At 43.6% G+C, this 528,624-nt stretch overlaps 2 protein-coding genes and 1 long non-coding RNA gene across 7 annotated transcripts; 2 read left to right on the forward strand and 1 right to left on the reverse strand.

Moving 5' to 3' along the window:
• Window positions 1–3,373: 3,373 nt before the first annotated feature.
• Window positions 3,374–38,754, forward strand: LOC109283670 (uncharacterized). The gene is made up of 4 exons (XR_002090935.2): window positions 3,374–4,999; window positions 6,366–6,600; window positions 33,196–33,390; window positions 37,371–38,754. It is a non-coding gene; the product is annotated as an uncharacterized LOC109283670 (long non-coding RNA).
• A 78,070-nt stretch (window positions 38,755–116,824) lies between these two features.
• RNF150 (ring finger protein 150) lies at window positions 116,825–424,792 on the forward strand. 5 transcript variants are annotated; one of them, XM_059722040.1, is made up of 9 exons: window positions 116,825–116,882; window positions 179,725–179,808; window positions 190,530–190,613; window positions 349,748–349,998; window positions 361,765–361,836; window positions 363,128–363,210; window positions 375,496–375,592; window positions 383,895–384,105; window positions 416,471–424,792. In XM_059722040.1, exons 1-9 carry the CDS (start codon window positions 116,846–116,848, stop codon window positions 416,587–416,589), a joined length of 1,038 nt encoding a protein of 345 aa, XP_059578023.1. In that variant the 5' UTR covers window positions 116,825–116,845; the 3' UTR covers window positions 416,590–424,792. The 5 variants fall into 5 exon arrangements, with proteins under 5 accessions (XP_059578023.1, XP_059578022.1, XP_019345305.1 ...); XM_059722039.1 differs by lacking the exons at window positions 116,825–116,882; window positions 179,725–179,808; window positions 190,530–190,613; window positions 416,471–424,792 and adding exons at window positions 226,110–226,705; window positions 387,503–387,794; XM_019489760.2 differs by lacking the exons at window positions 116,825–116,882; window positions 179,725–179,808; window positions 190,530–190,613; window positions 416,471–424,792 and adding exons at window positions 226,111–226,705; window positions 406,411–407,772.
• Window positions 127,958–150,092, reverse strand: ZNF330 (zinc finger protein 330). The gene is made up of 10 exons (XM_006264066.3): window positions 149,968–150,092; window positions 140,973–141,102; window positions 140,523–140,542; window positions 140,355–140,425; window positions 137,351–137,430; window positions 135,649–135,775; window positions 134,752–134,856; window positions 131,653–131,699; window positions 129,549–129,666; window positions 127,958–128,669 (listed from the first exon to the last, which is right to left on the reverse strand). The coding sequence occupies exons 2-10, from the start codon at window positions 141,090–141,092 to the stop codon at window positions 128,392–128,394; spliced, it is 966 nt and encodes a 321-aa protein (XP_006264128.1). The 5' UTR covers window positions 141,093–141,102; window positions 149,968–150,092; the 3' UTR covers window positions 127,958–128,391.
• Window positions 424,793–528,624: the final 103,832 nt, after the last annotated feature.

Consider the following 528,624-nt stretch of genomic DNA (forward strand, 5'->3'; position numbering starts at 1 on the left):
GGGGGGCAGCAAAGGCACCAGTCGCAGGGCTCAAGTGCCTATATACTAATGCTAGGAGCATGGGAAACAAGCAGGATGAACTAGCGCTCCTGCTTGCACTAAACACCTATGACTTAGTGGGGCTAACAGAAACCTGGTGGGATTCATCCCACGACTGGGCAGTACATATTGAGGGCTATAGATTGTACAGAAAGGACAGGTCAGGGAAGAAAGGGGGGGGGTTGCACTTTATGTCAGTAAGCAATATACATCAACCCTCATCAAGACAGAATCCGAGGTTGAGGAAGTAGAAGGATTGTGGGTAAGGCTACATGGGGGGCAAGGAGAAAGGGATTTGGTGGTAGGGGTCTGCTACAGACCCCCACACCAAGGGGAAGAAATAGATGCGGGGCTCCTGAGGCAACTCTCGGAGACCATAAAAGCTAAAGAGGCGGTAGTCATGGGGGACCTAAACTACCTGGACATCTGCTGGGAGACGCAGACAGCAAAGTCCCACCGCTCACGCAGGTTTCTAACCTGTGTACAGGACCTCCACCTGACACAGGAGGTGCATGGTCCCACTAGGGGGAATGCCATACTGGATCTAGTATTGGCAACAGGGGATGACATGGTAGGGGACCTCCAGATCGGTAGCCATTTGGGAGACAGTGATCACCTAATAATAGAATTCAACATAAGACGTCAAGTGGGTAAGGTAACTAGTAGGGTAAAAGTGCTAGACTTTAGGAAAGCTGATCTCAATGAACTCAGGCGATTAGTCAAGGACGCACTGCAGAGTAGGAGTTTTGAAGGGATGGGAGCCCAAGAAGGGTGGCTGTGCCTTAAGGAAACGATCCTTCGGGCACAAAGCAAGACGATCCCCGAGCGAGGCAAAAGAGGAAAAGGGGCCAGGAGGCTTCCATGGCTGACCAGAGAAATCCAGGGCAGCCTAAGGGCCAAAAGGGGAGCACATAAAAAGTGGAAACAAGGTGAGATCACTAAAGATGAATATACCTCCTCTGCTCGTGCTTGTAGGGAGGCAGTTAGACGGGCCAAAGCTACCATGGAGCTGAGGATGGCAAGCCAAGTAAAAGACAACAAGAAATTGTTTTTTAGATATATTGGGAGTAAAAGGAAGGCCCAGGGAGGAATAGGACCCCTGCTAAATGGGCAGAAATATTTGGTGACAGACAGGGGGGACAAGGCTGAACTCCTCAACGAGTTCTTTGCCTCAGTGTTCCTAAGTGAGGGACACAACAAGTCTCTCACTGGGGCTGTAGAGAGGCAGCAGCAAGGCGCCAGACTTCCATGCGTAGATCCTGAGATGGTGCAGAGTCACTTGGAAGAACTGGATGCCTTTAAGTCGGCAGGCCCGGATGAGCTCCATCCGAGGGTGCTGAAGGCACTGGCCGACATCATTGCAGAGCCACTGGCGGGAATATTCGAACGCTCGTGGCGCACGGGCCAAGTCCCGGAGGCCTGGAAAAGGGCTAACGTGGTCCCCATTTTCAAAAAGGGGAGGAAGGAGGACCCGGGCAACTATAGGCCAGTCAGTCTCACCTCCATCCTTGGCAAAGTCTTTGAAAAAATTATCAAGGCTCATATTTGTGAGAGCCCAGCAGGGCAAATTATGCTGAGGGGAAACCAGCACGGGTTTGTGGCAGGCAGATCGTGCCTGACCAGTATAGTCTTTTTTTATGACCAGGTTACGAAACGCCTGGACACAGGAGGAGGGGTGGATGTCGTATACTTGGACTTCAGGAAGGCCTTCGATACGGTATCCCACCCCATACTGGTGAACAAGTTAAGAGGCTGTGACGTGGATGACTACACAGTCCGGTGGGTGGCGAATTGGCTAGAGGGTCGCACCCAAAGAGTCGTGGTAGATGGGTCGGTCTCGACCTGGAAGGGTGTGGGCAGTGGGGTCCCGCAGGGTTCGGTCCTTGGACCGATACTCTTTAATGTCTTCATCAGCGACTTGGACGTGGGAGTGAAATGTACTCTGTCCAAGTTTGCAGATGACACAAAGCTATGGGGAGAAGTGGACACGCCGGAGGGCAGGGAACAGCTGCAGGCAGACCTGGATAGATTGGACAAGTGGGCAGAAAACAACAGGATGCAGTTCAACAAGGAGAAATGCAAAGTGCTGCACCTAGGGAGGAAAAATGTCCAGCACACCTACAGCCTAGGGAATGACCTGCTCGGTGGCACAGAAGTGGAAAGGGATCTTGGAGTCCTAGTGGACTCCAAAATGAACATGAGCCGGCAGTGTGACGAAGCCATCAAAAAAGCCAATGGCACTTTATCGTGCATCAGCAGATGCATGACGAATAGGTCCAAGGAGGTGATACTTCCACTCTATCGGGCACTGGTCAGACCGCAGTTGGAGTACTGCGTGCAATTCTGGGCGCCACACTTCAAGAAGGATGCGGATAACCTGGAGAGGGTCCAGAGAAGGGCAACTCGTATGGTTAAGGGCCTGCAGACCAAGCCCTACGAGGAGAGACTAGAGAAACTGGACCTTTTCAGCCTCCGCAAGAGAAGGTTGAGAGGCGACCTTGTGGCTGCCTTTAAGTTCATCACGGGGGCACAGAAGGGAATTGGTGAGTATTTATTCACCAAGGCGCCCCCGGGGGTTACAAGAAATAATGGCCACAAGCTAGCAGAGAGCAGATTTAGATTGGACATTAGGAAGAACTTCTTCACAGTTAGAGTGGCCAAGGTCTGGAACGGGCTCCCAAGGGAGGTGGTGCTCTCCCCTACCCTGGGGGTCTTCAAGAGGAGGTTAGATGAGTATCTAGCTGGGGTCATCTAGACCCAGCACTCTTTCCTGCTTATGCAGGGGGTCGGACTCGATGATCTATTGAGGTCCCTTCCGACCCTAACATCTATGAATCTATGAATCTATAGTGGGACATAAAGTTATGAATAGGAAACAAACAATGTTTACATATTTTTGTGATGTTCACATATTTTATAATGAGTGCAGTCAAAGAACCTAAGTAGAATCAATTCTCTCTTTTTAATAATATCTCCTGGAAATTTAGACTTATTTTCATCTTTTTATTCTTCCATATGCTTAGCTTTTTCTTCTACAATATTGTTTGGCTTAACAGTCATACTTAACTCATTCTCCATTGTAAAATAAAGTGCCATGGTTTGAAAAAACAGAGATCTTCAAATTATCAAAGGGCAGAAGATCATTTTAAAATTTATATTGAGATGTTCCACATTTATTCTTAATTAGTAAAGCCTTTGTAGCAAGTTTGTTCACTTTTTAAAGTTAAAACAAGATTTTGTCCATTTGCCAGCTACATAAAGCTGGCTTAGGGCTAGGTCATGAGCTAGTGTAAATTGAAGTTATATTTGAAAAATATGGTATGTCCTTTCTCCTACTATAAAGATCATCAACCACAATCACTAATAAAGACTTTGAAATTTTAGCTTGTTAGGAAATTGTGCTCATATTTGAAGAAAAAGATTACATGGTTTTCTATTCAATGACTATATTGACCTATGGTTCTATAAAATAGGCATATAAGGAGTGGATGTTTATACTGAAGTCTCAGCTTAATAAAGTGTTCTTTTTTCTGAGCACAATCTCATCTTAAAGCACTGTCATGAAGGAAGATGGAAGCACTTTTAAAACTTGAGGGTCAAAATGTAGGAAGATGACCATATGAATGAAATCATTAACCTGGTCTTCTCAAAGTAGATTTATGGAAGATCCACACATCTAGCAATTACAAGGACACCAAAAAATGCTGAATTTGAAGAGTAGACTATCCTCTGTGGTGGATTAGTAGGGTGGCTTAGCAGATATGCAGATCATATCTTCAAAGCTTTGAAAAGATACGTGTTCTGAACACCACTACTAACTTAATTAGTTTCTTTAAAACCTTTGGCCCAATTCACTATGGAACACTGAAATCATATGGCATACCAGGCAAATATATGAGTATTGTTGCACAATGGGAAAAGGGTAAAAAAGCTGTATAAAAGGAAATGGAAACAGACTTCAAGGTCAGAAAAAGGGTAAATTTTGTTGAGTGTGTTGTGATTTAATGTTTCTGAAAGTTAAGTTCAAAAGTTTAGACATGCTTCAGATACATAAAAGAATATTCAGTTTCTTGTCTTAAGACAAATTGCCTATTGAATAATGCTGGTATAGATAATGTGACTTTCCAGTTGAAATATTGACTAGGGTTCCTAAGCAGTGCAAAATCCTGTGGCATACTGCAACAGAAACCCCCTCTGTGCCTGGGAACATTTGGTACCATGGCACTCCAATCTAATGATCATGAGAGATACTGCAGTTTGAAAAAAATGATACGGGCCACAGAATTACAAGGAAGCTAGTAGAATGTAACAGTGGTAACTGGTAGCCAAGAATAGCACTTGCTAGTTTCTAGGCAGCACCGATTGTCATTATTTTTTCTAATTGATACTTCTGATTACAGATTATTAATATGATGGAAAGACTGCTTTATATTAGATTTGATCCCATTCCCATTACAATTAATATCACGCTTGAGGCCATGTTGTACTTTTCTCTGAGTTATCAATATGTTACAATATTTAACATAGCCTATTACTCATAATATTTTGTGTTAAGGTTAGGAAGACTGTATGTTACAAAAGTACACACATTGTTTTTTCAAGGAGTTGGGAGTGCAAAGAAAGGTCACATTTAAGTGCATACATATCCTTAGGTACTTAACAGGCAGATTAGGATTTGGTCCCATGTTTCAAATTTGGTTGAAGTTTTTCCTAGAAATTTACTCATTAAATCCTCTTTTATATGTTTACTCTTCTTTCTAGTCCCTATTGAAATAATGTTTGCCTGTTTCCAGTCTGTAGGAGGAAGATATTAGATTATTTGGATAGGCTAAAACCACCTGGATCTGACAGAGTTCTGCTTCATTCCATTTTTGAACAAGAATGTCTCATCACAAAGTGATCCTTTGCACAGCATAATGACGGGTTCCAGCTAGCTCTTTCTTGCAAGAACCACTTAAAGGTACTGTTTCTCACATCTTCTTTCCCCAGGCAAGCATAGTAATCTATATTAATCTAATACAGAATTTCAAGTTGAATAAACTATTAATTTAGCTATGTTCAATTAGTTTCTAAGTGCATTTTTACAAGTGCTCCCGGGGGTGATGGTTAGGCACTTTAATTAGAACGGCTCTCAGAGCCGTTCTAATTAAAGAGCCCACAGTGTCTCATGTATCAGCATCCCAGTGCTTCAAAATGGCAGCAGTGATGCTTTAACTAAAACTCGTCAAACAAGCTTTAGTTAAAGTGCCCCTGCCACCATTTTGAAGTGTAGGGATGATGATACATGAGATGCAGAGGCTACCTGGAGTGCATTAATTAGAACACTCCAGCATTCAATTAATCGAGTCTGCTCCAAAGCGCTATAATTACAGGACACCGGAGCAGCCCCCAACACACCTGCAGGCATCCTATGACACCCTGTGATACTGCATGAACTTCCCTGATATCACCAGTGATATCAGACAGCACTTTTAGATGCTTACCTCTAGTTCCAGAATGCCCTGGGGCTAAGCCATTTCAACACATTGCGATATTCCTAAGGAAGCTGACTGATTCAGTCCTTCATATCTCCCTCCCCTTGGGGATCAGAAAGCGCTGTTGCCTATTTCATTGAAGTATGTATTATGAGAGCAGTGTTATCTTTTGTGATACCACTGATATTTACAGATATTTTTTTCCCATCATAGATACATAAAGACTACAAACAGAGGTCACATTTGTCCCAGGGTACAACATGTTATTCCAGGACAAAGTGCAGTCATTCAGATGTGTATGTCTGCTGTCCCAGGATGAATCCTAGGTTCATAGGCTAAGAAGTACTATCAGTTTATCCCAGAACATTACAAAGTACTGTAAGCATTAATATATTAGCAATGATGTAATCCCAGCTGAACTGTTGTGCCAGGATTACATCACTGACTCAATGGCAGAAAAGCAGCAGTGCATTCAGTTACTTGCTATATCCTGATTAGAAGGGCAACATGTATACATGCCAATCCTGGGACATTCCTGTCTGGGGAAAAACATGCACACAATTTTGAACAAATTTGCAACAAATTTGGGACAAATAGGGACAAATGCAACATCTGTTCCTAACCAGTTATTTTCACAAAATGGTGAAAGATGCTGACACCCAAATCATACTGGTTTTATCTGTCTCTGTATATATTGTCAAGTTTTGAGAGATTCTGATGCCAGTTTCTAACAGTCAGGTGGCTATCCCTGCTTGGGATTCATCCTCTTCTGGAATTAGGTACCTTCTCTTTCCAGCAAGAAAAAGAGACTCCCTGTTCCTTACTCTATTGCTAATATCTTGATCCTTACAGCACTCACCTGTTCTCAGTTTCCCACTCTGCCTGGTTTGGAACAAAGACATAAAATTAGTAGTGTAACTTGTGGGGCAGCATGTGAGGCACCAACCATCGGCACTGATTCAGAGGGGCACCAGAATGACAACTCCCATGGAGTCTATGCCATCACTGCTGCCACTACTGCAGCAGCCTGTGTTTGGAGAGATTTTACTGAGATGTCAGCAGGCTGCACCATCCCCTGCACAGAGAGGTAAGCACTTGCTTCCCTCCTCCCCCATCCACCCCCCCCCCCCCCACCATGCCACCCAGGGCATCAAATTATGCCATAGAATGAAACTGATTGCCCTAGCGCAAAAGTGCCCTATTGACTAAACTAACATGTATCAATTAATTTATCCTGGTGAAGCTGTTCTACTGTATATAGATAATTTTTCTTTGGAGCAGAGACTGATTATTTCATGTCCCAGGTGAGAGTTTATGCATAAACTAGGGCACTGAGAAGCACTAGCATCTGAACTTACATGGTTGCATCCCTATTGGCAGAAACCTGAGTAAGTAGCAATTTGTAGGTGGCAGCCATGGGTGGATTTAAAAGTTTCAGAAGGTGTGCAGATGGTGAGGTGTATCATCATGTATAGTGCAGTACACATTTATTTCCAGTTAAAAAGAAACTAGAAGCTTTACTAATATGCTAGGGGCCTAGGGCTGTATTATTCAGTTTAAGATTGAACCAAATACAACTTCATTGGAGTGAGCTTAAAACAACCTGCAAGGCTATGAAATAGGAGCTTCATTACCAAGAAGAGCTGACAGAGAGCAGAATGGTGAAACAAAGGCTAACTTGATTGGTGGAACATCAAGACCATGAAAAAGAAGAGAGGGTCATTAACACCTGTGGAATGAAGAGTTTAGAAGGGATCCAGTAGTTTATAATGAACCATGAAGTCAATGGACTCCATCAACACCGCCTGACTAGAAATGCTGCTGCCACTGCCAAGCAGTTGGTTTTAAACTTTGGGTGGAGCCAGGAATGAAAGGGGGGTGCAAGTGCATCAGTGTACTCCGCCTGGATCTGGCCCTGGTGGCAACCGAGGCTCTCTGACAGATCTAAATATTACCCTATCTAAAAAAAAAATCCCCCTGTAGATTATTCACAGATGCTAAATCAGTTTTGAAAATTTCACTGACACTAGTTGGTCATTTTCTGAATCTTTTATCTTTAAACTGTAGTCCTGTGGCATTCCAGCCCTGCTAAGATCAGGAAATACAGGAATCTCCTACACAATTATTTTCTTACTACCTTATTTGTGTCTGATTTTCAGGCCAAAAAATCAGAACTGTGCTCCTAAGTAGCTATTTTGTTTCTTTCCTCTTCATTAACACAATCATATAACCATATCAAATATATATATATATATATATATATATATATATATATATATATATATATATGAACAATACAAACAAAACCATTTTGGGGTGCAAGCTTTGATCATCTACCTACCTGGTTCAGTGACTTCCCTCAGAGTCACAGTACATTAGGTTTTGCTCAGAAGGAGAACAGGACTATGTCTCCTGTTGTCTTTTCACATTTGAGTAGCATTAGCATAACTAAAGGCAGGGCAACCAAGGCAGCAGTGCTGAGCACTGACTTAGAGGAGAGTGGAAAAATAACAGTAGCTGCCGGCTGACCACCCTGCTGCCACCGGCAGCTGGGAGCCACTGCTACCCCAAGCACTGAACTGCCCTGTTATGTCTCTTTTGAGTAGTCTTTTATCTCCACATTGTAGTGTAACTAGTATAACTGCAGTGTTTTTCTTTCATGGTCCTCTTGTGTTAAATAGCTGTATCATGGAAACCGGGTTGCATAAAAATCCGTATATTTGCCTTTTAGTGAAGCAGATAGGTTGTCCGTGGTGAATATGTACCATACTCTCTGTAGCCATTCTCCTTTAATCTAAAAGACAAATGTATCTTTTTGTTACTTGTTTCCTGTAGGTACAATTTTCCCCCTTGTTTTTCTTCCACTCAGAACTCTTAACTTAGCATCCCCCTCCTTAAAAAGTCCTTTCCTTTTTCAAACTTCAGAACAACGGCAAGTTGCCATGCACAGGTTAATCACTAAGATCTGAGCCACAGTTCCATCTGTTACTTAGCGGGGGGTTCAGGAAAAATAGACCGCCCAAAACCTCTTATTAAAGACTGAGCATGTCACCTTTCTCTGATAAATAATTTCATTTATGCATAAAGTAGCATTAGCTTAATTTAGCAGAACCTTTCTGTTCAACTGTGCAGAATGTTTGTTTAGTGATGAATCCCAAGTGTGGCTTGTTTTTACAGAATGATTAACTTGGGTACACAGGTTGCATGCATCATGGTGACTTAATGGTGCATTCATGTGGTTTCCTTCTCATTTGATTGTTACCTTCTAAAAACATTTCCTTGGTTAAGTTTGTGCAGAAATATCAGAACGGCCAATTTACTCAAAATGCACACGTTATAGTTAATATGTAATAATTATCACTTAATTTGCTGGAAGTGAAAGGTGAGAGGGTAAAAGGTTTTATTACTGCTGTTCAGTTAGAGTGCATTACTAGCTGATAAAATTCTGTATAATTTGTTTGAAGAGGGTTGCTTTTTTTTAAATTTGTAATATCAGTAATAATATGATATCCCTAACTGGTTTTTCATGTATGTTTGCAAATTTCATTGTTAATAACAATCCTAATATGGTATTCATTAGCGTGTTAATTACATTGTCATTTAGAAACCCCTGCTTCCAATTAGCTTTAATGACAATATCAGAATCATTTTTCTGTACTGCCATTTTTGTGCAACACTTTCCCATTTAAATTGCCTGCTGTTCTATCTTAATTAAATTTAATAACAGCAGTGGTAGTTTATAGGAGGCTTTTTAACCTCATTTAATGTCAGACCATTTATACTGGCTTGAAGCAGACACTGAAAATGTTCGCATTAATCCAATTACCTTGAAAGGGAGCAGACTTCACTTAATTCACATGGTTTTAATAAAGGCCAAACCCTGTGAAAGGTCAAACTATTTTATCTGCCCAAATATGTAGAAACATATAGGGGTTGTTTTGTTTTTTTTCCCCTAGAGGTAGCACGAAGAAATCAACAATGCAGAGAAGAGTATATAACTTTTTTTAATAAGTGGCCAGAAAGATAGAAAGAAAATGAGTGAGTGTCATTAAGAGTTCAGCTCATCAGCTTAGGGAACAATGTAGGACCCTTTCCAAGGGAAACATCACAGGGTCTGATTAAAAGGTATTACAGGCCCATGCCTCAGGCCTCAGCTCTTGGAGTTACACAGTGAGACCACAATACTAGCTCTCATTAAAAGTAATCATCTCTCTAACCTACATGAGTTCTTAAAAACATGACCTAGGAATAACCAGTATGTTTGAGCCTGTACACAGCCTGAAACAATAGTGCCAGATGATAGGGGTGTACAAAATGAGCTGTATTCAATTCAGATTAAGCCCAAATCTGGGACAGTGATTGAATTCATTGATTCAGATCACGGTCCCCAATTCAATTCATCTGAATCCGAATCTGAAGATTGTATGCTGTATGCTGATTCAAACAATCAGCAATTCAGCCATAGGCAAATCTTTAAATGTTTTTTCTATATACCTTGAGGTACCAGGCGTGGCTCGTGAACAATGCAAAGGTGGGATGGATGGAATGTCCCACAGGAGTGGGGGGAGAGGGGGCCCATATGCTCGGCAGCAAACCTGGAAGTGGACCGGAAGTACTTCTGGTCCACTTCCAAGTCTGCCAGAGAGCACGCAGGCCCCCCCCCCACACACACACACACACCCTCCTGACTCAGTGATAGGCCATGGGGGGGACCCTGGGTGCCCCCCCCCCAGACCCAGGAGGCACTAGTCGCGAAGCCAGGGAGGGACAGGGGGCCTCCCAGTGCGTTCCCCAGCAGATCCAGAAGTGAACCAGAAGTGCTTCTGGTCTACTTCCAGGTCTGCTGCTGAGTGTACTGGAGAGCCCCCCACCCCCGCGCTCCTGTGGGACGCTCCATCTGCCCCACCATCACAGCATTCACAAGCCACCTGGTACCTTGAGGTCTGTAGAGAAAACATTTAAAGCTGTGTCTATGTCCAAGGATGTCTATGTAGAGGATCTAAGGCATTAAAGGCAAAATGTTTAGACTTAATATGATTAAGTTAAACACTTCGTTTCAGATCTAACTTTATGCACTAAGCTTTGAAAAAAATTCAGCCAAGTTTTGCCCAAATTAAGTAAGTCATTATTAAATCAGGGATAAAACACAAATAAAATACATGTCCTAAAGAGCATGTGTGAATTTCCCTAGACTTCAATCCAATATTTGTACACAGCAGCATAAGCAAGAGGTGTGCAACTGAGGCAACAGCAAAAATAGCTGTACCACCAGGGCATGAAGCTGCCCAGCTATGCTGTGTTTATTCAACAAAAACATGTTTCCTATAATTTTTTTACATATCCTGTAATGCAAACTGAATCACTCTGGATATTAGTAATGACTACTGCTGTAATCTAAGTGAAAATCGAAAAGTATCCGCTTCATAGCTCGCTTATATAAAGCCTAAGGAAAGTCGCCCCTGAGACGTGCATAGTGGACTTAGATTCCAATAGCCTGTTCTTCCTATGCATGCAGAATTTCAATTAATATTAGGAGGAACCTAACCAAGGTAACCATGGAGATGATTTCTAGCATAGGGAGACTTTTGCCCTAATTTCAAATATTTTATCCTTATAAATTAGTCCTATTTAATTCCTATGTAAATATGTTTAGTCCTAGAAGCTTTAAGGACTGATTCCCATTATTTTTCATTTTTTTGTTCACTCTCATTTATACCCTTTTTTGTGCTTTGTCAATGAAATATTTTGGATTGTTTTGGGCCCCAGATTGTTCCCAGCTGCCGTGCAGATGGGCATAAGGAAAGAGCATAAGAAGGCTCTGTCACCCTGGGGGCACATAGGAGTCAAAATGCAATGTCTGGAGTGTTCTCTTCAGGTGCCAGTGAAGTCACACAAAGGCTGTGGGGAAGGAGAAAAAGGAGGGACTGTGACAGTTTCCCACAACACAGCTGAGTATGCCCGGAAGAGACTTCACTAAACAGGACATTTAGACATTTAGTAGGTATGTTCCACTTGCTCATCTAGCAGTGTCACAAGATGCTGTGAGGCACCATTCTGTCTCTGAGCACCCTCTGGGAATTATACTTTACTCTTATATTAGCCCTTACATGGACTAATCCCAGAATACAGTGCCCCATCCATTTTGGCAACTAGCCATTCAGGGCTGCATCTGTTTTGATCCAGATTTCTTCTAATGGGAAATCCTTCTAAGAATTAAATTCCCTCCTTTACAATTTCCTTGACCTTATGGCTAGGTCTTTTAGGAGTTCCTCCTACTCTGAACCGTTCTACCCAGGCCAAAGCTCTACATTTAGATATGGTTACTGTAGCAGGAAACCTCTGTCCTTGTTTCGTAGTTTCATAGTTGTTAGGGGCTGGAAGGGACTGTACAGATCATCGGATGCAGCCTTCCTGCACCTGGGCAGGAAAGACTGCTGGGGTAAAATGACCCCAGCAAGATGGGCATCAAGATGCTTTTTGAAGATCGCCAGGGTGGTTACTAGGAGGATAGGAGCAGGAAGGAAACCCCAGGCTAGAAAGGGCAGCAAAGAGTAGCATTGCAGGTGGTCTGAGCCAAGGACTAAAAAGGCCAGGTGGTTAATGAGGCAATTAGCTGCCCCTAGTCCCCAGGTACAGGAGATCCAGTCACATGGGTGGAAGAAGGCTGGGTTTGGGCATATCAGTCCAGTCACTGATCAAGCAGGCAACATTAACCCTGAGTGAAAGAGACTTTTTGTTCTTGAAGTGGCTTGCTTGTGTTTATGTTCTATTTTGAACTTGAGACCAGAGGACCAAGTTGTGCCTACAAAGGAGGAGGAGGCCATAGGATGGGGTGCCTGGGTGGTACTCCCCACTATAAGCAGCAGAAGATAGCCTCAAGCTAGACAGGATGAGGCTGGAAGGGTGAAACAGGAGTCTCAGGAGGGGCTGCTGCCAAATCGGGGCTGATGCCCAGGAGCTGAGGTCTTAGGCAGTGGACCAAGGCTGAGGATGCGGCTAGATAAAAAGGGGGCAAGGCTGTGATAGCTGAAGCCCTGACACGGGCTCAGAAGCCTGAAGGAGCATACCCTTGAAGGGGAAGCACTTAAGGGGAGAACACAGGTCCTAGGTAGAGTGGACCTAGCTGGGAAAGACAGAGCTGACCAGCAAGGCTACCTCTGGCTCCAGGGACTACCTTCCCAACAAACCAAGATAACATCAAAGTCATGGCAGGAGAGAGAGTGGAGGTAAGGTGGGGGCCATGGAAAAGCTGCTGGGTGAGTCAGACTACAAAGCGGGTCACTAGGTGCCAGGATGGCAGACCTCCAAATGTGCAACAGCTACACTGGCATTACAATGTTGGTTTGTTCAGGAACCAGTATAGTAATTCCACAAACTGTTTTCTGGTATAGACTTAGTTTGTCTTCACAACAGAAAGCTTGGCATTCTTGGTCATATTTTCCTAAATGGAAAAATTTGACGTCCAATGGCATGATTTTATAAATAAAGCTAATCTTCACATCTAAAGCTCTTTGGACTCTATTCAGCAGTACTTATGAGAAGGGGTAGTCCTGACCGGGACTTTCACTACACAATGACAATAAAATTAATAGATAAATAATAAATAGCCACATAATTTACACATGCAGTCCAATGTTAGAGTTACTCAGGTACTACAAATAATTAAAATAGCATCCAATTAAAGCACAGTGGAGAGGAGAATTGGTAGGGAAATGTTTTTGCACTGTTTCTTGATAGAAGAACAGAGTCTTGATATGACCCACATCACTTTAGTAGGTCTTTTGTTTATCATAAAAGCAGAGCTATCTATTATAGTAATCTATTTAATTCTAGTATGCCTTGTTAGATTAGCCTCTGTATAAATCAATACAACATCATCCAGTACAGTGTGGAAATAACCCAAACTAAATGAGCTAATTAGAGTATAGGTATATTAGCAAGGTGATCCACCCCAGTTAACTGGCTACACTAGCTTCTGGCACCTAAATTATCTCATTCAGACTGCGGTATCTCTATGCCATGATTGTACTCCACAATGTTAATTTTCCCAAGGTGCCCACAGAAAAAGCCTACATTTAATATAGGCACTGCATGTGATAAAGACTCTCTTGTAGTATCTAAAAAGAAATCCCACCTCCAAACTTCTGATGAAGTTTCTCTGCTCTTCCCCTTTATTTTGTATTCTCTTTGTTCTACTTTAATTTCAGTTTTAATAAAGTTTATTCCCTAGTCAGTTTAGATAAAATATTTGTCTTAGTTGTGAATTGTAGTTCCTAGATTTTTCTGCGGAGATATTCTTCTTACTTCACTATCTGCTCCCATCAGAACTTTCACGTAATGTAACAGTATCTAGTTTCTTCTTGACTTTAGTAATTATAATTAATAAAATTTGTATTTAACATGATCCCAAACTGAAAAGTGAATGACAAAGCAGTAACCTCCACACTGAGCTGGATGTAAGCATGCATTAAAAAGAACCTAAACTATGGGTTGCATTCCATGGGAACACATGGAGATGTTGCTAGTGAATGTTAGTAGATATAAGTGTGAATGAACCTAGGTATACACTAAACAAAGACATGTCCACAACAGGTCCTTAGGTGAATGTTTAGGTCATCCTTCAGCAACTGGTCTCCAGAATGTATAGCTCCTTTTGAAGGCTCAATACACAGAGATAGATGAGGTCATAGAAGGTTAGTTAGAAATGAGAAAGATGGAAGTATGTCTAGACAGATGAAAAGGAAACAAAGGCAAGGAAATAGCTGAAGTTAAAACACAAAATGAACAGAGCAAGAGAGACAGAGAGATAAGTACAGGGAAAGAGTCCTCAGAGTTAGAAGTGACATGAAAAAGTAAGTATATTTGAGATTGCTGAAGAACAGGGCAGAGAAGAGAAGAAATTTCTGCCGGACCATGTCAATTTGATATATAAGTATATATTAAGTTTGTCTGAATTCAAGGGATAGAAGTAGAATGGTCTGAACCATCCTAGTTTTACAAATAAGTTTTATTGTCAGAAACTTCAAGTACAAAATGTGAAGATGGATCACTTGTATGGCTGGTGACATTAACTTTGTGCGCTGTTTATATTGTATAATAGATTTTTTTTCCAGCTCAGAACTTCTCTGTCAGATTCTGGTATTTTGTAGTCAGCTTTCAAAGTTACTCTTCAGACAGATATATTTGTTTTTAGTGCCAAATAGAAAGGAGAATGTACAAGAAACATAGTCTGACTGGGACCTGAATTAAAGTAGTTGGAAATGACACACGTAAATTCACACTGTCTCCCAGAAACAGCAATGAGAATTGCTGCAGTAAAATTGGAATATCATATAGAATGTTAGTTGTCCATACTTGGAACACAAACTTAAAGCAATGACAGCCAGACAGAGGGAGAGGGTAGATAGAGAGCATAATTTATAAATAATAACAGAACTTCCATTCCCTTTTATTACAGTGAAGCTTTATTTGTGAAATATTTTACAACCTTCATCCCATCTCTTCTTTGATATGAAACCTTAGAAAGGAATATTACTAAGAGGTAGTGTAGAGTGCAATCTGGAAATAAAACCTAATCTGTACAATCTCACATGCACTCATGAGAGAGATGTTTTGGAGATTTGGTACTTGATCCTTCAAGGTACTCAGTACTTTAAACTCCGGTTCATGTTGACAAGATATGAGGACACTTGAAGCTAGATTCATAAAGGTTGTAGATAGATACATTAAAGCCCTAGTGTATCCTGACAGACAAGGGTTGCTCCCAAGTACAATTAATTTAGTAGCTCCTACTTGAACAACATCAACAGCCATATTAAGCCCACTCGCTGGAGTGGCTCACTGACACATTTCCGGGGTGCAGTGGGAAATGCTCCAGAATATGCCTGTAAGGACACTCTGCCATGCAAATGTCCTTGAACATCACAATGCTGGGTCCCTAATGTTACAGCACCTAATGTTCAGGGTATGCCTCCATTGTAAGATGCACTGCTTTGAAAAGATAACTTATCTACCTTGGGCATCAGAAGCAGCATATGAGGGGTCAGCAATGTTTTGGGGCTGAATGCCAAAAAACCCCACAACCTTGCCTGGGAAGATGTTGGAGTGTCGGAACAGATCACGAGGAAGCCATGAGAAGCCTGATTCTTGTTATGGCAGCACAGCCCCAGCCCCTTCCCCATGGTGTTCCCCAAGGTGCGTGTGCAGCCGCCACCAGCAACAAGCCAGGCTGGGGCTCTGGGCCTCAGTGCAGCTGCCTGCATCCTCATGGTTGCCTGCGAGCAGTGTTGCGAGCAGCCCAGGCTCTGGGCAGGCTTTTGCCACCTGCTATGGAACCTGGGCTGCTCACAGCAGAGCTTGCAGCCTGCCCACCACCTGTTGCAAGCAGCCTGGGCTCTTTGGCATAAGTAGCTGCACACATGCCTTGGGGTGCATAGCAAGAAAAGGGCTTGGGTACTTGCTCTGGACCCCAGTGCATTGGCTGCAGCCTCTTGGCTGCCTGCCACAGCCAGCCTGGGCTCTGGGCAGCTGCTGCCTGCCACAGACCCCAAGCTGCTTGCAGCAGGGCTTGCAGCCTCATTGTCCTTGCTAGCTACTTTGTTACACAATCAATCATGATTCACTCAGGGACCAGCTCAATACAAAATTTGGGGTGCAGTTTCCCCCAAACCCCTGCACCTATCTCCTTGAAACTTGGCAGGCTTTGTGGCCTCAGGATGGGCTAGCATGCCTGCAGTTTTGACCCCACTGTGGCTTAACACATGCACTTGACATGAGTTTTGCTTTCATAGATTTCATAGACATTTGGGCTGGAAGGGACCCTGAAGGATCAGTGAGTCCAGCCCCCAGCCCCAGGGGCAGAAAGTCAGTAGGGATCATAGGATCCCAGCAAGATAAACATCCAAATGTGTCTTGAAGGCATTCAAAGTGAGTGTTTGAACCACCTCCAGCAGCAGTCTATTCCAAACCTTGAGGATCAGACAGTTAAGAAGCTCTTCCTTGTGTCCAGCCTGAATCAGTCATGGTGAAGTTTGTGACCATTCAATCTTGTCATCCCTTGGGGCGCCCTAGTGAACAGACGTTCCCCCAGATCCCAGTGAACACCCCTGATAAACTTATAGGTGGCCACCAGATCACCCCTGAGCCTGCACTTTTCCAGGCTGACGAGTCCCATGGCTCTCAGCCTCTCTGCGCTCTCTCAAGCTTCTCCACATCCTTTTTGAATTGTGGAGCCCAAAACTGGACTCAATACTCCAGCTGCGGCCTCACCAAGGCTGAGTACAACAGGAGAATGATGTCCCGGGATTTGCTTGAGAAGCATCTATGGATGCAAGCCAGCTTTTTGCTCACTTTACTAGCCGCAGCATCACATTGAAGGCTCATGTCCATCTTGTGGTTAATCATGACCCCCAAGTCCCTTTCATCTGTAGTGCTAACCAGCGTAGCACTGCTGACCCTATAAGGATGCTGCAGGTTTTTCCTCCTGAGGTGGAGAACCTTGCATTTTTCGGTGTTAAACACCATCAGGTTCTCATCTGCCCGTTTCATGAGCCTGTCAAGATCTACCTGGATCACCCTCCTGTCCTCAGGTGTGGATGCTTTACCCCAGAGTTTGGTGTTGTTGGCGAACTTGGCCAGCCCACTGCTGACACCAATGTCTACATCATTGATGAAAATGTTAAAAAGTATAGGCCCTAGGACAGAGCCTTGAGACCCCACTGGTCACAGGGCACCTCGATGATTGACTTCCATCAACCACCACCCTTTGGGTCCTACCGCAGAGCCGATTCCCCAGCCAGCAGATCATGGTGTGGTTGAGGCCACAGTTAGCCAGTTTCGCCAAGAGGTGATCATGGGATACCAGATCGAAGACTTTTTTAAAGTCAAGATATATGACATCAATCTCTTCCCCCTTCTCCAGGTCATAGGTCACTTGGTCATAAAAGGAGATGAGATTGGTCAAGCAAGACCCACCCACAACAAACCTATGCTAGGTATCCCTCAGGATATTGCTGTCAGCTAGTCTGTTAAGGATGGCCTCTTTGATAATTTTTTCCAAGACCTTCCCAAGGATAGAAGTCAGGCTGATGGGCCTGTAGTTTGCCGGATATACTTTCCTCCCTTTCTTGAAGAAAGGCACCACATTGGCCTTCTTCCAATCTTCAGGCATTTCACCAGAGCGCCAGGAGTTCTCAAAGATCCGTGCCAGGGGCTAAACTATGATGCTTGCCAGCTCCTTGAGTACCCTTGGGTGTAAACCATCAGGGCCAACTCATTTGAAGGTATCCAGCCTCTCAAGGTGTTCCTTCACGAGGTCAGCTTCTATGTAGGGTAAGGAATCTCCCTCACCCGGGCCTCCCTGACCCACAGTGGGCAAGGGCGTTCCATGGGACTGGTGAAATACTGACGCAAAGTACCCATTAAGCAAATTTGCTTTTTCATGGGCATCGGTTGTCAGTTGTCCCATCTGGTTTAGCAGGGTTCCAATGTTGCCCTTGCTTTTCCTCGAGCTCCCTACATATCTGAAAAAGGACTTTTTATTATCCTTGATATTTGTAGCTAGCTGGAGTTCCATCGCAGCCTTGGATTTCCTGGTTTGCTATCTGCAGGTCCAGACCAGAGCAGAGTGTTTCTCCTTGGTGGTGGTTCCAGTCCTCCATCCTTTGTAGGTCTTTCTTTTAAGATGCAGGAGGTCCGCTAGTTCCCTGAAGAGCCAAGGGGGCTGTTGTGCCCTTTTGCTGCCTTTCCTCCAAGATGGGATAGACTTTGCTTGTGCATCCAGGATTGCTCCCTTAAGGAGCAACCACTCATCCTGAACTCCCCTCCCCTTTGGGTTGTGGCCCTTTAGGGCCTCACTGACAAAACTCCTGAGCTTGTCAAAGTCAGCTTTCCTGAAGTCGAGGACTTCTGTATTACTGACTGACTTGCCAGCTTTATGGCAGATGGTGAAGGTGATCAGCTCATGGTCACTGTCACCCAGCTTCCCTTCATTTGATAGGTCACTGATTAGGTCGTCCCCAGTTGCCAGTACCAGGTCGAGCAGCGCTTTACCTCTCATCGGCCTGCAGACTTCCTGCATCAGATAGAGGTCATCCACGCGTGAGAGAAAGCTTTGCGACTGCTCGGATTTGCCTGAGCGCTCCTCCTATGAGATGTCTGGGTAGGTTAATCAATGATTTACAATGATACATATAAGCAGGCCATGCTTATATGTACATCCTTGGAGCAGAATTTGAATTTAGAAAGATGCAAATGCATATTTGTTAGCATTGGTTATGGGTTATGGGTTTTTTTGAGTGGTAACAAAATAATGAACACTGTGGCCAGTGTGCACTGCTTCACCAAGCCCTTGATGTATTCCCTTGATGTAGTGATAGGCTGCTACCAAGTCCTCTCTCAGCCTTCTCTTTGTTAGGCTGAAGAGGCCCAAGTCCCTCAGCCTTTCCTCGTATGGCTTGCCTTGCAAGTCTCTGGTCATACAGGTGGCTCTTATTGGCCCACTTAACCTTTTCAGGCAAAAAATAATTGAAGACCAAATCTGATGTTGTTGAAAACCCCTTGGGCATGTCCAGAGGAGCCTGCCCATGCCTCTTGCAGCATCTCAAACTCCTTGGAGATGCTGCAAGAAGCATGTGCAGGAATGAGAAAATGTTCCCCATGCTACAAATTTGCAGAAGCATGCTGACAGGGCAGAGCAGGTAGCATGCCAGCAGCAGGGAGCTGGACCCCAGCTCCAGTGCTGGTAAATAAGGGGTTGGCAGGGTTGGAGTAGGGGGGAGGGAACCATGGGGGGGACCACCTCTGGCCCTGCCTGCTCCCCCAGCCCCCCCCCCGATTTCTTCCCCAACTGGCTGTAGCCCCTGTTGGGGGGCTTTAACCCCTGTGGGGGGAGAGGCTGTAATCCCTGTTGGGGGTCTGTAGCCCCTGTTGGGGGGCTTTAACCCCAAGGGGGCCATAGCAGCTGTTGGTGGGCTGTAACTCCTGTTGGGGGGCTGTGGCCCCTGTGGGGATGCTGTAACCCCAAGGGGGAGCCGTAGCTCCTGTTGGGGAGGCTGTAACTCCTGTGGGGGGCAGCAAACATATATTAATAAATTCATGAAACATGTATTTAGAATTCACTTTATTATGATGATAGAGACACTGGTAGACTTCCAAATTCCTTTAACACTGTAGATATATCAATAAAACATTGCCCAGCTGATCTCTCTCTCTCTCTCTCTGTGCGCATGTGTGTAGTGGTCTTTTGTTTGAATTGTGGAGGAACATGGATTTTAGGGTATTTTACAGAGTGACTTTGGGTTTTTTATCAGGGATTTTTCAGTTTTCCAATAGGAAACACCAGAATTCCTGCTAGGGAGGCCAGTGGCAGGACCCTGCCTGCTCAGAGCTGACACCTTGGACCCAGTTGGCTGTGGCTGACCTGCTGGCCAGTTGGGGCCAGGAGGACATGCTTTGACATATCAAAGCAGGCCACCACACTGGGAACAACTTCCAGGCAATAGCTGCCCAGATGGCTGGGCAGGGGGCACACATGGCAGTAGTACCGCACAAAGGCCAACTAGGTAGCCACAGCCCTCTGAACCAGCTGCCTCTACTGGCTGTGCAGTCCCCATCCTGGTCTGGCAGGTGCGCAACAGGTCACAGCCAGGCAGCAGCCCCCACTGCTAGACTGCTGCAGTGGGTAGAGGGTGCAGGGAACTCTCTGGCTGCTTCAGCAGTCCAGCTGGCACAAGGGGTAGTGTCCCCAGGCACCAATTGGCTGGGCCCCAGAAGCTCTTGAGAGTGAGTAGCCCTGAACTACTGGACAGGGTGGCTTTATGTACTGATGAGGCCAGGGCAGGGCAGCTTTTTATACGGCCGGGGACAGCACAGGTGCTGGCCCTGGGCTCTAGCTCCCCCTGATTGCAGATCCGGGAGGAGCCAGGAAGGGTTATTTTGCCCCAAATGGCACAATCTGCCCCACACCAAAGTGCATGTCCGGGCATATGCACAGAGGCAAAAAGCCCTGGCTCAAATTTGCACTGCTTCTATTTGAGCTGCTGCAAGCGCACGTGCTTGCATGTATGGATGCACCCCTTATGGGACTATTAGTACCCTTATTTTTTTCAATCAGTAGGACTAATGGCTAATAACACTAGGCTTTGGCTATTACATTTAACTTGTTTTCCCCTAAGTTTCTGTTAAATTATGTGGTATTAGCACTCTTCTAGTAAACTTTGCTTCCAATTCTTTTATAATCTAAAGTTGTTCAGAACACCTACCTCTGGTACCCTTAAAACTGCTGAAAAGCCATTTCAGAGATTAGCAAACCATATGCTACTGTGCCAGACCAATAAGAGACACAGATGAAAAATTGGGCAATAAGCTGCCAGCTGGCTGAAAAGATTTAAGAAAATAAACACATGCATTTTTTTAAAGCATAATGGCAAATTAGTCTCAAAATAGCTGAGATTTTTATAAACATGCCAGAAAGGTTGCCTAAGTCACATGACATGTTTCAGTTCTCTTATTCAAAGATCATAGTACTTGCAATCAGGTTTCTAATACTAAATTTGACAGTCACTTTATTGTGAATGAGGGCAGTGACTGCTAAAAATCAATGCAGTCCTCCTCCTTGACTTCAGTAAGCTTTACATAATGTCCTGTTTTCCAGGTTTCTTAATATTTACAGTTCTCTAGAACTTTCATGGCAGTAATTGAGTTTATTCTGATCCACTTCCAAAGATAATGAAGAATTAGAAGAATCCTTCTCTCCAAAACTGGCTATAGTAGTCACTTTATCTCATCTGAGAACCTATATCACAGCTTCTGGCTCTGATAAATGCATCCGTGATTATTTGGTCCTCTCTGTTGGGTTTAGTGACTTAGTCCTAAATTTCAATATGACAACATTTGGATGTCAGCAGGCATAACTCCCTGATTGAGAGGTGGGTAATGCTGAGAAAACACTGCTGTAGCCTTGGCAATATCCCTTCACACCTATATCCAACTTGCTAATTGTGCTGCTTTTACAATTTATTTTTCTTCTCTAAATATCAAACCACCTTTGCCGCTTGAGCTTCTTTTGCTATTACCTCTTTTGACCCGCTTAATGTTTCTGGGAAAGGCTTTGATAGCACCATATTTTCTCACATACAGCATGCTCTAGAATAAGATATGCTCCTTATTTTAAATGACAGCATAAAGAAAAAAAGATCTTTCTTTGTAATAAGTAACAGAGTAGCAGCAACTACAGATCTGAGCCTGCTCATTAGCCTGCTGCCTATGAATCATGTGAACAGGCAGTAGGCCTTTACTTTTTTCATTTTAGCCTGGCCAAAGCAGCAGAAACTGTTGTTACCAGATTTTCATGTTTATAATGCACACTCCAATGTCCAACAGCTGGTTATTCTGTATGTGATGAAAATATGTTATTCTTCATGGTATTATCAGAACTCCAATGTATTTTTCTGGGGGTGGTATGCCTTTGCAAAATAAAGTGTAACAGGAGCGACGTCAGGGTCCCTGTGCTATCCCCTGTCGCCCCCTTTACTGTGCCAAGCTTCTGACTCGTACCCTCTTATTCTTGCCTGCCACGACTTGGATTGTATATGTGTTTTTATAGGGAGGCTACCTTTCTTCTACTTGGCCACAGTTCTCCTGCTTCGGGTGTTATGTGTATCCAAGCCTTGTGGGCTATGCGTGGCTCCTTCCACCTCAATACCATGGCCCAAGCCTCGCAGATGGAAAAGATGATGTTCTGTCTGGGTCTATACCCTGTCTGGCACTCGGGCCCTTCGTGGCCCTGTCTCTCTCTGCACCTCTCTCCAGGGCCTTCTCGGCAATGTGGCCCCCTCTTCTGGGGTTTCTCAGCCACCCCTCTCTGGAGCTGGGTTCTGTACACCCCAAACACTGTGCCCTCACTGGGGCTGGGGCCCTCACACTACCGTGAGTCCCCTATGAGGCCTCCTCCATCCCCTTATAGCCTCACCCAAACCACCAGTGTAATCAATAACAAACATAAACAGTAACATAAACACCAGCCTCTTGGCAACAATTTAAACATAAGCCACTGGCTATAACTATGCTCATGCCTACCGGGTTTTCTATCCTACCGCAGTGACCAACACTGCTCTAGCATTAAGGCTTCTCTCTTTTCTGGCAGGGAGCTCCTTCATCCTTAGCTGCTGGTAGGGAACTGCCTCTGGCCTCCTGCCTGTGCTTTATATAGGGGCCAGGCCCTGCCCCTTCCTTCAGCTGGCTAGGCAGGTGTAAGCCATTAGCTCCCTTTGGTTGCCTCAGCAACCGGCACCTGAAGGGTTATCCCAGCACTTCTAATAGCAGGCACCCTAGTGCCCTGCTACATAAAGAATAGTGACATAACCATATAAATGCGTTGTTGTATTCAGTTTCAAATACTATTACAGTCTCTGCCTCTCACACTTATAAACAAAGCACATACAAAAATAGTTCCAAAATTTTAACCTGAATTTGGAAGTTTTAGATTACAGGCAAAATATTGAAGGAAAAACATTACTTTGGAAGAAACACAGAAGACAGATGTATGATACTTGGAGGTTATGACTGTCCATTTCTCAAGGTTCCACATGGAATGCCCTCTTTATTCGTTTTAGACAGAGACAGGATAGCAAAGTTTCAATCCAGATTTGTATCTAAATGACCCTGAAGTTGGGTATGTTCAGATCCTTTATTAATTCTCTACTTACTTATCTTCACAAGAGAGGATCACAATATTCCTGTTTCGCTCAGGCAAGAGTGATACAAAAATAGTATTATTAATATTATAAACCAGTGGTTCTCAAGATTTTTAGGTCCAACACACCCCTAGTTGGACTGAAGGATCCCCTCATAAAGTTTCAGTTCTTAGCTTTCACTCAGATTTTGACTACAGAAAAATAATAAAGCGATCATTCTGTTGTAAAGAATTCAGAAAGATTCCAACAGGTCAAATGTTTTTGATACTATGGCTTCCTACTTGACATCTTTGGGTTGGTTTTGTGAACCAAGTGTATGTGTTCGCACACCTAAAAGTGCTTATATTGCACAGCACCCCACAGCATCCTTTAAAGGATCTCATGGCATCCTGGTTGAGAGTCACTTATAAACTAACCAAAATCTGGTTAATAAACTTAATAGAAATGATAAGGTCCTTACTATATTCAAAGAAATATCTTGTCCTTAACATGAACATATTGTCAAACCATGAATTATAAGAAATTAAAAGAAAGAAAAGAGTGTTTACCTGATGAAAATTATCCTACAATGGACTGGATAGAATCTAGACTGCAGAGCTTTATGATTTCTTACAAGCAATAAGAGTTACCACAGTCCCGCTTTCTTGGTACTGTTGTGAGGTACAGTCATTGCAGACGACTACTTCATCCTTAATACAGACTTTTATGACTAGATCCTTCAAAACTGCTACAATAACTCGTCATGCAGCAGTTGTGCTTGTTTTATTACATCTAGCTTTTCAGCATGTGTCCTCTAGATGGAAGGTAGATTTGAGTTTATGGCAGTATATGGATAAGGAATGCCTGGCTTCTGCTGATGCCCGGATTGATATTTTTTTTTCCACTTGGAAATCAATAAAGTTTTAGTTACATCTAGGACTGAAGTGAGAGAGATTCTGAAAGTCAATCTGTGGGGTAGACTGTTTTGATGGCTCACAAGAAAGCACAGTGGGAACAAATCAGAGAGTTAGATGCTTCAGTTAAGAGCCTGGAACTGGCACAGTGGGTACTCAGCCTTATGTTATGATTTAGGATGAGCTACAGCAAATGTGATTGAAACAGGCTGTACAGAAGAAAAAGTTAAATTTGCTGAAGCACACACTTTTTTAAGCAAGGAATTACTGGAGTCGAAACACTGTCACTTCCCTCTAGAATTGTTGAAGTCAAGTAATCACTAATACTAACATTATACTAGCCTTATTTCTTCCCTATTTCGTAGTTTCATAGTTGGTAGGGTCAGAAGGGACCTGAGCAGATCATTAAGTCTGACCCCCTGCTATGGCAGGAAAGAGCACAGGGGTCAAACAACCCTGGCAAGGTGTTCATCTAGCCTCCTCTTAAAGACCTCCAGGGTAGGAGCCAGCACCACTTCTCTTGGAAGTTGGTTCCAGATCCTAGCCACCCTGACAGTGAAGTAGCGCCTCCTAATGTCTAGCCTGAATCTACCCTCTGCTAGCTTGTGACCATTATTTCTAGTCATTCCTGGTAGTGCTCGGGGAAACAGGGACTCCCCCAATGCCTGCTGGTCCCCTCTGACTAGTTTGTAACAGGCCACTAGATCCCCTCTCAGCCTTCTCTTGTGGAGGCTGAACAAGTTCAAGTCCCTTAGCCTCTCCTCGTAGGGCCTGCCCTGCTGACCCCTGATCTTGCGGGTGGCCCTCCTCTGGACCCTCTCCATGTTGTCCACATCCCCCCTGAAGTGCGGTGCCCAGAACTGGACACAGTACTCCAACTGTGGCCTGACCAATGTTGCATAGAGGGGGAGGATCACCTCCTTGGGCCTGCTTGAGATGCATCTGTGGATGCATGACAAGATATGATTGGCCTTCCTGACCGCTTCCCCACACTGTCGGCCCATGTTCATTTTGGCATCAATAATGACTCCAAGATCCTTTTCTGCTTCTGCAATGACGAGAAGGGAGTTCCCCAGCCTGTAGATATGCTGCTGGTTCTTCCTCCCCAAGTGCAGTACCTTGCACTTGTTAGTGTTGAAACCCATCCTGTTCTCATCCGCCCACCCCTGTAACCTGTCTAGGTCTGATTGCAGCCTATTCCTCCCTTCTAGCGTGCCCACTTCCCCCCACATCTTAGTGTCGTCTGCGAATTTGAACAGGGAGCTTTTTACCCCCTCATCCAAGTCGCTGATGAAGATATTGAACAGTGCGGGCCCAAGGACCGAGCCCTGGGGGACCCCACTGCCCACATCCCTCCAGGTCGAATAATACCTGTCCACTGCTACCCTCTGGGTGCAGCCCTCCAGCCAGTTAGGGACCCATTTGACAGTGTAAGTGTCGATGCCACAGTCTCCTAGTTTTTTCTTACGTTCTTATGTACTTTCTAGGTAGTTTGCATCCTAGTTTTTCCTGTATATCATATGATTAATTTAACACAAGGTTTTCAGAAGAAATCCAATAAAAGATACAGGAAGATAGGGGAAGACCCAGATGACATGGTACCTAAAAATATATTTCTATCCTACCTAGTTCAAGTTCTTGAATATTCATTAATGTGTCTATTCTATGTAATACACTGTCATCTAATCTATCAATCTGTCACAAAAAACCAATGAGGAGAAGAAAGACTCATCAACCTTCGATATTACCACTTTTTTAAGGATTCCAACAGAGTAGAATAGGATTGCATTTAGATGCCTAAGTTTACATAGGCACCTAATGGGAGGGATGATATCTGGCCTAGGATGTCTTGATTACTTAGACCCAAATCACTTCTTTCAATGATATTCCCACACATTTTTTCCTAACATTTGCTATTTTACAGGACAGTGTCACTTGCCTGATTATAACTATCCAGTATTTCCACTTTTATTCAAAGAGATAAAATAGGCTATAGGCTGAAGATCATAATTTAACATTCTCCCCCCTGTGAACTTTTTGTTCAACTGCTCCAAAGCATCTGTGTTGGCTAACCATTCTTTTAAGAATGACTTAATTTAAAGTTATGCAGCCAGGCATCAATGCTGCTTTAATCTTACTTGGGAAGTTTTAGGTATATTTTGATTAGATCAGGATCAGAGCGCTCTGTAATTCTGTAATCACCATTCATTAGAAAAGTACATCATAAAAAATCCAAACTGTGCTTGTTTGCTTAATTGCCTAGTAGCTATTCTTGCTTATATTGTATAATTGGTGCCGAGGCATGATTAATTGTTTTTTGGAAGTGTGTTTATTATTCCATTTTGCATGCATACATTATAAAAATAACATGTTTGACTTAATTATCAAGTTAATTTGCATGATATATTATAAAACGTCTCATCTTCAGAGCATCTAATAGGGAAGGAGACTTGGGGTAATAAAAATCATTGTACTGAGCCTTGATGCAAAAGCATTACCATAACTTGATCAGAAATAGCTGAAGGAACCACCATGGTCAGGCATTTGGGAATGTAGAACTAGAACCAGCATCAATCCTGTACACTTAGCATCATTTTTTTCTTTCTAGCACCAGGAAGCTGTTTGTCCTCTGACCCTTGTTATCCATCCTCTGATCCTTGTTATCCACTGCACTGAATTTGCTTCTAGAAATCTTCTACTAGAGAGCATGAGAAGCAGTGGCAGTGCAGGGTGGTGGGTGGCAGTGGCAGCAGTCACATGTGGGCCAGAAATTCCAGTTAATAGAAATGCCAGTTAGTAAAATGCCAGGTAACAGGGCTTTACTGTATTTGTTTTTTATTTTCTTTGGCTTGATATCAACTTCTTGTGATCATGTTACTTTTAACAAAAAATAGGAAAACTAAAGAAGGTTTAGAAATCAAAATGTAATTTTTCTGGGGTGAGGCTTTATAATGACTAGAAAGCTCAGCCAATAACCTGCTTGTAGTGAGCATCAGCAAATAAACACCTTATCTCTTTTAAAAATGATTTCAGAGTTCTACAGTTTTACTGTTGGTGAGTATCTTTAGAGAGCCACAAGAGGTGGATAATCCTGAGGTGATTACCTTTCCCTTTATAAGAATTAGAAGCATGTATATTAATAGACAGCAGGCATGGAGCTGCACAGCTCCATATAGTTCTTGTGATCACTCAGTTTGTTAAGTATTCAAACTTGCAGATTTCAAACTTTACCAGCAGTCCTGGCATCAGAAAATGCTCAAGTCCTTTTTCCAGGCTTGGTAAATTGCACATGATCATAGATGGATCATAGAAGTTTCCTCAGGTATGCTTTTTCTTGGGTCTGTTGTTATGAACTATGAAATATTTTATTTTTCCAGGGAAAAAATATTTATCGGGGGAAAAATTCGTAATAGTCAGATCAATTATATTTGTGGAAGACCTCCATAAGGACACTGCAGAATCATTGTACACCAAAACATTTCAAATTGAATTTAATAAGGCAATAGAAAATGTATGGTAGGGATGTCTTGAATTGGCAAAGGAAAGACCAGGTAATGGTTTCCTGTTGCAGCTTTTTGTGATGCCAGGACTGCTGGTAAAGTTTGAATTCTGCAAGTTTGAATACTTAACATGTCTAGCATAAAACTTATTTTCCAGCATCACTTCCACCTGGTGCCACTCCATGAGCAGTAGGGAAAGGGAAGTGTTAGTGTAGCCGAAGCACTGATCTACTTCAGCACTACTAGACTTAGAACAACCATTAGATATACAATGATGATGATAATTATAAATGTTAGCAGAACCTGATGTAGACCTCTATCACCCCACATTCTAAACTTTGATGCCAGAGCAGCTATTCTCATGTCAGCGGATACAATGGGAATTTGAAAGAGGATGAAGCATGCATTTGCAAAGAAGGCCAAGCAAAGCAATAAAATTACAAAATTATAACATTCCAGTTATATTAACAGTGCAATGTTCAAACTTTTGGTGAGATTTCACAGCTGGAATCTTCTAAAGCACAGATCCAAGAGGTTAGCAGCAACCAGTTTTCATTAGGTCCCTCTGTTGTACATGGTGTTTTGGACTACACTAGCCATTGTGGCCTGCTGAAACTAAAATGACACTGTGCTGCTATCAGTTGCTGCAATTGCTGGTATAGCAGAGTTTCTTACTGTCCCAGGAATGTAGTAGCGTACATGTGGTTTCGCTTAAGTGAAGTGATTGCAGCAAGTAACTGTTTTCTTAATAGTGTGTTTCATCTACTGCATTGGCCTGTGAGAATTAAGGCAGTTTCATAATAGTAGGTAAATTAAGTTAAATGAATCTCTGATGAAACTCCACTGACTTTAATGGATTTATCTCAGTGATAAATCTGATCAAATAAATGAATAATCCTGCGCTTACACCAATCATAATTTTCTCTATATTAGTTCAATTTTCAAAAACAATAATATAACATTTAGTCCTTGTGCGAACAATCAGGGAGATATCTGATAGCAATTTCTTTTATTATTTAAGCCACTGGCAAAAGTCTTATACACACACAATCAGATCCTTAACTGGTATAAACCAACATCATTCTGTTGATTCCAGTGAAACTGCATCTGTCTGTACAGATGAGGATCTGTTTAGCTGGCAGCAGGAACAGGCCCTGTTCTCAAAATTCATCCTGGAAATTAATAGCACTAGAGGTGCTAACAGTACTAATAACCAGAAGTGTAGCAAGCAGTTTCTGTGCCCTGGCCAGCAGGAACATCTGAGACAGTGGCATTACTGCCATTTTGCATCCTTTCAAAATTGGTGGCTGGGGCTAGTACCCAGGTGCCCATCACTAGTTCTGCTGCTACTCGTAACACATAGTAACTGTATTTTTTAACTACATCATTTATCATTTTATGCTTTGTAAATCATAATCAGAGTGCCCAGGATGTCTATAAAAGGTGCAGAGATAAGAATATGAATAATTCTATGTAGTAGCCAGTGACAAAATTATCAGAGAACTGGGTACCTCTGTTAGTAATCGGATACATATAAATTCTGCATGATCAATGCTTATCTCTCTTGCGACTTGCCATTAATTTCAGTGGGTTTGGGTGCATTCCCTGTTTCATATATCTTTGGTAAAACTGCAGGTAAAACATCCATTGGAGAGAAACTTCTAATATGAATCCTCCCCACTGTTACACTACAAAAGCCTTGTTTTTTAACAACTGAATATGGCAGATGGTCTACTGCCATCAGGCTCTTAACAATCTGTAGGGTTTTTGATGGTTTAAAATAAATTGGCTTTGTCTTTCTAATATTTGATGAACTATGAGTTGTTATCTGGCAGCTATTACTACTGTACTTTTTGCCAATAAATACTGTAGGAAGACAAAATGTAAAGTGCTGCTGCCTTAACTTGTAGCAGTACTGGACTTGGACAAGACATCTTCTACTTACATCTTTTATAATATTATGGGTGGACTAATATTGTTCTAGATGAAAGTAATCTAAACTGTAAATGTAGCTTGTTTGATTCTACTATTTGAAATTAAAGGAAAGGATCTAAGGGAGAAGCCACTTGGATATTCTTACGGGGAGGAATTATTGTTCTGGTACCAGATCTATGAGTTCCTGAATCTCAGAAGAGTGCTGATTTCTTTGCTTCCATCAAGGATTTGACCTCTGCCACAAGACAGCCTGAATCTTTGATTGCCAAAAAACTGGAGGGTGCAGCCAGAGACAGCGCACATCCTGTTTCTTACACTCTTCTTCCTGAACATCTGTTTCTTAGAGACATGATACTGAGCTAAATGGATCGACTCCATCTGGCGTTTATCCAACTTCATCTGGCAGTTTTTACACAGTTTTCAGAGGCCAATAGATTAGGCTTTAATACAGTATAAAAAATAATGGAACTGTTTGAGTTATGTGACTGGATTCTTTTCTGTATTTCCTGTGACTAGCCAACCCTGCTAGCTCCATTTTCATGGTCACTGAAAGAAGATTTACTTGTACTGGCTGACATCTGAGCTCACAAACTGTTATTAACAAGGAGTTTACAAACCAAAAAAACCTTGTCAAACAAAAGGAAAAGCTAACACAATAAGCCCATGCATTTTGTTGATATGAGTCTGCACTATCTGTTAGGCCTCTTAAATCACTTTTTCACTAACTTTGGACAGCACTCAGTTAAAATGAGCAGGAATGACTTTCATACCTTGATTCAGAAAGCTGCCCTTGTTTAGCACATTATTTAAGGACATATTTCACTTCAAACATGCTCTGGGGAGAAAAAATGTAACGTGAAACACATGCTTACATGGTTTAATGGATAGGGTGCTTCTACAATACTCTAATGCCTGTTCTAAAAATGTCTTCTTTCAAACCACATGCATTCAGTTAGCGTAGCCTGTTCCAAGTAAGTTTGCATATCTAAAGCTCTTGGGCTTTTAAATACTTTTCACCTACAGACCTTACTTTCTTAGAGAACCTTGAAACCACAGTAGCCAAAAGGCATATGAGAAGGGAGTCACACTGACTTCCAATTGACTAGTTCTGATTTATGCCTTGAAAAAGTTAAGTAGTTGCTTGCCATTTGGTGCATCTGAGTATTGCTTCCCAAATACAGCTTCCTCACAGCCAAATGGTCAGAGTGCCTCAGGCATTCTGTTACAGCTGCACAGATTTCTGTCTTTATAACATAAATGTTTATGTCCAACACAATTCCTTGCAGTCCTAGAGCTGCATCTGTTATAAAATGAGTGAGAATTTCATGTACTGATTTTGCCCACTCTTGAAACACAAAACACTCCCCTTCTATCTTCCTTTAAAATAAATCATTCCTTAATATTACTGATGTTGTTTTTTAAACTATAAAGCATTAACTTGGCTCATCTGACTCACCCCTTAACCAGACAGGAAATGAGCTTTCCAAACCCACTATAACAGGTATGCATACATTCAACTTTAACTAGTTTCAGTTCAGGTGCTCAAGCTTTGGATTTCCATTAAATATTTTTAAAAGCAAAAAGAAAATAAGAAAAAATGAGAGGCAAATTCAATAAGTAGACTGATAAAGCTAACACCAAAATTCAACTATAAATGTAACAAAACATAGAATTATATACATGTAGTGCAAAACTAAAAAAGAAATGCTTCGCACTTCCATTAAGCTTTCCATTAGAGGACTTCAAAATAATTTACAAGGAAGAATGAAGGCATGTTTTTCATATATTGAATGCTGGATGATATGCAAGAGGACCTCATGCTTTTAAACATAAACTGGCTCATTCTTAAGACAACCATTTACAGATACTGCAGATGCTGCTAGCATTCAAACCATGAGCTCATACACTAGCTTTCTATTGTGACTTCTTCATATTCTTCTTTCCTGCAGCCTCCCTTCAAGTCCCAGTCAAATTACTGCATCTTTCCTTATAACAGTATCTTGTTTTTGTTGGGTCTTTTTGCTAGATTTTCCGACTTGCTAGGGCCAGAAGTAAGCAGTGATTCTTAGTCTTTTTAGATTCCTGGCACCTCTCCATATTTATTTTTTGTATTTAGTGGCACCCATTTAAAAACTAATTTATTAGACTGCATATAAAAATTATTAACTGGAAATACATCTTTAAACAGCTCAGAATGTTTTTGACACTATGAATTCCTGTCTGAAATCTCTGGGTTTACCCTGTGAATCGTATGTAGGTGTTATCATACCTAACAGCGCTAATATTGTGTGGCATCCCACAGCATCATTCAAAAGGATCTCATGGCACCCCATGGTGCCACAGCACCCTGGTTGAGAATTACTGTTTCAAAGGGATGTGGCCTTCACCATCAGCCCATTGTAGCCTACCAGGGCTTCTCTATATCTCTAAAATGGCTGGTCTCAAGGATGTTAGGGCTAAATATGCCCTGCCCACCTAAGTTAGCTGACTTGCTTCAGCCCCAACTGATGATCCTGCTGAAGCTCAAGAGAAGAGCCCAGGACAGCCTCATATACAACTGCCAGCTTTAGAGCATGTCATTTCCATTATTGGCTGGGGTGTACTCAACCCAGTCCTCCCCAGTTCTGGCCACTGCAAGTTTGTAGTCCTTCAAGTGGGTTGGACCCTTCAAACCAGTCTCCTATTAGTCTGTCTCCAACTAGCCTCACTAGCGTTATTGATCTTTATGGGGGATAAGCTTCAAACTTGAAGTTGCCTTCATTATGTTGTATGGCATCAGTATCATATGCCATAAAATTCATTTCTGTACTAGGCTAGCTGATTACTGATGCTCTATTAAGCTAAGTCTCCTTTAAATGTTGTCAGGGCCTCTGTGGGTGTCCCAGGTGTCAGTCTCTGCTCTGCAGTCATCAGTTTAGTTTCAACATCATATGATTTGTGTCCCATAGATATTACTGCTGCTTTTTGCCATTGCCTTGCACGGGTCTTTTTTGTTTACTTGTGTAATCTGGGCGGGTCACACTTGTATATAGTGGCCTCAGGTTTTTGGCTTCTTTGTTATAACAGCTTGCCTGGCTAGCTTGGCTCCCTCTTAACTACTTCTGTATAATGTCCATTGTTCTCCTCCTGGGCTTCAGACAATCCATCATGGGAAGCAATGTCTTCATTCTCTGGTCAATCAGTTCCCATGTTGGACTTCTAGATAGTTGCTGGGTGGGTGTATCACAATAGTACAACATTGACACATAGAGCTCCCTCTGTATCTGTTCTGTTCTTGCCATAAGTCTCTTGGGTATTTTTACTTCTGACTCTGCTTTAGGGGTACCTCAGGGAAAAAGTCCTGTACCCAAATTCCCATTTGGTGTGAAAATTCTCCTGACATGTACTGTAGCCCATTGTCTAAGATAGTGTTTCAGTGCACCCTACCTTGCAAAATGTGTCAATATGCCCAATTTTAGCTTCTTGATTGTCCTTGCAATGTGGCACCCATTAAACGTCCTTAAATGGGTGCAATGTCCTCCAGGTTATCCACCTCCCTGAAACTGGAGTAGTAATCTGCTATGACCATACAGTGCTTGCAATTTGAAGTGTCAACCTTTTACTCAGGGTCAGACTGGGATTTCGTTAGGCAGTAGATGTTGTTCTTTCTGTTCCTGTCTAGATCATCCTTATTGGGAAAGAGATACAAGATACCATCACAAATCATATCTAAACAGCCACAGGGAGGGAAATGAAGGCATGCTGTGAAGAAACCAGGCTAAACACCTATTCATTTTTATTTGCTTTGCTGGGATTCTGACTACTGGTGAAAAAGTGAGGAATGGAGTAATGCCTGCTGAATTATACCTTTCTACAGGTGAGTAGCAAACAACCTGGTGATGTGCAATATCTTCATAGATTCATAGATGTTAGGGTCGGAAGGGACCTCAATAGATCATCGAGTCCGACCCCCTGCATAGGCAGGAAAGAGTTCTGGGTTCAGATGACCCCAGCTAGATGCTTGAAAATATGTATATGCAAGAGCCTGGATGAAAAAAAATTAATAATGATATGTACCATAAACATGCTGTAAGACACAGACCTGATACACTCACAAATAACTTTCAGCTCACCTGAATAGAAGGTATTGGATAGAAAGAGTTGAGGCATCACAAATTCCATCCTGGCTAGACCTTCCTTTCCAGCCTCAGCCATATCATCCACTTTGGCTTTGGTTTCTTTGAGGAGTGCCCTTTCTTTAATCTCTTCCCACTGGGTTTACATAATACTGCCAACTTCTAGCAATCAAAAGTCAGAAGTCAGGCCCAAAAACCATGTGCAAGAAAGCCCTAAAGGCGGTGTTACAGGTTATCTTTAAATTACCATAAAGGTACTTAAAACGGGAGCATTATCCCATTAAGGGTGTTGACATCTTAGCTCTGTGGGAAGACTTTCAGCCCTCCTGAATCCTACTGCCCAGGAGGGTGATGCTGGCCCCAGGCTAACACCCCTTTCCTCCCCCAGGCGGCATGACCCTTTCACACACTGATCACTTTGAGCACCCAGGTGCAGCTCATCATTTTCTGCTCATTCTAGCATCCCTATGCAAACAGGAGCAGTTACCTACTACCTCCTTCTGTGAAGAGAATAAGCCAGAGGATGGAAACTATTCTTAGCTGAGTCTCAGCTGTGGCATGCAGTGAGACCACTGGGTCTCAGCTCTGCCTTGGTGTGAGTACTTACCCAATTCCACCCCCAAACCCAATCCCAGTTCAGTGAAACCCTTGCAAACTTAAACTTTTAGTCCTTTTTTTTCTTTTCTTTCCACTCTTTTCTCTTTACTTCACCCCCCTGCCCAAGTGACTTCAAACAGTTGGATTTTTTTCCCCAAGACTTTTGCCCTCCCACGGGCATCTCCATCTGGCTCCAGCTGACTGCAAAGTGAAGGAAGCCACAGTATGCCAAGCTACAGACCCCCCTCGCCCCTCTCCCACACCAGAGGAGTCCTGGCTCTTGCCTCCAGACCCTGTAGTGGCAAGTCACCGCTGTACAGTTCTGAGAGGGCATTAGTCTCTGAAACTGTTCTAATTTTGACAGCATAAAATTTCATAGATTTAAAAGGTTTTAAAAGGAACAGCAAACTAAGCACCCCAAAGTTATCTTTGGCTCTTACAGCTTTTAAAGATTCCAGTTTAGGTAAAAAATAATAGTCATGATAACATTTCACTTATAATGACCAGGGAGTGGAATGGGCTCTGGTGTCTGGGGCAGGTATATGCTGATCATTTGAAAATGGGACTACTGATTAGCAAGTCAGGCAACCTACTTCCTGGCATGTGTTCAGCTACTCAGAATTAGCTTGCATTGGTTTCTGCTGCTGAGAGATTCATGAAAGAAGTGATTTGCAGAACATGGCAAGTATTATTGATCTTATAAAACCAAGGAATTAGGCTAAATATTATTAAGTACCATCTGCTAGCACCTAGCCTATTAATTAGCTGTTTACATATGGAGAAGTGCAGAACATTCCTGTAACAGATGCCATTTCCAGAGTCCTTAGAAATCGGCAGAAATTATTACAGCCCAGTAAATTATGGTATCAGAAGCAGTCCTCAGCCTGTTTATATTGAGGTTAACCTATGCCAGAACCCAAATTACTACTCTTGGTTCTTGCTTAGCAGGTTTCCCATCTTCCTCTTTCTGAAGCTTGGGACTGCCTTTTTGTCCTTACGGGGGGCTTGTTCTACTGTACAACATTTTAGAACCATGCTGCCTGAAAAGCAGCTATGAAACTTGAGAACCTTGGTCAAGTATCTGCCAATACAAACATTAGCAAAGAGCTGGCCCTGTGCTTGAAGTGTTTTGGCTGCCAGTCAAGACTTGTATGCTGAGGAGAAAGGCGGCTTCTTAAGCAAAGTAAAATCATTCTTTCATTCTCACTTGAACTGTGTGTTGGTACTCTACCTCTACTGTCCAAATTGTATAACATGCAGACCTAAGTCAGTGTTGTGTTCACCAGAAGAACTAGAAAGGGAGGCCCTCGTGTATTGTTTGAAGTCTATTCCCCTCCACTTAGATATTGTCCCAAAAGGACACTAATCTTAAATGTTCACAACATAGGCAAATGAACAATAATAATACTAATATCAAATTCCTTTTTTAAAAAGTCCAACATCCTCTTCTAAGCCATATAGCTCCTGCACTTGTGCAGAGAGAAGACACTAAAAGTTGTTTTGAAAGACCTTGTATAACAGAGGTGGATGAATGTGAGAGAGAGGACTAGAGACAGAGAGTGATTCAGTTACTCTCTTGTTGATAATATTATTACTTGCAGGACTCAAACAGTTTTGGGGCAAATTTTGTAGAACACTTATTAAACTTATTAAAGAACATCTCCTGAGTCACTGGCAAAACCATCTGGACATTAGGGCAAGAAATTTGCTTTGGGGAGCTGTTTTAGCAATAATCTTGCTTGTGATAAGATTGGGACCATGCAACTAATTTTCTACCATAAATTGTACTGTGTTTAATGAAGCAGGGTGTTGTTTGCAAAAGCTCTTGCTTCTCTGAACCAGCTAGTCTCTAAGTTGCCACCATAAGTGGCAGGGGAGCTAATGGGGCCTAGCCCCCCAAATGCAGGGCAGCGGTAGGGCCGCAAGGCAGAGCGGCCGAGGTCTTTCAGCAGTTGTAGCAGGGGTGGGGAGGGAGTGGGGCTGGGGCTGGGGGAGGGGCAGGCACTACACAGCTGGCAGGGCATAGGACTCACCTGCGAGTGGGTCATCCAGGGGGCACGGCTCCTGCTGCTACACTCTGGGAGGCATGGTGGGTGCATGCCCCCAGATCTGTGTGAGGCAGGGCAGGGCAGGCTGCTGCTGCGGGCTGGGGCCAAGCTTGCTCCAGGCTCTTCCTGGGGATAACTTGGAGTGGGTCAGGGTGGGCATGTGGGTCCCAGGGCCTCCATCCCTCTGGCCCAGTGGCGCAGCCAAGGCTGGCCCCACTCTGGCCCCTGGCTCCAGGCAGGTGGTTCAGGGCTGGGCCCAGTGCAGAGCTGGTGGTGGTGGATCCATTGGCATGTGGGGGCACCAGCACCGGACAACAACCCCAAGTGCAGGGGAAGGGGTGGCCACATGGGCGCAGCAGGTCCTGGCCCCCTATCCCGATCCTGGGCCCAGCTCAGTTCCACTTCATCCTGATCCCTGCCCGGTCCCAGCCTCAGCCCCACTCCACCCCCCACAGCCCTTTCCTCTCCCCACACTCCTTCCCCCACAGACTTTCCCACCTGGGAATTTTTTTTTTCCCTCTGCCTATGGTTGCCACCTTGCCCTGCCTTCTGTCTGACTTTAGACTAACATGGCTAACTACCTCTGTGCCAATAAAAAACTGAGGAAATTATGTGCTAATGTAGTCCAGTTCTATATTCTCTTCCTCTGCTATATCAGGCAAGCACTGTGGGATTTCTTCTTCATCCAACCAAAATTAAAGGCAATTGTGGTCATGATCCTCAGGCTAAGACCCTGACCTAGAATAGTCTTTTATTTGCAATGTTCCAGAGGTTACGCTGCTATCAGTACCTGAGTGAGTTTAAAACTAGCACAGGTCTACATGACCTTGAGTCACACTTTGCGAAGCACTAATGGATATACACTAGTGCTGGATTCCAGCCCCTGAAAATAGACAATAACCCTAAACCCCTTTGAAAATCAGTTATATATACATAGAGTGGGCCTTGGGTTTTCAGGCCCACATATCTCTCGGATTTTGATGGAATAAAAATATGATCTCATTTTTTAAAACATTCCATGCCATACCCATTGGTACTGCCTGTTGAAAATGTGATACATGCCATTATTCCTGTAGAGAACAATACTCTGAGAGAGACAAAGAGAACTTTGTGGAAGCAAGAAGTGACTGAAAAGGGTGCTCTGAAAAAATCTATTTCTCTGGAGGCCAATTTCATGAATTTTTTGTAAGCTGACTCATGGTTTGGAACTCTGAATGGTTGGCGATCCTGGAAGGAATAACATGCTCTGGACTTGGGGACATAGTTGCTAATAAAAACAGAGCTCTTGGGGACCTGGAGAATGGGAAAAAGAGGAGTACAGTATTGAGTAACATGAGGACATTGGAAGAAAGCACTTCAGCATTGTATATGAGATCTATTTTGAATGCGTGCTTCAGCATTCATCTGAAAATGGTTACTCTTCTGAACAGTTATTTATTGCTTACTTCCTAGCTTTATAGACCCTAGAATTGCTTGGCTGATCTCCCAGTTCCCCCTGTCACACACCATTTTCTGTCAACAGTATACTTTTCACGTTTCAGGTGATTTCATTAAGAGCTCTTAGGTCTTGTTTGATATTTATGCATTACCTGGGTAAAAGTGCCTTATCTTCCCTCAGTTTTTTCTGCCAAAATGCCTACAATCATTTGGATTTATGAAAACTTTCTATAGTGACTTTCAGCGAGCCTTTGATATATAATGTGAAGGTCTCTCTGGACATACTTTCTTAGTTATATATGTGCAATTGGATGAGGCATACCTGTTTTCTATTGTAACTTTGATTTACAAATGGACTAGGTAAGTCCAAGTTGTTTTCATGTTTGATTACTTCTTTGTTTGTTTTGTTCTGTACTTTTTCAATCACAGATGGCTGTGGGATTTTTTGGATGACATTTTAATAGTGTAATATAAACGTGCTATTAATATGTCCACAAACAAAAATGTTCTTCAGTAATTTGATTTGGAAGAAATAGAGAGGAAAGCATTACAAATAGAATGCTGTTCAAACTTGCAAGCTTTTTAAGACTTGCTTCTGTTACCTTTCTACATGGTGAATGGTACCATACTCTGAGAGGTAGACCTATTGAAATCAGTAGGGATACTTAGCAGCAATGTACTTTCTATATGAGAAAGGAGGAGACAGACTATAAGAGACTACCCTCTAAGACTGGAGAGATAATTTGCACTTCAAACTAGTGTAAAAATTTATGTGTATCTCTGTGTACAGGCCTACTCATTCCTCTCCATTCTCATTCTGAAGAATTTTAAGTCTCTTCTGCTGAAGTTCGGCAGATCATCACAACTGCCCATTTAATTTATGTAAGCAAAACTTTCCTTTGTGAAAATGTAGCCCTTTTAGCCTTTATATTTTAATTCAAGTGGTCCTTGTGAAAAATTTGTCAAGTAAAATGCTGTACGCCTTACTTTCACTATTGTTAATTATAATTATTCTGCAAAGAATTTGTAGTCGGAAATGACGTTACCTTTGTTAGCATCATAATTCAGTAATGTGATCACTCTCGCTCTTGTTCTCTACCAACAGTAGGTTACATCCCAGAATCAAATGTTTAAAAATGCTTTCTATGATGGTTAATTAGTAAGTAAACAATGCAATTCTCACTCTCTCAACAAACACACATACATTCTCATTTCTCTTGTTTTAATGTCTCCCCAACACCAAAAGCAAATACTAAATCACAGATTAATTTGTGTAACTGATTTCATGATGGCTTTGGTCTTTCTTACAAATACCAATTGTTTCCTTTCCAAGCCCCACAAAAGTGCACTAGAAGAGGTCCCATTTATTACAATTGCTAATGTGAATGAATGGTGTGAATGGGTAGTGAACTGTTGGGTTGGCAGGAAAAAAGTCTTTCACAAATAAGTATCAGAGAGCATGGTTAATTTTATTAGAAGGCTTAACCAGTTAGAGCATTCACACGGTGAAGAATTTAGGTATATATTTATACTTGTAATCTGTCCTTCATATATGCTGTGGTAGATGAAATGAGGATAAGGAAAAAAATCCTTATTTAACATAAATCATACCAAGGCTGTTCCTTCAACAGCTAATCTAGGAAAGGAGGGCTGCTTCCCAGAGCAAGGTCAGTAGCCACTATTTGACTTATTCAGTTTAATAAGAAAACTAGTTTCACTGGTTCCTTCTGTTTACCTTCAGAGGTTCAGTTGCTTTCTTGTCATTCAATTTCATGAGAATTTGTTGTGAGTGTGAAGAAGCAATGGGAAAGTTTTTATTTGGATCAATCCCAAGCCTCTGATTAAGGTGGGGTTTCCTAAAAGCGGAGTGGCAGGCTTATAAACTGTCTTTGAAACCATGGGTTGTGATGTAGTGCTGATTTGTTTCTTGTTCCCAGCAAATACGGTTCTGCTTTCTTGTGACGTTATTTTTCCTCACTGTAAGGTCTCAAAAGGTAACAATGGGCAGTTGCTCAGATGTCTGCAAGGATCCTCTGTCACTTCTCTGATTCAGTTAGTAGGTAAAGTATATCCCTCTACCATAATTTTAAAAATGGAGGTCAGCTCCCGAACTACTACATCTGGCAGCACAGTTTGAGAAGGAGGTGAGCAGCCTACAGTGGTGAAAAAATGGATTGGCAACTATTTAGAAAAGCTGGACATATACAAGCCCATGGTTCCGGATGCAAAGCACCCAAGGGCTCTGAGGGAGTTGGCTGATGTGTTTGCAGAGCCCCTGGCCATTATCTCTGAAAACTCATAGCAATCAGGAGATGTTCCAGACAATTAGAAAAGGGCAAAGATAGTGACCATCTTTAAGAAAGGGAAGAATGATGATCCAGGGAACTACTGACCAGTCAGCCTCACCTCAGTCCCTGGAAAAATCATGGAGCAAGTCCTCAAGTAATTCATTTCTGAACACTTAGAGGAGAAGAAGGTGATCAGTAACAGCAAGGATTCACAAAGGGCAAGTCATGCCTGACCAACCTGATTGCCTTCTATGATGAGGATGATTTTAATAGATGTTGAAATAGCTCTGTAGATGCAAGGAGAGCGGTGGAAGTGATATACCTTGACTTTATCAAGGGTTTTGATACAGTCTCCCACAAAATTCTCACAAACAAGCTAAAGAAGTACAGGTTGGATGAATGGACTGTAAGGTGGATAGAAAACAGGTGGATCATCAGGCTCAAAGGATAGTAATCAATGGATCAATGACTAGTAGCCAGCCAGTATCAAGCAGAGTACCCAAGAGGTCAGTCCTAGGACCAGATTTGTTCAATATCTTCATCAAAGAACTGGAAAATGGGATGGAGTGCACTCTCTGCAAGTTTGTGCATGACACCAATCTGGGGAGAATAGTAGATAAACTGGAGGGTAGGTCTAGATCAGAGAGGCCTAGACAAATTGGAGGACTGCAGCAAAAAAAAGTCTCAAGAAGTTTAATAAGGACAAGTGCAAAGTCCTACACTTAGGACGGAACAATCCCATGCACTGGTACAGATGGGACTGACTGGCTAAGCAGCAACTCTGCAGAACAGGACCTGGGGGTTACGGTGGACAAGAAGCTGAATATGAGCCAACGGTGTGCCCTTGTTGCCAAGAAGGCTAACAGCATCCTGGGCTGCATTAGTAAGAGTGTTGGCAGCAGATCAAGGGAAGTGATTATTCCCCTCTATTTGACACTGGTGAGGCCACATCTGGAGTACTGTGTCCAGTGTTGGGCCCTCCACTACAGAAAAGATTTAAACAAATTGGAGAGAGTCCAGTGGAGGGGGCTGGCTGCCCCAGCCCCAAAAATGGTTAGGGGCCTGGGGCACATGACTTATGAGGACAGGTTGAGGGAACTGGGCTTATTTAGTCTGCAGGGCTAGGGACAAAAGTTACCCAAAAAATGGTTTAAGTAATCAGAAACTGGTTTAAACCTGTAACAGAACTGAAGTTCAGTACACATAAACCAGTTTTAAAATGGCTGAAACTGGTTTAAGATAAACCTGGTTAACTGTAGTATCAGGCTTAACTAATTTAAGTCAAACTGGTTTATGGAACTTCTATCCCAGGCCCTTTCTTGGTTCTATTTAAATCAGAGTCACCCAGCATCCCAGCATGTTTCCCAGCCCTGGGCTGGACTGGGCTATCTGCTCCAGCAAAGAAGGGTTAGTGGTGGGGGAGAGGCAGAGAAGCAGGGACTGCCTTCTGCAGGCACACCCTGGCTGGGATCTGGGGCCAGGGAGTGGGGTGTTATATCCCCTGTTTCCTTGGTTAATGCCCTCCCCCCCCCCCGCAGTACAGAGCTGCCCTTTCCTACTAAACTTATTGAAAGCTACTGCAAGCTACGACAAATCCCAGAGACATCTGGGAGCATAAAGAGGAAGTGGTAAGCAATCCTGCAGAGTCCTGCTTCTGTGATGCTGGACCACAAGTTCCAGAGACCTCAGGGGCCAGCAGGAGGAGGAAGTGCCAGAGAGCCAGCTGTAGCACCACCTGGCTTCTGGCCTAAGCCACTGGAGGGGTGTAGCTGCATTTCCTGAATCAGAGGTAACTGTGTGTCCAGTTGTTTCTCAGTTTAATTTTTGCAGCTTAGACTAACCTCCAAAGACTGAATCGATTCAGTCTTGGGCTTTTTGACTGTCTGTACTTGGCCCAGAAGAGGAAACTGAGAGGAAATGTAATGGCAGCCTTTAACTATCTGAAGGGTGGTTCCAAAGGATGGAGCTGGACTGTTCTCAGTGGAGGCACATGACAGAACAAGAAGCAATTGTCTCAAGTTGCAGCAAGGTAAGTTTAGGTTAGATATTAGGAAAAGCTTTCTCACTAGGAAGGTAGTAAAGCACTGGAACAGGTTAGCCCAAAAGCCTATGGAATCTCCATCCTTCAAAGTTTTTAAGACCCAGCTAGACAAATCCTTGGCTGGGATGATATATTTGGGGATGGTCCTACTTTGAGCAGGGAGTTGGACTAGATGACCTCCTGAGGTCCCTTTCAACCCTAATTTTCTATGATTCTATGATTTCCAAGCTACAGGCACAAAATGGGCACTTTTTATATGCTCCCAACTTGGATATTTACTAAAGACATCCAGGGAAGTTGACATTTACATGCACACATTGCAACTAACACAATTATGTGCACTGATGTCAGATTCACCTTCTTTCTATTCTTGTCAGCTCAGCAAAGAAAACTGGGACAAATGAAGCCTTGCCATCCATTTGCTTTTTTGGGGTCCGGTATTCACCACTTTGCTTGGTCATATCTCCATACATAAATGATAAATGATATATGTATGGCCATATCTCCATACATAAATGATAACTGGTATTCTATGATGGCTGCCCACCCAAGAACTTCTTTATAATGAAGTCCACTCCTTGCTCCGGACACATTACAGTAGAGGCCACTGATTCATAACCTTTTTAGGCTTGAGGCACTCCTCAATAGATCCAGGGCAACCCTCAGAAAATGCCAACTTCTAGTTTTCACTTGTTTTTTGACTACAGAAAAATAATGAAGTAATTCTTCTCCTGCAAAGAACTCAGAAAGACCACAAGAGGTCAAAATATTTTTAACATTAAGGATTCCTATTTGAAATCTCTGGATTTATCTTGTAAATTATGTTTGCACACCTAGCAATGATATGATTCTGTGGCACCCCATAGCAACTCTGAAAGGATCTCATGGTACCTGACTGAAAATCATTGGTCTAGGCACATGATAAGGAAATTGGTGGTCACAAAAACTAATGAATAAGCACATGATAATTATAGAACATTGGGATAATAATAATACCAGCCACCAGATGCTTGCAACAAACTACATGGCTAGACACTGTCAAGAGTTTAGGCATTAGGGGTGAGGTGAACTTTAAGAAGAGATTCAAAGGAGAATAATCTAGTGTCTTGGTAAACTTTCTCCCTACCTTGCATAACGAGCATCACAGAAGAAAGTATGTAAAGATACACTGTGGTCACGCTTTCTCATGAAATCTGGTATGATCAGTGAAGTAGAAGAGTATTGATAGCTCTCTAGCCCATAAGGAAAAGTCCAGATGAGTGCAGTCATGTGGTATGTGGTGCCACAAACACATCTGCAGTGCCACATACCACACAGTCACCTGTTCTCCGCACTGCAAGCTAAAGCCTTCATGATGGCACCAGTGCTGCAGTCTTCTGTTTGCTTCTTCAATTTGTCTCTCCTTACTCAGCCCATGACCTGTAACAGTGAGGATTGAGGAGAAAACCACCTGCACCTCCAACCCTCTGAGCCCCACTCCCAGAGCCCTGTAGTCATTCATAACCCAGCTAGGATTGCTCTGAGCCATGTCATTCATGCCCACATTGATAAGGAGCATGGGGTAGTGGTCGGAGGGCCAGATAAGCTACATCCCGGATATGGGCCCCTGGGAGGCAGCAGACCTCATGGGCTAAGGGATCAGGGTGGAAGATTGCTCCCTTTGTCCCCCTCAAGAAGGAGTCTCCCACAGCGACCACTCTGCGTTTCTTCTTAGGAATGGTTGCTGTTCACCTTTCATCCTCAGGTGCAGGAGCTGGCAGCTCTGCAGGCTCTACTGGTGCTGGGAGGGTTTCGTACCTGTTGTGAAGATCCAGTGGGGTGGTGACCCTCATGCAGCATGTCTTGGGGCTGGAGAAACCTTCATTCAAGCAACCCCTGGCTGGACGTTGTGGGAGCTCCTCTCGTCCACCCTTGTCCTGCCATCCAACCTTGCTCTACTCTCCACTTTCTTCAGGTGAAGAGCCTGACAGTAGGAATCAATCTTCTCTTTGCCATCCCTGATGGAAACACAGCCTCTGCACCACAGTCTGGAGCTCCCCTAACCAGCACTCCAGAGACTCCAATACAGAGCAAACCTCACAAAGGGAGGTGTCATTGCTCCTAATCCCATGTGCCTGCAGTTGTGCCAGGCAGTCCCCACAGCTGAGAGTCAAGAGCCCTGCCTGAGTGGAGGCTAGAGCCATGGGTTCTGTCTAGGTGGAGGCCTCAGAGGTACCAGGGGGTGGGGACCCAGTCACAGAGGGGATCTTCAGAGTTTAACACGTCCCTACCATGGTGCAGGTAGTAGTCTGGGCTACTACTGTGCCAACCCTTCTCTTCAGGCTCATTGCTTAGAGCTCCTTTCAGCTGCCTCCCACAGCTGTCTAACTCCCACCCACCACAAGCCCCACCTACCTCCTAGCTGCGCCAGGAGTCAAGGATCCTCCATATGTCTGCTGGGGGTCCTGGGTTCACAGGGGCACAATGGGCTTCCACCCATGCATCTTACATCAGAGCAGGACTCAAATCTCCAAATCAAAGTAGTATAAAGGCACACATCTTGTCAAACTTTAAGCCCCACCCCTTGAAAGGTGCCCTGCCCCCTGGCCACCATCTTGGCCTCCGTCCTGGAACCAGAAGTTCTTCCCCTAACCCTTAACGTTTGCCATTGGATGTTCTGCTCCTTGCCCAGAAACACTGCCTTTGGAAGGTAGATCACCATCCAGGGACCATGTGACAGTCTACCATGTAATCATCCAAGGCAAATCCCCTCAGTTTATTTATAAGGATGGTATGGGATACCTTGTCAAAGGCCTTCCTGAAGTCCAGAGAGATAACATCCACCTTGACTCCTGCATCTAAACAATTGGTGGCCTTGTTGTAAAAGTAAACTAGGTTAGTCAGGCAGGACCTGCCTGCTAAAAACCCATGTTGGTTACCCCTCTGCATCACATTAGCCAGGGGCCTCCCACAGATGTGCTCCTTGATAATTTTTTCTAGGATTTTCCCAGGGATAGAGGTAAGGCTGACTAGTCTGTAGTTCCCCGGGTCTTCCTTCCTGCACTTCTTAAAGATTGAGACGACATTAGCCCTCTTCCAATCCTCCGGAACCTGACCTGAGCACCATGAGCGCTCATATATCTTTGCCAGTGGATCAGCTATGGGTGGAGTCCCTCCAGTCCCAATGATTTGAATATGTCCAGTCCCTCCAAGTGTCTTTTTACTGTGTCGGCACTGACCGTTGGTCGGCTGATGTTCCCTTTGTTGGTATCCGTGACGTATGTTGAGTGTTCATCTAGATTCCCATTTAAGAAGACAGAGGCAAAAAACTCATTGAAGAGCTCTCCCTTGTCCTTGCTATCAGTCACTAAGCCCCACCCTCACCCATCCGGTATGGGTCCTATGCTACCCGGCACCCTCTTTTTGCTCCCAACATACCTAAAGAAGGACTTTTTATTTTTCTTAATCCCCGACACTAGCCTGAGTTCTAGAGTTGCCTTGGCCTTCCTGACCGACTCCCTTCAGGAGAGGCCCAAAGCAGTATACTCCTCTTTGCTAGCTACCCCCTGCTTCCACTTCCTATACATCTCTTTTTTTGCCCTTAAGGTATCTTGGATGCCCCTGGTTAGCCAAAGGGGCTTCCTGGCCCCCTTGACCCCTTTCCTCTGCAATGGGATTGACTCACTCTGAGCCCAAAGAATGGTTTCCTTGAGGAATGTCCACCCATCCTGGACCCTCAATGCATCTAAGTTCTTAGCTCCTAGCGCCCTGCTAACCAATCCCCTGAGTCTATAAAAGTCAGCATATGCTGACTATATATTTATATGTATATATATACTGACTGTATATTGCGTATACTGCAATTGTATTAACACCACATTCTTTTCATGTTCATCTTTATTTTATCTTATCTATTATAGAAGAAAGAACTTCCTGTTTCAGAAACATATGATTATGATTTGTGATAGTGCCAGCTTTTTTTTGTTCTGAGGGAAACAAATGTGACTGAATTCAGAAGTTGAGGATCTCTATACCACGATGAAATGGGATCACTAGGAAAACAGCCTAGACATAGAATCATAGAAAATTAGGGCTGGAAGGGACCTCAGGAGGTCATGTAGTCCAACCCCTTGCTCAAAGCAGGATCATCCCCAACTAGATCATTCCAGCCAGGGCTTTGGTAAGCCAGCCCTTAAAAACCTCCAAGGATGGATATTCCACCACCTGTAGGTAACCTGTTTCAGTGCTTCACCATCCTCCTAGTGAGAAAGTTTCTTCTAAAAATCAAACTTAAACCTTTCTTGCTGCAACTTGAGACCATTTCTCCTTGTTCTGTCACCTGTTACCACTGAGAACAATCTAGCTCCATCATCTCTGGAACCACCTTTCAGATAGTTAAAGGCTGCTATCAAATCCTCTCTGTTTTCCCTTCTGAAGACTAAATAAACCCATTTCCCTCAGCCTCTCCTCATAAGTCATGTGCCTGAGCCCCGAATCATTTTCATTGCTCTTCTCTGGACTCTATCCAACTTGTCCACATCTTTTCTATAGTGGGGGGCCCAAAACTGGACACCATATTCCAGATGTAGCCTCATCAGTACAGGATAGAGGGGAATAATTACTTTCCTAAAACTGCTAGCAATGGTCCTATTAATACAGCCCAGTATGCTGTTACCCTTCTTGGCAACAAGGGCGCACTACTGACAAAACCATCTTACTGTCCACTGTAACCCCCAGGTCCTTTTCTGCAGAGCTGCTGCTTAGCTAATCAGTCCCCAACCTGTAGCAGTGCATAAGATTGTTCCATTCTAAGTGCAGGACTTTGCACTTGTCCTTGTTGAACCTCACAAGATTTCTATTGGCCCAATCCTCCTATTTGTCTAGGTATCTTGAAATCCTAGCTCTGCCCTCCAGTGTATCTACTACACTCCCTCCATCTTCCTCTTCATCTTCTTTGAGAACCCCAGCTTGGTGTCATCCATGAACTTGCTGAGGATGCAATCCATCCCATCTTCCAGATCGTTAATAAAGATGTTGAACAAAACCAACACCAGGACCTGCCCCTGGGACACTCTACTTGATAATGGCTGCCAGCTAGATATTGATCCATTGATTACTACCCATTAAGCCCAACACTCCAGCCAGCTTTCTATCTACCTTACAATCCATTCATCCAACCTATACTTCCCCAGCTTTCAAGAATGCTGTAGGAGATGGTATCAAAAGCCTTGCTAAAGTCAAGGTATATTACGTCCACTGTTTTCCTCAAGGCATGTCATTTCATCATAGAAGGCAAACAAATTGGTCAGGCATGACTTGTCCTTGGTGAATCCATGCTGACTGTTCCTAATCACCTTCTTTTTCTCCAAGTGCTTGGAAAAGGATTCTTTGAGGCCCTGCTCCATGATTTTTCCATGGACTGAGGTGAGTCTGACTGGTCTGTAGTTCCCTGGATCCTCCTTCTTCCCTTTCTTAAAGATGGGCACTATATTTACCCTTTTCCAATCATCCAGGACCTCCCCCAGTTACCATGAGTTTCCAAGGATAATAGCCAGTGGCTCTGCAGTCACATCAGCCAACTCCTTCAGCACCCTGAGATGCATTACATCCAGACCCAGGGATTTGTACATGTACAGCTTTGCTAAATAGTCTCTAACCTGCTCTTTCACTAATGTGGGCTGCTCACCATCTCCCCAAACTGTTCTGCCTGGTGCAGTAGTCTGGGACCTGACCTTACCTGTGAAGATTGAGATAAAAAAGACATTGAGTACTTCAGCCTTTTCCTCATCATCTGTCATTAGGTTGCCTCCCCAGTTCAGTAAGTGACCCACACTTTCCCTGACCTTTCTCTTGTTGCTAACATGCTTGTAGAAACCTTTCTTGTTACCCTTCATGTCCTTTGCTAGCTGCAACTCCAGTTGTGCTTTGGTCTTCCTGACTTCATCCCTGCTTTCCCAAGCAATATTCTTATACATTCCCATGACCTAGGAAATCACCTCTCACTACTATATTCTTACAGAGCCCAAGATTGAAATTCCTAAATGCAGTGCCATTGCATAGAAAATAAAGTTCCTATCCTTGTTAGAGAGAAATCTTAGAAAGAAACCTGACTACCTAAGCCTTTGATTAATGCAGTAATTCAGGTTGCTGGGAGCTTTAGTCTAATGGAGCTCCAAACCTCAGACAATTGAACCTTGGTTTTTCAGAAGCAAAGGTAAAGTACAGGACTCCTCCTATACAACTTCAGAACCCTGCCCAACTAAGCAAGTTGAAGTCAGTGCAAAGCTAGTTGACTTATCCAACACACTTTTAACCTGGACTTTTGGTTTTGCAGTGGATGGAAAATTCTGGCTTTTCCAGTATTTTATGCCACAATAGACATAAATCAGTAAAAAACTTGCAAATGTAGAATTCCAAAGGTTCCTTTAACTATGTTAGACATTGCTGTTGCTGTGATTTATTCCATTCTTTTGAAAGTATTTAATTCCTATATTTCAAAGCATTCATGTGCTGAGAAAATCCGTTACTTTGTGTCAAGCTGGTATCATTGATTAATAATGTGTTATGTGCTCTTGTGCCATCAAAGAGCTCTGTAGTAGCTCTTCGCTGACTAAACAGATCTGCTAGATCTATTTTTATAGAAATTTGAGAGTGAACTGCAATGATTGCTTCAGCAGCAAAAAAGAAAAAAATAATGCTGACCATTTCTGTTATACTACGATGCCTAGAAACCCCAGAGTAATTCATATTTTATTTCTCACCCAAGTTATATCTTACTGGGTTTATCAGTGCAACCTTGTTTTTCAGGCCTAGTAAAAGTGGCTCTCTCTCCTAGGTGCATAGTTAGTTGTTCATTCAACTAGCTTAAAAGCACCCCAGCATCCATTTTTAAACCCACCAGGGCTTATACACGTGATGCTGTAGCAATACTAGAGTGTTCTAATTAGAACATGAGGTAGACTTGATTAATTGAGTTTGCTCCAATGCATTCTGATTAGAATGCATTGGAACACGTGTATAGAAATGCTAAGTCCAGGAACAACCCTACAGGGCTGTGGTGATGTGGTTGCACCCTCCCCTCCTTTCCTTGGCATGACTCAGAATGGCATGGTGCCACCAAGAGGCTGAATCCAGACCAGATTTTACTAATAGTCAACTGATCCCCTGTTGTCTCCACTTTGTGCAGAGGGCTGCTCTCTTCCCTCCATACTGCAGCCTCTGCTCACCATTGTTGCCAATATTGCCACTCTAAATTGTTGTTTGCCATGCATTTCAGTAGCAGGTTTTTCATCAGAGGCTGTATTTGAGGTGCTGAAAGATCAGAGACAGCTGCAGCGGCAGCAGCCTACAGTAATAGCTGGGTCACAAGGGTCACAATAGCTGGGTCACCATTAGTAAAAGTTTGCCAACCCCTGGTGTAGCACATGTGCAGTGAGCTTTCTACCGTCCACAGTCAGCACCCCCTTTCTGAAAATCCTAGATCTGCTACCGCCTCTGTCTCCACCTTTGTCCCTACACAGCCTGGTTCTTTCTGCTCTCTAGCCCTTCTTATCCACTCACCGTTCTCATGGCTCTTTCTTTTCTAAGCTCCTGTCCCATTTCAATTTACCCTCTAGCTGGCCTCATCAGGCAATCAGATTCCCCCAGCAGGTGGCCTGTGGCTAAAGGTGCGGACACACACATATTTGGAGCCCTTTCAAAAGGGAAACATTTCAAAAGGGCAGCAGCTGGCACATTCCAACTGTTATGAGTGCATGAGCTGGGAACGAATCAAATATATCAAAACTACTCCAACTTTAACCCTGGATGAAGTAGTGTTTTGATGCATTTGAACCGTTCTCAGCTTGTTCACACACAACAATTAGAATGTAACAGCTGCTGCCCTTTTGAAATGTTCCACTTTTGAAAGGGCTCCAAATGTATGTGTGCCCACGTATTTAGCTCTCTTCCATGATGACAAACACACCAAGTTCAAAATAAAGGACAAATTCAGAGCAAAGCACACTAGTCATCTGTTGGCATAACGTAACTAAGAAACCCCAAACAGGTACTTTATTTCCTGATTACCTGGGTTTTGGCTATCATTTCCTATTTGATGTGTTTGTTATTAGCTAGGTAATAGGGTCTAGATTAGAGGCCTTCTTTTCGTAACTATCTGTAAAGTACCTAAAACAACTGTGCAAATAAGCATAAATTTATAAGTAATACTAAATTATCTCTTTCATCTGTGCTCAACACCTCCTAGGTCTTCAGAAAGAAGTAACAATGAAACAGAATGGACTGGGGAATGTTTAATGCTGCCCTATATAAGAAACATGTTTTCCAGAAAGAGTAAGAGTTTGAAAGAACAAGGGCTTGAGAGTGACAATAACAACAGCATTATAAAAGAAGACTAAATAAGTCACCATGAAAAAGGCTGTCTGCATGTCTAAAGTCTGTAAATACAGTAACTAAGAAAACCTGGGTACATCTACACAAGATACTAAAAGCACAGTAGGCTAATGTACAATAGAATTAGTCTACCGCACTTTAGCATCACCTAAAAGACATGCGCTGGCATTATTGCAGAATAGCACCGATTACAGCACGTTAAGTTAATACCTGTTATTACAGGTTCTAAACTCAATGCACTATAATTACAGTGCATTAATGTATGTGTAGACATGCCCCTTGTGTGCAAGTTTTTATACTATTAGTTGTATTTCTCTGTGGGCCCACTGCTGCCTGGCTAAGCCCCAATGAGGTGGGGACCTGTGCTGGCTGCAGGGCCAGCTGTCTCCCCACCATATGGGCATCAGAACCCATCTCAATCCCCACATGGCTGGGAGAGTTGTGCCAGCAGCCAGGACTGCTATGTCCCAACCACATGGAGATCAGGTCCCAACCTAATCTCCATGTGGCTGGGAGAGTTGTCCTGGCAGCTGGGACTGCTGCATCCCAGCCACGCAGAGATCAGGTCAAGACCTGATCTCCAAGTGGCTGGGATGCAACAGTCCCAGCTGCTGAGGCAGCTCTTCTTCACCCCATGGAGATTAGGACCAGCCCCCATGCCCCCTGCCAGACCTCATCTGGAACTCCCCCTGGGTACTGCAGGGGGGTAGAGCAGGGCCGGAGCAGCCTTTGGGTGAACTGCTCCCATTCGGAGCAAATTTGCTCCCAACAGGTACACATTCACATGCGTGTGGGAGTGTAGTTTAATGTGCCTGAATTTTCTGTGAAGAAAATTCAAGCACATTAATTGCATATGTAGATGTCCCAGTGGGTTTCAAACATATAAGTCATATAGCATCAATTGTCTATCTCTCTGGCTGCTCTTTGCAAATTCTTTACACTGAGTAAATGATTTTACATATTAAGGGGAATAAACATATTTTCTCCCTCCTGAAATTTCTTCTTTGCCACAATGCTCTCAAAACACTTGACACCAATTGCACTGCTCATATTCTGTAAACTACTGTCTATCCTGATGACAAATAGACTCATTATCTCCATATACTCCTCCCCTCCTCTCTGATCTATCTGTAATCACTTTTTAACTCTTATTTTATACATAAATTTTAAGCTCTCAGAGCACAATGGGGTCCTGATCCATGACTGAAGTACTAAAAGTAATACAAATACTATGTGTGAACATCTGACCTCCAATAAAAGGGGAAAAAAACACAAGGAACAAAAGCTGGAATCCCCTGTGGCAGATATGCAGCAGAGATGAAGAAAAGTGGACACATAATGGGGCTTTTTTTGAAGCATCCCTGGGGCTTTTTAGATGGTACACAGGCAGCATAGCTCATATCCCTGGAGTAGTCTGTGGACATGAATACCTTGAAAAATATTCTAGTCCCAAATTCATAGACTCATTGGATCCTAGAAAACTAGGGCTGCAAGGGACCTCTGGAGTTCACCTAGCCCTGAGTATATATCTGGGAATATCTTCAGATTTATTTCTTAACATGCTTGATTACCAGCAACATATATTCCTGGGGGAAATATCAGTTAATATATGTGTATAAGCTTTGTACTTCACCAGCATGAATTAAGGAGGTCATTATTTTGGACTTGGCATTTGGCAATGTTTCTGGAGTTCTTGCAATGCTTCAAATGAAAAGTATTCAAAACACTTGGGAAAAAGAACTAAAACTACCTTATAGTTAGCTTTACTTATGCAACCAAACTGCTGGGGGTCAGGGGATTGCCAGCATTTTGTGACTGCATAGATGGCCAGCTGGTCAACTGGCAGTGGGCTAACCAATTGAGTAAAAGATAGCAATCAGTGTCCATTTGAGAGATTTCAGCTTGGTGGGTTGTAGTGGGAGCATCTAAGCATAAAGTTACATTAAGTACACACAGCACAGCAATGATTTGAAACAGTCGTTGATATTCATATTCTGTACTCTGGGAGAGAGAAAATGTGTCATTTGTCATCGTTTCCAACTTGCTGCAGTGTATCTGTCAAAATAGGAGTGTAGCATCTCCTTTTCCTATGCAGCAGCAGTTGAGGATACAGCAACAGCAGTCAACGATGCCACAACATAAATGTGTTCAAAATAATAGATGAATTTAATTAGAAGTTATCCTATAAAGGGCAATAAGGAATACACTATCACCTTCTTTAAATAGATCAACATTCAACAACAATTCTGCAAGTTCCTTTGTATTTGATTTAAAGGGTTCAGGAAAGGCCTTAAGCTGTCAACTGGTATAAAAAAAGTTGTTGCAGCCCCAAGGACTTCATTTTATAATAAAAACATCTGAAACCATTGGAATTTTCCATTCTAGAATAAGATGTCTGTTTGCCTTACAATTACCAAAGTCTCTGGATATCCTGCTTCATATGTCAGATATATATGGAATTTAATTTTCTTAAGAAATGAAGAATGCTTTATCTGATGCCCTTCTTTTTGGAGGGGGGGTGGAGAGAAGAAAAACAAGACTAGTACATTAAGTTAGTTATATTTTTACCTCCTAAGATTTTTTTGAATGCTTTGTTATTGATCTCTTTTATGTAGCTTCTCACTTGCAAGTGCAGAACAGAAAAAACATCATACTGGAGTCCTTTGTTCTTTAAGCAGACAATCATTTTTAATTTCTTTAATGATTTAGCATTTTAAAATTATAACAACATCTCCACTTATAAGTAGGATGACCCTAAGTCCCAGTTTGGCTAAGAGAGTCCCAGATTTCATAGGCTGTCCTGGCGCCCCAGGCAGTTGGTGAAAAATGAAGCAAAAGTCCCAGCTTGGTGCCACCCCATCTGCATCTGCCTGGCTTGGCTTTTCCTGGTTGGGGGCTGGTGGGGTTGAGCATCACTCTTCTTGGCTGGGATGGGGATTGGCTGGGGTATGGTGGGGAGGGGCAGGGAGGAGAGGGCCAGGGCTGGGGCTTGGGCACTTGTGCGGGGCAAATGGGGATGGCCGCCCTTTCCTGTCAACCTCATGCCTTGCTGATGCAGCTGCTACTGAGCCCTGGCCACGTGTGATAGCCCCAGGCAGTTTCCAGTGGGGGAAGGAGATTCCATGTGGCCGCGCAATGTGGGCTGGCAGACCCTAGAGGGTGCCACATGGGAGCCACTCCCAGCCAGGTCCATCCTCTGCATGTGAAGGATGGAGCCCAGCTGCAGGCCTTTGTGCTACTCCATCCCACCATGCTCTGCCATCAGGGCTCCTGGACATTGCGGAGTCAGGGCTAGGTGAGTTCAGCACCATCGTGTGCGAATGAGCTGGACCGGACCCATGCTGTCCCCCTCTGCAGGTGTGGGCATGTGTGTCTGCATGTGTGTGCATCCATGCAGGATGGGAGGGTGCAGAAGCACATTGTGTGTGTGTCCTTGCTTGCACCTCCTCATCTGGGTGCCTGCAGGGTGCCACCCCGCCCGGCCCTCCCTTGCATACTCAGGTGGGAGCTTGCAGGCAGAGAAAGCTGCTGACTGCAGGGGGCAGATGCTGCTGCAGCAGCCAGAGGTTTCCTTGCCGGGGGAAGGGGTCGGCCATGGGCAGCAGCCGCCATGGGACAAAGGAAGCGACACTGACTTTGGTGATGCTGCGCACAGGGGTCGGGTGGCAGGCCAACAGCCTGGCAGCACAACAACTTCCCCCATGCCTGTTGTGTGCTGGGCTGGAAGAGGAAACTGAGGAAACCTGTGTCTGTGTCTGTGTCTGTGTCTGTGTCTGTGTGTGTCACACGTACCCACCCATCCCCATTCCACCCCCATCCCAGGTTTCCTTTCCTTAAAAATAATATGGTCACCCTAGATATAAGCCTCTAGATAACCTGGATTTAGTCGTTTGTATCACATACCATATTTTTCCCTTGCTATGTTTCCATGAGGGTGATGAATGCTAATATTTTTTTTTCAAATTAGCTGTACTTTTGTGCATTTAAACATCACTTTCTTTTGCTCTGTTCTTACAGCATGATGGTGATTTTCTCCCCAAATCTATAAGCTTATTGCATCAGAATGTACTGATTCTCGTGTATGCACTGGCAAAACTGTAGTAATGTTACCTGCTGGTACATGAAATGCCCAGAGACTGATGAATTGTTTATCCAGCATAAAGGAAAGAAGAAAATACTGTCCCAAATACTGTACTTAGGGGAGACTTATAGAAAAATTATGGAAGAGGGGGAAGGACAGAACCCAAAAGAACAAAGAAGCTGAGCCAGAAATATATGTCAACCACACACCTCACTATAAAGGTTCCTCTAAAATTTCCTTTTTCCAATGATTATTGATGTTGTTTCTAACTTTATAAGGAATTGAATTAGGTTGTAATAGGTATACAGTGGGCACATCTACGTGTGCATTAACTAATACATTACATTAATACTAATACTAATACACTTTAGTTAATGGACATTAAATCTAATGCTTCCATTGTGAAGTACTAGGAAAATACACATTAATCTGTCTTAATGCACAAAAACTAAATACCACAGTGTTTAAGTGATGCTTAATGCGCAGTAGCCAATTTTAATGTGCATTAGCTAAATAGCATGGCTTTTAAGTGATGTTTTAATCCACATTAAAATAGGCTAATGCACATTAAAGTACATGGGGAGACATGTCATGAATTGGTGATAAAGAGAAAAGATGTGGCTTAATAAAATGATATTTTTATCTCTAGTTTACCACCTAAAATGCATCCCAAACCTACAATTACCAAAAGTCATTACCATCTGCAGATAGTTTGGCCTATATTAAATCAATGGGCAGTTTTCTTTTTTGTTCCCTCTAGATGGATATGTATATCACAAAAGTTATGCCGACAAATGGCACTCTTTTTGGAAGCATCAGTAGCAAGACTGAAATGTACACGGTCATGGAAGCTAAATTACATTCCCGTCCTTATTAGGGTTTACCCCAGTCTGATTCTTTAGTGGGATGGTACCGTGCAATGTGAGTTCTTGAATTGCCTGTAGGGTTCGGTTGGCCAGATAGTTATTTATTAAAAAATGACCAAAAATGATTTTCCTGGGATATAAGTAAGTTGGTAAAATTTGCTGAATTGATCATTAGTGATTTCAGGAATTACTGACACTTGGTTATTGTAAGTAGTCGAAGAGTGCAGGCAGGAACTACATCAATATATCCAAACAAATATTATTTTTACTTGTCAGAGGAAATGGTAATGCTTTTGTCATTAAATAGTAGACTGGCTGTTAAATTTTCCTTTTATCTCTTTCTGTTTTTTAAAAAGCCACAATCTATTTATCCTCATCCTGTATGCATTTTCTATTTTGAATAAACATCTCCATTTGCCTGAGACTGAATTGTCATGGAACTCATTACCTCAGATGAGATGAGCAGTGGCATGAAATAATTAGACTCACTTCCTGCTGGCAAGTGGGAAATCTTTTCAGCCCATTCCTTTTGATTTGACCTTTGAGTAAACACATTTCTTTGTTATATGAAGGGTGCTTCAGTTCATCTTCCAGAAAGAGGCAGCATGTTGCATCCAGAGATGAATTGGACAATATGGCTTTCAAGATCAAATGAAAAGAGAAAAATTGATCTTATAAATACTTAGTCTGTTAAGTAATGAAGATATTTTACCTGTGCAAGACCTTGTTTTTTGTTTCTTTTTAATGCCAAAAAGACTTGATTTGCCTGGCAATACCAATTAGATTTCCTTAATGCAGTTTCATTAATAACTCTCCTTAATGAAGACATTTTCATGTTGCTCGTTCATCAATTGGGTTTTTAAATCATATAAGTGACTGCTTTTCAGCTCTTTAGAGAGAAACCCACCATGAAATGAGAGCTGTTGTGAGGTTTCATGAAGATTTGGGGTTGCTTAAAGCTGAAACTGAAAGGAGCATAAGGAAATTTGCTTCTGTTGTCTGTGCCTCCTTACAGGTAGAGAAAACACACCATATGAAAAAAACAAGCTAAAAAGAAAATACTGACTCTTGAGGAGGTAAAAGTAGTTCAAAATGAAACTTTAATTCTTTACAATCCAAGGTGAGTTGCATTAATAGCACTGAATTATGAGCAATATTCCTGAAAAAGAGCGGCTGGCACTTTTCTAGAACAATTTTTCTTCTTTATTTTTAGGTTAATGTAATGCTAATGAAAGTTCCCAGCTGGAAAAACCTGCAGACCTAAATCTCCATTCATCAACAAAACATGTTTGATGAAACACAGGGGCTGGTGGTATAAATATTCCATTCCTTTGTAATAATGTACCTCACCCTTGAATCAGCTTTAAGAGTCGACCCTTTGTGTCCAATCCTCTGCTGAAATGGCTTCATTTGAGTGCTGGTAACAATAGTTTTTGAAGTTTCCAAGGAACTACGTAAATGATATCATGTATATACTTTTCAGTTAGTGTCCTAGAAATTGGCAGAAAGTAAGGTAGGCAGGAACCCTAAAAACTAAGGGCCTCTATACACATGCTCTGCGGGTGGAGGGGGGCATTTTAATTAGAGCAGCTCTTGGGAGTCACTCTAATTAAAATGCTGGCAGCATCTTGTGTATTCAGTGTCCTGCACTAAAAAATGGAGGTGGGGGCGCTTTAACTAAAACTCATTCAACATGCTTTAGTTAAAGCACCTCTGCTGCCATTTTGAAATGTGGGGCCACTGAATACACATAACAGTGAGGCTGCTGGAAAGTTCTAATTAAAGCGCTCCAGCAGACTCAATTAATCAAGTCTGCTATGACACATTCTACTTAAAATGCATCAGAGCAGGCAACCCATGTATGTACAGACACCCTAACTGGTTCAGAAATGCATGAACTTTTGTAGGCAACAAGCTACTTCTTCAGAAGCTAGGAATGGACTGGCAAAAAGAAAAGACATATAAAAGTGGAAGTAACAAAGAAAGGAGATACTGCTCAGAGATAATAAATGGATTGACTAGATCATTCAAGGTGAACAGAGCAGTTAACATCTGGAGGGACATAAACAGCTAGGCCAGATAATGGGATAGGAATCCATAGTCCCTGCTGAGACCATGGTTAATACACAGTCCAAACTGTAGATGATTTCTTGCTCTGTAATTTTGCATTCAAATGTATTTTTAAAGTTAATGTTTAGTTTCGTTTTTATATTTGAGGACAGCTACTTTAAGATCAGTGATGCAATATCCAGGGGAGTTAAAGTGTTCTGCCATAGGCTTTTGCTTGTTTCTAGAATCAATGTCAAATCAAATTATGTTCATTCTTTTACATGAGGATTACCACATCTGTAAACAGCAGAGGAACACTGTAAGCAAATGATGGTGTATCTGACATTGATGGAGGAATGAGTTAATGAACTATGAATATTATAATTTCTGTTTAGCCTATTATGTTCCTTGTGGCTAGTGAGAACTGGAATTAGGTAGTCTGTTGCTGAAGAGAGATTGTTTGATGTTGGGGAGTTGCCTGTAAATCAGGACTGGCCTGGATTAGCTTGAGTTGGTTGTTATTTTCCAGGACAGTTTGGAGGCCATTAATGATGCATCTATGGCAATGGTGCTCAATCTTTTGCCTTCACAGGCCAGATGAGTGATGTGGAATGAGTACACAGGCTAAATCTTGTGTGGGCCCAATCCATGGGCCCAGCCCCAGACATGCCAGTCGGGCAGAGTGACACCCACGCAAGCTATGCACCACCCCAATCCAGAGCCATGCCACCTAATCTAGCCATGCACCACCCCAATCTGGACTTTTTACCTGATCTGGCCATGTGCCACCCCAATCCAGACCTGTGCTGCCCAATCCAACCAATTCAGACCTGTACTGGATCCAGTTTCCCACTTCCCTATCTGGAAACACCCACCCCTAAGCCAGCCCAAACACCACCTGATCCAGTCCAACCCAGTCTGTCATGCAGGGCCATTTTATCTGCTCATGGAGCTTCCAGCAGGTCTGGAAATTTGGCAGCTGGGAAGCAGCAATTAACACTGCAACTCCTCCTCCGATACCAAATTTTCTGACCTTTGGGGGAGCCCTGTGGGCCAGATGATATCACTCTGTGGGCTGGTTCTGGCCCCCAGGCTTGATGTTGAGCACTCCTGATCTCAGGTGTTCAAGCTAGGGTCTGTAGGTGACAACCAGATAAATTCTGTTCTTTATTGTACTGTTGTTATTCTAGTAGGTAAGACTGGGATCTAAGTCTGGCTCTGTTGATTTGAGTGGCTACTATTCGGGGATTATAATGTAAGCATGGGAGACCCTGTTGTAGATCTCTGAACTTTGCATCCTGGTTAGTGGGAGCACAACATATATAATTGTAATGCAGAGCTTGGCTGTAGATGATGAATCTAGTAGTGTGCCTGCAGTTTCAGCTGGGTAGCTGCTGCCCCAGCACAAAGGGCTCCAGCTCCCAGCTGCTGAAGATGGAGTCTTGCACAATGGGTCAGGAGTCACCTGGCAGAAGCTGCATGCTGACCTGCCAGGAGCAGCATGGCGTGAAAAAGGCAGGAACAGGAGCTTCTGCTGGAGGCAAGGGAAGCAGAGAAGCAGAGGTAGCAGCGCAGCTCATGATTGCTGCTGGGATACACAGAGCATCCCACAGCAGCATGGGGGGCTCTCCAGCATGCTTGACAGCGAACCCGAAAGTGGACCAGAAGTATTTCTGGTCCACTTCCAGGTCTGCCAGGGGCACGTTGGGGGCCCCCCGTGAGCTCCCCGGCTCAGCAATCGGCTGCAGGGGGACCCCAGATGCCCCCCGCCCCAGACCCAGGAGACACCAGTCACTGAGCCAGGAGGGCACAGGGTGGCCCTCCTGTGCACTCTCCAGTGCACCAAGAAGTAGACTGGAAGTGCTTCTGGTCCACTTGCGGGTCTGCTGCTGAGTGCTGTGGGGAGCCCCCCATGCTTCTGTGGGACACTGCATCTGCCCCAGCACTGCAGTGTTCAGAGCCCCTGCTACCTAGAGGTATGTAGAAAAATCATTTATAGCTGTATGGATGTCTGAATTGCCTTATCTGTTTGAATCTCTCCAAATCAATTTGTAGAGATTAAAGGGTCCTCTGATTCAATTCAGATTCAGAGATTCGGCCACCAAATCAGGCTGAATCTCCGCTGAATTGAATTAGGGACCAGAGTTTCACATGGCCCTAATATCCATACTGGCTAATATAGTGTTTACAGAAGTTCGTCAATGAGTCTAGTTTCCTGAGGAAATGTATGCTGCCCTTCAAATAGTTGGAAGCTCTGATGGCATATAGAACTAAGAGAGTCACCATAGCCAGGCACTCCCTCATAACAGTGTCAATGCCAGAGACAATGGGGCATCCACGGTTGCTGGTTTTGTGAATCTTGGGTAATAAAAGATTCCTGACCTGGGTTCCAGGCAGGTGAAAGCATAAATTCTCTCTTACATTTCCTGGTATTGTTCCATGGGACCAAGAGTTTGATGAAACGTGATGAGACTGATGAAAACTCAGTGTAGAAAATTGTCTCAACTTTCTGCATGTATGTTTTGTCCAGCACAATAGTAATATCCCTCTTCTCAGCCTGCTGTATGATAATATCATGGTTTCTCTTAAGACTGAGTATAGCTCTCCTTCTGGCAGGACTGAGGTAATAAATATTGCTTTTTGGAAACCTCACAGTGGTCATGGAGGCAGAAACAGTTTACATAAAGGTCTAGGTTGGAGCTGTGACTCTCAGGTAGAGCCCATAGTTTCATAGTTTCATAGTTGGTAGGATCGGAAGGTCATCAAGTCCGACCCCCTGCCATGGGCAGGAAAGAATGCTGGGGTCTAACGAGCCTGGCTAGGTGATTGTCTAGCCTCCTTTTGAAGATCCCCAGGGTAGGGGTGAGCACCACTTCCCTTGGAAGTTGGTTCCAGCTCCTAGCTGCCCTGACTGTGAAGTAGCACCTCCTGATGTCTAGCCTGAACCTACTCTCAGTCAGCTTATGGCCATTATTCCTTGTAACTCCCGGTAGAGCTCAGGAGAACAGGGACTCTCCCATTGGCTGCTGGTCCCCCTTGGCAAGTTTGTAGGTAGCCACCAGATCCCCTCTCAGCCTTCTTTTGTGTAGGCTGAACAGGTTCAGGTCCCGTAGTCTCTCCTCATAGGGCCTGCCCCGCTGCCCCCGATCATGCGAGTGGCCCTCCTCGGGACCCTCTCAATGCTGTCCACATCCCTCCTGAAGTGCAGTGCCCAGAACTGGACACAGTATTCCAACTGCAGCCTGACCAATGTCACTTAGAGGGGGAGGATCACCTCCTTGGACCTGCTCATGATGCATCTGTGGATGCATGACAAGGTGCGGTTGGCCTTCCTGACTGTGTCCCCACATTGGCGGCCCATGTTCATCTTGGAATCAATAGTGACTCCAAAATCCTTTTCTGCCTCTGTGCTGACAAGTAGGGAGTTCCCCAGCCTGTAAGTATGCTGCTGGTTTTTCCTCCCCAGGTGCAGTACCTTGCACTTGTCTGTATTGAAACCCATCCTATTCTCATCTGCCCACCTCTGTAATCTGTCCAGATCTAATTGTAGCCTGTCCCTCTCTTCTAGCGTGCTCACTTCTCCCCACATCTTGGCATCATCTGTGAACTTGAATAAGGTGCTTTTCACCCCCTCATCCAAGTCGCCGATGAAGATATTGAACAGTGGGAGCCCAAGGACTGAGCCCTGGGGAACCCCACTGCCCACGTCCCTCCAGGTTGAAAATGACCCATCCACCACCAATCTCTGGGTGCAGCCCTCCAGCCAGTTAGTGACCCATCTGGCTGTGTAGGCGTTGACACTACAGTTGCCTAATTTTTTAATGAGGATGGGGTGAGAGTCAGTGTCGAAGGCCTTCCTGAAGTCCAGAAAGACTACGTCCACCACAACACCTGTGTCCAGGGCTTTTGTGACCTGGTCATAGAAGGCAACCAGATTGGTCTGAAAGGACCTGCCCCTAATGAACCCATGTTGATTGCTCTAAACATAATCTCCTCTGCTGGTCCCTTGCAGATGTGCTCCTGGATAATTTTCTAAAAGATCTTCCCCAGGACTGAGGTAAGACTAACGGGCCTATAGTTTCCTGGGTCCTCTTTCCTCCCTTTTTTGAAAATGGGGACCACATTGGCCCTCTTCTAGTCCTCTGGCACCTCACCAGAGGACCATGAGTGCTTGTAAAGCTGTGCCAGGGGTCCTGCAATGACCTCTGCCAGTTCCCTCAGCATTCTGGGGTGGAGATTGTTGGGACCTGCTGATTTGCCCATGTCTAGTCCCTCCAGAAGTTCCCCGACTAGGTCCTCACTGACCCTGGGCCTGGCTGCGCCTCCCCTGGGTCCATCCAGATTCCCAGTAGGGGGGATGCTCAAAAAGATGGAGGCAAAGAAATTGTTAAAGAAGTTAGCTTTGTCATCTGGTGTGACCACTAGATTTCCTAGCGTATCCTGCAGAGGCCTTACATTACCCGGTACCTTCTTTTTACCTGCTATGTATTTAAAAAAGGACTTCTTGTTATCCTTGATCTGGGTCGCTAGTCCCAGTTCCATCTCTGCCTTAGCCTTCCTAACAGCCCCCCTACAATCTCGAGCAATGGAGGTATACCATATTTTCGTGCATATATCCCGCAGGGTATACGCGATTTTACAAAAAAAAAAAGGATAGGTGTGGGCTATACGGGGGTGCAGGCTATCCACAAACTTTTTTCGCCCGCAGGGCCAGCGCCAGGGCCGGGGCCCGGCTGCGCTACCACTGCCACGGGGGCTGGGGCCGGGGCTGGGCTGCACCGCTGCTGCCGCTGCTGTGGGGGCCGGGGCTGGCTGCGCCGCCACAGGGGGACGGGGCCAGGGCCAGGGTGGGCTGGGCTGCACCTCGCCGCTCCCCGCTGGGCCCAGGCAGGCAAGGCTGTGCTGCTGCTGCCACAGAGGCCGGGACCAGCTGCGCCGCCTCCCCGCTGGGCCTTGGGCAGGCCAGGCTGTGCTGCTGCTGCTGCCAGGGCCAGGGCAGGCTGGGCTATGCCGCTGCTCAGGGGGCCAGGGCTGGGGCGCGCTGCGCCGCCTCCCTGCTGGGCCCCGGGCAGGCCGGGCTGTGCTGCTGCCGGGGCCGCTGAGGGGGCCGGGGCCGGGGCGGGCTGTGCTGCCTCCCCACTGGGCCCAGGCAGGCCGGGATGCACTGCCGCTGCTGCAGGGGCTGGGGCCAGGGAGAGCTGGGCTGCGTAGCCTCCCCGCTGAGCCCGGGCAGGCCGGGCTGTACCTCCGCTGCTGGGGCAGGCCGGGCTGCGCTGCCTTCCTGTGTATATGCCGCCACAGGGAATACACGGGTGCAGCGTATACATGGATTTATTTACAAAAATACAATTTCCCACGGGTTATACGTGGGTGCGGCTTATACCCGTGGGTGGGGTATATGCGCAAAAATACAGTACTCCTCTTTGTTGAGGGCCCCTCCCTTCCATTGGGTGTACAACTCCTTTTTGTCTTTGAGACATTCCTGGATACTTTTGGTGAGCCATGGGGGCTTTTGAGCGCTCTTGCCCCCTTTGATCCGCGTGAGGATCATCACCCTTTGGGTTTGGAGGATTGTCTCCTTAAGGAGGGTGCCCAGGAGGGTGTCTTTCTTTCTATTCTGTGTAGAGGTCAAGTCTCTGATGGCTTGATCATTACATGGTTCTCTATCATGGAAACATTTCCTTTTCTCTAAGCAATGGGAAAAAAAAAGACTTATGGTTTCTATATGGTTGCACTTCACGGAGTTGTGTTGTGGACAAAAGGAAAACCCTAAGATAGTATGAACACTTTAGGAGGTTGAGTGTGCGTTTGGATGGGTTGATAATATTTCTGTGGATTGTTGGTTAGTTGTCAAAGCACATAAATTATGCAAGTTATGCCTCCTTCATCTCCTTTAAGAAGTAATCTTGTTTGTAATCAGCTTTACCTGCCCTGCTCTGTTTACAGAAACTTAGAGCTAGATCCAATAACAGACTAAGAGGTCAAATCTAAATTGATCTTGTAGATTCCTAAACAAGACTTAGGTAGACTTTGTATGTCTAAGTTGACCCTGCTTAACTCCTGCAAAACTGCTTAGGTGACCCCATTTTTGTCCTGAAAAGATCCCTAAGCACCTAGACTTTGACTACTGCTCAAGATCCAGACCGGCTATTAAAGATTGTGTCCTGCCAAAATTCTGTTGCTATCCAAATTCATGCTGGGAGGTGCCTGACATCTAAGTTCCTAATTGATTTGACAGGAACAGACTGTGCCAAGTGATTTAACTGAGAGCTTGCTTGTGCAGCTCAGTATCCAGTGATGGCAGATGCTACCTTTTGTCCAAAGCCTGCCACTGTGGCAGCAGACAGAGGGCACCTCACCTTGGTGGCCATGGCAGCGCAACAGGCATGGGGCTCCCAGTGGTGGTGGCGGCAGCAGCAGCACCAAGTCTCCCTGCCCCATTCTGCCCTCCCATGCTGGGTTGCACCTGCTGAGCCATGGAAATGGCTCCTGCCCATTGCCAGTCCGGCCAGGCTGCAGGCCCCTGCTCTGTGCCCCTCTGTTGGCACAGAAATCTGAGGGCCACATATTCCCCCATGCCCCCCTGACACATCACCAATGGTGTCATCTATGCCCACACACCTCCTGTACCACACACCCACACCCTAAACCACACACACCCCCTTCCCCACATATGCATCTGGTGCAGGGGGGAGCTGTTGCCAGGAGAGAGTGAGTGAGGGGCAGGCAGGAGCTGTGGGTTGGGAGTGAGGATCAATAGCATGGGTAGGGGCAGGGCACTGGCATGTCAGGGCTGCTCAGCACCACAAAGCAGTGTGGGGTCAGGGGGTGAGAAAAGGGGGCAGGGGAGCTCAGATTTTCCACATCCTGGTGAGTGAGCCATGTCCTGGTGAGCAAAGGGGGCAGGGTAACCTCTGATTTTCCATGATAAAAAACCCAAAATATATAACTATTTAGAATGTATTTTATTATAATGCTTGAGGCACTGGTAGGCTTCCAAAGTGCTTTAAAATTGTAAATATATCAATAAAACATTGTGTTCAACTGACGTATAGTGGTGTTTCATTTTAATTGTGGAAAAATGCAGATTGGGGTGTTTTAATCAGAGAATTTTGCATTTTTTAACAGATAAAACCAGGATCTCTGAACATAAGTCAATCTGGACACAATGCTCCAACCACTAAGCTTTTGTATATGAGAAGAGCACTGTGACCTATTTCTCTGATCATGTTTGAAAACACTAAGCCCTATTCTGTTGAAAGGAAGATCATATGCTACCTTCTGGAGAAGATACAGATGCTGGAGATCCCAAAGGAGTGAGTCAAATTCCTGTAGCCCTGAGTCAGATTCCTGCAGCAATCTCAGAGCCGAGGCTGGGAGATCCTTATCTTCCAGCCCAAGCCCCACAGTCACAGGGCCTGGTCTGGGAAATAAGAATCTCCCAACCCAGGCCCCAAAATCGTGGTGTGGGGGATGGGAGCTTTCTGCTGCCAGGGCAGGGGGACATTGTCCCCACCCGAGCTCCAGTGGAGTAGCCTGTCCTGGAAGCAGGCAGCTCCTGGGGGCAGGGAGCAATGTCCCAGCCCCTGCCAAGAGAGAGCTATCTCCTGGCCCCATGCTCCCTACCAGCCCCTGAGCTAGCACCCAGAGGAACCTAGACCTCCCCCTGGCTGCTTCAGGGGCCTGATGTGGGGCCACAGTGAGCAGGAACAGTCTGATGCTAAGAGCAGCAAATCTGCTTCTGCGTCTCTGAATGTGTAGATGCACTGCAGGGAGAGTTTACTCTAGAGTACTTTATTGCTGCTGCATTATTTGCAAGTGTAGATGTGCCCAGGGAGATGCACACCTTTCCCATTTTCTGCGCGAAGCCCCAAACAAATCCAGCAGGTGCTCCAGGGTACACAGCCTGAAAACAGGCAGCATCTCCTATGACATCCTTCAGCATAGTACCTTCATGAGACACTGCCAAATGCTGAGGGATAAAGCAAATAGTCTTTCTCACAAGCAGCTCTGGGAACATGAAGGGAGCTGCCTTTTTCAGAAAGCACAAGGATATTGACTTGATACAGAATCATTTTCTTCAAGGAAACAGGGGCTCCTTCCAAACTCCAGGTAAGACGTACCCCAGCACTCTCCTCAGCATCTCTTCAGATAGGGTTTCCAAGCACAGTGGGGCACTATGCTATGGTCATTCAGTGACAGCACACTATGGATAGCAAGTTAAGTGACTCACTATGACGGTCGCTATGACATCAGGGCAAAATAGTTCCTATTTGGATGGCACAACTATAGGAGAGAGGGAGGGCTACAGTACCACCCACTGCAACCTAGCCTGCCACTCAGCATGACAGAGTACTCAAGCACATGACATTCAGTCCATCAAAGAAGTTTGATATCTTGTGACCACAATACAGGGAAATCAGGATGAGTTGGATCAGATCTAAGCATGATACGTATCTGTTAAGTACCACATGAACTGCTCAATTGGGGGAAGTGGAAGCCACACACAGAACATTTAGACAAGCTAGGTGTGATTCAAGGGAAAATGATAATTGCGGTTGCAGAGCAGTAGACAACCAACTTGGCTTAAGTGGCACTAGCACATTTAAGAATTGAAATAGGACTTCAGCTTGCTGGTCCTATTGCTCAGGATCCACAGGACCCACAGCAGTGCCTAATTCATATCAATAGCAATATTAAGTTTGTTCTTGAATGACCACGGTTGTGGTTGTTTACCTTTTGCAGAATAGTCTAGTGATTAAAGCACTTGTTCAAGAAGCAGATTCTAGGCCTTCCTCAGCCTAAGGGGACTCAAAACCCATATTCCCCAACTCACAGGAGCATGCCCTAACCACAAGGACAGACTACGTTGGATGAGAGCCACCGAAACCCTTCCTGTTAAAGAGGGGCCATGTCACAACCAAAAATTCAAGTCATGTGACCAGAGGAAAACAGTCATGTGGCACAGTGATGAAGAGGGAGAAAACTGTGATTCCTTTCCCTGCTACCAATTTTTAACCTATGACTGTCCAATGTAAAATGCATAAATAATCCTTGCAGAGGTGGGTACTATTACTACCATGGCCACCACCATTTGAAAGTGAAGTCACTTTTAACTGAACTGAATGTTATTGGTGTCTATCTAGTATTAGCATGCTCACTGGAGGCTTATGGAATAAGAAATTATGTGGATGTTATTTGGACCAAAACACAGCTAAAGCAAGTGTTTAGGTGCTTGATTTGGATTGCTTCGGGGCATGTGCACAGGTCTAAATCAAGATCTTTTCCTGATCTTTTCAAGTCCAACAGAGATGTCGATTCATTCGGAGCACCTAAGTAGCTTTGGGGCCACAGGAGCACAGTCATTTTGGAACACATGAATAAATTCCACCTAATTCTCATTTGGCCCTGAGAGAGAATGAATTAGACCTGACTTCTGTGTCTCAGGTGCCCCCTGTCCTCAGTATGTCCACTATACATTAGGTGACTCTCAAGGTCCTGACTTCTGGCAGCTCCCCATTCTGCATGCTGGCTAATTTGGGCCCCATTCCTCTTATCTAGCTCCCCTCTTGCATTGTGCAGGAAGCTGAGGGGCCTAAATAGATCTTGGATTCTATTCTGCTGAGCAGGAATCTAGAATTTAAGCATTGTAATAACAAGTGTTGTGGTGCCTATGTCCCATTTTGGATCTAGCCCACAGTGCAGCTCTGTTTTAAGCCTTTTCTCCTGCTAATACCCCTTTTTGCCACTCCTTAAATCACCCCTAAAAGGGAATAGATGATCGTCTGGTGGGGAGTACTCTACAGCTGATACAAAGTCAGCAAAGCTGAGTCTCGCTCTCTGGACTATGGGGTGTACCAAGATGGTGGGGTGAAATGAGGAAGTACCAGTGAGCAGTGTGGCCTGGAGATTCTGGACCAGCAGAAGGCTCCCTAAAGGCTCTAACAAGAGCTCAAGGCCACTACATTTCTTGGCCAGTCTATGGATTGAAAATGATTCTCAGATTTTTTTTCTCTACCCCCTAGCTTCTCTGGGTATGAGCTTGGGACACCTGAAAACTCAGCCCCATTTTTACTAGTGACTAGCACAATGAGGACCAAGTCTGATTTTTAGGAATCTGATTACTGCTGCAGTTTAAATATTAAATAGCATTGACATTTGAGCTTACTGGGAAAACTTTTTTCTGACTCTAAACTTGGCTCCTGGCTACAATCATTTAATGCTCCAAAGCAAGCTTCCCATGACTGAACTTGCTCTATCTTTGTGGTAATTCAGACTTAGATTTGAACTTAGATGCTCAGGCCCTTCTCTAGTTTCACTGAAGACATAGGAACTGGCAAGGAAACAGCTCCACGCATAATCAATGTATATGTGAATTCCTGCCGTGACATCTAATCTGATGCATTTAATTATAGACTGTTTCCTTAAGGGAGTTTTGTTTTAACAATAAACTTGTCACCAATATTTTCTTATATTGTTTCTCTTGCTGTGTTCCTCCAAAACAATTTGTACTGCTTTCAACATTTTTCTGTTTAACCAGCCAATATGTGCATTTCTTTATCGTTATCACTGACCTGTTGTTTATGGAGGCTAAAAGCCAGTTAAATAAACACAGTGGAGAAAGGAAAATCTTTCTTTGGTCATGTCCTGCAGACATTCTCTTACATTAAATGTTTTCAGCTCACATACCACTTGAATGCTGGGATTCTGCTGGCAAAATAAATGTTACAACCACCCTGGAATGTTTTTGGCTGAGGCAGTGTTTTTCCAGTGTTCCTGGTTAAAGCAGCATTGTTCTGAGGTCAGTATTTTACACACATCATATCTCAATCTGATTGTTCTTGACCTTATTCAAATGTTATGGGAAAATTTATATAAGTTGCATATCAATAGTTACAGCCTCTTCCTGGATATCAAAAATGATTCTCAACAATTTTAACAATAGTCTAAACATATTATGGTAAAAACCAGAGCAGAAATATGGGGGAAACAGAAATAAGACATTCTAACTGCAGTATATATAGGGTTATATGATCCCTGCCTAACTAGAATTTGAAAAAAAACAACTTACCATAACAGAATTAAGATGTTTGAATCTCCTTGAACAAATTCTCCAAATGAGATGAGATAAAATAGTGGCTTCCCTTTCTGCTACAGCTCATCATTATGTCCACCATTTCATTGTGTGTTCGAGGTCAGCAGTTAGCAACCTTTTGGGGCTGCAGGCTAGAGTGACCAAGTTCAGGTAAGAAAAGGATGGGTGCTAGGACCAAGCTTCCACCAGCTCTTTTCCCCATGGAGGTATGGGGAGAGCACCCTTAGCTGGCAAAGCCCCCCACCGTCAAATGTCAATGAAGTCCTATATCTGCAGGCTAGACCAAATGACTCCACAGACCAGGTCCAGCCTGCAAGCTATAAAGTTGCTGACCCTTATTCTGGGACATTATGTCTTAGTGAAACAGAAAACAAGAAGCATGGTAGATATGCCTAAATGTAGGAAAACAGGGTGCTATGAAATAATTACTGATGGTGAACCCTAAAAGGCTTGGAATATGATTTGGGATTATGTAAGCATGACAGTTTCAGAGTTTATAGTTTAAAGGGGCAAGACATAGAGGCTAGGAACAGACATTCAAAGGGTGTGTTTAGACGGTACAGGAGTTATAATATAAACCACCCGAAAATTTTAATGCGGCTTTTATTTTGGTGCGGTGCATTTTTGTTTGCACAACATGGCATTCGTGTTTTCATGAACGGCGCTTTCGAGCGAGATAAGCCCCCGTGTGTCATTCCCCACAGATGTCAGTAGGGGGAATCAAATACTAATTTACCTCCTAGAATGTCTTTCCTAATGTATTACAGCAGGAGGTGCATGTGAACCCCCACACGGGCTCCCCAGTCCCTACCCCCAGAATCTCACTGGGCAGTCCTGACTCTCACTGGTAGTCTCCCCTGGGCACAGTCATGGTCACCCCAAAATCCTTTTTGTTACTTGCACCCGCCTGTGCTCGTTCAGCTTGGTCTCTCTCCATCAGTACACAATCCCAAAGACCCTCATCCCAATCCCAAAGACAAGCCACGTGAATCCTCCCCTTCCATTCCTTTCTGTTCCCATCCCACCATGCTGCAAATATATGGGGGGGGGGGGCGGGCTTCATTGGTTCATTAACTATTATAGCTGCTTAATAACTGCTTTATCATAAGAGTAGCTGGTGGGGCTATGATATCATAAGAGTAGCAGGTGAGTGGGTGGGCGTTTGTTGCTGCCTCGTTGATTGGCGATTGCTGTCAATGTTGGTGGTGGTGGTGAGGTCTTCTGGCTTTTTGTTTGGTTGGTTTTTCTGGACTGAACTACACTTCCCAGCATGCCCAAGCTCATTGATCTTTGTCCCATTGGAACCCTCCAGTTCCCTGTCCAGGTACACTGTCAATCTGTTTGTGTAGTGCCACATGCGGCTTTTGGAGGTGTGTTGTGAATTGTTTTAGAAATGTTTTTGGAATGTTTCTCAAATGTGGCTTGCTCTTCATCTTGTTCCTCCTCTCCCTCCGCCCCCGAGGGGCTCATTCACATGTGGGTGACAGTGCGTAATGCCCCTCTCCCAAGCCACGCACAGTCTGGAAGCAGCAAACCCATAGCCCAGTCCAGATTTCCTCCCCTTTCCCCTAACTGTCCTCCCTTCTGCCCCCCATCTGCAACACCGCACACCCCTGTAGACGGACACAGATTTTTTTTTTTTAAATGAATTTATTTTTATTTTAAAACAAAGCACTCCTAGGGGTGTTGTCAGCAGTATAGCCTACCATACAATCATGCACAAGGGCCACCCAACCAGCCTCTCCTAGAGGATATCTCCTCATTCCCTGTGCTGCTGCCCCACATCTCTGTTGTCTGGCTATTGCCTGTCACATTTCTTCTTCCCATGAGCCCTTGAAAACCTCTCTGCGGCTCTCACAGATATTGTGCTGCACAGGCTGCCACAATAAAGACCATTAGATTTTCTTGATCCATCTTGAGCCAGCACATAAGCGCCCTCCATTGTCCTTTCAGTCAGTCAAACACACATTCCACGGCCGTCCTCCAACTGCTGTAGTAGTGGTTGAAAGCCAGCTTCTGCGGGTTGGTAACACTCCCTCCATAAGGCTTCATGAGCGAGGGCTTTAGGGGGTAGCCAGCATCCATGAATATAACCGGAGGAATGGTGACACCGCGGATCACTGTCTCTTCCATGCCAAATGAGCAGTGTCCTTCCTCCATGAGGGCAGTCAGAGGGGAGTTTCTGAACATACGCACATCGTGCACGCTGCCGGTCCACCTGGTATGAATGTAGGTGAACCAGCCCCGGTGGTCCACCACGGCTTGCAGGATCATGGAGGCATGCCCTTTCCTGTTTGTGTAAGTCCTCTCACTCCCTGCAGGGCACAGCAATGGGATGTGAGTGCTATCTAAAGCCCCCACGCAGTTCGGGAACCCTTTCTCATTAAAGTCATCTGTGACTTGCTGCAGATTCACCAGGTAGATAATTTTGTTTGCAGCAATGTCCTTAAGCAGCTGGCATACCTCTCCAGTTGCCTGCCTGACCGTGCAGGCAGCCATGCCAAACTGGTTAGCAATGTAGCAGAGGCTGTATGAGCTGGCCAGTTTCACAATGGCCATTGCAACCCTCTTGTCTGGTGGGATGGCCTGACCCATGTTTGTATCCTGCCTTGTGATGTGTGACCCCAGCATCGAGACAATATAATAGAACATCTCCCTTTTCATTCAGAACATCTCCAGCCACTGCTGGTCATTCCAAGCGGTCTGCACAATTCACTCCCACCAGTCCGAGCTGCTCTCACAGGCCCACACTGTGCGGACTCTGGTCCTCCTCCTCAGGTTTCTCCACAGAGCCTGGTCAAATTCCACTTGTTCACTTTGCCTTCTTTGCAAGCCCCTTGAGTTGTTTCTTCTTCTCCTCGTTGTCATTAATGCTGTTAAAACAGGACCACAACTTGTCACTGAACAGTGTAGCACACTTGCTATCCTTCTCAGGCGTTCCAGCAGTAATCCAGCAATAAACAGCATTTGCACAACCAGTACTTCCACCTCCTTCTCCTCCTCCATGTACTTCTGCTCCATGTCCTCCATCATGTTGCATACTTCATCCTCATTCTCCATATTGTCCCTCTCTGTCAGTAGTGACCTCTCACCCATCTGCACCAAGCAGGGGGCAGGGACTTTGTGGTTGGTCTGGAGCTTGATATAGCTGCTTTTTCAACACTTCACCTCAGCACCCTGGAGTATTGGGGCTTTTGCACACCCTTCCATCCTTTCATCCTGAGCTTTGCAGCTGGCATTGTGATGTAATCAAGCTTGCAAACAAAAAATGTTTTGCCTACTCCCTGGCTACTCAAAACTTTTGCCACTTAATGGAAAACAGGCTGTGACTCTGTAGTAAAATTATTTTGCACAAGCAGGTAGGTAGGTATCAATTTTTGCAACTTTCTGGGCCATTGAGCCACCATCCCAACTATAATGGCCTTATTTACCCCATCACCATCTTTTTTATTGTTAACTGGGTGCTTCATCACCTTTGGGTCTCTTGACAATTACAGGTAATGACTTCACAATTCTTAGAATTTTCCCAGACCCTCATGCAAGCACAGCTTGAGTATAAAGATCCCCCCCCCCCCCAATTTGCCAGCCCCTTTCACAAATTGCTTGTGCTGTTGACCATGATCTGCTTTGCCATGTCTCAGAACTCCAAGGCCAGCACTATGGAGCCAACAGCACAGGAGGCTGATACCTCCAATGCCCATGGACCCAACTGGAGTCGGGAAGAACTGGAAAACTTAATCGACATTTGGTCGGAGCAAAGGATCATAGAAAAGTTGGAAAGTAGGAGGAATAAGCCTATTTATGTTGAGATCACAAAAGGCATGCAGGCACGAGAGCACAATCATGACTGGACCCAGGTGTAGTGCAAGATCAAGTCCCTGAGATCAGCATTTTACAGAGCCAAAGATGCGAACTCTCATTCTGGGGCAGGTCGCACAATTGCCCCCTTCTATGACAAGCTGGCCATCATTCTCTCCAAGGATGCAGGTGACACCCCAGGTTTGGAGACTTTCAGCACCAGGGTTGGGCTGGAGGTAGAGGTGGAGGAAGAGGAAAAGGAGGCGGAGGCAGTGGCAGCAACCCCTCTTGAGGGTGAAACCTGGGGCATGTCTTAGCTGTTAGGAGTCTGCTCCCTGTTCCCTGATGAGTGACAGGAAGAACCATCGGTCACCTTACAGTTAGTGCCACTTAGCACCTCCATTCCATGGAGTAGCACAGATTATGAAGCAGAGGAGGTTAAGGGTAAGAAAAAATCCCATGCAGCCAATGCATCATCTACTGTTACCAAGACCCAAGACCATGCTGGATCTGATAAGTCTCTTCTATGTGCCTCTTGCCACTGCCAGGCAACTCCCAGGTTCCTGCTGGTTGGGTTTGGGGGGCCCCCTGGGAGAAGGCAGAGAAATTCATGTGTTGCTGTAGGTGGGTCACCAGGTTCTTTGGGCGGTGGTGCAGACCGAGTTCGAGAGCTAATGATTAGGTTTAACTAATTTTTTGCAGCTAGCGGTGGCAAACATGAACCTGTTCCCGGAGCAGCAAGTACTCATAAGTTTTGGGCAGTACGAGTGGTGTCCCAGTGTTGCAGGGTCTGTTTCCATGCCTGCCAGCAATTTGTGCACTGCATGGTTGGGGTGGGGGTGTGTACTTTCCTTCTCTTGGGGGGAAGGCAACCAATGCTTTTTTCTTGGTTTAGCAGCCACCGTGACCCATGGCCACCAGAAGCAGTGCACCACTAGCACTCCAGCAGAGCGCTGCAGAGATTTTCACAGCAAGCAAAGATGGTCCTGTGAAACCTCACTCAAGGTTTTGGCAGAGTCCTCAGTAGCCAGAGTGCAAAGTGAAGCCTGGTGGGACGAATTCCATGAGTCCCAGCATAAGGAGGATGCCATCCTCAAGGAAGTGCAAGACACCATGAGGAATTTGAGAGATGTGGTTGAGGAGTCCCGTGCTGAATTACAGAGTTCGCATGCCACGTTCAAGAATGCCTTTCAGAGTGTGCAGAGCTACTTAAATAAATGGCTATGACACCCGAAAGGGAAAAGTCAGTCCACTCATCTTGCCTCTGTGCAAGACGAGTGAGAATTACAGCCGAGCCTGTTCCCCCAACTCAGTGGGGTCACAGCAGGGCCCTGTGACTGCTAGCAGGGCCAAGAGGGTGCCACTGCATTTCAGGGAGACAGGGTCGGTTTAGGGTCATGGTGGAGTAAAAGCAAAGCTGAAGGGTCGTACTCAGAGGGTGGTGGTGGATGGGTCATATTCAATCTGGGGGGTAGTGGGCAGCGGAGTCCCCCAGGGCTCGGTCCTTGGGCCCACGCTGTTCAATTTCTTTATCAGCGATTTGGACGACGGGCTGAAAAGCAACCTGTTTAAATTTGCTGATGATACCAAAATTTGGGGTGAGGTGGGCATGCTGGTAGGGAGGGAAAGACTGCAGAAAGACCTGGATAGGTTGCAGGGGTGGGCTAACAAAAACAGGATACGTTTCAATACAGACAAGTGCAGGGTGCTGCACTTGGGCAGTAGTAACCAGCAGCACACTTATAAGATGGGAAACTCCCTTCTTGACAGCAGGGAGGCAGAAAGGGATCTTGGAGTCATCATTGACTCCAAGATGAACATGGGCCGACAATGTGAGGTCACGGTCGGCAGGGCTAACCGGACCTTATCGTGCATCCACAGGTGCATCTCAAGTAGGGCCAAGGAGGTGAACCCCCCCCCCACACAACACTGGTCAGGCCACAGCTGGAGTACTGTGTCCAGTTCTGGGCACCCCACTTCAAGAGGAATGTGGACAACATTGAGAGGGTCCAGAGGAGGGCCACCCGCATGATCCGGGGACAGCAGGGCAGACCCTACAATGAGAGGCTACGGGACCTGAACCTGTTCAGCCTTCACAAGAGAAGGCTGAGGGGGGACCTGGTGACCATCTATAAACTCACTAGGGGGGACGAGAAGGGTTTGGGGGAGACCTTGTTTCCCCTAGTGCCCCCCGGGATAACAAGGAATAATGGCCACAAGTTGTTGGAGAGTAGGTTTAGATTAGACATCTGTAGGAACTACTTCACAGTCAGGGCGACTAGGATCTGGAACCAACTTCCAAGGGAAGTGGTGCTGGCTCCTACCCTGGGGGTCTTTAAGAAGTGGCTCGATGCCTACCTGGCTGGGGTCATTTGAGCCCAGTTTCCTTCTGCCCAGGCAGGGGGTCGGACTTAAAGATCTACAAGGTCCCTTCCGACCCTACTTCTATGAGTCTATGATTCAAAGAAGACCAAGTAGCTGCTGTAATACTGTGTTGCAAACAATAAAAAAATCATGGTTTCCTGTCTTCCTGTGTCTTCCCCCATATCCACCCTTACACTGCTTGGTTGTGAAGGTGAATTTCGTTCATTCTTTGGGTTCATTTCCCTCTTTTCATTTTTCCTGCTGCTTCCTGCATGGTGCCGTTGCGGGGGGGCACCCTAAAGTTTCTACCTTTGCTTTGCTTGCCTGGAAACAAACAATCTCTCTTGCACCAGTACACAGCAGGCTCCAGAGGTAAACAGGGGGACAGGTAAACAGGGGGGGCTGCCTGGGTGTGGCACCCCCCAGCAGCCAGCCTGGCTCGCTTTTAGGAAAGCTAGCCATTCTGCAAAGTCAGGGCCTCACCATTGTGCTCTTTTTTTGATCATCCTTCACCAGCCTTCCTTGACCTGCTTTGCTTGCAAACAAACCCAGGGACTTTGCAAACTTTTCCACCTTCCTTTCACGCTCTTTTCAAGCCCAGTGCCAAACTAACTGGGTTTTTTTCCACACCAAAACAAGACTGCCAGAGGGGGGATGGCCCTACTCAAGCACTATAAATTTGGGGAACAGAAGTCAGGGTGCGCATTCACTGTATCAACAAGAGAGGTTTGAGACAGGTGAGGGACATATGACAGCACAGAGTGGGCAGAGAAGTACTTATCCCAGGAATGAGATTTGCTTCTGGGGGGGGCACAGCAATACAAATCCAGGGTTCAAGAAGACTGCAGGCTGCTATTTTGAGTGCTATTTGATGCCCGCACCTGTGCGATGTGCCACTTGAAAGTGGACATGGCGATGTGCTACGCGCCACCTTTGGTAAGTGACACCTCACTTGTCTGTGCCCTGAGGGTCATGCCTATGAAGGTGCAAATACAAGCGACTGTCCTGGGCACAGCACTTTGGGGGCCCTGCAGAGACAGGTGGAGTAGATGGGGTGACTCCTCAGCGCCACCGCCGGCGTCATCCAGATACTAACCAACTCCCCTCCCCTGCCGCCACAGCACACAGGATTGGCTCTGCACGGGGGGAGTAATTTGCCCATGGTCCTGGACCAGTGGTGTAATGTAGGTCAGCTCTGGTTGGGGGGGACATATTGTTTTATGCACTTCAAGTACCTTCCTTGCTCAAATAATCAAAACATCAGGTTTTTCCAGTCCCGGAGGACTGGAAAAGGGCCAATGTGGTCCCCATTTTCAAGAAGGGGAGGAAGGAGGACCCAGGCAACTATAGGCCGTTCAGTCTCACCTCCATCCTAGGCAAAGTCTTCGAAAAAATTATCAAGCTCACATTTGTGAGAGCCCGGCAGGACAAATTATGCTGAGGGGAAACCAGCATGGGTTCATAGCAGGTAGATCATGCCTGACTAATCTAGTCTCTTTTTATGAGCAGGTTACAAAATGCCTGGACGCAGAAGTAGGGGTTGATGTTGTATACTTAGACTTCAGGAAGGCTTCGATACGGTATCCCACACCATACTGGTAAACAAGTTAAGAGGCTGGGACTTGGATGACTACACAGTCCAGTGGGTGGCAAATTGGCTAGAGGGTCGCACCCAGAGTTGTAGTGGATGGGTCAGTATCGGCCTGGAAGAGTGTGGGCAGTGGGGTCCCGCAGGGCTCAGTCCTTGGACCGATACTCTTCAATATCTTCATCAGCAACTTGGATGAGGGAGTGAAGTGTACTCTGTCCAAGTTTGCAGATGACACAAAACTGTGGGGACAAGTGGACACGCCAGAGGGCAGGGAACAACTACAAGCAGACATGGACAGGTTGGAAATATGGGTGGAAAACAGAATGCAATTCAACAAGGAGAAATGCAAAGTGCTGCACCTAGGGAGGAAAAATGTCCAGCATACCTACTGCCTAGGGAATTACCTGCTTGGTGGCACGGAAGCGGAAAGGGATATTGGAGTCCTAGTGGACTCCAAGATGAACATGAGTCATCAGTGTGATGAAGTCATCAGAAAAGCTAATGGCACTTTATCATGCATCAGCAGATGGAACAGATCCAAGGAGGTGATACTTCCCCTCTATCGGGCACTGGTAAGACCACAGTTCGAATACTGCGTGCACTTTTGGGCACCGCACTTCAAGAGGGACATGGATAACCTGGAGAGGGTCCAGAGAAGGGCCACTCGTATGGTTAAGGGCTTGCAGGCGAAGCCCTATGAGGAGAGACTGGGGCACCTGAACCTCTTCAGCCTCCGCAAGAGAAGGCTGAGAGGCGACCTTGTGGCTGCCTATAAGTTCATCACGAGGGCACAGAAGGGAATGGGTGAGGTTTTATTCACCAAGGCGCCCCCGGGGGTTACAAGAAATAATGGCCACAAGCTAGCAGAGATCAGATTTAGACTAGACATTAGGAAGAACTTCTTCACAGTTAGTGGCCAAAGTCTGAAACGGGCTCCCAAGGGAGGTGGTGCTCTCCCTACCCTGGGGGTCTTCAAGAGGAGGTTAGATAAGCATCTAGCTGTGGTCATCTGAACCCAGCACTCTTTCCTGCTTATGCAGGGGGTTGGACTCGATGATCTATTGAGGTCCCTTCCGACCCTAGCATCTATGAATCTATGAATCAAATAATCAAATCAGCTTCACACAGAAGCTGAGGCTTCTTCATTGGCTTTGGTGCAAGCATCAGCACTTGCCATGTGCCTTACACCTCTCCAATGTACCTCTGGAGTTGGTACTGGCTACAAAGCCTTCTTCTTGGTTGTTGACCAAGACCTCTTCTCCCCACTTGCCCTGTGCCTTATGACACCTCTCCATTGCACCCTTGTATATTTGGAGTCACTACTGACCACCAAGCAAGCTGCAATCATGTGCTATCACTGCAGTGTCAGGTCTTGGGTCACAGGTGGTGCCTTCTTCCCCACAAAAAGCTTGAGTTTCTCCTCTGAATTGCAGAGGCCTACTTGGTTGCTTTGCCTGCTCTCTGCCTTAGATCTCTCACCCTCCTCCTGGTTAGCTTTGACTACTGCAGTGGCAGAAGCTGAGGTTTCTTCACTGGCTTTGGCCCAAGCATGAGCTCAATTTGCACAAGTTATGTAGTCCCACTTCATATAGCCGTCTCACCCTGCACCTGGTTACTGGCCATGTACCTACCACCAAATTCGGATTGGGGTACATACATGAGAGAACTTACACTATAGGTGGCATGGGGGTCCAAAGATTTAACAGGAGGTAGAAAATTAAGGTATTACTTTCTAAGCTTTGTGCCCAGAAAAGATTCCAAAGGTACAATGTGAGTGACATGGAGGGGGAGTAACATGGCCCAACTCAGCCAGTCAGCTGAGTCAGGCCATCCATCTGGACCTGAGGGGGCCTCAACCATGCTTCCCTCCATCCCTCCTTCTCGCCCTCTTGCCCTCCCACCATGCCCTCCATCAATCCATGTGGTATCAAAGGATTACTGAAGGGACATGGGAGCATATTGTGAATTGGTGTTTTATATTGTCTTGTGTTTGCTGGAAATGGCTGTAGTGTAAAAAAAATTAGGATACAACAGCATAGTTGAGTAAAAAAAGTCTATACTGGTTTAGCTTTATTGTGATTTCTCAATGGAATTGATTGCTAGTCCGCACCCTTAACAAGTCCACCCTGCAACTCTTTGCAACTCTTTGCCAGTCTTTCCAGTAATACCATAACTAACCCCGCCTCCCCCACCCCCCGCCAGCACAGCATCCCCACCACCGAGGTGGGTGCGGTCTCCAAAACCAAACCCAACCATCCCCAAAAAAAACATGACACGTGTAGTATATGAAGAAAAAACTTTACTAAACTAACTGAAAATGAATAACTGTATACAAAAATTGACAATTTTAAAATCAAATAAGTACAAAATGTAACAAAAACATGTTTTAAAAAATCTTCCCCTTTGCAACCATGGCTGCCTCTCCCCCCCGCCCGCCCCTGGGTGTTCCTGCTGTGCTGGACATGATCAGTAACTGGGAAGGGGGTGCAAGACACCTCCCTCCCTCCCCCCCCACTCACCCACCTGGGGGGCCCCTCCACCCCTCCCAAAGCTTTGTGTCCAGCAAAGATTCCAGAGGTCCAATGTGACTGACATGAAGAGGAAGTAGCATGGCCCAACTCAGCCAGCCAGCTGAGTTGACCCATCAATCTGGACCTGAGGGAGCCTCAACCGTGCCTCCCTCCATCCTTCCCTCTCACCCTGCCACCATGCAGCCCTCCATCAATCCATGTGATATCAAGGGATTACTGAAGGGACATGGGAGCATATTGTGAATTGGTGTTTTATAGTGTCTTGCATTTGCTGGCAATGGCTGTAGTGTAAAAAAAAAAAATCCAACTTTTGACTACCAACAGCATAATTGATTTTTAAGAAATCTAAACTTTTTTAGCTTTATTGTGATTTCTAAATGCAATTGACCGCAATTCAATTTATTGTGAAAAAAATAAAGATGAGGAAAAAAAATATGATTTGTACTTGCTCTTGCTTGATTTCATGGACCTGGGAGGTGTGGGGGAGTGGTTTGCAGCCAGCCAGGGGGGTCAGGGAGTGAGAGCAGTTGCTTCTCAGGCTGGACACAAACAGGGCCCATATTTCAGATTGGTTGGCCTCCCCTCCAGGGACCTCAATAATACATCTGAGGATAGCCATCTGATGCATACAGTTTGGATATATACATGGTCAGCCACATGTGTGTGGCTCTGTATCCAGAGACAGAGTACCTCTGGATGTGCAAATGGCCACTTCAAAAAGGCCACTTAGGTAAGCAGGAAAAAAGAGACTATGTCAAGGCCTAGGAGTAAGCAGGCCAACTATTGCAATGCTTAATCTCTGGAGCACGAGCAGTTCTAACATGGACAAAGCACCCTTCTCACATCACCCTCATGAGAAACTGTCCAGACATGACCAGATACCCACTCTCCAAACTCCAGCCTCTGCTCAGGCCCTTCTATGCAGGTGCAAACCTCTTTTCCCTTGCAAACATCTGCCTGCACACTTGAACTGACCACCCTTCCAATGCAGCAGCTGGTAGACACCTGCAAACCCCAGGACCCTTGGTGGACTGTTGTGGGCACCGGTCTAAAGGCACACAATGGTCTATATTAGTTATTTAGCATGGGATTTAGGGGGACCACAGACATCAAATGCTGGAGACTGTGAGGGGGAGAGGAACTGTGGGGAAATTAAAAAAAAAACCCTGGGCATAGTGCCTTTTGAAACCATGGCCTTGGCTAATTAGCAGCTCCCTGCTTAGCTGAGACCCATTTGATGAGGACATGCCAATACCTAGTGTAGAAGAAGGAGGTATTACAATTTTCTTGAATTTTGATGAAAAGAAGTTCTTTCTAAATACACTTTATTCTGGAGAGGGCAGATTACCCTGGGCTGCCTTGGGAGTCTTGCTCCTCGTCTCCCTCTTCTTCCTGTCCTTTGAGAAGGCTGAGAGGAATAACTTTTTTCTATAGCAATATGCTGATGTCATAAACATAGAATTATGACTTTGACTTCACTGAAAGCTGCAGCAAAAGGAAAAACAGGTTAGGAAGGGAGAACATAAGCCTCAGCACCTGTCTCACTGAGAAAGGGAATCCAGACTGAACAGTCAAGTAAGTTGCCTCTGCATAACTGCATTTCCTTCAGGTTACCTGCATGGCAAGGGAGGACAAAGCAATCCTGAACAAAGTGATGTGCTCTCTCCAGGAGGGGAGCAGGTTGAAGCATATGGGGGGGGAGGGGGCGGTCCACAAACCCCGCTCCAAAAGCTGCTGCACGCAGGATTTTGTAAAGCAAATGTTGCATTGCAAACAAAGCAAATGTTGCATTGGGGGGAAAAAAAATTGTATCAGATTTCCCATAACAGTACAAAGGAAAATAGAAGCTGTTTTCCTGCCTGCCTGCAAAGAAAAAAAAAAAGCTGTTTTCCAGGCATTAACCCCAACCCCCACCCCCGTTGGCAACCATACCATATGTATTATAATGCATTTTAAGACTTACTAAATTGTCTTTAAAGACCTGCTAAAGGCCCTGAGTTTAGTCTTTTTCCTTACAAGACATATCTCGCTGGATCCCACCCTTAACAAGTCCACCCTGCAACTCTCTGCAAGTCTTTGCAAGTCTTTCCAGTAATGCCATAACTAAACCCCCACCCTCCCCCCACAGCATTTCCACCACTGAGGTGGGTGTGGTCTCCAAAAACAAACCCCACCATCACAAAGAACACAACACATCTATTATATGAAGAAAAAACTTTACTGAACTAACGTAGAAAGAAAAACCATATGCAAAATTGACAATATTAAAATAAAATAAATACAAAATGTAACAAAATAACAAAATAAACATAAAAATGTAAAACAAACGGGGGGGGGTTCAGTTCAGTATCTACTGTTCACTGTTCACTATCCACCCTTCACTGGCCTGTGGGCTTGACCCCAGCAAGTTCCACCCACGAAAGTTTTCTGTGAGAAGGAAAAAAGAAGAGGAGAAAAAGGAGGGGGGTTTGGTGCACAGTTAAAAAAAACCAGAGTTTTGCCACCCCCTAAGACACTCTCACACATATACACACACACACATGAACATGCAAGCGCGCTTGCAAGGTCAGAGGGAAATATTGCCTAAATATCACCCGGGACGCTGCATACCCTGGGTGTCGGGTCTGGCAGGCAACATCCAGGCCAGAGGAGGACTCTGGGACCTCCTGCTGTGTCCAGCCAGGGGCATGGACCAAGGTGGTCAAGGGCCCTAAGGCCTGCCGCACCAAGGCCCCACCCCCGCCACAACTGAGCAACAGGTATGCACCTCTTGCTGCCCCAGCAGAGTCTGCTGAGTTGCCGGCCCCCACAGGCAACATGGGCCCAACTGCAACTCCCGCCCCTGCTCTCCCCAAGACAAAACGTAAGGTGTTTGTTGTGGGAGACTCCCTCCTGAGGGGGACGGAGGGGCCAATCTGCCACCCTGACCCCTTAGCCCGGCAAGTCTGCTGCTTCTCAGGGGCCCGCATCCGGGACATTGCGGAGAGGATCCCCAAGCTCCTCAAACCCACAGACCGCTATCCCATGCTCCTTATTCATGTGGGCACCAATGACACGGCTCGGAGCACTCCCAGCCAGGTCATGAGGCGCTACAGGGATTTGGGAGCGGGGCTTAAGGGTCTGGGGGCACAGGTGGTGTTCTCGTCGATCCTCCCAGTCTCAGGCTATGGGCTGAGAAGGGACAGGAGGATCTATGTGGTCAACCAAAGACTGCGGTGCTGGTGTCGTCAGGAAGGCTTTGGCTTTCATGACCACAGCCCGCTCTTTGGCGAGAGAGGCAGCGAGCTGCTGGGAAGAGATGGTCTCCACCTCTCTCCCCTAGGGAGGAGGCTCTTCTCAGCCAGACTGGCTGACCTGCTCCACCAGGCTTTAAACTAAGCCTGCTGGGGGACGGGGGGACTACCGCCACTGCTGGCCTGCTGAACAATCCTTGCAAAGCCAGCGGATCATGGCACTCAAGGGAGCCCGCCCCAGCCCCAGCCCTGGTAAAATCTGTGGGCAAGGAAGGAGCCCCCCAGGGGGCGCTTGCCTGCCTGTACACAAATGCCAGGAGCTTGGGGAATAAGCAGGAGGAGCTCATCCTCCTGCTCAGTGCAAACAATTACGATGTCATAGGGATCACGGAGACCTGGTGGGACTCCACCCATGACTGGACCACGGGGATAGATGGCTATACCCTGTACAGGAGGGATCGTGTAGAGAAAAGGGGCGGGGGTATAGCTCTCTATGTTAAGGAAAGCTACGCGTCCCTGCAAGCCGATATTGGCGACCAGGGTGGACGGCTGGACACCCTCTGGGTTAAAATCCGTGGGGAACACGGCACAGGGGACACAATGGTGGGAGTCTATTACAGACCTCCCACCCAAAGTCCTGAGCTTGACCAGGAGTTTGCCCAGGAACTGGCTGAGGCAGCTTGCTCCAGGACCATGGTTGTCATGGGTGACTTCAATTACCCAGTCATCTCGTGGGAGGATCGCTCAGCAAAATCTGAGCAGTCGCAGAGCTTCCTCTCGTGCGTGGATGACCTCTACCTGACTCAAGAAGTCTATGGGCCAATGAGAGGCAAAGCGCTGCTCGACCTGGTGCTGGCTACTGGGGAGGACCTAGTCGGCGACCTAGTGATCGATGGGAAGCTGGGTGACAGCGACCACGAGCTGATCACCTTCACCATCTGCCGAAAAGCTGGCAAGTCAGTCAGCAACACGCAAGTCCTTGACTTCAGGAAAGCCGACTTTGACAAGCTCAGGAGGCTTGTCAGTGAGGCCCTAAGGGACTGTGACCACAGGGAGAGGGGAGTTCAAGAGGAGTGGTTGCTCCTCAAAGGAGCGATCCTCAATGCACAAACTAAGTCTATTCCATCTCGGAGGAAAGGCAGCAAGAGGGCACAGCAGCCCCCCTGGCTCTCCAGGGACCTAGCAGACCTCCTGAGGCTAAAAAGAAAGGCCTACAAAGAATGGAGGATGGGAGTCACCTCCAAGGAGGATTATTCTGCACTGGTCCGGTCCTGTAGGGAGCAGACCAGGAAAGCCAAGGCTGCAACTGAACTCCAGCTAGCTTTGAGCATCAAGGACAATAAAAAGCCCTTTTTCAGATATGTGGGGAGCCGGAGGAAAAGCAGGGGCAACGTTGGACCCCTGCTGAACCAGATGGGGCAACTGACAACTGACGCCCAGGAAAAAGCCAACCTATTAAATAGGTACTTTGCGTCGGTCTTTCATCAGCCCCATGGGACGCCTGTGCCTGCTACAGGGCCGGGAAGTCTGGGTGAGGGTGATCCCCTGCCCTCCATTAATGCTGACTTTGTGAAGGAACATCTTGAGAAGCTGGATACCTTCAAGTCAGCCGGCCCTGACAATCTTCACCCCAGGGTACTCAAGGAGCTGGCGAGCATCATAGCCCAGCCTCTAGCGCGGATCTTTGAAAACTCTTGGCGCTCTGGTGTAGTGCCCAAAGACTGGAAGAAGGCCAACGTGGTGCCTATCTTCAAGAAAGGGAGGAAAGTGGATCCGGCTAACTATAGGCCCATCAGCCTGACTTCTATCCTGGGGAAGATCTTAGAAAAGTTTATTAAGGAGGCCATCCTTAATGGACTGGCCGACGCCAACATCTTAAGGGATAGCCAGCACGGGTTTGTTGTGGGTAGGTCTTGCTTGACCAATCTCATTTCCTTCTATGACCAGGTGACCTATCACCTGGACAAGGGAGATGAGATTGATGTCATATATCTTGACTTCAAAAAAGCCTTCGATCTGGTGTCCCATGATCGTCTCTTGGAGAAACTGGCCAATTGTTGCCTTGGGTCCCCCACGATCCACTGGCTGGAAAATTGGCTCCGGGGTCGGACCCAGAGGGTAGTAATTGATGGAAGTCACTCATCGTGGTGTCCTGTGACCAGTGGGGTCCCCCAGGGCTCTGTCCTTGGACCCATACTGTTCAACATCTTCATTAACGATGTGGACACTGGAGTCAGAAGCGGACTGGCCAAGTTCGCTGATGACACCAAACTTTGGGGCAAAGCATCCACGCCAGAAGACAGGCGGGTGATCCAGGCTGACCTGGACAGGCTCAGCAAGTGGGCGGATGAGAATCTGATGGTGTTCAACGCCGATAAATGCAAGGTTCTCCACCTTGGGAAAAAAAACCCGCAGCATCCTTATAGGCTCGGCAGTGCTGTGTTGGTTAGCACTATGGAAGAAAGAGACTTGGGGGTCATCATTGACCACAAGATGAACATGAGCCTGCAATGCGATGCTGCGGCTAGTAAAGCGACCAAAACGCTGGCTTGCATCCATAGATGCTTCTCAAGCAAATCCCGGGATGTCATTCTCCCCCTGTACTCGGCCTTAGTGAGGCCGCAGCTGGAGTACTGCGTCCAGTTTTGGGCTCCACAATTCAAAAAGGATGTGGAGAAGCTTGAGAGAGTCCAGAGAAGAGCCACGCGCATGATCAGGGGTCAGGGAAGCAGACCCTATGATGACAGGCTGAGAGCCCTGGGGCTCTTTAGCCTGGAAAAGCGCAGGCTCAGGGGTGATCTGATGGCCACCTACAAGTTTATCAGGGGTGATCACCAGTATCTAGGGGAACGTTTGTTCACCAGAGCGCCCCAAGGGATGACGAGGACGAATGGTCACAAACTACTACAAGATCGTTTCAGGCTGGACATAAGGAAGAATTTCTTTACTGTCCAAGCCCCCAAGGTCTGGAACAGCCTGCCGCCGGAGGTTGTTCAAGCGCCTTCATTGAACACCTTCAAGATGAAACTGGATGCTTATCTTGCTGGGATCCTATGACCCCAGCTGACGTCCTGCCCTTTGGGCGGGGGGCTGGACTCGATGACCTTCCGAGGTCCCTTCCAGCCCTAATGTCTATGAAATCTATGAAATCCTTCTGCCCTTGGACTTGTGGCTCTGGAATGGAATGTGATGATGAAGTTCAAAATTGTTCTTGGCATTAGCTTTGGTGAGTCTGGTGATGTCTATACTGTAAGGAAGGATTCCCAAAGCATTAGCTTATTTCTGACTAAAACCAAAGAGATACTGGAATTCTGTCTTTTCCCACTGTTTGAAGGATGTATGGTTTAGAAAATGTTCTGAGTGTCTAAGAGGTCAAAAGGAAACTTCAGAAAATTAGTGTGTAAAGCAAAAATAGCTAACATAAACCCTGCTATTAAATGAGTCACTGTTTCATGTTTCACTCATCTTTTCTTTTAAAAAGTAAAATGTAAAGCCAACATTTTGAGGGTGATTCAGAGTGCTATTATTTTTCTCATAACTTACAATAATAAAATTAATCAAATGTATAACAAGGAAAAAAGGTAGAAGAAGGGAGTGTTACTGACCAAAGCAAGGAAAGGAGACTTGCTTCCTCATGCAGAAATGCTCATGCAGACTAGAAGGTCGCACAAACAAGTGACAAGTTAGATACCTAATCATAGCTTTCCCTGAAATATATGCAGTGTCAGGGTAAATAGTATTATTTGTTCAGCCTTGAGGATGTGTTCAGAGCCATACAGAAGAGAGATGGATATAATTCATGCCCAGAAAATATAACTACAATGTATGCATAATGTAGCTTTCAGTTGAAAGCATGTATTTTTGCATATAAAACAATGGCTTCGATTTCTTAATATTTGTATCACAATATTTAAATGAACTCTATAAATTCTGCTCTTAGCAATAAAGCAGAGGTATGTTCAAATTGGGCTGTCAAGCGAGAAGGTACTGGAACACATGAATAAATCAGAGAACAGCAAATCATCAGAACTAGACTTCTGAAAAAAAAGTTAAAGATGCATACCTGTGTTCTGTGGTTGGGGGGTGGCATTTTCATTAGAGTGGCTCTCGGGAGCCATTCTAATTAAAGTGCTGCAGTGTCTTGTGTATTCAGTGTCCCACATTTAAAAAATGTGAGACACTGAATAATGAGACGCTGCAGCACACTGGAGAGTTCTAATTAAAACACTCCAGCAGACTCGATTAATCAAGTTTGCTCCGACACATTCTAATCAGAACATGTCGGAGCACGTGTATGGGCACCCAAAAGCAGTACACTGATAACAAACATGTTTTATTTTATTTGGAGTCTCATTAAAATCAACTATTTTTCTGGAGCATTCAAATATTGTAGCTATCTGTTTTTCAAGCCATTAGTAATGATCCTGGATATTAAAGACAAGTGAGCCTTACTTCAGTACTAAGGAAATTAGATTAAAGGATAATTAAACAGATTTATAAATATATAGGCATGCACTAGAATGCCTTTTATAATGGAAGATCAAAAAAATGAAAAGGTAAAAGATTTAAAGTATAATAGGAAATACTTTCAAAAAACACAAAACATGTTATTAAACTGCAATAAGATTTTTAAGATTCAAAAGGATTTGGACCATAAAAACAGCCATAGTTTAACCAGATACGATATTTATCAAATGCCTAGCTATGACATCTCATGCTTCAGTGTTGAAGCCAAATTATATCTGAAGAAATTCCCCCTTTGTGCAAAGTAGTCCTTAATTGTTTATCATGGGACTTCTTCATCGTCTTCCAAAGTATCTGATACTGGGCACTGTCAGAAACAGGTTACTCACTTAGAGAAATGGTCCATCTGGTGATTCCCTGTCTCCTGTTCTGCCTTTATCTCATTGACTGTACTGCTGACATAAACATGTAATCAGAGCAGAAATGAAAATACATTTAAAAAATTGAAATGTTACTCCCATTGAAGGAAGTGACTTATTACAGCATATCTGAGTAGAAACATGGTGTACTGCCGGAAGCCTCAGTCAACTGCTAGGAAAAAAGCATGTCTTACTAAGGATTTAGCTGTCTTATGCAGGAGAAACAGGATACTTCCATAGTAATCCTTTGCTAATTTCTTGGCCTTCATGCCTTGCTTAGAGATTCTGTCACATGGAGTTTTGCTGTAAAGATCTGTATTTTGTTTCCATGAAAACTTCTCTTTGGAAATGCAAGTGTTCTTCCTGTACCAAACAAAGCATTATTTTTTCATCTGCTGCCAATGATGCAATTTTTTTCCTGCTCATTTTCAATAAAGATAATTCTTCTGCAATCCCCCAAGCACTCAAGCAAGATGGATTGTTGTACAATCTCTTACAGCAGGCTTTTATTTTACTGGAGTCACAAGCAGTATGCTACTTTAGCAACACCTCCAACAGCAGAAAGCTCAGAAATAGTAATTTTAGCATCCTTTCCATTCTCTCCCTGTTCCCCATTTATCTTGCAGATTTTATAAGGTAAGAGATTCTTTAACCATGTATGCTTTCATAACAGTATTGAGAAGGATGTGTGCAACACCCTTTAAAGAAAATTGAAGGACAAGCCTAATCTTATGACTTATACGCATAGTCTGCCATATTAAGTATGGCAACTGAGAAGAATATCAGTTCTAGCATCGGTCTAACCCAGTGGTGTTCAACCTCTAGCCTAGATCTGGACTGCATAACCATGTCATCTAGCCCACAGAGCTCCCAACAGGTCTGGAGATTTAGCAGTGGGAGATTAGTAGCAATCAACACTGCCACCACTCTTCTGCTGCCAAATTTCCAAGCCCTGTGGGCCAGATAACATAGCCCTTCACACCAGCCACAGCTGTGGACATGTTCTAGCACAGGGTGCAATGTGGCATGCAGGGCTGGATCTATGGCTGCAGGCCCAATCTGGCATGCAAGGTCAGGGTTTCAGGCTCAATCCAGTATACAGGGCTGGTGCCAAATCCAGTTTATGGGTTCAAGGCACAAGGGGGGTCCAGGTCATGGATGCCATCTGGTACATGGGGCTGGGCCCAGGGTCTGTTTTAGGACCAGGCCATGGGCATGATCTGGTGTGTGGGATCAGGGCCCAATTTGGTGTGTGAGACTGGGGCTGGGGCCATTGGTGCAATATGGTACATGGGATACAGAGCTGGGACCACACTCCAGATTGGTCCCTCATGCCAAATTGGTCTCCATCCCCACACATCAAATCAACCCAATGGACCAAATACAGCCCATGGCACAACTTATCCTGCCCACAGGGCCAAAAGTTTGGGCAATACGGGTATAGATGAGATTTACCACATCACAGGTTCACTTTTGCTGTAACAGCTCCAGGCCTCTCACATTATCTTTCTCTTTATCTGCCTGGCATAAACATTAAAGCTGTGCAAAACTTCGGGTGCTGATTCTATTTGGAGGAGATTTGGCTCAATTTGGCAGCCAAATCTCCGAACCCAAATCGAATCAGACCATAAAAAGGTCCGAATTGATTCAAAGCTCTCTGAATTGATTCAGAAAAGATTCAGAGAGCTTCAGAGATTTGGGCAGTCCCTGTTCACTGCCACAGGGAGCTGGACCCAGACTCCATGCTGGTAAGTAGGGGGCAGGGGGTGGGGGGGCTGGAGGAGAGGGGAAGGGACCATGGGAGGACCCCCACCAGGCCACATCCCCTGCCTGCTCCCCCAGTCCCCCTGAGCATGGGGGGCTCAGCCATGAGCTCCCCAGCCCCCGCCAACTCTTCCCAGCCCCACCCATGGCTGGCCCACCCAGCCCCAGCTCCCAATTCTTTTAAAAAAAAAATAGCCCCCACTCACCAGCTGCTGCAGCAGCCATCAGGGCTTCTGGAGGCTTGTGGCAAAGCCCCCCCATGCAGCACAGGGCAGTGGGGGACAGTAGGGATCACCCCCCTCCCCCCACCTCCTGGCCTGGCAGGATCTAGTGAGTCTGGGGCTTTTTTTTTTTTTAAAGAGTTGGGACCTGGGGCCAGGTGCAGCAGCCATTGATGGGGCTGGGAGAGTGGGCAGGGGATGGGGTCCATCCATTTTGGAGATTCGGCCAATTCGGCAGTGGCCGAATCTCCGAATCAGATTCAGCCAAATCGATTCAGGACACCGACTTGAATCACCAGATCCAATCACTGTCCCCAGAATCAGCCGAATCGGAATCTGAAGTGAATACTAGCCACTTCGCACAAGCCTAATAAACATGAGCACAACTTACCTTGTGTTTTTATAACTTTATTTCTTCCTCAACTTCTTGATGTCAGAAGGATCTGTCAAAGCAAAATTACTCTTAGGCCAAGAAGATGTTAGATATTGGGTAAAATTTTCAAAGGCTCTTAAGTTACTGAGTTACCCAAGTCAAATGGGACTTGTACCTTAAGGAGGCAACGGTTAATTAAGCTGCTTTTGAAAATGTGAAATAGGTACGTAAGAAGTAACTGAAGAACCTTTGAAAATTTTACAAATTATATCTACTTTCTTAATTACCCAGAAACAATGACACTTCAGTCTGTATATATCCTGTTGTATATTTATCACGGAGAAATACAATGTTAAGGAGTTTTCATTCCCTTTTTAACCAGATAATTAAGTCACTCTTGTTTATTTGCCCCATTTGGAAAGAACACTTAATTGCTTCTTTCCAAGGGCAGAGATACAATTACAAGTCACTAACTTTTCAAATAAGTCTTACAACTAAAATGCTATAAGGAGTTATTGCTCTAGTGTTGCAGTTGAAAATAGAAGCAAGTTGATAACAAAAAAGTTAGCATTTTATTTTCATAGGTTATAAGACTGGATGGTGGTCTTGGCTGACCTGTTGTATACACCAAAATAACTTTACCCAGTAATCCATGCAGCCAAGTCATAAATTATTTTGAGCTGTAATTTAGCTTCTAGAGAGAGATTCACTTTTGATTTAGGGCAGCAGCCCACAAACAGGCAACTGCTACTCTAAGTGGGATTGTGAGAAATGTGGTCAAAAACCCCATGAAAATTCAGTTGAAAAAGTCAGACAAAGCAATGTTAGAGAGTGACTTTAACAGATGATTATGCATGGCCAGAAAATGTATTTTTAAAGGACACTGTAACATTGATATTAAAAGTAGAATTTAATTTCTTAAATCGTTCTGCAAAATATTCTTCTCCTGTGCCCTCAAGGTGACTGTTAAAAATGACTCCTCAGGAGGTCTTAGGGGGGTTTTTTCTCTCAATAATTGTCATATGAGATTGGTTCAGATTAAAAATCACCACAAGAATTTTTTACTCCAAGTATCGGCAGCCAGATGTGAAGCATTGTCATTCTGTATCATGCAGCGTCTGCAAGAAATGTTCTGTTTCAGTAATATCTTTACTGCATGTGTAACAGACTAAAATCCAGCCTCCTCTTCCACAGCAATTTGGTTCTTTACAGAGTTGTAGGAGATTTAGTTAGCAAGATATGTAAGATGGCTTGGGGACAAGTTGTGACTGGCTCTGAGCGCACAAACGGAGCACAAAAACATAAGGGTCGATTTCATTGTGGCAAATAAATGAGTATAGCTATAACTCTTTTCTGTTGTCAGTGGTGGTATAAGCCAATCCAAAAGAGGTGAGGTCAACCTACTGGTTCAGTACTGGCTGGCCAAGTACACAGAGATATGTCTTGGTTTCCCTTGCAGAGGTCTGTCCCAGTTGCCATTCTACTTACACTTACTTGCTTTAGCAGGATTAGAGCGCTATGATATACAGGTGTAGATATAGCCATGATGATCCAGGAAATGTACGAAAAGCAAAAGTTTTTGTGATAACTTTTCTTGGACCAACTCTATAGTTAGGAAAGATGCTAGACAAGCTTTCTGGCACAAAATATCCTTCTTCATGTTTTCAGTTAATCTAATTTTAAAAATCACAAATCACCCTCTTCTTTCAGTGCAGTCTATGGCTTTGAAGAGCTAAAGCTAAGCCAGCGGATGAGCCCTCCTGCCAACCAATACATTTTCCCTGTCTGGGGTTATCAAACAAGTCCAAAACAAAACAAATCATGTCCTTAACCAGTCCTAAACCTGTCCTAAACCAGCTTTAACCCAAGATGTAATAACTTTGTGTCCAGTTTCCTGTCTTGTTAACCTGAATGTTTAGCCAGGTTACACTTTTAGACAGAATTAACTGGTTAATCTCATTTTAAGTGTAATTACTGCCACAGGCCTTGGAAATGCAGCAACCTTTTCTGACATACAAAAAAAAATAGAATTCTTGGTTCCAAAATGATACCTTTTATTAAACCAACCAGAAAATGGCAAGAAATTGGTCCTTTTCTGCAAGCCTTTGGGATCAAAGTCCCTTCATCAGGGTCTGGAAAAAGTGTAGATGGTACAAGATGGCAAAAAGTCCCCATAGGTAGGAAATAAACTTCATTTTTGCACAGAGGGAGCTGAAGATGGAAGGCTGTCCCTCTGGGTCCATGAGAGTGTCTTTTCCAGTTGGTCTAATAAAAGGTATAATTTTGGAACCAAGAGTTCTAAGTTTTTTGTATGTCTTTTTGTCGCAGACCGACACAGCTACCAAGTACACCCCTGACAACCTTTTCTCACATTGACAGAGTTCACTAACCAGAAAACTGGAAAAAACAGCAACAAAAACAAGAGTACACTACCTGTACTATCAAGTGTTTAGGGCACTTATGGGTACTATTAAGTAATAATAACAAACTACTACCAAAAGAAGCAGTAGCAACAATAAGTGCTAGTGACTGTCAAGGATTACCAAATCTGTAGAACTGCTCAGGTGAAATTTCTCAGCCAGCTCCAAAAATCAGCATCAAAGTGCATACACTGGCCTTAGGTATACACCACCTTTGCAGCTACATTTGCATACACCTCAGTCCCAACATCAGAGCAGCAGACCTGATTTCAAGTACAGACGGAATTGGATGGCTTATCTTAATTTGCATAACACCTCACGTAACATAGGAGAAGCCCTGCCATGCACATTTAAAGCTGGACATTGTCAGAATTAGCCACAGTGACAGTGGGTTTTAAAGATATCTTAACTCAAAAAGCTGTGTGTTCAAAATTCACAAGAGCCTCTAAGAACAGGCTACATGATGATAAAGTGAACAAACTGCTAGTCATGTAATTATTTTCCCAGCAGGCTAGTCAAACAAACCCCAGCATGCACTCCTTCCTTTTTAGGAGATGTTTGGACTAAATCTAACAAAATAGCAGCTGAAATCTACAGTTTCTATAGTCAGTTGCTATACTAATCTGATAGTGTCAAGTTCTCAAAGCTATTGATGATTCTCTTCAGTGAAATTTGATTACCAGGCTGTTTGCTTCTGACTGAGAGGCAATCCCTCTAGAGAAGACTCTGGATACCGTAAAGTTTTAACAAGCTGAGAAATCTCCAGGGCAGGAGGAGTTTCTACTCTAATTTTGAAGGCAATATGCAAAGCAATTACACCCCTTCCTAAAGCAAGTGTTTTTAAGACTCAAAAGATACTGATACTTTTAGAAAACTTCCAAAAGCAAGTCACTTGTTTCACTTTACAGCCTTAGTTTAACTCTGATTAAGAACAGGCAAAATGATAAATTATAATCTGCAAAATTGTATTAAACTATTAATTAGCCTTTAGGCTAGTTCTTTTAATTCTAGTTACAATGCATTTTGTGAGAGGAAAACTGCATCAAAACTAGAAGCTTTAGTACACAGTTCAACATTTCCAGCTGAAGTTGTTATGTACAGCTTCATTTACAGTCTTTATTTAAAGGAGTGGTTTTCAATCTGTTTAGACTCAAGGCACTGCATGTGAGACTCAAGGTACACCTCAGAAAATGCCAGCTCTTAGGGGACCTATATACATGACGGACTTCAGCTCTGATGCATGCTAATTAGCATGCATTGGAGCAGACTCGACCAATCAAGTCTGCTGACAGTCTGCTTGTGCATGCTAATTAGTGCATTTCAGAAGCCTTCACATCACGTGTATCAGTGTCCCCACATTTCAAAATGGTGGTGGGGGTGCTTTAACTAAAGCTCATCGAATGACCCCCCTCTGCCATTTTGAAGCACAGGACGCTGATACATGTGACGCTGCAGGTGCTCTTAAAGCCGCTCTAATTAAAGCGCCCTCCCACTCTACCCTGGAGCACCCTGAGTGTATAAATGTCCTTAGCTTTCACTTAGTTTTTAGACTAATTGGCCTATAGTTGCCTGGGTCCTCTCTCCTCCCCTTCTTGAAGATGGGCACAACATTGGCCCTCTTCCAGGCTTCAGGGACCTCCCCTGAGAGCCACAAGTTTTGAAGAGGTTTGTCAGATGTCCATTTGCAGGGCTGTATTCAATACAAACATTGTTAGGGCAAATACCTACACATGGTTCACAGAACACACCCTGAGGGTTCAAGTCAGAATCTATAGTGTCAAAAACATTCTGACCTGTTGCCATCTTTGTGAGTTATTTGCAACAGAGTGGCCTGGTTGAGGGGCCCTGGTGAGAGGGGAGAATTACCTAATAGAGAGTGCAGAATTGCCTAAATGAGGAAACAGAATTACCAGATAAGAGAGTGCTTGATTACTGGATGTGATGAGGCAGACTTACTTAGGCATTGGTAAAGGCCCTGTGTGTGCCACCCAACTGGAGGCTGGGTGCTAGGCCAGATATGGAAGGCCCAGTGCATGCACCAGAAGGGAGGCCAGGTGCTAGGCTTAGAAATATCTGTGAGGCATGGAACACATGTAAGGGAAGGTCAGAGCGTGTACTAAGGCCCTTGGCATCAGGAGGGTGAATAATGGGCAGCCTCCCGCCTTTGTAACAGCATAACTATTGTTTATTATCAAGGTGTGGTAGGAAAGCAAGGCACAGGTTAGCCCTGAACAGGTGGCCAGCCGGCACTGAGGCCCAGCCCTGGGTAGGCAAGCCTGTTACAGGATTTTGTCATAGGCAGGTCTTGTCTTACCAATCTCATCTCCTTCTACAACCAAGTAACCCACCACCTGGATAAGAGAGATGAGGTCTACATTGTATACCTAGACTTCCAAAAGGCCTTTGATCAGGTATCCCATGATACCAGAAAATTGGAGGATTGCAGGCTTAATTGCTCGGCAGTTAGGCGAGTAGGAAGCTGGCTGCAGGGTAGGACCCAGGGAGTTCTAATGAACAGATCTGTGTCGTCCTGGCAAGAAGTGGCCAGTGGTGTCCCTCAGGGGTCTGTGCTTAGTCCAGTCCTTTTCAACATCTTTATCAATGATTTGGATGTTGGGGTGAAGAGCTCACTGGCCAAGTTCATGGACAACACCAAGTTATGGGGGAGCATGGTAACGCTTGAAAATAGGCTGCAAATACAAGCAGACTTAGACAGGCTGGCAAGCTGGGTCGATCAGAACCAGATGAAGTTCAACACTGAGAAGTGTAATGTGCTCCATCTGGGGTCAAACAATCCCCAACATACTTACAGGCTCAGGGGTGCCATACTGACTAGCACCATGACTGAAAGGGACCTAGGGGTAATAATAGACCATAGTGTGAACATGAGCCATCAGTGCAATGCTGTAGCCAGGAGGGCAAACAATACTCTGGCATGCATCAACTGATGCATCTCAAGCAAAACCAAGGAAGTGATTCTTCCACTTTGCTCAACATTGGTGAGACTGCAGCTGGAGTACTGTGTCCAGTTCTGGGCACCACACTTCAACAAGGATGTGGAAAAGCTTGAGAGAGTCCAGAAAAGAGTCACCTGTATGATCAGAGACTTACGAGGCAAGCCATACGAGGAAAGGCTGAGGGACTTGGGCCTCTTCAGCCTAACAAAGAGAAGGCTGAGAGGGGACTTGGTAGCAGTATACCACTACATCAGGGCTATACATCAAGGGCTCAGCAAACAAATGTTCACTAGGGCACCCTTGGGGAAAACCAAGAGTAATGGCCACAAACTTCTGGAAGACCATTTCAGGCTTAACACTAGGAAAAACTTCTTCATAGTTAGGGTGTCCAGACTGTGGAATAAACTCCCTCCAGAGGTGGTGCAGCCACCTACCCTGGGAATCTTCAAGAGGAGACTGGACGGTCATTTCGCTGGGGTCACCTGACCCCAGCTGTCTTTCCTGCCTAGTGCAGGGGGGCTGGACCCGATGATCTTGTGAGGTCCCTTCCAGCCCCTTACAATCTATGACACATCTCATGGCACCCCAGGGTGTTTAGGCATTCTAGTTGAGAATCAGTGATTCAAAGGTTCAGGTCTCTGTAACCCATGACCAATTTCAATATTGGTCTCTTAGGAAGAGATGCTGAGGTCAATGTTCCTGCTCATCTTTTATTGACTTCATAGAACATTTTGATTTTAAGGGAAATTAGATTCCTGAATGCCTTTGGAAATCTGGACCCCAGACCCAAGTATTTCCTAGAGAACTAGGTCAGTGTTCTTTTTACAAAATACATCAAACATAGAGCCAGGAAGGCTCTTAACAATTCATAACCCTTAATTATAGAAATAACCTTCTCGTGCATTTAAGCCTTTCCTTCTGCAGCCATGGGGCCAGATCTTCAGTTAGCATAAGTCAGTAAAGCCCCATTGAAATAAATTGTATTGAACCTAGTAACTTGCGTTTTTAATGCAGGCATATATTTCAGACAGGCAGAATAAATAAAGGAACGATGAGAGAAGTGAGTTGAGTGGTTTATGACAGGAAAATGCCAATTTGTGGAAAAAAATCTGCAAGACAGTGATAAGGCCAATGCTATGTATAGATCAGAGCACTGGTCAATAAAAAACAATAGTTTTCCATGATAAGGGTTATGGAGATCAGGATGCTGAGTTAGATGTGTGGAGTCAGCAAGAAAGATCACATAAAGAATGAAGAAATGTGGCAACAGACAAAGTTAATGTCAACAGAAGAACTTCATAGATTGCATAGATGTTAGGGCTAGAAGGGACCTTGAAGATCATCAAGTCCAGCCCCCTACCCCAGAGGCAAAAAGTCAGCTAGGGTCAAAGGATCCCAGCAAGATAAGCATCCAAACGTTTCTTGAGTGAGTCCAGAGTAGGTGCTTGCACCACCTCTGGAGAGAGTCTATTCCAGGTCTTGGAGGCTTGGACAGTAAAGAAATTTTTCCTTATGTCCAGCCTAAAACGGTCTTGGAGGAGTTTGTGACTGTTGGTCCTTGCTTTCCCTTGTGGCACTCTGGTGAACAGACGTTCCCCCACATCCTGATGCACACCCCTTATGTACTTAAAAGCAGCCACCAGGTCCCCCCCGAGCCTACGCTTCTCCAGGCTGAAGAATCCCATGGCTCTCAGCCTCTCTTCATAAGGCCTATTCTCTTGCCCTATGATCATGTGTGTGGCTCTCCTCTGGACTCTCTCAAGCTTCTTGACATCCTTCTTGAATTGACAAGCCCAGAACTGGATGCAATACTCCAGCTGCAGCCTCACCAAGGCTGAGTACAACAGCAGGATGACATCCTGAGATTTACTTCAGAAGCCCTTTGAGATACTGCAAGAGGCATGTGCGGGAATGAAAAAATGTTCCCCACGCTGCAAATTTGCAGTGCAGGGGCAAAATTAGACCCCTGAATATCCAAGGCTCAGAAAAACCCGCAGAGGAAAAAAAGCGGGCCAGGGCATGGTCCCAGACCATGCCTGGAGGAAACCAGGGGCTAGGTCCTCCACAGAGATACTCTGGCTGGCTACCAAAACATCTTTCTGGTTGGCCCTCACTCTGGTGCTGAAGCACTCTGCCTGCCCATGCGGGGCAAACAGCATGCCAGCTGGAGGGAGCTGGACCTGGGCCCTTGCTGGTAAGTAGGGCATAGAGGGGGGTTGGATGAGGGGGGAGGGGACCATGGGGGGACCCCCGGCAACCCCACCTGCTCCCCTGAGCCCCCCAATGGCTGCCCCATCCCCCACCTGCCCTCCAAGCCTCCCAATCCCTGCCTTGCCTATCCCCAGCATCCCTGCAGTTTAAAAAAATCCACACTCATCAGCAGTAGCAGCTATCATCGGGGTCACTGGGACCTGTGGCAAAGCCCACCGGGAGCACAGGGCTCGGGTGACAGCCAGAGCTGCGTGATGCCCTAACAAACAGAGCCCCCGCAGCCCTCACTACTGCCAGTGAGTACGAGGCCTTTGCCTTGCTTTGCTTTGTTTTTGTTTTTTTTTAAGTGCCAGGAGGGTGAGCTGGGTGAGGAAGCCATCAGGGGCAGGGGCTGGGGGTGCAAGCAGGGGATGGGGATGGGTAGGGCAGCCATCGGGGGGCTGCAGTAGCTGGCAGGGGATAGGGCCAGGTGGGGCAGGAATCCAAGGGGCTGGGGGAGCAAGTGGGGGTGGGGCATGTGGGCCCTTTGTGGGGCAGTCCATGAGCTGGGCACGGGACGCACGCCTGCTGAGCAGCCCCCCTGCACAGTCCCTCCACAATCCATCCCCCACCCCCCTTCCCACACCCTTCCTGCAAACCCCACATCATCCCAACACACATTCTGTGTGCCCAGCTGCCTGACAAGATGAGACCTGCTGGCAGGAGCTGTGGCTGCAAAGGCAGCTGTCCCCAAATCCTGGTTAGTGAAGGGGTCACGGGGAGCTCTAACTGCTCTACGGTAACAAAACCAAAAGAAAACAGCAAAACATATAGGTATTTAGAATTCATTTTATTATGATATTGGAGATACTGGTAGGCTTGCAAATTGCTTTAACACTATAGATGTATCAATAAAATATTGCCCAACTGATTGCTGTGTCTCACTCTCTCTGTGTCTATATATAGTGGTTTTCTGTTTTAATTGTGGAAGAACATGGATTTGGGGGTATTTTACAGAGTGGCTTGGGGATTTTTTTTATCAGGGATTTTTCAGTTTTCCAATAGGGAACACCAGAATTCCTGCTAGGGAGGCCAGTGGTAGGGCCCTGCCTGCTCAGAGCTGGCACCTTGGACCCAGCTGGAGGTGGCTGACATCCTGCCCAATTGGGGCCAGGAGGTCATGCTTTGACAGTTCAAAGCAGGCCACCATACTAGGAACATCTTCTAGGTGATAGCTGCCCAGATGGCTGGGCAGGGGGCACACATGGGAGTAGTGTTGCACAAACGCCAACTCTGCAGCCACAGCCCAAAGGGGCAGATGCCTCTACTGGCTGTGCAGCCCCCATCCAGGTCTGGCAGGTGCACAACAGGTCACAGCCAGGCAGCAGCCCCCACTGCCAGACTGCTGCAGTGGGTAAAGGGTGCAGGGAACTCTCTGGCTGCTTCAGCAGTCCAGCTGGCACAAGGGGTAGTGTCCCCAGGTACCAGTTGGCTGGGCCCCAGAAGCTCCTGAGAGTGAGTTGCCCTGAGCTACTTGACAGGGTGGCTTTTTGCACTGATCAGGACAGGGCAGCTTTTTATACGGCTGGGGACAGCACAGTGCTGGCCTCAGGCTCCAGCTCCCCCTGGCTGGAGATCCAGGAGAAGCCAGACAGGGTTATTTTGCCCCAAGTGGCACAATTTGCCCCACACCAAAATGCATGTCCTGGCATATGCGCTGAGGCAAAAAGCCCTGGCTCAAATTTGCACCAGTTCTATTTGAGCTGCTGCAAGCGCACATGCTTGCATGTGTGGACGTGCCCTGAGACATGAAGAATCTACCATTTCCTTGAAATCCTCTAAAGAACTCACATTTGAATCTAACAGACAACTGTATAGATAAACATTGTTGGAGTGGTATGCAAAATGGAAACCTGCTTTACTTTATGCAGCATCTTCCTAGGGTATTGTCTGTATTCTCCAGACTGTACAGAACACAGCATCTGGTTCAAGGCTCTACCATCCAAGGCTCCAAGGCTCTACCATCCAAAATAGACAGGTAATACAGAAACCATTTGTGGTTCCAAAGAAAACACAGCACAATGCAGCAATTTCTTGGCACCATGCTGTTTTCTGAGGCATTTTATCTCCTTTCTAATGGGAAAGTAAACAGTATAAAGAGCAATGTAAAGATATGAATGTCGTAAAAAATATTACGCAAGCAAGCATTTCCTACTGCCCTTTTCACCTGAACAGAATAAAAGGCCAATCACTATATTGGATGAAGGAGACTATGCCAAGCATAATGGCACACTTGTTTTTTGCCCAGTGTAGTCACATTCCACAGATACTTAATGCAACACCTTGAACTCGTAATTAAGAGAAATAGTTGAAGACAGGGAGCTGATATGTGGCTTGTAAAGCTGATTGATTTGATTATCTCTGTATAAGCTCCCAACTCTGAAGAGTTGTTCTGCTTTTTGAGTTTTCAATGGTGCTTCAGAATCCTATTAAGCATAAAAAGCCCACAAATATATGTGTTCATATGCCAGGGGTATTTTTTATTTCAAGAGCTCTCCAAGGGCTCCTTCTACACAAGTTGCATGGGACAAAGTTACGAAGTAAACTACATATTAACTTATTTTGCCACATCATTAAAATAACTGGAGTGTTATGGTGAATAACTAAGGTACAGAAGGTCTTGATGATTTGCCCACAGTCACATAGGGAGTGTGTGGCAGAACTGAGGGAAGAATACCCAGTGCAGTAATAACTAGACCATCCTGTATCTCTAAGATATGATATTTCTTCTTTGCTTAGTCTATACAATTTTACTACATTCTTGACAGTATATATAATTGTATCTTCCTTCTAGGACCTTAGTGAATATGGGTGTGTGGAAAAAATATGTATGATATAATACTTAAAAATCTGAGAGATTAACTCTAAAACAGGACTGGACTAACCATGTCAGACAGAGAATGTTTGAGCCATATTACACAGATGATAGCAGAAGTGTTCAGTGGCTAATTAATGATCAGTACACAGGTAGGCAAGTATATGCATGCACGGGTGACTGAACAGAAGAAAATCCCCAGCTTCTATATGAAACCAGCTAAAGGTACATCCATGTATACCTAAGTGTATGAAACGTGGGAATCCACATTCATGTATCCACCTGCGCACATGGAAAGCACCTGGCTAAAAGAATGCTAAATTACTTTTATGACTATAGTAGTGGGGGTTTTTTGTTAAATTAGCAGAGGTAATCTCAATGTTACTTTATTTATTACATCTCTCAGATCTGAGTAATGAATGAGTGAGAAAATGTTAACTCTACCACCTCATCTGAGATTAAAAACCACGTAATTTAGATAAAGTGAATGCTTCTTTGATGCTGAACCAACCTAGGAAATGTTGCTGAACAGTGGGGAGAGCTCAAACTAAGATTTCCAGGTTTTTTGTATAATGGCTGAGAGTTAAAGACATAGAAATTTAACACCTCATTTTTTGCAACCTGTGATGGGGGAAAAAAGGTCTAGAATATATTCTTTTACCTTTGATAATGAAATTAAACGAAGTAATGTAGAGTTAGATTTACAGACCTCTAATGCAGCATTTCCCAACCAGTGTGCCGTGGCACATTGGTGTGCCATCAGGCACATCCAGGTGTGCCACAGCATTTTGGGCTGGAGCCATGTCCCCCGCCTGCTGCTGCTGCTGCAGGCAGCCAGATAGGTGGGGGGGGTATGGCTCTGGCCAGTGTTTCAAACGCCATGCTACCTGCTTCCTGCCACTCTGTGGCATTCGGCCATTCACCACCCCCTCCCCTCCGCTCAGCCAGTGTGCCACAGGGTGAAAAAGGTTGGAAAACGCTGCTCTAATGGACACCCTCATGAAAAGTAGAACATTCCTAAAGTGTCCCCGTAACAGTTCCATGGAGGCTTTATATTTATGTTCATGGGTCTTTGTTCCCCTCTAGTGGCTAGACTATGAAAAGAGGTTTATAAGGCTGTCTCTACTTCTAGCCTAACAGACTAGACTTTACCTTAAGCAGAAAAGATTTAATCTTCTAGATATAAAGGGTCTGGTTTCTACCCCTGCCATGGTGTCATAACAAGTCAAGGGTCATATGGAGATTTGAATTTTTATGAAACTCTGAAGTATGAGATGAGCTTCCTCTAAAGGGGGCGAGTTATGCCCATATTAAACCAGTGTGGGTCTTTATGGGCATCTCTACACATACATTTAAGCATGACTAAATTTAATGCACGCTAAGTTAATGTACATTAAGCAATTTTGGCAGGTGTCTACACGTGCAGAGACCTGGCAATAAAGTTAGTGCCAAGTCCCTGCAGCCCTGACATGTGCCCCTAGTGGCTGGGCAGACCTGTCACTAAAGTTAGTGCTGGGTCAAGTCTACATGTGCATTAATGTACTAGTATAAATTAGCCTAATTTTGCCACTTTTAATGTGAATTAAGGATGCGCACATGTAAACATGCACTCATAATGTGCATTAAGTTAGGCTAATGTGCATTAATATGTCCTAAGTCAGCTAATAGATCAAGAGTTAAATTTTGGCCCTTTTGATCTCAGTAGAATGTTTGCCATTGACTTCCATTGGTCCAGGTTTTCACAAATTAATGCAGGAAAGACTCATGCTTCTAGAGCCAGAGGTCCCAGGCTTTATACCCTGAGATAATCCTTTCAGGGTCTTCACAAGGGTTAAATGTTACTCCATTCCTCTAGGTCACCTAAATATTGTTTAATAAAAGAACGAACTAAAATACAACAACTTAGTCAAGGGCCAAAGTTTCACAATAGAATGATAGTCCAGGAGTTTCTGGTTCCCATTTCTATACTCAAGCCAGTAAATTTGCCTGCTTGTCAGTCTAATATGTGTGGTCTTATATATTAAGCCTAATAATGCTTAACCCTGGCCAGTGTTCTAGAGCAGGGAAAAGATGAAGAGTGTTCTTTCCAACCTTCACAGGGCACCCACACAAGGGGAGAAAAGATCTGTAGAGAAAATATTTTCTCGGCATCACTGCCTGAAGATGTTTCTGAGCAAAGTACCAAGGGAGGGACTGCTACTGAGCCTTACTGCCCTACTCCAACATGTAATAAGAAGTGTTAATGAATAGCTCTTCATTCTTCCTGCCACCCATGAAGAAGCAGTATATGTCCTCCCCCTGCCTTCTATAGCTAAAGGTATAGCTGATCCTTCATGTCTCCAGCATTTCCAAGTAGATTTTCTCAATCTCCACCATTTTATCTGAAAACTTCTAATTTAAGATGTAGCTAAAATGATTTATTTTGGCTTCTATATTTCCCCTGTGCACATCTCATTACAGCCCAATGTGTTTAAACATCAAAAGTGCTTGTGTAAATATATACAATGAAGCTAAGTGATTAGAATAATCCAATGCAAATTTCAAAGACTCAATATAGATCTAAGAAATCAACTCTGCTAAGCTTTACCTCAACAACATGAGAAGAAATAATATAACTAAAATACAGGTTGTACTTCAAAGCAAAGCAGTGTTGAATTTCTAATAAGTAAGATAATTGCTTGAAGGCTGGGGGGAAAATAATCTGTCCCCAGTAGTACATGTATTTTATTTGCTCATAAACACTCTAAAGCAGTAATAATGTATCTGCAAGCAATGAGCCACACTTTTTCATTAACTTTTGTCATATACTTTTTTTAAAAGATCCTCATTTGTCCTGAGAGAGTGACTTTAACTTTACATGCAATCCTGCTTTAGGCAAACCCTCCCAACCTTTTTTCAAAACCACCTGCTGTGCTAATTGTGAACTGATAAGAAAGAGAGACATCTAAAGGCATTTCAAGGAAGTGAAACATTAATTCACACAGCGTATCTATTTCTGTTTGCAGCTATCCATTTTAGATTATAATCAAAGCAGATATCATTTTTTTCACAAAAGTAAAACTAAGACAAAAATTGCATCTTGGAAAAGCATGTGTCATGGCTTGTGACAAGAAAATGAGAGAGGTAGTAAACCATTTTAGTCTGATGTCAGGGAGAAGGCAGGGTAGATATGCACCTTACAGACTAACTAAATAAGATATATATAGAGCATAAACTTTCATGAACTCAAGTTCACTTCATCAGAGTGAGTGTAAGTTCACAAATGCTTATGCTCGCTCTCTCTCTCATATATATTTAATTAGTCTATAAATTGCATATCTACCCTGCTTTCTAAAGTCAGAAATAAATCTCTGACAACTATATGCTGCAGCAGATCTACATCCAAAATCCTAAATGTGTTAAATGACGGTAAAGTCATCTAATTCTTTTCTATACACTTTACTAGATTTGGTATCCTATGTATCATCTCTGTACAAAGTACAGAAGTGAGTTAATATGAAGATATGCTATGCTTCTCATATGATGGGAATGAGAGAAAAGTTACTGGCTTCAAAGTAAAACTTTGACAAGACTACCCAGTCTTCCATGTCAATATTTGGCAGCAATTTACAAAGGAAATTCTCTTTCCAGTTTCATGTTCTATCAGAATCCTAATGGAATCCTAGGTGTAAAGGATGCTTTCCCTGAAGTGTATGTGAGGCCTATACCCTGGACTGCTCAGTGTGTGGATTTATGGTATATCCCTCTCAATCCTTCAACATCAATGACCCTAAAGGACTTACCAGCTGTAATGATAAAACCTATACTGTTTCCATCCAAAGTGCAGTGACTTATCAAGCAGACTGTCCGAGGGAGTTGCCATTCAAGGTTAAAATCTAGCCTTTCACAGGAAAAATCACTTTTTAAGAGCAACATTTAAGTGAGGTGTTCAGATATAAGATGACATGCTTTAAAAATAACAACTCTCCTGGAAAACTCTGGCTTCTTTCAAGCAATAGCGATCTTAAATTGTTGTTTTTATACTGTCTGCAGAGTATGTACAGCTTGAATTGTAATGGGCAATTTCATTTCAAATAAACTGGAAAAAGTTTAAGGAGGTAAAATAACTCCCCAAAAAGTAATATTAAAGTTGTATTTTAATAGGCTTTTTCAAAGAATGTTGACCAAAAATACACCGTATTTTATATAGAAAGTATATTAAGTAGCAAATGCACAGAAACTCAAATAGCTATGGATGCAATTTAATGCTCTTCTACTATAAATAAAACAAAGACAGTGGTATTTTAAGCTCCAGCTGCAGTTCTACTCACTCCATAAATAATGTTAACAAACCACAAATCTATTTTAGGCTAGTAGTCTTTGAAAGTCATTAACATCAGAAAACTGTTTAGTTGCCTAAAGGAAATGTGTGTGATGATTTTAGACCAGTTCCACAGAACAGATATCTACATGGATATCACATTGGGCATCCTTACTGGCAGGAATAAAAGCCATATTAATAGGCTTTCTAACTAACTTTCCCTTTTGCAACTGGAACTGATGTCTTCCAAGATGCTACAGAGTCATTCTCTACAACATCGCTATTGCTGACATTATACCTGTTCTTTAAAAACACAAGTTTAATCACCAGGGCAGCGGACCAGCTAGTATAATGCAAAAGAGGGTAGAAAAACTAATTTTTAAAAGGAACTGGAAATTTAATTAGAAACAGCAGATAAAAAAAATTGTTACATTGCATGCTTTAAATTGGGTGATCAGTGCTTTCTTGATGAACCTCCCGAACAGTCAACTACCAAGTGCTCAATTCATTCAAAAATATCATAACTAAATAAATGCATTGGCAGGCGCCACTGAGGCATTCCAGAGACATCAGACTGTGTGATGTAGCTGAGAAGGCACTATGCTGGGAAACAGAAGACATGGGCTCTTGTCCTGCTTCTGCCACTAGCCTTCTTGATGACCTTGGATTTTGTCTGTCTTGGCTATTTTGACTGCAAGCTCCTTGAAGAAAGAGTATTATTTTATGATGTCATATGTGCAATGGAGCCCTAACTTTGGTTTGAGAATCTAGGCAGCACAATCCTCCTCAGCATCTCCATGAACTGAGTTGATCATCAGCATTTCACTACTTGGTTGAGATAGGAATTAGTGTTTGGCCACTCCAAGGGCTTTGTATGCAACATCCAGGACCAGACTATGAACAATTATAAGAATATATGTGGCTTCATTTATAAGACACATGTGGCTTCAATTATAACATGTGGCTTCATTTATAAGACACATGTGGCTAACAATTATAAGAACACATGTGGCTTCAATTATAAGACACATGTGACTTCATCAATGAAACAATCCAGCATGTCATGGATTAGTAACAGTCCTTGCTTATCTAGACTACGCCAAGGGGCACACAACCTGGTGAACAAAGTGATGCCTTAGCAATTAGCATTCATTTTTTCCAATGCTACCAATGGTTGGTACAATTATAGGCCACTACTAGAGCTGAAAGATGATGGAACCAAAAAAATATTGGGACAGAATGACTAAGTAAAAAACCATATATTACAGTTATAGGCCAGGATAGCACTTCTCATCAACATTGCCATCCCTACAGACAATAATCTGCAGTGAATCACTGGCAAGAAGCTGGGAAGGTACTATGACCTGATCAGAAAAATGCAGATGATCTGGTGCCCTAAGAAAATGAGCATAATAGTAGTAGTGTCATCTGTCAATGGAGTTATACTGAAGTCAACTGTGAAATAGTGAGAGCCATTCCAGGACACTGGAAATGGTGTGAGCCATTCCACTGAGACAAAAAATTACATCAGACAGTTCTCTCTTAGAGCTGGCATGTATGGCTTGGCCATTCACAGCCTTCCTTGTTCCATATACACACCAACACACATCATAAACCTCAGGCATCAGCAGCAGCAACAGCAGTAGCATAATATATAAGCAGGTCTTTTCCTCCTTCATGGAGCTTTCTTCTCCCTTAGCTCATCAGTGATTATTTTCCATGAGCTAAAAACAGTCTAGTCCTTAAAATTCAACCAAAAGCTCCAAAAGCTCCAATTAATACAAAATGCAATGAATAGTCTTTCCGCTGTTAAGTTTTCAAAAGAAAAATTAATTCCTACATTACAAACCTCTCATGTGTTCTATTCCTTATAAACCAAAATTACCTCGGAGCTTAGACAAATGAGGCTCCACAAACCTGTCCACATTTCCAGGATCTCTTCTTCAGTGTAACAAAAGCTTTACTGAAGTGCAGTAAGATACTCAGTGGGTGCATCTACATGAGACATTTACTGTAGAGCTGCCTAATTACCTCTGCAGTAAAGTCTTAGCATCTACACATGCGGCCCTATTAGGCCACAGTAAACTAATTAACTCCACCATAGGTTAGTACGTGTAAACACAAGTACTATCCTATGGTTGCATTCTTTAGTGTGCAGCAACACATGTAGATGCTGAATGGGCTGGCTGGAGCACAAGGGTGCCAGCTAGCCCTGCACTAGAGCACTCTCATGCCCCAGCCCCTCCACAGCATGCTAAGCCAGGTTGGAGCAGCCTCAGGGCTGGCAGGCTGACTCCCCCAAGCCTTCTGCCAGCCAAGGCTGCTCCGACCCAGCTCAACATGCTGTGGCCCCAGGCACATGTGTAAACGCGGCGCATAAGAGCAATAAACTCTGGCATACATGCGACCCAGAATACAGACCCAAAGATATTACTGAGCTTATACACTTTATCCTCACACACAACAATTTCACTTTTAATAATCAACACTTCCTCCAAATGATGGGAACAGCTATGGGCACTAAAATGGCCCCACAGTATGCCAACCTTTTTATGAGCCACCTGGAAGAAGACTTCCTTAAGAACTGCACCATCAAACCCTTGCTATACTTAAGATACATCAATGACATCTTCATCATTTGGACTGAGAACCTGCAATCTCTGATTGAGTTCCACCAGAAATTCAACAGTCACCATCCCTCCATCCAACTTTCTTTAGAATACTCCAGCACCAACATCTCCTTTTTAGACACAATGATCAGTATCCAGAAGGGTAAAATACAGACCACAGTATACAAGAAACCCACAGACCAACATACATATCTGCACAGAACCAGCAATCACCCTAACCACACCAAAAAAGCTGTGATATACAGCCAAGCCCTCAGATACCACCACATTTGTACTGAAGAGAACACCCGGGATTGCCACCTCACCAATCTTAAAAAGGCTTTCACCCAGAGAGGACACTCCTCCAGAGAAGTAGATCGCATGTTTGAAAGAGCCACCTGGATACCACGTGAAGAACTGCTGCAGTACAGAAGAAAAACCCACAAATCGCACACTGCTGGTTATGACGTATCACCCCTCCCTTGAACCTGTACAGAAAATCCTCAAAAAATTGCAACCCATATTAGAAAGAGACCCTATTCTTAAAAAGATCTTCCCAGAGCCACCCATCCTAGCCTTCAAACAAGCACCGAACCTTGCCAACCTCATCACCAGAAGCAAACTTCCTCAAGCCCAGAACACACCAAAAGGATCCAGACCGTGCCAGGACAAGAAATGAAAAACCTACCACCACCCCCACAATTACTACACCCCACAACAGAGCCATCAGCATCCCTGCATCTTACAGCTGCACCTCCAGAAATATAATATATCTCATCCAATGCACCAAATGCCCTGATGGAAGATACGTAGGAGAGACCAAACAACAACTGCGCACCAGAATGAACGCACACTGGAAATCTATCAAAGACAGAAATACCAATTACCGGTGGGGGCACATTTCTCACAGGAGGGCCACTCTCTCTCCAATCTCTCAATCCTGATCCTCAAGGGAAACTTACACAACACTTCCCAGAGACGAGCCTATGAGCTCCATTTCATCAGCCTCCTGGATACTAGAGATCATGGACTAAACACAGACATTGGATTTTTGATACATTATAATCTGCCTGGCAACTGACTCCCCAGCCCAGCCCCTGGCTTCTTTACTTGTCATTCCATCCAGGAAGAGCACACACCAACTGCTGAAACCTCCTTAGCCTGACGAAGGGTTTTTGAACCCGAAAGCTTGCTTAATAACTATTCTCCAACAATTTGGGTTGGTCTAATAACAGATATCAAATTCACCCAAGGAACCTTGTCTGCCTACGTCCTTAGACCAACACAGCAACAACCCAAACCCCAGCATACATGCTGGAATTTATTGCTCCATGCTAACAGCACCTGTAGGTACACCAAGTGTTCCCTACTCCTCAGCTGATTAGGAGGTTGAATGGTATTTGAGAAGAGGACTTCTGTCAACCCAGTCTACAGCAGAATCCTATGGGAGTAGAGAAGTAGTAGCATAATTAAGAGTGAGTGACAGGGGTATCAGCCCCTGATTTTGAGGGCAGGTGCAAGATTGGCAGCTTCAGCTGCTGCTAGCCAGCCACCACTGGCTGGCCACCCCTGCTGCCCCAACTGGCACTTTTTCCCCAGGTACAAAAGCTGTTTGTTAGACCTCTGAAGAGAAGTTTGAGCAAACAGAATGCTTTCTATGCCTGCATCCATAGGCATCTGATGTGTAGCCATCTGCATCCATGTACATGTGACATGTAGCCAGGTGCTCTGGTATAACTACAGAAGCAGCATGGAAAAACTGGTGGCCTTCAAGGAATTGTCCATTACCAGAAAGAGTAGAAGCATAACTTCAGTAGAAATGGAATAGGTCTTTAGGCAGGCAAATGTTAATGGCAATGCTAGTCTTTGGCACTCTGACTTCCTCCTCCCAGATTCATTTTCCACAAACTGGAAAAAATGGACCTGAACCATGAGATTTCCAGATGCTTTTTTTAATATACTGTATGGAAGGGGTCTTCTATGGGAATATGGAAACAAATTTATTTTTAGTAATTTATGGTTGCTATATGTCTATATATTTCTATCACTGATATGCTCTAAAAACTACAGACTTGGCAAAATGACAGAAAGTGACTTGATTTTGTTACACAGTGAAAGTATGTGTTACTGAACATGCAAATAATCATTCTCACTCTAAGTAGTTGGTTACAGATACGCTAACTTGTATTTTAAATTCTGTGTTTGCATTACATTTTATAATACGTAAAAGAAACATAAAAACAAATAGCAAAGTATATGTTTAATTTCCAATCTGTGTAGCAATCAAATATGTCTTCTCTGTCTCAGAGTCTGGTTCTCCTGTCATTTATACTGTTTTTACATTGATAAAAAGCCGTCTATCTCAATAGAGATACTCCTGGTTGAAATACAAAAATATAACAGTAGAGACAATCAGGGCCATATGAAATGAATGAACCTGAATAAGCCAATTTTTTTTTATTGGTGTTGTTCAGTGAAATGTTCTTGGTGGATATAGTCTTGACAGGTAATCACTAGGAGGCTTATATACCTTTTCCTTGTTGCACTTCAAGGAGATGTGTGTGTCTGTGCTTAGCTAAGTAAAAGTTTCTGTATTTTTGTTTCCTTTTATTGTATGCCCCTGGAAAATATGTTCTTGAAAAGGCTAAAGCCAGTGCTATTTTTATATTGTAAATCAAAGTGAGATTAATCTAAAAAGTAATGAAAATGCTCCCCTAAATGTTTATTCAATTAAGTTGTTTTATAGTGTTGAGAAATGAAGTATGGAGTATAGAGAAGTTTATTAAATCTATACACCATGGGGATCGAAATGAAATGAGAGCATTTCACCACTACAGACCATATTCTGTCCTCAGTTAAACCTGGAATAACTCCAATGATGCTAATGGAGAGAACAGAATTTGGCTTCTAGATCACAAGTTTGGATATGACCTGGATTGTTAGTGACCAACAGTTTAAATCATTTTTTGGCTGCTTGCTGGCCTATGTGAATGAGTAGAGAATTTCAGCCAAGCTACAGTAGAAAAATGGCCAGGGCTGGTGAAACTACACTGATGTATAGTAGCTGAAGTTATCGCCAAGATTTACATGTAATAATTGGTTGTCAGCTGTTCCAACAGACAGGCCATGGATGAATAGGAATGAACATCAGAATAACTTCTCAACTCGTCCAAAAGAAGTTGGGGATACATCAGTGGAGCTATATCATTGTATTTACATTATCTGGGCATGTCTACACTGGGCATGGTAACACAGTGACATGCTGCAACGTAGCAATCACATGGGTCTAAGGCGACATAGCAGCAAAATCTAAACGTGCGCTGCATGCACAGTGCAGTAACTGTCCATACTACTCCATGCTTTAGTAATTCCAAAAGAAAGTACTAAAACACAGCACCATAGCAACATCACCATACAGTGATGTGTAGATGCACCCTCTGTCTCAATAAAGATGGCCAGTTCCAGCTTCTAGCAACTAGAGCAGAGAGCAGGAGAGATCACATAGAGGAGAGGAGGAGAAAGATAGAGTGGTCCAAATATTTCCATGGTTGGACTGATAGTAACATGTTTATACAGCACTGTACTCCTTTCCATTTCCAGGAAGCAGTCTTATTTTTACTTACAAATTTCTTTTATGAGAAACTCCAGAACACTTTTCCCACCCCATCAGAGACCAAGCAGGAAGAGGTTGTGTATCCTAAACATATTTAGCTAGTACAATTCTAGCATATCATTTTTATATAAATACTGTACTTTCCCAAACATTCCAAGTGACAGTTTTAATACTTGGCATAAACAGAATCTACTGGACAACTGAAGAAACCGTTCTGACTTATGGAAAAAGTAAACTATGAACAAAGCAATTAACTGTGGTTCCAACTTTCCCCCACCACTTCTTCCAAAACTCTCATGGAGCCCACATTTAAAAAAACCCCAAATGAATGGAAAGGCAACAGGGAAAGTTTTGTTCTTATATGGTGCTTTTCACTTGTAGTTCTCAACATGCCTTACAAAGTGCCAATATCTTCATTTTGCAGAACAGAAAGCTGAGGCAAAAAATGGGAAATGAATTGTCCAATCACACACAAAGACTAGAGAGACCTCAGAATAACAATTACCGTATTTTGCTGTCTATAAGTCGATACAGTGTATAAGTCGACTCCATTTTTCTGATCCAAGAAGTTAAGAATTTGTATGAAATGTTGTTAATATATGCTCAAGAGATCCAGAAGAAAGCACCCTGCTGCAGTGATGAGCATGGATCCAGGTTTTCTCTTTCCTGAAGAAAAAGGCAGATTTTTCCCTTCAAAGGAGAAAAAAAGAGTTTTTTCCCTTTGAACTGCGAAACCACAGGTTTCCCCTCTTGCAAACAGTTCTCTGCAGGCTAGCAGAGTTCCAGCCTGCAACGAGCTGCTTGCAAAAATGGTTCAAAACCCTAAACCCTGTATGGAAGGAGATGGTGAGGGGGCGAGGCCTGAGAATCTGAGACCCAGCAGGGCTGGCTCAGACTTACAATGGGTAAGTAGCAGTAAGTACTTACTGGGGGCCTGGGATAGCGGGGCAGGGATGCAGTAAGCTAGGAACTCATGTGGTGGCACTGGGTGGGCAGCAGTGGTCCCCGCTCAGTGGGGGCTAAAAGGTGGCTCGGGCAGACCCCACCTTGCCCCACTGATGACCCCTACTGCATCCTCATCCTACTCCCGTTCCCTCTTCCCCTCCTCCTCCACATCCTCCCCTTCCCCTCTCCTCCTCACTCCTGTCTGCTTCACCTGCTACCAAGTTTCCCTGCCAGGGGACATTAAAATGCAGAACACACAAAGTCACTGGGAGGGCTGGGAGAGCCATGCCTTGGAAGTGAGGTGCAATGGCATGGACAGGAGTAGGGCACCAGCATAACAGGGCTGTTGAGCACCACAAAGCAGCAGGGAGGACAGTCACAGTTGGACCCATGACCTGGTGCAATGGGGGAGCTGCTGCCAGGAGGGAGTGAGCGGGGGGTGGCTAGGGGCTGTGGGTCAGGAATGAGGGGCACTGGTAGGGCTGGGGGGGGCCATGGCTTGGGAGTGACGGCATGGGCAGGGGCAAGGTGCTGGCATGTCAGGTCTGCTCAGCGCCACAAAGCAGGGGGTAGGGGGACAGCCACAGCTAGATCCACAACCTGGTGAATGAAGGGGGCAGGGGGAGCTCTGATTTTCTGTGATAAAAAAACAAAGTAAGATGCCAAGATATATAAGTATTTATAATTGATTTTATTATAATGATTGAGGCACTGGTAGGCTTCCAAATTTCTTTAAAATTCTCTGTATATAAAGGGCTTGGTCCATCTGTCTGTCTGTAATGCTCTTGGAGCACTCTGATTGGTTGTTTGGCAGCCAATCGCATGCTTACTGAAACAACCAATCGGAGTGCTCTGCACAGAGAGACGGCAGAGATGGAGGAGACAGAGGAGGCTGCTTCTGCTATACTTGGATCTGGAGGGAAGTTTAATATGAAGTTTTATACTACTATTTCAAGGAAGGATCCCATGATTTCAGAAGGTTTGCCTTAGCACCCCATTTGCAGCGCCAGCAAGAAATTTGTCCATCCTGCAAAACCCAAGAACAAAGTTGCAGATTTTTGCCTGCCATCTGGTGGCCTCTAACCTATTAACAAGCTAATAACTGACTTACATAGAACTAGACCTCATAGACTTCAGTGTGCCATATGCACAAAGTCAGTATCATTATCTCTATTTTTAAGACTGGGGGAACTAGGATACAGAGCAGGGATGTGATTTGCCCACAATCACCCACTGGGTAAACGGCAAGAGCAGGAATAGAAGCCTTGTTTACTCACAGTCATAATTCTATCTACTAAACTACATTCACTGTCCTTTACAGATTATGCCTCTAATAATATTAGTTTCTGTCTGTAAACCTTAAGGTTATGTTTACTTCAATCGATGCCCATGACTGCAGCTTGTATAAATGTATGTGAAGTAGCTTTAAATTAGCTCATACCATAAACTTCAACAAGCCTCATAAACCTACACAAAACCCTGCACAAATAATCTGCTATGCTAGTACCAGTGCACAAACCAGCTAGATTAATTTGGACTCAGTTTTGTCTGCACAGGCTGCAGTCTGGATTGAACTGTGGACAACCCCTTAAATGAGTAGCACTCACTCACAGTAGTAGTTATGCTGAAGTTAACAGGACTGCTGATGTAAGGCTATTCACAGGTCAATACAGCAGAATCAGACTGTGCAGTTTCACAGACCTCAAACTGAAGACAGTGCAGTCTGCACTTGAAATTACTTCACACAACTTTGGAGGGACTGAATTTTCTTTCTTGAAATTCAACATTTGTCCCAACAGCCCTTAGAGTCCTCTGTCATTTTACCAGACCATACGCTATGAACAAAAATTTGATAAAGGTAACTCTTGCCTTATCTCTAAAGTAACACTTTTGCCTTTTTCAAAACTGTTGATATTTTGGCCCCCTGAAATTCAAAGCACCTGTGGCAGTTTACCATTATCTCGCATACTACAGCTTCATTTTGCATCATTCGTTTTTCATTTATTTCATTTCATAAATTTCTCTTTCAGCTTCAACGCCATTGTCACATCAGTAAGTTAGAAAATCCTTTCCTTTATCAGTAGAGCCTTTGATTTCTGTATTTGTTTTTATTTTGTGGGGAAGAAGGGTTTGATTTTGTGTTTGGCTCTTTGTTTTGATCTGTTCTTGCTTTCTGTAACCACCAGACTCAGACAATAAGGAAACCCTTCCTACCTGGGACTGCGTTCAAAAATAGATTGTGTTGCCTAGGGCAGCTGAAAGAACTTGCTTGGCACTCCAGTGTAACTTTATGCTTTATTAGTTTTATGTTGTTCCTTTATAGTTACTTTCCAAGCATATAAAACACAGGTAATTGAAAAAGTAGCTTAATACCTAAATTACCATTTAATCATCTGACAGCCTTTGAAACTCAAATTAATACTATACTGTCTCTTTTAACTAGCCAGTGATACAGTTTACTTACCAAGTAATTGACTTTTTTCCATGTAAGTTGTACAAGCAACAGAAAAAAATAAGTATTTTTTTTCCCTGCAGACTAAGTTCTGTGGTGTCTGAAATCATTGTTCATGAACTAGAGGTCATCAGGTCACATGCTAACTTTCAACCAAGAAATATGTGGGAGTGCATGAGAATAAAACACAAGCCTGCAAGAATGAAAGCCATATGTTATCCTCAGAGGTAGGGAAGGGGAAAATTGTTGGGTTCAATGAAGCTAGTAAAAGCAATAGATCACATGGATCTTTTTGCAGAAATCTTCACACATTCTTATTACTTCAGCCGATCTCCTAGCAAGAACTATGCTCTCCATGGTTTGCAAGCACAGAGAGGAAAGACCATTCTCCACATCCTCTCCGTGCTGCAGAGTCTCATGATGCCTGGCACGGAGAACTGGATGGGAGACTGAAGGCAAAGACTGACTTTCAATGGTGAAAATGAGAACTGAGGACAGGACTCCTTATACTGCCCATCTCACTGGAGTTCTGCTACATTCAGATCTTGGGTTTACTTTCAGATCCACCGGTGAGTTCTCTTACAAGTCTAACATGAGACTGAAGAATAATACAGTATATTAAAGATTTGAAAAAACCTGCACTCAATTCACCCTGTTAATTTTCTGCATCATCAAGAGGCATTACTTTAATCAAATCTGATATAAATTTATTTTTCCCTTCCCAAGTGAACTGTTGTAACAGCACATAGTTCAATTAAGATACTATGAATTTCAAATTAAGATGATAATGTAGGCCTTTGTGTATCAAAACCGTATTTACAAAATTCATGTTAGGTGGGCTCAGAGGTTTTGTACACTGGTTCATTGTTCACATGATAATTATGAAAATTTGACAATCCCAGGTGGTTTATGCCCCTGGTCCTGAAAATTACTGCAAAAGTCCTTTTATCTGACATGGTAATGTTTAGGAGAGAAGAAAATTATAACTACTGCTTTTTTGTGCTGATTTTTCTTTTTCTTAGACTGTGAGCGAACAAAGTTTTGGAAAGAAATGCTGTGTTGCTGTTAGTGTTCAGTTATGCAAGACTCTGCAGAGGCTGTGGTCTTGGAAGGTAAATCCCTGACATGCCTGAAACAGGGATTGCCTGCTGCTATTTGAATTCTCTTCCAGGTTGGCATATACACATAAATAAAACAAATTACACTTAGAATATGCCAGACTCAGTGAGAAACCAACTTCCAGGGCCCCAGAGGTCTACTCCTCCTCAAACAGCCAGCATTATTGTCAGAATTGAATACCGTAGTCAAAAGAAAGGGTAACACAGGGATGTAAGCCAGCAAAACAAACCATATCTTTAGCTTATGAGGTTAACAGAGTAATACCAGTTTACACCAGTCAGTGACCTCACTTCTCAAATCACATAAGATTGCATCTTGAGCCAAGAAGCCAGATTCATTTTAATTAGGCCCCAAAGTTGATGTTTTGTTTGCATTTCCTGCACTGCTTACTTGGCATTTGATACAGACATGTGTAGTTCAACAAAAGCAGACATTTAACTTGTTTTGTGTTTAGCTGAGCTAGCAAGGTCCTCCACTCTCTCAGAGGCCTCTCTCTGCCTTCATTTGTATACATAATGTAGTAACTTTTGAGCACCACCTGAGCTCTTCCAAAAATGCAGGAAATGTTCTATGTATGAGCAAGTATAATCCTGTCGATTTGGGGTTATACCAGAAAACCCCAGGAGAGTGGAAAATGAGACACACATAGTAATGCTTTCTTCTGTTTAACAGAACCATAGCTTCAAGCATCTCTGTGATTTCCTACAGATCAAAGATCTGGTTAATGACAGCAATTAACTGATTCAAGCACAACAATAACCCATCTCATCTCCACCCATTTACCCAATGGTCCTGAACAGGTTGACAGCCTGAATGACTAGTCTCCCAGCAGGGAGGTGACAAATAACAAGGGTGAAGAACCAAGGGTGGTGCATTAGAGGAAAGGAGGAATGAACGCAGACAGCCCCTGACATGAGTAAAATGTGATACCAAGGAATCCTGATAGGAGGAGTGGATGGGATGAGAGATGCTCATAACTTTTGGCATGAGATGAAAAGAGTCTAGAATACGAAGGGAGAGGATGATGGGAGCAGACATAGCCCCTAGCATGGAGGAGACTAATGGGGCAGTGCTACTGGGGAAAGGGAGACATGGGGTAAAGTCAGTTCTTTGATTGGTGTAAATACCAACATATCTTTCCTTTCTGATTTGTCCTAGTTCACATGCACTGGGCTTAACTACTGTCAGATGAAGCAAAATTCAAATTTGTCTTTGACCCAAACACAAAAACAAAACATCTCAGACATGCTGAAAGGTATTTGAAATACAGTGAAATGTTGGTTTAATCTACATCAGATTCAACATTTTTAATCAAATTCTGGGTTGTTTTCTGGTCATAAAGTCATTCCCAGCAAAGATGTTTTGTCAATATTTATTACTCAGATCACCCCTTTTACTTCACATAACAGTAGCCAGGCCAGTGGGATAGACTGTAAAGTTTCTGTATTACATTTTCTTCTACCGGCAGAATCTTCATGTGGGAAAGCAAAACTAATATTTAAATTCTACTGGGTATATCGTTTTTACTAACTCAGTAGAATACAATTGCAGTAGAATTACATTTTGGCTTTCAGAAAACTAGGACAATCTCATTAATATGTAATAAAATATTGTAATATGCTAGAATTTGAATGATAAAACAGTCAGCATTTTTCTGCAAATTCATTGTAGATATCATGTAATGGCATATTACAAGTAATCCTTTATGTTTTAATAAGATAAATATTATTTGCTATATACATCAGTTTGTGTAACCCACATACATTATAACTGGCATTTTGTGGGGAGGGATTTAAAAAAAAGGAAAGGAGCATTGAAAAAGAGACATGAAATTGGTAGTTGATTACTCTGAGTCTTCACACATGTAGAAGGCAAGGTAACGCCCCTGGAAGGACCCTAAAACAGCCAGAATTAGGGTGTGGCAGTCACCAGGTCTGATCAATAATGTTTCTGAAGGCACTGTGAACAATCAGCCTTTGATTGCTAAGTCAATTAGAGTATAGGGGTGGGGCAGGGAGAAGTTTTTAAATAGATGAGGCAGGGCAACACTGATAACTCATTTGCTGATTCACCTAAAGACTGAGAGATGTTTCTGCTGGGTCCAAGTTCCTGTATCAGTTTGGGTGGGTGAGTCGTTCTAGCTTTACTTAAAAAGGGTTTGTCTGCTAGATTCTAGTTCCTGTATCAGTTTGGGCAGGTGAGATCTTCCCAGCATTACTTCTAAGGGAGGCCTTCCATATTAGGCTAGCACTTGGTCTACAGTGGTGTTTTTTTATGAAAGGTGCAAGGCAAGTGACTGTCTTCTCTGAAGACTATGCAGCTTCATGGAACTTTTAGTAAGCCACTGGTTTGAATTATGATACTGTGTCTGAAAGCAGGGGCAGAGCTGAATGAAGTCTGAGCTGGTTAAGAAAACAATACTCTATATATAGTGAGAGCCTCCTAGAGATCCAAGGAATAGATGCACTACACTGATCCCAATACCTGTAGCATTGTGGATGCAGATATCTGTTTCATCAGTGACTGCAGTCTAATGGGTTATTAACCTGAATGCTGGCATAGTGCTAGCTATGCAGACTTTGGAACTGTTTGCTGACAGAGTTCTGAATTTTTTGGAAAAGATTTGTGGTTGCCAATCTTTGAAACTCTTCGTTCCGCAAATGTTAACGACCCTGTCTTCTTCTGCAATGTTGCTGTCTGTTAGCTGCTCCTCTTAATGCAGGGGCAGGCAATTAATTCAGGTGGAGGGCCGCTTACTGGGTGTTGGCAAGCTATGGAGGGCCACATGACAGGCAGCCAGGGGCAGCTAAATATAAATTTTCCCAATTTTTTCAGGGGCCCCACGGGCCAGATAGAATGGCCTGGTGGGCTGCATCCAGGCCGTGTTTTGCCCACCCCTGTCTTAATGTATCTCCTATTTCACAGTCCTGTAGACTGTTTTTAACTCTAGCTAAAAACATTAATTCAGGTTTTGAAACATTAACTGAGGTAAACATCAATTCATATGGGGAAACAACTTTCAGTGAAGCATCTGATGCATTGTCAAGACATTCAAGACGGCTAAATTTTTTTTTTATGAATCCAAAAGAGATGTACATTTAATTCTAATAATAACAGGATTAAAGAAATGCTATCTATTGATGATTTGTGCCTAGCTTATTGGGTTCTTATACATAATATGCGATACAGCAAATTAATGAACATTCCAATAAAGGTATATTTGTTTTGGCTGCAATCTTGAACTTAATACAGCCCTCAGGCCAAAGCATATTAGTAAAGCTTTAATGTTCATTTTACCTGGAGAAAAATGTGTTATGTGTAATGAATGATACACCACATCACAAGCACCCCTTTTCCAAAATCCTAGATCCCTTATGTGTAACAGCAACAAAGAGGAGAAGTATGTAACAAACACCAGTAAGTGTACTAATGACTTGTAAATTATTCATATTTGAATTACTTTCAATATATACACTAGATATTTATTTACTAAGAAATTGTATAGTACATTCTCTGAAGCTAACTTGAAATTATTAACACTAACTTATGAGTTTTATAAGCAATAGCTCTGGGGCTAGGGACAAAAGTTATGCAGAAACTGGCTTAAGTGATCAGAAACTGGTTTAAAGCTGTAACAGAACATAAGTTCAGTGCATGTAAACCAGCTTCAAAATGACTGAAATGGGTTTAAGATAAACCTGATTGAATGTAGTATCAGACTGATCTGGGTCAAACTGGTTTATGGCACTTCTGTCTCAGAGTCCCCCAACATGCTTGTCAGCCCCCGACTGGGCTAGGCTGGCCTGGGCTAAGCCGTCTGCTCCAGAGAGCAGGGTTGGCCCTGCCCATCTCCTTCCTAGCTGGAGCACTATTACTGCTCGGGGGAGCTGAGGAGTTGAAGACTGCAGGCATAGCAGTGTCTGCCTGGTTTCCCCTGCCCCACCCACCACTCACTGCTCAAGCAGGGATCCCTCCCTGAGAGGTATCTATGTGTGTGTCTCCAATTTCACTGCTTTCTGAAAAAACAAAACTCTGGCCTAAATTGAGACACAGAAAAAAGGGAAATATGAGGATAACACAGTTGTACATGATATTGCTGCGGCACGCTCCAACTGAAATACTAAGAGTTCTGGGGAGTTTTTCCATCTATTAGTATCTGATACAGCATTATTAATTTATTCTTTTTTATTTTTTATATTTATTCTTTTCATTTTCATTCTATCATATCCTCTTTTTGTTTTATCTATTGACAGTGGGTTTAATGGGAACTAATTGGAAAATTCTCTCTCTCTGTATGAGCTTCTGAAATTCATTCGGTCATCCTCAGGGAATATAAAGCAGAATAAATGTCTCTCCATAACAGGGTTTGACTTTATGTATATTTTAAATACCAGGCTTTTGTTTGCAATGCATACCTAATATAGATATATATAGATAATGTAGATTGAAGTATTTGTGGAGACCAATGATGGGGCCAAATAATAATTTCTCATATTTCTAAAGTGTAGAGATACCACCGTCCACAGCTGCCAGTCCACATTCACGGACTCTATCCAGGGAAAAAGCTAGCTCATCCTTACCTATCCCAGGAAGAAACTGCCCTGAATTTAACATAGAATATAGGACTCACTGGTTAGTGCCTGACTCGCAACGCTTCACTTTCATTAGAATCAAGTGGTCACTCTTTCCCACACAAGTGTGAACAGCAGTTTACGGCACTGATCAGTAAAACATTCACAATGGCTGTTAACCTAAGTGTAGGCCCATTGCTGACATTTTCCCTCTCTAATAAAAAAAAAATAAAATAAAGACACAATAGGGGTAAAGACTTGCTATAATTATAGAAGGATATAATACACTTGAAAAGAGTTTAAAAAAAAAGTTCTTGACTGCAAAGAAACTTGAAATGTAAAAGCAGAGAAGAATCAAATGAATATAAATAAAGGACATTTTTACATGTGTTCCTGATGCAGTGCTGCGTGCTTTTAATCAGCGAGCCACACTAATTTAAAGCCCCTGGCGCTGCATCAGGTACATGTACATCAGTGGTGCAGCGCATGTCAGTGCTGAGAAAATGGCAACAGTGCGCGTTGAATTAAAACATGATTAGTGTGCTTTAGTTCAAAGTGCACTGCCACCATTTTCTCAGCATTGATGCACTGCACTGCACCACTAATAAACATGATGTATGAGGCCGCTAGTGTGCATCAATTTACATGCTCAAGCAGACTTGTTTAATCCTGATTCCCTGCATGTGTGCCCTATAACTCTGTAGAACATAGTATTAGGGAAAAAATAATGTTTATAGATCAAACAAAAGGTTTCCCCTTTTTCTCCTGTGTTGTGCGTTAATACATATTTATTAAAGTCCATTAAGATGCCAATGACAATGTTCTGTATATTATTAAAATATATTCTATGGATTCAGATTAATTGCTTCTCTCATGTTTGGAAATAGCTTTTATTAAAAATGCTGGATCATGAAACTAATATTATTTATACTAACAACACTAATTTTGCATCATGTTAAGCTTTGCTCCAAGTTCTTCACTTAAGCATATCTCATATGTTATTCGATATTGGCTCTTAATTTAAGATGCACAAAATTGTCTGCATCTTACATGCTATGAAGCTGCTCCTAGTGAAATACAGGGGAGTTTTGCCACCATTTCCAATGGAACTGGAACTTGGGCCTACACACATTAAGTATAATGCAGTGTAGCACACACAAACATGCCTTCTATCTGAACAAATAGGGTTTTAAGCACCTCTGAAGCTTGTCCTCTGTTACTCGCTGACACAAGTGTTACTACCTAATCAATGGCCAATTGAAATTGTTTAGTACATTAGAATGATTTTCACATTAATTTGCCTGAAGTAAAAATAGCAGCTCTGCAACAGGATTGATCAAATGGCTTTAAGAGAGCTAAACTGCATTGGAATACAAATGGAGGTACATTACATCCACATAAGCACTCAGTGTATTCATAATGAGCAGGAGCTATATCACCACAATTTATAATAGCAGAAAATAGAGTTTACAGAGGTGGCCACAGCTTCTTGAGCTTGAGGAACCACAGAATCTTTACTGTTGTTTTTTTTCTCTAAACCTCACTTAGACATAAACTAAGTGGTCATGAATGAAAAAGAGAAAAGCATTTAAAATATAAATTTTTCTTGCTTTCTGTCTGGAAACTGCAGCACCAAATAATAGAATTTTACACTTCTATATCCCTTTAAAATCCTCACTGAAAAGTCTTTACAAAAGTAAGTTAATCTAGGGAAACTGAGCAATAAGGGGAGTGAAATAAATTGTCCAAGGATACCAGGGGACAGAAATTACACACAAACTGCTTTAAATGATCAGAAACTGATTCAAACCTGTAACTGAAATTCAGTGCATATAAACCAGTTTAAAATGGCTAAAATGGGTTTAAGATGAACCTTGTTGAATGTAGTATCAGGCTTAACTGATTTAAGTCAAACTGGTTTATGGAACTTCTATCTCAGGCCCCTTCCTGGTTCAAGTTAAATCACAGTCCCCCCGCACTCCAGATTGTTTTGCAGCCTTGGGCTGCGCTGTGCTGTCTGCTCTAGCAGACAGCTACCTAGACAGTCCAAGACTTCAGGACTATCCTCTGTCCAGCTTCTCTTCTCCAGACAGCAATGGAACTTTGGCTAGAAACAGATATCATTTGTGTATTACCATGCTCCCTAGCCAGAGCAGTGAGGGCTGGCTGACAAGGGGGTGAGGGGTGGGAAACCCAGCTGGGAATGCAGCCGTCTGCCTAACAGGGGCGGAGCAGCCCCATGCGTGGAGGGAGCAGGAGCTGGTGGCAACTTCAGGCAGAGGGAGGCCCATGGGACCCCAGCACAGGTCTGGCGGGGGGCTGCAATTCTTCTGCCCACCCCCAATCCCCACTTGAGTTTGGGAGAGGGCAGCCCCTGCTAGGGTTTTTGCTCGCTCGCTCGCTCGCTCTCTCCCTGCTCAAGCGGAGAGCAGGGAGCATGGCCATATCCCTGCCCAGGCCAGCAGGGGAAGGCGGGAAAGGGGATTTAAACCTCCCCTGGTTTGCGGGGGGGTGGGCAGTCCCTTCCAGGCTTCTGCCCCCTCCCCCACCTGCTCCCCACTTGAGCAGAGAGCAGGGAGTGTGGCCACACCCCAGCAGGGCCAACAGGGTGATGGGGACAAGCGGGGTTTAATCCCTTCCCCTCTCCCACCAGCCCAGGACTCCAGGTGAGGTGTGCCTGGCAGGGGCACAGCAGCCTGTGCCACACATTCCCCTTTCCCATGCCGCTCGCTTCTCAAGTAGTGGCAGGGGGGCCGTGGCCAGACACTGACCCAGGCAGCTTCCTGAGGCGAAGAAGACCCAGCCTCCCTCCCTCCCCCCTTCGCCACAGGCAGCCAACCATCCCAGTGTCTGGATATGTACCCCACTGCTCTGGTAGCAAGCAGTGGCGGGCGGGGAGGGGGAAAAATTACTGGCAGAGACTGCTTCCCCTTCCAAGCACACCCCAACCAGGGACTGTGCAGGCCAGGATGGGAATTTAAACCACTCCCAATCATGCTCATCTACTCAGCAGCCTGCTGGGGCCTGGCCCCACATCCCTATCCTCCCAGCTCAGCTTCCTTCCAGCCACTGCTGAAGAGAAGGGAGGTTTCACTCAAGCACCCCCCAGCTTCTAGCCTGGATCACTGCTGGTATGTGGCTGCATTTCCAGAATCAAAAGTGAATATTTGTTCACTTGCTTCCCGGTTCAATCTGTGCAGGTTAGACTAACCTGCAAAGATTGTATCAATTCAGGCTCAGACTTTTTGAATGTCTGTACTTAAATTCATAGCAGGAGCAGAAATAAACTCCAGAATTCCTAGTTTCCACTCCTATGCTATAGCCATCCTTCCTATCAGTCTGGCCAGTGGGAATGTATAGGGGCTATGCTGGAAAGTCCAGTAGAAAGAAACTTTTAACTTGCCTGTTGTGGTTTTTTTTAAATGTGAAGGTTTGGGGGTGGGGAGGATTTACATAACCAGCTGCTTCAATGGAATTTCTAACCATACCCTATCTCTAACTGTCTGTGTTTTATTTGTCCTCACTTGAGAATTTGCACCTACTCTAAGCTATTGCCATAAGAAAATATAATGGAGGTGAGGGCCAGGTGGCAGCATATTCAAGCAGGTTTTATCAGTAGTCTAAAAGGCAGGAAAATGGAGTGGCACACTAATGTTGTCCCACACAGAATTATTGAACAGCTACTGCATGAGGCTTAGGCAGTTCTTTGCATTACATATTGACACCAAGTCCTTTCCTTTTTCATGTCCTTGTGACAAGGTAGTTAGTAGAATTCACAGATTTGTTGGAATCTGACAGGGCCACAGTGTGAGCATTTCTGCTATAGCCTCAACTTGGCAATCTCTGGGCTGTCAATTGTGTGCCTTAGTATCTAGCCCTTATGCCCCCCCCCCCCCCCCCCCCCCCAGCCTCTCCCAACACCAGGTAAGCTTAAGAGTAAAATGTTAGACTTGTTGTTAAAAGCAAGCTGGATCATAAGGAAAGGAATAAAAGAACACAGTAACTTCCTTCTGTACACCCAGTTAGTGCTGTTCATTCTAGAAAGCATAGGCTTTGTTTCATTCCTAGTACACTTCTGGAAACGGATTTGTCTATTTGGTAGTTAAACCAAAAAAAAAAAAAATCAACATTTATTTGACATTTCAAGTAAAGGCTATTTTGAAAAAGAGGACTAGATTTGCAAGAGGAATTATGAACCCTTTACAGAAGTGGAAAGTGGTGGTGGTGGTGGTGCTGAAGCTCCATTACCCTAAAGTCCAGTGGAAGATTTTGGTTCAAATCATTTCCTTGGTTCACAGCTGGACTTCAAGCTGGATCTCCTCCTTCGCCAGGGAGCGCTCTAACCATAGAGTTCTCAGGTATTTTAGAGTGGGGAAATCTTTCCTGCTGAGCCTATTCTACTTTAACACTTGCATCTTCACAAAGTTACAGTGTGATGAACTAATTTAATGGTTAGGTCACGCTCCACAGCCAGGGAGGTGCTGGAGTGCCTGTTCCAATGAATATTTAATTATTTATGCAAAGTAGAGCAGCTTCAAGAGGGCAGATTGAGATGTGCACTCCAAAATGTAACACAGCCCCACTGCTAGGACACAATTCTGAAAAGTGGGGAGACCTGCATTAAAAATCCCTGGTCTATATCAGACAGAGAACATGAACTGTGATCTCCTATTCCAAGATGAGTGCTCTATTATTGAGATGTTGGAAGCAAAAACGAGGCACAACCACAAGCTTCATTTTAAGAATCTGATCTGAAAAAACAAAACCTCCTGTTTCAAATCAGCCAGAGTGAATACTTTTGATATTTGCATTATATTTCTAGTCAAAACTACTTATCAAAACTTGACCCACATGTCAATGTTTCAGTTGTCCTGAACTTCCATTTGATGGTGTATAAATGATTCACTGGAAAAAAAATATCACCCAGCCATAGCTTCTACTTCCCTAGGAGCACACTGCATGCATCCCAAGGAGAAGAAAAGAAGCCATTGGTCTGATCCCCATATGGTTTGGTTACATTGGGGCAGTAAGCATCAGCAAATAAAGAGTTGTAACAGCATAAAGGCAATCTTTATGCTATTGAGAGCTCCAGGCCAGTGGAAACATATAGGAGCTAAGTTGGAAAATCCAGTAGTAAGAGCCTAAAAATAAAAAATAAATAAATTTTAAAAAAGCAATGGGATGATTTTGGGGGAGTGTGAGGATTAATACAACCAGCTGCTTCAATGGGATTTACCCTACCCTTAACTGTTCAGGAGATGATGTGAGCTCCTGAAGGCAATCTGTTCTACTGAAACAGTGTTCCCTCTGAGACCATGCAACTCTGCTCAGCCTATGCCATTAGAGTAAAGATGGGCCCTAAGAATCCCAAACTCATAGGACTTTACTTTCACCAGGACAAAATTTAAATGGCAGAAACTCCTGCTACCATATTTCCTCACATATAATACACACTCCAATTTCTAGCATCCAGTTTTTTGGGGGGGAAAAGGTACGTGTTGTATGTGGAAAAAATATGGTGTATTCACATGCTAATGACAGCCACTTTTTTCCTGGAGCTGAGACACGCATACTAATATGTTTTCTCATTTAATAGCAGTTCATCAAAAGGTACCTGAATTGATGCCCTGGGCATGATTAGGAGACTATTGGATATTTTAAATTAACAACTTCAGGCTCAGATGCTTATTTGGAGGGGATAAGGAGGCGATGACCTGTGATGGTGCTTAGCTGGCCACAAATGAAACCAAATAAGAGAACAATGGTCAGATTTCTCACTCTTCTGCTTCCACAAATATTCAAACCTACCAGAGTATTTAACCTATTTTAAATTAGGTCTTTTTGGCACTTTACTGAAGAAAAGGGCTGTCACCTGTAGGTCTAACAATGCAGCATTGTCTCCCCACAATTTCATACCATTGGCATTTCCAGCACTTCATATCCAGAAGCACAAAAAGAAAAATCAAATAGATGCTTGTTTATATTGGGTGGAAGCTCTGCTAAATTAATTTAGTTGTCATGAACAGGTACTATATGCATTACTTCCTAATGCTAAAGCATCATTCTATTATAGAATGACACAGCAAGACAGGAACAGGAATTAGCTCAAGATTTATCTTGCTACAAGATTATCAGTGCAAGGACATTTCAATGAGGAAATGAATAATTTGCTATTCTGATTATTATGATTAATTCTTTTATGTCAGCAGCTCCTGGCACAGCCATTGACAGACACAGATTTCAGGAGAGGAAAATCAGACTCCCAGAGCCAAGAACCCTAACAGGGAATGTAGTTCCACTAATAAAAAAATATGAAGTAATATTAAGAGATGAAACAAATAATTATGGCATTAAATATAATTGAAATAGCACGTGCCCTTTCTGCAATCTTTTAAGACTTTGTTCCATCACTTAATTATTTTGCCTATGAAGTATCAGTCAAGATCCACAGCTACTCATATTTCATTGGGCCAGGGTATTCACCATCAGAAGTTTCTAGGCCTCACAAAGTTAAGCCTGTATTACTAGGGTTAAATTCACAAACAACCACTATGCTACCTTGGTCAGTGTCCTTACTGCAGTGTTTGCCAAAGTCTGGACTGCACTCCAAATTACGGTCTGAAAGACAAGCCAAGGAAAACAGGAAAAGTGGAGGCTGAATGAAACCCAGAATGGTTCCATTTTTTGAAAAAGGATTCCACTTTTAAAAAGTGGCTTCCCTCATTTGCCTTCTAAGCATCTAAGCATCATATGACTGTTCCGGGTTGCAACCACCTCTAGGACATCCTAACTCAAGTCGGTCATAACCAAGGTGCTCTGGGAATTTAGCTGTTTTGACCTTAGACATATTCACATTTCCATACTTCCTACAGATTTGGGATGAGATCATTTATGAAAGCCGGTGAGTGGAACTCATTGATACTCCTGTAAATCCTCCTCCTCCTCCGCTAGAGATTTATTGTCTTCCAGCGCTTTCCAGAACCAACAAATGGAACAGCTTCTATTGAAATACATAAACCACCTTCTTGATTGACATTTCCATCCCATCTAGCTGTCAGAGATGAGCTAAAAGGTATAATTATGGCTATTTCTTGGTTCTATTTTGCCAAGAAACCCAAATTAGGCAATTCTAGTATGATTAAAGGCTGTACTTAATGGGATTTACACCATCTTTTTCTGATCTATAGTACAGTATGTATTTTCAGAACACCAGCACTACAGTATCCAGGTTGTCTGCAACAAGAAATATATATAAGGGATGCCTTCTGACAAACAGATTGTGCAGTAAATGTTATGAAGGGTTAGTCCTTAACTTCCAATTGTTATTGTATAACATCGTATTCTGCTGAGTCAACAGCTATGGTGACATCCTGGCCAAATAGCTTCTATTGCTGTAGTATCCAAGCTTCTCAGTCTTTCATATACTTACAGCACCCTTGTGAGATGCATAGATAGATATACTTACAATCCCCATCTTGTTTATGAGAAAGTAAGGGATAGAGAATCCTAAATTCCAGTCTTAGGAAGGAATCCAGTAATGATACCTTACCAGTCAACACTTTTAAAAGCGTAGGTGATAAAGTAAATACCTAATTAACTTTTGATCCCCACTTCCACCCCACAATTCCTTGATCTTTTAAGCAGGAATAATTCAACTAAACTACAAATGCATCAGATAGAAAATGGCTAATACTTCCCTTTTCAAAACTCTTAACTCTTTTTAAAAAGTGCCATGGTACAGCTGAGCAGATCAAAGCACCTGGCAATAATGCAAGGTGGAGCAAAATGGGCAACTTGAATGGGAAGGGAAGAGGGAGGGAGGACAATTTATGAAAAGCTAGGAAGAACTGAGCAGGAATACAGCAGGCAAGACAAAGTGTGTGCGCATGCCTGCGTGAAGAAGCCTGAAGGAAAAAAATACTTATTTGTAGGTACGCAATATAATTTCCAATTCTTTTATCTAAATTAAATTCTTTTAAATTTCTCTGAAACCATTTCTTGGAAGTGTGTGCGTGTACATGTGCACATGTGAAAGCAGCAAACTATTCCTAATATTTTGATTTAAAAATGACCAGTGTCCATTCCTACTGTGTGTGTCACCACTTCTTAGGTAGTTGTGACACTGTCATGTACCTAGCGCATCTGAACAGCATGATATTCCACCATGACTCATGCAACTATTTTGTCATCTTAATCACACCTAGGATGTTTGGTTCTTACTGAATCTTTACTTTTATTTTTCCTGCTACTATGTAAGGGGAAGGAATGAAAGAGATCAGTTGCTTCTTGACTCCACTGCAAATAATGACAATCTATATCAAAAGCAAGAGTGATGGATTTAATGCACAGTGGGCCCACGTTAGCATTTTTATTGTGATAACATTTTTTATTTTATCCATCTAGGTCATACCTTGGTGGTTGTGCATAACTTCTGTGCTTGATGTATAATGTTCAGAAAGGCAGGAAATGATAATGTTCAGGAAGCACATTGAGGGGAAAGATATTGATCTATCCTGCCTAAATTAAATAGTAATTATACTTGAATTTCAGTTTATATTTTGAGTGTGATGGCCTGCAGCAAGGGCTTTCCAAGTGTTCAGTATAAATCAATATTTATGAAAATCTGCTATGGAATGAAGCTGACTTTTATTATTTAGGTCAAAAAGAATACAATCACCCACTTCCACCATTACTATAAATTTATGAAACCAGATAACAGAATATAAATCAAAATTACTGAAGAAAAATAACTTAATTTCAGGAGAATAAATGGAAACAAATTTCTTTACATTCTCACAAGCCCAACTTAGCAGGAGAGAAAACATTAAGCTGTTACAGTTTGTCACATGGGATCAAAAACCACTACAGTGTTGTTCACCTGTTCTCTTCTACAAGCTGTCCCTTTATCTTGATTTCTTACAGCAATTCCATACTCTTTTGCCCTAATAAGCTTTAACACTGAAGTGCCTGGCAGAGCTATTCTAGTGTGTGTGCGCACACAATTCATAAAGCAAGCACTATATTTACTCCTTCCATGCTATGTACTTCCCAACAAGTAATCTCAGTCGTCAGGTTCCTCATAGTGGGCATAGCCACTAGCATAGGTCCTTCCTAAATTCAAGTTACTAAATAAATCTGTGGTCTCCGATTCAGAATCCTTCCCTCCATCATCATTGTCTTCCTCATCATCATCTTCTGCTTCATACTCATCATATTCATTGTCATGATCACCTGTATCCCCAGTCTTTGCAGATGAGAGGTTCTTCCAGTAGGCGTCATATCCAGAAGCTCCATCTGCCTCATCACCACCAGTCTGCCGGCCAAATTTCAGAGAGCGTGCTGCAGAGAGAAATGGTCAAATTCTTATTTCTCAGCAGTCATTAGATCCTAACTTATCAATAGTTGGAATAGTTGACATTTCTCCATCTCCTACATTTTCACCATCCCCACAGATTCAAGTTTAAACAGGAATTCCCAGGAAAATGGGTTCCTGAAAAAAAAATTATTTATTTTAAGATTTAATCCTAAAGCTCTGTCCTATGACATTACCTCTCTCCCCACTTCATCTCTCTTACTTAAGAAATGAGCCTTCACATCTACAATAATGTAACTGATTTCCCAATTAAATCATACATTTTCACCAATCCAGGACCAGGACTTTGGCTGTGGTATGGTAAATCATGACATGTACTGTATATATGCAGCACCTCGGATAATGTTTTCATGAGTAATCTATGTTGAATAAGCAGACTTCTATGAGCATCATCTAATAGACTTCCTGACTTTAGTAGCCTCCTTTTTAATGGTGAAATAAGCAGGGAGCGTTGAAATGAACAACAGTTCTTTGAAATTGTTTCTGAGGCCAAAACTTGAAAGTAATACACACAATTCTTACTGGTTTTAATATTAATGGTTTTTTAGCAGCAACTTTAACAAAAGAGATCCCATAGTTCAACCTCAGCAGCAAATAACTGAAACCAAACCCTCTCAAAAGAAATGCCCAAAGCTTCCTAACACATCTTAAAGCAATTAGTCTGAAAACCTATTCAGTATTCCCAACTATACAAACAGTCAGCCACTGACAGTAATATATGCTACCATTTTAACCAGGTGATCATTTTAAATTTCTAAGCACATAAAATAAGTCTCCTAGCAAACTGACTTGCTAAACCATAGAAATAGCATTTGTTCCATTAGCCTTTCAAGTACAGCCCTTACTTGACATGCTCAGATCCTTTGTCTGCTGAGTTTCATGTCCACATTTAGGGCAGGGAGGCTCTTTTCCCTTTTCTTGCTTAAAAACCTTGCTTCGTGTGTGATCATCACAGAAACAAGCCTGTAGGGTGAAAAATAGAATAATAAAAAGAATAAATGCTTTAATCATAACCACAGAATACTCTCTAGCAAGAAGCAGAAAAAAGAAAAGACATTAACAGAAACAGGGTAGTCTGGTTGAGACTAAAATTTCAAATAGATCTTTCTGTAGAAAGGCCAGAATTCATACACAATCCACACAGATCTGCTTCTACATTGGATTAAATCTATACATAGACACTGCCAAAAGATCAGCTGTGACAGGATGAGGCCCAGCACAGATCTACTTTGCTGGGCAAAACCCACTACACCCATTCTCCCGCATGTTTATCATGTGGGATAACGAGCAATGTTTCCTCACTTCCAGAAACATGCCCCTCTGAATCTCTAAGCATGGAAAGCTGGGGTTCTCCACTTAAAGAGATGCACCCTGGAGATCTCAGGAGTATGTCTCTGTAAGCATGGCACCTCAGATTTCCCCATTTCCAGAGACATGCCCCAGAGGCCCCATCTCCAAGTGCAGAAAGCTGGGAAGGCACTCCTGGGACCTCAGAGCATGCAGGATTGGGACCCTCAAACCATCTGCCACGATAAAGCAGCATAACATCCTACCTTTTGTCACAGCCATGAATTTGGGCATTTGTGGTATGACAACAGGTATGGATGTCTATATACTTTTGCTTTGTGCCACCTTAACATTTTTTATGGTAATACAAAAACAATATCTGTTTCTAGCCAAAGTTCCATTGCTGTCTGGAGAAAAGAAGCTGGATAGAGGATAGTCCTGAAGTCTTGGACTGTCTAGGTAGCTACCACCTAGCAAGCTGACCACAAGCAAGGGCTGGCCCCAGTCTGGGGGAGCAGTGCCCTAAGACATCCTGGATGTTGATGCAACAGTCCACGGCTTAGTTGAAAAATAAAACTAATCTGCCTGCCCTGTAGGGACGTATGCCCCTCATCCTGCTCAATGGCTACATGCCCTTCCTGCAACACACAGCCAAACTGCTGTGAATATCAATGAAAGGAAGGTACCAAAGTGAATTATTATCAATTAAACACCAATAATGTGCTCAGCATTGTCCAAGGTAGTCCCTACTCTAAAATGTGACTGTTCAGTTTGAGAGGCCCGGAGGAAGAGGTCAAATTAAAGGAGTTCACATGATGCAATGTATGGGGCTGATCTGAGAAAGTGGAAGCCAGGCACACTGGAATAGTGAGTAAAGCATGTATTCAGTACACAGCACCACTGCTAGCAAAGGTAAAAAGATGAGAAGAAATAAATGGGAGAAGAGACTGGCAAGATACACCAGACAACAGAACCTTCATTAGGGGGAGAAACAAGGTACAAAAACATGAGAGATGCCAAGTTCATTGGACAGTGCTATGAAGGAGACATTTAAAATTAACGTGCTGGCTAACGGTGTTCTAAAAGCAGTAGGAAGGGAGTGATGTGGCCTAAGGTCTGGGTGAGGAAAGACTTTTCCATAGTTGTTAGAGGCTTAGCAGATGGAATGACTGATAGGAAACTGTATGGGACCTGAGAACCTGGAGAGGTTACAGACGTCATGGTCCATGGACAAGTACTTGAGCAGCGCGCATGCACGCGGCATTTATCAGTGACATAATCAGCTACACCAGCCAAAAAAAGCCAACTGCTTTTCAATTTTCCTTTTATCGGTATGGACCAATATATCAATGCCCCTCTAATGAGCATCCTAATCACCTGTATTCTGAGTTGGCCTCTATCTCCCTCTTACCCTCCCCAAGATGAGTTTATGAACAGTTTTGAAAGGTTTTGGCTTTGTTCCACATCTAAACAAAAACAAATGCCAGAACCTTTAAATTCTTCGTGAAACTAAATTCTTGTTTTGGAGTTAGCTGCGGTAGTATGGAACTTATGAATTTTCTATATGTTGTAGAGGAAGACAAGCTAAAACTTGGCATCAGCCTGTGCATGTAGGAAGAATTAATCAAAGATATAGCTACTTTGAAGTGTCTTTGTTTTTACCTTACAACGGAGGCATGAATGCTGCCCAAGCCTGTTACAGGAAACACCTGTTGGAGAAAAGGGATGAAATCAGCATTTGAAAAATTCTCACTACAGAGCTGTTTCCCACCAGTGATGATTTCATTCCTTGTAAAAGTATAAATATACTACTGTATTTATTTTTTGAAGTCTGTAATACAAGTGTAGTATAAGGGTTGCAATAGTGCTCAGTCACCACACTATAGCAATAGATTGCATTTCACTCCATTTTATCCATTTTTTGAGAGTTTTCTACGATGAGTATAAATCTCATTTGGGCAGAGTAATTTAATACAGAAAGAATACAAACTGTACCTTCCCTCCCAAAACAGTTAACAAAAAAATCAACCACTTATTTTCCCACACTTTTACAAATAGGTTGGGGATTAAAAAAAACCTTCACAGCTTGTTCATAAAGTTATGCAATTTTTTTTCCTTGTGATCTCAAAAGCAGAAACGTCAAAGCTATGTAAACTTTCGGGTATCACAGTACCCCTCTTCAGGCCTCAAAAGCTTGCCTATATCTACCCCAACCGTGTATTTCATCCAATAAAAGGTATTACCCACAAGAATTCTTACCTCTCATATTTCATGGACCATCACAGCAACAGCATCCCTTCAAACACTACAAAAGCTATGTAATAATTTTAAACAGTAAGCCAGGGCCTAGTCCTGAATACTTTTATTTTCCTATTTGAAAGAGACTTGAGGATTTTGGCAGCTTGCAACTTCAAGCTCAAAATGGATAGTTTCATAGAGGACTCTCTGATGTCCTTATTAAAACCATACCTCATCATATACACTCACATACATAATCCAGCATAATTATGTTGGAGACAAATAGCAAATATACAAACAGCAAAGAACAAAATTGGGTTAAAAGTATCCTTTTAAAATCCAGATTGCTTAAATGTTCCACCGGAGGCAGTATTGTAAATGTCATAAAATAGGATTTTATGGATGCTGCAGTGTAGTAAAGGTACCCCTCAGGAATCACTACAAACATTTTATCATGTATATTTATGATCAAGCTATCATAGTGCCCGCCTTGGGCATGAACATGATGGCTGCTGCCTTCTCAGAAAGATAACTGGAGAGTTAGGAATATGTCATACATTTAAATAGATAACACTGTAAATGGCAGAGAGAAGTAGTTGGTTGTGTCAGTCTGCAATTATGCACTAACTTCAAACTAACAATGTAACTGATAATACCATAAATGGCAGATAGTATATACAGTGTTCCTGTGGGATAATTTATGCCTTTGAAAGTTTTATTTTACTGATATCAACTTTATGGAATACAACTTTTTCATGGCTTGAGTGGAATTTTTGCCACACTTTTGGATTACATTTAGATTTAAGATGAAAGGTAAAATTGTACCATAATTGCACTGTCATGCACAAACAGAGCCCATCTCTCTACTAGGACTCCACTTCGTTGTAGAGTGTGAAATACGGTATAAGCATTGAAAAGCAATGCCATCATATGGGGTGACATCATATCTGTAAATTTAAAAGACTAAAAGGGAAAAAAAAATGTCCCTGTTGAGCTACTCCAGTATTACTTTACAGGAAGGCATCCTGGCAGAATACATTAAGAGGAACTAATCAAGGCTTGAACAACATTTGGAAAGGTAAAAATGGGATAAGAAATTAAAAGTAAAGATTTAAAAAAATGATAAATTTAAAAAAGGGGGAATACTTTGAATCGTGATTGTGGCGGCAAAGTGCCCCCACAGGCTAGTGAGGGAGAGAAGGGAGGACCCACAAACCCCAGACCCCGAGAGCAAGCCCCCAGAGGGGCATACGTACCGGCTGAAGAGCAGCGGGAAGAGGAGCCGCATCCATGGCTGCAGCCGCACGAACCGCCATTACGCCGGTTCTGGCAACAGCTGTTCCCGGCGCGGTGAACAGCTGAGCCAATCCCCGCGGCCGTAGCGGCCGCGGCGGGAAGGTTTAAAAACACCGGCAGGACAGGGAGAGGGGGAGAGCCAGGGAGAGAGAGTACGGGCGGGCAACCCGTGCTGCGGGCTCTCACACAGAACAGAGGACCCAGCCTGCGGGTCTCAAGCAGGCAGCTTATCTAAGAGCTGTACGCCTTTCGCGAACAGCAGAGTGAAAGGCGGTCAGAGAGTGCAAGCCGAGGCACTCTCTCAGTATCCTGAAGCGGCTGACGCTCAGGAGGCAGGGGAGCGCTCTGCTGCCGGTAGGAGAGGGGAGACAGCGGAGGCTCCAGGAGGGAGCCGGAACCAGGGGGAGCACCCATCAGCTCCTCCTGATTTGGAGGAGTATTTTCTGTAAAAAGGGAGGAAGGAGGAATCACTCCCAGCAGGAGGGAGAACGACCGGGAACCGGGGACCCGGTCTGAAGCCGTCATACAGGGCCTGGAAACATCTGGAACGTATCACCCAGCGGTTGGCGTGTGGACGGGGTGTAGGGGAGGCAGAGCCCCGTGGACCACCACGTCACTCAACCGTGAGTAGCACCGTCTATCGGGAGGCCCCACCCAGGATAAAGATCTCCACTGTAGACCCCTCTAAAGGTAATTGATTACATCCAAGTCGTGACAGGTGAGTTGAGGGGAGGGGCAACACCCCGATAGGCCAGGCGGAGCTAGACACAGGCTCCACAGTGATAGACAATTAATGTAAAAAGCTAAGTAACATTCAAAACAGGACTTGATATTTAAAGGGCTAACAAAACTGTCCGAGTAATAATTGCAAGGATTAAAGAAAAAGTGAAACCAAACACACTGATGTTTTGGACTAAATATAAACACATTTAACAGCACACTTCATGTTCTAATGAAGAGGAAGTAGGAGAAAAAGGTTTCCCCAATGGACAATCTACTTGATAGATGCCTACTGGATCTTCTTCACTTTCCACTCTAAAACTGGATTCCAGTCCTGGACCGACATTGAACTATTTATACCATGAGGCTTACACTGTATGGCATATCAAAGTTCCAAAGTGGACACGTAAAATGCCACTTTTTACCATGTAACCAGGTGTTATTACACATGAGGAACAAGTGAATCTGCTTAATGTTGGTGGAAGGGGCTTTAAAAAAATAACTTACATTTAAATGTCTCTGCCTCCAAAACTTGGCAGCTGGCTTGATGCTCAAACTGATCATCTTCACAGAGGAAATTATGGCAAAAAGAACAACCAAATATTCTGCCTCCTGCAAGATTTATTCAGACAAAATAGCAACAACAATGGCATGGGTTAAAAAACTCTTACACATAAAATATAGGCAGCTTTACATAGTTTGAATAAAGATAACTTTTTCCTCCTGTCACTAAATGCTTAAGTGGAAAATCCTACATTAAACACGGTCACCTAGCTTCACACTGAAAATACTACATATCATAACATTACTGGCTGTGTTCATTGCTTCACATTTACAATGTCCTGTAATTTCATTCTTCAAGTGTTTTGGATTGATTTACAGCTGAAAAAAACATTGGATTCGGCCATTTTTGGGCAGACTCCCTCCACTTTGGGGCCCCTACTTCTCCCCCAAAATGTTTTAGGTAGGAATGGACCCTCTACAGGAACTCCACACCTGAAAGTTGCTGTGGTTTGATCAGACAGCTAGAAGCCAAGAGAAACAAAATACTTTGGAAGGAAAGAAGTGAACCACCAAGACAGCCACATTTTTGCTACTTGTTGGAGTGATGTAATTCTGGACAAGACATTCAGTGTTGAATTCAGTATAAATGTCTAAGTAGACTACATAAACTCCTCTGCTGTAATTAGACCCTCATTACCTATATGCTCTTAGGCAAGCAATTCAACTTCCCACAGTTAGCTCAGCATCCTCCCCTTTTTACAAATAAGTTGTTTCCCAGGTGTGTTGGAAAGATAAGTTTGTATTTGTGAAGTGGTTTTGAGAAAGTAAAATGCCATGTGTAATCTAAGCAACATAACCAACAAGTTATGGTTTTCTTATTTTCAGACTTAAGCAACTTACCATGATCCCAAACACCTCTTTCACATTCAATGCATTCTGCATCCGCAAGAGGGCAGATACAAGCATGTGTACTGAGACACTTCCTGCCATGGCATACCCAAGCTTCACAGAAGTCACAGATAGCACCCTGCAGTATAGAAAGACAACATCTTTGACCTTCCTTCAAAACCAAAACTAATTTTGGTTTCTGTGCCTATACACCCACTCTGAATATCAGCAGGTTCATTGCAAGGTATGGTGGGTGTAATCTGGGGGAAAGCCAAGGGGAAGGGGAGGTTATTGTGTCTTGCTTTTTCTCCCCAATAGCTAGAAAAGCATGAGTTTGCCAATTAAGTCATTTCAACGTTCAGCTATTATGTTCTTAACATTCATATCTACAAGACTTAGGTTGCTGCTGTTTTCTTTTTATATCTTGACTCATGCATGCAAACCAGTATTCTCCCAGATAACTTATGGGTGCAATTGCGTGAAGTAATGCAAAAAACAGATGCAACTTAGGAGAAAGGCCAAATTTAATTCATTTAAACTAAAATCATAGCACTACATGCAGAATAGCACACCACAGTACATTTTAATCTTAGCATTTAACAAACTAAAATGTCCCTAATTCCCATAAAAATATTCAATAAACTGTGTACATATGGCTTCCACAGAGTGACATCCATATTAAAAGAGTGTAATGCAATATACAGTAAAACTTATGGAGTTTACAGAATCAATGGAATGAACTATTGTATTTAAAGCAGAGTGGTATTATTGCAAAAAGTCCATTAAATAAGGGAGACAGCATGAAGAACACATTTAATTTAATTTTCTATAATCACAGCTTTTCCCAACTGTTTCAGCTTTTCAACTTCTCTGGCAACAGTCACATTTAAACAAATGGTTTTATTTTGAAGTGTCTGCATGCTGACGGGGGGGGGGGGAATATGCTTTACTGGATAAGGCAGGATGTTAGTTTGATCTGGCTCCACAGCATCTGTATAAATCGGGTGATTCAGCAGGGCTTTTTTGGCACTTTTATCTAATAGCTGGTTAAATCAGCTATGAGTTAAGTGTCAAAAAAGCCCCGCTGAAAGCACCAGATCTGTACAGATGTTGGGTGAGCTGGGTCCAATTAACACGATGCCTTTTCTGGGCATATGCTGGGTTTGGCACGGGGCTGCATGGAGTTTAATAAACCCCCCCCCAAAAACTGGTGCTTTACATGTCTGTAAGCAACTTTTGTATCACTGACATGTAAGGAATAGAATAAGAAAAACAAATTACTGTAGTCACTGTAAATATTAGTTAAGGTAAAAATACTGCTCTGTTATTGCACTGTAATTCTGTTGACTTCAGGGGGTTACTCTAAATTTGTACTGTTTTAATGAAGTGTGGAAGTTTGCTTTTAATCATTAAGCCCCTACCCTGGTTGACCCAAATGATAAGCTTTAGCTTTACACATGTGAATAATCCCATTGAGCTCAACAGGGATACTCATGTATGTAAAGATATTCAAGTATAACACTTTACAGGATCTGAGCCTAAAATATCATGAGTTAAGTATGCAGTCTTATGAAAAAGCGGTGTACTACTGTGAATTGAGAAGAACACCTTGTGTTGTGATCTTATATTACCCTTTAGAAAAAGTCAGATATTTTTCTGTAGCATTCTGCATATTTCTCTTATTCCAAAAGATGGAATGGCTTGGTATACATACCACCATTGCAAGGCCAGTACTATATACACCAGCATGTTTTATGACACAATCTGAAGACTTCATCATGCACTTTGTTTTGCCTATTAAAAAGACAAACAAAATAATTTAGGAAAAAAAGGAATGACAATGTAGTAACACCCAAAAAATAGGGAATGCAAGCAAACAATTTCTTAAATACACGTAGGGTAAAGAACATGCCAAAAACCTATAAACACCAAACACTACACAACACAACACATCCCTTTGCTTCTCTAGGGAAAGTGTTTTTCTTATTAAGCATTTACGACCATATATTTTTCGCCACACTCTTGAGACTAACCAAAGGCAGGGAATTTTATCTTACACCATGTTTTGTAGCAAGCTGAGCATATGGTCAACATCTCACAGCTCATAAAATGACATCCAAAAAAAAGATTTTATTCATATTTATTATCATACTTAAACAGCTAGACTGCAGAGCGTAGCAAATCAAGTGAGAAAGTGCTACATTTAGCTTTGACCATGAAACATTAATTCTGCCCCCTCATTATGTGACCATCCTGAGTAATAAATAAGATAGGGTCCTGTAGAAAAAAATAAATACATGACCATGTATGCAAGGCAGTACTATAATGCATATGTACAAGGGGGTAATTAGTGTTGCACAGACAACCAGTATTCTGGCATTTAACAACTTGATTTTGCAACCTAAATAACGCGCATGTGTTTTGGTATGTAATACCATAGTATTCCATTGAAAAAGAATAAAACTAAAGGCTTGGATCAAACTTCCAATTGCTACTAGGTCAAAGATGTGATGTTTTTCCCCTCCAGCCCAGAGGCATGTAACTATTCTGGCAGCAGACCTAGTATGTTTGCAGTTATAGTATGACAACAGACCTAGTGTATTTGCACAAATGTCCTTCTGTTAGCACAGACTTTTCTGTTAGAGAAACTGGTTTAAGCTCTGCTGCCAGGAAAATTGTACTGCTAGTGTACGCTTTGTGTCCATATAGCAAGACTGCCAGTATAGCTCTGCTTGGTCTATTGGTTAAACCCTTTAAAGTGTGTATAAGGCCAACTTCTATCATGGCCCTAACATTAGCCAAGAGCAACCTCCTCCAAGTACCATGAATGCGCCAAGTTCACTTGGCAAAACTGTGGTAGGTTATTCTCAGCAGTTGCCCCTCAGCTCTGGGAGGCCTGTCAGAACCCAAGGCTGGACATTTTCCAAAAGTGCTATAGGACCTTCCCATTTGAGCAGGCATTTAGGAGACAAGGTTAAATTGGGATTTATTTTTTTTTTAGGGACTGTTATTTTAACATTCTGTCAGCTTTTATAAGTTGTTTTGTTCTCCCCTATGAACCATCCTGAGCCCTCTTTGGTAGCATGGTGCAGAAATCAAAAATCAAATCAATCAAATTCTATCCCCATTATGTATAATCATCAGAGTCCTACAGTACTTGACTTCCAGAGATTACCTGCCAGTAGGAAATACCACTGGTTGCTAGGTGCTTGGTACAGAAAGGTGGCTGATCTCTCTCCAGCCTAGTCCTCTCTTTCCTTTTAGAAGTCCAGAGAAGTTTCTGCCCTAGGTGATGCTGCTAAGGAACTGGAGCAGTTCTCACAGGATAGACCACTTCCTCCACCAATGCTACAATTGCTGCTGTGACTGCCACCACAATTCATTGTGTTTAGGGGCCATGCAGGCACAGTCTCAGCCCAGCTTCTAGGAAAGTCTGCACTTGACTATTGTTTTGGCAGGCTACCAGCATTTCCCAGTGCAACACAAGTGATGGAGAAGTAATGGTCATTTGTAACAATTTGTACGTCAGCCAAACCTGAAAGGAATGTCATGGGACAAATGGAAGGTATGGCTTTAATCCCAGGGCTTTGGTTCTGCCAAATTTCAGAGGCCTGCTGCAAAGGAAGGAGGTGCTAATATTAAAAAAGATCCATAGACTATTTTATAAGCAACCTAATCTTAGGGGTGGCTACCTTCTCCCATGTGGTGACAGTTGAGTACCAGACCATTCTGATAAGTCTTTATGCTGGAAAATCCTGGAAACTGATGGCTTTTTGTAGACTATTATTAGAAGCACTTTTTTCTCCATAAACATTTTACAGATCAAGATAAATTCAACCAGCTGCAGTCAATTTACAACACACAATATACCACAAAAATAAAAAAAATGCATTTTCTCCGCTTTAGCGTATGACACAACGGAGGTTTGAGAATTCTGATATATGATGGAATGTCATTATGCACTAATGGCCTAATTTTCAGAAGTGTTCAGCATCTGCAGCTCTAAAGTAGTCATTGAATATCAAACCAGAAATATTCAAGCCACTTGATGACAGACAGAAAAATATGTGAAACCTTGTTAAAACAGGAAGCAACATTAATTTGCAAGTATAACCCATCAGCTCATATTTTAAGCAAGCAGCAATTTAAACAAGATTTTGTGCATGATCCAAGGCCCAATGATGGCAATGGAAGTCTTTCCAGGGACTTTGAACAACTTTGGATCAGACCTTCTGTGTACCTATATGTTGTTCACAGCAAGTTGGACAGTATCAACACACAAAGTAAATAATATACTACTGATTTAATTTATAATAAGAAATGATCAGCAACCATAAAGTTGTCATAAAAAGATGCAATTCTTCCCAATTTAAAGAGCAGCTTTTTGGCAGTTGGTTGCTTTAGTAACTTTGGGCTCGGAAACAAATCCCAGAGCCATTTATTCTGTCATAACAAACGCCAAAAAAAAGCATTTTCTATAGGGTAACTATCAAAGACAAACCAAAGATCCAATACTGAAAAACCGGCTGAGGCCAATGGGGTCAAGTGATATGCACAAAAGTTAGCAATATCAAGCCCCAAAGGGTGCATCTCAGCTAGTACAATAGATTGGCTCTTAGTAAAATTGCTTTACAAGAACCGTAGATAAAATAAAAGGGAATTAACAGCACAAAGGGGTCAGTATAAGCAATGCATTCCCTTTTGCCATTTAAACTCACCACATTGTGCACAAGTAGGCAACTTCTGGACAGAGTTACAGAAGTAGCAAAAGGCTCTGTTCTTCTGTCGTCTTGTCACATAGGAAAAAAATGAAATAGTATTACACAATCTCAAAGTGTAACTAAGGCCAAAATGCTGGTTATAAAACAAAAAGCATGTTTACTTACCTTTGACATTTATCACACTCCTGCAAAATGAAAATAATAGATTATTTTTCCCACAAACACAACATACATAATGTACAGCTTTTTTACCGAGTCTGAATTAATTGATCCTGATTTGGTAACATATTCTTAAACTGACATTCTTATTTAAATGCAATTATTAAACAAATAATAACATAAAGCAGTGGTGCCCAAACTTCTGGCCCCGTGGCTAGATGACTGGCACAGGGTCAGTCCATGGGCCAAATCCTACGCCGACCTAATCCAGCCTCATGCCATGTACCACCCCAATCCAGAAGCCCCAGGGGATGAATGATATGGTTCAAGGGGCTGGATCTAGCCCACTGGCTACAGACTGAGCATACTTTCTAATTTAATTTAGTCAACATACATTTTATCAATGGTTTACAAAAATGTAAAACTTGATATCAGAGACCATTCTAATTACTTTACCATTGAGGCATTACAAGGATGTTTAGCTAAATCGATGTTGCCTTTGGAAGCTCTTATCTGCTTTTCACGCTCTCGACGATTCTCAGCTTTCTTGCGTGCACCAGTCTTCTTTTTAGGCATTTTTCACGTTCTGTAAGAAACAAATATTTAGATAGATGGGTGGAGAGATGTACACATGCACAATATGTGCATACACATTTCATAGGATCAGAGAAAGCAGGGCTGGAAGGGACCTCATAAGGTGATCTAGTCCAGCCCCTGCTCAAGGCAGGATCATCCCTGACTAAACCATCCCAGCCAAGTGTCTGTCTAACCTGTTTTTCAAAGTTTCCAGCGATGGAAATTCCACAACTTCTCTAGGTAGCCTGTTTCAATACCTGACCAGTTATAGTCAGAAAGTTCCTCCTAATCTCAGCATTAATTCCCCTTCTGCAGCTTGAGTTTATTGTTCCTGGCCCTATCCCACAGATCCACAGAGAGAAGAGCCCATCTCCATCCTCTCTATACTCAGCCTCCAGGTATTTGAAGACTATCCCCCTCAGGCTTCTCCTCCAGGCTAATTAACTCTAGTTCTTTCAGCCTTTCCTCAAAAGTCTTGCCTTTGAGGCCCCTAATCATTTTTGTGTCAAACTCTTTCCAAACTGTCCACATCCTTCTTGAATTGTGGGGCCCAAAACTGAATCCAGTACTCCAGGTGAGGCCTCATCAGTGCGGAAGGGAGTGGAACAATCACTTCCCTTGATTTACAAATGACACTCCTGTTAATACAACCCAGAATGATGTTGACTTTTTTTTTTGCAGCACGAGCACACTTGCTTATATTCAGCTCTGGTCATCATAACCCCCAATGTCCTTCTCTGCAGTACTTCAATCTAGTCAGCCATACTCCAGTCTCTATTTGTACATGCAATCATTCTATCCCGAGTATAGGACCTTGCACTTCTTGTTGAATCTCATCTCATTGATCGTGGACCACTTCTCTAGTCTATCCAAGTCATTGTGGATCCTAGCCCTGCCCTCTGGACTGTCCACAATTCCACCCAACTCTGTCATCCGCAATCCAAGTCATTAAATGAAGATGTTGAATAATACTGGACCCAAGACAGACCCCTGGACATCTCCACTTGATACCTCCTCCCAAGTACATATTGAGCCATTGAGGACTACTTGCTGAGTACAAGGATCCAAACAGCTACCTTACAGTATTTTTATCTAATCTGTATTTCCTTAGCTTGTTAATGAGAATGTTGTAGGAGATGGTGTCAAAAGCCTTGTTAAAGTCAAGGTATATTACATCTTCTGCTCTCCCCTGATCCATAGAGCCTATAACTTTATCTTAGAATGAAATCCGATTGGTTGGGCATGATTTGCTCCTGGTGAATCCACGCTGACTGTTCCTGATCATCTTGTTCAATTCTAGGGGCTTCACAACAGATTCCTTGAAGACCTGCTTCACGATCTTTCTAGGTATACAGGTTTGGCTGACTGGTCTGTAGTTCCCAGGATCCTCTTTCTTCCAGGCCCTATAAAGGGCACAGGAGCAAGCCATCCCAGTGAGATAGAAGTATGAGAAGTGAAACACATGGCCAGCCTGGCTAGGCATCAATCTCTTAAGTGAACTGAATCTCAAAACAGGAATGCTGTAAAAAAAGTAGAAATCTGATCATAGTACTAGGGAACAGCATGCAGGATGAAAATTAGGAAAGGCAAGGTACAATCTGATAAGCAACTGGCAAGGGACAAAAAAGGCAATAACAGGGATTCTACATGTATGTTAAAAGTAAAAGGAAGACCAAAGAAACAATAGGTGCTTTACTGAATGCAGAAAGCAATCTAGTTACAGATGACACAGGGAAGGCTGAAGTAATTAATGTTTTTTTTTGTTTGGGTTTTTTTTTTTTTTTAGAATCACAGAAAATTAGGGTTGGAAAGGACTTCAGGAGGTCATCTAGTCCAACCCCCTGCTCAAAGCAGGACCATCCTCAATTAGATCATTCCAGACAGGGATTTGTCAAGCTGGGCCATAAAAGCCTCCAAGGATAGAGATTCTACCACCTCTGTGGATAATTTGTTCCAGTGCTTCGCTACCCTTCTCGTGAGATAGGGTTTTTCCTAATATCCATCCTAAACTTCCCTTGCTGCAACTTGAGACCATTGCTCCTTGTTCTGTCATCTCCCACCAGTGAGAAGTCTAGCTCCATCCTCTTTGGAACCACCCTTCAGGTAGCTAAAGGCTGCTATCAGATCCCTCCTCAGTCTTCTCTTCTGCAGTCTAAATAAACCCAGTTCCCTCAGCCTCTCCTCATAAATCATGTCCCCCAGTCCCCTCACCATTTGCACTGTCCTCTGCTGGACATCCTTTCTGTAGTGGAGGGCCCAACACTGAACGTAGTGCTCCAGATGTGGCCTCACCGGCGCTAAATAGAGGGAAATAATCACTTCCCTTGATCTGCTGGCAACGCTCGTACTAATGCAGCCCAGTATGCTTGTAGCCTTCCTGGCAACAAGGGCACACTGTTGACTCATATCCAGCTTATTGTCCACTGTAACCTCATCCTTTTCTGCTGAGCTGCTACTTAGCCATCTGATTTCAAACCTGTACTGGTGCATGGGATTCTTCCATCCTAAGTGCAGGACTTTGCATTTTTCCTTGTTGGACCTCATGAGATTTTTTTGCCCAATCTTCTAATTTGTCAAGGTCACTCTGAGTCCTGGCCCTACCATCCAACGTATCTACTACTCTCGACTCCCCTCCAGCTTGGTGTCATCTGTGAACTTCCTGAGAGTGCACCCCATACCATCTTCTAGATGGTTAACGAAGACATTGAACAATATTTTAATTTAGTCCTTACAAATAAGGGCAGCTACCAGATGTTGAGTGCAGTTTGCAGCAAAGATGGGGAAGGAGACAGTCTAAAATAGCAGAAGAACAAGTTAGAGATTACTTAAAGAAGCTAGTTGCTTTCAAGTCAGCAGGGTTGGACCCAAGGGTACTGAAGGAATTAGCTGGGGTAATTTCAGAGCCATTGTCTATCTCTTTGAGAACCCATGGCCATCTTTAAGAATGGGAAGAAGGAGGATCCAGGGAACTATAGACCAGTCAGCCTGACCTCTATACCTGGAAGATCATGGAGCAGGTTTTCAAGGAATCTGTTGTAAAGCACCTAGAGGAGAACAAGGTGATCAGGAACAGTCAGCATGGATTCACTGAGAGCAAAACATGCCTGAACAACCCAATTGCTGTCTATGATAAAATGACAGGCTCTGTGGATGGGAGAAGAGCAGTAAATGTGATATACTTTGACTTTAGCAAGGCTGTTGCCTATAACATTTTTATTAACAAGCTAAAGCAGGGGTTGGCAATCTTTTTGCAGTGTCAAAACACCCGCAACCTCAACTTGTAATGTTGGAGGTGGTCTGCAGGGGAGCCACAAGGGGCCTGATCCTTTTTGTGGCAGTGCAGCCCCAGCCCCTTGCCCGCTGACCACCCCAAGGCATGTGTGCACCTCCCTTCATCAACGAGCTGGGCCAGGGCTCTGTGGACCCCCGCACAACCACTTGCAGCCTCCTGACTACCTACCCACAGCTGGCCCAGGCTCTGGGCAGGCCCCTGCCACCCACCATGGAGCCTGGGCTGCTTGCAGCAGGGAGCCTGCAAGCAGCCATACCGGGATCTACAGAGCCCTGGCCCAGCTCATTGCTGGTGGCGGGTGTATGCACGTCTTAAGGCAGACAGCAGGGAAGGGGCTAGGGCTGCACTGCCACAACAAAGGTTGGCCCCCTTGCACTATCTGCCCCAAGGCACATGTGCCAAGCAAAATGCCTTCGTGTGCCACACCCTGACACGCATGCCGGAGGTTGCCTCCCCCTGAACTAAGGAAATACAGACTAGATTAGCACACTGCAAGGTAGATACATAACTGGTTGTACTAATCATACTCAATGAGTAGATCTCAGTGGCTCAATGTCTAGTTGGAAGGAGGTATCAAGCCAGGCTCCCCAGGGGTCTGTCCTGGGTCCAATATTATACAACGTCTTTATTCATGATTTGGATGATGGGACTGAGTGCAGTTTAGCACATTTGTGGACCACAGTAAATTGGGGGGGGAGTTGCAGAGACTTGGAGGACAGGCCTAGGATCCCAAATGACTTGGACAGAATGGAAAAATGGTCTGCAAATAATCAAATGAAATTCAACAAGGCCAAGTGCTGCACTTGGGATAGAATGACTGCATGCACACAGAGGCAACCCAAGCAAGGTACAAATCAGCCCATGTGGGCCCCCTGACCCCCATTCCGATCCTGGACCCAAAGAAGCTGCCATCACCACTGGCAGCCGTGCCAGGAGGAAGAAGAGTAGCAAGCAGCTGGACGTGGAGCCACTGCTCTGCCCGGCTCCACGCCAGCACTGCTTCACCTGGCTCCGCAAGGCCCCCCAAAGCGCGGGGCCTGAGGAGGTTGCCCCGATTCGCCCCCACCCGGGACAGCCCTACATGCACAAATAACGACTGGTTAGGTGCAGTACTGCCAAAAAAAACCCCTATGGATTACAATAGACAGTATGCTGATATGAGCCAACAGTGTGCTCTGCTCTTGTTGCTAAATAGCCTAACAGCATTCTAGCCAGTATTAACAGCAGTGTCTTTTGCAAATCAAAGGATTCTTCCGCTCTGTTCTGCACTGGTGAAGCCTCATGTTGTTTACTGTTCATTGAGTGAAGAAAGGTTTAAACATGCATGGAGATTTAACCATTGGAGTCATAGGGGACAGGCCTAGGTACATTGGATTCAAGCTGCAGTAGAGGGAATTAAGGTTGGCGATCAGGAGGAACTTTCTGATTATAAGGGTGGAACAAGCATTGGGACGGGCTCCCTTGAGAAGCTGTGGAATCTCCATTCCTGGGAATCGGCAAAAGCAGGTTGAACAGATACTTGGCTGGGATGGTTTAGGCAGGGATGATCTGGCCTTGAGCAGGGGCCTGGACTAGATGACCTCATGAGATCCCCTCTACCCCTACTTTCCTGTAACCCTCTTCTACTCCAAACAACAGTTATTAAACTGTTAGGATGTCTGGATACCTTATGTCTGTTTTCGCCTGGAAAAGTCCCAAGATAAGTAGCTAGGCTTGTCCTACTGTGAATGGTCAGGAATAACCCAGAGCAGCCATTTAGGCACCTACCTCCACCTAAACTCAGTGGGTGTATTTTCCATAACAAAATAACTCTTTTTTTGCTCCCTGCAGGTAAACAACTTTCATTATTTTTCTTCTTGTTTTTGGTCTCTTTGGAATTAATTTTGAGAAACTGATTGAAATCCTGTGACTATAAGAAGTCATTGTAGAGAGATTGTTTTTTTTCAAAACTGAGAGAGAAATTCACTATACAAGAGTGAACCAGTGTGCCTGTGCTGAGCCCCAGTAAAGTCAGTGGTGCTGCTAATATGCTTAAATTTAAGCAAATAAATAAGCAGTTGAAGATTTGGTGCCTTCAACTGCAGGAAAGAAATGTTCTGCCACACATTTCCCAGCACAGTGGGATAAAGAGTATAGTAACTTAAAAATTATCATCTGGGGTAGAAAAGTCTATCTTCCCCCAATAACAGAAGCACTACATTATCTTGAATAAATATTAAAATCTGCTTTCTGATAGCCTATATAAATCCATTTGTTCACCCGTTAGCATTTCCACCACGTTTAAATTGAATTAGAGTGTCAGATTTTGTACTCAGAACTGTACTGCTGAGCCGCCTGCTGGCAACTATCATTATTCTGCAGAATGACATTTATGATCTGCAGAGCCCAATATCAGATTGTAGACTAATTTTTTCCCCGCTTCAATGCTGATTTTAACAATAACAATGACTGTTTAGTATTTGTACATAAATTTCTCATTTTTTACTTCATATTCAGAGGCACTACAATGACACTTTTGAATGAAAAACTTTACATTTCAATAACATTTGAATATGCAGGAAGTGACAAATGCTTAAGATGGGATTTTAAAGAAAGCTGAAGTAAATGGGGAAAAAAAAAAAGATTGGGTTTAATAAATCAGACCAAATTAAACAACCCTTTCAAGCACCGTGCAACAAATAATAAACACCAACACACTGCCAATCATGCTGACCTGCTCTCTCTCACTGTGATCACTTTTCTTGTCTCTATCCATCTTATGTCTCAGCTTGTCTACTTGGGGTTGCTGTAGCCACGGCAGCAAGGTTACAGTGGCCAGGCCTCCAAATGTAGAAAGACCTCTTCTGCCACTGCTGTGATAGTAGTTCTGCTGGCAGAAGCCTCAGGGGGCAGATCAAGGCCCCCACAGTGAGGGAGGGAGAGAGGCTGGGGCAGGCACTGCTGGGGTGGGACAGGATGGAGCCGTGAGCAGTTCATGCGGAGAGTGCAGGGGGGGCGGCTCCTGTCCTACATGCACCCCAGGAAGGCATGGAGGCTGTGCACCCCCAGATCTGCACGCAGGGAAGGGTGGGCTCAGGCCAGGGGCTGCACTGGGCTCTTCCTGCGGAAGGCTGGGCCAAGCTGTGCAGCGGTGGTGCTGGAATGGGGCTACGGCAAATTTTTGGGTGGCTGCAGCCCCCCATAACCCTCTCTCAGCACCACAGCCATCCACACCAAACAGAGCCCGGCCCAGCCCCCAACCCTGGGAAGAGTCTAGTGCAGAGCCTGCCCCACCCCATGCACAGATCTGGGGGCACACACCCCCTGTGCCCTCCCAGGGTGCATGCAGGGCAGGAGCTGCTCCCCCCTACCCCGCCCCCCTCAGACTAGCCACTCATGGCTCTCTCTGGCACCCCGCCCAAGCAGTGCCTGCCCCTGCCCCACTCCCTCCCTCACCACAGGAGCCACGATCTGCCCCCCTTCCCCCCACACCAGACTTACCAGCCAGACCCTAGTCTCCAACCTGCCCAGCTGCATATCGGAGTCTAATCAGTATCAGCCAATATGGCTCCTTAAAAATCGGTCATCAGTATAGGCTCAAAAAACCTCTACTGGTGCACTCCTAACGGGGACAGTCCCCTTTCTTCCCATCGAAGCCATTCCATTGTGCAGGTGAGAATTCAGGATCCATTGGACTAGAGAGAGCAAGTCTATGTGGGCATGCCTCTGTAGCCTAGTGGCTTAGGGCCTTGGCAAAGAGGAATCCTGTCTTCCTGTTACTGCTCCAAAGACCATTCAAGCATTTTATCTAGCAACTGTTTCATGCAAAATGCATACACAGTATTTGGTGCCTAGATGCTGCCAAATCTCATCACACAGGCATAAGTTCTGTTATGTGTCTGGCTCTATCCATTTGGCCCCAAAATCCTGGGAAACCTGTGGCACATATGAAGAGGATCATAAGAGCAGAACTCCCAGTGGCCTATTTTGATCACTGCATTCCCTTCATTTTGGCTGGTAATGACAGTTGTTCTAAACCACGATATGATTTTGACTACACTGAATAGCAGTAAGAAACCATATATTTGAGATACTACAGGACTGTGCTTACACATACACAAACATAAAAAAATAAATTGTTTCCCTCCAAAGAAAGATCAAAGTTCTTGCAATTGCAAAATCCAAGTGTAAATGCCTGAAATAGATCCTCCTGATTCACATGCATGCCCCCTCTGCTCCCCTCCCAAGACTTATTAGCAATTACAACTGCACTTCAGAACTAAGCCAAAACGGAGTTGCCCAGAGAGTTCACCAGGCCCATATTTTCAGAAACATTTGATGCCAGAGAGAGTTACATGAATCCACTGAACTCGTGCAACTTGGCATTTATATTACTCAGTATAGTGATTTTGCACTTATTATTATTTATTGTACTGCACAATAGTATGTAGTGCCCCATGAGCTTCATTATCTAAATGGCTCACTCTTCATGGACTAAATCTGTTCAAGATTTCCACAGCTAAGTCTCTCAGGGGCCTGCTTCCCTTTTATTTGAGAGGTACAATGGCTATATGGTCATTAGCTGCTTGTTTCCCCACAGCACATAGAAATCCCATCTGGTGCCAATAAAGAAAACTTCCCAGCATTCCCACCCTCTCTGTTATTAGACTAACCATCAAAACTGTGTTTGAACACGCACCGTCAGCTGTGTTTAGGGCTTTATTCCACCAAGCAGTACTTCAGCATATTGTTTTCTGAAGATTTTTACCCCAGGTATTTCATCCCAGCTCAGCCAGGCCACTGACCTCTGGAAGGCAACAGCAGCAAGCCTAAATGAGCTTGCTTGTTAAATGGAACAAGCAATGGAGACTATTGGTCTGAGTTGGAAACAGTCACGATTGCTAGTAGCGTTGGAAACCTTTCCCTGCTCCTAGGTGCAGCCTCAAATGGCAGGCTGTCACACTGTCAGCTATCTGGTGTCTTTCCTAAACAGACTGAGCACAACACAGCAGGGCGGGCAAAACAAATAAAGAGCTGCCTCAGGAATGTGACACTGAGAATCAGGACAGATTTTTTTGAAAAACAGGGCAGAGGTTGATGATTTACATGGAGCTTAATAAATCACCCCCTGTTGCACTGGCTCCTTTTCCAGACTGGTGAGATCTCAAGAGGGGTTGTCTGTATAGTGGATCTGGGGCAGGCCAGAGCAAAATCCCAGAATTCTGGCTTCCCTAAGCCATGGTGCTGTTTCGGGGTAAGGCCTGAACCACTGCTTAAAGTACTGTTATTTTTTTTTAAACAAACCCACTCCTCATCTCCAGTTTCTGTGGTGGATTAAAGGGGAGAGGGATTTGGAAATTGTAAGGAGGCCCCGCTGGGAAGTTGCCAGGAACTGCAAACTGAGCATTAAAGAAGCCAGGAAAGTGAAGGTAGGTGCTGGTTACATTTGCAGACACTGCAACCCCTCGCCATGGGGCAGAGGGGGAGGTAAGAACGGCCTCCCCGTTCTCTTTCCGAACGCTGAGACACGCGCCGAACGCTGCGGAGCCCAACGTTCCATCGCCGCTGCCCTCGGCTGCTCCCAGCCCCCTGCGCTCCGCTCACCTGACTCCGCTCCTCCGGCAGCCGCCCGGCTTCCTCCCCTGTAATGCGTGTGCGGAAGCCGGAACTGGTCCCTTCTTTGCCGCTCTCGGCTTCACAAGCACCCGCTCTCCAGGCAGCCTCTGAGGTTCCGGGCGACAACCGCGGCTGGATCGCTTCTTCTATGCCTCGGCTGGCCCCTAGTGCTACCTCGAGAGTAGCAACCAGAGCTGCTGCAAAAGTCAGTGTGACACTTGATCCCCTATGCCTTGCATCCACTCAAAGCTCCCTTTAACTATCTGCAGCAGGGACCTGGTGCATCTGAGAAATATAAATATATATATATAAAAAATGAGAGACGGGAGATATTCAGTAGGAAAGTTTGTCGATTTTTATTTTTTTAAATTCCGTAATCCGTGGCCATACTATTTGTGTGGATGGCTGGAGTGAGGTGGGATGGTTTGGGAGCAACACAAAAGGCAAGGAGAAAAGTAGGCAGGAGCCCAAGAGCAAGGTTTGGAAGACACGCCCTTCAAGCTCTTAACTTGGAGGCAGAAGGTAAGAAATCAAGCAAAAGATCTGAAAGCGTAGGTAAGAAGCAGGAGGGTGGGTTTTGATACACACCTTCAAATACTAAAATGTTATAGGGCATGCAGGAACTTCCAGGAAAGGGGGGAAAAAAGAAAAAAAACCCTCTAAGTGTTGTCACACAAGGATTGGAAAGACTAGTACAAAAAGGGAAATACATGGCTACAAAAGGAAGGCTCACCCTGAGAGCAAGGGCAGTTGGCAAGTCAACAGAAGCAAAATAATATTGGCTTGTATTTGTATCTTTCCTGACAGAAGAAAAGAGCGTGCTTGCTTTCTGAGTATAGCGGCATTAACAAGTACACAGCTATTCCACTTTGTTCTCATGCTTTAGGAACGGGCTGCCCATAACTGGGTCTGTGGATTAGGTGTACCTGTGTTTAGAGAAGTCACAAATTTCCTTCATCACATTAACTACTGCTTCTAAGTAATAAATATATTTTTCTTTTGAAGTAGAATATATTTCCAATTGTACTGTGCTTGGAAACTTAGGGGAAAAGTCTCTTGTGTGTTTTTGCATGTATTTGTCATGGTTCAGGGTTAGTTGCATATTTGACCCTTCTCTGGTCTCTCAGCGCAGTCTATTACCTTCACCTCTTCTGGTCTAGATTCCCAGGATTCTCCTACTCTTAGACTAGGTCCTTAGGCAACATTACCCTGTGTATCAGCTATGATTTCTTTCTTGGCTCGGACCCTGCAAGTTTTCCTTTTGGGAGCTCTGACCAGTGGTGAATACAGTGACAGGCCCAAAAGCAGCCTTTTCAAAATAAAGTCTTGTTAAATCTTAATAGAAACACACTGAGGCATAAAAGAAAAATTACTGTAATTAGTAATTACACATCATTGTAAAAACCTATATATATACTTAATCAGACATGAAGGCTGAGGTAGCCCTATTTAATCTCACCTCCCTTGTCTCTGGGGTTCAGTCCACTCCTTAGCAGTCATCTTCTTCCCTCTCCCCACCCTTCAATGACTGTCCTTTTATCTACCCAGTGTTCTTTGATCCAGCTTTTTCAGAGTTGATCTTTCCCATGGCTAGAACCCACAGCCTGCCCCCTGTGCCAAACCAGCCTGTTCAATTCACTATTGTTGGACATAAATTACCTATGTTGAGCTATTTGAAAATACTGTCCTCTTTCTTGTGCATGTGCAAGTAATCCCTACTTGAATTAACCCCTCATAAACATATGGGGAACTATACAATAGTGAACAGAAGGAATACAGAATATTCCTAAAATACTACCGGCCTTCCCAAGCCCTTTATACATAACTGGTATTGTTCCATGTTCATGGTCACATATGTGATTTGATAGACATCCTTACATCCAAATTCATTAGAAGGTATTTAGTTATTTAGTGTAGTTACTTAGCAAACATATTCTATGAAGCCAAATGTGAATGAGCAGAGCTGTTAATATTTCCATCTCATGCCAATTTATTATAGTCTTGGCAATATGAATGTATACTTTTTCTTTGGACAAGAGTAAATTAAAGGCAATATATTAAACACAACTAACCAGAGTATCCAGTTCACAGGACCAAGTGCTGCTCAGGGACATTAATTACCATAACATTTGATGAGAGAGTAATACAGCAGCGCACAGACAGTCCAGGAACAAGGGAGGAAGCTCTTCTCAATTTGCTGCTTACAACAAGGTTGAAGTGGTTGAGAATATGAAAATGGAAGGCAACTTGGGTGCGTGATAATGAAACAATGGAGATCAAAATCCTAAGAGAAGGAAGGAGAACAACAAAAAGATGCTGGACTTTAGACAAGTAGACATTAACGAACTCAGGGAACTGGTGGATAGGATTTCATGAGAGGCAAGTGTAAAAGAAAAAGGAGTCCAGGAGAGCTAGTTGTACCTTAAGGAGGCCATATTAAGGACATAACAGACAGCTGTCCTTATGCGAAGGAAAGATAGAAAGTTTAGCAAGAGACTGGCCTGATTAAACACCAAAGTTTTCAGTGAGTTGAAAGTCAAAAAAGGAATCTTACAACAAATGAGGAGTTGGCCATGGTAGTAAAGAAGATTATAACAGTATCACAATGGCGCGGAGGGAGAAAATCAGGAAGGCCAAAAGCACAAATGGATATGCAGCTAGCAATGGACATAAGACAACAAAAAAGCATGCTACAAGTATGTTAGGAGTAAGAGGATGGTCAAGGAAAGTATAGATCCCTTAACAAATGGGGAGGACTAAGATGCCTTTTTTTGCTTTAGTCTTCACAAATAATATCTGCTCCCTCCCATGATGAGAACAGCTGGCAGCATGGATAGAGAAGATAATCAGCCTACAGTGTGGAAGAACAGGGATGAACTTTCTCAGAAAAGCTGGATGTTTTCAAGTCAGCAGAGCTAAATGATATGCACCACAGAGTAGGAACTGCCTACATTAATTGCAGAGGCACTGGGTATTCTCTTTAAGAACTCATGGAGATTAAGTGAAGTGAAATATAGTGCTCATGTTTAAGAAAGGGAAGATGGATGATCCAGAGAACTATAGGCCTGTCAGTCTGACTGATAGCTAGACAGATTTTGCAGCATGTTATCAAGGAATCTGTTTCTAAGCACCTGGAGGAGACCAGGGTGATCAGGAACAGTCAGCATAGATTCAACAAAAGCAAGCCATGCTTGATCAAGCTCATTTCTTTTTATGACAAGATGATAGGCTTTGTGCATGGGAGTAAAGCAGTGGCTGCAATGTACCTTTCACAAGGGTTTTGACATTATCTCCTATGACATTCTCATTAGTCAGCTAAAGAAATACAGTCTAGATAACAGAACAGCAAAGTGGATCCATAACTGGTTGGATCATCATGCTCAAAGAGTGGTCATCAATAACTCAATGTCTAACTTGGAGGAGGTATCAAGTGGGGTTCCTCAGGGGTCTGTCCTGAGTCTGGTAATGTTTAGTATCTCCATTAAGGATTTGGAGGATGGGATTAAGTGTACAGTTAGTAAATTTGCATATGACACCAAGCTGGGTTGAGCTGCAAACACTTTGGAGCAAAGAATTAGAATTCAGAATCACTCTAAGGAGCAGAAAAAATAGCCCACAACTAAATTAAATTCAACAAGGACAAGTTCAAAGTTCTTCACTTAGAGCAATTATATGCCCAAATACAGAATGGGAAATGATTGGCAAAGCTGCAGTATTGTAAAAAAAAAATCTTTTGTTTTGCTTTCTGGGTTTAGAGTGCACCAAAAGCTGAATGAATCAACAGTGTGGTCTTGTTGCAAAACAAGCTAATTGCATACTAGGCTGTCCAATTTTGGGCACTGTACATCAAGAAAGATATTGCCAAATTAGAAATCGTTCAGCAGAGAAGAAGAAAAATTATTAAAGATGTAGAAAACATAATTTATGAGGATAGGCTGAAAGACAAAGGCTTATTTAGTCTGAAGAAGAAAAGAGTTAGGGGAATATATGATAGCAGTCTTCAAATACCCAAAGAGCGGTTATATAGAGGATGGTGATGGATTATTCTCTTTGTCTGTCAGAGACAGGACAAGAAAGAATAATCTGAGATCGCAACAAGGGAAATTTAGGTTGGATTTTAGGAAAATCTTTCTAACTGTTAGGTGGTTATGCACTGAATTATATTATCTATAAATCTGCAGGTGACTTCAGAGGTTGTAAGTGCTAGACTTCCCTGTCCCTGGAAGTTTTTTAGTTAAGCAAATACTTGATGGGAAAGATTCTGCCTTAAACAGGAGTTTAAACTAGATGACATCCTGATTGTTCTATGATTTTTTGATTACTTCAGTATTGTTATTTCACATAAAGAGTTTTGTTTTTGGAAGTTTTTTTTTATTCCTGAGATACGTTCATCATTCTGCTACCCATATGGATAGTTATTTTGCTTAATACTGGACATGGCTGTAGGCTTCTTACTAAGACTAAATTCCCAATCAGATTTTGGGAGTTTGGTCTCAGTAGGAGTGAGTGAAGTTCTGGCTCCACTGAAGTCATGGAAAAACTCCGGTAAGGCATGGGTTTCATTCATCTGGATCCCACTCAGTAAATCAGTTGTTAGTCTTCTCCTCCAGAAAGCAACCTTGATTACATGCCAAAATGAAACATTTAAACCCCACTTCTTGTTTAAAAATCCCAGCGACCACAAAGCAAGACATTTCTGCTGCATGAGTGGTGGTGTGAAGAAACATTCCATAAGCACAATGGATAACTGGGATAATATATGATTTAGCTAGCATCCTGATCAGAAAATGTTCACCTATTGTTACCACCAAAATAAGCAGACATCATTTTGAAGTGCTTCTAGGTCTGCTCATTCATATCTGTATTTTGGTTTTGCCATGATGTTGATGTACACAATGTCCACACATGCCAGGATAGATGAGAACATTTGTGAAAAAACTCACTGGTCTTCTTTGGAGTGATGATTCTCATTCAGATAGCCCACTTTCAGGAACTGGTAGGGCAGGGGTTGTCCACCAGAGGTATGTGTACCCGTAGGGGTACTTGGACCAGTTCTAGGGGGTATGCGCAGGCGGGCATGGACGGAGCAGGGCCGGGGCGGGGCAAGGGCAGCGGCACCCCTTTGCAGGGTGAGGAAGCTCACACATGGCAGCTGCTGCAACCACACACCAGCCCGGTGAGCTTCCCAGCCTTACAGAGGGGCTCCACTGCCCTCACCCCAACCCGGTGAGCTTCCTCACCCTGCCCTGGCCCTGCTCCTGGGAGGTGGCTGTGCTCTGGCTGCCTGTGCGCTGTCCCCACCTCCCCACTCAGCGTCTGGCCATGTGGCACTTGCCCCCCCACCTTCCCATGCCGCCCCACTCCCCATGCTCAGTGCCTGGCTGCCAGGGGTACTTAGACTAAAAAAGGTTGAAAACCCCTGTAGTAGGCCTTTTAAAGCTGATATTTTCTCTCCGTAAGTGGTGTTGGTCAGTTTTCTATAAAAAATACTGGCAACCTTTAAAGGTCACAAGTTAATAGAGCAGAAAGATAAATGGACAAAATGGACCGATGAGCAACTGGCTAGATCAGGGGCTGGCAACCTGAGGCCTGTGGGCCTGCATACGTGGGGCTTCAGTGGAGGGGAAACTGGCTGCAAGAGCTCCCCTGTGCTGCCGCGGGAGCTCTGCTTGTACCACCATGTGGAGAAGAGCAGCCATAGGAGCTCTATCTAAGCTGCATGGAAGGAAGTAGCAGCAGTGGCGACTAGGTCCTAATGCCCACCTATCTCTGATGTGACCTGGGTTATTCTGGCCTGCAACCTGCAAAGATTGCCAGTTGCTGGGCTAGATTGATTTTTGAGTCTTTCTTAAGCTGATTTGAACTAAGCAGTTTTATTTTGCTCTCTTTTCCCTGAATTAACCTCTATGTGGCAGAAGTTAGTCACCAGAATCTTAAAAGAAAACAGCAAATTGTCAATTTTTCAAAAGGTATTAAATATCCTAAAGATACAACACAAGATGATACCCCACAAAATAGCGAAGGCTCAAGTAAAGACTAAACAATATTTAGCTTACAAAGTTGCCATTAGAGACGCTGTCAGAATTTTCCAGTAAGTATTCCACTGTGACACTATAACCAAGGAAACCTACTTTTTTCTCAAAGAATGTGTTAAGCTGTGTGGAAAGATAATGCTTATTGACCTATGTTGCATTTCATTTTTTACTAAGACGACCATTGGGAGTCAAGGCTCTGTCTCTCTGTCAAAACTAAATACCGTCATCCTTTCTCCCTCTTAGATGCCTTAGTAGCTTTCTAGTCTTTCCTTCTGGCTAAGAAAAAACAGACAGGGGTCTAATCAGAGTCTATCAGCCTTATGCTGTAACTTGCCAGCAGGGTTTCTGTTGAGTCATGCTTTCACTGTCACACGCGCTCTTCTCAAGCAGAGCTATGCAAGGATGGGGCCATCTTTACTGCAACCCTGAATCATTCTGCCTAGAGAGCAAGACACTAGGGGCTCCTACAGACGTGTGGGGAGCCTGCTCTACCCTGCTGGAAATCCAGCGCATCAGAGCAGACTTGATTAAGATGGAGCATGGAAATTAATGTGCTCTGGCAGCCTTCCGTCTCATGTGCATTAATGTCCCTGTGTGTCCCTGTGCTGAAAAAATGACAGCAGGGCATTGAAACAAAACAAGTTTGATGAGCTTTAGTTCAAAGTGCCCCGCCACCATTTTTCAGCTCAGGGACACTGATAGACAGGATGCACGGGTGCTTTTAATTAAAGCACCCAGCGTTGAGTCCCAAAACATATGTAAAAATAGGTTTACCATCCATCCAGGTTTTCCTAGACATGTCCTTTTTGGGTCCTCCCATCTCTATCTGGGCGCTTTTTTTAAATATCAGCAAATGTCCAGGTTTTTACTCTGCCTCTACTTTCCCGGGGCTTGCTCCAGTAGGAAGATGCTTGGGGCTGGGGGCAGCAGGGAAAGGTCATTGGAGGCCAGGGCATCGTGTGCTCTGTGTGCGGGCCCAGCAGCTGCAGGCAGGTAAGTGTGTGCAAAAGTGCGTGTGTGGGCAGGGGGCTACAGGTCAGGAGTTCAGGGCACTGGCAGGGCTGGTGGGTGCTTGGCGGTTGTGGTTCGGAAGTGAGGGGTTATCAGCAGGGACGGTGGCTGTGGGTTGGGAGTGAAAGGCACCAGCATGGTCTAGGGGGCAGGGTACTGTGGGTCAGGAGTGAAGCGTAGCAGCAAAGCTGGCAGGGGGAGTGAGGGGCAGGGCACAGGTATATCACTGCCCTCCCAGTCATAAAACCCTTCCCGCTGTCGTGGAAACACACACAGAGTACTTTTGGGTCAGGTCAGCAGAAGCTTTTATTTAAAAGAAACTATAGCTGTAGGGGGAGTTTCAAAGTGACATGGATTTCCCAAGCACTTGGAAGGGGTCCCCCCACAAGAGCAAAATCAGGAGGCTTATATATTTTTTAACAGTCACTTATAATTCACATGATCGTATAGTGAAATTAGCATGAAAAGTGGCTATAATATTATTTTATTATTTTTTTGCTGTAATCAGGATGGGAATTATGGGGGAGGAGGGGTTAGTTCACAAACCTCCTTCTTGCACCTGGAAATCTACTTTGTACATACTTTTTTTTCTACCTTCAAGGCCGCGGTGAGCGAAGCAGTTGCAGAAGAGTTACAAAGAACAAACACTTGCCCTTATCTGTTCTACTGTACAGAGCCAGCAATTCTACACAAAGCGGTTATGTCATCTTATAACTAAAATAATCAAAGTTTAAGGCATATATTTTTTCTGATTCCACAGCCCCCCCTTTGAGACTATTTAGTCTCACTTTAGCCTTAAATTTCCATTCTCATGAGCCCCTCTATTTCATCATGCAGCCTTTCATGTTTTCTTTCAATCTGCTCACACTTTTGTAACACCATTATTCTAGACTCTGCTGTGGGTTTTCTTGCCTTGCTAAAGCTTCCCCTGCTGGCTTTCACGCAGCAGAGGATCAGTTGCATTAAGACATAGAACATTATCAGAACTATCAAGACAAACAATATTCCATACAGGATTTTCTTGCCAAGGGCCCCGAAATCTGGGAGCCAGGAGGTTAGCCAAGACCACATTTTTTTTAGACCCCAGTCAGTATTTTCTGAGGCCACTTGATGTAGGACCCTTAACTGATTTCGGATTTTGCGAATGTCAGTTTCGATTCGCATGTCCTGATTGACATAGACACAACAGGTGGAGTTTACTAAGGCACATACTCCTCCCTGGGATACCAATAGGTAATCTAGGGCTATGCGGTGTTGCATAGTTACTTGTGAGATCTGGGAGATCTCTTTTTGCAGAGCCTGAATTGCATCCGCAGTGGCATTTCCCATAGCTTCCATTGTGGCTGAAATGTTAATTATGGCTAGTTCCAATTCTCTTACTCCAAGCCACGGTATGAAGGTTCTCACAAATCGATGGAACCCTGTGTGTCTGGTAGCTAAGGGGTTAACCGCCCTTTTCATGTGATGGTTGAAATTTTTAACTTGTTCCAGATATATTGCACTATGCATTTTGAAACCAGGGATAACACGTCCAAGAGTGCATGCCCCCACCCAATTCCAGGGCAAGATTTTATGAGCCCTGTTTCCGCAGAGCCAGTAAAGGCCTGGGGCAGAAAGGGTACTCAAATCTCGACAGTTGTTGTGCCCTATCCGGCACTTTTGATTGATATGCATCGTATAGGACGGTCCACGTTCAGCTGCTATCCTGCTGGACCGAGATATATTACAAGAAGTAAAATTGGAGTGAATGTAAAATTCCAATCTGTTTGCAATGAGAGCAACATGAGGTTCCTTAGAAAAGTTGTAGACCATGAATCCTGTACAATTGAGAGAGGGTACGTTACCCAACAGGATTCCACTGGTGCTACTAGGTCTATAATCTAGAATAGTTAGGCAATGAGGGTAGTGTCCTACAGGTGTGGCTTTATTATAAGCTCCGGTGTTGTTGGATCTCTAACAGAAAGACGCCTCTACTCTTGGGGAGATTATCCAGTTAGCAGGAGCGGCCCTCCATTCTTTAGGAGCGGACCGATAGGCAGCTAACGAGTAGAGTCTAACGAAGCCGCCGTTTATTGTTCCCCATTGCTGGAGGGATATTGGTACTCCAATTATTGGGATTCCTTGGTGTAGGTGTGCTGGGCTGTGAGAGCATATCCAGCAGTCACTTTTATTTCCAGCTTGAGCCACCGCATGGGAGATCTGCAAATACAAATTTTTTTTTCACCCCTCTTGGGTGATATTGAGATACCCAAGTGTGATATATAAGGATATCAGTGCCATTTTTAGATATAGGAGGGACAAAGAATCTTAACAACAAACATAACCAGCACCAGTAAGAAAAAGAACACTATCAGCCAAACCCAGGATGGCAGCCAAAGTCTTTTTTTGTCCTCTGGGCTCAAGTTATCTAAAGGACTGATAATGTCAGCTCTTGGTCTTGATTGAGGTGGTGATCTTCCGAATGGGAGCATTTATTTTCTTCGAGGCCGAAGATGATATCTTCGTTTTTTAACTGATGAATCCAGCTGGGCTGAGGTGTTGGGTGCAGGGGAGAGGTTATTAGCACTTGCACCCTGATGCTCCTCACTTGCCTGAGTGAGGTCCTGAGGGTCTTTGTCCTTGGCCTCAGGGAAAGATCCCAACCTTGGTTGGAATACAGCTGCTTCGGGGTCCAATGGAGGTGATACCTTCTTGCAGTGCGAGGCGTGAGTCCACGTTTGGTGACCTTGGCAACGAACAACAGAATTAGTGGTTAGAAGTACCTGGAAAGGTCCTTTTCATCTGGGTTGAAGTGCGTTTTTCCGTTGATAGACCTTTACGTAGATCCAATCCCCTGGTTCGAGGTTGTGACAGGGAACATCCGGTGGTTGAGGTAAGGCTTTTTGGACCTGTGAATGAACAGACCTGGCATATTTCATTAATGTCTTGCAATAATTTAGTACAGTTTTATCAGTTAATTGTAGGTCTGTTTGGTGAGGGGCAACAGGTGGTGTAGCTGGCATCCTCATGGGTCGTGCCATGAGTATTTCATAAGGGGTTAGGCCATGTTTTCTGTTAACAATGTTTTTAATGTGCATAAGAGCAATGGGCAGTGTATCAGGCCATTTGAGGCCTGTTTCAGCACAAATCTTCGAAATGCGTGTTTTTAAATCAGAGTTTTTACGTTTTACAGCACCACTTGATTGTGGATGATAACTACAGTGTAGGTGTTGCTGTATGTTGAGTGCTTGGCAGATGTTTTTTATTATCTGTCCTGTGAAATGGGTGTCACGGTCACTATCTATTGTGAGGGGCAATCCAAATCTAGGGATGAATTCTTTGAGCAATTTTTTTGCTACAGTGATGGAATCAGCATGTACGCATGGGTAGGCTTCCACCCATCCAGAGAACACATCAATAATAACAAGAATGTACTCATAAGAACAGCACTTAGGTAGCTGCACAAAATCAATTTGCAGATTTACAAATGGTCCCCATGGAGGGGGATGGGCTGCGGGTGTCGTTTTTATCCGTTGTCCAATGTTGTGAGCTAAGCAGATGGGACAGGAGCTACAGTACTGTTGTGCCATGGAAGGAAAATTTGGGGCAAACCAATTTCTTTGTACTGTAGCAATCATTCCTCCTTTGTTCGTATGGGCCACAGAGGGGGTTAAACAAGCAAGATGTGGCAAAAGCTCTCTAGGCGTCACCAAGCGGCCGTCCGGGGAGCGCCAGAGAGAGTCAGGGTGCAGTGAACATCCTGCACGCAGCCAGTCATTTATTTTCTTTTTTGGGGCCTGATTTTGAAGAAGGGCCAGACTTGAAAGGCTAGCCAAAGGAGACTGGTCTGCTGAAAAACAAACAAAAACAGAGTTAGGAGCCTGTGGGCCAGAAAGGGCCGCATTTCTGGCAGAACAGTCTGCCAGATCATTTCCTCGTGTGACATCATCAAAGGGTTTCTCATGAGCTTTATATTTAACAATAGCAATAGCAAGAGGCAATTGAACAGCTTCTAAGAGCGCTTTTATATAACAACCATGACTGATTTGGGTCTCTGATGAAGTGAGGAACCCTCTTTGTTTCCAGATTTGTCCAAAATCATGAACAACACCAAAAGCATACTTAGAGTCAGTATAAATGGTTGTGGTTTGATTTTTTGTAAGAATGCAAGCACGTGTTAAAGCAATGAGTTCAGCAACTTGAGCAGAACGAGCTTGGGGTAAAGAATAGGCTTTTAAAACAGCATACTGAGTGCATACTGCATATCCCGCAACTAATTTGCCTGCATCATTTCTAAGACAGGAACCATCAACAAACAAAACAAGGTCAGAGTTCGGGATAGGAATGTCCTTGAGGTCAGTTCGAGGGGTTAACAATTGAGTTGTGATAGACAGGCAATCATGAGGCTCACCATCAGAGGCAATAGGCAGAAGTGACGCAGGATTCAGAATTGAACAGCGATTTAAGGTTATATTTGCAGCTGACAGTAGAAGTTTCTCATATTTAGTAAGACGGGAATTGGAAATGTGCTGAGTTTTGCCCTTGAGCAGAAGGGCCATCACAGCATGTGGAACTGCAACGGTTAAAGAGTGTCCCAAAACTAGAGAATCTGCCTTTTTAACCAACAAGGCAGCAGCTGCAACTGAACGGAGGAAAGGAGGAAGTCCCGCAGCTACGGGATTAAGTGCAGAGCTGTAATATGCAATTGGGCGATGCTTTTTATCATGCAGCCGAGTGAGTACTCCTAAAGCGATTCCTTCCCGTTCATGACAAAACAAGGTAAAGGGTTTTTTATAATTAGGAAGTCCAAGAGCGGGAGCAAGAGTGAGGGCTTGCTTAAGGGCCACAAATGCTTGTTCGGCTTTAGGAGTCCAAGGGAGGGGTTCCGGGGTGGTATCATGAGTGAATGCTTGCAAGGGTTTTGCAAAAGCAGCATAACCCAGGATCCACTGTCTACAATAACCCGTTGCACCTAAGAATCCCGTCATCTGTTTTCTAGTCATAGGTTTGGGAATGTTGAGGATAGCTTCAACTCTACTAGGGGAAAGGTGTCATTCTCCTGCTGAGATATCATGCCCTAAATAATGTACCTTAGACTTGCAGAGCTGCAATTTAGATTTTGAGGCCTTGTGGCCTTTCTGAGCTAAAGCTGTGAGGAGTGTCAAAGTATCTTGCTCACAGGCCTCTAAAGTGGGTGAGGCTAACAATAGATCATCAACGTACTGAACAAGGGTGGACCCCCCTTTGAACGTGATAGGATCCAAATCTTTTTTTAGGATCTGGGAAAACAGGGTTGGGGACTCTGTATATCCCTGAGGGAGTCTTGTCCAGGTATATTAAAATCCCTGATAAGTAAATGCAAACAGATACTGGCTATCCTTATGAACGGGGATAGAGAAAAAAGCAGAACAAAGATCCAGTACTGTGAAATATGTAGCATCTGAAGGGATACAGGAAAGAATAGTGGCAGGGTTAGGGACCACGGGAAAAGCAGGTAAAACAGCGGCATTTACAGCTCGAAGATCTTGCACAAAGCGATACGTATCTTTACCAGGTTTTTTGACAGGGAGGATAGGTGTGTTGCAAGGGGAGCGTATTGGGACAATAATCCCTTGCTCAAGGAGTGAGGAAACGACAGGCTTGATCCCTTCCTCAGCTTCCTTTGAGATGGGGTACTGTGGGACACGAGGAAGTGGCTTGGCAGGGTTCAGGATGATACGCACTGGTTCAGCACTCAGCATGTGCCCCACTTCATTCGCATGGGTGGACCACAGCTGTGGAGGTACTCGTGCCAACAGTTCCTCTTGCAAGTAGGAAGTGTCAGGATCAGAGTACTCCTGGGTTAGCAAAGCCACAAGCTTGGTTTCCCTCTGTTCCGGTACCTCAAGGTAAACACCATCTGGGCTACAATAAATCAAGCATCCCAGTTTACACAGCAAATCTTTACCAAGAAGGTTGACAGGTGCACAGGGGCTAAGAAGAAAGGCATGATTTTCAGACAAAGGGCCAATAGAGATGGAGACAGGTTCAGAGACGGGATGTGGGATAGGTTGTCCGCCTATACCGACAGCATTTACAGTTTTAGGAGAATAAGGTAGAAAAGGAAACTCAGCAGCCTTTAGCGTGGAGCGGGACGCTTCGGTGTCGACAAGACAGGAGACAGGTTTATCAGTAATAAGGCATTCAACAAATGGACCAGATTGGTCAGTAGCAAGCAAAGGAGCAATGATGTCACTGTCCCTCAGGCTGTCCTATTCAACACTGGGAAGTGGAGGTGGGGGCTGGGGTCTGGGTCCTTGGCCGGGGCGGTTGGGGCATTCTGATTTCCAATGTCCTTCTTGCTTGCAATAATGACATTGGTTCCCATAGCCTGGGTTTTGTGGGCTCAAGGATTTATCTCTTCCCCTGAATCTACCCGGGCCTCCCCTTCCCCGTCCTCGTCCCCTTCCTCTACCTGGACCCTGCAACTGAGAAATCTGTAAGGCCATTAACTTAAACTCGGCACTGTCTTTAGACCATTCCAATTTGTTATGAAAACGGTTAGCCGCAGCAAGGACTTCGGTCAAATCTTTAGTTTCCCAGCCAATAATTACTGTTTGAATTTTCTCAGCAATTTTAGGGTTAAGTCCCTGGACGAATGCTGCCACTATTGCTTGTTTAGCATTTCCGACTGGGTTATCCATTCCTGAGTATCGTTCAAATGCCTGTTTGTGGCGTTCTAAATAGTCACTGGGGTGTTCATTTTTGTTTTGTTTACAGGTATTTATTTTGGTCCAGTCTGCCTTTTTTGGGCAAATTGTGAGAACTGCCTGAACCAAAGCATTTCTCTTGTCAATAAAGTCTTGGCCAATCCCTGGGTTTTGATCTGGCCAAGCATAGGCAGCGTACAGACGTAGCATAGTTTCCTTGGGCAAAATGGATCGCATGAGCTGATTAATGTCAGCCCATGTTGGATTATAACAATTTATAACAGTCTGCAGTTCTTCCTGAAATTTTTCTGGGTCTTCCCTGATTTTTGGGAACTTTTGAGTTAAATTGTAGAGATCACCTGGAGTCCAGGGTGCATGCACAGTTACTATATTTTGTCCATCGGTGCCAATGCCTGGCATTTGTCTTAGGGGGTAAACTTGTGCAGTTCGGGATCTCAGATTGATGGGAGATCTTTCCATGCCTATTCCCATTCTTCTAAATACACCTGTGGTGGGTTGTGACCCAGGAGTAAATTGCCACACTGGTGATGATTGAGTGGCAGATATGGTGGATGAGTCCGGACTATTAAGCTCCGTGGATGGATTTACTGAAGGAGCTTCAGCTAATGGGTCACTAGCCTGGGCTGCAGCCTGATGTTGAACCGGTTGTTGCTGATGTGGGAGTCCCAGGAGAGCAGGGTTCGAACAACGGTCAAGGATATCCTCTGCTGGCTCCGGTGGTGGGGGCGCCCCGGGCAATGCTGGATACATCGGAGCGGTGGCCAGCGTGTAATTTGGGGGAGCAGCCAATTTCTCCCGAACAGCTTTTAACTGCTGTTTTAATTTTTCTTGAGAGTCTTTTAGGCTCCTAGTTTGAGATTCTGTCCGACTTTTGGACATTTCATCATACCAATAAAAGAACGCGTCCCACTGGTTTTGTGGTGTTTTGGATCCACGGGACTCTAACGCCCCTCTCAAGTGCACTATTTTATCCTGATCAAATGTTCCTTCCTGTGGAAAATGTTTCACAGGATCATCCCTAGTATACCAGTTCCACTTATCCAGGTACTTGCAAGTCTCGGGAGAATAGTGTGTGTACATAAAGTACGCCGGAGTCCCCTTAGGGGGGACAGGAACCTGTTTAGACTGACTTGTTCCCATTTTCAGTCACACAGGGAGACGTAGGAGAGGCTTATTTAGGATGTCCGGGCCGCTCAGTGCCTTGCCCCGCAGTTTTTCACTGCCCAGACAAAAGGCTTCTGACCCGACACCGGCTCATAAAATGGAAATGGGGAGGGAAACACTAGAGGGATCCTTTTACTCCTGCTTTTGGCAGAAGCTACTGGGACAAGGGGTTTGGAAAAGACAAAATCACTCAGACGCCCTGTCCACTGGGTCACGAGGTTCCAGTTGGGTCCCCTTGCTTTCAAAACTGCCCTGTTAGGCAGAATTGGAGCGGCTGAACCCAACCATAGTCTCAGTCCTGGTCAGTGGCTCATATTTCTAAATACACACACACATTCATTCAATAAGCCCTGTCCACTGGGTCACGAGGTTCCAGTTGGGCCCCCTTGCTTTTAAAACTGCCCTGTTAGCCAGAATTGGGGCAGCTGAGCCCAACCGTAGTCTCAGTCCTGGTCAGTGGCTCATATTTCTAAATACACACACATGCACGTTTATTCAGTCAGCCAGACCTCTTACCCCACACCGCCTTAATTAATTAACTATAAGCCCGATGTGCTGTTGGATGAAGGTGCCTCAGACAGTTTTTTCCTAAAACGTACGTTACCAGACACAAAATGGGATCCTTTACCAGACAGAAAATTTTAGCCGGCAGTAAGGTTCAGACTGACCTGTTTTAACAAGGTTCAGATCCAGTTACCACGGCCAAGTTGGGAGCCTACAGGCAGTCCTCCTCCAAAACCCCAATAGAGATTTTGAATTAGGTCTCTTACCTCTCAAGTTTGGCGCCTCAGGGTTCGTGGGGGGGGGGGTAGCCTGCGGTCCTCCTTCCTCAGCCTGTGTTCTGGATCCGAGTCACGGCACCAGGAATTGTCGTGGAAACACACACAGAGTACTTTTGGGTCAGGTCAGCAGAAGCTTTTATTCAAAAGAAACTACAGCTGTAGGGGGAGTTCCAAAGTGACATGGATTTCCCAAGCACTTGGAAGGGGTCCCCCCCCAAGAGCAAAATCAGGAGGCTTATATACTTTTTAACAGTCGCTTACAACTCACGTGATCATATAGTGAAATTAGCATGAAAAGCGGCTATAATATTATTTAATTATTTCTTTGCTGTAATCAGGATGGGAATTATGGGGGAGGTGGGGTTAGTTCAGAAACCTCCTTCTTGCACCTGGAAATCTACTTTGTACATACTTTTTTTTTCTGCTACCTTTAAGGCCGCGGTAAGCAAAGCAGTTGCAAAAGAGTTACAAAGAACAAACACTTGTCCTTATCTGTTCTATTGTACAGAGCCAGCAATTCTACACAAAGCGATTGTCATCTTATAACTAAAATAATCAAAGTTTAAGGCATATATTTTTTCTGATTTCACACCGCCCTTCTCTTCCTCCCCTCCACAGGTGTCCTCTTCTTTGAAACTGGAAATATGGTAACCCTGGTAAAAATGCCCTAGGACAAGAACTGATTGATAGGCTATGTTACTTTTCATTAAGTTAAGGGATGCATATAGTCATGAGTCCAGAATTTTTTTTATATTTGCAGCTTAATTGTGTACCATGCAGTATACATGGTTGTTCATATCTGTTCTCCTCAAATGTTCCAGTGCCCTCCATAGTCACTAAAACTTCTATGCAGACCACATGTCTACACATGTAATTAATGCAAAGCTGTAAATTCTGGAGCAGTTTGAGCTAGAGTAAACAGGACAGCAGCAATTTGAATTGGGGCAGACAAGGCCTGGGCTGGCAGGGGGCACTGGGAGTCAGCATCTGTGTGGCAGCATCAGGCAGCAGAGGGGCTGCTGGGGCATGATGGATCTCCATGATGGCACGCTATACCGCACGGCCACGCTCGTCTGCATGCAGCCAGAGGAATTAAATTGCTACAGAGTTAGCATGTTATTATTTGACAGCCAGGAATCACTAATATAAATTAATGAGCACTGTGCAGAGCAACAGAGGTGTAGGAATTCCTTCTCATTCTTTGTAATTCAGAATTCTGGGGCTGGGTAGCTGGGCTGAACAGGAGTGCTGTGGAGTTAAAATAGGCTGGGTATGGAGTATTTCATAGACATTAGGGCTGGAAGGGACCTCGGAAGATCATCGAGTCCAGCCCCCCGCCCAAAGGACAGGAAGTCAGCTGGGGTCATAGGATAGACCCATAGAGAGTCCATGCCCATTTCCTGAACCCCGTAATTCATCTTCTTAGCTGCTCTCCACATTACCAGCTCTGAATCATTTCTTCTCTCAGCCCCTTCAACGTTAACAGCAACTCATTTGAAATTAGAGTAATTTCAGAAGCTGTCAGTCTGTTACTGCCCAAGTTCCTTGCATTCCAGAAAAAAATTATGATTCCTCACTTCTATTGTTGGAAACAATTTAGATCAGAAATGAAAGCCATAACACTCTACAGAAATATCTATTACTACCAGAAGGAGAAACTCTGCTACATTTTAAGTTTCTTGCTTAAATAATTTTTGTGTCCCTGACATCAACTTGAGCGTTAGCAAGTTGGGAGGCCTGCTTCATTGCCCTTTCCCAAGCCTTCAGCATATGAGCTGATGAAGTCCTGGCTGCCAAGATTTCCTAGCTGCCAGGAGTAATGTCTGCCAATGTGGCTTTTATTTTAAAACACGTAGAAAGTCTAGCAAACAGAGCCACCTCCATGGAGGAGCCAGATTGAAGTGAAATGTATTTGATTGTGCCATGATGGAGTGATAATGAAACATTATTTGTAAAGTTTCACAGTAAAGTTTCACAATCATTTTGAAAATATAATAAAGTTTGTTTGTAATCAGTTTCAAATAACTGCTGACCTGAATTGTTACAATTTAATTTTAATACACTACACTTCTCTCTCAAATAACATGCTTGTTCTGATCTAATTAAAACCCTGTTACCTTCCTCCCAATTTCCATAATTACTTTCATTATTACAATGCCTTCTCATAGCATTTGATATGCTTGGCTCTCAGGAGATTACATTATAAAATGGGTGCAGTCTATACCTTTCTAACTGACCTTTGGAACGGCATACATCAAACTTAATTTGCTTTTAAATCCCAGCCTTGCAGCAAGTGACCTTAAAAGCTACGTCAATATTTGTTTGATGTCAGATAATTTTGTCTGAAGACGTTTATCCCAGTTGATTTAACTATACAGAGAAAAAGGGAATAAAGAAAAGAACCTAAGGCTATCATTCACTGCTGTATAGTGAAACAGCAAGTTCCAATATCATCATATTCTAAACTATACCTTCCTACATAAAAGTTATATGAAAGATGGTATACTGTATTTTTCTGTTGTTCTACTTTTACAACAGATGCTTAGAATTACTATTTATTCATTGCCTGTAAAGCTCTCTCATTTGGATATCTCTAACTGGCTATTTTGTTTGTTTTTTCACCTGCCCGGGGGGGGGGGAGGGAGGGGGGGGGTGATTGTTAAGTAGAAGACCTGATTCAGCAAAGCACTTGAACACATACTTAGTCATCCCTTCTTGTTTTAAAATCTATTAATTTTTTTTTATGAAACTTACACAACTTCCCTTGCATTTCTTTATTTTCAGAAAGAACACTTTTTATCTTTTTTTGGTAAAATACCTTTCTGTTCCACAAAGAAAATGCAGTAGTAGATCTGATCTATCAGGATTTCAGTAAAGCACTTATTATGGTTCCACTTGGGCAATTTATAGTTAAGATGGCAGAGTATTACAAGAATTGGGTGGTGGGTGAGGAACTGGAGATTACAGTGGGTTGTTTTGAAAAGGGGTGAAGGGAGGTTATTAGTAAATAGCCCCAAAGATTACTGTTGGAACTAATCTTATTTAATATTCATGTTAATGAACTTGGCTGAAAAATACGAGATAATGAAATTTGTTGCAAATTATTATCAATACAGAGGAGAAGTAGAATATCACGAAGGAGGAATTGAATGGCATTGTGGATTTGAGTGATAGAATTAGCATGATATTAAACGGTACAAAGTACAAGACTAATTCTGAGAACTAATGACAAGAATTTTGGCTATAAAGCTGGGCCTCATCAGTTGGAAGCAGCAATGAAGGAAAAAGACCTGAATGTTTTAGTTCACCACAGAAGAAAATGAGCCACCAGTTTGATGTAGCCATTAAAAGACAAATGCGATCCTAGGAGATATTTTCCAGTGGAGACAGGGAAATATAATTACCATAGTATAAAGCCCTAGGATGAGCTCATCTTGAATCCTGAGTACAATTGCAATCACCCATGCTCAAGGAAAACTAACTGATGCTATAACAGGTGCAGAGAAGTTTTAGAAAATTAAGGAACACAAAGCCTATTTTATGAGAGATTAGAAGATTTTGGCTTATGTAACCAAGCAAAATAAATGCTGAGCAGAGATATGATTGTTCCCTAAACACACTGGGAGACACAAAGGCTATTTAAACTAAAGGACATTGTTGGCACTGGAATTAATTGGAATAAACTGGCCATGAATAAAAAATTTCCATTAAACTGGAAATCAGAAGAAAGTTCCTAACCATGGTAGGAGTGAGATGCTATAACAGTCTTCTGATGCGGAATACAAACAACCAGACTAGTTCTGTGGAGCTTGATCACTTTATGATTGAGATACTATGATGTGGTTATATGAGGTAATGGAAGAGGACTTGTCTGACTCAGAAGGTCCTTTCCTGTCCTATGTCCTAGCCACAAAACCATCTGTTTCATATACTAGACACCTGCCCTTTAGCTAACATGCATTACTGTTTCTTACATAGATTATTTAACTCAGCCAATGCTCAATATCACCGTCAGTCTTGTCTAATTTTAACTTAGATTAGATAGGAAAACTATTCAGTACATATTTGCATAAGGAGTCTAATACTGAATGCTGCAGAGCAAGGAAAAGCTATAATTAACGGAGAAAAATTACCATCTAGATAAAAAAGCAATATGAAAAGAGTAGCGTGTCATGCGGTTCACCATTGAGAAATATATGGAACAGCTGAAGTACGGAATATGTTATTGCAGCTGTTTAAGTGGGAAATATAGCAAATTAATATTCTGTGTTACCTCTTCACAGGCCTGATGTAGCTCCCACTGAAGTCAGGGAGTCTTCTCATTGACTTCAATGGACATTGGATTTATTAGGAGCCATTATCCTGGAGACTTTTCAATTGTCTTCAATTACACAGAAACTTTTCTTGATTCCTTGTCTTCCCCTATTTATCCGACTAGCAAGGAGCAATGAAACGGAGCTTTCCAGTTAAATTCTTCTATTGGCTGCAGACAGAGAGTGGAATTATGACCAGAAGTGATAATGAAACTGCTTACCAATTTATCACATAGAGAACTTTACGTTGTATCTTATATAATACCTGTATTACAAAAAGCATGTCTGAATGTGGGTAATTGAGTGTAAATGCATATGCTTATGGAACTGTGAATGACAGAGTTTAGAACCATTTTATTAGTTTTCCAGCAATTCTAGACATGGACATCAATCTCCAATATTCTAGTTCATTTATAAAATCTCTTTGGTTACATGTCACTGCTGTTTAGTTGATATTCTACCAGTAGTTCTTATCTGTTCTCGTTTATGTTTTATTTTTCAAATTTCATTTATATTGTGTGTTTATTACAACATTTCCATTGCTTTTCAATACCAGTGCACTTAATGATATTGAAATGTCACTTTAAATAGACCTGTGGGCTGACAATATTTGTTAAACTCCTTATTTATTTTTAGTGCATAGTAATGAATCTGTTTCTATTTTTCATCAGAAGTATGTGAACAAGTGATGTATTATAAAATAAATTGTGTTGTTAAAAAGGTTCCAAGTGTTATTTTAAGGCCTTATTTAAATCACAGGCTCAGCTCACTATTATCATAGCCTAATCATGGTGGGGGCTGGCATTTTCATGCCCAGATCATAGCAAACCCCCCTCCCCCCCCGCCAATTCCTTCTGTTTGCTGATGGCTGCTGTAGGCTAGGGAAAGTATTCCCCAGCCAGCAGCAAAAGCCTGGCAGCCTAGGGGAGAGAAAGGGTTGCAAAAGGGAGCGAACTTGGGGATGGATTGGGGGAGGGGGACTGTTTTCTCTGCACTTGTATTCTCTCCCTCCCCAACCCCCCCCAGCGCCCCAGATTTCCTGCCAAGAGAAACAAATAGCACACCCCACCCCCCAACCTGCTGCCAGGGCTGTCTGCCAAGGCAGTACCTAGGCACCCCCAACCTCCACACTGCACCCCAATTTTCCCGCCTGGAGGAGCAAACAGCCCCTTCCCTACTCATCCTTAAGCTCTCTCCCTTTTGCGACCTCCTTCCCCCTGCCCTGGGCTGCTAGACTTTTGCTGCTGGCTGGGGAATGCTTTCCACCAGCCTGCAACAGTCATCTTGTTGCAATGAAATGCCACAATATGGCTACTTGCTGGGGGACTACCCAATAAGCAGCCATACTGTGGCACTTCATTGCAAATCACATTTTTCATGAAAATCATTTCATTTCATGATTTTCACCAAAAAAAAAAATCATGATTTAAACCAGGCCCTATTTACTTTAAGCTAGATACAAGCTTTACTGAGACAGGATAATAATGAGCCCAAAAGTTTGCTGGATTTTTTAACATAATATTTATATAGGTTTTAAAATGATGATACAAAATTGTATATTCATATTTACAAAAAGAGGGACAGGAAATAAGTTGACACATTATAAAAACTACATCCTGGACTAGCACCCTATCTCATATAAATAATGCTTTTAACTCCCCCTGTTCCCCCAAATACACACTTTTTTTCCCCGTCTTCCTTTATCACCATGCATGTGTGTTGCGTTTAGTGCATTGCTCATGGGTTGTGTATGAGTTCTTAAAATTAATTTTGTGCTGCAGATATGTGGTGGAGCTGTAGTTTGGGAATATGAAGACAGTAGAACAGGCAGGATGTAGACAGAGTTATACCAGCTTCTATTGGTAAATGGGGATCTACTCCTACTTGGAAGAACCAGCTGTCAGAAATACAGTGTAGCTTGTTCTGCCTGTGCAGTCACAGTCAGTTTCTAGGTTTTTCAGGGAGACTAGTAGCAGGAGTGACAATAGTTTAGTTGTTTCTGGTGTACCTTGTTCTGGAGTTTGTGATGTGGGTACTGGTCTATAAGGAACTAGACTGAAACCATCGACTTATCTCTTGTCTGAGGAACAGTTAAACTGCATAGCAATTTACCATGTAGAGGGTTTAATGTAGTGTATTATGTAATGACTTTTAGTCAACACTTTCTTCCTGTGGTCTGAAATAACCTGCAATTGATGACCTTTCAGGCATACTGCAGATTTAACAACCCTGTTTAACAGGTTATGGGGAGAAAGCAGATAGTATGTTCCTGACCACGTGGTTTATTTCTGAAGCTTTTCCAATTTTCTTTTCTTTCCTTTCATGGGCCGGATACAGCCAATTTTTATTTTCTTTTCATTATTTAAAGCTGCTGGCTTGTGCAGGTAATTGATGTGCATATTAGTATTTATGTTGCTGGCCAGCTGCAGTTGTAAATCTAATTATTGTTTGAGCTTGGACCTTTTTACATGAGTGTTCTTTTTTTCAATGGTAAATCTAAATAAATAATCTTGAATGAATCTGAAGCAGTGGCCTAGAGAGGAAAGGCTTTGCAACCCATTATCAATCCTGTGAGCCTTTTACTCCCTTCAATTGTCATGTAATGTTTGTTTAACATAAAATCTCCATATAAAAAACCCAGGGCAGTAGCTATTCAGCATTATGGCATTAAAATGTGAAGGTATGAAAGGATATCTCATTTTCACTAAGTGCATTTGGGACCTCAGGGCTCCCTTAACAACTAAATGCCATCAACAGTGGTTTGTAAAGGGTCAACAAAGAAAACAAAGTGCATGAATATGTATTTCAGTATGGGCTTGATCCAGCTCTGTTTGAAGTCACTGGGGAGTTTTACCATTGCCCTCAAGGGAGATAAACCCCTTTGGGAATTGGTGAAGGTTTCTCAGGCAGGCATTGCTGAGCAGGCATGCTATTGTGTGTTTTAGGATTTCAAGGCCAGGAGTGTGTCAATGTGAGAGATTTTCTATGCATAAATGAGCACATTGTTTTATGAGATTTCTATGCATGAATGACAGTTTCTGTGCTTGAATATGAACAAACATAATCCAGAGCCTGCAGTCATTCTCCCTGCAAAAAAAAGCCTAACCAAGGTTCTCAAATAAATGGAGTGTCAAAAAGATTATATATTTAGTTTGCTAAATTTATTAATGGTGTTTCAGAGACAAAAACAAATTTGGCATTCCAAGCCCTGCTGGGTCTTTTTGAAGTTACAGGAAGAGCAAAGAAAGACCACACTTAATGTGATCATGCTGAAGTATGTAAATCAAGGGGGCAGTGGATGGTGACTCTAAATAACGAATAATGAGAGTGGTACATATAGTCATTTGTAGTAAAATGCTTCTGTCTGATACATGTGCCAGTGGGTAGACTGAGGGTTGGAAGCACTGAGAAGTCTATATGTAAGTGTGTCAGTGATGGATTTCAAATATTTTATGAGAGTAAAGTGAATATATTAGATGGAATTTGAGGGCTCCTATACATGTGCAGGGAGGCTTGTAATTACAGCCTATCGTAATTACAGTGTGTCGGAGCAGACTTGATTAATTGAGTCTGCTGGAGCATGGTAATTACCATGCTCCAGCAGACTCCAGAGTCACGTGTATAAGTGTCCCTGTGCTAAAAAATGGTGCTCAACTAGCTTTAGTTTAAAGCGCCCCACCACCATTTTTCAGTGCAGAGATGCTGATACACATGCCATGCTGGGGTGCTTTTAATTAGTGTGGCTCTCAGAGCTGTGCTAATGAAAGCACCTCTTCACCTTCCCCACCCCCCCACCCCTGCCTCCGAAAGCATGTCTATAAACATCCTAAGAAACCAGTTACTGAGCATAGCTTAACCTGTACACAATGTCAAGTTGTGTTCTTTGCGCGCATTGATATAAAGACAAGCAGCCAGTGAACTTTTGAAACAAAAGGAATGGGACATTTATAATGGCCAAGCTATGAACAAGCATGTCCTTCGAGCAGCACCCTTCCTGCCCTGATCAGTCGTCTCACAGGTTTTGTTCTTGGTGACTGTGAGAAAAGCAAATCCTTGCCTTCCCCACCAAAATGAGATGTTTAACAGGAAACCCTACTTGCTACCACTCCAGTCCTCTCCCCTCAATTTGTTGCTATTTCTGGCTTTACTGTAGACAGCCCTCATAGGGGATGTTGTATGGTACATCTGTGCCTTCCCACTAGGAAATCCACGTGACCTGTTAGCAGCTTAACTGGGTCCATGTGCAGTCATTTAATGGGGGTAGTGGATAATGGCTGTACACTCATGGCATGTGCCAGTAGAGTTTTTCTGTCAACATAGTTGTACTACTTCCATATACAACATTGCAACATTAAACCAACCATGTTTTCTTCTGTCTGCTTATCTATGGGTATACAAGAAATTTTGCCAGAATAGCTATACCAACTAGGGGTTATATTTTTCACATGCCTAGGTAACCCCACTTTGTTCATTAAACCCTGTAGTACAAAACCAACCTTTATGGCCCAAGAGGTTTCCCAGGTGATGGGAGTCACATGAGGCAGGTAATTGATTGGTGGAACCCAGGACCAGATCCATGGAGGGTGCAGCAGTGTGGTTGCATCCCCTTCCACCACAGCTGCTAATGTTCCCAGCTGATCCAGGTGGAGGGGGAACTCCAGAGCCACTCCTGCCCCAGCCATGGGCTGCCAGTATGCAGAGTGCCAGGCTTAGCAGGGGACAGCAGTAATAAGGCATAGGTTCCGCTTTCCAGTGCCTGCTCCCGGCTTGCCTCTCCCCTGCAGGTATCTCCCACTGTCTGGGAGCAAGGGCTAGAAGGAGGAACCTGTGCACTGCAGCCACTGTCCCTGGCTGACACAGGCATAGGGAGAGCCCAAGAGCTTCTTCTGACCCACTCCTGCCCTGCCCTGCAAGGAGCAGTTGTACTGGGAGCCAAGCTCAGCTGGACACAACAACAGCACCACTCAGGTTCCTCCTTTTAGTGCCTGCTCTTGGCCAGCAAGGAGCCAGAGGAGGAGGGAAGGCAGGCAGAAGGCAAGAACTGGAAGGAGGAAACTGCACCACCACCACTGTTCCTGGCTGGTCCTGGGGCCCCATGCAGCCACTCCTCGCATCTCCTGGGAGGAGTAGCTCTGTCTCCCATGTCCCCAAGTCAGCCTAGAACAGCAGAAGTGATATTGGCAGGAGGCAGGTAACCCCCTTCATGGGCCTACTCCCTGCCCAGCTCAGTGGTGTCCCCCACCAACCCAGGGGCTCCAGCCACATCTCACTCTCATCCCTCCTGGTCTGAGGAGCAGTATGCACCACCCTTTTAGTAAATCCTGGATCCATCCATGGTGGAACCATGTTTGTTTCAGTGTCTGTAAAAGCAGAAAAGCTGGGAAAGAAGCATCAACCACAGCTGGAAACACACCATAGCCCTTAGAAAGAGTTAATGAAGCTTTGTGTTAAGTACTGGCTATGAGCAAGGAAACACTCTTCCTTGATTCCCCCTCTATTAAGGACAGTAAACAACTTGGCATGTTCTTTGTAAATAAATAGGATGGCAAGAATGATACCTGAGTCCACCACCGAACCACAAGGCACCAAATTTTGGCTCACTGCACATGCCAAAAAGAGTACCACTTCACATCCTCATATTCCCCCTCTGTCTTTTGTTGCCCCCTCGGTCCATTCCCAAAACATAGCCACACTCAGGTCATCCATCTGCACCCAAAGTAACAAAGTTAACAGCATACGATGACAATAAACATGATTTCATAATAACTAATTTTAATAAACAGACATTAATAGTATTCGTATCTATTCCTCAGCTGCCATACAATTGTTGAAAGATACAAGTTGCAAAATGTTAAATTAAATGATCTTATTATAAGAACCAAAGCATCTTTGCCCTACTTAATTATTTTTTGCTTTTTGGGAGCAACATACTTGATGGATGGTACTTTCCAGAATAGAAGCCAATTTTTAAAAATTTCAAGTTACAATACAGCAACTAGACATAAGTGCAAAAATTATAGATGCTATATTGTTATTGCATTTCTCACCACGCATCATAAAAATGAATATTGTCAGTTCTGGTAATCTCATTGTAATACTCAAACGCAGAATACTAGACTGTGATTCAGGTAACAGTATAAAATACAGACTAAATATGGAGTAAACATCATCTTCTCAGTATAGCTACTCAATATATTACAATTCTCCAGCATAAACCCACAGTATTGTACTTTTTCCACATTTATCTTCATTACCATTTATAATTATTCAAAATATTTATGATACTATAAAGCGTTACTCAATGTGGTAATGCCGGAGATATACATTAACAGTAAATTTGGTTTTATACCCTAATTCTTTTTCATTTTTAAGCTAGATTTCTGTAATATTAGTTTAATTATTTGAATAGCTCAGTACCTTGAGCTCTTTCACATTCATTTACATATGAAATAAATATTAATGATGCTATTCTTATTCTTGAATTATTTCTCTTTATTAGAAGGTAGACTAACACTTCAGAAATGCCATAGACAAAAATCTAGCGCCTAATAATAAACTCACTGAATTCAATGGGTGGTTGCCAACTGACTCCATTTGGAACACATTTGGTTCATATATTACCTTTATTCCCCCCCTTTGATTATCTGTGCTGAAAGTTTATGATATTAAGTAGACTGTAGATTTCTGTGGAAGTTTCACAGATGCAAGTGGCACAAATGATATTGCTGCTCATTAAATGGTAGATAGCTCGTTACTATTAGGGCTGAATGAAGCTTCAGTCCCCAATTCAATTCGGCCTGATTCGGTGGCTGAATCTCCAAATCTGAATCAAATCAGGAGACCCTTTAATCTCTCCGAATCAAATCAGAACCCTCTGAATCAATTCAGAAAGATTTAGTAATTTGGACAAAGACACAGCTTTAAATGTTTTTTTCTACATACCTCTAGGTACCAGGTGGCTTATTAACGCCGCAGTGGTGGGGCAGATGGAGAATCCCACAGAAGCGCAGGGGACTCCCCAGCGTGCCTGGCAGTGGACCAGAAGCACTTCCAGTCCACTTCCAGGTCTGCTGGGAAGTGTGCTGAGGGCCCCCCTGTGTCCCTCTGGCTTGGTGATTGGTGCTTCCTGGATCTGGGGAGATACCCGAGGTCCCCCCATGGCTGATCACCAAGCTGGGGGAGGGGTGTGAGGTGGGGCCCCCTTCGTGCTTCCCGGCGGACCCAGAAGTGGACCAGAAGTAATTCCAGTCCACTTCAGGGTTTGCTGCCGAGCATGCGAGGGGCCCCCCAACACTCCTGTAGGACACTCCATCTGCCCCAGCTTCACAGTATTCATGAGCCGTGCCTGTTACCTCGAGGTATGTAGAAAAAAAATTCAAAGCTGTGTCTATGCCCAAATCACTGATTCTCTGAATTGGCATCGAATCTTCAGATTTGGATTCAGCTGAATCGAATCGGGGACAGTGATCCAAATCAACCAATCAATTCACTGTCCCCGATTTGGGCCGAATCCAAATCCCAGTTCAACATAGCCCATTTTGCACACACCTGTCTTCTCTCTCTGGGGTGTGTGCAGTGACTGTCACCAGATGAAAGCGGAAGCACTGCAATGATTTTTATCATGTCTATATGATTTAAACTGGCTAGATACTAGCATCAGCAACATTTTTGGAGCAGGGTAAGGGGGTGCCAGAATAACGCTACTGCCACCACTGCCTTTCCCTAGCACTCAACTGCAGTGTGGGGAAATCCCTTCTTTGCCAGAGCCCATGGCACCCAACTAAGGCACAGTGCAGATAGAGCTCCGTCTCCACCAGAGCCCCAGGTGGCTGACTGTGATGCACAGCAGGGAGAACCCACTGCTGTTGAATGCCGCCAAAGGCACAGCCCCATGGCAGGAATACAAAGGCTCCGTGGGCCAGTCCATAGGTTGCTGACACCTGGGCTAGTGCACTAGTGGTGAAATCCTGACTCCACTAACAGTTTTACCGTTAACTCCAGTGGATGCATGACTGCATTTATTGTGTCCAAAAGATGTAGCTTGGAAATCATTCTAGACACATACATGAGCCTTATTAACCTGGTTTAATGCAATTTAAAGCTGCCCCAATAGAAACAATGAGGGCTTTTCTGGCATTTCTAGCCCAGTTTCCACAGTGCTAGTGTTAATGCAGTTCTGACTTATATGGCCTTGCTAATATTATGTAATTATAATTATCTATATTATCCTAGTGCCAGGAGCTCTAGTCATGGACCATAACTCCAGTGTCACAGGCTTTGTACAGCTACAAAACAAAGAACTTATCTCTTCCCTGAAAACCTTACAATCTAAGGTAAGAGACAACTGATGGACATAGCCCAGCTAACAGGGAACTAGAAGGAAGCAAAGGCAGAATTGGTCCCTATAGCAGACTTGATTTATCAGTAGCCTCACTGTCAATGTGTTTTGTGGTCATGGTAAAGAGTTTTGAGAGAGGACAATAAGATAGCTTGCTGGTACCTACAGATTGCTAATCCTAACAATGAAGCATGCAAGAAGGCACCAATGTGCTTGTCTGAATATTTAATAGGTGAACAATGAGGCTGGGATCATGGGTGAAATGGGAGATGCTAGATAAGAAGGGGATAAGATGAGGGACTTCGAAAGTCAAGGTAAGTATTACATATGATGGAGAAGGAAAAACCAGGAGAGATACGCACAGAGATGTGATATTGTCAAAGAGACAGGCTAGGACAGTTATCTCTGTAGCAGTACTTTGGCTAGATAGGAACAAAGAAAGACTGCATTGTCAAGATCAGAGAAAAAGGATGCTGCATTTACAAGATCATGAGAACCTGGATGCCAACACTCTTAGCTGTGTAGATGTACAGGAAAGACCATATCATTCTGTTACTATTTAAGGAAAAAAGGCAAGGTTTGGAAATAAACAGGATACGAGTACATGACTTCATCAAGACACTGTTTATAAATTCACTTTACCTTTATGCAAGTACAGCAATCTTCAGTCAGATCAGTAGTAGGGGAGGGAAAGAACGCTCTATGATGCCTATGACATATTTTGTGTAAGTAGCAAAGTAGAACATGTCACAGAGAGATGTATTCAATTGTAGTAGTAGTTTATTTACAACCTTTGCCAAAATAAGACAATAAAATGAACAAAAAAATTATATGTAATAAAATTAATAAAATTTTAAAATAACATTTATATAATGTATTTTTTTTTCCTAAAAACATAATCAAACTATGCATTCTACCAATTTACACAAAATTAAAACAGAACATAATGTATGATGATTGTGGAAGATTAGCTGTGTCCTCCCAAACCAAGCTGTCGTTTCTCACATTGGACCGGATAGTCTCCTTGAACTCGCCTGCCAGGAGTTTGATGGAAAAAGGAAGGAACTAAAGATAGACACAGTCCTATCAGACAGGGCTGGTTAGCTCCATGACAGAAGGTTGGATCCTCTTCTCAGACCTCTACTATTCCTGTATCCTGCCCTCACCGCACCAGGTGTTATGAGTTTACTCGCATCAGTTCTTGTCTATGGGAACTTCAGCCCCCAGGTTTCCTTGACCAGACTCTAGGGGTCTTGTTCCTCGCTTTCGGTCACTTGCCCTGTTTTCCCCCGCACGTGTCCCAAGCCAACCGTCCCAGAGTTCACCCCAGCCTTTATTGTTCAGGGCTGGGTCATATGGGGACAACGCCCCAGATTCACTCAAACACTCGTCTCTATCTCTTTTTTCTCCCAGGTCCCTGGAACAGTTGCCCGCACCCACCGGAATTGGACTCACCTGCTGGGACACTGCAGCTGCCTCATCTCCCTGTCTCCGCAGGTTTGTAAATCTTCTGGACTCTTCCCCAAGTCACCTGGGTTGATTCCCTTATCGTTGGTTCCCCATCTCCCCGTGTTCCTTCGGGGTCCTCTCTGTACTGTCTGCTCTTCCAGATCAACACCAGCTGCTTGCTCGGTGTCTCTTTAAATGTCTGCTCCAATGAGCTGCGTTTGCTGCAGCAAAATCCCATTCGCTGCCTTCCCAGCTCTCCCAGCTGATCAAACTAATTACCATCCAGGTCCTCTGTGCATTTCCTTCCCTACCTGGGTTTGCTGTGCCTCTTCTCCCTGCCAGTAATTTGTTCTTTTTCCTTTGTTCTTTTGGGGTTTCATAGCAGGGCAGGTTTACTGCCCTGTCACACACCTCCCCACTTAGTGGAAACCCCTCCTGTGTAGTCCTTGTCACCATTTTACCATCATTTTAATTCTCTTTGTCCGTTTCCATTGCCATTGGTTGTCTGTCATCTGTCAGTTATGAAAGGAAGTCAGTTGCGATGTTTAGCCACCCTGGTTGGTGTTCTATAGCGAAACAAAAAGGTTGTAGGGCCCATCTCAGCAGCCTAGGGTTTTTGGTTTTAGACATTTACAGCCAACAGAGTGGTGCATGATTTGTAATCAAAATAAATTTCCTTCCATATAGATAACAGCAAAACAACTTGACTCCCCATTTTATCGCGAAACATTCCTGTTCTATTGTCAAATATCGGATCTTGGTCCTGGACAGTTTCCTGCTCACAAAACGCAGTTGGTCGCTCTTCCCCCTGACCTGTTGGGTCAAGACGGCCCCTAAGGTGATGGCCAATGCGTCTGTGTGTAATCAGAACATTTGTTCAAAGTCAGGCGGATACAACACTGGGTTGTGGCATAGGGTGGCCTTCACTTTTGTGAATGCTATCTGGGTTTCTGGAGTCCATTCCACCCGGACCCCTTTCTTTCCTTGCAACAAGCCTGTCAAGGGAGCTGCCAACCTTGAAAATCAGTGTATAAATCTCCGATAATTCACTGGTCCTTGGAAGGCATGTAGCTTTTTCTTGGTTTGAGGTTGCTGATGGATCACCTCCACTTTATCAGCTAGTAGGGCTATTCTCCCACACCCTACCTTAAAACCCAGATATTTTGTTTCTATCTGCCCCAGGGCACATTTTTGGGGGGATTGGCTGTTAATCCATTCCTCTTCAGTTCTTCCAGGATCAGCCTCACATGGTGTATATGTTGATCCCATGTCCCTGGAAAGATTACTATATCATCAATATATGCAGGTGCGTATTCTTAATGGGCTACCAAGATCTTGTCCATTAACATTTGAAACAAGGTGGCCGCCCCATGTAGATTGAAGGGCATGCATGTGAACTGGTGTAGGCCCCAGGGTGTTCCAAATGCTGTTTACACTTTGTCCTTGGGCACCATGGAGATCTGCTGGTAGCCTTTTGTCAAATCTAGTGTTGAAATTAACTTGGCCTGCCTACATTTCTTTGATGTTTGGCATTGGGAAGGCATCCAACGAGGAGATGGTGTTTACCTTCTTAAACCTGACACAGTGCCAGATGGTCCTGTCCAGTTTTGGTAACAACCCAAGGGGGCTTCTCCATGGTCTTTGTGATTCCTTGATGATACCCTATGCTAGCATTTGTTCTAATTCACGCTGCACTAGGACATATAGGGCCTGAAGTAGCCTCCTCCAATGTTCCCTCACCACTAGACCTGAGCTAGTTCTAATCCAGTGGTAGATCCCTTTTGCTTGACCTGGCACCTCAGTAAATACATCTTCGAATCTTCTGGCCAACTGTACTAGCTGTTCCTGCCCTCCTTGGGGTAGCTGAGTCCCAATCACGGGGACTGGGTTACCCACTTCCTGGGAATTCCTTGTCTCTGGGAACCATTCTTCCTCTACCACTCTGGTGTCCATCAGGTACTTTTCCCACTCCTCCCATTTCTTTAGCAGATTCACATGGTAAATTTGTTTGGCCCTGTGCTACCTGTCCAGTCCACTTCATAGTTCATGGGACCCACCTTTCTCCATATCCTGAAGGGGCCCTGCCACTTGGAGACTAATCTACTAGTGTGATCCAGCAGCCTGACTAGGACTAAATCACCTTCCTGCAATTCCCTCATTTGAATGCCCTGATCATACCTCTGTTTTTGACTGGTTTGACTCTTTTATAGATTATCGCGGGCAATCTGTCTTACTTTTTCCAACTGTTCTTGCAACTCTCTAACCTGATGCGAGTTCCGTTCACCCCTGAGGTCACTTTCCTTCCAACCCTCACAAACAATGTCAAGTAAGCCCTGTGGCTTATGCCCATAAATCAGTTTAAAGGGGGAACAACTCAAGGATGCTTGGGGTACCTCCTGGACTGCAAACATAAGAGGGGAAAGACATAGCTCCCACCTCTTAGTGTCTCCCTGGATATTTTTCTTGACCATAGCTTTCAATGTCCCGTTGAATCTCTCGACCAGACCATCGGTCTGTGGGTGGTATTCCAATGTTCTCAGGTGACGAATCTTAAACATCTTGCAAACACCTTTTAGTACCCTGGACATAAAAAGTTATGCCCTGGTTGGAGAGTATCTCCTGGGGAATACACGCCCATGTAATCCACCTGACCAACTCTTCAACCACTTTTGGCACAGTGACCACCTTCATGGGTACTGCATCCGGATAGCAGGTAGCATAGTCCACTAAGACAAGGACAAACTGATACCCTGTAAAGCTTTTGAGGAGAGGACTGATAATATCTAAGGTGATCTTGTTGAATGGTCGAGACACAATTTCTAAAGGCCCAATGAAGCCCGAGGAGGGAGCCAGTCAGAGTACCACTGACATTCTGGGCAGGAGTGGCAGAATTGTTCTACCTGCTTATGCAAGCCCAGCCAGTAGGCTCTTAACATAAGCCACGCAATCGTTTTGTCACAGCCCAAATGTCCCCCTAGAAGTAAAGCATGTGCTATCTGTATCAGATCTTTCTGGTATCAACAGAGCACTAAGATCTGGGAAACCTTTTCCCCAGCCACCTTCTCTCTATCAAGCCAGTAGAGAGTCCCTTACCTCAAAGTGAGGGTACCTCATCAGCAGCTCCGGTTGCTCTATCACCCCCTCTCGTTTGGCGATATTTTCCTCAAACACCTGATGGAAGGTGGGTTCCACCACTACTTCTTCTCTAAAGTTTTCCCCAATTATCTCCTTTAAGTCAATGATGGGGTAGCTGCCCTCTTGGCCTTGGGGCATGACCTTCTCTCCGTGGAAGCCATCTTCTAATTCTTTAACTTCCCTGTTCCTGGACTGCTCTCTTATCCCCTTCAGCCCCTGGCTTGGTCCAGGGCCTCAAAAGTATGGCCAATCCCGCCTTAATAGCATGGAACATAGTGTCGTGGAAACACACACAGAGTACTTTTGGGTCAGGTCAGCAGAAGCTTTTATTCAAAAGAAACTACAGCTGTAGGAGGAGTTCCAAAGTGACATGGATTTCCCAAGCACTTGGAAGGGGTCCCCCCCCAAGAGCAAAATCAGGAGGCTTATATGCTTTTTAACAGTCGCTTACAACTCACGTGATCATATAGTGAAATTAGCATGAAAAAGCGGCTATAATATTACTTCATTATTTCTTTGCTGTAATCAGGATGGGAACTTATGGGGGAGGCGAGGTTAGTTCACAAACCTCCGTCTTGCACCTGGAAATCTACTTTGTACATACTTTTTTTCTACCTTCAAGGCCGCGGTGAGCGAAGCAGTTGCAGAAGAGTTACAAAGAACAAACACTTGCCCTTATCTGTTCTACTGTACAGAGCCAGCAATTCTACACAAAGCGGTTATGTCATCTTATAACTAAAATAATCAAAGTTTAAGGCATATATTTTTTCTGATTCCACAGCGCCCCCCTTTGAGACTATTTAGTCTCACTTTAGCCTTAAATTTCCATTCTCATGAGCCCCTCTATTTCATCATGCAGCCTTTCATGTTTTCTTTCAATCTGCTCACACTTTTGTAACACCATTATTCTAGACTCTGCTGTGGGTTTCTTATAATTAGGAAGTCCAAGAGCGGGAGCAAGAGTGAGGGCTTGCTTAAGGGCCACAAATGCTTGTTCGGCTTCAGGAGTCCAAGGGAGGGGTTCCGGGGTGGTATCATGAGTGAATGCTTGCAAGGGTTTTGCAAAAGCAGCATAACCCAGGATCCACTGTCTACAATAACCCGTTGCACCTAAGAATCCCGTCATCTGTTTTCTAGTCATAGGTTTGGGAATGTTGAGGATAGCTTCAACTCTACTAGGGGAAAGGTGTCGTTCTCCTGCTGAGATATCATGCCCTAAATAATGTACCTTAGACTTGCAGAGCTGCAATTTAGATTTTGAGGCCTTGTGGCCTTTCTGAGCTAAAGCTGTGAGGAGTGTCAAAGTATCTTGCTTACAGGCCTCCAAAGTGGGTGAGGCTAACAATAGATCATCAACGTACTGAACAAGGGTGGACCCCACTTTGAACATGATAGGATCCAAATCTTTTTTTAGGATCTGGGAAAACAGGGTTGGGGACTCTGTATATCCCTGAGGGAGTCTTGTCCAGGTATTTTGAAATCCCTGATAAGTAAATGCAAACAGATACTGGCTATCCTTATGAACGGGGATAGAGAAAAAAGCAGAACAAAGATCCACTACTGTGAAATATGTAGCATCTGAAGGGATACAGGAAAGAATAGTGGCAGGGTTAGGGACCACGGGGAAAGCGGGTAAAACAGCAGCATTTACAGCTCGAAGATCTTGCACAAAGCAATACGTATCTTTACCAGGTTTTTTGACAGGGAGGATAGGTGTGTTGCAAGGGGAGCGTATTGGGACAATAATCCCTTGCTCAAGGAGTGAGGAAACGACAGGCTTGATCCCTTCCTCAGCTTCCTTTGAGATGGGGTACTGTGGGACATGAGGAAGTGGCTTGGCAGGGTTCAGGATGATACGCACTGGTTCAGCACTCAGCATGTGCCCCACTTCATTCGCATGGGTGGACCACAGCTGTGGAGGTACTTGTGCCAACAGTTCCTCTTGCAAGAAGGAAGTGTCGGAATCAGAGTACTCCTGGGTTAGCAAAGCCACAAGCTTGGTTTCCCTCTGTTCCGGTACCTCAAGGTAAACACCATCTGGGCTACAATAAATCACGCATCCCAGTTTACACAGCAAATCCTTACCAAGAAGGTTGACAGGTGCACAGGGGCTAAGAAGAAAGGCATGATTTTCAGACAAAGGGCCAATAGAGATGGAGACAGGTTCAGAGACAGGATGTGGGATAGGTTGTCCGCCTATACCGACAGCATTTACAGTTTCAGGAGAATAAGGTAGAAAAGGAAACTCAGCAGCCTTTAGTGTGGAGCGGGATGCTCTGGTGTCGACAAGACAGGAGAAAGGTTTACCAGAAATAAGGCATTCAACAAACGGACCAGATTGGTCAGTAGCAAGCAAAGGAGCAATGATGTCACTGTCCCTCAGGCTGTCCTATTCAACACTGGGAAAATTGACAGGAAGTGGAGGTGGGGGCTGGGGTCTGGGTCCTTGGCCGGGGCGGTTGGGGCATTCTGATTTCCAATGTCCTTCTTGCTTGCAATAATGACATTGGTTCCCATAGCCTGGGTTTTGTGGGCTCAAGGATCTATCTCTTCCCCTGAATCTACCCAGGCCTCCCCTTCCCTGTCCTCGTCCCCTTCCTCTACCTGGACCCTGCAACTGAGAAATCTGTAAGGCCATTAACTTAAACTCGGCATTGTCTTTAGACCGTTCCAATTCGTTATGAAAATGGTTAGCCGCAGCAAGGACTTCGGTCAAATCTTTAGTTTCCCAGCCAATAATTACTGTTTGAATTTTCTCAGCAATTTTAGGGATAAGTCCCTGGACGAATGCTGCCACTATTGCTTGTTTAGCATTTCCGACTGGGTTATCCATTCCTGAGTATCGTTCAAATGCCTGTTTGAGGCGTTCTAAATAGTCACTGGGGTGTTCATTTTTGTTTTGTTTACAGGTATTTATTTTGGTCCAGTCTGCCTTTTTTGGGCAAATTGTGAGAACTGCCTGAACCAAAGCATTTCTCTTGTCAATAAAGTCTTGGCCAATCCCTGGGTTTTGATCTGGCCAAGTACAGGCAGCGTACAGACGTAGCATAGTTTCCTTGGGCAAAATGGATCGCATGAGCTGATTAATGTCAGCCCATGTTGGATTATAACAATTTATAACAGTCTGCAGTTCTTCCTGAAATTTTTCTGGGTCTTCCCTGATTTTTGGGAACTTTTGAGTTAAATTGTAGAGATCACCTGGAGTCCAGGGTGCATGCACAGTTACTATATTTTGTCCATCGGTGCCAATGCCTGGCATTTGTCTTAGGGGGTAAACTTGTGCAGTTCGGGATCTCAGATTGATGGGAGATCTTTCCATGCCTATTCCCATTCTTCTAAATACACCTGTGGTGGGTTGTGACCCAGGAGTAAATTGCCACACTGGTGATGATTGAGTGGCAGATATGGTGGATGAGTCCGGACTATTAAGCTCCGTGGATGGATTTACTGAAGGAGCTTCAGCTAATGGGTCACTAGCCTGGGCTGCAGCCTGATGTTGAACCGGTTGTTGCTGATGTGGGAGTCCCAGGAGAGCAGGGTTCGAACAACGGTCAAGGATATCCTCTGCTGGCTCCGGTGGTGGGGGCGCCCCGGGCAATGCTGGATACATCGGAGCGGTGGCCAGCGTGTAATTTGGGGGAGCAGCCAATTTCTCCCGAACAGCTTTTAACTGCTGTTTTAATTTTTCTTGAGAGTCTTTTAGGCTCCTAGTTTGAGATTCTGTCCGCCTTTTGGACATTTCATCATACCAATAAAAGAACGCGTCCCACTGGTTTTGTGGTGTTTTGGATCCACGGTACTCTAATGCCCCTCTCAAGTGCACTATTTTATCCTGATCAAATGTTCCTTCCTGTGGAAAAAGTTTCACAGGATCATCCCTAGTATACCAATTCCACTTATCCAGGTACTTGCAAGTCTCGGGAGAATAGTGTGTGTACATAAAGTACGCCGGAGTCCCCTTAGGGGGGACAGGAACTTGTTTAGACTGACTTGTTCCCATTTTCAGTCACACAGGGAGACGTAGGAGAGGTTTATTTAGGATGTCCGGGCCGCTCAGTGCCTTGTCCCGCAGTTTTTCACTGCCCAGACAAAAGGCTTCTGACCCGACACCGGCTCATAAAATGGAAATGGGGAGGGAAACACTAGAGGAATCCTTTCACTCCTGCTTTCGGCAGAAGCTACTGGGACAAGGGGTTTGGAAAAGACAAAATCACTCAGACGCCCTGTCCACTGGGTCACGAGGTTCCAGTTGGGCCCCCTTGCTTTCAAAACTGCCCTGTCAGGCAGAATTGGGGCGGCTGAACCCAACCGTAGTCTCAGTCCTGGTCAGTGGCTCATATTTCTAAATACACACACATGCACATTTATTCAGTCAGCCAGACCTCCTACCCCACACCGCCTTAGTTAATTAACTACAAGCCCGATGTGCTGTTGGATGAAGGTGCCTCAAACAGTTTCTCCCTAAAATGTACGTTACCAGACACAAAATGGGATCCTTTACCAGACAGAAAATTTTAGCCAGCAGTAAGGTTCAGACTGACCTGTTTTAACAAGGTTCAGATCCAGTTCCCACGGCCAAGTTGGGAGCCTACAGGCAGTCCTCCTCCGAAACCCCAATAGAGATTTTGAATTAGGTCTCTTACCTCTCAAGTTTGGCGCCTCAGGGTTCGGGGGGGGGTAGCCTGCGGTCCTCCTTCCTCAGCCTGTGTTCTGGATCCAAGTCATGGCACCAGGAATTGTCGTGGAAACACACACAGAGTACTTTTGGGTCAGGTCAGCAGAAGCTTTTATTCAAAAGAAACTACAGCTGTAGGGGGAGTTCCAAAGTGACATGGATTTCCCAAGCACTTGGAAGGGGTCCCCCCCCCAAGAGCAAAATCAGGAGGCTTATATACTTTTTAACAGTCGCTTACAACTCACGTGATCATATAGTGAAATTAGCATGAAAAGCGGCTATAATATTACTTCATTATTTCTTTGCTGTAATCAGGATGGGAATTATGGGGGAGGCGAGGTTAGTTCACAAACCTCCTTCTTGCACCTGGAAATCTACTTTGTACATACTTTTTTTCTACCTTCAAGGCCGCGGTGAGCGAAGCAGTTGCAGAAGAGTTACAAAGAACAAACACTTGCCCTTATCTGTTCTACTGTACAGAGCCAGCAATTCTACACAAAGCGGTTATGTCATCTTATAACTAAAATAATCAAAGTTTAAGGCATATATTTTTTCTGATTCCACAATAGTAGGGTTCGAGCAAAACCCATTACATCTCTTTGGATCTGTTCATCATTGTCAGTATTAGCCTTTGTCTGGGGTAGGTGTAGGATTCCCCATGTGTGCATACCATGCTTATATTCATAGATTCATAGATGCTCAAGTCAGCCCATTCCAAATTCTGACCACCCTTACCATGACAAAGTTCTTCCTGATGTCCAGCCTAAATCTGCTTTCTGTCAGTTTGTAACCGTTGTTCCTTGTTACCCCAGGAGGCGCCCTGGTGAACAGAGGATCTCCAATTCCCTGCTGCTTCCCCCTAATTAATTTGTAGGTGGCCACAAAATCACCTCTCAGCCTTCTCTTTTGGAGGCTGAAGAAAACCAGGTCCCCTAGTCTCTCCTCATAGGGCTTGGCCTGCAAACCCTTAACCATATGAATGTCCCTTCTCTGGAACCTCTTTAGGTTATCCACATCCTTCTTAAAGTATGGCACCCAAAACTGGATGCAGTACTCCAACTGCAGTCTGACCAATGCCACATAGAGGGCAAGTATCACCTCTTTGGATCTATTCGTCATGCATCTGCTAATGCATGATAAAGTGCAATTAGCTTTGCTGATGATTTCGTCACGCTGATGACTCATTTCATCTTGGAGTCTGCTGTTAATCCAAGATCCCTTTCTGCTTCTGTGCTGCTGAGGGTCATTCCCCATCTGGTAGGTGTGCTGGATATTTTTGCACCCTAGGTGCAGCACTCTGCATTTGTCCTTGTCGTACTGCATCCTATTGTGTTCAGCCCACACTTCCAACCTGTCCAGGTCTGCCTGCAGTCATTCCTTACCCTCTGGTGTGTTCACTTCACCCCACAATTTAGTATCATCCACAAACTTGGACAGAGTACACCTCACTCCCACATCCAAGTCACTGATGAAGACATTGAAGAGTACACGTCTGAGAACCGAGCCCTGCGGGACCCCATTGCTCACATCCTTCCAGGTTGATACCAACCCATCCACCACCACTCTCTGGGTGCCATCCCCAAGCCAATTTGCCACCTGCCGGACTGTGTAAACATCTAAGTCACAGCCTCTTAATTTATTTATTAGAAAGGGGTGAGATACCGTATCGAAGGCCTTCCTATAATCCAAGTAAATGATATCCACTTCTACTCCTGCATCTAGGCATTTTGTGACCTGGTTATAAAAAGAAACCAGATTAGTCAGGCATGATCTACCTGCTATGAACCCATGCTGGTTGCCCTGCTGCATTATTTTTCCCATTGGGCTCTCACAAATATGATCCTTGATAATTTTTTCAATGACTTTTCCAAGATTAGAGGTGAGACCAACTGGCCTATAATTACTTGGATCCTCTTTCCTCCCTTTCTTGAAAATGGGGACCACATTGGCCCTTTTCCAGTCCTCTGGGACCTGACCTGAGCACCACGAGCACTCAGACAGCTCTGCCAGTGGTTCTGCTATGACACTGGCCAATTCCTTCAGTACTGTCAGATGCAGTTCATCTGGGCCTGCTAATTTAAACACATCCAGTCCATCCAAGTGGCTCTGCACCAAGTCAGTGTCAACAGTTGGTGGGCTGGTGTCTCTCTGATGCCCATCTAAGAACCCATTTGGAGACTTGTCTTGGTCCCTGTTCAGGAACACTGAGGCAAAAAACTCATTAAAAGCTCAGTCTTGTCCCCCCTGTCTGTCACTAGTTGCTCCTGCTTGTTCAGTAGGGGTCCTATGCTGCCCTGTGCCTTTCTTTTACTCCCTACATACCTAAAAAATGACTTTTTCATGTTCGGTTCTCCTTCCTGCGGGTCAATTACCCCCTCATGGATCATGATCTGTGCACACACTGAGTTGAGGAGGGTGGGGATGAGCACTGAACTGACTTCAACTTGCACCACTGGTTTTGGAACCCCGCTGGCTCTGTTAAGCTGTCTGAAACTACAGTCCATCTTTTCTTCATGCTCTGGTTCTGAGCTTCCCCTCTCCATCTCAGGATTTCATTCCCAGGGCCGTAGGTCCCTCAGCCGTTTAGGACACTACCGGGATATGTGGCCAGAGCCCCCGCACGTGAAACATTCACTGCGTGCTCTCCTGGTAGCTTCCTAGTCTATAGTATGCTCCTTCCATTCTCCAATTTCTTCACTGTCCCCACTAGCTTGATGTTTTCCCCTTTTGTTGGAATTTTCTCCATGGTTAAGAAGGCTTCTGTGAGTTGTAGTGCTTACTCCATGCTCTGTGGCTGGTGTTGCCTCACCTCTCGGTTGCTTGCCCCATTCTTCCCCGAGCAGGTCCCAAGCCACCCGTCCCACAGTTCATCCCAGCCCTTATGCTTCAGGGATGGGTCATATGGGGACAATGCCTCAGACTCACTCAAACACGCATCTCTAACTCTTCTTTCTCCCAGGTCCCTGGAACAGTTGCCCGCATGCACCAGAATCAGACTCACCGGCTGGGACACAGCAGCCAACTCATCTCTCTCCCTCTGCAGGTTAGTAAATCTTTGGGACTCTTTCCCAAGTCCCCTGGGTTAATCCCTCATTGTTGGAGTTTCCCCGTGTTCCTTCAGGGTCCTCTCCATACTATCTGCTCTCCCAGATTGACATCAGCTGCCTGCTCGGCATCTCTTTAAATTAAATTGTTTTTAATTGATTAGCCCAGTATTTAAATTTTTTCATTAATGGAGAGATCTATTTTCCTCTTATTTCTGCAAAAAACAAGCAAGACCACCAATAGTGATTTAGGTCAGCTATTTCATTCTTTTCACAAGAACGTATTCCGGCTGAATATGGGGTCCAACACCACCTGACTATGACAATTGCAGATCTTGTTAGAGTGAATCTCAGTCTAGTAATGGCTTCCATTTGTTTCTAGTTTCACACCACAGACAGATAGTTTTCTAGGCCAAAGGAGTGCTTTATTAACCTTAAAGAAAGGGAAAGTTCAAGATAGACCTCCTGTTAGCATATCTGCCTGCATGCAGGCATCTTTAATTCTTAAATTCAGGTCTTGTTTTAAATATAGGGGAAATACTGGGTCAATGACCCTCAGCACATTTCCCAGGCCATTTGTCTAGAGGACAATACACAGTAAAAAATGTGTTATCTGGCACTTTACCATCCAGAACGCTCTATTAAATGGCATCTGTCATAGATGGGAATACAAATCTTCCTTCATGTATTTGGAAAAATTCCAATAGCCATCTGGGATATTGCCATGTGCTTCTCATAGATCTGTTATTTACGGAAGCTTCAGGACACTGCCGAGTGGTGTTGCTAGTGGCAGTCTCAATTGTAAACATCCACTATACGCCATCCGCCATTGTGATTGCATTGTGCTTGTGCTGTATCGTGACTTTATCGCTGAATATCTCGCCCATCCTGCAACTATGGCTACCAATACTCCATCAACAAGCAGAGGACAGAAGTGAAATCATGTTATGTTGATGATAATTTGGTGAACCATGATATAAATCTCAGATAACGGGCATATTTGATTTGATTAACCAACACCCTCCATTCCCCCAGATGCCGGATTACAGAGCTTTAACTGTAGATGTTATTTAACCATGCAAACAAGAATTTATTTAGCAAAGGAGAGGCTTCTAGGATGCACTTCCTAGGGACAAGTGTCAAAGATCTCAATTTCATCCAATAGTTTAGAGCTCTTAATTGAGCTAAGGTGCTCACATTTATCAGTCCAGTTTCAGACCACATGAGCACCTCTAACCACCCCACTCCTTCCCCATTCATTGAATTAGGTAGAGACAAAATCACCCTAAAAGGTCATTTGGTTTTGGGTGGACCATTAGGTAAGTACTCCACAGTTCTCCTCCATACAGTAAAATGGGCTCTACCTTAGATCTGTAGACCTTTAGTGCCGCCAGAATTGCTTTTCTGCCCATCTTATTGTAAAGTGATAAAACTAAGGAAGGAAGCCACATATTCCCTATGCTCCTTATCCATGTGGGCACAAATGACACAGCTTGGAGCAATCGCATCCGGGTCATGAAGTGCTACAGGGATTTTGGAGTGGGGCTTAAGGGGTTGGGAGCGCAGGTGATGTTTTCCTCGATCCTCCCAGTTTCGGGCTATGAGCTGAGGAGGGAGAGGAGGATCGAGGTAGTAAACCAAAGACTGTGGCGCTGGTGTCATCGGGAAGGCTTTGGCTTCCATGACCACAGTCCACTCTTTTGTGAAAGAGGCAGTTTGCTGCTGGGAAGGGATGGTTTTCACCTCTCTGCTGGGGAGGAGGCTCTTTTCAGCAAGACTGGCTGACCTGCTACACCGGGCTTTAAACTAGGCCCGCTGGGGGATGGTGGGACTACCACCACTGCTGGCCCACTTAGCAACCCTTGCAAGGACAGCAGGCCAAGCCACTTAAGGGAGCCCACCCCTGCCCCAGCCCTGGAATGAGGCAAGGCAAGGGCCCCCAAAGGGACACTTGCGTGCCTGTACACAAATGCCAGGAGCTTGGGGAATAAACAGGAGGAACTTGTCCTCCTGCTTAACACAAATAATTATGATGTCATAGGGATAACGGAGACCTGGTGGGACTCCACCCATGACTGGGCCACAGGTATGGCTATACCCTGTATAGGAGATCAAGTGGACAAAAGAGGTGGGGGTGTAGCTCTCTGTGTCAAGGAAAGCTACGCATCCCTGCAAGCTGACATTGGCACCCAGGGTGGACAACTGGAGACCCTCTGGTTTAAAATCTGTGGGGAACATGGCAAAGAGGACACAATGGTGGGAGTCTACTACAGACCTCCTACCCAGGATCAAGAGCTTGACCAGGAGTTCACCAGGGAATTGGCTGAGGCTGCATGCTCCTGGTGCATGGTTGTCATGGGAGACTTCAACTACCCAGACATCTCGTGGGAAGGCATTAGCCAAATCCAAATGGTCGCTAAGCTTTCTCTCGTGCATGGATGAGCTCTCTCCAACTCAAGAAGTCTACGGACTGATGAGAGGTAAAGCGCTGCTTGACCTGGTACTGGCAATGGGGGCACAATCTAATCAGCGACCTAACAATCAAAGGGAAGCTGCGTGACAGTGGCCATGAGCTGATCACCTTCACCATCTACCGTAAAGCTGGCAAGTCAGTCAGCAATACAGAAGTCCTTGGCTTCAGGAAAGCTGACTTTGACAAGCTCAGAAGGCTTGTCAGTGAGGCCCTAAAGGACCACAACCCAAAGGGGAGGGGAGTTCAGGATGAGTGGTTGCTCCTCAAGGGAGTGATCCTGGATGCGCAAGCAAAGTCTATCCCATCTCGGAGGAAAGGCAGCAAAAGGGCACGGCAGCCCCTTGGCTCTGCAGAGAACTAGCGGACCTCCTGCATCTAAAAAGAAAGACCTACAAAGGATGGAGGACTGGATCTACCTCCAAGGAGGAATACTCTGCACTGGTCCGGACCTGCAGATAGCAAACCAGGAAAGCCAAGGCTGTGACGGAACTCCAACTAGCCACAAGCATCAAGGACAATAAAAAGTCCTTTTTTTAGATATGTGGGGAGCCGGAGGAAAAGCAAGGGCAACATTGGACCCCTGCTAAACCAGATGGGACAACTGACAACCGACACCCAGGAAAAAGCCAACTTGCTAAATGGGTATTTTGCGTTGATTTTTCACCAGTCCCATGGGATGCCCCTGCCCATTGCGGGCCAGGGAGGCCCAGGTGAGGGAGATTCCTTACCCTCCATCAGTGCTGACCTTGTGAAGGAACACCTCGAGAGGGTGGATACCTTCAAGTCAGCCGGCCCTGACAATCTACACCTCAGGGTACTCAAGGAGCTGGCAAGCATCATAGCTCAGCCCCTGGCACAGATCTTCGAGAACTCCTGGTGCTCTGGTGAAGTGCCTGAAGATTGGAAGAAGGCCAATGTGGTGCCTATCTTCAAGAAAGGGAGGAAAGTGGATCCAGCAAACTACAGACCCATGAGCCTGACCTCTATCCCAGGGAAGGTCTTAGAAAAGATTATCAAAGAGGCCATTCTTAACAGACTGGCCGATGGCAACATCCTGAGGGATAGCCAGCATGGGTTTGTCACAGGTAGGTCTTGCTTGACCAATCTCATTTCCTTTTACGGCCAGGTGACCTATCACCTGGACAAGGGAGAAGAGATTGATGTCATATATGTTGACTTTAAAAAAGCCTTCAACTGATATCCACTGATTACCTCTTAGCACAACTGGCTAACTGCGGCCTTGGCCTCACCACGATCCACTGGCTGGGGAACTGGCTCCGTGGTAGGACCCGGAGTGTTGTGGTTGATGGAAGTCGATTGTCGTGGTGTGCTGTGACCAGTGGGGTTCCTCAAGGCTCTGTCCTGGGGCTTATGCTATTCAGTATCTTCATTAATGATGTGGACATTGGTATCAAAAACGGACTGGCCAAATTCACCGATGACGCCAAACTTTGTGGTAAAGCGTCCACACCTGAGGACAGGAGGGTGATCCAGGCTGACCTTGACAGGCTCAGGAAATGGGCAAACGAGAACCTGATGGTGTTTAACACCAAACAATGAAAGGTTCTCCACCTTGGGAAGAAAAACCTGCAGTATGCTTATAGGCTTGGCAGTGCTACGCTGGCTAGCACTATGGATGAAAGGGACTTGGGGGTCATGATTGACCACAAGATGAACATGAGTCACCAATGCGATGTTGTAGCTAGTAAAGCAAACAAAACTCTGGCTTGCATCCATAGATGCTTCTAAAGCAGATCTCAGGATGTCATCCTCTCACTGTACTCGGCCTTGGTGAAGCCACAGCTGGAGTACTGCATCCAGATTTGGGCTCCACAATTCAAGAAGGTTGTGGAGAAGCTTGAGAGAGTCCAGAGGAGAGCCACATACTTGATCAGAGGACAAGAGAACAAGCGTTATGAAGAGAAGCTGGGAGCCATGGGACTCTTCAGCCTGGAAAAGTGCAGGCTTAGGGTTGACTTGGTGGCAGTCTATAAGTACATAAGGGGTGTGCATCAGGATCTGTGGGAACGCCCATTCACCAGAGCGCCCCAAGGGATGACAAGGTCCAACAGTCACAAAGTCCTCCAGGACTGTTTTGGCTGGACATAAGGAAAAACTTCTTTACTGTCCAAGCCCCCAAGGCCTGGAATAGACTCCCTCCAGAGGTGGTGCAAGCACCTACTCTGGACTCTTTTAAGAAATGTTTGGATGCTTATCTTGCTAGTATCCTTTGCCCCTAGCTGACTGCCTGCTGCTGGGTCAGGGGCTGGAGTTTATGATCTTCCAAGGTCCCTTCCAGCCCTAATGTCTATGAATTACCCAAGGCTTGTTTTGCTGTAGTGTTTACATTTTCTGATTTCTGCTAAAATAGATTCCAAGGTATTTAAAGAAGACGCTACTTCTAGTTTCTTTTCCTGTAAATGCCAAACTTATTTCCTCCATTTCCAAAAAAAATACCTTTGATTTAGCTGTGTTTAATGTCCAACCTGTTTGTGGTACGATACTGCTGAATAGTATCTAGTAACCTTTGGAGGCCTACTTGGGAATGTGACTTTAATATTGTGTCATCTGTATAGAGCAGTGGTTTTCATCCTATGATCCACGGACCCCTGGGAGTCCACAGGCTATGTCTAAGGAATCCACGAAAGATTACTGTGATCAGTCTAAAGAATACCCACACTTACAATTCAAAGAGGTCCGCAACTCCATTAGAAACTTCCAAAGGGGTCTGCAAATAAAAAAAAAGTTGAAAACCACTGGTATAGAGCAAGAAAGGGACTGAGTCATTCAGTATCATGGGTATGTGGAACTGATTCCCTGTTATCTCCTGGTTTAGATGATTCAAGAATAAATTACAAAGTAGCAGAGCAAGCAAATGTCCTTGTTGTACCCCTGTCTTAGTAGGGAAACTATTGGACAGGGCATCACCTATCCCATAATACATCTTAGATACTGTATTTGAATAGTAAATAACGATTAATTGTAAAAGAGCTTTATCTAATGATGTTATTGCCAGTTTCCTCCATAATTTTAATCTATGGAGTCAAAAGCTCCTCTTAGATCTATGAAGGCTACATACAAATTATTTTGTCTTTTTGCAAATTCAGATGCTAAATAGTCTAGCATGAAGCAATAGTCCATGCGAGAACAGCCTTCTCTGAAACCAGCCTTATCTTTTTCCAAAATATTATTTTTAGAAATTCATGTCTGTAGATGAAAAGTAAATATTTCCTAAGTATTTTGGCAGGAATTCATGTAAGACTACTGGGGTGATATGACACAGCATCTCTCTCTGATTACCATTTTTTAAAATTGGGACTGTTATATTTTTATTCCAGTGCTGTGGATAAATGCCTTTTGGTCAAAATTGGACACCACCAGTCAATGAATTCCTTGAAGATTTCCTAGGAAAGAAAATCAAGGGTGGGAGCCTTTCCATTTTTTAGTAAGGATATATATATATATATGATGTTACATAAGATTCAGATGTGAGATAGTGATCTGCTTGTAACTTAACATAAAATTTCCTTCAGCAAGAAGGTACCATTTCCTTTACTATATATGAGTTGTTAAACTTGTTATTTACAAAGAAGACCCACGTATTTTCAGGAATATACACATAAGGAATTAAGCTAAAAATTTGGTGTCCTTTTGGCTATCGAGGTAGTAAACCAAAGACTGTGCCAAAAAACATTGGTTATCATTCTTTTCCCCCAAGGCTACCAGTTCCCCCACAGACTCATTTGATATTGGTTCTTCTTTCTATTAAGTTTTTATAGTCTATTTTAATCTTCTTGATCATTTGGAAGCTATCACCATCATTTTTAGACTTGTATTCCTCCAAAGCACATATTAAATCCTCTTTGGCTTTAAAGCAGTCCTCATCAAACCATGGTTTGTGTCACTGTCACTGCCTATTCCCAACAACAACTGCAGACCAAAATGAACACACCCTGAAAATTTATCAAAGAAAAAATACCTTAATTACCTGTGAATACACAGTTCTCACAAGACAACCACTCTCTCTCCAATATCTCAATTCTAATCCCCAAAGAGAATTTACATAACATCTTTCGTTGACGAGCCTACGATCTTCACTTCATAAATCTACTTGATACAAAAAAACGTGAACTAAATCTACAACTTGGATTTATGGCGTATTATAACCTGCCTGCCATCCAATAATCCCAAGCAATCTCTCTACATTTTACCAGTTATATTATATCACCAGGTCAACACTCCCTGCTTCCCTTTCCCCACCTACTTGTCTCCCACCCATTAGTGACTGGTGCCTTCTGAATCTGGGGGGGCCCCTGCAGAAGCCGCCAATGGCAGCAGCCCTGTCTGGTGAATGGGGTGTGGGGCACCAGCCCTACCAACAGAATCAGTGTCGGCCGTCAGGAGGGGCACCAGCCCCATCGGGGCGGGGCATGTGCACCCCCTACCATTCACCTATGCTCATACCTATTGTCTCCCATCACCTCTGATCCTCACTGCCAGACTTCTGTATTTTCACAGACATGCATTTTGCATATTGGCTTTTATTCAATCCAGGAAAATGCAAAACAACAGCAAATTCTCTCTATGCCTGAAAAATGGTGTTTGTGCCCAAAAGCTTGAAAAGAACAATTTTTTTCAACTATTTAGTTGGCCCAATAAAAGATATCATGTTTACCCAAGGAACATTGTCTGCCTGTTCCCAGCAAAGACGCTCAGTTTTGTGACGGCATTTTTCAACAGTTAGCCAGCTACTTCATATTAAGTAATTGCTTCTTGGGGTTCCTTTACTTTGAGAATATGAAATAAGTAGCCTGAGAAAGTATCTTGGAATAGAGCGACATATTTATCTCATGTCTTATTATTACACTGAATTCTCTTTTTTTTATTGAGTACGTCTCATTTGGAGGCTAGTTATATCGTTTCTGGAGAAGGCTCCCCCTAAGATTCTAATGGAATTTTTAGCGAGGGAGGGAAATGGTCACTTTCAAAATGTGGCAAAATTTGATATATTCTGTGAGTGATGACAAGAACCATTATATTTCACTTTGAACTACAGTAAGTAGCTCATTTTCCCAGCATGAATATTACCAGCTATGTCTGGTGTTCAGCTACTCCAGATTTACATTAATGAAGCATTTTTGGCTTCAGTGGAGTTACTCAGCTTGGACATGGTGAAAATGAGAACAAATCTCAAGCCTTATTTTTCTATTAATAAATAAAAGCTACAAGAGTTCTGCTGTGGAACAATGATGACATCTTGTGGCCACAAGGCTTAACTTCTGTTAGGTTGGAAGGGTATTTTTCATATTCAAAGCAGTTCATCTGAATTTTAATTACATTCAAAACATTTTCAGTGCCGATTAGCAAGGCCTACCCTATTTTGGGGAAAAGCCATTTCATACCAGTGGGCAGTACTTTAAAAGGCTGATGGCATTTTATTTAGACAGGTCTTTGATATAACTTCATTCACATTTCATTTTTCTTGCCTAAGATCAATAGAAACATTTCCATTAAATTAAAAAATCTATTTAAATCATTTCAGGAGAATGCTCATGTTCAACGGGTGGTAACACAAGCTAGCACTATGTTAGTATATGGGAGCTGAACTAACTGTACTATATCGGGCAGTAGAGAGAGGTAGTTACCCATGTTAGTCTAAAGTTAGGCAGAAGGCAGGGGAAGGTGATACCTCATAGCCTTATTCCTTTAGAACAGTGGTCAATCAAGGTCTCCAACCTTTTTATGGTCAGGATCACTTTTTGGCACCCTAGGATCTACCGCCTCCCCCACCCCGCCTCCCAGGCAAACCACCCAGGCTCTGACCCCATTTACCCAGCCCAGCCCAGGTGGCAGGAGGTATGGCTCAGCCCAGCCATGTGTGTCCTGCTGCTTCCAATTGTGGAGCCTCTGACAAATGAGATCAACTGTCAGAGGCTCCACGATCGACCAGTCTATCGAGATCGACTAGTTTGTGAGCACTGCTTTAGAAGGTGCATGATCTCTCATGCATTACAGCCTTCTTGAAGTGAGGTGGTTTTGTAGGGTACATCCTACTTTGTCTGAGGAGGTTTCATAGGGTACAACCTGCTTCATCTGAGGAAGTAGGATATAGCCTAGGAAAGTTTATACTTCTTGATTGAGTTAGTCTATAAAAGGCCATACTACCACTCTGGCACTGTTCCTCTGCTGCCAAATGTCCAGACTTGTGGGGAGCCCTGGATTCTGCACCCCAGATCAGGCACACAGGATGGCATGCGCCCTGGTCTTGGGGCACTGGCCTGGTCAGAGGTGTCACCAGTCCCCAGGGCCTGATCCCAGGGTCCAGTGGGTCCTATGGGGCCTGATCCTGGTGTGCAAGACCAGAAGAGGACAGCACAGGACCCCTGGGCCTGATCCTAGAACACCAGACAAGCTTGGAACTCAATCCTGGTATGCAAGACTGTGCAGGGAGTGGTGTGGGGAGTCAGAGTCCAATCCTAGTGGACAGAGACGCAGGGCCTGATCCTGGCATGCAGAGCCAGTGCGGGGTACAATCCTGGTGTCGAGGGGTCAATCAAGGCCATGCAGGGCAGGGGAGAGGAAGCGCAGGGCCCAACCCTTGCATGCAGGGTTTAATCTGGCCTGCGGATGGGCCTTGTGCCACTCATTTGGCCTGCAGGGTCAAAAGCTTGAGCAGTACTGCATTAGCTGAAAGGTTAGAGTAATACTCCAAGGTCATAAGACAATTTTAATCATAAACTTCCTGACTCAGAAGCTCCTCTCCTTTTAAAATATTAATTGCTTCAGAAGAAATTTTTTATCCATGAGCATCTTCCAAAGGTGAATTAAAAACATCTTTTCCATTAATTTTGAATTTTCTGTGTGGGCTTTTGTTGGGAAGGGGAAATCTCACATATAGCAGGAAAATCATTACCACACTTTCCTTTTCCCCACTGAACAACTCAATGAAGGCAGTGCTTTGAAATTTGGGGTTACAATATCAGATTTGTTGTTCAGTGAATCTTGAGATAAGCTGGAAAAGTAAATAAGCTGAAATGGTCCTCTAAGTTCTATAGGCCTAGGTGCAGAAGAGGTGTTGGCACATCTACCCAATTGTGAGCAAGCTTGCTAAGGTATCTTAAGCAAAATAATTGCATTGTCTGTACTGATAAAAACAGTTCATTCATCTGAACCTTCAAATAAATGTGTGTGCAGGAGGGGAGAGAGGACAATCTTACCACAGTTTTGTTTCCTTTTTTCAAAGGATAAGAGAGGGCACACAAAATGGTTACCACAAAGCATCTGTGGTGTCTCCTGCTGCAATATTCTTACTTGGTAAAATTTGTTCATTGGTTCATATCCCAAGGGATCTGTTTAATGAAGTCAGCTAGACTGAAAGCTCACAGACGTGAAAGGGGTGGAGATTTAGAATTTCTTCAAGTCAGAGAGAGATAGTTAGCCATGTTAGACTGAAGTCAGGACAAACTCATTCTAAGAGGCTACAATGGCATCTGATGAAATAGGCTGGGTCTATGAAAGCTCATGCTTCTCTGAAAGAGTTAGTCTACAGGGTTCCACCCTATCCTGCCTTCATGTCAAAGGTGCAGATCCTATGAGGAATATGTATCCTATGCAAGAGGGCAAATTGTAAGAAGCAGCTCCAGACCTGATTGAATAAATATGCACTGTGGGAAAGATATTAGGAATAACCAGTCAGCCTTTCAGGAATGGGGACAAAAAGGACTGATCAGGAAAAAAAGCTATATCAGATGTCAAGAAGTGTACAAAATTAGAAGAATGCTCCTAACTGTTAGAACCATCAGAACTGGAACAGCCTTGTAATTGGAGTTGTGTGGTAAAAACACCAGTGTAAAATGGATTTTGATAAATGTGTGTAAATTATTACAGGACATGATGCCTGCAGTAGCAAGGAATTAGACTCCTGAAATGCAAAAAGATGAATTTATTATATTACTGCTGTCACCACCATTACCAGTCTGCAAATTGTAACAATAGAAAGATCTGAGCATCCCACTTTACAGTGAGATTTCCTGTCTGGTCTTCAAGGTCATCTCATGTCCAGGAAATTGCAGTAGAACAGGTTTATTTTTGGAAAGGCCATAAAAATCGAATCTACAAATGTATAACTCTCTTCAAGCCAAACTTCCCATCAATTCTTTCTAAAACTCTTTTCCTGCTTGCTACAAAAATTTTGATGATTGCACTGAATGTGCAATAATGATGAAAAATACTATTAAACTTGGGCTAGTATTTCACAGGTGTTGGAAGAATTGACATTTTAAACACCCATGAAATGATCTGAAGAAAAAAAATAAGGGGCAAGTTAAGAATTATTGACAAAAGGAAATTTTATGTAAATGCATGACATGGTGGAGTCTAAAAAATTACATTTATGTTTATAAAATATAGACCAACAAAACATGTATGGCATAGCAAACAACATCACAAGTATAAATAATTTGGTTAATGTTGTAGGAAGCCAAATGTAGGTGATCATAAAGACCTTTTAGGGGAATTATTACTGGAAGTTACAGTAATCTCTGTAACAAAAACAAAAATATATTTATTGGGGGGAAGCATTACTCAAAAATATTCTATAATGAGCCATTATGATGACTTTTATAACAAAAAACTTCAGTATCTTTACAAAAGAAGCTTTTAGTCCAGGTGTCTAGGAAGAAATATTCCAAACAAACACAATAAGGGAGATCAAAGACATTTGAGCTTAGCTCTATTGTAGACATAAAGCACTGTTGTTCTAAATAACATTTTATTCTGTTTAGGAACAAACAAACAAACACTCACACCCACATCAGGACTGAAGAACTAGAGATGATACAAATTTTTTAAATCTGTACAATGACTAACCTTCTTTGAATTATTTCTCTGATAAGGTAGGAATTCACAGGGCATTCATCAGTTTATTGCCTGTATAGACAGACACTTCCTTCACCATTCACATATCTTTTGATTACGTATTACGTAAATACATTAGATTACATAAATACTTTATGTAAAGTATTACGTATATACTTTAGATAAGATCTGATAGACCAATAACGTATATTTCAAATGCAATGTCTGAGATGCATCTGACAACTTGTCTTGCTCAAATATGGGTGACAAGAAGTGTACACAGTGTTCCATGTTAGGTTTTGTCAGGGCAGTATTGACACGTAGGGGGTGCACGGGGTGCACATGCACCTCCTGAGAGTGCCGGCGCACCCCTTGACCAGCCGCACTTGCCACTTAGGCGATGGGCAGGAGGGGTAGGCAGGAGCGTCAGTGCCCCCCCTGCAAGCACCAGGCAGAGAGTGGAGCACTGTTGCGCTCCCAGAAGCGGCTGCATTCAGTTCTGGAAGTGGCTGCAGCGATAGGTCACAGCGATCAGCCATCTCACAATCAGCTACGGGGGGACCCCACCCCAGTCAGTGGGATCGGCCATGGGGACCCCCCTGGTCAGTGAGATCAGTCACAGAGGAACCCACCCCCAGTTGCCGACTGGTCACTGGGGAGGAAGTGCCCCCCCCAACTAAGGTGGCACCAGTCGCCCATGTGTCAGGGCCTAGTACAATGGCACCAATATCTCCCTATCTCTACTGGAAATACCTCTCCTGATTCATCCTAAATTAGTCCTTTTAATGGCTCTTATCCCCTAGTACACCCAAACACTTCTCTTCTGTTGTTGCAGCTGATAAGCATCTAGTTCACAGGTCCTTGGTCTTTTGTCCCCGCAGGCCTGGTGAGTGGCATAGAACCCATTGCACACCTGATCAGGCCATCTGTGAGCCAGGTAGGACCCTGGGGTCTGGCACTGCCCCCTCCCCCCCCCCCGCCCTGCCCTGTGTGCCAGGATTGGGCCCTCAGGGTCTAGTAGCAACAACTTATGCCTCCCTGTGTGCCAGGATTAGATCCCAGGGGGCTGGTGCCACACTGTCATACCCCGCTTCCACAAGCATTGGGTTCAGGAGGTCTGGTACTACCCCTTCTCAGCCCCATTTCCCAGCTCTGGAGCCCAGCACCACTCCTGCCCGACCCTGATCCAGCACACAAGGTCCAAGGTTCCCCATGGATCCAGAGTTTTGGCAGCAGGAGAATGGTGCCACCTCTCTCACGCTGCCACACGTCCAGACTTGTGGGGAGCCCTGTGTGCCAGTTAACATGGTGCCATAGGCCGGATCTGGCCCACAGACTGGAGGTTGAATACCCCTAATCTAGTTTATAGCAAGAATTCCTATAGTCGAAGTACAGGGAAGTACTCAAAATAGTCAACTTTGCATTTATACAAATGAATTTAATTCCATTTCTATTATTTGAATTAACAAGGTTGTTCTGATATTCTGATTCCCCCTTTATTGACAATGCCACCTAATTTTGTCATTAGCCATTTCATTAGCATGATCCTACTTTTTGTGCCACTGTCAATAAGGAATATATGTTTAATCAGACTGGTTCTAACATGTGTCTGAGAGAATCCAGTCCTGATCATAGCTTTCAAAAAGAGAACTATCTCCCCTTTAAGGCCTGCTGCCTATAGGAGTTATTCCAGTAGATGGCAGCCTCCATAGGGATGCTGCCAGAACATGAGCTGCCAGAAGCTGCCTGGTGTATTCAAGTGTAGCCTCAGTACAGCAATTGTGCCTGTAGGTGCTCAGTGCATCCTAGAAGGCACCAGCTGTTAAGCAGGCTGTGGCAGACAGCAGAAAGTGTATGTATGTCTACACACAGTCTGTTAGCTGTGGGTAGAGACAGCCACCTTCTGTTGCTTTCAGAGCTGGTGTTATTCTGCTGACACAAGGGAGCTTAGTGTGCAGTTACATTCACAGTTTTGCCAGAAGCACCCACTCTAACAGGAAACCCTATCCTGTTACAGGAAAGATAGGACCAGGGAAGACAACTCAGCAAGGCCCCTTTAAAACCTGAACCTTTGTGGTCCAAGCAGGGAGGTGGTTACCTGCAAGAGAAAAAAGTCTTGGCAGAACAACCAGAGTGGTAGAGACCCAGGCTGCCAGGATGAATGCAGAGCTGAGCAGAAGGAGCAAGCTGCCTGCAGCAGGTGAGAACAGAGGCTGCCTGAAGAGGAATGATTGGCCCAAGTCTATTAATATGATCCCCCCGCCCCGCAGAGTCCAGCATACAAACAACTGGCTGCAGAACACAGCAGCAAAATGGGAGGGGGAGATTAGTAGGCCCTGGACCAGGTGAGTAGGAAGCCCAGTCAGCTGACCAATGGGGGAGGGCTGACTGGTATATAAGCTCCCCTCCAGGGCAGAGCAAGGAGCCTGGGCCTGGGAAGAAAAAAGGATGGAAATTCCCCAGGGAGATAAGGATGAATGCAGGCCCTGCAAGGGGATCTGTGGCCCAAGAGAGTGGGCCGTCACAGGGTGAGTGCATAGGAAGCACCGGAGACTTATATGTTAATCCAGGAAGGGTCTTTTGGAGTGGGTGCACACCAGGGACTGAGGACTGTTTATATTAACTGCTAGGGTCTGCTATTTTTTTAATGTGTTAGTATGAACTACAGTGGCTATGATGGGAGGCACAGAGGCTGCAGAGCAGAGTGTTCAATGCCTTGTGATTTTTTTTTCTTTTTTTTTTATCTATGTTCCTCCTGTTTACCCTTTCCTTTTATTTTTCTTATTGGTGTTTATGGGAGGTAGGTAGGTAGGATACAGGTCTCCACCAGGTTGAGGGCCAGGAAGGGGCTGAAGTCCAGATGGGCCAGGGCCCCAGAGTAAAGCAAGGTGGGCTGGGACGCAACAGGGGTTGAAGCCCCTGCAAAGACAGAGAGAGAGTGCGAAAGAAGAGAAGGGCTGATCCCTGAACAGTCTAATTGGACTAATATTGAAGGGAAGGGAAGGAGAATTAGGATACCCATGGCTGGATTCCAGTTACCCACAGGCAGCCTCCTTAGCCTCCAGCTAAGCAGAGGGGTGTGCTCTAGTACTCCTGGGCTTCTGACTTGGGCTACTGCAGGGATGTGACTGGATTTCCAGAATCAAAAGTAAATGTCTGTTCACTTGCTTATTGGTTCAGTCTGTGCAGCTTAGACTAACCTGCAAAGACTGAATTGATTCAGTTTTGGGCTTTTTGACTATCTGTACTTAGCCCTGGTGGCAGAAGGCACACCATGCTCTTGTACGAGGAGCTCTGCTGCTTCCATACACTGTATAAGGCTGTTGTCACCCCATATACATATGGCACCACTGAGAAGGATATGCAGCCACCAGAAGGAGGTCCCCAGCTGTTAGGGTAGCTTGTCACATTTTCTTTAGTTGCACCTTTTTGAGTGGTGAATTACAGTATTGTTTGAGCCTTCTCTTGTTTTTCTGTTTCTGCTTTTTGGTATTTGCATGGTCAGTATATAGCCTTGAGCTAACTTATATATTGTTTCTTTCTTTTCTTATCACTGTGAGAAGTCCTTCTAAAATAATATAACATTAGCCTTGTTACCAGTTGAAATTAACTGAACTTGGCACTAACTGAATGAATCGGAGGGATGAAACGATTGGATATGTTAATAATGAAAGGTGATAAAAGGGGACCAATGGACAATGCTCAGATTAAGACACTGGTAAAGAACTAAATTAGGAGGTGTGCATGTGATGGATCTGTTGGAAGAGGGGAATATGCTGACAGGATAAAATATGGACAGTGTGCTGCTTGCAGGGAAACCAATCAACACTACCTGGAAGCGGGGAATTATCAGAGGAGTGAAGTTAAAGGAAAACATAAAAGAGGGTAGCAAGAAAGTTAAAGTTATCTATCAGCAAACAACATCTGTCTAGACTGTGCCAGCCACAAAGATTATCCACTGATAAACACCCTCTACTTCCAGGATTGCTGACTAGCCATCAGACCCTCAGGTGGAGTAAAACATCATCTGGGATTGGGCGAGATCATTGTACTAAGCATTTTCTCTCTCTGTATATAGAAACTACTAATATAAGCTTTGTTGTATTAATAAGTTAGATTTTAGTTAAATTGAGCTGTCTGTGTATGATGTATTCCACATTCCTTCTGGGTTGATTATGCTTGAACAGTCTCTTAGCACAATCTGGTGGACTGCTGGTGTGCTAGCAAAACAGCAAGTGAGTCTTGGTGGGACAGGAGGACAAGGTGGTGCTGCTGATCCCCAAGATCAAAGAGTGCTAGTCCCTAGTGACACAGGGGAGTTAGGGGCAGAGATGCAGCTGGTGCTGGACTTCAGCTCTCTTAACCTCTTCCAGGGAGGACGTTAACCTCCCCAAGTCTATGGGCTCCACATTGGAGGACCCAAGGGACAGCTCCAACATTGAAATACAAGACATAGACACTGATGCCATGCCATCCTCCTTGCAGACCACCCTGAAATGAGCACCTGCCCCTCCCTCCCTGGTCCTCAACCCCACAGGTTATTATAGCAAAGTCAGATATAATGTTCAAGCTTGAGTCTCACTTTGAGCAGCAGCCTAGCCATGCCATCAAAGGAAGCAAACCATTTCTAGGACTCTTGGGGATTATCTCCTGCAATATGAGCAAGGTGTATGGGGGGGTCCCCCCGGCACAGTTGTAAATCTCATCCTTCCAGTGCCAACAGATATTCACCATGGAAATGTTGGAAAGAATGTGCCACTTGAGGAAGGTTGGACAGCTCCACTGGTGCGCCACAAGCAGGCAGTCCCTGCCCAGTCCTAGAAATGCCAAAATCCTGGCATGACTCCTGATGCCTAGTGTCACAGAATGAGAGGAACAGATGCCAACTCAACTTCTTCAGAGGGACCCACCCTCTCCTTGCTAGGTACCCCTCCCAAAATGGCAGCAGGGCTTGCTCTCCACTCAAAGGACAACCTGGAACCCTATTTCAGGTGTGCTGGGTGGCAGCAAGGCTTCAAGACCCAGTGGGTAGGGACCTACCAAATTTATGGTCCCCAGTTGTTGAGAAGGAAAGAGGCAGACAAGATATTCACTAGCAGTCTATGTGTCCTCTTGGGTTTTGTCATGTCACAGAAGCCATTCTTTACCATATACCGAGGACAGATATATAAATATTACCATATATGCCATGGCCTTTTGGACACCTAGGGCACCATCTTGTTAAGAACAGTTAATAAAAATCAAGCAAAGTACAGTATATTCAGCTCCTTTCATATGCTCTGTATGAAAATGTCAGTTTTCTCATAAGTTTGCACACAATTCCTATATTCCAAAAATCCTTATCTTGGCCAGGGCTGTGATTTTTTTTCTGAAACTTTACTCCAAATGAAAATCTCTTTTATAATCAGAATATTATTAAGGATATTAAATTGAACTAAGTAAATGAAATCAGAACTGCACTAGAGACAGGATTGTATAATTAAAATCAGTGAAAGGTAATAATGCTATTAATTTCTGACTACAAAAATGGCTGGAGTATAAAAAGTCACTTTGATTAGGAAAAGATTTACTGCACAACTAACTCTGTTAATGAAAAATGATTTTTAGACCCGAAAGTGGCAAAGTGGGATTGTTTTACTTTTGGTATGATTCCCAAATCTTTTATCATCTGCCTCCAGTCTTTCCCCAGTTATAAAATTATATACCATATTCCAATTGACAGAGATAAGCACTATATTGGAGATAGAAAGAGCACTCCTGAGCCTCCTGACTTGTATGGTGTGATCTCTTCTTATTTTAATCAATTCTCTACCTGCCCTTTTTGGGGACTGGGGTGCAACAATAGCCACTGCTGCAGCTGGTGACTTGCTGTGTCACTCCACCTCAGGGTGCAGAGCTGCCTTGTTATACCTCTGGACTGAGGCAGATTTTGTGGACATACAAAGCACACATGGCTATAGGATCCCATAATATGAAGGACTTGGAGAAGGAGATTGTTTGCTTTCTTTTCTATATAGAAATAAGTTTGTAGCCATTTTCCATAAGGGAGAGTTTTCAAAATGTAAACCACTACAATATAACATCATAAATCCGGATACCAAAATTCTGAAATTATCAAAAATCCGGCACTTGCCCTGCCGTTCCAGGACCAGCCGCTGCTCCCCCTTGCCCTTCCAGATGCGGAGGGAAATGTTCGCATGCAGCAGCTGCTGTTGCCATTCACCACCCTGTGCTGCCGTTCCTCATGCAGTCACTGCTCTGGGACCAGCTGCCTCTACCCTTCCCCCTACCTCTTCCCTCCCCCCACTCCTCATTCCGCAACTGGCTGCTGCACTTGTTTAAAAAATCTGGCATTTTCGAATTTCCAGCAAGTACTTGGTCCCGAGCATGCTGGATTTATGAGGTTGTACTGTATTACAATTTTCAAACCTCTGGGCTTAAATTTAGAGATCCTAAAGTCTTCTGAAATTCATTTGGAGCTGCTCATATTCAGCACTTCTCAAATTTATACCACTTTTGTTTAGTTGTCTCTAATTGCATTTAAAGGCCTTATGTCACTGTAGCCTCCTGTGCCTTTCCCCTGAACGTTGCATGTGTGGGTTCTTCTCAAACCTCGCCATGGCTCCTTGGGCAGCACGGCCTGGCTATTGGGGTGACTTCAGGTCAGTCCCCCCGGGGCCTCTCCTGCCACGTCTTTGATGATGGTGATGTTTGTATCGGGAGAATGATGTTTGGTCTTGCCTCCCCTGGTGCCTTCCCTCGGTTGTTCCTGTTGTTCCTTCTTCTTAGGGCTCTGCCTCCTCTACACCCTGCCTACTGCCAACCACGATGTTGTCACCTGTGTCGTTGAGGTTGATGATCTGAACCTTCTTGGCGCTCAGTCTCTCGGGGTCTTCAGCGGCAGCCTAATAGTGATGCTTCTTCCCCGAGCGTCTCCTACGGCTCCCCTTCTTGGTGTCTACGTGGCTTCCAGCCTTGGCAGTGTTCTATCCCCTGGCATGTCAACTCCTCCCCAGGTTTGGTACCTGCCGTCCATCTGCTGTGTCCAGCTGTACTTCAGTCATCACTGCCGCTTCCCTTGGTCCACGTTGACCCTGCAAGTAGATCCTTGGGCCCCCTCTGGCCCTGTGTCCCTGTCATAACACCTTTCCAGGGTATCCACTAGGTCTCCTCACTGGGACCACTCGAGTGCTTTGGCCCATCCAGGCCGGTTGAGGACTCTACTTCTGGTCCTCCTAGCTTCTTTTGCCCCGCGTCTTTTATCCCAGTGTTGGACGTCCACCTGACCAATCAGCCCCGGTACGCTTTTATAAAGCGTGCCCAGGTCGATGCAGGAGCCACTTCTGGCTCTTCCTGACTTCGCCACTTTTTTTCCTTTTGATCTTTTTCCGCGGCAGCTCTGGCCACCGCAGTTTCACTTTTGCCACAATAGCGCCTGGTGCGGCATTCCTCTGCCTCCCGGTCTCTTCGGGTAAGCCTTTTTCACAGTCACACACTCAAGTTTGATTATACTGCCCCTGACTTCTCTGTGAGGCCCTGTTGGTGAGTTAAAGTATTCCAATTTTATAATAGGAAATAGGTATTGGCACCAAGGATGTTCAAATAAGAGGCAAAAGCTCATATGACAAAATTTGCCGATGTCACAATTATTTAGGCTAGACCAGACCAAGCCAGAAACTACAGAAGACTGCAAAGAACAGTGAAGGACTCAAAAAAGGTATGTAGATAGCCTGTACACTGGAAGATGAAATTAATTGTTGACAAATACAAAATAATGCACATTTAATGAATAATTTGAATTAAACATACGCAGTCCAATGAAAAATTATACTGCCAGTTTCATCAGTTTAGTTAGTCAGTGACTTCTTCAAGTGCCTATAAGTCTACTGGGGCTTAAACAAGAAAAGAAACAAGTCCTGTAGAAATGACAGGCATAGACCACAAAAAAGCACATCCTTGGGTGCCTGCTGAAATGCACAAAAATGGAAACTGCTGTTAATTTGTATTGGTGCAAGGTAATATATGATCAGTCAGTTAATTATTTGAAGGAGTGGGGGAGACAGAAAGCTGGCAGCAAAACAATTTGCTGGCTGGATGAGGGAAAGGTTAAAGCTGCCTTGATGTCTATTTGAGATATTCCTATTCCATAGCCAGAACAGAATTCTAAGGAGCAAGACAGAAGGAGAAGATCAAAGCTGCTGGGAACTCAAAAAAACCCAACATTTAAAGTTGAAGTTTTATCTATTTTTGTTCCCTTATTATTTCAAAAATGAGTTGCAAAGCATAAAGTAATAGTCAAATCAGTTTGACTTTAATATATGGCTGTAGAAATAAATACTTGCTGTCTTTATTCATAGACTTTAAAGTGAGAAGGGAGCATTAGATCAGCTGGTATAAACTTCCATTTATTGTAGGTCAAAGATTTTCACCCATTTATCCTGTAACTTAGCCAAGAGGCATAACTGGACACTTGAGTGCCCTGAAGGCAGCAGCACATGCAGCAGCATCAGTGGCCAGGCCAGCAGTGCAGCTGTTGCCATTTTTGCACCCTCCCCAACCATGGTTGGTGCCTGGGGCTCGTGCCCCAGTCATGTACTTTTATCATGCTGCTGTTTGAACCCTGTACCTTATGCTTTACTAAAACATATTGTCCAACCACAAAATATTTCAATAGATAAGTGGCTTTAGCAAACTGTGGCTATACTGTAGATCTTATGCTTCCCCACTGTAGCAGGAAGTAGATTTTCTGTAGCACTGACTGGAATTTTCAGGGCAGAAATCTTGCATACACAGTCTTTGTGATAAGATTATCAGCAAAGCTAACCACCCATTATCATGCATCAGCAGATGCATGACAAATAGAACTAAGGAGGTGATACTTCCCCTCTATGCAGCATTGGCTAGACTACAGTTGGAGTACTGTGTCCAGTTTTGGGCACTGTACTTTAAGAAGGATGTGGATAGCCTTGAGAGGGTCCAGAGGATGGCCACTCATATGGTTAAGGGTTTGCAGGCCAAGCCCTATGTGAGACTAAGGGACCTGGACCTCTTCAGCCTCCGCAAGAGAAGGCTGAGAGGTGATATTGTGGCCGACTACAAATTCATTACAGGGGGCAGCAAGGAATTGGAGATGTTCTGTTCACCAGGGCGCCTTTTGGGGTAACAAGAAACAATGGTCACAAACTGACAGAGTAGATTTAGGCTAGACATCAGGGAAAACTTCTTCATGGTAAGGGTGGCCAAAATTTGGAATGGGCTTCCAAGGGAGGTGGTGCTCGCCCCTACCTTGGGGACCTTTAAGAGAAGGCTGGATAGGCATCTGGCTGGGGTCATCTGACCCCAGCACTCTTTCCTGCCTAGGCAGGGGGTCAGACTCTATCTGTTGAGGTCCCTTCTGACCCTAACATCTATGAATCTATGATAGAGAATCCACTACTACTACTCCTTTTCCAAACCATTACATAGTTTGTTCCAATGGATGATCACTAACTATCGCTATTTAAAACCCGTGCTTTATTTCCATTTTGAATTGGATGGTTTTAACAGCCATTGGTCCTTATTATACCTTTCTCCACTAAATGGAAGGTCATTTTAGTACCTGTTATTTTCTCCCTATGACTGCATTTATAGATTACAGTTGGATCGCCTCTCAGTCTTTTTCTTTATGATATACTAAAAAGATTGACCTCCTGAAGTTTCTCATTGTAAAGCATTTTCTCAAGCCCACAACTAATTTTTGTGATTTCCTTCACCCATGCCTGTTTTTCAACATTCCTTCTGAAGTGTGGACACCAGAGCTAGACACAGCATTCAAGTATCTGTCTCAACAACAAGGTAAAATCACTTGTTTTCTTTTACTCACTGCCCTTCCATTATATAAACCCAAGGGTTGCTTTTTGCTATAGCATTGTACTAAGAACTCATGCATTCATTTTACCATTACAACTCTTACATGTTTTTCAGAGCCCCACTTTGCTAAAGACATTCTTCTGTTGTAGAATGGTGTGGCAGGGGGCCATCTCAGGACCGGCAGAGTACCTTTGGTGCCTGCCACTAGTGGCCTGAATTTTTTGTACCTAGACACAATGGGTGACATGCTCCTGGGGTAGGGGGCTGCTTGAATTAGAGCAGCTTCGAGAATCACTTTAATTAAAGTGCCTACTGCATCATATGTATTCAGGGTCCTGTGCTTCAAAATGGCAGTGGGGGTGCTTGGACTAAAGCTTGTTTGCCAAGCTTTAGTTAAGGTGCCCCCATTGCTATTTTGAAGTGTGGGGACACTGAATAGATGTGACATGGAGGCTGCTGGGGCACATTAATTAATACACTGCAACAGACTCAATTAATTGAGTTTGCTTCTGGTCAGCCTAGGCAGCAGGGGGAAGGGAGCCAGGGATGGGGTGGAGGTGTGATGTCCCATGGCCAAGAGAAGGTAGCACCCTGAGGTCTTTCCTAGATTTGCCTGCTGAGGGGACAGGGGTCATGACAGGGAGGGTGACTACTAGGCCTGTGTGAATAGGGAACTATTCGATTTGAATTCGCCCAATTCAAATGCCAGAGATTTGATTCGGAGATCTGAATCGTTTTTCCAAGTCGATTCGGCCAAATCGCTTTGGAACATTTGGAGCCGATTCAGAGATTTGGCCGTGGAGTATAATGGGGAATCAATTAAATATCTATAACTTTTGTTGTCTTTTTGGCTGATTCAGATGAAACTTGCAGGGATGGTAGCCTCTGCTGAGAGCATGATACGTGCCAAGGTTCAAGGAGATAGGTGGAGGGGTTTCTGGGAAACTGCACCTCAAAGTCCTTAAAGCAAAACTCATGTCGTGTGTGTGTGTGTGTGTGTGTGTGTGTGTGTGTTAAAACACGGGGGTGAAAACTGCAGGGATGGTAGCACTTGCTAGCATTTGACAAGTTTCCTTGAAACTTGGCAGGCTTTGTAGCTTCTGCAGGGTTTACCATCCCAGAAGTTTTGACCCCACTGTGGCTTAACACATACACGTGACATGAGTTTTGCTTTCAGGACTTTGAGATGCAGTTTCCCAGAAACCCCTGCACCTATCACCTCTCAGCAGAGGCTACCACCCCTGCAAGTTTAATTTGAATCAGCCAAAAAACAAGAAAGTTATAGATATTTCATTGATTCCCCATTATTCCCTATGGACAAATTGCCGAATCTTTTCTGAATCGATTTGGAAAGCCTAAAGCTTCCAGTGATTCGATTTGGATTCGTAGATTCAGCCTCTGAATCGTCTCCGAATCCGAATTGTGATCCAAAGCTTTGCACAGCCCTAGTGACTACAAACTCCAAGCTCCGCACATCATTGGCCCACCCGCTGCCGGGGGCAGTCTGCCCTGACTTACTTGCTATGCCTTTGACATTACAATAATTGTTATTAAATAGGTGAGGCTTCCCTAACTGTGGCCCTGGAGTTCTGAGCCAAAATACACAGCTCTGAGCCATCCCTACACCATGTCCCATGCCTCACAGATTGCATCCAAATCACCCATAATTCCCCTGGTCCCTTTGCTGAACTACACTGTCTATGGCCCATATCTGGCCTCAGGCCCCACTGTGTGGGCCTTGGCCTCCTTACCTTTTCTCCAGGCCACTACTCTGCCCTCCATTGGGACCACTACTCTGCCCCTCACTCTTGCCCCCTGTCACTGTGCCTCACCCATTCCACTCTATTCCATGTAGCCCTTCAGGTCTCACTAAGGCCCTACTCAACATGGTCCTTCAGGCTTCATCGCTCATACACTCCAGCCAGCCTACGCACAGTCCTTTGTGCCACTCGCAGGCCCTACTCTATGCAGCCTCTGGCTTTCTGCTCCACACTGGGCTAAACTCAGCCTCTAGCCCCTTTTTGGGCCACTGCTCCCCCCCTCACTGGGGCCACTGGGCCTTACAGGCCTTGGGCCTTAGGCCTTACTCAGTGGGCCTTGGCCCCTGCCTCAGTCCACAGTCTCTGGACCTGGACCTTGTGCTTTTCTGTTGGGGCGTGCTCCCGTAGCTTTTCCCCTCCATGGAGTACCCACAAGGCAGCAGGGCTGAGGCTTTTCAGTGCCTCATCCTCACCTTTCACTGGGGAGGCACAAGCGTGGCATTCCTTGGAGACTGCCCTGCCACAAGCAGCTCTACTATACCATCCAACCCCAGCAGGGTGCAGTTTCAGGTCTTACCCAGGACCAGAAGGAACCTCCTCCATCCCCATAGTTCCTACCCTGATCTCCAGGTGTTCTGGGAGATGGTCTCCTCCAACTGTGCAATGTTTCTCCACTGGCTCCCTAGATGTAACTACTGGCTCTGCTCCTAGAGCATGGGCTCATACCCTGGATGCCCAGCCCTCACGCAATCAGGGGGCCAACTAACTGAGCCTAACCGCACCTGATGGCTGCTCCACAGCCTGCTTAAACCTCTTAAAGTGGCAGACACAGCTTGTGCTCTGCCACAGGGGTCCTGCTGCTGCTCAGCTTCTGGCTCCCCCCAGGACAGTTTCCTCATCCCTGCTTCTGTCCACACAGCGCATAACCCAGTCATCTCCCACTCCCAACAGGAACTGGGAGCTGAACAGCACTGGGACCAGGTAGAGACACAGGAGGATGGAGGGTAAACCAGCACTGGGACCAGGGGAAGATATGTTGCTTTCCCCACCCCTCCCCCAGACCCAGCACTGCTTACCCTCCAGTATCTCCCCCATCATATAATCATAAAGTCATAGAAAATAAGGGTTGGAAAGGGCCCCCAGAAATCATCTAGTTGAACCCCCCGCTCAAAACCATCCCCAACTATATCATCCCAGCCAGAGCTTTGCCTAGCCAGGTCTTGGAAACCTCCAAGGATGGAGATTCCACAACTTCTCTGGGTAACCTTTTCCAGTGTTTTACTACCCTTCTAGTGAGAAAATTCTTTCTAATATCTAACCTAAACTTCCCTTGCTGCAACTTGAGACCATTGCTCCTTGTTCTGTTGTCTGCCACCACTTAGAACAGTCTAGCTCCATCCTCTTTCAAACCTCCCTTCAGGTAGTTAAAGGCTGCTATTAAATCCCCTCTCAGTCCTGGCACTGCTTAGCTCCTGGCTCCCCCCCAGGCATAGCTGGGGAGTGGGAGCCAACTAGGGCATGTGCTATGTAGGCAGCAGCAGGGCTGAGGAGACAAAGAGCTCCCCCATCCCCTCAGCAAGCAAAGTGAGGGGAGAACTTACAGAGCAGCTGCTGCTCAGCCATGGGGCATTGCCCAAGACAGCACCACTGAGCTAGACTGTGATCCTAAGCTCCACACGGCTAGGAACATTTCCTCACTCTGGGACAGATCCCCCTTGCTCTCTGGAGTCCAGGCCTAACCCCTGTACCCCCTGCCAGCCCAAGACTGGCACCAGAGGAGCCTAGAGCTTCCCTTGGCTGCTGTAGGGGGGGCAGAGCAGGGCAGGATGGCACAAGCAGCCCTGGATTCAACTGCTCCCTTTGGGAGCAAATTTGCTCCCAATGCGGGCACACATGTAGACACATTCCTGGGCGCAGTTTACGGTGTCTTATTTTAATGTGCAGTAACCTTAAGGCACGTTAATTGCACATGTAGATGCACCCTGTCAATCGTAGTCTTCTATAAGCGTTATTCTTAAACAATTTATTAATGATTTTAGATGTATTTCCAGATCATTTAATGCAAATCCTTGAATATCATCAAGTCTAGAATAAATCCCTTCAAAACCCAAATGAAAGCACCCCATTTAATAATTCCCATTTGACAACTACTTGTTCTGTCAATGGTCCAGTTCCTAATCCATTCAATGTGTTTGTGATTACAGGCAACCTCCGCTTAGCACTCTTAATTTGTTCCTGAAAAACTGAGCATTAAGCAAAACGAGTGTTAAGCGAAACCGAAAGTATTTGATGACCCAAGATGACCATAAGTGGTTTTTAATGACCCAAGATGGCAACTGTGAGTGTTATAATTAAACTCGCTAAGCACTAAGTGAAATCAGGTATCAATTTAAAATTAACGTTACAGCAAAATAGTGCTAAGCGAAATAGCATTAAGTGGGGGTTGCCTGTAGTACAAAATAGTGCTAACTTCTTAATTATAGTGTCGTATGCAACTACATCACGCAGCTTATAGAAGTCTCTTGTAGGTCTAGAAAATGAATGCGGAGGGTCAGACATCCCCTCAGCTGGTTGCTTAGGTGTCTTGGGTATAAGTTATCCAGGTCTCCTGATTTTTGTACATTTATCCCTAGTAGATACTGTTGACCAACATCCTTAGTTACTGAAAAACTGAAAAATACACGTGACATATTGTCCTGTTTCTTTTTTAATGCAAAACAGAAATATTGATTTATTTATTATTTTGACACCAGAATCTTACCATTTCTATCTAATAAAGTGCCAAAACAATTAATTACCACTCTACTCAGGTTAGACATCATATAAAATATTGTAGGAGCAGTTCTGGGCTTTACAGTTTAAGAAAGATGTAGAGAAGCTGGAGAGGGTCCAAAGATGGACAGCATAAATGATAAAGGAGTTGTACAGCAACCTATATGAGAAACGGTTGAGAGTGCGTCATGTTTAGCTTTGAGAAAACAAAAGTGAGGGGGAGGACACACAATAGCAGTTTTTTAATATATAGAAGGCTGCAATAAAGAAGAGGGAGAACAGCTGTCCTCCCTTGCTGCAGAGAACAGGAAACTTATATTGAAGCAAAGGAGATTTAGATGAGCTCTCTAGATCTCAGGGGAGAAAAAAAACTTCCTTATGCTTGGAATAGTAGGGCAGTAGACTAGACTGCAAATGGAAGTTGTAGAATCTTCATCATTGGACACTTTGAAGGGAAAGTTGGATCTGTATTTGATAGGGATAGTTAAGAATAGTGTTTCTGCATTTGTGTGGGTAGCTGGACCAGGTGACCTTTGAGGTCCCTTCCAACCTTATGACTCAATGATTCTAGGTCCATCCTTTTTTGGTCCTAGCATACTTAAAACTCCATATGGTCCACAGCTCTGACAGCCACTGATTATTCTATGAATCTATTTTTCAATTATGTCATTTGCTTCCTCTGTCAATTTTTCACACATTTAAAATTACATTATGGTAATGGAGAGCCACATGCATTTTTCCCTTTCCTATACATATTTTTAAAATCCAAGTGCTGCCTTTAGTTCCCTAGAATGAGCCTTTACCCAGATCTGTTTTGTGGCTTTTTGACCATCTAATAAACTCAGTTTAGACGGCTCAAACTTTTGAATCACAATGTATTATCCTTATAAACTTACATAAGAGTCTAGTACTTAGAACACTTGCCCATAAATAAGTGACTTAGGCTCAATGCCCTCCTCTATCTGAGGTGCTTCAAACTCATACCAGTTACTTCCCAAGAGAGTTTCCTGGTCACCCAAATAGATACTAGGCTAGCATGGGGACAATCTCCCTCCCTCTGCCTAGTGATGAAGTGCCATGGTTCAGAAATAAGTTAAAAAGAGAGAGAACAAAAGGGGTCCCTGAGACAACCCCTGGGGATCTTAAACGTAAGACATTAGGTTTGGGAAATCAGCTAAACACCAGAGTACAGTCGCAAGCCTATTGGCACTCCTCATGCTCCCCCACTTGTTGGCCTAGCAGCCTTGCAGAGAAAGGCGCTGGACCTTAAGCATTCATTGGTGTCCCAGTCACATTGTGGCTAGACCCATCCTCAACAGACACTCCCACTTCATGGGCTGGAATTATAGGCTTGGCACATTATGCCAAGTCCCCATGCCCAGTATGGTGTGCTGAGCCCTGCAACTTTGCACCCCAGAGCCCTGTTACTGGTCATCTGCACTATGCTTAAATGGGGGTGGAGGGGAAGAAACTCACAGCAATCCAAGACCAGGTGTTTCTGCTCAGTCAGTGGGGGCTGCACAAAGTTCTGAAATTAGTCTTCTGCCTCCCATTCACAGTGCCCACAGTGCCTTGCAGCAGGGTAGCCTTTTCTCTCCAACTCTGAACAGAGTCAATGATGGGCTCAGCTAAAAAATTTCACTGAACCCAAGAAGAGTCTCTGACCAGCCAGAGGTAACTATAGTAAGCCCATTCTAAATTATATTTAATAGAAATCTACATACCCTTTTTCCATTTTCTATACATATTTTTATGTATAGGAAACCTGCAACTTTGCACCCCACAGCCCTGCCACTGGTCAGGTGAGCTCACAAGCCCATCTGAGCTATGCTTGAAATGGGGATGGGGGAGAAGAGTTTTCACCCACTCAAGAACAGATACTTCTGCCCAGCCAAATGTAGACACTGAGGGAGCAGGACTTAGGCAGCCTTGCCCAATGGTTACTTGCCACAGGCCTCCTGCTAGGGGTCAGGAATTGGGGACCAGAGGCAGAGTCTAAACACATACCGGGCCAGAGTTCAGGAAACTGCAACTGTGTTACCAGAACCTAGGGGGAAAAACCACAAGCCAGAGTTCAGTGACTGAGCAAGCAGGGTCCAGAAGCCAAGAAACCCAAGGGGAAATCCAAAGCCTGAAACCAGGGATAGAACCAAACTAGCGTGTCAGAACGAGAAGATGCACCAGAACAAAGTTGGATCACTACTCTTGACTAGGCTAGAAACTGCTGCCATAGGTAGCCCTAAAAGGGTAGCCAATAAGGAAGCCAGCCAGTTAATTAGCATGGGTAAAGCTATCAATCAAAACCACTGGCAGATGTGGCCACTTAGGCAATTAGCCCTGGCTAACCCACCTGATTTGGGGACCTGACAAACACAGGCAGATCAGAAATCGCATGCCTCCACCTTCCAAGCACAGTGCCTATCCCCAGAGCCAGCTTGTAGACAAGCCAAGCAGTTTTCTCTCTTCGAGTCCATAGGCAGTATGTGCTGAGGGGGTCACCGCAGCAGGAGACAAAAACAATTAAATACATGTCTTCAATGTCTTCATCAGTGACTTGGATGAGGGAGTGAAGTGTACTCTGTCCAAGTTTGCAGATGATACAAACCTGTGGGGAGAAGTGGACACACCGGAGGGCAGGGGACAACTACAGGCAGAACTGGACAGGTTGGACAAATGGGCAGAAAACAACAGAATGCGATTTAACAAGGAGAAATACAAAGTGCTGCACCTAGGGAAGAAAAATGTGCAGCACACCTACAGCCTAGGGAATGACCTGCTTGGTAGCACGGAAGCGGAAAGGGATCTTGGAGTTCTAGTGGACTCCAAGATGAATATGAGTCATCAGTGTGACGAAGCCATCAGAAAAGTTATCTGCACTTTATCATGCATCAGCAGATGCATGACAGACAGAACCAAGGAGGTGATACTTCCCCTCTGTCGGGCGCTGGTCAGACCGCAGTTGGAATACTGTGTGCAGTTTTGGGCACCGCACTTCAAGAGGGATGTGAATAACCTGGAGAGGGTCCAGAGAAGGGCCACTCGTATGGTTAAGGGCTTGCATGCCAAGCCCTACAAGGAGAGACTAGGGCACCTGGACCTCTTCAGCCTCTGCAAGAGAAGGTTGAGAAGTGACCTTGTGGCTGCCTATAAATTCATCACGGGGGCACAGAAGGGAATTGGTGAGGCTCTACTCACCAAGGCGCCCCTGGGGGTTGCAAGAAATAATGGCCATAAGCTAGCAGAGAGCAGATTTAGATTGGACATTAGGAAGAACTTCTTCACTGTTAGAGTGGCCAAAATCTGGAATGGGCTCCCAAGGGAGGTGGTGTTCTCCCCTACCCTGGGGGTCTTCAAGGGGAGGCTGGATAGGCATCTGGCTGGGGTCATCTGAACCCAGCACTCTTTCCTACCTATGCAGGGGGTTGGACTCGATGATCTATTGAGGTCCCTTCCAACCCTAACATCTATGGGTGTTAGGCAGGACCCGAGAGAGCCCTTTGCCAAGCCAGAGATGGATGCAGGCAGAGCTGAATGCACACTCTTCTATTTCCTCAGTCCTTGTGCCTAGTCCCAGAGTCACCCAGCAGGCAGGTTGGGCAGCTTTCTCTCTTACTCCTTATGTGGTGAGCCAAGGAATCTCTGTCACCACTGTATTAATAAAGAAATTGGACGCACAGCTGAGAGGGCCCCTGGGCAGTCAGAGACTTGAATCCTGCACCTTGACAAGCCCACAGGCTAACCAGCAGTCTATAACACCAGGCATACTCATGCACTCCACCTTCTTGACCTGGTAGCCTTGCAAGGAAAGGAGCCAGGCCATGGGCATTGCTCAGTGCCCCAGCTACATTTTGTCCTAAACCATCCTCATAGACAATCCCAGAGCTTGAGACAAAACATAAGCCAGGAGCACTGCTCCAGCACTTGTGGCTTCTTCTCTGGAAACTGCTGCCAACACTGCTGTCTTTCTCCTTCCTTTCCCCACCCCTTTCCTACAGTGCCCTTTGCTGTCCACACCCCAGGCTCCCCACTGCATGCTCTGCTGTGTGTGGTGAGCAGGCAGATACACAAACGGAGCCACACTTTGCAGCCTGGCTTATCTCTGTCACTGCCCATGCTCCAGACCAGGCAGGAGGGGCCATGGGAGTGGTCACCAGCTTGCGAGACCATGCAGAAGCAGCCACAGCAGTGGGGCTGCTCTTGCCCTCTGAGGTACAGACCTGGGATCTGTTTAGGGTAGAAGGAGCAGGGTAAGATCCTACCCCTGCTGCCCCTAAATGGCACCAGCTAGATCAGTGACTCTTAACTGTTTTAGCCTCAAGCCCCACCTCCATAATTTTTTAAATTTAGATCTCAGTGATTTTTTAAAAAATCTTAATGTATTTATTAAACCAATTTCTCAGATAAGATTTAATATTTAAAATATACCCAATCCCATTTAATATACATAGAGATATTTATCTACTATCAATAGTGCACCCATAACCCACATTAATGTCCACAGAAGTCTCATGTTCTGTTCTTCTCTGCCTTTCAGTCTCTGACAGTTCCTTTGTTTCCACTGATGCTAAGCTTTTGTATTTCTCCATCTCTATATAGTAATTCACCCCCTTTTCTTAGAACTCTGCATAATACAAATTTCATTATCCTCTACGCATGTTTATTTTAATTTTATTCTAAATTTATTCTTAAAAATTAGCTTATAGAACTTACATGTCAATATTAAAAAAAGTCTCTAGTTTCTGGTTTGGTGGCAGGAGAAGATACTTCCTTAGCAAATTCCAAGACTTTCCACTAGATTTTCAAGCAAGCATCTTTTTGCCTTCTATCCTCTAGAACACTAATGTGATAGGACCAACTTTACCATTACTAAGACAGACTTTCTAAACTTTTTGAAACCAGTGAGTGGTGTCACTTCTCTTCCAGGCTTTTGCAACTGTAATTCTTGCAGATACTAGAAGATGAGCGAACAATTCCCTATGGCACTTACGTTGCAGAGTTCTCAGGAAGGTTCATCAGAAATAATCTGACAGTGGGTATCCTGCTATTTCCCTCTGTATGTCTCAAAACTTCTTCCAAGAGTTTAATTCTGGGATGTGTCCACTACATGTAGTAGGATTCTCACAACTGTTCACACTTCCTTCAACATATGCCTGCTCTTGTACCATAAATGTATTTAAGTGGAGTGAGAGAAAAATCAATATAGGATTTTAAAATAATTTCCTTTTACTACTGTGCAGATGGTTGTGTGAAGACCATTGTGCCAGATGGTGTCCCATTCCTCAGAACTCATTTCTGATCCGATGTCATTAGCCTATTTTGTCACAGCCATATGGAAAAAAAACACTGTTTATTTAAAATTGCTTTATAGAATATAGAAAATAGGCCTCTGTGTTTCATAGGTGTGAAGAATATTTCCTAAAATTCTGTCAGAATTCTACCAAGGTTTACCATTTGGGGGGAGTGTGTTGTAAAGTGTCTCAATTGCAGGTATTGGAAAAATGAGATTTTAATGCCACCTGTGGTACATTATTTCATCAAAAGCAATATATATTTCAAAATCTATAATACTAACATGTTCCTATATATTAAAGCCTCCTAATAAATGATTAGGATTAAATTCAATATTATTACATATAAGTGCTAGAGGTGATGTGTGCAGTCTTAATTTCTTTTATATGTGTTATCCCAGGTTTTCATTGTTTTCACAAAGGGGTGATTATATATTGAATTTGACCTGAAAGATTACTTTAGCCATGCTAATATATTAAGTTCGACTGCTGGCCAGTGTATTTGCTGTATTTTTACTCAATGTTTACAGTGAATTGGTGTTATCCAATATACCACATTTCTAAACTGGCTAGTTTGGTAGTAATATTTCATGTTTGGAAACATTTAACATTTAATGTTTGGAAGACAACCCCTGGGGGTCTTAAATCCAAGACATTAGGTTTGGGAAATCTCAAAATTAGGTTTGGGAAATCAGATACTAGGTTTGGGAACTTTTGTGGAAACCATTGCATGATGGAATTTTGCAATTTAGGTTTATAAATTCCCCAAATAAAAGTATTTATCATAGTCTGCCATTCATCTAAGACATTTGTTGGCGCTACAATAGTAGTAACATTTGGAATAGAAAATTAGAACTACATTTCAGTGGTTTTTTACGTGGGGTGCTGTGAAATTCAGAAAAATTATGGAGCTATTTTTTTTAACACATCTCAGCACTGATATGATTTCCTCTGGCAAGGGAATGGGATATGTTATGTTTTGAACAGAAAAGTGTGTATGTGTATATGTATATACACAACTTTTTTGTCAAACATTTCTCCTGCCTGGTTTTGTTTGTTGTTTATCTGTTTATAGTTCATGGTTGTTCTGTTTTGAAATAGAAAAATGTATGCATTCCTTAATTTATAACATTTAGAAATAGGGAATTGCACATGCAGAAATGACCACACTTGCCACGTAACTCTGCAGTATTCACTTCTGTTTCTTATGTGGCCTCGTAACAATATCACAGCAGCAATTGTACAGAAATGTTGTACATCAGGACAGTGGCATAGGATTTACAGGCCAGCCTGTCCTTAGAGCAGAGGGCAGCACCAACTGCCTTCAGGCATCCTGCAGCTGACTCCTGAACAAAGGGGCTACTCCTGCTGCTGCAGAAAAAGATGGACCTTTATGAGAAACTTAATGGGTCAAAGTCAGCTGTCCATCTTATCCACCCTGCTGTCTTTGATTGGGCCCTGTAGCTCAAGGCACACAACCAAATTAAGAAACAATTTGTCAATACAAAAAATCTCTCAATAGCCATAAGCAAATAAAAGGTCAACTTGTGAAAGATCACTGAGCACAAGCAGGGATTTTTCTAGTCCTTAAAGGAGGGGTTCTTAACTGGGGCGAGATTCTTTTAAGGTGCTGATAGTCACCATAACCGCATAGTGAGGTGCTCTGAAGGACGCCTCATCATGGCAGCACAGTGCGATCCTTTGAAAGGTGCCTCATCAGATCAGCACTGTGAGATCCTCTGGAGGATGCCTGATGAAATCAGCATGGTAAGATCCTTTGAAGGCCACCTCACCATATCAGCATGGTGAGGGGCAAACACCTAATACAGGCTTCACAAGCTAAACCCGGAGGTTTCAAACAGACCTATTTAACATGCCAAAGATTATGGGATTAGGTCCACCATGAAATACTATAAGCCTCCCTTAATAAGAGAGGCCACTGGGGACAAATCAATTAATTCTGGGGGACAAATAAAGAGAAAACAGGAAGGGGAGTGAGGTCATAGGTTAATAACAAGGGATTTTGAAGGGGACACTGAGCTGAGCACACTAGCCAGCACCCGCTGCCCCCTGAATGAGTCGAGAGAGCCTGCAGATGCTGATCAATGAAACTGTGCCTGGAGATGTGAGCAGAGGAGTCACAGGAAGACAGCCTCATACTTGCTCGGGTTCCTCCCAGCTGGAGCCTCCTTCCTGGTCAGAACCAGGAGGAGGTTGACTAGAAGGCCCTGGGGCTTGGTGGGGCTATGGATAGGAAATGCATAACAGAAAAGGTGTGGGAGGAGGCAGGACAGGGGCTGCAATGTGGTGCATTTGAGGTGGACACAGAGATGTCAAACGGGGATCCCCAGGCTATGTTATTTTCCCCTGATCAAATGGGGCAAACAGGGGCAAAGGAACCACATCCAGACAAACATGTTAAGGAGAGCTGCCTGGAGCATAACAAAACCAGATGGGATTCAACATGGACAATTAGAAACTCTTGCACTTGGGACAGAATAATTGCATGTGTTTGTATTTGCTAAGTGTTCGAAGATGTGAAAGGTGATCGTTGAGAGGATGAAGATGGGCTTTTCTCAGTGGTTGTAGGGGACTGGACTAGGAGCATTGGCCTCAACATTCAGCAGGGGAAATTTAGGTTGGAAATCAGGAGAAACTTTCTATGAGGGCAATCAAGCACTGGAACGGGCTACCCAGAGATACTGTGGCTTCTTCATCCTCAGAAATTTTCAACAGCAGGTTGGAAGGAGACCTGGCTGGGATGTTTGAGTCAGGGAGGATTTTGCCTTGAGCAGGGGGCTGGACTAGATGACCTTGTGAGGTCCTTTCCAGCCCCACTACATGACCTTGACTGACCAGAGGTTGTTTCCAGCCCTAGTTTCCTATGAAAACCCCCTGGCCCTAAACTGAGAAGGGTTTTTCTTTTTCCCTTCCCTTCCTCTCAGCCTGCCACAATCCTAGAGAAGCAGGGCTAGAAGCGATCTCCAGAGGCCTCCCAGTCCAACCCCTTGCCTGAGGCAGGATCATCCCATCCAACCAACCTCTCCCCCACCCCCACCTTACACAACTCTCAGCTAAACTCTACCTAAGACTGCCTCAGCCCTGACATGGGCAAATAAGGTTATTTGGGCAGATGTGATATCTTTTATTAGGCACACTGGCCTCTGGCTTCTTTTCTGTTCTATCTAGGAAGAGCACAGACCAATTGCAGATGCTTCCTCAGCCTGATGAACGATGTTTCTACCTGACAAATTGTTGCTTGCAAGCTTTCGGGCACAAACATCCTTCTTGAGGCAGAGGGAGAGTCTGCTGGTGAACGGTGTGGTCTCATAGGTAGAATAGAAGCCAAAATGCAGGTCTGTGAAAATGCCACACTTTTGCAATGAGGATCAGTTGGTCTAATAAAAGATATCACATCTATCTAAAGAATGTTGTTTGCCCATCAGTGCTGAGGCAGTCTTAGGTAGAGTTTAGCTGCCGGTTGTGTGGGGCAAGCGGGGTGGGGTGGGATAGGGATGATCCTGCCTCAGGCAGGTGGTTGGATTGGTAGACCAACACGCCTACAACCTATACCTTTAGTATCTTTTATTAAAGCAACTAAATAGTTGGGAATATTGTTCTTTGCAAGCTTTTGGGCACAAATGCCCTTCTTTAGCCATAGGGAGAACTGTGTGCTCTCATGGGTAGAAAAGAAGCCAAAAATGCAGGGCTGAGGCAGTCTTAGGTAGAGTTTAGCTGAGGGTTGTGTGTGGTGGGGGGTTGTCAGCACCGTACCTAGATTACTGGTGGCCCCAGGCAAACTTTTAGTATTGGGGCCCCCTTTGCCAGAGATGATAATAATAATCAGACAATGGGGGAAAAAATTACCACTTTCGAGCCCCGTTTCTGCCCAGGCCCCAAGTGGCCACCTGGTTTGCCCATGCCTTTGTCCAGCCCTGGGGGTTGTATAGGGGTGACCCTGCCTCAGACCAAGGGTTGGACTGGCAGCCTGTGTCCTTAGACCAACATGGCTACAATTTATACCCTGATATCTTTTCTTAGACCGACTAAGTAGTTGGACAATTATTCTTTGCAAGCTTTGGGGCACAAAGGCAGGCACACGGAGATCCTGCTGGCGAACCCATGTGGGTAGGAAAGGCAGCAAAAGGCAGGGCTGTGAAAATGCAAATGTGTGAAGATCTAATACCGGATACCACGTCTCCCCGAAGAGCCTGCTGGGGACCTGTGGGTAGGAAAGAAGGCAAAATGCGGGGCTGAGGCCGGCTTGCGTAGAACCTAGCTGAGGGCTGTGCGGGGCGGGGGCTGGCTCGGGGTGACCCTCCTCAGGCCGGCCCTGGGACCACCACCGCCGCGAGCGCGGACACAGCCCGGGATCCCCGCCCGGCTCCCAGCAGGGGGCGCTGCTGCTCCTCGGCGCCAAGCGCAGCCGGAGCCGCCGCCGCCGGGGCGCTTGACATCACCGGGAAGCTCCTCCTGCCCGCGGCTCCCCCGGCCCGGCCGGCCCGCCTCCCCTCTCCGCACGGGCGGTGCATGTCGGCGGGCGGGCGGGCGGGCGCGGGGATGCAGTAGGCAGCCCGGCGCGGCCGCCCCGCTCCCGGCCCCGGCCCGTGCCCTTGCACCGCCCCGGCCGCGGGGGGCGATGGCCGCGTGGCTGATGCAGGCGTGCCGCAGCCTGGCGCTCTCAACATGGCTGCTGTCCTTTTGTTTCGTGCATCTGCTCTGCCTGGACTTCACGGTGGCGGAGAAGGAGGAGTGGTACACGGCCTTCGTCAACATCACGTACTCCGAGCCGGCGGCGGGGGGCGAGCCGCGCAGCGAGCGCAGCGAGTGCGGGCGCTACGGCGAGCACTCGCCCAAGCAGGACGCGCGCGGCCAGGTGGTGCTGCCCGCCGCCCACGACCGCCTGGCCTGCGACCCCGCCACGCGCTTCGCCGCGCCGCCTGCCGCCCGCGCCTGGGTGGCGCTCATCCCGCGGGGCAACTGCAGCTACCGCGACAAGATCCGCCACGCCGCCGCCCACAATGCCTCGGCCGTGGTCATCTACAACGTGGGCGCGGCCGGCGCCAACGAGACGGTCACCATGCCCCACGCCGGTGAGTGCGGGCCCGCAGCCCTCCGCCCGCCTCCCTCCTTCCCTCCCCTGCGGCCCTTCATCTTCACCCAGCCCGCCCTCTCTCGGGTCGTCTTCACCCAGCCCTCCACCCGTTTCTTCACCCATCCATCTCTCTCCATTCATCTTCACCCAGCCCTCCACCTGTCCCTCCATTCATCTTCACCCAGCCCTCCACCTGTCCCTCCATTCATCCTCACCCAGCCCTCCACCTCTCTCTTCACCCAGCCATCCCTCTCTCCATTCATTTTCACCCAGCCCTCCATCTATCCTGCCACCCATCCATTCCTCTATTCCTCCATTCATCCCCCATCCATCCTTCCATTCACCCATCCATCCCTCCATTCATTTATTCATCCTTCCATATATTCCTCCAGTTTCCCCATCTTTTCCTCCATCCATCCATCCCTCCATTTATTCCTCCTTTCCTCCATCCATTCATCACCATCCATCTCTCCATCCATTCATCCCTCCATCTTTTCCTCCATCCATTCAGCCAGCCCTCCATCTATTCCCCCATCTCTTCATTCATCCCTCTGTGTCTCCATTCATTCATCCCTCCATCCCTGTCACCTCCCCAGTGACCCTGGCTCTGTGCAAGCCTGCTGCCCGGGGTAAGGTCCCAGCAAGTTGGGATAAAGTCATGGAGTGGGAGGGTCTGGGCTGGGCCCCCTGGTCTGCCCTGCCATCCCCTCCCACAGACTGAGGTGTCCTGGGTTACTGTTGGCAGCGGCTGCTGGGCGTGCCCCTGTCACCTCCTGGTTCCCTTCCTCCTCTCCTGTCCCCTGCGGGCTTCTCGGGCTCCTGGGTGCTACATGGATGCTGCTGGACGAGATAGTGGCCAGGACTTATGCACAGTCGTGGGTGTCAGTGGCGGGTGGTGAAGTTTGGAGTGACTTGGGGAGTGTTTCTGGGCATGACCCTGCAAGGACCTTTGCTAGGTAGTCGGGGCACAGCAGACCCTGTAGGGCTGGGCTTTGTGACCAAGCTGCTCAAGGTGGGAAGCCTACATGTTGCAACCCCTACAAGGTTTGATCCAAAATAATGTTGTTTGTAGGAACAACTAATTAAATTTATTTTTAGGGACAGTTTTCTGCCAAGGGTAGTTGGTCTTGTGTGCCAAGAGTCCAATCTATGGTGACTGAAATGCCAGCTATTTGGGAAATCTGAGTCTGGGTTGCATCTAGTGGTTGTTAATTGTGCCCAGGTGTTTCATGCCTATTGAATCTGAGTGGAGTTGGGGATAAATTGTAACACACAGGATGCAAAACCTGATATTTCTAATGACATTTTTAATGCTATAAATGACCCAGAGTGGATGAGTGGAAAAGGAATTTGTTAGTAACATAGTAGTAGAGTTACTAGCAAACAGTACACCCTGAACCTCTTGCACTCTCTTTTTGAGAGCAACTGTTCACCTGAGCAAGTTCATACACCTTGGAAGTGGTAGATTGGATCAGTGGAAGGTTATTTTTAAAGATCATAATGTTCCTCAGGACTTTTCATGGCTTCTTTATAATTAGAAGTTCCTACCCTCCTAATATTTTTTTAACTGTTCTCTATAAAGTGCATATGGTTAGGTAGCTGGTCAAATTCTACCCCTTATTTTTGTAAATATTACAGGTTATTTAACAAGTGTTATTTAACGAGGGGCTTTACATCCATAGGCACTCCAAGTTCAGTCTGTTTCAACACAAAATATCATTTGCTTGTGTCTAATAAGTTTCTCTGAAACTGCCAACATGTTGGATCAATTAATGGCTTGCCTGGTTTCTAAAGAATGCACTAAGCTTGTTTCCCACACAAATGTTGTTTTATTAGGAAACAGTGGAGTAAAACAATGTAAATTCAAAGGTTCAAGTCCATAAGGGATGAAGGAAAGAGTCTTTGTTACTGGAAGTTGTCTCAGCTTTTAGGAACAGTGCAACTCCAGTAGTGATACTTGACTCCCTGTAGTCTATTCAGAAGCTCCTTTTCAAGTACTGAACTTATGTCCATTAGGACTGCTGGGCTTTTTATCAGAATACTCAACCGTGTGAGTCTAAATGCTGGAATAAAATTAAAGTATTTTTTCTGTTTTAATCTGGTGCACTATGGTCAGTCAAACTATTGTGAAATGAAGTTAATATATTGTTCAAATTAAATGCAGAATTTCTGTTTTCATTGGAAAATGTGAAGACTTTAGTTTTGTGAAGTTGGAGCAAAGTTCATGAGTTTACCTCAGTAAAACCCTACTGTTGGCACAATGAAAATGCCAGTTTATGGTTGGGTATGATAAGGGGGAAGGAAAAAATTTGCAGTGTAGAGATACTATGAACTGCCTGTTTCAGAGCTGTCCAGCTGGTGACCACAAGCCACATGCAGCCCACAAGGAATTAAGCTGCAACCCCTAGGTTCTCACTCAGCTGTAGCTCCCCTGCCCCCCCCCCCCCAAACTCTGTTGCAGCTGTTATTTCAGCTGCAACAGCAGCCAGTCTCTAGGCTTCCCCTCCCTCCTTGTGCCAGGGCTGGGGCAGTGCAGTGTAGCACAGGGAGCTGGGAATGAGTCTGGACTGTCCTGGGAGGAGGGATGTCATACCAGTGCAAGGTCTGCCTGCAAGGGTGCATGTTGCAGCAGGAGGGAGGGAATTACACCTGTGCAGTGCAGCAGTGGAGGAAGGCCCAGTGCAGTTGGGGGGGGGGGGGGGGGTCCATGAGGAGCAACCAGGGAAAGGGGAGCATCTATGCTGCCCAGCTGCCTGTAGCTCACCTGGTATGGCCCACATTGCTGTGGCCCACAACATCTTAGAAGCTGACAGCCCTAGCCTAATTGTATCTGGGTAGAGAGAGAGAATCTGGTTCATCCTTAACTGTATGTTACTATCCTGAGAGAGGGCAAAGCAAATGTAAACGTGCTTAAAATCATAACTGATAGCATTCTGAGTCGTTAGTGTTTTTACATTCATTTTACCATGGTGTAAGTGATCAGACAAGCTGGAAAGATGATTTGGGCTCCTAGTCTCTCAGATCAGCCGTGTCAGCTCTGCCAGCTGCACATACTAAATTTCCTATCTTAAAAGCCAGAGCAAATGATATCATGCTCCTTTTTCTTCCTCTTTATCCTTCCTTCTTTTCAGCCTTTATGAATTAAATCAAATGAACTCTGACTTTCCTTTATAGAGCTTAATTTTCCAGCTTCATAATGAACTAGTGGTTACTCACAAAGGAATTTACTGCTTCTTTTTGCTTTCTTTTCTCTACACTTCTCCTCTCCAATTTCTTCTGCCTCCTTTTTTTGTCATGTCAGTTTCTCTTGTTTCTCTCCTGCTTTATACCATTTCACCTCTTCTTACTTTCCCTGCAGTCTTGTTTTAGTGCCCCAGCTTCTCCTTCATCATCTTCATATTGCTTTGTCTCCCAGCCACATTAGTGTCTTGTCTTGCAGCTCTTCCCTCCCCCACCCCTGAGAAACTTTTTTTTCTCTCCTTCCAAATTGCTGACATCATGCGTGCATATTGTCTGTTATACAGTTAGGATGCCTATTGATCAGCCTTTCACTTAGTCACTTAAATTACTTTTTCTACTATGCCTGAAAATTCTGCTAGGATTCAGGGTAGTGTTTCTTTCTCACCTTAGAATCTGTTCATCAAAATCTATAGGGTATTGCAGAAAGATAGTCTATTTTCATTTGTATTAGAGGGTAGATTACCAGGTGCTTTAGAAACAAAAATAGTTATTGAATATGTAAGCCTATCATAGAGCTTTTTCACAAACCCTAAGAACTGCACTTGTCATTTTTCAGTGTCCCAGTGCCCCAAACAGAGGAGTCAGAATACTAGATTTGTACAAAACTCAAGTGTAACATGACATTAAAATCCCACTCTCCAAGGACCTGATTCAAAGCCTATCAGTAATCTTTGAATCAGGTGATAAATAAACATCACAGTGATGTCAGAGGTCTGATTTCAGATGAATGTGCAGTGAGCTCTTAAGGGAGATTTTTTTCCTGATGATAGTTAGAAGCAAGGAGGAAAAATTTAAAATGCCTTTTAGTGGAAGTCAAGTGTGCATTTTAGCAACAGGTGGTGAATTACTGCTAGTTCTTCTATTTCTCTTGTTTTTTAAATAATATTAGCTTTAGATTTAGTGGAAGATACCAGGGAGTTAATCATATGTTTGTTCACAAAACTAATGACAATCTATGTGTGTGACATGTTCCTAATTTACTCTTAGTATTTGGCATTTGTCAAAAATGGGGTGGGGCCAATCCAAAATCTGAGATGCAATTTCCATATAGCTAAAAGGGGCAGAAACAAAACCCAGAGTTCAGACCATCTTAATCTTCTGTGCTATAAATTTACATCCAAATCTGAACTTTACCAAACTTGTGTGTTTGTGTTTGGCTCTTTAGCAAATATGTTCAGTTGTAAATTCTGATAAACCTATCAGTAGTGCCTGAAAGATGGCATTATAAGATTTTTTTTTTTTAATAGTTGATACTTAAACCTGAGGATATTTTACTTGTAATTTGATCTGTGCTAAGATGATTATAAATAGGCTTGGCAGAATTCCATTTTTATTTTTTAATAACGTTGACAGCTAAAATTGTTTATGTATCAGAATTTCTTTTAATTTGTATTGATCTAAATTTTCAGAGTTGTACAAAATTAGGGGCGTGGGGGGCAATTTAGAAATGACAGTATACTGTTAAAATCTTTATAAAATCACATGTTCAAATATAAAAAGTAAATATCTATAAATCAATGAAACATGATTGCTTTAAAACGTTCTGTTCATTTGGTCATACATTCGTAAAACCATGCAAGGGCTGGGACGGGCTCACCGGGAGTTTGGTGCCCGGCTAGGACCTGGGCAGAGTGAGCAGCCACTGGGCTCCAGGCTAACAACAGCCTTGCCCATCCAACCCCCGCTCCCAGCTCAGGCCTACCCAGCACAGCTCCCAGCTCCTACAGCAGCTGTCCGAGCTTCTGCCAGAGGAGAAATGCGTGGGTGACAAAGCCAGGGAGGGTTCCCCTCACCTAGCCTGCAGCAGCCACCATAAGTTTGCATGTGTGTGCGCACACGCTGCCCCCTTCTTCCCTCCTGAATTTCTTACCCACATTGTGGATTTCTTTTTGTCTCCTTCCTGTGAATTTTGATGATTATCAATAAATATTTTTCCATCAGTCTGGAGTGTCAGGTGAAATCAGCGTTACTGATTAAAAAATCAAATCCTGCCAAGCCTAATTATGGATCACTAGTTGTACATACACAAACAAACCTCAGAAACAAGGTAGTACTGGGATCTTTATCTTCACAGAACCCAAACTTTCTTGAAGAAATGTTTATGCTGCTGCTAGAACAGAATCCCTCAGCATCTTCATTATTCATGCCGAAGATTTTTAAACAATGAGCTATTTTAACTTATAATGATCCATAGTACAATACAGGAGTTCTTGGCTGGAATGTGCTTGGTTTTCATTTAAATTTTTTTTAACTATGGAAGAATACAACTTGCAGAATTTCTGTAAGCTTCAGAAACTGTTTTGTCAAAAACAAGGAACTTTTCATAAAGTAAATCTCCCTAAGAAGAGATTTTTTTGAGGATAATATTTCATAATGTCAATTAGGTTCCTGAGTGTTCTTCCTCCTTTTCCCTTAATTTGAAATGAAGTAGCACTTATTTAGGTTTGAAGTATGCATTGGCAGCTGCTGTGCATACTTTTATTTTTAATGCCATGCAGTCTATACACCTGATTCATATTACATAACTAGTACAGATAATAAAAATGTAGTTGAAATCAATATAATTTACAATATTGAAGAAATGTCACATTGGGTCCTTGGTACTATCAGCATTGTGTTATTGGATTTGAATCATTTGCAACTAGGATACAACCACTACTTTTGTTTAGAATAATAAGTATTGTAAGTGTTCTCTAGCAGGCATGCGAGTCAGAAAATCTGAATGCCACTTTGTACTCTGCTTGTATAGTATATTATATGAATCTATATGTTATAATATATGCTTAAATATATATAATGTCCTGTTTTCAACAAGAGGAAAATAGTACATGGATCTTTTAAATGGCTGTAATGTCTAGATAGAATTTTTGCTAGTCACTGCTTCTTTCATATGACAGAAACAGTGTCCGTATCTTAATTTTGTGCACTTTAGCGTTTTTTGTCAATTTGGGAGCTCTTGGCTGTCAGCAACGTTTCCAGGGTTCACTATGTGGAAGTGGCTCTCGTCGATCCCTGCCAATTGCTGTTATAAGAGAAAAAATGTTTAGTAAAAATTCAGGTAAAATCCATTGCCTCAGTTCAATGACAAAACTCCCGGTGACATCACTGGGACCAGGATTTCATCTCTGGCTTCATAGTCCTAAGTCTCTCCTTCTAAATCACTTTTTGGAAGCAGTGACATTTCCTTGCATCTTAATGTCACTGCCCATTAATATGTCTCTGCTCATGTATTTATTTTAGCTTATTTTAAAAAAGGTGCATTGCTAGTGGTTTCCCACTTGGAGGAGCTTCCCTAGGCAACTTGTTCTATTGTCTTATTGTTCTCAAAGATAGGAAGTTGTCCCTAAGATTTGATCTAAATTCAAAATCTTCTTTGGTGCGGCTTAAACCTGCTGCCTCATGTCTTGCCCTGGCAAGGGAATATATTTTTTCAGCTTTATGGTAGTCTTTCAAAACGTATTTCCTTCCCCCTCCTTCCAAACTCTCTTCTCTAAACTAAACATGCCCAGGCCCCTCAGTGTTTCTTCATGGCCTTCATTTTAACCTCATTATCTTCATCACTCACAGTTTCATCATCTTTCTTATAATGCCGTGTTCAAAACTAGACAAGCTGAAGTGTATGTAACCAGTGCCCAGCACAGTAGTTATATCTCCTTTGGTGCATAAAGTGTTTTTGTTAATGGAATCCAAAACTATTCACTTTTTTTTTTTGTTGGTTTGCCAGGTAATCATAATGCTAACACCAGGTTATTTGTATTTATTATTTAAAAACAGAATTAAACATACTAACTACACTTAACGCCTATAAAGGTTGTGGCTTCAACCAACCAAGTAAAATCAATTCTAAGAGCTTTCATTTCAACCTCATTCTTGTAGTATTTGACTTTGACAGCCCACAAAATAACATATGGTTTATAGAACCACATTTCAGTCCGCTTCAGCCATGATATCTGGATGTATGCCTGTCTAAAAAAAGTTGTAGTGGTACAAATATCTCAGTGTGTACCCCCTAGAAAGGTGGTGTCCCAGATCCTGTCCCAGATACCCATTTAAGCATTGATTAAAATAGAATTACAGACTTTTGGGAAAGCAAATATTTATGGACCTGTTTTAGGGAACACAAACCAAGAGACTGGATTTTAATATTTATCCCTTTTGGAGTGTTTTGAGATTTAATTCAATGATATCTACTTTCATTTCACAACTGGCCTTTGCAATTACAGGAAGATAGTTAATTTTGCTTAATATAAAATTTGCTTTTGGATTTTAGAGCTTATGAAAACTCTGAAATTAGCTTACAGTTTCTTGAACTGGGACAGGAAAATGTGTGAAAATATTCACATTATATTGCTGAGTGAATTTAGGGTTATATTTTCAAAAGCATTTACATAATTAGGGGGGCAAATCCCATTGGCTTTTTTGTGCAGATGTGTTGTCCTCCCCAAACACTTGAGCCATTTTGAAAATCCCACACAGTGCTCATCAAAGTAAGGAATTTATAACACTCACTTGAAGTAATCACAGTGCAGAGAGGCACTGAATAATCTTCCCTACTCAGATGCCAGTGAACCTCACTTCAGAGCTCTAACTCTGCCAGTATTATAGTCTTGAGCTTCTCTTTAGCAGAGACTGTCAGTTATATCTGATGGTGAAGTGACTTTGTGAGAGAGACAATTGATGACAAATTCATCATTCTTGTAACTCCCTCAACCTTAATCAAGTTATAAGAGGATGGGATGAGTTTGACCCAAGTAGAACAGCAAACCAGTACCGATTCTGTGTTCTTCAAGATGAAAGAAAAAGCTACTCAGCTCATCTACTGTGCCTTTTAAATTCAGGGGTAGCTACATTGAAAGCTGGCATAAGGAGAAGTGTTCCTCTTAGTTGTCCTGGCATTAAATTTTACTCTTAGAAAATTTACTTCAGTTTGCTGAAAACTTCTTGTTTTAATCTGAATCTCTTAGCTTAAGTTAACAGCTTGATCGCTTGCTCCACGGATCATTGAATTTAAGGAGAAGACTCGCATTGAGCTCCGTGGGCTTTGGATCAGGATTTATGGTCAGCCTATTAAAGCAATAAGTATTGGTTCATCATGTCTGGTTTCTAGATTGCATTGACCCTCCAAAATTTCTAGTTTTATTGATCCTTCCAGTTTGACCTGCGAATTCCAAAAAGTGATTTTTTTTCTCCTTTCACCCACCAGTTATCTGAAGCACTACACTAGCCATTCCTCAGCATATGCAGAATTTAGCAACTGTATAAAGAATATTTCATTTATTCCATTGAGCTAGCTGCAGAAAGTGCATTTGAATCAAACAAAGGAAAGCTTCCTTTAAAATGAGACCGCAGTGGATTATTGCTTCCCACCTGTGGTGATTAATCTTGCAGGGCATTTTTGTATACTGTTTTTGAAAGAATGGCTTACAACTGCAGCAGTTGTCCCTTATTGTTTGTTTGTAGTCATTAGAAATTTGGCATTCCGATGATATTTGCTAGTAAGGTTGGTTATGATATTATAACAGTGCAGTCTGTCACTGTTATGCTAACATAGTTGCAGCTCATTAACTCACACAGATATATTTCTGCAGTGACCCCTGTTTGCAGTACAACATCATGCATTACCACTGAAATGCTTTAAACAGAAGAAATAAAAACGAGGCTGCTTAACTGTTGGCACTTTGAGAGCTTTCTTTCCTTGTAATAGAAAAGAAACACCATTTTCAAATGTAACAAAAGGACTGAAAGAGTCCATTATTTCGTCTAGTTTGTTTGGCAAATCAGGGAGCGCACTGTCATGTGAGAAGCCTGAGTTTCAAGTGACCCCTGCCTCCTGTACACCATCAGCCAGAATGATGAAGACTTTGATTATTATAGAGGTATAGTCCAAGTGCTTTACCACATTCCAATAACTTCTGCATGGCAGACCTACATAGAAACAGTATTAATTTCAGACAAGGCCCATTTCTGCTCTTTCAGCTACATTTGAGTGTTAGGTACTTGGCTGCTTGTTTGATAGAGACAGAGGGGAACAATACCATCACTGAATCATATAAATTAGATATGGAAAGGACCCACTCATTTGTGTAATCCATCACTTGGCTAATGCAGGATTGGTCTCCACAGTATATATTCTAGTGATAGCACAGTGCATTAGAGCTTATTTTTGCATACCAGCTTTCCAAGAAAATATCACAGGATTCTTTAGAGCGAGTGTGGTCTCCATATGCAGCTGAATGATAGTAAAAGTAAGGCTAGTAAAACAGAAGTGATGTATTTAGGGATAATATTTTATTCTGATAGTATCCACAGATAGGAACAGGTAGGTTAAAATGACCAGTACTTAATAACCACCATGTTCAGTAGCGTATCAATGGATGAGGGAGTAGGGCACAAGCCCTGGGCACTGCCAAGGCACTCCCCCTCCCATTGCCCCTGCACCCTGTACCTTCCTTGTAGCAGCTCCAGAGCCAGGTCCAGCAGCAGAAAAGGCAGAGAAGTGATCATGGCATGCACTGAAAAAGCAGCAGATGGAAATTCTCTGCTGCTTTGGGAGATGTAGCCTGCTTTTTGTTGCTAAAAATGTTCTTTTGGCCATTCAGCATGTGTCGGTGACAAAAATGGTGACATCTGCCCTTGCACACTGCAGTATCTCGAGCCATTCAGGAAAAGTACAAGGGTGTGGGAGGGATGCAAGTTAACAGAGTACTGCGCGGAGCATAGTGCTGACCAGTAACGACTCTGGCCATGTTGCATGATTTGAGGGAAGACAGAATGGCTTATAGATTAAATTACTTCAAGGCAAAAGTAGCAAAACGGTTGATAAATATGTGGGAAGAACTGGAATTTCTGTTTTGTGGAAAATTCCATGATTTTAAGAAGTGTTCCACTCTACAGTAGAACAAAACTAAAATTAGAAATAAAATAAAATTCTAGAAGAAACCTCATTTCACAGGTTCTGTCAATCAAAATATTTCATTTAGATAAAAATGAGTCATTTGTTCCAATTTCAACTTTTCATATGTATGCTGTCATTTTTTTGTGTGAAGTCATTTTGCAGTGAAAAATCAAACTGTTTTGACTTGATACAAAGAAAGGCCTTTTACCACGTTTTAAAAATTTCAAGATGAAATTTGTCTGTGGATCTGAGAGATCTTGCTCTTCTGACAACTCATCATTGTTCAGTGGAAAAGTAGTTGTTTTTATTTTTATTTTTTAGAAGATTGCAGCCAGTTGTTCCTGACACATTATTTAGATTTAACTATGGAGGGGGTGACCTTCAATTGAAGAATTCAATTCAAGGGATATCTCAGAGCAACACTCTTGCCCCAGGTATAATAAATATAAATGCTGATAAAAATTATGTTGTCTTTAAGGCAACTTAAACACAACTGCAATATATTTTACAAGTGCAGTATTTATATTTTGGCTTCTGTTTAACCCACCGTCACCCTTTACATCCTTTCCTCTGGCTTTCTCTGTCCTTTGTATTTAAGTGACCTTATCCTTTCTGTTTATTATCCCTACTCTCTGCAAGTCCATTCATAGTGTCTGACAAAGTTTCTTGTAGCTTACAAGTTTAAACTAGTTAGTCTATAAGCGCATCATTACACGTGCCCCAGAGGTGCACCCGGGGGGGGCACTTTAATGAGAGCCACTCTAAAGTGCCCACAGCATCTTATGTATTGAGCATCCTGTACTTCAAAATGGTGGTGGGGGCGCTTTAACTAAAGCTTATTCGACAAGCTTTAGTTAAAGTGCCCCCACTGCCATTTTGAAGTGCCAGGATGCTGAATACGTGAGATGTGAAGGCTGCTGGAGCATGGTAATTAGCACACTCGATTAATCGAGTCAGCTCTAACACGTAGTTACAGCGTGTTAGAGCGGCAACCCTGCACATCTGCACGCACCCTTGCCATGCTGCCCTGCTTTCTGCCTGGCTTCTCTTCTGTAAAGTAACTTCAGTTAGAAAGCTTTACTGGAGATAAGGTGAAAAGAATTAGACCTTTTGATATTTTATTGCCATTTTTATTTTAAAATGAAGAAAAAATGTTTTGGATTTTCTGCCTCTTAAAATACAGTAGACTTTAAAATAATAATTCATCTTTCTTTCTCCTTGAGTGATTTATGGATACTGTGTATCAAATATAATAAATATATATATTTATTTCTGCCCATGTAACTGCAGTGATTTTTAATTATACCACGAGACCCAAGGGTCTTTCATAGTTTGTCTCAGAGCTCTATTTGTAATTTTACATGTTTAACAGAATTAGGATACATTTCTTACTGTAAATTGAAAAGAAAGGCATTAGAGCTTTATATCAGCCTAAAATATAGCGTCCAAACTCTTATCCAAAGACTAATTTAAAAAATGTAATGCTTGTTTTATAGTTACAAGTAATAGATGTGTAATGGCAAGAGAGGCTAAACTGTGGCTCTCCGAGTTACCAAGTACTGGTTTGTGAGGGCATCAGTTGTGCTTCTCTGTTGCGAGTGGTGTTACATGCCTTCAGGGATACTTGAAATACAATGTATATGGTGATTCTGACCACACTTTTTTTTTTGTTATTTATTTGTATTACTATCACATATAGGATATTTGTTATAGAGCAGGACCCCTGTCATGTACTCTACAAACAAAGAACAAAAAGATGAGGTTTCCTCCAAAGAACTTGCAGCCTGGGACGAGACAACATGTGGCTACAAACAAGGGAGTTCAAGGAAACAATGAGATAATATCGATCACCGCTGTAGGCAGTGGTATCAGCATACCCATTGTTAAGTTCTTTGTAGGCATCCTAGCAAAGGACTGTTTTAAGGAGGGGTTGAAGAAGCATAATGAGGTAGCTTTATAGATACTGACTGCAAGTTTCTCTTAAGCATGAGGAACAGCAAGGGAGATAGCAGAGAGGTGCCTGTTTGAAAATTTAACAACTAGGCAGTGGTCATCGCGCAGATTAAGATTTTGTCTTAATTATTTCAGTCACTATCCAAGAAATTAAAATATTCTATGATCAATGTTCTAACTGTCTAATAAGCTCCACTAGTTAAAAACAGAACAAAACAAGATATAGCTATTATGCAGGAGGGTTATAGCAATATCCAAGGTGATCTGACTTCTTTTAGGTTTTGTCCTGGTTTTCTGCTGCATTAGTCAAAATATTTATACCTTTCTTTCTTCAGTTACATTGATGTCTATTACAGTGTATTTTTTTTCTTCTCCTTTTCTCTTTATTCCTTCAGAAATTCTTGTATCCTGTTAAATATCTGGCCATTTTTCTATTGAAAATATGTGATTTTATTCAGATAATACCTTTAAAGCAGGAACAGTTCATACTTCAGTCTGACTCTGACTACAGTTTGTATTTCTATAAAATATATGCTTCCCCTTCTCATGCCTTTTGTAAAATTTTACTTTATTCTTAATGTATTTTACAATTTTACCAAGCTATATTTTCTCTTTCCTACAAGCCCTCTTCCCCCCCCATGTGTTAGCACATCACTAACTCAAGAAGTCATCCAAACCAGGGATTGGCAACATAGAACCTGCGGTCTGGATCCGGTCTGTGGAGCCCAGGGGGGTTTTGTGGCATTCTAGTGGTGGCGGGAGGCCTTACCCGTGTCCATGCCTGTACCAGCAATCGGGCTTTAGGGAGCCTGCTCCATTGACGTGTCAGAGCTGGGTTTTTCTAGCCTAGAGGTTGGCTAGGTTGCTAGCTACTGATCTAAGTGATTCAAGAAAAGAGAAGGAGGCTAACCAGAACCTGTTTTTTAATATTATATTTACTTGCATAATAAAAACCACATACACCCTTTTCCCAAAACTCAGCCTTCAAAATAGGGGGGCATGTCTTAAGTGGGGAAGCTAATTTATTTTTTCCCTGGAATAGAAAGTGGAATGCAGACATCACTGCAAGATGGCTGCTATGCTTCACCCTCTGCCAGCCTTGGGAATAAAGGGTAGAGTTCAGCCTTCAGGATTAGAGCCACAGTACTGGTTCTGGTACAGTCACGGTTGCTGCAGTCAGGATCCCCTGCCATCAGCATTCAGCCATGCTTGGAAAAAAATCTTTTCTTCATTTTGCCTTCCCAAACAATGTGTGATATAATGAGAAAATATAGTCTTTTTTTCTCTCTCTGTCTCAAACCAGGCATGGGCAAAATACAGGCCATGGGCTAAATCTCAGCTGCCAAGTGTTTCTGTCCAGGCTGCGGTGGGTCCCTTGGTCTCGCATGGCCTAAGCGGGGGGGGGGGGGGCGGCAGCCTGGGGTGTGGTGTGTGCAGCTGGTCCTGCCACTCCTGGGTGCACAGTGGGATGGGGTGGCATGGCAGCCAGACTCGGCCTTTTGGCAGCCCCCACAGTACCAGTTCTCTCTGCCCGGCTGCTGCTGGCTGCATCTCCACTGCTGCTGTCGAACCTGACCCTGCTGCCCGAGCACCCTGGCCTGTCCACCCCACAGCCACCACTGGGGGTGCTAGACTGGGTGGGCGGGCAGGCAGTTTCTCCATGGAGACTGGGACAGGACCCCTGTAGGCAGGGCATGCTCAGTTGGGCAGATGGGATGGGGCCATGGGTGGGTGGTGACAGTGCGGTGAGCACTGGGGCCCAGGGCAGAGCCACAATCCTCTCCTTGTACATCCCTGCCTACAGAACCAGCACCCATCACAGGGATGTGTGGGGAAGCAGATGGTGGCTCTGCCTCAAACCCCAGCCCCACACCGTTACCACCCCATGATCCCAGCCAGGTTTACTGGTCCTGCTCCCAGACCCCATTCCCGATCACCGGCAGTGCCATCCCATCCATGCAACTGAGCACACCTTGATGGCAGAGGTCCTAGGCTGGTTTCCATGGAGACCCTGCCCAGTGTTCCCAGTGGTGGGTGCATGATGGATCAGCCTGGGGCCGGATTGGATCAATTCCACCCCCCGCCCCAGGCCAGGTTAACACTCCCCTGTCCTAAAGAATTGCCCACCCCTGCCTTAAGCATTTCCCCATTTATCTGTTTTTCAGATCTTGCATTCTTCTGTCCTGACTCCATTTGATTTCCTTCCATTTTCCTTTCCATTATTTGTTTTCTCCCTTTTCTGCTTCTCTAATTTCTTCATTTTTTCATCGTACACCTTTTTTGCTTCCATTACTTGTCCCTGTTTTGCCTCCTTTATTTCTCCATGTCTGCTCTGTACCTGTTTTTCATCTAGTTTGCTTTTGCATCTTGTTTCTTTCCCTTTCCCTCCCTTTCTCCCCCTTCCATCATCTCCTTGTTGCTGGGTTGACAGCAACAGCCAGGAGCTAATGCTTTACACATGGAGCGGGCTTCAAAGGGAAACTGACTAGAATTATGCAATTTTAGTTGGTTTCCCTTTGCAGCTGACTCTAAATTTAAAGAGCATCTGCTGACTGCTTCTGGTTGTCAGCTATCCAAGGTAAGTTTAGATGAGTAATTGCACAAGTAATTGGGAAGTGTATGAATGGAAGAATGCCAACAATTTGTAGCAGATCTACCATGTATAATTTAGCTTTGTGCTAATATTTATATGCCCTTTTCATTAATTTTTTAAAGAAGAGTTTGAATGTGCTCTTCATGCCTATGTGGAACCCCTCCCCACCCCTAAGATCTCATTGTTGAGTGCTGCAAAGGATGATTTAGAAAATTTCCCTTTATAACCTTTTTTTTTTTAACCCCAAACCCTGACTTTTCAACATAACTGTGCGTGTGTGTGTGTGTGTGGTTCCTCATTGCTGTTTTTTCATTCAAACTCAGACCATATGTTTTCAGTCATTTTTTTTCTGTGTTTCTTGTTTTGTTTTTGACAAGAAGTCAACAAATTCCAGAATGGAAAATAATTTCCAGTCAGTTCTAGGTAGCAGCACCACCTTGGGTTTCTAAGTGAGCATAACCTCTTTGCCCTTTTTATGATAATCAAAAGGTCTAATTTCCATTAGTTTATTTGTGTAACCATTTATCCTAGCCCCTTTATTTGTAGTAGACTCGTAATGCAGCAAGTGTCATATTTCAACATCAGGTAGACAAGATTCTTTGGGTCAATCTGATATCTTATCTAATAAAAGATATCAGATTCACCCAAAGAACCTTGTTCTGCCTATGTCCTTAGACCAACATGGCTACAACCTACACCACCATATTTCAATATCTAATGCCGTGTACTGATTCTCTTACATACATACCTTACATGACAGTTTGCAAAATTTCTCATTTAGTTCTCAGCCAGTATGTTGTTTACTCTATATAGTGATTATACTGTCAGCCTTATTCTAGTGATTACCTGGGTCATAGTGCAAGTACATTTTCTACCTATTCAAAGATGAATGAAAAATTGATTCCAAAGCCATTGTCTTTGATCCTGTAAGGTGTAACTGATTAAAGCTGTACATAGACTAGAATGTGAAAAAGAAGTTACTATGCAGGACTAAAGCAATGGTGATTATTTCTAAACACATCTCAGGTGTGCATTGAGGCAGAACATTCTCCCCGTGTATGGGGAACACTACAGTAGAAATAGTTACTTTAATTATTTTTTCAGGATTTAAAAATTGGCTTGTTTAGTGTCATACTAGGGAGTTTCTATGACGTTGTTTTACATTTTTAGCTCTCTTCAAATTTAATTTAAATGTTGTTTAATATTAGCTACCTTCAGGATTGTTCCCTGCTTACAGCCTCAGTTCAAGAAAGTTTCCTGATCAAGAGCAGCAGCTATGCCCATTCTGGAAAAATGTATTGTTGCTGTTATTTGTCCTTTGAATTTGAAGATGACCATGACATCACTGGTTGGTTTGGTTTATGGGAGGGAGCACGTAAGTGGCTGATCAGGCCAATTTGTGCTTTGAACTGTCTGTGGTACACTGAACAAGAGATGCCACTTTGGGTTGCCTGATCAACAGTGGATGTGCTGCTGTTGTGAGATTTATGCTGTTTGTGCTTCTGCATTGCCTGAGCATAGACTGTAGAACCAGTATGGATGAGGCTTTGCCAGGTGCAATGATCATGAGATCTTCTCAAGGCTTAGGGTCAGTGTTGAAACGTTTCAAGGATGACTTGAGGGAGTCCTTGAAATGTTTCTTCTGGCCTCCTTGAGAGCGCTTTGCCTCCTTCAGTTTGCAGTAGAAGATCTTGTTGTCATTTTCTCATCTGACATGTGGTAACATGGCCTGTCCATCTGATCTGTGATTTAATCAACAGAGCACGGAAGCTTGTCATTTCTGCCTGTGAGAGAACTTCAGTGTCTGGGACCTTATCTTGCCATCTTATCCTCATTAGTTTCCTCAGACCACCCATGTGAAAGTGGTTCAGCTTCATAGCATGGCATCTCTACACCGTCCAGGTTTTTTGCATGCATACGTCAAGAATAGTAACACAATGGCTTTGTTAGACCTTCAGTCTCATGGCCTTTGTCACTCTGATGTCCTGTCTGTGTCTCTTCTGCTGATGACAACATGATCAGTGAAATACCAATGCTTGGAACATAGGTGCATCCAAGACATCTTCTTGGTTAGGCAGGCAGATGACTGTGTTGGTGATGTCGTGTTTGGTGCATGTCCTCAACAAGAGGAACCCATTGCTGTTGCATTTTCCAAGGCCATTTTTTCTGATGATGCCTGGCTATGCCTGGTGATCTGTGCCAACTCTAGCATTAAAGTCACAAAGGATGATGAGCTTGTCTGCCTTCAGCACTCCTGCGATAAGAGGCTCCAGATCTTCATAAAATTTGTCCTTAATCACATCTGAGTTGGTCATAGTGGGTTCATAGGCATTGATAATAGTTGCACATCTTTGCCCAGACAGTAGGAGTGCGTGAGTTAGTCATTCATTCCCTTTGGGAGATTTGTAAGCTTACTGACCAGCTGTGTTTTGATTGCAAACCCAACACTAGCTTTGTGTCTGTCTTCTTTACTATAGCCACTGTAGAAGTAGGTGTAGCTGGCTCCTTCTTCATTGACCAATCCTTCAGCTAGGCGAGTTTCACTTAGGGTCACTGTCTGAATGTTGAACCTGGCGAGTTCTCTACCAACTAGAGCTGCTCTTCTCTCTGGACTGTCTGCAGTTGTACAGTCCATTAGCCTGCGCACATTCCAAGCACTGATAGTGAGTGGCGTTACCTTTTGTCTTTTTTGTCATCTTGTGTGATTTTTTACTGCTGTAATGGGATCCCCGTCAGCCAGTGATGACCAGGGTTAAGGTGGAGCAGACAATATTTAAGGCACCTTTTCTAGCCCCTTCTTTGTGCTATGGAGGTGAGCAGTAGGATCCTAAATGGGGCTGCTCAGTCACCCAGGGGGTTGCTGAATTCCACTGCTGCTTCAGTCCAGTGAAAAGCAACCCTATGCCCTGAACCACCTGTATGCAGGTCTGTAGCTATAGCTCCTGTCTGTGGGAGGATATAGGTGATGTCATGACTTGTGTGTGAGGTGGACTTAACACTATCCGAAGCTGTACCTGCAGTCAGGTCTCTCCCCTTTGCTTGCTCCGGGAGAGCTCCTTCCCCCTTGGCTGCTGGCAGGGAACCGCCTTCCTGGCCTCAGCCCTGGGGTTTATATATGAGCCAGGCCCTGCCCCTTCCAGTCAGCTGACCGCTGGCAGGTGTGGGCCACTAGCTTATTCTGGCTGCCCTGGTAACCAGCAGCTGGGCCTTCCAACTCACTGCTAGGGCTCTTCCCCTAGCAGTTTCAGCTCTTTAAAGGAGCAGGGCACCATAGTGCCCTGCGACACCTGGGCCTATGGCAGACTACAGGTCCCAGTGAGCAGTGGGAGGGGGAGGGATCTCCAGGGAGCAGTCAAAGGGCACTGAGCGCAGCAACAAAGGGACCATTACTGGCTTTTGCCGCTGCTGCCATGGCAGCGCCACATGTACAGCAGGGTCCTGAGCACTGGGGCTGCATGTGGGCAAAAGATTAAATATTCATTCATTGTTTAACTACCATATTTAGTTACAAATACTCATCTGGAGCTAATTTACAGGTGGCAAGCTTGTATCTAAAAATTTTTAACTTTCTAAGTTGCACTGTTTTAAGTTGTTCCAAATATCTATTTCATAATCACAGCAACACATGCCAGGACAGGCATTAGCTCTGATTAATGAACATTTTTGGTGGGCTTTGTGTTGTGCCTGGATACATGTATGTACCAGTGAGAGCCCAGTGCTAAGAGATACTAAGTATTCTGAATGTGGAATGACTTCAGTAGGAAATGAGAATGGGCAGTACTTTCCTGGAGGTCCTCTGCATATTGCAGGACTGGACCCTGTTCTGTCTCCTGTCTCTCCATGTATAATAAAACATATTTAGAGCCTTTCCTGTAGAGAATTATTAAAGTTTTAAGCTGAAAATTAACTTTGTGCTTCTACTGTTCTCTTAAAGCATTAGTCAAAACTATTGTTTTGTTGTAGTAGATTCGGCTGTTTGTTAGGGCTGCGCAAAGCTTCAGTCCTGGATTTGATTTGGTAGAGATTCTGCCCGATTCAGTGGCCGAATCTCTAAATCCAAATTGAATCAGAGGACCCTTTAATCTCTCTGAATCGATATGGAGGACCAGAAGCACTTCCAGTCCACTTCTGGGTCCTCAGGGAAGCGTGCAGGGCCCCATCCCCCACCACCCCCCATCCCCCGGCTTGGCAACTGGTGCCTCCTGGGTCGGGGGGAGCACCCAGGGTCCCCCCATGGGCGATCGCTGAGCTGGGAGGTGCGGGGGCGGGGCCCAGCACACTCCCCAGCAGGCCCAGAAGTGGAACAGAAGTACTTCCAGTCCACTTCTGGGTTTTTTGTCCAACACATGGAGGGCCCCCCCACACTCCTTTAAGATGCTCTATGCTCCCCAGTATCACAGTGATCTCAAGCTGCACTTGTACCTCGAGGTATGAAAGAACTTGTAAAGCTGTATCCGAATCACTGATTCTTCGAATCAGCATTGAATCTTCAGATTCAGCTGAATCAAATTGGAGATATTGATCCGAATCAACGAATCAAATCACTATCCTGATTTGGGCCAAATACGAATAGAATAGGGCCATTTTGCACACCCCTACTGTTTATGGTTGCATAGTAGATCTGTTTTAAGGATTCAGTATTTTGTCAACTGCAGGAAATAATTAAAGCTTCTCTTGTGTTTCTTGTTTATTAATAATTTTAGTGTCCCCATCAGAAAAAAGGATGAAATATGTAATATTTAAGCACCTTGGATGCAAGGCACCGTGGGTTTTACCTTTTATTTGTGAAAGAGTTTCATGGGACAAACTTGACTGCATGACGATACCAAAAAGACTTAGTAGGAAAGGAGATGAGATGGCTTTGGTGTCCTGTTGTAGCAGGAACTGAACTGATATAGCTAATGTTAACACAGAGTATAATAGTAGTGAAATGTAACCATGTTAGTCTTGTCCTGTAAGCAACTTGAAAACTCCATTTTGTATCCTTCTGCTTGACATAAGTGAATGAACTCTGCGTGGCTTTTATGTATGTGTGTGTGTGAAAGGGTGAATGGTGAGAGAATGGCATAGAGACAGGAAAAGAAGATTTAACTATTTATGTAAGCAACAAGGCGCCAAATGTAAGTTACCAGTCAGTAAACTAATTAATAGATGGCTGAAGAATCCCTTTGAGGCCTAGGGCACAAAGGAAATAACGAGGAGGAGAAATGTACACATCCTGCCAGACGGGCAGCAAGGACACTCCAAGGCTGAGATACCAACTTTTCGACCAAACTAACCTTGAGCTGAGATAAACAGAAGATGGATGAGAAACAGCTGCAAAACAGAAGCTGGTTATGGAAACACCCCAAAGCACTGAAACAAAGGATGCCAATCCCTATAAAAGAGGACTTTGAAAATGCCAAGTTGAGTGAGTCTCTCTCTCAACTGCTGTTTCTTCAGAGCACAGATGCATCTGTTCACCCCACTCCCAGCTGCTATCTCCAGGATCTTTCTCAATAAGGTCTGGGCCGGCCATACTGCTATTATTGAACAACTGCTGCTAGTAACTATAATGCTGAATGGAATGGGTGTTTTGTGTTTGTGTGTGCCTGTGTCTAATGATGTGCATGATGATCTGTGCGTGTCTATATGAGTGGTGTGTCCGAACCTCTATGTCTAATTCATGTAATCAATAAACATGGCATTTTGCCTTATCCCCCTTTATAAGATCTTGCTCTCGATTTGACAATTGAAATTTAAAGTAACACTATATTCAAGTCCTGTTTCCATTGTGGAGGCTGAGACAAGCAGAAAAGTTTTTTGGAAATTCATAGGAAAGAAGAAAAAGTCTAGTAACTTCCCTGATAAATAGGAAAGATAGAAAATGCTGTGAATTTTCAGCAACAGGTTATTTTCCCATTTAAAAAAAAAATCTCTCAAAACTTTTAAGCCAATGTGTATGTTTCCAGCTGTTCATGAACTTAATCAGCATCTCTTTAAATTAATAACCCAGTGTGGTTCCATCCCATTTATTTGTATTTAAATTTGTATTTGTATTATATTTAAATTTATATTTAAACTTTTTAATTCCAGAAAATAAAACAAAGATAAAACCCAAACAGCTAAAACCTGGGAAATTCTAAAACCAAAATATATATTTAAGGACACAAGCTAAGTATGCCAGTTGACAGCTGTGTGCTCATCTGTTAAATTTGTTTACAAAACCATTGGTGAAATTCTCATCTTGCTGAAATTTGATAGCAATATTTCCCAAGAATTTTATCTCAAGTACTTAAAAGCAAAGAAATAAGTAGTTAAGGACATGATAGATCTTATGCTGCCCACAGAGAAAACAGCACATTTTGATCAAATAAAAAGAAATAACCAAAATAAATAAAAGGATTTTATCAGTAATCTCAATAAACGCACATAAAGTTTACCATGTTAACCATACACACTGACCAGCCAAATCCAACACACATAATTTATTATAACCTGACAAAGCTAAAACACTTTTCCTGTTAAATGACAGGTAATTATTAGTTGAGTACAATAAGTACAATACCACATTTATTGTACTGTTGATTGAACTTTTATGGGGAAATTATTAATAATGTGTCCATAAAAAGTATTTAGCTAATACAACCAAGGTGACAAGCGTACATTAAAATAAACCAGTGTTGTTTGGCTGTACTAACATAAAAGATGTATTTCTGTGTAATTGCTAAGAAATATAGGCTATGCTGTGAATGCCTTTCAGCCATTGGTAAGCAGCAATTTGCATGAATAATCCTACAAATGCCTGGAGAGAGACTATTTGTGTAATAATTTATTAGATGGTTGGATTTATCATGTGGTCCAAAGTGATTATATTCTTTCTTGGATGGTATGAAGTTTTTGTAGCCATTGCACATTAATTGTCTTACCTGTTAAGTGCTTGGATGACCTTTGTGATATTATAAGTACATTTCTGGCACTGGATTTTGAACTAAAGTTTTCAGGAATATATAGCTCAATATCTTGTCCTTACAGGATCTATAACTGTTGCATCAAATGGAAAGAGATGAAGCTGAGTGTGTGGAGTGTTGTTATAGGAAGGAAATGAAAAAAACATGTTGAGAAAACGTTCGTGTGTGCCAGGTGACCATGATGAACTGTGAGCAAACAATCACACAACAGCTGCAAGAAATATTTCTGCCAGCCAAAAATCATAGTTCAGTAAGAACTTCCAAATCTCAAGCAGGCGTTGGCTAAATATGCTATAAAGAGGAGACGCACCATATTAGGAGAGAGATTGGAATACAGCTTTCACACCATTCTTCACTGACTGATACACTAAGAAGGATTTGCAGTGACATCTTTATCAGCAGAGAAATGGTTCTATGGTGGGTGTCTGAAGAACAGTTAAAAATTAATACATGTGTGCGTTGAAAGCTAGAAATTGGAATTATATGCCATCTAGGTTAATGTGAACAGTCCTGAAAGAAACTGTCATAGAAACAGGGGAAAAGGAAATAACCATACAAGTAAAGCAGGGATGATTGCCTACTTCCAATCAGAACAAATTTAAAACTAGATATTGCAAATAGATAGTTATAGTAAAATTTAAATCTTGAAACTTGTATAGTTGGTTTGTTTTACTTAATTGTCTGGAAAGGAGAGAAGAGAGGAAAGGAAAGGAGGAATGTAGAGCAATATAAATGACTCTGTGCTTAACTTGCATATGTTGCCTACTAAGATGGATGGTGGAAGTTGTGAATCTTTCAAAATTGCTATTCTGCTAGTCTCATTTAACTCCCTGTAACAGACTTCAAACCATTTGCTCTTTGATGTCATATGATAAACACTGAATGGTTTGGTTAATGAAAAATGAATTTTCTGCTATGGGTGGTGCTTTGGATTATTCAGTGAATTTGTTTAACTATCTATTTCATGCTCCATAAAATGGGCTGATGCCTGCCTTTGGGTTGTGTTGGACAGAACATCACCTAGCATATTCAAGAGCCAAAAGTTTACTATTACTATTAATGATGCACTGTAAATTTTGCTTATTTTCTGAGGTATAAAGTGCTGTGTTTTTTGACTGGTCTGTCAATTTTTAGGATCCAAAGTCTAGCTACCACTCATATCATTACTAGTTTATGTATTACTGGTAGAGGCAGATAGCTTAGCCAGCTGCAAAAAAGACTAGACAAATTCATGGATGCTAGATCTATTAGTAGCTGTTGAACAGAACAATTGGAGAGGTATCCTCTGGCATCTCCAAACTAATAATGGTGGATGCCAAGAAGGGTAATGAATAGGGGATAGATCACTCTAGATATATAAAGCATCACCCCCTGCCAGAAACTATATGTGGCTAGATGGACATGAACTATATGTGGATGGTCTGACCCAGTATGGCACTTCTTATGTACTTAATCTTAACCAAAATGCCAAGAACTTTAGAAACTGCAATATATGCATTTATTTTGATAAATGGTGGTCCTAATAAGCATATAATGTAAATAAATAAATTCTGTGTTAAATATAGCATTCTCTAACAAAACACTTGCAGAAGAATGGACTCAGTATCAGCTTCCAATATCTTCTGTTATTTACCTTGTCCACTACTTACTTTCTCTTGTATATGAGTCAGAGGCTAAAGACAGACATTCAAAATGCCTGAGCCTGAATTGATTCAGTCTTTGCAGGTTAGTCTAACCTGGCTAGGTTGAACCAGTTTGTAACTGAACAGACATCCTCTCTGAGCCACTGTACATGCCTGCAGTGGCTCAGGCTAGAAGCCAGGGGGTGCTAGAGCATCCCCGTCTTCCCTTCCACAGTGCTGAACTGAGGGGGGATATGGGCAGGCCTCGGCAAGGCACTCTGATTAGGGAAGGGTCCCCCCTGCCTTCTCCTGACCAGCGAGGGAGCCAGCAGGGAGTTGGTAATAGACCATTGAGTTACACAGGGAGTTGTTGCAGGGGTGTAGGTTGTAGCTGTGTTGGTCTAAGGACATAGGCAGACAAGGTTCCTTGGGTGAAATTGATATCTTTTATTAAACCAATCCAGATAGTTGGAGAATAGTTATTAAGCAAGCTTTTGAGTTCAAAAACCCTTCGTCAGGCTAAGGAAGTTTCAGCAGTTGGTGTGTGCTCTTCCTGGATGGAATGACAAATAAAGAAGCCAGGGGCTGGGCTGGGGAGTCAGTTGCCAGGCAGATTATAATGTATCAAAAATCCAATATCTGTGTTTAGTCCATGATCTCTAGTATCCAGGAGGTTGATGAAATGGAACTCATAGGCTCGTCTCTGGGAAGTGTTGTGTAAGTTTCTCTTGAGGATCAGGACTGAGAGATTGGAGAGAGAGTGGCCCTCCTGTGAGAAATGTGCCCCCACCGGTAATTGGTATTTCTGTCTTTGATAGATTTCTGGTGTGCGTTCATTCTGGTGCGCAGTTGTTGTTTGGTCTCCTACATATTTTCCATCGGGGCATTTGGTGCATTGGATGAGGTATATTACATTTCTGGAGTTGCAGCTGTAAGATGCAGGGATGCTGATGGCTCTGTTGTGGGGTGTAGTAATTGTGGGGGGTGATGGAGATGTGTTGGCAGGTTTTGCATTTCTTGTCATGGCACGGTCTGGATCCTTTTAGTGTGTTCTGGGTTTGAGAAAGTTTGCTTCTGGTGATGAGGTTGGCGAGGTTCGGTGCTTGTTTGAAGGCTAGGATGGGAGTTGTTAGCATTTATCACCCCATCAAACAAAACAAAAGCCTCCCTCATTAGTTCAAGCTCTTCTTAAACAACTTTTTCCAAGGAAGGAATGGAGGGACATTACCGGTTACCTGTTGATTAGCTCCAAAAGACCCTAAACAGATACTGTTCTGTCTGTCTTTGTCCTGTCTTCCACAGCAAGGACTGAAAGGTGTCTGTGTAAGGCAGAGGGGAGGGAGGAATCCCTGCTTGAGCAGAGAGTGAGGTGGCAGGTGGGGCAAGAGGAAGCCAGGCAGATGCCGCTGTACCATCAGTCTCTGCCAGAGCTCCAGCCAGGGAGCAGAGGGGTGGGGCCAGCCCTGCTGGGATGGAGCAGAGAGCAGAGCCCTGCCTAGGGTTGCAAAGCATCGGGGATGCTGGGGGACTCTGGTTTAACTTAAACCAGGAAGGGGTCTGGGACAGACATTGCATAAACTGGTTTGACCTATATCAGTTAAGTCTGATACTGTATTCAACCATGTTTACCTCAAACCAGTTTCAGCCATTTTCAAACTGGTTTATGTGCACTGAATGACTTCTGTTACAGGTTTAAACCAGTTTCTGATCACTTAAACTGGTTTATGTGTAATGTCTGTCCCTAGCCAGGAACAATCTCCTCCAGTACTTGCCTCCCCTTCACTCACTTCCAAGATCCCTGATGCCTACAATAACTTAAGTGTCTTTTGGAAGCAGTGTCATTTATACACGTCATAAATAGCGACTTTCGTAAATGGTAGTGTCACAACCCAAGGTTGTGATTTTTTGTTTGTGTGTGCGCTTCGGCACCGCTAAATTATTTCCCGCCATTTTTGTCGCTTTCTTTGCACGGTAGAGCTCTCTGCTGCTAGAGAGAGCGAGCTCTGGTGCAACGGGGGATTTCCCACCAAATTACAGCTTCTTTGCAGTGTGCATCTCTTTTGCATCGTAGTGATACACGCTGTAAAGAAGTTCCCGCCATTTGTATTAGGGTCCATGCCATGTTATTGGCCAACTCCTAATTTAGGCATACGTGGCGGCTAGCAATTGGCTTGCTAGCCGTACATAAGGCTTGGGTAGTTTCCGCCCAAGCTGGAGGAGGGAGGAGAGAGAGATATTCTGTGTGAAGATCTCCAAGCGTTGTGGACCCTCGCGGACCTGACGCGCCTCCCCTAAGCAGGCAGAGAGAGGCAATAGAACCAAGCCTACGGAGCTTTCGCTTCTCGCCTCTCCCCGTCGCCGAGCGCAATCCTAGACGTATCCCTTTCCTATAATTTGGGACCCCGCGGAGCCTAGCAAACTCCGGGGAAAACTTATCGGACCTGCGGAGCCTGAATAGCTCCGGGGAAACTTTTCGAATTCAACTTAACCGGACCCACGGAGCCTAGCAAACTCCGTGGGAGCAATCATTTTGTCAGAGTCCTCCAACGAGGGCTCAAGCGGGAGCTGTGCCTGGAAACCTGTCCAGCCTACACCATACTATCTTCGGTGTAAGTAAACAATCTTTTCAATCAACCGTTACGCCTCCGTGACTAATTCTAACTCGCGTGCACAAAACCATCCCGCGGTTTCTCCCACCCCGCGTGTCCAGGCTGACGGCCACAGCCTGCGTGCACCGGACACGGGTCCGGTACGACCCCAGCTCACCCCCAGCTTGCCCATGGCGGCCAGAATGGGATCGGAATCACCGCCGCGCGTGGTGACGAGGGCGGGCTCGGGGCCCGGCCCGCACAGGTAGCAGAAGTTCATGGTGCAGCTATGCCTTTAATCTCACTCTTGTCATCACGCTTCTGCCCCCCTCTGCCACCGTGTGGCCAAGAGGCAAAAACTGTAGGATTAATTGCCTCTCAATTACTCGGTGGCAGGGGAGGAGGGGAATCGCGTGGCAAAAAGAGCAAGGTGAAAGTTGCTGCTGTGCCATGAACTTCCTTCATGATTTAAGTAGGTCCCTAGTCATAATGGTCATGGGGAAATCTTCAAAAGCCCTGGTGGAGAGGGGGAATTCCCCCCTTCCACCCATCAGCATGGTTTGGTACCAGCTTAGTCCCAACCGTACAGGAACAGTCCCTCTAACTCGGGGCCAAGCTGGCCTCTTGCATCAGCCCACATGGAGGGATCCCTGTGCTTCAGTGGGGGCTTCCCCCACCCTGGACGTCTCCTGAATGATGCCAGAGGGTGAATTCCCCTTTTCCACCTCTCAGCACCGTCTGAGACCCACTTCCACAGGTGCAGTGCCTCCAGCCCAGGGCCAGCCGAGATCCCTGTGCCTTAGTGGGGGTTCCCCCATCCTGGGCAGGGTCCTCCGAGCCCTGCTGCTGGGTACAGAGGGGAATTCCCCCCTCCCACCCCTCAGCATGGTCCAGCGCCAGCTTAGCCCCGCTCCCACAGGTGCGGGAGGAACAGTCCCTCCAGCCCCGGGCCCAGCTGGCGCCCAGCATCAGCCCATATGGAGGAATCCCTGCACCTCAGTGGGCATTTCCCTGCCCCAGGCAGGGTTCTCTGAACCCTGGTGCTGGTGCAAAGGGAGAATTCCCCCCTCCCCTCTGCGTGGTCCAGATCAGGTTCAGCCCTGGGCTGGAGAGACTGCTCCTCCCCCTCCTACCTACACATCAGTGACTGGCGTGGGCCTCAGGAGGAACACATACCTGGGATTGGGGTTGGGGTGGGGGACTCGGTTCCTTCACCTCCCCCCTGCCCCTCTGGGCTGACAGGTGCAGGCAGGACCAGGACTGCAGAACAGAGGCTTTGTTCTCAGGGGGCGGAGGCAGGGACAGCTTTCTTCGGCTGGGGCAGACAGCGTGGGCCAAGCCTAGCCTGCCCTGGGATGCTGGGGACCCGTGAGTTAACTTGAGTTGGGAAGGGATCTGGGACAGAAGTCCAATAAACTGGTTTAACCTAAGTCAGTTATGTTTGATACTATGTTTACCCAGGTCTATTTTAAACCAGTTCCAGCCATTTTGAAATAAGTTTATGTGCACCTAACTTCTGTTCTGTTCCAGGTTTAAATCTGCTTCCAATCACTTAAGCCAGTTTGTGTGTAACGTCTGTCCCTAGCCATAGTGTGTTACCTACTCTGGGGCACTCGGACAGATAAACTGGCTTGTGAAGCCCTACACTGAGCGCATATACTTTGTGGCCATGTCCACATGAGCATGGACGTTTGGTTCCTTGGGGACAACGAGCAGCAGGACATCTTGTGCCACTGCTCGTTGTCCCTGTGGAATGCTTGTGTCACACACCCTCTAGTACGCAGCAGGTTACCCTGGGTGGAGTAGGGAAGGCTGTGGCCAGCACTGGGTTGGCCCCAGCAACCTGGGGATCCTGGGGCTGCAGCAGCGGTGATTCTGCTGTTTGGAGCCTGGCCAGCAGTCGGAGTGTGGCTCCAGCTGCTCAGGCTCTGGTTTTGGGCAGTGCACACTGTCCCCACGTGCACCGCTCTGCTTTTCCTTTGCAAGGGCTTTTTTGACGCCTGGGTATCCAGGAGTCAAAAAAAGCCTTGCACTGCTCCCTTGCAGCGCAGAGAACAGCTGCATTTGTGGTATGTGGCACTGCAGACTTGTCTGTGGTACCATGTGTTCCGCATGACCGTGCTCATCTGGACGCGGCCTGTCATGCAAATACAGTGTATATACTCAAGCTTAATTGTACCCTGAACCTGGTTGGGGTCCTAGCTGTTACTGGAAAACATATCATAGATAATAATAGATCTTTGCTGTCTCCACTTATTTTTGCTTCTGTGAATTGGCTACTCTTAGAGGTAGTTTGGAATATTACCAACCATGATAATGCCTCTTAAATGGGAGCAAGTAAGTTTCATAGATATTTACAGCACATCTCAGCTATGAGGGGGAAGACAACATTAGAGTGAATCCAAAGAAAATGGTTTTATTTGAATTGGAGTTGTGGTGAGCATTAAAAATACTGCTTACTGGATATAGGTTGGTACTTCAAAAATACCCTTCTTTGCAGTCTCCTACTAGACAGATTTTTAATGTATTATCATGTATTATTTTTAATGTATTATCATGGATTTTTAATGTATTATCTTGGAAAGCTTATTAAAATAGCCCTTTAGAGAAGAGCAGGTAAAGTTATTAGGAGAGCTGCAAGAATTGTCCAAATCTAGTGTGTAAGCCAGTTTTTTTAAACAGTCCTAAATGTAAGCTCCTATAATCTTACTTCAGGACATGACATAAGCTCCAGCAGTGGGAGCAACTGATGCTCAACACCTTTTGAAATTCACAGTCTATGTAGATTTACTAGTAGACTTAAGCACAATATGAGTATGGGGTCTTATTTGTTTGTTTCAAATATCCTGGTTCTAGAGTTTGTCTTAATACTGACTGGTGTGGTGGTGTGATGGCCTAAAAGGAAATATGCTGGCAGGGTTCTTTGGGTAGATGTGATATCTTTTATTAGACCAACTAAATAGTTGGAAAAAAGTTATTTGCAAGCTTTCAGGCACAAGGAGCTTTTTTCCAACTATTTAGTTGGTCTAATAAAAGGTATCACATCTACCCAAAGAACCCTGCTTTTGTATGTCCTTAGACCAACACGGCTACATCCAACAACCGTAAAAAGGAAATATGGAGGCGGGGGGGGGCAGGGAAATGTTTTGAAACTTTTTAACTAACATGGTTGACTTCTGGGAATTTGTGAAAACTTTGTGTTGCAACAAGACCCCCTGCACTGATGGAGAAAAGCATCAGATAATCAGGAGTATTAACCTTTTCCATTTCTTGCCTCTTTAATCCTCTGCCTCTTCCTCATGGCCTTGTCAAAAGTCAATGGCTGTGGAACTACCTCACTGTGGTATAACAAGACAGTTGAACTGCTAGCTCAAGCAGTGCTGGAAAAGCAACACAAACTTAAATATCATCATTAGTGCTGTGAACGATACTTTGCATAAATTAAACCTAACAAACCGCAGAAGCAACATACTGCTCAGGTTTTATAAATGCTTCACTGTAAAAGCATTTGAGCCACTGAGAATGGTCTGTTGCAGTTGAACAGTCTGGGTGAATTGTATCTTTTCTTTAAAAGGAATATTATAAAGGGAAGGATATATGTCAAAAAATCTGTGGGAGACATTTAATTATATTTAGGAACAAAATTGCTATTGAAATTGATCAACTACACAGGTCAACTCAAATAATACATTCAAAGATTTATATTTACATAAAAAATCATGAAAAGCACACTTGAAGTAATATAGCCATAAGAGAAAACCCCACTTGGTACCTAACCTTTAACTTCATACTCCACAGTTGATTCAAGGCATGTAACTGTTTATTTTTAAATATGTATATATTTTAATAATAAAAGAGTCCTTGCTGTATAATATATTTTGCAGTGTTAACTGACTCTTTATCAGAGTTGTTTGAAAATGTTCTGTCTGCCTTCTCTCACTCTCTCTCTCAAAAAGTGGCCTTTTGATAACTGTATGCTTTTGAAAGAGTTTCCATTTTGATTTCCTAATTCTTAAAGAAAAATATAATGAAAAAATGTTAATTTTTATTGAAAGCTATGTGGGGGGAAATAATTTCCCAGCCAGCTACTTCTTAACCCTGTGGACATTTAGAATTTAAATAGAACACAAATTGTACAGCTTGCTCACTCATTAGATTTTTCTGTTTTCAGCTTACATGTACACAAATGAGGTGTATTTGTAGATATAGGATATAACTTTTGCTGATACTTCTGTTTTTGATTAATTGATCAGGTTATTTTCTGTATCAGCAATTAAAGATGCTGTGTGTGTATATTGAATGCTGTGTATACATATAGGGAAGAACACTGAAGAAAAATAAACAAACTGAAAATGCTGTCAAGCAAAAACACCTTGTTATTCATCTTATATTTAGAGTAATGTGGGTAATGACTTAGGGCTGTATCCTGCTATTCTGCATAAATGCTCAGGAAAATGTCTGTAGGATTCTTCTTTACAAGCATTTTCTTTGGCATTAATTACATTTGTTTCCTGAGTAAAATCATGTCCTTCATGATCTGTTATTTAGAGCAGTGGCAGCCAACCTTTTTTTGGAAATAATGCCACAAATAATTCCCCCATACTCCTGGAGCTCCACTCTGATCCCCTTCCCATGTCCTATTTGCTATTCTGTCCTGTGCTTCCTGCCCAATCTGCTGCTGTCCTTTCTGTTCCCTGCTCTATCTGCCGCTGTGCTGCCTGTCCCCTCCCCGTCTGCTGTGTGCCACACACAGAGACTGCCTGTGCCACTTGTGGCACTCCTACTGCAGGTTAGCCACCCCTGATTTACCTAGTACCTAGTTTAAACAAACCTGTTACTCTTAATATCCTAGAATTATTAAAATTATCTTTTGATTATTTAAGAGAAATTGATAGTATTGTGTGCCACATGAAATTATCTGCTAAATGGGTTTCTTGGTATTAGGTTGAAGGCCATCACAGTTGTAGAGTTCCCTTCATTGGCTTTTAGTGTTGATTTCAGTGAGACCAGGATTTCAGGCTTTCAGAAAACTAGTGGAGACTCCATTTGGATATGAGTTTCTTTTAGATTTTGGAGGCAAAACTGTTTCTATATTATTCTGCTTAATTGAAGATAAGTCAGGAAATGGTCTGTGTTCCTTCCCATCTGTAAGTGTACATGCCATAAAGGATCAAAGTTGAAATATTAATCTTCTCTGCCAAAAAGAGAGGCTTTGTAGCCGGAAAACTGTAGCCAATAATTCTGTTATGGAAGGGACTGTTTCTGAAAATAGTTTCACAGCTTTACTCATGGGACGGTTTCTGAAAATACTTGCATAACTTTATTCATACATATACCAAACTTTCTCAGTCTACCCACATTTGTAGTTACACAGCTATGTATGTGTTCAGGCTTATACGGAGCTCCGATTTCACTGGGGTTCTTGGTGTGCATGCAGCAGTCAATCTGTGCAGATAACAGTCCATGCAGAATTGGTGCCTAAGATAACTAACTGAAATGTACAATGCATTTTTTAATTTAAATACATGGTTGCAACTCATTAATACACTGTGTGCATGTCTACGTGAGATGCTATATCACCATAGCGACGAACTACAGTGACATAGCTTGTTGCTATGGCAGTATAGCATCGACAGGTGCTAACTGTGGTGTTGCCGCTACTGTGGAGTACCAGCAAGTACTAAATGACTGTGCAGTACCAACTGCGCAGTCAGGGGCGTGTGTAGAAGTGTCCACTGTGTGAATCATAACTGATGTCTTCGTGTAAGAAGAATAGTGCAGTTTGAAGCAACTTAACATTTAGGAAGCTCTCCTTTAAAAATATTTTGCCTTCTTGGAAATTTCACTTGAGGCAGTTTGCAAAGATGAGTAATATCAAACCATTTTATGGATAGAGATACTCAATCACAGAGTGGCTAATTGACTCGTACAGATTCTTACAAGGAGCCATCAGTATTGGGAATGGCTCCCACATCTCATAATTTCCATACTTGCAGCAGTAGAAGGTCACACAAACAGACCTAACACGGATCCCTACTCTTGATCCCTACTCTTCCCGTTCAGTTTTTTCCAATTTATTATTCTTCTTTGTACTCTTTACATATGTTGGTACTTATGCCAAAATAAGTTTGGATTCAGCTTACAAGTGAGATTCCATGACACTTTCCTAAATGCTTAGCTAAAACCCATCTTTATTATAACTACTGTATTTCCTTTTACCCTGGTCTTGAAATTCTGGAAAAAAAACACTCTTACTCTTTTTATGTACTCTGTAATTTTACTAGGGACTTAAGTGAGATTTACCAAAAAGTAATTGCAGATATCATTGATTGTTTTTGTAGAAACCCATTTAAAGATCAAGACTTCTATGAGGGAGACAAGGAGGTTAGAGAAGGACTGGATTTTTAATTTGCTTTGCAAATCTCCTAACATCTTAAACTCATTGGAGAAGGGGAGAGTAGACAAATGTAGTGCCTTCTGGTAAGCTTCAAATTTAGAATCTAAGAAAAAAAATAGAATCCAGACAGCAGTGTTTGCAACAAACTTATTAAATCATCCTCCCTTCCCTTCCCTCATCCTTTTTTTTTTTTGCCTTGTAATGCATTTAGCTGCTGAAATGCACTCCACAGGTTTGCATGCTTTTCATAGGCACATACACAAGTGCATATACACACCTGCTAATTCTAACAATTATAGTATCTGCTGATACAAGTGTATGTGAAAGTGTTTTCATCTAAAAAAATGCAGGCCAGATAAAAGCTTGACTGAAAATGTCAGCCTGTGTCACCAGATGGTCAGGATATTAGCTTTCTCTTTCATAGTTTATTTTGTTTAAAACCATTTTAAAATAAATGTTTAATGATTTCCACTGTATAATTAGATGAAGTGATTAGAAATATTTTACACTGAAACTCTTTAACAGGGTAAAGATATGGATTAAGTTTATAATTAAAAGAGTTGCATTAATTATTAACAATCCAATATTTTCTGTCCAATCCTTGACAAGAGCAGGAATATCTCATGTAGAATTAAAAGGTGATGAGATGCATATATTTCTCAGGGAGCCCATTTTCAGGATTTATTGAAGGTTTTTCATATGCTGCATGTGACTTAATCTTCCAGGTACAATAAGGGGAACGAAACACCTCATAAATGAATGGTGAGTTTTGACGTTTGAGAGTTGGAAAATCACAGTTAACTGATGGAAAAAGGAATCCTGTCTCTTTAGTCACAGCACTCGCAAATGGCGTTATTTAACTTTCCTATCATTTCTATATATATGGCAATATAAAGGGGTTAGGGTAAAAGTTGGCTTATTTCTAGAAAGCAGTCATCTTTTCAGACCATTCTAAAAAGGTAAAGATTAAATGGAAAGCAGGTCTGGAAAAATTTTGAAAGGTATTTTTAATCACTTGAAAGACTTTTTTTTAACCACAGAATGTGTTAGCAGTTTTATAACTATCTGTTGAGGTTTCTTTTGCTCTGTTTTGCAAAGTTGTAATAATTTTTGGCTTTATTGATGGCATGCTACTTTTCCTCAGAGTTTATAGATTAAGTTTTGTTTATATTTTTATATCTTAATATGCTGCATATGGCACTATGATGTGGTACAAATTTTTGCCAGTGTTTATTGCTCTGATACCAAAACTCAGTATCTGTGATATCAAGCACAGCTGTTATGATACTTGGGCATCAAGGATTCCCTATGTGCCTGAATGTCTAAAAACCAGATGTGCAGCTGGGCTGCTAGTACTACTTTGAAGGATAGCATATTCAGCATGTTAAGTGGCTCCCTAATCCTGGGATCTGAGTGCCCATGGATGTTTAAAAACCATGTGTGCAGCCCAACTCGACACGCAGTTTTCACATATCCCAGAGTGCTGGGATTTTTAAAACTTGCGCATGCAGCCCAGCGGGGCTATAGGTAGGGCTTTTAAATTGCCAACAGGAGGAAGCCTATCTGGCAAGTTGACTACCTTGTCCTGCAGGTGCAGTGAGAGCTCTGGAACAAGGCACTTTAAAATACCAGACCCAAGGAGCCAGCATTTTAAAGTGCTTTGCCTTACTAACCCAGCGGTGGCTGCAGGGCAAGGCAGGAGAAGCATCTAGGGATGAGGGTGTCCAGGTTTACAGCAGGGGAAGCCACAAAGTTCAGTCTGGCTGGGATTATTGCAACCCAGGTGCCCTGTCAGCCCATTTTTGGCATCGGGCCTGGAGCTGTCACATCCTGATGCTGACCCTGTCCCAGTGCTGATGCTGACAGTCAGCTGACTGTCAGCATTGGCATGGGGGCATGCTATATGTTCAGTTTATGGTACCATACTAACCAGCTATAAAAATGTGTCACATATTTGGGGAATATCCGTGCGGCTGGTTTACTATTTTATGGTGCTGTGAATCAGCTGAACATGTTTATGGTGCTGAATCAGCTGTTTCTATTTATGGTGCGATTAACAAGTTAATCGCACCATAAAAATAACTTGTGCCAGAGGTCTATGTGAGATGTTTGTACCTTGAGAGTAGAGCAGCTAAAGTGTAGGACTAGTCCAGCATCTGACTCCTTTATGCTTTTTACACTTTTCGAGAAGCAGAGGTCTAGTGTGAATACAATCTAAAACTCTTGATTCTGCCTTTGAATCTGAGGTAATTCATGCATTGCAAGATTTTATCTTGGCTAACAAACATCTTCTGGTAAAATTATGTAAAAAGCTTGACTTAAATGTGTAAGTTCAGGGTTGAATATTTTGTTTTCTAGGGGTGCACTGATTTTCTTGGCCACTATTGATAGCTGATTGTTAACCAACCATATTGGCTGATGCCGATCCGATAACCAATATTTGCATAATTCAAGTAATAATTTAAGGCATTTAAAATTACTGACATAAATAAACCTTTGGTTTGTTTGTTTTGCATTTATAATGCACACGGCCAGGGGCACCTATACACGAGCAGCAAGGCTACTCTGACATGCTGGAATTCCAGGTGAATCAAGTCTGCTGGAGTGTGGCAGTGTTCATCAAATGAGTTTTAGTTGAAGTGTCGTCGCCGCCATTTTTAAGTGCGGGGAACCTGATACATGAGATGCAGTGGAGCTTTAATTAGAGCAGCTGTTGGAGCCACTCTAATCAGAGTGCCTTCCCCCCCCATCAGAGCACATGTAAAAGTGTCCCATGCCAGTTGCAGCAGGCAAGGCTGGCCTAGCAGTGACTGCAACTGGATATTCAGAGCCCTTCAGCCCCTGCTCTTCTGTACGATGCCCTTGATCCTCGGTCTGGGGACAGCTGCCTGAGCCTGCCCAGCAGGGCTTAAGGGGAAAGTATGAGGCTTCCTGGCTGCCCAGGGCTGGGTGGTCTCTGGGCCAGGCTGCCCACTGCCCTCCCTCTGCCCAGGGCAGGGCAACAGGACCATTCCAGGCCTGGAGAAGCCAGGCCACTCCAACCCCCCTGGTCCTCAGGTCTTGGGAGCTAGACTCTAGCAGGGGGAAGGGTCCCTTCCCCTCCTAGTGCTGCTGCTGCCAGGGTTAGGGTAAGCCCCTGTGCCCTTCAGGGGAGGCGGAATGGACCCAGCCCCAGGAAGGGCGGGACCTGGTTGGGCTGAGGGGCTGGGAGAGGACCCTGCTGCACACAGCGGGGGGCAGCAGTTGCCCTGGCCCCTGCCAGGCTATGCCCTCGGCCCCTGGGGCGCAGACCCCCAGGCACTACAGGCTGAGTCATACTGGGCTGAAGAGCTCTGCCCACCCCTCCCCATCCCAGTCATATCTCTGCAGCACTTGCCGCCTTTTATAGTGCCCACCCTGGCCCCAGCCTGCAGTCTGCACCATGCCAGCACGCAGGACACTGCGCCAGCTTCACTCCAACCCAGCCCAGTCCAGCCCAGCCTGGCCCCTGCCGGTGAGGGGATGGGAGTAGGGATGGAGAACAGTTTGGGCCTTTGCATCCAGATCCAGCCTTCTGTGCTCAAGGTCACTCTGGTTCACAGGAGGGAACCCAGGCATCCAGGGGCAGCGGCCCCACAGGTGAGAGGGAACTCAGGTGTCCAAGTCCCCAGCCAGAAGGCATAATTATCAGTAAACGTTATCCGCTACAATGGCCAAAAAAGGCTGATAATGTCATTTCCCTTTTATTGGTGCCGATCCAATAGCCAACTGATATATCAGTACACCTCTATTGTTTTCGTATATAGATCTCGACATAAAATTGTGTCTCTACGATTAGTTACTTCGAAAACCAATCTTGTTTTAAAAAATATAAATGTTAGACCTCTACGGTAGGTACAAAATAGCATAGTTTGATTTCAGTTATGTGAATGTAAAGCCACAGCGACTCAGTTTGTATAAATGAACACTATGGCATAAAGTATACGCCAAATCAAGCTATTTTAACTAGTCTGACCAAAAAAGAAATGCAGAACTAAATATTTTTATGCTGCAGACCAAGAATTGCTAAAAATTACAATAGTTTTAATATAAGGTGGTAGATTAATTTGAGAACTAGCTTGACAAGTTGTAGCCCAATGCAAATAAAAAATGTTGAGTTACAAATGTCAAACATTGAAACAACATGTGACAGAATGGCTGCTTGCAGATGTTAAAAAAGAAAAAATGGCGCTTTAAATTCTGCTCGCTCCCATGCCAAGCTCCGCTCACGCCCAGAAGAGGCAGTGCACTAGTTGGATCCAGCTCACCCAACATCTGTATAGATTGGGTGCTTTAGTGCGACTTTTGTGGCGCTTTCATCTAAGTTGATTGAATCAGCTTTAGCTAAAAGTGCCAAAAAGCCCTGCTGAAGCATGCAATCTATATAGATGCTGCGTAGCTGGGTCGAATTAATGTGCTGTTGCTTCTGGTAAAGCGTGAGAGGTTTTTGTATATTTGTTTATTTAAACATCTGCAAGCAGCCAGTGTTGCCAAGTACCATTAGCACAATTTACTTTTTTTTTTTTTTTTAAGCAACAGTGTCAGGTCACAGTTAGTCCCAAACATAAAGTTTGTAAAAACAAGCTTTTTGAAGGCTAGTAGGAACATTTTCCATGATTTTTTTTCAAAAATGCCAGGCAGTGACATTTACAAACTTTCCTCTGCAGAGTTTGTATCTGAAACACTGGAGTATATGTAGTGCTACTGCATGATAACTTAGTGGGATAGGCTTGAATTCATTATAAATAAAGGCATCGCTGATAACAGGCCCTTTTTATTGTCAAAAATAATTATGGAAAGAAACAAGCCTTACATTTCTTTAACTGTAATAAGTTGATCAGTTTGTTTATTTTATAACGTAAGTTAGAACACTTGTTCCTTTTTAATATTTTTAACCTTTTTAATACATTTTAACCTGCCCATGTCTGTTTCAACTTACAACTCTGATTTTATCTCTAGCTGGGTCCCCATAGTGCCTATGTTCATGCAGTAGGTTTGACAAGGATTTGAACTCTTGGGTCCTAAATTCAGCAGTTGGACTGTCACCTCTTTTCATCATTCAAACTAATGCCAAGTTTTTGATCCATTTTCAAAGATGCATCTCGCGTCTCAAAATGTTGAGCTAATAATGTATACTTTTGAATAAACTAAGATATGGAAGATATCTGTAATGATAATGTGGGGAATTTGTCTATGGCTGCATTCAGATGTGCAGGCACCTGCAGTTTGTGGTGCCACAAACCTCACGTGTGGAATGTTAATACATGCCTATCACTGCAAATTTGCTACCAGGATTTCCCAGTAGCAAAAAAAAGCATCAGGAAACAAGTGGCACAGAGCACGCAAAAATAGTGTGCGCCAAAATAAACTGAGGCTCTGGCTACTGGTCAAAGTATCTCTAGCGCTCCATTTCTCCCTCTCCTGCTCCAGCACTCCAGGAGCCGGGAGGAGTTGGTCAAGGGCAGTTCACCCAAAGCAGGACAGTGTCCTGCAGCAAAGCACACATACAGGGGCATGCTCTGAGGCACAAAGTAGCTGCACAGATTTGTGCCACTACTTGTTTGTGTGGTTGTAAGCACATGTTCCTGCCCATCTGGATGAGGCCTATATTAGTTCCATTTGAAATGACCGATTCTGTAGGTATCTGTACCAAACTACAAACTTCATGTTCATGATAAAACATAGGCACCAACTTGGATTTTTGCCAGAGGGGGCCTAAATGATGGACATGTGAAAAGTTTTATACATTTCAGGTGACAGCCCTCTTCCCCACATACTTAGCTCCCCTGTGGTAAAGCTCACTTGTGTCTTTACTGCAGTTGTAGAAACACATTTCAGGGAAGGGTGATGCAAGGCTAACCACGATCTTCTATTTAAAAGGATACAAATTAACTGACTTAGTCTGAAAAGTACAGCCAATTTGACTGATCATTGAACTGAGGGCAGGGGTTTTAGGTTGATGAGGGAGTTACCTGAAGTCCCTAGTCTGTAGAAGGATTACATTTACCTAGAGTAGCTCTTCCTACTGACCAAAATTGGTTATGTTATGCATGGAAGATGCAGCAGCATAGGCTTTTGCAAATATTACCAACCAGAATCCATGTCCTGCATCTCTGAAGATTTTGTTCCTTTTGTGCTGATGTCTAGCACATGCTGAAGGCTTTGATTCTCTGTCTTCACGATTACTGCTGGCTAGATAAAGATAGCACAGCATTATGCACCTTTGTTTAGCTGTCTAGACCGACCCCAGACAAACCTTAAGGCTGCTGAAGGCTACCTGATTACAGTGACTGACAAGGGCCATTTCAGCTGTCAGGGAGAGCAGGAAGGTACAGATGTTAACAGTTCCCAGCCATGATGCATTTGCTGGAGACAGTAAAGAAAAAATATTCCTTGGGTAGTCATTTAAGCCATGGAAGGGAAATGCAAAATGGAGATGAGGATCTAGTCCTTATTTTGTCACTGTGGACTAATCTAATCAATCCCAGCACCTTATGTAGTGCCTGTTGAAGGCAATGAATATTAGTTCAGGGTTACAGTTCCCCGCTTATGTGAATAATAAGCACATTGACTTTTATGCAAAAGTAAACGTTTTAAGGTTTGCAAGCTAAACGTATCAAAGGTGCACTAAAACTGTTACTTAAAAACATGAATTAGCAAAATTACTATATTTTGTAAAGAATTAGATTTTACCTTGCTGATACTTGTGTTTGAAATAGGTCAAAGCTCCTTTTGATAAGGGCACAGCTTTCTGCAATACTTTGTCTCCTTAAGAGCTGATGATTGTCTTGAAATGTGATTGCAGTTGTTGTAATGTATGATTGATTTGTTGTTTTATTTGATACTGATGGGATTTGTAACATCAGGGTTTTGTATGTATAATTGTGGCTTCACTCATGCAATATTATATTGCTTGTATTCCCCCTGGGAGATGGCTGTAAAAAGAGATGTTTCATCAAAGCACATTTTCCCTAGAGAGAGAGAATATAATATACATTTTACAAAAACACAAAAGTGGATATGTAGTGCTAGCCATCTTGGCTTCATTTCAGCTGTTACCCTATATTCATCTCAATTCCACAACATGTACTAAAGGGACACGTTGGAGTTCTTCAATTAATGCTGAAGTTCCTGTAAGAAAATGTTTTCTGTTTTCTGATCACACACAACCTGAAAATGAGACAGGCGGACTTTATTAACTCATTTTATGTTTTGTCTGTTTTCCCTAACTTTAAGGCAACATATTCACCTTTCACATTGCTTTGTTATGTCACAGTAGATTCTTGCTCTAGGGAAGAAGAATAAAATGTAACTTAAAGAATGCCTACTTGTAAATACGGTGTGCTGCACATTTGTTAATAGAAAATGAGTTTTGAATTTCACTGTGAAATATGAAAAGAAGATAACCACATAATACCTCAGTAATGGAGTGCTCTGAAGTAGTGTCTAGTGCTACAGCTGTCGGCCTCTCTGTACATGCAAATATCAATCATACTGTCAGATTTTAATAGTGTAAAATAGGTTTTCATCCTGGACACACAAGAACTCCAATTATAATCTCTTTCAATTCCAGTTACTATACTCTAGGGCTAAGTACAAATATTCAAAAAGCCTGAGCCTGAATTAATTCAATCTTTGCAGCTTCATCTAACCTGTGTAGATTGAACCTATTTGTAAGTAAATAGATATTCACTTTTGTTTCTGGAAATGCAGCCACATGCCTGCAGTGGCTCAGGCCAGAAGCTGGGGGGGTGCTAGAGCGAGCCGTGGGCTGGAGGGGAAACTGAGCTGGGGGGATGTGACCAGGCCCTGGCTGTAGTATGATTGGAAAGGGGATTAAACCCCCATTTGGCCTGCAGGGACCCCTGCCAGGCATTTCCTACACTTGCCACTTGAGCAGCAGGAGCATGGCCACCCCTGGCACCAGCCCAGCATAGCCTCCTGAGGCAAAGGAGACAGGGAGGGGGTTTATTCCTCTCCCTCTGGGGGATCACAGCTGGGGTCTGCCAGCTGCCACTTCTGCTGCTTGCTCTGAGTCAGGCAGACCCTGGCTGGCATTCCCTGGGGGGAAAGGGCAGGGAGGGGGGAATAAACCCCCTCCCTGCCCCCTTTGCCTCAGGGGGCCATGCCAGCCAGCATCTGGCCTTGTCTCCATCCTTGCCACTGGAGCAACAAGAGGGGAGGATCCTGTCATGGTGTCCTGGGGAGTACATGCACCTTCCAGGTGGGGGGGCTATGCTGCAGGTAGGAGTGGGGCATGCAGAGCTACCACAGCCTGTGCAAGTATTGCCGGTGGGGCTCGGAGGTGTGGCACTGGGGGCTAAGCCAAATTTTGGGATGGGCATAGCCCTCCAAGCTCCCCTTAGCACTGACACTTGCCCAGCACAAATTGAAGCAGCTCCGCCCATCCTGCTCCTGCTCGCAGCCCCCCACAGTGGGAGAAGGCTTGCGCTCCCCAGGTCACCATGACAGGGGCTGTTGCCCCTGTCAGGGTCATTGCCCCCTTGCTGGTCCAGCAGCAGGGATGGGGGTATAGCCAGATGCTGACCGGCATGGCTCCCTGAGGTAAAGGGGATAGGGAAGGGATTTATTCTTCCATCCCCTCTCCTTCCAGGGAATGCCAGCTGAGGTCTGCTTGGGCCAGGGGGAGTGGCAGAGTCAGTGGCTGGGGTCTGGTAAACCCCAGCTATGGTCCCTTGGTGGGAGAGGGGATGGAGGGGGGAATAAACCCCTCCCTGCTCCCTTCGCCTCAGAGGGCCATTCTGGCTGGCTTCTGGCTACGCCCCCGCCTCTGCTGCTGGAGCAGCAAGGGAAGAGCAACTCTAGTATGGGTTGCTGCACCCTGGTTAAGCAGACCCTGACACAGTGGTGGGACAGGGGAGGGAATTAAACTCCCCTCTGTCTCCCATTCTTTGAGGCTGGTGCCGGGGCTAGCCACACCCCTGCCACTCAAGTGGCAAGTGGGGCAAAATGCCTGACAGGAGCTGCTTTGCCCCTGCCTGGCAGACCCCAGCTGAGGTCTGTGTTGGTGGGACAGGGGAGGGAGGGGGGAATAAACCCCTTCCCTGCCCCCTTTGCCTTAGTGGACCATGCCTGCCAGTGTCTGGCCATGCCCCTGCTCTGGCTAGAGATCAGAAGGACGGGGCCAGCCCTGCACTCTGGAGCAGACAGCACAGCCTAGCCCAGGGCTATAGAGCATTCTGGGATGCTGGGGGACTCTGGTTTAACTTAAACCAGAAAGGGGTCTGGGACAGAAGTTCCATAAACCAGTTTGACCTCAGTCAGTTAAATTTGATACCGCATTCAACCAGGTTTATCTCAAACCAGTTCTGGACACTTTGAAATTGGTTTATGTGCACTGAACTTCTGTTGTGTTACAGGTTTATTTGTAACTTCTGTCCCTAGCCCAGGTGAATGGGTTGAATATCAATTTATCATGTAGTAGGGGGAAATATAGCCGTTTCACGTTGACTAGAATTTGCATTGCTAATTATAACTTCATGCTATTGGTGTTGATAATTAAAGTTGAGAGAACAGTCTACTAGAGCTGTTACTTGTTGAAAGAATGTACTTTTCAAGGATTTAGTTTAGCATGCTTATTCTTATTCCAGAGGTGACTGTTGTGAAAACTTGATAAAAATACAAAGCTGGCCAAAAGAAATATCTGAATATAACAAATGGAGTTTTTCATTGGGTAGAGGGAAAAGCACAGCCTCCTTTTTTTAGTGCAACAATTTTGGTTGTGTTATATTTAGGGTCATCTTATATTTGTGTAAATACTGTACTTCTGCTGATTCATTTCCACACTGAACAAAAGTGGCATCAACTATCAGGCTTAAACTGGTTTAGCTCTACAGATGTGACACTTTTCTTCCTATGGTGAGATGTCACACTGCATACATGATACAGTGTTTTTGCTCTTTCCTTTCCTTTTACTTCCACTGTAGCACAGGTTCCAGACATCTCGTATGACCTTGTCTGCTCATTTCAAGATCAGACTTAAGAGTAGATTTCTGCTTTAAATGGACTGGATGAGAAACAGCGCACACAAAACACAGAAATAGAATGTTAAGGAAAACCCACCAACATTATATTATGCAACAAAATATAACTATATGTGCAATTCCCATAACTAGAGAACTGAGCATCTATTAAAGCTTTTTTCCCTGAAGCTGCCTGCACAGATAAGTCACTGGGTTACGTGGTCTAAATTGCTAGCTTCCTCTCTCCCTATGTACTTCTTTTGGTATGTTCAATTTCATTCAGCTTTCTTTTGGTATTATTCTTATTCAACCTATCCAAATATACTCGTCTCTTAATTTAGGATTCTCTCTTGGGGAGGAGTAAATCAGTAAAATCTCTATCAGACAGACTTGCATTCCACCTGATAATTTCAGTCTGAAGGACAAAGTAGCTAAGTGAAACATACAGTTACTATAAGGACAAAGCAAGCATCCATCTAATGAAAAAACATTCTGCTTTCAAGCATATGTTTTTGTTAAAGACTGTTTTGCTGAACATTAAAAAAAAATCTCTTGCCTTGTGCATCCAATTTAATGCATTAAGTATGAATTCATTTATTATAAGGCTGTCTTCATAAAGTGTAAACTCATAATGCACTAATACGTAGCTCTTTATTTTCCCTGTTTCTATAGTAGCAAGCTTTCTTCTTTCTGGCAATCAACTAAAGTGAAGTGATAGACAGGATCTTTTTATGGCAAGCGAGTGAATGCATTTGCATTAAGATGACAATGCTTAATCTAGAATTAGAAATAAGGAGCGTGCTTTAAATGCCACTTTCCTTTCTGTTGGTTTTATTCTTTCTCATTGTTTTTCTCTGAAGGCAAGTATAAGGTGGTTTTGAACAACAAGCATCAAGAAATCTCAGTGCTTAAAAACAAAGCTGCTTTGTTTGTTGGTCAGGTATTTTGTTCTTAAGGTATTCTTTGAACATTTTGGAAACTAAGAATTAAACTATCTAAAATAGCTGCAGTAATAGCAGCACTCACTTCTAATTTAGGTGGCCAAAAGATCATCTTTGCAATAATAAGACTTTATTGAAGAGTGTTTCTGACTGAAACAGGAAATTCACTTTTTACAAATTAAGTATTTATAGATTGATTTGGAGCTACAGGTGCCCAGTATCTCTAAAATTTAGGCCATGTCTACATGTATTGCTTCCCTTCCAAGCTCAGGACCACCAAGAAAATGAGCTCCCCATTCACTCCTGCCCTGTTTGTGCCCAACCCGTCAACTGGGCAGAGTAGTAGACTCCTGCACGCCCTCTTACTATTCTCTACATCAGGATAGTAAATACATAATAAAACAGAATGTTTTGCAGTATTTGAATCATGATTAAGACCCAAAATATGCAAGGAATTTATAAACTTAGACCCCTGTACCTAGGCAGAGTGCCACTAACTATGGTAAGGGTTCACTTGTAAGGATCAATTCATAGACTATATTAGAAGTTAGAAAGTGGTATACAGTCTCTTCCAATGGACACATTTTCTCTCTGTATTAAAGAGGTGGGTAATTATTTCAGCTGGTGAGCCACTTAAGTTTTGGTGAACTACTGAGGCCATGAACACACAATCTTTCAGAAGATATTTTAACAAATTATAGATAAAAGACAAATCATATATTAAAAATCAAACATTACTATATTTTAATTTTATTTAAAAAAATATTTTTGTCCTGATTTATGGTTTTTTGGGTAGTATATATAGTGGTGATAGTATAATAGCTCAAAATAAAGCCTTGCTCAAATATTATGTTGGAAGGGTGTAGGCAGGGTGTGTGGGGAAGTGTCGGGGGGTAGCTGTGCAGGGAGGTGGGAAGGTATATGGGGGGAGTGTGGGGTGGGACTGTGGGGGGCTGCCTGTGTGTTAGATCCCAGGAGTCAGCTGGGGGAGGGGGGGGAAGGGATGGGAGGCAGGAGGCACATGCAGCACAGCTTTCCTGGGCAGTGCTGTGGATATGTAGTCTGCCCTCCCCCCTCCCCATCTGGCCTGTGGTTGCCCCCTGCAGCACTCAACACGGGGCTGAGACCTGCCTGCTTCCACCTGGGGCAGCTCACACCATGCTCCTGCCAGGGGTACCACCCTGGTTCTGGCCAGCATGTACAGCTTCCCAGTGTAGCTGCCTTCCACACACTTGGCTGCCCACAGGTGGCTGCTCATCATGTGGAGCAGCTGAGTGGGTGGAAGGTGGTCAGAAGCTGGAGCCCCACATGCTATGGCAGGAGTTACCTGGCTGCAGCTTCCCCCCTGCCTGAATGGGCAAATAGTGCCTGGCACATGTCCCCATAGCTGCTACCACTTCTGCACACTATCTGCTGCCCAGACTAGCATAGCAGAGGCAGGAGGAGGAGGAACTGCTGGAGGTGGGTGGAGCTAAACAGTACCCAGGCAGGTGCAGCAGCAATGGGTGCAACTGTGCCAGGAAGCTGTGTCTGCTGCCTGGGGCCGGTGCCATGTCAGTGGCATTGGTGGGTGTGGGACTGAGCGTGGTGCAGTCTGCCCCAGATGGGAGTAGGCAGGACTCAGCCCCATGTGGAGTGCTGCAGGGGCAGCCACTGGCCAGATACAATCAATTGATGTATTTTGCCCACCCCGCTCTATTACAATATATACTCCATAAGACAACCCTGATGACTACCCCTTAATTAAATTCTATATATAAAAAATGTACACATTTCTTATAATTTTCCAGATATAGAATGTAATTATTGGAGGTTTGCCTTGAATGTTAACCCTTCCCACTGCTGCAGCAGGGAAAATAAATTATTTAAATAAGTAAAATTCACTTCATTCATCTAACAATGTGAACACACTCTTTCCCCTCTTCTTTCGGGAGTTTTCCAGAGTCAGTCTTTAAGAATAAGTTAGGGTTTCAGAAACCAATTGGTTATGTAGATTCTTTAATTATAACAAGTAAGCCTTCATTGCCTTCAGGATCAGGTATGCACAAACTGCTTTCCAGTGTTGCATTTTTTAGTGGAAGATTTTCTGAATGTTAGATGAATCCCATCTTCAGAAAACATCCTGCTACGTAGCAAGGCTATGACTAGCTTGGAAGGCATAAAGGAGGCGTTTAAACAATCTCAAATTCGTGGAATAAAACTATTACTGTACAAGTTTGATCTCTTTAAAAGAGAAAACCTGTACTTTGGAAGGTTAAGGATGAGTGAATGACACCAAGGTGTACCTCAAGTTGTGGATGCTATTCAGTAAGTAAAGCAAATGGATGAGATAGCTCAAGAGGTACAAAGCTTTTGGGTGATCTGGGATATAATCTTTGGTCCTTTAGGAACTTGTGTTGCCAAACTCGTATGTCACATTTTAAAAGGACCTAATGAAGAGTGATAATATGGAAAAGAGAAAAAAACCCCAACTCGTGTCTTTTTCCTTCTGCCAGGAAATCAAGAAAGTGGGAATCCACTAGTAGTTTTTGCTGGTTGGTAGGTTTATGGTCCCACTTTGTGTGATAGTGATAGCCATTAAACCAGCCCTGAAAGAAGGTTATTTTGGGTCTCAAAGTTTGCCTAACATCTCCCCCAACTATACAGTTGATCCAAAAAAGGTATCGCCAACAAAATCTGGTTTTGAAATGAAAGTGTAGAGATAGTTGGACTTCTGTTTTCACTGTGCTTTACATATTCCATATGCACAAACAACAAATCTCACCACCGCTTATCAGTAGTAGTTGAATCAAACACCATAAGCAACAAAACCAGAGGTTTCTAGCATTGGAGATTCATTACCCATGTGTTGGGGAAATAGGTTATGTATAGGAATATAAAGAGGGACTCTACCTATTCTTGGTTTCTTTCATGACAGCAAAATGCCTGGGGACTGTTCTGAGAAGAAATAGTTATGGCCAGTAGGTCTGTGAATTACACTGATCCACTGCCCAATTATCCAATTTTGTTCCTATTCCTAAACTACGATTAATCAGTGTAGGTTACTGCTGCCAAGATGCATCCCACTGATATCAGTGCCACTTCTGACAGAGACAGGGGCCTGTCTGCTGATCTTGATACCATAGACCAGTGGCTACCAACCAGTGGATCTTGATCCATCAATAGATCTTGGAGCCTCTTGGAGTCGATCTGAGGCTGGGGTGAGGGGGTGAATGCCCACGTGCGTGCATGCGTGCGCCCCAGCCCATCAGGTCAGTTTGTGAGGGAGGGAAGGGGTAGGGGCTGGATCGAGGCCCCTGCAGTGAGGGACAGTGCCACAAAGGTAGGAGCACGGGTAAATTGAGTGAGGCCCTGCCTGGGTGGGACTTATCTGTTGGGGCACACCCCCAAATAATTTTTTCTCCCTCTGCCTCAGTCTGCCCCCCCACACCCTCCCTTCCTACAGACTTTACTTGCTGGGCAGAGGGTGGGGAGTGGGTGGTGACGGTGCACAGTAGATCTTGGTTTGCTTTTAAATGCCAAAGGTGATCTCCTACTTTGAAAGGTTGGAGACCACTGCCGTAGCGTATCACACTGGCCAGGGTACACCTATGACCACCCTGAGCCTTGGCTTCAGGTTGGGAGAAGAATCTGTCTCCCAAACCATATGCTGGCCCATCCAGTGAAACCTGTTTATTTTGTCTTTCAATAAGAGGGAAAAGAACCAAACAATTTGCTCTGACTCTTCCAAACCAAGCAAACACAGATAGCATAACACTCAAAACCATATCCCCCGCAACAATAAATTAACCTGTTAAAAACTGCTGCATGTCATGAGGAAGACGATGCAAATAGAGGCAACCATTCTGATGGTTTATACAGAGTCTTATCAGGCTGACAGCAATAGCAGTTCTGAATCAGTATAATTTTCCAAGCTTTTCAAGTAATTAGGGTACATAAATGACATCAGATTTAAAAAATATCTTATTTATCCAAAGAACCTTGTCTGCCTTTGTCCTTAGACCAGCATGGCTACAACATATACCCCTGTACATAAATGACAGTTTTGATTAAGAGAATTTTCAAATTTAAAAACCTTACAAATGAGCTAGAAGAACAATGTAAAAGGTGTACAGCAAGAATCTGATTTTGTATTTCAGGGGTAAGGCAGACAACTGACTGCCTCCTGCTTCTGTGGCTTTGAGGGAGTGGAATACTGTTGGCAAATGTTCCCTAATGCAGATAAATAGCATAAGCGTTACTTGCATTTCCTTTTATCTTTGTACTCTTAATAATTTGCATATGGGACTGTGTTGCTGAGAAATGTTTTTTAATTTTTGTGGTTCTGTTTTTTTCAGGCCCGACTATAAAAGAGCAAATAATTACATCACACTGGTTAGATCAGCACTGGCAATAATTATGTATAATTATGCATTTCACACAAGGCTCTTCTTAAAGTTAAAATAGTCTACATTTAATAATGGTTTAGACCTACCCTTGTCAGTCACAAAGGAAGAATGACATTAAGCATGAAGCATGGCATCATTTGAATTGTGCTGCCTACCCAGTAATAAAGTAGGATGGTTACTGGAACATTTCTACAACAGATTTTAAAAGGAGTAGCTTTTTGTTCTCCAGCCCCCATCACTTGTTATAAAAATATTTCATCTGTTTTATTAACCACCTGTAGCTCATTAATTTTATTAAGAATATTTGAACAAGGAATATTCTGAATCTCTTTCATAAACGTCATGCTTACAAGGTAAATGTTTAATTTTAGGTGATGTTATGGAAATGTAGCCCATTTAACACAGCGTTAGGAACAGAAGTGGATTAGTCATGTGAAAAAAGTTTGCTTTGTGTTGGTCTGTTTCAGAAGGTATCCTGGATGAATATAACTTCAGTTGTTTTGTGTTAGAAGAATTCTGTGTAGTTAGATAGTGGGGCTGTGTTTAAAGCATGTGTGTAATGTAGCTGGCTTTGAAAATAAAAAAAACACATAAGCCAAGTACAACAGTGATACAGTTGAAAAAGAACAGTGTGATTTTTAGAGTTTTCCAAACATTTTTTGCCCTTTTCCGAAAGTGGCCTTCTCCTTTATATGCTACTCCTTGCAAAAGCAGTCAAATATATGTATAATGCTTAGATTGCTTCTTGGAGATGGGGTGAACAGCAGTAACATCAGCCAGAAGAGGCCTTTCAAGGAGAAGACATAGACAAATGTTGACTCATGATCCTCTACTGAATTAATATTCTATGCTGACTCTTAACTGGATTCATCATAATGTTTATCATAATGTTCAGCATAGATTTGGGAATCCTAATTGATTCTAAAGCACAGCAGATCCCATTGTCCCCATCCTGCCACCCAGAACCCATAGGCTGTTTTCTCCAGAGAGGGAAGGGATGACAGGAACTGATTGAACATCCTGGGATCTCTTGGATGCTGGAAATCTGCAGTGGGTGCAGCAGCTTTGCTCCTACAAACTGTCTGGATTAGATTAGAAAATATGGATTCTAGTTGTTATCAACCATAAGATATGTGCAGAAGAGGAAAATGGAAAAGCAGGGGCCAGTCCTGGGAACTGAGACCTGCTCCAATGAATTGTTTTGATCTGTTTGGACATTGAGGAAGCTATATCTATGGTCCATGTTGATCTAATTGTCAGGTGGCTTTCTTTTTACTGTTTTTCTAATATATGGGCATTTCTTGATTGCTGTAAATTGATTTTTTTTTCTCTTTACGTGTTCTGTAAATATTTAAAACTAAAATTTGTTTTTAAAATGCAGTAATGTGGGGGACAAGACAGAGCAAAAGCTGCCAAATAAGAATAAAGAATTTATTATTGCTTAAGAGATGCACAGATACAGTAAAAGCTGTGTTAACTAGCATTTTACTAACCAGAATACTCTATTAAACAGAATTTCCAATATCCCCTGATACAAATCCTCACTTTAGCAACCAAAATCTTTGCCAAGTCTATCCAGCGTGCACATGTGCATCAAATATTTACAGTACTAGTATGGTACTGTCTTCCATATAACTCTCAGATAACCAGAATTTTTAGATAACCAGCACCCTCCTAACCTCACTCATGCCAGATAACAAAGCTTTTACTGTACATACTAAGGGAATTTCTGAGTGAACTGGAAATATATGTGACAAAAGTAGAAGAGACTAAATTCCTGCCAGTGGAATAATTGTATAATTGATGCATATGTCTAGTAGGGATGCTTTTGCCATTATTTAACAATCCACTAAGGAGGACTCCTCAATGGGTGCCAATCATATGGGCTAAATACAGACAGTCAAAAAGCCCGAGGCTGAATCATTTCAGTCTTTGTAGGTTAGTCTAAACTGCATAAATTGAACCAATAAACAAGTGAACCGACATTCCCTTTTGATTCTGGCTCAGGCCAGAAGCCCAGGGGTGCTAAAGCACCCCTCCGTGCGCAGCTGGAGAAGAGAGTTTGGGCCAAGGTTAGCCTGCCCACCCTGTGAGGAGGTGCAAAGCATTGTGGGATGCTGGGGGACTAAATCTGGCAGGGATGTGGGATAGAAGTTCAATAAATTGATTTATCCTAAATTAGTGAAGTCTGATACTGCATCCATCCAGGTTTATCTTAAACTGGTTTTGGCCATTTTGAAAGTGGTTAATATGTACTGAACTTCTGTTGTGTTACAGATTTGAACTGGTTTCTGATCACTTATACTGGTTTACAAGTAACTTCTGTCCCTAGCCGTGGGGTTTGATCTTCCGTTCCACATTTAAACATCAGACAAGTTTAGATAATTCTTTAGGGGACATGTTTGTAGCCTGTTCATAACAAAAAAATTTCTGAGCATTTAACTTTTAGACTTGTGGTCTCAATTCCTCCCCTTGTCCTCCCCTAAAAGGGCCCAATGACTCAAGAAGGAGGTGGCTGGTATATATAAACTGAGAACCTGAATTGTACTGTAAATGCAGAAATTCTCTAATCTGTTTCTGGAGAAAGTCATTGTTTCATTGGTTTCAGATAGTGTCCTACTTACATTTTTTAAGCAGCTCCTTTATTCAGGCCTTGCTTCCATTAATTAAGTTTACTGTTCAGCATGCCTTTAAATATAGACATGGTCCCTGATCCTGCAGGCAGACTGCTGTACTCGTGCAGAGCTCATTCAGATGTGACTCAGGCTGTGTCCAGGTTCAGCAGTTCTCTTATTCAGATTGGAATGCAAGAGCAAGGCCATAGTTCCTGTGGTTGCAAAAGTCAGTGCTTCTAGCTGCTGTGCCAAACCAAAACAATGATGCTTTGAAGGATATTAAATCCTGCTGAATGCAGCCTTAATCAATTGAGTTGGCTTGTTGCAAAACAAGCCAATAGCATACCTAGTTGTATCAACAGGTGTGTCATTTGCAGGTCAAAGGATGCGATTCTTCCTCTCTGTCAGCACAGGTGCGGGCTCACCTGTAGTATTGGGTGCCTGTAGATGTGCTGGGAGGCAGTGTAATCACAGCACATTGGAGCAGACTCAATTAATTATCACATTCCAGCCAGCCTCTGTCATGTATGAGCTTCCCCATGTTTCAAAATGGTGTCATCAAATGAGCTTTAGTTAAAGGACCCCCACCACCATTTTGAAGCATAAGGATGCTAATACACGAGATGCTCCGAGTGCTTTAATTAGAGCGGCTCTGAGAGCCATTCTAATTAAAGCGCCCCCCACCCCCAGAACATGTGTAAAAATGCCCACTGTGTCTAAGTTTGGGTACTATGCTTCAAGAAAGACACAGACAAACTAGACAGAGTCTAGTGGACAGCAAAAAAAATAATTTTTGAGGTCTAAGAAACATGGTATAAGAGAAGTTTGGACAAATTGGGACTGTTCAATCTAGAGAAAAGAAGACTGAGGGGGTTTTGATGATCTACAAATACCTGAAGGCTGGTTATAAAGAGGATGGTGAGAAATTGTTTTCTGTGGTCACAGGGGACAGGACAAGTAGCTTGGTTTTAAATTGTGAAAAGGAAAATATAGTTTAGATATTAGGAAGAACTTTCTAATTTCAAGGGTGATGAGCAATAGATTGCTTAGGGAGTTTGTGAACTACCTACCCCTGAGCAGGAGATTTGGACTAGATGAACTCTTGAGGTCCCTTTCAGCCCTATTTTGCTGTAACTTCACTTATATCCAACAAGACTATAGTGGTAGAAAATGTCTTTTACTATTATATTTATTCTAAAGTTAACTAGATGCTTTTGTTCTCTCTCTTTCTTTAAAAAATAATTGAATTCAGACTTGAACTATTTGGAAATTTCTTTTCCATATTCTGTTCACTTTCCTGCTAACTTTTTGCTTTCCCCCACTCTTTACTTAAGAAAAGGAAATTGAGGTTTTTTTCCTTTAAATTCTAGTATTTAAACATTTTCTGCCCAAGAGTGTGGGGGCTGCCAAGGGGTACATAGAGATTCTGCTCCCTTCCATTCTTCCATTTCCACACTTTCCACAACCACCTAAGGAATACAGCAGCACCACACTAACTGTTAGAGGGAGTTTGTGCTTCAGATAGCTGCCCACATGTGCTTAGTGATATGTTCCCACCAAGGTCCCAGATCCTTATGTACAGTTTCTGATGCAGCTTCCTTCTGGAGTGCTTAACAGTGATGATAAGTTAGTCACAGCAAGGCTGTAATATAGTCTGATTTCCAAGTCTTCCCTTTCAGTTCCTATATATTTGTTTGCCACTATTTTTAAAGTATTCTGGTGATGGTAAAGACACTGAGGCATGCAAAGATAGGGGAGCAGCTAGCCAAGGGAGTTGCCGACTACCCTGTTTTGGGGTGCAGGGTGCCTCAGTGTGGGGGCTCCTCAGTGGTGGAGATGGAGGAGCAGGCTGCTTGCTGGACTGGACTGCTTGCTCCCCCATCTCTGCGTTTGCCCCTGCACATGGCATTTTAGCATGTTTTGCTCCAGTTTTTTCTCAGGGGGTTTTTTTGCTATCAGGAAATTCTGGTAGTAAATATTGCCCCAGCACTGCACATTAGCTGTGCTGGGCATGGTTTAATGTGCAATGCATGTGGTTTGAAACACTGCAAAGAGGCTTGTGGCACCACAAACTCCACGTGCTTCCATGTCTGAATCCAGCAAAAGAGAAAAAACAAGTACACTTTATTTTAGTACTATACAGAACTAATATCAGGTGGATTGAGGATTCAGAGATGGTTTGAAAGAGACTCACCTTGACATAAAAACGGGTTTTGAATGAAATTGCAGTGTCAAGGTGTGAGAAAAATATGCAGTCATCAGGAGTGATATTTTATTAACTATACTGCCAACTTCTAAATCACACTTTAAAAAAGATGCTGCATAACTATACTGCATTTGTATACCAAGACAAGTGTATTTAATAGAGGTGCACCAATATATTGGTGCCATATCAGATGGGCACTGATAAAAGGAAAATTAACATTATTGGCCATCAGATTTTTTGGCTGGTGTAGCTGATAATGTTTCTGATAAATGCTGTGTGCATGCACGCAACTGCAGCATGCACATGGCCAGGAATGCAGCCTGGCAGTTTCATAGATTCATAGATGTTAGGGTCGGAAGGGACCTCAATAGATCATCAAGTCCGACCCCCTGCATAAGCAGGAAAGAGTGCTGGGTCTAAATGACCCCAGCTAGATACTCGTCTAACCTCCTCTTGAAGACCCCCAGGGTAGGGGAGAGCACCACCTCCCTTGGGAGCCCGTTCCAGACCTTGGCCACTCGAACTGTGAAGAAGTTCTTCCTAATGTCCAGTCTAAATCTGCTCTCTGCTAGCTTGTGGCCATTGTTTCTTGTAACCCCCGGGGGCGCCTTGGTGAATAAATCCTCACCAATTCCCTTCTGTGCCCCCGTGATGAACTTATAGGCAGCCACAAGGTCGCCTCTCAACCTTCTCTTGCGGAGGCTGAAAAGGTCCAGTTTCTCTAGTCTCTCCTCGTAGGGCTTGGTCTGCAGGCCCTTGACCATACGAGTTGCCCTTCGCTGTACCCTCTCCAGGTTATCCGCATCCTTCTTGAAGTGTGGCGCCCAGAATTGCATGCAGTACTCCAACTGCGGTCTGACCAACGCCCTATAGAGGGGAAGTATCACCTCCCTGGACCTATTTGTCATGCATCTGCTGATGCACGATAAAGTGCCATTGGCTTTTCTGATGGCTCCATTGGCTTTTCTGATGGCTAGTTTGGAGAGCAGGGTCTGGCCGGTAAGTCTGTGGGGGGAAGAGGCATGGGGCGGGCAGATCGAGACCCCCACGGAGACGGAGGGAGCGGTGCTGGGACCGGGGCACGGGCAGATCCTGCCCAGCCAGGGCAATGATTGTGACTCTGAAGCCAGGAGTGGAACAGAGCCACAGGTGGCTCATCCAGGGGACACAGGAGGGTAGACACAAGAGGGGTCTCCCCACCACTGTGTGCACCCCTGGGGGATCATGGGTGACGTGTGCCCACCCAATTTGTGCACAGGGCAGAGGCAGGCTTCCCACTGCAGGCTTGGGGCAGGGGTTGCAATGACCTCTACCTGGTTGGGGGCTGGACCAGAGTTGGGTTTAGCTGTGCAAGGCGGGCGGTGGCATTGGGAGGGGGGGCTACAGGGAATTTTGGCATGGCCAGTGCCCCCTTAGCACCAACCCCACTCAGGACACTCTGCTGCCTTTCCCACAGGAGCCCTGAACTGGCCATACACCCCCTGCCTACCCCTCCTGAGGGAAAGGCAGCAGAGTGGAGTGCACTGAACAGGGGTGGTGCTTGGGGTGCTAGGGCCACCCCAAAATTCCTTGTAGCCCTCCCGTAGCCTCCCATCCCAATGCTGGCACCCACCCCATGCAGCTGAGCCCAGCCCCCCACTGGCAAGAGGTCAGTGCAACCCCTGGCCCCAAGCCCACAGCAGGCAGCCCGCCTCCACCCTTTGCACAAATCCAGGGGGGCATATACCTCCCTGGGAGTGTGTGCAATGGTGGGGAGCCGACCCTCCTCCCCACACCCCCTGGACAAGCCATCTGCAGCTCCGGTCTGCTCCTGGCCCCAGGGTTGCATTCACTGCCCTGGAAAGGCAGCACCTTCCCCAGCCCAAGCTCCTGACCCACTCCCTCCTTCACTGTGGGGGCCACAATCTGCCCTCCCCTCCCCTCCCCCAGATTACTGGTCAGACGCTGCTTTCCAGCTGCCTGGCTACATTCCTGTAAATCGGCTATTGGATCGGTATCGGCCAATATGTCTGATTAATAATCAGTCAGTGCTACCAGCCAAGAAAATCTTTATCGGTGCAACCCTAGCATTTAACTGTTTGGATTTTGAATGCAACTTCATAAATTAAAAATCTGAACTAAATGGTGAAGGGACTTGTCAGTTCAAACTGTCAGAAGCTGCCTTAATGGTGAGCAGTGTTCAAAAGGGAATAATGGTATCCCTGCAGTATGCCAAGACACGGAACGAATGTGTTTATAATAAGTAAGTGAACTTGGATTTTAGCCATCAGTAAGTCAGAATTATTGTTTTGGCATTATATAAGTGTAGAGCACTCATGATCCATTAGGGGCACTTTTTGTGGTAACAAAAACAATCTTTTAACTTTTCCATTGGTTCTGTTCCCACGAACCATTTTGCTAATTTAAAAAAAAGAAAACTTGTTTATTTGCACATTACAAACAGTGCAACAGGGAGATGTATACTTTTTAGAAAAGTATTAAGCTGATGAGTCCTTTAACCAAGTGACCCATTTGCACTAGGACATTGACCTATTGTTGATAAATTTTAAGAAGGAAACTTGATATTGCTTATTGAAGAGCTGTTGAACTGAGCAAGAAGCTTGTGCATATCATGTCACTTAGCAAATAGGTTTACCTTACTGCTGATTTTTCAGCCTCTCATTGCCTATGTTGTACCATTATACTCAGTGGTAGTTGAGCCCTTGACTTCAGTGGAAGCAGGACTGGGCTGTGTTTTGAAAAGTAGGATGTGCCGCACTTTTTTGACACATACTATTAATGGTTCCTTTCATATGCCTCAGACTAGTTTCTCTTACTAGGTATTGTTCCCCTTGGTTTTTATTAATTACATCCATAGTTCTTTCAGTAGTTCTCCTTTTGGCACACTCTCTTTTGAAAGCTTTTGTTACTGTGTTAATAAATTAGACTGTTGATGGTGCCGAATGTAATTGTTGTCAGGCCATGGAGTCTTTCTTTTTTTTGCCCCAAGATCTAAATAAGATATCTAGGTCAGAGTGAACCTGAAGTTTTGGGAGATGCTGGTATTTTCATAACACCACATCTGAAAAGTGATTGTTAAGATTTTGCTGTGAAAGGAAGTGTGTGGTTGATTGAAATTCTTGCAATTAAATTAGCTAATTATCACATCAAAACTGAGGTCCAATTGACAGCCCTAAAAACATATGATAGCATCTTTCCTGATTTATTGGAGCAAAATGAAGAGATTCAGGAGAAAACTGGATTGTTTTATCTGTGGAAGGAACATCTAAAGTCGCTCTTGTTACCCCATCTTTATCACAGTTTTTTCAAACCCTTATTACTGGCTGCAAGCAGCTGGAAATATCATATGGCAGTTTCTCCTGATTCTTCAACCCCAAGACAAAAGAGCTTCTCTTTATCTCTTTGCACTTTTAATTATGGTGTGAAGCAAAAGTTAATGGGAGGGAAGTGTCTGGTTTTAATAATCTTTTACTTTGTATTTCTGTTTCTTACAGTAAGTAAAGTTCCTAGAGTATTTCTATCATAAAATAATGGGGTCTTGCCTACCTGTCGTAGGTAGAAGGAATTAATATGTTTCATGTTGTTAGGACCATGTGACCAAGAACCAAGCCTGAGAGGGGATATGAGGAAACCAGCTCTTAATTTATCTAATGACAGCTACCTTGATATTTTCAGTGTGTTTTTTTCCGTTTGCTGTATAGTTCAGTTATACTGTATAGTGTTGTTATATTATTCAATTCAACTTTAATTTCCCCTCTTAACCAGGACGGTTTTGAGAGAGATACCCCATTAACCCTGCAAGAAAATTTTCAGTTAGAATCGCACTGCTCTGCTGCCATAAGAGGTCTATGTACACATGCTCCTGGAGTGGGGTAGGGGCACTTTAATTAGAGTAGCCCTGCGAGCCACTTTAATTAAAGCCCCAGAAGCATCTTATGTATCAGCGTCCCCACACTTAAAAATGGCGGTGGGACGCTTTAACTAAAGCTCATCAAATAAGTTTTAGTTAAAGTGACCCTGCCACCATTTTTAAGCACGGGGATGCTGATACACAAGATGCTAGATTCTGCTGGAGCATGGTAATTACTGTGCTCCAGCAGACTCGATTAATCAAGCCTGCTCTGACGCACTGTAATTACAGTGCATTGGAGCAGCCTCACTCCTGTATAGGTGCCATAGTTCATGAAGTTATGTTCAGATTTCTTATTTTGGCTAACATTCAAAGAGTGGGTACATGCTATTTGTAGATTTACATGCCCGTCTTTGACTGTGAGAAAGCATTAATAATTGTTTGCATCTTGCTTGCATAAGAAAAAATGTCTGGAGATGGAATTTAACACTGCAGATATTAGTTTATCTGTCTATTCACTGCTGATTACTGTCATCAGGTGAGAAGGCCTTGTGACGTATCTTCTAATCCTAGCATTTGAGAATTTATACACACAACTCCTATTAGCATTTGTCTAAGCTGTGTATGTGTATAACACCTACATGAAATTTAAAATGTGTGAGAAGTTAACCTTGCAATTAGGCAGGCAAAAACCTGTATGCAAATGGTTGTGTAGGTATTTGTTCAGTGACATGGGGTAATATCCCATTTCTGTTCTGATATGTTAGAACTTGGCACATGGGATTTCTATGTGCCAACTTTTAAGTAACTTTTGATAAAATGTGTTGCAGAAGCTTTTCATTGAAACTCATATTTATGAATTTTGAAATGCTATTCCTGGAGCAAGAGGTGATGATGCCAGCTTACCTTCCCTAAAATATAAACATATAGGCAATCTTCCATAAAACATATATATAGGGAGTCTAAAGCTCTGCGTATTCAGAGTTCTTGTCAAGGGGGAAGAAGAATTTAAATGTAAACAATGTTTAAGATGTATAGGATGTGTATGTATACTTGTGCACATGTGGGTGTGCATGCACGTGCCTTCCACTCCCCACCTCCACCCCTCCACACGCGCGCACACACACACACACACACACACACACACACACACACACACACACACACGCGCAGAGCAACAGAGAAAGGGAGAGAAAGTAGGGAGACAAAGAGTGTGCACATCACAGAATTTCACAATAATTTTTGGAAACTGTTTTCATCAGTTTGTCCAGGCGTGGTCAAACTGTAAAATTTTCATTGACCTTTATATTTGTGTTTTAAGGAACTGAATCCAATTTGGTATGCCACTATCTTTTTTGATAAATTCATTCTTTTTCATTATTTTCCTTCAGTATAATTTCAAGCAAAAGGATTAATTACTAGTTACACAATCCAAAAACCATTACTTGTATTTATATAGATATAACTTTATTTTGTCTCTAACCCTGCCTTTTTCCCCTATGTTTTTTTCATTTGCTTCTTTGAAGTCTTTCTATCTTAAAACACATCTCCCATTGCAGAAGCTAAGCTTCAAATTAAATGTGGAAATAGCATCTTGTCCTTGGGGCTAAGCCTCTGTCAACAAACAATTTATTGTAATCCTACTGGCATTACAAATGTGCTGGTTCTTTGTAGGATAAAACTGTTCTCTTTAAAAGCTTATCATGCTAGAGAAACTCAATATTGTAAGCATAAAGCATCAGGGAGAAAGGTTGGCAGGGTTTGTCTTTTTTTAATCAAATGTTTCAGAACCGATTAGAATTTCTCAGTGAAATGCCTCAGAAAACAGAGAAGCAGACCCCCCCCCCAAAAAAAACAAAACAAAACAGAATTATCATGGCTTTAGTTGTTGTATTGCTTTTCACAAAAAACGCTACAATTACAAAAATATCCAATCCTGCAAATAGACATTACCAAAATCTGCCACAATCTTGTGAAAATATGTGCTTCATGTTAAGAACCTATGTCATCCCACTGACTTTGGCTATACTCATAGACTAAGCATATCGATTAAGCATAACACATCAAGTATTTAAAAACTACTGTCCATGGGGAGTAGATGTTTTGTTTGATTTTATTGGCCTGGCGCCATCTTTTCTCCTAATTTTTGTTACTTTATTTGCTTTAATTTTCCCCCCAGTCCCTTTCTTTGTGTAAGAAAGAAACTATTAGGTCACTGCATCTCGAAACTTCTGCTAAATAATGATGTTCATGAGAACTCCCTGCTTAAAAACAAATCTAACAGGAACCCACCTTTTACTAATGTAAATATTATCCTGAAAGGTAGGAGTGAGCTACAATTAAAATAGATTTGAGCGTTTTGTTTTGATGAGAGCTTTTTATTTTATTTTATTTTCCATTCTAATATAAACTGGTCTCAGAGTTTAAAAAATAGGTTTTTGAGGCTTTACTCCTCCCTTGTCATCTCCCCCAAATCACCATTCATTCAATTTGAAACATTTTGACTTTGTTCTGATTTGGCTCGAAAACCAAAATATCAATTATTTACACAGTTGTATTTTGCCATTTCTTAGTTATAAATGCTTTTCCCAGCATAGCAAACATCAATAATAATAATGCTCTAACCATTCATTTGAGCAAGAATCCAGCAAAATTTCTGATCTCTGAAACAATATGTACATAATCATCAGTGCGTATTAGTGACTATTTCTAGAAGTGCCGCCTTAAACATAACTGTGCCTATATACGGGGCACATATAGCTAAGTTCATGTAGGTACCTAGTGAAGGGTTCACTTGTTTATTTTATTACTATAAACAGTGCATTAGGTGCTGTATCTTTTTTTCAGTTTCCTTTACCTGTAGTAAGCTATGTGAGCCTTGATTCATGACAGGGACCTTGGCTAGGAAGGTTCTACAGAAATGTTAAGCTCTGTCCAAAAAGAGAAAATTGGCATATTGAATTCCTCTCCTTTAGAAAAGGGGGAGGAGAAATCAAATGAACTTGTATTTGTTCTGGTTTCATTACAAGTAATTTGATTCGACTTTTTAAAAACATTAGTTCTATATCAGCTAGGGACTAACTATAGCTCTTCAGTTAAAAATAGTATAATAGACTGAGCAGCACAAGGCTGATATTGTTTCTGGCATGGTAGTCAGAGGGCGATGTTCTGTATCTTATTTGTGCTGAGTAGCTTTGTACTCTCAAAAAAGAGCAAGGCACTACATGGCATGGGTACCTGGAGCTCGAATTCAAATCTGTTGTCTAGTAGGAGGTAAGCTTATCCTTTAAAATGGAGACTGATCATTAGGTAACCTTTCATCCCACATCAAAAGCTTTGGCATGAAAAGTCCTTTGTTACTGGAAAGGATAATTGAAATGTCCATTCTGATGAAATCCTATAATTTAGAGATACACCTAATACATGGTTAGTACTGGAGGAACCAGTCCAAAGCACAAGCACACTGACAGCAGCCAAATTAGCATGGGATCAAAGTAATCCATCAAAAGTAAAGAGGTATCTCTGCTAAGTATGTGCTTGGGCCCTTAATGATCTACAAGGAATTTGGATATACCAGTTCATACTTAAAATCAAAATTCCCATGCTTTATTGCACAGGAACTCAAAAAGTAAAACAAAAAGCCTACTTCGTGTTTCAAAGGAGGAACTTAATCTGAAAATTGAATATAGGAAATTGTACAGCAAAAAGTAATATTCATTTCTTCTTCTCTTAACTATTTCACATCTCCTTTTAAGGCCCCCATTGCTATGGTATGTACAAATAACAGAGATTTTAAAAACATTATTAAATGTCTTAGACGAGCAAATTGTGCAAGTCTGCTTGCATGTCTATCTCTTCTTCCTCACCCCATCCATCATTATTTATAAAACGGTGTATGAAAGAAATATAGGAGGTTGTCTGGGATGAAATGAAAACAAACTTGTGCTGGGAATTGGTCCTGGAGAGAAGTTTATGTGCCACTTTATTCCAGCAACCAGAATTAATACTTGAGAGCCACTTTTGAGCCTACAGCCAAAGCAGCAGAGATCACATGTCCAGCCTCAGGGCTCAAGCTGTGTAGATAAGAGGAAACTGAAGAAGGGAGAGTGAATCAGGCTACTAAAGACAGCAATTAGTTTTGGGCCCTGGTGACAAATCACACCAGGCTCCAGAGACTTAGTTGTTGTTGAACCAGAGCCCCGATGTAAATTTATTAAGATAGTTCTTTTCTTGAGGCCTCCTCAGAGGGAAATTTGTTAGTTTATTTTGGGCTGCTCCTTGGCTTGGATCTTTTATACATTGCACTGTTGGCAGGATCTTTTGGGAACCCCCTTCCCCTCTCCTGGTATGTTTACAACAGCAGCAGCAGATGGAGAGCAAAGGGAAACATGGAGTTCCAGGAGACAGCTGGCTGCCCAGCAACACCTGCAGGAAGCTCACTTGGCAGAGATTGAGCTGCCTGTTGCAAACAGACATGGCCAAACTGTTTATCCAGTTGCGCTACTAGAAAGGTATCGTGTCCTTAGAGTCATCTGAGCTTCATCCTGACTGCATTGATGCCAACCCAGAGGTGTCTCCTTTACCACTTCTAATGGAATGCTACTGTGGCAGTTTGGGAAAGAAGGCACCCCTTCCAAACCAGGTGGGTATAGGTGGTCTATCAGAAGTTGAATGAGGATAGGGATAAACCATACACTGCAGTGAAGACTGTCTTGATGGATTGCCCTAACCCAGGGTATCAAACTTGTCTGGCCCGGTGGGCTGGATGAATGGCATGGGGCTAGTCCGTGAGCTGGATTGGGCCCAGGGACCCCCTCTCCTTCCCCCAACATGCCTGATCTGGCAGCTGCTGCAGCCAGTCTAAGACCCGCACTGTATGTGGAGTGTGCCGGAGTGCTTGGTATGAGCGCCGCATGTGGTGCAGTCCAGCTGGAGCAGCAGCTGTGCTGCATGTGGTGGCTGCCCTGGTCAGATTGTGCTGCCCCTTTTGCCTGTTCCCACAAGTCTGAGAACTCTGTCCCACCTACATGTGCCCACATGCAGTGGACTAACAGCTATGATGGTTTGGATCCCACAGACCAAACTATATGGTAGCGGGGGGAAGGGGTTATTAAGGGATGGTTATGACCTGGAGCAGTTACTTGCACATCCTCTCAGCTGTGGTTCAAGCCTGGATTCAGTTCCATCTGTAGCAGCAGCTGTGGAGACAGAGAAATTTCTTACGGCACCCAGCCTGGGTTGCAAAGCCTCAACTCTACAATGGGCCAATTTGCCCAGGAACACTGGCAGTAACAGTTCTGCTGGGTCTCAGCCCTCTCTGAATACTGGATCAACCCAGGAGAGCACAGTCATAATCCTGGAATATGCTTAACCGTTGATGTTTGCTTCCTGGGGTGCGTTCTCCCTGGAACTACGTCAAACTGTCCTTGTGGTACACCCGGTTAGTACTGGGCCAAGGCTGAATCTTTTCAGAAATTCTACTGAATGCCTGAAGGAAGGGGAAAAGGATTCATAGATTCATAGATGTTAGGGTCGGAAAGGACCTCAATAGATCATCAAGTCCGACCCCCTGCATAAGCAGGAAAGAGTGCTGGGTCTAGATGACCCCAGCTAGATACTCGTCTAACCTCCTCTTGAAGACCCCCAGGGTAGGGGAGAGCACCACCTCCCTTGGGAGCCCGTTCCAGACCTTGGCCACTCGAACTGTGAAGAAGTTCTTCCTTATGTCCAATCTAAATCTGCTCTCTACTAGCTTGTGGCCATTGTTTCTTGTAACCCCCGGGGGCGCCTTGGTGAATAAATCCTCACCAATTCCCTTCTGTGCCCCCGTGATGAACTTATAGGCAGCAACATGGTCGCCTCTCAACCTTCTCTTGCGGAGGCTGAAAAGGTCCAGTTTCTCTAGTCTCTCCTCGTAGGGCTTGGTCTGCAGGCCCTTGACCATACGAGTTGCCCTTCGCTGTACCCTCTCCAGGTTATCCGCATCCTTCTTGAAGTGTGGCGCCCAGAATTGCACGCAGTACTCCAACTGCGGTCTGACCAACGCCCTATAGAGGGGAAGTATCACCTCCCTGGACCTATTTGTCATGCATCTGCTGATGCACGATAAAGTGCCATTGGCTTTTCTGATGGATTTGTAGGGACTAAAGCTGAGGGTGATTGAAGAATCCCCTAGCCCCTAGTGAACTCTGGAGGTCTTTGTGCCAAGTCAGAGGGAGTTGTTTGATTTATGTGTGGTTTTCCAGCAGGTAAATGCCATGTCTTGTTTTGATGTCTTTCTAATGCTTTGAGCAACTGATCAGCTGGATCAACTTCATCTAGCACAATGTGTTCCTACCTTAATTTTGACCAAGGAATATTGGCAAATTCCAGAGACAGGAAATTAGTCTTGCAATCAGCTTTTTTGCTTTATTGTGGGGGGTCATGAGGCCCTGGCCATCCCCCAATCATTCTTGTCAACCCACACAGTGAGATGTTTAGATGACAGTGTAATTTATTGTTAGGATTGGCCCACTCATCTCCACAATCTGGCTGCAGTTCTGGAGTGTCTGTGAGGGGCCAATCTATGAACCAAAGAAAGTGCCAGGTAGGATTTAGAAAAACATAATTTCTCACTGATAATGTGCCTTTCAGACCAAATCAAGAAGTTGGTCCCCAAACAAATCACTTGGTTACCCAGCATGATCAGACTTGTCAGGACATTATATGCAATCTCTATAATGAATGTGGTTTGCCCAGTTCTGTTTTGCACAACAGTGGTTTATGTCAAACCTCAGGTGTGACCTCACCCAAACAATTTCAAGGCTAGAAACACCCCATCCTATATATGACTAGATGTTTTCTCCACAGGGAGACTCAGTACTCTGTCTTAAAAAATAATAATAATAATAATTTGGACCTGAAAGTTCTAAGGTTCTACCTGTTTGGTACTCCTTTGGTAGTCACCATGCTGCTCTGCTCTGGCACCATATAAAGAAGGATGTGAATGCCAGTGTCTAGTGATGGAACTTGACATTATAACCCTTCCAGTGGAATGTGGTCCAGGAAAGGACCATCATAACAGACTTTTTCTTGCGCCAAGTATGCTGGAGTTTTTCATGAGTATGGTAAAGGACCCCGCTCAAGTGGAGAATGAATGAAAGGAAGACCATATAATTTCATTAAGAGAGACTCTTGAGCCTGCAGCCAAAACAGCTTTGCAATGAACTGATTATTGCAACATGATGTAAAGGAAAAGCCACTTAAATCTGTTGACTAGAGAATTATATGAAGTGTAAGTCTCTTTAGCTTACAGCTAAATACAGACAGTCAAAAGGCCCAAGGCTAAATCGATTCAATCGTTGCAGGTTAGTCTAAGCTGCGTAGGTTGAACTGCTAAGTAAGTAAACAGACATTCAGTTTTGATTCCAGAAATGCAGCCACATGCCAGAGTGGCCCAGGTCAGACCATGCTTCCCTGTTCAGCTGGAGCAGACAGCTTGGGCCAAGGCTAGCCTGCCCACCCTGTGAGGGAGGGTTTGGAGGGGAGGTGCAAAGCATCTTGGAATGCTGGGGGACTGAAAGTTAACTTGAACCTGGAGGGCATGTGGGATAGAAGTTCAGTAAACTGATTTAACTGAAATCAGTAAAGCCGGATGCTACATCCAGCCAGGCTTATCTTAAACTGGTTTTGGCTATTTTGAAAGTGGTTAATATGCACTGAACTTCTGTTGTGTTACACATAACACTGGTTACTTTTATTGGTTTATGTGTAATTTCTTTCCCTAGCCTAGGAGTCGAGGGGTTTGCTTTCTGTTTGGTGTATTCTGATTGATTTATTACTGCAGCAGTTTCATAGATTTCATAAACGTTAGGGGCTAGAAGGGACCTTGTAAGATAGTCGAGTCCAGCCCAGCAGGCTGAAGAGTCCCATGTCCCTCAGCATCTCCTCATAAAACTTGCTCTCTTGGCCTTTGATCATATGGGTGGCTCTCCTCTGGACTCTCTCAAGCTTATCCACATCCCTCCTGAAGTGGGGGACCCAAAACTGGACGCAGTACTCCAGCTTTTGCCTTACTAAGGCCAAGTAAAGCGGGAGGATGACATCCCTGGTTTTGCTCAAAATGCATCAGTGGATGCATGCCAGAGTTTGGTTTGCTCTGCCAACCACAGCATCGCATTGGGGGCTCATGTTCATGTTGTGGCCAATCAAGACCCCCAAGTCCCTTTCGGTCACGGTGCTAGCAAGCATAGCACTGCTGAGCCTATAAGTATGATGCTGGCTTTTTCTCCCAAGGTGGAGTACCCTGCATTTCTCTACGTTGAATGCCAACAGGTTTAGGTCTGTCCACTTTGCAAGCATGCCCAGGTCGGCCTGTATCCCCAGCCTGTCCTCCAGCATGACTACCCCCATAGTTTTAGTGTCATCCACGAACTTTGCCAGTCCACATCTGATACCTGACTCCAGGTCATTAATGAAGATATTGAAGAGTACCGGCCCAAGCACTGAGCCCTGGAGGACTCTACTGGTAACCTTGAGCCACGTTGATTTGTTCCCATCAACTAGTACCCTTTGGGTCCAACCCCAGAGCCAGTTCCCTAGCCATCAGCCCATGAAATGGTCAAGGCCACAGTTCCCCAGCTTGGTCATGAGGGCATCATAGGAGACCACGTCAAAGGCCTTCTTGAAGTTCAGATAAATGACATCGACCTCATCTCCCTTGTCTAGGCAATGCATAACCTAGTCATAGAAGGAGATGAGGTTAGTCAGGCAAAACCTTCCAGTAATAAAACCATGTTGGCTGGCATTCAGTAGGTTGCCTTCTGTTAACCTGTTGCAGATGGATCCCTTGATAATTGTCTCCAAGATCTTTCCAGGGATGGACGTCAGACAGATAGGCCTGTAATTCCCTGGATTTTCTTTCTTCCCTTTCTTGAAGATTGGGACCACATTGGCTTATGAATTATTATATATTATATTATTATATATTTATAAAATGATTTGCCTTGAGGGGATTTGAGATATTTTTGACTTGTGTACTGATATTTTAAGATGAGCAACCATAGAAAGTCCTAAGGGATGGATTTTTCAAAAGCACTCCTAAAGGTTCTGGGACACTGGTGGCCAAGCCTGTACCCCATCTTGGTCCCACACGCCACCGGGGTCCTCAGCTGGCAGCTCCTCCATGGAGCTGTTGCCACAGATGTGTATCTGGCACGGTTTATGCCTGCCTCCCAACACATACCTATGTTCCTCGAGTGCACCAGGTTGCAGCTGCTGCACTTCTTCCTCCAGAACCTCCTACTGAGGTTCTGGCTGCGTTTCTCCTTGCACTTATTTATTTTCTCACATCCCATCTGTGGCCCCACCAAGCACCAGGACCTCCTGATCAACCTCCCTCTGGCCCTGGCCCAGTTGACCATCTATCTTACCAGAAAGTCGGCTCTGGCCAGGAGAATCCCCAGGGGCTGTGGGGCCATATTCCTGGGTTTCCTCTGTTCCTGTCTCCAAGCAGAGCACCACTGGGCAGTAGCTGCTAGCTCTCTGGCTGCTTTTGAGAGTCGGTGGGCACTGTCTGGGGTGCTCTGCTCAGTGTCCCCAGAGGGTACACTTTTTTTGAACCTCTGTCCCATCTGCACATCCTTTTGTCATTTTCTGTCCCCCATATTTAGTTGTCCTTGTCCTCACTAGGGCAGCCCCCCCCCCTCCCCCATTCGTAGAGGCTACTATGTTATGTGGTGGGCCTAGCCCACACTCTAGACAGGACAAGTAGGCTAAAGGTTCTGGGAGCTCACTAATGTCAGTGGCTAAAACTGACTTAAAAATAACTTGATCATGTTATATTCCTATGTTACAACCTGGCATAGGCCATTTTTGTAAATTAGTCCTATTGGATATGATCTTTTCTTTTACCGACATGGATAAAGACAGCAAAATTTAGCAGTGTTCATATCCCTGGTTTTGGTTCAGGTTCATCTGCATATTTTAATGCCAAACTTTTAAAATTTGAGAGAGTTTTGCAGTCAGGTATGACTGCAACTATTTGTCAGCAAACCAGCTAGACAAGATTAAACTTCAACAGAAGAAACACTGTTGTAAGTAAACCTGCTTCTGTTTCTGTGGAAGTCACTGCTCTTTCATTTCAAAAGGAGCAAGATGTCAACCACAGCTGAACAGAATTGCTTTACCCAACAGCTTTGAAAATAAATGTCACAAAGTTTGAAACCAAAGCAATCATGTCAAGTGGATAGTTTCCATCTTGTATTGTACTTTTACTTTCAGGTTCTGAAACTTTTAATTTGAGTTGACGTATTGTTACTGATGGAAAAAAAATAAAATGGGGTCATGTCATAGAATACCTTTTGAGGGATTATAGTGTGTGGGAATTCAGAGTAGTGCTTCATTGCCTGCAGTAATCCAACCAGTGCTAAGACTATTTTTAAATCCCAAAAAAGTTTCAGACAGAAAATTATTTACAGAAATTAAGCAGAGATCCCTTACAAGAGACAACCTTTTGCAACATATTGGGCATGTCTAGTCCTGCTGATTTAAGTCACATTAACCATTTTTAAGGCTCATTAAGAGCACAGGTCTACATGTGTGTTCTCTTAATGCACCTTAAAATTAGCGATTTTAGGCTAATAGCACCTAAATTTAATACTTGCTTTATGCATAAAGCAGGTATCAACTTTAGGCATGATTCATTAAAGTGCCTTAACCCATGTGTAGATGCCTTAAGGGGCCTTAGCACTGTCTATGTCAAATGAGTGGGCTGGAGCCGAGCCCATGGGGCCCCACACTGCCTCCGGGTGCCACCAAGACAAAGAAGCGGTGGGTGCTCTTCTCTAAGGTGTGGCGCTGGAGCAGCAGTTCTGGCAGCAGCAGTAGCTGTCGGTGTGCCAACTGACTTTGAACGACATTGGGAGATGGAGCGGGGGGCACGGGGGTTCATGTCAAAGCACAAAGGAAAGACCCCCCTGCAACTCCCTGCAGGTGAAGGGGTCAGCACAGTACAGGCAGGGCCTTTGATAGTGGCTCCCCTGCGTCTCTCCCTCAGAGTGGGTTTGCTGGCTGGCCAATGCAGCCCTGCGCAGGCGGGACACCTCACTGCCTGGCCGGGATTCAGGGGCCCTTAGAAGCCTAAGCTGGGGCTCCCGCTTGGGACAGCAAGCAGGCTGGCACTGTCTGCCCCCAGCACCTAGCATGGCTTTCCCTGCTCCACCCACCTCTGTCCCAGGCAAGCACCCAGCCTCCCTGCTGGACACTGCCTGTGGAAGGAGCAGTATGAGCTCCTTGGGACTCTACACGGCTCAGCCCAGACAGGCTGGGCGCAACGCAGGTGGGGGCTCAGCCTTGGATCAGGCAGGAGTTGCAGGGGGCCTTCCCCTTGTGCTTGACAGGAGCCCTCGTGCCTCCTGCCTTCTCTGCTAACTTAGTCCCAAGTCAGTCAGCATCTGCACCTTGTAGAACAGCACCCACTGCTTCTTTGTCTTGGTGGCACCCAGCATCAGCGAGGGGCCCTGTGGACTCACCTCTGGCTTGCTCTCATCTGATGCTGGGGAGGCAGAAACATGGGGAGGGGTTAGAGCTGGGGCCAGGGCCAAGCCGATCGCATCTGGGGGGACTGGAGGCTCCCACCACCTCAGCCAGCACTGGGCTGGACTGCCCAGCTAAGCTGCCATGCCCTTTGAGGGGCTGTCCAGGGTGCTAACCCAGGGCAGGCTGCAAAGGCGTTCACCCAGCAAACTGCGTTAAGATGCCTAAGGTGTGCACGTGTTGACGCATGCCTAAATCTTCTTAATGTGCCTTAGGCTAAATTCCCATGTAGACATGCCCATTGTGTCAAAACTGTTTTTGGGGAGATATATGGATTTCTAAACTATGACAACACAGTTCATAGTTCTTTTATATAAAGTACCCTGGAATGGTATAATATTTTTGAGGCTTGCCAGTAAAAATTGTGGCAAAAAGTCAACGTTTGTCAAACAAGTGAGGTGGCATTGCATGTTTATTTACTATACAGCTGTTGGCTAAAGAAAGTTCTGTAGTTGAAAATACTAAGCCATTCAAGTATTTTATGAAACAGATAGAGCACTTCTTCTGAAAGCTTTACAAGAAGCATTCAACTGAAGGATTGAACAGTATTTGCAGGCATGAATATTGGGGATTAATGGCCAAGGTTTCTGACTAATAGCAATCACTAACACTTAATGAATGCCAAGTGTGCACCTATCAGCACTCTCTTGCCTCATCTTCTCAAGGCTGAATTGATTCAGTCTTCTCAGGTTAGTCTAAGCTGTGTAGATTGAAGCAATAAGCAAGTGGACAGACATTCACTTTTGATTCTGGAAATGTAGCCACATGCCTTCAGTGGCCCAAGACAGAAGCCAAGGGTGCTAGAGCACAACTCTCTGCTCAGCTGGAGCAGACAGCTTGGGCCAAGGTTAACCCGTCCACCCTGCAAGGTGGGATTTGTGGGGAGGTGCAGAACACCCTGGGATACTGAGGGACTGTGAGTTAACTTGAATCAGTTTGTCCCTTTCCGTTTCCAGATAATCCTTATTAGCTGTTTTGTTGCAGCTTAGCATTTTTGTAAAGACCGAGTTGAGTATCTGCCTGATTTCCATCTTCTGTTAATCGTTTGCCCTGGCTTTTTAACAGTGGACTCATGGCTTCCTTGGCCTTTCTTTTCTGACCCAACATACTTATAGAACCTCTTCTTGTTGTCTTTAGCTTCTCTTGCCAGGGAAGTTAAATTTTTAACTTTGCCTTCCTGGTTTTGCCCCTGCAAGTTCTTGCTGTTTCCTGGTACCCTTCCTCAGTGACCTGCCCATTTTTCCATTGCCCATATGCTTGACAAGCCAGGTTGTGAGTGGCCAGGTCTCAGGCTACTCAAGGATTGAGGTGCCAACCAGGGTCAGGTGGAGTGATCAGGAATCCAGAAGGTCAGTCTGAGATTGGGGTCTAGGAAGAAGCTGAGTCTGGAAGCCAGGAGATCAGGCAGAGAGCAGAATTGGAGAGCAAGCCAGGTTGAGAAGCCAGGATATCAAGTAGAGAAAAGAGCCAGAGGGAACAGCAAAGCAGTCTAGGATCTGGTTGAGTCCTATTGCCCAGACACTTCCTTTACCAGTCGGGTTTATATGAGTGAAATGGAGGGTCAGGTGACCTCTGCCATCCACTATCATCTGCCATCCACTATCATGCCAGTAAATGACAAGCTGAAGAGTAGCAGGTTCGGATGAGTGGCTGTGCTGGCCAGGTGGATGCCCCAAGTTCAAGGCTGTGGCTTGACATTGTGGTCCTTTTCATCTGAGGTATCCCAGAAGCTTTTTGTGCAGCCACATTGCTCTCTTGCCAATCTTTTTGTGCTTCCATCGTGTCAGAACTGTTTTTTGTTTGGCTTCCAATACTATGCCCTCTAAAAGTTTATAACCCTCCTGGGTGTCTTTATCCTTCAGTCTGTCTTTCCCATGGCACCATGCTTATTTTCTCCTTGAGTCGGTTGAAATCTGCCTTTTTGAAATCTATTAACTTAGTTCTGCTGACCTCATGTGTTCCCTGTCTCGGGACCAGGAATTCTGTCATATAGTGATCATTTTCTTGCAAATTTCCCATCACTGTCACATCCTTCACCAGTTCTTTCCTATTGGTCAGGACAAGATTCAAGGTAGATGATCCCCTAGTTGTATCCTCCATTTTCTGGAAAAGAATATTGTCCTCCACACAAGTTAGGAACGAGCTTGACATTTTATGTCTGGCTATGTTATTCTTCCAGCAGATGTCCAATTAAAGTCTCCCATCAGTACCATCTTGTAATCTTTGTATAATTTCAGTGCCTTCTTAAGGAGTGCCTTTTTCTTCCTGACATGGTGGCTTAATAAATTCCCACCCTTATTGGTGCTGTGTCTTTGACCTTTTATCTTCACACACATACGTTCTGATCTCCTACCTCCCTCCTGAACCAGTGACACCTTCCTTCTGAGCCAATGAAAAAGTCTTTATTTTTGCCTTGAAAGGCAACACCACCACCTTTTCCCCCAACCTTGTCTTTCCAAAACAGAGTGTAGCCATCATTATGATGTTCCAGCCATAAGTGCTGTCCCACCCCGGTCTCTGTGATATCCATCAGATCTGTTCTTTTCACAGGCTATGATTTCTAGTTCATGTTTGCTCCCCGTACTTCTTGTATTTATATGCATACATTGGACTTTTTTTGCATTCTTACCTACTTGTTTGTCCTGTGGCTTTCTGTCCTTTGCCCAGAATTGAGCTGCTGTTTCTGGCCTTTTTCCCTCTAGATTGCTCTGTTGTTGGAAGGTTTTTTTCACTATGCCCCATGGAATTTAGTTTAAAGCCCTCGTTAGTAGGTTGGCTGGAGGATACACAAAGATGCTCTTTCCAGTTCTGGTTAGATGGATCCTGTCTCTTAATAACACTCCTCCTCCTTACAACATCTGCCCATTGACAAAGAATCCAAAGCCTTCACTTTGACACAACCATCTCAGCTATGCATATACTTCCATGATAGGAGGGTCTTTGCCTGGGCCCAATCCAAGTGAAACAAGAATACTGCTTCACACTTTAATCTCAGCTTTCATTTGATGTTCAGTATTAGTTGCTGTGCAATAATCTCGGGTATTTTTTTTCTAAAAGTTGTTTCTAGTTGTTTCATTGTGTTATTTCTCATACTACACAGGAAGGATAAGTTTCCAAATATATACAAATATCTATGCTCCTAAACTTCTTGTATTTTGTGAGAGGCTAAAATCTTGCTCAATGAAAAAGATGAAAATGATATATCACATGAAAATAAAAATACAATTAAATTTCAAAACTGTGTTTTTAGTACCACCCCACAACTGCTGTGGCAATGCAAAAAATAAACAATTTTGTAATATAAATTAGTAAATTGTATAATATAGCAATATATTAGCTGTAACATTGTCTTAAAAGATGTCTGCTGAAAATAAATGATGGTCTTACTTTTCTTATTTGTATACGCTTATTTGTTTGACAGCAGGGGCATCGAGCTTGTTTAACCCCATGGGCCAGTTCAGGACCACAGCACTTCACAGGTCAGATCTGGCATCCCCTCTGGTGGCAGGGTAAACTGCAGCAATGTTAAAGATGCAAGCATTCAAGTTGCTGTTCTTTGCCCTGCCACTGCCAAACCATATATCAAACAGGGCTTCATACTTGGGAATTTTGAGGCGGAGCCCGTAGGGTTCAGGTTAGGGGTCAGGTATTGATGTGTTGGCTTAGAGAGCCGTGAAGTTAATACTGTTGCTGCTCTTCCTTCCACTAAATTTCTGGTTTCTCCAGGAGCTCCGCAGGCCATATGTTTGATGCCCCTGATTTACAGAATAAATTATAATAAAATACTTGTTGAAATATAGCATAAAAGATGGTGCAGTGATTTTTTTTTTTATAGTCTGTTCTTAATGTGACTAATAATTAAGTTGGGTGATTGTAAATAGTTATTAACGTTGTTGGTAGGCAATCTATTAAAGGAACTTGCTTTATGTGGTGGCATATGAGAATGGCAGAACAGTGTAACTATGTATTTATGCACAGAGCTGCATATTTCAAACTGAAGGCAAGCAGGGTACATAAAAATGCATCCTCATTATCAAAGTGCATTCACTGAAGCTGTGTATGCAAATTAGAGTGCTCATGTAAATGGCTTCTGAGGTACTTGGGCAATCAGCAGTCCGCTTCTACAGTTACAGTTGATGTGCCCACGTGTACATGTGCTTTTGCTTATGCTTTTTCTATAATAACTGGGGTTTCTGTGAGCTAAAATTCAAGTTCTGTGTTCTGCAAGCAGGATTTGCAAATAGTAAAAAAAAGTTGTAAAATGGATATAATCTAAATGGAAAACATTTCTACTCTCTTGTAAACTCCTTGGTTCCAGAATTATGTGCATTAGGGATTTGTACAGCACCTAGCACAATAGATCCTCCTTCCCAGTTGTGTCTTTCAGATACCACTTACATACAAATAATAAGTAATAATAGCAGTACTATGTCTGTCTATAAAATGCCATCACATGCAAGTCAAATGCATAAGATTTTTCTTTAAAGGAAGTTGTCATTTTCTGCTGTCCATGACACTACAGATTCCAAAATAAGGTCTTAGATTCCCAGTAAAGATCTACTTTGCCTATGAAAGTCCACCTTGACTAGTCACTTTGCAGAATCAGAATTTAGTGGTTTAATGACTGCAGTCAACACAACACATTTATAGATCTTAAAACCTTAATTACCAGGACTTATCTCAAAGGTTCTGGTGATTAAATCCATTTCTTTGAGTTGAAATCAGAAAAAAATGAAGAATAGTATTTTAAAGGGCTAAATAAGTGATGTTATATCACTGTCTTGTATATATATTGGCTATGTTGGTTTCAGTGGAGCTGCTTGTATGAGGAAAGGACTGCTGACTTAGACCCTAAAACAATATCATTGGCCCTTCATGTTGCTTTTAGTACACTCCCCTCACTAAGGGGAGCGTTGTATGGCATTAATATTATGCATATGTGCCGTGTAATTAAATACAAAGTAGAAACTTAGATGAAAAACTATAGAAAGACTTTTCCTGCTGGTGAAAATACTTCTAAATAGTGAGCTAATGAGTCTTGGTTGATTCTTTTCTTCATTTCAGGATTTAGCAACTCATTTGTCACAAAAAAAAAAAAATGAAGCAAACCTTTTATTGAAATACTTACCTAATGACACCCTAAAAGTGTTAAATCTCCCCAAGGATTAAGATGAAACATGGGTTAGCCTGGAATGTGACTTTTGTAAGAATCTTCCAGGTACATTCATGTATAATTAGGCTTTCCGTTTACCTGAATGCATGTAGTTGATATGCCAGAATTATCCTTAAACTGTTTATTCTCACTTATTGAAAGTCACATCATAATCATCTTCACAATCTAGCATCTAATGCTGGTTAAAACAAACTAGGGTCCTAACACCTGCACACATTTGTAAAGAGGTAAATTAAGAAAAAAGAAAATAAGTTTAAGACCCATATTTTGAAAGGCTAATATGATCCTATGTTTTTTCAGGCTGCTGCTCCAGCAGTTCTGGAAAAGGAGCAGCTGCTGTGTGCATTGTCTGCCTTTTTACTAGAAAGTGCTTTATCATTTAAATTGCTTCCTTTAGAGGGAGGGAAAAATCCCTTTAATCCAACAACTGCTGTTTTGTATAAACTTGGCACCAAGAAATATTTTTTTAAAGATTCTCAAAGGACCATCACTCATAAGGAAAAGATGCGCTTAGCCCAGGTACACCTGATTTTGATAAAATGAAAAATGATGGAGATATACTGGAGTTTAAATCATTGTTTTAAAAACCCTTAAATATCCTTTTTGTGATTGAGTTGGGGTCATGTAGCCATGATGGTCCAGAAATAATGCAAGACGCAAGGATTTTTGTGGGTGTTGAGGAAGGGTACTTCATATTTTACAGCTTATCTATATATCTCTCCCAAATGTTTTACCTCCCTAGAGAAGACCTCACCCACAAAAATCCATACCCTATTTGTTCATTTTTTTAAAATACGGTTTTATATAGATCTGGAGTTTATATTGAACCTTATTTTAGATAGATCTGAAATAATAGCTCTGGAATAATAGCTCATACATAGTGCAATATATGTTTCCATGTGCTCTTTGTACCATTTTGAACAAGTATGCTGATTCTCATCATGTGAAATCTGTTTGCCTTTGTGCACATGGGGAGAAGACTTTCAAAACTGGGTGTGAGGGCAGTAAAAAGAACATAATATTCAGCTTTCCTTTCATTATTTTTATTAGTGAAATGTGACATGACACGTGTGTGTGTGTGTGTGTGTGTGTGTGTGTGTGTGTGTGTGTGTGTGTGTGTGTGTGTGTGTGTGTGTAATCAGATTACCTAACAGTTAATCTATTTGTTGATGTACTTGGGAGGGGGCTGGGTTGCAGTCCTTCATTCAGGAACAGATTTGGGGGGGGAATTTGGAATACTTGAGAGCAAGCTGCTTCAGTTCAATGTTTTCCTTTTACTGATTCATAGAGTTAAATTTCAGACTGTTGCCTATGGAACCTGGCATTAACCAACGATGCATTTGTTATATTAGTGCTTGTCCTCAAATTACCCTTTGAAAATAAAATAGAAATGTAAAACAGTTTAGGTTGGTTGCTTGTGATAAATTGTGGCTTTGTAATTTACTTTCACCATCTTTTCAATAATGCCGTATTACTGTGTGACTTAAAAAAAAAAGTCTGTTTGTGAGTTTTCCCTCATCACATCCTAGGTTCTGTAACAAGCTGGAGCTGATCCATTTTGCTTTCAGCTTTTTGCTTAAAGGATCTCATTATTATTTCTTGTGGTTTGCAACAACAAACATTTAGGTTACAGAGCAAATCCAGCTCAGGTTATGTTCCATCCATCCTAAATTGATGGGAGGAGGAAAATACCGGACTTCTGATTAATGCTACTAATATCATTGTTGGCTTTTTTTCAGTCAGTTTCAATTAATTTGTCATTCCTGATATGATGGGTGTTTAGCAGTTTATATAGCATGTAGCAGATGATATACAGTCAGTAACAATGCCTGCATTCTTCAAAGGAATCTTTTTCCTTTTATCAACATAATGGATAGTAAGGAAGGTTTGGGATTGGTATGGTTGTTATTGTGTTAAACAATATAGTGTACACCAGAGGTGAACAAAATATGACCTGCAGGGCCGATCCAGCGTACCAGCATATTTGATCTGACCCATGGGTAGATAGCCACCAACTAATTTGATCTGGCCAGTGGGTGGCCGGCAGCTCTGACCACCACGTGGTACCAGGCGGGCAGGACTACTTCTGCCCAGCAGCATCAGGTGGGAGGGGCTTCTGCTACAGCAGGCATGCAATAGCGTCAGCTGTGAATACTGCTGGTTGGTTCAGGAATGTGGACACAGCTTCTGCCTGGTTCCAGGTCAAAGCTTCCAGTGCACCAGGAGGGTGGCGGTATCAGCTGTGGATGCTGTTGGCAGGTTCTGCATCCAGGCTTCTGAACCTACTGGCAGTGTCCACAGCTGATGCCACTGCTCACCAGCTGCAGTGAGCTACAGCTCTGGCAGGCTCTGGAAGGAGGAAGAAGGGAAGGGAGAGAGAGACGGAAGAGAAGAGAGAGAAAGAGGAAAGAGAGATGAAGAGAAAAGAGAGCCAGAGAGAGATGGATGTGGCCCTCAATAGGTCCCCAAAACTCATTAAGTGGCCTTCCAGCTGAAATAATTGCCCACCCCTGGTGCATGCAGGACTGGGGAAGGAGGGGTCTATTTATTATTTGCAGTATAATAGCATCTAGGAGCCCCAGTAATGGATTAAGGTCCATTGTATCAGGTGTTGTATATCAATAGAATAATGGAATTTGTTCAGACAAGGTGAATTCAGACTGTGTGGCATTCTGAGAGTAGAGCATCTTCATGAAGAAGAAGTAGTATGTACCAAACTTGTTACCTAATACATGATTGTTTAGGGTTTATCTAGACCTAGTAACTCAAGTTAAGGTTACAGATACCTTTTTTTTTCACTAGGATTTTATTCATGTTATTTAACATGTATGTAACTAACACAAGTTAAGCATACATCCTTTTTTGTCTAATGAAGGGAAGTTCTCAAAACGTGCCTGAAGGGGTGAATTGCTGAGAACATAGGAGAGAAGCTAGGGACCAGAAAAGCTGATGGCTTGGAGAGACAGCTTCACAGAGTGTGTTTCTTTTTGGTTATGCTGATTTTTTTTTTTTTTTTTTCTAGCCTGGGTAAATTTAGGGAAATGTGTTTTATCTGTTCTGGCCAGTACTGAAGGAAAGTAGGCTATCTCAGTATACTTCTATATTATTTGCATTTGGATGTTTCCATTTGTGGAAGGGGTTGTTCTGCGTGACCCTCTGTGTCTCTATGACATTCAAAAATTCCTGGAGATTGACTGATGCTGAATGGTCCTTTGGAAAGGCTGGGGTTCTAGGATATGCAGGGAAATAATGATTCTGATAAGTGCAAGTCCATGATGCTTGTATGACTTCCATATTGACTTTGTATCTGTGGATAATATAAAATGGTGAAATGAGAGAAGATTCTCCTTAGGCACATATCCTGGCTAGGTCTGCACTGGCAAAAAACATTTATTTTTACAGTGTGATAGCCAGTTTGACATGTTTATTTTACTGTAAAATGTAGTCAGAGGCAAGACATTGGTAGTTCTATGCAGCTAGGGTTTGCCTCAATTGACTACCAGTGTATGGAGGTAAAAACTGCAGAGTCTGCCTCCACTAAGGTTTTCTTTTATGTCTACCCTGTTGGGGGGAAAAAAACCGCACATATTTGGTATTGATGACATGGCCCCTGTGAGATTGGGTAGTGGCATCTTCTCCATCTGAGCAAAAGGTCTCTTTCCCTTCTCCTTTCCTTCACTTGCTTCTAGAGATACATGAGGATTATCATTACAGCTGAGGCAATCCCAGGCTCTCTAACCATGCCTTTCAACTTCCTCATGTTATCCTCTAAAATTGCCCTGGTAACCACCAACCCTGCTCTAACCTTCAGACCCCTAGCACATTTTACCTTCTTGCCCTTCTCTGTTTATCATAGGTTTTAGATCTCTCCCCAACTCACGCGTGTTTTCCCAGTGTCCAGTGAAAAAACCAACCAACCAGCTTCTGATGGTTGCTAATTTAAAGTTCCCCTGCCAAGACTAAGTCAGAAGCATCAGGTTGAGTGTATTGTAGCATTTTAGTCCTTAATACTGCCCTGGCCCTCTTTTTGAAGCACTCAGAGGACCTGAGCATGACTAAACAAGCTCTCCTGAAAAACCCATAACTGAAAGAACACTGGATCCTTTTTGTTGCAAGCAGCAAGTTTCTTCAACATCACTCTGTCTGAATGCAGTCTTAGAAATCTACATTTATGTAAGAATGAGTGAAGGGAGTGGGACTATTCAATCAAGAAAAAGCTACAAGCTTCAGATTTTGCAGTATATGGCCATCTGTATTTCTCTTTTTCTTTTTTTTCCCAAACGAGAGTAATAGATCAAATTCTGGCATCACTTCATACAAACCAGTAGAATTGCACCAGCAGACTTTGGCCTAAAAATTACCAGGCTTTCATGGTTTGAGGTTTCTATACCGCAAGTGCTAGGTATTTATTACTTGTTCTTATTATGTGGTGGTGTTTTTAAGAGAACTTCTTAAGACAGTGATTGAATTTTCCAGTTATTTTTTTATCTAAGATGATCACAGCTGATCAAAATCAGATATAGCAATGTGCGTTGCTTTTTAAAATAGTGATAAATGGTTTGGTTCCAGGGGTTTGTCAAATTAAACAGGGTTTGAATTAAATAGAAGGCTGACAGGAAATGCTAACAGCCATGTATAATTCAAAAGCAAAAAATCAAACCTCAGCAAGCGTTCATATAACGTACACGACATTTGAGCAGCCTAGTAAACAAGCAAACTAAAATGCAGTATTCACTGTGCTCTGAACATCGTGTTAATACATACATCTCTGTGCAGTCAGGGAACAGACACTGGCTCAACTCTGTCAAGATGCTTGAGTCTTTATGAAGCTTTACCTTTTGCCATACCTAATGTTGGCGAAGTGGCACGAGCTTTGAAATAAATACTGGAGGTCATGGTTATATAAGAAAGTTAAATTTTAGCTAGGTACTGTATAGACTGTAACAGCAGAAGCTTTCTTTTTCAGAATAGTAGCATAGCAGTTAGCCCATGTCGTGTTCCACAGTGGGTTGCTTGAACATGCTGTGCTGTTTCAGGCAGGCTGCCTCCTCAACCGGAAGCAATGTACCTATGTCCGCACAGTGCTGTGGTGCTGGTAGTACTGTCACATAGCAGTATAGCGGCTTCTGTGGTTCCACTGCTTGCGGGTTAGGAAGAGATCCAGTTGCAGTAGTAGAGTGTGCTGGGAGGGGACACTGCTCGTTACAGTTAACCGTGTAGATATAGCCTTAGCTTATTTTAACCAACATTGAAGAAGATAAATGAAAGGTGTGCAATATACACCACCCTCAGACTTCTGCACAGGATCCTGGAGGAGAGTTCTTCAAAATCCTCAGGATATTGTCATCATAGGTCCAGTGAACCAAATCTGGCTTTAAATTAGATGGATACAAATCTGAACTGATGGCATTTTCTTTACTGAAATCACTTTGCATTGTGTGATTGGGTAGATAGTTTTCCACCTCTAGACTTGAAGCTGGAATAATAAAATCAGGCAGGTTTAGATCTCCAGCACAGTAGTTGAATTAACTCTTATATAGTCCTATTTTATGTCAACATTTTTGATAGAGAACTTAGTAAAGTTCTTTGCAACGGAAATGGCAAACCCTGGGAAGACTTACTTCTCCCATAGCTTCCAGTAGCATCATGTTTCAACCAAGGCATTCACAGTAAACTTACCTTGTTAGCTCTTTAGAAATATGGAAGTCAGTTTTCATTTGTCCTTTTAATGCAGTTGTCATCTATTAAGTCTGATGTAAAGGAAGAAGGAAAGGCTGTGTGGGTTCAGCTTTTGCTGGGAAGTCAGAAGTCATATGTTAAACGTGTATAATAGGGTACAGTTAAAATTTTTGCAGGAGTACTTTTGGGCAGCTTCGAATCCTGACACATTGGAAAATGAAGGAAATGGTGTTGGGCAGAGATTTCAGATCTCTTATTTAGTTCAGATGATGGCATAGCTGCCTGGTGATCTGTCGGTTACATCCTGATGAAGCCTTCCTTTTAAACCACACATGCTTCTGCAATGACCCTTGATTAAAGGTAATCAAAAATTTCTCATGGCCTCACCCTCTGTTTGTAAACAAGTAGACTGTTGACTGGTTTGGTTGTTCTTCTGCAAGGGTTTTGTATAGCCACTTTTCTTAAATGTATACTGAAGTGGGAGTGGAGGTTGGGGGAGGGTCAGGCTAAGGTGAGCTGTTGAGGGCCACAGCGGTAATCCCGGCCCTTGACAGGTACCACCCCCCCGGTTGCCTCCTAACCCCTAACCTAACCCCAGGAAGTACTTGGGCTGGGAGGGTGGTGCCATCTTGAACCCGGAAGAAAAAACAAATCATATACTAAAAGCCAAACATCTGCTATAACATATTTTATTTCAAATATATTTTTGTCCTGATTAATGTGTGTTTGCATAGTCTGTATAGAGGCAATTACATAATAGTTCAAAAATAAAGTCTTACTCTTGCATATTGTGTGTGGGGTGTGGATGCGGAGGTGCATAGATGGAGGGGTATGTATGTATGTATGTATGGGGGGCTTGTGAGGGGGTATAGCTGAGTGGGGTGTGTAGGGTATGTTGGGGGGTGTGAGCTTGTGCGTATATGCAAGGGGGTTGTGATGGGAGGTGTGAGCAGGGTGTGGCTGTGTGAGGTTGGTGGGGTGTGGGGGAGGGTGGGAGCTGTGGAGACCTCCCCACAGCCCCACCATAGCATACAGCAGCAAGCAATGGGCCCTCGAACTGCTCATGGCCCTCACAGTTACGGCTGCCCAGCTGTGTGGCTCTAACCATTTCCTGGAGCTGCACATGATGACAAGGAGCGGAGCCAAGCTGCCCTCCTCTATCTCACAGGGCTCAAATGCAGCTCCCAGGACTGGCAAACCACCAGGGGGAAGCCCCACACATCCACACCCACACCCTGGCCACCTGAGCTCCATGCTCCTGCCACCCTGCTGGGCACGGGCCTTTGGCTCCTGCCAGCCCCATGCTCCTGCCCAGCTGCAGCTTGCCTACCTGATGCCTGGAGCAAGCACTGCAGCAGGGACACAAGGAGGAGCTGCTGGAGGCTGAGGAAGCCAAGCTGGTCCCCTGGCAGCAGTGGCCCCACCTAGAAGCTGTGTGTGGTGACTGGGGCTAAGGCCATTCTGCACATGAGGGCGGGAGCGAAGCATGCAGGCTGGGCAGGGTACAGTTAATTGGTGGGCACCCATGGGCCAGATAAAATTGCTTGGCAGGCCGTATCTGGGCTGCCGGCCATATTTTGCCCACCCATGGATTAATAGCTCCCTTCTTTCTCCCTGTTTTGTGGCACTTAGACTACACCATTTTAACTCTGATTCCTATAGTTGATTTTAATAGTAGTTACTAGTGGACTAATCAGTCCATCTGAAAATCAACCTGTTCATTTCAGATCTTGGGTACAGATTCAAGTCACTGCTTTAGGCTCCCATATTTGAAAATATTGACTTTAGCTTATCTGTACCTTTGATTTCTTTCTTATAAAAGGGGGATAATAATACTTGGTCTAATGAGGCCAAATTTATTAACATTTCTCTTGATTAGAAGGCATCCTACAAGTACAATGGATTGTTACTACTGTTAATAATTATTTCTTCCTAGGTTTATATGCTACCCGTTTTTTAGGGACATCCATGAAGCCTGAAAGTACAATACATTTGTAATTCAGCTTCTTGAAAAAAGCGTTTGGTATGTATCCTACACTAAAATTAGTATCTCCACCCCATTTGTTTGCATGTTTGTAGGCAAAGTCAGAGATCTTTATACCTTGGGAAAAAAAATTGTACTACACTCTAGGATTGGCAAAGCTGGTCTATTGACTGGCCAAATATTGTCAGTTGACCAGTTAATTGACTACATATTTTTGACCAGTCAAAGATTATACCAATGTTACAAAAAATATTTTTTTCTTATTTTCTTGACAGAAATATTATTTTATTGGGTTTTTTACATATTTTTTAATGTTTGCTTTTTCTGTGTATTATTTGGACTTATTGGCAATTTTTTACAATTTTTGACCAGTCAATTGACCGAACTTTATTTGACTGGCCAAATACCCAACCTTACTATGCCCAGTGATTTACAAAAAAATACATGTTGTAGTCATCTAATAAATTGTGATATTATGAGATTTTAATTTATTTTCATTTGCCAAAGAGGCATAATACCTCTTCAGAAACATTTCCTCACAGGAAGTTTATGCTATCTTGAGTCCTTTCTAATCCTTTGGTATATAACATTTCATACTGACATGGGAAATAGGATCTCCAAAAATGCATGCTGACAAATCTGAATCCTTTTATCAAGATATTTTATTGGTATATTTCTCTGCATAGCAGCAAAAGAGAACTTAATAGCAAATGTAGGGTCTAACCGAGGATTTTTGAATGTCAGAAGGCTACATTTGGTTTTCATTGTTTTCATGGAGGTTTTTCTCAAATCTGAAGATGTAGAAAGCCTATATTCCTTAGCTATTAGAATTAACCTACCAGCCTTTGAGACTGCCAGATTTTGAGCCCTTCCATTGGGAAAAATCCAGGAATAGAAACCTAAAATCTTCTCTTGCTTGCCTTTGTACCTTCCAACCCTTCTGTAATTCCCGTTTCTTCCTCAAATTCCTCTTTTTCATAATCTTACAAAATTTTACTTTTCATTATAATACTTTGCATTATAATCAAGATGGAAGAACAGAGTGTAGGTATACATTTTTTAATGCAAATTCAGCCTTAGCATAACCAAAATCCTGTTTGGGAGGTTGGGCCCAGTCTGAATGCTAAGGAACAAAAAGTAGTCACAGCTGAAAGAAAACCGACTGATTTGCTGTTTCAGAAACAGAAGAACCTCAGCAATATCACAGCAATTAGCATGCAGTATATGAAAGCAATACCTATGCTAGTGCAGGAAATGGAGTGTAAAATACAAGGTGCAGTGGTCCTGGTGTTATTAATTCTTTATTAATACATATTGACATTGTGCCATAACTTTTCCTTAGGCATATAAATACACGTTTCACATCTTCAGAGAGTAACTAGGCATCTAGCTCCCATTGATTACAAAAATCTTCAAGGACCTGGGCAGTACTCCCAGTCCCAAAGAGCATAACATTTTTCCATGATACCTTACAGACACAGATGAGCTGTCAATAATATAGAGTCTGGATACATTGCTTCTGACGTTGCACTGCGTAATCATATACAACACTCTAAAGTGCTACTTGCTTTACACTGATGTAAATGACTGCACACAATGCATAGCAATGGGGAGTCAGACTCTTTGTCAGTGACGGCTATCCAAGGAGTCTGCTACTCACCAGTGACATCAAGTGACATATAAGTGAAGGTTTGTTTTGGTCAGAGAGAGACTGTTCCAACAAGCTCTGTTCTGAAAAATGCTTTCTGATTCCAAAAGCTTTCTGTGTTTTGCTGGTCTGGAATCAAGGCCAAGAAAGAAAAACCATATCAGTGAGGTTCCATGGCTTCAAAGAAAATTGTTAGTCAACAGCAGTAATCTCCTGTAATACAAACTACTTTGGTACATACACTTTGAAGACGAGAGGTTATAAGAGTAGAAAGGTGAGGCTTGAATGGTAGGCCATTACTCTCTTTCCTTTTTCACCATCCCTTTTATTTGCATTCTCTCTTGTTGTCATCTCCCTGGGCTTCTCCCTGATGATAGATCAATTTCTTCATCTACCTTTGAGAACAGAAAAAAAGGTCCATAAAAAAACATTTTTTGAGCTTTTACTACTTAACAGTCAAAATAAATGTCAAGGGTTTTGCCAGGCCCAGAGGTTTTGTTTTTTCAAGAGATACATCTCTGTTGCATTAATATTGTACAATGATCCCCAGGTCTTCATTATACATCACCAAGCTGACTATGGCAGAAATATTAAAATTTTTTTAGAACCTATGTATTTAGTGCTGGATCAAGAATAGTTCTCCAGTACATGTAGTGAAATCAAGTTACCCAGTAGACTTTTTTCATGAAAAAAGGCTAATCAATGGGTAATGCATAGGGGTGTGCAAAGCAGACCATATTCAATTCATGTTCGACCTCATTCAGGGGACAGTGATTCAGTTCGTTGATTTGGATCACTGTCCCAATTCAATTTGACTAAATCCAGATCTGAAGATTCAGTGCTGATTCAGAGAATCAGCAATTGGGCCATAGACATAGCTAAATGTTTTTTTTACATACCTCGAAGTACCAGGCACAGCTTGTGAACACTGAGATGGTGGAGTGGATGGAGCGTCCCTCAGGAACACAGGGGGGCTTCTGGTACTTGTGGTCCACTTCTGGGTCCACTGCCAAGTACACGAGGGACACCCTGCGTCCCCCTGGCTTGGTGGTCGGTCACAGGGGAACCCTGGGTGGTTGCCCCCCCACCCCCCCCAACCCAGGAGACACCAGTTGTAGAGCCTAGGGGCTGGGGGAGGGTCCCCCGCACACTACACAGCAGACCCGGAAGTGGACTGAAAGTGCTTCTGGTCTACTTCTGGGTCCACCACTGAGTGCACTGGGGACACCCCCCCCCCCCCCACTCCTGTGGGATGTCCATCTGCCCCACCATCTCCGCATTCATGAGCTGCCTGGTACCTTGAGGTACGTAGAAAAAACATTTAAAGCTGTGTCTATGTCCAAATCATCGAATCTCTCCAAATCAATTCGGAGGGTTCCAGTTCAATTCAGAGAGATTAAAGGGTCTCCTGATTCGATTCAGAGATTTGACTGCCGAATCAGGTTGAATCTCCACCGTATCGAATCAGTGACTGAAGCTTTGCACAGCCCTAGTAATGCATATTAGCTATGGATTAGATGCTTGATTACTTCAGTACCCGTCCTTGTGGGGCACAGAGACTATTTTTTTATTTGTAAATCTTTAGAAAATGAAGATTCTCTCACCACCATAGACACTAGGAGAAGGAAACTAAGAAAGGATCAGAGGGAACACTGAAAAATACCGTGGATGATTCAGTTGCATCCTGTTTGTACTGGAAGAAGATTATGCTGGCCATCATCATGTTATAAATAGTTCTTTCTTTATGAATGCAGTCTTAAGCTTATCTTAGTTAACTTCATTAAAGGCCAACAGAAACTTACAGCTGTGTATATCTGTCTTGCAAATCTTAATGTAAGGAGAGCAACTTGAATTTAACAGTGTGCTTTCTTTAATCTGCATTTCCAATCAAAGAGCTTGGAAATTTTTTAACTATACTTAAGCTTAAAGAAAAAGAATCTGTTCTTTGAACAATTCCATTATGAAATATACTTCTATTGAATAATAGAATATAATGAAGATGTTGTATAATGTAATAGTCTAATAATAATATTTTTTTTTAAATGTAGATATTATGCCAGAAAGACACATGGGAGTTGCAATGCTTTCCTTTGTATTGGGTATACCAATATTTGTCAGTGGAAAATGAATTCATTTTTGCAGATGCAGTGTAAATTTCTTTCTCTGAAGTTGAAAAGGTTCTACAATAATTATAAATTTTATAAGGAAATCTTTTAGAACAATTATTTTGAATTGAGGCTATGGAGTGCCACCACATTGTACTTATGAGAATATTGCATTTTTAAAAGATATGCCATAAAGTCCACAGTTCTAATGTTATCCCTGACAATTGGGACTTTGTCATCATTTTAAAGATGATATTCCACTTTCACATCTCAGGACAGTTGGGTCTACATTTCCCTTCCATTTGATGTACTGGAGTACATAGAGATGCTTGAAGAGGTTAGGTACAGGTTAGACCACATTAAGAATGGCCACCGAATCTAACTTAGTTGGCCCAGGTACAGACCTTACACTTAGATCCCTAGTTAAGTTGATCTAAATGCAAAATGCATAGCAGTTCAGGAAGTTTAGATTGCTCTAGAAATGGCCAACCCAATCCAAGTTAATTGTACCTCAGAGGCGGTCTGACTTAGATTGGGTCCAGTAAGACCAAACTAATCAAATTTCTGTACAGTTCCCAGTGCAGCATTGGGGCTGGAAAAGTCCTGCTGCTTGCCCCATCCCCAAGGCTGCACTTTTCCTACTGTCCCCCCATTAATCTATTTTTGCAAGCCCCCCAGTCCCTTGTCCCACCTTCCAGATGGACAACACCCACCCCCACCCTGTAAGTTGCTCCTGGTGCTGGTTTGACTAGCATTTGCTAGTGCTGGGAACCAAGGAAGTAAGTTAGTGTGGAGGTAGGGGCAGGCAGGATCAGGAGGAGGTTGGTTTGGTTTGTTGAGAGGTGAGTCAGGAGCTAAAAATAGCCCTTGATCCCGGGGGGTGGGGGGAAGCCCCCTGTCTCCACAAGCCTGCCTGTGGACCTTGATAGCCCCCCTGATCCTGCCAAACCCTCCCAGAACCCACCAGCCCCCTTGCATGCCCCTCTGATCCAGCCCAATCCTCCCCATGGACCTTGCTTGTTCCCCAGTCCGTTCCTTCCCATGGACCCTGCTTGCCTCCTGATCCCCCCCCAAAAAACCCCACTAGTCCCCCTCCCATCCTGACTTGGATCAGGTGGCCATTTTTAACTCAATCTAGCCTTCCCCTAACCTCCCCAAATGCCTGTACAAATCAGTGAAAACTACTCGTATGTTATGGTGAGAGTAATAAGGCTTGTAAACCAAATTTTGAAACCTAACATCAGGAGGATAACATCTGAAAAGTGTCCGCCTTTGAGAAATGCTGGCAGTCTTCCCCCTTCCCCTGATTTTAGGAGAAAATATGGAAGTAGGCAGCTTTTTAAAAAAAAAAAAATCTAAGTCCATATTTCAGACAAGGTTCTTTGGGTAAATCTGATATCTTTTATTAAACCAACTCAAATAGTTGGAAAAAATTCTTCTTTGCAAACTTTCAGGCATGCTTTGACACTCAATTGTAAACCCCCACATACAAAACTTTTGTCCTTGGAGAACTGGGTCCAACTTTGGACAACTCAGGTCAGTGGGATGTACCTGATAATGGAAGCAGGATAAAACCTAAGGAGAGCTGGCAAATCTATTCCAAATAGAAAGTCACAGTCATTTGCTGGTAACTCTGGAAACTAGGGTTTACAATAAACACTTGTTTATTATTAACTATTACAAATAGATGTGGTGGTGCTTTCCATCAGTATTTTTTATTGGTCACTGTTCTTGAAGTAGCTATGGTTTGTAAGCTCTTCACAAATATATACAAATAAGTAAATAAAAATCCCCAAAACAAATTATTTCTGTGTTACCTAGAAAAACATTCAAAAAGGTTTTCCACATACAAAATGGGTAGAGATAAACATTAAGCCTATATACTAGTATAAATATTTTTCTCAAGACATTTATGCATTTATATACTATGTTTTTGGTGTTTTTATTTTCCTTTGAGAAGAATGCATATTAAAAACATTTTCATCTTGGTATACAGTTTTATTTAGGGATGGGCAAGGCTTATGGAGCATGAGGTCTGATAGTCTATGCCAACTATTTTCTGGATTCACTCATCTAGTTCACATCTAAAAAACACTTCCATGTACTTAAAGCTGTGGAGATTTCCCTCTTTCAGGGTGGTTTCTATTCTTGTTTTTGTTTGTGTTATGTTTTGTTTAGTTTGTGGTTTTTTAATTAGGCTTCTTACCCAAAAGAAACCTAAGCAAAGTATTATAAAATAGATCAGCAATGCAAGCTAAGCTGTCACTGCTTGAGGATGACATTTCATCATTTCTCTTGCCCTTCTTATAGTGAGCAGATACCTGTATACTTGAATAGTAAAAGATTTTTAGTAAAAAAATGTTGGACACTGATCAAGCTGTTGGACATTGATCATAGCAGTGGTTTTCAGCCTTTTTTGGACCAGGACCCATTTGTAAACAGCAATTGCCAGTCCCAACCCAGTAAATAGTTTAAGTAAAAAACAGCCCCCTGGCCCTGCTGGTGACCCTCACTCCCAATCCACTGCCCCCAGGCCCTAGTGTGTGGGGAAAGGGGGGAGACAGACATGGTGGGGTGGGGGGTCCCAAGCAGCCCCTTACAGGCTGGAACTGTGCCAGCCTGCAAGGGAAACCCATAATTTTGCCCTTGAAAGGAGAATCTATTTTTAAAGTTTCTTTGTGACCCTTTCATATATTCTTGCAACCCACTTTTGGTCTGTGATCCACGGATTGGGAAACACTGGATCATAGCATCTAATTCTCTCTGGATCTCTAGCTTCCAAGACTAGCTCTTGTATCACTATTCAAGATTGCTTTAAATCTGATATCAGATGGCAATGCTGCTGCAGTGGAAAGTACTGCTGACCATGCTACACACACTCACATACTCCTGACATGCTCCTTTTTTCACTTATGTGGAAATAAATGCAGTATCATTCACATTTGGGTAGAAATATACATGTTGCATTTGTCTTTGGACAAGCTGTGTTTGTGTTTGTCTCAGAACAGAAATAACCTGGGATTGGCACGTATGCACGTTGACCTTCCAGTCAGGGTTTAGTGAGCAGCTAAATGCACTGCTGCATTTCTGCCATTCATTCAATGCTGCAACCCCAGGACAACTGTTCAGACATACTTGGAGATGTCCTAGCACAGTTTGTTAGTATTTCTTATCCTGCAACCTCGGTAGTGTTTGGTCCAGGACACCAGATAAGGATGTCTGAACAACTGCACTTCATTCCAGGATAAAAATGGTTTATCGCAGAACAAATTCAGCATCTATTTGTAGCCTTTGAGTCCAGGCTTTAGCCCCATTATTATTGAATAGGATTAAATTTAGGAAAAACCAGTTCACCAGCTTTTACTTTCAGATTTTTGTGTTGGAAAAAGTCAGGAGGCACATTGTGAAGTCTTAGGGGTCTATCCAACTTGAGGTGGCAGCCAGCTGATTTTGCAAGGAGATCGCGGGGCCAGCTGCCATTTCTGAGGCTGATCATGGCAGGGTCCCCCCATGCCTCTAGCTGAGGGATCCTCGTGGTCCCGCCCCTCACTGCTGATTGGTTGTAAGGGCTGTCCATCATACAGCTCTGGCCCTCACCGCTGATTGGTTGAAAGAACTGTCATGTAACCCCACCCCTCACCACCAATTGGTAAAGAGGGGTGAGGCCACATGACAGACAGTGCGCTCAGCCAGTCAGCAATGAGGGGCAGCAGCCATCTTGGGCACCCCTTCATGCCAGCAGCTCTTCCCCTGCCCCCAGGGAGCCAGCATTTTATTTTCAGTGATTTGTTTTTTTCTTAGATTTTGCAGACGCTGCCTGATTTCACGGGCAATATCAAATTTGATCTGATGGTCCCCTTTAGGTTTGAAATCTATGAATCTTCACTAGGGTCCTTGTGCAAAATCACAATTTTAGTAGGTCCCTAGTGATGATTCATAGATTTCAAGACCAAAGGGGACCACCAGATCATTTAGTACTGTTTCTCAAACTTGCAGATGTATAACCAAGAGGAAGGACAATAGGAAATATAATTTGCGGAAAAGAAAAAAAAAAGGAAAAAATGAAGAATATACTTAGAGGTATTCAAACCAAAGGTGTTTGCAAACCACTAATCTAGTCTGACTACCTGGAAATTACATGTCATTACATTTCACCCAGTTGTCTCTGTATTGAACCCAATAACATATTTGAATGAAGTATCCCTTCCAGAAAGGCAGCTAGTCTTGATGCAACAGCCTTGAGGGGTGGAGAATCTACCACTTACCTTGGTAGTGGTTAATCCCCCACACTGCTAAAACTGCATTTTCTTCCCATGAATGTACTTACACATGGTAATCAAATCTCTCAGTGTTAAACTAAATAGACTGAACTCTAAAAGCTCTCAGGCCATGGCATTTTCTCCATCTGTCACATTATTGTGTCATTTTCCCTGTGCCCTCTACAACATTGGTTGGCATCCTTTTCAAGTTGCAGGCCAGAATGACCTAGCTCAAGTCAAAGATGGGCAGGCACAGATGTGTACCACTTCTGCTCCTGTGGCCCGAGGACAGCTCCCATAGCTTCCACCGCATAGGAGAGCAATTATTGCTGAAGCCCAACATCTGTGGGCTGTATGACATGGGTCCATGGGCTGGATCTGGTCTGTGGACCTCACAGGTTGCTGACCCCTGCTCTACAATTTTTCAGTATCTCTCTTAAAATAGACCCTATGATCCAGCAGTGTTGTGGTACTGATTTCAGTCACCAGTGCTGTATACAGAAGCAAAATCACCTCCAACTTATCGTGTCCCTGCTTTATACATCCAAGAATTGCATTAGCCTCTTCTCTTCTCTTCTCTTCTCTTCTCTTCTCTTCTCTTCTCTTCTCTTCTCTTCTCTTCTCTTCTCTTCTCTTCTCTTCTCTTCTCTTCAAGTTACATTGAAGCTTGTTGAGGTTTTTATCCCTTATTGATCTTAAATCCTTTTTAGAATCACAGCTTTCCAGGATACAGACTGCCCTTCTGTGGGTGTGGTCTGCGTTCCTCATTCCTAGATATATGATGTTGCATAGGGTGTATTATAAAACACATTTTGTTTAACTAGGCCCGACTCACCAGGTGATCTCAAATGCAGTTTCATAATGGTGCTCTGCCAATCTTATTGTAATCAGCCCCTGTTAGTAATAACACGTTGATACCCTTTTAGTATGTTTCTAAGCAGGGTGTTGTCCTGACCAACAGTTAGGAAAATATTCCCAGAGATGCTGCTGGTAAGCAACTGTTGCTTCTACCAGATGTTGCTGCAAGAGATGTGATAATTGCCTTACCCAAAATTTTTGTCAACCATGCCTTTGTATTTTAGATATGATGCTGCTTCTATTGTAGTTTACTTCCCAGGGAACATACCTAAATATGTTTGAGGGAGTTATAGAATTAACGTATCTTAACATGTATGTGCCTCTACTGTATTTTAAACTATTAGCAAACAGGATTGTATCGTATACAAAAAGTAGTATCTTATGTAGTGTTTACTGCTGTGTACTATACTAACAAAAGGGGAAGAGAACATGGTGCAGAGTCAGGAGACCTCTTCCTGGCTCTGCTATTGATTTGCTTTGTGACTTAGGACAAATTAGTTCTCCGCTTGAAGAGACCATATTTACCCACCTCATTTTGGCTAAGTACAGACAGTCAAAAAGCCTGAAGCTGAATCAATTCAAACTTAGCAAATTAATCTAAACTGTGTAGATTGAACCAATAAACAAGTGAACAGACATTCACTTTTGATACCAGAAATGCAGCCACATGCCTGCCGTGGCTCAGGCCAGAAGCCAGGGAATGCTAGAGCATGCCTCCCTGCTCAGCTGAAGCAGACAGCTTAAGCCAAGGCTAACCTACCCACCATGCAAAGGGGGTTGCGGAAGAGGTGCAAAGCATTCTGGGATGCTGGAGGACTGTGAGTTAACTTGAATCTGGAGGGGATCTGGGAGCTCAGTGAACCGATTTAACCTAAAGCAGTGAAGTCTGATATTACATCCATCCAGGTTTATCTTAAACTAATTTTTGCCATTTTGAAAGTAGTTTATGTGCACTGAACTTCTGTTGTGTTACAGATTTGAACTGGTTTCTGATCACTTATACCAGTTTATGTGTAATTTCTGTTGCTAGCCTTTAAGTACTGTAGAAAAGTTTTCTGATTACAAAGAATAACATGCAAGCTTTCTGTGGGATCAGAAGATCAAATGCAGAAAAACAGTATCCATGGCACTAATGGCGCTAGTCTAGCACACCAGTGCATTGTTAGAAGACAAGAACAGAGTAGGTTCAGCAGTCATGGTATTAATAGATAATTTTAACTTCTACCAGACATTGTTTTAACATATATGAATTAGGGCTCAGGTTGATTAATTACTTATGCTGTCTAGAAGCGGACAAGATTAAATTAGCCCCATGCTTGCTTGCAAAGCCAACAGTTAAACCAGTTCATCACCTAGCAGAAAAATACTTTAGCTGAAAAATGCAGGGAAAAATTCCCAGAAGTCAAACTCCCACATTTAAAAATAATACTAAATATCTGGCATGCATTGTTAAAATATGTTGTCCTGAATTATGTATCTGTTTTCTGTTACTCTCTGTCTTTATTACACAAATTAACCATGCTAGTTACTGAATTTCACCCTTAGAGAACTCTGGCAGTAAATCTGAACAGTGGAAGAAATTATATTTATTTTTCATGCTGTATAAAGGAGGCCTAAAATCCTTCATTTTGTTTTTCTGTAGTTTTGTATATTACAAAGGCTGATTTTTAAATATAAGTCGTTAACTTAGTGCTGTCCCTTATTAAGAAACTTGTAAGTGGATTTTGAACTAGCTTATACTGATGTATGGGATATGCATCCATTTCATGAAATCAATTTTGAAAACAAACTGTAGTTAAACTGGCAGTAGTGCTGGAGTGATGTGATAGCTGTGATGGTCCGGAACATATGTGAGAGGGAAGACCATTTAGGGGTGGTATATTTTATTGTACCAACTTTTTTTTCTTCACCCAAGAAAATCCTGGCCTCTTGCAATTAAACATATATATTTTAATATTGGTAAGATGTAGTATTTTCTTTTCCTTTTTGCTTTTTGTGTTAAACTGTAAAATCTTGTCTACCCCATAGGATTTCACAGGCAGTTAGAGAAGAAGGCTAATGGTGTTAGAGATACTAATAGAACAGAATGAATTTTGTTCAACCTAGGTCTTCTCTCACTTACACCACTTTTCTCTCTTGACTTCAGCATGAGAACAAGGCCCTCTATTTCTGTAAACATTCCCTTAATTAAAACAGCTAGAAGAAAAGCTCTCTTTGTTATGTATTCAGCAACTCTACTCTTTCAAATAAGGATGGAGAAGCTCAGGTTAGAAATTTCTGAGTAACCCTGGGATTCTTCCAGTAATAACATGACATTCCTAATATTCCTAAAGTAAAATCAAGCAAGAAAAACAATAGTAGTTTTAAGTGTTTGCATTAAATAAATGCAGCCATCCAAATAAACTGATATATCAGCAGCCCTCAAGCTGACTAGCTCCTTTCAGTGCTTCTAATAGCGGCACCAAAACCAAGTTTTGGAAATGAAGAGAACTAGTGAATTTCAAGGCTGCTAATACCAAAACACTGACTGCGCATTTGGTACCACGCAGTCCCAGTGGCACGTGGTTATTTTTAGATGCTACGTCACCATACCTCATTGCTACAGCGATGTAGCATTGGCATCACGGTTTGTGCCTGCCGATGCTATGTCACCATAGCTCATCGCCACAGTGACGTAGCGTCTCACGTAGATGTGCTCACAGTGTTGTGTACTTAACCAGCACAGTTTACAGCACTGTCAGTCCTATGGTATTAATAGGGTTACCATTCATCCTGTTTTTCCTGGACATATCCTCTTATTGGGTCCTCCCATCTCCATCTGGACAGTTTTTTAAAATATCAACAAATGTCCGGTATTTTGTTTTTCTCAGCATCAAAGTTTTTCCCAGCACTTCCTCGCTTGCCCTAGCAAGGAGCTGCTGGGGGAGTGGAGGGAAGGCAATTGGAGGCAGGGGCATCACATGTGTCTGGAGGCACACATGCATGTGGCCAGCATGCAACAAGGCAGGATGCTGGGAACAGGCCGGGGGTTGGAGGGCTAGGGCTTGGAGGCAGGGGCATCACATGTGCCTGCAGGCACACATGCATGTGGCCAGCATGCAACAAGGCAGGATGGTGGGAATAGGCCGGGGGTTGGAGGGCCAGGGCTGAGAGAGACAGAGAGAGTGTGTGTGTGTGGCAGGGGGGTGCCTGCCAGCACTGGGGGAATCTGTCTGAGCTCTGGGCCTGCAGCAGGGTGGGGGAGGTGGCTGCCCCTCCAGTGGGGGGGAAGGTGGTGGGGTGGCCCTTTGGGGACATCAGGGAACTCGGTGGTGGGGCCAGCAGGACCAGGGCCTGTGCTCTAAGGGGCAAGGTAACCAGGAGACACTGCAGGACTGTGGGGAGAAGGAAGGAGGCTGCAGGTTGGAAGTGAGGGGCACTGACTTGGGAGTAAGGGGCAGCAAGGGGGTGGGGGGCTGTGGGTCAGGAGTGCAGGGCACAGGCAGTGCCAAAGAGCTGCAGGTCAGGAGTGAGGGGTATCAGCAGGGATGGGGGGGCTGCAGGTTTGGAGTGAGGGGCAGCAACATGGACTGGGGGGGCAGGGGACTATGGCTTGGGAGTGAGGGACACAGGGCACGGACATATCACTGCCTCCCCCCCACAATCATATTACTGCTCCCCTCCCCAACAGGTGTCCTCTTTTTTGAAATGGAAATATGGTAACCCTAGGTATTAACAGCCAGCCCTTTGGCAGCTGTTTTCCTTTTGCTGTTTCTGAGTCAGCTAAACAGATTATAGTTAGTTACAAGGAGACAGTGACAGATACCATTCGTGTGCAGTTAACAAAAGTGCAGCTGGGTTTTGAAGTTGATGGTGGGGCTGAGAGAGATTGCACTAAGCAATTTATGCACTGAACCAGCATACATAAAACTGGTTCTTTTTTACAATATAAACACTAGACCACGCATCTGAGCTGATACCATGTTGTATAGTGAAATGAGTTATGCATTTATCTGATATGTAAATAAATGACTATACTAATACCAGTGGTTACTTTCCTAGCTGGAGTATAGCTTTGTGGTCGAGACTAGTACAGACTTGTTCTGGGGTTGTGGTTGGGGCAAGGTTGAAATTTCAACAAGGAGCATCTAAGGAATAACTCCATGTGCCCCATTTCCTTTCTCCTGGCCCCTTACTTTCAGCAAGCAGGAACTGCTGTTTCTGCTTTTTTCCTTTTCCCTACATACTTCATTCTTCATGCTACATAAAACAAACACTACATGTTGCCAGACTCTAGGCCCTGCGCCACCCATTGTTGCACCATTGGATGGTGGTGACAGTGCTGTGACTAGTAACTGTTCTGTTTGTTAGTGGTGGAGCATGTGAGGTGGTTGGCTATGGTTTGCTAATTGGTAGGGGAAAAACTGTTGGCTCCCAATTTCAGCCTGTCCCATCCCTTCACCCTTAATCTAGTTCCTAGATCTCTGGTGGGGGTGGGGGTTTGACTAGTCACTGGCTTTGGAGTCCAGAAGGGAATTTTCCCATATAGCAAAATTTTCAAAATGCTGTGTAGGAGTCTCTAAAATCCATCCAGCTTTCAAGATGAATTACAAGGATGAACTCTTTGTTACAGTTACAATTTGGACAGGTTCTAGCACATCTGGTGAGTTAGAGGTCTGAGGTCCTTCTCACCCAATGGGCTGCATAAGAATGGCTCTATGGATGGCTTAGCCATGAGCATGCAAAATAAAGAGGTGCACCTATCATCTTTTACCTCTGACCTGGAAAATAACTATTTGGGACTTTGATTTCCAAAGAAACTAAAGGTCTAAGCATATTGGGTTAGGGGACATCTCGGATTAATAGTACCTCATAGCCATTGGGATCAGCTGGGATCCACACTGGAATAACACCTGCCTGGTATTGTGGATAGTTACCCCAGTTAGAGAATAGACTGGAGTGTAGCTGCAGACTCTGTGTTTAGTCATCCTCTGCTGTTCACATCTTGCTATTTACACCAGCGCATGTCATCTTTTAGTGTTGTACAGTTCGTTGGAACTGCGTTGATCATAGTAATAAATAAAAATTACCTTACATTCCCCTCACGTTGTGGAGGAAAATATCAGAGCCAATCTTAGGAGTGGGTGATGTGGGTGACTGCCCAGGGCAGTGTGGTCAGGGAGCTGCCACACACGCATACACATAACAGCACTCTCCCCCCGTCCCATCCCAGCCGATCCCTGTCCCTGGCAGGAGGAGCCCAGACTGCCCCATAACCTCCGGCCACCATTCAGAAGGAGCCAGGCCAGACAGTGCAGGCGGCTTTGCCTCTGCCTGCAGCAGCGACTGGGGGGCAAAATACAAGTTTGCCCAGGGCACCATTTTCCCTAAGGCTGGCTCTGGAAAATATGGTGACTATAACAAGAAGTTACAGAGGTTTTGGGGGGGGGGGGGCGGGGTTCTGAAGTTGAGGGGGGATTTTTTGTTTTTAAATAAATGCTTAAGTCTTAAAACAAGAGATGGCAGTCATTAGAAGAAAAAAATGTTAGCTAGCCATGCCAACCTGTCTAGCACCTGTATGAAAACGTGCGTAACATGATAAACAGCTCAGTGAGGGTATTTGGGACAGCTTCTAGTTGGAGATTCCTCCCTTGCAATTATTTTGTTATAGATCTCATAGATTTTTAGGGTTGGAAGGGACCTTAGTAGATCATCGAGTCCGACCCCCTGCCCTGGGCAGGAAAGAGTGCTGGGGTCAGATGACCTCCAGGGTAAGGGTTACCAGAATCTGGAATTGGAGGTGGTGCTGTCCCCTACCCTGGAGGTCTATACAGCCTTCTCTTAAAGACCTCCAGGGTAGGGGAAAACACCACTTCCAATTCCAGATTCTGGTAACCCTTATAGTAAAGAAGTTCTTCCTGATGTCTTGCAGGGTAACTTGTATCTTTTTTAATATTAAGTAGCTTACAGCTCACACTAAGTCCTCAATTCTTTAGGATCCAGTTTAATTAGTTTTGTTGAATGTATTTTGATAGTCCTATCTCACACTTTTAAACTTTCTTTATTGCATGCAGCTTGGGTGCATATATAAATGTTGTTGGTTTTTTTCTCTGAAGGAGGGTTGGCCTTCTAATTCAGTTTTCTGTACAAATAACAACTTTGATGATGGTTTGATTAGTAGATTCTACTGTGCAGAATGAGGCCATATATCAAGATAAAGCTCATAATTCAGTCATTTCCAGTCTTCAGTACCAACCCCATGTCCAGGCTGATGCTTTTTAATTTTATTTATTTACTTTGCAACCACATTTCTGGTCAGACCTTGATCATTGTAATTCTGTTCTACTATAATAAAAGCCTTAGTGTGTCTGTCTGTCCATAACGCTCCGGGCCAAATGCACATTCACCACTGAGAGGGTGCATACCAATTGGCTGCAAGGGCCTGAAGCATTACAGACAGAAGTGGCAAGGGAGCCACCGCGCCACCACCCACCCCCACCAACAACAGCCAGCAGGGAGGGAGAGGTGGTGGGGAAGAGTGGGGAAAGGGGGGGAGTTCCACTGGCAGTGCCCCCTCACCACCACCATGCCCTCCCTCCCCACCACCTGCTGCTGCTGCCACCTGGCCCCAACAACAGCCAGCAGAGAAGAAGAGGTGGTGGGGAAGGAGAGGAGAGGTGGGGGGAGGTATATTGCATGCTGTCAGTTGTCACGCTGGCTGCCCTCCTAGTGCAAGCTCCCCTCTCCTACCTGTTCCTGGGAGCCAACAGTGGCACGGGGTAGAGTGGCAGGGGGTGAGCCAAGGAGCCAGATGCAGGGGGTGGGGGGGGACACGGGGGCACACGGGGATGGAGGTGGGGGGTGGGGTGCACGGGGATGGAGGTGGAGTGGCAGCACTGCACAGTGCTGGGTGGCAGTGCTCCGTCCCTGCCTCCCCCCCCCCCCCAATTATTCATGACGGGCAGTTTGCTAGTAATTGAATATTTTGGTAGCCTTGTGACTTGACATGCTAAGTTTTGTGATTTCATGTAGGTTTATAACTCTTGGTACAAGAGCAACCACCATCATTTTTGATCCTTTAATCAACACACAGCAGCAGCCAGGGTTGCCGCTACCTCTTTTTTTTGTTAAGCTCTTTTTCCTTCACAGGCTTCTCATTCCAACAGGCTTACCAATAAATTAGGAGGAATGGGCAAAGGGATTAGCAGTGAGAAGCTGAGGGAGGTTGAGGTCACAGCTTCATAATCATGGTGGCCAGGAGGAGAAACTTTAGGAGAAACCCTTCTGCCTGCTATAAGCCAAGTGCGAGGTTCCCAGAAGGCTATTGGTGGGTATGAATGGTGAAGTGTGTGTGTTAGATTCAATCTCTGACACTTCGTAGGTATCCAGAGACGACCTCAAACACCAGACTGATTCGGGTTAGTTTAACTTTTCAAGGACTTTATGCTTGATAGTTGATGAATTGTTGGGGTTGGAACTGGGGCCAGAGCACTGCTGCTGTCTGTCAATCTATACTAGCATAATGACTATGTGACAAAGCACGAACTGTAAGATGTTAAATTAGCTGTACGTTTAGGGTACATACAGACGTTCAGGGAGGTTAAGGGGAGGTTAGATTACATTAAAAATGGCCACTCGATCTAACATAGTTTGCCCAGATGCGAACTTTATGCTTAGTTCCCTAGTTAGGTGGATCTAAGTGTGAACTGTACAGAAGTTCAGGAAATTTAGATGGATCTAAACATGGCCAACCTGATCTAAGTTAACGGTATCTTAGACTAACTCTAACTGAGATCAGGTCCAGGGAGACTGATCTGACTGAACTTCTGTACTGTTCCCAGTGCACCCCTGGGGCTGGGAGGGCCCAGCTGCTAGCCCCAGCCCTGGGGCTGTGCTTTTCCTATTCCTGCCCCCAGCTATTTTTAGCCTCCTGACCAGACTATCCCTCCCCAGGGGACCAGCCAGCCCCCCAGAGCCCACTAAACCCCACATCCTGCAAGCTGCTCCTGGTGCCAGTTTTATTTGCATTCACTAATACCAGGAGACGAAGAAGTAAGTCAGGACAGGGGGAGAGGCATACAAGATGGGGGGTTGGGTTACTGGGCAGTTGTTTGTCTGGGAATGGGGGGTCAGGGGGCTAAAAATAGCCCCTGGCCCTGGGGGGGAGAGTTCCCCCCCCCAAGGACCCCACTAGCCCCCCCTGATCTAACCAAACCTTCCCAGACCTCAGTAGCCCCTCATGATCCCCCAGTTCCACCCCAGTGAACCACAGTGGCCTCCCTGATCCCGTCCACAGACCCTGCTTGCCCTCCAAATCCCCCCAACCCGTGGACCCCACTTGCCCCCCAATCTCCTAAATTCCCCCCTAGAGACCCTGCTTTCCCCCCTGGTCCCCTCAATTCCTCTCCCCAAAGAATCTACTTGCTGCCCCATTCCCCTAAGCCCCCCACTATCCTCCCCCATCCTGACTTATCTTAGATCAGATGGCTGTTTTTAACTCAGTCTAACCTCCCTGAATGTCTGTACATAGCCTTACTCTGATTTATGTTGGGAGCTAGCTGATTTAGCTTCAGGATCCTAGGAGCTGGCAGTAAATAAGGTGATAAAAAGCTATCTTGTCTCTGTCTGGGGCCTGTAATGATCAGAGTCCAGCCAGACCTATAGATGCAACACTGTGGGTGTTAGAGAGAACATCAGTGGTATTAGCTGTGTGGAAAATATTTTTAAATGGGTTATTTCACTTAAAATTGGATTTCTGCACATTTTTCCAATGTTATATTGCTCTGAAAGGTTTTAGGTCATGTTTACTGGGACATTAGTAGTCCCACTGATTTCTGCCTCATCTCCTCTGACTTGTCTGAATAAAGTGAACGAGATTTGGCTCATTTAACAAAATAAATTGCTTCTGACTCATATTAAGCAGAAAAGCTGATGTTGAGCTGCATTCTAAAGAATAACATTTTTTTTAATATTCTTCTGCTTAACTCTTTGTGCGTTTTGAATATTTGTTCTTCATAAAGTGTGTAATAATTAAAAAAAATAAAAATTAAAAATTAATAATACTAAACAAGATTCATTTCTCATACGATCTTTTCATATGAAAACATAGTAAAGTTTGAATATTATTGTTAGCAATCTTATTTGTTTTAATTCTGAATTTTCAGTAGATCTTTGTGCACATCAACAATTGTTTTTGTGGACACATTTCCAATATGCAAATTTGAAGCTCAGATTCAGTAAGGTATAATCAGTGGTATCCAGCCTAGTATTTGACGTAACATAATATATACCTGTTTGCGTATTTTACTCATTGTTTCTGAGTCTGTCAGTTCCCAAATTTATACAGATATATTGTCGCCAAAGACCTGATTTTGTTTGTGGTGCCAGTCAGTTATTATCTTTGGAAGTTTGTGTGGCTTGTCTAAGGCAGTGGTTTTCAACCTTCACAGAATCAAGGCACCCCTCAATAATTTCAAGGCACCCCTCAGAAAGTGCCAGACCTTAGTTTTCACTTATTTTTTTATTATAAAAAAAAAGATTAATTCTTTTGTTTTGCAACTAAGAAAGACCACAGCAGATCATAATGTTTTTAATACTCTGGATTCCTGTTTGAAATCTCTGAGTTTATTTTGTGAATCATATTTGCACCCAATAGTGCTTGGCACCCTGTGACAACTTTGAAAGGACATGAATGCACCCCAAGGTGCCACAGCACCCTTTTTGAGAATCACTAGTCTAAGGCATACAAGAATAATTTCACTCTAGGGGGTGTGTCTATCCAACACATTTATCCGGAGCTGCCTAATTAGCTCCGCAGTAAACATCTCCACCTCTATACATACAGCCCAATTAGGTCACACAAAATTAATAAACTCCACCGCTGGTTAATACTTTTAAATACAAATACTATCCTGAGGTGGAGTTTTTTTTTAGTGTGCAGCAACACACGTGTAGACAGGGACCAAGCTGGCTGGGGCATGAGGGTGCTTCAGTGCAGGGGCTGCCTGCTGGCTGTCTCTGCACTGGACCACCTTCATGCCCCAGCCACTCCCTCCACAGCATGTTGTTGAGCTGAGTTGAGGAGCCCTGGGCTGGTGGGCTCCCCCTCCCTCCCCCCTGAACTTCTGCTATCCAGGGCTGCTCCAGCTGGGCTCAATGTGCTGCAGTCCCGGGCGCACATGTATACACAGCACCCAAGAGCAATAAAGTCCAATGCAATGAACACCAGAGTATATTGCATTGCATTAATAGCATGTGTATTTGCATCCACAGAGCCCAGTACCCATTTGTATTTATATAGAGTCAAATGCATAAGAGAGCATACAGAGCCCACCTGAGAACACTGACTGTAGATATTTGTATTTGAACATTTATACTTGACATAAAGGCGTCCAATTAGCTCTCATTAGAGGAGGATAGAGAGGGCAATTTATTATACTTAAGATATTGTACAATACGGGGTCATGAAGTAGACTTCAGATAAGTGATTTTCAGTCAGGAAACAATGAAGAAAGACACGGAGTATTCAGAATTCCTCCCTTTTGGCCTAATTACCAACTGAAATATTTCAGACATAATAGATCTAGAATTACACATGTTTGAGAATATAAAGGAATCCCAAAATGAAATCCTTGTAAAAGTAGGATCACTAATTCTTTTAGATAAGCATGTTTAAATTTGACGTGATTTCTGCAATAAAAAAAAATCCATGCATTTGTCTTACCATGGCTGAATCTCCATGAATAATATTATGTAGGTAAAAAATAGAAGCAGGCCTCTGTATCACAGAAGTGTTGAGTATAAAATAGAATTGATCTGGAATTTTTCATAAGATCGTTTCTTTTCTTTTCTTCTTTCTTTTTAAAGAAAACTTGTATTTTACACAGTATTTTGCTGGAACTTCCAGTTTCCTTTTGAGAGAGTCAGAATGAAATATTTCATTTTAAATTATTTCAGTGAAACTTTGTCTGTCTAAAATGTTGTGGGTTTTCAGGGGAAAAGACCATGCCAGGAAGTTTCCAATGAAACATTTTTTCATCAGAAAATGTTGACTCATCAAAACTTCCCAACAAGGGATTGTTTTTCACACAACTTCTGTTGAAAAATGTTTCAGGCCTAATATGGGATTTTTGATGTGAAAGGTCAACCTGTCTCATTATAGCCACTACTGCAGTGGTTAGGACATTTACCTGGGATGTGAGAGACCTGAGTTTCTAGTCCTTCCTCTGCCTATTTCAGGTTTCCGCTGCCAAATGAATGCCTGAGCCACTGGCCTATTGGCTGTGTGGGAGTCTCTCTCTGGCATGGTCAGGGATTGAGTTTCCTTACCACTGCTTAAGTGCAGTTTGGTCCTCTTCAGTTCTTATATGTTCAAGCAGAATAATAAGAGGAAGGCTTGTAAAATTTCTCTGATTGAAAACCCCATTCATACCTATTTAGTTGCATTGGTATGTCTTCATGCTCTTTAATCGGTCATCTCTGACCTAAACAGTTCTTATTTTTCCCAAATCAATTGAATACATTCATTTGTTCCCTTGTTGGTTTTTCTGTCAGTTCTGTGCACCCCTTGACCCCAACCAAAACCATCCCTGGTCTTCTGTTTGTGCTGGTTCTTTTGGGGAGAGGGGGCAGTGTTACGGCTACGAGCCTGTTCCCTAAGCATCAGGTTGTGTTCCTGCTTGTGGACCCCTACTTCTTTTCCCTTTCTCGTACTTTCAAAGGGGTAGGTATCTTTCCTGTTCTGCAGATACAGCAGCAACTTCACCTACTCTGCATGCTCACTGTCTCTCCCTTGCTTCTGTTATAGGAATAGCAGTTCTTACTCCTTGCTACCCTCTCCTATCCCTCCAGGAGTCCAGTATGACTGGGAATTGGATACTCCTGTTATATTCCTAATTCCACCCTTCTTCTTAGTGCAACCTTTGACAAGTCACTTTATACCTTTGCTCCAGTTTCTCCATTTGTAAATGGAGATATGTTTTTTACAAGAGTGCTGTGTATATTAGCTAGTTAGTATTTTACCCCACTATGAATGCATCCTGGTAAATAGCTATCTGGTATGACTATGGTGCAGCAAGGCTTTTGACAAGGTTTCACATAACCTCCTCCCAAACAAGTGTGAGCTGGACAAATGTGACCTGAACAAAACCACTTTAAGGCGGATAGGTGGATAGACACCTGGCTCAATAGCCACAAGCAAAGAGTGATTATACATGGATCCATGTCAAAGCAGCAGGAGGTTTTGAGTGGATCCTGCAGGGGGTTGTCCTGGGCCCAGTGCTGTTCATTATGTTTATTAATTAATTAATTAATTAATAGGTGACAGAAATGATAAAGGGCTTGGAGTGTACAAGGAGAGGTCGAAGGAAATAGGCATACTCAGCTTGCAGAAAAGGCACTTAAGAGGGGATATGATAGCAGTCTTCAAATAGCTGAAGGGCTGTAATAAAGAAGTAAAACACCTCTTCTCTCCTGCTGCAGAGAGTAGGATGTGGACCAGTGGCTTGACATTGTGGCAAAGTAGGTTTAGATTGAATATCAGGAAGAACTTCACTGTTAGAAAGGTGAGGCAGTAGAATAGATTAACTTGAGAAGTTGTGGAGGTGTTCAAGAAAGGTTGGATAGATATTTGTCAGGGATGATCCTAGGCATAGTTGTGTCTCTGTTCTTCTATTATGGATATTCCCCATGGCTCTGGACCATGATGGTTGCTCCATAGGGTCGGAAGGGAATCCCCCTCCTTCCCCCCCGCCCCCTTTCTGCTACATGTCAGGATTTTCTAAGCCTTCTTGAAAAGCATTGGGTGTTAGCTGCAACCAAGGCTGGGGACTGTGACTATGGTGTACCAATGCCCTGCTGGGACTTAAATCCAGAGGTTCCTGGATAAATTGTCTTGCCCGTCTACTCAGGTCAGACCAATCATCCTATTTGGAGTCGGGAAGGAATTTTACTCCATAGTGAGATTGGTACAGACGTGTCCCGCTTCTTTGGATCACTTGAGTATATTTTAATAATTTTTGCAGCAGCAGGACGTTGACCGCCATGGTCCCCCTACTTTATCTGTGACAGATTAGGGTGTTATTTCTTGTAGTTGTGTCAGGGTTGACTGTGTAGTTTTGCTAACAGGTTAGACAATGGATTTGTGTAGGATGATTTGGATACTGATGATCCTGCCTCAGGCAGGGGGGCTGTGGAATAGGTCATCTGTGGAGGCATGTTTCAGCCCAATGACTTTGTGATTCTGTAGATGTTAGTGGAGTAGTTTCTGCTTAGACTACGTTTACATTTCGCCCATCATACTTTATATAGATTTCTTTTACTAAGAGTGATAAATTACTCTTTTTACACTTTTGCACTATTAATCTGGTCATACCATAATTTTAAGGACTTCACAAAAGGTGCTTTAAGTGCCGCTATTGTATTTCATAGACTGAGAAAAATCTTGGGATATTGTAAAATAAAACCTGGATTTCAGAATCTAAGCTTGTAGTGGAGTAAATAAGCAGCAACAGCTTATTTATCAAAGGTATGTATAGATAAGAAAACAAAGGAGATTTCCACAGATCTTCATAGTAAATTACCAGCACTGGTAATTAAAGTATTTGACAGGCCATGATATGAAATAGAAAAAACCTTTAGTGGTATCTGGTAGAACTTTTAGCACCTCTGTGTTTCCAGCACTGTTTGTCCTATGTAATCTGATTAAAATTAATATAATACCAAAATTAAGAGTTTGTTTTTTGTTGTTGATTAGGGTGGCTGATTGGGTAGAGTTACTAGCAGGCAGCAAAATCCAGCAAAAATTTTGAGCACTGTGTCTCACTTCTCTCTACTTATCCTATCCCTACACTTTCTACACATTAAGTCAATCTGCCATGAACTAGTAGGTCCTTATCAAGATAGGCATTAAGTACAAAAATAGGAGCAGAAATATCTTTGCCTCAAACCAGAAACTGGCTGGAGCATTGGCCTCAGAGAGTAGAAATCAATGGCTCAATGTCTAGTTGGCAGCCAGTATCAAGTGGAGGGCCCCAGAGGTCAGTCCTGGGTCCAGTTTTGTTCAATACCTTCATCAGTGACCTGGAAGATGGCATAGAGTGCATCCTCAGCAAGTTTGCAGATGACACCAAGCTGGGGAAAGTAATAGATACACTGGAGGGTAGGGCTAGGATTCAGAGTGACCTGGACAAATTGGAGGATTGGGCCAAAAGGAATCAACAACAATATCATGAGGTTCAACAAGGACAAGTGCAAAGTCCTGCACATAGAACGGAACAATCCCATGCACCGGTACAGGCTGGGGACTGACTGGCTGGGCAGCAGCTCTGCAGAAAAAGACCTGGGGTTTACAGCAGACAATAAACGGAATATGAGTCAGCAGTGTGGCCTTGTTGCCAAAATGACTAACAGCATACTGGGATTCATTGGTAGGTGTGTTGCCAGTTAGTTAAGGGAAGTGGTTATTCCCCTCTATTCAGCACTGGTGAGGCCAAATCTGGAATACTGTGTTCAGTTTTGCCTCCCCCTCCCCTACAGAAAGGTTGTGAACAAATTGGAATGTGTCCAGTGGAGGTTGACAGAAAAGGTGAGGGTGCTGAGGGACATGAGTTATGAGGTAAGACTGGGAGAACTGGGCTTATTTAGTCTAGAGAAGAAGAGACTTAATAGCAGCCTTCAACTACCTGGAGGGGGGCTCAAAAGGGGATGGAGCTAGACTGTTCTCAGTGGTGGCAGTTGAAAGAACAAGGAGCAGTGGTCTCAAGTTGCAGCAAGGGAAGTTTAGGTTAGATATTAGGAAAGATTTTCTCGCTAGGAGGGTAGTAAAACGGTGGAACAGGTTACCCAGAGAGGTGGTGGAAGCCTCATCCTTGGGAGTTTTCAAAACCCGGCTAGACAAAGCTTTGGCTGGGATGATCTAGTTGGGGCTGGTCCTGCCTTGAGCAGGGGGTTGAACTAGATGACCTCCTGAAGTCCCTTCCAACCCTAACTTTCTATGATAGTGAGTAAAGCTGTTTATTATTGGAAAGATCACAGCCAGTATCATATTAACTCTTTCTCGTCTTAGCATGAAAACAATTCACCAGCAACAGTTTACACTGGAGTCTTTTATTGTTCAGTTAATGTCCAAAAAGAAAACTTCAATTGCAGTTGCTTTATACTGTAGCCAGTCATTAAAAGACCAGCAAAGAAAAGCTCAATTGATATTAATTACCCTATTAAACAATTATGCTTCTGCAGTGAAAAGTGGTGCATGGTAAAAAGTAGATTAATAATTTAAGTAATAGATGTTCCCCTCCTTAAAAAGAAAAAAAAAAAGAATTCATTTCATAAGAACGTAACACTTATTCTTCTTCTACCAGCTGCTTCATTAGCTCTAGCAAGGGTCGTGATTTGGAGGAGAATGCTCTGGAAAAGAGTCAAGGGAACTAGGGGGGTTACGAGCTGAAAGGTAGGTGCCAGGATAAAACAGCCAGTGAGAGAGAGAATAAGCTATTGGATCTCTCCCCCTTTTTCTAGTGTTTAAGAATTAAGACAATATCATGGAAAACCTTTCATAATTGCAAGGCAAAGGCTGTTGATTCAAATAGGTAAAAGGTTTATGTTTTTATAGCATCACTAGCTTTTGCTCACATGCGCGCACACATGGCATTTTTTATCTTGCTTTTCTTTTGTCCCATCCCTCCCTCCCTTTCCCCCTGAAAATGGCTTGCTTCTGTGTGACGTGTCAGAGAACAGCAGGCAGGATCTGTCCATTATCTTCTCCACCTGCTTACCTCTACTGTCTTTATCCCTTGAAACCACATGGTATAGAGCCTGGTTCCTCTCCAATCCTGATGCTTCTCATTCCTCTCTTTCTGCCAAAGAGACCCTACTTCATCTTTAAAGTAGTACCCAACCTTCTGTGGGTAGTGTGGTTAAGGTCTCTTGCTTTGGTGTTGAAATGTGAGTTGAAACCTCACTCTACATTCATGCTAAAGGCTACCCCAATACTGGTAATGATTGGTGCTGAATCATTTAGGCCAGCAAGTTGAAGATGGCCAGACTAGATGGTAGCCATTCCCTTAAACTGTTAACTATGGCACCGGTGAGCTTTACCCACACTAATCTAGGCAGCTGTCTGATCTTTTTGTTTCCACCCATGCAATTTCCGTTATCTACAACTGACATAATCTTTTATCTGCCAATGGGGGAATTCAACTTTCAGTCCCGTAGTTGGGCACTTCTTTGATAAATTGCATTGTATCTCTAATGCCCTGCTTTAATTGGGTTCACATGTTGCAGCTCTGAAAGAGCTATATCCTCTGACTTCGCTGAAACTAAAATAGTTTGATTCTCGGTGAACTGTAAACTAAAGAATCTCAGGTGAAAGATACCAACTCATTTACTAGCGGTATAAGAAATAGAAGCATTAAGCTAGTTCCGACCACTTGTTATGGCCAGAAGGTAATTCTACGGGACGTGAACTATGAATCTATAAATTCTGTTCAGTTTTTGAAGTAAATGTCCATCACAACAGTGTTTGTTTCTACGTTTACTTTACTTTCTCAAGCTCATAAATAGTGTGTTGGGGAAAAGTGATTTAACCCAAAATAAGGACAGATTTTCTACAACTTCTTGTGTCTTTCTGTGAAGCATCTGATACCAGCTATTTTCAGGGACAGCATAGTAGATTCAAGAGATATTTAATCTGACTCACAAGGACATCTCCTAAATTCCTGCTGGTTTCTGTGTTCAGTGTAGGAGAAACCTTCATTTGCATCTTAATAGCAAACTTCTGGAAAGAACCTGTACACTTCCAAAATCTGAATTCTGCTCAAATAATTCAATTAATTATTTCCCTACCTGAACTGATGCAGTTGGCAAGCCTCAAGAATGAAATCTTCTTTCCTGCACTGTGTCAAAAACCTATCACATTTGAAAGCCTCAATCAAGAACTGACAAAGCATTAAAACAGTAGCCATCTGTTATAAGGCCAGACTACTAACTAGGCAAGCAAAGTAACATTTTCAAGACTCTCTGAAACTCCCAAAACAAAATTCATAAATACAGTTTGTTTGTTTGTTTGTTTGTTTGTTTGTTTGTTTGTTTGTTTGTTTGCAAAACTATGGCGCAGGTGGCAAACTTTCATAAATCTTCTGTTGTATAGCCTTCTCTGCTTGCTCACTTCCCAGAGGAAATGCAAATTCTGTTCAGCTGTTTTTGAGTTAGGCTGACAGCCAACTTTTTCCAGTGTTAAAAAAAAATAATGCTATATTCCCACTTTGTCTTTTCTCCCACTGCAAACCCATAGATTAACCAACAGCATGTGAACTTTGAAACTGGCAACTTGACATCTATATAGCCCACACTGGGCACATCTACATGTTCAATTGATGTGCTTTAGGTAATATGCATTAAATCTAGTACCTCCATTGTGAGGTAGTGGAAAAAATGTGCATTAGCCTATTTTAATGAGCATTATCTAAAGAGTTTTGGGGATGCTTTAATGCACATTAAAATAGGCTAATATTCATTAAAGGGCATGTGTAGATGTGGCCAATGAAGTGATTTTCTTGACCAATTTTGGGGGAAAAAACAGTTTGGATAGTTAAGCTGCTTCCCATTCCATAAGGCTTTATCAGTTAATTTTCATGAGGGCAGAGGGAGATCATATATCCTTCCCTGTCTATACATATGCTTATATTCCAGCCCTGCCCTGCCTTACCCCACCTCAGTCACTCTTTTCCTGCTTTTTTCCTCGTCCACAGCTGTGCTCTCCTCCATGCAGTCCAAGAGCTGGATGAATAGCATATTTTGGGGGAAAGGATGAAAGGTACTGCAGACACACCAACCCTAGCCTATATGCAGAGATAAAGAGGCTTGTGCATGAAGAACTTTTCCTCTTACAGTCTAAAGTGTGGAAGAAGAGGAGCTTTCACAGGGTATTCATTGGTACATTATGACTCTACTTTTTACATCATATTACAGAAGAGTTACTGTCCTGTTAGCTTTCCCTTGCACAATTCACTCAGCTCCAAAATATTTGTTCTAATATATGTATTTTCTCAAATTAAAGTGATTTAAACTATCTTGATGGCCTGTAAATTCTACCTAACTTGTTTTAATAACTACATGGTAAGACAAAGCTTTGATATGTTAAAGGTTTCTTAAATGAAAAAAAGAAAAAAAAAACATTCATTGAAGCCTGAATACCTTTGACTCATGAATCTGGATGATTCATCCTGACAGCTACTTAAAAACACATGTCAAACTCTGGATTAATTTTAGCCAGAAATAGAAAAGAGCTATGTAGGCAATAAACTGCCACTAAGGCAGTTATCACTAAAGATGTGGGCTATGAAAGAGATTTACATTTTAACACATAAGAGAAACAGCTGTATGTATTTTCAGATAACTTTTGAAAAGAATGGCACAGTAGACCATGTAAATCCAGTGTTTGCATTCCTTGTCTTTGATGTATTTGGATGAGTTTCCCACAAGTTGGGCCTTCCCCTGTGTAATTTGATATTGAAACTAGTAAGAAACACGTTTTAGTAAACAGCAGTGGAAAATGTAAACTTTTTCATTGTTCCTCTTTTCTTTGCAAGATGATATCTAGTATTAAAAAATCTGAGAATGATAATCCAATCAATTGAGTCATAGTCCTCACAGTACCTAAGAGCTGTGGCCAGTAACTCAACAAAACTTTAAACAAATGATGAGTTTATATTCAAACTACTGTGCTACTTTTCCTGGAAAACTTTATATAACGGGGTGGGCAAAATACATCCCACAGTAGGTCTTTGTCTGGCCTGCGACAAGTCCCTTCATTCTGCTTGGCCAGGCACAGTCTAGCGGTGGCACATCCTGCTGCCCCCTGGGCACGCAGTGGGGCTGGGGCGGCTCTGCAGCTGCACTGCCTTTCTAGGCAGTCCCAGCAGTGGCAGCTCCTTCTGGCTGCTGCCACCGCTGACCTTAGCCCTGTAGTACCAGCAGGGACCCATGCTGCGCAGCCCTGACTCCACATGCCCTGTGCCTGGTCTGGGCTCACCCGCCCAGGCTCAGCAGTGACAGCCTAGGATAGAAGCTGTTGCTCAGCATGTGGGAGGAAGTAACCCATCCCTCCTCACCACTGCTTGGCCATTCCTGCTGCAGCTGCCTGGAGCCCGTGCCATGCTGGGCTGCTCTGCATCAGGCTGCGCAGCAGTGCAGCAGAGGCATTGCAGAGCAGAAGGGTAGCCTGATGTGGTGCAGATTCCAGGAGGCTGCAGCAGGAAGGGTCGGGCAGTGGCGAGGGGAATGGGCCGCTTCCCTCCTCCCCCCCCCCCCAATGCTGAGCAACAGCTTCTGTCCTGCACCACTGCTGCTGAGCCTGGGTGGGTGACCCTGGAGCAGGTGTGGGGCGCACGGGGTCAGGGCTGCGCAGCATGAGTCCCCACTGGTACCACAGGGCTGAGGCCAGCAGCAGTGGCAGCCAGAAGGATTCACCACTGCCTAAAAAGGCAGTTCAGCTGCAGAGCTGCCCCAGCCCCACTGCGAGCCCAGGGGGCAGCAGGATGTGCCAAGAGCAGGCACTGTGGCGCAGGCTGGGGTGGGGCTGTGCCTAGGTTCCCAATGATCCACTCAGGTGAGGGTGAGTCCAGAGCAGACACACGGTGTGCTGGGGCTGAGCACTTGTGTCGGTGGTGAGGAGGCACCTCAGGACTGTTGTGGGGCGGGTGCTGACTGGCTCAGGGGGGTGCGTGCGGGGGGCTCCCAGGCACATCCCCCATACCCCACACCCTCCCCCACCCATAATCACACACCCCACAAATACTGCACCCACCCCCAGACCCCTTCCCACATGCATACCCCCCACACACATACTCCTGCACCTCTGGGGGAAGCACCACTCACTGCTATGCATACACACCTCACCACACATGCTCACCCACACCTACACCCAGCCGCCCTCCCCCTGCACAAACCCCACAGCCCCCCACAAGCCCCATACCCACCCACACATCCACACAAACATACTCTCTACAAACCTTCCATACCCACCCACCCACATCCTGCCCCACACCCCATGTACACACACATTCACACACACCCAAAGCCTCCCAACCCCATACCCCCCCACCCCTCCATACCCCTCCACAACATACAAGAGTAAGACCTCATTTTGAGCTATTACACAATCACCTCTATATACACCGCACATTCGCACACAAATTAGGACAAAAATATTTTTTTAAATAAAGTTAAAGTATGTTATTGTCAATGTTTGATTTTTAGTATATAATTTGGTTTTTTTTCCAGTTCCAAGATGGCAAACCCCCTTCCCAAAAGGAGTACTTCCACAGGCAAGGGGAGGGACTTCCGGTGGCAAAAGTTAGGGGTTAGGCGGCAGGACTTCCAGCCCCAAGATGGTGACCAGGGGGTGGGGCTACCCTTGTGGCCCTCGACAGCTCACCCAAACCCATAAAGCGGCCCTCCACCTGAAATAATTGCCCGCCCCTGATATATATGCTCATGATGTGCTACATCCCTATCTTTGACATTTCCATTTTCACAAAATACAAGTGTATTTAACATAATTTCCTGTATTATATATATAACATATATATAACATAACATATATATATAACATAATTTCCTGTATTATATATATTTATCATCTTATGTTTTATGGCAAGGCACAGTGTTCAATTTCAGTAGTAGGCTGCAAGTTGAACTTTAGCTAGTAGGCACTTAAGTAGGTTCATTCTGGGGGTTTGGGTGCTGCCTGCATATAACCCATAATTTGTGGTAGTTGGTCTACCAGTAGGAGAGAGAGTGAAACAGGTACAGACTGAAAATGCTTTAAAAGGTCCCAGGAAAGGTTTAGATTACTGCAGGTAGGGAAGGAAGGGGATGAGCAGCTCCTGGTTTCCTCTAACTGGCCAATGGGAATAGAGAATCCTTGCAAGAAGATGGGGCCTCTGCTTGATTCATTTCCTCCTCCTCCTCTTCCTGGGAGCTGTTCCTCATTTGAAGACTGATCAGTTCTCCCAGCAGAGCAGCTGGATGGATGGGAAAGGTATTTTTGGCAAATGAAAGGGGAAATATTTCTGGCAGAGGCAAAACAGCAGAGGTGCTACTCTCCAGTGGGTAGAAGGGGCCATTGGGCTCTCCCAACTGCATGCTTGGCTCTGCCCTGAGCTAGCACAGACACACACTGGAGCCCCTTCCCTGTCCCCCCTCCTCCCAGCTGGGTCCTTCTGCTTGGCAGGGCTCATGTCTAGGATGCAGCCACTGCCACTCTGTGCTCTGCTCTGTGCATGTCTCCATCTGGGCTTGGGGCTGGTTTCGCTCCCCCTCTCCCCCCGATCCATCCTTTGCTCCTGGGCTGCCCCAAGTGAAACCTGTGCCTCAGGCTGAGAAGGTACAGCAGGATCACCCCCCAGCTGGGAGGAGGATTCTGGGGGTCCCGAGCCGTGCTGAGCTACGAGCAGGGGGAAGACCATGGTTGGGGTCCTGTGCAGGTGGGAGAGGGGAGGCAGGAGGGGTTTAATCCCCTTCTGCCTGAGCCTGGTGTCCCATGCCCCTGCCCCCTGCACTCCAGCAGGAAAAGTCTGGCAGCGGTTGCTCTGCCCCACCAGGCAGACCAGACTGTCCCCAGCTGGGTTTCCCACCCCCAACCCCTTGTCAGCCAACCCTCACTCCCGCTAGAGAGCAGGGAGACAGGGCCAACCCTGCTCTGTTCAAGCAGACAAGACAGCTCAGCCCAGGGCTGCAAGACATCCTGGGATGCTGGGCAACTGTGATTTAACTTGAACCAGGGAGGGGTCTGGGACAGAAGTTCCATAAACTGGTTTGACCTCTATCAGTTAAGTCTGATACTACATTTAACCAGGTGTATTGTACACTAGTTGTGGCACTGAACTTCTGTTCTGTTACAGTTTTAAACCAGTTTCTGATCACACTGGTTTATGTGTAACTTCTGTCCCTAGCCCAAATTTGGAGGAGTTCTGAAAGCTAATATGTGGAACTGAGTTCCAAAGAAGCAAGTAAGCAAGTCCAGTGGACTGAGACGAGGCCTTGAAAACAGTTCTCTCTCCTCCCTGCATCTCTTTTTCTTTCTTTCCACTAGGATAATTTAATAAAATATTTGAATTTGAAAATGTCCCTTGAAAAAAGAATGTTTTGAATTAGGAGACATTCTTTGCCCAAACTTTATGTACTTTATTATAAGATTTCATAAGTCATAGTATAATTGTACTCTAAGGTTTAAGGCATTAGAGAATCCTTGCTTTACTGTCGCGGACTTGAACAATTAAATGTGGCCCAGGGTTTGTAGGCCACCTCCATTATATACATCCCCCATAAAATACATTTATCTTTATTAAACCCAAGAGGTAAGAAACAGTCAATATAGTTACATTTAAACAATTAAATACACTTGCATTTTAGCAATTTCCCTTTCCTGTTTAGTTGTAGAAAGTTATTTTAGGAAAACCATCTTTCTTATGGTGCTCCAGATGGTATTAAAGATAATATTGCATGCCCTTACTGGAGAAGTGAGTCAGCTTAGTTGGGAACTTTTGGGGAGAAATCACTGAAGTCATATTATGGGTTTTGCAGGGGGTTTTTTGGTTTAATTTGGATGGGTTTTTTTGTCTTCCTTAAGAAAAAAAGCAAGATGAAGTCATACACAGCAGCAGTGAAAGACTGGCTAAAATTAAGTATAGCTTTAGTTTGTTTTTCTCACTTGAAGTTTGCCTGCTGAAAACTTGTAGGCACAACATGTGACTGGTGCCCTTATTAACCACTTTGAGACCTGGAAAATGCTCACTAGCCTAGTAAGGATAGTGTTTTCAGTTTCTGTTTCTTTGGTCACAGATGTGTTGCAAAGGGTATATTTGTCCAGCTGGTTAAAATGGGCTCTTGTTAGGTACAAGGTAGAGGTACACCAATACATTGGTCCGATATCGGATCAGTAGTGATATAAAGACAATTTACTGTATGGGATATCAGCCTGATGGAGCCAATAATTTGACTGATAAATGCCCGTACTGCTCACAGCCACAACGCAGCACTCAGGTACTGAGGAGCAGAGCCATCAGCATGGAGACCTGCCTCCAGCTGGTCAACACCTGCCCCCTCCCTCACTACAGAGGGCATTGATTTGCCCCCTCACGCCCCTTCCCTCCCCCCTTCCCTTCTATCACAACAGACTGACCAGCTGAAGGCAGCTGTATCAGAAATCGGATCGTTATCGGCCGATATGCCTCTTTAAATATCGGTATCGGCTCCAAAAATCTCTTATCAGTATTCCCTTAATACAAGAGAAAGATAGGAAAAAATTTAAATATATCAGGGAAGAAAATTTACACACTCCTGAGAGGTAACAGCCAGAATCTCAGGGTCACACCACAGATATTCAGGGTACTTCTGAGCTAGTAAAAGAAATTTCACCTGATCGCTTCATTTTGCTTATTGAGGATATCTTCAAAATCAGGGAAGTTGTAGCTTTGGATTTGCATGAGGAGGGCTTGGTACCCTGTTTTAAAACAAGTTTCCTGTAGGATGTTGGGCAAGTCACGTAGGGACGGACTCTAAAAAGTTTATAGGCCCTTAACTATTTATAAGATCAGTGAGATTTTTAGAAGTGGCCAACAAGTAGAGATGACTTAATTGGACTTTAGATAACTAACCTACAAAAGAGTTTTCAAATATCACACTAAGCACTTATCTGGAACATTAGGTGCCTAAAAACTAGGCCTGTGCAAAGCAGCAAGTATTTGATTTGGCTTTGGATTTGGCCAATTCAGAGGGACAGTGATTCAATTCAGTGATTCAGATCACTGTCCCGATTCAATTCGGCCAATTTCGATTTGGAGATTTGGCTGCCAAATCTGGCTGCATCTCCTCTGAATCGAACAGGCAGAGGTGTGGCGGTGGCAAGTGGGCCCTCCCCATGGCTGGCCCTCCCCATGGCTGGCCCACCTGGCCCTGGAGTCCTGGCACTTAAATAAATAAATAAAGCCCTGCACTGACCTGCTGCAACAGTGGCAGTCAGGGCCTCTGGGGGCTCGTGGCAGAGCCCCCCCCACCACCATGCAGCATGGGGCAGTGGGGGGCAGCGGAGATCAGCTCCCCGCTTGGCACCTCTGCAGCAACTGTTGCATTGCATGGGTGCAACTCAGTTCGGCAAGGCTCCGTGCACTGTCTAAGAGCTGGGGCCGCTCAGACTGAGCGCTGCCAGGCTCCGGATGACTGCTGGAGCCGCCCCAGCTCCAGCACAGCACGTGGCACCCTGCCGAACACCGGCACAATGTGACAGTTGCCACGCGGGTACCAGGGGGAGGGAGCAATCTCCACTGCCATGCACTGTGCAGCAGGGCTCTGCCACAAGCCCCCAGAAGCCCTGATCACCACTGCTGCAGCAGGTGAGTGCAGGGCTTTTTAAGTGCCAGGATCCTAGGGCCGGGCAGGGCAGCCATGGAGCAGCTGGGGGAGCTGGAGGAGGATGGGGCTGGGTGGGGGTCCCCCCATGGTCCCCTCCCCACTCCTCCGCCCCCTTGCCCCCTACTTACTGGCACAGAGCCCAGATCCATCTCCCTGTGGTGGCGAGTGGGGACCACCTGAATCTCCAAATCAATTTGGAGGCTTCCAATTCAATTTGGACCTTATTAATGAGTCTCCTGATTCAATTCAGAGATTCAGCCCCCAGATCACGCCAAATCTCCTCCGCATCAAAATGGCTACTGAAGCTTCGCACAGCCTTATTAAGTACCTTTGAAATCTGGCCCTTAGACCCCCGTCAGACATTAATGTAATGGCACAGTGGGATCTGAACTATGATCCAATAATCATGCAATTTTCCATGCCTTATGTGCATGGCAGGATACCTGATATTTACATTCGGGGATAAAATTGGTTTGATCCCAATTGCATGACTGCTGGCACGACCCTTTCAATTTGCGAGCGTGCGTGGAACCCTGAAGAGTGATCCCAGGCTCCACATGCAGTACACAAAGCCATAGTTCAGCATAGGACCATCCTAAACGCTGGTTTACAGGTGCTGGTGGGGGAACTGACCCGCAAATGCACATGGGTTTCTACTTGCCAGGTAGGGGAAGCCCATTTAATTCTGTGCCATGCATTCAATTTAAAGTGCCATCCAAATAGCCATTAAAATTGGAACGTCTTTGTAACTGGTTTGCCATTTTATGGTACAATAAATTGGTTGAATGTGTGGTGTTAACACATTCATCTCTTGATAAATGTTATGTTTGCTAGGGTCCTTGACCTCTCTTGTGTCTTAGTTCCCAGTCAGGAAGTGAGAGCTAGTAGTACATGGTTCCCATCTCACAAAGGTGTTGTATTTATTTATTATAAATACAATAAAGATTGTGAAATATTAGTATACTGTGTTGGGATCCAAATAAGATGGCCATCTTAATCATAGAATCATAGAAGCAGGGTCGGAAGGGACCTTGCAGATCCGACCCCCTGCCTGGGCAGGAGGGAAACTGGGCTCAAGTGACCCCAGCCAGGTAGGCATCGAGCCGCTTCTTAAAGACCCCCAAGGTAGGAGCCAGCACCACTTCCCTTGGAAGTTGGTTCCAGATCCTGGCCACCCTAACTGTGAAGTAGTTCCTACGGATGTCTAATCTAAACTTACTCTCCAGCAACTTGTGGCCGTTATTCCTTGTTATCCCAGGGGGCGCTAGGGGAAACAAGGTCTCCCCAAACCCTTCTGGTCCCCCCTAGTGAGTTTATAGATGGTCACAAGGTCCCCCCTCAGCCTTCTCTTGTGAAGGCTGAACAGGTTCAGGTCCCGTAGCCTCTCATTGTAGGGTCTGCCCTGCTGTCCCCGGATCATGCGGGTGGCCCTCCTCTGGACCCTCTCAATGTTGTCCACATCCCTCTTGAAGTGGGGTGCCCAGAACTGGACACAGTACTCCAGCTGTGGCCTGACCAGTGTCGCGTAGAGGGAGAGGATCACCTCCTTGGCCCTACTTGAGATGCACCTGTGGATACACGATAGGGTCCGGTTAGCCCTCCCGACCGTGACCTCGCATTGTTGGCCCATGTTCATCTTGGAGTCAGTGATGACTCCAAGATCCCTTTCTGCCTCCGTGCTCTCAAGAAGGGAGTTTCCTGTCTTATAAGTGTGTTGCCGGTTACTACTGCCCAAGTGCAGCACCCTGCACTTGTCCGTATTGAAACGCATCCTGTTTTTGTTAGCCCACCCCTGCAACCTATCCAGGTCTTTCTGCAGTCTTTCCCTCCCTACTAGCATGCCCACCTCACCCCAAATTTTGGTATCATCAGCAAATTTGAACAGGTTGCTTTTCACCCCGTCGTCCAATAAAGAAATTGAACAATGCAGGCCCAAGGACCGAGCCCCGGGGGACTCCGCTGCCCACTTCCCCCCAGGTCGAATATAACCCATCCACCACCACCCTCTGAGTATGACCCTTCAGCCAATTAGCAGTCCATCTGACCGTGTAGGCATCGATGCCACAGTCGCCTAGTTTTCTAATGAGGATGGGGTGGTCGACAGTGTCAAAGGCCTTGCTGAAGTCCAGAAAGACTACATCCACGGCGACACCTGCATCCAATGCTTTTGTGACCTGATCGTAAAAGGCAATCAGGTTGGTCTGACATGACCTGCCCCTAATGAAACCGTGCTGGTTGCCCTTGAGCATCATCCCCGATGCCGGCCCAACACAGATGTGTATCTGATTTGCATAATTAGACTTCTCTTCATCCACTTCCTCTTCCACATGTTGCCAAGCACCTCTCCTCCATCAGTGTTCAAAGACAGATGGTAGTCATGTCTTTTAAATAAAGCATATCTGATAGGTCTACTTGTGGATACTTTTCCTTATTTAACAACATTTTCTTCCATTGCTAAAATAATTTGTGAGCTCACCAGAAACTCTGAAATGCTCTAATCACATTGCTTTTTCTTTAAATATATCAAATTTATATTACCCTTTTCAATTTCAGTTCATGTGATTTTTATACATCATATTTAAACAGCATGTGTCCGGATTTAAGTGAACTTGGTTTATTTTTATTCACTTCTGTGCAATTCGAGTTATGACCACTGCACCACTCTTAGACTTCAAAATTATCTATGTTCTCCTTTTATAGGCTAGGAGGAAAGAAAAACCCTACGAGTGATCTATAATGAACTTACAGTTTAGCGTGAGAACCAGGCTGATTAGGAAGGAAGTTTAACAGATGAGCTCCCAGAGAATAGACAGTTTCAGATTACATTCATAACACTGTGTACAAAAGTTACACATAGTACAAAACCAACTAATGTCTTGTAATGAAAGTTAAAAGTGAGAGTGCACATTATTGCAAGAGAAACCAATACATAATCCAGAGTAATCAGATTGTCTCTGGTTAGTAAACTAGAAAAAATTCATTTTTTACTATAAATCTTCACAACATGTCAGACTGTAAATGACTATAGGATTTACCAAATGAGTTTCTTCAAGAACAGTAACACCCGAGCACCCTTCAAATGAAATCCAGGGACTGAATTATTGAAGTGTTGAGGAAAAATATGCTGTTGGTCAAAAGAATACAAAGAGTGGTAAACTCTGCTTTTGCATGTATATGCAAAGCTCTCATTGACTTGAATGAGAGTTGTGTATTCCCATTTGAAAGTGGAATTTAACTTTGTGCCAGGCAGATATTTCAGGAAGTTTTCTGCTCAATAGGAACCCAAGCAAAGTTTCTCAGTGTCTGACATTCTGTTTAGAAAGCAGAACCATTTTCTCTCACCATTTTTTCCCCCATGGTTGTAAAAGCTCTCCTTTTGTTTCCCCTAGCGTAGGGACAAGACCTTTACAAAGGTGGGCAACAGCTGGAAGGGGCACAAAATGCCACTTCCTCTTGCTTGCATTATCTGCACAAGGGCATATGAGAACTGTGCTTTTTACTGTGGGCCAGAACTTGCTCTCCTGCAGCACCCTGGGGATTTCCTCAAGAGACTATTTCAGCAAAGCCGTATTCATCCCTCAGCTTCTAGGTCATTACAGCTAAGAGCTGTCTCTTACTTTGAAACCATGCAGTTGAAGCAGTCTAGCACTTAGTATTGCTTAATCAAAGAGTTCCTTTCAGAGCCCAGTTTGGATACATTTTCTTTAAAAGTTATTTTTAAATACTTGAGGTACAACCCAGAAGCTATGAACAAGAGCCAAGAGCTTGTGAGACCTGATACTGGCTTTGACATCGTGACCTTGCTGTGCTTCCCTGATCTGTAAAATGGAAATGATCCTTACTTGGTGGTGGTTTGGGATTTGATTATTATATGCATAGTGATTTGAAAGTATAAAATACTATTAGAATTATGCTGGTATAACTTAGGCTTCTTAAGAGGGTTATAGGTGACAGTTTCTGAAGTATGTATCCCAGCAACCTAAAGAGAGAAAAAATACTGACAGAAAGGTGGACCTGATTTCCAGGTAGTTAGAAATGGCTAGAATTTAATAGCTTACCACAACCCACAATATTCAAAACAATGTACTTTGCATTTTATCTTCGTTGTCATTCCAAGATTCGCACCTCTAAAGGCAAAACTGGCTGTAAGACTGGGAAAACAAAGGGAAAGCTTTTAAAACCATGAGCAAAAAAAAATATTTAGAGAAACTTGTTCTGTTTTTCAAGAACTATTTTTAGAATAAGGTACTCTGAGTTTCTCTCTCTTTTTTTTTTTTTGGTGAGAGGCAAGGATTTCTTAAGGTAATATCTTTTATTGGACCATTTGTATGGTTAGAATTTTAGGTTGGGATAAATTAGACAAGCTTTGAAATGCAAGACATTCTTGTTCAGATCCCAGCTATGCAGCTGATCTAGTAAAAGTTATCGTGCTAAGAAATCCTTGTCTTGCTTAGAATTCCTGGATAATTACATCTACACCATTCTTCAAAAATATTTTTTCCTTCAATCTCTCTTAAATCTTACTCTATTCTTAATTCATAGCATCTGACAGAGTAGGCTCTCACCTACAAAAGTTTGTCTCTTTGAATAGGGTGGATTTGATTTAATTCACTGGTCAGGAAGCCTTGATTTAATCATTATTGTTCTCTAGAAAAAGTGCATTCTTGTTTGATATAACTTTTATTAAAATATTCCCCAACAGGGTCTCTCTTACAGCCTGGGAAGCCTGCTGCCATAGGTTTTCCCTTCTACCATATCATTCCCTCACTAGATTTCAATGGAGAGGCTATACTCAGAAACTTACCCCTCAAGGCCTCTGGAATATTCTGCTCAAAATGTTTCTGTTTTGTTTGTCGCCCCTCCCTCCTTGCATCTCCAGACTCCTCCTCCTTGCCCAGATCTACTCCATCCCCAACGATCCTCTATTCATTTAACTTTTGAAACTGCACTTTGAGAGAGAGGTAAGGGCTTGACTCTTGTCTCTCTGCAAGTTTGTGTACACGTAGGGATGATGGGTAGGTAATTGGGTCTGTTATCTCTCATCTCCATATACTTCTGTTAACAAGGATATTTTTCTCTGGAGACACAAATCTACAGTCTGAGAACTGAAACTAAGCATCACAGAGATGTTTAATGGGATCCATGAGACTGAGCACTGAGTCCCATTGGGTAGAGTGGTTTTCTTTAATCTTTACCAATCTATAAAGGAGCCTCTGGGAACCCCATAAGATTGGGCCACTAATGTAGTCCATGGCCTGGTGTGATCTATTTATGAAACTTTTCTAAAAAAAGTTACATGAATATATTGTTTCAAATACTATATAATTAGAAGTTATAATCCCTATTCCATGATGATATCTTTGAGCTCTAACGTACCTTAAATTTAAACTATCTTTATATAGGTTTATTGTTTAAAAAGCATCTTAACAAAAAAAATAAACAATATAATGAAATAAAAAAATCTGATTTAAATAAAAATCCATTTTTTAAAATCATTGTTTTTTATCCACCCTGTCTTTGAACCAATTAGCTCTGGCGGTACCCTGTCCTGCCCTGCTTTCTGCCTGACTTCTGATTTAAGGAAGCTAACTACTTCTCTCCTATTCTTAGGATAATTTACAGTGCTCCATCACATTGACAGGAAAACTGTCAACTGTTGTCAGCCACTAACAAATAGTGGGCTGAACTTAAATATATGCTTTTTGTTCCTGGGCCTGGGATGCTCTTTAAAGAGTTGAATTTAAGCAGGAAAGTTGACAGCCCTTATATTGTGAAAAAGAATTAATTCTTGCTGAAGTGTATACCATCTCCTAAGAATATATTGCCTTGGTAGTATTTTTCATGAGCTGCCTTCTGAAAGTTAAAGCAACTGTTAAATAATGGTTCTTTTTTCTTATAAACCTTTATACGGCGTCCTAAAGCAGACATGTCATGCTCATTCTGTGAAAAGGTCCAAACAGCTCCATGTTGAGATGAATGAGAGAAGTTCTCACCCCTCAGAACTATTGTTTCAGACCACCTACACACTGATGTTTTACATTCAGGAGATTATCCCTTCTACTGTAGGAGGTGGAAATGTAATTATCCTTAAAATAAATGAACATTTGTATTTGGCAGAATCTGAGCTTTCGATTAACAACATCAGAGGCCAGGAATCTGACACCCCTACACCAGACTAATGACGTATATGGAAAGAGAGCAAAGTTGATGCTTATATGTACTAACCTGTAATTCTTTGGGGGGTAGAAGAGGGATGTAATTTACTTAAATTTTAAATCAACAGAGAAAAGAACCTGTAATTAATCGTTTTGTGCTGTGTTTCTTGACCTTCAGCCTCCTAATCTCACTCACTTTCTAGCTCTATATTGACTGTGCACTGGAATCTTTATTGCAAATTAACATAGAATGTATCCAGCTTCACCTGGATACCATTCTGACAATACTGACTCACTTTGTTTAACAGCATCAATTGCCTTGGGATGACTTTTGCTCTCAGTTACATCATTGGAAATCCAGAGACATTCCAGTGAGTCCTTCAGAGTTAGTCTCAGTTTAGAATAAAGTAAAGGCTGATTTTGATTCTTTGATACAAAAGGTTTTTCTTTTGTGTCATTTCTGTCTTACTTCGTGTCCTGAACTACACCAGACACAGGATCTCGATCTAGATTTTAGGAATTCCTGTTCAAACTTGCAAGCATGAGGGTGGGGGAAATAAAGCACTTTCTTTAACAGACCCATAGTATACTCAGAATGGAAGGAGAAACTAATGCACTGGTGGGCAAAATATGACCTGTGGACCAAATCCAGCCTACCAAGCCATTCTACCAGCCTGCAGGGCCCCTAAAAAATTTAGAAAATTAATATTTATCTGCCCCTGGCTGCCTGTCAGAGATTTCATAGATTTCATAGACATTAGGGCTGGAAGGGACCTCGGAAGATCATCGAGTCCAGCCCCCTGCCCAAAGGGCAGGAAGTCAGCTGGGGTCATAGGATCCCAGCAAGATAAGCATCCAGTTTGCTCTTGAAGGTGTTCAATGTAGGCGCTTGAACCACCTCCGGTGGTGGGCTGTTCCAGACCTTGGGGGCTCGGACAGTAAAGAAATTCTTCCTTATGTCCAGCCTGAAACGGTCTTGTAGTATTTTATGACCATTGGACCTCGTCATCCCCTGGGGTGCTCTGGTGAACAAACGTTCCCCCAGATACTGGTGGTCACCCCTGATAAACTTATAGGTGGCCATCAGATCACCCCTGAGTCTGCGCTTTTCCAGACTAAAGAGCCCCAGGGCTCTCAGCCTGTCATCATAGGGTCTGCTTCCCTGACCTCTGATCATGCGCATGGCTCTTCTCTGGACTCTCTCAAGCTTCTCCACATCCTTTTTGAATTGTGGAGCCCAAAACTGGACACAGTACTCCAGCTGTGGCCTCACCAAGGCCGAGTACAAGGGGAGAATGACGTCCCGGGATTTGCTTGAGAAGCATCTATGGATGCAAGCCAGCGTTTTGGTCGCTTTATGACAGGATCCAGCTGAAGTAGGACCCAAGGGAAGCCACAGCAGGGCTGCTTAGCAGAGGCTTCTGGCCTGGGGCTATGGGTCTGTTCCCGTCTCCCTGCACTGGAGTGGGAAATTCAGGTAAGAAACGGGAGGGCAGGGAGGCAGGGGAGGACTGTAGGCTATTGCCTCAGTCCTGGGGGCCGGGCTGGCTCCTGCTAAGTCCTGCCATCGTGGCCATGCAGCCAGGAACCATGTGGTCCAGGAGCCGCCGGCTGGCAGGCAGGAAGGAAAGTGGGGAAAGCGGCAGTAGGGGTGGGTGGGAGTGGAAACAAGCGGATGTACAGGAGCGCAGGGCCAGCGCCAGTAGGGCTCTGTGGGACGACAGGAATGTGGGGTGCAGGGTGTCAGGGGTCTATGGAGCCTGGCTGGGCTACGCCAACAGGGAGAGAGGGGACCTGGCCCGGCTCCATAGAGCCCCTGCTGGCCAGGACCCCATGCTTCTGCCGTCCTGCTCTGGGCCTCGCCAGTGCTGGCCTCAGGACACTGGCATGGGCCCCACGCTCCTGCCCGGCTGTTGCTGCCATGTGCCCACTCGCTCTGACTCCCCCCCAGCCCTGTAGTACAGGCAGGGATGAGTGCACATAGCCCCAACCCCATGTGCCCCGCACTCGCCCATCTGGGCTGAGCAGTGACAGCATGGGACAAACTGCTGCTCAGCATGGAGGGAAAGCAGCCTCTCCCCCTCCCGCTGCCAGCGTTTCCTGGTGCAGCCACTCGGAGCCCATGCAACACTGTCCTACATCTTCACCGCATCACTGCCACCTCTGAGCTGCCCTGTGGGGCAGCAGTGGCAGTGCAGAGCAGACAGAGCAGCCCTGTGTGGGCTCTGAGCGGCTGCACCAGGAAGTGCCAGGAAGGGAAAGGGCCACTTTTCTTCTGTGCTGAGCAGCAGTTTGTCCCACACTGCCTCTGCTGAGCCTGGGCCCCACACCGGCTCCGGGCCCACCCATTGGGGCTGAGCAGCAGCAGCTGGACAGAAACTGCTGCTTGGCACGGGTGAAAGGAATACTTCCAGGGGCAAGGGGAGGGACTTCCAGTGGCAAAGGTCAGAGTTTAGGGGTGGGACTGCTAGTCCCAAGATGGTGACGGGGGGCAGGGCACCTGTCAAGGGGCAGGGCTACCCATGTGGCTCTCAACAGCTTGTCAAAACTCAGTAAGTGGCCCTCCGCCCAAAATAATTGCCTGCCCCTGACCTAATGCATGTATTTGTATTTGAAGCAAAAAATGCTCACATTTGCGTTTTTCAAGGCTATGTCAATATCTCCTATGTGAGTCTCAGGAGCCCTGGAAAGTGGTGTTCATGCCAAGCCATGACACTTGCTTCAGTTATACAATCATATTTGCAGTAGTAGTATGCTGGATCAAACTACATAACTTATTCCAGATGAAACCAGAATCTTCTACTTGATTTATCTGGCTTATCGCCTCAGTAAAACTAGAATAATCACCCTACAAACCAAGAGAAAGATTCTGTTTTTGTTGCTGATATCCCATTATCACCATGCTGCAGCCTTTTCAAGTGACTGACTTGTTGTGATGTTACTGTTTTTTCTAACTGTATCTTTCCTCCATCCTAGGTGTGGAAGATGTTGTGGCGATAATGATTCCTGAGCCTAAAGGAAAAGAGATAGTGAGTCTTCTGGAGAGGAATATTACTGTGATGATGTACATAACAATTGGAACACGCAACTTGCAAAAATACGTCAGTCGTACCTCAGTAGTATTTGTCTCCATATCCTTCATTGTGTTGATGATAATCTCCCTGGCATGGCTGGTCTTCTATTATATCCAGAGATTCCGGTATGCAAATGCCAGAGATAGAAACCAGGTGAGTAGAATGCGAGTGGGCTTTGGCTTTTGTCCTGCACTATTTTCAAGAGTCATTTATCCTTGCAAAAGAATCACAATATGTTTAAAATGTAAATAAGATTAAAATAAAATTAAATCTGTCTACGGAAGCCTTAACACGTGATGGCAAAGAAAGAAAGGTGGTTGTTATAGTGGTGCCAGCATATGAGTGAAACCCAGAGACCTTTCAGCAAAGAGAATAGGGCTCAAGAAGCAAATTGATTAATGAATTGTTCCTTTCCTGGAGAGTATACAGTGGGAAATACACAGCATAAAGCAACACGTGTTATTTCTTTCACACAGGATGTTTAAATATTGAAATAATATATCTGCTGACAGTTTGCCTTTCTTCCTCCACATACACAATGCGCAAGAAATAATTGGAAAAGATAATGCTGTGTCCAACAGAAGATATTCCCATAGTAAATTTGAGAGCTGTAGAAATGCACATGCATCTATTAGTGAATCTAAGCTTGAAGAACAGGTGACTGCAAAATATTTAGGAGTGTGAGTTTGCATGTAAAAAAAAAAAAAAAAAAAAAAAAAAAAGGTTACGCTTTATAACTAAAGAATGAATTAAGGTGGAAAAAGTGTTTCCATTTTAAAATATTTAGTTCGCAATCACTAAAATTTGCCTGTACAAGTCTTCGTAGAAAGGCGTCTACATTGATCATGCAATGTAAATACTGTAATGCTAGTAATTAATATTCAATAATTGCTTTTCATTCTGATGGCCCCCACAAAATGTGCCATGTCTGCAGAACTGCAGGTCAATTGCATTTCATATAATATTTTTTATACACCATATTTAAACAACACAGTATTCATGTTAAAGTGAACCTTGTTCATTTTTACTCACTTCCATACAATTTGGATTACTGTTGCTGCACAGCATACCACTCTCATACTTCAAAATTACCTATGTTGTCCTCTTATAGGACAGGAGGAAAGAAAATCCCTAGACTCTGTGGGATTCCAGATAGGTATAAAGGCTTGCAGGGTGGAGCCCATAGCAGCCTTTAGGCTTTTGGATTGTGAGTTTGGAGAGGGTCCTCACTTGTTTGTAAAGAATCCTGCTCATTTCTCACAATCTGCAAGTGATGAATAATAATTAATTGCACCATATCCCAACTGGATGTGTCTTCTGTTGTTTGAAATCTCATTCTGCCGACTACTTCCAAAAGCACTCTTTACAAGAGAAAACATGTACTGTATTTCACTGTGGAGTTTTGGCACATATAATACAATTCTATTTGTGGGCTTTACTTTCCTTACTGTCTATTTATGAACTTTACAGAGAAGGGAAACGATGAGGGATAATGTTTGTTTCATCATGATGGATATTAGAGCACTCTACAGTATACAAATAGCATATAGGAACCACTTGACCACCAGTGAAATTCTACCACTCTCTGGGATGGAAAACAGCTGTCATTTATTTAAAGACCTGAAGGATAAATTCTTCACTTAAAAATATGTCATGAAATTTTAGATAGCAAGACTACCATCATCTGAAATGGAATTTAAATAGCACACAAGTGACAACTGATTCAATCTGACCATCAGACGTATAATTTTTTTCAGAAGTTCTGGGTGCAAAAGTGCACCTGTGCCTAATTTATGCATGTAGATACTATAGGTGTGCCTCCAGTCAAATAATTGCATAACAAATGAAGAGTTCAGTCCATAATTGGTCATTTCTGTGTGAAGGGGTTACAACAATCAGAGGAACTGTACGTGCAAATTAGCAATGTAAGTGTACCTGCATTAGCTTCTAAAGAATAGTTGTGTGGTGTCCTTGGCACCCAGTGACATAGATCCATTAGTGCTAAACTACAGCACTTTAAAGCAGATTTCGTTTTTCTGACCAAGCACAAATTGAATTATGTACTGAGCTACTAAAACTATGTCACCATTCTTAATACTAACCCTATTCTTGGGAACCAAACTTTTGAGGCATTACAAAGACCTCTTGTTACTGTCTCTAGTGGGTTATGGAATAGAGAAAATCCCACACAACTTACTGATTCGTTTGATGCACTGGCTGGGGAAATGTTTAGCTACTTGCACGATTTCACAATGATTACACACTTAATTCATACAACACAATTTTATTTTAAAATTCTTTGCTACGCATATAACACTGCTTAGCTTTAAGAAATACCACAAACATTAAGAACACAATAATTACATATATCAGAAACAATGCTCCAAATGCACTTCCTTCCCAAACAATGCTATAAGAATTAGTATTACAAAAACAACTACAATTACAACTAAAAGTTAAATTTGAATCAATACTATTATTTTCATAATATACTTACAATCCTAGAATTCCGAGAAGCCAAACACCTAAATGTGGTTTCATTCCTCAGTAGTACAATTGAATGGGTTGGCCTCAGTAGTACGGTTCAATGGGCTCACCTCAGTAATACGATTCAATGGGCTGGCCTCAGCAGTGATAGGACTAAGTCCCCTTCCTTCAGTCCCTTTCGGGCGCTCTGCAGCTTCAGCGTGAACTAAGAGCTTCGTGTTCACAGAGAGGGTGGTTCAGTGATCAGTCTGATCTGGCCTACACTTGCGATTCTTCCTTCGTTGTTCTGCAAGTGAGTTTACCTCCAAATTGGGACAGTAGGTTACAGTTTTTATTGAGTGAGTTGCCGTCCTGGGCCCCTCCTACCCAAACCTGTCACTACTCCCAAATTTGGACTCGGATCTTACTTAACAGATTCTTTCGCTTGGTAATTAGTTTCTTTCTCGACCATTCTAATTACTTTGGGGAATTTCCATATCACTGAATTGATTTTTTATTTCCAATCTTGTCAAAAGATCCCTAGGGTTTGATCTCTCGGAATTTGGGATATTTGCTTAAGGGTCATTTTTAGGTTCTCTGTTAAAGGCCTCTAAAGATAAAATTCAAGAGTTAAGACTTTGAGCAAAGTCAGGACCTTCCGCACGTAGGCCAAAACAATGGCCTAGATAAGAAGATAAATCTTGTCTTCTTCCTAAACTGGCTAATGGGCGACTATTACAAACATTCAAACTATTTCATTCAATATGACAGTTACAGCAGTAAATTATTTATAACTAAGACTTTTTTAATTAAGCACATTTTAACAACACCACTCTAACAATGCCATTGAAATCACAATACTTTCTTTTGTGCTCTGGTATTGTCAAGGAACATTTTCAGTTCATCCTTTGCCTATTATGCTGGACAAGGTACTTTATCCTTTCACTGGTCCTTATTTACTGCTATCATTTTCATCTGAGGAGAAAAGCTAAGACCAGCTCTTTGTGGTGGTGATTGTTACAGGGTATAAACCAGGGGTGTCAGATATACTGACTGTGGGCCAGGTCTGGCCTATAGAACCTCTCTGTCTGGCCCATTAGGGCCACCAGTGACCACCAGAAGTTGGGGGTGTGGCCTGCCACAAAATCTGGGGCTCTTCAGCCACGGTCATTGGTGGTATGCTTGGCTTTCCACCTCTGCCCCTGGAATTGCTCCCCTGGACTCCTCACTGCTGCTAGACCCTGCTGCTGCAGTGGTCATTGCAACATGCCTCATGCCCTGGACTGGATCCATCCCACAAGGAGCCATGCAGTACAATCTGGATCCCAGGTGAAGTTGACATTCCTGGTGTAGCCACTTTAAGAGTCCAGAAGGTGCAACTACCTTTGCTTGCTGATGAGGTACAGGTAGAAGGGATCAGGCCACTGGGCAGATCCCCAGCTGGGAACATTAAAAAGGGCTAGTTGAAAGAGAGCAAGGGACAGAAAGAGCTTGTGGAAGCTGGAAAGCCTTGATAGCCTGAAGGAAGAAAGGCCGTGGCTTTTGTTTGTTCAACTTCCTTTGCTAAGGAGGGTTTCAAACAACGGACCTGCTTGGAGCTTGGAAAGAAGTATAGCTATGGCTCAGCTATGGCTCATGAGACCAGCTGGCAGGGGACACTGCCAGTTCACAGTGATGATTAAAGATCCCATGCCTTATTTGTTGGTCCTTACCTTAGTGATGGGGCTTCATTCCAAGTTAAATATATACTGTCTGCCTAACTAAATTATTCCTACAATTTTAATAGACTGAAGTGTTCTTCATGTTCTGTTGTGAACTCTTGTATTATTATTACTCAGGTACCTGCCGTATTCCTTCTCAAGCGGATGCCCTTTCCATGGCAGGTGAAATGCCATTAAGCCTTCCACATGCTGTGTAGAGGTCAAACTCACCCTTTTCCTGGGTTTCAATTTTCTTAGCACAGAAATTAACAGTAAGGTACCAGAGCTCAGCTCAGCTCAAAACTATTCGTCCAGCTAAGCTGCTTCTAGGCTTCCTCAGAACTATTCATCCCCCACCTTTTCTTATTCCCATGAGAGTGAACCAGTCCTATCTTCCTTATGGTCATGTGGGGTAATAAATCCACAGAACCCAATCAATCCTCTCCCAACATAATCAGCAGGTAACAAATGTTGGCTGTTCTGGGCAAAATCTGCCAGACTGTTAAGATAATGAAATGAATTAGTATTAAGTAAGAAAAAAGTGCCATGTTGCTGCTTTAAAATGGCAGAAAGACTGATTTTGTCTCAGCAGTCATTCCAGGGGCTGACTCAGTGCTGTTTGGGTTCTGCCAGGGCAGAAGGAACACCTGCTGTCTCAAGATCCCAAAATCCTTCCATCTCAGATGAGGTCCATAGTTGCTGGTTAATCCTACATTGCATGGAATATTTTTAATTTCCAGATCCATGCCTCCATGAGGTATAACATCAAGAGGCCAGGGCAGTGTACTACGTTGAGGCCTAGCCAAAATACTGAACAACATATCTGTTGTTCTGTTGTACTTTCTGCCTGTGCCTCCCCCCTCCTTTCTCCAATTTCTTCTGCACCCCCAGATTGAGGATTTGAACAAGGAATAAGCAAGATGATACCAAGTTATGGGGCAAAGTTAGTACACCAGAGGGCAGGGAGCAGATTCAGGCTGACTTGGACAGGTTGGATCAATGGGCAGAGAGAAATAGGATGCAATTTAATAAAGATAAATGTAAGGTACTCCACCTGGGAAGGAGGAACCCCCAGCACACTTATAGGTTGGGGAGTGTCCTTCTCAACAGCTCGGAGGCAGAGAGGGATCTTGGAGTCATAATTGACTCCAAGATGAACATGAGCTGTCAGTGTAATGATGCGATCAACAAGATCAACAAGGCCGATCGCACCTTGTCGTGCATTAGCAGGTGCATGACTAATAGATCAAAGGAGGTGATGCTCCCCCTCTATGCGGCACTGGTCAGACGGCAGTTGGAGTACTGTGTCCAGTTTTGGGCGCCACACTTCAAGATGGACGTGGGGAATCTTGAGAGGGTCCAGATGAGGGCCACTTGCGTGATTAGTGGCCTTCGTGATAGACCCTACGGGGGGAGGTTGAGAGAGCTGAATCTCTTCAGCTTTCAGAAGAGATGGCTATGGGGAGATTATTAGGGGAGGTCAACGGGGAATAGGGGAAGCACTGTTTACTAAGGCACCCCAGGGAGTGACTAGGAATAACAGGTGTAAATTAGTTGAGAGTGGATTTAGGTTAGATATTAGGAAGAAATTTTTCACAGTAAGGGTGGCCAGGATCTGGAATGGGCTTCCAAGAGAGGTGGTGCTATCACCTAGCTTGGAGGTCTTCAAGAAGAAGCTAGATAGTCACATGGCTAGGATCATCTGACCTCAGTCCTCTTTCCTGCCAGGGGTATGGAGTAGGACACGATGATCCATTGTGGTCCCTTCCGACTCTACAATCTATGAATCTATGAAGACTGTAAACCTCAAGCATTCAAATTTAGACAAGCCCTGGGAAGTATGGGAGCTGAGTTATAAATGGTAATATTGAAGGAAAAAAGTAATAAAAGTTGGGGGCTTATTTGCCCTGTGGTTTTAGAATGTTTGAACAGCACATGCTCAAAGTCTTTTCAGTCAAGAGGGCTAATTTGAATTTTTGTCAATTCATATTCTCAAGCCCTAAAACACCAAATATGACATTTGGAATTAAAATCATGAGAGTTGGCAGTACCAAATAAAGTCAAGTTCCATTGTAAAACAGAGAGGAGTAGAGGCTGTGCTGGCAACAAGCAAAAACGTGCATGTGTACCAAGCAAGGTTTGAGTCTGCTCAGGTAGAACAGGCTGCAGATGTTCAAAGGTATGGAAAACTCTCAGGGAGGCAGAGGAGAGACTGGACAAGAAAAAGAAAAATTCTTACATCACTGGCATTTGGTCATAAGAAACTGTAATGATATACATATGCTTCATTCTTTGTTTTACATCCCTCTTGTGACTTTTACTGTAAGTAGTTGTCAAAAGAGCTCAAATCAGACTCTCCCTTTCTGTCAGGGTTATCTCTCTCTTCTCTCCTGTTCTATTTTTCTTATCTTTGACATTTTTGTTTGGCGCAAGGATAGATTAACAGCACTCCTGTCCTGAGAGCCTCTATATTCTGCTGTGTACAATAGAGAAACAGCTTGTATTTCTTTGCTTGAGTAGAGTTTAAATCTCAGTCCTTTTGTCTTGGTACTCAAAAGGTTTTGCAATTATAATCTGTGTGTGTGTGTGTGTGTCTTTGTATAAAGATGCTACACTTACTTGCTAGAGAAGCTTGACACATGCACCATCAGCCAAGTTGGAAAAGCATGCTCCGAGTCCCCACCCTAGAGTGCACTAAATCTAGTATTTAAGACTGGCTGCCTAGCTCTGGCACGATCTGTGATAGTTTAGTCAACTGTGGTTTCACTAAATAGGGTTTTGATATTAGAGACCTTTAATGCACTGCATTTAAGCCAGAGGCTTGAGAGGAGGGGTTAACATTTTGCCAAATTTTCATTTTTTCAGCCAGTGCATCTGTGCTAGAAGTTCAGTGCCAGGGTGTTGATACCAGTACATGCCAAGACTGGTTGTCTGTAACTACTAATCAGTTGTCTGATACTTATTTGTTTGCCTGGCTTCTTGTAAAGGAAGAGTTTGAAAGTTCTGAAATCTGGTGAGCTACATGTGCTTTTAGAGGATGGGTGAATGGTAATGATAGCTCCTTCCTGACTGACCAAGAAAAACATTTTGACCTTTGCCTGCAGTAGAGAGTGATCTGGTGAAGATTTAAGGAGGACCATTTGTTTCCAGTGTTCAGATCTAGTCCAGTATATGGCTGTCTGTGTATGTGGGTCCAGAGATGACCCATGAAAGAGAGGTTGAAAGCAGTGTTTTGAACCTTTGAATGAGGCCTCTGACACTTTAAGACATGATGGGATCTAATCACAATACCAACAATCCTGCCTCCTGCATTGCTATATGTGCATGGCAGAATGTACATCTTTGGGATTGGGGATTAAATCCCAGTCACATTTTATTTGCTGTTGCAGGAGGAGCCTGGGATCATAAGCCCAGGCTTTCCCTGCACCAGCAAAATGAAACAGGGGTGCTGGCAATCAGCTGATTGTCATTCGGGGCTAGGAACCAAATCAGTTCCCATCCCCAGCTAGCAATCAGCTGATTGTCAAAACCCCAGTGGGGGTTCACAGGGTCTCTGGGATCAGGCTGCCACAGCCGGATATCAGGGTCCCCAAGCTCTGGGAATGAATAAAAACCTGTGTACCACTTACCTGGGCAGCACACAGGTGCGGCTGATGAACTCAGACTGGTGGGGCGGGTGGAGCATCCCGGGGGGGGGGGGGGGGGGGGGGGGGGGTTGCAGCAGCTGGTGGGGGGCACTTGCAGCCTCCCTGCTACCGGCCAGAGTGCCCGGCCGGCTGCAAACCTCTCCTCCCACCCCTCCCTGCTCGTGTGGGATGCTCCATCTGCCCCACCAGTCTGAGTTCACCAGCTGCGCCTGGCAGCACATGGGCCTTTAAAAGGTCCGGGTTGTGGGGAGCCCAGCATCAGGCTGCCACAGTCCAATGCCAAGCTCCCGTGTGCTGGGAACTAGGAAACTGTATGCCACCCAGCTGGGCAGCATGCAAGATTTTGCTGGGTCCTGGGGCAGAGGTGGCCACACATTCAATTTAAGGTGCAATACAAATGAGCCACAAAGTTACTCCACATACACATACACAAATGTGGACTAACTGTATGGCTCATTTACTCTATTATCACGCCTTAAATTAACTTGCATGTATGGCTGAGTTACTATTTAAGGTGTGATTCATCTGTTATTCCATGTGATATATCTGTGTATTACCATGTTTTAAATATAAAGTCGTTTAGGGGCCTGAGAGACATCATCTTCGTAGCTGTTGTGGGCTCCCAAGAAGACAAGCCTTCTAAACCCCATCATCATGTCAGACAGTGTCTCTGAGGTTAGCTGTGTTTGGAGGCTGTAAAATGATGGGAAGGCCTACTTTTGAACATGCAGGTAACTTGCTCCAGCAGTATGCTCAGTGCTGTGCAAAACACAAAGATAAAGACAAGCCCTGCCCTGAACAACTTCGAGCTTGTAAGACAATCATAGGGAAGAAAAGACCAATTATTTGGGAGGAAGTCAATTTAAGATGGGAGGGGTTCCCATTAGCTCTCTCCCATGCCATCTATTAGCACTTGTTTTCCCAAAGACGGGAACAGACATACTTTCCACGTTACCATTCCATTTCATCAGTTAACATTGCCCTCCCAGAAGGACCTCTAGGCTGGACAGTCTTAACTCCTACCAGGCCAAGACTGTGTCCCAGTGTTAATGAGATTATGGGTTTTATAATCATAAATCCCTAAACCTCACATCAAACTATTGTAATGTTAACACTTCTTAACCTTGTAGGCAGCATCTAGGTATGATAGCATGCATTTCAAACAAAAGCAAGAATGTTTTGACAGTATGACTTTATTCCAGCATCTACTGATTGATCCAATTTTTATTGAAATCATGAACTTGCCATCATTTGGGTTAGATAAGAAGAGGCAAGCTTGAAGACGAACAGATCAAAGTTTTAAACCAGCTTTTAATCTTGTTCTTTTCTCTTGAAAAATGTACAGAAGAAAGACTGGATATTTCGTTGTAGAAGTAATAAAAAAAAAATCATAAAAAATTCCAGGTATCAGACATAATGGTTCTTGTGTTTCTTTTATTTTAGATCAGCAGGTTGTCTTTGATTTGCATGAAAGAGACAAATAGTTTACAAGTCATATTTTCAAATCTTGTCTGATCCCTTTGTTCAAGGCAAAGCTAGATGAAGAATGTACCATGTGTTTGTTGTATAACTACAAGATACTCTCTGGAATAGAATAGTTAATTATGTTACAAAATTCACACTTACACCTTTTCTTGGAAGTGAATAAAAGTTCTATGTCTTATGTCAGAGCTGAATTTGTTCTCTCACCTGTAATACTGTGATCACATTCAAACTGAGGTTTAGTAGGCTATGATAAAATCCCTTCCTGTTGCAGGTCTCCAGATTCAATAGGCTAAATATATCTTTAAAATTAAATGCACTGCTTTTAAATGTATCAGAATAACAAGGTGGGGAAAAGATTACCTGTGAATCAATTTGGAGGTGTTATACACCCTCCCTTTATTCATTTCAAGATCAGTTCTAGTTGCAGTTATTTCCAACAAAAGCAGACCCTTTGAACTCTGACATAGGCAGTGTTCCAGGTCTTAAAAGTGTAACGTCCTCCCAATACAATGATAGGAATCAGGATCCCAAATCCACATTGATCAAAAAACCAGCATAAGTGAAATCAGAAAAGGGCATTAGGTATCCAAATATGTTACTTAAGTATGATTCCCCCAGTCTCTATTTTAGTGAGATTGCACATGCAGACAGAAGCCTTAGGATGGTGACATAGGTGCACGCTCAGTTATGGAACATGAATTTACTACTGAAAGACATGGAGTAGTGGCTCCCTTCTACTGTTGGTGCTGCTGATTCTGCAAAGCAGTTTTGCATTTCTTGCTGCTGTAAGCAAGCACTTCCCAGTTTCTGAGAGCTGTGTTCTCATCTGGCAGTTGCTTCACCCTTTGGGGTTTGTCTGGAGATGCAGCATGAATATACAGACCCATACAGTACTGTAGCTCTTACAATCCTGGTATGAAAAAAAAATATTGCTAGGAAGTTTCATTGGGAAAGCACTTACAATTCAGCATCAAAGGTAGAGAAAGGTGAAGAGGAGGAAAAGGAAAGGGACCTAATATGCCATATTTACTTGCATTGAGCATGCCCCTGTATATAATATGCATCTTGGTTTTTAAGAGGCAGAATGAAGAGAAAAAATATTCTTTGCAGACACAGAGTAGCAGCAGCTATGGAGCTGAGCCTGCTTCCGAGCCTGCTCCCAGCCCTGCATGCTGGATTCAGCCTGTGAACTGAACCAGTGTGCTGAGTCTGGGCCTGCAGCCTGAGTCCAACCCTGCACGGGTATGGGTCTGTGGCAATTAACACTTCATCAATCCCCCACTGCCAAATTTCTGTACGCACAGGGATCCACTTTTCTTACATGTAACGTGCATCTGAAGTTTCACCGGCTGCTTTTAACTGGAGGACATGGGGCTCGATATATGGTAAAGGGTTCAGCACTGACCCTGCAACTCACAATGTGTGGACAGACTTCTTGCACCTGCACACAGCTCCATTGAAATCAGCTGGGGCCCCCACACAGGTGCAGTAATCTGCAGGTAATATCAGCTGCTGACATAGTGAAAAGCACAGAAAGACATGCTTCTGCACAAACACTGAGCAACAATTAAGAATAATGACTGACATTTAAATGTACTTTTATTTTCTTGAATGAAAACCACTGGTGCTTTAGCAGTATCCTTTTGAAATAGCCGAATACTGTATTAAAGATAGGGGAACTGGGATCAGAATCTCATCAGAATGGAAATTAAAGCTAAGTACACACAGTCAAAAAGCCTGCGGCTGGATCGATTCAACCTTCACAGGTTAGTCTAAACTGTAGATTGAACCAATAAGCAAGCCAACAGACACTCGCTTTTGATTCCGGAAACGCAGCCACATGCCTGCAGTGGCCCAGGCCAGAAGCCGGGGGGTGCTAGACCACATCTCTCTGCTTGGGACAAGGCTAGCCAGCCCACTCTGCATCCATACTACATCCATCCAGGTTTATCTTAAATTGGTTTTGGCCATTTTGGAAGTGGTTTATGTGCACTGAACTTCTGTTGTGTTACAGATTTGAACTGGTTTCCAATCACTTTTACTGGTTTATGTATAACTTCTGTCCCTTACTGAAGAGAATTATTTTTCACTGTGCCTCAATTTTTTAAATTTTGGTCTAAATGGCTTGCTCAAAGCCATAAACCAGATCAGAAACAAGGGTGGGAGTACAGTTTAAGAATGTCAAATCCCAGTCCTCTGCTCTTATTACTGGAGAGCATCTTCCTCAAAAATAAGTGTCATTTAAGAGAAGAATAAATTGGTCCCCCAAATAGGAGATTGGTTCATACAGATCGGTTTTTACCTGCAGGCAATACCCAAAATAAAACGATTTATTATAATCATAGGCCCGTGCTTGTTCTACATTGAATCTACATTATAAATACCTTCCCCAATGGAATTTACTCAACAATAACTGAGGAGCCTTTAATCCACGCAAGATTTTAAAATAAATGGTTTTTATTTTCCCACAGCATCCTCACTGGCTCTGTCGGTTTGTTTACACTGCACTTCACTGTTTCATGGAAAAATTGTGTCAGATTATTAAACAGCTGCCTGAAAATACGGTGATTTCTTCTGCATAAAGATACGCTTTTTACTAAAGAGGATTTTTGCATTTTCAGCGCCGTCTTGGAGATGCTGCAAAGAAAGCCATCAGCAAGCTGCAAGTCAGAACAATCAGAAAAGGTGATAAGGTAATTCTTCAAGGTTTTCACTTCAGAATGGAGCTTGCAGAGAGGCTCCTTTCACTCTTCCAGGAAGCGGGAAGCAGACGGGGGATGACAGTTACCTGTTCTCACTAACAAACACCCCACAGCCAGGGGAAGAGTGCTGATAAGCAATTTAAGGATGGAATGGAGCAGGGAAGGGAAATAAAAATACAGTAACAGTCTTTTTAGTCTGACCTGTAAATATGTTACTGTTAGAATTTATAAATCAAATTCTCCAGTCCTCATCACTCTGGTAGACCCCGCATTGGCAACAATACTGAAGTGTAAGACCTATGGGACTGGATCCCCGAGGAAAAGCTTTTCTTTTCTTGTTTGTCTTCACATATACCGTATTTAATTCTCAATGAAAAATTAAATTGCAGAGGGTTACAAGGGGCTGGGGGCTTAGGTGGAACAACTGCTTTTTAGTAACTATTCATCTCCCTGTTCTTATCCTGCAGTAAATGATAGCTAATGCAGGAAACTTAACCTTTTTACATTCAGGGACAAGCTGCCTCACTTTACCTTTCACTTAGGGTCTTATTACACGTCTTATTGCCCTTTGAGCTGGTCCAAATGTTAATCGGTGTTAGTGCTAGCTTGAGTTTGAAACAATTGCACATTCAAGCCAGTAGCCTTGAGGACTGAAAGGTAAGTCTGGTGTCCCCTTCCTTACCATCCTGGGCTGTTCTTGGCCCCCAGGGCTCTCTACCACCCCTCCACCCCGTGCCCTCCTGGCTGACTTTCAGCCACCAGTGCTGTCCTGGGGGAGCAGGCAAAGAAGGGGAAACCCCCTGCCCAGTCCCTCCCACGAGTGCCAGGCTGTCTCTCTTTTCCAGACTGAATCCAGTGGGGGAGCAGGTTTGGGTGGTGTATTCACACAAACACAGCCTAAAATGGCTACACCCTAGTGTAACACGAGCTGGGTAATGCAGATCAGAGAGAAACCTAGGCTAAAGTGACACAAGTTTAAGATGCCTAAAGGGTGCATAAAACTAATTTCACGTGTTACTGTGTGGACAAACCCAGGGTTGAAAGCTCCAGAAGCCACCCAAAATTAATATGTAACAAGGCCTTAGCATGCTGTAAGAGTGGACAGAAAGCCACTTATCATGGAGCAGCTGACATAGAAGTCTCTACCCTTTGTTAATTCACTGTATCTTGTTATTGTCCATACCACTTAGGTTCGTGTATGAAGAGATTAGCTCACAAGTTCTTTAAAAAAATAATCTAATGAACACTCTTTCCCACTCTTTCTCTCTGTCTTTTTTCATAGGAAACTGAGCCAGACTTTGATAATTGTGCTGTTTGTATTGAAGGTTACAAGCCCAATGATGTTGTCAGGATATTACCTTGCAGGTAAGTTAGTATTAAGTAGAGAGGCAGTTATACTTCTGATATGTTGCTTTTAAGGGACATGGCCTCTATATTTAGGGCTAATTCTGTTCTCTGAGAACTCTTCAGATAAAATTATCTGAGAATTTACATTCTTTGGATTATGTGCTGTAATTTATTCCCTATTAATCTGATCTGTTTTATAAATTTAAATAACTTCAAGGAGTAGCAAGAACCATGAAACATTAGAGCCTACATTTCTCAATGTTCATGTTTGACATGAGATTAGGTCAGGCTTTCTAGGTAACTGTAGGGTCTATATGGTGACTTTATAATCCCAGGAAGCAGTGTCCCCAAGAACACTGCACTCTTCCAGATGAGCTGCTTCCTGAAATGGAAGCTTACCATGACATTGGAAACAAGTGAATTAGCACTGAATTAGCTCTGGCACCAAGCTAATAAACTAGTCTGTGTAGCGGGAGGCTGGTGGGCTACACTACCTTCTGTAGATCGAGGCCCCCGCAGTGAGGGAGGGTGTAGGGCTGGGGCAGGCACTGCCTAGTCAGGGCAGAGCAGGGCACGGGACAGAGCTGCAGCTTGTCCAGGGTGGGGAGGGGAGGGAAGCGGCTAATGCCACTGCACGCACCCTGAGAGGGCATGGGGGGCATGTGCCCCTGGATCTACATGTGGGGTGGACTGGGGCCAGGGCTGTGTCAAGCTCTTCTCAGCAGGGGGACAAGGCCAGGCTGTGGACGGCAATGGTGCTGAGACAGGGAGTTAGGGGGGGCTGCAGCCACCCCAAAATTTGCCATAGCCCTGTTCCCAGTGCCACCGCTGCCCACCATGAGCGCAGCAGCAGCCTGCCCTGCCCCACATGCAGATCCGGGGGCACATGCCCCCCATGCCTTCCCACTGTGTGACCCGCACCCCGTTCCCCCCAGATGAGCTGCGGCTCCATCCTGTGCCTGCCCCATAGATGTATACTGAGTATCAGGCTGACAAAGTGAAGGCATTTTTGCTACCATTGTTCCCTCATAACTAGAAAAGCTGTAGGTTTCAGGCTGTTTAGAATTCTTTTAGGGAGTTCTGTGTGCTTTTATATTTTTGTAAGAACCGGATTGCTACGTCGGTGGAATCTGTAAATATTGTAAGATCTTCACTTAAAAAAAAAAAAAAAGGAGAGAAAGAGAGAGGCTTGATTTTGCTGTCATTTCTACCAGGTTTATGTTAGTACACTAATTCAGCTGACTTGCGAGAATTTTATTCCTGATCTAAACTAGTACTGAGGATAGATTCTAGCACAAGACCACAGGTATTGCAACTTTTTCTGCTGTACTTCTTTCCAATAAAGTCTAACTTCTCATTAAAAATTAAAACTCAAAAAAAAAATTCCCAAGGATGCCTTGAAAATAAAATTAAACGAATCATAAAATAACACATCTTGCATGGCATACATTAACATATAGTCAAGTATTCCACTTCATGCGCTTTGTTGTATGGAGGAATAAACACTGGATTTTTATCTTCTACTTGAAACAGATTCACTAACAAGAATGTGTATTCCTTTTCAGCTCTGTAGGAAATATGTGCTTCCCTGGTAGTTGTTTTAAATGTTACCAGCTAGGCAATTTTAATAATTTCTGTGCCTGCTTATTGTTATCACTCAATAGCCTACCAGAAACAACTGTTTAATTATGAATTAAACCAAATATAGATCCCCAGCATTAACATGTTAAACAAGTAGTCTTTTTTCAAACATAGGCACAGACATGTCCTTCATTCTGGCAAAAGTACAGAAAATAGGAACATTGCACAAAACTTAAAACTTGGTTTAATAACCAGTATTTTCCTGTGGAACAAAGTTAGGAAATTTTATACAAAATATATAGGTAATCCCTTTGGTGGCAATTATACAGAAGAACTACATCTTAGCAAATCTTTCAGTTTTATAAATCACTCAGGCTTTGGTTATGCTTGGTATTATGAACAAAGTTCAACTGAAATGTATAGTGTTAAATAAGGCTGAATAGGAAATGCAGTCAACTCTTGGCTGACTTAAAAGTTTGCTTGGAAATGACTCAGGCTAAAAGGTTAGTAGCACATCGGTCTTGTACACACAGTTTGAACTTTAGCAATGTTGAATTAAGAAAGCTGAAAAAGATTCCCGCCCAAGTAGCTACTTTATGGAAACCGTTCTCCCTATTATACATGTTTTCAGTAGTAACATTTAATAGATTGATAGGCATTTGCACACCCCAGTAGGTAACTTTATTAACGAATATCACTGTTGTTGTCAGTTAAGTGCCAACATCATGCTGAGTGCTATTTAAGAAATAAAAATAAAGACAGTCCCCACATTCAGGGCTTACAGTATTAAAAAGAAACCAAAGATAAGTTGCACTGAGCAACTGAGAACAGGGAATGAATATTCATAATAATAAAAAGTCTGCGTCAGGTTAAAAAGAAAGGCTGACTATTATGTGAGGGAAAATCACACTCTTCACACTGAGTGTTTATTGCAGAAGGGAGACAAAGGCCTGCAGATATATATCGGCTCTTTCAGATTTCCACCGTATGCCTGCTGGGGGCACCTTGTATATCTACAACATTAGTACATTAATCTGTAGTTCAGGGAAGATGTTAGATTCTCAACAAACCTTAGTAAAACTTCCACTTCCTTTTTTTCTAACTTGTCTAAAAGCCAGCACCAGAACATTAAAACTCAGTGATCTGGCTCAGTTTAAGATGTTGTTTCTGTCCCAGAAATTCGTGTATACTTTACAGATTGCATATATGAGAGGTTGCCTCTTTCACCAGGCAATATTGCTGCCACCATGCTTACTAGAGGGACTCAACCTAAAGTCACTTTGTCACAAAGGCAAGAGCAGCTGGCAGAATGTTCTCCATGGGTCCTGTTCTTTGGAATTTTCTCTTCTGCACCATAGATCCAAAATTACCCAATTGTGTTGATTTTCATGGTGTACTGTGCAAAGCCAGTCTCCTTTTCCCAGACTTTTGGGAAGGGAGTTGGTTGGAACTTGTGATTGGGGTCACATTTATCTGTCCTCCTTTCTTTCAGGATGCTGTCAAGTTTATTTTTGTTTGACATAGTTTAAAAATAAAATCATATTAAAGAAAGTTGTGTAGAGCCTTGGATCGATGCATGTAATGTATCAAATATACTTGCCTGTTTGTTTAGATTTGTGCATCAGCAGCTCTCCCACTCAATCACTGCATCTGGTAACTGTCTTGAGGCTTCTTTTTTAAGATTTGTGCTGTCCCCAAAATGTATACTGAAAATCCACCAGTCAGTACAGGCAGTCCTCAAACTTATGACACAATTTGGTTCCTGAAAATCTCGTCTTAAGTCGAAACATTGTAACTTGGAACCAATTTTCCAATAGGAAGCAAAGTTATAAATGGGGGACCGGTTCCTGAACCAAGGCCCAGTACCCTGTTATCACCAAAAAATAACCCAGAATTTATACTCAATCGATTATAGATGAGTAATATAGCTACATTGATGTATTTATATTGTAAATAGCAATGGAAGGACTTCTTTGAGGTGTCTTTGCTGGATTCTTGGTTGGAGTCTTCTCAGGAGTCTTGACTGCAGGTTTTTCTGGAGTCTTGTCTGCTGTGTTAAAGAAAGTGTCCAAGGAAGTTTGGACACGTTGTCTTCTTTTGCTTGTCAGTTTCTCTGTAGCAGCTGTACACGTTGGATACGCCCCTACTCCCTGATGCACTGCATTCAGTGTTGGGGTCATGTTCCTCAAATGGACATGTCAGCTTCCAAATGTTGAAATGCCTCAGCCAACACTTTTGTTGTCAAGACTTCACAAGTAGGAGTCTCTTCAACAGTGGGTACATCTTCTTTCTCTGCTACTTTTTGTTGTTCATCCTGAATGATGCCTAAACTCACAGGAGCATGGGGTTTATCTTGATCCTCCAGCCAAATGATTAACAGCCCATAGCCCCCAGAGCGAAGCCACGGCTCGTCCAGCTGCTCCCCCATGGGGAGGCTGACAATGCCCAGCTGCACCCTGGGGGCTATGGGCAGCCATGGAAGAAGCCACAGCTCATCTGGCTGCTCCCACCACGGCAAGGTAGGCAGCGCTGGGAGCAGGGGCTATGGGTGGTCACGAGAGAATTTGCAACTTGTCCAGCTGCTCCCCCCACGGCGAGGTGGAAGGCGCTGGGAACGGGGGCTCTGCCCTGCTGCCGTTTGTCCAGCTGGGGATAGGGGAGGGTGGGATGCAGGTGCGGCTCGCTCCGGATGGAAGGCGCTGGGAGCAAGGGCTCTGCTCTGGCGCTGCTTGTCCAGCTGAGGCTAGGGAGCTCTGGGTAGAGGTGCTCCACTGCCTTGGACAAGCGGTGTGCAGCGGCAGAGCCGCTCCTGCCTCCCTGCACCTCCTGGCTGAACCATGGTTTCGCTCTGCCCCAGAGAGCAGTGGCAGGGCATGGAGGGGCTTGTGCCCTGGATCTACTTGAAGCAGCCTAGGCTGCTCCGGGTGGGTGGTGGGGAATTTTAGGGTGGCTGCAGTGCCCCTGTAGCCCCCACTCTGCTACCCACCCCACACAGACCCGGGGGCACACCCCCCCGCCATGCCCTGCAGTTGCCGCCACTCAACAGGGCAAAATCAAGGCTCGTCCAGGAGACGCGGGCAGGCTGGAGCGGTTCCGCTGCTGTGCATCACTTGTCCGAGGCAGCGCCTCTGCCCTGCACCCCGGCTGCGCAAGTGGTGGCAGGGCAGAGCCTCCACTTCCAGCACCTTCTGCCTGGCACACGGCCCTGGCCGCCCCACACAGACCCAGGGCACATGCCCCTCCATGCCCTCTCAGACCTGCAGCATGCAGCGGTGGGAGCCGTCCCACCCCCTCCCCACACCCTACCGCCCCGGCTGGGTAGCACTTGCCCCAGCCACAATCCCTCCCTCACTGCAGGGGCATTGACATGCCTCACCACGCATCTTCCCTCCCCTCTCCCCCCCACCACAACAGACTGTCCAGCATTGTAAAAGCGAAACCCGTGTCAGATCATCGAAACAGGGTGTCAGTTTACAAATGTTGTAAGTGGTATTCGACATAACTCGAAATGTCATAAGTCGAGGACTGCTTGTACTTCAGTAGAGATAGATATGTCAGAGCCACACAAAGAGATGTTTTTAGCACATTGATTATTTCACTGGCTTCTTCACTAAAACATACTCTTTAGTTGCAGTGAAGTCAGTGATGGGTATCCTGCCTTTATTTATGCCATACCGAATAATACAGAGGGGAGATCCATTTCATTTATACCTTTTTTTCTCTATGGGACCAGATCTTACAATTTTTTTTAATTTTTTAAATTTCACTCCATGGACCACAGAATTTAAATTGACAGGTTGAGATAAAATAGTGTACTACTTGGCTTTTGCATGTTGTACTGAAATAAGTTTTGGTTTAATAACCAGTTTTAAGAGGAGCAGTAGCAAGCTTCATTAAAATAGGTTTTTGAAGGCATTGACACTGCACTGAATGTAACCATGTTCCAGTGTTCCCAGTGTGCTGTCAACTGTCCCAGTCCTGTCTTGTGTGTGATTTCAAATCTCCCTTCATTTTTTCTTCCCAATGTTTGGGGATAGCTAGGTTGCTGGTACTACTGATGCTGCTTTGTCTTCCTCTTACTAACCACTTCTTTCATTGCATAGCACTGTCACCTTCTAGGTTATTATCTATTTCTGGTTAATCTCTTTTTCTCTTTGGTCACCTCGTCTCTATCAACACTGCATGCTATATCCTGCTCTGCCCTAGCTCACATTCTTTCCATGACTTCTATTCCATTAACAACCCTGCTTCACTGACCATGCTCCACTCATGATTTCCTCCACCTGTATTACTGAAGAAACCTAAATGTTCTGCAGAAACCCAAAACTCTACCCCCCACCTCCACGTCTCAGGCTTAGTCTCCCTGACTCCATGCATTTTTCATGTTCTGGCCCATGTGTTGCTCATGAGAAAAGCCACAATCTATGCAGGCTTATTCCACTGCATATTTATTCTCTTTAATCAACTTAGTTATCTTACCTTGAAAAACAGTCATACTCATGTACTCTTCACTAAATCTCATGACTACACCTGTAACTGCTGAACCCTCTTCATGTACTTTCCTAGCATCCCCATGTGTCCTGGCATGAGATTTAAGCAACTTGTTCTTATGGCCCTGTGCAATTTAGTTTTCTCTCTGCTTCTGTCTCCCTCTTGCCTCATTCCTTGTTTCTGACTAGAACCTATGTGATAATAAACTTTCTAGTTTGCTTGCAGTTCCAGAAATAAAAATAAGATTTCAATAAAGGACGTTGGGTAAACCTAAAATGAAAGCTACTCAAAATGTTTAGCAACTAAAATCTAAGGAAAAGAAATCAGCTTGAAGCCATACAGAGTGTTTCATTTGACCCAAAATGTTTTGTTTTAAAATGCTTCAAAACAAAACTTGAAATGGTATTTTAAGACACTTGGGTAAATTTATTTTCCTCATTTCAAATCAGACCATTTCATTCAGAAAAGTTGGTGTGAAATGTTTCAGCTTCCTTGGAATATTTTTTCATAGTCTCCTCTGCCCACTGAAAAAGTTCTGAGGCTGATTCATGTGTCCCAAATCTGCATTTTTCGACAAAGTGTTTTGGCAAAAATAATTCACCTGGCTCTACTCCTGACCTCTCTCCTTCTTGCCTTTTTCCATGCCGATCTCTGTGGTTCTTTCTCACCGTCCCCTTCACTTGGAAGACTTCTGAACTCACTGACATTTCTTCCAACTTCATCTTTTGCTTTACATTGCTTTCAAAGTTCACTTCCTCAAGTGAATTTCAAACATTTAATCCTAAAGACCGCTGAGTTTTCTCAAATGACTGCATCGTGTTATTGTTGCCCTTACATCTTATTCTTTGTTTGTCTTTTTCTACCTGCTGTGAATTATGAAGTCTTCAGGGCAAAGATCTCCTGATCGTTTGTTTAAAATTCCTTGTACATGTATGGGAATGTAACACAGGATAAAAAATAAAACAGAGCTTCACAACAAAATTTGCAAAAATAGATTCCTCATTTACCCAAACAGTGCTATGCAAAATGATAAAGAGATCATTTTGACCTCTGATTTGTAACAAATTCACAGAAGTTTAGGGCTGGAAGGGACTTTAAACCTACACATCTAATTTTGGAGCCATTGAAACTAACACATTTTCTAACAAATAAAATGATCCTTCAATCTGACCAACTGTTGTACAAATACAGGCTAAAACCAATTAAACTATAGTATATAATTTAATTTAGTATTTGAAGCAGTGCAAAGAGATACGTCACAAGGTTAAGTCACTTGACATTGATAGCTTTCCTTTAAGAGTGTTGTTCTATAAAACCAGCTGACCTCAAGGAGAGCAGAACTTCAGTTAAATGCCTGTAAAACATGAAAATTCCAAATTTTCTCTGATTAACAGTCCTTATGAAATGCTGTAATGTGATCTGTGGCCTCATTGAGGTTTGCAGAGCTGGAACTTGAAAACAAAGGGGAACTTTCAAGTCTATGTTGGAATGACCTGACCTTATTTCTGCAAGTTACATATTCTTGATCAGAAGCAGATTTTTGTCCAGTTTTTTTTTCAAGAGCATATGAATATGCAAGCTCTCTAAAAAATACTTAAATTGATTATTTTGGCTAAAATTAGCTTTAAATGTTGGCACTTATGCTAGCATAGGGGTTTGGGTACATTATTAAAGAAAACAAATCAACTAATTAATAATATTTAATATAGTTATTACATATAGCTCAAAAACAAGACATTGACTTCAGTATACTACATAAATCAACACACTCAAGGTAATTTGACTGAGCATAAGCTTTAAATGTAAATTATTTATTGGTTCTCAGTTATTGGTTCTTAGAGTAGCTCCTCAGGGATTGTAAATAAGCTATATATTGCAGTGCTTTCACCTACTGGAAATGCTTGTCTGATGATATGCTGAATACAAACCTCCTGGGATAAGGAGAAGGCAGGGATTAGATACTACAGAGATTGAAATTTGATGCATTATGTGGTTGTCCCAACAAGGCAAAAGCTGTTTTGGAAAAAGAGTTGTGAACCTTAGTAACCTTAGCAAAGTAGTGGCTTTAACTTTTAAGTATCATGATACTTCATTTACATGAATCATGATGACATGCAGTGTCGGATGAGGCCTGACAAACTTTGGTGTTGCAGCCAATTGATATAATTAGACTAGATTCAGCTTCCAAGAAGAGATCTGCTCTCTACCATAGCAGTATGAAGTCAGACTCAGAATAAAAAGGAGTATTATCAATTCTCTTTTAACTTTACTCCCAGAGGGTCCGTGTCCACAAGAAAGGGAGCTGAGTTGAGTGAGTAAGGGTCCCAGATTTCATATACTTTTCGACTAGAATTTCTACTAATATTTAATATGAAATGCAGCAAGTATACAGAACGATACAACCACGTAGTAAGAGTAGTTAAGAATCAACAATGATGAAAATGTACCTCAGTATCTTCCAACTAGTTGAAAGACTGTTATATATATTTTTATGTGAGGAACAATGTTGGGGGTTTTGTGTTTGTTTGTTTTTTAAATATTGAGATGGAATACAGAAGCAAAATTATTACTTTGCACATATTGGACTTAATACATAAATATTCCTGTACATGAGATGATCCTGGCTTTCTCAGCAGTAACATCTTCTGTGCAGAGGTAGTATTTCTGTTATTGATGATCTGCTAACTCAACAGATAGTATTAGTTTAGTTGGCAGATGTGCCCTTTTCCTGGTAGGTAACGACTCCTAAAGACACCAATGAAATACATGTGTGGGTTAGTGAAGGCCCAGTGAAATGTAGAATCACAGTGAAATACGTGTTTATATGCCTGTCTTCAGCAGTGTGGACAATACGTCAGCAAAGTTCTGCCTGACTGAAATATGACATGCAAGGGTAGATATTTGAAATATTCCCTTATATACTTAAGAGAAGGCATTTACACTTGCCCTGAAGTAAGCCAATTGGATTTAGTCTGCAACATTTCTCATTTTAATTCATATGTGTATATGGATCCTCCTATTTTAATATAAAAATGTCCTCTTTCAATTTTGTTCAAGTCCTTTGTATTTCTGTCCAATTTTTGTAACTAGGTAAGTGTGTATGCAAGTTCTTGCACAGAAACCTAGATGCCAAGACTACGGCTACACTGTTTTTAGATCCGTACAGTTAAGTCAATGCTAACAATAAAGTAGGTGGTATTATAGACTGAAATAGGGGTTGGAAATAGGTACAAAGTATCCTAATGCAGATGAAGCTACAGGGCATGTTCAGGGAGGAGCAAATATACATATGAGATAAGCTGGTGTGTCTTACTCTTGACTAAATAAATTCAGTGTCCAAGATAATGCAAAAACAGCTGTTTAGTGACAGAAAAGAAAATAGCAGATATTCTCATGAAAACCCAAAGATGAATGGGAAGAAACAATTTTTTTTTTTTTTTTTTACAAAATACTCTGACTTTCAGGAGAAGAGGCCTCTGCTCCAGAGTCTAAACTGAGACCAAGTCTGTGCCTCAACACACCTCCATCCAGCTGCAGTCAGGTTCTCCCTCGTGAAAATCTGGGCAAATGGACACCACCTCTCTCCTGGGGATAGATTCCCCTCAGTTAAAATATTTGCAGAATAACTTACAAACAAACCAGACAAAGCCTGGCCAAAAGGCTGCACATGTTGCAGTAATTAAAAGGAGTGAGGAGCTCCCACTAGGCTGTGCGTGGGCACTCCCTTTGTGGAAAATCTCTGAAACTCGGACACAAAGACAGCAGATAATTTCCTCACTGAGCACTCTGGGAATTCTTGATTTCCTCCCTTAGATATCTTGATTTCCACACCCCACAGCACATCCTCCCGTGAAGAAGCAAAGGCATCCATAAAATGTACACATTCAATCAGTGGTTCTGAAAGGGGTACTGCAAGAGCCACAGCAGTGCGGTGCGAGATCTTCCCTGTGTGAAGAGGGAATTGCTCTCCTCCCCACTCTGCACCTGCCCCAGCTACCCCAGCAGCACCTGAGGCTGCTCCTCTGGGGACTGCCGCCACTGCTGCTGTCTTTCCTGCCCCCAGGCAGCCCCTGGGCCAGCCTTCCCCATGTTCCCAGCAGCGTGCTCTGCTGCAAGGAGGCAGGCTGGTGGACACACCGCTCAGCTTGTCCCCTTCATTGCTTCCACACTCCCAAGGGACTGCAAGGGTGATCACCAGCATGTGAAACCCTGTGTCACAACCCAAGGGTGTGATTTTTGTTTGTGTGTGCTTCGGCACTGCTAAATTATTTTCCCGCCACTTGTAGCTTTCTTTGCAGGGTGCATTTCTGAGCTGCAGAGAGGAAATGCACGTTGCAAGGAGTTCCCGCCATTTGTATTCAGATTCGTGCCCCACTATTGGTCAGTTCTAAATTATTCCTACGTGGCGGCTAGCGATTGGCTTGCTAGCCGTATAAGAGGCTTGAGTGGTTTCCGCCCAAGTTGGAGGACTCCACGAACATCAGGAGGAGGAGACTTCACATCTTGTGAAGATCTCTAAGTGCTGCGGAGCCTATTGGACCCAGCGTGAATATCAAGAAGGCAACAGGGGTCTTATCAGCCTCTCGCCTCTCCCCGTTGCCGAACAATCCCTCGACATACCCTTCCCTGCGCACAAAGTTCCACGGAGCCTCAAAAACTTCATGTGAGTGAATTGTGAGTGAATCCAGAGTTCTGTCCGAGTCCTTAAACTGGGACTTAAGCGAAGTATTCCTGGAAGTTTTCCAGCCTGCACCGCAACCATCTACGGTGTAAGTAAACAATCTTAAACAACCATTAAGCGTCCGTGCCTAATTCTAGCGTGCCGCCTGCCTTCCCTGACCCGGCGTGTCCGGGCTGCTGGCCACAGCCCGCCACGTGAAAAAAGGGCCTCGGACTGCTCCCGGCCCGCACACCCTGCAGGAGCAGCCTGAACACCAGGGGCTGCCTTTGCCCCCTGAGCTACAGACCTGGGGCTGGAAGGGGCAGAGAGGGGAAAGAGCAGGGCACGTCACAGTGAAGTCCTGCCCCCACTGCCCTTAAGTGGTATCAGGCAGCTAGATTAGTAGTTCTCAACTGTTTTAGCCTCAAGGCCCCCCTCCAGATATTTTCTGAATTTGGATCTATCTCAGTGATTTTCAACTCAGGTGCTGCAAAATTCAGAAAAGGTATGGAGGGGGCTTGAGGATAAAAAGGTTGAGAGCCACTGGTATAAAAACTAACCCTTTGCTTAAAGAGATTTTTTTTTAATGTCAATTTTTTTGATAATACATCTCAGCCTGGTTGATTTCCTCTGGCAAGGGAATGGAATATATGTTTTGGAAGAAAAAAATTATTTCTATCTTTATATACATACACACACACCTTTTTGGGTGTAAGAATGAAGTGTCCTGCCAGTATTTAATCCAGAAAAAAGTGTGTCCCGGGTATCAAAAGTTTGGGAAATACTGCATTAAATGTTGGTTTATACAGCCTCATTTTTGGTTGGGCAGCTGTAGGTACCTTAGACTCATGGTCAAGAAACTATGCTACCTGTAACTGGATAAAATGTGAGCAAGATGCCTTGCATCATCCAGATGCCTTCACTGTGTTACTGGCTATCTTTTTCTGGCTGAAGGAACAGCATCAGCCGTACATTAGGAAGAGAAATACAGCTAGAGTGCTTCATTTCAATAGCTGGTGGTTTAGGAGCAGAAAGATAAAAGTAGTAGTGGTTTTACTTTTTCTTGCTCTTATTTTTCTTTCTTCTAAGTATTGTCTTTTCCCTGCCTCTGCCTTTTAACATTTTTCCCACAAAAAGTGAGTCAGTACAAACCATGATTGTAGGATCACCTTTGTGTTCTGGGGCCATCACTAGAGAACTGTGTGATTTGACCTTTACTACCAGTCACATTCTCTTTACAAGTATTAGAGTTTACAGTCTATAAGAGTTTAAGAAAGTTTTTTTGCTGCTACATGTAACATACTATTTTTTCTGATTTTTTTGGAATTTCTAGTTTGTATACATCTTGCTGGCACTGGCAGGGGGCTGTGCACACACCTGAATGAGATAAAAGGGAAGGGCATTTTATACTGTGTCTGTGCCATTTTCTAAGCCTCTTGCATATGACAAAACCACACTTTCACCACTCCCAGATTTGACCAAGTTCAAAAGAAACTGCTAGGACTCGCCAAAAAACTCTTAACCTCTGTTGGGGTGGATGGGAATTTAAAATATCTTGCTTTTCATTGCAGGCATCTCTTTCACAAATCTTGTGTAGATCCCTGGCTGCTAGACCATCGCACCTGCCCTATGTGTAAAATGAACATTCTGAAAGCTCTAGGGATTCCGGTAAGCATGGCACGTGGCCGACCAGCCACAGAGTGATAACCTCTCCTGCTTGGGCGCGTGCCCATCTGTTTCTTTCTCTCTCGGTTCTCAAACCACCCTTAGCGCTATGGTATGCTGATGTATTTGGGGGCACACAAGTGAATAATGCGTCCCATTTTTGCTTCCCATTCTTTACACCCACCCGTTGGGAAGGGTTGGGGGTGGGTGTGCGTGTGGTTTAGTTTGTTGAAAGTGTTTGTTTGTTTAAGGACTTGGATGGATTTCCACGTTCTCAAGTAGACCTTTTCCGTTTACTGTTTTATATTAGGACTGGGATTTTATTCTTGACTTCAGTCTTTATTGCAATGTCAAAGCAAAAATGTAAAACTAAAATTTCTCCTGAGGCATAAGAATAAGACCATTGGCCTCTAATGCTGACCACCAGATTTATGGCCCTTATGTGATTGGTCCCATCCCTTATCTTACAGCATAGTTGCAGTAGGCCTCCTGCTTATGAAACCTTTCCCCCAATTAATTAAACATGGAGTGAATCATATGATATAAGGACACAGACTGTCATCCAGTACATTCAGAACTGTTTAGAAATCTGCAAAAAAAAAAACCCCAAACTGTGAATTGATACTTGAATTTTCAAATTCAGATGTTGCATATATCCAGTATTCCTAAAAGCAGGTATTACAAAGTTCACTGCCTTCTCCAGCAATAATGACACCATCTATGCATTGGGTGGAAAAGTAACTTATGACTGTACAGTTCAAAGCTGAAACACTGGTAGTTGGTGGACTAGCAGCTGCTCCAAATACCATCCCCAAGCAGAGATGGTAGTATGCCAGTTTTATATATCTGTGTGCTACACAAGTGAGCTGTGGCAAAACAAAGGAGAGTATATGAACAAATTAGGACAACTAATGTAGCTACCTCCAAGTGCAGCAATGAACTGTCACAGAGATATAATCCAAACAGACTACTGAGATGAAAAACAAGGCTGGTAGCAAGTGATGTTTTATTACTCTATGGAAAAATGCAGAAGGAAAAAAAAAATCATGCAGGTGTGTTAACTAGCTTAGAACAATGAAAACTAAAACTGCCTATGAAATTATTATGATATCACTATATATAAGCAATTTTTTCTAACATACACATATATTGTCCACAAAGTAAAACATGAAAAATACATCAGTGTTACAATCTGAAGCATCTGGAGGTCAGGAAATGTCAGAATTAAGGTTGCCTGTGCAATTCAGCATTGTGTTATACTCTAATGACTTGATCATGCAGTTATTTTTTCATGGGGTCCCTGACTCAGTGCACAGGATAGGCAGTACTCACTTAGTGAGCAGTTTTACAATATTTAATTTTATCCTCCTCGTTCAGTGTATGACACCATGTCTTATTTCCACATCATGCAGTCTGTGCTGAATGTAGAATTGTTCCTTTTGTCATGTGCGTTTCAGTGGCTTTATTACTGCAGTAGTTGAATGCTTCACAAGACCCCAAAGAAGTAAGATAGAATTATCTGAATTTTACCCATGGAGGATGTAGTAAAGTCTCCAGTCATTTTGAGTGCCCAGTTTGATAAGCTTTAGGCTTGATTTTTCAGATGTCTGGTATCGTCTACCATTTTTCATGTTCTTAGCACAGTTCATATTTACTTCAGTTCCAGTTCTGAATGGCAAGCACTTCTGCAAATGTGACCTGTAGTGACTCAGATTCTAGAAAATAAATAATGTATTCTAATTTACATGACCTGCCCAACACCACATGCAAATTGCATGGCAGAAGCAGGAGTACAGCCTCATTCTCCTGAGTGCTGCTGAGGAGCTTTGGTAACCATGAAACACAGAATCATACAAAATTAGGGTTGGAAGGGATCTCAGGAGGTCATCTAGTCCAACCTCCTGCTCAAAGCTAGATCATCCCCAACTAGATTATTCCAGCCAAGGCTTTGTTTAGCCAGGTCTTAAAAACCTCCTAAGTAACCTGGATACCATTGGTTAAAAACCTCTTAAAAACCTCTGGGTAACATGTTCCAGTGTTTTACTACCCTCCTAGTGAGAAAATTCTTCAGAATATCTAACCTAAACTTCCCTTGCTGCAACTTAAGACCATTGCTCCTTGTTTTGTCATCTGCCGCCACTGAGAATGGTCTAGCTCCATTCTCCTTTGAACCCCTCTTCAGGTAGTTGAAGGCTGCTATTAATTCCCCTCTGTCTTCTCTTCTCTAGACTAAATAAGCCCAGTTCCCTCAGCCTCTCCTCTGCAGTCATGTGCCCCAGCCTCCTCACCATTTTCATTGTCTTTCACTGGACTCTCTCCAATTTGTCCACATCCTTTCTGTAGTGGGGAGCCCAAAACTGAACACAGTATTCCAGATGTGGCCTCACCAGTGCTGAATAGAGGGGAATAATCACTTCCCTTGAGCTGCTGGCAGCACTCCTACCAATGCAGCCCAGTATGCCGTTAGGCTTCTTGGCAACAGGGGCACACTGTTGGTTCATATTCAGCTTATTGTCCACTGTAACCCCCAGGGCCTTTTCCGCAGAGCTGCTGCCCAGCCAGTCAGCCCCAGCCTGTACCGGTGCAAGGGATTGTTCCATCCTAAGTGCAGGACTTCGCACTTGTCCTTGTTGAACCTCATGAGATTCCTTTTGGCCCAGTCCTCCAATTTGTTTAGGTCACTGAATCCTAGCCCTACCCTCCAGAGTATCTACTGCTCCCCCCAGCTTGGTGTCATCTGTATACTTGCTGAGGGTGCACTCCGAGCATGGCTCCACAGCCCTGAGCGCAGCCCCCATGCACCAGGAAGAGCCTGACACCGCCTCAGCTACAGCCCACCCTGCCCTGCCCCACGCAGATCTGGGGGCACATCTACCCCTCCCCGTGTCCTCCCGGGGTGCATACAGCAGCCGGAGCTGCCCCCCCTGCCCTGCACCCCCCAGACGAACCACAGCTCTATCCCGTGCCCCTCCCCTTCCCCACTCCCTCACTGCGGGGGTCATTCATCTGCCAGCGCATGCCCTTCCCTCCCTCCTTTCCATCCACCAAAACAGACTTACCAGCTGCACGCAGCTCTCTATGCTGCTGGGCTGTGCTCCTCGCCACCTACGTGCTGCGCTGCCTGCTGTGCTGTGCTCAGCCACATTAGGCTGAATTCCGATACAATCAATTTTCTTTATATCGGTGCCAATCCGATATCAGACCGATGTATTGGTGCACCTCTAATGTTTATACCCTTGATTGATTCTTTGAGTGAGTGCTGGCCATGCAGGAGTTCTGTGGGAAAAGCAGTGTGTGTCATTTAAATAAAGAATAGAATCATAATAGAGACCATGCAGTTGCCCCAGTGGGAGAAAATGAAGATTATACTGGCATCCTTAATTTTAAATTTTGCAATCTTAATTTTTTTCTATTCTATTTATTTGCATAAATTTTTTTTAATATAATTTCCTAGATTTCTTAGAAACAAAACTGAAAAAACACACTGCATCATTTGGAAACCATGCTGACCACGACATGGACTGTCAGCTAGTTAGGGCTGTTGGGTCTATATCATGGCTCTCTATCACTTAAGCTATTGGAGTACCAGCTAAGGTTAGGCTGTTACCATTTATGTGGACCAGGCAGTAAAAAGAAAGTGACACACCTTTTGCTCTAGAAGTTTAGACCAATTTACTGACAGCAGAGGGATGCAGAGACTCCAGATTCCTGGATTCAGGAGAAGGGGAGTGCTCTAGTGGTTACAGACCTTCTGTTTCTGCTTTGCTTGTACAGTTGCCAAATGGTAACAGATCTCTGCTGAGCATATGTGAATTGAGAATTCCATATATTCTGCACTTGGATGAATCTGATTGGAACTCCACAGGCACAACCAAAGGCACATTCCTGGCACAACGCCATCAGCCTGCCAAATTTCAGTCCCTGGTCCAAAGTGTTCGGGTACTAGAGCTTCGCAATGAAGTGGTTATAGGATTTTGTTTAAAATGGACAAAACAATAGGACTCCAAAAAAACTCAGCTATAAACTGAAGGCATATGCCTATCATGGAAAAAAGCAGCTTAAGTAGTTAAAATCATAAGCAACTCCAGACCATGTTTTATAATGGGAAATATTGGGAAATTTTAACTATAGGCAGTACTTTCAGCTGTTGCAGCATATGTCATCTTCCTGCCAACTGTATGCTTATTGGTATATTTTGCAAAATTGGCTTATGTAAATATAAATGGTGTGGCTTTTCCTTCTAACAAGAAGGAACAATATTTTCTAATTAAAATGGATTTTAAAAGGTAGATCTAAATTTTTAATTGGTACGTGAAAATTTGGCAGTTTAGACGCAATTAACTCTTTCTTAGTCAAAGTTTTTTAAAAATGTCTTCCTGAAATAAGGTTTTAATGTAAATAGAAAAGTTTCACAAGTTCTCAGCTCCTGTTCATTGAACTGGACCTCCATTACAAACCTTCACCACCATTTAGGTCAGTACAAGTTTGGCCTACATCCTTCTGCTAGTACCTGTATGTGCTCTTAAAGCTTGGCATCTTTGCATCAGGGTATTTAAAGTGACTCTCCTCTCTTTAAATTTCAAAGAGCTGCCTCATTTTCAAGACGATAATGTAAAAAAATTCTCTCTTTGAGTCCTCCTCTTTTCTTTAAATGTGTTCTAAATATGCTGCACTTTTTCTAGTAGATTGGATGAGTTGGAGCCCTTCATAAAAAAACCGTGGTACACAATATGCTGATGCCAAAGGAAAGACTCCCATTGATTTCAGTGAGCTCTGGATCAGACTCATGGGGTGCACCTGTATAGAAAAGGAGAGAAGCCAATACAACAAACAAAACTTACCAAATGTATTTGTGTCATTTAAAGAGAGTCACAAATAATGATTTTTAAAGAACAGTGCTTCATATCATTATTATTAAAGTCTGCTACTTAATACAAAAGTAAACCTGCATGAATAAAAGTATGAATTACTTGAACTAAAACTGCCCAAATATCACTACTCAATGTTTTGTCTAGCTTTTCATTGGAATTTCCTATTTTAAGGGTTTAAAAGTTGCTGAATAGAGTCCTGTTCTCAGAGAGGAAATGCAGATACAAGGGCAGAGAGCAGGGATCAATCACTGGAAAAAATAGTTCAAGCATTTTTGTAATTACAATGCTAAAAAAAAACAACCATTTTTTTCGTTAAATCGTTTAGAACTCAAAACCAAATTTGATTATATTATGACATTTCAAAGGTATTTATAACGAAAATGGGCTCTCCAACCACTGAAAAATGTGGGAAGGGAGCTTATGTTTGTGCCCAGCAACTTTTGATTGTGCTTATAAAACTATAATATGCATTGCTGCACTGAAAAGAATACCAGTTAAATGGGTTTCAGTAGAATTTCTTTTTCCTGAAGATTCAGTATGTCTTTGTGCTAGCCATTTTTTAGTCTTTCTCCAGCTCTGAGTCTGCCTGCCTGTGAACTAGCTTTTTAAAATTTTCTAGCAATGTACTAATGTTTGTCTTAAATTTGAGTCTGTGAACAAAAAAAAAATGATCTGAGCATTTTAAATACACATCTCTTTCATTAAAAACTATGGCAAAAGAAAAAAAAAGATGTAGTAAAAGAAACAAAAAAAACAAGAAATTCAAAGGAAAGGTTAAACTTTTCTAACATCCTGATCCAGCAAAACACTTGAGCATATGCTTTACTTTATACAATGGAATAGTCTCACTCCTACTCGGTTCAATAGGATTACTCCTGTACCTAAAGTTAAGCACATGTTTATGCACTTGATTGAGTCAGATCATAAGGGCCGGAGGAATTTAGATGTCTTAAGATGCTAGCAGGCAGCTAATGAGATTTACAAAAGGGCCTTATAAGGTTATAAACCTAAATATATTAAAAATTATGGCTGTAAGTGTTTGGTAACTCCTAAGCTTAACAGTGTGTCTGGGTACCTGCAGTTCCAAATGTTCCTCTTTCTACTTGCAGAATGTGAATGCATCTTCTTATCGGTCATCCCCTTCAATTCTCTTTGTCATTATTTTATACCACAAAATAAAGAATCTGTTTCTGGTGAACAAATTGTATATATCCGTGCTGTGGAGAAAAGGAAATATGGCACCTCTGCTGACATGACATGGCATATTTGTTGGCAGAATTAGAATATTTTTTCCTGTGGATGTAGGTAGGCAGTTTCTAACAGAACTGCTACTAATGTTCATGGGGCTGCTTTCTAGTAATCACCCTTGTGCGAACATGAGAGGAACCCACACAGAAATACTTGGAAGATCACTAGAATTTTATTTTAGTTCATTCATCACTTTTTAATTCATGAGGCAGTACTTAGAGAAAGCTAATAGAAATCTCAACACTTAAAAACTGAAGCAAGCTATCTAACATTTTTCTTTCAGGGCATAGTCACGTGCTTGCTGGATATGTCATGAGTTTTAGTTTGGAGATGAAACTTTTGTTTTATTTTTGTGCGTTCTTGTTTTGTTTTTTAATTTACTTGGCTTGTCTGAGACTACAAAATTGGGAAGACTGAGGATAGCATATAGCTCCTGAAATTCTTGTTTTTCCATTATTTTCAGCTAAGAGAAATAAATGATATTATAGGCAAAATGTAAAGCCCGGGCAGATATTAATATGGTAATCACAATATAAATTGTAATATACCACATGTTCAGAGAATTTATAGTGGAATAAAATGGCAAACCAGCCACAAAGATGTTCCACATCTGGTTTGTATCAAGCTTTAAACTAAATGTGTGGCATATGTCCTGGACACCTGATTGTTGGCCCTGGGCACAGGGCAGCCCTGAGTCCTGAACCGAAGACCTGAGGCTGCCCACTGGCAGATCCTACAGAGGCATCTCCAGGTCCTATACCTGCAAACTGGAGCTGCCTTCTTCCCTGCTGCACAAGACTTGACATGTCCTTGTGCAGGGGACATTTAAAACTAGCTAATGCTACAGGGTGGACAGCTGGATATTGGGGAACTCCCAACCCCCAGGCATTGTGCAGTTGGGGACAGGAATTTTATACCTGATCCCAAAAATCACATGCCCTGCCATGAATATCTGGCATGGCAGGACTTATGATTTTTGGGATTGGGCATAAAGTTTTTCAGATCCCAACTGCACAATTATATTAACATCTACCAGCAGCCTTAACATCATAAATAGTTTCCATTATGTAGCCAGTTCTCTTTATTCTGCTTTTTCTCCTGCACACGAATGTATGTGCCCACTAGTAATTCTTATCAGTTCCCTATCTTTACTACAACTCTGTGATACCAACTCAATAGAATATACAGTATTTTCACACATGCAACCTGTCCCAGGTATATAATACATGCTTTGGTTTTGCAAGGCAGAATGAAGGAAAAAAAGATAGTTCCAGGGTTATGGCAGCATAGAGGATTATCCTCTTCTAGCTCACCCTTCCTTTCCCATTAATTAAAGCTGAATCCCTAGCTGCTGCTGAGGATTAGTCTCCATGGGTGATGATTTTTGAAGAGAGCTAAAGAGTTGCTAAGGCTCTGAAATAGCAGGAGAGAGACCAGATGCAGCTAGCAGACATCAAAAATGCCCTTTAAACAGTTAGCTTGATTAGTGGAACATCAAGACCATTAAAAAGGAGAGAGGATTATTAACACTTATGGAGTAAAGAACAAAGAGTCATTAAGTCAATTGACTCCCTCTCTCCCTGTTACTATTCAACTGCCCTGAATAGTAATATAATAGCTGCTGTACTGACAAGCAGGAAACAAAGCAGGGTTCTTCTATCCCTGGCAGAAAATCAGCTTCCCTGCTTAAAACACTAATCTCAATTTTGTGGGGCTTATTTTGTTGGGAAAGGTGTGTGTTGTATCTGAGAAAATATGGTATTATTTTGGGAAAGGAATGATTTAGAAGGTACAAATTCTCTTCCATAGAGTGCCTGGGTTTATGCTCATAATCTGACTCTGCATAAATGTACTCATCTTTGACCTCATACTTTTACCAAATATTGAGAGAGAGAATATATTATAGATGGTAATACTTTTTCGTGATAAACATTTCTCCACATACTCTTAAGTCTTACCACATATACTATTAGGAGGATATAAGTACACAGAAAGCAAACTAACTGTGTATTTGTTGGATGTTACCATTTACAGGCCTGAACTTTTAAATATTCATATGTGGTGCCATTGAAATCAGTGAGGTGACATTATTAGCAGTAGGTAAATGATTTAAAAAGAAAGGCGCAGAGGAAATGAAATGTATTGTGCTATGAATGCTCATAGTTTCTTCTTTTTATTTCCATTAGCCAAATGCGGATTGCATAGACGATATACCTCCAGATTTTGAAGCTTCCATAGGTGGACCTCCAACCAATCAGATTACAGGAGCTAGTGATATAACTGTGAATGAAAGCTCCGTAGCTTTGGATCCTCCTGTCCGGACTGTGGGAGTGTTACAAGTCATCCAGGATGTAGATCCCTTTCCCCAGGTTGGGGAGGGTAACTTCACAACAAGCAGTAAGTTTCTACTTCGAGTAGAGTTTGCACTACTTGCCATCTAATAGCATTATGCAGAAACTGAAATAACAAGGCAAGCTTTGGAGGGCATTTTTTCCCCTGGAGTGTTTTCATTTCTTTAAATTTGGCTGAAATCTCAAGGAGATAAGGAATTTGGCTTAAAGTGGCAACCTTGAATATCATGTAATACTAATCCATCACAGACCCTTCCTGACGTTGCGTACCAGGGAATGTATTAAATATGATAAAACAGCAAAATGAAACTGAAGAATCTCTGAACAAACTATTTAAAGCAACACACAATAGATTAAAGTGTTATGGTTATCTTTGGAATTTACTTCAGTACGTGTGAACTTTTTCACCTTGTTCTTCTATGATAACCTAGACTTACACTCTAGCTCCTATGTTTAATATGCTCGTCAGATGCATTTTCTGCTTAGTTGAGCTGGTCCTTTTCTTCTTGTCTGCCTTAATTCAAAATACTGTTTTTACGTGGGTAGCCAAATCACGTGACACTCTTAAAAATAGGAAGTAGTTAGAGAGGAAATACTGCCATTGTTTATTTGTTCATGTATTAATTCCTGAATTTGATTTTCTTTAGTTCTTGCTTATTATTTATTCTCAGAAGTCACGTATTGGTAACTGATTATTTAAGCTGGAGCAGTTTGTGTGCAGATCATTAACTCTGAGACATTCACATCTCAGAAGTGTTGTATTCTGCAACTCCCAGATCTGTCAAGCTTTAAACTAAATGTGTGGCATATGTCCTGGACACCTGATTGTAGCTAGGAGAAGGAGGAAGTTTAGTAATTCCAGATATACTTAAAATTGGAAGCTATTTATGCTTCAGTAGCATAATGCAAAAGATGGGGTTATAAACATTTTCCCTATTGTATGTTCCCTAACATGTCATTCAGAAAAAAATGTATGTTGAATTTCTTTGTGCCTTTTCATTATTTTCTTTACATCACTTGGAGTTTTATTTACATCACTTGGAGGCTATTTATTGATATCTATTCATCTTTTCAAAAGGGGTATTGGTCAGAAAGCCTATACTGAAAAACAGATTTTTTTTAAAAATTCAAGAAGTAACAGTTCACTAGTTGTTTGTCCAAAAAGAAAACATAGTAGCAGTAATAGGTGTTTTTACCCTGTTTTCTTCTAGTAATTTTTACTTTTTAAATGGATACATGCATACTAACAATCCCCAAATATCATCCCCATCCCCTAAATAACATCTTACATTAAATAAAAAGCTTGTTAGCTCAAATGAGTGTTAGAAATTCTCACTTGTGGACAAAAGCAAAAGGCAACTGAAAGGCATCTTTCTGAGCAATTAATCCATACTTATGTGTGTATGCACACGCAAGTGTATGTGCGCTTGCATCATGGGTGCGCTTGTGGGCAGAAAACACCCATGTGCCTGCATGACCTAGGATACAAGAATGTGACAAATACTAGTTTAGGTACAGGGCTTGTAGGTATTTTAATCATCACTATCATCAGCCTTGTTTGGATATTTTATTACTTTTTGTGAATGGAGAAAGAAGGAAAATAAAATGAGATCCAAATGAAAAATAGCAAAAGCAGAGACAGCATGGGGTGGGCAGCAGCAGTGAGGAGACCCCAGCATTGATCTCTGCTCCCTGCAGAGCCAAGTTGTGTGGCAGGCCAATGCTGGTCCCTGCAGCGCGACCTAGCTCTGCAGGAAGCAGAGATCCGCGTCAGGGTCTCCTCACTGCTGCTGCCCACCCCGCGCTGTCTCTGCTTTTGCTATTTTTCATTTAGACCTCATTTTATTTTCTACTGCCCGCCCCACACTGCTCCATATCTCGCAAAGCCAGGTTGCGCAGCAGGGACCAGCACTGCCCTGCCGCGTGACCTGGCTCCACAGGGAGCAGAGATCCGCACTGAGGGTCTCCTTGCCGCCGCTGCCTGCCCCATGCAGCCCCGTGTCGCTGGGGCAGCAGCAGAGAGGAGATCCCCGGTGCAGACCTCTGCTCCCTTTGGAGCCAAGTCACATGGCAGGGCAGCAGTATACAGCTGTTTCCCTGCAAGCCCGGCTCCAAAACTCCAAAATTTTTCGAAACACTTCCCAAACGTTTCAGATGCCTCGTTTTGTTTCAGAGATGTTTCGAAGCCTTCTATTTTGATTCAGATTCGGTGTTTTGGGTGCCAAAATGGCCCAAAATGCCTCTGAAACGAAACAGCTGCCAAAATTTCACACAGCCCTATCAGACACCCACTGGAGAAGTGTAGCCTGCCTTCTTTTTCTCTGCACTCATGAGTGTCCTGTACATGCTAAGCCAGTGCCTTAGGGCTAGTGCATGAATCGGCATGTAGGCCACTGTCCCCTGGATCTACTCAAGAACCTCATTGGCTCCGGGCACAATATGGAGAGGCTTCAGAGCTAAGGGACCATTAAACCAACTGAGGGTTGTAAGGAGTATCTGCTAGTCCTTCCTCTTTTCCGACAGCAAGGGCGGCCTGGCAAGATGGTGTCATGCCAACTACACTGATTCTACTACACAAAGAGCGCCCTTTGATTTAACTGCTTAATCCAATCTTAAGCCTGCTTTGAGCCAATGAAGCATTTCAGTGCCACTGACCCACTTTCTAGAGATTTTGTATCTAAGAATGATGCCGTTGCTGAGATACAAAAATCAAGTTGTTCTCACGTTAGGCTGTCAATTCCTTATCCTCATAAAAGAAAATACACCATCATAGGGTAACAAGACTGAACAAATGTACTGGTATTTGCTTTCCTTTGTGCAGATGGCAGCAGAAGCCAAGTACACTTGTCACGGTTTGGAGAATCTATCTTTGGCAGACAAATTCTGTTGGATCTGGGGGACTCTTTATATCTGTATTAGAGTTTTATCATTTTGTCTAGAGCTGTGTGTTTCTAGTAACTTCTAAAATAGAGAGAGATTCATAGTGAAACTGTTTCAAAGTCTGATACACAATCTCAGTTCTCCTTTTTCAGAATGAAATATAAAGCTTTAAAATTCCTTGGCAGGGTGTGTGAGTTTGCACCATTTCAGCAAACAAATCCACTCAGGAACTGAACTTTGTTGTTCATTTTGCAAGGGCCTGACAAAAAACCAAAACCCTTCACATTCATTTGGGAGTTTGGGGTTTGAGTTTCAGAGATAATGACAACTTGCAATTTGGGGGGAAGCGGTACATTTGCTTACCACTACGAAAATTAGGTTCTAGAGCTCCAGGGTTTTAGCCCAGTTGCGGGACACAGTTAGGACACAACCTATACTGCAGTTTTAAACCCAGTTGTAACCGAGTCAGAGGATAACCATGATGTAATTGTCTTTGTTGGGACTGTTATATCTTGCTTTAGAATATAGATCATAATCTTGTTCATTAATTGTATTATTTTCAGAATGGTCCAGGCACTATAAGCTCTGTCCCTTGCTTGAACTTGGCCCGTCTGTGTTTTACAGCTCTGAATACTGCCAGTAATTTATGATGAGGTATTTGTTTTTTGGCCTTAGTGTTAATGACAGGAGAGTACTCCTAAGCTGAGGCTGAACTGGAGATTTTTTTCTTGTGATTGAACCTGTGCAAGCTGCAACAGTGCAATGTGGACATAGCACATCATACCCAGACACTGAGCTCTTGGGCAGTGTCCCTGCTTTTGTGGATAGTTTCGCTCATCCCATGGAAGTGCTGGTGCATCTGGAGGTAAGGAACTTGCAGTCTTTCCTTTCTTCAAAAATTTGTTTCATTTTAATTTTGACTTTTTTTCTGTTGTTTTGCTGTTTTGGATGAACTGTGTGGTTGCACTAATAGGTTCTTTCTCCTTTTTGTCTCCAACTAGGAGCCATAGCCAGGAGGCCTCTTACAAGGGGCCATCTGGGGAGTACATTTTCAGAGCACCGCAGATCAACTCCCATTAACTTGCATGGACTCAGAATTTCATCTAAGAAGTTTTGCCAGTGCTTAAATTTTACTTGTGTATGTGCACAAAGGACAGTTTCTGCCTCTGAAAAGAGGATATTTTTCTCAGGGCCCCAAACAATTCTTCTAAGCAATGAATAGCTGGATGGATTTCAGTGTTCTAATATATATTTATTGTTCTAAAATATATCTTTAGTGCTCATCACTAAGTTAAGTACCTCCTGGATGACAGTAGACAGCATTGACTCAAGGACCAGCACTCTTTCAGCCAGGCATATTATAGCAGCCAGCACAGCACAACCCCAATCTTTACGGCCTTTGGGCACAGCCAACCATAAATATGTGTCGTTTATTCTTGTTAACAAATCCAAATGTTAACATGAAAGATCCCTGCATGACTTTTCAGGATTCTCATCCTTTTGTGTTGGGGCATATGACTTACGAGGAGAGGATGAGGGAACTGGGCTTATTTAGTCTGGAAAAGAGAAGACTGAGAGAGAATTTAATAGGCACCTTCAACTACCTGAAGGGTGATTCCAAAGAGGACAGAGCTAGACTGTTCTCAGTGGTGGCAGATTACAGAACAAGGAGCAGCAGTCTAAGTTGCACCAAAGGAAGTTTAGGTTAGATATTAGGAAAAACTTTCTCACTAGGAGGGTAGTAAAGCACTGGAACAGGTTACCCCGAGAGGTTGTAGATCTCCATCCTTGGAGGTTTTTAAGACCTGGCAAGAAAAAGCCTTGAGTGGAACAGTATGGCTGAGGATGGTGCTGCTTTGAGCAAGGGGTTGGACTAGATGACCTCTTGAGGTTCCTTCCAACTTTAATTTCCTATGATTCTGTGATTCTTAAGTTCAACTATGAATGTATGCTCTAATAGTGAGCTGATCTGTGTTAAGTGCTGTCACATTTTGAAACACCATTAGCAGTTTAGAGGAGGCTGCATTCTACCTAAGTATTGATGGTGTAATAGGAGCTGGATTGTGGCTTTTGGCTATAGCCCTGAACTGGGGGTGGTGCCTACTGGCAGTGCCAAGGGGCACTGCCAAGTGAGTTTGACTTTGGGCAGCACAAGAGAACTACACATTTTGCAGCACCCCTTTGGACATTGATGAACACTTTCCTTTCTGCAGCTTTCAGTGTTTGTGCAGAGAAGAATCAAGACTATATTTCCAGTCCTCTCTTCCCCACATAGGAGGCATTTCCTCCCCTGAGTATGGAATCAGACAGTCTTTAAATTTCCCCAAGCACAGAAACTTCAGTGGTTTTAAACAAAGAGTTCCCAAACCTTGGGTGGAAGGCCCCTTGCTTGTTCCCCTTCATTCATTCAACCTTCAGTGCAGTATAATTAACATTAAATGACTTGATTTAAAATATCCAAGGTCAGTTACAGAATAGCAACAAGTATACAGTTATGTTAGCTAGTTGACATGGAGGGGGGAAAGCATCCATTCATTTTTTTCCATCTATCTGTATTTTCAAGCTTTGTTTGCTTGAACGTATCTTATTCTTGGTAAGAGCTATAAATCCCATTAGCTTTTCAGGCTATACAAGCTCCAGAGGACCACATATACCAGCCCCCACAGCAGGCTGACCTGTTTGAGAGTGACTGGCATAGAACTGCCCAGACCTTCCAAACCCCCTTGGGGTGAATCAGATCCTTCAGAGGTAGGGGAGTTTTGATGCACAGATCTTCCCTTTGGTGCATAGGAGGTCTCAGCTGTCTCTGTGAAATTTTAAAGAAATAATTCCTGAGGCAGCCCTCTAATGGTAGAGGTGAAAGGGGCAGAGTCCCAGGTTCTGCCCCCCCTGCTTCTGTCGTTAATCACAGAACTTAACAATGCAGAAGTAATTGTTATTAATTTATACAACAATAATGTCCATGGGCCCCAACTGAAATCAGAGTTTAATTGTGCTTGGTTTTGCCCTTGCCATAATAGAAAACAGACAGACCCTATTCTGAGAAATATGGATGAGGCAGCAAACAAATAAATCTAAAGAACGAAGTGGAAGGAAGAAGGAAGGACTAAGGTAGACAGCATCATCAGTCTTACCTTCACTTAGTTGAGGAGGGGGAACAAGTTAATGAAGGTATGACAGGACCAATAAGTAAACTGTATGGCCTTGGTGTTTTCTTAATTCTCTAGGACTATCATAAAGCAAGCTACTCTTCAGCCCCCTACATGTGTACATGTATTTGGATTTATGGCCATGAAGTTTTTCCTAGCTGCATTGTTTCAATAGTAAAAACTTTATTTCAGCATACCAGTAGGTTGGTCAGCAGTGTAAAACAAAAGGTTTTTAACTCCTATGGAAAGCTGTGACAAAAACTCAGTGTTTGCAACAATTTGGGTGCTTTTCATTTTTAAATGTCGTGGCTCTGCTTATACACGAGTGAATTTACATATGGAAGTAATCCAGTTTCACTTTTATGTTCACAGAATCAAGGCTATATTTTGTACCCTCCTATTGTGAGTGCTCAGTTTTCATCAGGAAACATGACTTAAATTTAACAGGAGGGAAATGAGAGACTGGGTTGTCTTTGTGATGGGTGCTACAAGTTAGTTTTAGAAGAAGGTTTGAGAGACCAATTTCAAGAAGCATCTAAAACTTTTGTGCTTTAAAGCTATTTTCCAGATTGGTTTTGGCTTACAAGTTCAAGTTCAGGGCTTACAACCTAATACAAGTTTTAAAATCTCAAAAGCAGTTCACTTCAAGTTTTAGGTGTGGGTTTTTGTCAGTTCTTCTTTTGACTTGGGGCTGTCCAAGTGGTGGCCCATGGGCCCCTGCAGCTACCTCTCTAACTGCCATGCAGCAGGGGAGGGGTAGCATTGTGCACTGCTGATGCTGCCAACGTGGCAGGGAATGAGGAGTCTGCCCATTCAGCCCTGTGGCAAGGATTTAGGAGCCCACCTATGGCAGGGGTTTGGGAGCCTGTGCTTTGTTGCTGCCTCTGGTGGTGGCGGGGAGATCCTGGGAGCCTGCCCCTGCAACATATGGCCCATGCAATGCGCAGCACCCAACCTCTATTTTAACTGAATCAGTTTGATGGGCATAGATGACAAAGTGCAGGTAATGTAGTGATATCTGCCTGAATTTGCTGATGGCTTGAAACTGTTCCTCTGGGAAGAGATATTGCCCTGTGACTGTCAATGGGGCACTCCATAGTACAAGGAAAAGAGAACAGCAGGTCATACTGATCAAAAACATAACCTAGCTGCTGAGTTAGTAGTGGGTGGGGACTTCCTGCTGTCACAGGCTCTGGATGGGGGAGAAGGTCTCCTCCTGCCATCTCAGAGAGGTAAGAGGTGCCCTTTTCAGTATAACATACGTAGGACAAAGTTCTAGATCTCCTTAGTCAGTTCTTAAACATGAAAGATGTAAATCTGCAAAGTACAGAGGGGAAATACTGTAAAATATACTCAAAAATTGGCTTCCTTTTTTGAGACACTCAACAGGCTAGCATGATGTTGTCTTCATTTTCATTTTGATTAATATATCCAAGGCCCTTCTCTCTCTGGAGAGAGCACAAGAACATGTGTTCTGTTGTGATAACAGTTAAACCCTATGTTATAACATGTGGTTTCTATCTGAAAACCCACATTCGGAAATCTGTGGTGTAAGTATTTCTCTTCCATTTGCTGCATTCTGATTAGCATGATGCTGCTAGATGACAAAGAAAAAAGAGCTTCTTATAGGAAAATACAGGAACAAGATGAAGCCGACTAGAAAAGTGGGGGAAGCTTATGAGATGATGATGAACACTTCACAAGCACATACTTCTTTCATTCTATTATCTCAATTGCAAAAGCAGTAAGCTGATTTAAAAAAAAAAAAAAGTAACCCTGATTCCTGATTTAATTATAAAATGAGACAGCAATATCCTATTAGAATAAAGTGCTATTTCACTAACATCACAGGTAAATGAGCACTTTTTGCCTCTGGTTTATGGCATATTTAACAAGTCTGAGGCATTCATGCAGGAGCTTTTGTTTGTTTGCTAGACATTATAGGGACATTTGAGCTAGTTCATGTACTGGATGTAGTAGCACAATGCCCTGTCAGGGTTGATTTATTCTGCTGAGATAGTAGCACAAGTAAATTACCCCAGACATAGCAGCACCATGTTAGTGTGCCTGTATTGTTCCCAGTATCCAGTTTAACTCATACATTGTGTACGGACATGCCCTGTGTCATTTTTGTACAAAGTACAAAATGTAATTGGTAATGAGATTTTTTTTCAGATATTTTTCTCATGTATGAAAAAATATCAACCACTAGAGATGCAGTAGTCTTACAGTAAGAGTTGTTAGAAAGGATGACCCTAAGCCAGTCCTTCACTGGAATTTCTAATGCCTGCTCTCCCATCTGTTAAAGAGTCATAGCTGGAAGACATACTTTAAAGGAAAAGCTACTAGGAAACTCTGGAATGGAGGGATTATATTTTGGATTAATCAGACTGGACAGTATCTCTTTAAACTACTAGTAATTACTGTACATTTCACTCAGTGGCTGGAAGCACTGGGATTTGTTTGCAGGAATTCTTTATAAGGCTAAAATTAATGTGGCAAATAAATACTTCAGTTTACATGTCATTAGCCAGGATCACACTAGTGCTCACATGTAACTCTTCCTTCCCTGTGGAATTCGGCTTAGGCACAGTATGTTTGTTTTCATTCTGACGGCTCTACTGCTAAATGAAATAATTTGGCAATATTTAAGTTTGATTTTTTTCAAATCCCAGTGACATTCTTCCATCATATGGAAGGTTTTAGTTTAAAACAAATACTTTTAGGTCACAGTGCTCAGCTAAAATACAGCGTTTAAAGTATGAAACAGGTATTTCTATGTTTGATGGCTACAGATAGGTTGAGATAAATTAAATGGAGGCCAAAACTTATCGGCTTTAAAACAGCAGTCAAAAATGTGACTTGATGTAAAGTGTACAGTAACACTTCCATAGGTTCAGTATGTCTGATCCTTTTAGAAGCATTGCTTGCAAGGAAGATAGAGATATAAGTAACACACCTCCAGGGACCAGATGATCCAGTCTTCTAGGAGCCTCTGTTTCCAGTTTTTTAATGATTTATTCATCTTTCCAGTGTTTTTAAGAATTGTTTTAAGTACAAGGAAAGGACTAGATGGAACTGTCTGGAAAAAAAATACTCTTTAAATAGAATAGAAATAGCACAAGCTTTGCAGTTCTGTCTAGTCAATAAGCACCCTGCTGTCTCTCAGCTAAAAAGTCAGTTGAGTCTTTTTGCTCATTTCAGGTAAAACTACCTTAAAACACAAGACATGTGCACCTCTTCAGGCCCATGTAAGGCTTTTGTTCTCTGCAGAGGAAAAGTTTACCTATTGGCCCTGGGGGTGCTTCCTTGAAGCTTCATGTAAACAGGTAGTTGCACCTGGATAGAGTCCTATGGACTTCCTGGGACTCCCCAGCACACTGCTTGCACCTAAGAAATTGCAGGGCCCAGATGACTTAATTCTGGGCTGTTCTCATGAGTTTTCCACCAGAGCTACTTGCTAATGCTAGAAAAATGGTTGAAAACTTGTCCACACGGGACTTATTTGAGATAGAAGGCCAAATAATTAATCAGATGATCCTCATCTCCGTTGCTACTAGACTGGGCTAGATTTGCCTTGGTGACCTAGAACTGAGACTGAGCTAATTCCCTCACATTAGTTGTTCTTCATTTTGTCACCTTCTCATTTTGGTGTGTAATTGCCACATCTCAGCATCCCTGGAGCAGGCAGTTTTTTCTCCTCTTTCATTTTATGAGTTATATGAACAAAGCAAGAAAAAAGGTGCTAATTAAACACAAGTGGGAAATGTTCAGTTATTTAAAGACAGTAACATGGAAACCTCAGCTTGAGATCTCATAAGGTCAGGTCAAACTAAATCACTTCTTACACTTGTCTTGAAAGTTTGGTGGGGGTGGGGAGGCGAACAATGCTTAAAACTAGTGAGTTTAAAATTTTGTATTTGAAACACTTTGTTACCTCAGTTTCAAGTAAGGGAAGGGCCAGAGATTTGGGGTCCCCCCCCAAATAAATCTGTATTATGAGGATATTTTTAAATAAGATTTTGAATCCACAGGATGGATCTGAGATGCTAAAGAAGATTTTTTTTAAATGAATAAATCAAACATATTGATCCATTTCAGCATTATTAAGAACTATGTTTGAATTAAAAGGAGATTTCGTTTAAACTATTTCAAAGGTTTTATTGGAAGAAGACAAGAAAAAAAGTTCCTGGTAGGCTAATACTTAATAACTTATAAAAATATGTGTTTGTATGTGCATGCATTTATATGTACCCTCTCTTAGTTTGATGTTGTGGAGCCAGCCCTGCTGAGAGAGATAAGATCTTGGAGCCTCCTGATCCAATTACACAATGGTTCCACTTCCAAGTCCTAGTTTATTTCATGTTTCAGCTGGACGTAATTACTTTTAGAATTGCATGTTTTTTCCTTTATAAAATTAACTCCGTTTTTTACTTAAATCAAGAGGTATTTCCACATCCTCGTAGCCAAACAGTAAAAGCTCCCTGAAGATGACTCAGAGGACATATAATATGTTTTATACTGTCCAGAACTGAAGACATACAGCCTGTCTTTCTGACCTAAGGAAAAGAGCTGTGATCTTAATTTAAAAAAAAAATGGTCTCCAGATGGATTAAGGCTGTTAGTTCTGTAACCTACAGACCCCCAAATGTATAGGTCAATGGGATTATTAAACGTCCTTAGACCAGAATGTTGTTGTGTTGGGTGCTATTCGGGCATGCTTGCATATTGTTACTAAATGCTCAGTGAATGTTTCTGCTCAAGAGAAAGGAGTGCTATTCACTGTATCATCCTACCCCACCTCTCCCGCTGCCCTCTCCAGCCTTGGTTGTACCAGATTTATGGATATGCCATTGCTACCAGGATAAAGTGGACCAACCACGCACACATGTTCCTCTGCCACCATTTTTCAGTGCAAAACCAAGCAAAAAAATAAAACCTCTTTTTAATGTAACGGTATTGTTGGAGAGGCACTCAATATTCCCATAAACGAGAGCCGCAGGAGAAAGTCACCCCCATGCAGAGCACAAAGCATGGGCATACTTAAATCCCATTTTACAACCTCAGATTAAATCACAGGCTTTAAGTGCTGCATAGGCCATCTGCACAGAGGTAAACTTCACCTGAAGCCTAAATCCAAGAGCCTGAACTTCAGCGCTTGGGAAAATATTGACAGGAGACTTAAAAGTCAGTTGGCAAGCAGGGAATGTTTGGTTACTGCAGTAGAAAAAGAATCAATGTGATAAGGATAATGAGTTAATGGAGCGTTGCAGTTGGAACCATTTCTGTTCATCTTCTCTGTAAAGAAGGTGCGGTGTGAAATGTGTTGCAAGAGTTTTGATTGAGGGCCTGGTAGAAGGTGTGGCCAGTTACTCATATCGAGGATGCCAAAATTCCTAAAATCTGGAGGGTTTTTGTTTTGGTTTTGATTTTTCCGTAAATCAGGCCCCGTAGGTATTATCCAACCTCCAGCAGTCAATCTGCAGTGGCAAAGGGAGAAACGTGATTTAAGATTTTTGTTTTCCCCCCTGAAGTAGCTGGTTAGCTTGTAAACGATGGTTTTAACTGCTACCAAATATGAAAGGGATGATAAGATGTGTTTGCCTGCCATGGTCAGGAGCTGGAGATGGAGACCTGGCAGGACCCTTCCAGGCCTGTGTTCCTAAAGTTTCTAAGAATTTCTCCTTAAGAAAGGAAAAACACTCGGATGGAAAATCTTGTTCCACTTCAGCCACTTGTGAAACCTCTCTCCCAGCCGCTTGTTCCCCACCCTTACCCCGCCCCTTTTTAAACAGCACTGTTGCTTCTGAGTTGGGAGAAAGTGAAAAATAAGAATAGTCTCAGGTTTCTTTACCTTGAGGGATGTGTTTACTGTACCTCCAGCACCAGCTGGTGGTGAATCATATTCATTGTTTGTCAATGAACAATAGAAGCAGCTTGTTGGTTTTGTGTGTAGATCTGAAGGTCTTCCACTTTCCAGTAATCATGGTGAAAGATTGCACTTCCAGGAGTGTATGTGGGGATATAATCTCTGGAAACAGTATGCTAGAAACCATGCAGAGACCATTTTCTTTCTTTAACAATCTTATAGAATGTAATAGAAGATGAAACTTCATGCAGAATTTTTTAATCATCCTATAGTCTTTAAAAGGAATTACATCTATGTTATAGAAGTAAAGAAACTGAGAGGAGGGAGATTATTCTTTACAGTAAATTTTACAGAATTTTAAAGTAATTTCTATATTCTGTTTCATCATAGGAGTATTATCTGCACTATTTTCATTAATGACCTGGAAATGGATGGAATAGAAACAATGCTTATAACATTTACACATGAAGCCACTCTGGGAAGGCCGGTTGCAAGCACTCCAGAAGACTAAATTAGAATTCAAAATGCTCTTGATGAGTTGGAGAAATGGTCTGAAATAAATACAATGTAGTTCAATAAAAGCAAGTCCAAAGTACTGCAATTAAGTGGCAATAGTCGACTGCACAAACACAATATGGAGCGTGCCTGTCTAGTCAACAGTTTTGCAGATAAGGATCTGCAGGTTATAGTGAATCATACATTTAACATAATTCCACAATGTCACCTTGCAAAAAAAGCAGACATCATACTGTGGTTTATAAAAAGGAGTGTGGTATATAAAATACGTGAAGTAATCCTTCCAGTATGTCCAGTATTGGACACCACACCTCAAGAAAGATGTTGATCAGTTGGAGAGAGTCCAGAGGAGAGAAATAGAAATGATCAGAGGTGTAGAAATATGACCTATGAGGAAAGAGGGAAAGAATATATGTTTAGTCTAGGAAAATAAAAGAAAAAGAAGAGACGCTATGGTAATCTTCACATTGTACAGCTTGCTGTAGAGAAGTTCCTCTGTTGTTCCCCATGTTCACTGAAGACAGAACAAGAAGAATTGTAACAATAATTGTAGCTAAACATTAGGAAAACCTTCTTAATTGTAAGGAGAATTAAACACTGAAATATATTATCTAGGGAGGCTGAGTAATAACTATCACTAAGGGTTTTTAAAACCAGGTTAGAGCAACCTCTAAGAAGAATGGTTTAGATACCATTGAGCCTGCCTTGAGGTCAGGGTATAGATGACGTCTCAGGGTTCTTTCCCGACCTATTTACTAGGACTTGATGATTCTCTAAGAGTTCAAAGACCTGACTATCACTTCTGTTTATTGCTAATGCATATAGTGATCGCTGAAGACCTTCATCTTCTACATCAAACTTTTTCATTCTTGCTATAATGTTTTGGCTTTGTAAATTCACTATTTAAGGGACTTTCTGTAGCTGTTCTTAAAATTCCTTTATGATCAGAAAAGTGATTGGTAAAGTGACACCTACCTAACAGAGTAATATTCATTTGCTTTTACAGCAAAAATCAATTTTTACTTTCTAATTTTCTTAGACTTGGTACAGCTATAGAAGAGTCATACCTTCTGACTCACTGTTGTGACATGCATCAGTGACAAAATTTACCAAGTTTGAGTTGCAGTATATAGTACAGAGTTTGCAGGATTGTCAGTTCTAACAATCAGGCTTATAAACTAAGGTTAAAAACAGATATGGAATTTCTCCCTGGACAAAAAGCCTTTTTAAATTCTGAAATCCTACAGAGCTGCATGCCTGTTGTCCTGCTTTAAGTACCTGTAAATTATCCAAGATAATGCTTTTCGAAGAAAATCAAAGCGAACTTAAGTTAAATACCATTCAAGCTCCCTGTGTAAACAGCTGTCCTGCACCTGTTTTGCTGAAAGTCAAAGCTAGGGACAGTCAGACCCAGCCTAAACCCCAGCGTCTGTTTTTACCCTTAGTGAACTTAATCTCACAACCATGAGAAGGATTTTTCAGTGCAGATATGTACATCCAAGTTATTTGAATTGGACATTTTGAATTAAATAATTGGTTCATAGGTGCATTGTTAGCTAATTCCAAGGTTTTTGGTTGTAGCTGTGTTTGTATAAGGACATAGCCAGGCAAGCTTCTTTGGGTAGATGTGATACCTTCTATTAGACCAACTGATTAGTTGAAAAAAAATTCTTTGCGAGCCTTCGGGAACAAGCACCCTTCTTTAGGCATAGGAATGCTCTGCTGTTCTGAGATCTCCAAGGAATGAAAGAAGCTAAAAGTGTGACAAGATGTCAGTGAGAATGTAAATAGGTAGAAATTAGGAAAACAATGGGAAGAAAAGGGAGGGGAGAGAGGAGGGGGAAATAATGCCAAAGATAAGTAAGGGAGACTCTATTGTAGTTGAGTTCTCCAAGGTAAAAAAAGAGGCAGTCTGTGAAAAAGTAAATAGCTGGAAATTAGGAAGGCAAAGGGTAGAAAAGGAGGAGAGGGGCAGAAGTGGGGGCGGGGGGCGGGGACAAGAGTAAATGGTAAGGTCAAGCAAGTACCTGATGAATCAGATGTCAGGCAGGTTGTAATGTGATAAATCCAATGCCTATATTGAGTCCATGATTTTTTGTATCCAGTAGATTTATGAAATGAAGTTTGTAGGCTTGTCTACAAAAGGGCTTTTATTAATTCCCTTTGAGGATTAGAACTAAGACATCGGAGAGGGAGTGATTATCTTGTGAGAAGTGTGCCCCCCACAGGTAATTGGATATTTTGGTCTTTGATGGATTTTTAGTATGCATTCATTCTGATGCACAGTTGTTGTTTGGTCTCTTCAACATATTTTCCATCAGGGCATTTGGTGCATTGGATGAGATGCATGACATTTCTGGAGGTGCAGGTGTAAGATCCAGGAATGACGATGGTTCTGTTATGGGGTAGTTATTGTGGGAGTGGTGGAGATGTGTTGACGGGCGTTGCATTTCTTGCCAGCAGGCGGGACCTGGCAGGGCAGGGAAGAACGGGGCCTGGCAGGGAAACTCCTTACAGCTGCAAGCCCCATGCTACCATGGCATGGTGCCCCCTGCCCACCCAGCAGCAGCAGAGGCACAACTCCATCCTACTACCCCTGCTACTGCCGGGTGGGAAAGGGGTGCCTCGCCAAAGTTACACAGGGCTTGAAATGACAAGGAGTTTCCCTGCCCTGCCACACCAGGTCCCGCCCACTGGATTGCAAAGGCCTCGGGGATGGCAGCAGGGTGGGGAGCCCACAGGAAGCAGCCTGCCCCTGCCCCATACACAGATCTGGGAGGCACATGCCTCCCATTTGCCCCCACCTCCTGCCTTGCTCCCTGCCCAGGCCCTACAGCTGCACATTCCAACCCTGGGCCCCAAGCCCCACGTGCCGCCCTGGCTGGGCAGGAGCCCCAGCCCTGCCCAACTCCTTTCCTCCCTCTTTATGGGGAACTCAATTACCCGTCCCCCCCACCAGACTTACCTGCAGGAACTGCTCTCCATGCTGCCTGATGGCCATGTGCATGTGTACTTGTGCACATGGTATCCTGTGTCTGATTTCCTTCCTTCTGCTCCCCCCAGCACATTACAGGCTGGAACTCTGCCAGCTTGCAGAGAGTTCATTGCAAAAGTGCAAAATCCGCGTTTTTCTTGGTTAAAAGGGAAAATCCATGGGTTTTTGCATTTTTCCATGGGAAATGGAAAGCCCGGATCCCTGATTATGATTTACAGATTTTTTATAGATTATTTATTTGTATTATTATAGCACCCAGGAATCCTAGTTGTGGTTAACTCCATTGTGCTAGATGCCATGCAACGACAAAACAGTAATGGCTGAAAGTATTTACTTAATTTGCCTTAATGCATGAATTATTTCAGTTGTTGTGAAACTTCATTTTTTAAGTTTTTTGTGCAAAAAAATAGTGTCCATCTCTAATCAGCTCAGCAGCAGCATAACTAGTGTCAAATTTGTTGGATGCCTTACAAGAAAGGAAAGTTTTAAGAAGGGCTTTGAATGAAGATAACACATGAATGTTTCAAATTTTTTTTTTAAATACAGACCTCAAGCATGAGGAAAAACATGTTAAGAAATCTTGAAGGTCCTTGTTTGAAAACTTAATGAGTGAGTGATGGAGGCCAGCATGAGAGAGGAGATTAGCCAACTGGAAAAAGGAGTCAGCTTTTTTATTGCAAATGAAAGCTGAAAGGTAGGAATAGGAATAGGCAGCAAAAGGGCCTTGAAAGAGAAGGTACTCAACTTCTGTTTAATGAGCTAAAGAAGGGGTGTAATACAGGCATTCAAAGACTAAGTGACATGATCAAAACGTGGAGTGAGGAAAATGATCTTTGCAACAGCAATCTGCATGTTTGAGTGTGACAAGATTGCTCAAAAATTCAGAGACAACATAACGAGAGTCTCTCTGTAGGAAAATTTTAGCTACATGGATGGTTAGAAGAATCCAGATCTTTGAGATAGCATGCAGAAGAAGCTGCAAGATTTAGATCCTCTGGATGTGAGGATTAAGAGAGAGATCCAGATTGAAGATGTTACTCAGGTTATAGACTTGAGCAGTAAGCAGGAGACAAGGGATCACGAGGAGGGGGGGGTGCTTTGTTTGTATTTTGGATTTTTTTGTAAGTTGAGAGAGACTAAAGTATTTTCATGCTGTGATGGAAAAAGGAAAGAAAGGAGGGGAAAAAAGAACAAGAGGGACATGAGAAAGATCTGGAGATGGTTTGGGAGAGAATCCCTGAGGCAAGTAAGTAATACTAGCCTAGATGTGGCTTCCCTGATGAAAGTCAAAAGCTCTTAACCTTTTTTACTGGGGTCTAATTCCACCCGCCCCCCACCTGGCCACACACACACAGTTCCTTGCCGTGAATCACCCAAATCCCACAGTCTGCAAAGAATTGTTGGGCTGCGGACACAGTAAAAAGACTGAGTTTGGGAACTGTGTGGAGCCACTGTGGATTGAGTTGCTGTTGCTTAGAGGCTGTTTTTGTGGGCTTAGGTGTTAGGTGTCGTGGTGGTGCTAGAATCATCAGCTGAGGGTGCTCGCTCTAAAGCACTGCCTTCCCACAATGCTTGTTGCTGACTACCTGTCTGCTAGAAAAACTGCATGAGCAAAGCACTGTGTTGAGTGAAGGAGGAGCGGACATAGAAGCAGCTAAAGTAGAATCAATGATGGTGTGGAAGAGTTAGAGAGAGGATAGCAGATGGGGAAAAAAAGGGAGGGAGAAAGGTGCTTCTTCTTTATCCAGCCATAAGTCCTGCTGGCATCCCACAGCCCATTGTGTGAGAATGACCCAGCCAGATGGCTTCCACAAGCCAATCCCACTTTGAGATCCTTGGTTTGAAAAGTTTCTCATTCAATGTGATCCCCAGCTTCACATACCCTTGAATGTTTTGTGTGATTGCAAAAAAATGTATTGAAGTGGTTTGCACATCCTTACTCTTCTGTCCATGGAGTGTGGGGCTATATTTAATATGTATACAAACATACTGAAATTTCTCTTGACATTTCATCAATATCTTTGTCAGGACATAATTAACAACTTTTAGATGGGCCTAAACAGGCCTTTTAAGGTTTTACCATTGCAGTATTTACAACTGAATTATATAGCACTTAATGATGAACAGTAGTGGCAGCCTGTCAACTTGCTAAGTGGCTCTGCTGTGCTTTCGCTTTCCAAGATGGCATTTCATGTATTATACATTTGCTGAGACATATAATCATGAGTTAAAATCATGCAAGTTTCCAACTCAGAACATCTTTGAATTATATGGCCATTTGGAAGAATCCAGTGTCAAAATATGGAAACTATATGAGACTGCATTCTAAATATTTCTACACCTACTGAACAAAACAATAGCTTTATCAAATATGTTAAAACAATTGTAATTGTTATGAATTGTAATGATTAGAAAAGATTCCTTACAAATAGAGAATAGGGCACTAGAGACCTGTAGCCTATAACTTATCAGAACTATAATCAACCTATAACTATTATTAATTGACATTTCAAGATATTGATACTCAAGAGATATATGTGGAACTTTATGAAGAGGTTAGTTATTCTAGTTACAAGGCTTCAGGCCTATGAACACTTAAGCATTTGCAAAGCTTTATTCACCCAAGTAATACATTGCATTGACTTCAATAGGTCTTAGGCCCTTGAGCAAAGTTACACAGATACTCAAAGTGTCTGCAGGAGCAGGACTGTGTATATTGTTATATTCCACAGGAGGAAACAATGACCCTTGACAAGAAAAAGGGTCTATTATGGCCTTTTTCCTACATCCTATAGGCTGCAATCATGAAATGATAATTATTCGGTATTTTGTATAGTACCTATCCCAATATGGCCATAGTCTTCTTGAGCCTTAAGGCATTTCTTAAGGTAATAACTATTAATTATTATTAATATTCTTTAATATTATGGTAATATAGGGATTGTAATAATATAGGAAAGGAAGTATACATAGAGTAAAGATACCAGGTTTTCTTGTATCATACAGTTACACATGTTGTTTATATCACAGGTGCAGTTTGTAGTGCCAGCTGTTACTAATGTCACCCAACACTTCCCAGTATGAAACACTGTTTTCAGCTGGCTATAACTTTACCCATCTTTATAACCTGGACTGAAATTGCATAGAGCAGCTATCTGCTTCAGGCAGATTTTTGGCTGTCTTGAAAATTTTGGCCAAAATGGTTCAGCTTTTTCTTAGAATGAGGCTATAGGAAAACATACTGCTTTGCTCATGTTAACAATTCTTGCCTCCATTTCTTTGAACTTCTCTATATCCTGTTCAGAACAGGGAATTAAAATTTGTCTTAGATTTGTGCCTTTTGCCTTCCCAGTGAAGATCTGCCCAAGTTTTGTTCTATAAACAATGGAGGGGAGGTGCAGAATCAATGTTTTTGTGTGCTCAGTAGAGGGGGTTTTTTTGAATTGTACATAGTATCTTAGAGAAATTGGACTGGAAAGAACCTTGCAAGGTCTACAGTCTCTGGGTGCCTGCACACGAGCCAGGAAGCTGTTCCAATGTGCTGTAATTACATTGATTAATCAAGTGAGCTCAATTAATGAAGTCTGCTGGAGCATGGTAATTACCGCGCTCCAGCCAGCCTCTGCATCTCATGCATCAGCGTCCCCACACTTCAAAATGGCAACAGGGGCACTTGAACTGAAGCCCATTCAGCAAGCTTTAGATACAGTACTCCTGCTTCCATTTTGAAGTGCAGGGACCCTGATACACAAGATGCTCCAGGTGCTTTAATTAGAGTGACTCTCAGAGCTGCTCTAATTAAAGCATGTCCCTCCACAAGCCCCGAAGCACATGTAGAAGTGACCTCTTATGGGATGGGAGTGGGCACAAGGTTTGAGACCATGGAGCCTGAATCTCTTGCGATCTCAATGATCTCTTCTCCCCTTCCCTTTCCCCTTCCCAACTTATCAGTGAGCTGTAGGTAGAGGAATGTATCTGATTCAAAGATAGTACAGAGGACAAAAGAAGAAGAAGAAAACAAGTAGAGTGGGATAAGGAGTCTAGAGCCTGTACGTCCTGGTAGATAGGCTCCCCATCTCCCATTTTGGAAACAGGAAAGAGTGATCTAAATTTTGGGAGCCCCTGAGCTTGGGGAACTGGTACAATTGAACTTCTGTTCCCCCCCACCCGCTTCACCCTTTCCCTCAGGCTCTGAAGGAGTCTGGCAATATTGAGACTAGAGGGTGCAGGGCTCAGACACATTGAGAGGGACTGAGAACCACAGGGAGGCTTTGATTGATTGGGTAAGAGACTGGGACTGGGGAAGACAGGGACTGGAAGCCAGTCAGATGCAGGGGACCCCTGAGATTGGAAGAGGAGGTGCACAAGGTGATTGGAACAGTCTGGATAGAAACTAGGAGCAAGTGTGAAGAGAAGATGAGGCCAATGCAGAGGGGAGGCAAAACAAAAAATAACTTGTAAGCAAAGAGACAGTTGGGACTTTCTAGACAGAGAGCTTGGGACAAGAATCCAGAAATGAAAGCGACTGGGGCAAAGAACAGGCAGTAAGTAGAAGAGAAAGATCAGTTTGAGCAAGGACACTGGGATAGGCAAAATAATGTGATTGGAAGTAAGAGGTAGGGATGGCTGAGAGTGCTATGATAGAGCAGACAACTGAATTTCAGGGAGGGGTTCGGTTTGCTTTTTTTAAAAGCTAAAAGATGACACTAGAATAATGTTAAAAGGCTGCAAAATCAAGCACTAAGAAGTTAGGAAACGCTGGAATTAAAGTTGCCTGTGCAACCTTAATTCAATCATCTATGCATATGCATTATGATGTAGGCTTTCATTGCACCATATACTTTTTTGCCACAACACCCATAATTCATTTAATGCACAAGATAGACCTACTCTGAACATGACTCAGTTGTATATTGAAGGAAGCAGAACACCTGCTTTATTTGTAGCAGTACGGGCAAGGGTTGGCAGGCAAAGGCAGATCACATGGCAACGGCAGCTGAAGGCTGCCCTGGAAAACCAGATTCTCCTTCTGGCTGTGCTCAAGAGATCTTGAGTGATGCTAGTCAAATCACTTAAAACAGACTTTTCATAGGTGGACAATAATTACCTGGCAATGCCTGAATTGATGCCCTGGCATTTGATTTGATGTGGGTGCCAGCACTTACACTGCAATTGAAGTCAGAGAGCTGTGCTTTCAATGCATTGAAGAGTTACATAATGCTAAGTACCGTGAAAATCCAGTCCTAAGTATCTGAAATGGGGCACTCAAAATTAGTGGATACATGTGACATTAATCTCTACATCTCACTTCCTCGTATATAAAATGGTGAGAACAATATCTTACCCTCACACAGGGCTCTTGTGAGGATAAATTGTTTGTGAAGTGCTGAAAAACTGTGATGACGAGTGCCACAGAGGAGTCGGTGAGGAATTTAATAATTCTGTCCTCGGGGGAGATTGTGAATTGTATGCAGTAGAGAAGGCCTATGGCCACCCGTTAAACAACAAGAAGAAATAAAAAATGTTAAATACCTGCCCATGAATTGAGCACTGCTTTTTATGTGCAAGGAATAAAGCAGAACCCCATGAGGGGAAAAATAACATGTAATCATGTAATTAACAACTACATCATAATGTGTGTATGAAAAAGGAGAGAAAATTAAGTTTGCCCAGACAACCTATTCTGTACTATTGACTGCTTGTCTTTACAGCTTTATTCATTTTCTTTTAACATAGTTTTCGTATGTGATTTCATGCTACATGTAACTGTTACGTTACATATGATCTATAATAGGAGTGAAAGTGTTGTTACTGTGCCGTGCCTCAGTACTTCCTTTTGGAGTACTGAAGTACTAAAGCACAGCGCAGCAACTTCCCGTACTGAGCCACGTACATGGCACACAGTTATTTTTTGCCACTACTTCGCCACAGTGGTGCTCAAAACAGGAGAGCGCACCACTACGGCAGAGTAGCTGCCAGTCACATGTAGACCCACATCATCTAACGGCACTAGCACGTCACTACGGCGACATAGGGTGACATGTAGGCATGCCCATAGTGTGGCATAGAACATCAGGAAAGGTGCTGTGGGTAGAGGAGGCAGCATAGGAAAAGTACAGATGTGGCTGTGCAGGATAAAACATAAGCAAAAACCATAAGATAAAGAGACCTGGACAAACCAGCTAGCTGCTGGTAGGCCAGAAAATCTTGTATTTTAGTGCGTTCATGAAAGGGTAGGTGTGAGGTAGCATGAAGATTGACTTCCTAGAGCAGAATGTGCCACTTGCAATTATGAACTCTAGTGGACAGTGATGGGGAGAAATTGTGCACAGCTTTCTTTGTTGGTACAACTGACTTGGGTTGGAGGTGGACTTTTGCAGAACCTTTTTTCCTGGAGAAAAGGCTGAATTTTTAAAATCCTGCTCCATTTATTCATATGAAAGGTCCTGGAATCACCAGGTGGCATTGTTTCCATCAATAAGGCCATCAGGTTTGATGCTAAGCTCTGGGTCCAAACAATAACAGAAAGTGCATCACTATTGAAAGAACCTCAACATAAAGCGAATAAAGCTGGCATTGTTTGTCCAAAATGGCTGTACACCACAGTATATAAGGACTGTTCTGGCAGCTGACCTGAAAACAGATTATAGACCTGGCAGAGTTATCAAGCTCATATGTAAGAGAATCTTTTTGTATTATTAGGCAGCACTTATCAAAGAAAATGCATTTATGTATTTATTCTAAGCCACTACATTTGAATAAATCTGGTAATTAAGAAGGACTTAATCAACTATAAAGGAGTGAATCAATAATTTAGGCTGAGGGGAATTTTCGATGTAATTAATGGCTTAATAATATAAAGCTTTAATGCTAGAGTTCTAAATATAAGTGGCTTTGTTTCAAGGATGCTGATTACTGACGGACTCTTTTTGTGAATTGCAGGTGAAAGTCTGAATATTATTTTTAGTTGCCTAAATATGGATTTAGGAACCTAACTTTAGGTCTGGAAGTTTTGACCCTAGAGTGCAGCCTTCAGTGGAACTTAGAAGATGGCATTGGGCAGACCCAGAGGGAGCAAGGAGAATGAAGCTTGGGCGAAGTGACTGCCACCACCATTTGATGAGATAGTCTCATCGTGATAACAAGGCTGGGCAAATAATTTGTGCATAAATATGAATCCACCAAAAACAGTCATGTTCAGGTCCCACCAAAGGAACCCAAACACTGAGTTTTAGACCAACACGCACTTTACTCACAGCACAGACAACATCTTTTCATCATGCAGATTTCTCCACATCATGGCACCCTACATTCTGCAAGCATCAAGAAGACAGCCACTTTCCCACATGACCAACCAGAAGAAAAGACAGGCTGCTCTAGCCCATCCTAACAGAATATGTCCCAAAGTAGATTCCAGGTTAGGGATGCTGATCTTTGTGGTGAATAATAGAAGCGCAAATTCTGTGAGTTCCTTTACCTCCAATTCTGCAGTTTATGGCAGAGGCAGCAGAGTGTCTGCATCATTGTGCCAACAGTAAACAAAGGATGGGATGAAATCCTTATCTAATTAAAATCAGTGGGAGTAGAGAGAGAATTCATCCTAGAAATAAAATTCAACAAAAAGACATGATGGACAGTTTCTGACACATTAAGTGACCTGACAACACAAGAGAGCTGCCTGTGTGGTGTCAGTACACTTACTTCTCTTTTCATAGTGCACAATAAAATTGGAAGGAGTAATAGTTACAACCCATGGCTGTTATACCCTTAGGATCTGTATTACTTGGTAATCCAACCATGGTTGATTTGTTTGCCTGGCAGATGTTGGATTTGGGACCAGAATGGATGTTACTGAAACAAAACTTAAGGACCATGAAAAAACCAGGGCAATAAAACAGAATGAGAAGGCAATTCTCCTTGCTCCAAATCTATGAAGAATTGTGGCAAGCATGGTTGCTGCAGAGCAACATAGAGCATAGCAAAAGATCAGGAGCATTCTGAATGCATAGACTTCAATTTTTAATTTATGTTAAATGCCAAAAGCCTACTTTCCTGCCTTTCTTTTTTTCCTCTAGATCTCTCTTTCAGTTGTTCAGCAGATGCCTCTCAAATGAGTCAAGAATCTCCTGGTTCTCTTAATGTACCTCAGACGCATGCAGGAAGTGAAAGTGACTTTCAGATATCTAGCAAACTTAGAAGGAAGTTCTTTAATTACCCATACCTGTGACCATGTTTTAACACACTTGAAATGTTCTTCCACTCCTCTTTCCTGAAAACACAAATAAAATACAGTGGTCTAAATTGCATGCAGTGTTGATTGACTTCAGTGGAATTCCTCTGGTTTTACGCAGAAGTGGGTTCATAATCCCGCAGTACTACTTCATGGCAACATAAGTCTGGCCTTGATTCTTCCTTGAACTATACCAGGTCTATTCCAATGTGAGACCACTGATTTTATTGAAGTCACCCTGGTACAATGCTTGTGTGGGACAGCAGGGAGGCACTATATGTTGAACACTGAATAAATTCAGTTGAGAAATGGACCTACTTAGTCGCCAGACCTGCATCTAGATGTGCATGAATACTTGCCTCTAGTCTGAAGCTGTCTGGTTCCAGGGTTTTGACTGAATGAATTTAATAGTATAGTGGTATGAGCTTGCTTATCATCCAATCCAGATTTTAGACCTTGACTTCACTTTATACAAGCTAAAGATCTGGCCAGAAAATTGTAATAAACCCTAAATTTTGTAAGATGCGTGAGAGGTCAATTTAATCAATAATGGTTTTTATATGCCCTCAAAGCCAGACTTCTATTGTCATATATAAGGAATGGCAGAATGAATTAAAATATCAAAAGGCAGTACAAGAGAAGTATAACTAGCACAAATAAAGGGTATCATTTTAGAGTTAGCAGAATGGACATTATATAAATAATAAGTGTGTGCGAAGCAGCTAGTATTTGCTTCGGCTTCAGCTGATTCAGGGGACAGTGATTCAACTCTGTGATTTGAATCACTGTCCCGAATCAATTCGACCGCCACCAAATCTCCGAGTCAAACAGGCCCCGTCCCCTGCCTGCTCTCCTAGCCCCATCAATGGCTGCCCAGCCTGGCGCCAACATCCTGGCTCTTTAAAAAATAAAATAAAAATCCCCTGCACTCACCAGCTGCTGCCAGGCAGGTGGGCAATCCCCACTACTCCACACTGTATGGGGGGCTCTGTCATAAGCCCTCAGAAACCCCGATGGCCACTGCAGCTGCTGGTGAGTGCGGGACTTTTTTTTTTTTTTTTAAGAGCCAGGATGTTGAGGCCGGGCAGGGTAGCCATTGACAGGGCTGGGAGAGCACGAGGGGCCAGGGGGTGCTCAGGGGATGGAGCCTACCAGAGGTCCCCCCATGGTCCCCTCCCGCCTCCTCCAGCCCCAGACAGCATGGAGTCTGGGTCCAGCTCTCTGCAGCAGCAAGTGGGGACTTCCTAAATCTTCAAATCTCTCCAATTCTTTTCCAAATAGATTCAGAGAGCTTTGAATCGATTCGGACCTTTTTATTGGTCTCCCTATTTGATTCAGATTTGGAGATTCAGCTGCTGAATCAGGCCAAATCTCCTCTGAATCAAATCAGCACCTGAAGCTTCACACAGCCCTAATAAATAAGTGTTCCCATGCCTGTTTTTCCTTACTGCTTGATTCATGTGACTGTCAAGGTTTAAAAATGTATATAAACAACTAGGTGGCTTTATGCAATGTTTAATTGTGTCTATAAAAGACTGGATTCTTTAGAAAACTGAATTGGCTCATAGACCGTTGCTAAAATATGAAGGAATGGAGATCAACTCCCCACTGAATAGCCTATTGCTGTAGCCTGTGTTTTTAATCCAGAAGAATAAGAGAATTTTGACTCGAGTTACGCTTTCAGCAGCTGAATTATAACAGCTTTCATTTACAGTGTACTAACACATACTTTCCTGGTTTCTCAAGGGAGAGTATAATAACAAAGTACTTAGTGAAGGTCCAGGGCAGGGAAAAAGCAAGTCTAGCCAAATTTTATTTATAACATAGAGAACTTCTAGTGTACATAGGCTTTCTGATATTTATACTTCTGTGATATGTTGAACCCCCGGGCATTATGGCAAAAGTGCATGCACAGTCACTGGCCTTGTAAGCAGATACTGTCACTTCCACACTTCCGTTGCAGTTGAGACAGAAAAGGCTGATTTGGCCCAAAGTGTACCAAAGAGCAAGTCTGGAGTTGTCCTATCTTGCACTAGCAGGAACAGTTCCCTGGACCATTCCATGGACCCAGGGTCATCTGCGAACAGTGCTCCAGCTGCACCCCAGGACTGCCTGCTGTGCAAGGGGACAAGAGTAGGTTGTAGAATTAGCTACATCAGGGGTGTGAAATATATGGCCCAGGGGCTGAATCTAGCCCGCAGAGGCATTCCCTTCAGCCTGCAAGGCTCCTGGCAGGCCAGGGAATTTTGGGGCAGGATCTGATTCAGAATCTGAGGCTATGGGTCCCATTGGGTATGGCTGTCGCTGGTAGCAGGGTGAGCACAAACTATGCCAACACAATCCCATATACCCTGCGGTCACTTGTCCCATGGCCACTTGCCCTGCTTTTTTCACGACTGGCCCTGCCGCTGCCTCTACCACGGCTGGCCCTGCTACCTCTTCTGCTTACATTACAACCACCAACTATGGATCTTCTAGATCCTGCCCAGAGCACGGAGTGAGTTTGATGCCACCTGAGCTACACAGACTTTACATCTCTCAGGGATAATCACTAGCTGCCTTGTTAGAAGAGGTCAGTGTCTCCTTGACATTACTGGAACTGATCTGAAAGGATGGAGTTGAAGCCCATTATTTTTCTGACTCTCTTTTTACTAATAGTCTTTTTATTCCAAAATCTATACAAATATTCAGGCTATGAGGAAAATCTTTAAGCATAGGTAAACATTGTTCATCTGCAGTCTTCCTTTTAAACCACCAAAAGTAACTAAATATTATCTGTCCATATTTCTGCTGCAATCGATACCCACAAGATAATATAACTGTTTTTTCCTAATAAAATTACGAAGAGATGACTGCATCATTACTGTATTATACTATATGCAATCATAGCAAAATAAGTGGTGGAGCACCAAAAAAAAGTTGAAGGTAGACCATAGGTTAGAAATATTTTTTTTGTTTTCTTTCACATTTCTCATGAGGGGTCAGAACACAACTGGAGATTGTCTACACAGAATTAGGCATACTGAGATGTGCAATGTGCCTCTCTGGCTTGAAAGGAATGTGACACTGAAAGTTATTTGACACATAACACACAATGCCAGTTATGTCCTTTCAAGCCGGAGAAGCAAACTCTGAATGATGTGCAAGGTAGATGGTAAAACACACTCGGGAATCTAGCTTAGGATACGCTGCTTTGCCTCCATCCACTGCAAGTCCACGTCACAAAAAGCTGCAGTTTCAAATGTAAAATATTACGCTGCATATTGTTAAGCAGGTTTGTTTCAAGCATTCTAAAATCATGGGTCAGCTCACCCAGAATCACGACTTTGCCTTTAAAATCATGAGATTTTTATAGAATCATAAATTCAGGGTTCTTTTTATTTCCTTTCTGTTCCCGTTTTCAAGCTTTCTTGCACAACCACTAGAGCTAAAAAGACTGTTTTTTAAAAAAAATCTCAATTGTGATTCTCACCCGGCTCTAAAAGCGGAGGCCTTAATATTACAACATTTGCAATATTTTGTATGTGTTCTTAATACTGAGTCAGGCACATACTATGCAACTTACCATTGCTATATTCATAAATAGGATATGAAAAATGGGGATACACAAATGCTAGCTAAGCTGCTTGATACTTGCAGTTTAGCCAAAATTTATTTGCCCTCCTACCCTGAAAATCTCACTGGCTGTGCTGGTGTACAGTAATGTACATCTGATAAATAACTGGGAAGCCTGTATTTTTATTAGTACGGCTAAGTGGGACAGTTGGTAGACATCAAACATTTCTGGAGAGTTATATGTGATCAGAGGTCTGAATGGATTACTGAGCATATCGGCTTTTGTCCACTGAAGTCACCTGAGCAAATCTTATTATTTCACTAGTGCAGGATCATGCATTAAATGCACAGAGATGTATCTGCTTTCTTGTGTTATTCAAATCTTTCAAATGAAATTCAGCACTGAGACTGTGAAGAGGAATGTAATTTCACTGTGAAGAAACTGGCTTTCCTTTATATCTTCCTTGCATCCTTTCTTTTGAACGTACTGGACTGAAATGAAGGGGCTCCAGCCTTCGATTCTGAAGTTCTGATAGCAAAGAGGAAATAAATTAATATGACCCTCAAAGCATTGTCTGAATGTTAGTTTTAATGACCCATTGCATCTGACTGAATTTCATTCTCATAACAATGTAGTTTACAATGCCAGCACATGGACAACAGGTTATTTTTTCTTTTTTATAAAGGCAGACTTTACCCAGAGTGTTATGCAATGGCTAGTGCGGTTCATTTTTTTCCCCCCAAAGAAAATAACCTTTGATGGCAGAATGGAAGTAAATGAATTTGGAAAGTTTTTACCATCTCTGAGTGTGGAAACGTAAGAACTAGGCAGGTCTCCACAACCACTTTCTCCATCTGTTGGGACACTGATGAGATCTTTCTTTCCATGTCTGTGTGGCCCTGAAAAACAGTGAATCCTTGAATATCACTGCAGCACCAAAAATGTGTATACTATACTACTACAACATATGCACTGGAGAGCCACCATGATGGTTTGGCATAACTGTGGAGAGCAGGCCCAAATCAGGTGGTTCATCTTTATCTCGTACCTAGTTCAGGTTAAAATTCTTTTGTCTTGAGAACGCTCCAGCTGTTTATTCTAATATATGATCAAGCAATGTAATCTATGTAACATGTTCTCAATGAAATGTAAACTAATGTGAATTTGTTTATATTATCTTTTGTTATATTTTTAAAATCCTATTAGTTATAGAATGCCCATTAAAACCCATTAGTCTAAAATAGTATATTTTAGGCCAAGGTAATTTTTGTTACTAAAAATGCTGTCATAGGTTTAAATACTATATGACTTTGTACTTTTTCACTGTTTTGATTCAACAAACCATTCAGTATAATTAAAGCCTGTTTTTCTGCATTATATGTTACTCATTCAAAAAGTATTTCCTTCACTTCCAGTGGCAGCACTGAAGGTCAAGGCAAATGATTTCAGGCTTTTACCTTCTGTGATACTGATGAGTGTATACTACAGGTGCACCAATGAAGAGTTTTTTTGGCCGATGACCAATTATTAACCAGCCATATTGGCTGATACTGATCCGATAGCCGATATGCAGCCTGGCAGCTTGGAGAGCAGCGTCCAGCCAGTAAGTCTGTGGGGAGAAAGAGGCATGGAGGAGGGAAGGGGCGGGGATGGGGCTATCAAGGCACCCACAGAGAGGGAGGGAGTAGGGCTGGGGCAGGGGCAGGCATTGCCCAGCCAGGGCAAGCTGCGGGGCGGAGGCACAGGCATCTTGTCTGGGGGAGGTGTGGTGGGGCGGCTCCCCACTGCTGAGTGCTTTCCCAGGAGAGGTATGGGGGGCATGTGCCCTTGATTTGTGCTCAGGGGGAGGGCAAGCTGCCACTGCGGGCTCAGGGCAGGGGCTGTGCTGGCCTCTTCCCAGCAGGGAGGCTGTGTCAGGGCTGCACTCGGGATGGGGTGGGCAGTGGGGGCATTGGGAAGGGGGTCTACAGGAAATTTTGGGGTGGCTGTAGCACCCTATAGCATGCCCCCCCCAGCGCCGCCCCTCGCCCACCCCAAGCACAGCCCCAGCCCAGCCCCCCTTCCGGGAAGAGGCCAGCACAGCCCTTCTCCCTGATCCCGCAGCAGGCAGCCCACCCTCACCCCATGCACAAATCCAGGGGCATGTGCTCCCCATGTCTCCCCCAGGGGTGCACACAGCAGTGGGATCCCCCCCACACACACACCCCAGGCAGGCCATTTGTGGCTCTATCCTGCGCTCCACCCTGCCCCAGCCCCACTCCCTCCCTCACCGTGGGCGCCTCAGTTGGCCCCCCCACACACGCACCTCTTTCCCCCCGCAGAGACTTACTGGGCAGACACTGCTCTCCAAGCTGCCTAGCTGCATTCCTGGCCGTATGAATGCTGCAGCTGTGCACATGCACACGGCATTTATCAATGACATTATCGGCTACACCAGCCAAAAAGAGCCGATTGCCGATCATGCCAATTTTCCTTTCATTGGTGCCAATCTGAGATTGGTCAATATATTGGTGCACCTCTAGTATATACAGAGATAAAGCAGTATGAGTGTCAAATTATTTGTCTTGTAGTTATATATAAAAAGATTAACATTTGGGAGGGAAGAAATGATAAGCAGGGATTGATTTTAACCTTTACTTACCCAGCTGTTCATAACGTTTCTTTCCAAAGTCTCACCTCTGACAAGAGCATGAGAAACTATATACACTTTTTCTTTAATAACCACTTTTTTAAGATTCCACAGGCATTGTGAGATGGCTGACAGGAGATTGTATTCATTTAATTTAGGATAAATGAGCAAACTGCATGTTTCACTTTTCTGGCTTGCTTAAGGTATTATTTGAATATCTAAGAAATTGCAATTTTCTATCTGTATTTAGACTTTTTAGTTTAAGTGTTAGTCTAGCTTGGTTTCTGTCATCTAATTATGAGCTCTGAAAAATAAAGAAAGGAAAAAGTGCTCTATCTTCATCAAATGTTATCACTCTAATTAAAAAGTTTTGCCGGCTATGAAAGAACCGCCTTCTCTCTAAAGATCTGTACTGTCATGGAGAGATGGCCTCCTACAGTCATTTAATATGCAGATCAGCCATTGGCTTCAACAGCAGTTGGATGCATTACAATAAGAGCTACAGGCTCAAGCTATGAAAAAGTGTGGTTCATCCTATTAATAGAGCATAGAGAGATCTGCACTCAAGTGAAAGTTAATTCATCTGTCTCTAAATTTAATCAAGATCAGGGTGGATTAAGGAAAAAACCCTGGGACTTTGGGTGAGATGTCACCAGAGTATAGCTGCAGGTCTTTGCAAAAGGGGTAATTTTTTCACTGCTTTGCCCCTAAAGCAATGATTCTCAACCAGGGTGCCATGAGATCCTTTTAAGGGTGGCACTCAATATTAACACTTTTAAGCATGCAGACATCTACAGGTGGTTCAAAAGACAAACCCAGAGATTTCAAATAGGAATCCATAGTATCAAAAAACACTCCAAGTTCTGAGGCTTTCTGAGTTCTTTTGCAACAAAAGACTTGCTCTATCTTTTTTCTATAGTTAAGGAAAGAATAAACGCTAAGAACTGGCATTTTCTGAGGGGTGCCTTGAGTCAACATGATTGAGAACCACTGCCCTAGAGGGAAGACATGAGTCAAAGACTCTTCTGCCCAATATGGAATAGACTGCGCTGCCTAGATGGAAGGACCCAGGAGCTGGTGGTTGCCTATAGGACATCTGTTGATCAAATGCCAGATAAGCAGCTTAATCCTGCCTGGCATATTCATCCCTTGGCCACTTTTTTATTTTTTTAATGACAAGAGAAACTGCTCAGATGACCCATATTTAAACAAGCTTTGCTAGCATAAAATGAATAAAACAGCACAGAACAGAAACAAAGAAGTGCAAGCATGCAAGGAAATGTGTTCTTACTAAGTTGCCTTCCTTTAACTTCCTTCTGGGGTTGTGGCACACAGTGAATAGGAATCCTACAAGCTAAGCTTTTAAGCCTCTAGTTTATATGGTGTGGGGGAAAGTGTGCAATTTAAAAAAAAATCTCCAATGATTCCGAGTCTCTAGAAAACCAAACCAAACCTATTCTTCTGTGATCCTTGAAAGGCTTGATTGAACAATATATAACGGTTTAGGAAAGACCTGGTTCCTAGATCTCTTATCTGCCTGCCTGACTTACTACTAATTGGTACTGGTCCATAAATTACTTCTTTCTTATTTAATGCACTTTATTGTTTTACACTAATAAAGTTCAAAAGTTATTTGGTTCTTTGTGTTAGTCTCTAATAATTCTGAGAAAATAGGCCTTAGCACAGATATATAATCCAGTTAAATATTTCCCCAAATATTTTCTATATACTTGCAACTCACCTGCAACTTGGAGTATGTCTGTGTTTAATGTGTGTAACCAACTTAGGGGTCTACGTGGTATTGTAGAGAGTATGGTAGGTCCCTATGGATAGGGACCTACCAAATTCAGGGTGGCTGCCCCCCAGTTTGATGGGCAAAATGCTGGGCTCAGCAGCCATTTCTCAGGTGGAGGGCAGCAGGTGTCCCATGCCTCTAATTGGCTGAGGGACCCTGGTGGCGCTGCCTGTCGCCATTGATTAACTGTAAGGGCTGCCTGTCACGTGGCCCCTCCCATCGCCACTGACCGGTGAAGAGGGGAAGGGCCATATGACAGGCAGCCATTGCAGCCAAATAGGAGCAAGGGGTGGGAGCAGCAATCAGACTCCCTGCAGTCCTTTGAGTGGGCAACTTCACCCTGGTGGGCTGCCACGGCACCATGAAAACTACTGGCTCTGAGAAGCCAGCACTTTTAGTGTTTTTTTTTTTCTTGTGGATTTCAAGAGCGTTGCCCGAATTCGTGGGCAATGCTGGATTTCATGAAACGGACAAAATTGCAATTTTGGTAGATCCCTATTCATGGAGGAGAAGGGTGATTTTGTGGACCAGGGGACTGGGCCAGGAGCCTTTACAGGACTGGAAGAAATGAGTGAAAGTTCTGGTAATTTTGTTTTAGTCACAAGTAACCCCTGTCTGGGGTTTGATTTCTAAAAAAATTTCAGGCAGAGATTGATCAGGAACAACCTTCAGGATCCAAGCAGGCATCAAGGAGGTTTGGATTCAGATTTCTGGAGTACCTCTGCATTTAAATAACTGTGACAAACTGATGTAAGGGCTTGAATGTCATTCCTGTCTCTGGTCTTCTTTCAGATGAACAGGAGCCTACTGTGAGCAGCGATTCAGATATTTCATTGATTATGGCGATGGAGGTTGGACTGTCTGATGTGGAGCTTTCCACTGACCAAGACTGCGAAGAGGTGAAATCTTGAAAAACAAACAGAGATTCCCCACTAAACTAAATGGTAAGGGTGAGGGGAAGGGACAGAGTCAGCTCTCAAAGATTTGGACCAGTCACGCACGCACCTCCAGAACACTATAACTCCAGTGCACTCCATTCTGAGATGGCCATGAAAAGCAATAGCAACAGTTGTGTTTACCTGGACGCAGTTTCATCATCTACATATGTCCATTTCATTCATGTGGAAAATGAAAGTTTATTGGTTTCCCACATGCTTAAGAACAGTCATGCACCTCTTCAGTGGCTCGTCAACCTGCAACTAAAATGACAGCTTGAGTGTTTTCTACTCCTGTTCAATCTTTTTTTTTTTTAAAAAAGATGTTTATTTATAGTTCTTTCTGGTCTTTGACTGACTCCAGCTTTTTCAAGAATTCAGTCTGGAAATTTGACTTCCTCTTCTCTAGTCACTTCATAATCCGTCTCCAGGATTTATTATTGCCTTGACATTTCTGCATGAAGTATGCATGGCTTCACTGAGAAATGGTGCCTCAGCACCCTGTATTAATATGAAGCCTGCTTTCATTAAGATTTTAAATCCTTTTGAAGTGGTTCTCAGAGATTATATCTTCCAGAGGCCCTTATCTTATGAGATAAAGTTCTGAATTAATTGAGGTTGCTGACTTGTTGTTTAAAACTACATGATGTTGATTTCTATTTGCAGAGCTCCATTAAAGGCACATACGGTACCACGTGAGGGAGAGAAAAACAACAGCATTAGAATTCGCCTGCCCTTGCGATCTTTTGCTGTGTTGTCTGCCATTAGCAACCTCCAGCGCATTAATGCTCTTCCCTGTGGTTCAGTAGCTGATGGAAAAGCTTCTAGTTTAAAATCCGGTACTTCCTTAAATTTGAAAAGAAACATCTGCCCAGCAGGCCAGTGAGTGTATGTGCAGTTTCCTAAGGGCACTTAGTAACCCATTTGCAGTTTATGTGACTGAAGAAAATACAATTAGGAAGGATTTGAATGGGGGAATGCCCTGTAATATCACAGAAAGAATAAATGGCGAAAGTAGAAGCTGGTGGCCAAAATGTATACCTTACTTTTTCAACTGGGTTTTTGTACATCTTTGTTACCAGCTCCAAGAATCTAGGTGAATCCTTAGTTAACTACTTTCTAGAGACCCCTGTACACTGCGGTGAGACAAGACACTTATCAGACATATGAGGCTGAAAAATTGCAGCAAAAAAAGTTGGGATTTTTTTTCTGGACAGAGATAAAAATAGAGACATCGTACGAATGCTAAAATGTAAGTTATTTTAACCTACGCTTATGATTTTTTCTATCTTTGACTACATCTTGTAGAAATGTGCTACTTATAGCTGGGTATTCAGAATGCAATTTATGTTTCAAAAAAAACTATTCAAGTATGAAAAAGGACTTCCATCTCGTCATTATACTAGAGTGAATGGTTTCAGTTGACAGTCAGATGATTCAAATCACATTACCCCCTGTTGAGTAGGTCAGTAGAATCAACAATACAGCTCATATTAAAATTTCAAGGAATGGAAAGCTATTTTCACTTCATTGAGTTAAAGCAACATCTCCAAATAACACCATTAGGTTCTTTCAACGTTGTCATTTTAGTCCTCTTCATACTTTTAGTTATACAAATTTACTTCCTGCTGAAAGTTGACATACGAGATTTTACTCAGAAAAAAAATTAATGACAATTTAAAAAAAATAACTGATTCTTTCTTAAATTACAAGATAAATGGGGGTGGGGACTTCCTTTATAATGCTAAGTTCCTTTTGTAGATTAAATTTTGAATGTTCTTAGCTCTTAAATTGAAGGCGTTTAGGCAAAATAATCTGTGCAAATAATGATTCTGAAGTATAGCTTGTGAAGCATCATTTGTTTTTTATAGATACTTTTTTAAATATATTTTTTTAAATAAGAGACGTAATCATTTGGAAATCTAGGCTGCTTAAATAGAAAAGCAAAGATAGTTTCAGGGTGTACCCCAACCAATTGCCAATATTGGTGGTTTTAAAAACCAGATTGTCTTATTTGACTGATGTCTATTTCCTGCAGCCACATGCAACACCTACACTAACAGCAGAGGAATCTGAATGAGGATTCACCCTGCAAAGAGACTCATCTGCAAAGAGTCTGCATAAGGTGATGGACAAGCTCCACTTAAGCCCTGAAAGTAATGCTGAACTAAGGCTTAGGTGGTATAGAGAGCTGCCACAGTACATAAGAACAGAAATGAAACTCACCTAAGCTAGGGGTTCAGCTGTGGGCCAGATCCAACCCATGGAGCCATTGGATCCAGCCCACAGATGTGTACTTCAGCAATGTTTGTCAGCAGGGAACTTCAGTTGTGGGCGCTTTCCTTGTGCTGCCACAGGTCCTAGTGTCTGCCCACCCATCTCTATCCCAAGGCAGATCATTCTGGTGTGCTCCCCTCTTCCATCCCCTTCCTGCTCTCCGAAGCTTGAAACCCCATTCCCCAGCAGAGTTTTGTCCAGGGTGTCAAACCTGCTAGTTACACCTCTGTGTTAATTTGTGCATTGATGTAAGCGCATGTGTACACCTCTCCCTATTCAGGAGAACATATTCACAGGCCTTATGTTATGGTTGTATTTAAATAGCTTTAATTTCAGCAGGATTTAACAATATGCCTAGAGTTAAACTTCGGTTCCAAGTGAAGATGCTTTCCTGAACAGGATTTGATGAAGTATCTTCTTATATATAACATTTGTAAAATGCCTTCAAAATCTTTGGCTACAAAGTGCTAAAGAGTACTCAAGAATATGAGTAATATATAGGTCCTAATTCTGCAAATGTTTATGGGTAGACACAGTTTTACTGATGCGAGCAGTCCTTTTGACTTCAATTAGACTATTAACATGCGTAAAATTAAACATGCAGATGTGTGAGACCGAGCCGTGTTATACAAGGTTAACCCTTGTACAGATGTTCTACAGTCCCTACATACTTATGTCAAAACCTGGGATACAATATTAACAGCTTGGTCCATTATAAAATATCTATTTACTTCCGGATCCCAGACACTTGATGCATAGCAAACCTGTTTCCTGTCTAAGACGCAAGTCAGCCTGCTGCATATCAAAATACAGCCTGCGGTGCCCTACAAATGGGGGCAGTTCATGTAAATAATCTGCCAGCCTCATACTGTAACTCTCTATAGATTATCTATTTCACTTGATCGCCAACACCCAGTGAGGAGCCATAGTCCAAGAGAATTAAGTTCTAGTGCTAGAATAATCTCATGTAGCCTATCACTGGCTTGATCAATGCTTTAAGAAAAAAGGTTGCCCATCACTGATCATCTTGCTTCTCACCTCATTCTTGCTGGTCCTTTCATCCAAGTGATCGTCTCTTTTGTTTCCCATTCACAACATGGGTGAATGGTGGGAAATCATCACCTTGGTGAAACCTTCTGTTCCCTTTCACTGAAGAACAACTTGTATGAGCCTCACAGATTTTCTCAGTGGCGAAGAGCCCAGTCACATAACTGCTGAGCTCATTCCCCATTCCCAAAATTCTTTGTGCTGCTCAGAGACTTCTCCTTTAGCTCTAGAAGGGAATAATCCCAGGCAGCCATGAAATGCAGGAATTGTTACTGAATGGGCAGTTTCCCCCTCTGGAAAAGTAGTAACCTCAGCAGCTGTGTAGCTCAGGAAGCCTGAAGGCTTCAGGGACCAGGAGTTGTTGATGTGAATTAGAGCAGACAGAGCCTAGATTCTGAATTTCTCTTGCTTTTATGAGTTTAATGAAGCTACTTTCCAAATAGCCTCCTTAGCAAATTAGCCACATAAAATGTTGCCTGGGCAAAAGTTTGCATTTGAGCAAAATTATTCAGAGTAGTCAATTTGTATATGCAAATGCTAATTTATGTAGGGCTTTGTCTGATGCACTAGCACCGGCTGTGTATCCATCCATGATTCATCCATTTTGCTTGGTGATGAAAATTTAGCACATATTGATTTTTTTTTCTTTAATTTTTTTTTTTAACAACTTCATAATAGTTTACAACATGAAAGAATGACTGGGACAATTGTGAACTAATAGTGTGTTGACTAAATAAATTGATATTCATGTTCAAAATACAGAATTGAGCTTACATGTATACATGCGGTAAACTGATTGATGCCACTTTTAAAAATGAACTGGAATGCAAACAGAGGAAGATGGCAAGTGCTGACTGGTTTTAGCTGTTAAAGATGATGGCACCAAAATCTAGTTTAATATGAGCAATTGGAAAACCTTGAAAACATAATATGGACTGGGTGGAAATTGTTGCATTTATTTCAGTGAGCTTTGGATCAGACACATAGGAAGCAGCTGTATGAGGTAGTCTTTTGGTATGAATTTGCCACTTCTTACAGGAGGTGCTAGCAGTAGGTTCTTATTCATGGTAGAGAAGCAGATCCATATAAAACAGTTCAGATCCAATTCTAAATTAGGAGTTTCCTGAGGAACAAAGGCTTTGGGATCTAATATTTTTGTTCACACCAATCCTGAGTTTCTGTTTATTAAATCTCCTTCTCTCCTTTTGACTCTAAAACACCTTGCCTAATTAGAAAGATGCCTGGATCAAAAGACCAACCATCACTCATCAGTCATAGCAGAATTGCTTAACAGGCACCTGCAGACTGTTTTATACATGTATGAGCCCTTAAATAGCAGAAGTCAGCTGCTAATTTTCCAGAAAACAGTTCCCATTAAATGTGGGCCCCCTCAATGCACAGTAATTTGTCTGTGTAGATGTTCAAATGTACTGCCCTTGGAAGATTCTCCATTTAATGTGTGTTGCAGCTCTTCTTCCAGGATCATTTGTTATTAAAAGGCAATGATCCAGTTACAGGCTTTTATGTAACACAAGATTCAGATCCTTACTGCCAGAGTTGCTTTGCACTGAAACAACAATGCACGTTATATGCAGGGCAAAAGCTTGTGCAGCTGTGAATTCCCCAGATTTATTTATAGGTGGCTTGTTCCTCACTGTCCCCAGGAAAGCTTAGGACTAAGCATAAAAGTCAGAATGAGGTAAGAATGGTGGCCTGCGCAAAAGGAAAGGAAACCAACCAGCAGATGATTGCTTGAGGTTTATTTCTCCTTTATTAGACCCTTTACTTTTGAGTTTGGGGGTATTTCTGCCAATATCTATAAAAGTGAAGATTGCAGATCTGCTGGGAATACAATAACAAGCTCATATTATCACAAGTGCAGGCTGCATCCAGCTGGGGCTGACCTGACAAACAGAAAAGACGCTGCCAGATTCTCTGGTGCGATGCCTTTGCTTTACATTGCTGCCCCAGGGCTTCTGACCTTTACCTGTTCCACAGAGAATACATCACACAGCAGACACACAGGATTTTGGGCCACCCGACTTGCAGGCAGAAGGAGCCGGGGGGACACTGCCACAATAACACCCATGTTACGCCAATCCTCTGCTGCATTTTTGGCTGCTTGTTGCTATGGCAGCAAGTAAGACCAGTCATTAGCCTGCCCTTGTTCAACACAAAGGCCAAATACAGACAGTACACTTTTACCGGTGAATCCGGTCTATATCTGTAATTGAACACAAGTTTGACACACAAAACCTGTCTATACCCATAACAGAACATAAGTTTGGCGCACACAGACTGGTTAAAAAATGGCAGAACCTGGTCTAGGACTTGCCACCCCTCCCAGCGAGTGGCCAACGTGTATTCTGTTCACTAGTGCTCTAAACTATGCCGCTTACAGAAAACCACGTAACAGATCCATTCTGCCTCGGGCGTTTTGAATGGCTGTGCCTAGCCAAAGGACCTAGTCTGCCCTGAGTAGCAGTAACAAGTGAGCTTTATATCAGCTTTGCATGGCAGCCCAGATTCTGACATGTAATGTTTATACCTCCCCCAAATCTGGACTGTTACAGACGAGGCCCATTTTACACTGTTCTGATAGTGGAAATGAAAATCAGGTCCTTAGTTGTCTTCCCCCCACAATCCAGTCAACCTTAAATACTTAGTAAAAATTGGCCCTGTGTTCCTTGAGGCTTTCAGGATAAACTTTTGACTTCATATACAACTGTACATGGGGCAGCTCTCTGATAGCTAAAGGTGGATCATTACCTTATTGAGGAAAGCTGAGCATTCATTGATTTACATATTCATATGTGTAAGCACACATTAGACAAGTCTTGTAGTGAACTGGTTTGCTTGAAGTTATAGTTAAAATAATAACTTGAAATATTTCGCAAGTTAGAAGAGACAGGGTGAAGTTAGTTTGGGGTTGTTTTTTTTTAATCTGAGCAGTTGATCCAATACAACCAGTTCTTTTATTTTAACAAACTGTTGCCTGAACTAATCGACACTTTTGGAGCTGAAAGAAGAACACCAGATGGATTCTGTAGTCTGGAATTTGTGTTCCAGATGGTACTTATTGCAAGATAACAAGGGAAAAGATCGCCCTCTACTGCATGGTTTCTAACATGGTCACTAAAACCTTTACATTAAACAACAGTTAAACATGAGTTGTTGTTCTTTTGGTCACCAAGTGTGACTTGGTTTCTCAGCAACTAAGAATTTGGTCCATATTTAAAAAAAAAGAAAAGTAAAAAGGAAGATGCATTAAGGATGTTGCCAAGGTTGAGTATCAAACCAAAGCGAGACCTTTTCACCTGATATAAACCCTGTATTTCAAAACTCTTTATTGTGGATTGGTCACATCTTGCTGATTGCAGGGGAAGGGGAGGTGGAAGGAAGGAAGGAATAATGTTTTTCTTTGGGGGAGAGGGGGTGTTGTCTGATTATCTAAAGCTTGTATAATTTTTACCAGGCATCAGGATCAACATACTCCTTAGCTATGAATGTATAAGTTTATTACAGATGTGAACGATCAAAATGTTTTCTATGTGTACATACCACCATCCTCACTTGCTGTTTCACATTAGTAACCTGACATGGCTGTACCATTTTATACAGTTGGGGAAGGGGGGTGGGAGGGTCTGTTATTTTTATAGCAAGATGTTCCTTGTATTTAAAGAACATTTAAAATGATTTTGTACTTGTCAAAATATACATTCCATCCATTTCCAGAAAATAATAATTTTTATTTAAAGTCATTTTTAAACAAAAATGAAAAAAAAAGTGGTAACTATTTAGTATGCACTTCAAGAGTAGAGCAAAAGCATTCTGTTCTCCAGTGATGGCTCCAAAGTTTCATCTAGCGATGTATTCTCTCTCAGATTGCAGACCAGTACCAGCAAATGCCAAGAAAAAAATAAGAAAAGGGGAAAATTAACCCCTTGATATACTTTATTTTGTATTTCAGTGCATTATTACTGAAATATTTCCAATTAAGAAAATAGTGCTTTATAATAGTGAAATATTATTAAACATTAAAACGTAACCCTGCTTCCCATACTTTCTTCAAAAGCTGAAAGGGGAGGAGGCGGTTAGCTACATGCAAAAACTGTCTTGTTTTGCTGAAAACCAATAGCGAGTGAGATGTATGTTTAAGTGAATCTCCTTAGCTGGCATTATCATCAGTTTCTGTAGAGAACAATGTTTGCTCTTTTGACAATAGAAATTACTGTTCACCTCTGCATTAAGAAAATGTTCTGTCCTCCAAACAAACTCACCCTGATTTGTAAATCATCTGCCCAAAAACAGTAAGAAATTCTATGGTGGCATTTGCATAGACAATTTTTAATTTAGCATTTTTTGCTAGCTGTGAATTGTCTGCCTAAACAATGCAGTAGTGGTTTGTGAAGCAAGCCTTTCTTTTAAGCATTATTTTCTGTACAGTATTGCAAATGTATTTCAAGTTTTTGCTGTTATTTTATTATGCATACATCTTCCCCCTTCAATGCACTTTATATCTCTTGAAAAATATGGGAGTCAGAGAATTATCATCTTTAAAGGGATTTGCCTGAAATCAAGAGGCGCACTAACTTTTATTTTGCTTTATTATATACTGTAAATGCTTAAGAGCATAGACAGTGACTCAGTTGGGGGAAATACTGAAACATTAAGAATGATATTTGGAATCGTTATTCAGTAGTACAACATGGCTATTTTTGTTATATAGAAGATTATAATGTAAATACGTGAGACTGTGTTATTATGTATTAGTAAAATATTGCAACTATAAAAGTTAAAGGATTGTGAATCCCAAGGAATTTTATTGCAAGTTTTTTAATAAAAATGGATCTGATTACTGTGTCATACATATTTCCTGACAGAATGGTAAAACTAGCTTTTGCTGTTAAAATGAAAATTACTTGTGCGTTCTCATTCCTTTCTTAAACTGAGTGTGGTGTTCGTGGAAAGCAGTAGCATGATACAAGAAGTAGGTAGGGCTCTGCTGATGAGACTTAAGACTGATATTCAGTGCTGCCGTTATTGCAGTCCTGTGGTCAAAGGTTCGAAATGGTGCACATCCATTGCAGAGCAGTTTGAATTAATTCCTTGAGGACCAGCTCCATGATTTTTCCGGGAACTGATGTGAGGCTGACTGGTCTGTAGGTCCCTGTATCCTCCTTCTTCCCTTTTTCTTAAAGATAGGCACTATAGTTGCCCTGTTCCAATTGTCTGGCACCTCCCCCAATCACCATGAGTTTTCAGAAATAATGGCCAGCAGTTCTGCAATCACATCAGCCAGTTCCTTTAGCACCTTCTGATGCATTGCCTCCGGTCCCATGGACTTGTACACGTCTAGTTTTTCTAAGCAGTCCCTAACCTGTGCTTTTACGACTGAGGGTGGCACAGGTAAGATTTGATGGAGGTTTACAGAAGTGAAAAGTTAATCCAGTAATCTGCTGCACTTACTAGTCCCTATTTTATTTTTAAAACAACCAGATCATGTTGGTCCTTGGTGGGAGTTGTCCCCATTATGGGAGGCTTTGCCTCAGTGCTGGTACCATAAAGAATGCTGTGCTTTTGGATGTAATACCCCTTGGATAAGATATGCAGTCCAGGTTCTTCTTGTTCCATATGTGCATGCCTTGTTGAAATACAAAACTTGATGCCAGTATTCAGACTGAAAAATTGTCTGACGTTCCCTCTCATACATACCCATGGACATTAGCAGCTGACCAGCGCCCCCAGTATTCCAGCGTGCAGGGCTGGGAAACAGCAGCAGGCAAGCACATAATGGTTATTGTGCTCACTACATATGTAGCCGTGCCTTGGACAATGGAAACGCATTTTAGTAGATATGAAAAGAGCTGGCTGGGAAGCTCTGGAAGTTGAAGCAATATTTATTCAATAGCAGAGATATTGCACAGACAATGGCAGTATCACTTTCTTCACAGTACCAAACTAAGCCTATGCTGGAATAGCCATCTGTAGTAGATGATTCATTTTCCATACTTCTCTGCTGAGTGTGCCAATAAAGAGGCCAGTTACTTCTAGCTGTGCTGCTAGACTAGAGTTGTGAACATACGTAAACTGGACAGAGGTGTAGGTCATTTCACAGAGACTTTCCAAATGCTATCAGGTATTAAATTCCAGTAAGGCTAGAACAGTGCCCAGCAAATGAGACCTACTAGCTCTAGTTCCTTGTTTCTTTAGTCACCCACATCTCTCAAGCTATCAGAATCAAATAACTTTTTGTAACATACTCCTGAGGTACACAAGGGTGGGTGCTAGCCAAGACTTGTCAGACTCTTAAACCTAATAATAATGGACTTTTCAAGCAGTCAATACAATCTTGTTCATTGTACACTGAGCTGCCAGGGCCTTTTCCTAAAGATAAATCAGCCTATTTGAGCTATCCACATCAGAGATTGCAACTTGAATGGTAGTCCTGCCCCATCCCCCTCCAGCTTTGGCTAATAGTATCCCTCCTGTGCAGGCGGGTATGAAATACATAATCTGGAGTGAAGGATTTGGCAGGAGAAGCAACTCATGCCTATAATAGGACTGGTGTGGATCTCTCCCATTTAGCTGGCAAGAAGTGAGATCTAAACTATGACCAACAGCAATGGAAATATATGTAGTCCCTCACTCAGGACTGATTTCAAGGTGGCAGTATAGCCCTAGGTGATCATCAGTCTTTGTCTTAAAAAGTGTCATGACTCCTGAGACAGAGAAATACTTGCATTTGTATACAGTCAGCCTATAGATGAGATCTAATCTTGCATCTGGCTGTTGTCCTTTGTACCATAATTATGGCTACACAGACTGTTCATATGGAGCAGGAAGTTGATTCAGAACTAGAAACCACATCTAATTTAACAGGGCTTTATCAACAGTACTGGAAATTATTTCTCAAGCACCTTATGCATGTCAACCAGTTGCAGATACAGCCCTGGAGTTCCCCAGTAGGTCTAGCACTGCATGTGTCATGTGTAACAGGCTCCATATCTCTGGTCCAAAGACTGAAGCAATAATCACAGAAATAAACACAGGACTATGTGTGAAGAGAAGGGTTTTTTACACATTATTAGCCAAGGAGTCTGGTCTTAGTCTTCCTTGCACTGTCATCCTCCCACTCTCACTTTGTTCTTCATATTCATTAAATAAATGGTCATAGGAGAAGCCAGAGCCAATTTTCCTTGGCAGACAGCTGTGCTCAGTTGCTATGTGACCTGCACACACAACACAGCTGTTACTAGTATTCTAGATCTTATGGGAGGCAACCATCTCAGATATCTTAGGAGAAGCAATACAATTTGAAGCTTCTGGGAATGGCATCAGTATCTATAAATAACTAGGAAAGCAGAGCTGTTAATTCCTGGATGTAAGCACATACTGTAGGTCTTAGCTTACATCACTGTTTCTCTACTGTATATGGCCCTTGGTCTTACTCAAAATATGAAAATAAAAATATGCCTCACCCCACTCTGGTTTCTTCATCAAAAAGCAATAAGGCAAATTCTATGTATGCCATTAAAAATTATGTTGAAGCCATATGCTGATACATTGAAGCCAATGGAAAGTGGGCTTTGGGTCAGGCCCAAAGAGAATTACTCTTGATTTGCACCATTCTGGTTTGTAGCAGGACGCGTTTCTTTATATTTTCATGACAACCAAAACATGCAAAGAAAGAAAGGCAAGGATTTTTTGGTTGATATCCTTTATTGGACCAACTGCACAGTTGGGATAAGTTAGACAAGCTTTCCAAGGTGAAGCATTTTTCTTCAGGACTCCCAGAAAAATCCTGGTCTCTCATGACTGCAACATCACACTAACACTACCAGAAAAAGAAAGAAAGCTTTGTACTACAGATACACATAGTGCCCTGAGGGGGTTTTGCTTAGTTAATACAGATTTTTGTGAACAACTCTGAAAAGAGCCTTAAGACAGATCAAGCTCAGGGGCTCTCAAATGGGCAGGGAGTGTGATGCCCCAAAAATAAGAAAAGGGAACAAAGAGATAACATATACCCAGAGATAATTTCTTAGGACTAAATTACAAGGGGGCGTGGCAAGCAGCAAGCTAGACCATGAGTGTACAGTGTACTAGCTAGTCTGTACTAACTCCCTAAGGCCCCTGGTACACATTATGCCTAAAATGTGATTAACCAGTTAATCATATCTTAAGTTGTTAGCCATACGTTAATGCAAATAATGGCACGAAAAGCAAGGAATAAACAAAAATGTTTAATAACTTTGTTGCTGGTTCCTATCACAACATTAATTGAACATGTGGCCAGGCTGGGGCTCCCAGCTGCAAAGTGTGCCCCCATCCCTGGGAGCCGCATCAGCTGACAGGGCTCCTAGCCACATGAGCTTGCTACTAGCCAGTGCAGGAGGATCCCAGGATTTTGATCCCAGGCTCCCCCTGCACCTGCAAGAAGGGGTGATGGGCTCTGAAGCTGGATCCCACAATCACACCTCCTGCTACACATGTGCGGCATGACAGAAAGCACGTTGTAGGGATCACACATCAGATCCCATGGTGCTTTTACTTGCATGTCTGCCAGGAGTGTTGAGAGCGTGAGGCAGCGTGCCGCACTTTCAGAGGTACTGTAAGTACAGACCTACTGAATTCAAGGCAGCTACCCCCCCAGTTTTGCAGGCAGAATGCAGGGGCCATCAACCATTTCATGGGTGGAGCACAGTGCCCCCCACGTGCTTCTGATTGACCGAGAGCCTCCGGCCACCGTGTCCCTTGCCACTGATTGGCTGTGAGGGCTGCCTGTCTTATGATCCTGTCCCTCACTGCTGATTGCCTGCAAAGGCTGTCCATCATGCACCCCACCTTTCTCTGCCAATTGGACTGCCCCATCCTTCTGAGGAGCCAGCATTTTATTTTCCATAAATTTTCTTGTTTTTTCTGCAGATTTCGCAGGCAGTGCCAGATTTCACAAAATCCACAAAATGTGTGAAATGGCGATTTTGGTGGGTCCCTAACTATACGTGTTGGAGACAACTTCCTGGTGCAAGTGTTGGAGAGGCCATGTTCTTCTTGACCTGCTGCCCACAAACAGGGAAGACTTAGTGGGGGATGTAGAAGTGGATGGCAACTTGGGCAGCAGTGACCATGAGATGATTGAGTTCAGGATCCTGATGAAAGGACGAAAGGAGAGCAGCAGACTATGGACCCCAGACTTCAGAAAAGCAGACTTTGACTCCCTCAGGGAACTGATGGAGAGGATCCCCTGCAAGGCCAGTCTGAGGGGGAAAGGAGTCTAGGAGAGCTGGTTGTATTTTAAAGACACCTTACTGAGGGCACAGGAACCAGCCATCCCAACATGCAGGAAGAATAGCAAACATGACAGGTAACCAGCTTGTCTTAGCAGAGAACTCTTCGCTGAGCTTAAACACAAAAAGGAAACTTACAAGAAATGGAAGCTTGGACAGGTGACTAGGGGGAAGTATGCAAATATTGCTCGGGCATGCAGGGAGAAAATCAGGAAGGCCAAAATGCAATTGGAGTTGCAGCTTGCAAGGGACATGAAGGGTAACAAGAAGGGTTTCTACAAGTATGTCAGCAACAAGACGAAGGTCAGGGAAAGTGTGGGTCCCTTACTGAATGGGGGAGACAACCTAGTGACAGAAGATGAGAAAAAGGCTGAAGTACTCAATGCCTTTTTCACCTTGGTCTTCACAAGCAAGGTCAGCTCCCAGACTACTGTACCGGGAAGTACAGTTTTGGGAGAATGTGAGCAGCCCTCAGGTTAAAAACTGTTTAGAAAAGCTAAATGTACAAGTCCATGGGACAAAAGGCAATGCATCAGAAGGTGCTAAAGGAATTGGCTGATGTGATTGCAGAACTGCTGGCCATTATCTTTGAAAATGTGTAGTGACTGGGGTAGGTGCCAGACAATTGGAACAGGGCAACTATAGTGCCTATCTTTAAGAAAAGGGAAGAAGGAGGATACAGGGACCTACAGACCAGTCAGCCTCACCTCGTTCCCCGTAAAAATCATGAAGCCGGTCCTCAAGGAATCCATTTCTAAGCACTTGGAGGAAAAGAAAGTGATCAGGAACAGTCAGCATGGATTCACCAAGGGCAAGTCATGCCTTACCAACCTGACTGCCTTCTATGATGAGATAACGGGCTCTGTGGATGTGAGGAAAGCAGTGGATGTGATATATATGGATTTTAGCAAGGCTTTTGATACTGTCTCCCACAGCATTCTTGAAAGCAAGCTAAGGAAGTATGGGCTGGATGACTGGACTGTAAAGTGGATAGAAAGCTGGGTGGATTGTCAGGCTCAACTGGTAGTGATCAGTGGCTCACGGTCTAGTTGGCAGCTGGTATCAAGTGGAGTGCCCCAAGGACTGGTTTTGTTCAATATCTTCATTAATGATCTGGAAGATGGGATGGATTGTGCCCCAAACAAGTTCATAGATGACACCAAGCTGGAGGGTGTAGTAGATAGATATATTGAGAGGTAGGGTTAGGATTCAGGGTGACCTACACAAATTGGAGGATTGGGCCAAAAGGAATAACATGAGGTTCAACAAGGACAAGTGCAAAGTCCTCCACTTAGGACGGAACAATCCCATGCATCACTACAGGTTTGGGACCATGAGGCTAAGCAGCAACTCTGCAAACAGGACCTGGGTGTTGCAATGGACAATAAGGTGGATACGAGTCAACAGTGTGCCCTTGTTGTCAAGACGGCTAACAGCGTCCTGGGCTGCATTAGTGAGAACATTGCCAGCAGATCAAGGGAAGTGATTATTCCCCTCTCTTCAGCACTGGTGAGGCCACATCTGGAGTACTGTGTCCAGTTTTGGGCACCCCACTACAGAAAGGGCAACACAAATGGTCAGAAGGCTGGGGCACACAATTTATGAGGAGAGACTGAGGGAACTAGGATTATCTGGTCTGCAGAAGAGAAGACAGAGGGAGGATTTGATAGTAGCCTTTAACTAGCTAAAGAGTGGTTCCAAAAAGGATGGAGCTAGACTGTTCTCAGTGGTGGCAGATGACAGGAGCAATGGTCTCAAGTTGCAGCAAGGGAAGTTTAGGTTGAATATTAGGAAAAACTTTCCTACTAAGAAAGTGGAGCAGCATTGGAACAGGTTACCTAGAGAGGTGGTGGAATCTCCATCCTTTGCGGTTTTTAAGACCTGGCCTGGCAAATGATGGCTGGAATGATCTAGTTGGGAATGGTCCTGCCTTGAGCAGGGCGTTGGACTAGATGACCTCCTGAGGCCCCTTCCAACCCTAATTTTTTATGATTCTCTGATTCTAAGTGAACCTAAATGTGCCAAGGGCACATGAGTGCTGAGGAGCTCATGCTCTGTAAATTCACACCCTCCTTTACTGAACGCTCACTTCCCTGTGTAGCAAAGTCCTGACAAGCTCAGATTTAGTGAAGCACTAAAACATTTCTGAGAGTGTTTTTAAGTGAGGTGCTGAAGTGATTTGCTGTACTGGGGCTTAAAATATTTATGCATTAAGTAACTTTAATAAGTAATGAAAACACATCATTTCATGAGTCAAAGTTTCTTGCCTGCTGTGCAAACTTCTCATTAGCAGGCCAATAAAAGATGATTGAGGGGATTCTAACTCTGCAACACTTAGCTGCCTAAAAGCAAAAATAAAGGGTCCAAAGATGTAATCTGGAATCAATAATGTATTTGTGAAATGGATGCCCTTTGTGGCAGCAAGTAGTCAAATACCTGAATTGGCTACAGTGGCCTGAGCCTTTTAAAACTTCTGGCAATCCTGTGCTTGGACTGTGTGGCATTTCCATCACTTCATCAAGCTTCACAAGCTGGGATCCCAGCCCTTAGCACAGGAGGGAGGAGGGGATTGCTTGCAACCGAGCTTGCACATGTTAAGTAAAGGATGTGGAACAAATGGAGAGCATCCTTTGTGTGATGCACATGAGTGCATTCACCAATGAGGTGTCATTGTGAGAGGGAGGAGGGTCGAGGAGCAGCACAGACTGTTTGGATTATTTATATTCCTTCCAGTCTTGGGGCCCCGCCTTGCAGCCATGTATTGCTGAGCAGCCACACAAGCCCGCTCATTATAGTCCAGAGTTTATGTTTGCACAATAAAACCCTTGGTCTCTTCTTCCAGATAACCTGAGAGAAAGGCCTTTAACCTGCAAGCGCTTTGAAATACCACCTCACCTCCACAGCAGTGTGAATCAGACATGGACATGAGCCCAGGAGGTGAGATCCAGATGTCATTTCCCCAGGTTGTCAAGGTGCTTTTACCACACACCTCACAACACTCGGTCCCTTTAAACTGTCACCTTCCACAGGTAAATGATTATGAATCTCAGGTGTCTTTTCTTTTCTTTCTTTTTAAAACTAAGCATATCGCTCTTATGACTGGAAAAAATTGGAAAGGCAAAAGGAATGTGCCCTACAGGTGTAACAAGCAAAAGCACAAATTTAAAAAGCTTTAAAAAAATAGTCCCACAAATGTTATGCCGGTCCTGTGAATGTCATGTTTTACTCATGAGCTTTGATAGTGTGGAGTAGATAGTCCCCTTGTGGATCCATATCTAGTTATTTGGTTCTGGCACATCTTGAGCACTGAACACATTTTGTTCCTGTACCTTGTGTCCAGAGGCAAATCTGAGGGCTGTGGGGGAGATGCAGCTGCACCCCCCTTTGGCTATGTGGTTTGTGCACAGTGAGCTCTTGCTGCCATTCCCACCCCACTCCCTTTTTCTCTGCCACTGAATTCGGTGGTGGGGAAAGGCAGGGGGTGAACAGCAGTGGCATTCACCCCCTAGGTCCTAGGGCTGTGCCGACGCGGTCTCTGGCAGCTGCACTGATGAGCCAATGTGCCCAGAGAGCTCCTTGGACATACAGCTGAAGAGAGGGATGTGGCCATACCCTGAACGTGTCCCCCTGGATCTGCCCATGCCAGTGTTCATTTCTTATATAATGCCCAAAGTTTAAAAGCCACCACAAACATAATAGAGCTGGGCTGCAGAACTCAAAGAGAAACAGCTACCTGGCCAAAAGGAGAATGAAGTAGCGAAAGCAAAATGAGTTTGTGAAAAAGAAAGACAAAGAACACATAACCCAGGCTGCAAGGCTTCCATGGAGCTTTGCTGACACCTTCAGAGAGTAAGTGGAGTCTCCATAGTTGGTTCCAAGGGGCCCTGCGCCTGGGCCAGTGCAGCTGATGTCACACTCACTCACGTAGGATGGCATTACGGAGTACCAACCCGTGGTTTGTAAGGCACAAACTTAGAAAATGCTCAGGTGTAACTTGAGGCTCAGTTTGCAGTGTCTGCACTAGAACTGCATTAGAGAATAGGACCAATTTAACAATATATTCTTGAATTGGGCTACTGGAGACAGATTAGGAACAGCTCAAAAAATTGAGATATAGAGTTTGCTAAACAGTGGGTGCAAATCTGCATGTGCTATTAATGCAATTGAATAAACCCTGGTGCAATTCACACCAGAGTTTATTGCTCCCGGGTGCCACCTTTACACACGTATCTGGGACCACAGCATGTTGAGCTGGGTCAGAGAAGTCCTGGCTGCCAGGGCGGCCGGGGTTCAGGCTGCCATCCCGGGGCTGCTCCAAGCCAGCTCAATGTGCTGCAGAGGGGCTGGCTGGGGCACGAGGGTGCTGCAGGTGCTCCAGCGTGGCTAGCAGGCAGGCAGCTCCTGCACTGAAGCACCCTCGTGATTCAGCCCGCCTCGTCAGCGTCTACCCATGCATTGCAGTGTGCTAAATAACACCACCACGAGATAGTACTTGTGTTTACAGGTACTAACCTACAGCAATGTTTATTAGTTTACTGCCGCCTAATGGGGCTGCATGTGTAGATGCTGAGACTTTACTGCCTAGCTAATTAGGCAGCTCCACAGTAAACATCTCATGTAGATGTGTCCAGTTTCTCTGTAACTGAGCAAACATCTCCTGCAGTTCGATTTCTTATGAAACTATATAAGAGTTTCACCAACAGGGGGCTCTCTCTCCCTTTACATTTAAAGGTTTCCTAGAAACCTAAAGCCATGAAGTTAGGCAAAAGGAAACTAAGCTGCCCAGGTCTAGGTAGGTCAGTCATTGAAACCAACTTTACCAAACCTAATTTCTTCATAGAGTTTATCACACTGTAATAAAGCTTATTGTATTCACATACCAGATATTGGGAATGGGGTAAAGGTGCAAAGGGTCAGACTAGGTGATCTGCTGAGGCCCCTTCTGACCCAAACATCTATGAATCTATGAAAAAGTGATTCTGTAGGACAAAAAATGTAAGAACAGAAATGGGAGTGCAGGTCAAAGGTTAATAACAAGGGCTTCAAGGGCAGAGCACACAAGCCAGTGTCCCCACTGGCCACAAAGATACCAGAGACCAAGGAACAGATATGAAGAAAAAGTGCAATGGGAAAAGAGTGAGGGATGTGTTTAGATCTAAATCAGGAAGATTTGATTCTGAGGTATCTTGAGCTTGAGCCACAAAGTTAGGAAGAAACATAAAAAGAAAAAAAAGAAACAAGTATTCTGCAGTGTGATTAACCTGTGTGGTTGATCTGCCTAGAAAGGCCTTGTTGTGTCAAGCCTTGTGCAAGAAGAGGGTAACAGGCATTTTTTTTTCTTTTCTTTTTTTTAATTAAAAAGGAATATTAGGACTACACTACACCGTGGCAGTCTTCCAAAAGTACAATTCAGTATGAGGGATATTTGTTTTTTCCTATGCATATAAAAGAATAAAGTTTATTCTTAGTTCCATTCACCTGGCATTAAGAAGCAGTGCAGGAATACACCACAAGATTAATCTGTTTAATATAAACTGACATCTAGTGGCTGATGTAGATAATTGCAATGGTAGATTCAGTGTTTTCCATTCTGAAACTCACAGTCCATCGACATGTCCAGAATTTGCCCTCGTTACAGCTCTAAGTAAGGCGTAGGAGCATGTCCTGCAACAGGGCAGTCCACCAATACAAAGGGAGTCCTAATACTGTCTGAACAGACAACATAAAGGCCTTAAGAGACCCTAAAAACAGCACTGTAATTGCTGTAAATTATGGTAGGGAGTAAACCAGACCTGGATGGCCTCAGAATGAGAGGCTGGTGAGAAGGGACTTTTGCCCTGCTAATCTAAGCAAAGCACATTACTTCAAAAGTCAGGAAATAGATGCAAGGTTTATTTGACAATGAGTTTACATGGCATAATTCCTGTTTGCATGGCAGCGTTGGCCATTTATTAGGGCCCATATACTTTCTGTTTGCAAAAAAACCACAGGTCGACTTCAGAAGCAGATGACATTCAGTTCTTGCTTTGGGTGTCATCTGACCACGGCAATAAATATTGGTGACTCCAAGAAAAACAAGACCGGAATATTTTACTGAAGTTGAAATATGAATGAATTACCACAGCCTCTCAAAAGTGAAACAATCCTTTTACTGTTGAGCAGTTGACCACTGCAGTCACTGGACTTTTAATGCATCATTGTTTTAAGTAGACCACCTGGTGTTAGCTGCTGTATTCATAGTAATCACAATTAGTTTATTTACCCTGCACATACCTGGCCAGGTCAGTTGTGTTTGGGTTACATAATAAGAAATGAAAAAGCTACAGCATTGTGTTACACAGGTGTTTGACTAGGGACTCCTTTGTATTTGTTTCACCTGGCCAGGCATATATCAATGGTACAATCCAGAGCATTTCCCCAGGCATCTTTTTATATGTTTTATTTCTGTGGGCAGATTAGTTCTCCTCTTTCTTTCATCCCCACACATGGCCTTAGGCATATGGACAGATGTGTTTTGACTTTCTGCTGGTTGTGTTTTCTGTCACTCTAAATATCTAACAAGAAATGTCAAATGTCAATTGTTACCTGCATTTCTGCACCTGTCCAGTGCATTTGGGGTTTTTTTGTTCATCATGTTAAATTACTTCATGCTTCCAAAATAAGCAGCTGTCTTACCCACAGGGCAGGAACAGCACAAGTCAGAACTGTGTGAGTGGCCCCATCTTTCTCTGCCTTAGGGCCAAACTCTGACCTAACAGGATTACTACCAAAAGTGAAAGTCTCTTTAAACAATTAATGTCTGGTCCTGCTGATGAGAGTGCCACCAAATGACACCCATTCAAACCAACAGCAGGGCAGCAGATGACTTTTGTAATATAGACCCAGCTTTACTGCGAGCTGAACTAACACTATCAAAGATGCTTTTCATTAGCCACTACATACTTATATCTCCCAAGTACTGCTGTGGAGGTGGAGAAAGACTTGATATTGTTGCCCAATGAGATCTTAAGAGAAATTAATTGATTTAGAATATTCTTTTTAAAGGAACTAAGGATTTGAGTTAAAGGAGAGAAGTAGGCTATGTCTCTAAATAGAGGGAAAAGAAAAAGATTGTATTAATTAGGCAGTGCTCTGTGAAGCAAAAATAGGGCAGTGGTTCCAAGACACTGAAAAAACAGAACTAATGAGGATCCTTACAGAAAAAACATAAAGCTAATATGGAGTCTTGGAAAGTATCATGCTTTGGTTCAAGATGGAATTGCAAAGTGCACTAATGTGAAGTTTGTTGTTGTTGTTAAGATTGATAAGGAAATGATGCTCACAGATTTAATACAATAAAGCTTAAGTAAGCTTAAGTAATAAGACTAGAAAAGTATTTTTTAAAGGGTGTTATCCTGAAATTGGGGTCACCAGCTTTGAAGTGCAACCTGACACTCAGTTGGGGTGTGTTCTTTTCACTACCTGAATTGTCTGATCAACGTGTTTTGTTAAAGTGACTTGTCATTTTTGACATTACCATAACCCTGTAGACATTCTAGTGCAGTTCTAAATGTTATCTAATAAAGGTTTATGGAAAAATCTTTAAATGTCAGCACTATTCCTCTTCAGCCTTTTAGAGTCCTCCATATAAAAAATTGTCATCTGGGGCCAATCTGGGTGAAACTCTGTAAATTAAGAATAACATAAACATTCAATTAAAGGTGAAGGAGAAAACAATAACATTTGTAATAGTATTTCCCAATTGCCAGTCCCCTACTAAATGTTTAATTTTAAGAGGAAACCTGGTGCCATGAAAATTAATGAGAGTTTTGCACAGACTCTAGCAAAGCCAGTATTTGACTGCTACCTCCTCCCCTGGCTTCCAACCTCTTTCCACACATTCACAAGTCCATACAATAGCAAGCACCTTATCCTAAATGCTGGAACATTTTTCCCTCTGGATATTGTAATGATCTGGAACATACCCTCCATCCTTCTGACAAAGACCTAAGAAAACAAATTACAGCCCATCTCAAAAAAGAAAACAGTCTTAATAATTTTCTCAGGGACAAAATAGGGCAATCAGGGTGTTAGCTAAGATGTTTATACACTAATGCAAAAAAATACGGGGAACAAACAGGAAGAATCAGAAATCCTAGTAAAGTCAAGATGACTCAAGTATTTAATGAAGGAGATAAATAGCTTAGAGTAGTAGAACAGGTTAGGGTTTACTTAGCAAAGTTTTCAAGTTCACAGGGCTGGATTGAATGCATCTGAGAGTACTCAAAAAATTAGTGGAGGGGATAATAGAGCCACTAGGTATTGTCTGTTAGAAGTCATGGAGTCTCATCTCTGATCTTACATGTGACCCGATGCCTGCTGGGACAGGGTTTGGGAGTTTATATGCAGAAGTGACTGGGTGCCCAACCAGAAAGAGTGCGTTCAATACAGCTCATACTTTGTTAATATAAGCTTGTGAATCTAGCCCTTTATGTGCTGGTTTACAAAAGCCTCAAGAACCTAAGCTACCATGTTACCCAGGAAGGATAGCTTGGAAGCCAGTAGAATTAACTGCTTCTGTATTTGCTGTGGTATTTATGATGGACCATAATGAATTAGTGGCTGCCTTTGCCTTTATTAGGAACAGACTTAAGTTAGCTGTGTGTGCTTGCAAGAAGGAAAATAGATCATTCAGTTTGGGCTTGATTTTGCAAGCTCTTCTCACACAGCCCTCTGCTTGAGAAGCATCAAGCATCATGGATTTCAATCATTAAGACTATCCCTGTCTCACTAGTGCAGTGTTTAGAAGCAGCATTATGAGGGAAGTTTCTCAACTGCTTGGTGTTCTCTATTTGTGTGTAGGCTATGAGGAAAGCACTTGCTAGCTGTTTTTTGAGAGGGAACCAGTAACAATACCTTCTCGTGCATCATATTTTTCCTTAGTAGATATTAGCACTTTACAAAGGTATCAGTTTGCCCAAGGTACAGATGAGGAAACTAAGGCACAGAAGGGTGAAGTGACTTATACTCCATGTCATTCAGCAGACCAACAGCAGAGTTGAGAAAATAATCCTTACCTCCTGAGCTACAGCCTAGCCTCTGTATGGAAAGACACAAAGTCTCCTGTATATCTTATCTATGTGAGAAATATTCAAGGGTGTCACTTTTTTAAAACCAGTTTAGTTAAATTGGTACAAGCTATTATGTGGACATCCTTATGTCTGTATAACGGGACTTATTTTGATTTATCTTACATTGCTTAGAAACCATTTTATGTAAATTTACTGTCATTTTCCTCCATGGTCAATTGCATAACTTGAACTTGATTTTGGGCTGGAAAACCATGAATATCAGAGTGAGGCTCAGCTTAAGGGTGTCGGATTTCACCTCCTGTTATGACCATACCATGAGAAAATCCAATTAAGAACAATTTAGGTGCAAAACCTTTAATTGTACAAGGTTCACCTGAAACTTGGTCCTGCTTTACTACCAGTAGTGTAACTAGGGGTGGGTAAGAGGGGCATCTGCCCAGGTGCCAATTTAGAAGGGACATCAGAATCACTCCCACCCCATGGAGGCTGAGCCCTGGCAGGAAGAGCAGCCATGCCAAGAACTCCAAAAGAGTTCCTAGCTGCTGCTGCTACTACTTTAAGGGCAACAGCCATGGCAGGAAAAGCACACTGGAAGTGGCAGCAGCAGCACAGCTGTTTTGGAGTTCCCAGCATGGGTAAGACTGCTGTGGCCTCACTCCACTCTTGCTATTTGAACCTATGCCCCGTCTCACTGTGCCCCTCTTCCTCCCTCTGAGAATTGTACACCTTCTTGCTCTTCCATAGGGCTTGCCCTGGACACCAGCTCTGCTTGTTATGTTGCTGTTCACTACAGTTAATGAGCCTTAGCTAATGTTTTGATTGACTCCAGGCTAAGTTTCAGGTTTGTAATGTAACACAGGAGCTAGTTAAAATGGGAACTGCTTCATCGCTGTTGAAATGCAGCCGCCACTGGAATAAATTGAGGCCACAGTTTAACAGTCACAGCAACACTACTTGGTAGTTTTAACTAGGGGAATAATGGAGAATATTACATCCAGCTGACATAGAAAGAATATTAGGGAGGCAGAATGCAATTACTGGTATCAGGTTGTGGTTTGGAGGGAGGGCCGGACAAACTTCAGATACACTGATTTGTGATCAGTATGGATGAATGAGCAAAGCTACATACATGACAGAGAGTTTTCTTTTTTCTTAAAGTATCTGAATGTGTGTGAACATATTTGTTAATTTTAGATTATTTTCCCAAAAGGAATTTGGAGTTGATTTTTCTTATGGAAGGGAGACAATGGCTGTTCCTCAGGCTATGAAGCCACGGGGAAAAGAGTGTTGTTGTTGTTAGTGCCAAGAGTTGCCAACTCTTCTACCTGCTTTAAGGTGAATGAGACCTTAAATATCAACAGGTACTGAAATACCCAGTGCCAGTGACAATTCACCTGAATAAAATGACACATTGCCAGTTTCCTTATCTGCAAGTGTTGGAAGAGAGATCCACAGTATTTCAAGGGGGCAAGAGATGAGAAGTGGCCTCACTAAAAGATATCACACTTCTTCACATTCAATCAGATTCAACTGAAAATTGCATAACTTGTTCCTTATTCTTCCCTTGTGCTACGATGCTTTCTTCTCTTTCCTGTTCCCTGTGAAGTAGTGCTGCATTCTTAGGAGATGCTGCTTAAGACAACCACATATTACCTGCTTTTCCTATATGATCCTTGGGTGCCAGACAAATAAGAAAGAGATTCCTAAATGTTTAGAAGACAGATGGCAAGTAAAAGGCTGTTTTCCTCAAGCTGATTAACCATTGGTTGAGTAATTTACCTAGCTGATGGTACAAAATGTTCCTGCGGTGAACTTCGAGCTATTCAATACATCTGCTTTGAATAGATATTTAATACGTGTGCCTCATCCCACTATTGGACAGGGTCTGCAGCAGTGAATAGCTTAATCTTAAAACACCTGCTAATGGAAAGTGAGGGATGTTTGGCAGCATGACTGCCATTTCTGGGAATCCTTTATTCTTGAATAGGAGTTACAACCTCTCTGTGTTCAAATCTTAGCCACCTGTGCCCCAGCTATTCCTAATGAAAAGTGTGTACTATATTAGTAACAGCTCCATCCTTGGGGTTTTTTCCTGTAAAATCATGGAAAAGATTCCTGCATAAACAAGTGAACTATAACCGTTTTTCAGTAACAAGACAAGGCTCATAAGAAAAAACAGTCCTTAAATAAGCATGTGAACCAAAGAGTACCAGAGACAGGACATGAAAAAACGTTTTATTCTTTGGGTATTTGCCATATTCACTAGCTCACTATCATATTTGTTCTGTGTGAGTAGGTAGATCTCCTAGAGGAGCAAACAGTTTAATTTCAACCTGCAGGTTCCTCTCATGTGTTGATGATAATCTCAAAGGGAGATGATCTCATAGCTTCATGAATATATTAACTCTCTGCTTCAAAGACAAGAACAGATACACACCAGAGAATCCTACCAGTCAAACACATCAGAAGTTAAAACAGGGCAATTTAAAAAATGTATTTCAGTGGCTCCAAGGTCCAGACACTGACTACACAGATGTCATTCATTAAATACATAAACCATTTGGGGGATAAAAACCTAATTGTATCTGTGCTTTAACACAATCACCAGCTTGCTTTTGTTTGGCTTTTCATTGAGATGCCAGAAATTTTCTGAAAGACCATCAACTCCCGCTGCTATTTGGAAGCATCCTTGATGTTGCTGTTCTCCAGCTCAAGCAGCCTTTTAAACGACCAATTGCTTTTTCTTTTTTGATCATTTAATAACCAAAGAGGCATTGCAGAAAACTCTTTCCCTCTTTTCTTTAAGTGGTGTGTGTGTGTGTGTGTGAGAGAGCGAGAGAGAGATTTTTCACACTTGTTCCATCAGATTAATTCTATTAAGTACTTTTTAAGATGATCTAGGAAGCTGTATGGTCTAGTGCTCTAAAACCAGCCTAAGAGCCAGGAGAAATGAGTTTTGTCTGTTCCTGGCACCATCACTGGCTGCATGACCATAAGCAAGTTTCTTGCCTTTTGCACCTATAGATAAATAACAAGGTAAGATATGTTTTAGACTAGAGCCTCTGGACCTGATTCTGATCTCAGATGAACAGGCTTCATGCTAATATTACTCCTGTGCCACAATTTCCCCAATATAAATGGAGATAATGCATTTAAACCAATCTTTGTAAACTTGCTCTGAGAAACATAAGTGAAAAGGAATAGTTATTAATATTTATTTTTCTTCAGACTTTTTTTAGATGTAGCCTACATTTTCCTTAAAATGTTCTTTTTGTATTAAATAATTGGAAGTGTGGATTGTTTTGATCTGATATTTTTTACTTCTTCTAAACTTACGCATATTTTACAAGTGAATTTTAACATTTATGTCTAAAAGTCAATACTGGTAATATGTTTAAAACTATAGTTTCAAACCTGGTGGGTTTGGGGGCAGGTATGTCTTTTCCCCTTTAATTCCCTTCATGGAGTGAAGTATCTAAGTTGATTGTGCTTAAAAGTGCCTCCAGTCCAATTTTATTTTGCCTTTTGTAACTGGATTTCTAAAGTTATATACCCCCTTCTTCTCCTCTTCCTCCTGGTGAGTGTCTCACAGGTCTTGGAGGGGTTTGGGTTGTAGCCGTATTGGTCTAAGGACATAGGCAGACAAGGTTCCTTGGGTGAATTTGATATCTTTTATTAGACCAACCCAAATGGTTGGAGCATAGTTATTAAGCAAGCTTTTGGGTTCAAAAACCCTTTGCCAGGTAAGGAAGTTTCAGCAGTTGGTGTGTGCTCTTCCTGGATGGAATGAAAAGTAAAGAAGCCAGGGGCTGGGCTGGGTTTTAAAGGCGTTCAGTCTAGTGTCTGTGCTCTGTGGTGCATTAATTTAGTACTTGATGATCCAAGTACTAAACTTAATACACAGTAGCTACAGCACATTAATGAATGTGTAGATACACCCACAGAATGGCTTGGGTGGGCCAGGGTACAGGGCCACACTAGTACAGTGGTGCTCAACCTTTTGGCCCTGAGGGTCAGATGAGTGCTATGGGGCAGGTCTGTGGGCTGGATCAGCCCCTGCTTGCTGGGATTGGACCCCCCTCAGCCCCGCACACTGGGATCAGGCCCCAGGACTCCATGCCACCCCTGCATGCCCAATCAGGTATGCACTGCCCTGCATGCCCAGTCAGGCTCTGTGGACTTCCTACTGCCATTTGTTGGCTTCCAAGGGAGGTGGTACTCTCCCTTAGCTTGGGGGTCTTTAAGAGAAGGCTGGATAGGCATCTGACTGGGGTTATCTGACCCCAGCACTCTTTCCTGCCCAGGGCAGGGGGTCAGGCTCGATGATCTGTTGAGCTCCCTTCTGACCCTAGCAGCTATGAATCTATGACTCCCCACAGAGCAGATGACATGGCACTGGGGGCTGGATCTGGCCTGCAGGCTGGTGGTTAAGTACTCCCGCTCTAGTACTCATTTGATCTAAAACCTAGTAGGTTGTATCTGCCCTACTGGCATGCAAGAGGCCATGGGATCATAGGAAAATAGGGCTAGAAGGGATTTCATGAGGTAATCTAGTCCATCCCCCTGCTTAGAGTAGGATCATTCCTAACTAAATCATCCCAGCCAAGTATCTGTTCAACCTGCTCTTGGAAATTCCCAGGGCTGGAGATTCCACAGCTTCTTTAGGCAACCAGTTCCAATGCCAAATCACCCTCATAGTGAGAATCCTCCTAATCTCCAACCTCCGTTTTCTTCTGCTGCAGCTTGAGGCCATTAGTCTTCATCTTGTCCCATACAATCACAGAGAAAAGGCAATTTTCAACCTCTTTATTATTGTCCTCCAGGTATTTGAAGACTGTAGTCAATCCTCTCCCCACCCTCAGTCTTCTCCAAGCCAAAGAACCATAACCCTTTCAGTCTTTCCTCATAAACCATGTTTCCCAGGTCTCTAATCTTTTTTGTCACTCTCTGCTGGACTCTTTCCAATCTGTCCATATCTTTCTTGAAATGTGAGGCCCAAACTGGACACAGTACTCCAAGTGAGACCAGTGCCAAATAGAACAGAAAAATCACTGTCCTTGATTTGCAAGTGATTTTCCTGTTAATTAGAAGGCAGGGTAGATTTTCACCTTATAGACTACTTCTCCCTGCTCCTGTTAAAAAAAAGCATGATGGGTTGTATTTTTTTTCTTGCTTTTACAACAAAAGCACACTGTTGGCTTTTATTCAGCTTATGGTCCACTGTTACCCCAAGGTCCTTTTCTGAAGTACTGCAACCTAGCCATCATCCCCTAGTCTGTATTTTTACATGCAAATATTCTGTCCCAAAGACAGAACTTTACACTTGTCCTTGCTGAATTTCATCTGATTGATTTCTGATAATTTCTCCAAGGTATCTGGGTCATTCTAGATCCTGGCCTTACCCTCCTGAGTGTCTACCAGTCCACCCAACTTGGTGTTGTCTTCAGATTTGCAAAGCATGTACTCAGTCCCATTGTTCAAATAATAATGACATTAAACGATACCAGACCTAAAACAGACCCCCTGAGAATCCCTACTTGATATCTCCTTCCATCTAGACATTGAGCCATTGATGAATACTCTTGGAGCATGATGATCCAATCTGTTTTTCCTTGGCTTGTTAATGAGAATATCATGGGAGACCACGTTCAAAAGCCTTGCTGAAGTCAAGGCATATTATATATGATTTCCATTGCATTCCCCTGATTCCCCCTCCTCCCCCCAATCCTCAGAGCCTGTCACTTTTTATAATGGAAGGAAATTAGGACGGTCAGGCATGACTTGGTAACATGCTGGTTGTTCCTGATCATGTTGATCTCTTCTAGGTGCTTCAAAGTAAATTTCTTGAGTACCTACCCATGATCTTTCCAGATATCAATGTCAGGATGACTGGTCTATAAATCCCTGGATCTTCCTTCTTCTCTTTCTTAAAGATAGGCACTATCTGTGCCTTTTTCAATTATCTGGGACCTCACCCATCTACTATAAGTTCTCAAAAAGGGTAGCCAATGACTAAAATTACCACAACCAATTCCTTCAGTACACCTGAGGATGTATCCCATCTAGCTGTGCCAAGCTGAAGGCCTCTGGCTTATCTAAGTAATCCCTAACGTAGTCTTCTACTACTCTAGGCTATTTGAGTCATAGTTTCTTAGTAGCTAGGGTCAGGAGGGACCTGAACAGATCATCTAGCCTGACCCCCTGCCACAGGCAGGAATGAATGCTGGGTTCACAAGACCCCAGACAGGTGATCATCGAACCTCCTCTTGAATTTGCCCAAGGTAGAGGCGAGGACCACTTCCCTGGGAAGTTGGTTCCAGATTTTGGCCACCCTAACTGTAAAATATTGCCTTCTGATCTCTAACCTAACCCTATTCTCCATCAGCTTATGACCATTGTTCCTTGTCACCCCAGGTGGTGCTGGGGAGAAAAGAGCTCTGCCTATTTGCTGTTGATCCCCCCTGATGAGCTTGTAGGCAGCCACCAGGTCCCCCCTCAGCCTCCTCTTGCTGAGGCTGAACAGGTTCAGGTCCTTCAGTCTCTCCTCGTAGGGCCTGTCCCGCTGCCCTCTCACCAAGCAGGTGGCCCTCCTCTGAACCCTCTCCAGGCTGGCCACATCACTTTTGAAGTGAGGTGCCCAGTACTGGACGCAGTACTCCAACTGCAGCCTGACCAAAGTCTCACAGAGGGGGAGTATCACCTCTCTGGACCGGCTTGAGATGCACCTTTGGATGCATGACAAGGTATGGCTGCCCTTGCTGGCTGTGGTCTGGCATTGGCGGCTCATGTTCATCTTGGAGTTAATAATGACTCCAAGATCCCTTTCCACCTCTGTGCTTTCAAGAAGGGAACTCCCCAGCCTGTATGTATGCTGTGGATTCCTTCTCCCAAGGTGCAGCACCCTGCATTTATCTACGTTGAACCCCATCCTATTCTCGTCTGCCCACTTTTGTAGTCTGTCTAAATCTAGTTGCAGCCTCACTCTCCCTTCAAGTGTGTCCACCTTGCCACACATCTTAGTGTCATCAGCAAACTTGGACAGCGTGCTTTCCACCCCCTCGTTCAAGTGGCTGATGAAGATGTTAAACAGTGCAGGCCCGAAGAATGAGCCCTGGGGGACCCCACTGCTCACATCTCGCCAGGTTGAGTACCACCCGTCCACCACTACTCTCTGGGTGCACCCCATCAGCCAATTTTTTACCAATCCAACTGTGCAGGCATCAATGCCACAGTCGCTTAATTTATTGATGAGGATGGGGTGAGAGACAGTGTCAAAGGCCTTTTTAAAGTCTAGAAAGTCTACGTCCACAGCGACACCATCATCCAAGGATTTAGTTACTTGGTCATAAAAGGCGATCAGGTTGGTCTGGCAGGACCTGCCTTTGGTGAACCCACGCTGATTGATCTTCCCGAGCACAAGGGTGAGGCTTACAGGCCTACAGTTACTTCGGTCCTCCTTCCTCCCCTTCTTGAAAATTGGGACCATATTAGCCAGTTTCCAATCCCCCGGCACCTGGCCAGATGACCGCAAATGCTCATACAGCCGGGCCAAGGGCTCCGCGATGACCCCTGCCAGCTCCCTCAACACCCTTGGGTGGAGGGCATCTGGACCTGCGGCTTTAAAAACGTCTAGCCCTTCCAGAAGATCCCTAACTACATCTGCACTGGCTGAAGGCTTGATAGAGCTATCCCCAAGATTGTCCCTACCTCCGGTAGGTGGGATATCCCGGTCCCTGTTCAGAAAAACAGAGGCAAAGAAACTGTTAAAAATATCAGCTTTCTTGTCTGGCGTGGCCACCAGATTACCGTTTGTGTCTTGCAGGGGCCCTACATTGTCTGGTGCCCTCTTCTTGCTCCCAATGTACTTGAAAAATGACTTTTTGTTGTCCTTAATCCAGGACGGTAGCCTGAGTTCCATCTCTGCCATGGCCTTCCTAATAGCCCTCCACTCCCGGGCCAAGGAGGAGTACTCCTCCTTGGTGATAGTTCCTCCCTTCCACTGGTTGTATGCCTCCCTTTTAGTCCTCAGGCATTGCTGAATACCCTTGCTGAGCCAAGGGGGTTTCTGAGGACTCTTACCCCCCTTGCTTCTCTCAGGGACTGTTATCCTTTGGGCCTGGAGGATCGCACCTTTAAGGTACAACCATCCCTCGTGGACTCCCATCTCCTCTACCTTCTGGGCCCTTAGTACCTCCCCCACTAGTCTCCTAAGCTCATTGAAGTTGGCCCTCCTGAAGTCAAGGGCTTTAGCCTTGGTGTGAGCCCTAGACGCCCTTCGTTGGATAGTGAAATCCAGCAGGTGATGATCACTATTGCCCAGGTGGTCAAGGACCTGCAGTCCCCTCACCAGGTCATCCCCCGTGGCCAGGACCAGGTCCAGCAAGGGATAAGGTGAAGGTCCTGTAATACAGCCAGGAACCTACGTAAGCGGTCAGACCTGTCTGTCTGCTCCTCCCAGCAAACGTCTGGGTAGTTTAGGTCACCCATGACAATAACATCCCTTCACCTAACTGCCTCCATAAGCTGACTGGAGAAGTCCTAGTCTAGCTCTTCCCCCGATTGGGTGGTCTATAGTAAACACCCACCGTAAGGTCGCTTTCGCCACTCCCCCCTTGTAGTTTGACCCATAGTGTCTCTGCCCGACCCTCCTCTAACCCGAAGCTAATCCTTGATGACGTGAGGTGCTCTTTGACATAGAGTGCAACACCCCCACCTTTCCTCTCTGTCCTGTCTCTTCTATATAGGGTGTATCCCCGAATGCCCACCACCCAGTCGTAGGTAGGGTCCCACCAGGTTTCTGTGAGCCCTACTAAGTCTGGGTTCTTACTTGCAGTCAGGAGGCATAGTTCCTCCTGCTTACGCCCAATACTACGAGCATTAGTGTAGAGGCGCCTGAGGCCTCCTGAGGGTGCTCGTGCCTTCCTCCCACTCCCAGGACAGTTGTGGCCCCCTGCTCCTCAGACGTTGATACTTACCTGTGCTTCCCTTCCTCTTGTCACCCTGCGTGCTGGTGAAGCATCCTCTCCACTCGAAGCAGCCCCTTCCCCCAGTGAAGCTAGTTTAAAGCCTGCCATACGAGATCAGCCAACCTAGAGGAAAAGATACATCTGCCATTAGGGGAGAGGTGAAGCCCATCCCATCCCAGCATGCCCTCCTTACAAAAACATGTGTTGTTGTCAAAAAACCCAAAGCCTGCCTCGTGGCATGAGTTCTGAAGCCGCCGGTTAACCACGTCAATGCAGGCCTCATGACGCCTACCCCGTCCACTTACCGGGAGAATGGAGGAAAATACCACCTGATCTCCCGTCTTCTTCAGTTGGTGTCCCAAGGCCTTATAGTCCTCCATGATGTTATCCAGCTTGCCCTTGGATGCATCATTTGTACCCACATGGACCACAACCAGTGGGTAGTAGTCAGAGGGCTTGATGATTTTAGGGATGGTCTCTGTGACATTGCGAATCCTCGCTCCAGGCATGCAGCAGACCTGCTGTGACCAGGGCTCCGGGTGACAGATTGGACCATCGGTTCCCGTCAGGATGGAGTCCTTTCCAGTCTTTGCTGCCAACTGTCTTAGTCATCTAATAGCTGCCCCTATTTGTGAAGACTGAAGTAAAAAATGGAATTCAGTACTTCAGCTTTCTCTGCATCATCTGCAGCTAAATTGCTTTCTATCTTCTACAGTTTCTTTGGTCTCCTTACTCCTTTGAATCCTTTTTTATTACCCTTTAGTTCCTTGCCCTTCCTGACTTTTCTCCCTGCACACCTGTGCCATTACTCTTATACTCTTCCCTAGTAAAATGACCAAGTTTCCACTTTTTGTAGGATTCCTTCTGGAATGTCAACTCATTGAAGAGATTGCGGGCTAGCTAGGCTGGTCTCCTATTGCATTTCTCAATCTTTTGTCACATCAGGGTGGTGTGGTCTTGCAACCTTAAAGGGGCCTCCTTTAAAGCACAGCCATCACACCTGAAGTCCTTTCACCACAGACTTGTCTCCCAGGGGATCCTGCCCAGCAGTAGCCCCCATTTTGGTAAAGACTGCTTTTCTGAACTTCAGTGTCTTTATTCTGCCATTCTCCTTTCTTCCTCCCCTAAGGATCTTGAACTGTCATTTCATGGTAACTGTCACCCAAGTTACTTTCCACCTTCACATTCTCAAGCAATTCCTCCCTGTTTCTGAGCAGCAGGTTAAGAAGAGCTTCCCCTCTATCTGGCTTTTCTATCATCTGTATCAAAGAAATTGCTGGCAGGATGCGTGGGAGGCTTCCCTGGCTGACCGCAGAAATCCAGGGCAGCCTAAGGTCCAAAAGGGGAGCACATAAAAAGTGGAAACAGGGAGAGATCACCAAAGACGCATATACCTCCTCTGCTCATGCTTGTAGGGAGGCAGTTAGACGGGCCAAAGCTACCATGGAGCTGAGGATGGCATCCCAAGTAAAGGACAACAAGAAATTGTTTTTTAGATATATAGGGAGTAAAAGGAAGGCCCAGGGAGGAATAGGACCCCTGCTAAATGGGCAGAAACAATTGGTGATGGACAGGGGGAACAAGGCTGAACTCCTCAATGAGTTCTTTGCCTCAGTGTAGAGGGAGTGAAATGTACTCTGTCCAAGTTTGCAGGTGACACAAAGCTATGGGGAGAAGTGGACACGCCGGAGGGCAGGGAACAGCTGCAAGCAGACCTGGACAGGTTAGATAAGTGGGCAGAAAACAACAGAATGCAGTTCAACAAGGAGAAATGCAAAGTGCTGCACCTAGGGAGGAAAAATGTCCAGCACACCTACAGCCTAGGGAATGACCTGCTGGGTGGCACGGAAGTGGAAAGGGACCTTGGAGTCCTAGTGGACTCTAAGATGAACATGAGTCTGCAGTGTGACGGAGCCATCAGAAAAGCCAATGGCACTTTATCGTGCATCAGCAGATGCATGACGAATAGGTCCAAGGAGGTGATAATTCCCCTCTATCGGGCGCTGGTCAGACCGCAGTTGGAGTACTGCGTGCAATTCTGGGCGCTGCAATTCAAGAGGGATGCGGATAACCTGGAGAGGGTCCAGAGAAGGGCCACTCGTATGGTTAAGGGCCTGCAGACCAAGCCCTACGAGGAGAGACTAGAGAAACTGGACCTTTTCAGCCTCCACAAGAGAAGGTTGAGAGGCGACCTTGTGGCTGCCTATAAGTTCATCACGGGGGCACAGAAGGGAATTGGTGAGTATTTATTCACCAAGGTGCCCCCGGGGGTTACAAGAAATAATGGCCACAAGCTAGCAGAGAGCAGATTTAGACTGGACATTAGGAAGAACTTCTTCACAGTTCGAGTGGCCAAGGTCTGGAACGGGCTCCCAAGGGAGGTGGTGCTCTCCCCTACCCTGGGGGTCTTCAAGAGGAGGTTAGATAAGCATCTAGATGGGGTCATCTAGACCCAGCACTCTATCCTGCATATGCAGGGGGTCGGACTTGATGATCTATTGAGGTCCCTTCTGACCCTAACATCTATGTATCTATGAAACCTGCAAGATTAAAGGAAATGGCAGGCATCCCGCTTCCACCATGAATTTGCTAGGGCTCAACATATTAAATACCTCCTTTCTTCCACTACTTGTCCTTACTGAACAAACTACACCCACTCATGACACTACTCTAGTCATGTAAACTAACCCACCACATCTCCATAATCCCAATGATATCATAATTCCTCGACTGTGTTAGGACAAAACCCAGGACATGAGGTACATTTAGACAATCCCTTGCCCAGCACTGAAACCAGTTCTGAAATCATCTTTCACTTCCACACTGAGCCTATGCAAGCTGAGGCAGGTCCCTTGACCAGATCCAGATCTTGCATTCAGTAGTTTTTAGTATAATAAATCTGGCAGCTTTAGCAGTTATTCCTGATTTGCAGTCATGTAAATAAGATTAAAAGCAAGCCCTTTGTCTCCATGTAGAATTTGCATTTCTCCTGACTCATACTTCCCAGACTTCACTTGCATGTGACCCTAAGCAGAACTGAAGCATTTACTCTCCCCCTCTGTCTCCTATCTCCCCCTATCTCTCTTCATTTCCTCCACTATGGAGTGATCCTCACACATTCAAGAAACAGTATATGATCATTGTCAAATATATTCTAAATATCTCAAGTGTTATCATTATTGCCTATAGCAATCATTAATATGAAAAACAAGCATGATACTTATAATCTAAACATTAAACAAGCCCCAAGATGCATTAGTGTGGCTGTTCTTTGGTAAAGGAGTTAAAGAGAGCTTCTGAACCAAGCTAGCCCCACCCCACCCCACCATCTCTGAAACCCATACCAGATGTGGAGGGAGGTGAATAAAAGGGAGGCAGGAAGTAGCTACCTGGTCTGCTGGATGAGAGACTTGCTATCCAGTGGGGAGAGGTTGGGAAAAGAAAAGTTATTCCCAGACAGCATTGTGTGCCTCGGAAGTTGGCCTGGGAAGAAGGTAGAGATGAGTATATGCCAGCTATCTGGATGATGCCAAGCAAGCACACCCTCTTGTTGCATGTACAGGATGCCAAGAAAATACTTGAGTAATCTGCTGCCTTTAGTCTCTTTTGTTCCACATTTCTGCCAGCAAAAAGGAAAGAATGAGGAGGAGAGGAAGACACTACATGTGGAAGATATCAGAGGTATCTTAACCCCAATTTGCATGCATTATCCAAACTGGAGCAATAGCAAATACAGATGAGGGCATAACCAGAGTGACCTAGAAAAAATAGAACAGTCCCATGGAAATGGCTGTGATATTATAGTAATACCTGCCTGGAGAGAGGAAAGAAACTGCACAGATATCAGTCAGGAATCAGCTGGTGCAGGAGAGCTAAAGCAATAGTAGACAAGAAATGGCAACGTGGGAACAAATAAAACAAACCCTGCCCTGCTGCTCATGAATGTGGGGACTTTCAGTTGCTTAGCTACAGCACAGACTTGTGAATTGTTAGGAGCTGAAGTTTACTGGATTGTTATGACAATGTTTAGAAAATTTAAATGAATCGATTTAACATATTGTACTAACATTTACCCAGAAGATCTGTTTTAAATAGCAAGAAACTGTGTTTAAATCCCTGACTCACTGATAAGGAAGATGGATTTGAGTCTGTCTTCCACATCTAAAGGGATGGTTTAACCCCGGAAGAAGGAAAACCACCTTCACCTGCTCTTCCCTTGCATTGCGTGAAACTCAGTTCAGGATGCATGTTCTGACAGTGCCTGCTGGATTAGACCCTGCAGTCAAGACTGGTGAAGGAATGCTTAGTTTGTGAATCCTTCAGGGAGTTACCAGTAGGTGCTAAGCAACTCTGTGCCAACAGGCTGTGTGCATACCCAGCAGCAAAAATACAGGCACCCAAGGAACTTTACCTGCTGAAATTTAAGCAACCTTGGGAATTTTAAAACTGCTCTAATTGTTCTTGAAAAAACAGTTGTTAGGTAGAAGTGCAGGTAATCTGTAACCATGTCCTTATTTAAGAATCTAAAGGGAAATGACTTTAACCATGTGTATACAACAATAGCAAACATAATCAGTAGTCTTATAACTAAATAAGTATGGTTTGTTTACACACGAAAGTTAATTCAGATAAATGAAGCACATGGGTTTAAAGCACAACGGCTATTTCTAAATACCTGCATGTGCAGACTCTCATTGTTCAGCAGGAGTGCATTTTTTCAGTTCAGTTTAATCTACAGTCAATGTGAGTAAGATTATTCTCATTTCAGACTAAAAGTGTCCATATGTATGTAATTAGCTAAGATTAGGTACCCTGGAATAACTAAATCTGGAGGCATCCATCAGCCAGTAGGACCTGTTGGTTCAAGAGGTCTGCTGCCTGCCAGGAGTCTGCATCGGAGACATCACAGAAAGGTTTCTGAGACTCTTCCGACTCTCTGACTCCTATCCCATGTGCTCATTAATGTGGGAACTAATGATATTGCTAGGGGAGACCCTGAGCAGATCAAAAGCAACTACATGGCTTGGCATGCAAGGGTGAGGAGATAGGGGACCAGGTAGTGTTCTTATCAGTCCTTGCAGTCAAGGGTAAAAGCCCAACTAGGAGCAGATACATCCTAGATATCAATGTGCGGCTGCATAGATGGTAGCAGTGGGGTGGTATTTCAAGCAGAAGTACTACTGGGAAGAGATGGGGTCTACCTGATGAAGGCTGGGAAGAGTATGTTTGTATATAGGCTCACTAAACTAGTGAGGAGTGCGTTTATCTCCATCCCCAATGTTGGTTTTGTCTGTACTTAGTAAATTAAAAGTGCCTCGACACAGCAGAATTCTTAGCACGATGCGAGCACTCGGTGCAAGGGATTCCTTGCTACGGCAGGAAAAGCCTTGGTGCAGTGATCAGCTCCCGCCAAAACTAGCAGTTACACTGTTTGGATGCATGCTACTGATTGGCTCATTGTAAATTATTCATACCCGGCGGCTAGCAATTGGCTCACTAGCCGTATAAAAGCTTGGGTAGTTTCTGCCCAAGTTGGAGAACTCCATGTGTACGTTGGGAACGAGTTCCTCGTGTACCTCGGAGCAAAATTGGAGGCCTGATCACCCACCAACCACTCCCCGTCGCCGACCGTCCCGACGTACCCCGCACCCTGCATGCTCGGAAAACATCGGTGTGCCACCCAGTTTTTTTCTTTTGTTTGTAACCTGTACAGAGCGTGCCTACACTGTGTGCATCGACGCAAGTCTCTGTACGCCAGTTTGTAAGTAAAGTTCTTTTCAATTCAACCAGTACGCATTTGTGCCTAATTCCACTCCATCGGCGTGGCCCCATTCCGGCTATACTCGGCACCCACATGGAGTCACGAACAGGATTAACATCCGGAGAAGACGCAATGGAGTTGGAATTAGTTAAGAATTGCCCTTGGCGCAACGGGAAATGCCATGTCCAGAACGCCGTGGAGTTAGGTGCACACATCGCCTACCACCAGGCGGGTGGAGCAGGTGGAAGACTCGTCAGCGGTTACCTCTTGCTCGAAGGAGAAGAGGAAACTGCAAAAGAGCGGGAAGTACATCTCCATCCTGGGGCGTTCGGATGTGTGATGTGAAGTGAGCGGGTTCTATTCAGACCCCGAGAGGAAGGGGGCATAGAACCCTTCGCCGGACCAAAGCCAAGTGAAGAAAGTACTGCCCTCAGCCAGGAGTTTGCCTGCCACATGCGCTGCGCACAGGAGGGCGAAGAGCCGGCGCTGATTAACCTAACACTGGCGCCTGAGCTGAGAGACCCCAAGCTTCTTTCGGAGCTCCGCGGAAAGTTAGAAGCGGAAAGTCACCCCGCGATTGGAAGGAAAGGCTCGGAACACGGAAAGGGGAAAATGTTAAATGCAATGTTCCACATGATAACAACTTTGATGCAGGAAAAGGCAGACCTGGAAGCCCGACTGCTTGCCGTTCAGGCGGCCGAGCAGACGGCAACAGGAAAAAACCCCGGTCCCCCGCCATTTCAAGATGGCGCCGAGGGGGAAGGGAGCTGCCCGGAGGACCCGGAAGAGAAAGGCGGATCCTTCGACGGACGGGCGGGAGTTCAGTCAATGACTCCGCCCCATGAGGCTGCGTTGCTCCTGACTGCCCCGCCCTCGCAGTACAGCAAGGGGGCAACGGAGAAACAGCTGTACCCAGTTCCCCTAACGGATGCAGCGACATCTCAGATGGCCACACATCCCGTGGCAGCGAGAAGCCGAGTGATTGGTGCGCAGAGTACAGCTTGTATCACTGCCAACACCTATTACGCCGGAACCTGGACGGAATTGCAAGAGCTGTGCAAGAAGTCCAAGATGAGACCTGAAGAAACCTTGGCTATGTGGCTGGGACGCCTGGTTGTGGAGTTTGGGTCTGACCTAGTGGACAGAGAAGAGGCAAGTTTCCTGACTGGAAGAGCCTCGTGGAGCGGAGGACACACCATCCAAAATTGATATAGTGACGTGTAATGTCCACTGGCCCATCCCACTTCCAGCGCTTGTTGCAGATCAGGCTAGCCGCAAGTCCTATGCGTGGCACAGAGGTTGCCCATTAAAGGTTGATATAAAACAAATCTTACTGGCAATGATAGGAATTTCGTACTGCACCTGGAATCCTAGAACATATGCACTGGGACTGACACCACCCAAGCAAAGAGAACCATGGCCTTACCGCCACCTGCAAGATCCTGGAGCTGTCCCGATAACGCTCAACGGCGTGGAAGCCTGAATTGAAGTTTACGGAGGAAAAGCCACCACCATTCTCCGAGTTCTTCTAAACCCACTAGTTGGACGGCCCGCAGGCAATCTTTTGTGTCAACTCCCACGATTGCAAGCTCTCATCAAGCCGGGCATAGAAACAACCAGTGATTCGGAGCATCGATCCACCGCATGCCCGCACAAGTCTAGCTCGCGACGACCACGTGTGTCACTGCAGAGACCACCAGAGGAGCGGATAATGTTCGGATTTCTCCTGCAGCATTCTAGACTCACAAAACGGCAATTGCAAATTTTGGGAGATGAGGGTCAATGGAAACTAGCATACAAGCTAGGTTTTCGATATTCAGTTAAGCTAGATGATGAGTAATATTGTAAGATAAGTTGGTTAATGGTCTAGAGAGTTTCTTTCTCCACAGGTCTGAGATCCGAGATGCGTGCCAGAACCAGACAAGAGAAAGAAAGAATACTCCAAGAAGCAAGGGCTCGACGTGTGATGTCATCATGACACCCACCGAAGTCCTTATAGTTGAACTTTTTGTAACAAATTTGTTAATGTGTAGTTGTGTTCTGCTAGGTTATTGTTTAATCCGATCTTTAGAGAACGAACTTGTTTCGTTATCTACCTTTGTTCATACCTATTTGCCTTATGAACTCTTCGGGCAAGGTGACGACTTGACCGACTCGCATGTGCTCCAATTTCAGCTGTGCCATCGGCAAGGGGGCATGTCTGTACTTAGTAATTAAAAGTGCCTCGACACAGCAGAATTCTTAGCTCGATGCGAGCACTCGGTGCAAGGGATTCCTCGCTACGGCGGGAAAAGCCTTGGTGCAGTGATCAGCTCCCGCCAAAACTAGCAGTTGCGCTGTTTGGATGCATGCTACCGATTGGCTCATTGTAAATTATTCATACCCGGCGGCTAGCAATTGGCTCACTAGCCATATAAAAGCTTGGGTAGTTTCCGCCCAAGTCGGAGAACTCCACGTGTACGTTGGGAATGAGTTCCTCGTGTACCTCGGAGCAAAATTGGAGGCCTGATCACCCACCAACCACTCCCCGTCACCAACCGTCCCGACGTACCCCGCGTGCTCGGAAAACATCGGTGTGCCACCCAGTTTTTTTCTTTTGTTTGTAACCTGTACGGAGCGTGCCTACACTGTGTGCATCGACGCAAGTCCCTGTACGCCAGTTTGTAAGTAAAGTTCTTTTCAATTCAACCAGTACGTGTTTGTGCCTAATTCCACTCCATCATCGTGGCCCCATTCCGGCTATACTTGGCACCCACAGGTTTAAAGCCCAGGGTTAAGTAAAACGCCAGGAGACCTGGATAAAAACAGTATAGGGAACCAATAGGGGAAATTAACAATGTTCACAGGGTGACTATGGGACAATCAGTTACTTGAAATTTCTATATATTAATGTGAGAACCATGGGAAATAAAAGGGAGGAGTTGGAGGTCCTAGTGCCATTAAGAAATTATGATGTCATTGGGATTACGGAGATACGGTAGGAGCTCTTGAGACTGGAGAACTGCCATGGATGGGGTATAGCTTCTTCAGGAAGCTATAGTGGAAGGGTAGGCCTGTTGAAAGCTTCTCAGTAGAGGGGCGTTCTATGAGAGCGGCAGGGGGGGATGTCATGGTGGACATCTGCTACAGGCCAGCAAACCAGAAGGAAGAGGTGGATGATGCCTTCTTTTTACAGCTGGTGAAAACTTACAAATCACAGGAGCTGATTCTTATGGGGGACTTCAATTATAGATAGATATGCTGGGAGAGAGAGCGGTCCAGCAAATTCCTTGAGTGAGTTGGGGATAACTTTTTGATACAGATGATAGAGAAGCCAACTAGAGGGGAAGCTCTTCTCAACCTGCTGCTCAGAAACAGGGAGGAATTGCTTGAGAATGTGAAGGTGGAAAGTAACTTGGGTGACAGTTACCATGAAATGACAGAGTTCAAGATCCTTAGGGGAGGAGGAAAGGAGAATGGCAGAATAAGGACCCTGTAGTTCAGAAAATCAGCCTTTACCAAACTGGGGGTACTGCTGGGCAGGATCCCCCAGGAGGCAAGTCTGTGGTGAAAAGGCCTTCAGGAGTGATGGCTGTGCTTTAAAGGAGACCATATTAAAGGCCTTGTTTGGATCCTTCAAGGTCATCTTTCCTATGAACTACATGTGTAGACAAGCCCTATATAAATCAAGTTTCAATCTCCTATGGTTTTTACAAATAAGTTGTCTATTCTATGAAAAATATTAACTTAAACCAACCAAATTTTCACATGAGTAAATGTAACATTTTTCTTACCAAGCACAATCTCTGCAAATATATTTTCCAATTAAGTGTGATAATATGCAAATAGAGCAACTCCTGTAATACGCATAACTTCAATTCAGTTCATAGTACTATTTCAAGGTGGTATTATCATCCTGTTTCAGTATTGTGGCAGTGTTCTCTTCGCTTCTTGAGAGACAAGAGTTGGCAAAATACTTGTCTTGGACATCTCTGTCAGACCATGGTGATTTTAATAAGGATTTTGTCCCTCCCTCCTACTTTTTGTTATTTTCTTCTACGAAATTTGCTGAAGGATAGAATTCTAGTCATTTTTGTCAGTACAGTACTGTTGTTTTTAATTAAGTGGTGTACAAATTCTTATGCAATTAGCATTTAGAAATTCCAACCATAGGCTAGGAGTGCAAACACAGAACAGAAAGATAGGCTACAAGGTCTTTGGGGCAGGATCCAAAACCAAGACAAGAGACCAGAGGTGAACATAAAGAGACGAGCAATGTGAAGCAAATATTCTGGTCTACATGCTAGGCAGTGACCTCCTCTCCCCATTCCTCCCCCCACCCCCACCTGCAGCCTACTATTGCTAAGCTTTTATAGATCCTTTGTAGGTAAAGAGTTTTAAGGGAAGATTTAAAGAAATGTAATGATCAGAGATCTTGCTTTTCCCTGATTAAAAAAAATCGCAAAGTCTCTGGTTTTTAAAACCCCCAAAATCCATTATTAAAATAGAGGCCTTCCCATCCCTAATGGTGACCTGCACTCCACCCCCCCCAGTCCCTTTCCCCCCCAGCTCTGATGGAGGGGGTCCCCCAGCTACCAGGACTATGGGGCCAGGGACCTGAGTCCACAGCCCCCTGTCCCTGGCAGGAGGCCATGGTTGCTGCAGCAGACAAGCAACTTCTCTGTGCGGCCCCACTGTTCCCTGCCGTTCTGGGTCACGCCCAGCAGGCTGCAGAGGCCCTGGGGTAGAGCATCAGGGTGGGAACCCAAACCTGCAGCCTGCACCCACCCCTGCCCCACGCACAGATCTGTGGGGCATGGGTCCCTCCAGCCCCCCAGGAATGCATGCAGCGCTAGGGAGTTGGCCCCAGCCCCCTGCCCCCTGGACGAGCCACCCACAGCCCTGTCCCACTCCCCACTGGGCCCTTGAAGCCATGCATTGAGGCCCCGGGCACCAAGTCCCACGTACCACCTGGCTGGGCATCATCCCCAGCCCTGCCCAACTGCCTCCATCCCTATGAGGGTTCAATTCCCCACCCCCCACTTACCTGCAGCAGCTGCTCTCAAGGCTGCCTGGGGCCATGTGCATCTACATGCACATGGTGCCTCCTGCTTGACCACCCTCCTTCCACTCCCTCCCAGCCCCCTGCAGGCTGTAACTTTGCCAGCCTGCAGAGGGCTTGTCCCAAAACTGCAAAATCCATGTGTTTCTCTCGTTAGATGAGAAATCTGCGTTTTGCCTCCGGTAAAGGGTAAAATTCATGGTTTGCTCCATTTTTCTGCGTGAAATGGAAAACCTGGATTCCTGGTAATGAAAGAGCTTTGTGGACACTTACAGTAATCTCTTAAAGGCAATGGCAAGCTGGTAATGGTAAGGGCAATGGCAGTATTGCAGATAATAAAAGTACAAAGGTGCTTGCTTGAAAATTTAGGAAATAAACAAGGACAGTCAATTAGAGGAAGTAGTAGCAAAGCTGTATATGAAAGCTGAAGGGTATGATACAGTTGGTTCAGGCTGGCTTGTGAAAAAGGAAGACAGCGTATGTTCATTCTGGAAATAAGGAGCCAACGGAGAGATGTAAAGAGAGGGGTGACTTAATCAAAGCAATCAGTAATATTAATATTTTCCTACCTAGTAATTCTAACAATTTTCCTGTAATTCATTAGGAATTTTATGTTTTAAGATGTTACTTAGGCCCTCAATTGAAACTCATAGGGGCAAGTGTTTGATCCTTTGCTTGCTTTGGTGAGCTAGTAATTGCACAAAGAGTCCTACCAAATTGTTCAGGAATGGAAATAGGAGGTCCATAATCTGACCCTAGTCTGACATGAGGTATGTTAGCCTGTCTCACAAAACATAATTGTGCTACCCAGTGCAGTTTTGTTATGATGTTGAATGCTGAAGGCATTCTCTTTTATTATTTTTTAGTAGAAAATACTAGGTAAAATACCCTTAATAATGAGGTTGGAAAATAAAATAAAGGCAGTTATCTACTGCTGGCTCTTATTTCACTATGAGGAAAAATGGTCTTACAAAATTGGTTTTTATTGGACTCTGGATCAGGCCCTAGAATGGAGATGATCTGGTTAAGAGAAACTAACATGGCTACTATAAACATGAATTATATGGTTTGAATTCCTTGAAAGAGTTGAAAGAACAGTGGATAAAAACAAATCAATTAATATAACTTGTAGTATCAAAAGCTTTTGATAAAGTCTCATCAAAGACTATTAGAAAAATTTGGAATGAGAATTAAGATCATGATTGGAATTAAATTCTGGTTAAGAGATGAGAAATGAAATGTAGGAATAAGCTGCCATTTCAGTCCGAGAAATAATGAGTGTTTTAAAACAAAGCTTCTTGCACTTGTTCAATCAATTATTATTATTTGTACTGCTGTAGCTCCTAGAGATCAAGGCCTAATTATAATCACTGTGCTGAAATGTAGCAAAGATTTTGGGAATTCAGCATTTGCACAATGCAGCCCAGTACCATGTTAGGTGTTACTCCAACACTTATAATAATAATAGTGTGTCAATCTTTGCTAATAAGGCAAGATTGCAGCTGGTGTAGGTGCAGCTGTGCTTACAGAAATCTTTTTCTGTCACCATAATTACACCAACCTCTCTGAATGGCAGAAGCTTAGTTGGTAGAAGCTGCCTTCTTGCTCATGAAGGGGTTTTTGCTCACAGTGGGGATTTTCCTCCCATTACTGTGTTGATTAAGCCATGAGATCTCTTCATACCAATAGCTGACATGGCTATCCTGGCAAAAGTTTTTAATGTAGACAAGGCCTAAAACCAGAAAATATTGTGAAAAACTCAAAAAGAACTGAGCAAAGTTAAGTCCCTGGGCAACCAGGGAGCCAATGAAATTCGGAACAGACAAATGTGAAATGTAATGTACGGTGAAAGCAACTATGGTTAGTTGTGTGCTCTGCACTCTGAATTTCTTGTGGCTTCTGAGAGGACAGGCCTGAAAATACTGCAGATGACTCAGTGAAGAAAAGCCATCTGCTTAAGGGGCAGCAGTGTTTGTTTTCTTTAAAAGAAGTTAAATATTTTAATGTCATTATATAAATGCATGTCAAGTTTGTAGGGGTTTAGGTTGTAGCCGTGTTGGTCTAAGGATATAGGCAGACAAGGTTCCTTGGGTGAATTTGATATCTTTTATTAGACCAACCCAAATGGTTGGAGAATAGTTATTAAGCAAGCTTTCGGGTTCAAAAACCCTTCGTCAGGCTAAGGACACTGCAGCAGTTGCTGCGTGCTCTTCCTGGATGGAATGACAAGTGAACAAGCCAGGGGCTGGGCTGGGCTGGGGAGTCAGTTGCCAGGCAGATTGTAATGTATCAAAAATCCAATGTCTGTGTTTAGTCCCTGATCTCTAGTATCCAGCAGGTTGATGAAATGGAGCTCATAGGCTCGTCTCTGGGATGTGTTGTGTAGATTTCCCTTGAGGATCAGGACTGAGAGATTGGAGAGAGAGTGGCCCTCCTGTGAGAAATGTGCCCCCACCGGTAATTGGGTGTTTCTGTCTTTGATGGATTTCCGGTGTGCGTTCATTCTGGTGCGCAGTTGTTGTCTGGTCTCTCCTACATATCTTCCATCAGGGCATTTGGTGCATTGGATGAGGTATACTACATTCCTGGAGGTGCAGCTGTAAGATCCTGGGATGCTGATGGCTCTGTTGTGGGGTGTAGTAATTGTGGGGGTGGTGGAGATGTGGGGGCAGGTTTTGCATTTCTTGTCATGGCACGGTCTGGATCCTTTTGGTGTGCTCTGGGGCTGAGAAAGTTTGCTTCTTGTGATGAGGTTGGCGAAGTTCGGTGCTTGTCTGAAGGCTAGGATGGGTGGCTCTGGGAAGATTTTTTTAAGAATAGGGTCTTTTTCTAATATGGGTTGCAATTTTTTGAGGATTTTCCGTATAGGTTCAAGGGATGGGTGATAGGTCATAACCAGCGGTGTGCGATTTGTGGGTGTTTTTCTTCTGTACTGCAGCAGTTCTTCACGTGGTATCCAGGTGGCTCTTTCAAACGTGCGATCTACTTCTCTGGAGGAGTGTCCTTGCTGGGTGAAAGCCTTTTTAAGATTGGTGAGGTGGCGAGAGAACTGAAGAGAACACCCGGGATCGAACTATAATCTATGGAATTATCTGACACACACATTTATTAAGGCAAAAATAGCATGTGCAGCTGCACTAAGATCATTATATTTATCCCAAATTTTTCTCTATGTTTTATTAGTGCTTATACTTAAAGTTTTATGCTTGCCACTTGTTGGGGACCCTTGACTTCTCTCTAAGACTATTAATATTATTTATCACACATAATGAAATTACAGTTGAAAACACCATATTTAATTTCAAAATGCACTTCATGTTGCTGTATAATGATTCATCAGGTAGAAACCTGTGGAGCCTTTGTACACACCACAAAATTGGCCTGTAAAGTGGCTTAAATGCTCTTTTGCACTGCTTTAATTGTGTTGTTGTTTGCACACTTGGCAGCGTATTGTGCTTTAAATTACTTTGGTACATAACAAAATAAAACACCTCCGAGGTGTTTTAGTTTGTTACCTAACAAAATGCAGGGGTGCACAGGGCACTGGAAGCTGACATACTCAGGGCTTGGTGGGCTCCAAGCAGCTCAGGGGCTGTGGGACCCAATGGCAGCCTGTACAGGCAGGCTCCACTGAAGAAAGAAAAAAAAAAAAGTTGTGAGCCTGATCCTGCCCCCCTGCCCCCCGCCTGAGCTGTGCAGGGGCCTGCTGCTTCCCCTCTGCAGCTGGAGGGGGAGGAGGCGGGGGGGGGCAGTGCTTCCCTCCACAACTACATCACCCTTCCAGGACCACCCAAGCCAGGTGCCAGTGGCCAGGTGCTGCCTGACGGGGACCTGTGCAGCTCAGGGACCACTTGGCCCACTGGCAGCTCGCTCCCCACCGCCAAAGAGGCAGGTAAGGATTGGGCCTCCCCCCCACTTGTGTATATGCCATAGGGGTTTAGTTCGGTTTAATTCTCCCTAAATTGGAACAGTGTTTTTAAAAACCCACTAGATCGAATTAAACCCCCATGGCGTGTACAAGCAGCCATGAACTGCAGTAGCAGGCTGAGGTTGAAGGGGAGATACAAAATATAAAAGGTTTCATTTACTGAGCAATATTTGCACTTTGAATGTTGTACCTTAGATTCACTTTTTTTATTATTAAAATTATTGTCAGCAGTTATCCCTTATCTGCATGCTAACTACTCATCTTCCCATAAGAACAGCTCAGACTAATATTAATAGCTCAGGTACATACTGGCTCTAATCATATACAGCAGACCCATCCTGGACTCAGAGCTTTCATAAATAGCTTTCTATGCATTTGGGATCAGACAGTCCTTTGAGACGGACTTTTATTGCACAGTTCCTTAAGGAACTCCAAAAGAGAAGCAAAAGCATTTTGAATGATCTGAATGTGAATTCTGTCTATCGCCTCATTCCCCATACATGTCACTGTGATCTACACTGAAACCAAACTACTTTTGCACTTGCAGAATATTTTCCAACTCAGAGCCAGATATTTGATAACTATTTATAGGTCTAGAGGTTCTTCAGAGACTTGTGGGTGACAAATCACAAGCCACTCCTGACAAACGTGTATGGCATCTCAGTTGCCCACGTTCACAGACATCTGTTGGAATGCCCTTCTGCCTACTCGCAAACTGTTCTTACATTTGCCTTGGAACACCGGTCCTAGACAGGCAAGGGTTTAAGTACATGGCCAAATGTACAAAATTAATAGAAATGGCAGTTTTTCCGTTAATAATGTCTCCTCCATTCTCCAGTGTTGTCAGTTGCCATCCCATGGAGGACCAAATACGTTGTCACTCGATAGCAATAAAAGAATAAGTTAACATGGTAAAAAACAAAATCAGATGATAGAAGTTTGGGACCTGATTCTTGGAAGGCCTCTGGAGCACCTCCAACTCTTATTGTGGCTGATGGGCATTTATGGTGTTCAGACTCCTCTACAGCATCTGTCAAAATATTAGACTAGTCTAATCTACAGTTCTCACAGAAAATATGGGTGTCGACATCTATAAATATGGCAAAATATATGCTAAATCTATGTTGCAAATCACAAACTGGAAAAAAAGCAGAATCTAGAAATTCTCTGTTCCCTGCTCTGTCTGCTGCAGCTCCATCTGAATAGTGGTTGTCAACCTTTTTAGACTCAAGGTACCCCTTGGAAAATGCCAGCTCTTAGACTTCACTCACTTCGTGACTCCAGAAAAATAATAGAGCAATTCTTTTGCAAAGAACTCAGAGGCCAAAACTGGCCATCATGTTTTTAATACCATGGATTCCTATTTGACATCTCCGAGTTTGTCTTGTGAATCTTGTGTAGGTGTTTGCACACCTAACAGTGCTGATATTGCACAGCACCCTTGAAAGAATCTCACAACTCTGCAGAGTATTACAGCATCCTGGTTTAGAATAGCTGCAATAGAGGTACCACAAACAAACTTATCTACATCAGAGATGAGACATAATGGTATTTGTCCTCAAAATGAATGGTATCATATTCTTTGAGCCTGGTAAACTGAGACAGCAGTACCATAATGGTATTAATTTCTATAAATAATTTAGGAAATCTATGTCGTGGACTTCTTGCTCTACACAAGACAAGATGTTGAAGCTAAAGTTTTGGGCATTGTTTGGCAAGAATAATGCAGGAAAGCCTATGGAATCCAAACTGAAATTAAAGGAATTGATTAGACCTAAAAAAAGAAAAACTTCCAAAATTTAAATTCCTTATAACTTTACCCAGTGAATCTTCAGATTTTGACAAATAGGTTGTGCAGTTTGCAAATGGCTCTAGGGCAGGTTTAAAAAAATCAAAATTTGAATTTTTGAATTCCATTTGAGAAATAGGGTAGCTTAAAAAAATGACCATTCTATTTTTGACCAGCTCATTAACTAATTTTGAGATCATCCCAGTGAAAATCACAGAAGCTAATCTCCTGCCTCCAAACCAGAAATTTTGAGAGAATTTTTTTTCAGTACTGAAGGAAAATGCAACATCTATGAGCTAACACTTAACAAATTCGGAATAAATCTAAAAGCAGAAATGAACATGTGATAGTGAGATTTGTATTATATAGAGTTCAAGGGAAAAAGAGGGGGTGAATTATTATATAGAGATGAAGAAGCACAAAATCTATACATCAATGGGAACATAAGGAACTCTCAGAGACTGAAAAGAAAAGAACACAAGACTTTTGTGGACATGGACTTGGATTAAGGGAGCACTATTTATGGAAAATAAATATCAGTCTTTATGTATATTTTAGAAGACTGGTTTTATCTTTAAATGTCAAGTCTGTTATTTGATAAATTGGATTAATTAATAAATATAGTTTAAAAAAATAGAAAAATTCACAGAAGCTGCTTCCCCGCCATCATTTCCTAGTATTCTGTAATGCTGCAACAATTATTTTTATTTTACCCCATTAATTTTTCTGGAAAAAAATATAGTAAGCGAATGAGCAAAGATTTAGTCCTTGTTTTGTGAGTTCCTTGATATGCTTTACCTGTTTGCACCTGGCTTCTGTAGGATCTCAGTACAGCTTTGCATTAGGCTTCGGTATCAGCCTACAGAGGTTTCTCATATACTATAGCACAAAGCGCCTGAGTCATTGTCTAAAAATAGCGAGGGAAATGTCAGCTTAGCCAAAGTCACAGGCTGATTAGCAATGAAATTTCATGATTCCAAACACCTCTAGACACGCTCATGACATTAACTGTGCATTTTAGTTCAAAAATCATGTATAATAATAGCTGGCAGCTTTATTTTTAAAAAGATGATGTTAAAGAGGTAACAGCAATAGATTCCAAGCCATCCTGAAGTCAAAATAATTGTTAACTCCTCAATGGCTCGTTTCAATGGTGGGCTCAAGTGCGTGGCAAATTTAAACTAATAAAGGCTTTCAGCATTGGTGTGAGGTGGACATTGCTATTCCCATTTTACAGGTGTCGAAAACAAGGATTTTGTCCTGGTCACAGAATGAGTCAGAGGCAGAGACACTGGATTTCCCGATTCCCAGTCCTATGATCTAACCAGTAGGTTATGCTGTCCGTGTGATGGCATCCTAATGAAACCCCTGCAATTAAAACATCCATTCTGATTGCCCTGAAACAGCTACGCCAGTGGTGTAAAGCAGCAATGCTGTGGTACTGAGAACTACCACTGCAGCACTACTGTATGACACAAAATCAACAAAGATGACTTCTTACCTGAGGCTCAGCAAGATCCCATGAAGTCAACAGCCAGATGGAAAACTGCAAGTTGCCCTCAAGCACTGACATTACCATTTCTCTTTGGAAGAGAAATAAGTTTGTGAGGCCAGATTATGAACAGAAGGATTAGAAATGCTCCCAAAGATATATACAAGTAGAAAAGAAAAGAAAATTTCTCTTGGCATGTCTACACATGCAATTAATGCAGCTGAATAAACACCAGCACAGTTTGTGTTTGCACCTAGGACCAGAGCAGTTTGAGCTAGGATGGAGCAGCCAGCTCAGAGCTCCTTGGACCTGGCTCAATGTGCTGCCGAGGGGCTGCCTGGGGCACAAGGGTGTGCTAGTGTGGAGATGGCCAGCAGGCAGCCCCTGCACTGAAGCACCCTTGTGACCCAGCCAGCCCTGTCAGTGTCTACACATGTTTGTGGTGGAGTAAATAACTCCACTGTAGGATAATACTTCTTCTGGCAGTACTGTCCTATGGTGGTGTTCATTACTTTACTCCAGGGGTGGGCAGTTATTTTGGATGGAGGGCCACTTTACTGGGTTTTGGCAAGCCATCAAGAGCCGCATGACAGGCAGCCAGGGGTGGATAAATATTAATTTTCTAAATTTTTAGGGGCCCCGCAGGCTGGATAGAATGGCCTGGAGGGCCGCATCCGGCCCGCGGGCCGCATTTTGCCCACCCCTGGTTTACTCGGTCCTAATAGCACCACACATGTAGACAGTGACACTGAGAATTACTCAATTCCACAGTAAATACATCATGTAAATGCGCTTTCTCGGAGGCAGCAGCACATTGAAGTCCCCGTAGGAAACATGAGGCCCTGAAGTTTGAGGGGGAGAGCTGGATCTAGAAATGTCAGCCACAGCTGGAAAAGGTGCAGCTGAAGTAAAAACGTCTCTTACGAAGAACGTGTGTGGTGGCCTTCAGCTCTGGAAGGTGGGAGGCGGGGGCATTTTAGGACTACAGAAGATGGAGCTGGAGGTTACATTGGACTACCCTGCAACTGATTGATCGAGTCTGCTGGAGCGCGGTAATTCCCGTGCTCCAGCAGACTCCAGTGTTTCGTGTATCGGTGCCCCTTCACTTCAAAATGGTGGTGGGTGAGCTTTAGTTAAAGCACTCCCACCACCATTTTGAAGCACGGGGATGCTGATACTTGAGACGCTCTGGGCACTTTAATTAGAGCAACCCTTCCCCCCCCCCACACACACACACACTGCCAGAGCACATGTATAAATGCCCAGTGTTTTGGCATTGAAACAAGATTGCTGAAATGGTGGATGTAATGGCTGCACTTCATTTAAGATAGATAAGTATAAAGAAAAATGGTAAGGTACTTCATGATATAGTAATGCCCAGAAACACTGGCACATTTCTACCAAAGACATAACAGGGGAGCTGTGTTTCCTGATAGCAATGGCTCACAGGGCAGTACTGACTGCCAGTGGTTATTTTTGTAATCTCTTCTCAGCCCCCTGCCCAAAATGGGTGTCTGGGGCTGCTATCCTAGGTACCCCTTCACCCTTTCCCATTAATTATGCTACCACATTTTATATACTATAACAAAGACACGTGCAAGGTTGCGCAGGAATTTTAACATGTTTGACAGAGGGGTTTTGCTGAGTATTATTTCAAGTAAGGCTGAGATGGTAACAAAGAAGGAACAGGGCTTGCCACAGAAACATGACTCTCAGAAAAGCCTTGAGAGACTTTCTCTACTGAGTATTAGCTCAAAGAGGCTCAGAGATGTGACTAGAAAAATTGTCTCCTGTTCTTTGAGTCCACTTCCATTCAGGTATGTCGAACTTCATATGCTGATGACGCACCTAATTTCCACCATTGTCTCCTGCTAGCAGAATACCTCACAAAACCCAAAACTTTTGGCTAGCCACTTAAGTCAAAAAGGGGGACATTTGATTAGAGGCAGGTTCAATACCCAGTTAGAGGCAAATCTGTTGCACTGCTTTTTAAAAACAATAATCAAATTGAATTTAGAAAGTGTTCTTCAGAGCAATGTGTTGCATTGTACAGAGGTAACACCTGAAATTACACCCAGACCAAAATGTGTAGCTTCTGTCAACCGTTGAAGGCTGAAGTATATCAGGAAAATTGACAGCATCAGGAAGGGCAAATGATAAATGCCAGAGAGGAGTGAAAGCATACAAATCCCTAGCTGATGCAGGCTGCAGAGAACGTCCAGGATTATATGGCAAAAGGACATTAATAAAGTCTATGGGAGTTGCTTCCCTTATCTTCCTAAAAGATAAATAAAACAAAATCTATATGATAGCTAATGTGGGTCCAGTATAAGAACTGTAGAACTGGAATAATATGTTATAACTTTTGTGTCCTTTAGAATATATATGCCTGCATTTTGAATGACTTTCAGGCTAAATATGATAACATGCTGAGTGAATCTGCAAGGAAAAAGGTATTGGGTAAGGCCATCTGGGTAAGGCAAGAGAATTAATCAATAACTAGATTATGCATTGTAGCTTGACAATACTCATCTTTGCCAGACAATAATTGTTCAGCAGGCAATTTATCAATCATTTTTGTTGTTTTTACTATGTACGTTGTCCTGAGAAAATCTTCATTCGTTTGTTAGTTTCATAAGCTAGGTTTTAACCCCACTCTTCTGCTCATAATTGTCACCTGGAGGTATGAAGGGATGTGACCTCTGATGGACATGGTTTTGCCCAGAGAGGCCCCTCATTTTATTTCTTTCTGAGTAACGGAAAACACCAAATGATATCTCCCCAGTATTTTTCCTGTACTATAAGGGAAAGTTGACTCTTTTCCAAGTGAACCCATAGTACCTAGTCATTCAGCCAGACTCATGGGAACACATGGGCTAAGTACAGACAGTCAAGAGGCCCAAGGCTGAACTGATTCTGTCTTTGTAAGTTAGTCTAAGATACAGAGATTAAACTGAGAAACAACTGGACAGATATTCACTTTTGATTAAGGAAATGCAGCCACATACCTGCAGTGGTTCAGGCCAGGAGCTGGAGGGCACTACAGCATGGCTTTCTGGCATGTAGCCAGCATAGACTGTGTGTTCACTTCTTCTTCCTGCTGCCCCCAAGGTGTCCAGGTTTTGCAGTCCAGAATCACAGCGGCAGGATTCTGCAAGGTTACTCATCACTTCCTCTTCCTGCTTCCAGGTGCCTCTGGGATTTGTAGTCCACAGTTGCAGCCAGCAGTAATTTTCTAGGAGGGCAAGGCAGCTCTGTACTTGAGGGAAGGTAAGTTTAACCCCAATCCCTGGCCTCAGACCCTAGCCAGGGTTTGCCTGGGGTTGAGGTTGCAGTCCCTTCCCCCTCCCCCTCCCCCTCCCAAACCTTCTCCATGGAGCAGACAGCACAGGCCAGGGCTGGAAAGCACACTGGGGGACTGTGATTTAACTTGAACCAGGAAGGGGTCTGGGACAGAAGTTTCATAATCCGGTTTGACCCAAATCTGTTAAGTCTGATACTACATTCAACCAGGTTTATCTTAAACCAGTTTCAACCATGTTGGAACTGGTTTATGTGCACTGAACTTCTGTTCTGTTACAAGTTTAAATCAGTTTCTGATGACTTACAAGTTACACACAAACCAGTTGTCCCTAGCCCTGGACGCAGCCAGTGTGGGATATGCACACCCCAACCAGGTGTCATGCAATGACACACCTAAAAGCTACATTGCAATATAATTACATGTTCTTTATATTATTATTTTATTTAGATTTATATCCTGCCCTATCCAGAAGGGCTTAGAGAAGATTACATTAACACACAAACAATTCAAACTAGGTACAAAACAGACTCTCCAATTGATGGAACAGAAATGACTTTTTTTGAGTTGGGCCATGAAAGGAACTCAAGCACCTTAAGAAATACACAAAACCAGCAGCTATGCATAGCAGAAAATCATGTGGAAGGACTTTGGATGAAATCTGAAATCCATTCTTCTTGTAGAAAGAGTAGGATTAGGGAACCTAGGTACAGGGACAGATATAACAATTGTATCAATGTCAAATGATATTATATATAAGGTGTTATGATGTAACTGTTAGAGCTGCTTGCTCCTGAAGCAACACAAACATAGTAAAGCAGTTGCAACTTGAACCTTCTTTCAGTCAGGGTTACAGTGATTTAATTCACAAGTGTCATACAGACATAACAGTTGCACTGAAATACTTAAAAGGTAATGTTTGTCCATATCCTTATACTGCAAGAATAGTACAGAAATGTTGGTACAGAGTTTACAGCCTAGGAGGACTTGAACAATATCGTCTGTTCCTGCCTATGCATATTATTTTAATGAGCTGTAAGAATTTAATTACCTCTGGCCAGAGAAGTAATTGTAATTACTTGTAATTATTCTTCTTGGCTTTGGAGACCTGGTAGGTGCATTTTTACAACAGGAAGACACACAGATACAAATGTTTCCTTGTTTGGCAGACATTCATTTCTCACAGAGGATAAGAAAACCAGAGCAGAGGATTGTGAGATGTGTTGAACTGGCTTGTTCCTTCTCATAATTATAGAATAATTGTGTGTTTCATCTTGATATGGTAACATCTATTTATCTTCTCTTGGTTTTCCTTTTAGCAGGAAACCTTCCAGTTGTCTCCTTTTACATAATACTGAAAGATTTGATTGGTTAAACAGCCAGTCTTGCATGAAGCTTTGAAAACCTCAGCTAACAAATTAGGGAGGGAGAAAAGGCCAGGCCATGGACTAATGGAAGAGGGGGATATCTTAGGCCTTACAACTATCACAGTTCCCAGACTACCTGTCAGTTAAATACATATGAGCACATACAGAAAAAACAGTCCAAACTTTCCATCCTTAGAGGCCAGCTTCCATGCTCAAAAGTGCATGTGTGCATGTATTCATGCATACACCTGCACATACACACTCCTGCATTTGTTCATGAAAATAGTGTCATTGCAAATGCAGATCGTGGTAGAAGTCAAATACCAACTTTTTAGACTTGGGCCCTGTCCACATTTGCAATGTGTATGCATCACCAGAGCTTCATTGACACACTGATTTATATCAGCTGTGGACACTGCCCTAAATTTTCAGGGGCCTTACCAGTGCATTGGTCTAATTTTACACTGGTGTGACAGGAATGAAATCTGTGACTAACTGAAAACAATGGAGTATTAACAAGTGGCAGTAGGAATATTGTAATGGTGCATCGTGCCCATGACACTACAAAACATCAACCCGGCTGTGGAATCAGAAAAAATATATGCCTTAAACTTTGATTATTTTAGTTATAAGATGACATAACCGCTTTGTGTAGAATTGCTGGCTCGGTACAGTAGAACAGATAAGGGCAAGTGTTTGTTCTTTGTAACTCTTCTGCAAATGCTTCGCTCACCGCGGCCTTGAAGGTAGAAAAAAAAAAAAAGTATGTACAAAGTAGATTTCCAGGTGCAAGAAGGAGGTTTGTGAACTAACCCTATCTCCCCCATAATTCCCATCCTGATAACAGCAAAGAAATAATGAAGTAATATTATAGCCGCTTTTCATGCTAATTTCACTATATGATCACGTGAGTTGTAAGCGACTGTTAAAAAGTATATAAGCCTCCTGATTTTGCTCTTGGGGGGGGACCCCTTCCAAGTGCTTGGGAAATCCATGTCACTTTGGAACTCCCCCTACAGCTGTAGTTTCTTTTGAATAAAAGCTTCTGCTGACCTGACCCAAAAGTACTCTGTGTGTGTTTCCACGACAATTCCTGGTGCCGTGACTCGGAACCAGAACATAGGCTGAGGAAGGAGGACCGCAGGCTACCCCCCCCCCCGAACCCTGAGGCGCCAAACTTGAGAGGTAAGAGACCTAATTCAAAATCTCTATTGGGGTTTCGGAGGAGGACTGCCTGTAGGCTCCCAACTTGGCCGTGGTAACTGGATCTGAACCTTGTTAAAACAGGTCAGTCTGAACCTTACTGCCGGCTAAAATTTTCTGTCTGGTAAAGGATCCCATTTTGTGTCTGGTAACGTACGTTTTAGGGAGAAACTGTTTGAGGCACCTTCATCCAACAGCACATCGGGCTTGTAGTTAATTAACTAAGGCGGTGTGGGGTAGGAGGTCTGGCTGACTGAATAAATGTGCATGTGTGTGTGTATTTAGAAATATGAGCCACTGACCAGGACTGAGACTACGGTTGGGCTCAGCCGCCCCAATTCTGCCTGACAGGGCAGTTTTGAAAGCAAGGGGGCCCAACTGGAACCTCGTGACCCAGTGGACAGGGCTTATTGAATGAATGTGTGTGTGTATTTAGAAATATGAGCCACTGACCAGGACTGAGACTACGGTTGGGTTCAGCCGCCCCAATTCTGCCTGACAGGGCAGTTTTGAAAGCAAGGGGACCCAACTGGAACCTCGTGACCCAGTGGACAGGGCGTCTGAGTGATTTTGTCTTTTCCAAACCCCTCGTCCCAGTAGCTTCTGCCGAAAGCAGGAGTGAAAGGATCCCTCTAGTGTTTCCCTCCCCATTTCCATTTTATGAGCCGGTGTCGGGTCAGAAGCCTTTTGTCTGGGCAGTGAAAAACTGCGAGGCAAGGCACTGAGCGGCCCGGACATCCTAAATAAGCCTCTCCTACGTCTCCCTGTGTGACTGAAAATGGGAACAAGTCAGTCTAAACAGGTTCCTGTCCCCCCTAAGGGGACTCCGGCGTACTTTATGTACACACACTATTCTCCCGAGACTTGCAAGTACCTGGATAAGTGGAACTGGTATACTAGGGATGATCCTGTGAAACATTTTCCACAGGAAGGAACATTTGATCAGGATAAAATAGTGCACTTGAGAGGGGCGTTAGAGTCCCGTGGATCCAAAACACCACAAAACTAGTGGGACGCGTTCTTTTATTGGTATGATGAAATGTCCAAAAGGCGGACAGAATCTCAAACTAGGAGCCTAAAAGACTGTCAAGAAAAATTAAAACAGCAGTTAAAAGCTGTTCGGGAGAAATTGGCTGCTCCCCCAAATTACACGCTGGCCACCACTCCAATGTATCCAGCATTGCCCGGGGCGCCCCCACCACCGGAGCCAGCAGAGGATATCCTTGACCTTTGTTCGAACCCTGCTCTCCTGGGACTCCCACATCAGCAACAACCGGTTCAACATCAGGCTGCAGCCCAGGCTAGTGACCCATTAGCTGAAGCTCCTTCAGTAAATCCATCCACGGAGCTTAATAGTCCGGACTCATCCACCATATCTGCCACTCAATCATCACCAGTGTGGCAATTTACTCCTGGGTCACAACCCACCACAGGTGTATTTAGAAGAATGGGAATAGGCATGGAAAGATCTCCCATCAATCTGAGATCCCGAACTGCACAAGTTTACCCCCTAAGACAAATGCCAGGCATTGGCACCGATGGACAAAATATAGTAACTGTGCATGCACCCTGGACTCCAGGTGATCTCTACAATTTAACTCAAAAGTTCCCAAAAATCAGGGAAGACCCAGAAAAATTTCAGGAAGAATTGCAGACTGTTATAAATTGTTATAATCCAACATGGGCTGACATTAATCAGCTCAAGCGATCCATTTTGCCCAAGGAGACTATGCTACGTCTGTACGCTGCCTGTACTTGGCCAGATCAAAACCCAGGGATTGGCCAAGACTTTATTGACAAGAGAAATGCTTTGGTTCAGGCAGTTCTCACAATTTGCCCAAAAAAGGCAGACTGGTCCAAAATAAATACCTGTAAACAAAACAAAAATGAACACCCCAGTGACTATTTAGAACGCCTCAAACAGGCATTTGAACGATACTCAGGAATGGATAACCCAGTCGGAAATGCTAAACAAGCAATAGTGGCAGCATTCGTCCAGGGACTTAACCCTAAAATTGCTGAGAAGATTCAAACAGTAATTATTGGCTGGGAAACTAAAGATTTGACCGAAGTCCTTGCTGCGGCTAACCATTTTCATAACAAATTGGAACGGTCTAAAGACAGTGCCGAGTTTAAGTTAATGGCCTTACAGATTTCTCAGTTGCAGGGTCCAGGTAGAGGAAGGGGACGAGGACGGGGAAGGGGAGGCCCGGGTAGATTCAGGGGAAGAGATAGATCCTTGAGCCCACAAAACCCAGGCTATGGGAACCAATGTCATTATTGCAAGCAAGAAGGACATTGGAAATCAGAATGCCCCAACCGCCCCGGCCAAGGACCCAGACCCCAGCCCCCACCTCCACTTCCTGTCAATTTTCCCAATGTTGAATAGGACAGCCTGAGGGACAGTGACATCATTGCTCCTTTGCTTGCTACTGACCAATCTGGTCCGTTTGTTGAATGCCTTATTTCTGGTAAACCTGTCTCCTGTCTGGTCGACACCGGAGCGTCCCGCTCCACACTAAAGGCTGCTGAGTTTCCTTTTCTACCTTATTCTCCTGAAACTGTAAATGCTGTCGGTATAGGCGGACAACCTATCCCACATCCCGTCTCTGAACCTGTCTCCATCTCTATTGGCCCTTTGTCTGAAAATCATGCCTTTCTTCTTAGCCCCTGTGCACCTGTCAACCTTCTTTTGTAAGGACTTGCTGTGTAAACTGGGATGCGTGATTTATTGTAGCCCAGATGGTGTTTACCTTGAGGTACCGGAACATAGGGAAACCGAGCTTGTGGCTTTGCTAACCCAGGAGTACTCTGATTCTGACACTTCCTACTTGCAAGAGGAACTGTTGGCACGAGTACCTCCACAGCTGTGGTCCACCCATGCGAATGAAGTGGGGCACATGCTGAGTGCTGAACCAGTGCGTATCATCCTGAATCCTGCCAAGCCACTTCCTCGTGTCCCGCAGTACCCCATCTCAAAGGAAGCTGAGGAAGGGATCAAGCCTGTCGTTTCCTCACTCCTTGAGCAAGGGATTATTGTCCCAATACGCTCCCCTTGCAACACACCTATCCTACCTGTCAAAAAACCTGGTAAAGATACGTATCGCTTTGTGCAAGATCTTCGAGCTGTAAATGCCGCTGTGTTACCTGCTTTCCCCGTGGTCCCTAACCCTGCCACTATTCTTTCCTGTATCCCTTCAGATGCTACATATTTCACAGTACTGGATCTTTGTTCTGCTTTTTTCTCTATCCCCGTTCATAAGGATAGCCAGTATCTGTTTGCATTTACTTATCAGGGATTTCAATATACCTGGACAAGACTCCCTCAGGGATATACAGAGTCCCCAACCCTGTTTTCCCAGATCCTAAAAAAAGATTTGGATCCTATCACGTTCAAAGGGGGGTCCACCCTTGTTCAGTACGTTGATGATCTATTGTTAGCCTCACCCACTTTAGAGGCCTGTGAGCAAGATACTTTGACACTCCTCACAGCTTTAGCTCAGAAAGGCCACAAGGCCTCAAAATCTAAATTGCAGCTCTGCAAGTCTAAGGTACATTATTTAGGGCATGATATCTCAGCAGGAGAACGACACCTTTCCCCTAGTAGAGTTGAAGCTATCCTCAACATTCCCAAACCTATGACTAGAAAACAGATGAGGGGATTCTTAGGTGCAACGGGTTATTGTAGACAGTGGATCCTGGGTTATGCTGCTTTCGCAAAACCCTTGCAAGCATTCACTCATGATACCACCCCGGAACCCCTCCCTTGGACTCCTGAAGCCGAACAAGCATTTGTGGTCCTTAAGCAAGCCCTCACTCTTGCTCCTGCTCTTGGACTTCCTAATTATAAGAAACCCTTTACCTTGTTTTGTCATGAACGGGAAGGAATCGCTTTAGGAGTACTCACTCAGCTGCATGGTGAAAAGCATCGCCCAATTGCATATTACAGCTCTGCCCTTGATCCCGTAGCTGCGGGACTTCCTCCTTGCCTCCGTTCAGTTGCAGCTGCTGCCTTGTTGGTTGAAAAGGCAGATTCTCTAGTTTTGGGACACTCTTTAACCGTTGCAGTTCCACATGCTGTGATGGCCCTTCTGCTCAAGGGCAAAACTCAGCACATTTCCAATTCCCGTCTTACTAAATATGAGAAACTTCTACTGTCAGCTGCAAATGTAACCTTAAATCGCTGTTCAATTCTGAATCCTGCGTCACTTCTGCCTATTGCCTCTGATGGTGAGCCTCATGATTGCCTGTCTATCACAACTCAATTGTTAACCCCTCGAACTGACCTCAAGGACATTCCTATCCCGAACTCTGACCTTGTTTTGTTTGTTGATGGTTCCTGTCTTAGAAATGATGCAGGCAAATTAGTTGCGGGATATGCAGTATGCACTCAGTATGCTGTTTTGGAAGCCTATTCTTTACCCCAAGCTCGTTCTGCTCAAGTTGCTGAACTCATTGCTTTAACACGTGCTTGCATTCTTGCAAAAAATCAAACCACAACCATTTATACTGACTCTAAGTATGCTTTTGGTGTTGTTCATGATTTTGGACAAATCTGGAAACAAAGAGGGTTCCTCACTTCATCAGGGACGCAAATCAGTCATGGTTGTTATGTAAAAGCGCTCTTAGAAGCTGTTCAATTGCCTCTTGCTATTGCTATTGTTAAATGTAAAGCTCATGAGAAACCGTTTGATGATGTCACACGAGGAAATGATCTGGCAGACCGTTCTGCCAGAAATGCAGCCCTTTCTGGCCCACAGGCTCCTAACTCTGTTTTTGTTTGTTTTTCAGCAGACCAGTCTCCTTTGGCTAGCCTTTCAAGTCTGGCCCTTCTTCAAAATCAGGCCCCAAAAAAGGAAATAAATGACTGGCTGCGTGCAGGATGTTCACTGCACCCCGACTCTCTCTGGCGCTCCCCGGACGGCCGCCTGGTGGCGCCTAGAGAGCTTTTGCCACATCTTGCTCGTTTAACCCACTCTGTGGCCCATACGAGCAAAGGAGGAATGATTGCTACAGTACAAAGAAATTGGTTTGCCCCAAATTTTCCTTCCATGGCACAACAGTACTGTAGCTCCTGTCCCATCTGCTTAGCTCACAACATTGGGCAACGGATAAAAACAACACCCACAGCCCATCCCCCTCCATGGGGACCGTTTATAAATCTGCAAATTGATTTTGTACAGCTACCTAAGTGCTGTTCTTATGAGTACATTCTTGTTATTATTGATGTGTTCTCTAGATGGGTGGAAGCCTACCCATGTGTACGTGCTGATTCCATCACTGTAGCAAAGAAATTGCTCAAAGAATTCATCCCTAGATTTGGATTGCCCCTCACAATAGATAGTGACCGTGGCACCCATTTCACAGGACAGATAGTAAAAAACATCTGCCAAGCACTCAACATACAGCAACACCTACACTGTAGTTATCATCCACAATCAAGTGGTGCTGTAGAACGTAAAAACTCTGATTTAAAAACGCGCATTTCGAAGATTTGTGCTGAAACAGGCCTCAAATGGCCTGATGCACTGCCCATTGCTCTTATGCACATTAGAAACACTGTTAACAGAAAACATGGCCTAACCCCTTATGAAATACTCATGGCACAACCCATGAGGATGCCAGCTACACCACCTGTTGCCCCTCACCAAACAGACCTACAATTAACTGATGAAACTGTACTAAATTATTGCAAGGCATTAATGAAGTATGCCAGGTCTGTTCATTCACAGGTCCAAGAAGCCTTACCTCAACCACCGGATGTTCCCTGTCACAACCTCGAACCAGGGGATTGGATCTACGTAAAGGTCTATCAACGGAAAAACGCACTTCAACCCAGATGGAAAGGACCTTTCCAGGTACTTCTAACCACTAATTCTGCTGTTCGTTGCCAAGGTCACCAAACGTGGACTCACGCCTCGCACTGCAAGAAGGTATCACCTCCATTGGACCCCGAAGCAGCTGTATTCCAACCAAGGTTGGGATCTTTCCCTGAGGCCAAGGACAAAGACCCTCAGGACCTCACTCAGGCAAGTGAGGAGCATCAGGGTGCAAGTGCTAGTAACCTCTCCCCTGCACCCAACACCTCAGCCCAGCCGGATTCATCAGTTGAAGAACGAAGATATCATCTTCGGCCTCGAAGAAAGTGAATGCTCCCATTCGGAAGATCACCACCTCGATCAAGACCAAGAGCCGACATTATCAGTCCTTTAGGTAACTTGAGCCCAGAGGACGAAGAAAGACTTTGGCTGCCATCCTGGGTTTGGCTGGTAGTGTTCTTTTTCTTACTGGTGCTGGTTATGTTTGTTGTTAAGATTCTTTGTCCCTCCTGTATCTAAAAATGGCACTGAAATCCTTATATATCACACTTGGGTATCTCAGTATCACCCAAGGGGGGTGGGAGAAAAATTTGTATTTGCAGATCTCCCATGCGGTGGCTCAAGCTGGAAATAAAAGTGACTGCTGGATATGCTCTCACAGCCCAGCACACCTACACCAAGGAATCCCAATGATCGGAGTACCAATATCCCTCCAGCAATGGGGAACAATAAACGGCGGCTTCGTTAGACACTACTCGTTAGCTGCCCATCGGTCCGCTCCTAAAGAATGGAGGGCCGCCCCTGCTAACAGGATAATCTCCCCAAGAGTAGAGGCGCCTTTCTGTTACAGATCCAACAACACCGGAGCTTATAATAAAGCCACACCTGTAGGACACTACCCTCATTGCCTAACTACTCTAGATTATAGCCCTAGTAGCACCAGTGGAATCCTGTTGGGTAACGTACCCTCTCTCAATTGTACAGGATTCATGGTCTACAACTTTTCTAAGGAACCTCATGTTGCTCTCATTGCAAACAGATCAGAATTTTACATTCACTCCAATTTTACTTCTTGTAATATATCTCGGTCCAGCAGAATAACAGCTGAACGTGGACCGTCCTATACGATGCATATCAATCGAAAGTGCCGGATAGGGCACAACAACTGCCAAGATTTGAGTACCCTTTCTGCCCCAGGCCTTTACTGGCTCTGCGGAAACAGGGCTCATAAAATCTTGCCCTGGAATTGGGTGGGGGCATGCACTCTTGGACGTGTTATCCCTGGTTTCGAAATGCATAGTGCAATATATCTGGAACAAGTAAAAAATTTCAACCATCACATGAAAAGGGCGGTTAACCCCTTAGCTACCAGAAACACAGGGTTCCATCGATTTGTGAGAACCTTCATACCGTGGCTTGGAGTAAGAGAATTGGAACTAGCCATAATTAACATTTCAGCCACAATGGAAGCTATGGGAAATGCCACTGCGGATGCAATTCAGGCTCTGCAAAAAGAGATCTCCCAGATCTCACAAGTAACTATACAACACTGCATAGCCCTAGATTACCTATTGGTATCTCAGGGAGGAGTATGTGCCTTAGTAAACTCCACCTGTTGTGTCTATGTCAATCAGGACATGCGAATCAAAACTGACATTCGCAAAATCCGAAATCAGTTAAGGGTCCTACATCAAGTGGCCTCAGAAAATACTGACTGGGGTCTAGAAGAAATGTGGTCTTGGCTAACCTCCTGGCTCCCAGATTTCGGGGCCCTTGGCAAGAAAATCCTGTATGGAATATTGTTTGTCTTGATAGTTCTGATAATGTTCTATGTCTTAATGCAACTGATCCTCTGCTGCGTGAAAGCCAGCAGGGGAAGCTTTAGCAAGGCAAGAAAACCCACAGCAGAGTCTAGAATAATGGTGTTACAAAAGTGTGAGCAGATTGAAAGAAAACATGAAAGGCTGCATGATGAAATAGAGGGGCTCATGAGAATGGAAATTTAAGGCTAAAGTGAGACTAAATAGTCTCAAAGGGGGGGCTGTGGAACCAGAAAAAATATATGCCTTAAACTTTGATTATTTTAGTTATAAGATGACATAACCGCTTTGTGTAGAATTGCTGGCTCGGTACAGTAGAACAGATAAGGGCAAGTGTTTGTTCTTTGTAACTCTTCTGCAAATGCTTTGCTCACCGCGGCCTTGAAGGTAGAAGAAAAAAAAAAGTATGTACAAAGTAGATTTCCAGGTGCAAGAAGGAGGTTTGTGAACTAACCCTATCTCCCCCATAATTCCCATCCTGATAACAGCAAAGAAATAATGAAGTAATATTATAGCCGCTTTTCATGCTAATTTCACTATATGATCACGTGAGTTGTAAGCGACTGTTAAAAAGTATATAAGCCTCCTGATTTTGCTCTTGTGGGGGGACCCCTTCCAAGTGCTTGGGAAATCCATGTCACTTTGGAACTCCCCCTACAGCTGTAGTTTCTTTTGAATAAAAGCTTCTGCTGACCTGACCCAAAAGTACTCTGTGTGTGTTTCCACGACACAACAAAGCCATATACCATATGTCCACATGCCAAATCTCCCCTAAGAGAGTCTGCCCCCATAGTCCTAGGGACTAGTCCTAAGGGACTCTGCCCCCATAGCTAGCCAGCAGAGCTATGACTGCAGCAGTTATTTTTGTAATCCAGTTCCTGCTGCAGGATTAAACTAAAATGCAAAAGTTATCCTAATTCTATAATAAGATTTTTCTCCACAGGGTTTGTCTACACCTTAAATTCATACCCTTTTTAATCAGAATTAAAGTTCAAATGCAATAGATGTCTCTGAATAATTACCTCTGGGGATGTTTGTTCTGGAATAAACCAGAACAAGGCACTCTTATTTTAATTCACTTTTGAAACTAAATTGGAACTTTGTGTACTTATTCCAGAATAAGTACCTACATCTGAAGGTAGTCTGAAATAATTCTGTGTGTAGGTAAAGTAGCTAATAAATGTTACTCCATACACATTTGCCTGTCATTTGTTCTTGGAGTAGATTTCATGCAGCCCTTGACTAGGTTTGTTAATAGTTTATTCCTCCCTCAGTCATCATTCAATAGTATTACATGCTAAGGTACACACAAGAAATTAAAGTAGAAGAGTCACTAAAATATTCCCATTAATTTACTGGGAAGAATCAGTTCTGAAAAAGGTCTTCTCCTCACTATATTTGTGTTTGTTTTGACCTAATCCTGTTGATGAAGCACCTGCATATGCTACACAACGAAAAGGAAATAAAGGGGTTTGTGACATCCTGTCAGCAAAGCAAACAACAGAATAGTCATGATGGCAACTGTTACATTTGCTTGTTCACACAAGATAGGTATTTTAATACAGGCATAACAAGCCAAAATGGGTAGCATTTTCTGTGTTGCATTCAAAATGTAACTATAGTCTATTAGTATAGCTTTAAAGCATTAACAAGTCTTCAAAAGACAGCTTTTTTTTTAACTGTAAAATGTTGTGTAAACAAATCTATCGGTGTATGGTGTGATATGAGCTGAGCAGTGTCAGGCCTGGCGGGAGATGTGAGCTGAGCACCACCTACATGGGGCAGACACAAGCTGAGCAGTGCCATGCCTGGAGGGAGGTGTGAGCTAAACAGCACTGTGCTTGGGGGGGAGATGGGAGCTGAGCAGCCCCAGGACAAGGGGGAGACACATCTCCCCACAATTCGAGCACTGCTCAGCTTACATCTCCCCCAGTCCCTGCACTGCATAGCTTGTGCCCCCCCACCCCCACCCCCAGGCATGGGTGGGGAGTGGGAGCTGACCAAGTCATGCGCTGCATGAGCAGCAGCAGGGCTGAGGGGATGAGGAAGCTGTCTATCCCCAAACAGTGCTGTGGGGACAGAGAGCTCCCCCAACCCGATGCCATTCAACCCTCAACTCCTGAAAGACACAGCTAAGCAGCTGTCATCTCCTGGATGGAAACAACCATGTTTCCTGGCTGCAATGATCCCTACAGACAGCTGCACTTCCTGTCCTCTGTGGCCCCCTGCTGCTTCAGCTGACCAGAAGCAAATTGCTCCCATTCAGCATCTACATGCGCACAGCTAATATGCCATTAATCTAGTACCTGTATTTGTTGGTACTAGCAAATGGTGCATTAGCCTAATTTACTGCACAGTAAATCCTGTGCATGTGTAGATGGTGATGCTTTACTGTGCATTAGATTAGCCTCATGTACCTTGTGTAGACATGCACACTATTACTCAACACAGTAGTTTTACGGCTAGACGTATATTAATGCTCTGGCTATCTTGAAGGAATGCTGGTGCATACAGAAGTGCTTCAGTGGCAAGGGCACTTAGTCCAGTTTAGGAATATCCCTTTCAATGACCTTTATTCCAATCCAATTCAGATCTAACTTTCATTTATCATCTCCCACAAATATACCTGGCTAATTAGAGACAGACAAAAAGCCCAAGGCTGAGTTGAATCAATCTTCACAGGTTAGTCTAAGCTGCATAGGTTGAACCATGAAGCAAGTGAACAGATATTCACTTTTGTTTCTGCATGCCTTAGTGGTCCAGGCCACAAGCTGAGGGGGGGCAGCACTAGAACATGCCTCCCTGCTCATCTGGAGCAGACAGCTTGGGCCAAGGCTTGCCCACCCACCCTGTGAGGCGAGGTTTATAGGGGAAGCACAAAGCATCCTGGGATGCTGGAAGTCTGTGAGTTAACTTGAATCTGGAGGGGATCTGGGACAGAAGCACCATAAACTGATTTAACCTAAATCAGTTAAGTCTAATACTACATCCATCCAGGTTTATCTTAAACCAGTTTTGGCCATTTTGAAAATGGTTTCTATGCAATGAATTTCTGTTTATGTTTCAGATTTGAACCAGTTTCCAATCACACAGCCAGGCCCAGGGTCAGAGAGGACCTAGTCAGGGAACTTCTGGTGGGACTGGACACGTTCAAATCAGCAGGTCCTGACGATCTCCACACCAGAGTGCTGAGGGAATTAACAAAGGTCATTGCAGGACCCGTGGAACAGCTTTATGAGTACTCGTGGTGCTCTGGCAAGGTGCCAGAGGACTGGAAAAGGGCCAATGTGGTCCCCATTTTCAAAAAAGGGAGGAAGAAGGACCCAGGAAATTATAGGCCTGTTAGTTTTACCACGGTCCTGGGGAAGCTCTTTGAGAAAACTATCCAGGTGCACATCTGCGAGGGGCAAGCAGGGGAGTGTATGCTTAGGGGCAACCAACATGGGTTCATTTGAGGCAGGTCCTGTCAGACCAACCTGGTAGCCTTCTATAACCAGGTCACAAAATCCTTGGACGCAGGTGTCGCGGTAGGTGTAGTCTTTCTGGACTTTAGGAAGGCCTTTGACACTGTCTCTCACCCCATTCTCATTAAAAAATTAGGAGATTGTGGTGTCGATGCCTACACAGTCAGATGGGTCGCCAATTGGTGGAGGGCTGCACCCAGAGAGTGGTGGTGGACAGGTCATTTTCAACCTGGAGGGATGTGGGCAGTGGGGTCCCCCAGGGTTCGGTCCTCAGGCCAACACTGTTCAACATCTTCATCAGCGACTTGGACGAGGGGGTGAAAAGCACCTTGTTCAAATTCACAGATGACACTAAGATGTTGGGGGGAAGTGGGCACACTAGAAGGGAGGGACAGGCTGCAATTGGATCTGGACAGGTTACAGGGGTGGGCGGATGAGAATAAGATGGGATTCAACACTGACAAGTGCAAGGTATTGCACCTCGGGAGGAAGAACCAGCAGCATACCTACAGGCTGGGGAACTCCCTTCTCATTGGCACAGAGGCAGAAAAGGATCTTGGAGTCAGTATAGACTCTGAGATGAACATGGGCCACCAATGTGGGGATGTGGTCAAGAAGGCTAACCGCAAGCTGCCACGCATCCACAGATGTATCACAAGCAGGTCCAGCTCTGTATGACATTGGTCAGGCCGCAGTTGGAGTACTGCATCCAGTTCTGGGCACCACACTTTAGGAGGGATGTGGACAACATGGAGAGGGTTCAGAGGAGGGCCACTCTCATGATCAGGGGGCAGCAGGACAGGCCCTATGAGGAGAGGCTACGGGACCTGAACCTGTTCAGGTCCACAAGAGAAGGCTGATAGGGGATCTGGTGGCCGTCTCTAAATTGGCCAAGGGAGACCAGCAGGCAACGGGAGAGTCCCTGTTCCCCCAAGCACTACTGGGAGCAACAAGGAATAACGGCCATAAGTTGATGGAGAGTAGATTCAGACTAGACATCAGGAGGCACTACTTCACAGCCAGAGTGGCTGGGATCTGGAACCAACTTCCAAGGGAAGTGGTGCTCGCTCCTACCCTGGGGGTCTTCAAAAGGAGGCTGGATAATCACCTTGCTGGGGTCGTTTGACCTCCGCATTCTTTCCTGCCCAGGGCAGTGGGTCGGACTTGATGATCTGCTCAGGTCCCTTCCGACCCTGCCAACTATGAAATTTATACTGTTTTTTGTGTAATTTCTGTTACTAGATTATGTGTTCTTATTTGGAGAGCAGAAATCCTGATTCATTAAAAAGGACATTCATGTTTTGAAAGTTACTAAATAAAAATTGAATCTTCTCATCATGTTTTGTGCCTGTACGTGCTTAAGTCTTACAGGCTTCTTTACTATGCTTCAGCTGGGAACAGACCTTGCATTTGCCCCTGGACAAGTTGTGTCTGTGTTTGTGTTTACAAACACAAAAATATCACAGCATGTATACACATCACCCTTCTAATCAGGATTTAGTAAATAGCTGAATGACTGCTGATTTTCTGCCATTGAGTCAATGATGCAATCCCGGGATGGCCATTCAGACATAATTTACAATGTCTTGGGAAACCTGTTAGTACTTCTTACGCTGTGAATGTTTTTAGGATTTAACCCTGGACAGCAGATATGGACATCTGAACAACTGCATTGTGACCTGGGATAGTTTATCCTTGGATAAATGCAACCTAGCCTAGATTGCTAAAAATTTTCATTCTTCCAAATTTGAAAAAAGATATTTTTGCAAGCACAGTCAAAGCATTTGACCTGCCACTGATAGTCAGTCTAATACATGTGTCAAGACTATTATTCTCGGATATGCATTTGAAGATTATATAGATTTTCATATTTTTTTTCAGATTTTTTAATTGAATTAATTCTGCAATATCATCAGAATTAAAGGAAGCCTTTATAAAACAGGAAGGAAAGGTCCACAGCTGCCTTGCTGAATAAATCAAGCAGTAACAGAATCTTCAGGTAGATCAAATTCTTACATTTTTTAATTCTTGTGCAGCTTTCTGCTTTGCTGTCAGTGGCTTCCTTCCTCATTTTACCTAGCTCGCTTTGAAAGGAAATGAGAATGTCTGAGCCAATCAACGTGGTTTGTAATTCAGTTTCTTCTTCTTTCAAGAGCAGTTTTATTTTACGTTCTCAAAAAGAGCCTCAAAAATCAAAGATTTTCCCTAAACAAGTTGAGCAGTAAAGCTGCAGAGAGTATGTAGCAATACCAATGTTACATGTGCGACTACTGACTGTAGTTTGTGGTGGGTTTTACTGTTTTGAAATGGGGTATATTTGCCAAAATCCACCTAGGAGTGTATGTGTTAGATGCTCATCTGGCTCCTGAATCAGTGACCAACTGTCACTGGTCCAAAGTATGGTCTCTATTACAAAGTTTTCCTGGCATAGCTGTATTAGCCAAGGTGTGAAAGGGTAATACCTCCCTAGCCAGTCTAGCAGTGCCTACAAATACTCCTTGTTGAGATCCAGCTTTGATGACAGAAGAGGACTTTGGGCAGAGTTGTCACTTGGGGAGGTAGTGTAGGTGCAGAAAAACACCTGCAGCAGCTGCTATATGCCATGTCAGTGGAGGTAAACCTTTTTAGCATGGATGCCACAAGGCAAGCCCTACCTGGTCCAGGAGTGCCACTCCAATCCCCATCCCCTGCCTAATATGTTGCTCTACCTCCTACTCCCCACCCTGTCTGTCCCTGTGTAAGCAAAACATGTAGAAGCAGTGTTTGTCTGTCTGTAAAGGATACAGAGAGTAAGGTGGAATGGTGAGCCCTTTTATGAAAGGCCAGATCTACTAGAAATCATTTTGCATTGCCTAGCACCTGGCTTTCCATCATATTTGTTGACCTACATACACCAGTGCCATCAGAAGCCCTTCAAAATGCATTTTAGCTGTGATAGTGGGGTTGTCATGGAGCATTGCACTGACTCATGACCTGAGCCAGTACTTATTTTTAAAGGAAAAATAAGAATTGCTGCAGCGAGGGTGCTAGTTTCTTCTATCTTCCACTCCCTCCCTTTCCCTAGGAGGCTCTTGCAGATCATTCCACTGTCAGTGTTTTTTGAACTACCCAGAAAAGTATCCTATATTCTTACCTGTGAGAGCTGAAGTGTCACTGAGTAGAGATGCTCTGCTACTGCTTAACCGTATGAATAATGTAACCTACTAAAAATACTCTTGCTGCCTGTGATAAAAAGCATTATAGTTCTCTCTGCAGTTCCTCTTTTCTCTTTTCATTTGCTCAGGCATCCATTCTAGGCTAAAGTCAAGATAGATGGGGTGACACTGAATCTGTTTAATCTTTATGCAAAAGTCATTTGTGCTCCATAAAAATAGTGCAAGGCATTATCCAGTAATTATTTAGAACATAACTCACTGTTTTGTGCTGTTGAAGTTCTAGCTGACTCTTAATGAGGTGCAAGCTGGTGAATTCTCTAGATAGTCTTCTATACGCGTGGTACAAAGTAGTGAAAAGAAGTTGCATTCATACCAATCACCCACACCAAGCCCCGAGAAGAACTGGCTGACCTGGTTACACAGACATAAATTAAGCAGTCCCACCTGTGTATCACATGAACTGTAAAATTAGTTGGCAGCTTGTCAAGAAAGCCACAGCCCTTTTTTACAAACAGTGACTGGGCAGTAAACATCAAGGGCTATAGGTTGTACAGGAGGGATAGAACAGGGAGGAAAGGTGGGGGTATGGCACTCTGCGTCAAAGAGCAATACACATACTCAACAAACAGCACTGGGTCAGAGGAGGGGCAAACTGAAGAGCTCTGGATCCATATACAAGGGGGCCGGGGGGAAAAGGGACTTAACAGTAGGGGTTTACTACTGGCCACCCAACCAGGGGGAAGATCTAGACCAAGAATTCTCAGGTCAGCTCGCGGAGGCAATTAAGTCAAGGGACGTAGTCATCATGGGTTACCTAAACTACCCAGACATCTGCTGGGAAGAGCAGTCAGCCAGGTCTGACCGCTCACGTAGGTTCCTACCTGAGTTACAGGACCTCTATCTAACCCAAGAGGTGCACAGTCCCACCAGGAGAAATGCCTTGTTGGACCTGGTCCTGACCACAGGAGACAACCTGGTGAGTGGACTGCGGGTTCTCGACCACCTGGCCAATAACGATCATCACCTACTGGAATTCACCCTCCAGCACAGAGTGTCAAAGGCCTGCAGCAAGGCAACAGCCCTAGACTTCAGGAAGGAGGATTTCAATGAGGTAAGGAGACTAGTCGGGGAGGCACTGAGGTCCCAGAGGGGAGGGGAGTTGGGAGTCCAGGAAGAGTGGTTGTTCCTTAAAAAGATGATCCTCCAAGCCCAAAGGGTGACGATCCCAACGCGGATCAAAGGGGGCAAAGAGTGCTCAAAAGACCCTATGGCTCACCAAAAGCATCCAGGAACATCTCAAAGCCGAAAAGGAGGCGTACACCCAGTGGAAGGGAGGGGCCATCACCAAGGAGGATTATACCTCCATTGCTCAGGACTGTAGGGGGCTATTAGGAGGGCTAAGGCGGAGATGGAACTGGGACTAGCGACCCAGATCAAGGATAACAAGAAGTCCTTTTTTAAATACATAGGGGGTAAAAAGAAGGTAACATAGGGCCTCTGCAGGATACACTAGGAAATCTAGTGGTCACACCAGATGACAAAGCTAACCTCTTTAACAATTTCTTTGCCTCCATCTTTATAAGCAGGGACCAGGGCACCCCCGCACTGGGATCCCTGATGGACCCAGGGGAGGTGCTGCCAGGCCCAGGGTCTGTGAGGACCTAGTCAGGGAACTTCTGGTGAGACTAGACATATTGGAATCAGCAGGTCCTGACAATCTCCACCCTAGAGTGCTGAGGGAATTAACAAAGGTTGTTGCAGGACCCCTGGCACAGCTTTACAAGCACTCATGGTGCTCTGGCGAGGTGCCGGAGGACTGGAAAAGGGCCAATGTGGTCCCCATTTTCAAAAAAGGGAGGAAGGAGGACCCAGGAAACTACAGAGAGGAGTTCCACCCCACTCCCAGACCTGATTGAAGACTGCAACACCCAGGTCTGGAAGACTTCAGGGGCAGAGCTTTGGAGCATATAAAAGAAGCTGCATGCCCCAGCATGAAGAAATACATCCAGGACAGAAGAGAGAAGGGCGGGCCTTAGAAGAGCTGCTCAGCAGGATGAAGCAGTAGCCCAGAAGCACCCCTGAAGACTTCCATCAGCAGGGAACAGTGGATGGCTTCAGAAGTTAGGCTCTCAGTGTGCAGCACAGCTCATGGCGTCCAAATCCTGGGAGCCATGAGTTGCAGGGAAAAGAGGATTCCCACAGGGAAGGGGAGTCCCCCCCACCCCCGGTTAGTTAAGGGCTCCTGAAAGAGGAGGTCCCACTGGGAGGGCCCCCGCCTAAAGTTACCAGCTTCTTTGTAGGGCTAGGGAAAAGCCCAAGGGCATTCAAGTTTCCCCTCGGGATTGAATTTATCTTTGGGGTTCTTGCACAATATGTGGTGTGATGTCATGCCTTATATTTTGTGAACTCTCATGCTGCAAATTAGTAGATGAGTAGAGTCCTAGGGCTCTTCTGGGACCCCCTGTTGCTATTATTTCACCTGTTGTTTATTTGGATTTACCTGTGACTTACCTGTATCTGGAGCACTGGTATAAGGTTTTATGGCATTTACCCAGAGGGTATTGTTTATGTTATTTGTTTAGATATCTTATAAATAAATATATAGATGCACATGCATATATATATATTGTACATATGTTTATATCCATGTTTCTTTTCCTTGTGGTAAGTTAATGTAAATAAATGTGTATATAGTTAAGTCCCCTGAGTGTCCTGGCCTGGTTCTATAGGGACGGAGGGAAACTGAGTGGTCTGCAGTTCCCACACAGCACACCTGCCAGCTAACAATTCCCTTCAACTGGAGAAGGGGAGTACATACCAGAGCTACCTGGGCTACATTGGGATCTTGTGTTAACCACATGTAAGTGCTTCTACTGAAACACTGTCATTTGTATGGCACCAAGCACCTTGCCTCAAAGGAACAGCTACAAACAAGCCCTGTAAATTCCTTAGGGCTGAAAGCACAACTGCCACCTCCAGCCTTCAAAGTCAGACTTCAACTGGCCCTTGCACTAGTTTTCAGAAATAGAGGAAATGGTCAGCTCTTTTCCCACCCTCTCATGTGTCTGTTGGTAGGTTTGCCACAATCGTAGTCCTTGCTGCTGCTCTGTGGTTCTGCCCTATCCCTTCAGATCAGACCAAAGAGAGAAGTAGCGGGGCACTTGGAAATGGTGTGTGGGGATTGTGCTATCAGCAAACAATCTATCCTCATATAGTTGTCCTATGCTTAATGACTACAACTGCACATTACTCCAAGGCCATTTTATTCCCTAAGATAACAATTCATATTTTAGCTTTGTTGTTCTAGATAGAAGCCTTAGGCCCACTCTGTCTTTTACAGGTATTGTTTAATTAGCTGGTTAATTGCCCAATTAACTGAAACCAGCTACGGCTGCAAAGTACCTGCCTGGCGCATCTACATGTCACACTACATCACTGTAGCAATGCACTATGGTGACATAGCAATCACATGCATCTACATGTGACTAGCAGCTACTTTGTGGTAGCTCCCCCCAGTATAGTGCACTGCTACAGCGAAGTAGTGGCTAAAAGTAACAATGTGCCGCATGGCACTGTATGGGCCAAAAGGAAGTATTAAAGCACAGTGCAGTAACAACATTGCCAGAGAGCAACATGTAGTAGTCCATCATGCCACCATGTCCATCATGCCATAAAAAGCTCCAACCAGCTATAAAGTTAGACCTCAAAAATGTGTACTAACTTTATAGCTGTTCAGTATCCAGCTTTAATTTGCATGTGTAACAGGATCTCCTGGTGCTGGGATCCAAGTGGCTTCACATACCCCCAGGGTTGGGAAGCAATGGCAGCCATGATCTCCAGCCCCAGGGGTCTCATGCAGCTGGAAATCCCCTCAGCCAAGCTCAGAATCAGGCTCTCTTTGCATCAGCAAAAGGCGCAGTGGGATCTAATGTGTGATCCCACAGAGACACTTTGTGCCATCCATGTGTGCCATGGCAGGAGGTGCAATTGTGTGGATCATGCATTAGATCCCCTTGTGCCTTTACCTGCACATGTAAAGAGACCCTTTCTCATCAGAGAAACTGAAAATCCACCAAGAGGAAGTGTTAAAATTAGGAGGGCAAACAGCTTCAAAGAGTTGTAAACAACAGAGTGACCACAAACCACACGTGAAGCTAGACATGTTACAATCTGGTTACAACTGTGGTTGAAGTACCCTATAGTTTAGAAAGGTAATAAGCTGCAGTTAGCGGAGTCTTGCACCTTAAGGCTAGGTACAGACATTCAGAAAGCCTGAGGTGGAATACCCATTCATATGCTAAGTTTCACAGTTTTCTGAAAGCAGTGTAGTTTAGATCAGTAGCAAACAGAACGCACATTTGCCCTTTGTTACATGGGGGACAAATCTTAGACCGGGTTCCACCATTTTTAAAATACTCTATGTGTGCCGAACTTCTGTTCTGTTATGGGTATAGGCCAGTTTCTGATCACTTACCAGTAAAACTGTAATGTCTGTACATGGCCTAACTGTTCTCCTAGCTGTCATATCTGAGTTAGATTGTGAACTCCTTGCATTTGTGGGGCTAAGTCTTTTTAGACATTGATATGTTTATGGTATTCTGCAAATAACAAATAATGATAGATGGGCTTTATGTACCTTAGTCTCTAAAAACTTGCCATGCTTTCAGAAGCAAGTTTGCCTACATGCCTCCTCTATGGAGAAATGAAGATCACACAAAATCTTGTGATGCTTTATTCACTATATACCTGTCTCTGACAGTTTCGTACTTAGTCATAACATGTTAGAACTCGTGAAAGTGTTAAACTGTTTTCCTGCTGTGGCCACCTGCCAATAATAAGAGAGCTACAAGCTGTTCAGTAATGATATAAAAAATGACAGTCTTCACTGTATTTGATACATGGTGCATAACCTTAGCAGAGAAGTATTTCATTCTTGGCAGGTTATTATGAAGGAGTTGTGCCCCTTCCCTCTCCTACATATGGCTAGGTGTTAGAGAATTCAGGAAACTCTTTCAGGAACAAATGATCACATTTTTAATTTCTCTCTAAAGTGGGTTCTCAACCAAAAGATAATCTCCTATACCACACATGCATTTCAATTTTATATTTGGTGGAGAAAAAAAAACAATAGAGATTGGGGTTTTTTTTGCATTTGGGTGGTGCAGTGAAAACAAGGTGCTTAAATTTTGCTTCTAGCTAACCTAATGGAGGCCATATAAACACTGCTCCTGCCTTGACCTCACTTAGTAGCCAGCTGAGCAGGTAGCTTTGATCAAAGGACTGTGACACCATCCAGAAGGTACACACATTTGTGTGCATTACCTGGTAGTAGCCCAGTTAACCCAGCCCCCACTTACATTTCATTTTTTGCACTTTGGTGGGGGGCACACTATCAGTTGATGCTTGGTTGTACACTATAATGCCATGTATTCAGCTATGTTTGTTGTAAGAGAATACAATTAGTCAGAAATTGCCTACAAACTGATATAGTGTAGACATGGCACTATGCTGTTAGCATGTCAGAGTCAAAACAGAGATGACTGAGCTAGCTCTTTTTTTGCCTTGTTTATCAGTAACAAAACTATCAGGTAAACTTGGGTTGTGGGTTTTTTTTGTTTGTTTGTTTGTTTTTTAAAAGTACTGACAATGACTTAAAAGGCAGGAAAGAATCTTTGGTTACATCCACACATGCAGACGTGTAATTACAGCAGCTCAAATAACAACAGCGCAAGTTTGTGCTGGAGATTTGTGCCTCAGCACATGTGCCTGCACATGCACTTTGGAGTGGGGCAAATTGTGCCACTTGGGGCAAACTGACCCTGCCCAGCTCCTCCCAGATGTGCAGCCAGCGGGAGCTAGAGGCTAAGGCATGGGTGACTGGTACCGCTTTAGTCGGGGGGGGGGGGGGGGGGGAAGAGATGTGCCCCCCCCCCCCCCCCAGTGACCAGTTAGTGACCGGGAGGAGGGGGCAGTCCCCCCACGGCTGATTGTGAGGTAGCTGATCGCTGCGGCCGCTTCTGAAAGTGGCTGCAACCGCATCTGGGAGCGCCATGGTTTGCAGCTGGCATTTGCAGGGGGAGCACCGGCACTCCTGCCTACCCCACCACACATTGCCTAAGCAGCTAGCATGGCTGGACAGGGGGTGCACTAGCACTCTCAGGGTGCATGTGCACCCCCGTGAATGCCCTACCCATTGCCACTGGGCTAGGGCCAGCACCTGTGCTGACACCAGCAGTGTAAGAGTCTGCCCTGGTGAGCAGCTCAGAGCTACTTACCCTCAGGAGCTTCTGAGGCCCAGTATCTGGGGACACTAGCTTCTTATGCCAGCTGGACTGCTGAAACAGCCCTAATCAAGAGTGACCCCTGTACCCTCTACCCACTGCAGCAATCTGGCAGTGGGGGCTGCTGCCTGGCTGTGACCTCTGCCACCTGCAACAGCATGTACCCCCTTGGACCTGCGGTCCCATGTCTGTGCACCTGCCAGACCCAGATGGGAACTGTACAGCCACCTGGGTGGTATGGGCACTGCAGCAGAGCTGCCTGCACCTCTGGACCAGCTGCCAGTGGGGCATGGCTGCAGTTGGCCTTCGGGCAGCACTACGTTCATGTCTTCTGGTGTCTCCACTGCCATCTAGGCAGCTACTGCCCAGATGTCCTCCTTGTAGTAGCCCGCTTTGAACTGTTGATGCATGTCCTCCTGGCCTCAAATGGCCAACAGGTCAGCCACCCACCTCATCTCCCCTCCAGCTGGGTCCCCAGTGCTGGCCCTGAGCAGGCTTCTCTGCCCATACCACTTGCTTCACTGCAGAGATCCTGGCCTGTTTAAAAACTGCAAATTCTCTGTGTCACAGCGGGGTCCTCGCGGAGGGCCGTGACTCCTTGAGGCACTCTCACCGCACTACTTCGGCCCGAGGGCACCCTCCATTCTCGCCCGGCACGTCTTGATGGAACAGGTAATAGGGAGGCTGCCTTGTGTTTCCTCGGGCACGTAAGCTCCTGGACCCCTCGTGGGTCTCCCCGTACGATGGGCGCTACTCAAGCGCCCTAGCCTTATGGGCTGTGCACGGCTCCTACCAGCCCCTAATACCACGCCCCAAGCCTCGCAGATGTAATAGACGTTGTTAGGTCTGTACACCCACTTCCTGGGCATCCTCTAAAGTGTAGCCCACGCTGGGCTCTCTCTCTCACACCCAGCCTCTCACTGGGACTCTCCTGATGGTGCGGTCCCGCTCAGGGACTCCCTAGCGGGCCCCAGCCCTTCCGGCCAACTGCACGGGTACCCTCTCTGACCCCAGCTCACCGCGCTGCTACTCCCCGTCTTCTCAGGGGCAACCGCAGCGCCCTGCCTCGGTCTGAGGGGTGTTGCCGCACTAGCCTGCGGCCAGGCTCGCTATGCCCGTCTCGGGCTCCTCGATATGGCCCCTCTAGGGCTCGCCATGCCCCCACGGGGCTTCTCAATCATATACAATGGCGCTCCCCCTCTTTGGGGCTCACCGTGCCCCCACGGGGCTTCTCAATCAGATCGCCCCTCTCCCTGGGGCTGGGGTCTATGTACCCCGCACGCAATCTGGGGTCTCGGTCCCCCGTCTGCAACCTACCGGTTGCACCCACAACCCACTGGCCACGCTCCTCGCCCCCAGTTGCTCACACGCTGGCGTGTGAGCTGCGCCTTCCCTGGCGCTATGAAAGTAATGCGCCCTCTTGGCGCTAGGGCACCCCACACTCTCTGAGGTCCCTATAATTGAGGCCTCCTCCAACCCCTACAGCCTCACCCAAGCCTCCGGGTGTAATAACGCAAACACAAAGCAAAACCACAAGCCCCTAGGCTGTAACATAACCACAAGCCGCATGGCTAAACTCTAGTGCCCATCCTCTCAGGGCTATCATGAGCTGTACTTGCACGTCCTGCTCCTTTCCACATCCTCACTCCCAGAGCTCCTGCCTCCCAGGCTGCTGACAGAGAACTGCTAGCCTGGCTTTGGCCCTGGGCTTTATAAAGGCCAGGCCCTGCCCCCTTCTGGCCAGCTGGCTCCCCTTAGTTGTTCCAGCAACCTGCAGCTGTGCTCCACTGGCTCTGCCAGGGTTCTCTCCCTGGCAGTTTCTCCTCTCTAGGAGCAGGCACTAAGGTGCCCTGTGACACTCTGCTTAAAAAAAAACAAATTCTCTCATTAAACTACCCCAAATCCGTGTTCTTCTGCAATTAAAATCTCTCTATATAGAGATCAGCTGGGCAATGTTTTATTGATATATTTATAATTCTAAAGCAATTTGGAAGCCTACCAGCTCTATCATTATAATAAAATGAATTCTAAGTACCTATACACTTTGGAATTTGCTTTTGGTTTTTCTGTCATAGAAAAATCATAGCTGTCCCTGCCCATTCGCTCACCAGAATATGGGCTGCTGAGCACCACTGATATGCCAGCTCCCTGCCCCAGCTTTTGCCCCTGACTCCCAACCCACAGCCCCACCCCACTGTACCTCTCACTCCTGACCAGCAGCCCCTGCCTGCCCCCACTAGCTCCTGGCCACACCTCCATCCCAAGAGATGAGTCCAGCTGCAGCTGTACCTCCAGCTGCTTTGTGGCTTTGAGCAGTGCCAGCCCTTGCTGTTCTTCCCCTGTGCCCAGACCCCAGTGATTTTCATTATATTCCTGGGAAGCCCTTGACTGGGGCTCAGGGACTAGGCTGGGATAGCCCCTTCCCTTCCAGGCTGGCCTCCCCCTGCACAGGTTGCTTCCTGGAGCATGTCCTGCGCTGCTTTTTTCCCCACAGGGGTTGTTTTTTTTTATACCTGGATTTCCTGGTATCAACTTCAGAGCCCATGCTGCAAATATGCAATGCAGGGAACATTTTTTCATTCTTAGCATGCCTCTTGCAGTATCTCAAACTGCTTTGAGGCATCTCAACTGGCATATGCTCGTTCATCTGGTTGCAGCCTTTTTGTTCAAATGTCAGGCATAGTTTGCCAAGTCAATAGTTTGAAAAAACTTTTGACTGGCAAATTTAAGCAGATGTGAGACAAAGGTCACAGCATGTCAAGAATATGGAAGCTGGTGATAACTTTTTAGTCACCAGCTGCATCTGCTTATGTTCACATGCTGTCTAAAAAGTCCCAGAAAAAAATCTAGAGCAGTGTATCATAGCAGAGGAAACACTGACAGGATTTTCTTTTTATCATTCCCTGTAGTGCTATTGAAAAATACCTGGTACTGGCTGGGTTTTACGTGATAAATTATCATTTTCCTTCTTTAACGAACACTCATCCCTGTACAGCCTTCAGCCCTTTGCTGGCATGCCGCCGCCAGTACAGAAGTGTGTGGCATGAAACAGAGCTATTGTTTGTGGCTTTCACACAGTTCCCCAGGGGAGATCTCAGAATACCCATTCATATGCTAAAGTAACCATATCAGTTTTTCCTGTCTGGTACTCAAGCTTTTAGTGCAACTTAGTCTGTCTTTGTCCTTGTGCAGATACAAGATGGGCCAGGGACAGAAAGAAGCTGCTACGATGATTAGGGGAGAAACAATCATATGGGGTCAAAGACGAAGATTTTGGATTGTGTGGCTTAGCAAAATGGAGGCTAAGAAAGGGAAGTCAGGGGCTGTTGTAAAAATATCTGAAGGTAAGCACCAAAAAAAGGAAAAAATGACAATGGCTAAAAGACAATGCTGGGACAAAAGCAAAATGGCATAAACCGCCCAACAATAAGGTTATCCTGGAAACTAGAAAAAGTTTCCTAACCATCAGAAGAGTGAGATTCTGAAACAATCTTCTGGCAGCAGAAGTGGGAGCAAAATAGCAAACTATTTTAAAGGTAGCTAGGAGCCATTTATAAAAGGGATTATATGGGGTAACAGGGGAAATGACTTGCTGACCCAAAGGCTGCTTACAGTTTTATGCTCATTGTACTGCTGCTGGGTGTAGCTCACATTGACAAACAGCACATACATGTTAATGTGATGCCCAATATATGATTTGACATGTGGTCAGTACAGGTCCAGAGCACTTGGAAGCCTGCAGATTATGACCTTTTGTCAACTCAGCCCTATAAAAGCAAAGAACATCAAAAACACAGGCCCCAATCCTGCAGTGAACCCAGCATTGGGTCCTGAGGGACTACCTGCCCTGATCTCATTGCAGGACTGTGGTCTTTCTTTGTGCTTCTGACTGAATCAAATACTAGGCTACTCGTATATGGCTTGTTTGTATAGTACCTAGGCACAAGTGATGTACATGTTACTCAAGACTGAAAAATAAATTAATTAGGGAATTAGAAGTTTTATGCCTATTCACACCCCCACATGCAGACAGTGGGGAAAACAGTAGCAACAGCTGATGGGAATAGTAGTGGATACAGCAGTTGTTCAGTGTAGTTCTTGGTGAAAATAATAGGAAAGCAGCCTGCAAGTGAGGCCAAGAACTTAAACCAAAATAATACTACCTTTGGAGGAGAAGATGCTTACCCTGGAGAGCACACTGCATAGTGCAGGAGCACCCAATCTTGGCAGTAGTGCTGGCCATGTGCCAAGAATCGGAGGGTGGAAACTACTTTGCCTATACGTTGACATGCATTTACATGAATTCTGTGTCTGTATTCCCATGCCACAATGAAGCAATACGGGATGACTAACCGATTTCACTAGCCGTAGCTTCTGGATGTTTGTCTGTGCCTCTCATTTTTCTTCTTTCTCTTTGACATTTCCTCTCTCCTCTCTGCCCCAGCACATTCTACTTTTACTCCCTCCATTCCTAAATCACTTCTCTCTCTGAATTCTTCCCCCTTTGTTTCTGTCATGACCCAAGGGTATGATTTTGTGTGCGCTTCGGCACTGCAGAATTATTTCCCGCCACAAGGAGCTTTCTTTGCACTGTGCAGTTCTCAGTTGCAAAGAGAAAACCCCGGTGCAAAGGAGTTCCCGCCATTCGCATGCACATTTGTGTCCCACTATTGGCTGTTTCTAAATTATTCCCACGTGGCGGCTAGCGATTGGCTTGCTAGCCGTATAAGAGGCTTGAGCGGTTTCCGCCTAAGTTGGAGATCTCCGGGGAGGACCTCATTTAGGAGGACTCCACATCCATCTCGTGGAGAACTCTAAGCACTGTGGAGCTTAACAAACCCCGTGTGTGCCTTAGAGGAGGATACAGGGGCCTGATCAACCTCTAGCCTCTCCCCGTCGCTGCCTGATCCCTCGACGTACCCTTCCCTGCACGCTCGATCCACGGAGCCTAGCAAACTTCGTGTGTGTGTGTATCCAGAGCTCTTTCCAGGTTATTTCAAGAGGCTCGAGTTTTCTACGGGTCTTGTTCGTGCGAGTTTTGTAACTGCAACTTAAGCGAAGTTTTTCCTGCCTGCACCGCGACCATCTACGGTGTAAGTAAAATAATCTTTAATCAACTGCTACACATCCGTGCCTAATTCTAGTCTGCCGTGCTGCATTCCCTGACCCACGTGCCAGGGCTGCTGGCCACAGCCCGCGCCGCGCGCCCCCGAATGCCTCGGACCGCTCCCGGCCCGCACAGTTTCCAGCTTCCATTTTTTCTCCAGCTCTTCCCCTCTGTTCTTCTTGATTTACTAACCAATGTAATGTGTCAGAGGTGGTTGAAGAATAATTCCCCATACTGTTTCAACCCCTTCAAGAAACCTCATGCTGCGATGCTTCAAAGCAAAGCTCTGGTCTGTCCCCTAATGTCTCCAAGCAATGACTGAGTCACTTAGAGTCATAAAAGCATAGAGAAGTAGGGCTGGAAGGGACCTCCAGATACCATCTAGTTCAGGAGTGGCCAACCTGCGGCTCCCAAGCCACATGCGGCTCTTCAGAAGTTAATATGCATCTCCTTGAATCTTTGCACAAGCACACGACGACCAGCTTCCATAGCTGTTATGTCATGTTGTGTGCTTGTGCAAAGATTCAATGAGACGCATATTAACTTCTGAAGAAGCACATGTGGCTCCGGAGCCGCAGGTTGGCCACCCCTGATCTAGTTCAATCCCATGCATGAGGTAGGACCATCCCTATCCAAACCATCCTATACAAATCCCTTGTCTAACCTAATAGCAAAACTACACAGCCAACCCTGACACAACCAAAAGACCCCAATCTACCACAGGTAAAGTAGGGGGACGATGGTGACCAATGTCCTGTCATGTAACCTGGCTCAATCTAAATGTGTCTCCAAATCCAATCTGAGTCTTTTCTTTGTGGATGATATAGGGACAATGCAGACATTAAAAAAGCCCCCAACAGAAGCACTCTAACTATCATGCTTTACTTAAAGCGCTATTAGTTAGAGATTGAGCTAACCAAACAGATGCTCACCATTTGGTGAAGGGTGCTCAAAGCCTGCCCTCACTGGCTGCTGGGGTGCTCCCACATGCCTCCCAGGAGGCTACTGTAATGGCCCCTCTCCCTAGTCCCACTTCTACCACCAACTGGCAACTGCCAGCAGTAGCTGGCAGGGGAGAGACACCAGACCCCTCTGCAGCACTCCCTCCCCAGCCAGGCAGTGGTGCACCCTGAGGAAAGAGATACTGGACCCCTTCCCCTGTAAACTGCTCCCCAGCCAGACAGCCCTCCTAGCCTGCCTGGGAGAGCTGTGGCGGAAAGGAGTCTGGGCTCTGTGTCCCTGCAGCAGCCCTGGCCCCATGGCCCTGGGGATGCTGAGGGGACAAAGAGCACAGACCCATTTCCCCACAACCTACAAGCCCCCTTACCCGGCAGTGCCATGCTATGGGGCCAGGACTGCTGTGGGGAGAGACCCTGGACCCCTTCCCCTTCGGCTTCTCCTGGTGGGCTGCAGCACACCACGGAGCCAGGGTGGCTGTGGGGAGAAAGACACCCCCTCTCCCCCCACCCAAAGCTAAAGTTCAGCCCTGTGTAGTGCTATCTGGGATGACGGCAGATCACCCTCAATGGAATCTGGAACAGTCGTTTTATAAAGTGCTCTAACAGAAAGTGCTTTAGGTTAGTACATGTCCATCCAGGGTTAACTTAGAGCATAATCTGCCATTTTTAAAGTGTTCTAAGAGCCACAAACATCTGTTCAGTTATGGCATTAGAGCGCTTTCAGCAGGCTTAAAGCGTGATAGGTGTAATGTGTGTATCTAGCCATACAGGGTGGGGTAAGAGCTCAAGTTAACAGGAGCTTAATTTGGAGACCTTAATTCTGCTCTCAGTTTGCCAGTAGCTGGTGAGAGACTGCCGTTGCTAATTGGCAGCAGTCAAGAGGAATGATCTGGAGAAGCAGCACCAGGTACCCATCCAAAAAGGTGCTTTGTTTTTACTTGTCATTTTCTTTTTTTTTTTAAGGCAATTTAACTGCACCAGAAGTATCATGCAAGAATTAGGTCACTTCAAAATTGCAGTAGAAACAAAGGGTGCCTATACACGTGCTCCGATGCATTTTAATTAGAACACATCGGAACAGGCTCAATTAATTGAGTCTGCTTCACGTTCTAATTAGAACACTCTAGCATTGCCACAGTGTCACATGTATAAGGCCTGGAGAGTTTAAAAATGGCCACTGGGGCATTCTAATTAAAACTTGTCGAGTGACCTTTAGTTAAAGCATCCTGCAACCATTTTTAAATGCTCAGGAGCTTAATACACATGACACTGCAGCGTTTTAGTTAGAGAGTCTCTCCAGAAACTGCTTTAATTTACCCCCTCCCCACCCCATCCCACATATATAGGCACCCAAAGTCCCTATGATTTTTATCATGGAGTTGGTAGATTGATCATCACTAAACCCCTGCCTGTGATTGATCTTACCCCCACCAGCACATCATAAAAACTAGGGGAGGCTTGTCTTCAGTGGGATTTTACAGTGACATTGTACATTAATTAACTTGTAGATCTACTCCATCTTTTAGCAATGAAGACAAAGACAGAAATTATTGGAAGGAATAGGCATTTAAAGGACAAATTACTTGAACAAGCATGTTGCAACTGAAATTGCTATTCAGATTGCATTCTTTTTTCTTTAATCACTATTTGACAATAAAAAAAAATAGTCAGTAGCTACATGTGCAGGCCTGAAGGCTTTAAAAACAGAATTATTATATTCAAGGATGGCCTATGAGGAGCAATTCTCTACATCCATCAGTATTATTATTACAAGCTGTCTTTCTGCAGATGCTGATAGTACTGTATTGATTCACATTTGGAAGATTTCCTTCACAGACATAAGGACTATCAACTTACTAATAGTATTTTATTTCAGTATGTAAAGGCATAAAAAGAGAGCAGGGCTCCAATTAGACAGGTAATGCTCATACACATAGTAAGATAGTTCCTGCCCTGAAGAGTTTACACATTATCTTGTCTCCTTAGACCAGGGCTTGGCAATCTATGGCCCACAGAGCACCTTGGAAAAAGCAGGAAGCTCCAGCTGCATTTTGGTGGTGGGGGACTTCTCCTGGGTTGTGAGGAGAAGCAGTAGTGGTGGCAGTGTTCCTTGTTGTTTAGCAGTGTGTTTGGCTAGGGCTATACAGCAAACCCCCTGTAGCACATGCACTTTGAAGAAGTGAATTTGGTTTGGATTTGTAATGTAATTTCTTATGTAATATACAGAAGCGTTTTTACAAGAGGAATCTTGTCTTGACAGACCCACCAGCATCTTTTATTGATATTTCCTTCCCAAATGTTCTTAGCTGCATCATGGAGGGATGGAGGGGATTGAGGTCAGAAACAATGAGAATGGCATGAGAGCATCCCATGGATTTTTTTTAAATTCTAGATTGATTAATTTCACAGAAATTTGTATTTATGTCAAATGCCAAGTCACATTTAGATTTAACAATGCTCTAGCAGCATCCAGCAAATAAAAAGAACACAATGCCCTGAATTATCAGACAGGTCTTCATATGAAGACCTGTGAAAGGAAGGAGGGGAGAATGACATTTGAGCCCCATCGTGAACAACATTAGAGTTTAGCATTACCTGACTTTTTCAATAACATCTTCAGTTTGGCCTATGGCCTTAATAGCAGAATAATCTAAGCATTCTTCATGTGCCTGTTTGTTCTTGAAATAGATCATTTCCCTCAAACTACTTTTGACCATTCTCTTTTATCCCAAATCACCTTTCATCCATATTCTCAGATGAAGTGAGGACAGGTTCTGTTGCAGTAAATTATCTAGCTTAAATAGTGGCTTGTCTTTTCATGGGTGTAGCTTAAGGTACATGTAAAAGTATAGGCACACACAAACATTACTTGCAATTGGAACTCACCATAATTTTCTAACTGAAACTTTCTTTGTTGAAAAATGCAAGGCAAACAACACATTTCACAACTTAATGTTGATGCTACTAAAGTCCTTTAGTTTGGAATAGTAATCTGGATGGAAATTAAAAAGAAAAAAAAGAAAGAGGAATCTGTTTCAATGTTGTTTGAAATGACATTTGATACCAAAACTTACTTTTTTATTTTCTACAAATTTTGAAAAAGCTTGAAGCAAAATGTTTCTGAAGTTAAATTATCCATTCATATTAAACCAAGGAGAGGGGGTTGGGAGTTTTGTGTGTATTTTTTTTTTTCATTGGCTGAACACAACACTTCCAGATGAAGGTTTTATTTAGGGCAACATGAGACTATTGTTTTTCCCGTTCCAAACTTCTCAGGACAACCAGCAAACCAAAACCACCAGTTCCAGGCAGTCACAATTTATGAGACAGAAGGCTGGGCAGGGTGGCGCCTTGGGAATTGATTGCTTTAGTTAATGTGCCACCCTGCCTTAACTTATGGACAGTGATCCTGGTTTTCTCTGATTAAAAAAAAATCCCCAATTTTCAGTTTAAAAAAAGTAACCCAAAATCCACATTTTTCAGTGATTAAAATGAAACACCACTATATATACATCTATATATAAGTGGTGTTTCATTTTAATAATGGTAAAATATGTATTTTGGGTTACTTTTTTAAACTGAAAATTGGGGATTTTTTATCAGAGAAAACCAGGATCCCTGCTTATGAACATGACTAAGCACCAGTCTTTACTCATGAATGTGTCTGTGAGTGCAGGAGCTGCTCTCTACCAGTGCCCTCTGGATTACAAGGGATACAAGCAAAATCCCCATGGTACAATCCAAACCTTTGCTCAAAAATGTGCTTTTATGGTACAATTGAACATTGTGCAAACACTTTTGTTAGCCATTTTCAAACAGGCTTTACTTTAAAATCCTATGGTTCACCTTATCTCTGGTGTAACTCCACTGAACAGGGTTATATCAGGGATGAATATAGTTCAAATTCGCTCTCTCTGTCCCTTAGCTTTGACCTTTGACCTATCTGTTTGTAAAATGCTTGACTACTTGGAAGCTTTTATAGTAAACTGCAAGCTAGGAGTTTCCCCAATCTGTCACAATTCAGTACTATCAAGAACTCTTATGTGAAAATGATGTTCAGTGTAGTTACTACTAACTTCCTTAAATTAGAACTGTAAAGTGTTCCTCTTTTATACTGAATGGTATCAATTTTGCTCCTGACAAACCCTGTATTTAATTTTTCACATATGCTTAAATTATTTGTTAAATATTTAACCTGTTTTCTTTCACTGGAGCTGTCCCAGTTTTACCAGAAGAATATTTCGCCCATACCTGTTAAAAAAAAAAAAGTAGCCAAAATGTCAATTATGAGTGCTTACAATTTAAGGCCTACCTAAACAGCTTAATTTTAGCAACTGTGCATGCCAGCAGCTCAAAGTCAGTCTAAATGTAGCTTTAGATATATAAATTTCATCCATGCAAAAGATTTTGGCTATAAGGCCTAATAAGGAAAGTTCTTTTTTATATTAATGTTCTGCGTGCACAAAGTCTCTAATAGTCTATTTGGTCAAACCCTCCTAGTTCCATCCCTATTAAATTACCCACCACTTTACTAGAAGAATCAACTCCAGCACAGGTTTCCTACTGAAAATCCACCAAATTTAGAGGCATAGAGTGGCTTCTCCCCAACTCTAGCATCTCTCATCTAGCACTGGTATGTGCCCTGTCCTGAATGGTGATGAGCAGAGAGCTATCTGTGCAAAGGCATGTGCAGGCCAAGGCACAGCGTGTCAGAGACATCCCGCTGCCTAGAGCTGATGCGATACTTCTGACAGAAAAATGCCTTCAAATAATGCTTTTATGTTGAAATCAAAATTTTGCATAAACATCTCAATTTTATTTCAAAATCTTATTTTGGAGAAAAGCAATAAATTGTTTCCCATAACATTCTGATGATACTCTATTTTGACATCACAGAATAGGTATGTTTCAATTTTTTTGTTTCTAAATGCCATCAAAATTATGTTTAGTTTTATTTAAGAAGTAAAAATCTGTATGAAACATTTTAATACACCAGCATCTTTGATTTTAAAAAATTATTTAATTAAAATTCCTTGTTTGTGTGCGTGTTTGTTCAGAAGTTTCTTCTTAATTCAAAAGAATATCAAATTTTAGAAGTCTGGACATTTTTCATGACATGAAAAGTTAATTTTCATGAAGCTTTACTCTTTTCCAAGAATGTCCATGGACTTTTATTTTGTTATACCAGATTAAGTGAAATGAAAGGAGGATTCACCTCAAGGGCTAAGTACAGGCAGTCAAAAAGCCAGAGGCTGAATCAATTCAGTCTTTGCAGGTTAGTCTAAGCTGTAGAAATTAAACTGAGAAACAACTGGATGCACATTTACTTTTGATTCAGGAAATACAGCCACATACCTGCAGTGGCTCAGGCTAGAAGCCGAGGGGTGCTAAAGCATGGCTCTCTGGCATGTAGCCAGCATGGGCTGTGTGTTCACTTCCTTTTTCTGCTGCCCCCAAGGTCTCTGGGATTTGCAGTCCAGAATCACAGCAACAGGACTCTGCAAGGTTGCTCATCACTTCCTCTTCCTTCTTCCAGGTGCCTCTAGGATTTGTAGTCCACAGTCACAGTCAGCAGTAACTTTCAGTAAGTTTAGCAGGGCAGAGAAGCTGTGTACTCAGAGGTAGGGGGGTTTATCCCTCATCCCTGGCCCCAGATGGGCTTTGCTGGGGAAGGGGGGGCAGTCCTCCCCTCCCCTCCAACCCTTCTCTGCTGGAGCAGACAGCCCAGCTCAGCCCAGAGCTAAAAAGCATGCTGGGGGGGGGAGGGCGGGGGTGGGGACTGTGATTTAACTTAAACCAGGGAGGAATCTGGGACAGAAGTGTCATAAATCAGTTTGACCCAAATCAGTTAAGTCTGATATGACATTCAACCAGGTTTATCTTAAACCAGCTTCATCCATTTTTAAACTGGTTTATGGTGCACTGGATTTCTGTTCTGTAACAGGTTTAAACCAGTTTCTGATCACTTAAATTGGTTTATGTGTAACTTCTGTCCCTGGCCAAGGAGTTTAGGTAACTTGGCAAACCTATACCCATTACTAGAAATGTAGTTGCCAAAATCAGTCTGGGACTTGGAATTTGTAAGTAAATTAGCTGAGCTACACAGTCAAAGTTTAATGGCAGTGAAAGCTGTAGTATAATTCAGGTTGTAAAATAGTTGCCAGGATCCTTTTCCATTTTTTTCTGATTTTTATAACTTACTGAAAAAGGTTTTCTTCTTAGCTGAAACTTTCTGTTCGGTGACAGTGACATTTTTTCAGGTACAGAAAGGAAGTTTACAGAAATTCCACTTCGGTGTTTTTGAGGTCAGTGGGAATGGGACAAATCCAACAGTCCCTTTTGAAAAATTACACATTTTCTAAAGAAAGCTACTGCAAAATTTTCTAGTCAAGTTGCAATGTTTTATTTAGAGAAAGCTGTCCTTTACTTGGTGTTGCTAGGCTCTGAGGGTAAAAGGAAGATGGTTATAAATTACTAAAATCACTTCTGAGCTTTCCCAGGAGCCATGTAGGACTCTTACTAGAACCCAATAAAGTCCAGTGTCCAGTGATATCATTATATATTCACCATACCCAATTCTGTCAGTGCAGATGCTGTGGCTTTCCCTGAGTAGGGACTTGGACTCCATCCAGGGCTGCTGCTTCTGCTTAGCTAGTGGTTGAGATAATTTATATGAGGCAGATTAGCAGTGTTCTACTGAACATGATAATACCCTTCCACATGAACAACAAAAGCAAGAGAAAATCACAGACAAACAGGAAAAATGATCTCAGATCCGATGATGATAGTGTCTTACTACAATTTTTGTTGCATTTTGGAATGTTTTACTCATTCTAAGCTTTCAATTTTTTTGTTGTGCTGTTGTAAATATGCAGCTTTTATAGTGTGATGTGCTGGTAGTGTGCTCCTTCAATCACTGTAGGGCTAGTCCATGCACAGAAATTGAACTGATTTAAATGTTTTGGCTAAAATATGATTTTAGTTAAGTTGATGCTGCTAATAAGGGATTTAAGGGTGTTGGATAATTGATTTCAATTTATTCAACAAGAAAACCAATATCAGTCACTCTTCCCTGTGGTGCAGGGATACGTGATAATCTCAGGGAAGCGGGGAAACAAGTGTTTCAGACTGCATCTGATGAAGTAGGCTGTTGCCTATAAAAACTTATGCCTCTCTGAACCATGGATGTGGACAAAACTAGAAACCCCAGTTCCTAAGTTACAAAGCTCTAAGGTTCTTAGCATAATCTACAGAATGACTCTTCTGTAAATTAGGGTCAATTATTTTCTATGGTTTCATAAAACTGAAAGAATCAAATACTACCATAAAATTTTTTCCTTGTGAAGCATTTTCAAAATCATAGCATCTTAGAAAATTTTATAGGGAATTTGGATGAGTTTGGATAGAAGTGATGTAATGTTTTAAAATAATATTGGCTCTTAAAATTGCTATAGTTCAGCTCCTCTTGGAGTTTGCTGTTTCCAATAACCAGACAGAAAACTTGTAAATGGTTTATTACTCATAATTTAGAAACTTGAATTAAGCATATTTTATCAGCATTACAGGAATCAATTTTTTAAGGCCATTGAGTCCAAACAGGAAGTTCTTTCTGGTTCCAGTTTACAGAGCTGTTGTTGCATGATCAATTATTAAGCTTTTAGACACATTCAGAAAAAAATATCCTTGATGTAACTCTATTGATTTCAATGAAGTTAGGCCAGGGATCCATTTGATCTACATCTATAATTGCCTTATGCATGCAAGTTCAGGACATCTTGGGGGCACTTAAGATACACAACAGGCAAAATTAAATAAGGCAAGTTAAAAAGGTAAAAGAAAACAGCATTGCATCACAACCTGAAAAATTAAAGGTTAAAATAGTAGGATGCTGTCATGTGTGTTGTGTGCAGACCCTGTATTCCAAAGTAACTTATCTCTGGTTTTACTCTTGAATAAATTATACCTGTGTGTAGGGCACCTGTCCTACAGCTCCTTGCCACTATAACTCAGGATAGAAATTACATATAAACCAGTATAAGTGATCAGAAACCAGTTCAAATCTGTAACACAACAGAAGTTCAGTGCACATAAACTGCTTTCAAAATGGCCAAAACTCATTTAAGATAAATTGGTTGGATGTGGTAGCAGACTTAACTGATTAAGGTTAAATTGGTTTATTTAGGGCACAGACAGAAGAGTAGCTCCTCATTGAAACTCATAGCACTTTACAGGAAGCACTGTGAGTTGCAATGATCCCCACTCCCAACAGAAGTTTGCTGCCAGGTCTAGGAGTTGGGAATTCATTCTTGGGGTTCCCCAGCTGGGACTGAAGGATAGGATGGGTGGATTGGAGTCCACAAGGGAGCTCCAATTCACCCACCCCACCCTACAGCACTAGGTGAAAAAACTCCAGAACCAAACCCGCTCCATTCCCTTTCCCCACTCCCATTCTGAAAACAGTGACAAGCTGGGAGCTCCCCAGACACAAGTTATAGAAGGCCTTCCATCTTACAGTATGTTCATATGAACACTCATGTAATGAGGGTTCAGATTTTCATGGGACTGGGCCCTTTTAAAGCAGTCTGCAGCTATGCATTTCTGGTTGGTCGTGGCTATAGACCACTTTGTAGGATCAAATCAGACAAAAATTGTCACGTCTGTCGGTACCCTTAACTTCTGTCCCAGATCCCCTGCAGATTCAAGTCAACTCACAGTCCCCAATCCCGCCAGGATGCTTTGCACCCCTCCCCCCAGCTCTTCCCCCTTACCTCCTGTTTGCAGCATGAAAGGGTTAGCCTGAGCCCAAGCTAGCCCATCAGGAAGATGTGCTGTAGCACTCCCCAGCTTCTGGGCTGGGCCACTGCAGGCATGTGCCTGCATTTCTGGAATCAAAAGTGAATGTGTATGCACTTGCTTATGGCTCAATCTGCACAGATGAGGCTAGCCTGCAAAGATTGAATTGATTCACCCTTGGGCTTTTTGACTGCCTGTACTTAAACTGTATGTGGTGGGATAATGAGTAATAGCCTGTTTCCTTTGAACAAAAGCTTACCTGGAATAAAACTCATTAGAGCTCTGAACACATGATTTATAATTTGCTACCATAACTCACTCTGGAGTATAGTTACTCTCTACTTTCCAAGGATTAATTTTACATTGGAAAAGAGTTCCCCTACATCTGTGTAAAGTTGTATGACATGTCTGCTCCAGCTTTACCCTGCAGTAAAGGCAAATTACTCTAAAGTAAATGTGCTGTGCATCTGCCCCATACTCATACCAACACTAAATTCCCAAGTGCAGCGCTGAATCAATATAGCAATAATGCTTCCTGTTCAGGAGCTGGCAGGTATGGAGCCATTGTGCATGTCCCAGCACCATGCTGCCTTGTGCCCAAGATGTCTAAAAGGCAGATGTAGTTAAATTAGATTTATTTAATCTAATGTAAAGCAATTAGATTAAATTCTAATCTATGATAGCTATGCAGGGGGCTAGTTGTGAGCTATGAGATGAGAAATGTTGAGAGCCAGAGGTTCAAAGAAATGAAGCCAATCTAAATAACACACTCTCTTGCTGCCAATTCAGGTATGTGACTCCCACTAATTTATTCCCCAGGATTCTTTCCTAAGACTTTAGAGCAGTGATTCCCAAAGGGTGTGTGCTGCAGGAATGGAACACGTGTGCTGTGAAAAATGGTGTGGATGGGGCCCTAGCCGTGCTAGCCCCCTGCAGTGACAGAGGGCCCATGGACTGGATCTGGCCCACAGACCAGTGAGTGAAGTACGTCACCAATTTTAATCCAGAGAAAAAGTGCCCAAGGTATCCAAAGTTTGGGAAACACTGCTTTAGACACACCAGGACTCAAGGCAAGCAAAATGATTGCAATTATGACAACTGGCTGGTGGCTAGATTATTTTAGTAAGTCAAGCAGAACACAAGGAAGAAATACCAGTAACTTTAGTTACAATATTTTAGCAGGGATTACATCTTTGAGAAGGGCCCACCTCTGGTGGAAGTGTTCTTCTTACGGTAAGTTCTCCACGTCAGTAGTGAGTCCTCTAAGTATACAATAGATAACAAAAACAATTTAAAGATAAGCAAGGAATTTCATTTAAGGGTAAGTGAATCCTGACTGGCTTATCATGGGTAACCTAGACTGATTTATAAATGGGCAAAGGTGAGTGATCTTAACTAGGTCTTACAAAAGCAAAGAAAATATGTAAACTTACATTTTAAAAGAAAAGTCATTTGAGCAGAGGTCCTGAAACAAGCAATTAACAAATGTTAGAGTTCTTAAATCCAAAGTAAGCCCTACTATTTACAAAATTGTTTTATGTTTCATTTCCAGGAATACATAGATTAAACAATCTGGTGTTTTAACAGAAGAAGCAGTTGATATTAAGTACAGTAGTATTTTAATAGCCCATTACAAAAGAAGCAGTTGATATTAAGTACAGTAGTATTTTAATAGCCCATTACAATCACTGCAAGAAAAAAAAATACAAATGTGCTAGTAGTGCTTCTACAGACAGAATTGCACCTGGCATGCTGAAGACACAGCACTTTAACATTGTTCGTTGTAGCTGTGTTGGTCTAAGGACAAAGACAGACAAGGTTCTTTGGGTAGATGTGATATCTTTTGTTAGACCAACTAAATAGTTGGAAAAATTGTTCTTTTTTGTGTGCCCAGGAGAGCACACAAAACACCAACAGACTCTCCCTATGTCTGAAGAAGGGTGTTTGTGCCTGAAAGCTTGCAAAGAACAATTTTTCCAACTATTTAGTTGGTCTAATAAAAGATACCACATCTACCCAAAGAACCTTGTCTGCCAAAGACATAGTACCACACTGGAAGGGACTATCTTGCTAAACTGATTTGGTGGCTTCTTTCTTAGCTGTCTGATTTCTGCTCACTTATACAGATACTGACGTGAAAGTGTGAGCTGAGACTGTTGCAGCTGACAGAAAAAAGCAGTGTGTGCTGATGTTGCTTTCTTAGTTCAAGGAGAATTATACAATTCTTTCCATCCTTTCATAGGCTGAGGACAGTATACCTATTGCAGGGCTTAGCCAGATTCAAAGTACCAACTCCTATCACCCTTTAGGTGCTTTAATGCTTAACAGGTAAAGGGTGTGGGGGGGGGGGGGAGAGGGTTGTTTGTTTGTTTTTTCCTCTGTGATTATTACTCTACATTTGTCTTTGTGGTAGGGAGTTTTGCTAACAACTCTAGAATTCTAACTCTTTTCCATGCTTAGTCCACTTCCCTTTAGTTCCATCAGGATTTAATAAGGGTGGAAATTTTGTTCCAAATGAATATGATATTCTTATGACAATGTTTAAAAAAGGGTAAAAGGGATAACCTAAGGAACTGTAGACATCAATCTTTAATCACCTTGGCATAAATTTTGTGTAGATAATGGAATAGTTAATATTAGACTCTATCAATGAACATTCCTAAACTTATGGCTGCTGTTAAATTTGAGGGAAAGGCAGGGAATGGCTCATCCTGTCCATATAATATTTGTTACGTGTTTTCTCTAGATCAGTGGTTCTCAACCTTTTTTGTACTAGGATCCGTTTGTAAACATCCATGACCAGTCTCAACCAGTGCCCCTCACTCCTGACCTCCAATCCCCCACCCCCAGGCTCCAGCCTCCCAATGTGTGGGGCAGGAGATGGGTGTGAGGGGAGGAGAGGGTATGGAGGGCATGGGGAGCCCCAAGCAGCTCCTTGCAGGCTGGAACTCTGCCAGCCTGCAAGGGAAAAGCCACAGTTTCCCACAATTTTCTCCTTCAAAGGAAAATCCATTTTTAAAGTTTGTTCATGACCCTTTTATATATTCTTGCAACCCAGTTTTGGGTCACGACCCATGGGTTGAGAAATGCTGCTCTAGAGCATTTGCTGGTTTTCACTGTCTGATAGACCTTTGGTCTAACCCAGTGTGGCAGTTCTTATTGTCGTGGAAACACACGCAGAGTACTTTTGGGTCAGGTCAGCAGAAGCTTTTATTCAAAAGAAACTACAGCTGTAGGGGGAGTTCCAAAGTGACATGGATTTCCCAAGCACTTGGAAGGGGTCCCCCCACAAGAGCAAAATCAGGAGGCTTATATGCTTTTTAACAGTCGCTTACAACTCACGTGATCATATAGTGAAATTAGCATGAAAAGCGGCTATAATATTACTTCATTATTTCTTTGCTGTAATCAGGATGGGAATTATGGGGGAGATAGGGTTAGTTCACAAACCTCCTTCTTGCACCTGGAAATCTACTTTGTACATACTTTTTTTTTTTTTTCTACCTTCAAGGCCGCGGTGAGCGAAGCATTTGCAGAAGAGTTACAAAGAACAAACACTTGCCCTTATCTGTTCTACTGTACCAAGCCAGCAATTCTACACAAAGCGGTTATGTCATCTTATAACTAAAATAATCAAAGTTTAAGGCATATATTTTTTCTGATTCCACAGCCCCCCCTTTGAGACTATTTAGTCTCACTTTAGCCTTAAATTTCCATTCTCATGAGCCCCTCTATTTCATCATGCAGCCTTTCATGTTTTCTTTCAATCTGCTCACACTTTTGTAACACCATTATTCTAGACTCTGCTGTGGGTTTTCTTGCCTTGCTAAAGCTTCCCCTGCTGGCTTTCACGCAGCAGAGGATCAGTTGCATTAAGACATAGAACATTATCAGAACTATCAAGACAAACAATATTCCATACAGGATTTTCTTGCCAAGGGCCCCGAAATCTGGGAGCCAGGAGGTTAGCCAAGACCACATTTCTTCTAGACCCCAGTCAGTATTTTCTGAGGCCACTTGATGTAGGACCCTTAACTGATTTCGGATTTTGCGAATGTCAGTTTCGATTCGCATGTTCTGATTGACATAGACACAACAGGTGGAGTTTACTAAGGCACATACTCCTCCCTGGGATACCAATAGGTAATCTAGGGCTATGCGGTGTTGCATAGTTACTTGTGAGATCTGGGAGATCTCTTTTTGCAGAGCCTGAATTGCATCCGCAGTGGCATTTTCCATAGCTTCCATTGTGGCTGAAATGTTAATTATGGCTAGTTCCAATTCTCTTACTCCAAGCCACGGTATGAAGGTTCTCACAAATCGATGGAACCCTGTGTTTCTGGTAGCTAAGGGGTTAACCGCCCTTTTCATGTGATGGTTGAAATTTTTAACTTGTTCCAGATATATTGCACTATGCATTTTGAAACCAGGGATAACACGTCCAAGAGTGCATGCCCCCACCCAATTCCAGGGCAAGATTTTATGAGCCCTGTTTCCGCAGAGCCAGTAAAGGCCTGGGGCAGAAAGGGTACTCAAATCTCGACAGTTGTTGTGCCCTATCCGGCACTTTTGATTGATATGCATCGTATAGGACGGTCCACGTTCAGCTGCTATCCTGCTGGACCGAGATATATTACAAGAAGTAAAATTGGAGTGAATGTAAAATTCCAATCTGTTTGCAATGAGAGCAACATGAGGTTCCTTAGAAAAGTTGTAGACCATGAATCCTGTACAATTGAGAGAGGGTACGTTACCCAACAGGATTCCACTGGTGCTACTAGGGCTATAATCTAGAGTAGTTAGGCAATGAGGGTAGTGTCCTACAGGTGTGGCTTTATTATAAGCTCCGGTGTTGTTGGATCTGTAACAGAAAGGCGCCTCTACTCTTGGGGAGATTATTCAGTTAGCAGGGGCGGCCCTCCATTCTTTAGGAGCGGACCGATGGGCAGCTAATGAGTAGAGTCTAACGAAGCCGCCGTTTATTGTTCCCCATTGCTGGAGGGATATTGGTACTCCGATCATTGGGATTCCTTGGTGTAGGTGTGCTGGGCTGTGAGAGCATATCCAGCAGTCACTTTTATTTCCAGCTTGAGCCACCGCATGGGAGATCTGCAAATACAAATTTTTCTCCCACCCCCCTTGGGTGATACTGAGATACCCAAGTGTGATATATAAGGATTTCAGTGCCATTTTTAGATACAGGAGGGACAAAGAATCTTAACAACAAACATAACCAGCACCAGTAAGAAAAAGAACACTACCAGCCAAACCCAGGATGGCAGCCAAAGTCTTTCTTCGTCCTCTGGGCTCAAGTTACCTAAAGGACTGATAATGTCGGCTCTTGGTCTTGATCGAGGTGGTGATCTTCCGAATGGGAGCATTCACTTTCTTCGAGGCCGAAGATGATATCTTCGTTCTTCAACTGATGAATCCGGCTGGGCTGAGGTGTTGGGTGCAGGGGAGAGGTTACTAGCACTTGCACCCTGATGCTCCTCACTTGCCTGAGTGAGGTCCTGAGGGTCTTTGTCCTTGGCCTCAGGGAAAGATCCCAACCTTGGTTGGAATACAGCTGCTTCGGGGTCCAATGGAGGTGATACCTTCTTGCAGTGCGAGGCGTGAGTCCACGTTTGGTGACCTTGGCAACGAACAGCAGAATTAGTGGTTAGAAGTACCTGGAAAGGTCCTTTCCATCTGGGTTGAAGTGCGTTTTTCCGTTGATAGACCTTTACGTAGATCCAATCCCCTGGTTCGAGGTTGTGACAGGGAACATCCGGTGGTTGAGGTAAGGCTTCTTGGACCTGTGAATGAACAGACCTGGCATACTTCATTAATGCCTTGCAATAATTTAGTACAGTTTCATCAGTTAATTGTAGGTCTGTTTGGTGAGGGGCAACAGGTGGTGTAGCTGGCATCCTCATGGGTTGTGCCATGAGTATTTCATAAGGGGTTAGGCCATGTTTTCTGTTAACAGTGTTTCTAATGTGCATAAGAGCAATGGGCAGTGCATCAGGCCATTTGAGGCCTGTTTCAGCACAAATCTTCGAAATGCGCGTTTTTAAATCAGAGTTTTTACGTTCTACAGCACCACTTGATTGTGGATGATAACTACAGTGTAGGTGTTGCTGTATGTTGAGTGCTTGGCAGATGTTTTTTACTATCTGTCCTGTGAAATGGGTGCCACGGTCACTATCTATTGTGAGGGGCAATCCAAATCTAGGGATGAATTCTTTGAGCAATTTCTTTGCTACAGTGATGGAATCAGCACGTACACATGGGTAGGCTTCCACCCATCTAGAGAACACATCAATAATAACAAGAATGTACTCATAAGAACAGCACTTAGGTAGCTGTACAAAATCAATTTGCAGATTTATAAACGGTCCCCATGGAGGGGGATGGGCTGTGGGTGTTGTTTTTATCCGTTGCCCAATGTTGTGAGCTAAGCAGATGGGACAGGAGCTACAGTACTGTTGTGCCATGGAAGGAAAATTTGGGGCAAACCAATTTCTTTGTACTGTAGCAATCATTCCTCCTTTGCTCGTATGGGCCACAGAGTGGGTTAAACGAGCAAGATGTGGCAAAAGCTCTCTAGGCGCCACCAGGCGGCCGTCCGGGGAGCGCCAGAGAGAGTCGGGGTGCAGTGAACATCCTGCACGCAGCCAGTCATTTATTTCCTTTTTTGGGGCCTGATTTTGAAGAAGGGCCGGACTTGAAAGGCTAGCCAAAGGAGACTGGTCTGCTGAAAAACAAACAAGAACAGAGTTAGGAGCCTGTGGGCCAGAAAGGGCTGCATTTCTGGCAGAATAGTCTGCCAGATCATTTCCTCGTGTGACATCATCAAAGGGTTTCTCATGAGCTTTACATTTAACAATAGCAATAGCAAGAGGCAATTGAACAGCTTCTAAGAGCGCTTTTACATAACAACCATGACTGATTTGGGTCTCTGATGAAGTGAGGAACCCTCTTTGTTTCCAGATTTGTCCAAAATCATGAACAACACCAAAAGCATACTTAGAGTCAGTATAAATGGTTGTGGTTTGATTTTTTGCAAGAATGCAAGCACGTGTTAAAGCAATGAGTTCAGCAACTTGAGCAGAACGAGCTTGGGGTAAAGAATAGGCTTCCAAAACAGCATACTGAGTGCATACTGCATATCCCGCAACTAATTTGCCTGCATCATTTCTAAGACAGGAACCATCAACAAACAAAACAAGGTCAGAGTTCGGGATAGGAATGTCCTTGAGGTCAGTTCGAGGGGTTAACAATTGAGTTGTGATAGACAGGCAATCATGAGGCTCACCATCAGAGGCAATAGGCAGAAGTGACGCAGGATTCAAAATTGAACAGCGATTTAAGGTTACATTTGCAGCTGACAGTAGAAGTTTCTCATATTTAGTAAGACGGGAATTGGAAATGTGCTGAGTTTTGCCCTTGAGCAGAAGGGCCATCACAGCATGTGGAACTGCAACGGTTAAAGAGTGTCCCAAAACTAGAGAATCTGCCTTTTCAACCAACAAGGCAGCAGCTGCAACTGAACGGAGGCAAGGAGGAAGTCCCGCAGCTACGGGATCAAGGGCAGAGCTGTAATATGCAATTGGGCGATGCTTTTCACCATGCAGCTGAGTGAGTACTCCTAAAGCGATTCCTTCCCATTCATGACAAAACAAGGTAAAGGGTTTCTTATAATTAGGAAGTCCAAGACCGGGAGCAAGAGTGAGGGCTTGCTTAAGGGCCACAAATGCTTGTTCGGCTTCAGGAGTCCAAGGGAGGGGTTCCGGGGTGGTATCATGAGTGAATGCTTGCAAGGGTTTTGCAAAAGCAGCATAACCCAGGATCCACTGTCTACAATAACCCGTTGCACCTAAGAATCCCCTCATCTGTTTTCTAGTCATAGGTTTGGGAATGTTGAGGATAGCTTCAACTCTACTAGGGGAAAGGTGTCATTCTCCTGCTGAGATATCATGCCCTAAATAATGTACCTTAGACTTGCAGAGCTGCAATTTAGATTTTGAGGCCTTGTGGCCTTTCTGAGCTAAAGCTGTGAGGAGTGTCAAAGTATCTTGCTCACAGGCCTCTAAAGTGGGTGAGGCTAACAATAGATCATCAACATACTGAACAAGGGTGGACCCCCCTTTGAACGTGATAGGATCCAAATCTTTTTTTAGGATCTGGGAAAACAGGGTTGGGGACTCTGTATATCCCTGAGGGAGTCTTGTCCAGGTATATTGAAATCCCTGATAAGTAAATGCAAACAGATACTGGCTATCCTTATGAACGGGGATAGAGAAAAAAGCAGAACAAAGATCCACTACTGTGAAATATGTAGCATATGAAGGGATACAGGAAAGAATAGTGGCAGGGTTAGGGACCACAGGGAAAGCGGGTAAAACAGCGGCATTTACAGCTCAAAGATCTTGCACAAAGCGATACGTATCTTTACCAGGTTTTTTGACAGGGAGGATAGGTGTGTTGCAAGGGGAGCGTATTGGGACAATAATCCCTTGCTCAAGGAGTGAGGAAACGACAGGCTTGATCCCTTCCTCAGCTTCCTTTGAGATGGGGTACTGTGGGACATGAGGAAGTGGCTTGGCAGGGTTCAGGATGATACGCACTGGTTCAGCACTCAGCATGTGCCCCACTTCATTCGCATGGGTGGACCACAGCTGTGGAGGTACTCGTGCCAACAGTTCCTCTTGCAAGTAGGAAGTGTCAGGATCAGAGTACTCCTGGGTTAGCAAAGCCACAAGCTCGGTTTCCCTATGTTCCGGTACCTCAAGGTAAACACCATCTGGGCTACAATAAATCACGCATCCCAGTTTACACAGCAAATCCTTACCAAGAAGGTTGACAGGTGCACAGGGGCTAAGAAGAAAGGCATGATTTTCAGACAAAGGGCCAATAGAGATGGAGACAGGTTCAGAGACGGGATGTGGGATAGGTTGTCCGCCTATACCGACAGCATTTACAGTTTCAGGAGAATAAGGTAGAAAAGGAAACTCAGCAGCCTTTTGCGTGGAGCGGGACGCTCCGGTGTCGACAAGACAGGAGACAGGTTTACCAGAAATAAGGCATTCAACAAACGGACCAGATTGGTCAGTAGCAAGCAAAGGAGCAATGATGTCACTGTCCCTCAGGCTGTCCTATTCAACACTGGGAAAATTGACAGGAAGTGGAGGTGGGGCCTGGGGTCTGGGTCCTTGGCTGGGACGGTTGGGGCATTCTGATTTCCAATGTCCTTCTTGCTTGCAATAATGACATTGGTTCCCATAGCCTGGGTTTTGTGGGCTCAAGGATTTATCTCTTCCCCTGAATCTACCCAGGCCTCCCCTTCCCCGTCCTCGTCCCCTTCCTCTACCTGGACCCTGCAACTGAGAAATCTGTAAGGCCATTAACTTAAACTCGGCACTGTCTTTAGACCGTTCCAATTTGTTATGAAAATGGTTAGCCGCAGCAAGGACTTCGGTCAAATCTTTAGTTTCCCAGCCAATAATTACTGTTTGAATTTTCTCAGCAATTTTAGGGATAAGTCCCTGGACGAATGCTGCCACTATTGCTTGTTTAGCATTTCCGACTGGGTTATCCATTCCTGAGTATCGTTCAAATGCCTGTTTGAGGCGTTCTAAATAGTCACTGGGGTGTTCATTTTTGTTTTGTTTACAGGTATTTATTTTGGTCCAGTCTGCCTTTTTTGGGCAAATTGTGAGAACTGCCTGAACCAAAGCATTTCTCTTGTCAATAAAGTCTTGGCCAATCCCTGGGTTTTGATCTGGCCAAGTACAGGCAGCGTACAGACGTAGCATAGTTTCCTTGGGCAAAATGGATCGCATGAGCTGATTAATGTCAGCCCATGTTGGATTATAACAATTTATAACAGTCTGCAATTCTTCCTGAAATTTTTCTGGGTCTTCCCTGATTTTTGGGAACTTTTGAGTTAAATTGTAGAGATCACCTGGAGTCCAGGGTGCATGCACAGTTACTATATTTTGTCCATCGGTGCCAATGCCTGGCATTTGTCTTAGGGGGTAAACTTGTGCAGTTCGGGATCTCAGATTGATGGGAGATCTTTCCATGCCTATTCCCATTCTTCTAAATACACCTGTGGTGGGTTGTGACCCAGGAGTAAATTGCCACACTGGTGATGACTGAGTGGCAGATATGGTGGATGAGTCCGGACTATTAAGCTCCGTGGATGGATTTACTGAAGGAGCTTCAGCTAATGGGTCACTAGCCTGGGCTGCAGCCTGATGTTGAACCGGTTGTTGCTGATGTGGGAGTCCCAGGAGAGCAGGGTTTGAACAACGGTCAAGGATATCCTCTGCTGGCTCCGGTGGTGGGGGCGCCCCGGGCAATGCTGGATACATTGGAGCGGTGGCCAGCGTGTAATTTGGGGGAGCAGCCAATTTCTCCCGAACAGCTTTTAACTGCTGTTTTAATTTTTCTTGAGAGTCTTTTAGGCTCCTAGTTTGAGATTCTGTCCGCCTTTTGGACATTTCATCATACCAATAAAAGAACGCGTCCCACTGGTTTTGTGGTGTTTTGGATCCACGGGACTCTAACGCCCCTCTCAAGTGCACTATTTTATCCTAATCAAATGTTCCTTCCTGTGGAAAATGTTTCACAGGATCATCCCTAGTATACCAGTTCCACTTATCCAGGTATTTGCAAGTCTCGGGAGAATAGTGTGTGTACATAAAGTACGCCGGAGTCCCCTTAGGGGGGACAGGAACCTGTTTAGACTGACTTGTTCCCATTTTCAGTCACACAGGGAGACGTAGGAGAGGCTTATTTAGGATGTCCGGGCCGCTCAGTGCCTTGCCCCGCAGTTTTTCACTGCCCAGACAAAAGGCTTCTGACCCGACACCGGCTCATAAAATGGAAATGGGGAGGGAAACACTAGAGGGATCCTTTCACTCCTGCTTTCGGCAGAAGCTACTGGGACGAGGGGTTTGGAAAAGACAAAATCACTCAGACGCCCTGTCCACTGGGTCACGAGATTCCAGTTGGGTCCCCTTGCTTTCAAAACTGCCCTGTCAGGCAGAATTGGGGCGGCTGAACCCAACCGTAGTCTCAGTCCTGGTCAGTGGCTCATATTTCTAAATACACACACACACATTCATTCAATAAGCCCTGTCCACTGGGTCACGAGGTTCCAGTTGGGCCCCCTTGCTTTCAAAACTGCCCTGTCAGGCAGAATTGGGGCGGCTGAGCCCAACCGTAGTCTCAGTCCTGGTCAGTGGCTCATATTTCTAAATACACACACACATGCACATTTATTCAGTCAGCCAGACCTCCTACCCCACACCGCCTTAGTTAATTAACTACAAGCCCGATGTGCTGTTGGATGAAGGTGCCTCAAACAGTTTCTCCCTAAAATGTACGTTACCAGACACAAAATGGGATCCTTTACCAGACAGAAAATTTTAGCCGGCAGTAAGGTTCAGACTGACCTGTTTTAACAAGGTTCAGATCCAGTTACCACGGCCAAGTTGGGAGCCTACAGGCAGTCCTCCTCCGAAACCCCAATAGAGATTTTGAATTAGGTCTCTTACCTCTCAAGTTTGGCGCCTCAGGGTTCGTGGGGGGGGTAGCCTGCGGTCCTCCTTCCTCAGCCTGTGTTCTGGATCCGAGTCACGGCACCAGGAATTGTCGTGGAAACACATGCAGAGTACTTTTGGGTCAGGTCAGCAGAAGCTTTTATTCAAAAGAAACTACAGCTGTAGGGGGAGTTCCAAAGTGACATGGATTTCCCAAGCACTTGGAAGGGGTCCCCCCCCAAGAGCAAAATCAGGAGGCTTATATACTTTTTAACAGTCGCTTACAACTCACGTGATCATATAGTGAAATTAGCATGAAAAGCGGCTATAATATTACTTCATTATTTCTTTGCTGTAATCAGGATGGGAATTATGGGGGAGGTAGGGTTAGTTCAGAAACCTCCTTCTTGCACCTGGAAATCTACTTTGTACATACTTTTTTTTCTACCTTCAAGGCCGCGGTGAGCGAAGCAGTTGCAGAAGAGTTACAAAGAACAAACACTTGCCCTTATCTGTTCTACTGTACAGAGCCAGCAATTCTACACAAAGCGGTTATGTCATCTTATAACTAAAATAATCAAAGTTTAAGGCATATATTTTTTCTGATTCCACATTATGTTTGTGCACAATCTCTGGAGGGAGTCTATTCCAGGCCTTGGGGGCTCGGACAGTAAAGAAGTTTTTCCTTAAGTCCAGCCTAAAACAGTCTTGGAGGAGTTTGTGACCATTTAACCTTGTCATCCCTTGGGGCACTCTGGTGAACAGGCATTCCCCCAGATCCTGATGCACACCCCTTATATACTTATAGGCAGCCACTAGGTCACCCCTGAGCCTGCGCTTTTCCAGGCTGAAGAGTGCCACGGCTCTCAGCCTCTCGTCGTAGGGCCTGTTCTCTTGCCCTTTGATCATGCATATGGCTCTCTTCTGGACTCTCTCAAGCTTCTGCACATCCTTTTTAAATTGTAGAGCCCAGAATTGGATGCAGTACTCCAGCTGCGGCCTCACCAAGGCCGAGTACAGCAGGAGGATGGCATCCTGAGATTAGCTTCAGAAGCATCTATGGATGCAAGCCAGAGTTTTGTTTGCTTTACCAGCCGCGACATTGCATTGGTGGCTCATATTCATCTTGAGGTCAGTATAAAGGAGATCAGAGACTAGATGATCAAATGATTTCTCTCTGGCCTTAAGCTCTATATACAAAGTCTTTTTACACTTAATTATCTTTTAGGAGATCCTTTAAATTTATGTAGTAATCCAAGACGGCATCATCTCTTCTTTTTACCAGTCTTTGGCAGTAGCATAACTTGGGGTGGAGCTGAGTGGGGCACTATCCCTGGATATCCAGTTAGTAGGGATACCAGAATGGTGCCCTCCTCTCCCTCCCTTAGTGGAGCATTTCTGTTGCAATGGCAGCTGGGTCCGCAGACACTGCACTACTGCTGCAGGACAAACAGCCAGGACAGAAAGATCACATTGCAGCAGAAGCAGCTATAGCCACCAGGGTTGGGGTTTTTTTGAATCCCTGGAATGGAAAGATCACTGATGTGGCACCCCCTCCCACTCTATATTCAGCAGCACTTCCTCTCTACCCCTCCCCACTGTTCTCCAGCAGAATGCCTCAGGGTACAAACCTAACCTTGTTCATTAGATCTGTGGTCTTTGGACTTGTCTTTTCAACTTCAGTAAGGAGTTGCTTAAGTACTGGCAGATGCTTAATTAATTCCTTCATTATTTAATTCTTGCAAGGCTTCTTATGTTAGTAACCAGTTCTAGCAAGGTCATTTGATTCCATGTTGGTATGTAAAGCATCTTCTTACTAGTTATATGGAGCCAATATTAGGAAGGTATCGCATTAGTAGACCTCTTACCAGAAATCTTTCACCTGGAAATGTTTTCCACATCTTGTATTCAGACAATAACATTAACAACTGTTTTGGTGCCCTGGAGCTGTGTTGCTCTTATCTGTTGCTACTACAAGCATCGAGAAGGGAAATTGTGACTTGAGGATTCATAGTACCTCTGGTCTCCACACTACTCTGTGGAGGGAGTAAGTTGCCGTCACTATCCTGCTGACACAATTACGCTTCAAAGTATGTTTTGAAGTGGAACTACAGCTCTATCCATTCTGTATGGGCCTGATTTCTCCATGTATAGCAAGTGGTGGAACAGCCCACTTCACCACTGAACCTTAAGCCTGCTGGAACAGTCTACTGATGCAAGGGGTAAAGGGTAATTTTTCTGCCCCTTTACTCCATGTGCTCTAGCCTTTAGCTTGTACATACAAAAAACTATAACTCTTGGTTCCAAAATGACACCTTTTATTAGACCAGCTGGAAAATGGCAAGAAAATTGTCCTTTAGCTTTAGCTTGTGCATTTCTGCCCTGAAGAATGCATCGTTTCAGTTGTCTGCAAAATGCTGCACACATCTATGGCACTGCATAAACAACCATGAATGCTAATTATAATGCTACCTACCGTGCAAAGCCCTCCAGGGAGGTATGGAATTGTCCAAGTGTAACAAGTGGTTCCCCAAGGGATTGTGCAAAAATGGGCTGCGAATTCTAAAGATGAACCTAGGAAAACATTTGGCTGCAACAAGAGAAGTAATAGCTGGTGATATATTCAAAAATATTCATTCAAAGTCTTTTGGGGAGTGCAAAATATGCCACTGAATATAAAATTGTTTTATTAAATCCTGTCAGTGAATGTGGTGAAGAGATGGGCTCCTGAGTTGGACTGAAAGCTTGCAGTCAATTTGTTTGCTCTAAATTTGACAGTCTCAGCAGTCAGCAATGAAAATGTTCTGAATGGAGACATGGACAATTGGATATTCTCTTCAAAGTTCCAGCTTCCTGGCACATATGTGACACAGAAATTTAAAAGCATTCAGCTGCAACAGACATCCTGATGTGATGCCTTCGGAAAGTTAGAAGATTTAATGAAACGCTGTCAGCTGGCACTGGTGAGTGAGAGGGAGTCACTATGATGAATCAAGCAGCTGCAGGCTGTGGATACTGTAGGTAGAACCTCTAGCTTTATTCCCAGCTTTGCCACTGGTCTACTCTGTGACTATATTGTAAATGAAAAATCCTTATGCACAACTTGTCTATTCTCCTGTGCTTTTAGAGGAAAGAAAACACAATGAGACAAAGGGCTTATCCACATTTTAAATTTATTGTAGTGTAATTTGATTTGTGAGTGAATGTGAGACACACACCTGCCAGCATGGCAACAGAACTGACTGTGCAAGAGGTAGTTACAGCACATTAGACAGCTTTTAACTTCTGCACTTATGTGCCACTAACTTGGAGACCCGCTGAGGTATTATAAGGTGCATTCACAGGTGACACATAGGGGCAGCATGGGGGGGGCATGTGCCCCCCAGACTTCCGTGCTGACAGCAGAGCATAGGGCTGCAGCCTGGCCAGCCAGGGCCTGGCAGCAGTGGTGGTGGTGGCAGTGTAACAACTTGTGTGCCAACATCAGGGCATGGGGCTGGAGCCTGGCTGGATCCAACACCCGGCAGAAGTGGGGGTGGTGGCAGTGGCACAGAGTTGTGCCCCCACACTATCAGCACGTATGCGTCACCTATGGGTGCATTGGCCAAATTGTGTTACTCAAATATTTTTAAAGAAAAAGAAAGATATTTAAGACACTTCAAGGAATGCACCTCTACCTGGGTTAGTGCCAGTGGTGATGTGTAGGGGGTGCACATGTACTCTTTGAGAGCACTGGCGCACCCCTTGACAGCCAGCGTTCCCTGCTTAGGCGACGGGTGGTGGGGGCAGGTGAAAGCGCTGGTTCCCTCCCTGAGAGCACTGGCCAGGTAGTGGGGGTAGCAGGAGAATCGATCCCCACGGTTCCCCTGCTGATCGCACTAACTGGGGTGGGATTCCCCGTGGCTGATTACACCAACTACGGGTAGGGGGGTTCCCCCTTGGCCAATTGCACCAACCCAGAAGTGCTGCGTTCCTGGCACTTCCGGGTTGGTGCGATTGACTACAATTGGTGTGATCAGCCGTGGGGGGTCCCCCTCCCATCACTGCCTGGCTGCTGGTGCAAGTGCCCCCCTGACTCAGGAGGCACCAGTCGCCCATGGTTAGTGCAGATCTCCATTATTCCACAATACAAAATAGGCTGATCTTGCTCCACACCCATGAAACTGAAGCCAGCATACTCTTTACCCCATAGCAACTAACACATTACCATGACCACAGACATGGGCGCTAACAGTGATTGAATGCCTGCCCAGTTTCTACTTCAAAGGAAAAGAACATCAAGAGATGACATGTCAAAGACTTGCTTCCTAAAGTATGATGAAGAGGGAAAAAAAAAATCAAAGGAACTGGGGAGGACCTCACAAACCCAGCTGCTACGGGGAAAATGGAACAAAAAACAACACTCCAGGACAACATGGAAGTTTTCTGTCAGAGTGACTTGGAGCTCTCTATTTCTGATAGCTCAGACTTTATTCCCAACATTCTCCCAGCATTAAGGCTTTTTTTCCCAGCCATCCTATGCTACAGGGCTACAAATAACATGGGGAAAAATAGCAGATCTTTTTAACTGTCTCCCCCATGAGAAATAGACTGTTTAACTCCCATGCCAAACCATGTGATTCAGAAAGTATTTTTGAGCCTCTGCCCATATACATGCTTTTGACTTTGAAAGCACAAAATGGCTTCTATGGTGCACCTGATTTGTTTTTTAGTGGATTTTAATTTCCCACTTGAGTATACATACTCAATTTCTTAGTGCTCGCAGTAGCTACAGTTTTCCCAGCATGCTCAAGAACAATGGTAGCGGGTACCAGTGGAGCAATTGCAATGCTTCATTTCTGGGCTTGGCACATGTGGGAATTTTTTAGTAACAGCCTTAGGAGTGCCAGGGAAGTGATGTATGCCTACCCAGTGCTTAAGCTGACATGCTCATCACTCTTTAAAAATTAATTGAAAACATCTATATAGTCATACTTCTATAGCTTGTATATTTTCTTAAAATATCTGCCTTCCCTGTCACAAAATACACATGCCTTATGTTAAGATCTAGGCTCTCCATATAAAATATACTAAGATCCCTATATAAAGTTTTATAAAGAGCATAAAAAGTGCCATACTGGGACAGACCAATAGTTCTTCTACTATCCAGCCCAAGGTTACTCAAGCTCCAGCCTGCAGGCCAAATGTGGCCCACAGAGCCATTACATCTGGCCCACAGGGCTCCCTATGGCATGGAAAATTTAGCTGTGGGGGAACCAAATTCTCAAATCCCAAGTCCCACACTGCCAATCACAGCCAAGCTATACCCCCTCCCCCACATCTGGATCGGGGCTGGGTCATGTCCCCTTTCTCCCTGTGGGGCTAGTTTGGGGTTGGGCCATGCCTCTCCCCCTGTAGAGACAGGCTGTGCCCCCTTCCTTACCCCCCTGCCCCTGCAGGGCCAAGCCACACCCCCTTCCCCCCAAGTGGAGTTGGGCCATGCCCCCTCTTCCTGCAGGGCCAAGCCATGCCCTCTTTTTCACTGTAGGGCCAAGCAGTACCCACTTTTCTCCATGGAGTCATGTCGTGCCCCCTTCCCTTGGGCTTTGGTCACAGCTGGGCTGCCCTGAACACCCCTCCATGTGGCCAGGTGGTGCCTATCACCACCCTCCCCCACCCCTTGCCCAATGCCAGATCAAGATCCCTGGCAGGATCCCATCCACATACAGGTGGTGCATTGCCCATTCAGCCCACCAAGGAAAAAAGTTGAGTATCACTGATTTAACTCAATATTCCACCTCTGACAGTGTGGGAATAGAAGCTATAGAGCAAGAGGATTAAACTGGGCATCTCTAGAGCAGAGGTTCCCAAACTTTTTCTTATTGCATACCTACTTCCACATTTACCAGCTGCCCACATACCCCTACCAGCATATTTTTGACATTTTAATCCCTTAAATGCCAATTATTATTATAATGAAATTAAACCCACCATTACACAATTTTTTCCTGTGTACCCCCCAGAGATGTCTTGCATACTTACAGGGGTATGCATACCACAATTTGGGAGCCCCTGCTCCAGAATGATCTATCCTCTATTCAGGATCTTCCCTGGCTTCCACTATAATTGGTTTAGAGATGCCAGAGGAAACATCTCCAACCATTCTGTTCAATAGCCATGAATAGATCTATCATCCATGAATTTATCCAGTCCCTTTTAGAACCTGACTATGCTGTCTGCATGTACCATCTTCTGTGGCAATGAATGCCATAAGTAACTATACTTTGCATAAAAACGTATTTTGTCTTGTTAGTTTTAAACTTGTCACTTACTAATTTCATCCGGTGCTCCATAGTTCTAATATTCTGGGACATAGTGAACAACAAGTTCCCTGTTCACTTTGTCCACATGCTTCATGATTTTATAGACCTCTATCATACCCCCATTCAGCCTTCTTTTCAATCTGTAGAGTCCTAGCTTCTTTTTGTCTCTCTTAGTGTGGCAACTGCTCCATGGCCCCAGTTGTTCTGGTTGCCCTTCTCTGTACCTTTTCTAATTCTACTATATCTGTTTTGAGATGTGGTGACCCCAACTTCACACAGTATCCAAGAAGTGGGCATGCCATGGGTTTTTATTGTGGCATGATGATGTTCTCTGTTTTGTTTTGAATTCCCTTTTTAATGATGCCCAACATTTTACAGGCTTTTTGGTCAGCATTGTACACTAAGCTGATGATTTTTAGAGCACTATGTACAATGCCTCCAAGGTCTCTTTCTTGAGTCGTAACAGCTAGCTCAGCATGTTATACATATAGTTGAGGTTATTTTCCAGGAAACTGCTAATCAACCCAGGTCTTTCAGGATTATCCTGTGTCACCAATGCTGGCAGGCTGCATTCAAAAGTGACAGTCCACTGAGTGATGCTACCTCAGGATATAGGTGAAATGTCAGCTTGATTTCAGCTTTCTTCTACTCAGGTGCTCTTATCATCCTGGTTTGAAGACATCGCACTAGCTCAGGTACAGTTTCGGCAGCACATTTGTTACCATCACTATAAGGACCACAGCAATTATCAACATGTCCTTCCTGCTGACTGACACAACCTCAAAAATAGCATTGTCTGGCCCCAAACACCAAATGGATGATTAGGATGAAAGAAGTGGCATTGTGGGAATTATGTTTTGCCACTGGCCCACCCCCACTCACTGAGCTCCACAATTCCCTTCTGTATGAAAAGTATGTGAATAAATATAGCACAGAAGTAGAGAAATACAGGCAGTATATCCTCAACTTACAACATTTGATTTACAACGTTTTGCACTTACAGCGTTTATAAATTGACACCCTGTTTCAACTTCATGTCATCAGTTTCGACTTTACAATGCTTGGTCTGATGCAAGGCCATACCAGTGAACAAGTTCGCTATGTCACCCATCTCCCTGGAGAACATCGGTCCAAACTTCCTTGGACACTTTCTTTAAGCAAGCAGACAAGACTCCAGAAAAACCTGCAGCCAAGACTCCTGAGAAGACTCCAGCCAAGAACCCTTCAAAAAGTCCAACCAAGCTCCCTTCAAAAAGTCCAGCAAAGTCACCTCAAAGAAGTCCTTCCAAATCAATATGATTGCTATTTATGATATAAATACATTAATGTAGCTATATTACTCATCTATAATTGATTGAGTACAAAATTCTGGGGTATTTTTGGTGCAAATAGGGTATTGGCCTTGGTTCAGGAACCAATCCCCCATTTATAACATTATTTCTGATGAGAAAATTGGTTCCGAGTTACAACGTTTCGACTTAAGATGTGGTTTTCAGGAACCAGTTGTGTCATAAGTCCAAGGACTGCCTGTATACCATTGGACCCCTGATCAAAATGCCAAGCACTGATTTTGGCCAGTAATTTGAGGTGAAAGGACTTCAACTGTTATGTGTATGTACTGTTTGAGTAATATTTACTGTCTGGCACTTAGCGCAGGTAAGTTTCAAGTATAGCTGTGCCTTTAGGATTTACATGTAAGAAATTATATTTAATTCTCAGTACAGTTAATGTTTAGCTTGGGAGGTAAAGATGAAGGGCATTCTAAAAGTTTCATCTGTAGTCAGTTTGAATAAAGGGCTACAATCTTAAATCTCAAAGCTTGCAAGAAATCCCATTGAAATCATCGCAACTACTCACATACTTAAGTGCAGTATGCATTTAAATGCTTTGCAGAGTTAAGAATATAGGCCCCAAACCAAAAAAACTACACACATGGCTGAATTTACAGATCATCACTACCCTCATGTTGACACTACTTGTGTTTATAAAGCCCATGGCAGGGGGTCGGACGGACTAGATGATCTGCTTAGGTCCTTTCAGACCCTACCAACTATGAAACTATGAAGCTAAGTATATATACATACCTGTTAGCAAAACTGGCACTTGTTTGTTTCTTCATAACACAATCACATTCAAAATCTACTTTGCTTCAAGACCTTTCTTTAAAAGTTTATCTGACATTTATGAAAGAACTCTCAAATCATAATTTTGTTTGGGCTTAAAATCAAGTAATGCTATTTTTGTGCTATTCCAGAATTTCAACCAGTTGTGTTTCTGGTATATTGTGAGGTATTGATTTTTTTTCATATTTATCTGTTCAGAACATGTCATATAAGGTAGTATTTCTGGCTTTGGTATTAGGCAGTCTCAAGGTAAGCAGCTGGTGACCATATCAAAAGAAATAAGTGCTCACTTTTTATTGATATTTGCTCTTAATATGTGTATTCCTCTTACTAGTTCTTCATAATGTAAAGACCTTTATCTGTGCGTTTAAACTGGAAGTTAGAGTTATCTTTAAACTGTCTCACTGAATGCTGGGTCACAGAAGACTTCCGATCTTGAACTAAATGACCCTGGAATACAAATTAAGGCAATGGATTTTTCTATTTTGACATTTTATATTTAAGACTTTTTCTGTTGTAATTAACAGTCTGAGTTTATTTTCAAGTTATCTCTGGAATAAAAGGCTTTAAAAATAAGACTAGGAACTGATGGAATGCACAAATCCTTTTACAGGAAGGATAAAATAAATATGGAAGAAAAACCAGTTAGATCAAAGGACATCTAGGTGAATGTCCGTGCAAAATGAGATTACAGAGGGATTCAGCAAAACTAAGACAGATGTGGCAGGCGGCTACTTATTCCAATGAAAGATCAAATTTGTATTTTAAAACATCTTCACTATAATCACGTTAAAGAAAAGAAGAGATGGTCTTACGTGGCATTATATTTTAAGTTATATCTATTAAATCTGTGTGATTTAAAAAAAATTCTTCTCCAAATGGTTTAACTTAACTAGTATATGCAAAGATGATGCCAAAAATTTGTTTTCAGTCAGCTTCATGTAATCAACATGAGTCATTACTTTTTACAATGTTACTGTCCTCATGCCTCAAATTTATTTAGCAGATTAATGAGCATTAATAAATCCTGCTGGCTGATTCCACCTCCTAAAATTTTGCATACATGCTAGTCTAGCATTTAAAATTAATGAGAAAGAGGAGTGCCTCTTGTACTATGCATTTCTGTTTTTGGGATCACTTAGACTTTTCCCACCAGAGATGAACTCTGCCTCTGGGTCTGGCTGTTTTAAAATTCATGCCCCGCCCCCAACAGATTAAAGATCCTTTAGTTAAAAAGATGTATGTGGTTGTTTGCAGCAGAACATCTTTAAGGCAAACTTTCTGTCCACAATGATTTTCTTTCCTAAAATTTCTACCTTTGTTACCACCAGTTCAGCTCAGCAGCAGTGGCAGTGATAGAAGGGGTCTCTTGGCAGTGCTGACAAGTGTCATGGCCATTGTGTAGTGTAAGGGTGGTATCCTTGTTCTGTTGCAGTGATTCACAACCAAGATGCCATGGTACCCCAGGGAGCCTTGAGATCTTTCAAGGGTGCTGTGGGGTACCATGCAATGTTCGCACTGTTAGGTGTGCCAACAGCTACAGGATTCAAAAACTAAACCCAGAGATTTCAAGTAGGAATCCATAGTGTTAAATGCACCAGAAGAATTGCTCTACTTTTTTCTCTCAAAAAATGAGAGAATTTTCTTCTAAAAAAATGAATGAAAACTGAGAACTGGGTTTTAAATTGTAGCCATGTTGGTCTAAGGACATAGGCAGGCAAGGTTCTTTGAGTAGATGTGATATCTTTTATTAGACTGACTGAGTAGTTGGAAAAAAGTTCTTAGCAAGCTTGCAGGCACAAGCAGCCTTTTTCAGGCATAGGAAGTCTCTGCTGTTTTGATAGTCCAAAGAATGAAAGAAGCTAAAAGTGTGACAGGATGTCAGTGAGAATGTAAATAGGTAGAAATTAGGAAAACAAAAGGTAAAGCAGAGAAAGGAGAGTGAAAAAGCAGGGAGAAAGAAAGCCAAAGGTGAGTAAGGGAGACTCTACAATGGTAGTAATTCAAGGTGGAAAAGATGATGTCTGTTAAAAAGGAAATAGCTGGAAATTAGGAAGACAAAGGGCAGAAAAGTGATGGGGGGCAGCAAGAAAAAGGTAGGGGAAGAAAAATGTAAAAGGT

This window comes from Alligator mississippiensis, chromosome 2 (assembly GCF_030867095.1).
Source record: "Alligator mississippiensis isolate rAllMis1 chromosome 2, rAllMis1, whole genome shotgun sequence".
NCBI classification, from domain to species: domain Eukaryota; kingdom Metazoa; phylum Chordata; order Crocodylia; family Alligatoridae; genus Alligator; species Alligator mississippiensis.

What these genes read in the sequence shown, in the direction of transcription:
- RNF150 (XM_014595673.3), top strand. Translation starts at nt 226,252, where the DNA reads ATGGCCGCGTGGCTGATGCAGGCGTGCCGCAGCCTGGCGCTCTCAACA. An exon ending in GGTCACCATGCCCCACGCCG is followed by an intron (nt 226,706 to 349,747) that starts GTGAGTGCGGGC and finishes CCTCCATCCTAG; the next exon opens with GTGTGGAAGATGTTGTGGCG. An exon ending in TGAAAGCTCTAGGGATTCCG is followed by an intron (nt 375,593 to 383,894) that starts GTAAGCATGGCA and finishes TATTTCCATTAG; the next exon opens with CCAAATGCGGATTGCATAGA.
- ZNF330 (XM_006264066.3), bottom strand. Translation starts at nt 141,092, where the DNA reads ATGCCTAAAAAGAAGACTGGTGCACGCAAGAAAGCTGAGAATCGTCGA. An exon ending in ATCCTTGTAATGCCTCAATG is followed by an intron (nt 140,543 to 140,972) that starts GTAAAGTAATTA and finishes TTCATTTTGCAG; the next exon opens with GAGTGTGATAAATGTCAAAG. An exon ending in AAGAGGTGTTTGGGATCATG is followed by an intron (nt 134,857 to 135,648) that starts GTAAGTTGCTTA and finishes TAAATCTTGCAG; the next exon opens with GAGGCAGAATATTTGGTTGT.